The following is a 457439-nucleotide window of genomic DNA, read 5'->3' as shown; positions in this document are numbered from 1 at the left end:
ATCTAACTGAGAGGCTCATACCATTGTGGAGTCTCAGATGGTACAGAAAATATTCCTGGTCAAGTATCATCTCACTGAGAGGCTCATACCATTGTGTGTGTAGCCTCAGATGGTACAGAAAATATTCCTGGTCAAATATCATCTCACTGAGAGACTCATACCATTGTGTGTGTAGCCTCAGATGGTACAGAAAATATTCCTGGTCAAATATCATCTCACTGAGAGGCTCATACCATTGTGTAGCCTCAGATGGTACAGAAAATATTTCTGGTCAAATATCATATAACTGGCAAGTTCATACCATTGTGTAGCCCCAGATGGTACAGAAAATATTCCTGGTCAAATATCATCTCACTGAGAGACTCATACTATTGTGTAGCCTCAGATGGTACAGAAAATATTCCTGAACCCAGATCATCTTACTGACAGGCACATAAAATTGTGTAGCCTCAGATGGTACAGACAATATTCCAGATCTCAAATCGTCATACTGACAGGCTCATACCATTGTGTATCCCCAGATGGTACAGAAAATATTCCTGGTCAAATATCATCTCACTGAGAGACTCATACTATTGTGTAGCCTCAGATGGTACAGACAATATTCCTGATCCCAGATCATCTTACTGACAGACACATAAAATTGTGTAGCCTCAGGTGGTAAAGACAACATTCCTGAATCCGGATCATCTTATTGACAGGCACATACCATTGTGAAGTCTCAGATGGTACAGACAATATTCCTGATCCCGGATCATCTTACTGACAGATACATAAAATTGTGTAGCCTCAGGTGGTAAAGACAACATTCTTGAATCCGGATCATCTTATTGATCGGCACATACCATTGTGTAGTCTCAAATGTTACATACAATATTCCTGATCCCGGATCATCTTACTGACAGGCACATAAAATTGTGTAACCTCAGATGGTACAGACAATATTCCTGGTCAAATATCATCTAACTGAGAGGCTCATACCATTGTGGAGTCTCAGATGGTACAGAAAATACTCCTGACCCCGGATCATCTTACAGACAGGCACATAAAATTGTGTAGCCTCAGATGGTACAGACAATATTCCTGATCCCAGATCATATTACTGACAGACACATAAAATTGTGTAGCCTCAGGTGGTACAGACAATATTCCAGATCTCAAATCGTCATACTGACAGGCTCATACCATTGTGTATCCCCAGATGGTACAGAAAATATTCCTGGTCAAATATCATCTCACTGAGAGGCTCATACCATTGTGTAGCCTCAGATGGTACAGAAAATATTTCTGGTCAAATATCATATAACTGGCAGGTTCATACCATTGTGTAGCCCCAAATGGTACAGAAAATATTCCTGGTCAAATATCATCTCACTGAGAGACTCATACTATTGTGTAGCCTCAGATGGTACAGAAAATATTCCTGATCCCAGATCATCTTACTGACAGGCACATAAAATTGTGTAGCCTCAGATGGTACAGACAATATTCCTGATCCCAGATCATATTACTGACAGACACATAAAATTGTGTAGCCTCAGGTGGTACAGACAATATTCCAGATCTCAAATCGTCATACTGACAGGCTCATACCATTGTGTATCCCCAGATGGTACAGAAAATATTCCTGGTCAAATATCTCACTGAGAGGCTCATACCATTGTGTAGCCTCAGATGGTACAGAAAATATTTCTGGTCAAATATCATATAACTGGCAGGTTCATACCATTGTGTAGCCCCAGATGGTACAGAAAATATTCCTGGTCAAATATCATCTCACTGAGAGACTCATACTATTGTGTAGCCTCAGATGGTACAGAAAATATTCCTGATCCCAGATCATATTACTGACAGACACATAAAATTGTGTAGCCTCAGGTGGTACAGACAATATTCCAGATCTCAAATCGTCATACTGACAGGCTCATACCATTGTGTATCCCCAGATGGTACAGAAAATATTCCTGGTCAAATATCATCTCACTGAGAGACTCATACTATTGTGTAGCCTCAGATGGTACAGACAATATTCCTGATCCCAGATCATCTTACTGACAGACACATAAAATTGTGTAGCCTCAGGTGGTAAAGACAACATTCCTGAATCCGGATCATCTTATTGACAGGCACATACCATTGTGAAGTCTCAGATGGTACAGACAATATTCCTGATCCCGGATCATCTTACTGACAGGCACATAAAATTGTGTAACCTCAGATGGTACAGACAATATTCCTGGTCAAATATCATCTAACTGAGAGGCTCATACCATTGTGGAGTCTCAGATGGTACAGAAAATACTCCTGACCCCGGATCATCTTACAGACAGGCACATAAAATTGTGTAGTCTCAGATGGTACAGAAAATATTCCTGGTCAAATACCATCTCACTGAGAGGCTCATACCATTGTGTGTGTAGCCTCAGATGGTACAGAAAATATTCCTGGTCAAATATCATCTCACTGAGAGACTCATACCATTGTGGAGCCTCAGATAGTACACACAATATTCCTGATCCTGGATCATCTTACTGGTAGGCACATAAAATTGTGTAGCCTCAGATGGTACAGAAAATATTCCTGGTCAAATATCATCTCACTGAGAGACTCATACCATTGTGGAGCCTCAGATAGTACACACAATATTCCTGACCCCGGATCATCTTACAGACAGGTACATAAAATTGTGTAGTCTCAGTTGGTACAGAAAATATTCCTGATCCCAGATCATCTTACTGACAGGCACATAAAATTGTGTAGCCTCAGATGGTACAGACAATATTCCTGATCAAATACCATCTCACTAAGAGGTTCATACCATTGTGTAGCCTCAGATGGTACAGAAAATATTCCTGGTCAAATATCATCTCACTGAGAGGCTCATACCATTGTGTAACCTCAGATGGTACAGAAAATATTCCTGGTTAAATATCATCTCACTAAGAGACTCATACCATTGTGTAGCCTCAGATGGTACAGAAAATATTCCTGAACAAATATCTTCTCACTGAGAGAGACTCATACCATTATGGAGCCTCAGATAGTACAGATAATATTCCTGATCCCGGATCATCTTCCTCACAGGCTCATATCATTATGTAGCGACAGATGGTACACACAATACTCCTGATCCTGGATCATCTTACTGACAGGCACATAAACTTGTGTAGCCTCAGATGGTACAGACAATATTCCAGATCTCAAATCGTCATACTGACAGGCTCATACCATTGTGTAGCCTCAGATGGTACAGACAATATTCCTGATCCCAGATCATCTTACTGACAGGCACATAAAATTGTATAGCCTCAGATGGTACAGACAATATTCCTGATCCCAGATCATCTTACTGACAGACACATAAAATTGTGTAGCCTCAGGTGGTACAGACAACATTCCTGAATCCGGATCATCTTATTGACAGGCACATACAATTGTGTAGTCTCAGATGGTACAGATAATATTCCTGATCCCGGATCATCTTACTGACAGGCACATAAAATTATGTAACCTCAGATGGTACAGACAATATTCCTGGTCAAATATCATCTAACTGAGAGGCTCATACCATTGTGGAGTCTCAGATGGTACAGAAAATACTCCTGACCCCGGATCATCTTACTGACTGGCTCATACCATTGTGTAGCCTCAGATAACAGACAATATTCCTGATCCCGGATCATCTTACTGACAGGCACATAACATTGTGTAGCCTCAGATCATACAGATAATATTCCTGATCCTGGATGATCTTATTGACAGGCACATAAAATTGAGTAGCCTCAGATGGTACAGACAATATTCCTGATCTCGGATCGTCTTACGGATAGGCGTATACCATTGTGTAGCCTCAGATGGTACAGACAATATTCCTGATTCCGGCTCATCTTACTGACAGGCACATAAAATTGAGTAGCCTCAGATGGTACAGACAATATTCCTGATCTCGGATCGTCTTACGGATAGGCGTATACCATTGTGTAGCCTCAGATGTTACAGAAAATATTTCTGTTCAAATATCATCTCACTGAGACACTCATACCATTGTGTAGCCTCAGATAGTACAGAAAATATTCCTGGTCAAATATCATCTCACTGAGAGACTCATACCATTGTGTAGCCTCAGATGATACAGAAAATATTCCTGGTCAAATATCATCTCACTGAGAGGCTCATACCATTGTGTAGCCTCAGATGGTACAGAAAATATTCCTGGTCAAATGTCATCTCACTGAGAGGCTCATACCATTTGTGGAGCCTCAGATGGTACACACAATATTCCTGATCCTGGATCATCTTACTGATAGGCACATAAAATTGTGTAGCCTCAGATGGTACAGACAATATTCCTGATCTCGGATCGTCTTACTGACAGGCTCATACCATTGTGTAGCCTCAGATGGTACAGACAATATTCCTGATCCCGGATCATATTACTGACAGGCACATACCATTGTGTAGCCTCAGAAGGTAAAGACAATTATTCTGGTGCTGGAATATCTTACTGACAGACACACAACATTATAATATAACATAATGGACAACAGATCAGTCCATAGTCCTCAAAGCAGTACAACATACAGTAATTAAGAAATGTTATACATTCATTTTTTAGAAATACTGCACAGTAATAATTTGCCAGAATAAGTAGGTTAAATACTGATAATTATTGAAGCAAAATAATAACTAATATTTATACACACTTTTCCGGATAAAATGTCTAAAACGACTAAATAACCATGGTTTAAAAATAAGATTCTTTTTTTATTAAAAAACAATTCAGTCAGTAAAAATTTTAAATGTTATAAATTTTTCAAATACCTATTATAGAGGTCTCGAGGCATATGTGAAAGGAAACAAAAGCCATGCGTGTTAAGCAAAAGCATGTCTATGGCTAAGACAGAATTCTGGACAGTTTCAAATGAAAAAGAACGCTAACAAATTTTAGTATAAAATAACAGCATTTTATTTACAATGCCTGTATCCTGTATCCAGTACAGAGACTGATGTCTAGTGGTGTTCTGATTGCATCAATTTATTGATATTTCACACTGTCATGCACTTAACATTAATCCCTCAATTTTCAACCTCAATGCCCTACCCAGTTCATTTCCACTAAGCAGGGATTAATGTGTTACAATGAAGGATGTGGGAAAATAGTGATGTATAATTTTTAACAGTAAGTACAATTTTCTCATCAAATTATTACAAATATTACTGTATAACAATTATCTGTCAACTCAATACTGGAACTATTCACTAAATACACTTACAAAACTAAGAAATACTGATTTAAAACTAATACACTGATCACAATAATTAAATTCATTGTTGATTTATAAACCTGAAATACAACATTTGAAACCACTACAAATAAAATACAACACATTTTTATAAAAAACAAAATGACTACATACAAAAGCCCCTCCCTATTCCCTTGACTAACCACTCAGCTCGGTATATCATTAATACTACTTAACTAGTTTAATTTAAATACTGTAGGCTACAATTAATTTTTGGCACTTTTTGACTTCATTTCCCTTCCCCAAATAACAGGTTCAGGAGGTTTAATAGCTGTCCTGCTTCTGTCCAGAGCATTGTAAAACTGTCTGGCTCGATTAGCAATTAATAAATTCTAATTGAACATTGACCTACTAAAGATTGCATTAATTTTTGATAGAGTAATTCTCTTTATATCAGGTACTTTAGTGTAATAAAATAAAAGCTAAAAATTGGGAAACTAATGATCGAAACATTATTGCACTGACTCAGTCTGCCGACTAAGAAATCATTGATGACAGCTATAACTATAAAAATTACATTTGATAATCGATATAAATTTTTAAAACGTTTAAAATTACTCTTACAGTTACCGACACGATCTAATGACTTAAATGCACTCCTAGCATGAATGACTTCTACCATGAGTCCAGTAGAATGTAAGAAGTTATCACAGACTGACGATGTTCCACGCGGGCTCAGACTTGGTGCTGAAGTCTTTGCACGGCCGACTCCAGAGCCTGCAGAAGGCGGGCATTGTTTATGCTTGACACACACACGTACCAACTGACATTGTCCGAGCTTTTGTAGAAAGGATCTGGAAAACGTTACAATTCAGCACCAGATGTACATTACAACCATTATAACCGCGGAGCTGGTAAATCTGCTGAGATAAAATTCAAAACAAGATATAATATTTTTATCAGGATATAAAGTGAAAAACAGAGAAAAAAATTACAATTTTGACAATTAATAACAAAGAGTTGTAGTACACTTGAAGTAATTTGTTTCAGAAAATAAATCATGCCTAAAACTCTTACTGAGTTCAAATAAAAAATGTTGAAACAGCTCAGAACTTCAATTTGTTACACACTTGCCATAAAAACTAATAAGTATTTATAGAGTTGCTTTGTTGTAGACCAATATAAGTATAAAATTAGCACTCTTATTTGATAAAGGATAACTTGGAAATTTACTGTGAGAGATGTGCTGCTAAAGCTTGAACTTTCTCCCATTTGTGAATACTTGATTTGATAAATCTAAATGTTAACGATATTTTATTGGTATTATTTACACGTTTTATCTAATAAAAAAGATTCTAATAACTTAGTAAAATGACTGACCACATAACTTGTTGATGGGGATAAGAGACAGCACGGCCAGATCCTTCGGCAAAGAACGCATCTTCTCCAACACTCCCTTGATCCAATCTGCCTTGTCGCGGGATTGTTGGTAGCCACAGAGGAGCACGTTGCCATCAACTGTCAGCCCCACCTAGCAAACAATAAATGAGCACCACCTAGCAAACAATAAGTCAGCACCACCACCAAACAAGTCAGCCCTACAAGAAAACAATAAGTTATCCCCATCTAACAAACAGTAAGTCATCCTCATCTAGCAAACAATAAGGCAGTCCCACCTAACAAAAAATATATCATCACAGTCTAGCAAACAATAAGTTAGCACCACCTAGCAAACAATAATAACAACACCTAACAAATAATAAGTAACTTTCTTCCCTTTTTCGTATTTTCTTTATCTTCTTTTAATTGTCACATTTAGTAGTCTTTTTGTCTCGCCACATCTATTCAATGTATTCCCTAGTACAAGTTATACTGTAAACACAGTTTTTTGTAAGGCCACAAGAAGTGCCGACATTGATTTTCTTGTTAGTATCTCACTTTCGCCTGTGCTGGTGTGACGTGTAATAGTGATAGTGCTCTTGAATTTTCATGCTCGTGACTTACATCCTGTGCAGTGACAACCCATGAGTTCATATTCTCCTGTTTGAACTCCAAGCAGTTTTCGGGTATGTTTTTATATTTGTGATAGCCTGAAATGAAAATTGAAACATCTCAGTTTGCACCATATTTTAAGCTTTGCCAGAATATAGACAGACCCACTTAGAATGAAGTAAAGGCATACTAATCATTCTCCTCATTGAAGCTGTGCATGTAGGTAGTGGTAGATTTATTAACTTAAAACGATAAACTGTTTCTATTCTCATTTATGGGAAGTTTGAATTCCTCTACAGGTCCAAGGAGGGGTTATTACATTAACAACGCGATCTTCTTGATCCATCCACAAAGTAATAAAATCAACCAGATGTGCAAAGTTCCATTCAGTTTTCAAGGTCGACCAATGTCAACAATCACCCTCTAGAAACCAGCTAAGCTATTTATTACCCTAATGAAATCTAGATGCTCAAAGTTCCATTCAGTTTTCAATGTCGAATAATGGCAACAATCACCCTCTAGAAACTGCTAAGCTATTTGTTACCCTAATGGAATTCAGATGTGCAAAGCATCATTCAGTTTTCAAGGTCAAATGATGTCAACAAACTTGTCCTTGATGTCCATGATGTCCAAATATGACATTTTTCAAACTGCATTTATTGCGTATGAAAGCTCAAGAAACTTACAGAACGTGAGATCATAGTCAAGTGTAAGCCATTGAAGTTCGACCCTCACCAGAGCCGGGAGAAAGTCTGACTCTCTAAGCGACAAGTATCGATTATGGGCTCTTCTTCATATTTGTCAATGTGTACTTTTAAAACTGATCATTTTAGGCACGAAGGAGAAACTATTGTCACAGCAGCAACGACGTACATGAGCTCACAATAACAGCATTATAGGTTTTACTGTAACTTTGGTGGGGGTTGATTTAATACGAATATTGAGGTAAGCTGTGGTTCAGTGTAAAATTTCGGACGCTACAATAAGACAAGTTTCAATTACTAGTTTCAACTTCTTGATCAAACTTGTTTTGACTATGTCTGGAGCAACGAAATAAAAATTCATTTTTGCTTACATTGATTGTCACATCTATAAATACTTGATTACCAATGAATCTATATAAAGCGTAAAACATTTTAGCGTTACTTTTCCTACAACATTCCGTTAGAGTTACAAAGTCAATACTTAGCCACCACAGGTAACCACAGAATAAGACCACAATACACGTTTTCACATCAAACCACATCAAGGTTAAAAAACCTAAGGATGGTAAAATAACTAAGCACCATAACAAAAATTTTTTAGCCAAATAATCAAATTAGTCTACACCTTTTTCTTAAACACAGATAGGGATTTGCTGAGAATCAGGGAAATAGATCATATTTTAAGATCTAACTCATTTCCCCTACCTTCTACTTTAATTTTTGATAGATTATAATGTAAGCTTTCAGACTATATAGTTTAAATCAGCAAAATATATGGGCAAAATATATATATATATATATATCACACTTTTAAAATTAATTTTAAACTTAAAACACTTTAAAGATTTCAAACTATGCTTATCTATGATAAAAAATGATCAAGATATAAAAATGCATATATTTAATATAGGAAATACCTGTACAGGAAAACTACACAAATTTTTAGTGAATAAAAATTTACGAACATCTGTTTACTGCCGGTCGGCTCTCGTCCACGTAAAGGCACAGCAGACTCAGAGTGTTATATGAATATTTAAATAATGAACTGCCAACATAATATATTTAGAAAACTTTATTAAGTAGATTATCTACAATCTATGATTTTGTTGTACAAAGTACAACAACAGTTTTGCGAATGCAACGTTTTTAAAACTGATAATTTGAATACTAATAATTAGCGGAACCATACACCAAAAGATTTGAGATGCGATTGAGACAATTTGAAACATCACTACTATTGAAATAAATCATAGTCACTGTAAACCAGAGGTGATTCTGACCTGATAGAAGGCGTGGGCGAGAAGAAATACAGTGGCAACGGAAAACTGTGAGAGAAGTGGCAGACCTCGGATACAAAGACTGTAGCTGTTTTCCAGCTTGTCCAGAGCTCTTGAGACACACTCCAGCATCTGGCTGTTACAGTGGGACGTGCAGGAGTCCCAGGGGAACTGGCTCACATCCAGCGTGATCTTGGTGTCTACCTCCTGCTCCCTGTGTCACACAACAATGTTTCTACTATTCTATGTGTATTGTAACTAGACAGAGCTCTTGAGACACACTCCAGCATCTGGCTGTTACAGTGGGACGTGCAGGAGTCCCAGGGGAACTGGCTCACATCCAGCGTGATCTTGGTGTCTACCTCCTGCTCCTGTGTCACACAACAATGTTTCTACTATTCTATGTGTATTGTAACTAGACAGAGCTCTTGAGACACACTCCAGCATCTGGCTGTTACAGTAGGACGTGCAGGAGTCCCAGGGGAACTGGCTCACATCCAGCGTGATCTTGGTGTCTACCTCCTGCTCCCTGTGTCACACAACAATGTTTCTACTATTCTATGTGTATTGTAACTAGACAGAGCTCTTGAGACACACTCCAGCATCTGGCTGTTACAGTAGGGACGTGCAGGAGTCCCAGGGGAACTGGCTCACATCCACAGTGATCTTGGTGTCTACCTCCTGCTCCCTGTGTCACACAACAATGTTTCTACTATTCTATGTGTATTGTAACTAGACAGAGCTCTTGAGACACACTCCAGCATCTGACTGTTACAGTAGGACGTGCAGGAGTCCCAGGGGAACTGGCTCACATCCACAGTGATCTTGGTGTCTACCTCCTGCTCCCTGTGTCACACAACAATGTTTCTACTATTCTATGTGTATTGTAACTAGACAGAGCTCTTGAGACACACTCCAGCATCTGACTGTTACAGTAGGACGTGCAGGAGTCCCAGGGGAACTGGCTCACATCCACAGTGATCTTGGTGTCTACCTCCTGCTCCCTGTGTCACACAACAATGTTTCTACTATTCTATGTGTATTGTAACTAGACAGAGCTCTTGAGACACACTCCAGCATCTGACTGTTACAGTAGGACGTGCAGGAGTCCCAGGGGAACTGGCTCACATCCACAGTGATCTTGGTGTCTACCTCCTGCTCCCTGTGTCACACAACAATGTTTCTACTATTCTACAATGTATATTGTAACTAGACAGAGCTCTTGAGACACACTCCAGCATCTGACTGTTACAGTAGGACGTGCAGGAGTCCCAGGGGAACTGGCTCACATCCACAGTGATCTTGGTGTCTACCTCCTGCTCTCTGTGTCACACAACAATGTTTCTACTATTCTATGTGTATTGTAACTAGACAGAGCTCTTGAGACACACTCCAGCATCTGACTGTTACAGTAGGACGTGCAGGAGTCCCAGGGGAACTGGCTCACATCCACAGTGATCTTGGTGTCTACCTCCTGCTCCCTGTGTCACACAACAATGTTTCTACTATTCTATGTGTATTGTAACTAGACAGAGCTCTTGAGACACACTCCAGCATCTGACTGTTACAGTAGGACGTGCAGGAGTCCCAGGGGAACTGGCTCACATCCACAGTGATCTTGGTGTCTACCTCCTGCTCCCTGTGTCACACAACAATGTTTCTACTATTCTATGTGTATTGTAACTAGACAGAGCTCTTGAGACACACTCCAGCATCTGACTGTTACAGTAGGACGTGCAGGAGTCCCAGGGGAACTGGCTCACATCCACAGTGATCTTGGTGTCTACCTCCTGCTCCCTGTGTCACACAACAATGTTTCTACTATTCTATGTGTATTGTAACTAGACAGAGCTCTTGAGACACACTCCAGCATCTGACTGTTACAGTAGGACGTGCAGGAGTCCCAGGGGAACTGGCTCACATCCACAGTGATCTTGGTGTCTACCTCCTGCTCCCTGTGTCACACAACAATGTTTCTACTATTCTATGTGTATTGTAACTAGACAGAGCTCTTGAGACACACTCCAGCATCTGACTGTTACAGTAGGACGTGCAGGAGTCCCAGGGGAACTGGCTCACATCCACAGTGATCTTGGTGTCTACCTCCTGCTCCCTGTGTCACACAACAATGTTTCTACTATTCTATGTGTATTGTAACTAGACAGAGCTCTTGAGACACACTCCAGCATCTGACTGTTACAGTAGGACGTGCAGGAGTCCCAGGGGAACTGGCTCACATCCACTGTGATCTTGGTGTCTACCTCCTGCTCCCTGTGTCACACAACAATGTTTCTACTATTCTATGTGTATTGTAACTAGACAGAGCTCTTGAGACACACTCCAGCATCTGGCTGTTACAGTAGGACGTGCAGGAGTCCCAGGGGAACTGGCTCACATCCACTGTGATCTTGGTGTCTACCTCCTGCTCCCTGTGTCACACAACAATGTTTCTACTATTCTATGTGTATTGTAACTAGACAGAGCTCTTGAGACACACACTCCAGCATCTGGCTGTTACAGTAGGACGTGCAGGAGTCCCAGGGGAACTGGCTCACATCCACTGTGATCTTGGTGTCTACCTCCTGCTCCCTGTGTCACACAACAATGTTTCTACTATTCTATGTGTATAGACACTACAGTCTGTTAGTAAGCAAAGAATAAACCAAAATACAATTTTTAAAAACACATTTTAAATCATTTTATAAATAAACAAAGACAGGTGACAAGTAATAGAGCATCAAGTACTCTGTACCGATGCACTCTGAACTTTAATATCAAATAAATTAATGGCTAAAATTGAAACTTACGTAGATGTAATGAGCATTGCTGAGGTAACTTCAAGGTAAGCTTCGAGGATGCGACTGTTGCAGAACTTGGAGCTGCGAACCTGCATCACAGGCTGGCCAAAAGTCATGTCTATCTGAGGTCTTTTATGGTTGTTGAACTGTATGAAAGACAGCAAAAAGAAATAAAACTTTTTCCTTTCTTATCTACACCTCCAGCAGTTAATTAGTTGTGAAATTAACCTAATTCTATAATTCTAATGAGGGTACAAAGTAGCCTTCTTTCTCTTGAAATGGAGATATGAATCTTTGTATGAGCATTAAAAATATACTGTGAAAGGGATAAAATAAAATGTAGTACTCATTAACAAAGGAAAAGTTAAAACTAATATACCAGTTTGTTATAGTGATATACCTACAGCTTCTTATTAGTTGGATCTTTGTTCTAAGTCATATTACCACAACTGATGGCTGATTAGTCTTCAAACATTATATAATACTAAGAATACTATTATCTTTAACCCATTACAGATCGATTTGTTTGGTTGTGTGTACCAGTGTTCACGAAATTAAGTTGATTATCAGCAGCATAACAGTAATCTCGCACTGCATCGAACCGCCATGTTTTATACTCAACTTATTTTTACGTAACTGAATTCTCATACATACAAGGGCTATCCAGAAAGTAGATTTTGTTTTGCTCTGTAGCTGCTAGGGACACAACAATGGTGGCCATTTTGATGTTAGAGCGTTTCTCTGTTCAGTGGTTAGCTACCCTAGTCAGAGGTTACTGTTGCTCCTTTTTGTTTTACAATAGCAGTTTAAAATGTGTGATGCAACTGAAAATCTCGAGAGTTGTGAAGTGCAGTTGGTAATACAATTTTTGGTGGCTTAGCACAAACAACCAATTAAATCACCACATCACCAACTCTGTGAAGTTTATGGGAACAATGTGATTACTGAAGGTGAAGTGCATCAGTGGTGCATTAGGATTAAAAATAGTCGAACTAATGTGCACGATGACAAACGAAGTGGACGATCAAGCATTATGACCGTTAAAATTGTTTCTAAAGTCAACGAGAAGATTAAAGAAGACCGTCCTACTGTTATTCACAATAACAGAATTCTCACTTACTTTTTCTCAAATTTCAAGGAGTTTGTTACATGAAATTGTAACGCAGAAGTTAGGTTACCATAAATTTGGTGTGACTACCAGGTTGAAGTATCAGGCTAGAATTTTTAAATGCTAGAATTTCAAAACTACCACCACTCACCTCTATGATAAGTGTCTAAGCATGAATTTGTTGAAAAATAATATTTCAATGTCACTTTCAAACGTTGTAATACAATTTTTTTTGTACTTTGTTTTTCGTTTTGTTTATATCGAAACGTAATCTACTTTCTGGACAGCCCTCGTAAGTCAGGCATATTTTCATATATGTTTAAAAAAGATATATAACACATTATTTTATGAATTATATATAAATAAGATGTTTACTACAAATTTTCTTAATAACTTTTCAGTAAACTTTTGTGAAACTAGTTGCTGTTGTAAAAACAGCTGAGTAAAACAATAGATCATTAGCGCTACATTGCGGAGAGTAAACAGCTGATTCTCAACTTCTACATACAACTGTGATCCATAGAATATGATTTGCATCTGTGTTTGAGTAAACTAAAGGAAGGACAAGTTATTCGCCCGAGGGAGACAAGATAAGTTTGGTTATCTTCACACTCTTATACTATATTATAGTAGTGCTAACTGCTTACCATGAACCAGCACGCTCTCTCCTTGAAGGGCCACTCACAACCTATGACCTTGATACCTTCCAACAGCTGATTCAAGTGCTCGGACTTGCTCATACAAGACTTGCGTAGTCGGTCATTGAACGAACCCTCCTCGTACTTTGGTGCCAAATTGAATGTTGGTGTTTCTCCCTGAAACACATCACAAACAATAATATTAAGACTCGATTTTTAAAACCGAATTATCTCCTCTATTTATCAACCGAATTTGGTACCATTGGATTTGTAATAGAATTGTTTAACTAAAATGTAATAACTGTAACTATTTTATAATTTGTTACTTTTAAAATAAAACCCTTTTTTTCTATAAATAGGCATTTAGCTTATAAGGCGATATATAAATTTTCAACTTACTACAAGTCGTTCTCAAATTTAAAATATTTCAGTGAAAAATACAAAATAAAAGAGTAAAGTTATCCAATCAAATTAACTACTCAGTGCCTCCTAAAATTTTGAAATAAGCGGTAACAAAAATACCGGGTGTCCCACGAAGAGGATTACAGTCCGAATAATTGTGGACTGTAATTGTAGGTTTTTTAATAGGCTATGTTCTAATTTTCTGATTGAAATGCTTTATTTCTCTAGAATATGACAATAAATAATTTTACAAAACCAAAAATATTCTTTTTCTTTTACTGCTTTTAAAGTATAGTTTTTAAAAATGCCACCATTTTGTTTCAACAATTGCTAGAGAGTTAAAATTTGCACAGAATATTTTTAATACCTATTTAATGAATTATGTAGAGTTTAAAAATGTTCGGTGCATAAATGCGCAAGTAATATAAAATCAAACGTTTAAACCTCTTCGTGGGACACCCGGTATATAAACTTGTCAGGAAAGAAACTGGTTACGGAAGTTAATTCAGTACAAGTGCAAATTGGTTAATGAATGTGACAGGTTTGGAACAAACAACATTGCTCTCGTATTGCAATATTTACATGCTTTACCACTCACCAGAATGTCGTTGCCGACAATGGATTTTGAGACGCGTTGTAGGTCGTACTTCTGTAAGTACATCTCTGCAACCTTCTCCTTGATAGCGCGGGTGTTGACCTGTTTCATTGGTGACTTTCTCAAATAGTGGTCCAAGTTGCGTTCGATAACTCGCCTCTGCAACAGTGGTCGTTCCCTTCACGTTAGAAAATTACTACTGGACTAATGTCAAAAATACACTCAGCACATTGAAAAAGTTCGCAACAAATTATATTTGCGAATATTTGCAATCAAGCAAAGTTTTTTGGACATAAATACTTTGAAATCTGTGTATTTGGCCATGATAAATGCATGTATTTCATATGTTATTGAAGTTTACGATGGAACAAGTGCTAAAAATTTGAATAAAATATTAAATCTGTAAAAAGTTGTCGTTAGACATAATTTGCACCTCAAAATAGATGAAGTTATAGGGATCACTTCATCTATTTATAGTTCATGACAGTATTTATATATTTATAACCATAAGTAACCTTATATTTAATTTATGGTTTTTTTGCATGTAATAGTCTTTGAATTGATTGTTATTGGTTTTAAAATATTCTATTGCTAAACTCTTGTTAAATATTTGATATTGTAACTGTTAAATTTTAATTGTTGACTTGGCTATAGAAAGATTGATTGTTTGATTGTGCTGCACATCTTGCTTTTTTTACTAATCCAAAATCAACAGCTGCAATAGATTACACGTAACCATGACAGCAATGAGAAAAAACAGAATAATATATTGTAAACAGTGATTATAATGTATAATTGATCACTGTGACAGTGACATATTTCCTCATTTAATTACATTTCTTATTGCATTTTAAGAGAAAAAAGTGTGAACAGTGCTTGACATGAGTACTTAGGTTATTCAGAGATCTTAAGTTTTACTTATCAAACTAAAATAATACTGTTATAATTTAAAAACAATTACTATTTCAGCCTGTAAAACCAAATGTTTTCTAAGTGCTGTATTTTGAGCTTAATTTTAACAAAAAATGTGTAACCTACGAACAAACTTTGCAAGGAATTAGTGTTTTTTTTTTTTAAACTGAACAAATTCACAGATCACTGAGTTAAATATAACAGTTTTGATAACTGTACTTCAATTTTACAGGAACTGAAAACCTATTACTGACTACTGTGGTCTACAATTCCTGTTGGTGATTGTTACACTCATTACTGTACCACAGTTTAAACCCAACAGACGTTTACAAGTTACAAAGGTGATTCCTTTTTTTAGAAAAGGCAGAAAAGATCAACTTAACAACTATAGGCCAATTGCAATTGTTCCTGTTTTATTTAAGTTGTCAGAAATTATAATTGGCAAACATCTCATGCATTACATGGAGTCTAATAAGTTGATCTATAGCTCACAATTTGGTTTTAGAACCTGCCTCTCTACAACCAAAGCCTTAATAAAATTGGTTGAACAGATTCTACGCTGCTTTGAGGAAAAGGAACTTGTTGCTGCCACGTTTTGCGACCACAGCAAGGCCTTCCAAAGTTACCAGAAGAATCACAAACCAAACCGTACGTGTAAGTAACAACAAAGAATCAAGCAGTCTAGATGTAAATTGTGGTGTCCCTCAGGGCTTAGTACTTGGCCCTCTATTGTTTATCACCATGATAAAGGATTTGAGGAAGTACCTGTAAATGTCGTCCTCAATGCCACAACCACTAATTGGGAACCCAGTAGCAGTCTAGTATTGGGAGAAGCAAAATTAAATTAAAAACTTATTCAAGATTGATTTACTGCTAAATTTGGAACTGATACTGATAAAACAGTTACAACTTTTTTTGGCTTGAAAGAAAAAGCAAAACAACTAGTGGAAAATCCAAGTTCTGTTATTGATTTAATTTCTCATGTAGCACCGGTTCCATGTTTTGCTTGTTTGGATCAGCATTTTTTTGAGATAATAATCTCCGGGTCATATTAAAATATAAATTATGATCTGAAACAATGTTTTCTACAGGGATTTTATTTTACTTTCTTAAACTGCCTTTTCTTTATTTATTTGATCTTCAAAATCGTCCATTAGTTCCATGTTAGATTTAATTATGTTATCTAAAAATTATCTTACCATGTTAAGTTCCTTTTTTAAGTCTCCAATTTTGATTGGGGGTTAACTATATGATCCTCTGAGTCTTTTAATTTAACCTCAAGCTCAGACTGCATATTATTCTATTGAAGTTTTCAATAAAAAATTCTTCTTTTAACAAACAATTTTCTTTAAGCAGGAGATTACTAACCTCTGCTGCTATTGTGAGGGATATCTACAGAATCTGTACTTCCCTCTCTGTTAAATTTAAGATTTTTCTGTTAAAACTGATTCATCTATTTTGTTTGCAACGCACACTGAAATTGTGTGGCTCAGATTTATGAGCTTCCTTTGGTGACGAAGAACGAAAAAGTTCAAAACTAACCCCCCCCCCCACCCCACATTTTTTCGACATCAGAGACACCCCTGTTGTCAACTATTTTTGGATCCCTTCAGACGAACATGACTCCAAATTCCAGGAGACATAATGAGCTAAGAGGTAAGTGAGCAGTAAGAGGAAAATGAGCTTAACTCAACATTCGCATCGAATCAGCCCTTCCCACCATAGCTGCTTTATGTAGCTTCATGAGGTTAAAACACGTTATTGCTTTACAACTAGCTCAGACTCGATATAAACTCAGCCGGATCAGCAGTCATTGGCCAAGTCGACGTTCAGCTGTGCTGTATCTGCGTGTAATGTGATGCTGGGCGTGCACATCACTGTAGTGCTTATTAGGTCACAGCAGACATATGTTAAGTTGTTTTTGTTTTATTCTTTTGTGTGCTTCTAATACAATGGGTATTTAAACATCTCATTGATAATACATACATAGTTAATATTTCACTTGGGAATAGGCTATATCAGGTGAGTACCCATTTTACACACTAAAATTTGAATTATTTGAGGAGTGATATAGACTGACAAACTACACATCCGCCACCTTGTTTAAGTACATAATGAAACATTAAGTAACTGTTCTTTTAAATCCAAACTATACAATTTCTTGCTAAGTAATGATTTTTATTCAGTAAACGACATAATATTTATGTTTCTAATCTGTTGTACGTTTTTGTATGTAATTGTATTTTATTTGTATAATTTTATATATTGATTGTTAGATTTGTTATATTGATTGTTAAATTTTATATATTGATTGTTAAATTTTATATATTGATTGTTAAATTTTATATATTGATTGTTAAATTTTATATATTGATTGTTAAATTTTATATATTGATTGTTAAATTTTATATTTATTGTAGAATTTTAAACCTATTAATGATTTTTATATTTGGTGGGGACTTTTGTAAAATTGTATACATTTCGTTACAATCTTGTTGCTTTTTTATGATTGATAATGCCTTGTTCTGACTAGTCTTAATGCAGCCTGCTTAATAAAATAAAAAACAACAAAACAAAATGTACTAGAAAAACTGTCTCAAAACCACTAAGTTTAAATAATGTTGCTATAAATGATACAATTGGACCTCTATATGATTTTTATTTTATTTAGTTTTTAGAATAGTACATTGTTACATGTACTTTTGACTTGGCCATCTGGCGGCAGATAGAATTGTCAATACTTGTAGAAGTCTTACGGCAATAAACATGATTTAATTTGAATGGAGCAAATTTTCACACACAGACTGGCAATCTCTGTTAGTGAAATAAAACACTGGTTCGTTAATCTAGATAAGATAAAAAATTAAGTAAATTGAATGTTAATGATTATTTTTCTGTCATTCGTAAAAAAACTTTGAAAGTTCTGTTGTGGGATGGATGATGGTTCAAGTGACCTTACGGATGAACCGTAAAAGGCAACTTAAATGGGCTGTACAGTGCTCAAAATCTTATCAGAGATCTGTTTATGAACAGCACCTGGAGATCGGTGAACTTCTTCGCACATTCGTACAGTTCGGCTTTGAACTCATCAGGAATATCTTTCACTGAGAACATGGCTTTTGTGGAATTTTTACCTATGAACACAAGAATATATATTAATCTACTATTTCAGAAAAATAGTTCATATTCTACAGAAATTATAAATCAGAGAAAAACAGTTTGTCTTCTGTTATTTGTTTACTCCCACAGATAATTGTCAATCTGTCAATAATACTAGCTCATAATATATCAATATTAATATATATATAATAATATAAAAATCTCAAAAATATAATACACAAAAGTTTAACCCTTTTAGCACCAAGCATATTGGGCAGGTCGCGTCATATAACGCCAGAATTACTGTTGCAGGTTGTCACGTCGGGCGCCGTGGTATAGCTGCTGGGTATGTCGCAGTAGCGCCAGAACAATTTTACGAATTATGACACACATAGATATAAATCTTTCTCATTTTGCTAAATTTTATGATAAACTAATGATTTTGACCTCATTTTTTTTTTTTCGTTATTAATAGGAGAATAATGATATGTAATGGAATTTATAAAATGTTGATTTGTTAAACTTGTATACCTTTAAAAGTTAGATACTTTTTCCATTTTGTGTGTGTAAATTAAGAGCTCAATAAATGCCTGGAAAAATATTTACTCAACAAACCTCTTTATAATAGTGTAATATGTTTAATTGAGAAAGACCTGTGAAAATTTGGTAAAATAATACTAACAATTTACAGATTTCTATATTTATTAGCAAACAAAGTACAAAAATGACTTTTACCATAAAAACGCATGTTGTTAGATAAAAAATTTTCGTGTGTATTGTTATTTTGTTTGAATATTATATGAATGTCTATGCAGTGCTACTTGCTATAGTAAACTTGACATAAAATGCATTAATCAGTACTAATTTTATTGATATTAGTCAATAAATGGTTGTGTACTGCATGAAAATGTTGAGAGCCTAAATAAAGGCTCTTGGCACTTAACGTCTGAACTTGTCCAAGCCTATATATCGGCTCTTAGTGTTTCACCACCAACCTAGCTTGAACCTAAATAAAGGCTCTTGGCACTTAACGTCTGAACTTGTCCAAGCCTATATATAGGCTCTTGGCATTTCACCACCAACCTAGCTTGAGCCTAAATAAAGGCTCTTGGCACTTAACGTCTGAACTTGTCCAAGCCTATATATAGGCTCTTGGGCATTTCACCACCAACCTAGCTTGAGCCTAAATAAAGGCTCTTGGCACTTAACGTCTGAACTTGTCCAAGCCTATATATCGGCTCTTAGGCGTTTCACCACCAACCTAGCTTGAGCCTAAATAAAGGCTCTTGGCACTTAACGTCTGAACTTGTCCAAGCCTATATATCGGCTCTTGGCGTTTCACCACCAACCTAGCTTGAGCCTAAATAAAGGCTCTTGGCACTTAACGTTTGAACTTGTCCAAGCCTATATATAGGCTCTATATATAGGCTCTTGGCGTTTCACCACCAACCTAGCTTGAGCCTAAATAAAGGCTCTTGGCACTTTACGTCTGAACTTGTCCAAGCCTGTATATCGGCTCTTGGCGTTTCACCACCAACCTAGCTTGAGCCTAAATAAAGGCTCTTGGCACTTAACGTTTGAACTTGTCCAAGCCTATATATCGGCTCTTGGCGTTTCACCACCAACCTAGCTTGAGCCTAAATAAAGGCTCTTGGCACTTAACGTTTGAACTTGTCCAAGCCTATATATCGGCTCTTGGCGTTTCACCACCAACCTAGCTTGAGCCTAAATAAAGGCTCTTGGCACTTAACGTTTGAACTTGTCCAAGCCTATATATCGGCTCTTGGCGTTTCACCACCAACCTAGCTTGAGCCTAAATAAAGGCTCTTGGCACTTAACGTTTGAACTTGTCCAGGCCTATATATAGGCTCTTGGCGTTTCACCACCAACCTAGCTTGAGCCTAAATAAAGGCTCTTGGCACTTAACGTCTGAACTTGTCCAAGCCCATTCACTGCAGTCACATTGTTAATGAAACATTCTATAGTGAGACATATTTTAACCCTTCAAGGAAGGTCTTTTGAGAAACGTACTCTTAGGTTGGGTGGCTAGCACTTGTTATTACATTTCCATAGCAACAACATAAAATACATTTTTTAATCCTAGAACTGGCAAAGTCATCATTTACAACTAAATTTTTTCCTGCTCTGAGTATGGACTTATGCATATTACAATTTGGATGCATATTATGATTTATTGTAGTGTAAATAGTTTTAAACTCTTAATAGCTATTATTATGGTCATGATTTGATAATAAATCGTAGAGCAAAAAATAAACATAAATCAAGTGGGTTTTTTTTTCAATAGTGAATAGAAAAATGCAAAACGAGTATTTTGGGTCTGGTACACTTGTATAAGGAAATCACTGATTCCGTCAACTTCCATCCAAGCCCACCACGGTTATATAAGGTCGGCCCTCCCACCGGATTTACCACAGACTAATGATTCTCATAAGTGTACACCAGACTGCAAAATTCCATAACATCAGACATCAAAGTCGAACCCGCAACTCCAAGGCTACCTCCCGTGTCCAAGAGTAGTGCCTTAGACCACACGGCCATCCTGACCTGATGTCTTGAATGTGATAGCTCGCTTAGAACACCTGTTGTTACTGTTCGATTCAATTGGATTGCATGCCAGTTCTAGGGTTAATAGCAAGTTGTGTTGGACAACTGATCTCAGAGGACAAGCGAATTACTAAATATGTCCAAGCTTGCAAAGGCAGTGAATCTCAGTGCTGGCCATCCAATCCAAGGAATAATACAATTGAATGGCATCTTAATTTTTATAGGTATAGTATTGAGGAAACAACCTCTATTGTGTCTATTGTTCTTCTAACAGTCATATTGAAAGCAATTTACATGTTTGTAAAAGCTATACGTAAATTACAAGTTTAATAAATAGCTCACTTAAACCACAACAGTTTTCTCATATAAATACAAACATCTCTCCATCTAGAAAATCAGTGAATGCTAATTGGTTACCGAACATCTTGAGAAGAGAAGGCATCCAAGGGTCGAAGTGGTGTTTGCCAAAGTAGTTACCACAGAGAACGTAGACTTCGGAGTTACCCTCCTTACTCTTCACAGGTTTGAACACACTGACTGACTCGAACACGCACACCAGCAGGTAGATTAAACATATACTGTCACACTCCAGCAATGTAAACATCTTCAGCATGAAATTGCCACCTGTAACATGTAACCTGTTGACAACTTAATATTTCACAACTCCGATACATTCGTCTTAGTATTTTTGACCTCCATGGACTAGATAAACGATACATGCAAAAAAAGTAGCGATTTACACTTTGTTGATCTTAGTCATTACACGATAACTCACTCCAACCACACTTAAATTGTATGTAAATAAATTCAAAATAAACATCAGAAAGCTGGCTATTGTATTTAATTCATAATAGGAAGAGGGCGTATTCAGTGTGTCACAGATTACACAATTATACAGACAAACAGGATTGGTGACAAGGAATGTACCTGGCTGCAAGATGGAGAGAGCAGTGAGAGTCTCACAGTAGTATAAAGGGGTGTGCTCTGTGTGTCACAGATTACACAACTATACAGACAAACAGGATTGGTGACAAGGAATGTACCTGGCTGCAAGATGGAGAGAGCAGTGAGAGTCTCACAGTAGTATAAAGGGGTGTGCTCTGTGTGTCACAGATTACACAACTATACAGACAAACAGGATTGGTGACAAGGAATGTACCTGGCTGCAAGATGGAGAGAGCAGTGAGAGTCTCACAGTAGTATAAAGGGGTGTGCTCTGTGTGTCACAGATTACACAACTATACAGACAAACAGGATTGGTGACAAGGAATGTACCTGGCTGCAAGATGGAGAGAGCAGTGAGAGTCTCACAGTAGTATAAAGGGGTGTGCTCTGTGTGTCACAGATTACACAATTATACAGACAAACAGGATTGGTGACAAGGAATGTACCTGGCTGCAAGATGGAGAGAGCAGTGAGAGTCTCACAGTAGTATAAAGGGGTGTGCTCTGTGTGTCACAGATTACACAATTATACAGACAAACAGGATTGGTGACAAGGAATGTACCTGGCTGCAAGATGGAGAGAGCAGTGAGAGTCTCACAGTAGTATAAAGGGGTGTGCTCTGTGTGTCACAGATTACACAATTATACAGACAAACAGGATTGGTGACAAGGAATGTACCTGGCTGCAAGATGGAGAGAGCAGTGAGAGTCTCACAGTAGTATAAAGGGGTGTGCTCTGTGTGTCACAGATTACACAATTATACAGACAAACAGGATTGGTGACAAGGAATGTACCTGGCTGCAAGATGGAGAGAGCAGTGAGAGAGTCTCACAGTAGTATAAAGGGGTGTGCTCTGTGTGTCACAGATTACACAACTATACAGACAAACAGGATTGGTGACAAGGAATGTACCTGGCTGCAAGATGGAGAGAGCAGTGAGAGTCTCACAGTAGTATAAAGGGGTGTGCTCTGTGTGTCACAGATTACACAATTATACAGACAAACAGGATTGGTGACAAGGAATGTACCTGGCTGCAAGATGGAGAGAGCAGTGAGAGTCTCACAGTAGTATAAAGGGGTGTGCTCTGTGTGTCACAGATTACACAACTATACAGACAAACAGGATTGGTGACAAGGAATGTACCTGGCTGCAAGATGGAGAGAGCAGTGAGAGTCTCACAGTAGTATAAAGGGGTGTGCTCTGTGTGTCACAGATTACACAATTATACAGACAAACAGGATTGGTGACAAGGAATGTACCTGGCTGCAAGATGGAGAGAGCAGTGAGAGTCTCACAGTAGTATAAAGGGGTGTGCTCTGTGTGTCACAGATTACACAATTATACAGACAAACAGGATTGGTGACAAGGAATGTACCTGGCTGCAAGATGGAGAGAGCAGTGAGAGTCTCACAGTAGTATAAAGGGGTGTGCTCTGTGTGTCACAGATTACACAATTATACAGACAAACAGGATTGGTGACAAGGAATGTACCTGGCTGCAAGATGGAGAGAGCAGTGAGAGTCTCACAGTAGTATAAAGGGGTGTGCTCTGTGTGTCACAGATTACACAATTATACAGACAAACAGGATTGGTGACAAGGAATGTACCTGGCTGCAAGATGGAGAGAGCAGTGAGAGTCTCACAGTAGTATAAAGGGGTGTGCTCTGTGTGTCACAGATTACACAATTATACAGACAAACAGGATTGGTGACAAGGAATGTACCTGGCTGCAAGATGGAGAGAGCAGTGAGAGTCTCACAGTAGTATAAAGGGGTGTGCTCTGTGTGTCACAGATTACACAATTATACAGACAAACAGGATTGGTGACAAGGAATGTACCTGGCTGCAAGATGGAGAGAGCAGTGAGAGAGTCTCACAGTAGTATAAAGGGGTGTGCTCTGTGTGTCACAGATTACACAATTATACAGACAAACAGGATTGGTGACAAGGAATGTACCTGGCTGCAAGATGGAGAGAGCAGTGAGAGTCTCACAGTAGTATAAAGGGGTGTGCTCTGTGTGTCACAGATTACACAATTATACAGACAAACAGGATTGGTGACAAGGAATGTACCTGGCTGCAAGATGGAGAGAGCAGTGAGAGTCTCACAGTAGTATAAAGGGGTGTGCTCTGTGTGTCACAGATTACACAATTATACAGACAAACAGGATTGGTGACAAGGAATGTACCTGGCTGCAAGATGGAGAGAGCAGTGAGAGAGTCTCACAGTAGTATAAAGGGGTGTGCTCTGTGTGTCACAGATTACACAATTATACAGACAAACAGGATTGGTGACAAGGAATGTACCTGGCTGCAAGATGGAGAGAGCAGTGAGAGAGTCTCACAGTAGTATAAAGGGGTGTGCTCTGTGTGTCACAGATTACACAATTATACAGACAAACAGGATTGGTGACAAGGAATGTACCTGGCTGCAAGATGGAGAGAGCAGTGAGAGAGTCTCACAGTAGTATAAAGGGGTGTGCTCTGTGTGTCACAGATTACACAATTATACAGACAAACAGGATTGGTGACAAGGAATGTACCTGGCTGCAAGATGGAGAGAGCAGTGAGAGAGTCTCACAGTAGTATAAAGGGGTGTGCTCTGTGTGTCACAGATTACACAATTATACAGACAAACAGGATTGGTGACAAGGAATGTACCTGGCTGCAAGATGGAGAGAGCAGTGAGAGAGTCTCACAGTAGTATAAAGGGGTGTGCTCTGTGTGTCACAGATTACACAATTATACAGACAAACAGGATTGGTGACAAGGAATGTACCTGGCTGCAAGATGGAGAGAGCAGTGAGAGAGTCTCACAGTAGTATAAAGGGGTGTGCTCTGTGTGTCACAGATTACACAATTATACAGACAAACAGGATTGGTGACAAGGAATGTACCTGGCTGCAAGATGGAGAGAGCAGTGAGAGAGTCTCACAGTAGTATAAAGGGGTGTGCTCTGTGTGTCACAGATTACACAATTATACAGACAAACAGGATTGGTGACAAGGAATGTACCTGGCTGCAAGATGGAGAGAGCAGTGAGAGTCTCACAGTAGTATAAAGGGGTGTGCTCTGTGTGTCACAGATTACACAACTATACAGACAAACAGGATTGGTGACAAGGAATGTACCTGGCTGCAAGATGGAGAGAGCAGTGAGAGTCTCACAGTAGTATAAAGGGGTGTGCTCTGTGTGTCACAGATTACACAACTATACAGACAAACAGGATTGGTGACAAGGAATGTACCTGGCTGCAAGATGGAGAGAGCAGTGAGAGAGTCTCACAGTAGTATAAAGGGGTGTGCTCTGTGTGTCACAGATTACACAACTATACAGACAAACAGGATTGGTGACAAGGAATGTACCTGGCTGCAAGATGGAGAGAGCAGTGAGAGTCTCACAGTAGTATAAAGGGGTGTGCTCTGTGTGTCACAGATTACACAATTATACAGACAAACAGGATTGGTGACAAGGAATGTACCTGGCTGCAAGATGGAGAGAGCAGTGAGAGTCTCACAGTAGTATAAAGGGGTGTGCTCTGTGTGTCACAGATTACACAATTATACAGACAAACAGGATTGGTGACAAGGAATGTACCTGGCTGCAAGATGGAGAGAGCAGTGAGAGAGTCTCACAGTAGTATAAAGGGGTGTGCTCTGTGTGTCACAGATTACACAATTATACAGACAAACAGGATTGGTGACAAGGAATGTACCTGGCTGCAAGATGGAGAGAGCAGTGAGAGAGTCTCACAGTAGTATAAAGGGGTGTGCTCTGTGTGTCACAGATTACACAACTATACAGACAAACAGGATTGGTGACAAGGAATGTACCTGGCTGCAAGATGGAGAGAGCAGTGAGAGTCTCACAGTAGTGTAAGGGTGCGACCAGTGCCTCTTGCTCGGCTGGGTTAGTCTGACAGTCTATGCTTCCATCAGCTGTCACCTGCAAAAAGCACAAATATATGTTCTGCTATCTTACATTTTGAATCCTTGATTCTTATATATTTCTAGAAGTGCTAGAAAATTGAAATTTGGTGCCTTTTGCCATAAAGCTAATAGAAAAATTTGAAAACTAGAAATTTTTACCTGTAAAGCCATTAAAAAATAACAACTTTTTGCACATTTTTCACCCTTTCATGCCTTTTTTTTAACACCTGCCATGCAAACCTGAATTCAATATGTATCAATGTGACCTATGGCAAATTAAAAGAGAAATATTTTAATATTAATACATCTTGCAATATGAATGTCTTTACTTGTTTAAATATATCCTCTGCCTCAATCTTGAACCTAGTAATAAACATCTGTAGAAATGTCCTCTGGGGTGATATTTTTATTCATCACTGAAAACAACATGATCCAGAAAATCTTCATTGTCGTGTGACAACATTTCATTTGCAAATTGGCATGTAAACTATACTCTGTAGGCTTTAGAGCCTGTAACAACTGCAAACGATAAGGGCGTAGTTGTAAGCGTTTCCGTAAAACTTTCAAAACAGTTGTCACTGAAATTGCTAGTCTCTCACTTGCTCAACACTCACTAACCGTTGGTCGTCCCGTACTCTTCCCTTTGCAAAAGCAGCCAGTATCTGCAAACCGGTGATACCATCTACGGATATTATTATCCCTTGGAGGATCACAACCGATCTTTATATGGAACGCACGTTGCTCAGGTACTACAGATTCGGTCTTTGCAAACTTCAGAACACAAAAAGCCTTCTGTTCATGAGTCACCATTTTTACTACTAGCGCTTTCTAATGGATGGTGGAGGAAACATTGTGTCCACATGCACACAGGTGACAAGAAACAAAACTGTTTGAGTTGCTTTTGGATTTCATGAATATAATTTTATACGTAAAAAAATATGTAATATACTTTAAAAAATACGTAATATACGTAATAAAATACACAATACGTAAAAAACTACAAATTGTTAAAATCCTGATATTCATTTATAAACACCTTGTATATAAATAGTTACACCATGTGTGTAACTCATTCACTCACATATACAAATTCTACCCTACTTCTATAAGGGCTAGAAACTTGAACTTTGGCACGCAGGTGGCTTTTGCTTTGTAACCAACTTAATTTTGTAGTCTAGGTCTCGGATGTCGGAATGATGCAAATAGTTCCATTTTGAACTTCTTCATTACTCACTTTATTTGGATCCCTTCAGATGAACATAAATTGCAGATTCCAGGAGTCAAGTCTGTGACAGTGCCGGATTCCAGACGCTGGACTGAGAGGAAGATGAAATGGAGCTGAGCCCAACATTCATATCCCTATTATATTTAAATCTAAATTTAGTATAAACAAAAATCAACCATTTCAACAAACATATTCAACTCCTGAACTGCTGAGTAAAATGAATCTCTCAATACCAGTGTGACGTTGCCCTGCAGAGTCTTGCGCACTTCAGCCTGGAGATGACGCAAGTTGTCCAAGTTCATGAGATCGCCAGTGCCATCTGCTCCGAAGGTCCAGTGTGACAGTGTGTGCAGGATGAACCTGTCGTCTGGTATCATGTGCGATAAATCATTGCTCTCGTGGTAAGGGTTCAGAGTCGTCGCCAACCAATTCCACTGAAGCCAAAAATTTCTGTTTGGTTACCATTCATCAAGAAATATTTTATTCCTTAGCTTTAACACAATTAACAAATTACGAGTTACAAATACAAACAATGAACATATTATCACAATATAAGATTTTTTACTATACCAATAATTAAAATTTAACAAAAAAATACGAACTTGCACATCAGGATAATAAGTCTGTAGAAAGTGGTGGAGTGCTGTGATAAAAGCTCCCGGAGCTTCGCACAAGTGTAACGAGTTGAACACATTATTTTCGAAAGTTTTTGGTATCAGATAGAATGACATCAAGCATTCATACATCTTGCACCAGGCCTGAAAGAAAAACAAACAAAATAAGTGGTATTTCCTGATTAAACAGAGCCCACCCATTCAGAGCACTCAGAGACTGTTAAAATTTTCTGAAAACATGAAAAAATTTAAAAACTACTTCACAAACTAGTAGTTAAACGTGCTGACAGCACTGCCTTTGGTGCTGCCCAACACTGTTGCCAACAAACAAAAAACAAGAGAGGGTCTGATCACGAATGCTTGAGAAAAATAAACATACCACAAAATAAAACATACAGTAAGAAATAAGTGACTTAATAAGCTCATAGACAGGTTACGTATGACAACTACCTTGACAGATTCGGTACATGTACAAAGTAGACGTATCTTCCCTGATTTTGATAACTATTCTAATATTCTACAATATTTACAGTCAACTCCCCTAACCACAACAGCCGCAGCGTGCTCTGAATCGATGGCTTTAATTTAAATAGAAAGTAACAAATAAGTTTATGAAATATACTATAAAAGTGATAGAATATGTAAACTTACCTGGGTCAAAAACTCGGGTTGAATTCTTTGTCTTACTTTTTTTATTACATCCCCAGCAATATTTGTAACTGTCGTATGACTATGCCAATTTTTCAAGTTTAAATCATTCAATTTGCTTTTTGTGTCATTTAAGATGGTCTTGAGTTCTTGAAAATTTTCAAGCTGAAAATTATGTCAATTAGTATGGATGAAATCCATTATTTTATAAATTGATTACGAAAATAAAGGGCAATTTTATTATGAAACATCAAACACAATTTTTCCTATACTAGTAGTAATAATTAGCTAGTATCAAAATAGCCTCTCAATAAATGCATATAAGGGTATTTACAACTACAACTACACCTACAACTAAATCTAGCTTAAGATAATTATACAATTTAACCCTTTGGCGAGTGCTTTATGTGTTCCTAATTAACATCTGTAGTTTAACTGAGATGCTTTTGTTTAGCTGTGTGGCAATGACGAAACCAGAGATTTGCTGTTGGGTATGGTCTTAGGTCGATGATAAGGATCTCATGCAATCCACCATCTTTTGTCCCCTAAAAAAATCGAGAATTAACAACAACTTTAAGACTATACCACTCTGTGATGCAGAAGCAAGAGCACTCAAACAACAGTTTCTTGAGGCTGAAGAAAAATTTATCATGAGTGGAAAAGAAGAAGACAAACAAACTGCTGCCCAGCACAAAAGAACCTACGATAACAAACTGAAATCTATCAGACGCAACTTCAGTGCTCAGCATATTAATAACTCCACAAACAAATCCAAAGCCATTTGGAACATTATCAACAATGAGAGACACCTGAAAAAGACAAAATCAGCAGGAAATCTGGGATCATCTCAAAATTTCTGGAAATATTGTAGAAGACCCGACTTTAATATCTAACTATTTTAATGAGCATTTTGCCACCATAGCAGAAAAAACACTAAATAAAGGTCCTTCGAGATCCTCTGGAGGTCCAATCACCCGCAACTCAAAAACACACCTCTTTACATCCAATCTCCACTTTTAGTACTCAAGCCAACTTCTCCAAAAGAACTAAGCGATGTCCTAAATGGCCTGAAAAGTAAAACCATCTGCTGGTTGATAGAGAGATATCATCAAGCATTGTAAAGGTCTGTAAAAAGTGAGTTGCTTCTCCCACTAGTACATGTTACCAATCTGTCCCTACAAAGTGGAGAGTTTCCCAAGAAAATGAAATTCACCAAAGTCATTCCACTGCATAAGAACGGAAAGCAAACACAGTGTTGAAAAATTATAGGCCGTTATCGCTTATTTCAACATTTTCAAAGATTATAGAAAAAATTGTCCTGATAAGAATCTTTGAGCACCTTAACAACAACAATATCTTGACAACGAGTCAACATGGCTTCCTTCACAAGAAATCAACTCAGACAGCTCTTGTTGACATGGTAGAACACATAGTGGATATAGCATGGATGAAGGCAAAAATGTCATTGGTATGTTTATGGACTTGAGTAAGGCCTTTGATTGTCTCGGCCATGACCTAATACTTGATAAACTGAGATTTCTTGGATTTCGGGATGATCCAATGAAGTGGTTTAAGAGTTACCTCAGTGATCGTGAGCAGCTTGTGGAGAATCAGACAGATGGTGAATGGTCTTGAGACTAAGACTAGGTCTAGCCTCCTACCAGTGAAAAGAGGTGTTCCACAAGGGTCGGTCCTTGGCCCGATTCTTTTCATTTTATATACGAATGACCTGCCTCAGTACGTTGAGCCTTTAAGCCACACAGTTATGTATGCTGACGATTTCGGTTTTGTTAACAGCGCACAAATCTTTAGAAACCCTTGAAGTAAATTCTTTTATAGCTGTAAACCTTGCCATTGAATACTGCCAGAGCAATGACTTAGTCTTCTTCAATGAATCAAAGACTACCCAAATCATCTTTGGAAGCAAGAAACAAGAAGTCTCAGCTTTGCCTGACTTCCAGGCGGTAAGAGCGACAAAACATCTTGCGAGTAGTAATCATTGATGACTCGCTGAACTGGCAGGACCACATAGATTCTCTCTGCAAGAAACTCAGCAGTGCCCTATTCGCCCTCAGAAGAACGCAAGCAGTTAGCACGCCTGAAGCAGTTTTAACTGCCTATCATGCCCTTTTTGAGAGCAATATGAGGTAATGGTATAATGGCGTGGGGGTGCGTCCTTCCCAACACAACTTAAAACGTGTGCTCGTTCTTCAGAAGAAAGCAGTGAGGAGGCTGTTATCTGGGCTGGGATGGAGAGACAGCTGCAGAGGGACATTTTCAAGGAGCTGAAGTTGATGACAGTTTGTGGGTTTCTACATCTACGAAGTCATCGTCCTGGCGACCTCAAATCAGCAGACCTCGACATCAAGACCTGCATGGTTATAATACCAGAAATGCCCCAAAACTTTAGCCTTCCTGCTCATCATCGGACACTTTTTGAAAAAAAAAACCATCATATGCAGGGGCAAAATTCTACAACATCCTGCCTCAAGTCATCAAGAGTGAGAACCCCCAGAACGCTAAAGCTTCATCTCATCAGGTGGCTTCTTGAAAACCCTTTCTACAGTGTGAATGAGTTTTTTGAACTGGCAACACTTTCATCACTAATCATGGATTCAAAACCGAAATTGATTTGTGAAGCAAGAAAATTGTTGTAATTTATTAATTGTATTAATTTGTAACGCCATTTCAGGTCTTTGTGTGATTTTGAAATAAAGCTCTCTCTCTCTCTCTCTCTCTTCTTCAGGGTCTGTGGTCCTCTGACCAGGAAGGATCTTACGAGCCTTTACACACAGAATGGTGGGATCTCTGCAGAGCACTGGAATGTTGTTGGGATGTCTGCATAGGGAATTCTAGAACAGCTGTCTGCTGTGACTCTGAGAGTGAGGAACTAGAAGATGTTTATCAGGATTGAGCAGATCTGGTTGAGGCTGCAGAGAAGGGACTGGTTGATCATGGGAATCAGTATGCTCCAAACAATAAGGTTGCTTTGGCTATGTTCAGTAGATGCTTTTTGGAAGAATGCTTTGTGACAGACAGTTGTCAGTGATAGGCTAAACTATTTAGTACCTGTGTTCAGAATGCCTACAATGTTGTAGGCAGCAGGCTGGAGAGCATTCCTATCCTGGAGGTTTGTTTCCAAGATCTCTCAGGCTGCTTAGACCATTACTTGGCAGCTCCTGATACTTTCACCATCAAACTTACCTTATGATGATGCAGAACTTCCATTCTTCAGAGGACTGCTTCAGAGTTGAGGAACCAGACTTTAACGGTTACTTACAGGAATCTGAAGGATACAGACTGGGTTTTATATAAGGAGAACTTGAAGGTAGGATTCGAATTCTATAATAACGAAGCAACACAGTCTAATTGAACAGATCTGTTGACAATTTGATTTCTGCTGTTGTGAATTTTGTTGAAGATAGATATCCTGTTATCTAAAAGAAAAAACAAAGGTAGTGTTGAAGTGCTGAACTTGCTTTATTGAGAGTGAGAAGCTCACATAGCCATAAGACTGGCCTGGAAGAAATAATATTTAGCCTACACAACCACAATCGAATCATCTATATTCATGATTATCTAAACTACCAAAATCAAAATTTCTAACCAGATTACTTTATAAGTATTTCAAATTACAGTACATTTCAGCTGTTTTTACATCTAAAAAATTAATAATTGATCCTATTAGTGTCAGAGCATAATGACAAGTTTTTACCGAAAAATGCCAGAGATTTCTCTAAAGGTGCTGCTGAAAAATGATTTTGGCGTATTTCAGTGATTTTGTAACATTTCACATTAACATTAAATCAAAACATTTTAGATAAGCTCTATTTCTTTTTGATTTTCTTTAAATATAAATTGTTTAATTAAAAACGCATAAAACATGCATATACTGCTAATTTATTATACACAAAAAGCATAAATAGTACCTACCAAAAAATCTTTTTATCATGGTAGAATTTTTACAGTGAACGTCTGTATTAATGGACGCCAGGATTTTTCAGTAGTTTTCACAATGTCCATATATATAAAACTTAAAAATGAATTTTACTTTTAATTAATTTGGAACAATATTGCTATTCAATACATTAAAAAGAGCTGGCAATAATTAATTGCAAATAACTATAGTTAGGATTGTTTTTATTTAATAGTTTATGTATTTCTAATTGATAATTGGCCGCAGTATATTAAGTAGCCAACACTTGAATATTCATGATTATCGAATCATCAGTATTCATGAGTAAAGGTTCCTCAATATACCTACTAAAACCAAATTACATTTTAGGTATTTCAAATTACAGTAGAATTCAGCTGTTTTGTATATTTTAAGAAGTAATAATTTTATGATGAATAAAAACCTATCTAGGCTATGTATATTTACACAATGTACCAAACGAAACAGTGTAACATTTACTTACTTTTTACTATTTTGAAATGTCTCTGATACCTTGCAACACAAATAAAACATGTACATTGTCATTGTACTTGCGAACATTACAGATGGGCAATATTAGTGCCAGAACAGCCAATGAAGTGGTAACCATTACCGGGATAACATGTTACCCCAGCAACACTGTTATTTCAGTAACAGTTGGGCTGAATAATTTGGCATTCTAATAAAGACTTTCTGTTATTAGGTTACTCAGTAACCAACAACAGCCTGGGGGATTTCATGCAATCAATAAGGCCAGGAATGGAAATATTATGCTATGGAATGTTATTACCCAATATAAGTAGATTTAGATTAGGTTGTTATAAATATGTTAACTTATGAGCATGGTGACAAATGAAGTGGACGGCCAAGCATTGTGATTGATGAAATTGTCTCTAAAGTCGATGAGAAGATTAAGGAAGACTGCTGATTCACAATAACAGAACTCTCACTTAGTTTTCCTCAAATTTCAAGGAGTTTGTTACATGAAATTGTTACACAGAAGTTAGGTTACCATAAATTTTGTGCAAGATGCTAATCTTCTCATAAACTTTAGAGATAATTTCATAGGTCACAATGCTTAATTGTCCACTTCGTTCGTCATCGTGCACATTAGTTCGGCCATTTTTAAACCTGATGCACCACTGACGCACTCCGCCTTCAGTAATCACATTGTTCCCATAAACTTCACAGAGTTGGTGATAAATCTCAATTGGTTTATTGTGCTTAGCCAACAACAACCATATTACTGACCACACTTCACAACTTGCGGGATTTTCAATTGCGTCACACATTTTAAACAGCTATTATAAAACAACAAAGAGCGACAGTAACTTCTCACTAGCATGGCTGGATAACTACTGAACGGAGAAACACTCTAATATCAAAATGGCGAAACGTAATCTACTTTCTGGATGACTCTCATCCTACCTAAATTCAAGCTCAGATCACGTGAGCTCTCATAAATGTTGACTTCATTTTTGTATATTTGTAATAAATACGGATGTTTAGCCTAATAACAAATAGGAGAAAGGAGTAACTGTATTGTTTAGTGAAAATTCGAAAATAAACAGCTTATTATTTTATTAGTCTATCAGAATAAATATTATATTGTACCTAGTTATTGTAGTTAGTTTAATTTTTGTATACTATGTGTAAACAGATCTACACAAGTAGATTTAGTCTCAGTTTCCTTGCAACTTTGTAACGTCAATTCAGTAACATCATGAAACTAATACTGAGTGAATCGACTAGCAACAAGTTACCATGTTACTGGAATGTAATACCTGACCACGTTATTTTGTAATAGGTTATTGACAAATAACAGTATTTTCCATTTCTAGTGACCATTACTTAAATACCATACACATGATTTAACTTCGTTTGAATTAATTTGGAACAAACTGACTTACGTTATAGACGTTTAAGATTATATTATAGTGAAGTTTTTTTATGTAAAAACATATAGCTTGGCAATTTAGATTATAGAAAATAATAGGCTTCATTTTCAATTATACAAAGTTAAACAACATAGTACTTGAATAACTTTCTAGGGTAAAAATATCTGTCAGCATTTTTTTTTTTTCTCTTAGGACAAGAAGCTTATAAATTGCACTTAGTCCTGTAAGAACCTTTGCGCTGCTTCCGGAGCGACAGGATATTCAGGATGGGTAACGTTAGGGAGTAGGGGCCGCCTCCTATCGAGATCCATGAGGAAGAATTAGGGCACTACATCTCAAAGTCATCCCGGAAGAAGGGGAGGCCAGCTCTGAACCAGCCTCTCCAGTCAAAGTAGGCAGGGGGTGGCACACCCTTGTTGAGGTTAACAAGAACCTCTGAGGTAAGGGAACAAACCCCACCAACTCCAACAGTCATCTTCCACAGCAGACTAGACCTATCGAATTGCCCATGAACCCCAGAATCTCAACATTTGCGGTTAGTGATGTGCCGCTACTGGACATCCATAAAGTTGCCCAGATTGAAGTGGCACATCGGTTTTTGCTGTGCCCAGTGGTGGGTTCAACTGGTAGGTATAAACTAACCAGAAGTGATCCCTGCTGGGTTATCTGCCAGCATTTAATTCACTCTAATCGATATATGATTTGATAATCATGAATATTTGAGTGTTGGCCGCTTATCATACTGCAGCTTGATAATTTGGTACTCTTATTCGATTGTGGTGGTGGCCACTTCCTATATTGCAGCTGCAGTCACTAACTTAACTATGATTTGAAATGCCTACATTGTAAAATTCGGTTCGACATTTAGGTTGTTGATAGTTTGGTAGTTTAGATAGTCAGAAATACTGATGATTTGATTGCATCGTGGTTTATTGTACTACAGCCAATTTCGATCTATACTAGGCCTATTACCTTACCTTCCACTTTTCTTCTTCAAATAATGATTTTGGATCTGGAAGTTTACAAATAGTTCTTTTATAACTACCCTTGCCATTGAAGAAGGAGAAACTTTTGTTAAATACTTCATCTAAATCTACATAACCCAAAATATCTGTGTTTCGTAATCTTTTATTAGGTACATAAGAACTGTTACTGGGAAACTGACGTCTCTGAGAACCAAAACTTGTAGGTAAGTTATATTGCTCCATGAAACTAATAATTTATTCCAACAATTAATATAAAATGTTGGCTTGTAAGAATGAAATAAATTATAGGTTAGCTGAAGCTTGATACTCAAACTGCTATTAAAATATAGATAAACATCTAAATAACTCAGTCGCACACAAATAAATTGATACACATTTCATTCGGTAAGGCAGTAATAATCAACAGATGTATTTTAACAAAACAACTATCAGAAGAACTTTCAACTACACACGCACAAACAAAATATTATCCTTATCACCCTATCTATACTATAGTAATCGTAACCGTAACCTCGCCTACTCACGTCAAAACAAAACAAAACAAGTATCCAACGAAATTCGAACATGAAACCTCATCCATATGATTAGGGAAGGATTCATCAGTATAAAAAAAGTTTACATGTACGTAGAATCTTCAGCTGACTGACAAAACAGTTTTTACCTAGTGTTTTCTAGTCCGCTATTTTCTTCGAATTGTTTGTTCAAAAGTTTTATTTAAGTGTTTTTAATTATTGTTTTAACTTTTTACCGTGTTTAGATTGTATTTGTTTGATTAATTCACAAGATTCGTTCACACAAGAAATTTGATGTTCAAATTCAAATATTGTAAACAAAGGCTTAACCTAAAATGTTTTAAACCTACTCCTACCGCTATGACAGCCAGCCAGGCTAATGAATTGTTCCCGCTCGGACAAAGTTCGACGTTAGACATGAATGAAATGCTAACTGTTCCTCTTCCCGATAACAACAACGACTTCGTGAATCCAAAAAAGCGACATATTACTAAAACTGCAAATGCTTCTCCACCTCCTAAGAAGTACTACCTCGATGTGAGTGAGATTCATTCAAAAAACCGATTCAAGATACTTGAACCAACCCATACCAATGTTGCAGATCATAGCTACTGTCTTCCTTCCTCACAACAAGGACATGAAATGGAACAAGGATCTCCTGATGATATAAAGAAAAATAAATCACGATCTAAGATCCCACCAATATTTTTGCGTGACGTAAATAACCACCAAGAAATAATAAAAGATATTAAGTGTAATGTAATATCAAGTTTCACAACTGAAATCAAAGCTAAATCGATCAAGATAAACCTAACAGAAATAAATGACTACAGGAAACTAACTAACTTTTATGAAACAAATCAAGTAAAGTTTTTCACGTTTTAAACCTTCCCAGGACAAAAACCTTGAAGTGATCATTCGTAATGTTCCCTACTCTCTAACTGACGAAGAAATCAATCAAGAGTTATGTGACATGGGTTACCCGACCATTAAAGTATCAAGATTGTTCAACAAAAACAAAAGTCCAATGCCACTCTGTTTTTGTAGAGCTGGAGAATTCGGAAAAGTGGTCGTGATATTATGAACCTTGAACAATTGTTTCACGCCATAGTTAAAGTGGAAATTAAAAGGAAGTCAAAAAACATCCCACAGTGTCTGAGATGCCAAGACTTTGGTCACACAAAAAACTTCTGCAAACTGGACCCTCGCTGTGTGCGGTGCTCGGGATCCCATCTCTATTCAGACTGCCCCGGTCAGTAAAGAAACCAAACCAGTGTGTGTTAACTGCGGCGAGGAACATACTTCAAATTACAGGAGGTGTAAATACTACCAGGTCATCAAGCAGAAATTGACCGGTCGCAAGAAATCCTCCATAGGGAACGACCAAGAATCTCGTCCACAAGTTACAACGACACGACCCGAAAACTCAACGAACCTAGGGAAAACTCAACCAAAATCATCTCCACCTCGATCTCCGTTGAATATGAACTCCCCCAGCTATGCTGAGGTGGCTCATCCGTCGTACATTCCTTCAACTGCAAACTCCGTAGAGGATCCACAATCTCTGGAAGCAGGTAACATCTCAGGTCTTGACGAAATAATAAGCAATGTAGTAAAAATACTCATACCCCAGTTGAAAAAGGTTATTCAGCAGGTTATTGCTTCTTTCTTTAAAAATGCCCGTGACTAACAATCAGGCCCCAACTCTCTTTAAAAACTTAATTGTTCTCAATTGGAATGCCAATGGCTTGAAAGACAAAAAAACATCTCTTTACAGATTTCCTAGTAAGACATAATATAGATGTTGCATGTGTCACTGAAACTCACTTCCTGCCCAATGATAAATTTAAAATAAGTGGCTATTCTATTTACAGACAGGACCGAGTGGCTCCTCATGCCTCTGGGGGTGTCGCAATTTTGATCAAAAGAAACATAAAACACCACGAATTTCTTGCTCCCCAGTTACAAAGTTTAGAAGCTGTTTCCATAAAAAATATTTTTACAAAAAATGGACTCAAACTTTTCATTAGTATCAGCATACTTACCTCCTAACAAACGTTTTGTTGATGAAGATTTTAATAGGATTCTCTATAATAATAGTCCTACTATTTTAATGGGAGATCTAAACAGTAAAAACACTTTATGGGGATGTCGCACTAATAACCCAAAGGGTAATAATTTGAATGACTACTTGATGCGTACAACTATTAATATATCTGCTCCTGTAGAACCAACATTTTATCCGTGGCAGAGAAACCAGCAACCTGACATATTAGATATTGTTTTGTTTAATAATTTCAATGAACCGATAGTACAGCAAACCTTATGCGAGTTAACGTCTGACCACTTACCAGTAATTGTAACTTTTTCAATTAAACCCGATTTTACCAATCCTCCATTGAAACTAATAAATGGTAAAGTTGACTGGGCTGTATTTCATAACGAATTAGAAACTAATATTATCTTACCGAATTGTTTACAGTCTTTCGAAGATATTGACAACTGTGTACTACAATTCACTGAGCTGATTAAAAATTCGGTTAAAAAAAGCAGTCGCAAAACAATCACAAACCATGTTTTGTCCTAATCGCCCTCCGCAAAGAATTCTTAATTTAATTAAAGAAAAACATGTTTTTAGGAGACGGTGGCAGAGACACAGGCATCCAGAAGATCGCATGCAGCTTAACAGGCTCATCAGGAAAATAAAATCAGAATTAGATATTTTCAAAATTAATGACTATCAGAAATATTTGAGTGAAATAAACCCAGGCGATAGTTCAATGTGGCTGGCAACCAAAAGAATTCTCAGAACGCCTTCTACGATCCCTCCCCTTCAACAAGGCCAGGAGACGTACCAGAGTGACTCTGAAAAATGTGAGGTTTTTTGCGAATTATTTTGAAAATGCTTTTTTCCCCTAACCCTACTGTTAATTTGCAAACTGAAGATGAAGTCAACAGGTTTTTAAATAGCACACTCTTATCTGCTGAGCTTCCCACTCAGTATATCTCAACATCTGAAATTAGAAATGTTATCCAATACCTACCGTTGAGGAAAGCTCCCGGGTATGACTTGATAACAAACTTAATATTAAAGGAACTCCCGCCAACAGCCCCATCAGCTATTAAAAACTTTATTTAATGCATGCCTACACGTTGGTTACTTTCCTAAATCCTGGAAACATGCTGAAGTTATTGTTATCCACAAGCCCGGTAAGCCTGTTAGAAATCCCTCTAGTTACAGACCCATCAGCCTACTACCCACTCTGGCAAAAGTATTTGAAAAGCTAATACAGAAGAGACTATGCAGATTCATTGAAGATGCTCAATGTATTCCTCCCCACCAATTCGGTTTTTAGGGCAAAACATTCTACTACGCAGCAACTTGCGAGGTTAACACAAACAATAGTGCAAGGGTTTGAAAATAAAAGACACTCTGCTGCTTTGTTTCTGGATGTTGCTCAGGCCCTTTGACAAAGTATGGCACAAAGGCCTTCTGTATAAGCTAATTTCAAACTGGACTTCCAAAATTACTTGCAAAACATCATCGAATCATTTTTAGAAAACCGGACTTTTTCAGTAAAAATAAATTCTACTCATTCCACTGTTCGACAGATCCGGGCTGGTGTGCCACAAGGCTCAATTTTAGGACCTATCCTGTTTAATATGTTCATGCATGACCTACCCATTCCAGCTCATTCTACGCTTGCTCTTTTCGCTGATGACACTGCCTTGATTTCCCAACATCAAGGACATTGACACAGCAGTTGACATGCTTCAGGACTGATACAGACCTACTGTTGGATTGGTTCGTTAATTGGAAAATCGCACTTAACCCTCTAAAATGTGAAGCGAAAATATTTTCCGCTAAGAAAATTCAATCCCTTAAGGAATATAGAAATTCAAGATAACATCATACCATGGAATGAAAATGACAGAACTGTTAAATATTTTTTGGGTGTCTTATTAGACTCTAAACTTACTTATAAACAGCACATAAATTCAAAATTAAATCAAGCAAACACAAGATTGGCACAAATGTACCCAAATTATCAATAGAAGATCATCTCTTAAACTTAAATGCGCTCTTTTAATCTACCAAGGAATATTCAGACCCCTCTTAACTTATGCTTGTCCAGTTTGGGGTCCTTGCCTCCATAAAATCAAAAATGAACAAACTTCAAGTATTCCAAAACAAGTTTTTGAGAATAGCAACAAATTCTCCATGGTTTGTTAGAAACCGACAGATTCATAATGAATTAGAAATTCCGACCATCTGTGACTACATCCGAAAACTAAGTGCTACATTTCTAGAAACTCTGGACCAATCAACAGGTGCTGTCCATTTTAACATTGGCCAAAGAACTGTCAACAGAAGACTGAAAAGCACGTCTTGTTCAAGACATTTTATTATAATTTGAAACTTACATTGTTTGTCAAGTTACTAATTTTATTGTTTATTTTCTGTTAACTGTATTATGTTATAAGGGTGTCTCCATTGGAGCAAACCCACTAATGTTAATATTTCTATGTTCTTCTGTTCTCTATGATTCAAACTTCTGTGTATAATTATTTACTTGTAGTAATTGAACCAGAAATAAAGCTTTTGAAAAAAAAAAAAAAAAAAAACATGTACGTAAGATCATGAAGTTTGTTTCAGATTTTTCACCATATTTTTCTGATTTGCCAACTAGCCGGCTTTTAATACTATCTAAAAACTATGAAGATAAACTGTTTATTGTTACTTTAGTGTTAATTCATTAATTTTGTTACAATAAACTTATAATCGTAAAAATATAAAAGTAAAAAATCTTCCGCAGAAATCTCACATGGACGTTTTATTTTCCGATAAAACAGGGTATGGTAACAGTAACTATAGAATTGTTCAAACTGCGCTTTTAATAGTCGAAATTTTAATTTAAAATGCAAAGAGAAAAGGTTAGACGAATTTAAGTTCACAAACCAGTAAAAAAATCATCAGATCATGCATGTATGGGTTCAAAAACAAAATAAACCAATACAAATTTTACAATAATGAATTCTTGTACTTACTTGTACTTGAAGTCATATCCAGTTGACCAATGTTGGCGTTGGACGAGTCACAGTGCCTCTTGTAGTAAAGGGTCACTTTGGTTTGGGGGGGAGAGGGGCGCATTTAGGGATGAACTCTTGGAGTTTTCGGGTTTTGAGTTCTGAGTTTTAGGATTGGGATTGGGCAGGTCTATGGCAAAAATTTTCAAAAAAATTCACCCATTGAGTAGTATTCGACACTACTCACTATTCAACACTACTCACCCATTCGACACTAATGTGGATTTAGCGGATAAATTTATGAGTCATATAGTACCAAATTATGTAAAAGACTTGAATCAACCCATCTAATAATAAAAAATAACAATCATGACTTAGAAAGTACTTTTAACACAAATGAACTATTAGATTTTATAAAATCCAAGAAAATTCAGTTCCTGGATTGGACCATCAGGCAGAATTACTTATAGTTTGATTATTAAATACCTTCCAAAAATAGCTTCGAAGGTGTTTCTCGGTACATTCAACATTATATTCATATATATATATATATATATATATATATATATATATATATATATATATATATATATATATATATATATATATAAATGAATGAATGTTTGTCCTTTGTGGAATCGTAAAATATTTGACCGATCATTATGAAAATTTGTATGTATATGTATTTTTCCACGGAGAAGGTTTATATGCCATGCCTATTGATGGAATTCGCCACCAGGCGGAGCTGCAAAAGATAAAAGTTTTCAACGCGTCTGCACACTGTAAATTGCAATTTACGACAGTTACGTACTATATTAAATTGCCAAAAAGTGTTTGAAAGGGCTAAGTTGTGATGTATATTTGTATTTTAAAATACATTTTTCGTTGAACATAAAGCTTGAGTGTTAGACCACTTTAGACTAAAGTACATGTAATTGTATAATGGCTATAAACGTACACTTTTTTACATATTTTCTTGATCGTGGCATCAAGACAAACTCTACATCGGCGTTGGAAATATAATTTACTGAACCAGAAGTGCTCATACACGGGCAAAGCTTACGAAAAGCGCGTGAAACCGCGAGAGACAGTTAGTTTATTCAATAAAAGTTTCACATCGTTTTTATATTCTTTAGCAGAACTAAAATAAACATGTGAATTGTCATAGTCAAAACAACAAATAAAAATAATGAGAAATCAAAAGGACAAATTACACTTTTGCTCAAAAAACTTACTTAAGGCAAATAAGAAATATAAATAGGTAAATTAAGTATTTAAGTACTCTTCAACAGAGTAATATGCCCGGTTTATGAGGTAGCATTTTAAGGATTTTTAAATGTTTGAATAGAATATTCATTTTTTAAAGATTCTGGCAATTTATTGTGAAGTTTTAATGCAGAATAATACACGCCCTGCTCATAGAGTTTTAATCGATGAACAGGATAGTGTAGTATCTGATGCCTTGTATTGTAAGGGTGAAATACTTGATTTTTATGGAACTGTTTCCTATTAGATTTGTAAAAACTTAAAACTCCAAAAATGTATAGAGATGGGAGGGTCAAAATGTTCTTATTTATGAAAAATGGTTTACATGACTGTCGGGTTCGGAGCTTAAACATAATTCTTATAACTTAATTCGTTTTTGTAATTTGAACACATTTTTTTGACTTTAATGAATTTCCCCAAAATGCCACCCCATATCTCAGGTGCGAGAAAACATATGCGTAGTAGACAGACTTAATAGTATCACAGTTTGTTACAGAGCCAATTGTTCTCAAAGCAAAACACGCTGTATTTAGTTTTTTCATTAGTTGCTCTACATGTTCATTTCATTTAAGGTGTCTGTCTATTACTACCCCGAGGAATTTTGAAGAGTGGACAACCTCAATATCATGTAATTTTACTTCTGGAATCTGATTTTAAAAAAAGGCATGAACTGAATTATTTGGCTTCTTTCTTGTTGGGCATCAGACCGTTCGCATTAAACCAATTACCTACTTCACATAGGCACTTTCAAGCTCAGTCAAATGATCTCCTTTCACTGTTAAAGTTGTGTCATCTGCAAATAATGTAGCGGACGGACAGGTTAGGCTGTGTGGAAGGTCATTAATGTAAATTAAAAACAGCAAAGAGCCCAATACTGAACCCTTGGGAAACTCCACGTGTAATAGTCTTCAAAGTTGAAATGTGTTTTTCCATTAATTCGTCTTTGTATGTGACTCTCTGTTTTCTATCAGATAAATAGGAGCTTAGCCAGTCGTAGACCTTTCCACGTAAGCCATAATAATCAAGTTTTAATAAGAGCAAATTATGTTCCATGCAATCGAATGCTTTTGTCAGGTCACATAAAATTGAAGCAGTTTTATGCTTTTTATCAATGGAATTCAATACTGAATCCAATAAATTGTAAACCGTAGTCACCGTGGAAGATTTTTTAATGAAGCCAAATTGATTTTTACATCAAATTTTATATTTTTCTAAATGTTTTAAAATACGAATTGTCATTATTTTTTCAAATATTTTTGATAAAACAGGTAAAAACGATATTGGTCTATAGTTAGACTTGTCTTTCTTTTCACTCTTTTTAAAGAGTGGTTTTACTGTAGAATGTTTTAGTTCCTCCGGAAAAAACCCTGTCTGAAAAGATGCATTTATTAAACCAGCCAATGGAGCAGAAATCTCAAAGACAGACTGTTTAATGACAGAGGTTGGAATGTTATCCCACCCAACCGAATTTGTGTTCTTAAGGCTCATTATAATTCTCTGAACTTCCTCCGGGTCAGATGGGAACAAAAACATTGTCGGATATGTCTTTCCGTTTTCTCCAAAAGTTTTGCAGAGGATAAAACATCTGTTTTTAAATGTTTCCCAACACTTACAAAAAATTTATTGAATGAATTTGTAATATCATTAGGTTTAACGATTGTTTTCCCGTTTACTATCAAAGTTACATTTTCTGGCTGTTTACTGACCAGTTTGCCTGTTTCACGGTGAACAACCTCGCACACAGCCTTAGATTTATTTCTCGCACCCGAGATGTGTCTATCGTTTGCCATCCTCTTAGCAGTACTGATTACTTTTTTTTAATATTTTACAATATTTCTTATAGTGAGTGTTAAGCTCGGGACAGTCGACCGCCCTCTGGGTTTCAAGTAAAAGCCTTTTGCGTTCGCATGATACTTTAATTCCCACAGTCATCCAAGAGGCTGTGTTTAGTTTATTTTTCTTTCGTAGTGGTTTCAGGGGGAAAGACTCACTAAAAGTTAACACAAGCAAATTATAAAAACATTTAAAGTTACTAAAAGAATCATTGCAATTTTGTAATTTTAAATTAAGTTGAGAAATAAATATTTTAACATTTTCTTTACTAAAGATTCTCTTAAATTGAGTTTTCTTACAAGGAGTTTGCTGAAATCTTGGAATGGTACATGAAAGAATTAACATTTTGTTATCTGATAGACTGTGTTCAAGGGTATGAGTCTGAGTTTGAGCAAAATTTGTTACTATGTTGTCAATTCCAGTTAAAGATTGTTACGTTACTCTAGTGGCTTCACTAAAACTCATACTTTGCCCAAAATATGTAATTAAATTCTGAAACTCGATAGAATCCTTATTGCCTGATAGAATGTCTATATTGAAATCCGCAGCTAAAATAAAGTGTTTATTTTTTATTTTTGTCTGAAAGAAAGTAAGCATTTTTTCAAGTTAAAAAAATTCGTCTATGGAGCTACTTGGATTTCTATAAAGAGATATGATATAGTATGATGCACCATGTTTACTCATTTCAATTGTATAGAATTCAAAACTGCCTTCTGAACAGCTTACATGATTCGGAAAAGATACATTGTTATATTGAAGTCCGTTTTTTATCAAAATTGCAGTGCCACCGCCACGCTATTGTATGCGTGAGTACACAGATACTGGCTTGTAACCCGCCAAAGTATTGAAAATAACGGCACTGTCACTATCAGTCCATGTCTCCTGGAGACATAAACACATCCGGACGCTGTGGGAGGAATTGCATGAAGATTGTTAACTCAGGCATTTTATGACTAACGCTTATTACATTATAGCTTGCCACAGTTAGACATGTAAACTGTTTCTCTCTACTAGACCCAGGGCTGAGTCGTCGCCGTCCCGAACCTCCAACTCCTGTCGCAGAGAAAAATTGTTTATTTTGGGTTATAAAAAACTGCTATGAATTTGAGTTGGACTGGATGAAGAAGAGTGATTGGAAGGTCTGATTTCACTGACATGTAGTGGAGATGAATGAGACAGGACAGGAACGGGAGGGAGCTGTATGGGAGTAGTGTCGGTGGGCAGTGGCGATACAGGCATTGATGCGACAGGAACTAGGGGTCATACTTTGCAAGCGGCAATACACCTGGTAAGCCTGCCGCACAACTTAGATTTACCAAACTGATATGGAACAATAAAGTAGAAATGCCCTTACAATGGAAAGAAACAGAAATAATAACTATTCTGAAACCAACAAAAATAAAGAAGATAAAAAACATATAGAGATATATCACTAATATCATGAATTATCAGTGGCGTGGGCAAGCATTATGTTTAGGAGGTGTCCACCAGGTTTCTGTGGAGTATGCAACACACCCCCCCCCCCCCCAAAGTAGAAAGGGAGTCATAGGACACTCATCCGAAAATTTGTTTTAAAATATTACACTAAAAATAGCTGTTTTAAAACCTGAAAAAGTTCTATATAAACAACCATTACGATTAAATTTTTAATGCTATGGAAATTTATATATGACATTTTAGAATCTCTGTTGCCCTGTTGTAGCTTTTGTTGTTGAGTAAGCTAACTTATTTATTCATTATGATCAAATGTAATTTATGAAAACATTCTATATCTTATCAGCATCTTTTTCACAACATCGATTACCCTTTTTATCTGGAATTGAAACTAATAAGATGAATATTACACATTTTTATTGTTGTATAATGAAGCACGGAGATTATAGGAACTCTCGGTATCGAATCTAACTCGTTGCCAAACAAACTGGCCTACATTTTTGTATCAAAATAATTCACTGTTTTTTCTCGTCTATTTTCATTGTTATCTAGGGTAAGCTCATAAAAGCTAAATACAATGGTCTTATTCGTCACAAGATGTATAAAACTACGGAACTGATTTACATGGAACATGTGTACCGGTACTTCTTAGGGCGCTCGCTAAAAAATGAGGTTGAAAATATAGTAATCTAATCACCGAAATCTCAAAAAAAACTGTGGTATTTTAATAAGAATTTATATTACATTCAGAGTTGTTAAAACACTAAAATTTCCAATTAATTTTGGTCCTATATAAATTCTATAGATGTGCCTAAAACGAATTCTTTGCACGTTTCATGACCAATCGCGAAAACTCGTGAAAACCTTGGCACACTCACGTATCAACTAATTACAAACCCTTCGTAAATATTGGATGCTGGGGCTTGAAATATGAAGAATAATTTAACCTTGGGTGATAAGGCGTATTTTCTCACTACTAAACTATTTTTATAAACATATTTCAAATGGAATGTTTTAAATTCCAATAAAAACCTACATTTACGTTCACGACGATTTCTTGTTATGCCTTTATGATCCATCCATTAGAAGAACTCGCAAAAACCCCGTAATATCACAATTCATTCATCACAAACTTCCTCCACTGTGAAGGAAACAGGATTTTTCCGGACATTTGCCATCGTTCAGTGAAACAAGAAAACAGTAACACTACGTTTCGAGATCTGCAATCTGATCTCTTCTTCAGGTAAAGAACTAACCTAATACATAATTACAAACTAAGTTAAAATAAACAAATCTTACTAAAGCGTTGTGGCACGCCTAAGTCAGGAATCACAACCTACATGTTGTTGTCAACTTCACTAACACTAAAGACATGCACTTAATACAAAACTATACAAAACACTAATCATTAAAAGTAAACTACGGAATACAGGTCACAATGCGTCTTCACTCGTCTACTGACCACCTACGACTGACCAGAGGGACTAGCCAATGGCAATCGTGACGGCTGGCTAAAACAAGATGGCGGAAATACAAGGGAAGGGGAACAGGAATGGGCCCTTTCGTTATTATTGGTTCATGCGAGATGAACTTCTTAAAACCATATTGTGACTCCGCATTGGTTTATTACAAATATCCGATCCGTTTGATACTTTTGGTTTTCTCTTTAGTTCATTTTTTAGAATTGGCAACCAAAGCGGCCTAATCTCGACTGATGGTTGACTGATTGGTTGGTCTGCCAATTGAATGTATGTTGCCTCAATTAATTTCCTTTTGAAGAAATGTGGTTCCCGATGTATTATGTGGGCTTCATCCCAATTCATATGATGGTCTTCGGACCAACAATGGTGTGCAATTTTTGACTTTTCTGTAAAACCCTTTCTCGTGTTTTCTTTGTGTTCTTTTATCCTTACGTTTAGTGGTCTTTTTGTCTCGCCTATGTATTCCCTATTGCAGCTACATTTTATACTGTAAACACAGTTTTTGGAATCCTGTGTGCCATTTTTTGGTTTTGTTTTTACGAGACTTTGTCTAAGAGTGTTGTGTGTTTTAAACGCGGTTCTAATGTTGTACTTTCTACCTACTCTTCTAATTTTCTCCGATAATCCCGGCACATAAGGGATTGACATAAACGCAAATTTATCACAAATCTGTTTTTCTGACTCAGGAATGATTCTTCTGGTTCGTTTGCACTTATTAATTACTAATTGAGGGTATCCATTGCTTCTGAGATCCGATTCAATTTTCTTAAATTCTTCTTTTAGTCCATCTTTATCTGAGCACAAGCAAGCTCTTTGCTCTATCAAACAACGAGTAGGCTACTCCTTCTTTGACAGATTTTTGATGGTTGGATTGATAATTTAAATATTTTCCTGTGTGTGTTATCTTTCGAAAAACAGTTGTCTTAAGGACATCCCTATCTCTTAATACACACACATCCAAAAAGGGAAGCTTGTTTTGGACTTCCACTTCCATTGTGAGGCGGATGGAAGGAGAAATACTACCACTGTTGCGAAGGAGAATACTACCACTGTTCCTCCACTGTTGCGAGCTGACACTTAAAAACGTAACCTTATTTTAAACGAATTGGATCACTAACAATCTTTGAAATTTCGTGATGAAATCTTGATGAAACGCGAAACCCGTTAAAATTTAGCCCATTTTATAGACATTTCAAAAACAGAAAAAAACAAGAAAAGGATTATATTAAATGATTTGAATGTATATTCCTAGATAGATTATTAATATTATTTACTTTATTTATTATATATTTATAAGTATAAAACACTTATACACAAAACAAACATTTTTCTATATTAGTGTTTACTGAGAAAAGTGTCAACAATGTATTAACTTAGCTTGAAATTTTGTATTAAAAATTAAATAAAAAAAAAACTAGATTTAATTTGCTTCTAAGTGTTGTCCTGTCAATTATCCCTATTTTAAGTAAGTTTTGACTTTTAAAATGAAAAATCAGATTTAGATTGTTTACGAATGAGGTAATGAGCACTTCATAAAAGCCAGCAATAAAAAATGTATATACAAGATACAAACATACACGTGTTTAAAATTCATTGTAGGAGAATCCAAGTTTAGGCTCATCTATACGATTTGTAACTGTGTTATCGGTAATAAAATTAAAATTTTTTACTACAATTAATTATAATCTTTAAATAATTTAAAACTTTTGTTTAATATCTCTGTTACAACACACTTTTTTATTAACAACAGACAAGCTTTAAAGCCTTTAAACGGCTTAAATGTTTTATTTATAACAGAAATGAGTACCTTGTATATGGTTTGTGATTTAACATTACAAATCTGAACTCTGAAATCTTGTTTCTTACTCTATGATTTGCTTCCCCCATCCATTCAATTTAGCAACCACACATGTGAGAGTTGGGTTGGTACTTGGTAGTAAGTGTAATATTATTGTTAGTATTTTATATGGATTATGGATGTGTTTTGTTGAGGTTATGTTTATGTGCCACCAACACCATCACTGTTAGGAAGATTCCAAGAGGGGTATTTACCAATTGATAGTTGACTAAACTTTTCAAAGTATTAGAAACAACTGTAATTAAAAATGGTTAGAAAACTTAAATTTCACGAGCAGAAGCTATTGAAAAAAGTTGACTTTATATCTTGGGAAGTGGATAACAATCTTCATGAAGTTAAGGTTATGAGAAAATATTGTATACAGAAGCGTGAAGATTATACCAAGTAAGTTCATAATTTATCTTTATAACTGTACTTGATTACTACTATTTGAACGTGATTATTGTAGATTAAAAAGCTTAGGCCTAATTATTTAGTGGTTTTTACACACTTGCCACACTTAGGCAAGGCATATTGGGTAGAAGGCATACTCAAAATCTATAGATTAGCAATAAAGATTATTAGTCTATGTATTATCACTAGACTAGACAGTTTGTCGTCTAGTAGTTCAAGACATGTACTACAGTAGATATCTTGGTGCTTGATGGTTAGTGGGAAAATAGTATATTTATGATTATCTAAACCAGGGCTGCCCAACCTACGGCCCGCGAGTCAGTTTTATGTGGCCCGCCTTGTTGCCAAAACAACCAAATTTGTTTAAAAGCATTTGAAATATTGGGTACGGTCCAATAAGCGGACCCGGTTTTTTATATCGAAGAATATAATCATCGATACCTAATATTCGCATATCGAATCATAGACTATCAATCGATATAAAAGTAATAACAATCATATATGTTTAAATTAAAATGTGAATTTAATGATAACAAATAATAAATGAACATAACCAAAATCAGGGAAACTCATAACTTTAACTAAATGAAACAGAACGAAAAACGTTTTTACTAAAGTTGTGTCCACCATTACCTTCTTTTTTTGCATCTGAAGACGACCATGTTAGCTCCTCTGACAGTTACATTTGTTACCTTTCCACAAATATCACATAATGGATTCTTAGGTACTAACCCAACATCCTGAAGCCATAAAAAACATATTTTATCGTCTTTTAAAGCAATTTCGTGAAGCTTCCTAAGATTGACGGCCATTTCAATACACAATGTTACGTGAAATATATTACCTTAATTGTATTATTTGAAAGTGTTTACAGCTGTTCATATAGATTATTTAAGTTGTTAAAAATAATTTATCAGTATCGATTGATTATATCGATGGTTATGATTAAGTAATATCGTTTGCCAATTTCGATATAAAAAACCGGGTCCGCTTATTGGACCCTACCCGAAATATTAAATAAATAAAAATTTTGAGAACCAAGCTGTCCAGCCGATTTCACGTAGAACGAGCCGTATTCATTTGGTGGAGTATGAGTGTTGAAAGAAGTAAAGTAGTTGCAGACAGATTTCACCGACTACGGTGGTGGCTGCTGGCTGGCGAATAGAGCCCGCGTAAAGCACAGCGCGCGGTGCGGCGACGTACCCCTACCCAACTCAAGGTCACCACTCGTTACGTGAGCACTAAGCAATTCCAAGCATCTCATTGAACTTTTTGTCAATACTGGTATTTTGATTTTAAAATATGTAAAACAAAACAACCTCACTTTTTGTCATTTATGGTGGTAATTTGTATGTTAGTATTCTAGTAGGATTAATTAAAATCAATGTATTCAATTTATTGGTAACTTTTTTATTGTTCCCTCAGAATTAGAGCAAACATCCAAAAGTCTGGGTTTATATTTATTTCTACTAAAAGAAGCTAAAACCATAATATATTATAAACCTTTACCTAACAACTAATAAATAATAAGAAATTACAATAATTAGGAAACAAGGGGCAAATAACCTTAAAACTCATATTTTGCACAAGATTTCTGGAACAAACCCCGGGCAATACGTTTTGTTTTGGGTTCCAAATCCCCTGGGATGTTGGCCCGCCTGGCCATAAAGGCTTTACAATGTGGCCCTTGGTTAAAAAAGGTTGGGCACCCCTGATCTAAACTATAGAAACAGAAATGTTGACACGAATTATGTTATACAAAAACTATCTATGTTGTACGGTATATATATAAAATGTAACAAACAAAACATTTAGTTACTTTTTACTGCTAGCCTACACTATGATTCTATTGGGGTGGTGGCCTCTTATTATACTGCGGCCGTAGTATCAACAATCTGTGTTAAGTGAATCTGCACCCTTTATATATTATTGAATAGTCAGGAATCAGTTGTACTTTCATAAGGGGCTGCCAAAACAATAGATTACAAACATATCAAAAGATTATAGATATTACAAAACAATCGGTTATAAATATTGATAATCTGCTGAAAGAATAGGGACACAATCTGCTCCCCTGGTTTATTGGCTTAATATGCATGATATTCTGTGTTTGAACAAGTTGTTCACTCCTAGATCGACTGTCCGGATTTTATTTTTTTCTCAGTACATATTATATGCTCCTTTCGCACCCGCACACAGCATTTCGTTGAGAGATGTCATTGATTACGTCCTACCATGCCTAGGTTTAACCTTTCAGCAATGAGGCTGGCATCAATTTGTAGTAAACAGTATGATCTTCATGTTGAAATGAAATCCTATGACTGTAGGTAGTAGAATAACCAAAAAAAGTGCCAATATTATGATCATACAGTTTACAAAAGTTTTAATCTCTTAAATGTTAGAACTTCCAAAGTGTAGACTGGTTGTTTGATAAGCCAGTTTGTTAAGTTATTCTTCAGAGTCTTTCTAGTCAGTATCTGTAGATTGTCTGGGAGATGGTTATAAAGTTTGCTGCCAGTAAAGTCAGATTTTTTTGTCAAAAAGTGTCATACGGTATAGTAGGGTTACTAAGTGAGATCCGTGTCTTGTTTGATATCCATGGATATTGTTATTTTTTGTGGATTTAGTTGTCAGCGCATAAGATTACATCTCTTATGTACAGGTTTTCAACTGTCATGATCCTTAGACAATAGCCCATAGACAACTTTATTAACTGTTTTACAAGTAGCATACATGTAATAGGTTTAATCAGTAGAAGCTAAAAAACAAACATGGCTGAAACTAAAAACCAAAGGCTATGTAAAAACCATGCAGGATTGATAAATACTAAAAGCAAGCACTCCATGCATTAGAAGTATTGGTTAAAGTCACTCTGAGATAAGGCAAGAAACTTAGTTTGATTGCAGAATGGGTTTGCTAAAAAGAAAACAGTCAGTTTGTTTTTAAATTTTTATGTCTGTAAGGTCTGAGCGGAGCCTGGAAGTTTATTAAAAAATATAATACTTTGGTGGTGCAGATTAGATTTAGATTTAGTGAGCCTTTTGTATGGAATATCAATAAGACTCATTCTATTCCTAGTATTATATCTATGGACACCACTTCTTAGTATTAAGCTCTCTCGTAATTTTCCTTAATAGTCATAATGGCATTAAAAATATATAGATTAACCACAGTCATGATATTCTGGGTTATAAACAATGGTCTACAGCTAGTACTTGGGTTAACTTAACATATGATTAGAGCTTTACTTTGAAGTATTAAAACACTCTTTACATAGTTAATTAACACTTAATTTCTTGAAGACATTTCGGCTTCTTTCCATGTGCTGTAGGTTGGCAAGGATCGTTATTAACCCTTTGTTTAATCAGAACTCTCTCCATATTTGCCATAGATGAGACTGCAATTAGATCATGTATGATAGTGTCTGACAAAGTCTGAAATATGCTGTTGTCAACAATGGTTTTTATTCTTTTCAAGGTAAAAATTCCTTTTTGGGGCAATTTGGGGTGTGCATGTAAGGCCTGTGTCATTAACTAGTCTTAGGAGCTTCACTTTTTTTTAAGGATTAACAAAAGCTAGGTTTAATGCATTAAGAAGTGAACTTTCTTCTAATGATTTATTTATTACACTGGTCAGTGCAAAGTGTTGATACAGCATATTATATTCAATAGTATATCATTCATTTATTGGCTGTCACTTTATCGAACTAAGTAGAAGTAACTTAGTTACTGTATGTAATGCTGTTGCTTTCAGCATCGTTCCACATTTTCACAATTGGAATTGTTACAGCCTCTCTTAAAGTTCATCCTGCTCATTGTCACTGATTTATAATATATGTTTGTATTGTTGTGTACAGATTCTAAACTTGTGTATTAATGAAAACGCCTGTTAACATGGTGTCAGGTGTGGGGATCTTCAGAGCAATATTTTAGAATTGTTGGTCAGATCTCATCTAATCCAGTAGACAATTACAGTTAAAACTTCCTCTGGCGTAGTTAGAACTAGCTCGCTCAAACTACTGTTATATATTATCAGATGATGCACTGAGCGGAAGGTGAAATTGGCTGAACTCAACATTTCTAGCTTCTATTAGTTCATACCTTGCCGAACCTTGCTTTTTGTCTTCTTAATTTACAATTCTCAAATAATATTTAGTTGTTCTTATTTCTGGATCTTGTCTTCTTCCTTGGGCAAATTACATCCAGACCTGTGACCACTTTCTTGGCAAATTTGTTATATGCTTCCTCCATTTTAGCAGCAAGATGTACACTCAACCAATCACTTCCTGCAGAGATAGTTTGAGGTATAAATTGTTTACAGATAACTTTTCTGAGTGTGATTCTGTTCTTAAGAACACTGTAACTTTGTAAGTTTTGGTAGGCTAATCTCTACCATTAAATCATGCCTCTTGTGTTTCAGATATAACAAACTGTCCAGGGAGATCAGAACTGTAGCCAGGAAAATAAAAGAAATCGACCCAAGTGAATCATTTCGTACGGACTCAAGTGCTTCATTGTTGGAGAAACTGTAAGTTTAGGTTGCATTAAATTTAAATATATCATAAGCGCAATAATTCATCAAGATTTCTTGGCTCCAATGACCTTGACAGTTGTATCAGCGATCCAAATTATCGATTATGAATTTCTAAACTATTGAATACAAAAACATTCTAATTATTGTTACTTAAAATTATATTATTTCCATTTATTTTGTTTTGCTTGTATGTTTAAATTTAATCCTAAGAAAGTAAAATCACTTGTGTGCTTTTTGAGTAATGGTGACGAGCATGCTTTATTTGCATCACAAGCTGTCAGACACGTTTAACCTTCAAAAAGGTAAGTTTTATGCTGCTTTGTTTGTTACATTTAATAAATACTCGTATACATAGAAAGTTTGAAATTCATCATTAAATTATTATTTTTAGATATAAAAACATAGATAACTATAATATAATTTGATGACGTGAATCGGTTAAACTTTTAGGTTTTTCCTTGTTTGGTAGTTTAGATAACCGGAAATATTAATTACAGTAGAACCCCTCATATCCGGCCACCACGGGACCGAGCCCCTGGCCGGATAACGATTCGGCCGGATAAACCAACCTACAGTACACAGCACTTGACGAAACAAAGCAATTGTACTGTACTGTACTAACCGCACTGGAAATAATCAACGAACTGTTTACAGGTTAAACCTATTAGCTCAACTGAGGACAACACAGGAAAATGTAAACAAATAGATACACCAAAATAACGCAAGAGTCGTGGGAGACTAGTGCGTGCAACTGCGCGTCTGCAAGCCGTGGTAAATAAATTTCGATATTGGCTTCCGAGAAGTGGCCGGATAAACCGAGGTGCGGTAAAACCGAGGCCGGATATGAGGGGTTCTACTGTATTCAATTTCTGTGGCCGCTTATTGTACTGCAGCCAATATTTTAAGCAAAAGATAAAGATTTGCTTACAATCATTGTATGTTTTGGTATTTTTTTGCTTACTGCATTGTTGTAAATACAGTGATGTAAAAACTTAATTGGCCTCAAAATGACAATGATTTACAAACCCTTGAAAAAGTATTTATTGAGGCCTCTGCAGCAATTAATTTGTGGAAATTATGCAAGACTAGTTAAAGCTTTCTAAAACAAAATCCATAAAAGATGGAGTATTAAGTTTTTCACCACTGTATTTACAGTAAAATCTTCATTAAATATACTAAATACCATATCTGTAATAAATTATTTTATTATATTTTTTCTAACTATAACATTTTTTACCTAAGATATGACAGTGTTTTTACCAAATAAAAATGTTTACCATATATCTAGAATAATAAGCTCAAAATAAAATAATATATTATTAGTAATGTTTTTTTATTATTTTGCTGTACATTTCATCAAGTGTCTTGTTTAGTAGGAAATTCTGATAGTTTTTATACACTGTATAAAAATATTTTCATATTCTTCATCCTTGCACAAACTGTGAATTGGCAAATGGTTTTTGAGCCCAAGAAATAATTACATCTTCCTTACTTCCATCACAATCACTGATATCAGAATTACACACTTAATCACTTTCTAATAACAAAGCAACAACAGAATCATTCAGTAATTTACACCCATTACGATCAATCTCGCAACAAATAACACACCTAACCTCACATCAGAATTGCACTCGTGATCACTGTCTAATAACAAAGCAACAACAGAATCACTCAGTAGTTTACACCCATTACGATCAATCTCGCAACAAATAACACACCTAACCTCACATCAGAATTGCACTCGTAATCACTGTCTAATAACTAAGCAACAACAGAATCACTCAGTAGTTTACACCCATTACGATAAATCTCGTAACAAATAACACACCTAACCTCACATCAGAATTGCACTCGTAATCACTGTCTAATAACAAAGCAACAACAGAATCACTCAGTAGTTTACACCCATTACGATCAATCTCGCAACAAATAACACACCTAACCTCACATCAGAATTGCACTCGTGATCACTGTCTAATAACAAAGCAACAACAGAATCACTCAGTAGTTTACACCCATTACGATCAATCTCGCAACAAATAACACACCTAACCTCACATCAGAATTGCACTCGTGATCACTGTCTAATAACTAAGCAACAACAGAATCACTCAGTAGTTTACACACATTACGATCAATCTCACAACAAACAACACACCTACCTCACATCAGAATTGCACTCGTAATCACTGTCTAATAACAAAGCAACAACAGAATCACTCAGTAGTTTACACACATTACGATCAATCTCACAACAAACAACACACCTAACCTCGCATTTAGCAGCTGACAATCGAAAACAATCACGAAACATTCCAACAAACAGGTATTCAACTCAGTGCTGCCATAAACAAAAGGTAATGAAATGTATTATCTCCTTAGTAAAGGGACCAGTAAAGATCATGGCAACAATATCTGTGGGATAAAGTGTGGCTAAACATAGAGCACTAACCAGTGCCTGGCTCGGGATTCAGCATTGTGACCTCTCGGCGTGTTACCAGCACATGTGTCTTCCCCAATCCGGGATCAATAAAGCAATATTTGAAACAAGTGAATTGTGTGATTCTGAACATTCAAAGTTGCTTTCATTGTCTGCCTGATTTATTTATTTATTTACGGTAACACCATTAGTACATGGAAAAAAACAATAAGATATTCTTGTATCCAACAATAAGCTAATGAAAATGATCCACATTATAGATTATTAACAATGCCAAAATAAATTGCTACAACATAACAATAACATTTAAAATAGACTATATAGAAAATAACAATAATAGCATAGCAACAATAATAAATAGTAACAGTAATTATACAATCAATTATACATCCATCTGCACTTACACATATACTACATAGGAATAATTTATTACAATAAAAGGGGAAAAAAAGAATCAAATGTATGCATATAGAAAAGAGTAGAGGAAAAGATAGAAAGAATAAATATATACACATATTACTATGAGCCAGGTGTCAATGTCTACAACAAAAGAAAATGTTTTTTTCAGGTGCATAACACTATCACTGAAAAAGTCATGCTGGGAGGAGACGAGGTTTCCAAGTCTGTGAAGTCTCGGGATAGTGCTGTGATGTACATAATTGGTAGTGTAGACACGACGGCAGAAAGTGTGAAGGGACCTGGTCTGATGAGGCACTCGGAAGTCGATCCGCCTGAGCAGTTCTGGACAATTCACGTCTCCGTTAATTAGTTTATGGAGAAAAACCACATCTAAAAGTTGTCTACGCTTCACAAGCGAGTTCAAACCCAAGGAAATCCCCAAATCCTCCAATGGCACAGTTCCGCACTCAAATCCACATTTGACTCCAACCACCCGCAAGAAGCGATCCTGGACCCTTTGGAGCTGCTGGATATGACCAACCTGATAGGGCGACCAGACAACGCTGCCATATTCAAGCACTGACCTCACCAGAGCAGTAAAGATAAACTTCATAGCTGCAACACTCAGTCCGCTTCTTGAAGTTCTGATCAGAAATCCCAGATTACGAGAGGCTTTAGTGGTGATGGCATCAATGTGGGATCCAGGGCCAAGACTGTGGGAGATTACGATTCCAAGATCTCTAATAGAAGTTTTACGAATGAGAGCAGAGTTATTGAGTATGTAATCAAACAGTATAGGAGCGGAGGAGCGGTGAAAGGTGATGACTGCGCATTTAGTAATGTTCAACTTAAGATTGTTCTGCACACACCAATCATCCAATCCAAGAAGGCAACGTTGAAGTTTTAAGCAATCCTGCAGGGTTGAAACGGATGTGAATATTTTTATGTTATCAGCAAACAATAAATATTCAACATCGATACAGTCAATGATGTCATTGATAAATAAAGTGAATAAAAAGGGACCCAAGTGGGAACCCTGTGGTACGCCAGAGGTAGCAAGAAAAGGTCGGGAGGTGGCACCAGAAAATTTTACAGTCATGGACCGATTTTGAAAGATATGAACGGAACCACTGAAGAAGGCTGCCCAAAACACCATAAGCCTCCATCTTAGCCAAGAGATGTGCATGGCTGACCGTGTCAAAAGCCTTCGAGAAGTCGATATAAACACTGTCGACTTGACTGTGGTTTTGAAAAGAAGATAAAATGTAGTCTTGATACAGAACGAGATTGGTGACTGTAGACCCACCAGGTGCGAAGCCATGCTGCCCATGAACAAGAGTACTCCTGAAGGCAAAACTAATGCGATCAAGTACGAGAGACTCAAAAATCTTGCCCAGGGCAGGCTGAATAACAATGGGCCGATAGTTACGAACATTAGTCAGCGTAGATAATTTGTGGATAGGAACCACGTAACTGGACTTCAGGCTATCAGGAAAGATTCCCTGCTCCAGAAGTTTATTGAAAAGCACAGTAAGTTGAGGTGCAAGTAGGGCACTACAATGCTTCAAAACCATCGGTGGTATCTCATCAGGACCGGTTCCCTTGAAAGGGTCAAGAGAAGCAAGTTTACGCTCTACGTCACCCTCAGTGAGAACACAAGAAGAAATATTAATCTCCGAAAGATAATGGTATTGAGGAATGGGACCTGGAGACGAGTTATAAACGGAAGAAAAATGCTCGGCGAAAAGGTTACAGATGCCTTCTGGCGACGACGCCGAGCTGTTATCCAGGTAGTAGGTGTCCGCAGATTCCGTTTGAACCCCTGACACTGTCAACGAAACTCCAAAAAGCTCTGATGTTAAGAGGGATCATACCATTAACATAATTGATATAGTTACTGAAACACTGAGAGCTTAACTCTTTGCAAAGATCTCTAACACGACTAAATTCGATGTAGTCATTAGGGCTGGAAGTAGATTTGAACCTTTTGTGACAAATTTTCTTTCCAATTACTAAGTCCTTCAACTCCGGTGAGAACCAGCAAGGGAATCTAGATTTACCGGTTTTCTTTAAAGGTGTATTCCTTACTACGATTCCATGAATGGTATTGACAAAGTTATTGAAAGACTCAATGACATCCGGAAAATGGAAGGAAACAGGACCCAATGCATGGTAAAGTTCATTGAAGATCTTCTCAATGTTGCAGCGTCGAAAGTCTCGAATTGAACCCATATGTTTTAGAGACGATATCTTGACTATCGGGATCTCACAGGATAAAGCAGGATGGGCAGATTCCTGTGGTAATATAGAATCGAGAGCGGGAGATACAATTAGTGAATGGTTGGAACTAAAGAGCAAGTCCAGAATAACTCCACGCCCATTCTTGATAGTGTTAACCTGTGACAGCTGAAAAGCGAGTGCCATGTCAATAAGGCACTTCGAACTCCCACCAACAGCAACAAGATCAGGAGCAGTCCAATTCACATCCGGTAAGTTAAAGTCACCGGCGAAGAGTATAGAATGGGGATTAGAACAAACTGACATCACTTCATCAACAGCATCACAGAATTTACTATAGACTACGGAGTTTTGCTGGGGAGGGATATAAGTTCCTCCAATCAATACAGGATTAAGGGACCCAACACGAAGAAAAACAGATTCAATGTCTACAACAGAGGTAATAATAACATTCACATGCAAGTGTTCCTTGGTAGCAATGAGGACACCACCACCACTAGATTTGAGACTCGTATGAAGTGAACGGTCGCTGCGAAAAACATTGTAATTAGTAAGCCCCAATTCCAGATCACTAATGTCTGAGAACAAGTTGGTTTCAGTTAGGATAAGTATGTCATATATACAGGAAGTAACAGCCTTGCGAAGTTCATTAAGTTTCGTTCGAAGTCCGTTAACATTTTGGTAATAAACCAAAAGACTGCTACTCCCAACGCTCAGTTTTTTTTGTTATATTGCTTAACTATCTTGGGGATACCATTTACATATTTAATGGTGAGATCAGTCTCACCCTTATCAGTTCTCTCCTTAAGCAAAGATCTCAGTTCAGAGAGATTCGTTCTCTCAGCAGCAGTACGGTCGCGTGAAAAACTCACTTTACTCAGTAGTGGGTCAAGATTATACAGAATACTGTTATCAAAGTTCTTAGAAAAAGCAAAGACCACATTAGGCTCGGTAAAAATGACTTTGAGAGGCCTAGATTTCCCCACGGCAGGTTTACCGATTCGGATGGATTTGAAAGTAGCATCCTGGTAAGATGTGCAGAAGCTGCCAACTAACAAGGAAACAAGACGATTATTCATGTTCAATTCGGGAAGCAGCTCGACTACCATTATTCTCAGGAAGATCATAAAGTATAATGTTGAGAGAGCGTCGATTCCTGTCAGAGATTTCTTCAATTATTGTCTCAATGCTGGATGTGCTAGGTTGGCCGTGATGTAGGGCTTTTACCTCTTCTTCGAGCAAATCGATACGCTTTTCAGCCTCGACAATACGAGGTTCAAAATTAGCCAATTTTTCATTTACTGCAACCAATTCACTCCTAATAGACGCAACATCCGAAGGCATGTTGGCCAAACTATCAAGTTTGGAGAGCATTTGGGCCATTTGAGTTGAGATGGTATCAAGTGAAGTGGACAGTCTGTTAAGAGGGTGGCAGTTAGGAGCAAAGCAATCAGCCCGTCCACAAAACCATTTTTTGTTGGTATCAGCAGCTAATTTACGATATGCGGAAACCGATAAATTCATATATGCAGAATGAAACCACCTGTTGCATCCACCGTCACACTGGAGAGCCTTTTCAGTATCAAGTACTTTAGTCATGCAGACTATGCAAATCAAAGGATCGGGTATTAATGACATGCTGATGGAAAAAGGCAAAACAGTTCCAATACCAAAGATCAGAGACCCAGCCAGGGCCACCCACAGCTACTCGATCCACCGCAGGTGACAATGGCATAAGCCGAGATCAATTAGTTACAGTATGGATAAAAGAGCAGAAGGTTGGTGAGAATTTAGAAGGCAGTGGCATAAAGAAAAAAAAGGCGTGGAGCAGACGACAGACCAAATGTCAGACTGTTAGTTACTTATATGCATAGTTGTAGTTGACGTAGGTTCTAAATAAAGTTGTAATATTTTTCTATGACGTAGATAAAGTATGAATCCAATAGATAATACTGGATAAAACAAGAAAATGAAATCAGTATGAAGAAATTTAAACCAAGAAAATGTCACGTATAGACAAATGAGTGAGTACAATTATATACTTAACATGGAGTAGGAGCAATGTAGTCCATACTAAACACAAATTAACCCCATCCCAGGCAGGTAATATCCAACATTTCACAAAAAAACTATGCACTGTTATCACTGAAAAACTAGCAGGTAGCCATGTTAACACGATTTCTCGAGTCTTGAGTCTGTTTTGGGATTTTAAATGTTTTAACAGCATTGTGGAGGCTAAAGTTCACTATAACTGAATTAAAGTTCAACTTAAAACTACAATCACTATCCAAACCTGTCAACACATCTATATCAATCACCGAACACTGTTCCTACTCTACTCGACAACAGGCTACGGCCATTACCCCTGATTGAATGAATGCAACTGTTATTCATTATGTAAGATTATGTGGCTTATTATAACTATGAGTGTTAATCTAGAAATACCTACATTTATATATATATATATCGTCTTTCCGTAGACCTGTGTAGCTTGTCCTGTTACGGTCCTTAACGTCCAGGTTGTTAGATCTATTTTCCCCTTACAGGTACAACGCTAGGGTTAAGGATAGTCATGGTGGCGGTGGCATCTAGAAGGAGTCTTCTCGGTTTCCCATTCACCAAACTATTGATGTAAAGACTGTTGGCGCTCCCAGTTAACATTCCCACAACTACCTTCGAACCTGAAACCTTTAGTCCACAGATCGATATTCCCCATTAACCATTTTCAGTTTTCCTGCATTTTCTGGTCTTTGGATCCACTTCAATACCTATTTCAGAGGTGACCCTTCTCTCCACAACTCAGCATCTTATCTCCATTCTTCTAGTCTCTTTATATCCTAAGGGAAAAAGACAGTTTGTCCCCGTGCTTAGTTCTAGAAAGGACCTTTGCGCCCCCCTTACTTATATTTGTGTCTTCAGAAACTGAGATTTTTATAGAAGCCGATTAGATTTGAGGGCTCCTGTTCTCTCATAACACACATGAGACATTTTTCATTTCATTTCATTTCTCTGATGTCCTTGGGGCTGAGGAGATATGCTCCCAAGAATCTTTTCCAAATTTTTTATATGGCAGGACAATTTAACCAAATATACTCTGCTAATTCCTCCTCTTCTCCGCAGAGTCTACATTCGTCAGTCTTGCTAAGGCCCACCCTCATAAGATGTTTCCTTAGGGAGCCATCTAAATAAATAAAAATGCCTTTATTTACAAGCGTTTCACAGTACAGTTACTGTTTTTCAGAACAACTCGTCACTGAATGCCTTAAAAACTGGATAACAAAAACTAAACTAAACTTAATTTAAACAGGTACAATAAAATCGAGTGGCTAATTAAAAATAATGCAGTGGTTAAAAACTGTAAAGTTTGTTATTCGTACATACTAATAGCTTAGTTTTGAAGTCTCTGAATGCGATCGACGTCACTCCGCAAGATGCTCTTACTGTAAGCATGATAGCAATGTAGTAAATGACAGAAAAGACCATCGACTGCATAAGCTGAAGCTTGGCGAATTCCGGTAGCAGACTTCTGAATCTGTACAGGCCTCTTAATCTGCCAAGAGCACGCTGGATAGCATTAGTGACGTGATCAGAGAAAGTTAGGTTGCTATCAAGCAAGATGGCGAGAGTTTTGACCTGGTCACACACTGCCAAAAACTCACCATCAAGAGCGATCCCCACACCTCTATCCGTCAAGGCCCGTACCAGATTTTGCGGGATGACATGAAGGGCAGTGCACTTGCCTACATTGAGCCTTAACCCATTGTCAACAGACCATTTACTGATGTTCTCAAGGTCTGAGTTTATATGGGTGAAGGTCTCAGGCACCGAACCAGGATCATAGTCCAAGTGCAACTGACAGTCATCGGCGTACAAATGTGCCGTACAATGTTCAATCTCCTGTTAACATCCCTAATATTATCTTATGTCCTCCTTACTTTGATCTTGGAAAGATGCCCACCCTTTAGCATAAAGAGGGATAAACATTTTAGATTGTCCTAATCCTGAGGCTCTACTCCAATTAAAGTTTCTTATCCTCTTTTCCCAATTTTTTTTCAAGAGCTTTGCTGTTGGAGAAAGCTATCCCGTAACCTGGCTCAGGCCCCACCATTATGGACTCCACTCCCTTTTTGTCAAGGATATCTGCTTTTTCATTTCCATGAATGGCCTTATGGCCCGGCACCCAACCGAGTGTTACTCTGTTATTCATAGTCAGCTCCACCAGAGTATTCTTGCATTCCCAGACTGCTTTCGAGTCAAACGAAGAGGTATCAAGTGCCTTTAGTGAAGCCTGGCTACTTCTAGTCTTTAATCTCTATCACACTCTTGACGATCTCCTCTACCGATGGTGGCAGACATCTTCAGCTTCCACAACCCTCACTTGTCCATGGACCCAAACAGACTGCCTCACTGCTTCAAATTCTAGGGCCTGTGCCAGTGCTTCGCTGAGAGTTTAAGGGCGGGCGAGCTTGATATTTCTGGCTCTTGAAGACCGTCCTAAGAACTTTTCCACTGGTAAACTTTCGTAGACGTCATAATCTACTGATGGGTAAACACTCCTCACAAGGCAAGCTATGTCAGTCTCAAACTCCTGTAAAGACTCGTTAGGCTTCTGTGTTCTACTCTTAAGTTGGGAATGGTGAAGTTGTTCCATGTGTCTATTCCAGGGGCTACAGCCGTCATCTTGGTATCAAAACACTCTGGCGTTCAGTATGCATCGAGCCGTAGTCGCGGGCGGTCTGTATCTCTTTTACTTTACTCACTGTGTATCATTAAAATGTGTGCTGCAATTGAAAATCCCAGCACTTGTGAAGTGCGTTAAGTGGTAAGGGTTTTGCTGGAAAAAATCATAAACCAATTGAAATCTACTGCCAACTGTGTGAAGTTTATGGAAATGGAATAATGAGTGAAAGCAGAGTAAGGCAGTGGTATATTGACTTTAAAAATGGCTGCACTAATGTTCATGACGATAGTCGTAGCGGTCGGCCTAGCCTAGTTACTGAAGATTTGATGTTGAAAATCAATTAAATAGTTTGTTATTTTACAATGACTGAACTCTCGGAACATTTCCAACAAATTTCACGAAGTTTACTTCGCGAAATTGTTGTAGGGAAGCTTAGTACTACAAATTTTGTGCCAGGTGGGTTTACAAAAATCCTTGCTGAAGATCACAAAAAACAAAGACTTTCTGCATCGTTAACTTTCCTTGATGAATACGACAAACATGGAACTTCTTGATTGTATTATTACTGGTGATGGAACATGTGTGAAGCATGTCAACTGTGAAACAAAAATGCAGTCTATGGAACGGGGCACACATATCACCAAGAAAATGTCTCCAAACTCTGTCAGCGAGAAAGATTATGGTAACTGTTTTTGGGATGCTAAGCGTGTGATTCTGGTTGATTTCCTTGAACGAGGATTAACAATCAACACAGAGAGGTACTGTGAAACATTGCAGAAGCTACAGTGAGTGATGCAAAACAAGCGTAGGGGAAAATTGAGCTCAACAATTTTGTTTTTCCACGACAATGCACGTTCCCACACAGCCAAGTAAACAATTTGCTTACAGTGCTGCTAGGAGTGGGAATACACTCTTATACACTGACGTGTGTGGCAGCTGGTCAGTCAGCGTCTAGTCGTGTAAGTTAAAAGGTTGTACGAACTCTTGTTCATTTTCTATAGCTTTACAAAATGTGTGCTGGGTCCCCTCCCAAATGCAAAGCGTGTGCTGCAATCAGGTTTTTCACAGCAAGACAACTTTGTGTCTTTCGTGGGTGAAGGGACTGAAGAAATAAACGCCCATGACTAAGAAAGGAGTGGCACGCTATCAGTGGAGAGTGATGAACTTGTCAGCAAGATCAACGAAACAGTTGGAGAAGATCAATGTTTCTCAATCAATCTATGATCATTCAGATAAATTGTGGAGAGTGATGAACTTGTCAGCAAGATCAACGAAACAATTGGAGAAGATCAATGTATGATCATTCAGATAAATTGTGACTTATCTCTTAACGTTTCAGTGATGACACTGTCACTGGCTAGCTAAAGTTCAGATGGAAGAATAATAAAATATGTTTGTCTGATTAGGTGTTTCTTTAACACCAAACTGCAGTTACTTTTGGAATAACACTTGTATGTAGTTTGAGCGTTGTTTGAATTACAACTGAGTGTTTAAATGTAGTCATCCATGACACTGTAACTACTTCACCCAGCTGTAGTTACAGTTTTAGTAACCATATCACTGTTAAAAGAATCGAAGAAGATTTCAAATTCTGTAAAGTATAATATTTGCTTTCAATATTCTCACACCTAAACAGCAGAGACTAGTAGACTATAAAAGTGCTTGATATACAGGGTGGTACATATGTCAGTTTCCCCAGAAGAGAAATTTAAAGGTGTTATAGGTTAATTGAATAAAACACTTTTATGCAAGAAAACTCATTTTATGAAATTACTTACGTATTACCATACAATGTTATAGCAGTTTTTTTTAATGTCTACCTTTATTTTTGTATACACTTCATATGACTTAGAACAGAATCACAAATTTTTAGCAGTAAAGGTTTATTGTTATTAACAGGTTCAAATGCATTTCTAATTAGGTTTCTGAGTTCGTCAAAATTTTGAAGCATGCACAGTCTCCTTTATATTATCCCACTGTGAAAAATCACACGGAGTCAGGTCTGGCGACTTAGGGTCTCTAGTTAACAAACAGGTTCTCCCTATTTCGCAAATCCCTCCAGGCTACGCCCCCCTGGTCTTCGAAGACTCCATTAACTCTCCATTGTCCATTATATTTATGGACTTGGCTTAATCAGCAGATAGAAAAATGTGTTTTTAATCACCTGTCAAAGTCAGAAATTATAAGTATAATAATTTGTACATGTATAAACAGGTGATTGTATATGTTTGTTGTTATCCATCTGTCAAAGTCAGTTACACTTTATAAATGTCGTGTTATGTGCTGAAGCTTCTCTTTATCTGGGTTTGTTTGTATTACGTTTTTGAGCAACTACAGTAAAATGCCATCATTTTTTACATCATAAGTGTGTTAACTGAAAAGCTAAGGACTTCAATTTAAATCTCCCTTTAGACTTTTGATTTCTCCACACTGGCCTTCAATTAAATTTCATGAAAATTTGGAGAGAAATTCGAAAAATTTCAGATTTAGGCTACTTATAAAAACAGTTTTGCTCTCCGAATTCAGGGCCTCATCTTTAAAATTAAATCCAAATAAATAAAGAGATTAGAATAGCTTTCAGTGACTATCGCTGATATCTGGACTGCTTAGAATGCCAATAATACGCTAACATGGTGTCCCTGTTTTAGGTGCAACGCCACAGATAACTGCTAGTGTTTGATCAAACAATGAATTCATTAATAATATTCTTTAATAAAGGCTGTATAATGACACAAAAAAGTCTTATTTAAAAAAATAGATAGATAGCACCGAAAAATCAATCAAACAATGAAAATTGCTTAACATTATTTTATTGTCACTTGATGGCTGAGAGTAGAAGACAACAAATTAAATTACTGAATTTAAGAACTTTCTGCTATTCTAATGTCAGAAATCACCATGCGTATTGAACAGTAATATTGAAATATGAGTAGAATAATATTTGAGTGAATGTATTTATATTCTAATCTTACGTTACTTTCTTTTGAAGTGTGAATTAAAATGCAGATTAGTAATTTTGATCTGAGTGCAGTGTAGCTTAAATGCAACTTAAAACTATAAAAAAAACTATTTTTATAGCTATTTCTTCTGGCCATATCTCTGTCATTGCTCGTCCTTCATACCACTTCAATAAAATGATATAGTAATGGTTATTTTGCTTTTCAAAGTGGTGAATAGAAAGAATTTAATTCATCCTGCCTGTAATGCCTTTCCAGCTAGAATACTTCTGCCTGATTCTCCTGTTTTGGTCAGGATCATGTAGTAATTATGTTTTGAAGTTTAATCATTGCCAAAAACATATCCACTTGATTTGTCTCTAACTTGTGTCTAGTCGACAGGCATTATGGAGCAAGAATGTGCAGAATCCATCAAGCACAAAGTGCCTTTAAATATGCAGTTCATTATATAAACTGAAGTGAAACATCTCAGTTAAAATACCTGTGGTCTTTGCTAAGGTGCACTTTCACTTATCGGTTGAAAACTAAAATGGATTTTGGGTATGATAGCTTATTTTGGGGTTTCAGCTTATGGTGCATGTTCAAAATATATATATTTGTATGTATGTATATTGCCTATATATATTCCTTCATGCTTTGTTGGCCACAAAACTGTGTTTTAGTCTCCAAATCAGGTATTCTTTTTTTATTTACATAGACGCTATTAAGTACTGATTTTTTATTTTTCTTGTTCTCCCCATTGACAATCAGGATAGATTGGCTTGCTACAAGATTGGTCGGCAGTACTGGGATGTTTCTGCTATTGCAAGTAAATGACTGATTGTCAAAGTTATTAACTTCTGAAGTCAAATCAAGACTAAAAACACTGGAATAAGTTTAGTTAACGTTGCTAGTTAAAACATCACCAATAGCCTCTGTGTGGTTACTCATAATTATTGACGAAAACACAACATGTTCTACTTTAAGAATCCTCAAACGATTGCGTAACTCACTTTGATTTTGTGTTAAATCAAAATTTGGTCAGTTACAATTTTTAAATGCGAGATGCAATCACACGAAACGCTGTCACCTTCTTTAAAGGATTGTTAAGTCGGCGAAACAATTACATCAGCACTTGTATGTTTCTCGTCCTTTAACCTACATCACATACAAAGTTACATTTTTCGCCTTAAGAAAATGAAAAATATGTTTTTTCCTTTCCCTGCACAGACAAAGTGCATAGTGCATGCTTAAGAACCTCCTTAAGCATTTTCCCTCTCACATAACTCCTCCAGAATTATTTGTACTCCCTGAATTATTCATGACTCTTTTAGTACACACTCCACAAAGCGGATTCTTACTTAACTTGACTGTCTTTGCTTCAATCTCCATAGCAAGGCCAAAGTATTTCAGCAGTTTAACTTAACAAGTTTCTTTATAAAAACTAGCAAGTTTTCACAGAGTAAGGAAATTGCATGTGGGCTGTGATTCTTGCACTCAGCATTTTACTCTTTCTTTTGCTTTATAGATCTATATTTGTAAAATCGAAAATTTTACTATTCAGGTGTCATTTCCCTGACATGGACTATAGAAACCTTATTAGTAGTGCCCTAGTAAACTAAACCCTAAGGATCCTATTCTAAATGAACAAGATGTCAAAATTAACTTTGGGAACGTTGATTGTCCAAAGTACCCGTTGTATAAAGTTCCAACCGTTTACAATTAATATTTATTTTAATAAGCTCATGTTTTATAAATAATTACTAAAACAAGATTTTTATTTTTGTATTAACTTCTTATAATGAGATTTATAATATCCCTCTAAAGGCACATATTTGCTTAGAGGTGTCTTTGCTTGCTTCTCTCAAAACCAACTCTTACCATGACCTGTGATGAATTGTACAGATACATCATGGGACTGATCAACACCAAGTGGAACTTGGAGTCCTGCGATGATGTAACAGCCTCATCATTCTGCAGGCGACGACTGCCTGTGGTCATGGTGAGGCTCCGGATGGCTCAGACGGTCAAGATGGCCACTCAGCTGATACAACAGGGTCATGTCAGAGTCGGTACAGAAGTGATAAAGGATCCAGCATTTCTTGTCACTAGGTAAGTTCCACACTTTTTATAACATTTATCTGGTTTTTTATAATTCAAATCTTTTACAATGTTTAAAAAAAGGTTTATAAAAATTAAACCAGTAATCCTATATAATCAATTATTAAAAATGTTGTTTGTATATTCATAAGTGGTCAAATTGATTCCAAGATGAAATTTGGCAACAGTGAAATAGATTGCTTGTCTAACAATTAATTTAAAACAGAATGCTACTGGGTTGTCAAGTAGCTTTACACTAATACACATCTATTATATTTGTAGGAATCTGGAAGACTTTGTAACGTGGGTAAACACGTCAGCCATCAAGAAACATATTATGGAATATAACGAAATGGTGAGTGTTAATTTTATTAGTTCAGAGAAATTATTTATTTCCATTATCATAAACTAATGCAGTAATAAATTTAATTGCCTCTTTTAAAAAATGAAAGTGTTAATGGTAAATACTTTTTTTTTGTTTCAGAGAGACGATTATGACATGATGGACTGACTTAGCATTTACATTTATATGTATATATTTTGTAAACACTCTTTAATAAAATAATATTTATAAAAATATTTATTATTTTCCTTCAGATTTTAAATACTTTATCACTCATTTTTAATAATTTTGCAAATAAGCCATGTTTTGATGATTTAGATTGTAGAGATTGTTTACTCTCAGGAGAGTTCATAAAAAAAAAATTGTTTTTCTTTTTTGTTCAATATAACTCTCCAGTCTTCTTTTGTGCTTTCTTGGCCTCAAGCAGCAACTCAGTGAGAGGATTTTAGAGATAATCCTAGAGTAAAAATCTAAATCTAAATTCTCTTTATTTATCCGTGTACAGCTGTCACATGAAATAACATCATTAAAAAAAAGGAAAAAAACCACTAAAAATATATATTAGGATTACAATGTACAATTTAAACTACAATGTTATAACTTAACTAACTCATAAAAATCTCTTAAAGTGAATATAATGCCAATTCCATTAAATACTCCTTTAAATTTGATTTGAATTTCTTAAAACTATTTTCATTCTTTAAATCATTTGGCAATATTTGAAAAAAAAGTAGGCTGTGAGCAACGTTTTCTTGTCAACCAGAGAATACAACTGGTACAAAATAAAATTACTACACTGACCTTATTTAATATAAACATTTAAACTGCAAATGCTTATTTGTAACAATTCTGAGAAATGAATACTCAACTACCATCATAACTTTTTTTTATTTTCAACAATGAAAGAAATGAAGTTACAAATCTTTGATATTGTGTGGTTAAAAAATTCAGTAGTTTTTTCTCTCGGTGTAGAAGCAGGCACAACAAACAAACAGAACAGATGACAAGATGTTGCTTAAGACGATAACAAACAAAAGTAGTGATACAAGACATTTATAATAGTATAAATAAAAGGTGTGATATACAATTTCAAACATGCCATTAATGCCAATAATATAAGAAACAGATTACGTTTACAGATTAAAATCATGACATGTAATAATAATTAATGCCTTAACTGCAGCAGATGCCTTATGGCACAGAATTAGATTGAGGGTACTAAAATCATTTAGTATAGAGCAAATGCAAAGGCTTTAACTACATGTACTGTAGCTGTAACTATACAGTTATTGACAGTATAATAACACTTTAACTGCAGCAGATGCCTTATGGCACAGAATTAGATTGAGGATACTAAAATTATTTAGTATAGAGCAAATGCAAAGGCTTTAACTACATGTACTGTAGCTGTAACTATACAGTTATTGACAGTAGAATAACACTTAACTGCAGCAGATGCCTTATGGCACAGAATTAGATTGAGGGTACTAAAATCATTTAGTATAGAGCAAATGCAAAGGCTTTAACTACATGTACTGTAGCTGTAACTATACAGTTATTGACAGTAGAATAACACTTTAACTGCAGCAGATGCCTTATGGCACAGAATTAGATTGAGGGTACTAAAATCATTTAGTATAGAGCAATTGCAAAGGTTTTAACTACATGTACTGTAGCTGTAACTATACAGTTATTGACAGTAGAATAACACTTAATTGCAGCAGATGCCTTATGGCACAGAATTAGATTGAGGATACTAAAATTATTTAGTATAGAGCAAATGCAAAGGCTTTAACTACATGTACTGTAGCTGTAACTATACAGTTATTGACAGTAGAATAACACTTAACTGCAGCAGATGCCTTATGGCACAGAATTAGATTGAGGATACTAAAATTATTTAGTATAGAGCAAATGCAAAGGCTTTAACTACATGTACTGTAGCTGTAACTATACAGTTATTGACAGTAGAATAACACTTAACTGCAGCAGATGCCTTATGGCACAGAATTAGATTGAGGGTACTAAAATAATTTAGTATAGAGCAAATGCAAAGGCTTTAACTACATGTACTGTAGCTGTAACTATACAGTTATTGACAGTAGAATAACACTTTAACTGCAGCAGATGCCTTATGGCACAGAATTAGATTGAGGGTACTAAAATCATTTAGTATAGAGCAATTGCAAAGGTTTTAACTACATGTACTGTAGCTGTAACTATACAGTTATTGACAGTAGAATAACACTTTAACTGCAGCAGATGCCTTATGGCACAGAATTAGATTCAGGGTACTAAAATCATTTAGTATAGAGCAAATGCAAAGGGTTTAACTACATGTACTGTAGCTGTAACTATACAGTTATTGACAGTAGAATAACACTTAACTGCAGCAGATGCCTTATGGCACAGAATTAGATTGAGGGTACTAAAATCATTTAGTATAGAGCAATTGCAAAGGTTTTAACTACATGTACTGTAGCTGTAACTATACAGTTATTGACAGTAGAATAACACTTTAACTGCAGCAGATGCCTTATGGCACAGAATTAGATTGAGGGTACTAAAATCATTTAGTATAGAGCAATTGCAAAGGTTTTAACTACATGTACTGTAGCTGTAACTATACAGTTATTGACAGTAGAATAACACTTAATTGCAGTAGATGCCTTATGGCACAGAATTAGATTGAGGATACTAAAATTATTTAGTATAGAGCAAATGCAAAGGCTTTAACTACATGTACTGTAGCTGTAACTATACAGTTATTGACAGTAGAATAACACTTTAACTGCAGCAGATGCCTTATGGCACAGAATTAGATTGAGGATACTAAAATTATTTAGTATAGAGCAAATGCAAAGGCTTTAACTACATGTACTGTAGCTGTAACTATACAGTTATTGACAGTAGAATAACACTTTAACTGCAGCAGATGCCTTATGGCACAGAATTAGATTGAGGATACTAAAATTATTTAGTATAGAGCAAATGCAAAGGCTTTAACTACATGTACTGTAGCTGTAACTATACAGTTATTGACAGTAGAATAACACTTAACTGCAGCAGATGCCTTATGGCACAGAATTAGATTGAGGATACTAAAATTATTTAGTATAGAGCAAATGCAAAGGCTTTAACTACATGTACTGTAGCTGTAACTATACAGTTATTGACAGTAGAATAACACTTAACTGCAGCAGATGCCTTATGGCACAGAATTAGATTGAGGATACTAAAATTATTTAGTATAGAGCAAATGCAAAGGCTTTAACTACATGTACTGTAGCTGTAACTATACAGTTATTGACAGTAGAATAACACTTAACTGCAGCAGATGCCTTATGGCACAGAATTAGATTGAGGGTACTAAAATCATTTAGTATAGAGCAAATGCAAAGGCTTTAACTACATGTACTGTAGCTGTAACTATACAGTTATTGACAGTAGAATAACACTTAACTGCAGCAGATGCCTTATGGCACAGAATTAGATTGAGGATACTAAAATTATTTAGTATAGAGCAAATGCAAAGGCTTTAACTACATGTACTGTAGCTGTAACTATACAGTTATTGACAGTAGAATAACACTTTAACTGCAGCAGATGCCTTATGGCACAGAATTAGATTCAGGGTACTAAAATCATTTAGTATAGAGCAAATGCAAAGGGTTTAAACTACATGTACTGTAGCTGTAACTATACAGTTATTGACAGTAGAATAACACTTAACTGCAGCAGATGCCTTATGGCACAGAATTAGATTGAGGGTACTAAAAATCATTTAGTATAGAGCAATTGCAAAGGTTTTAACTACATGTACTGTAGCTGTAACTATACAGTTATTGACAGTAGAATAACACTTTAACTGCAGCAGATGCCTTATGGCACAGAATTAGATTGAGGGTACTAAAATCATTTAGTATAGAGCAATTGCAAAGGTTTTAACTACATGTACTGTAGCTGTAACTATACAGTTATTGACAGTAGAATAACACTTAATTGCAGTAGATGCCTTATGGCACAGAATTAGATTGAGGATACTAAAATTATTTAGTATAGAGCAAATGCAAAGGTTTTAACTACATGTACTGTAGCTGTAACTATACAGTTATTGACAGTAGAATAACACTTAATTGCAGCAGATGCCTTATGGCACAGAATTAGATTGAGGATACTACAATTATTTAGTATAGAGCAAATGCAAAGGCTTTAACTACATGTACTGTAGCTGTAACTATACAGTTATTGACAGTAGAGTAACACTTAACTGCAGCAGATGCCTTATGGCACAGAATTAGATTGAGGATACTAAAATTATTTAGTATACAGCAAATGCAAAGGCTTTAACTACATGTACTGTAGCTGTAACTATACAGTTATTGACAGTAGAATAACACTTTAACTGCAGCAGATGCCTTATGGCACAGAATTAGATTGAGGATACTAAAATTATTTAGTATAGAGCAAATGCAAAGGCTTTAACTACATGTACTGTAGCTGTAACTATACAGTTATTGACAGTAGAATAACACTTAACTGCAGCAGATGCCTTATGGCACAGAATTAGATTGATGGTACTAAAATCATTTAGTATAGAGCAAATGCAAAGGCTTTAACTACATGTACTGTAGCTGTAACTATACAGTTATTGACAGTATAATAACACTTTAACTGCAGCAGATGCCTTATGGCACAGAATTAGATTGAGGATACTAAAATTATTTAGTATAGAGCAAATGCAAAGGCTTTAACTACATGTACTGTAGCTGTAACTATACAGTTATTGACAGTAGAATAACACTTAACTGCAGCAGATGCCTTATGGCACAGAATTAGATTAAGGATACTAAAATTATTTAGTATAGAGCAAATGCAAAGGCTTTAACTACATGTACTGTAGCTGTAACTATAGAGTTATTGACAGTAGAATAACACTTAACTGCAGCAGATGCCTTATGGCACAGAATTAGATTGAGGATACTAAAATTATTTAATATAGAGCAAATGCAAAGGCTTTAACTACATGTACTGTAGCTGTAACTATACAGTTATTGACAGTAGAATAACACTTAACTGCAGCAGATGCCTTAAGGCACAGAATTAGATTGAGGGTACTAAAATCATTTAGTATAGAGCAAATGCAAAGGCTTTAACTACATGTACTGTAGCTGTAACTATACAGTTATTGACAGTAGAATAACACTTAACTGCAGCAGATGCCTTATGGCACAGAATTAGATTGAGGGTACTACAATCATTTAGTATAGAGCAAATGCAAAGGCTTTAACTACATGTACTGTAGCTGTAACTATACAGTTATTGACAGTAGAATAACACTTAACTGCAGCAGATGCCTTATGGCACAGAATTAGATTGAGGATACTAAAATTATTTAGTATAGAGCAAATGCAAAGGCTTTAACTACATGTACTGTAGCTGTAAACTATACAGTTATTGACAGTAGAATAACACTTAACTGCAGCAGATGCCTTATGGCACAGAATTAGATTGAGGGTACTAAAATCATTTAGTATAGAGCAAATGCAAAGGCTTTAACTACATGTACTGTAGCTGTAACTATACAGTTATTGACAGTATAATAACACTTAACTGCAGCAGATGCCTTATGGCACAGAATTAGATTGAGGGTACTAAAATCATTTAGTATAGAGCAAATGCAAAGGCTTTAATTACATGTACTGTAGCTGTAACTATACAGTTATTGACAGTAGAATAACACTTAAGGGGAGTCGGAACGCCCATCTTCCCCATGTTAACAAAGGTACATTTTTATCAGAAAGTACTTAGGCTACAGTCATAATTTTTTCAACATTTGTTTATTACCTTATTTTGTGTAATCAGACCCAACTTGGATAATTTTCAAAAAGTTTTTCCTAGTGAAAAATTTTTTTTTCCAAATCAATTTAAAAAATCACGTAATCGTTTGGTAAAAGTTTTATAGCAGCAAAAATAAGATTTCAAATTGCATGAAATTGGGTCTGATTGTTGGCAATAGCCTACAGATTACGTGCAAAAAATATCAGTACTGTATCTTGAATACTTCCTGAGAAAAATGTACCTTTATGAGAAAAATGCTAACTTTCCGGAAATCGCATTTATTGTGAAAACAAGACTAAATGAGGCTCTAGGTCTACCTTATAAAAGTCCTGGGCCATACTGGGGTCCATCTGCTTCATCATACTTTTCATTTTGAACCATTCTTCTTTTTCTTCTTTCTTGTCTGGCCTCTTTCGTTATTCCTTCCGCAGCTTTCTCACTTTTCCTCTGTCGCAATTCATCAATTCCGCGCAAAGCACTCACTGACCTATCACATAAACTTAGTCCAAGCTTCTGGAAAACTTCAAGTTTGCCACTATTTCTATCATTGAACGAAGTGACAGCATCATATACACCAAGTTTCAACGTATCCAGCCTTACCCGTTTTGGAATTTTGGCCCATACCACATTGTTGAAGCTCTCGTTTGGATTCTGCGTATGTCCGTGTAAACATTATTTTAACAACTCAGAATTTGTTAGTGCCCTGTAGATGTATTTTATTTCTAACATTATCTCTTCAGGTAGGCTATCTTTGTGGTCATAAACTGTACCTTGAGCCTTAGCCTTCTCATAACCACACCACGAGTCTACGCCTTTCGGACACAAACCGTGTTGAGGATTTTCATTAGTGGAGAGTTTATGAAAGTAGGTGGCCCGAATATTTTTCTTCATTTCTTCTACAATCTTTACACCTCTTCTTATTGCAAGGCCATAATATGTTTGTAATTTGTCTATTTGGGCGTCTGTTAGTCTTTTCTTTCCCCCAAGCACCTTACCGTCACCTAATTTTATTTTTATTTATTTATTTCACAACAAACATAGGCTAATAGGAAAATCAGGTGTCAAGTAACATTAGAGGTAACACAGAGTAAGAATCAAGTCATAGAGGTTAAAACTTCTCTGTGTATAGAGAAGTGTGCACTATACAATGTGCTTGAAAGAAGTGGTCAGCTTTCTCAACGCGTTTTTCCGACCAAAAACAGCTGACATACCTCTAGTTTTTATTTAATTTTGAAACTTAGGAATAAGATACAACCGTGAGAGTTATATTTTTTTAAAGGGAATAAACTAACAAATCAAAATAAAAAATAAAAAAAAAATTGTATAAATTTTATTTTTTTGCGTTCCGACTCCCTTAACTGCAGCAGATGCCTTATGGCACAGAATTAGATTGAGGGTACAAAAATCATTTAGTATAGAGCAAATGCAAAGGCTTTAACTACATGTACTGTAGCTGTAACTATACAGTTATTGACAGTAGAATAACACTTAACTGCAGCAGATGCCTTATGGCACAGAATTAGATTGAGGGTACTAAAATCATTTAGTATAGAGCAAATGCAAAGGCTTTAACTACATGTACTGTAGCTGTAACTATACAGTTATTGACAGTATAATAACACTTTAACTGCAGCAGATGCCTTATGGCACAGAATTAGATTGAGGATACTAAAATTATTTAGTATAGAGCAAATGCAAAGGCTTTAACTACATGTACTGTAGCTGTAACTATACAGTTATTGACAGTAGAATAACACTTAACTGCAGCAGATGCCTTATGGCACAGAATTAGATTGAGGGTACTAAAATCATTTAGTATAGAGCAAATGCAAAGGCTTTAACTACATGTACTGTAGCTGTAACTATACAGTTATTGACAGTAGAATAACACTTAACTGCAGCAGATGCCTTATGGCACAGAATTAGATTGAGGGTACTAAAATCATTTAGTATAGAGAAATTGCAAAGGTTTTAACTACATGTACTGTAGCTGTAACTATACAGTTATTGACAGTAGAATAACACTTAACTGCAGCAGATGCCTTATGGCACAGAATTAGATTGAGGATACTAAAATTATTTAGTATAGAGCAAATGCAAAGGCTTTAACTACATGTACTGTAGCTGTAACTATACAGTTATTGACAGTAGAATAACACTTTAACTGCAGCAGATGCCTTATGGCACAGAATTAGATTGAGGGTACTAAAATTATTTAGTATAGAGCAAATGCAAAGGCTTTAACTACATGTACTGTAGCTGTAACTATACAGTTATTGACAGTAGAATAACACTTTAACTGCAGCAGATGCCTTATGGCACAGAATTAGACTGAGGGTACTAAAATCATTTAGTATAGAGCAAATGCAAAGGCTTTAACTACATGTACTGTAGCTGTAACTATACAGTTATTGACAGTAGAATAACACTTAACTGCAGCAGATGCCTTATGGCACAGAATTAGATTGAGGATACTAAAATTATTTAGTATAGAGCAAATGCAAAGGCTTTAACTACATGTACTGTAGCTGTAACTATACAGTTATTGACAGTAGAATAACACTTAACTGCAGCAGATGCCTTATTACACAGAATTAGATTGAGGATACTAAAATTATTTAGTATAGAGCAAATGCAAAGGCTTTAACTACATGTACTGTAGCTGTAACTATAGAGTTATTGACAGTTGAATAACACTTTAACTGCAGCAGACGCTCTGTGGCCTGAAAACAGATTGAGAGTACTGAAAATAAATCAGTATACAGCTGCAGCAGTGAAGGTGTTAAATATGAGATGCAATGTGCTACAAGTAGATTACCTTTTAGTAGATTTACCTACAAGTGGTACACCTTTATGCCTATGTTAGAAAAGAAAATTTGTTTTACTATATTTTTTTACTATCGCTAATAACACATGTAGTCTATTTGAAGGGGATTTTATTATTTCATTTTAACTGCGCCTAGCCTGTATATAATAGAAACATCTGTCTATATTAAATTGCACACAACTGAATATGAAGGTACAAACCACAACTGTAACACCAGATTGGCCTCCTCCGTAGACTAGTGGATATAGTCACGGCTCTCTAACTGAGAGATCACGGGTTCAAATCCCGGGGAGGTCCTATCATACAGGAATAAAATAGCCAGCATATCCAAGAGTTGAGGCTTTAAAGAGATAAGAAAAAAACACGAGGTTAAAAATGTTAAATACTTGTTAATTCTGAAAGCCACAAACCTAAACTTTTTAAAACTAAATTATATAGGAATATATCTATCACGCTTTCCCATTGGGAGTAAGATCTTAGGAAACATTTGCGAAATTAAAAAGTGATTTAAAAGTATTTAAATACTCTATAGTTTTTATTCATAGGTAAAATATGTTGAAAAAACGAATAACCTACCAAAACCCCTCCTCTAACAGCAATGTACAGCCTTATTTGACCCGATGATGGGCATACTGAAACTCCAATGCCTATTGCAGTTGGAAGAAACACCCAGTATTTCTTTAACGTGTGTAAAAAAAAAAAAAAACGCTTACAAGTCTTAGTCTCCTATTTAGAGTCTCGTACGAAGACACTGTATTACTGCCCGGTCATACCATACCTTGAATACCACCTATTGTTTTGAGGTGTGCCTTTCACCAGGAGTACCTGATAGATAGTAGAGAAGGAGTACAGAAAGTTTCGAAAACTCAGAGTATCACTTTGGTTCTGCAAACATGGATCTTCCAGAGCATGACATTTCATCTTTACTTAGCTTACCTTTTCTTGAGTCAAGACGCTTCATTTAGGACGTTATTTTATTGTAGAACGTCTTTAGTATAAATTAAATTAAAATTATAGAAATGAACGTGTGGACAACAGTTATTATTTTTATTGAGCTGGGCACCTTGTATCTTACTGGTAAATCACGAATGTGCATGAAGACAGTTGGTTTTATTGTATAGACCTCCACACAACTAAATGGTGAAATGACAGGTTCTCCAGGCCGTTAACACAATCTATGTTTTTATTGGATTTAACGTAACTGAACTTGGAAATTCAATACGATGAATTTTACATTACATTAACTTCTTAGACTTGTCCCCAATCTTTAACTAGGGGATCACAAACTTCTTTTATTGGGTAGTCTATCTGCCTTAGTCTGGCAAATCAAATCTGCCAGCAATGTGTTTAGTCTTTTATGGACGACTCATTTAAATGTTAATTATTGTGAATGCTTGTGTAGAGAGCTAGCCTGTAAATGGCGGATTACAACATTAAATAACATTTGGCAATCTTTAGCCTATATCACGGTAGAGTTTTATTAGACGAGTTCTGTAGGATTTGGCCCACCAATTATTACAATAAGTTTTTTTTGTTAACCTATGAATAACAAATCATGACAATGAGTAATTTGCTTAAGTATTTACCACTGACTAGAGAATTACAATATAGAGTTTTATTTGCACTTCCCTTGCCTCTGAATGGCAAACAATGTCAATTAGTTTTATTCAACAGACAGGACAGGACAAGTATCTTAACCCATTAAAGCCCACAACTTTTTTTCTTCTTAATTTGCTTGAATTGCTATTTAATTGTAAAAACTAATGTAATATATGCCAATAAACACAATTTTTTCTAAATTTTGTTATTTTTCTTAATTTTAAGAGGTGGGTTGCTAACGCCCCATTGGGATTAAGGTAAAGAAATGTACATTTAGATAGATTGATGTATTTACTGACACTACGAATAAGAAAAATGGTTTACATACAACTGAAAACCTGGATTTGTCTGTTTTCTATACAAGTTCAAGTTTGCTTTTGATGGAAGGGTTCAAAACATGAATCATGGAGTGGTACCTCACACCTTTTACACGCTTTTACAGTTTTGTTCGCACACATCACACACCGCCTTCTTTTCTGACCAGTAATGATCAAATGACCACCATGACTTTGATGTAAAGGATGCAAAGCTTTTGTAAGAACCCGAGAAGGTCCAGGAGACAGTGCAGGTTGACCGTACATTTGCAGAAGAGCTTTCACAATGGCTCTACGGAACCCCAAACTATCACTTTTTAGTCCATGGGCTCGAGCGAAAAACCAAGCATTGCTCATCACCACATCAAACAGCCAAAATACTATGGGAATATACCACCTTTTCCCTCTAATGGCAATTCTGTAGTTAGATATATTGTTATCCATTAGGTCAACTCCACCCATATTTCGGTTATAGTGACCAATCAAGTTAGGCTGTGGAATAGCAACTTTAGTTTTTTCAACAGATGAATATCGTTTGACTTCTCCCAGAGGTTCGACGCCATGTTCATTGGACAACATTCAAACAACTCTGTTGTCTTTCCAAACTACAGCAACAATTTGGTTCTTTTCATCGATATAGCTTTCATAGGCACCACGTTCACGTGTCATCATTGTTTTTTTATATTAGGAAGAGGACATCCATCAAGTCGATTTGGACGCACTGTACCTGTTGCTTTCATTCCTAATTCACCAAGTTTAGTTACTAGTTTGGCACTGATAAAAAAGTTGTCAGTATGAAAACTGAAGGATGTAGATGGAAAGGTGTCAGAGAGTGTTTTACAAAATCCTAACACTACACTTTCACCCAAACCTAAATTCTGTTCTCTCATAGATCTCTTTCCCTGATAAACCTGCTTGAAGACAATAGCCATTTCATGCAGCTACTACCCATGCCTTATAACCAAATCTGATCGGCTTTCCACGGATAAATTGTTTGCACGAATGCCGACCGAAATACGGAATCATGGATTCGTCTACAGACAACTGATTTTCTGCTGGAGCATTATGTAAAAATGTAGCATTGAGTTTGTCTAAATTGGCCTTATTTTACCCATTCTATCTCCCTCCACTATGTTGTCATTGTCACAGAAGTGCATATATCTTAGTATATCATCAAATCTGTTTCTTCTCATACTTCTAACGACTAGACTGTTATGAACGTCATCTGAGTTTTCCCAATACATGCGCTTTCTTGGCAGTGGAACATACCCTGCCAAGTAAAGAATGCCTAAAAATGTAAAAAAAAATTGGGCAGATTCAACTCAAAGCTAGGGTAGTTTTTTGAGTTGCATAAATTACTGAATATTTTTACAATTCCTTCAGCCAAATCTTCCGTCATGAAGCATTTGAAAAAGTCTAATGGGTGAGATTCTTTTCCCAAGGAAGTAACTGGAGGCCGCATAGTGTTTTCTTCTGTACTTTTAGATTTTAAATCGCCTTGAACCCAAGTTCTCTCAAGTGTTTTTTTTACTCTTTGGAATATTAGTTTGAGTTTCATGTAATTTTTGTTTAGATGATATGGTATTAGTTTTAAATGGTTGGTTTTTTGTTAAAATTTTTTTGTTTTTGTTAGTAGTGTTTGATGTCTTGGTAAATGTTGTTGCATTCTGAACCTGATGAGTTTGACATGTTTTTTGTCGTTTCGGAGTGTGAGATACTTCAACTTGTGAGGTAGTACTAAAAGATTCTTGCTGAGTAGAATCTTGTAGTGGCTCTTCTGCTTTGTTCTGCAATTCTCGTGGTACACTTTTTGGCTCTTCAACCTGATCACTAAATTGTGGCTGGTTATGTATATAATCTAAGTGGGCTGCGGAGGTTGTACTTTCTGATTCTTGTGGTAGGTGTGAAGTTTCTTCCATTCCTTGATCAGATTCGCTGTTATCATCATCATTTACCTTACCTGCAAACTGAACTTCTGCTTCTGTCATAAGCAATCGCCGAGCCAAACGGTCAGGATCACCACATTCATCATCTCCAGAATCTTCATCCGTCTGAGCTCGGGGATCATCAATATTTGGTGGACAAAGAAAAATGTCGGCTTCGCTATATTCATGGAAAGTGTCATCCTCAAGATTCTCTAATATTTCTGATAGCGTCAACGCTCCATCATTTCTGAAAAGAAACAAAAAATTATACCTACTATAATTATTGAACAGAACGGTATTCATATTAAATGTTTATTGCAATTTATATTTTAAAACCTGTCAAATAATTAAAAAAATTATGTAAACTATTTTAACAAACATTGTCAGGTTTGGTCCCAAGGGGTCGTTAGTGACCCACAATGTAACTTGACCTGTCTCTTGGAGTAAGTCCCAATGGGTCGTTAGCGACCCAACTAAAATAATTTGGATTATACAATGGTATTACCTAAACCAATAACCAACCTGAACATTTCTTCTAAAACTACATATCCTAAGCTATAGTATTCAGCATATTTTGAAAAATAAAAGTTGAATTATCATATAAAAACTAACCTGTAAAGCAGAGCATGATGGATTTTTGTTCACTGAATTTAGCAGATTGTAACAGGCAGAAGAGCGACGATAGCCCAATATCACGTTATCTGTAGGTCAATTGGTCTGTCTTGAGCAAGATCAGACTGGACAGATCATAGATAAAAATATATATTTACCTTACCACACCATTCATAATGTGGGTCGCTAACGATCCATTGGGCTTTAATGGGTTGACATTCAACTTACGTTCCTGATAGTTTTTCTTACTCATCATGCATCATAGTCCTCATGATAAATCACAATAGTGAGTTTAATTAATGTCATTTTAGCGTTTAAATTTCAAGTCATGATTGGAGTTATATTGGACCTATCCCAAACCTCCAACTGGCGATTCACATCAGTAAGTTTGATTGGCTATGAGTCCTAGAATTTAATTAATGGTTCACAACAATATGCCTTATTTGTCAAGTAATCTAGTAACTGACTGACTTGTTTGTTCGTGAATATCACTACGAAGGCCCTCTAGTCTGTGGATGGTAAATTACGCCGGTAACCTTTATTGGGCAGTCAGCCTAGTATCTTATTGATATTTAAAGTTAATATTGTTGGACAATGCTCCGAGATTGGCAGACAAAAAGTGATTATTACAGTAACGCTCCTAAATAATGAGTGGAAAATCTCGATAGTGAATAAAAATGGACAGACTCTTATTCCTTCTAATCACGGCAAAGTTTTATTTGGCACCCCTCCTGTATGGTGAATCAAGACAGTTTCCCATAATCATTAACTAGCGAACAATGATAATTTAGTTCTTTTGGGATGGCCTCCTAGCCATTGATCAGTAAGTTGTGATGGTGATATTTGTAACTTATAATATATGTTAGCTTTTAACATGTGTGTTTGCTAATTAGGCATCCATGATTGATGAATTCATGACAGTGAAGATTTTACCAAACCCCCTGACCAAATAACTCGTGAATGGATAACTATGGGTAATTGGTCTTGCTCTCCAGTGTAATTGACCGTTATCATGAATATTATATACCTGGAACCCCTAACTCTTCAGAAACATTTTATGGAAATGAACGTCGATTACCATGGCGTTGTTCACAGAGAGTTCCATAATAAACAGCGAGGTAACGCAAAAAAGGTCTGAAAAAAATTAGTTGCCTGTAAAGTCGGTTTTACGGGCGAAGATTTTACGTGACAACGTCTTTTTCTCGGTAGAATATTTATTGATATGAATATTATTAAATTGCACAATAGGAACAAGGAATTGAATGAAAATAAGAATTGCACAAATTTTAACTATAGAAATATATTTTGTTTACTAAAACATTGTACATAATTTGAAATTAATTAAAATTTGTTATTGTAAATGGTAAAGTTGAATAAAACATTTACTAAAATTGGAATTTGAAATTCTTGCTAAACACAGTTAAATTCTAACTTCGCGCGTGGTGATTGGTCGGTTTAGTTCGTTTGTTTGGTCGCACTGTTATGACAGGTTAGAGGTTATAATTTGTTATTTTAAATGTTTGACTAGCAATACGCGCTGTTTCTTCTCAATCGACTGAATTACGATTGATTGCAGAGTGATTTAAACTAATAATTTACTTAACACTATCTACATTTGTCAATAGTATGACATAACCTATAAACTCAGTTTCTCAACTTTTGTGTCAATCTAACAATTAATCAATCAATCATAGTTTACGATAATGAAATATCAGTGTACAATTATTTACCTTTATTGTTGTAGTTGTTGTAAATGACGAATCTAAGTACTCCACATTTTCACGAATAAACATAGTTATCTGCTTTATCCCGTGCGGCGGACGCACAGTTATCTGCTTTATCCCGTGCGGCGGACCCACTGGACGGGCATCGTAACGTTACCGGGCGTTACACTTTTTCATGAGTGACTCCGAGCCGCAACCTAATTTAAGACGTTGTCACGTCAAAAGGACTATCCAACGTCATTATGGTTGAGAATTGACTGGCCGAAGATAAAGGGCTTAGAACCGATTTCAGATAATACAGGAGAAAGAGATTGTACCTAAGACAGAATTATAAGATTATCACGCGATGATTTAAGGGGCGATCAGAGAGCGATGCTTAGGGGGCTCTGATATAAAATATAGGCGATTTTCTGATTTATCATATATATTTGAACGTTTAATATCACATTTTTAAATAAATCTAAAAAATGATAAATATTTGACTAAAACATAATTATCAATTAGTTCAAATATATTCTCGAATAATTTATTTTTTGTTCAAGCTTACTGTTATGCAATATTGTATGCAATGTCTATAAAACATAATCATTGAGCGTTTGGATTGGAAGAATAAGTATTATTTAGATTAAAAGTTATAATAATGACCATTTATTATGCATTTCATTAACTATGTTTACACTTGAAACACGCTAGGAACCAGTTGGCTTCCTTGTCATGGTTAGACAGCTGTTAAGTTGAAGCATTCTTTTTTAAATTCCGGATAAGTTTGTTTAATACGAAATTAATTTAAACTAACAAGAATAGATAATAGCATGTATTTTTATATAGTGTAATTTAGCGTTCAAGTTTAACAACAAGACTTCGATTACTCTTTGGAAAAAAGCATTAGTTTTTAATACGTCACTTGTAATTCAACCAATCAAAAATAAGATATCATTCCTGAATAGCGGCTGCGGCTTGTTTGCAGCCATGTTCAAGTTGAAAAGGAGTCGGAAAGTAACTGAACTCAAGGGAGGAAGGCGAACATCGGTCCGGCGTGTTTTACCACCTTTTCCACCACCTTAGGACGTCATGGCTGACCCGGAGAAGCAGCCCGAACAACCAAAGGCTGTACAACAAAAGCCCGTCCTAGGTACGTTACAAATATCCTTAGTTGAGGAATATAACGGAAATTACTTCATTGCCGCGAAAATCTTCATGCCCGTTCCACCATGTTGTAAAGTGAACACACTGCATAAACGTGTGGGCTTGACTATTTTTATATCAAATTCAGACCTTTGTCATATTATGTATTATATTTAATATGACTATAAATTACCATGAAACAAAAATTTTGTAGTTCAATCTCTGCTGGAAAACGCTGCTAATAGATTGTGCCTTGCTCTGAAAACAGGAATTAAGTTTTCCAACAGTAGGCCTATATTTAGTTTTTAATAAAGGTTGAGAAAAATACTACTTTTGTAGAAATAAATATTAAAAGTGTTATATTTACACGAAGTATGTTATTGGGTCTAATTAGCATACTTCTATACACTAGGCTATAAATTAAAATAAATTATTTTTTAATAATGAGTAGGCTATATCAAACTTTACAATAGTTTCATTGGTCTAATAATGTTGCCTTATTATTTGGTGTAGTACTCTTATTCCCTTAACCCTTTTAGTGCCAAACAAAATTTTCAAAATTTGTACCAGGAATGCCAGGCGTACACGCATGTTTGTACCAAGATTGCCAGCCATGTTTAGCCAAAATGTACCGTAATTCTTTAAACAATTGTAAATACACTATTTCTTAAGATAAATTCATGGGTTCTTTTTTGTTTTAAACTTAAATAGTTGTATTTTGTATCCTGCACTTTATTTGACTAAAAAATTGTGTTTATTACTCTAACAAAATTAAATTATTAGTATTTTAATTTTTTACTTTTTTGAGTTTAACTTGTGATACACAACAATAAAAAGAACATTGGAAAAACATTGATTACATCACTGAATTCCTATTTTTATTCTATTGAAATTTACAAACTTTCAAACTGATAAATTAAAAATTATGAAAGTACAAAAAGAATATCCAAAAGTGTGCTAACCTGGAAAAACACTCCGTTTTGCCTAATCTGTTAAATGTCTTCTTGTTTTCTTGAAGGTCTTAACACAAGAGTCAAAATATTTCACAGATCAATAGGCTAGTAACTCTCTTGAAATAAATAAAAATTGTTCTCTAGGGATCACTTAAAATAACAAGTAACTATTTACATAAAAATGTACAAAATAGAAAATTTTAAGAGAACGTTCAGAGGGTAACAGTGTGAGGGTGTAACACTTGGTGTACACACATTTAACACACATATAGTGATGATTTTTTTAGTTTTCCTCCTGATTTAGTGCTTGCTACGCTACATACACAACAGTTTTTTCCTTTTTTTCTCCAATTGTTTCAAAAAATTTTGACAGCTGGGAAACAAAATGCACAGAATAGCCAACTTTAAAATCAAAATATGGCTACCTAGCCTAGTATGACTTATAAACTGGGTAATGTAATTATCGGAAAGATCGTTGTATTGCGATTCTAAAACATTACAAGTATATTTATTTTGACTAATTAAAGTAATTTTTATGAAAGTGGAACTTTTAAATGAAATAAAATTTGAAATGAAGACGTTGGAGAGACTAAATAACCTAAAATTAATCACAATGTAAACCTCTATCCTTATGTAGGCCTACTATTTGTATTAAAAGATATAGATAGAGTACAATAAGCGGATTCGGTTTCCATATCAATTAGTATAACCATTGATATTAATGAATATTCATGTATCGGATACGAGTGTATCAATTATATCAACATATCTATATTCATAATAAAAATTATATTTGGAATTGAAATAATATAAATAGTAACAATCTCATTTATAAGTAATAACTAGCTATAAAAAGCAATTAGAACGAAATAGGAAGTCATTAATAATAATAACCTTCAAGAAGTTATTGAAAGTATCCTCTCTATAAAACCGTACTTCTCTCTTGTGTACAAATACAGATGATCTACAAGCAGGTCAGCTGATATGCTGCTTTTGAAACTTTGTTTCACAGTCCTCCAGGAGCTTTCGAGTATCTGTTATTATTTGTAAAAGTTAATATGTTTATTATATGAAAAAGTGTTTAGAAATACAAGTTAGTTATCTTTCAAAATCAGTATCAGTTGATTATATCGATATAAAAAACCGGGTCCGCTTATTGTACTCTCCCTCAAGATATTTTAACAAATATTTAGAGTACTTTGGTCCATATCGGCCAACTTTTCCGACGTCATATACTGTTTGACGATATGAGGTCGGGAAAGTAACGATCTGAAATGCCCCATGCCATCAGTGTGGGTTTTCGTGACGTCTTGGTGCCTCTCCACACTTCTAGTTAAAAAAGTAAAAAAAAACCCATAAGATAGGTATCTATTCACTTCTTCAAGGAGCTGGAAAAATTTAATTTCTCCCTGTCCTAATGTTATTCCGAGAATGAACTTCAAATTCTGTATGAATCTGAATTTTTATACAAGTAAAATCTGAGTTCAGTGATAGTGCATGTCAACCCTTGATAGCAACAAAAAAATCAAGGAAATAACAAATTTGTAAACAGATTACTCGCTCAATAAATTGACATTTAGCTGAAGTAGAATAAGCGGCCACCAAGACAATCGAATCAGCAAATCAAATTATCGATTAGAAATAGTTTAGATTTAATCAGAAATATCAATTATTCGATAGTTGTGGTGGTCACTTATCCTGTAGCCTGACATTTTAACATGCGATGTTTGGTGTATTGGTGGGTAAGTCTTTCATATTATTCCATTAGGTTCTTCAATACTTTGTTGTATCACCTTAATTGTATGTAGAATTGGTTCGATGGTAGTACATGTTCCCCCATTCAATTTGTCTTGAGTATTAACAAAGTCTATAACTCAGGGTGATCTCAAAAATGAAATTGAATCATAAACTTTAAATTTTGTTAATTTAGCTTAGCTATTATAATGGGCTCTGGCACAATTCTTCTTTTGTTTGTCTTGGAGTCTGTTTTCTGTTGGATATCTCAAGAATTGGACTGTGAACCTAAAATTTTTTTATTAATGTTATTTCTATATATGTATATTTGTTGCTTGACCATTTAAGAATATTTTTATATGTGTTTACCGTACTCATGAGGTTCAAAAATGAAATTTAAAGAATTTTATCTTTCACTGTTTATATGTGGCGATGTTTTAAATAAGACTCTGCAAAAGACTAAATTGAACAGTTTGGTTTTAACACATGTTTAAAAAAACCTCAATACTTTTGGTAACATACGTAAAGCCCCTGACGTTAAAAAGTAGCTCAATAAGGGCTCGGTAAACTAACAAAACTCACTCAATTAAGGGGGACCCTATTAAATATGTTTATTTGTGATTTTTAAACATTTATTGATTAACTGAAAGATCCATTTACAGTTGAGAGTATGATTGGTTTTTACATATAACAAAAAATCAACAATAATAATACTACAGTGACAACTAATAATGGTAAAAAGTATTAAAACAACAGAGTTAACTGATAACAGTACTCGACTATGAATAGCTATAAAAATATAACTATTACAACAAAATTGAATCGTAATTTATCATAAACTACAAGGTTTTTGACATATTTTAAATTTCTCCCTCCATGATCTCATTTGTATGATATTTTCCAGTTTTAGAAGAAACTCCCAAGGCAACTAAAAGCAGTAGCCCGTCTTTTGATCTGTAATTTTAAGGTGTACAGACAGTATGGACTACAAATTTATGAATTTTCTTTAAATATCTTAAAAATCAACTGTTTTATCAAATTAAAAAAGTTAATAAAATTAATTACTACCTCTTTAAAAATATTTACATAAAAATACTACTTATAATTGCACGTGATATTATGTTCATAAATTGTGGTGTTATATTCATAAGTGTCCACCCAACCCCCAAAATCCCTAATGTCTTATTTGTAAAAATAATAATAGTATTAACTAATGACAATAAAGGAAGATAAATAATCAAAAAAGATAATAACTTCTTCAAAAAAACATTAGATTGACAAAAACCCACCAACCAGTGATAAGAAAGCTGTATTGATCACTGTTGTCTTATTGATCATCAAATGGTTAACCTTCAGCCAATCACAAAATATAGCAAAGTTTCAATGCAGTTTCAAATGAAAAAGTGATCACAAATTGTTTATTTAGATAAGTTGCTCGTAGAGAATTCTGTGCAGGAATGTGGCATAGTAAAGAAAAAGATGTAAAATTTATGAACAGAGCCTGCCTCAGCGATGACTCCATATTTCATATCAATGAATAAGTGAACAGCAGAATGTGGGGCAGTAAAACCTCATGAAAGTTTTAGAACATGATTATTGTAACTGTCCAAAATTAAATGTGTCAGTGTAGGAATTATAAATTTACTAGAATGAGTTGAAGTTGATTTCTGGGTACTTTACTTTTATCTGGAGGCCACAGTTTTTAATATCAGGAACCAAAAATAATTACAATATCATAAAAAAAACACACACAGATTTTATTTCCTGTTTTTTTTTTATGTTTTTTTGCAAATAACTAAAAAAGGAAAAATAATTTTACTGTGGGAAGCTATTTTATTATATTGTACATTTAGAAAGGAAGAACCATACAACATTTTGTGTTATTTCTCTCATAAATAAATTTTTTATGACACATTTTGTATAAATATGCATAATTGTACTTCGCAACATTTTATAAGTGTTAAAGCAACTGACTCTTACATTGCAAGAAACTTAAAATAAATATTCACATTATGGATGTACCGGTAAACAGATGATTGTAGGATTCATAAACAGTTTCAATACAGTATAAAAACACTTTTTACCAAGAAATATTTAGACAATTTTATTTGAAATTTATTTACACTTTTTCTATTTACAAATGTGCTACTTACAATTTCACTCCTGTGAGATCGCAAATTGTCAGTCATTGTAACTACTACACACAATAGCTAAGCACGTAACAACTAACACTATTAATATTTACAACCACAAAATAAAATAATGAAGAAGAATCCAGGATACAATAGTACGATTACACTAAAGCATAAAGAATTAACAACAAAAGATCGAGTCAGCTGATAATGTCACATGACAATTACGAAATAAAAATGTATAGACCTCCAAAATAAAAATGATATTCATATTAATTATCTACAAATATACCAGGGAATAAAAAAACATAAAACTTTAATCATTTGACGTCGTATTTATTTAAGAAAACGACGAATATCAAGGAGACTATACATTGCCGCCTGGCGCTTTTCGCGTATGTCACAGACTGCAATATTTTGCCGCCTGGCACTTTTCAGACGCGATCTATGGTGGCAATATATTGCCGCCTGGCCCAGAAAGGGTTAATAATTAGTGTTGTGTTAAGTTTTTTTATTAAATGCATGTTTTAGAATTAGTGAAGTTGACACACAACAAGGTGGTTGTGATTCCTGACTTAGGCGTGTCACAACACCCTCACGTGATCTGAGTTTAAATTTGGGTACTATCCCGAGAGATGTTTTCTTTTTTTCATCAGGAGTGCTGGCGTGGCGTTGAAAAAGTTGGACGATGTAGGATATAATTTGAGGCTGGAAAAGTATCGGTTGGAAATGTCCCTGGCCATCAATGCGGGCTGCGGGTGGCGCCCACACTTCTGGCATAAAAAGATAAACTTTCTTGAGATAGTAACTAAATTCAAACTCAAATCACATGAGCACTGTAACCAGTAACATAGTACATAGGGACAGAATGACATGTAATTTTCACAGTAATTAAAATAAATAGTGTTCTTTCTAATAATGTAGTTTATGTAAATTCGCAATAACAAAAAAACTGTTATAAAAATAGTGGCCTACATAAAAAAAGTATCGATTTCTGATATGGTGTTTGCCACATCGCCAATGGCAGTCACAACAAAACAAAAGGACTCCTCAGTGTTAAGCTAAAAATTTTCAGTTTCAATATAACACTTAAATGCCTGGTGTTTTTATTGTTATCTGCAGTTACCTAAAAAAATACACACTTTAAAAGTTGTAATGTCCTGTTTAATTTGTTTTGCACAGCCTAACAAGTTAAATTATAGAAATTGAACAACAAAAACAGAATTGTACAGTAATGAATTAATGATAAAGTATGCATTGTTCATTAGTGCTAAGGCAACAGTACAATGAGCCGATAAACAGAAACAATACCGTCAGATTACACTTACAAGTGCAGCTGGCAACATTTTTAATATTGCTATACATACTCCAATGTGCGCATCCAACACTACAATAACATTTTTCTTGTTAGCAGATATGAATATATTTGTATGTTTTGAACATATTTGAGTGTACTGATATACGTTTTAGGACAAATTAATTTGATAATTTCTATATTATTTGGAAATCTAACCAATGGAAAATTTGTACAGATTAATAACAATTGGACAAAAATAGTTTTTTTTTTTTTTTTTTTTTTTTTTTTTTTTACTGTATATTAAGTCTCGATGTTTTCTAGAATTTGCTGAAACTCTCTTTAATTTTGTTTGTGTACATAAGCAAATGTTAAGTCTTACAAGATACTTAAGCATACTTTTATTCAGGTTCTATTGTGGTGTAATCTCGGTAATTAAACTGATTAACAATCACACATATTTATCAATTAATGTGTGTAATCTGTTGATGTAACGGTTCCCCACTGACACAGTGTCCGTCGTTCGGTGTGAGTGATGATCGGAAAGACGCCATGGGTTGAGGTGTGTCTGGCTCTCGGAGGTTTTGTCTTTTTGTCTACATTTTCTGTATGCAGCCCTCAAGACTACTACAACCAAGAACCTTTAGACTCCAACGAGCAAAGGCTACGTCATTTCGCTATAAGTAGAACCAAACCACTTATTGGTAATTTTTCACTACCTTCAGTTTACTACTCCCGTATATTTTCAACTGCAAAATTATAAGTGGATTATAATTTTAAATAATTTTTTTTTTATATTCATTATCAGGCCTACTTGAAACGTACAAGAAGTCGGGGAATCGCATTTATTGTAAAACGATAACTAAAGTATTAATATTATTTAATTATTGTGTAAATTATAAACTTTTAATTATGCAGTTATTTTAGAAAAGATAACTTAAATATCAGGAATTCCTGACATTTATCGAGTAATTTAATGGACAGGTTGTGTTTGGTTTAAAAACAACCAACCACATGGGTGGGATACTTGTATTAGACAAGTCTCAGTTAAATGTTAATCATGTTAATAAATTTTATAGTGACTGTTCAAGAAAACTTTCAGTTAAAATTAATTAATCTGTTAATGTTTATAAAACTCATTATTCATGTAGAAAGTGGTCTGTTTTATAAATGAGATAAATTATGATGGTTGAAAATAAAAATAACCCGTTTTAAAAAGTTATAAATGATAATTTTCAATATTTTAAATCAAATATTTCTGATTTGATGTTTAATATTGTTAGTTTTTTATGTATATTAATCTAATCTCATTACATTCATTGCCAATTACTGATGAATTGTAACTTGGGAATCGCTAAGACTGTTTTAAGTTATATTTGTGTGTTCTGCCGGAAAATCTGGGACCAAGGTGATCGTAGTAGCATATGTCACCAATTCTTACAAGTACTTGATGCAGCCATGGAATTTTAACCCAAGAACTGGCAATTAAATTACCTCTATTGGCAGACTAATTTTTCATATTTTACAAGGGTATTTTATAAAAAGTATAAGAAATTATTATAATAAAAAGTTATTTGATTATGCGTTGTCATCACTTTTTCTGACTCAGATTCTTAATAGCTGTTAAGTAAAAAAAATTACAATAAGCCTTGTCAAGTTAAAACAGCTAAGTCATAATATTACAACAACAATACATCATTAAAATCACAGTAAAAATATTCTTCAGTGGTATAAAAACATTTTCTTCTTAACCAAGTACATACATATCACACTTTTGTATTTATTACAAGGTAATTGCCGGACTCCTAATGGTAACTTGTTAAAAAATGTTTATTGTTGAAATTTAAAATTTTCATGAGTATTGTCAGATGTAACATTTGGGGTCACTAAACTAAGGCCCCAAACCCCCTAAGGCCTAGGTCTCGTAACTATGATAAAAACAGTGGTTATTAAACGTACCAAAATGTTCTTTAACATTAGCAAATTACTCTGTATAATACGCATGCACCTCAATGTCATAAAGATGTGTGTGTCTGAAGCTGACAAACCAGTGTAGTTCCTACTGCCTTTTCTTGATGAAAGTATTGTATTGTTTTACTGTCCATATTTGTATAAGTAAACATTTTATTGTTTTTGGTTTGTGTTGGAGTATTTGAATTTTTTTCAATTTTTTTAGTTTTAGGGAGAGATCAGAATTTTTACATATTTGCTAAATTAAAATTACAAAATATACCAATTAATTGTACGTTTCAGTAAATATACAGTTTGATGGACTTGTTTCATAACACTTTTTATTTTCATATGGATAAAACCTGCAATATAGCATTTTTAAGAATATTGAGCTTGCTCTGGGGACATGTTATATTGCAACAATAGTATTTTTTTCTATGCACAAAACAATATTATGCGAAAGAGAAATACTTTCAAAAAAATGTTTATAGCACTTGACTAAATATAATAAATTCAAATAACATACTTTACTGGTACTTGCAACTAAAAATCGTGGTACTTTGGTACTATCCTGAATCCACAATTTTTTAACAGTTTATCTTACCAGGACCTAGCATCTGTGTTAAGTAAAGTGTATGGTGACAACCATCTTGTTTCAATTTCTTACATATTAAACAATCATATGAAAACATTGTTTAAAATGCCTACAAAAATAATTCGGTTAATGGGAACTTTTTCATATCATTGTTTTAAAAGATATTGGTTCTAAACAAAGGAATTAAATTTTAACACCATACTTGAACTATGTATGTTTAGTTTTTGGCAGGAACAGAGTCGCAAAAAGCAGTACCATGTGTTTCTCTCATCAGGGTACTTCACAGCTGATCAGCCTTGTCTTGTTTGTTGTTGAGTTGCACAGATATTTTACTATGTTACCCTCTTAAAATTGCCGGTCTGATTTGTTTTTGTATGTTTGCAAGCTTTTCAGAAAAAAAATTGTTCAATAACCACTTTGAAAGATTAAAAAAAATTATTTGCAAGAAAATTGAAAATATAATATATTTATCTTTAATAAAATAGAATGAAATATATTTTTAATATGTTTTAATATAATTCTGTTAACTTTTCAATACGCTTTTGGGTTTTATTCCAAATGTCTGTCTATAGCTTTATATATTGTATATATTTTTTTAATAAAAACCATCTATAAAAAACACTACCACTTGATTACTAACGCCACCAGGCCTACTACTGAGAAATGTTGAGCTAATACTCTCGTCTAAAGCCTGTAAGAGACCATTTTCATTGTTTGCAAAGTTTTCTTCACTAACTGTTTTGTAAAAAAGACATCAGATAAAGTACAACATAACAATAGATCGTCAAACTTTTATGCACTTGGCAGCAATACTGGAAACAATAAAACTAACAAAAGCTTGATGCTGTGGAAACATGCAAATATCCATACTGATATTACACTGATAAATGTAAATTGTACACTGCTTAATGATTCGTTTTAAAACAAAACAATAATTATGGAACAAAGTAAAGAGTGAAGTATGCTACTATCCAAACCTCATAATCGGCATCTGATGAATCCATCGGCTGACAGATCATAAAAACATTTGTTATAATTTCAAAGACTTACGAGGAAGAAAAAATTGCATTAATGAATGCATCAAAACATATTAAATGCGGCTATATGATTACGTTGTACCAATTTTGTATGTAAATTTTTAGTGTGTTTTATCATGGCCCAAATTTTTATTAATTTATAAAGATAAAAGGCTAATAGTTACAAATTAACCAAGATTTAGGGTAAATTTATAAACATTAAAGTAAAAAATATCACAATGGTCAATAAAATAAGTTAGTATAATTGAATGGGGATGATTTTTGTGGTGCATCAGTTTTCTTCTTAATTCTTAATTTTGTTATGTACAGAGTTGAGCACGAGACATTAATCCCTACATTATATTTTTTTTTAATAATCTGCAACTTTCAATAGAGATGTTTAATACTTTTATAAACTTTTTTTTTTTTTCAAAAAAATTTAAAAGAATAAAATAATCATTAATAATTAGTTAATTTTCAAAATATCAAGCTGAAACATATTGTATTATAATTGCTCTGTATTTGATTTATTTTTTATTATCACCCACAAACAGTTCTTTGATGTTTTTAAATGCGAACATTTATTACCAATTATTAATCTGACTTTTGGACTGATGATATTGTGTTCGTGTTTCTATGATTTGCTGACAACTTGTTCAAAACTAAAAGTCAGCAATTTTATATTTCATTTCTCCCTTACACAACCACACTTAGACTTGAAAAGTCTCGGTTTATCTGTTGACCTGCTAAGTCAGCTGAGATAAGATGTTTTTATTTGACAAATGGCCTGTAATCTTTTAATGTTGTTTCGCAAATTACCCAAGTCAGTTCGGTTTATCTGAATTTTTTGTTGTCTTCCAGCACAACAGATCCTTTACAATAATTTATATCACGTAATTAACAATAATGATTTTAAATAATTTATTGCAAGAGTTACATTCAAGATTACTTCAATTTTGATAGTTGAACGAATTTGTATCAAGCATTGCTTGCCCTGTTGTAGAGAAAAGACAAGAGTGTATTTGTAATGGTTTTATTTTGTGCTATAAAAAAAGAACACTTGTAGAAAAGAACTTAATATATATTTATTTGGCAACATCAGATATGTGGTATAAAATTGCTTTTGTAGATATTAATTTGCATAATTATTCTGGAAAGCTGGTGTCCACATGTTCAAAAGCATTGAACTTTTTTATGATTATTTATTTAGTTTGCAATGGACATATCATAAAGGCAGTATTACTGTTGGGATGAGTGATTGGCTTTTTGTTTATTTTTTTTCACAATTTCGTAGTCAAACAGTGTAATTAATTAATTATCTTCTCTAAAAACAGAACAATATAAATTTTATTTAATTACTGTAAAAAAACAATTTTTATTAATTTTTTTCTGTGAGCTGGATCAAGATGACTCAAATTAAAACTAATTGTTAACATTTCCTCTTGGAATATTGAAATTATTTATTTTTCTTGTCTTTAAAGAAGCCTGTAGGGCTACATTAACATGAATTTGTTCACTGAACTGATATCAAGTGTACCTTCTGAATATTTACAAGGTCATGAATTAAATATGAACATCTGAATCAATTAATTAAATCTGGTCCACATTTCCCGCACCATGTAAGTGGTCAGGGCATTGGAAGATCATATCAAAGTTTTTTGTCAGATTAGCCCATTTTTGTGCTAGGTTTCTTTGCTAATGTCTGATACAAGAATATTAATAAAATTCAACACAGTTACATTTTTTATACAAGCAAAGTGGAGATGAATAATAGAAAATTCATGTATTGCAGCAATAGGACTGTTTGGGTTAGTTAAATTAATAATAATACAATTATGAGTGTGAGGCTTCAAACATTTTAGAAACAGAATATCGTGGTTTTTAGCCTAATTTGAAAAATTTTAAGCCATTGTCTAGCATTGAAAGTTAAATTTGTATGTTGATTTGGATTACCGATAAAAAATATGCCCTGTTAGTATTCATTTGACAACAACTATCAAATTCTAAAAGTGCATTGGGCAGGGGTTGATCCTAACGGAAACGTAGCCAATAAAACAATTGTTTCTTCTGATATTTCCGAAAAGTGGCTTGCCTAGATGTGTCCTAAATTGAGAGCTGTTAGGGTAGAATCGATATAAATCTTGCAATGTTTTTTATCTTGGTTGATTGTAGAACTTTGTACTGTGGGATCATCAGTGTTTCATTTTCACTATAATGGGCTCTATTACTATTGATAAATATAATGTGTATGGGTTTCTACTTTAAAGTATGCACACATAACACTAAGCAATGTCTTCAATTCAAGATCACATAATTTGTAATTTTATGAACATTATTTTATTTTAAACTTGTTTAGTTAATGCTGCCATGTATTGAATTAGAGTTCAGTCATTGAAATTAGAAAGATTAAGGTAAAGCTGTTAAAATATTTTAATAGTTAAAAATATTCAAGGAATTATAGGTTTTCAGTGACTATAGTGCACAATATTCAAGGAATTATAGGTTTTCAGTGACTATAGTGCACAATATTCAAGGAATTATAGGTTTTCAGTGACTATAGTGCACAATATTCAAGGAATTATAGGTTTTCAGTGACTATAGTGTACAATATTCAAGGAATTATAGGTTTTCAGTGACTATAGTGCACAATATTCAAGGAATTATAGGTTTTCAGTGACTATAGTGCACAATATTCAAGGAATTATAAGTTTTCAGTGACTATAGTGCACAATATTCAAGGAATTATAGGTTTTCAGTGACTATAGTGCACAATATTCAAGGAATTATAAGTTTTCAGTGACTATAGTGCACAATATTCAAGGAATTATAGGTTTTCAGTGACTATAGTGTACAATATTCAAGGAATTATAGGTTTTCAGTGACTATAGTGCACAATATTCAAGGAATTATAAGTTTTCAGTGACTATAGTGCACAATATTCAAGGAATTATAGGTTTTCAGTGACTATAGTGTACAATATTCAAGGAATTATAGGTTTTCAGTGACTATAGTGCACAATATTCAAGGAATTATAGGTTTTCAGTGGCTATAGTGCACAATATTCAAGGAATTATAGGTTTTCAGTGACTATAGTGTACAATATTCAAGGAATTATAGGTTTTCAGTGACTATAGTGCACAATATTCAAGGAATTATAGGTTTTCAGTGACTATAGTGCACAATATTCAAGGAGTTATAGGTTTTCAGTGACTATAGTGCACAATATTCAAGGAATTATAGGTTTTCAGTGACTATAGTGCACAATATTCAAGGAATTATAGGTTTTCAGTGACTATAGTGCACATGGCAACCTACACACAGCTCTGACACTGTACCAGTTATCTACTATAGACAGATATCAGAGTATGTGTGATACACTCCAACCAGATTACAGTTGTTATTGTAATGGGAAAATATCTCAAAATAATTCCACTTGACACTCAAAATTGGAAAGAACGCACAATTGATTCTAGTGTGTCTGATTGAAGTTAAAGCTAGTCTGAGATAAACTCAGTAAAAAGCTTAGGAACATAGTTCTAGTAAGTAAATATTGACTAGTGACTGGTGTTATATGCTGGAAGATGATTACTTTACACTGAAAATGTTCGTTGTTTCAAAACATGTATTATAAATGTAGTGTCTATATTATGTGGTATGTTACAATCTTTTTTAAATTTTTCAGCAAGCAGGGTAACTGGGGTTGTCAAATGGTTCAACGTCAAGAGCGGCTATGGATTCATCAACAGGTAGATATTTTATTTATTTATCATTAATGTTTAGTGGTACTACTAAATCCAGGCTTGCCAATCTGTGAGTTAAAAAATGAAATTTGGTGGAATGTTTCTAGATGCAGTGGGCCTTAATTTTTGGTGTGTTCAAAATATATTTTCAATAAGTTGGGAGCCTCAAATGATCATCTCCTTTTAGAGAAAGCAAATGTAAAAAAGTGAAATTTATATTCTTCTTTGCACTGTTCACAGAACACATTCATTTAAGTGCAAGGAATAGAATACATTGTTTTTAGTCTTTGTCTATATATCTCAGTTTACTAAAAATAACAATATATCATTTAATTTATATAATTATGATCTTGTGTGGTGCAGAGATAATTTCAGTTATATATCAAGTAGTGTAAGTTTGTCAACAAAGAATGGGAGGAATAAGCGTATTCTAGACTCGTGTAGTCAAGGCACACAAAGGTAAATGAACCTAAACACCTGTGCATACAAAATATCTTATTGATGATTCACTATTGTGTAGATTTACAGTTGTGTTTTCAGATGTTCACAGTGTGAAACAATTTATATGTGTGACTATAAACACTAATGAGCAGGTGTTCAGTTCAGATTTGTCTTCTTTCTTTTAATCAGCAATGTTCATAGACAATGCTATTATTGGATTTTGTTTTAATTTATTAAGGATTGTTTAGCTATTAACTTATATGTTGGACATATTCTTTGTTATAGAAATAAATATGTGGTGAACATTTTTCTGAATCAACTACTTTTGTGGCCACATGTAGCTTGCTAAAAACGTGTTTTTGTTTTTAAAATATGATATCGGGATGAAATTATTTAATTTACTTGAAGATAAAATTTTGTTAGTACATTTAATTTGATAATCATTCAGATATTTATTTTATAGAATATTGAGATCTCTCTATATTCTTTGTAAACTATAACATCTTCACTGTGATGGTGGATTCAATTATCGTAACTAAAATGCATAATCATTATAATTTGTGGACAGATTTAATTTTTGTACAGTTTTAATGATATTAAACTAGAAATTGTGCTTTATAATAATGTCATACTCACTTCACAATAATTATAACAAATCAACTAAAATGTAAATACATATTTTAGAATATTACTAATATAGCAATTTTAATAATCTACTTGTAAAAGTGAATACTGAGAGAGAGGTACATTAAAAGAAATCTTCAAAACATTTTAGTATTTAATTAAATTAAAATTAAGTTTAATCTTCTTAATTTTTAAAACTAATACTGACTTTTCTTAGATTGTATACCTTGTCTTTCCTGTTATAATTTTAAATACTCTTATTTTTAATTAACTCTAGGAGCATTAAATAATTCCTACGTGTGTTAAAATTTATTTTCTGTTTTGCTCCTGAATTTTATTAATGTGTTAACACCTTTTTCGTTAATTTCACAAATTAAAAATGTTTGGTTATTTTTATAATCAAAGACAGTTTGGTTTTACTATTGTATTTTTGTGATAGTTTGTTGATATTTATTTTAAATTGTAATCTCTGTGTAAATTACTAATCAGTTCATTTTGCATATCAAGTTTGTAGATATTTATTTTAAATTGTAATCTCTGTGTAAATTACTAATCAGTTCATTTTGCACATCAAGTTTGTAGATATTTATTTTAAATTGTAATCTCTGTGTAAATTACTAATCAGTTCATTTTGCACATCAAGTTTGTAGATATTTATTTTAAATTGTAATCTCTGTGTAAATTACTAATCAGTTCATTCTGCACATCAAGTTTGTAGATATTTATTTTAAATTGTAATCTCTGTGTAAATTACTCATCAGTTCATTCTGCACATCAAGTTTGTAGATATTTATTTTAAATTGTAATCTCTGTGTAAATTACTAATCAGTTCATTCTGCACATCAAGTTTGTAGATATTTATTTTAAATTGTAATCTCTGTGTAAATTACTAATCAGTTCATTCTGCACATCAAGTTTGTAGATATTTATTTTAAATTGTAATCTCTGTGTAAATTACTAATCAGTTCATTCTGCACATCAAGTTTGTAGATATTTATTTTAAATTGTAATCTCTGTGTAAATTACTAATCAGTTCATTCTGCACATCAAGTTTGTAGATATTTATTTTAAATTGTAATCTCTGTGTAAATTACTAATCAGTTCATTCTGCACATCAAGTTTGTAGATATTTATTTTAAATTGTAATCTCTGTGTAAATTACTAATCAGTTCATTCTGCACATCAAGTTTGTAGATATTTATTTTAAATTGTAATCTCTGTGTAAATTACTAATCAGTTCATTCTGCACATCAAGTTTGTAGATATTTATTTTAAATTGTAATCTCTGTGTAAATTACTAAACCGTTCATTCTGCACATCAGCTGTAACATGTAGTTTTGATGGCAAAGTATTTTGTATTGCCACTCTCCAAAGTATTTTGTATTGCCACTCCCCAAAGTATTTTGTATTGCCACTCTCCAAACTATTTTGTATTGCCACTCCCCAAAGTATTTTGTATTGCCACTCTCCAGACTATTTTGTATTGCCACTCCCCAAAGTATTTTGTATTGCCACTCTCCAAACTATTTTGTATTGCCACTCTCCAAACTATTTTGTATTGCCACTCTCCAAACTATTTTGTATTGCCACTCTCCAAACTATTTTGTATTGCCACTCCCCAAAGTATTTTGTATTGCCACTCTCCAAACTATTTTGTATTGCCACTCCCCAAAGTATTTTGTATTGCCACTCTCCAAACTATTTTGTATTGCCACTCTCCAAACTATTTTGTATTGCCACTCTCCAAACTATTTTGTATTGCCACTCTCCAAACTATGTTGTATTGCCACTCTCCAAACTATGTTGTATTGCCACTCCCCAAAGTATTTTGCCCTAACTACAACACATCTGCGTGTTATAACCAGTTTGTTTCTGTATCAGTAGTTTAAAGTGATTTATAAAATAAATTTTTTGTTTACATACTGTAGCCTGTGATATAGACAAAGACAATTGCAAATAGAGTGCTTTTAGGCAATATGTAAAAAGAGAAAGAAACCTCAGTAATTGAAAATTGCTACCAGAAAACCGAAGAAAACATATGTTCAAAAATTAGTTCAGACAGATGTTTTCAGTAAATTTCTAATGAGTGATAATAATTCATAATTTTAAATAAGTTTTTGTAATAAACTGCAGTTTATATATAATATTTTGAGAAAGTATAGAAGAGGCTATTTAAAATGTCATTACTTTTCAGGGTATTGTTCATCTATATTGTCATACAGATTATGTTGCCATAATAATCATATACAGTAAAATATATATATGTAATATTTAGTGTATAATATTGTATGACAGTTGCATGTGAAGTTTCCTTCTTGAGTACCTGGTTCTGGGGCAGTAGGTCATATTGTCCCCTCCCATGGCAAATTTATCAAAAAGGTGTTTAAAACATTTGTAGACCAGGAGTGGTCCAGTTCGGAAGGAAGGGCAATGAAATGGAAAGTGTGATGAAAGGGACCGGACTGTAGGAGTAGGAGAAGCCCTGGTGGGGTTATTGGCCTTGCTGTGTCTAAGCTTAGATATTCCCCTCCTCGCTGCTAAGTCTGTCTGTCTGTCTGTCTGCTGGCCTGCCAGCCACTCCCACTCAGACACTACACCAAACTGCAGAGATAACAGAAACACCAGGAATGTGTTCACTGTCCCACTGGCCAATAGAAGTGAAGGAATAAATTCTCATTTATGTGCACTAGCTGAGAACAGTTAGCAGATGCAGCTACAGTGGCAAAACAGACTGAAATTACTTTCAGTTATCACACCAACTTAAATTTATAAATTATAAAGTGTATTAATTGTTATGTAAATTTAATAAAATATACTACTAAATTAATTTTAAACGAGTATTAGGTCATTGATATGCACTCTTGGTTTTACCAGGATAGAATTTACTAGTACATTACCAGAATAATTGTTTTGATACCATACATAGGAGAACAGCTAACACAATCATACACAGATTTATTGTGTTTATTAATCGTTGTTCAATTTTTGAAATCAGTTATTATTAAAAGGGTTATAAATATCATCATACCCACATTGTTTGGCTTCATAGCTTTTAAAAACACCTTAATAAATGTATTTTAATATAATATGTGTATCTACTTACAATGCATCTGCTCAACTGATAACACAAAAAAACTAATATCTTCCACCAAACCAAAATAAAATTTCCTGTTCTTTTGTTACATTTAAGAATAAAAGTTTATATTTAAATTGTGATTACAGTTTAACAAAGCTACCTTTTTCATGTGGATAGAATTGTGTATGGCTAATTTCTTTGAATGTTCATATTTCACCACTGTTATTCTGTGGAATTGATTTTGAAGTGTTATCAAGGGACAGCAATGAATGGAATAGAATATTTATTAAGCTATTAGATATTCCACAGAAATACATAAGGCAAGTCAAGATTAATAAAAGTTTATAAGATAATATGCAATATAGGGTATAAATATTGCTTACAGCATGTCATTGTTATCAAATTGATAAAATAAATAGAATGAACTTTCAATTTTATTAATTATTCAACAAATAATATGTAATATAAGTAAACAACAAATAACAAATCAATAGTTTTTGAGTAATCAATAAATAACAAATAAATAAATAATAGTTCTGACCAAAATAAAAATTTAGAAAACTCAAACTCCTTCCAAATCGACTCAAAAATTAGAAGAAGTAAAGACAAAAGTTATGGACCACGGGGATGCTAGGAGATCAAGACTTGGAAACGTCTTTAACATTGGCCGCTGAAGCTGGAACTATTTTGTTGCAGGAGAATATAGAACTAAAGAACAATGTCCAAAATTGTAATAGCCAGATATGTGTACTTGAAATTAAAACACTAGGCTTGGAGGCAAAATCGAGGAACTCACAGAATTGGAATCCAAACATGTTCAGAAAATTGAAACTCTCCTCAACAAACTAGAAGACCTAGAACAGCAACTCGAAAAATGTAAAAAAGATAAAATTGAACAGCAAATTATTTTTGAGGAATATGACCTAAAACAAACCGAAACTACTTAATAATTACTCTAATAAAAACAAATGAACAGGAAAAAATCATTTTAAAATTAAAAAGGGTAGCAGAGGCCTCCCACACCCATGACTTAAAAATCTTTCAATAGTATGGAAACACAAACAACTCGGCCACATACCCTATGCTTAGCAAAAACATCACACTTTGACTCTACGCTTCTTTTAGATATTGCTTGCATCAGAAAGAAGCAGGACCTGATGGAACAATCAATAACAGAACTGAAAAAAAAAATGAACAGCCCATCTACAACAGTTCTTGAACCTGACGTCAAGAAGAGGCAAGACAAAACAAGACTAGATTATAAGGTAGCCCATACCCAAATGAAGCTACACAAATCCTTAAACTCTAGTGCCAAATCATCCCCAAAACTAAATAAAAATCTTACACAAAAACAAGACGTTCAATCACCTCGGAACTTTTTCAGTGTTTCACTGCAAGTTCAAAAACTGAAAGATTCCAAAGCGACAGTAGACTCTGCTAACAAGCCGGCCATGGTAAGTGAAGAAGCTTGCCAAACTTCATTACTTCATCTGAATGATTCTCCTATGACTCAGAGTCCATTCCTCCGACAAACTGACCAGATTTTACAGAAGAGTGGGGGATCCAGACAAACCTCGTCACACAAACCTGAACGATCTTCTCCAGTGACACAGGGTCTCTCTACTGAAACCGACCAGACCTTACAGAAGAGTGCGGGAGCCAGCCAAACCAAAAAACTGACCAACTCACAAGACTACTACATAAATCCATCTGACCAACTTTCTTCACCACTCACCCCTGCGCACAATAATCAATACATAATAACACAAGCACAGGTTGATTTCCCAAACAACTATTCGCCACCAAAACAATGGAGGGATGGCCAAATACATCAAATAAGAATTTTTTAGACCTTTACCAAGAAAAAACGAGCAAATTCAAAACCAGGATATTTGTAAACTCGGCCCACCCAGCAAACAGTCTAATCTACACACAAAACAACAAGTTCAAATAAATTCAAGAAGTAAACTTCCAAATCAGCTTAACTTCTTCCACCAAAATATGGACAGGATGACAAACAAAATTGAAAGACTGGAACACCTTTTGCATAGCACTAACCCGGACTTTTGTAATTCTTACAGAACATGGTCTAAAAAGCAATGTAATAAACCATGCCAAGTTGGCTGATTACACACTTATCAGTGCATATGGAAGGAAAGAACATATCAAAGGAGGGGTTGTTATTTATAGGCATAACAGTATAGCCAACAAAACTGAAAATTTAGAGATTGAAGAGTACAGCTTAGAAATGGTATGTGAGGTAACAGCAGTAAAAATACACATAAACAAGAAAAAAGAGTTTGTTCCTGCTTGGAGTGTATCAACCACCTTGTGCTGACCTTGATACATCACTACAAGTTCTGGCAGATGCCCTCGACAGCCTTCCTACTCAGAGAAATGACACACTTATTATGGGGGATATTAACATTGACAGTTTAGACGAGGCCTCTAGAGAATCCGTTGCACTAAATGCGCTACTGGCTGGTTACAACATAAGAAGACTTGATCTCCCAGCCACAAGAATCTCAGAGACCTCAGTGTCATCAATTGATATGGTGTGTTCAAAACATTCATGACAGGATTAAAGTAGTGGTCTCTCACACAGGTCTATCAGATCACACAGGACAATACTACTGCACACTGGGACTTTCCAAAAATGAAAGCAGAAATGACATACACTTCAAGACGGAATTTTAACTACAACAATCTGCTGTTTTTAAAAAATGAACTCTCCCTTATTACCTGGGATTCTGTTTTGACAGCAAATGATGTGGAAGAGGCGTACTTTAATTTTAACCAAAACCCTCCAGCTTGCACTTGACAATGCATGTCCAAAAAAAAGATCTCGAACTACACAAAAAAGGGGTAAACGGACTGAGGTATGATGAAGAAATTATGACACTTAAAAAGGAGTTTTTAAAAGCGCAAGACAGATTTTTTCCTAACTGGCCATCCCGATGACAAGAAGACAGCCCACAGATAAAAAGAAATCCTACGACCAAAAATTAAAGAAGGCAAGGCAGGAAACATGTGCTGCATACATTGAACAAGCAGAAAACAAAGCCAAAGCTATATGGGACACCATCAATAGTGAGAGGAAAGGGAGGAAAGAACTTGACAACAATCCTACAATAGAACTAAATGACAATGGAATAAAATTTACTGACCCTACAGATGTAGCAAATCGCTTTAATTATTATTTTGTAAACATAGCTGAGGAAACACTAAAACAGAACAAAATATATAACACACCACCAATAATTCCAAAATCTTCCAGCTACCACAGACAATACTCCTTACTTCTTTACGTCCAACAACACCTGATGAGATAGGCAGAACCATTCAATCATTAAAGAACTCCACATCCTCAGGCATTGATGAAATATCTTCAAAAATCCTGAAAACATGTGCAGACGAGCTAATAATCGCCTCTAGTGAAGATCGTCAACATGTCCATGGCAGAGGGCACTTTTCCATCCAAGTTGAAGATAGCCAAGGTATTTCCAAAACACCAAGCAAGGGGACCTACAAAACATTTCTAACTACCGACCTATCTCACTGCTCTCATCTGTCTCCAAACTTATTGAGAAGATTGTTAAAGTAAGACTCCAGGAACATCTTAGTCAAAACCAATCATTGAACAGACAGCCAACATGGGTTTTCGTTACTGGAAAATCAACCACAACTGCACTGATAGACCTTGCTGAGTATATAATTGAGAACATAGAAAATGGCAACACTATCACCAGCCTGTATCTTGACCTAAGCAAGGCTTTTGACTGCCTGGGACATGATCTTATTCTAGCTAAACTACAAAATTTAGGAATCCAACGAACAGCACTAAAATGGTTTGCAAGTTATCTAAAAGGACGAAGCCAAATGGTAGAACTAAAACACACAACAAGAGGATTTACAAATACTGTCAGATCTGAATTGGTACCGACTAACAGAGGAGTTCCCCAGGGCTCTGTCCTAGGGCCAATTCTGTTTGTGCTGTTTATCAATGATTTTCCAGAACATCTAGAGGAATACAGTAAGATGATCATGTATGCGGACGACACTGTGCTGCTTACTGCAAACAGAAACGTAGATCAAACTAGAAGTGAACACTTTTATTGCCTTCAATATGACACAAGACTACTGTATGAAAAATGACTTAGTTCTCAATGAAAGTAAGACCAAGCAAATGTCATTTGGGAATAAAAAGTCTACAGTATCTGAAATGCCCAATCTGACAGCAGCTGACAAAATCAAACATCTAGGTGTCATACTTGATGAAAATTTATCCTGGAATAATCAAGTGGACAATCTTTGCCTAAAACTCGGGTCAGCTCTCTATGCCATAAAACGAATCAAGGCAACTAGTAACCCCTGAGGCAACAAGGACTGCATACTATGCATTGTTTGAAAGCCATTTACGCTATGGTATTACTGTCTGGGGTGGATCCACTATGGGCAATCTCAACCGCGTCCTGGGTATGCAGAAAAGGGCAATCAGAGTAATAGCAGGCTTAAATCCAAGACAAAGTTGTAGAGATGTTTTCAAGAACCTGAACATCCTGACGGTCACTTCCATCTACATCCTAGATACTGTCCTTTACTGTGTGACCAAAGAGCCCCCTAAACAAAGTGACGTGCATGAATACAACACCAGATATGCAGGAAACTATGTGCTGCCAGGTCACAGAACAGCCATGCATGAAAGGAAACCGTTGTATGCAGGAGTGAAGATGCTAAACAAGATACCAGACCACTTGAAAGCTGGAGGCCTGTGCTGATGAAGAGGAAGCTACAGAGATGGCTGCTAGACAAGGCTTTTCTACACCCTAAATGAATTCTTTACTTGGGGAGACCCCACATAACACTGAAGAAGCTTATCTATTATACTAATTTGACTTAAATTTGACGCTGTAACATTTCTTGAAGAAATTGTAATAAAGGATATTGTCTATTGTCTAGTTATAAAAATAGTCAATGAATAAAAAAAAATAAACTACACTTATAATTAAGCTTCTTTTAAACAACAAAATCTGACTCAGCCCAACTCATTGATTAGAAGTTCTCTACTAAAAGTTTTTTTTAATAAGAATTTTGCTAAGCAAGCTTTATGTCAGCTGGTCATGTATTTCTCAAGCACAAAAAGTGTCACAATATTGTAACATGTTATCCATAATTTTACTTATAAAAACAAAACAAAAATCTATTGTTTTTTCTTATTTGCTTTAATTTTATTATGCTTCCAAATTAAAATTAAAATATTTAAAAACTTACTTATTCCCACATTCTGATTTTTACCCAACTTTTGTAATGTATAAAGACAATCTTTCATTGTATTAATCAACTTTATTTAAAATTATATGCTGATGTCAAAAATATATAATTTATTTGGTATAAAAATATATTTATATGTAAACAAATATAAAAGTAATTTTTGCCTAAATTCCACTTTATACCTAACTTGAGTTGTAAAGAACCTATGAAAATTCAGAATTGTTGAATGCATATTTAAGAAGTATAGTCTATTTGACTTTAAAATAATTTTTCAAAATTTTAATAAAATTTGTTGGATTTTTTTGTTTTAAGCTTGAAAATCTGTGTTTTTTTATATTACTTATGTGATGTAAATAAGGTTTATAAACTGTTATTCCAATAAAGTCAGTGAAATCAATCCAAATATAATTACTTCTATCAAGTTTATAAAAAGATAATGTACAATATCTATGATTATGCCCGTACCAGCATGATATAGGAAAGTACAAATTTAATAAAAGCCAATATTATAACACATTTTGACTCTACCACCAGTTGAATTTTTAACCGTATCGGATATTTACTCTTTGAATGTCGTATAATATGAGAGCATGTAAATGCAGCAATGACACTTTTAGGATTAAAACTGATATTATACAAAATCCTGTTCTTTTTGTTTTTTACTCTTGTAGTATTTAAACATACATTGGGGAATGAACATTTGCTGGACTGTTGGGGGTTATCTTTTAAGATGCTTTTTGTATTTAGCATTTGGACTTTTAAATAATATTATGCATTTTTTCAGGCATGATACCAAAGAAGACGTTTTTGTTCATCAGGTGAGTTTAGTTTTTTCAGTTTACTATTTATTGCATTGTATATGATTACTCGCCTTCGGCTCGCTGGGGGCTACGCCCCCAGGCCCCCAAAGTAAACACTTGCAAATTCGGGGATAAGCGGAATTCGGTGACTGGTTAAGTCCGGACATTAAGTAAATGACAAGGGATTTAAAAATTGACCTTTTTCATAGATTTTTTTTCCGGATTCGTAAAAACTTTTGACTTTGAGGGCATTTTGCGGTTAAACCGTTAGAGATACGACAAAAAGTGACTGGACCTTTCTTGTTGGAAATTTAATTTTGTCTTTCGATTGTGCCCTCAGATCTGATCTACGACCTATGGTTTAGCCAGAAATGAGCTCGGGAGAAAAGTCTGCACGGGTCAGCTATCTTGAATTGTTTAGTATAAACATAATAAAAACCGACCTCAAGGCAGTATTTTAAGTCGAACAGGGGGTTTAATATCACCAGGAGACTATCTAGTCAAGGCGAGAAATTCCCTGGGTGGGTGATTAATGTTAAGGAGGTTAAGACAAGAGGGGGTTTAATTTCGTCAGGATATTGTCTGGTCATATGAACAAATTCCCAGGGGGGGTTAACGTTACCGGGGGATAAGTCTCCAGGGGGTTATCTGGTCATACCAGGATCTTCCCAGGGGGGGGGGTTAAGAGATTTGGTGACTGGTAAAATTCGGACATGAGGTCATGGCAGGAAATTCCCTGGGGGGGTTTAATGTTACCAGGGGGGTTAACACATCAGGGGGTTGAATGTACAGGAGGTTATCAGGTCATACCAGGAAATCCCGGGGGGGGGGTTAATATTACCGGGGGTTAATGACACACTTGGGCCTTTTTTAGAGGGTATTGTGTCTGTGAACATAATAAATATTCCTCTGTCCCTATCTACTATTGACGCTTAGCTAACGCTCAGCCAACTCCCGAAGTCACTGAACCTTTTCTGTAGATCACGTGATTTCCTAAATCCCGTTTAAAATTTGTTTTGAGTTACGACCAACCGTTTAGCCGCTATCAAGCCCGGAATGTAAATTTTTAGGCGAAAATGTCCAATATTTTCACTTAATCGCGTTTTGCGGTCAAACTAAGGGAAATATAGTAAAAAGTCACTGGACCTTTTTTGTAGGTCATCTTATTTCCTAAATAAAACGTTAGTCTTATTTTGACCTCCGACCAATGGTTTCGCCGCTATCGACCCCAAAAACAAAAGTTTCGCGTAAAAGTTACAACAAAATTGTACATAATCACGTTTTTTTCGGCCAAACCAATCGAGATAGGGCAAAAGATTACTGGACCTTTTCTGTAGATCGCGCAATTTGCTAATTTGATGGGTCAATCAGATTTGAGCTACGACCAACGGTTCGGCCGCTATCGGGCTTGAAACATTATTTTTATCGAAAAAATCTCTGGAATTTCAAATGTTCGAGCGTTTTGTCGCTTAACCATGGAAGATAGAGCAAAAAGTCATTAGACCTTTTTTGTAGTTCACTTCATTCCTGACCATGAATTTTCCGTCAGATCCGAGCTAGCTCCAACGGTTCGCCCGCTATCGGGCTTACAAAAAATGCCTGCAGGGGTGAAGAATGCGCGATTTTTTGGGAATTTTTTTGAGGGGTTGAAAATGAAAAATTCTCACTTTTCGGGATTTTCCTGGTGGTTACACGTGGAAAGCTATCTGTGTACCAAATTTCAAGTCTCTAACTCATCTGGAAGTAGGTTAGAATTAGTATACGTGAGTGAGTGAGTCAGTCAGTCAGTCAGTTACACATGCGGTTGTATATATATTAGATGTTAATAAAATGAATGAGTTTTTTATTGTATTTAGAGTGTAATTAATTCAGATGTAACAATAGTTTACTACTGCAATGATAATATTAGATCAGATCTTTTATTTATATACTGTATAACTTGAAAATTTGCAATAGAAGATGCTAATATATTCATAATTGTAATTGTTTGTATTTAATAACTGGTAAGTTTGCATTTCATTAATTTTGTAAGGACTCAGTTTGATGTACAAGCAGTTGTATGGTAAAGATAATATTTAATGGGTAGAATTCTTGATCAGAGTGGAACTATATAAACTAGTAATGAGTAGTGCCTAGGCCTCGGAATCGTCTAACTACAGTGTTCTGTTTAATGTGTGCAGTCTGCCATCATAAAAAACAACCCGAAGAAGGCAGTGCGCAGCGTAGGAGATGGTGAGGTCGTGGAGTTTGACGTCGTTGCCGGGGAGAAGGGCAACGAGGCGGCCAATGTGACGGGACCAAACGGAGAACCGGTGAAGGGGTCCCCGTACGCTGCAGACAAACGTCGGAACTACCGACCCCAGTGGTACTTTGGCGCACGGCGCGGTGGCATGAGAGGCGGCCCCCCCGGCCGCCGCCCCCGGGACAGTCAGGAAGGTGAGAGAGTGTTCATAAGTCATCTCTTTACATGTTTCACTCGTACTCGTAACGCAGATATTAAACTAATCTGTTATAGCAGTAACACTGGTGAAGATCATGTAATTTTCAATTGTTCTGAGAACTGTGTATAATAACCGATTCTCATTACAAATAGTATTATAGTATTTATGAAAAATATGTAATTTTATATAAAAACATAGGATCAACAGACAACAGTTCTCAGAACAGACTAAGAATACCCAAATAGAAAGTCATTGGATACTTGATTAATACTCCATACCCTCAAAAGTAGGTGTTTAAAGGTGAATATTTCTTTTCTTTCTGTTGATGCCATTGCCTGCATGATTATACCAGGATATCACGTGCCGTTGAGAGAAGGGTGGAGGCAGGTTGTGTGTGGGGTGTAACACGAGTAGAGTGACTTGTACGGCTTCACACCGCGTCTACTCGTATCTCTATTGCACAACTACTAAAATATGTCATAATAGCCTTATTTATTCGAGTGCTTAACAGATTTTTCTGTATAAACCATATATAACATTCCCAAAAAATTTTCTTTTCAAGTTCATCCATTATTTATAAACATTGTTTCTTTGTTGTTTTATTTTAAAATTACAAATAAACAATATTTATGAAAATATACCTTTTGGATATTTAATTATATATTTTTAATACTCAATGTGTCAGTAGTTTATGACTGCAACAACATTCACAATTATTAGGGAAAAAGAGAAACATGAGGCATTAATGCGTCGAGAATCATAATTTGGCTCATCAATATCAGCTGTGTTTTCTTATTTTAGGGCATTCAAAAAGTAAAATATCTGACATTTTAATGTAAAATATAGTAGTTCAATACATTTAAAATTTATTTCATAATGGCAGACGTGTTGCTTGAGATATAAACATGTTTTTTGTGTTATGGATAGTGAACAAGGTGGTCATTCAACCAGTAATAAATCTGGAATCTTTCAGTAGAATTGGAAAAGTATTTCTGTCTCTAAGAACTTATAAAATCAAGAAAAAATTGACACCTCCTTGAATCAGGACTTATTCGTCGTGTTGTGATGTAATCTTAAGCGTAATTAAGTTAACCTGTTGATTACAATTAATTAATCACTGTAATTCATTTAAAGTAAGAACGTATGATAAAAAATATTTCTCAAAATAATTAACTAGAATAAATTAACTTCTCTATTTATTTTAAAATTTAAATAAATTTAAAATTCTCTTAAACTATAGGATTATGACGTTTGTTGATTATAGGGTACGACAGTCCGAAAGACGAAGAGGGGGTGACAGACGGGGAGGAGCGGGGACCCCCCCGCCGCTACAGGCCCCGCCGTCATTTCAGAGATTATGGAGGATACCGTGGAGGACGGGGGGGTCGTGGTCCTGCCTCCGGAGACGATGTAAGTATAATTCTCAATAGATAAATGGTGGTAATGGTCTAGATAGGGATTCACCACTGTTAAATGATAGTAAAATGTTTATTTTGAGTGAGTATAAAATTATTTAAAGCTCAGGGTATTTGATTTTTTTCATATCTGATATACGTGTATAATCTAGAACTTCTTTATTAAGTAGTACTTTATGGATTGTAATTTTAACATATATTAAGTAAGTCTGTTGTTATGCATGACATAGCAGGTATTTGAAGTGTTTGTGAAAAGACATAAACCATTTGGGCTTCATGGTTCGATGGACTTACGTGTCAGTGTATTATTTTATCAATGCTTGTGTTAGCAAGTTGTGTTTCTTACTTATATATGTTTTCTTGTTATTGCATGTTTTAAAGTTGTTTAATTTATTAGTTATTGTAATCTTTTTATTTTTTACCTTTTAGTAAATTCTGTGTGTGGACCAATTGACGATATTTTGTGATTAATTCCATCTCTTGATATTGTTTTAAAAAATAATGTCCTTTCATACAATCAAATTTATGTGTATTTGTTAATGAAGGGGTGTTAATGCTACAATAGTAGTGCAAGTTTGTGTATAAATTTGAGTATACGCATGGTAAACTAGTTGGTGACAAGATGGTCTCACATGAGTATTTTTCAGCATATTAACATTATTACATACATATCTTTGGTTATTAGATTAGTCTAGATAATTCAATGTTATTTTATAATTTTTTTTCCTTTTTAACGCTATGCATAAAATATTTTAAAAGTAACATAACTATTTGTTTGGACTTGCTGTTTACAACAAGGAAGCACTTAATCTCATTCCCACACAGCTTGATGAATTCTTATCCAATGCCAGTGTAAATATCTTTCCTTTTGTTACTATCCTTTTACTTTTTGGACTGAATATCCTATACGATGCCTTAACTTTTTCAATTGGTTGCAAAATTGTTTCTTGACCATAGACATAGCAACTAAAACAAATTATACAATTTAAACACAATGAAAATAACCTATTAAATGTATTGTCTAAATCAGAAAAAATTCAATCACCACATCACACAAGTCAGTGTTTAAACAAAACTTTATTGATTCAAAATAATTGAGCAAATGTTGAAGCTCATACAAAATGTATGAGTTTTTGAATGAGCAAATGTTTTCGGATTTATGAATTCGACAATTATCTCACACAAGTTATTCTACATGTACTGTATATTATACCTTAAGTGTTATGGCTTAGTTTTTATCAGCGATACCATAACATTATATTAAAAGTTATGGAATATTATTTTACAACTAGTGTATTACAATAATATTAACATGAGCATAAAAAGGCACAAGAAGCAATATATACAGGTATAATTAATATTTACATAATGCATGTGTTCATGTGTTGCATGCTATGCTAGTAATTGTTTTAATGTTCTGTTGGATGCTTCTTCGTGGCTTCATTGCCAACGCAATACTGTTTGTGCTCATTCACGGTCTACAATTATGTAATTGTTGAAATTGTATAAATCCAACTAGGGGGTTTTCAAAATACAAATGTGTACTTACAAAATGGGAGAAGTAATTTTAAAGAGTCCTGTTAAAAACTTATATCCGATTGGTACCTAAAAACTGAGTAGCATTATCATATGTACATGTATGTGCCTACAGCAATTTGTGTTTGTTATTAACAACATCATATATCCGTCTACAGCAAGTGGTGTTTGTTATTAGCAACATCATATATGTGTATGCGCCTACAGCAAGTGGTTTGTTATTAACAACATCATATATCCGTCTACAGCAAGTGGTTTGTTATTAACAACATCATATATCCGTCTACAGCAAGTGGTTTGTTATTAGCAACATCATGTATGCGTCTACAGAAAGTGGTTTGTTATTAGCAACATCATGTACACATGTATGAACCTATAGCTAGTTGTTTGTTATTAGCAACATCATGTATGCGTCTACAGCAAGTTGTTTGTTATTAGCAACATCATGTATGCGTCTACGGCAAGTTGTGTTTGTTATCAGAACATCATGTACATGTGTATGAACCTATAGCTAGTTGTGTTTGTTATTAGACATCATGTATGCGTCTACAGCAAGTGGTTTGTTATTAGCAACATCATGTATGCGTCTACGGCAAGTTGTGTTTGTTATTAGCAACATCATGTATGCGTCTACAGCAAGTGGTTTGTTATTAGCAACATCATGCATGCATCTACAGCAAGTTGTTTGTTATTAGCAACATCATGCATGCGTCTACAGCAAGTTGTTTGTTATTAGCAACATCATGTATGCGTCTACAGCAAGTTGTGTTTGTTATTAGCAACATCATGTATGCGTCTACGGCAAGTTGTTTGTTATTAGCAACATCATGTATGCGTCTACGGCAAGTTGTTTGTTATTAGCAACATCATGTATCCGTCTACAGCAAGTTGTTTGTTATTAGACATCATGTATGCGTCTACGGCAAGTTGTTTGTTATTAGCAACATCATGTATGCGTCTACGGCAAGTTGTTTGTTATTAGCAACATCATGTAACCGTCTACGGCAAGTTGTTTGATATTAGCAACATCATGTATCCGTCTACGGCAAGTTGTTTGTTATTAGCAACATCATGTATGCGTCTACGGCAAGTTGTTTGTTATTAGCAACATCATGTATCGTCTGCGGCAAGTTGTTTGTTATTAGCAACATCATGTATCCGTCTGCGGCAAGTTGTTTGTTATTAGCAACATCATGTATCCGTCTACGGCAAGTTGTTTGTTATTACACATGTATGAACCTATAGCTAGTTGTGTTTGTTATTAGCAACATCATGTATGCGTCTACAGCAAGTTGTTTGTTATTAGCAACATCATGCATGCGTCTACAGCAAGTTGTTTGTTATTAGCAACATCATGCATGCGTCTACAGCAAGTTGTTTGTTATTAGCAACATCATGTATGCGTCTACAGCAAGTTGTTTGTTATTACACATGTACTCATGTATGAACCTATAGCTAGTTGTGTTTGTTATTAGCAACATCATGTATGCGTCTACAGCAAGTGGTTTGTTATTAGCAACATCATGTATGCGTCTACAGCAAGTTGTTTGTTATTACACATGTACACATGTATGAACGTCTATAGCTAGTTGTGTTTGTTATTAGCAACATCATGTATGCGTCTACAGCAAGTGGTTTGTTATTAGCAACATCATGTATGCGTCTACAGCAAGTTGTTTGTTATTAGCAACATCATGTATTCGTCTACAGCAAGTTGTTTGTTATTACACATGTATGAACCTATAGCTAGTTGTGTTTGTTATTAGCAACATCATGTATGCGTCTACAGCAAGTGGTTTGTTATTAGCAACATCATGTATGCGTCTACAGCAAGTTGTTTGTTATTAGCAACATCATGTATGCGTCTACAGCAAGTTGTTTGTTATTAGCAACATCATGTATGCGTCTACAGCAAGTTGTTTGTTATTAGCAACATCATGTATGCGTCTACAGCAAGTTGTTTGTTATTAGCAACATCATGTATGCGTCTACAGCAAGTTGTTTGTTATTAGCAACATCATGTATGCGTCTACAGCAAGTTGTTTGTTATTAGCAACATCATGTATGCGTCTACGGCAAGTTGTTTGTTATTACACATGTATGAACCTATAGCTAGTTGTGTTTGTTATTAGCAACATCATGTATCCGTCTACAGCAAGTTGTTTGTTATTACACATGTATGAACCTATAGCTAGTTGTGTTTGTTATTAGCAACATCATGTATCCGTCTACAGCAAGTTGTTTGTTATTACACATGTACTCATGTATGAACCTATAGCTAGTTGTGTTTGTTATTAGCAACATCATGTATGCGTCTACAGCAAGTGGTTTGTTATTAGCAACATCATGTATGCGTCTACAGCAAGTTGTTTGTTATTACACATGTACACATGTATGAACCTATAGCTAGTTGTGTTTGTTATTAGCAACATCATGTATGCGTCTACAGCAAGTGGTTTGTTATTAGCAACATCATGTATGCGTCTACAGCAAGTTGTGTTTGTTATTACACAACATCATGTATGCGTCTATAGCTAGTTGTGTTTGTTATTAGCAACATCATGTATGCGTCTACAGCAAGTGGTTTGTTATTAGCAACATCATGTATGCGTCTACAGCAAGTTGTTTGTTATTAGCAACATCATGTATGCGTCTACAGCAAGTTGTTTGTTATTACACGTGTATGAACCTATAGCTAGTTGTGTTTGTTATTAGCAACATCATGTATGCGTCTACAGCAAGTTGTTTGTTATTACACATGTACACATGTATGAACCTATAGCTAGTTGTGTTTGTTATTAGCAACATCATGTATGCGTCTACAGCAAGTTGTGTTTGTTATTAGCAACATCATGTATGCGTCTACAGCAAGTGGTTTGTTATTAGCAACATCATGTATGCGTCTACAGCAAGTTGTTTGTTATTACACATGTACACATGTATGAACCTATAGCTAGTTGTGTTTGTTATTAGCAACATCATGTATGCGTCTACAGCAAGTGGTTTGTTATTAGCAACATCATGTATGCGTCTACAACAAGTTTTTTGTTATTACACATGTATGAACCTATAGCTAGTTGTGTTTGTTATTAGCAACATCATGTATGCGTCTACAGCAAGTGGTTTGTTATTAGCAACATCATGTATGCGTCTACAGCAAGTTGTGTTTGTTATTAGCAACATCATGTATGCGTCTACAGCAAGTTGTGTTTGTTATTAGCAACATCATGCATGCGTCTACAGCAAGTGGTTTGTTATTAGCAACATCATGTATGCGTCTACAGCAAGTTGTGTTTGTTATTACACATGTACATTCATTTATGAATTTAACATTATTTTGATATGTAAATGGAAACATCTCTACAGCCGACAAGACAGTCTGCCTTCTAAACCAATGACTCATTCACTATCCTAACACTCACGTAAAAGACATTTTTAGACATTTAGTATGGTTTTGACGCTGGAAAAATCTATAAGTTAACTCATACAATTTTTGCAGCTTTTATTTTTAAATTGATACTAAATTATACAGGAAATTCAAATAATTTAAAGACTTGTTATTCCTTTCTTTTTAAGTAACATGTTACATTCTGAGTTTCATAATTATCACCTCAGCGTAAGTGTCTTTAAGAATTGTCTATTCTGCATGACATCTCGTCTCGATTGTTGTTGGGCGCTCTTTTCTGTTTGTGTGTCTCATTGTGGGGCTGTGCTGTTGGTACTGTGGTACATGAATAATAATTACTTATTATAAATGGAGGATTTTAATAAGTAAGGAATCATTTCTGTACACCATCACATTCACGCAGGCCGCATCATCACTAAACAGTCACCCGAACCAATGATGCAAATAATTTACTTTGTAGGCCTATGGAGATGAACCACCTCCTGACTACGAATGATCTCGGCTACTGAAGACACTCTTGTGAGACAGTGAAACCGTCAAGTTGATGATGGAATTTTTTATACAAAAGAAATACCTCAATGCTGAAATCGTGTGGAAGGATTTTAGTGTGATAAAATTTTGTTTTAAAGTGAATCAATCAGAGCAGAAATATTAAATGAGAATTTTTTTAAGTCACTAGTATTATTATTTTATACTGCGTTGGCTAAAATAAATTTAAGTTCTTGCTTGTCATGCTAATTTAATCCTAGCATCCAGTATTTTAAATTACTTTATAGGCCTAGTATATTTTTGTTTTGGTAAAGTGGTTTTATAACCTTATTGAAGCCTGTACTTTACTGCATTTAGTTTATATCAGTTTTTTTTTAGTGTGGCAGTGTTTTTAGTCCTAAGAAATGCTTAGATGTTAAATTTTGGTGGAAAGGGAATTCAACAGGGGGTTAAATTGATATCCTCGAGAGGATTCAGTGCATCCTTCAAACAAGGAAGTCAAATCTCCAAGGATATCTTTTGTCAATCAAGAAAGTACACGAACCACGTGGGAGAAGATTCACCATAAAAATGTATCCCAAAAGAATTTATGGGGAACCAAAACAAGTAATCGCAAATCTGTTCAGCTTTTAAGTAACATCTTTAAACTTTTTTACTATTCTTACGCCATAAAAACAAAAACCCATGAGAATCTCTGTGATTAAGAATTGTTGATAGTGCGTAGTGTTTGCACTTAGAATCTCCTTATCTCCTTATTAATACAATGAATGGTGTAGTATTGATTGTGCTGTGGGTGTGGGTAAAAGAGTAACAACCTCTGTCTTTACTGATTTGGTAACAAAAATAAAAAGAGTCAAGAAATGTTCAACAGACTACTTAGTTTGTTTGAAATGTTTCTTAGTTTTATTATTTTGTCAACATCACATATAAGGGGCAGCTTCAAATGTTCAAAATGGTGTACTTTTTCAATTTATATAAAAAAAAAACCAATGCTATTTACAAAAAGTTTTTTTACCTCATTTATATACAGAATGCAGGCTAATGTAATTTTAGGCTCTAGCCAAGTCAATTTTTATTTGTAACCCAAAGTTTGAGCCTTTACCTATTTTACATTTTTAAATACTTGCCCATCATTCATATTATCCATAAACCTTTATTCAGCAGTGTGTCTGTGTAATGCTTAATCCAAATTTCCTCTTCTTTCTATTTGGATTTTAGTAGTTTTTCTAAGGTACATTGATAGTGGAATTAGATGTTTTTTACTGTTTATAAGTAGAGATTTTAAAGAATTATCCTTGATGTCCTTGGCACAGGAAATACTGTGCAAATATTACACGGAACTATTGTTATAGTTGTTTTCAACATTGTTACAATTTCTTGCTAATACTGTACCCATTCGCCAAAGTGAATAAAATAAATAATTTGGTGCAGATACTGGTCAGTCCAAGCACAAGGATGGTAGTAATCTATAATCAGTAAAACCTATAACTTGTGACAAAGTAAAGAAAATGAGGATTGTTAGTAAGAGGAGGGAATAGGGGAGACGAATTGGTTCTTCTTCATCTAATTTTTGTAGAAGCTGAAATGACAGTTAATTCATAACGTAAAGATTAACAGTTTAATTGCATCATAATTGGTCATAATCAATGTTGTTGCATTAAGAATAAAAATATGTAGTATCTTTGACAAGTAAATAATATTAAAAAGTGATTTTGTTTTATTCTTATACCATGATTAACTTTAAAAAAATTTTAGGAGTCATTTTGGTAATTAATGTTTATGAAGTCTTTACGATGCAATTACTTTAAATTTAATTTGTAAGAATAATTGTTGTAATCATCCAAATATCAAATAAAAGATAATTGCTGTTAATTAGTTTGTAATGCTTTAGAATATCATCATGTATTAGAATAAAGGCAACTTCTACACTTTGATCCATGTCCCTGATCTGCTGCGGAGATGTGAGCCTTATCAGATGTGACTTCAATTGTGTAATATTTTATTTTTTAACCTCATAACTGCTAATCCTGTGTTAATACAAGCGATTCTACTTTGCATTCAATTGCCTATTGCTATGTTAGAATAGAATGGAATATATTTATTCCATTGATTGTATATATATATATATATATATATATATATATATATATATATGTATTAAATTGGATGAGTAAGCTAATCAACAGTGTGTAACTTATCTGACAATGATGGAGATCGCAATGTGGACTCAATTTAATAACCACGATCTGACATAATGAATCGGGAGATTCTGTCAGTAGTTTAGTAGATGAGGATGTTGGTAAAGCTGATCATGGCGGATGAACAATGCGCTAATATATGTTGACTGTGTGAGGCTAACAAACACTGCTCTTAAAGCGTTAATACAACACAAATTTACAAATATTACTAAAAACGCAGAAAAACATCAAAAGACTAGGACAGATAATGTTTCAGTGGATTAACTTCTGCAAATTCCACATGACAAATATAGTCTGAAACCTAATTTTGTGTTATAAGTTGATTTTAGGCACTGATTTGGTTTGTGGGGCTTTTCATTTTCGTAAATTAACTTCGGTAATTGCCTGTCTGTGGACTCACCAGTGTTCTGAACAATATTCGTTATAAATTCAAATGTCGACTTAATGGTGAATTTATCTAGATTTGTTAAGCTGATTGATGTTTGAACCACTGCAGTCAGGTTTTGTATGTCATCTTTTTAGTTTAAAGGTAGGCCTTAACTTTATTACTTGTTTTTGTGTTGCTTATTTTACCAGTAGACATTAGATTAGCCCTGGAAAGTGTCATGTGGCACATCAACATACTTTCATATTACATATACGAAACGTAATTGTAATAAGCATAAAAAAATAATAAAAAGTTCCCAATTTCAAGATGAATACTTCCTGAGATCCCAAAGGTAGCTAGCTTGCGTTGATTACTCTGTATATTATACAGGATGTTTGTATTTTGATCCAAAAAATTATTTATACAAACAATTAACAGGTTTACCTACTCTAGCCTTGTTGTTATACACTATTTTTTTTTTAATCTGTTGTTAGACATCAGTCAACCTTCCAAATGAGGCACCTGTTTTTGTAAACCTGAGACTAGAAAATATCAGTGTGTACTTAAGAACGTATTATTATAAGAATGTATTTGCTGTCTGCTGCTGTGAACTCATTCCAGTTAACTTTTGTGAAAAGATATGTTATAAATATACAAATTTCTTTGTTTATTTTGACAATAGAAGGTTTGTGAAGGTGACATGGGTATTTGCCAAGGTCCTGAATGAAGGTGGACAGTAAACTCCACTCTTGACTATAAGGAATCACCAAACCTTTTTTATAGGGTTCAGCTGATTTCTAACATAATCATGAAAAAACAAAATTAAATTGGTTATTTCTTGTACAATAAATGTTCAAAACGCTCAGTTGTTGACTGCACGAGCACGTGATTACCTCTATGTCACCTTCTAGATTGACAGTTATTTCTTGTATTGTATGTGTGAGGACTGTCCAAGAAGTAACTAACGTTTGGAAACTAAAATTAAAATGAAAACCAAATTTAATTATACACATTTGAAAGGTTCAAGCTTATATGTAATTATCTCAATAGATATCTCCCACCTGTGGTTTAAACCACTAGTTTGTACTGTTATTGCAGTGCTCTGGAAATTTGGTCGAAATGTCACGTAACTTCTGTAACTAACACATCAGTCACACACAAGGTTAGGTCTACACTGCAGTGTCATTGTCAACATTAGTGCAGCCATCTTTAGCACTGACCCATTGGGTTTCACTAATTATCCCTTTTCTGTAGATGTCACAAAGATTGTGATAGATTTCAATTCTTTTGTAGTTCTCTGTGAATGAAATCCTAATCACAGAACACATTTTACAAATGGAAGTTTATATTGCAGTGCACATTTTAACTTGTCACTGAAACCAAAAGCTTTTTTCTGGGCAGTTTTTAAAACTAGAAAATTTTCTCTGTATTGAAATGAATTTTGTTGTTAGTATCGGTTATTGTGTAGTTCTTATGGAATTTTGTTAGTTGATTTTCTGACGAGTTGTTGATAAGTTTTATTCTCTTCAGATTCCTTTAGAATTCCATTGTACAAGTAAATAAGTAACACAGATGGACAACAAGTTAAGAGTTAATTTATTTACCACCATGTGCAAAACCATTAACGCCTCTGCCCGTAATACTCCAAACTCATATGTGTAATATAGATTATGGCAGTGTAATTTTATTGTTTTCATAAGTTTGTGATATAAGTTACCGTATCCAAATTATGTATCTAATTTTTATTTTAAGATTTATTACCTGTCTTGTAAACACTTTATTTTCTTATGTTAAATTATTAATTAATTTATACTATCATCGTTCATTTTCTAAACACGTTTTACAGAACAGCATCCGAAGATGTAAGATTTGGTATACACAATGTAATATTTTGTACTTGTGTTAAGGTATTTCTTGATTAGTTGGTGGTTTTAAATAATTAACTACTAATAAATGTAACTATTGTATACCATATCTTTTTGCCTATTGTGTGTTTTATGTTTAAGGCACATTTGAAGTCACCGGAAGCAAATTTTCAGAATTAAGATTTTCAATATAAAAATTATATTCCTGCAAAAATCACTCCACTACTCACTCGGCTACTGTCTAACATATAAGTTAAATATTACATGAGTAATACTACATATGTACAACACAGAATAGACACTGGCCACAAATATATATTACTGATTGATATCTCATCATCTCTCAGATCACATCCCACTGTAATCAATATGTTAATGTGCTGTGCTGTAATTAGTCATGTAATTGATATGTGATGGCACCATGTGGGCAAGGCGTAGTTCAATCTACAATAAATAGCGGTAAATTATAGTGCGCACTGTTCCGTTTATAATACCAGACTTTGACATTTTCACACCACTATTGTACTGGGTTGTCGGTTAATCATAAACTTGTTGGTTTTTCTCTGTTTGAAGTTTGTTTTCGATAATGGAAGGATTGTGAGGGAAACAGGGTTTTTACAGGAGTTTGCCTTGCCTTCGTTTAGTGATACAAAAAATCAGTAACACTATGTTTTAAGATCTACAAACCTACCTACTACATAGAACTGACACTATTGGCCCCTGAACAGTTCTATGTGGTTGGTCAGTGAGTGCAGATCTATTGTGACCTGCATGTTTTAGAGTTGGAGTTAGTCTACTTGGAGTTGACACACAACATGAGTCTACTTGGAGTTGACACACAACATGGTTGTTATGGTTCCCGACTTAAGTGTGTCATAACACACTGATATGATTTGTTTATTTTAACCTAGATTGTAGTTATGTGTTTGGTTACTTATTCACCTGAAGAAGAGATCAGATTGCAGATCTCGAAACATAGTGTTACTGATTTTTTTGTATTATTTAAAGATGGTAAACGTCTGGAAAATACCTGTTTCCATTAAGTTTTTGTCACATATAGCAATTACAAATTTCTGAAACTTTTGTAAATTTTTTATTTAACAACACAATGTCAAGATTGAAAGCCCTAAAACTAATTTTATTCATAACAGAAATTTCTTATGAATCTGTATGGGCTTCTTATCACACCTTCAAAAATGTGCTAAATGGCTTTTACAGTTTATGTACAACAATTTTTTTTAATAGTGAAAATCAAATCGAACTTGTAAACTGCTTACAGGATTTATACTATAGTTCACTACTATGTGAAGTAATTCGATCGCTCTGCTGCGGCAAAACACTTACTCTGACATTTGTAATTTAAACAGCTCATTCAAACAAAAAAATTATTCATACATCATTAAGCTTTTACATGTCATATGTTGGAATATTAATACTAAAAACTGTATCAAGTTTATTAGATTAAACCAAATAAAATAATTGTTTATATCTTTTATATACATGTCCTTGTATATTGTAGCAGGGTGAAGGAGGGAACCAGTCATCAGGAGGTGGTGGAGAGTACGAGGGAGGCGAGCCGAGGAGGGGGAGAGGGGGCGCACCACGCCGATTCTTCCGCCGCAACTTCAGAGGGGGACGTCCGCCCCCGCCTCGTGCTCGTAGCTCCGAAGGCCCCCAGGTAAACAATACATTCTCTCCGATGTAACTATATTTTCATAACACAAAACTGTGAAGTATAAATACTTAAACATAAGAATGTTTTATTACTTGTAGATTATTGAGTATGATGATTGTTGCAGAACAACAGTGAGGGGGAGGGAGATGGGGGGAGGAAGGAGAGTGGTGGGGGACGAGGCGGCCGTCGTGGTGGTTATAACAACCGCCGCAGGCCTGCACGCAACCATCGCAACAGTGCCCGAGACAGTGAATCTAAACCACCTAAGGTCGGTATAATTTGTTCCAAACTTGTACATTTATTATAACATCAATCACCCCTTTTAATTTGGGCCTGTTACTGTAGAAGTTAGCAAGTATCATGCTTTTGGTGTAGAATGTCATCGTGCCAAACTTTCATCACTGCTGTGACATTGAAGTGGTTGAAGGTCGTTACTCACATCCTTTGTTGATTAAGATTTTGATTTTGATATAGATCTCGTACAAACCCATTATCAAGTTATCAGTGAAAGTGTTTTTAGAACAAGTTCATTGTGAAACCTGATGCCAAATTCAATAAATTGTGTTTTTTTCAGTCGGAGGCTGCTGATGCTGAACCGCCCACTGCTCAGCCTAAAGTGAGTTCTTATCTCTTAACTGACATTTTAGCTTGTAAACTATTTTCTTGAATTTTGAGCAGCCTGGTTAGACCAACAATTTAGCCTATATCAAACCAGCGAACAAATGTGCAAAACATATTTACTTGTAAAGAAGGACATGAAAAGAATGTGTCCACAATTGAAAACAATACTAAATTTTGCAAAAACCATGAAAGATTTGTAGATAAATTAAGGGCTTTTCCAATGTTCAGTTGTAAAAAAATGGTTATTTTGATATAACTCCAAATTTATTTTGTAATAATCAATCCTAAAGTATGCTACAATGCAGTGCAGCATTCTATAGTAAAATATAATGAAGTTGTAAAATTTAAAGTACAGATATTTTTTTAAAGAAATTTAACGTGTGCCATTACTCTTTGGGAGAAATAGTTCTTTAAAAGATATTAAATTGTCAAGAATATAAGCTTTCAATTCACCTGAAACTCTAATAATAGTAATTTAAACTTAAAAAAGAAAGATAAATCTTTGAGTCGATGAAAAGTAAGTACCCGTGACTTTCATGAAATTGGTTTGTATAAAATTTATTATTGCACTGACATCTGGCTTGGCTCATGGTGCTATTATATCTGTTGTAACAGTATTAAAATCCTTGGCTTGGTAAGGATTGTTGGCACAGCTTTACCATTTACACCAGCAATGAATTCGGCATTAGAACAGGGATAAGATTTATTATTTCAACTGGACAGATTGAAATATCACTATGATAAAAATAGGATTATGGAATAAAAATAACTTATATATAATGAATAAAATAACTGTACCGTATTTACAAACATTTTTCTTCGACTAGCTCTTATCTTCACTGATCAAATACCATATACAATACTTTTATTGCAATAATTAAAATTGTGTCAGAGGTATCATCTGATTGCAGCAATGTACTGACAGAGATTGTGATCTGTGTTGCAGGAAGCTACCCAGCCTGTACAGAACACCGTCACGGAGAGTGCTGCTTAACAATCTTCATTTCTTTTGTTTCCGTTAACATCCAGTTTTTGTGTTAGTGCATGAACTATTTATATTTAAACATTGACGGTTGAGTTTGGTTTCGTCGGGGGATAAACTCTTTAGTTTGTGTTTTCCCTAAGGTTTGTAGTGATCTCGGCATCTCATTTCGGCTCCCAATTTATTGTTTTAGCTTTACCGACAGGGATTTTATTATTTTTTTATATTTTGTCCATTGATTTAACAAAATGTTAGTTTTACTTTTGACACTTTTATTGTTATTTAAATTTTTATAAAGGTTTTTCTTATTTTTAGCTATGTTAATTTATTATTGTTTGAGCGTAGGAAATGAGATTTCCCAGGTTCTTTGAGTATCAACCATAAAATCTGTGTTTTCATAACATAACCTAGTCGGTTAATTGTAAGTGCACGGCAAAGTGAGTGGCTAGGCGCAGGAGGAGGTTTGCTGTGCGCTTGCATCAGTTGTGTCATGTCACGCTTGTCATCAATGCAGGTGTTTGTGGAAACAACAGCGCGTGAAACGAAAGAATATTCACGGGTGGCTTGAAGGGGAACCACACCGCCGTCTGGTCATCTGTCCGGTGTGGGATACCATCACTAACATCACATATTACCATTAACAGCATGAAGTCGGCTAAATCGGCCGACATTGAAGATCAAATCTCTGACGACTGTCCGTAACCGTCATCAAATGTGGGTACGGACCCGTCGTCACCAGGAACTTATTACTGCCAATTAGTAATATCGATTACTTTAAAAGCATGTTTTACATCAAATGTGGCAAATTGTCGATATATCGAATTTAAATTATGTACAAAAATGTCTAAATCAATTTTTTCACGAAACATTTGCATTTTGAATAAACAAGCCAAAAAAATGAATGTAATGTTTTTATTGGAAACCCATACCTTGTCCTAACTCCTTCTGGGTAATGTTTATATGGTAATACAAATGGACAATTTGAGTTGTTATAATTTTATAGAGAAACTGATTTAGTTTTTTCTTACCTCAAATTAGTGGGTCACAAATTAAATTAATTAATGTTATGTTTCCTAGACTGATAATGTGCTTTAGACCTCTCCCTTTAAAATGTTAAGTATAATTAATTACAATGCCTAAAGAGATCCCCAATTAATAAAAATAAATTAATTGTAGATGCTACAGAATGTTGCCTGGAACAAGCTATGCTGGTGGTAGATTTCATGTCTAATACACATGTACCACCAAGATAAAAACTTTGTATAAGGCTATAGGAAATGAAGCAAATAGAGGATTTCCAGAAATATGGAAAGAATTAAGTCCCAGGAATGTAGCAGCTAGAGACGCTGAGAAATAATGTAAAGATATCAAGTTCTAAATGATTAATCTCAACCAAGGTAAACTCACCTCTTTACAAGAAATGCAAGGTTGTCAGTATCTAAGCTGAGTGAAATGATAAATAAAATAATCTTATCAAAGAAGTTTTCTAACCCAGAAGCAGTCATGTCAATGCAGATGAATTTTGAAACAGACACCACTACAAACAAGGATGGACTCCTGCCTCCTACAGTGTTCAGTTCTACTTGTAAAGACTACACTACTTCCATCATGATTAATGGGATTAGGGGATGTTAAAAATATATGACTATTAAAATAAGTAAATTCAAACACTAGAATTGAGCTCATAAATTTAAAGAACCTTGTTGCCAGTATACACTAAAAGATCCAACAGTCCTGAAAAATAACAGAATTAAATAATTTAAAGTATGTCAAGCAACACAGTGGCTCAAAGAAGTGATGAAATAAAATATACATGTAAACTCGACCTGAACCCCCATGAGCTCAAAATTAAGTAACCCTGATGCCAACATGTAGACCCAGTGACTCAAAGTATAAACAATATGAAAAAGCTCCAAAAACCCTGTTGGCTTCAGATTAAGGAAGAGCAAGCAGATAGTGATCTCTTAAATAAATTATGAAATATAAATGCAGTTAAAACAGCCTAGACTAATATAAGCTCAGATTCAATCGTATGATGTCACTGTACATTTAGCAGGCCAGCGTCTCAAATAAAAGATAAAAAGTAAATAAAAAATTAATGCAACTCATGGACCTCGAAAAGAAGGAGATAAATACATGGAAACTTGTAAACCCAGTGCTGAAAATTGAGCACTTGAACTTGTTTTGAATTCAAATACCTATGGTTCAAATTTTCCTCTATATCAGATAAATTACTTTTAATTGCTGGAAATAAATATTTAACTAACAAAATTAAAACGTTCACTTAAGCACACAACAAATCTTGTTTAATTTGCTTATTAATATTTTATTAAAAAACAAAGCTATGAAATAAAAAAAGGTTTAACAAAATAAAACTATTATAAAGAGGCTTTTTGAGTAAAGTGTTTATTCTGACATCACTTGTTCTTTTATAAGTAAAAACATTTTCTTTTGAACAACAAAGTCGACCTTGTGTAGAACAAATGGGTCCAGGAGATATGAGGCATCGTTGGAAGATGATACTGGGGCTTTCCAATGATCACTGAAAACACTAAAGTGAAAATGGCTTTCTGAAGTCACTTCTAGAGTAACTTCAAATTTAATTTGTCTCCAGTAAGAACATTGACCTTTTCGTAGCGAGTTGTTAGTAACCTAATATTGTTATATTTGAGTCAGCTTCATTTTCAGAAATTGCAATGCGGTACTTTAATAGTGTTACACAATACTGTGAATTGCATTGGCGGGGCCAAGTAAGGAAGGGGGTGATGTTTACAATCTAAATGTAAACAATAGTATTGCCTTGTGCGGGCGTCTCCGATCGGAGACGCAACCGATCACGTGACATTTCTGAGGGACGTGATGTCAGAAATATTTTGTTCCTGGAAATATATCAAGATAAGGTATGTTAAGAAAAAACCCTAGCTCGCCCCTGGTGGTATCAATATTTTTCCACAGTGAATGTGTTAATTTATCATTCAGACTGGTGCAAAAATCGCTTGATGGGGTTTTATGCGTTATGTTGTTGTTTTGCTGAATTTGTGTTTTTGCTTTTTTTACCGAAATAGATTTGTGGAGTTTTATATACTTCTTTATACTAAATTTATTTTTAGTGTTTTAAAATTTTTATTATCTATATTGTTCACTGTTTGTGTCCGTGTAACCACGGACACGAAGCTAATCGTCCCCTTTGTGCGTCCAATAATTTTATGGTACAAAAAACGCTAAAAACAAAACCATAAAATACTTCAGGACGGTTGACATACAACAAGTGGTAACTGTCTGCACTGTGTGACTAGCGAATTCATCAACGTGCAAACACTCATGACTGAGGACCAAAGAAGTCCTGACATCTAGTAGAAAACACCACAACTACTTGTGCGACACGCGGTTGTCGTATCAGCGCTTTTTGCGTAATATTACATCAGCAGCACACTTTTACGTAATCGCTATGCACGTAATATTACGTCAAAACCAAGAAGGGGTTAATTACAAGTTCTATATCTCTAGTTTTACATTCTATTCAAAATTACAGTATATAAATCTATATAATATGAGCTCCTTTGTAACCAATTTCTTCGTACTACAATTATATAATAAATTAAGTTTTGGATTATATGAGTACATTTTAAAACAGAACAAAAACGTCATTCGCTGTTGATCAGTTGTTACAACTTTTATGTGCTTCTTCTATATGGTTATGCAGATATTCTGAATTAGTCTGAGGTTTCCCTTAGCATATGTCTCTAATTTGTAACTTTAGTATATGGATTAATCTGCTCTCAAACATTAGGCAATTCGGTCTTTCAGTTTGGCTGATAGCCAGTATTACTCAGACATGCTTTTGAACAATGTGAAGCCAGTCATGAGAGAAACGTCAAGAATCGAAGAATAGGAGCATAATTCTCCGGCAAGACAAAGCATTCCATAATCTAACATACGAAAACATTTATCAAATGGATTGAGGGTACTATCTTTAATCTAAACATAGCACCTATGAATAAGCAAGATATAATTATAACTAATTTATTACTTAAGTATAACATAGCTTTCAATACTAAAAATATACTAAGATAATTTTGAATGTAACTTCCTTCCTTTTAATAGGTTAAACGTTTAGAGATTATACGTAATAGGCCTAAACTGTTGAACAAGTTTTCAGGAGATAAATTATTCATACGGCCTACGGGCGAGGTGCGAGAGATTATTTTTAGTTCGTTCTGAGGTTTGACGTTAGGGCTACCCTAAGTACATTCGATAGTTAGCGTAGCGTTTAAAAGTTTTTTTTTTTTTTTTCTTTCCTTTGGGATATTGGGGTGGATTCATAGATCCTCACACGTCAACCTGAGCTTATTGTGTGCCCCTTTGATGTTAGAGGGGTAAGCCTATCTTCGTGCCCTTAATTAGGCTAAGAAGCTTTTCCCCGATACTAGCATCTGGTTCGTCACTGCCTAAGCTGCATAAGCCTCTCACTCCATAGAAGGCAGTTTTCCCTGAACTAATTCATGTTGCCGCTTATAATAATCAGTCAAATTTTAGATGTGTTTGATTTTTTATTATTTTTTTAAGATTTTAACCACTGAGTTGTATCTAACCATTATTATTAAGTGTATCAGGTTTGCGCATTAGAATTATTCCTAGCGTTTAGGAATTGATAGTACATAAATAAAAAATAAAATAATTTAAAGAAAAAAAACCTCATGGTTTAGAACAGTGAGGCATCATGGCACAAAACTAAAATGTGCTCTTGTGTAAATAAAAATTGACAACAAACGCCACGACCCTGAGCCGAGCCGAGGCCTACTACGAGCTCCTCCCGTTTGTTTTCAATGGGGTGATCGTGACAGGCGGAGAGAAAAAGTGGGGAATGGAGGGGCCCCTCCTGCCAACTAGAGATAGCCCGCGTATTAGAATAGTGGAATAAGCAGTCCGCGCGTTCTCGCTCTGTACTCCTCTGAATTTAATAGAGCCTGGTGGTGTAATATGTATATGTATGTATATGTATAAATGTAATATATATATTACATTTTCAAAGCTGGATGCTGCAGGATGCAGCGCAATTAAATTTATTTCATTGAAACCGTGATTTTACAACGTAATTAATGGCAGGCAATTACTCTTGTCTACATACAAATAAACCAATACAACGGAGTATCGAAATACCAAAAAAGACGTAAGGAAGTCTAATGTAACAAAGTAACTTCGTTACATTCAGTGGCGTAGCTATAAAACATTCGAGGGTGGATTTAAACATCCAGGAGGATTAAAAAGAGCCCTACTTAGCATTAGTAGTTAAAGAATTTATCTACTATCAAACACAAAATCAACAATTATGTTGAGTTTTTTAATTGCATCTTTCGTATTAAAATGTAAACCAATAAAATTGTTTCGTAACATTATATTTGGTTCATTGCATTTTCCAACTGCCTTAATCAAATAAATATAATTTGTAGGTTACATTACTATTAGTTAGAAATTATTCGATAATTTCCATTGTACTATAGATCAGATCAGCATTATAATCGCGTACGCCAGACGACACAAAATGACACTTATCAGGCTTGGTCGAAGTTGCATGCACAATTTCAAGTCTAGCTTATTTCTCACGTGCTATGTTAGGTATTTTAAGTCAGGTAGTTGTCATTGATTTTGTCATATTTCTATAATTATGTTTTTGGTTAAGTAATTATTAATTTATTTACTACCAATTAAGGACTCCACATTATAATATGTTGATTTTGTCCTATTAATTTGAAATATATTCCAATATCACAAAAAGATAACTGGATATGGTTATAATTTATATTTATGGCATTTTATGTATACTGAATTAGCTTTAGGACTTTGAAAATTATATAATGTGTTTTTAATTCAAATTTAAGTGTTTTATTAAAGCTTAGTTTATAATGGGTAGATTTATCGTATTTGAATTTATTTGTTAATTTCATTTGCTTGAGTGTTGTTTTCTTTTGTTTTTCTAAGAAAGTTGGAGCCTCTACACAGGCAGTTCCTTGCCTTTTGAGGTCCTATTTTGTTTTCTTGAATTTTGTTTATTGATGTACCCTAGCTGTATTAAAATAAAAAAAAGACATGTTCATATTTCTTTAATAAAAAGTAACATTGCTTTATTTTTATTCTCATGTCAATTGTGTCTATAACTAAGGAGCAATGTTTGTGTTTGTGCTTAAGGTATAAATGATGTTTATATAATTTTACTATTGTACATATTTTCAAGAAAATAAATAATTTTTCTATTCTATTCTAGATTATGACATTTTATTCGTTGTGCACCATCTCACATTTTGTAAAGTATCTTTAAAGTTATAAAGAAAGTTCAATATTAATATAATTAATTCGATATAATTTCTATGTTTTGCAGATATGTTCGGATATAAAAAACGACTCATTAATTCGGATATAAAACGACTCATTAATTCGGATATAAAAACGACTCATTAATTTGGTAAGATAATAGAAATCAGAAACCGTTCCGAACTGAGGTCGCTATCAGCCGCAATGTACAGGGTTTGTCAGGAATGTTCGGGATTTATCGGTACTGCTCGGCCTCTGCCCCCACTCTTTCTCTCTGCCTGTCACGATCACCCCATTGAAAAACAAAAGGGAGGAGCTCGTGAGGCCTACTCTACCATTAGTGATGGGATAACCGAATGGATTTTATAACCGACTAACCAGTCAGTTATTTTTCTCGTTAATCGGTTATTTTAGTCGAATGAATAACCGATTACCTTTTAAATTCAATCCACATTTTAGTACACAATTTCAGAGTTTATTTACAGATAACAATTACACCTAAACAATTAGCCTAATGCTCTGCTTAACTTACTCTCAATATAACGCATTTCATTTTTGTATTTAAACAAAACACTATTATTCACGAAACACCTTAACCAGAATACCCTACACAATTATTTTATTTATGTCTTATAAAAAATCAAACATCAAAGTTTGATAAAAGAAGATCTTCTATTGGAGATAAGTAGGTGCGAACTGAACTGATTATTTATATTCTTTGATAGGTATGGAGAGTCAAAGGGATGGGGTGGGGGGTGGGGGAATGAACCATTCCTGTTGAGACAGGTAAGCGGCGCGGCGCGGCCAATTTACTCACGGCCGTACTTAGCTTTGGCGAGCCCTGGTAAAGAATATTCGGTCGGGCCCCGTCGTGTCCCCCCACCAGACACAGTCCCTTCATATAGACATGTGACTGGCTCCGGAAGAAATTGTACGAAAACCCGGTCTGAGTTCGGACCTGAATATACAATCAAAAAATTCCAAGCAAAACCCGCACTGGCAGAACCGTAATTGAAAAACGAAATTCTGTAATTGTATTATTACTTTTTTCTGTGCATACGTTTATAGTCATAACATTTTAAAATGTTATATTATCATATATCATCTATAACACTACAAGATAATTACCGTTCAAATTGCAAAATTATAATTTATTTTAATTACGAATCACCAAAGTTAACCGAAAGTTAATCGCTAAAGAACGATATTTCAGTAGCCTAATAAAAATAACTTATTATAATAAACGAGCAATTCAAGTATAGACTGTCTGCACAACCAGTTAACTTACAGAAAATTATTTCGGTAGAAAAACTAATCTAAAGACTAATTTAAAATAACCGATCAGAATCAACGATTAATTCAAATATAGACTAAGTCTTCACAACCAGTTAACTTATAGAAAAATTAGTCGGTAGAAAAAACTTATCTAAAGACTAATTTAAAATAACCGATCAGAATCAACGATTAATTCAAGTATAGACTAAGTCTTTACAACCAGTTAACTTAATAGAAAAATTAGTCGGTAGAAAAACTAATCTAAAGACTAATTTAAAAATAACCGATCAAAATCAACGATTAATTCAAATATAGACTAAGTCTTCACAACCAGTTAACTTATAGAAAAAATTAGTCGGTAGAAAAACTTATCTAAAGACTAATTTAAAATAACCGATCAGAATCAACGATTAATTCAAATATAGACTAAGTCTTCACAACCAGTTAACTTATAGAAAAAATTAGTCGGTAGAAAAAACTTATCTAAAGACTAATTTAAAATAACCGATCAGAATCAACGATTAATTCAAATATAGACTAAGTCTTCACAACCAGTTAACTTATAGAAAAATTAGTCGGTAGAAAAAACTTATCTAAAGACTAATTTAAAATAACCGATCAGAATCACCGACTAATTCAAGTACAGACTAAGTCTGCACAATCAGTTAACTTATAGAAAAAATTAGTCGGTAGAAAAATTAGTCTATAGACTAATTTAACTGGATGCAGCAAAAATAACCGACTAATCGGTTAAAATAAAATAACCGAACTAACCAGTTATTTTCATTCAGTTATTCCCACCACTACTACCAATCTGCTTGAATCTGAACTTCATAGTTGTTGGAGAATTAACCTTAAGTTTGAATGGTGTGTAACTTTAGTATTATTATTTTACCCTGGAATCAGAGAACATCTTTAAAATATTTATTATTTTCAATATTTTAATTACAGTTTTTGTCTAGGTTAGTTTTTATTTTAACCAAACTATTATGCTTCTCATATTATTAGGAGTGCTTATTAGGTTATGTGTAACTCTTCATTCCTATTCTGGACAAAATAAACCACCAATGTTTGGTGATTATGAAGCACAAAGACACTGGATGGAGATTACTCACAATTTGCCAATCGAAGAATGGTACTTTAACTCCACTAATAACGACCTTATGTACTGGGGACTGGACTACCCTCCACTGACAGCCTATCATAGTTGGTTATGTGGTAAAGTTGCAGCATCAATAAATGCAAGCTATGTCGAACTACATAAATCAAGAGGATATGAGTCAGAAAATCATAAGATCTTCATGAGGTTTACTGTACTAATCGCTGATATAATTACTTTCATTCCAGCTATTTTTGTATTTTATCGTCAGAAAAATAGTGTTAGTATACATAAAGCGAAGGAATATTCTGTAAGTACAAATGAAGCTACTAAACTCAGTTGTCTCTTAGCTCTTATATATCCAGGAATTATTTTAATAGATCATGGTCACTTTCAGTACAATTGTGTTTCTCTAGGGCTCTTTATTTTTGCTGTGTGTGCCATCGTGCAAGAAAGACATTTAATTGCATCAGTTTTATTTTGTTGTGCATTGTGTTATAAGCAAATGGAACTGTATCACGCTTTACCTATCTTTTTCTATCTCCTGGGACAATGCTGGTCTGTCTTTAAACAAAAAGGCATTCTGAAAGCAGTGTTAAAGTTAATTAGCATTGGTATTGTTGTTGTTGTGACTTTTGCACTTATATGTTTTCCATTTCTTAGAAATACGGAACAGTTGTTCCAGTTGATTGTACGATTATTCCCAATTTCACGAGGTGTGTACGAAGACAAAGTAGCCAATGTCTGGTGTGCAATTAATGTGATTTGTAAATTGAAATTAATGTTTTCCAATCAAACCATGGTCAAGATTTGCCTGATATGTACATGTTTAGCAGTGCTTCCTTCCTGTTATGATGTGCTAATGTATAATTCACTTGTAAAATTTAAGTATAGTCTTGTAAACTCTGCATTGTCTTTCTTCTTGTTTTCGTATCAAGTACATGAAAAATCTATTCTGCTAGCAGCCACCCCTGCCTTACTTGTTCTGCCATACGATCCACTAATTTCTATCTGGTTTTTATGCATTTCAGTATTTAGCATGGTTCCATTATTCATCAAGGACAAAATCTTATTGCCATATAGTGCTTTAAGTCTTTTATTTATTCTTACTTTTACATCTTCGTCTTTTAATAAGACAAATAAAATAAGTGAAAACAGCATAACAAGTAAAGGCAGTATGCTTAAATTTATGAAACAAAGCATTTATAAGTATTTATTTTATATGTCATTGGTAGGGTGTTTAGCCTTATCAATTTGTATTAATTTTCTAAGTCCTCCTAAAAAATATCCTGACTTATTTCCATTGATCATATCAGTTTATTCTTGTTTGCATTTTGTGGCGTTTTTAGTGTATTTTAATATTAGACAGTGGACGTGGAATAGACCAAATGAAATAAAATCTAAGTATGATTAATGCACTTTTGTAATTTAAATATGTCGACCTTGCTATTAAATGATCTCACTCCCATCATTTATAAATGATGATTATTGGTTTTGTATTTGTACTTATTTTAATTACAGTCTTTTAACCTTTAAAAGCAACAGCCGATAGTCGGCTCCAAATTAATTATGAGTACTGAGGTAGCTGCAGTATAATAAGCAACCACCACGACAATCAAGTCAATGAATCAAATTATTCATTAGAATGACCTAAACTATCAATTAAATAAAACATTCTAGGTACACTTATTTGCATACGTTATCACTACCTTTTTCTAAAATATTAAACCTACGTTTAACCCTTTAAGGAGTATGTACGTCATATGACATCTTCTTTTGATAGGCTCAAATGAGTAATAGATGAAATCGAAAAAATTACCAAAAGGAGTAAAAAACTAAAATCTTTAAAATCTCTTAAAAATGTTTATTTACATTTTAAAGCTTAATAAAAAAGGACTGCGTGTTCTATAGGTTAATATTTCAGTACTTTTTCCAAATCAGTAACAAACTAAATGGTTGGTCAACAAATATGTCACTATCACAAGATAAATATGGCCACAGTATGCAGTATACAAGGGATAGCTAGTATAATGTGGCGGCATATTCTGACAGAAAAGCGATGCACGCGCGACGCAACCTAGAGTCAGTAACTTCTACCAGGTTTCTACTGCGATCTGGTGGTAAAATCAGATTACAAGTGAATCTGAGCACAAACATGGAAGTTAAGTATATTGCTGATAGATGGAACCACTTTACAGACAAATATACTTAAAGGCAATCAGTAATAGCAATGCATTTACGATAATACAAAAATACAGAGGCTAAATGTCATATGACGTCCTTATTCATTATGTAGAGTTTACACGCACTCCTTAAAGGGTTAAGAAAATATTTGGTTGAAATCGGACGACTTTTATAAAAGTGAGGTTATAGAATCCCTCCTACGGAGGAGTCAGGTGTAAAATGTACATCATATATTTTCTATTAGCCTTAAGAACACCTACAAAATTTAAAAAACAAATTGGACCATGGGAAATGGGCTAACCTCCTAATAAATCAAAGGAAGTAAAATCATTTGTGAGGTATTTGAGTAATGGCCGAAGTATGAAACAGCTGAACCATACTAAAATAATTTAAAATACTTATTCGATTATTTAGTGTATTATAGGAGTTAAGAAATAAAAATTAACAATGATTCAATTGTCATGGTGACCATATATTATACTGCAGCCTATAAGGTCTATTTCTAAAAGTCGAATATATTTTTTTTCTAATATATGTATTTATCTGTCACTAAACGTTGACACTGTCATACTTAGTCTCATTTTATTTTTAGTAAATCAAATATATATATTACCTTCAGTCAGCTTTCATATAAACATAATTTAAAGATTTATATCCTATATTTTGTTTGCTTCTGTAGCGTTGGCTCTAGATAACCCCAATTGCTACTTGAAAAGCCTATATACTAGCATGAAGCAGAACATTTTAAAATATTATTATTGGCTCACAGTTACACAGATATTGTACAATCATTCATGCAAAGTGAAATCACAAAATCGCTTTGTATCGCACTATATTATAGTGAAAGGGCCCACCTTCGCTTACGCAGAGTCTGGTGCAAACTTAAACTACAGGCCCCTAAATTTGACATCTATCTTCAATGCTCCTCTCAATATAATACATTACAACACATAAATGCAGTAAGAAACGTAGATTATAAAAGAAAAATGTTATTAACATAAATAATAGGCTAGTTAACTATTCGATAAAATTAGAAAATAAAATAGGCTATTATATTAATACATTATAAAACTTATTATTGGTGACTTTTTCAGTTTAGTATCCCTTTCAGCCTTAATAATTAATGTGATTTTCAATGGTAAATAAAATATAAATTCATTACCACCGGTTACGTTTTTTGTCTGGTTACTGTCTTTTAACACTGTCAAATTTCAAGCTAAGCAGACACAAAATTTCTATTTCTAAATTGTATGTTATATTTCAAATTTACAAATTACTAAACACGGTATACAAACTTTCTTGAGAATTTCTTTGGTTGATTTTAAATTACTTTATATAAGATTTTGTATCAAAATTGCTTACAAAGCCGCAGATAACTGCTAGTATCTGCCTAAAAATCCAACAAATATTTTTGTAGGCATCAAATGAAGCACAAGCAAAACTTTTCAATTATAATTTTTAGACTGTTGAACACAATGTCATATATTTATTTATTAGTAATTAGTGTTTTTTTCTAAGCCCAAATGTTTAAATGAATTTCATGTACATGTCTAGTATCATGCAACAGAGCAATCTTTAAATTTAAATAGACTTTTTCAAGAATGTTTCCTCGTAGATTATAACAATGTACACTCATTTATACAAAACTGATTTTCTGGTTTTTTAGCATATCTCAAAAAATCAATTAACATTTTTGCAGTACTACTTGGGCAAATCACGATACCACCAACTTTAAAAAAAATGTGCAATAAAATCAAGGATTTCTTAATACTAGAATGTGCCTGTTTTTCTGGAGGAAAATAGGATAGGATTTTTAAAACCTTTGCAATGTAATTTCACAGCCATGTTGCACTGTAGCTCAATAGCAAAATGTGTATTGGGTCTAGGGTATGTGAAGTGTTTTTACTGGAATTTCTCGAGTTTGTTAAATAGGACCTACAACAGTAGAATTTTGATGTAGCATTAGTGTGAATATCTAGTTCATGTTATCCAAGAGTCCTCAAATATAACTGATGAACTGTTTATGGGATATCCCAGTACTACATTTCTGGTTATGTTACTTTCATTTCTACTTCCAATAAAGACATGAATAACATTAATAAGTTTAGTTAAGTTTCTCAGTTCTTTTTTATTTTTACTCTGTAATGTTGTATATTTTTGCCAGAGTGTGATTCATACCTGTATAGTAGATTAGACAATTAATTGTTCTTTGATCAAATGTGTGGATAGGCAATTGTGCTAAATTAAATTTGTATTGTGAAGCAATTAATGTAGAAGATAATTGTGCACCTACATCATATTAAAGTTTTTTATTTTATTTTTTACAAGATGAAAATGGATCATTTTGATTGTACATACATTTTATGTTCCTGTGTAAAAACTAAATTTTGTTGTTAGAAAGACTGCTTTTCTTTATTGTAATTCTTACAAATTTGTAATTTTGTAAATAAATTCATTGTTGATGTTGACAGATTCTCATGTGTTTCATTAACCCAATTAGCTGAGAATTTCAATTTTTACTTCGGGGGTTCTGTGACTGGCCCAGAGTCTATCTCAGTCGAGGAGGAGGATACAACCACAAATAATCCAAATCTGGTGGCTGAAAAGGTTTTGTTTTCAACCATTATTACAGTTTGTGCATTTTAATTTCCGAGAATTGTCTCGGATACCCACTTCTATCATGGTTCTGCAGGTTTGCAACTATGAACACTTTGTATATGTACTACTACATAAAGACTACTGTTAAATACTATACACAAAAGAGCAATCCAGTACCCTAGTTGTAATAGACCTGTGTTGTGGTTTAACATAGGTTTGTAACCCTTCCTCCTAGTGTTTTTTGGTTATGTGTATTAATTTGTTCTACTTATTACAAATAATTGGGTAAAAAATTATAAACTTAATCTTCTGGGAAAATTTGTGATTTAACATTTAAGCTAGCTGCGATATTAGTTTTATGCAGTTTGCTATCAGACATAGATTGTTTTCAGTACAGTTATGTTGTAGTAAAAGTATTCATACAAAAATTATGGTGTGTCACTTAAACAATATATATATGTATATATATATATATATATATATATATATATATATATATATATATATAATATATAATATATATATACACACACACACACACACACACACACATACAGGGTGTCAATCTTCGGTGGGATGATGTCCTGTAAACATAATTTGAGAAAATGTATTGTTTTAACCACTAGCTGTCATTTTGTAATTTTTATACAAAGAAATATCTCAAACTAGTAAAGATACAGATACCAAACTAGGACATGGCAAAGGGAATAAAAATTAACACAAGGTAAACTATTTTTACAATACTATATATGTATATTATGACTTTTAGGAATTTCTTGTTTTTTTGTTGATTTCTGGCTTAATAAAATGGAGGTTTTTAATTAAAATGCTTTTAATAAAATATTGCTTGAAGAAAACAAATGTCCAATGTATTTAAAAATGTCATTGTACTTTCTGAAGTTGAGTCAAAAACACGGGAGTTTAAGACCAAAGAGGGTAAATCTAGAATATAATTTCAGCCGCACTTCTGATGAACATATTATGCTGACCTCTGATACACGACACACACAAAGTGGATTTTTGTATTTGCCTTGGTCTAGGACTGCATATTTTTGTACTCAGTTTTACACAATATCTGATGGAACATTCACTGTATGCCGTCTTTGACCGATCCTAATTCAGAAACAATAAAACAAAATGTGGGTGCAAAAGAAAGGCTGAATCATCTTAACAACGCTGACTAGGCTACTTCACTTGGTCCGATTGGGCTTGTGAAAAATAATAAAACATGTCATTACTCCTTTGTTTAAAGTTATTTTTGACGATGGAAGGATTGTGAAGGAAACAGGATTTTTCCGGACATTTGCCATCGTTCAGTGAAACAAGAAAACAGTAACACTAACACAACAGTGACACTAACACAAGAAGTGAAGACGCATTGTGACCTGTTTCCGTAGTTTACTTTTAATGATTAGTGTTTTGTATAGTTTTTGTATTAAGTGCATGTCTTTAGTGTTAGTGAAGTTGACAACAACATGTAGGTTGTGATTCCTGACTTAGGCGTGCCACAACGCTTTAGTAAGATTTGTTTATTTTAACTTAGTTTGTAATTATGTATTAGGTTAGTTCTTTACCTGAAGAAGAGATCAGATTGCAGATCTCGAAACGTAGTGTTACTGTTTTCTTGTTTCACTGAACGATGGCAAATGTCCGGAAAAATCCTGTTTCCTTCATGTCATTACTTTTCTGTCAGCTTTCATATATACATAATTTTTTAAAATGTATATATATATTTTTTTTTTGCTGTGGACCTGTCTCAAGATCACCCTAGTTGCTACTTCAAATGCCTATAATCCCTTGTCGAATCAATGATCCAATTTTGTATTTTCTTCCCTCTGTCCTTTGGAAAAGTTATAGTCAAACCTCGATAAGATGAATTTTTTTCAAAATCCCCTTGAAACTTTCTTAACACTCAATGCTAAAAAAACACCTCCTATACAAAGTAGTAATTGGATAAAAACCTCCATAAGACAGACTTTTTGTGTGCTTTGGGCTAAAACTGATTAAACTCTATACAACGAATAATCTTAGCACAGAACCTCAACAAGATGAATGCGACCTCTATAGGACGAATATTTTACACTCTCGACCTCTATAGTACATAGTTTTTAAAACTAACAGTGACTCAAACGCGTGTCTTGACATGAAATCACAGCTGATGCACCTCACCTATCCCTCTCAAGGACTGGAGAAAAGATAGCGAAGTACTGGGGGGTAAGAAATGGAGTTGGACAAATTTGTTGACTTCAATGATGATGTAACAGTATGTGGAGATCTAATGTATGAAGATATACTGGTTTTTGTTTAACCTTCAAATCCTCAACAAGATGAAGCAGCTGAAGATGAGGAGTGTGCACGGGCAGAGAGTGATCAACCTGAACTATCAACTGAAGACGCAAGAGAAGCTATTGATATACTTGTTTTTTATCATGGAGATAAATTGTTTAAATGAAAGTGTAGTGAACAATTTCGTTTAATTATATTCCTCAAAGTATCACTGAGTTCATGCAGGTAAACAACAAATTTATGGCGTTTTCAATACAACAATAAATAAATATACATCAAATAAATTTTTGATTGCAATTTTTTTGGTGAAACATAGACCTGTTATGTATAAGTTTCTAAAACCATATGTACCTGTGATTTAATACATACTACTGTATTTTTTTAACCTAGATCTATATTGAAAAATATCTTCAGCTACAAAACAATGACTCATATTACAGAGATTGGCCACAAAAATCCTCGTTTTACAGAAGTTGTCTCAGAGCGAGGAGAAACCTCAACATTAATAACGGCAGTATTAAACCTCGATAAAACAAACCTCTTTATTAAGAATAAGTTGATGAGACGAACTTTTTCCATAGCCCTTGAAATTCGTCTTATTGAGGTTCGGCTATATCTTAACAACACGACTAAAAATTAAAAAAAAACTATTAACTCCAACAAACAAACAATCTCACCACCTTTGTGACGTTTTTTCCTTTTCCAGATCACTGAAAGCTCGAATAACACACAACATTTAAATTCTAATGGGTTCAAAGAATATAATTCAACAACAATCTTCTCAAATATGAATATAGATACTCAATACAGAATAAGAACTCAACATAAATAAGTGATATTGATTTCATTGTCAGATAAGTGAAACTACTGAAATTCAGATGAATGTAATCTATATTTTCCCATGATTATGATATTTATTGTTATATATTGTATATATTATAAACACTGAAAAGGTTATGCAGAATTATGTTGTTAAATTCCAATATTGTAAAGGGTTTTAAAAATATGATTTTGTAAAGTAAGTGAAGATTTTAAAGTTACTCGCCTGCCTGAATTATGCATGCCTACATTCACTATTAAATTATTATCAAACTTTCCCATTAAATTTCATCATACTAACATTTCTCAACTAAAGTGAAGATAAAATCTGTAAATGCTAATTTGATAATTGTACTGTACTGTACATGTAATGGAGTATTTAAATAAAATACCAGTACAATAACAAACCTGTTAGTGAAATAATATTATAGTGAGAATATTAAAAATCATATTTGTTATGTTTCATATGATCTACCATTGTTGGAATTTACAAAAATATTAATAATAATAATAATTCTTTATTTTGTCAAAAACACAGAATATACATTTTGCATATACATCTTCATGCATAATAAAATACATACATACATTTACATAGTATAAATCAAAATAAATGTTCTTACATTAAGTAACTACAATATGTTCATTTTAAGATGCAAAAACAGTCTCAATAAAAGATAATATAACTTAAAAAAACTGTATTTAAGACAAGACAAATAGGAACCCCATAGGTAAAACCAGTATTGGGATCTCCATCACTTAACTAAAACAAAAAAAATCGGCTAGCAGCGACACGCAACTCGTATTAGGAAAAAAATTAATTTTACTCAAAAAATAAACTCTGTTTAATAACTCTGTGTGTGTGTGTGTGTGTGTGTTTTATTAGTTTACTATAACAATTTATATTGACACAGAGAGGCGTGACACTGTAATGGTTGACTCCCCACTTGCCACTCACCTACGCTCAGTCATGGCAATTGTTGCCAGACCTAGCAAGTGCATTGTGTAACATTGTTTCAAGTTTCCCATACTTCTTGAACTCGGCTAGATGTTTCTGTCTGGATTTAGTGTTTACTCATTCCATTCTGAATATGAGCAAGGACAAAGGGCTTGATGCCAACCAGTCGAGCCTAGATTTTTTTCACTTCATGTATTGAACAGTGTACGATTGTTGAATAAGATTTACTTGATTAATTCACTTCCTTTTGAATATGAAGCTTATTATTATGCAACCTTTGTATGGTTGTGAAATGAAAGATTTATCAGCCCAATAGAACATTACACTGTTGTAAGGCTCAAAATATGAACATAATAGTCAATAGTCAAAAGTTCTTTATTTACATCAGCATAAAGAAGTGTAATGGCGTCAAAATTTACAATGAATTAAAATCCAGGTATCTTGCTTTACAATGTACTGTTTACAGAGTCAAAAAAATTCTGTCATGGTGTAAAAGGGTCTCTCCATGAGCCAGTCTTGAAGGCTTTTCTTCAAGACTCATTCCCTCCAAGATTTTTCAGGTTGAGAGGTAGGGTGTTGAAGATTTTTCTTCCCATGTAGGGATGGTTTCCTGCTGTACCGTGTAGTATGGTGTCCAGGAAGGAGGTAGTCAGTTGCTCTTCCGGGTGTTTGTGGGAGTGAGTATCCTTAGCTCTTGGTAACTCCATTTTTCAACTGTCTGGACAACTACAGAGTAAGATGTACAGTGCTATGACAGTCATGAGTTTTAAAGTCTTAAAAGCTTCTCTGCAGCTTTCAAGTGGTCCCAGATCTGCCAGTGTGTCCTTATTGCCTTTTTTTGGAGGAGTAAGATCTTGCTAAGATTTATGTGCAGATGTTCCCTCCCCATACTGATATACCATACCTTATATAGGATTCAAAAAACAGCATGGTACGTTGTCTTTGCCGCTTGCAGTCCTCCTATCCACTTAATTCTTCTTACTGCGTAGATTCCAGATCCAAGCTTTTTGGTCAAACTGTTAATATGATCAGTCCAGGTAAGATCACCATCAATCACTATGCCTAATAGTTTTGATTGTTTTTCTATTGTGATGTTTTGGACGTTAGGCACTTGATCTTGTCTTCTGTTAAAATTAAATTTGGGTGGTCTTTGTTGGGTTAATTGCAGGTCATTATTCAGGCAGTACTGCAGAGCTTTGTTTGTTAATGTGACAATGTTCTGCATGCATGCCCAGTGTGGAGTCATTTTTTTATAAGAAGGGTTGTATCATCTGCATACATAATATGTTTTACATTGTCAGTGTTGATATAATGTGAAAAATCATTAGTAAAAACGTACAAACAAAAATGGACCCAATACTGAGCCCTGTGGGACTCCTCTATTCCACTGGAGCTGTTTTGGATCTGTAAGTACAGCTTTGTCCATTCGTGCAGTTTTCTTTACTTCAACAATATGCTTGCGTCCCTCGAGATAGCTAGCCAACCAGTCATTTGCTCTGCCTTGAATCCCTTAGTGCGGACAGTTTCTTAAGAATCAGCTCATGCCCCAAGCAATCAAAAAGCCGTTACTGTAGTCTAATAGGACTGCTGATACATAATTATTGTCTTCAAGTTGGTCGATGGACGTATTCGCAGTAAGGCTTGTGATGGCACTGATTGTAGATTTTCCTCTGAGGAAGCCGTGCTGACTTTTTGTTATTGAGGTCATAGTTTTCAAGGTGGACCAGTCATTCTCAGAAAGTGTGCAATCTTTCTCTATGAATCTTTGAAAAGGTGGAGATCAGTGAAATTGGGCGATAGTTTTCTGCTTTGGTTGTGGAGCCTTTTTTGTGTTTAGGGTAAATTTTGGAGAGTTTCCAAACCAGATGGAAATTGGCCAAGATTAAAATGATTTATTTATTATGCTTACAAGTGGGGCTGCTAAATGTGTTACACAGTGTTTTACTACTTTCGATGGAATTCATCAAACACCACAAGAGAGTTTGAATTTCAGTGACTGAATAACTCTTAGTACTATCACTGGATTCAGTAGGAGTTAGATTTAGTTGTTCACCTTGATATAAGGTGAAGGCATTGTCCAGTTAGGGGGAGTATGTTATTGTTTTGAATCTCGTTACGGGATTTTTTCAAGTGTTGTGTCTGCAATGTGTGAGAAGTAGAGGTTTAGATGTGTTCGGATTGTTTTCTATCTTGCATCTATTTCTAAAATCTCGATAAAGAACTGCATGATAGTTTGTTTTGTTTTTCTGAATTGATAATCTCCCAAAGAGGCTTTTGGACTTGTTGTTTGATTGAGCCTTATATGTTCAGCGGCACTGTTGCGTTTAAGGGTTCTAAGTTTAATGTCATACGCTTTCTTTTTTGTAATCACTGTATCCTGTTGCTTTTCATTCCCCATCATTTCATACATATAGTGTGCTCTAAGGAAAGTCATCTTTCATCATCATAGTAGGTCTTAAGCTTAGATTTACGTTTTGTTCTAGTTCTTTTCTTTGGCAGGCATGATCCAGTTTTGTTCTAGCCATTATGGTTTGAAATGATTTTGAAGGCTTCTTCTGCATCAAGGGCATTGTGAACGGAATCCCAGTTTTCTAATGCAAGTGTGGCTTTCAAGTTTTCAAGGTTTCTCCTACTGTAGATTCTTTTTGAATGAGCTTCTATTTTTCATGTGTACGTTTTAATCCTAGATGGAAGCTACATGATTGTCCTAAATGGTCAGATACTCCTGTTTCAGTAATTGAAAAGTTTACTTTATCCTCTGATAGGTTTGTACATATACAGTCAATGGATGATCTTGAGTTGTGAGTTATTCGAGTTGCCGGCAGTGGAAGACGTCGGATTCCATTAAGTCAGTTGTACATCCTCTTCAAACAGTGTGTTTGTCACTATTTTCAGTAAGTCTGTCAAAGTTAACATTCACCCATTAAGACTAGGGGATTTATTTTCAGCTTGAAATGGATGAGAGAACAGAAGAGATGGTGTTTCATTGCCAATCTTGCCCTTGCCCTCCTGGTGGTTTGGTAGATTTCCAAGCACATATATTGTGTGTGATTTAATAATAAATTTTTGCTAATGCAGCTTCACCATACGAGTTCTAGAACAGTGTTCTGATATGTTAATCTCTTCTGCCTCAATGTTTGCTGTATCTTTGATGTAAATGGCCACTCCACCTAATTTGTGATCTTCCCGACAGAACTTTGTAACAATGAATAACCATCAAATTTTGTTAGTAACAGGTTGTTTAGTATTTAATCCATGTTCAGTTATTATTAAAATGGTTGGGTTATCAGTTATTTAAAATGTGGTTAAGCCTATTCTACTTTCTTAGATAGTCCTCTTTACATTTTTGATGGTAAATTATGAAGTCATTTTGTACTGTTTTTTTCTTTTAGTAGGTTTGAGTTCAGAAAAATTCGGGGACTGTGCCTGGTCTGGTTTATTTTCTTCTTAGTGTGAGTGTTGTCTAAAAAAAAGAGAGGGATGTTTGGTTTGATGGCTGTTGATATTTCTATCGAAATACTGTTCATCATAATGTTTCATTTTGTCTCTTAGCTTTTGGGATGTCACTGGTGGGCACCTCTTCCCTTTTAAATAAGAACCGGTCACGGGGCTAGTTTTCTCTGGCGGTGTTTTCAATCAGTTTTTCTGTCGGGGTTTGGCTGATTCCCCCAGTTAATCCAATTGCCTGAGAAGTTGTCGGATGGCTTGATTCCTCTGTCAGTGTCGGATGGCTGGATTCCTCTGTCAGTGTCGGATGGCTTGATTCCTCTGTCGGTGTCGGATGGCTTAATTCCTCTGTCAGTGTCGGATGGCTGGATTCCTCTGTCAGTGTCGGATGGCTTGATTCCTCTGTCAGCAACAAAAGTGTCGGATGGCTGGATTCCTCTGTCAGTGTCGATGGCTGGATTCCTCTGTCAGTGTCGGATGGTTTGATTCCTCTGTCAGTGTCGGATGGCTGGATTCCTCTGTTCCAGTGTCGGATGGCTTGATTCCTCAGTCAGTGTCGGATGGCTGTGGATTCCTCCTGTCAGTGTCGGATGGCTGGATTTCCTCTGTCAGCGTTGTTGTAGACAGTTTTTCTGTCGGGGTTTCACTGATTCCCCCAGTCAATCCAGTTTGTAAAGTGGTAGAGATCCTCTGTCAATGGTTTTGGTTTACTTTTTGCTACCTGTTGGGGAACACATTAAACAAATTTTCTTTTTTACCAAAATGTTTAGGTTTTTTAATGCTAGTATAAGATTGGCCCTTTGGTTTTTGCTTGTCTTTATTTGTTTTACTGCAGACAGGGCAAGGAACCATTTAATCTTATGCTGTTCCGGGTTGGGATTGTTTTCGAGCTTATCAGCTAGTTCCCTTACTGTGTGTTCCATTTCTTCTTGCCTCTTTCTTATTTTGTGTTACTTTTCCAAAGAGGAGTGGTGTGGTCAAAGTAGTAGTAAGATATCTCACATTGAATGTTTGAGTTTCCGAAGTGTCGTAGCATTTTGGTGTTGGGGTCTCATTAGCTATTTTCTTGTAGATGATGTTTTTCATCGTTCAGTTTTAAAAGGATTTTTCTCCAAAATACTTATCTTTTCTGAGTACTGTAAAATAATGTGGCCTTGAGTTTGATCGTGTTCTTCAAAGATTTTTTTGTAGTTCTACTTGGTGCAGTTTACTTTTTTTCCAGTTGTAGAAGAGTGTCCTGCAGTTTTTTACCTGGAGAGCTTACGATTTTTATTGATATATTTTTCCTCATTAGCTAGCAGATCTTCCAATTTAGCTTCCATACTAGCCAGGTTTTGCTTTGTAGGATAGAGTTATGGGATTGTATGTTCTGGTAGTCTTGCTTAAGTTGGTCATTTTCCAGTAAAAGAGTATTATCCAGCCTCTGCAGCTAAAGTCAATGACGTTCTTCCCTTTCCTTCTTTCTTGCGTTTCGTGTTCTTTTAATTTTGATTTCACCTCCTCAAGCTCTGGTATCAGACTGGTTTTTTCTTTGGTGAAGGAGCATCTTCCTCAACAGAGGGGTTATCAGGAGTCTTAACTCCCCACGTTGTACATTTAGTACAAGTCCATAATTTTAACATCTGACTTGGTCATTTTTTGTGAGTTTTTTCTCTCAGGTATACTGACACATGCAGCATGGTACTACAGTAGGCAGTGGCCTGTGCACTTTATACCAGCGTATTTAACTCCAATACCACACTCACCGCAGGGATAGAAAGTTTGTTGGTGCCATTATATAAAAAAAGGAATAGTCTAGTTTATGTTAGGGGGAAAAGAAGTTATTACTACTATAAATTAATAAATGGTAAATTATAGCCAAGATTTCACTGTGAATTTTAATTATAGGATTGCAAGCTCTTGATAATGCCTTCAATTTTCTGGGATCCGCCTGTAGTACACTAAGTGCTTCTCAGTTGTGATAAAATGGTAAACAGTTTTTTATTCTAGCTTTGGCTGATTGCTGTTGTCCTGATGAATAAAATGGTAAACAGTTTTTTATTCTAGCTTTGGCTGATTGCTGTTGTCCTGATGAATAAAATGGTAAACAGTTTTTTTATTCTAGCTTTTGGCTGATTGCTGTTGTCCTGATGAATAAAATGGTAAAACAGTTTTTTTTTATTCTAGCTTTGGCTGATTGCTGTTGTCCTGATGAATAAAATGGTAAACAGTTTTTTATTCTATCGCTTTGACTGATTTGCTGTTGTCCTGATGAATAAAATGGTAAACAGTTTTTTATTCTAGCTTTGGCTGATTGCTGTTGTCCCTGATGAATACAAATGGTAAACAGTTTTTTATTCTAGCTTTGACTGATTGGCTGTTGTCCTGATGAATAAAAATGGGGAAACAGTTTTTTTATTCTAGCTTTGACTGATTGCTGTTTGTCCTGATGAATAAAATGGTAAACAGTTTTTTATTCTAGCTTTGACTGATTGCTGTTGTCCTGATGAATAAAATGGTAAACAGTTTTTTTATTCTAGCTTGACTGATTGCTGTTGTCGTATGATGAATAAAATGGTAAACAGTTTTTTTATTCTAGCTTTGACTGATTTGCTGTTGTCCTGATGAATAAAATGGTAAACAGTTTTTTTTATTCTAGCTTTGACTGATTGCTGTTGTCCTGATGAATAAAATGGTGTAAACAGTTTTTTATTCTAGCTTTGACTGATTGCTGTTGTCCTGATGAATAAAATGGTAAACAGTTTTTTATTCTAGCTTTGGGGGGGGGGGGACTGATTGCTGTTGTCCTGATGAATAAAATGGTAAACAGTTTTTTATTCTAGCTTTGACTGATTGCTGTTGTCCTGATGGAATAAAATGGTAAACAGTTTTTTTATTCTATAGCTTTGACTGATTGCTGTTGTCCCTGATGAATAACAATGGTAAACAGTTTTTTATTTCTAGCTTTGACTGATTGCTGTTGGTCATGATGAATAAAATGGTAAACAGTTTTTTTATTCTAGCTTTGACTGATTGCTGTTGTCCTGATGAATAAAATGGTAAACAGTTTTTTATTCTAGCTTTGACTGATTGCTGTTGTCCTGATGAATAAAATGGTAAACAGTTTTTTAATTCTAGCTTTGACTGATTGCTGTTGTCTGATGAATAAAATGGTAAAACAGTTTTTTATTCTAGCTTTGACTGATTGCTGTTGTCCTGATGAATAAAATGGTAAACAGTTTTTTATTCTACTTTGACTGATTGCTGTTGTTCCTGATGAATAAAAATGGTAAACAGTTTTTTATTCTAGCTTTGACTGATTGCTGTTGTCCTGATGAATAAAATGGTAAAACAGGTTTTTTATTCTAGCTTTGACTGATTGCTGTTGTCCTGATGAATAAAATGGTAAACAGTTTTTTATTTCTAGCTTTGACTGATTGCTGTTGTCCTGATGAATAAAATGGTTTAAACAGTTTTTTTATTCTAGCTTTGACTGATTGCTGTTGTCAATGATGAATAAAAATGGTAAAACAGTTTTTATTCTAGCTTTGACTGATTGCTGTTGTCCTGATGAATAAAATGGTAAACAGTTTTTTATTCTAGCTTTGACTGATTGCTGTTGTTGTCCTGATGAAATAAAATGGTAAACAGTTTTTTATTCTAGCTTTGACTGATTGCTGTTGTCCTGAAATGAATAAAATGGTAAACAGTTTTTTTATTCTAGCTTTGACTGATTGCTGTTGTCATGATGAATAAAATGTTGTTTTAAATACTTAATTAATAAAAAAAAGTGTACAATTTTGTTTGATTTTGAGGAGTAATCTAGTTCCTTGTCAAGTAGAAAGATCCAGACAGCCTAAACTAGATAGGTGATGGGAAGTCAGATGTAGATAAAATAACAGCCGAGAGTTGGTGCCGGGGGGGTTGTCAGTTGCACAGTCAGGAGCAGCTCAGGGTCAGTGCTCCAGTGTCACACAGACAAGCAGCAGTACGGTAGGTCAAGTGAGGAGTTATGCTGATGTTTGCACAGTCAGCGATGTTGTTGTTTAGCACCTCACAACTACTTGTCATACATTGAGTATATTACCACACAGTTTCAAAGTAGGTCACCGTATGACGCGTGTACTGTTCCATATGGTATGTCTAATTTTTATAGGCTTGTGCATTCATGGTATAAATTAAATATTTTGCAAATATCATTAATAATGATAAACAATTGTTTTGTAGTGAACGTTTATGCTTAAGATTGATTAATTTAAGTAGCTTGAAATTTTTGTTCCTTGAAAAAAGTATTCTCGAGTTCTTCTTAGTGTAGTTTTTTGGTAAATAAAAATGGACTTACAGTTTAAAGGGTTGTGTTTGTTGTGAAGAAAAGTAGGCATTTTTGTTGAATTTCCCACTTAAATCACACTTTAAAACTGGACCACTTTCATGTAGAATGATGGGTTGGTCCACCATGTTGGATTGATGGAATAATTTACAATAACTAAAAAAAGTAACATATACCTAAAACTAGGTGAAGTATGATTTTTACATCAAATTATTTTCTGGTGAATTTGGACAAAAATCATCTAAAGTATAAATTTCAGTTTGAATCATGTATTCTTTAATAGATTTTTAAACCCTTTAATGTAGGAATCTCTATTCATGCTAAAGTTAGTTTATTAAATAAATGCTGACTATTGAGTTTTGAAAACCTGTTCAATAAATGGTGAATAAATAATTGTTTGCTATCCGAGCAAACAATTCCATATCTTAACCCAGGTTCAAAATAGCTAAAATAAATAGTTTTAGCCGTTCTTAAATCTTGAATTTTAAGAATTGCGTAACATGCTGAATTTAATTTTCCATTAAGTGACTGATTCCCTTCTCAAGACTCATCCAACGTAATACTAAGAAATTTACAATTTTTGTATGGAAGTTAGTTTATTTTTGTAAAAAGTATTTCAAGTTGTTCTCTATAATTTCTAATAAAGTGAAAATTAAGTATGGATGTTTTGGGAATATTTATGGAAAGTTTGTTAGCAAGCCAATAAAAATTAAACCAATGTTTTCATGTAATTTTTTAGATATATTTATTTTTGTATCATATTTAATTAAAGTTGTGGTCTCATCAGGGAAGAGAATTGTTCACATAAATTGAGCTGGTTGGGTGTCATTTATAAAAATTAAAAATAATTTAGGGCCTAAAATGGATCCTTGAGGTACACCTGCCTCAAATAGTGAGAAGGGGACAGATATTTATGGACAGAACCAGCAATGTCTTAAACTATCTCTACTACCTGGCTGCTACCCCTCAAGAAGCTACTAAACCAATAAATAGAAGCCTGTATAACAGTTAATGTTAAGTAGCATGAGGAGATGCTTTATAATGAATGTCAACGAGATTCTTACTCTTTACAAACAAACCTAGTTGGTTACTTCTCATATTTGAACAAATTGGATATACAAGGATTCCTAAAGAACTACATACTCGTAATTGATATATGTTATGTAGCAGTATCAGAGAGGTGGTGTATTTGAAACATCTTACCCCTGGTTGACACTGAAATTCATTGAGAATGTGGTGTAAACCACCTTCTCTGTTATTTCTCCTAAATGTTGTGGCACTCTTATGGTTTAGTAATTGTAGAGTGTGTTTTTAACAAAAAGGCTGTTCGCATTGATTTGACTCTTGGGTTGCTATCACAAGTACCTCATGCTGAAGAGATGACATCAGAGTCTAAAAATAGATGCTGTTTAGCCAACATATGGAGTTCAAGGTCTTTCGTTGGTGGAAGTTCTCCAACATCTTGCAGAGATCACAGTTAGATCTTGGTGAACAAGCCTGCCTTCCTATACTATCCAATCTCCAAACTTAGTATATAAGGCATGCTTCGGGAATTAAAAACACACATGCTTCGTAGATGGAAAATTATATTTTTTCATTGATATTGGCAGTGTAGCAATGAACAATGACAATTAATTAATAAACCTAAAAAAGTTCACATTTACAAATAGCTAAAACAACAACATAACAATATACAAGAAATTATATTTTAATATTTACACAAACATAAAAATATGCAGCGCTTTTAATAAATAAAAATATCAGTCAAAACAAAAAAATATACACCTAAATAACGCCAGAATATTAAATTCGAGTTGTAAATCGATCTGGTCTTCACTAACTGGTTTTGCATTGCACTCTAAGTTGTAGAGGGGTAATTTTTTGTTTTAAAAATCCTCTGTGGTCTACACAGCACCGCACTGTGTTGAGAAATAAAAGTTTTCTCACTTCTCAGCCGATGCAATAAAATTAAATCAATGAATTGCAGTTGTTTAATTATAACAGTGGATCAAACCATTTATTATAATTCCTCTATTAAAACCATAATGTTAAGAAATACGCTATTGTCTACGAATCGGATAGTAATTTCCAGATCAAAATAAGTTTAAATTTTCAAAAAATTTTGTACAGAAATAAAAGGTTTATGCGTTAAATTAATTTTATGTTATAAAAACAACTGATAGAAACAGGAATGTGATGAAAACTAATAATAGGATATTATAATATTAAATGGGACTAACTTACAGCATTGTGTATTGTCTTGGAAGTACAGTTAACTCACAATTACCCAGGGTCGTAGGGAAATTAATATTATAAATATGGCATAAGTCGCCAAATTATATGAGACATTTATACTTTAGTACAACAGGATAAGCTTAAATTAATAAAATTAAATGTTTTCAAATAATTTATGAAGAAAAAAGGTTTTGGCTTACAAAACATGAATCTAGTACAAAGTTCCTATGAATGAGATTTTCAAAGTGTCATCCTTGGGAAAGGTTGAATTTAAGACCGAGTTGAGGTAATGAAGGTTGAAATCTGTCTGTGACTAACGACCTCGCACTGCACCGAATCTCCCCTACTCACTCTGTTTTAATGTAAGTAAGACTTTGACAGTCCAGAGACTTATGAAGATGGTGAAAAAATCCATTCCTGTCCCTCCCCCTCCCAAAATACATTAAAATTTTTAAATGTTCTTTTTTACGAGACCTAATACAAAAAACTTTTAGTGTCGTAACAAAAATCTAAATTGTCTTGTCTTATTCCACACAGCCCAAGTCATAGAACAATTTTGTTAGCAGTGAATGTATTAAACGTTTGATCATTTAATATCAGTTTTTTTATACTGCCGGAAGTAAGGCTGCACAATATATTTTGTCATTTCACAGCCCTGTAGACATGTATGACCTGAGTAAACACACCTGTGTTTTTATCACTAGAAAATCTCACCCCATCATCCTAATAATTGGATGCATTTTCATCCCTCTCGTTCAAGACATTTATTTCAAAACCATTTACCTAAAGTGTATCTAATGCCGGAATAAGAAGACGAGTGAGGCAAACTAAAATAATACGATAATTTGAAATGCCTTACAATAGAATTCAATCTCACAGATATAAATATTCAGATTCAATTAAATATTCCTATCCAGATTTATATGTATTTAACCCTTTGCAGACCAGCTGAAGATTACGTTGTTGAAAAAGAACAGTGACGTAACTAAGGGAGGGTGGAGGATGAGGGGGTAGAAACACTCTCAAAAAACCTTAAAAAAAATGTAAAAAGTAAACAAAAAAACATCAATCAAAATTCATTAAAATATCGCAATTAAATGTTTTGCTTTAATTAGGCCTACCCAATTTATTGAAATTCACCAACCTCTGGTACGGTGTGCTCTTCGATTAGATTCACCCCCCCCCCCCCTCCAAACCCGAGTACTAGTTACGCCACTGCTCTAAACTATTGTTAATTAACAATGTGGAAACATGGCTATCAGTGAGTGTCTATCAAGTTGTTACAAATTTTAAATAATGAGATCTCATTACATTTTATCCTGTAATGTTGGTTTGTACGCTATCAATAACTAATAAATATTTTTAATTCAATTTGTTATGTTAATACTAAAGTAATATTATATTGCATCCTCAAAAGAATTACTGCAAAGATTTTGATACAAAACTTATCAAGTCCTGTTGTAATAGTTACGATTTTTTTCATGAAACCTAGAAACATTCTGCGTTTTACCCTGGGGGTTTTGGACAAACGTGTTTAAAAAATAACTTGATATTTTTCAACATAAATATTTTACTCTGGTCTCCAAAGAGTTAATGTAAGGAATGTATATGATAAATATAAGAAAACACCCAAACACGGAAATTTGAACAGTTGCTTGATTGATAATTTCTTATAAGACAGAATAGACGTGTATACACAAAACTACTTGTCGCTTTTCAAAACTCAGATTTTTATATTACTTATGTCCTGTGTACAATTCTCTGTATTATTGCAAGACTGTTGCCACGAGATAATCTGGGAGTTGACTGTCCGTGCCACTGGAAATACAATTACCTACAAACTCAACTTAAGTAACAGTAGTAACAGCAATTCGATTCTCTTAATTTACATTTTAATAATCAGTTAGAGTTGACAGTTCAGCTTACAACAGTTCTCAAAAACACATGAAAACATGTATTTAATTAACAAAACAGTCATAACAGTTGCGATGTATAAAAGAGAAAATGGAGCAAACAACATAATTACTCTAGCAGTTGCTAATTATGAAAAAGTTAAAAGTAACAGATTTTTTTTGTTTTTATAGTACACATCCCTTACTTGAATGGCGAATTAGGGATTGAAAAATGTAATACTTTTCTTATATAAAATATTATAAAATCAGTAAAAAATCTACAGCTTACAATATATACAGAATTACAATACGCAGATGAGGTCACTAACAGCCGTGTGAACGTAATCACGTGTTCTCGTGCTCTGGCCTTCCAGTTGAACACAAAATATGAGCATTTACTTCTCTTACATCATCTTCAAATAGATCGGCTGTGGTATCTCACCATCCCACTGATTATTTTAAATTTTCACTCATAATGATGAATCCTAACAACGAATGTATTTCAAAGCACATACACAGTGTACTATATTAAGATTGTAACACAAAATTGTGTATTTGAGTATTCTACAGTCGGTCATATTTAATGTTTCTCATTACGTACTTTTATCATATGTAAATCCAATGGAGTTTAAAAAATAAAATACACAAAAGTATATACACTTCAACTTGCTTAACCGTTTCCGATAATTCTGAGAGTACTTGAAAATATACTTTATATGATTTGTTATTTTGTTTACATTGTTTTATTTATTATCTGAAAACTTCTTAAATGTTACAAAAACGTTCGTTCAATAGAACTTCTATAACACACGTAACTTTTTCATGGCATATTTCCTTTCCAAAACAGTTGCAGAAAAATAAGCTTTATATAATTCATTGTGTTTGAGTGTTAATATTTTTTTTTGCTCAATATCTAAACAATATTAATTACTACAATGCAAGACATATCATTGCAAGCCGTTTTGCTCTATTATTTATTAATGTGAAAAGATTTAAATTAATAATTTTAATACTAGTGTTATCACAAGAAACTAATCTTCTACACTCGTGTGACACAATATGTCTCAGGCCTAAGTGCATTAAACAGTTTGGCAGTTTATTTGCCACAACTAGAGTTGTGCCAAAAGAACTGGAACAGTTCCGGAACCGAAACGGACCTGGAACAGTTCACTTCTTCGGAACTCCATGTTCCGTCGGAACAGTTTACGTGCCAAGAAGTTCCGAGCGTTCTGGCTTAGTTAAGCTCGGAACTCCATGTTCCGTCAGAATGGTTTACGAATAAGCTGCTAAATATTCCAGTTCCAGAGCGGACTCTGGATTCCAGGCAACCACGATATTTTCATGTGGCAACCTATAATTAATTATTTTTATTGATATATTCAAATTATTAATTTATATGTAAAAAAAAACTAATAATTCATATATAACTTTTAGTGTATATAGACATAATGAATTAACTTTTCCAAATTACATTTTCGCACAGCTATAATTTATAAGGTTCTCTCTAGCAATAAAAATATTTCTTTAATTTTAATTTAAACTAAATAACTGTTTTAATTTGGGATCAACAATATTAATTGAGTAGTAAAGTGTTAGTATTTCAAGATTTAGAATTTAAAATAATATATACGAATATAAGCATTCACGAAGTTTAATTTTTGGAACTGTACATCACGACTGTATGATGCACGAAAACAACTTGAGCAGATAGACTTTGTGTTTAAAATTCAAATATTGGAACGTGGTGTTATATTGTACCGGAACAAAATCGGCCAGAAAATTAATTAAGTAGACAAGCATTGTTGGAACGGAACGCATGGAACTGGAACTATCTCATGGAACTAGTTCTGAGCCTGGAAAGTTCCGGAACGGCCAGACACACCTCTAGGCACAACCCAGGCTTGCAATGGTATGTCTTGTACTATAGTTACAGTTATGGACTTACTTAAACTCTGGACTCTGGGCGAGAGAGGAATATCGGTTGTAGTGATAGTTTGATATTGCCAAACTAATAAACTGCTTTATCACTCAAACACTAACCTAACCTCCAGCCACTGCAGTCCTCACCCCAGGGCTCTGGTTGTTCCTGCTGAGCTGCGATGATGAACAACCTTCAATCAGAGATTATCGTGCCGTTGAAAGTTTTGTTTAATAACTAAGCTGCAAAGTTCCTATAACATTGTACAGGTCTGTAACGTAAAACTAAGTTTACATTGGTTCAACTGTTCTTAAATAATACAAGAAATAAATAATTAAAGAGATCATCAGTTTAACAAGGTCGGGAAACTTAAACGAATCATTACGATAATGTACAGCGGAGCAGAGCACTTGGTATCTGTCGGAGTATTAACTACAATTCTTAGAGTGAATGTTAGCAGATGATAAGTGGTACATTCATAGTCATTACGTTGAAACGTAAACGTATTGAGAATATTACGCGTTTGGAGCCTTTTTCTGTTCTCGATTCTGTAGCCAGTTGTATTCTATCCCAACTGATCATCCACCCTAGTTTTAGAACTGGTTCATACTGAACAGCAACGATCACAGAGTACAGACATTACGTAATATTCAGCCAATAAGATTTTATACAGATAACACAATATAGAATAGTGTATCCAGAGTGGTGATTGAATAATATCAAGGCCAGCTGTAACGATTATTTACTTTTTTAACACAATTTATTTAGAGTGGTTTTATAGATATTTTAACATTTTAAGTCCCATAATCCTTTTTATTGATCATTCAATTCCTGATGAAATTGCTTTTACACTCACAATTTACGTTGGCACAATTAAAAAAATTTTAATACTCTTTACCGTTTTTACAGCTTGCCACACAGAAGTGTCACTATGAGACACAAATCACTTATTGAATGAGTATTTAAAGTAATCAGTCTGTACACAATCACAATATTCTATAATATATGATTAACAGCTAAAGAAAAATTATGTTGATTGTGATAGAGACAAACTGGACTAAGAATCGAGATTAAAACAAACATTTTGGAATCAAAGCTGGAACAAAAACTGAAAATATTTGTAATCAGCCCATTCCTTCATTCCTTATAAATTTTCACTGGAGGTTTAACAAAATGCTGAGAAACAAGACTAAATTACGAAGAGTGTTGCTGTTAAAAACTTTTGACAAATCACACTTATAAATTTTTTCATTGATACAGCCAAACACAATACTATCTGAATTAACAAAAGAGACGGTATACAGGCGAAACTAGGAAATTGTATAGAATAATTTTATACAAACAAACAACTTGTCATCTGCAAACACTCTGCTGCGAATGGTAACCACAGAACGGGCCGGAACGTCTCTACTTCAGATCGAGTATTAACTAAACGGGTCGGTCGGATTGTCCGGTCACTTCTCGGGACTCGGTTGTGGCTGCGGCGTGCCGCGCATGGTGTCGATCTTGGCACAGATCTTGAGCGCGGGTCCGAGCTTCATGGCCATCGCAGACATGAGGTGGTCTTCCTTGAGCAGCATGAGTGCCTGGCCATCTATCTCCTGGATAGCGAAGTCTTCCGCGTAGTCCGTACAGCCTGGCAGTGCGCGGATGAACTCACACACGTCCGACACCTGCCAACACACGGGCGATTAGGGAAATTATGGAGTTCTTCTACACCTATCTAAGCCAATAAGATCTAACAGGTATAATTACATTCAGTCTATAAAAAGAGGTTTGTTGGATGCGTAATACTCACATATGAGGTCACAAGGAGTTATAATCAGTGTCCACAAAACACACCAAAACCTTATGACTCAGTGATGACAACAACTGGACCAAAATTGTCCTTAAGTAACTTACAATTATTTTTTTATGGATACAAACTGTAATCTTTGCATCCAAGTTTATAAATATGGACAATATTTTACCAATTTTTACTTGAAATTTGTCTATATATAGGCAACAGTTATTTTAAGGTTAGAATGTTGAGTTTAGTTCCAGTTCAACTTCCTTTTATTGCAGCGTCTGGTATCTGGAGCCATGTTCGTCTGAAGAGATCTGAAGAAAGTCTCGTTTTGAGCTTCTTTGTCGCCTACTTTCTTTGAATTTCTTCAGACAAACATGACACCAGATTCCAGGAGTCAAGTCTGAGACAGGGTCAGATACCAGACGTTGCAATAAAAGGAAGGTGAACTGGAACTAAACTCTACATTCAAATTGAATCAACCCTTCCTACCATACTACGTAGTGAATTGATTTCAGGTTCTAACTAAATAAGTATCTACATTACACACATATCACCAGTATACAAGGTGAGTTTTAAGTCCCTTCCCCCCTATTTTTTTTTTAAACCGTATAAGTTAGGAGGTTTAAACTCCGTACATATTCGTTAGACCTAAATATCTTGTTTTTCATGGGTTCATTGATTCTCCACCTCCAATGGGGGACGGTCCACGAGGAGTAAGCCGAGATTCTTAAATGTAAGCATAGGTTGATATGCACATCAAATTAAAGGTCTCTGTAAGTAGAATACAATGCCGCAAACCGGACCTCAAAAGGTTCATCCTAATGAAAATTACAGGGTGTTAAAATGTACAAAATAGTAATGTGCTATTATCTGCGTTTTATCGCGCAACTTTTTAAAAGTTCATTTCAAAACAATTTTTCTATTGCTGTTTATTCTTTAAAAGAAACTTTATTTTGTTGTGTTTAATGATTTTAAGGGATCACTGGAAGTCCGAGATCTAGGAGTTAACTAAAGGATTTAATAAGAAGTCGGTCATGTGTTTATCATGTTGATAATAGAACATATCAAATATGTACTAAAACAACATCAAATTCTTATGGAATTATTGGACTTTGTCAGTACAATATTATAATACATAAGTTTAAATTCAACACTAAAATGCGTTACACTTCGACAATTGAAATCTACTTTCTTTGTCAGGTGTAAGAAATTTAATGCACAAAAAAGTACCTAAAACTGACGTGCAGCATGGGTACAAAATTATTACACACGAAAGTTTTAAGTACTTTTTTATTCATTAAATTTCTTATACCTGACGAAGAAGGTAAATTTCAATATCCGAATTCCTACTATCTTTTCAAACCGTCTATCATCAATAACAAACTATAAGCAAATAACTAAATTATGGCTCAGATTCAAATAACGATATCAAGAATATCAGATCAACTTCATCTATAGATACAGGTCCCACTCACCGTCCACTTGAGCGGGTTGACCTTGGGAGTGGTGTCGGAGGCGGAGCTGTCTTCGGTGTCCGCTGTGGCAGCGTCAGGTGGGGAGGGGGAGGAGCTCTCTGCCCCACTGACGGCAGAGTCGTTGTTATCAAGGTCCATGGCCTCCAGTCCCCCTCTCTTGTCTGGAGAACCGCTCTTACTCAGTTTCCTAGCAACAGCAACTCAGTGTTACCAACAGCAAAAATATCACAAACACAAATAACCTTTTCTTTGTCCGAAAATATGTTTGAAACTAATAAACTAGTAACATATTTTCTTACTTATACATAAAACTTGTTACATATGCGTTTGTTGGCATAATGTAGTATTATAGTTTTCACTCAGTTAAAATTTGGACTTAAAAAAAGTGGCTAAAATTTTACGATAAATACAAAAGGATGTTGTAAGCTGTAGTTTACTGACCTCTTACACGAGACTGAACAGAACCTGCGACCCTTCTTGAGTTTCAGCTTGATGTCCGTCTTGCCACACGCTTCACACTTATCCTGGTCCGACTTGGAGCCTTCCAGCGCCTGCTTCTTCACTGGAAAACACAACAGATGTTAGACTTGGAGACTCGGTAGAGAGTTAAGCGTGTGTCCTGAACGACTCCACAGGACTCTACAACTTCCGTGCAACTCTATGAAATGAGTCCAAAATATTTTTTATTAACGCTTTGAATGCCGCTTGCATTTTCCTGTCATATGCATAAAGTGCCGGGCTGTTTTTAGCATGTTTGTAAACTTTTGGGAAAATAGCTGTTGTAAAACAACTATTCAACAGATGTTCATAATTTTGTTGCTGTTTTCTTTCTAATGAAATGAAGAATATGAGACAAATCGTTACAAACAGAATTTGCTTTATAAAAAATATAAAAATTTTAGTTTTTACAAAAAAATTTGGTTTACTTTTTTATAAAATGTTAAGTTTTAACCTAATTTGATTGTATATGGTATTTTTAAGATTTTTTTCCCTATATACCATGAAGGCCACAAAATTCTAAATAAAATCCATATATCATATATAATATATGATTCTACAATAAAAACAAACGTGTCATTATATATATAAACAAAATGCTGCCCGGTACTGACATTTTATAAACTGTACTTCATTTGTCAGAGTTTAGAAATTACACAGTAATAGTATAGTTTTCACAATACATCAAATAAAACATCAAGAGAACACAAATAAATATGATTAGTAAATGTAGAGACAAATACTTGCTTACATTTCTTTTGTATGAGTGTCAGTAACTTTGTAAAAAGCAAAATAACATTATTATATTTACACTAAAAACTTACGTTTTCTGCTTGGACACAACTCAAATCACTACATTATTTTATAAATAAATATGGTAAAACACTGTACAAGTTACTATTTTAGTTTGTATTTACTCAAATTCTTGGTTATCAGCACACAAACAACAAGAATGGTCGTTACGCAACACGGCATGTCGTGACTGGTAGACAAAATTATCGGATAAGTACTTCGGTATTATCGCAGCCCACTATTTTTGGATGAGTTTTCCTTATCGGGGATCAAAATAAACTTCACTATTGTTCATTAAAGTTCATAATACTTTCCTTTTTCCATAATGAATCGAAAAATGCTCAATGAATCATACTTCCTATCTCCAAATTGCCAGTGAATAGGTCTAGACGAGCGACCTTTCAAGTAGGCCTAGACATACGAATCACATGTCACTTTCGAATAATAAAATGTTCTTTTAGTTTTTGTTTTCATTGATTATTGTAATAACTTGTAAATTTCAAAATAGGTTAAAAAAGTCCATTCTTTTTAATACTGTAATTTATTTTGCCCCCGATAAGGAAAACTCATACAAAAATAGTGGCCTCTTGATAAGTACCCAAACAACATATGCTTCACAGATCAAAGAGTAGGGAAACAACAACACGTATTTTATCAATAGTTTAGTTTTATCGAACCCATTGAATATAGCTGTTTGGTTATTTTGCCAAAATAACCTTGTACTAAATCAAATATTATCGAAATATGAAACGTAAAAATTAGCGACGCCGGCACTTTATGCACTTTTCGTACCGTCAAAATTAGCAACGCTGCGGCACTCAAAAGGTTAACAACAATAACGTTTACTATAAAACTTTATTGTTTTATTGAACACTTGTAGTATTCTATACCTATAGAATCAAATTGCTACTGAGGGTGGTAAGGAAATGTTCACACACTTCATCTATCAGGGATTGATTGTTAAAGGTTCACAATAAGATCACGTTAGGTTAGAAAACTTACAAGGTGGTTCGTCTGCAGTGATCATCTGGTTTCTGTTTTCCTTCTCGGTCCGCGCCGCCTGCGCCAGCTCCGTGATCAGTGCCGAACGGTTTACTGTCGGGAACGGCTCTGACGCTGTTACACAGAAAAAGTAAGTTCTCCGCGCACAGGTTAACTATAGAGAATAGCTACAACCAATATGTTTATAACTCACATTCCTGTATGACGAAGTCCTCGATGACGTGTGTGAGGACTTGAGGTTTGACGAGAGCCTTGGGCAGATCTCGTTCTCTCACTCCTTCCTCTGGCGGAGCGTCCATTTTGGTGCTGGCTTCTGTCTCCATCGGCATGGACTCATCTCCTGTGACACGAGCATGTCCAAATGTTGGAGGTTATTACTAATTCATTCTGAACTCATGAACTAACCACAACTATCCCCAGATTGCCTGTTTTTGTAATTTGTGAGCTACTTTTTAAAACTGGACTGTACAACTGAACAATCCATATTATCAGACATAAAATTGACTTTTTATTCTGAATATTTAATAAATACAAAATTAAAAAATTGCATATTGTGCTTAATAATTCGACAAGCAAGTAATTATTTAGTTATCTAACAATGGAACTCTCATAATGTAGGTACATAAGAAAATTGGCGGTTTAGTGGGCTGCTTGTGAATAAAATAACTGTCACAACTTTTGCTGATGGACCGAGGAACAGTGTTCTTTACAAACACTGAGCATTTTCAAATAACTTCTTGATACCTTTATAGAAAATCTCTTTAGATAGTGGTCGTTTTATTACAAATTAATTTGAATATATCTATGGAGTAAACAATTTTTCATATTTATATCTGCTCCATTTGCAAGGCCATGGATTAGCAGGAAAAACTAATAAATGTGCTACAAGTCTTATTAAATTATATTTAGTATTTTTGCTCTTGCTTGTCGTTCAACTGTGTTTAAAAACATTTTTCAATAAGTGTCTAATATTTTTCTATAAAAATAAATTTATCACACGCTTAAAGAAATAAAAACATTCAAACATTATTTGAAATCCTACTAAACAAAACGTTAAAATTTATTTTGCTACATCATCAGCACTCTATATTATAAATAGAAAACATTATAACTATAGTTTTATTTCATTGTAGCAGAAGCTCTATTATTATTATTGCTACTATTTGACTTGAATTAAATGGTTTTGGAATTTATTGTATGTAAGTAAGTTGTACTTCATTTCATATCACTTTCAGGAATCTTCTAAATTCATTATATATAATAAATATTCTATTGTGATTAATACTGCCGAGAACAGACTATACAGTATACATGCAGTGAACGTACCATTCTCCTGTATGCTGGCCACCGCCTGCTCTAGAGTCTGGGCCTCCTCCACTGTCTCCAGGCTGGGCATGCTGTTCCCACCCATGTCACCTCCACTCTTATCCTCCTCCTTGGTGGGTATGGGGGTCGGGGTGGTGGTGGGCAGTGCTGTGGGGGGCGGGGGCATGGAGGCCACTGTCATCACCTGCCGTTCCACCACCATGGTGGGGGTCTGTGCCACCGCCACCGCTGCCGCTTGCTGCTGCTGCATCTGCTGATGTTGCTGCAGAGATAAAATGTTGCCTGGAAAAATCAAAGTTTCCAGGTCATTCTAAGAACAACTATAAGAGTAGAAAATGTATACTCTCATAAAAATACTACACAGACTATTTAAAAATCTAAATAACACATATATTTCTATCCCCTTAGAGACCACACAAAACAGAACTAGGAGTAGGTAACTCTACTGGAACAGAACTAGAAGGTAACGCTACTGGAACAGAACTAGGAGGTAGGTAACGCTACTGGAACAGAACTAGGAGTAGGTAGGTAACGCTACTGGAACAGAACTAGGAGTAGGTAGGTAACGCTACTGGAACAGAACTAGAAGGTAACGCTACTGGAACAGAACTAGGAGTAGGTAGGTAACACTACTGGAACAGAACTAAGAGAAGGTAAACGCTATGGAACAGAACTAGAAGGTAGGTAACGCTACTGGAACAGAACTAGTAGGAGTAGGTAACACTACTGGAACAGAACTAAGAGAAGGTAACGCTATTGGAACAGAACTAGAAGGTAACGCTACTGGAACAGAACTAGAAGGTAACGCTACAGGAACAGAACTAGGAGTAGGTAGGTAACGCTACTGGAACAGAACTAGGAGTAGGTAGGTAACGCTACTGGAACAGAACTAGGAGTAGGTAGGTAACGCTACTGGAACAGAACTAGGAGTAGGTAGGTAACGCTACTGGAACAGAACTAGAAGGTAACGCTACTGGAACAGAACTAGGAGTAGGTAGGTAACGCTACTGGAACAGAACTAAGAGAAGGTAACGCTATTGGAACAGAACTAGAAGGTAACGCTACAGGAACAGAACTAGGAGTAGGTAGGTAACGCTACTGGAACAGAACTAGAAGGTAACGCTACTGGAACAGAACTAGGAGTAGGTAGGTAACGCTACTGGAACAGAACTAAGAGAAGGTAACGCTACTGGAAAAGATGAAGTCCCCATTTGTTGGCAGCAGTTGATTAAGAGTGAAGTTATATTTCCCTTTCTTAATGGAGTGTAAATTATGAAAGATTATATTATTATTTGAAGATGTTATTATATTTAAGTACAAAGGTTCATAAATACCACACCACTGATACTATACTTTACTTTATTCACATTTAACTAATGTATACTTATTTTTTATCAAATACATTATTGCTATTTTTGATATTGAAAACATCACAAGAAGTGACAAACTCGGGTGTCATCTCTACCTAACAGTTTACTTACCGATAACAGGAGTTGGCTTGGGTTGTATCAGCTGCTGCTGCTGTTGCTGATAGTTGATCTGCTGCTGGAGGTTGATCTGCTGCTGCATCCCCACGAGTTGCTGCTGCACAGCCTTCTGCTGCTGCAACTGCTGCTGCTGTTTGAGCTGCTCTGTTGTCAACTGCTGAGGGTTGGGCACCAGCGTCCCCGCACTCGTGATGATCATCCTGCTATCAGGTCACAGGTCAAGGTGAGAAAACTGTTCTGTTCAGTCAGAAATGGCTAAAGAAATGCAAATATTTGGAAGCTAGAACTAAGCTGTGTTGGCCACAGTAAAAAAATATATTGTACTATTATTATGTTTGTAATAATTAGTGTCAATTTTAGTAAGCAAACATTTATAAGGTAAGAGTCTGACACACAACATATCTGTTGTGATTTCTGATATATATATAAATGCAATTTACATCATCAGAAAATTCATAATATTCATATAACTAGCCAACACCAAATTCCTTAATTTCTTGTATACAAAATTGTTCAATAAGCCTATAATAAAATGAATAAGTGCTTGATAACTAATGTACAACTACAATAAATGTGATTAAGCTGAGTATTTATCTTGTTTTATAGTGCGATGAGGTGTATTTAATTTAATTTAAATTTATTTGAAATGAACAGTTTTGTAAACAGTTCTTTTGTATTTTTTTCAATAAATACGCTAATTTCAAGTAAAATGCGCTGTTTTATAATTTTTTTGCTTTTGTCTTTTTAAATTTTGCCATAGTAAAAATTTGCTTTTAACTTAGAGAACATTTTTTTACTTGTCTTGGCATTATAGGAAAGTTAATGGATTTATTAGTGGCGTGCAAAGGGTCAACTGTACCTAGGGTTCTAGGAGTCTAACACAAATAAAGATCTGACATGTACTGACTTGTTGGTGGCTGCAAGGTGCTGCTGCTGCTGAGGGCTGATACTCTGAGGCTTGGTCTGGTTGGCTGCGTCGGCCTTCTGTCCCCCGACTTGGCCCCGTATCAGCGGCTTAGCTCGCATCTTAGCCTGTCACAACATTCTTGTAAGTTGTAAATAAATAACACGAGGATCCCAGCAGTTACTACTTGAAAGTTCAAGTTTTTTTCCACTTAAAAATTAACAACATAAAAATACAAGAGATGGAGAAAACAAGTTTCCTGGGACTTATTGTTGACAAAGGTCTAAGCTGGGACGATCATATCATGCACATTAAAAATAAAGATTTCCTCTGGATTATATGCCTTACAAAGAATGTCTTTTTAGTTGTAATTTGGAGACACTGAAAATAATTTACTTTTCTTTAGTGCACTCCCATATTTCGTATGGAATATCTGTGTATGGGGCAACTACTAAGGAAAACTTGGATATTGTTCTCAAACTCCAAAAAAGAAGTATTAGAATAATAAAAACAAATGTTAGATTTAAAGAGCTTGAGATTTTTTTACATATGGATTTTATATATATATATATATTTACTTTTTCCCTAAGAAAAACCAAGTCGGGTGCTTATACAATGGAAATTGACTCTTGGCTCCTGGACTGTAAGGAAGTTGTAACACAGATGTTACTGTCGTACCTGAGCCTTCTGGTTCTGCATCTGCGCCTGAGTGAGGTGTTGGTTGACGGCGGTCTGTGTGGAGACTGAGGAGGCGGGACGGATGGCGGGCTGACCACTCGGCAGAATGTTACTCAGTTGTCTCGGAACTGATGATCCTCCGGCAACTACGGCCACACAGTCAACAATCAGACATCAGAACCTACTCACCTACTCTAAGACCTACACTAGCCTAAACTAGTCCAAATCTTAATTCCCACAGTTGTTAGTATACTTGTTCCAAACACAAATCCATCCCTGCTAGCTAACATCTACCTCCACCGTGGCTTTGGGCACTACTGCTGAATAATTGTTTTAACACTTAATATTAGGATCCTAGAACCTAGTGAGAGATCTGTACTTGATATAACTTTCGTGTGCGTTAAAGATGACTGTATTATTCAATTACTGAGAATCCCTTAACTAATTACATATGAAAATTCCATACATATGTTGGCAGTTAAGCTCTATATTTAATCATTTGGTCAAATTGAAAAACACACCTGTTGCTTTCAAATCTCACTTATTTTTGGTGACAGTAAAACTCCGTTAATCTGGCAGCCTTAGTTCAGCATGTCTGGTAATCCGGAACGCCTTTTGGAAAAAGTAAAATTTTCTTGAACAACACAAAACATCAATCATTTAATATGCAGCGATGTTTTTTTCCATTCGTGGTAGACACAGTGTTTAGAAGAGGCTAGGCGTCATATTCGGCTGACTTTGTGTGATATAGAGTCTCATGACTGACCATGGCCGTCGGCTGTCAGTCTGGGTAACCAGTTGAGTCTAGTAATGTTAATGTTCTCAAAACAGGTTAGGACGACTCTTAACAACTGGCAGTGGCAGAACGGTGATGAAATGGCATGATCCCGCCCTCGATCTGGACCGTGTTCCAATAGTTTTATTTTATGATGCGTACATTACACACTGTAAAAAGACCATTAAAAAAAATAGTTCTAATAGAACCACATATAACGAGCACTACCTAAATGTTATATTTGAATAGTAAAAATGTGTTTATTCGATCATTTATCATGTCTACATTATTTCTCTGATATATATCCAATATTTCATAATTCGGCATGCCTCAAGACCTGACCGTGCCGCCGGATTAACGGAAGTTTACTTTGCAGATTTTACGACAATCATTATTTAAATGAAACTAAAAACTAGCAACAGCATTTTGTTGAACTATAGTCAACACAGAAGCATTTCCAAAATTGCCTTGACTCAGAGTTAGCAATCACTCATTGACCTTAGACATACGAACGTTCCCCCCACAGAATTGAGTTGCAACCTGCTATCGGTTGCTGACCTCACAGAGCTTACTACTCTTTATACTACAGCTTTACACTCTTTAAAGTGTGCAAGTGTGGAAAAAACCTGATGATTTTCCAATTTTTGGAAGAATACCTAATTCTGTCTGAGCTTAGAAAACATACCTCTAAAACTGGACATTACAACAACAATGACTAGTGATAGCAATGATGCGTACGGATGTGAGTGTGTATCACCTTTGGGCTGGATGTTGTCAGTGGAGGTGCGGGGCTTGGCCCCCACAGCCGGGGTGGTATTGCCACTGGCCGCTATCTGTGTCAGGTTGGGTAATGTGCCTTGGGTTGCAATACCTTGAGCTGCAACCGACATTACCATGACAGAGATGAGGCAAGTGCTGAGTGTGTGGGCGGGTTGGCAACAATGTTCTGCCACCCTGCAGATGTTATAGTTCTGTCTGTATTGGCCCTAGCCACTTAGTGCCCTAACCAGTGGCGTAACTAAGGGGGAGATGAGGGGGATGGAGCCTCTCCAAAAAGCCCTTAAAGTAAAAGGATTTACACATAACAGCAATCCAACTTTTTTGAAGTACAGCAGCTTTTTCTTACTTTGAACTAGGCCTATCTAAATTTACTACATTTACAATTATTTAGATTTATTCCGTACTTCCCCGAATTGTGATGTGCTCTTTAATCAAATTCACCCCCCCCCCCCCAGCCAAGCCCTAGTTACACCACTGGTCCTAACCATCAATTATGACCAAACATTCAACATTATTGTAATCAGAAAAAATGTTAGTAGACACAAATAAACAAAAATTCATTAAATTAATTGAATATGTTATTTAGAAACGGAGAACAATATCTTCTTCAAATTATATTCTCAAAACTGCATACCAAAGGTTAATACAATCACCAAATCTCATAAGTAAGTAGTTCCCAAGTAATAAATCTATGTACAAAACACATACAGACATAAGTAAAACTTAGGTTTTAGGACATATTCAAGTATGAGCTTTGTTTGTTTTGATGTGTACAATAATACTATTTCCGAACACCCTGTAAGCAAACTAACAAGCGCACAAAACGCAGTCAGCAGGTACTCACGGTGCTGTGTGTGTATCGTCTGCGGCGGCGGACTCTGTATGAACATGGGTGTGGAACCGTCCTGCTGCGTCGCGTTACGGATGAAGATGGGGTTCTGAGTGGTGAGTAGCGTCGGAGGCTGCGGAGTGGCCCAGGCTATACCCTGCGGCACCGTGCCGAACTGCCACGGGGAGAACTGCATCGGCTGCGCAGTGTTCTGCTGGACTGTCCGACCGCCCTGGCACGTCGTGTACTGCACACCAACATTCTACATGTACTCACTGAGTCATCGACACATCATGATGTAACTGTGCTCTGTGACGCATGTCACGTCAGGTCACACAGTGTTTGCCCAATCAGAAGATTGATACTAAAAATATATTTCGGGTTTGAGTATCGCTTTAATTAAATGTGGTGGGAATATCCGAGCTACTAAGGAATACAGTTCTGCAGAACACATCAAATGATGTGGTAAGAAACAATATAGGATATATAGATTTCTATAAAACATTTTACTATTCTAACATTTTTGAAAATACACCTTTCTTTTATGTACTAAAATATGTGACCACAGAGACCCTGTGGTTTCAAATCCTTGTTGAGAAGAACAATTTCTATTCCACCCGATGGAAAGATTCCTTTAACCCTTTGAGTGCCAAGCACTCTAAGTGTTCAGCCCAATAATTCATAACTAAAAAACAATAAACATAATGATATGATTTTTTATTATGAAAGGGGGGATATGGGTTACAAACAAAACATTTATTTAAATAATAAAAAATGTTAAAGTTAAAGTTTTGTTTACAAAAATTGTAATTTTATAACCTTAATTTATTTGTATGCATTTTTTTATTGTTTCTTATGTACATGGGAACAAACATACAAAATTTCAAAAAGTAAATATCTGTAAAACTGAGTTTTCATTTTTTTATTTGGTATTTGTGTAGTGTTTCACAAAATAATTAACAACTTTTTCAAAATAAATCTAATTATATGATTGTTGTTTTATTGTATTGGGGGGAAAGTAGGATATGACATATAATATTTATTTGCATGATAAAATCTTTTGAAATAAAAAATATCCACAAATGTTGAAAGTTTTTCATCTTATTACATTTTGTATGTAACTTTTTTGCTGTTCTCTATGTAAGTAGGAACAAGTATAAGTTATCAAGTTTCAAAAAAGTAAGTATCTGTAATGCTGAGTATGACTTTTCTTATATATTAATGCAAAATATTGAAAATCTGCACTCGTATAAAATTTGCCTCATATTAAGCAAATAGCTTTCACCAGCTGTAAAAAAGTCAGATCAAGATACAACTAAAACTAATGAACTCGTGTTAAACTATGTTAAAGTGAAGTAATGTCTTATTTTACCAGGTGAAGTTAGGGCTATGAAGCCCTCTCTAACATAAATATTTGAAAATCCAATCTATTCGGTCATCAGCACTTCGGAAATACACGTGAGACGATCTCATCGGCTCTTGCCACTCGAAGGGTTAATCCAAACAATTGCTGTTTACTAAATACCTCTTATCTAGACAGTATGTACAGCAAAGTTAATGGAAACACAATTTCATGCCACTGTGGTTAAATCATGCAAACACTACAAACTGAAACTGGTCATCATGCTTATTTACATGGATAACTTGTAATTGTGAACATTTTTATAAAACTAAAATTACAGTCTTCCGGTTCACACTGCTTACACAGTTATCTTCTTGAAATATGTCGGCCTTGTTACGGAGAACCAACTTTAGCCAACAGATGTTAAACTAAAATGTGTAAGCCTAAGAAACAAGACTTTTTAATATACTTCTGAAATCATCCTTTTTTTATTCTTAAGTAAATAAATAACTTGTGATTGGTACCATTGTTTTATATATCCATTTGAAAACTATTATTAAAAACGTGTTTTTGTTGTTGCATACTAACCCTTTGGGGAGTATTGATGTTTTGGAACATCATTACATAATTTGCTCATAGTAGTAAACGCTCATGTTGAATCCAAACATGCCTAAAATAGTTAGGAATATCTGATTTATTTTCAGGTGAAAATTAGTCGAAACATTTACTTTTATTAATACAAAATCAAAACATTCACTTCTGATGAAAAGAAATGAGAGGACTAAAATTGGTCTTGTATGAAATCAGTTAGAAAACAATAAACTACACTAGTTCAGCAAGAATACAAAACGATACTAAGTAAATGTTTACAGCATAGTAGCAGAATGTGACTGAGGATAGAGTATTTAGCACTAATTTCTGTTAACAGTGATATACGCTGGAAACAGTTGCAGGAAATGACTCAAGGTATGGACTGTAGCTTCTACGCAGCTGACAATATTTACGCAGGGAAATAGCTGGCTGCTTTCTTCCAGTAGAAAGACTAGCACTAAGTGCGACGTCACACGTCTTAACAATATTCTTATCAGTTAAGTGCACAGAACAAAAGTTAACACCCAATTTTCCAACTCTTAATATAATTTACAGTGCGGTTTTCACCTCCCGATGGTTGACATTACCTGTATAGGCAGTAACTGCTGCCCTTGGCCGATCATGCTCGAGTGAAGCTGTCCTTGAGAGACAACACAGCCCCCTAGGGCCCCGGTCTCCGATGTCTTGAAACTGCCTCCAGCTACCACATTCACTCCCTTCATCTGACAACAACATGCTACATCAACTACTGCCACTCACCTCACTGTTCATTCCATTGTTCATCGGACAAACTCTACTAGAACTTCTCATTTGTGGGAAGTGCGTAAACAATTTAACGAGGGATTTTTTTCCAACATCTGATCACATGTCACGACGGCCAGACACGTGGCAGGTCCGCACATCTTCCCTACTACAACATTTATCACTGCCTAGTTCAAGTACTCAGTTTGTGCTAAGTTGCAGTTGCGTAAACATGATCGCCTCTATTGATTATCTCACCAAATGTGAATTGAGGAGTTTTATTCGTTTCCTACAAGCAGAAGGGACTAGTGCAGCAGAAATCCATCAGAGAATGGAGAAGATGTTGACTGACCCCCACAAAAAGTGTAAAATTTCAGTTTTGACATTTCTCGAATTGATCCTTGAATTTGACATTTGGCTATCTTTAAACTTTTGACACGATTCACACACAACACCATCACTCATAATTTTCTCTGTAACCAAAGCACATTCTCTGATAGATTTCCGCTATTCCCTTCTGCTTACAGGAAATGAATAAAACTCCTCAATTCACATTTGGCAGGAGAATCAATAGAGGCGGCCATGTTTATGCGACTGCAACTCAGCACGAACTGACTACTTGAACTCTGCAGTGACAAATGTTGTAGTAGGGAAGAAAGGTGATCATCAACTGTGAACACCGCGGACCTGCTATGTGTCTGGCCATCATGGTGTGAGATCAGAGGTTGAAAAAAAATGACCCTCGTACAATGCTATGAAATCATAGCTTTTAAAATTTTGTGAAAAACTGGAATTTCACAGCTCTTTAACAATATTATTCTCTTTTTACCTCCTTAACGGACAAACGTTCTGGCCAGTCCGATACTACTTTATTGTTTACATTATTTTTCCATACAGATTACTTATTGTTTTCGTTAACCCGAATGAAATTCTCTGCTTTCTAGTGATGATTTACAGGGTCTACTGCATCACAAGGTAGACAGTTTAATAAGCATGTAAAAAAAAATGCTCAAAGCCAGTTGTATGGTCTCTAACTTCGGTTTCTTAGTACGGTTTAAAGACCGAGTTTAAAGCGATTGCTAGACCACAAAAACCCAACTGTGTTATGTTCAGCAAAAGTAAATGGTGATACTTTACAGGATTTGGTTTTAAAATAAATTAGTAAAAGTACTACCACATTGATTTATATACAATACTTTTACGAGTATTTACGAGGTTAATAAGATATTCCAAATACAGCAGTTTACAAGATGTACTGATATTTACTGATATTTTCCGTTACGCTGAGATCCGAACAGATGTGTGTCCGTGGAATGAACATTGTCAGTGCTCTGCTGAACGCAAGAGGCAGGCTACACAAACATGTTGTATCCTTTCCATGCCCACTTATTAAGTATATACACATTTTTAAAACAATGCAAAGGCTATTTCAAAACAGTTTTACAAAAACTTGATTTTATACGATAAATTCAATCTTATAATTTCACTGAGCTAATACATGTGGTTTACTTGTATATATTTGGAATTGTGTGTCATTTAAGATGGAAACACTAAGTTTCTTGCGGTGGACACAAGACACAAATCAAATGTTTTAAAGATGTGTCAACTTAAACTTCTCTACAACTAATTTTTTTAATTATTTTTAATTGTTTATCAACTTTAACAGTTCATAAATTATATGAAAAATACATTAACAATCATATCATGCATCGAAAGCCACAATATTAAAAGCCAGTTTCTGTTAAAACGAAAACAAAATTAGTTTGGCCAATAAAATTCTACCATAAATATATTTACATTCCTTTTGGGCTTAACACAATATAGTCGGTAGTGTTCAAAAACGTTAAGCTGTTAAAAAACTAATCATAAGCTTTATAATGATTTCACCACCCGAACAGAATTACCTGTAAATAATATGGTGATGTTTGTTTTGAAAAATTCACTAAACTGCTGTAAATTTCAAAAACAACTAAAGTATATAGGTATTTATTAAAATTCTTTTACTGCACCTTAAATTAAAACTGGTAGCTTTTTTATTAGGTCGATTTATTTTGCTGTCTTCTCTTAAATAAGATGTTTGTCTCTTACTAATTGTAAAAGTCAAATTCAAAAACATATATCATACATGAAGCCATAAGCAGCTTAAGCGAAAGCCACAAACACATGCACAACAGCAATGTACAGTCATTTGCAACGGGGCAGCCACGTCAGCACAGTCCCAGCGACAACAGAACAATCGTAATCATAACATTGACCAATCTCACATTTGAACAAAAAAAGTCCACAGCATAATGGAAATAATATCATTATGTATAATATGTTTAAAAAGTAATATTCTTTTAACCATTTTAGGATGATGAAAAGTTATGTAATTTTCTCGGGAACAAACTTTTGAAGTGACTACTTTTTTTCGGAAGACAAAAGGTAAAAATAGGAAATATGCAAACATTGCTTTATAAATATAGTATTAAAAAAGATGTACATGTAATTTTTCTATCCTATTATTTACAATAACATTTTTTACAATATAAGATTGTTTATCAATAATTTGACTGGGTACAAAATTAAAAATACTATTTTACTTTGCTTTGTTGGTTACCATTAGTTCACTATAAGAGAAAACATAATTTAAGGGTTGGAAACAAAAATTTTTAGTTTTTTTTTAATCGTATTTTTATGAATTAACATCTTCCTTTATCCATCCGACTCACAAATACAACATAATTCCAACTTCCCATTACAATATGACCCCAATGACCCCCAGATTCCAACTAACCTTCTGAATGTCCTGCTTGGCGGAGTGGGCAGGCAGGATGTTGGGCTGACTGACCATGCCGATCTGGCCGATCAGCACCGTTTGGTTGGTAGTGGTGGGGATGGTGGTGTAGCTGCCGAACGATGCTGCCAACACAAAACGTGTTACAAATTGAAATTTAACTGTCTAAGGTGGATAAAAAATAAATAATGCCATTCTATAGATAGTTTCTTATCTGACAAGGATATAGTCAACCTAATTTAGCATGTAGGCTAGGATATTGCTATACTGGTGTTAAATTTTGACGATTGTTATCCAATTTTATTTTAAATTAAATAAATTATTTAATCGATTGGAAACACAAAATATTCAGAAATTCAAATTTAGACTATTAGAGTTTTTTTTATTTTATAACTACTTCAATAGATATTAGAAAATAAAATAGTTGTTGACTTGGTTATAAAAAATACAATTTTATATATTCAAAAATAAAATATAAAGTATTTATCTTTGAATCATTCAACTTTAAAATAGAAAATGAAAATTATGTGACTTAAAAGATAATTCAGGGTTGCTACAGGAGTCCAATAATGAAATTCCCTGACTTTTCCCTGATTTCCAGACCAAATTTTTCATTTTTCCCTGACTTTTTACGACGCAATCCCCAGGGTTTTTTGGCAATTAATGGGTGGAAAAAAGCGGTGTTGAGGCTAACAGGGTGGCAAATATAAAAAAGCAAAAAATAATAAAGTGAACACACAGTTTAATACGTACAAAAAGATTGGACTTAAATGATCTTTTACAACACAGAAGTAAAATACTTTAGAACACTGCACCATAAGTAATTAGTAGCACATAGAAATTACAGAGTTTATTTGTGTAAAGGGATTTTATATTTTTCCCTGACCAACGTCGAAATTCCCTGACTTTTCCCTGACTTGAGACCGGATTCCCTGACTTTTCCCTGACCTGTAGCATCCCTGTAATTGCTGTTTAAAAAAAAAATAGTAAAAATTGAATAAAAAGAAACCGCTAAAGGGTTGAATAAATTTTATTTATTTATGCTGGGTCAAGATATTTCTATATCATAAAATTTTATGCAGTAGTGTATTTAATGTAACTAATAAGAATACACCTTTGAACACTTTTGTATTTTTTATTGACGCAATGTACATTTGGGATTCAAAGAAACGATCTTCAGGTATTTGAAGATGTTCAGGTCAATGTTAACCTCTACAAGTACTTGAAGATGGATCTTCCAATCCAAAATGTACATTGTAAAATAAAAAAAGAAAGGTGTTCAAAAGGGTATTCTTGATAGTTAAAAAATATCTCTGCAGAATTGGCAATGCCCAATCTAAGCAGATAACATACAGACACTACCAGTAGGAAATTATGGAACACAGGACAGTAAGCTACTCACTGGGCTGGCTGTGTGCCAGTACGGGTTTGCTCTGCATCAGAATGTTGGTCAGCTGGTTGGGCTGGAAGGGTTTGCCAGCAGCGATATTTATTACCTTCAGCAGACAATTAGACACTCACAGTGGGAGATGATGGAACACAGGACAGTAAGCTACTCACTGGGCTGACTGTGTGCCAGTACGGGTTTTGCTCTGCATCAGAATGTTGGTCAGGCTGGTTAGGTGTGGGAAGGGCTTTCTGCACAGCAGCGAATTTTATTACCTTCAGCAGACAATTAGACACTCACATGTGGGAGATGATGTAACACAGGTCAGTACTACTCACTGGGCTGGCTTGTGTGCCAGTACGGGTTTGCTCTGCTTCAGAATGTTGGTCAGCTGGTTGGGCTGGAAGGGCTTGCACAGCAGCAGCGAATTTTTTTATACCTTCAGCAGACAATTAGACACTCACAGTGGGAGGATGATGGAACCACAGACAGTGTCAGTAAGCTACTCCTGGGCTGACCTTGTGTGCCAAGTACGGGTTTTTTGCACTGCATCAGAATGTTGGTCAGCTGGTTAGGGAGGGGAAGGAACTTGCCAGCGCAGCGATATTTATTTCACCATTCAGCAATAATTAGCACTAACAGTAGGAGATGATGGAACACAGGACAGTAAGCTACTCAACTGGCTGGCTGTGTGTTTGCCAGTACGGGTTTGCTCTGCATCAAAGAATGTTGGTCAGCTGGTTATGGGTATCGGTAGGGTTTTTTCCCTGCAGCGATAATTTATTACCTTCAGCAGAAATTAGGCACTAACAGTAGGAGATGATGGAACCACAGGACAGTAAGCTACTCACTGGGCTGGCTGTGTGCCCAGTACGGGTTTGCTCTGCATCAGAATGTTTGGTCAGCTGGTTGGGCTGGTTAAGGGTTTTTACCAGCAGCGATATTTATTACCTTCAGCAGACAATTAGGCACTAACAGTAGGAGATGATGGAACAACAGGACAGTAAGCTACTCACTGGGCTGGCTGTGTGCCAGTATGGGTTTGCTCTGCCGATCAGAATGTTGGTCAGCTGGTTGGGCTGGTAGGGTTTTCCAGCAGCGATATTTATTTACCTTCAGCAGGGGACAATTCAGGCACTAACAGTAGGCAGATGATGGAACAACAGGACAGTAAGCTACTCACTGGGCTGGCTGTGTGCCAGTACGGGTTTGCTCTGCATCAGAAATGTTGGTCAGCTGGTTAGGCTGGAAGGGCTTGCACAGCAGCGATATTTATTACCTTCAGCAGACAATTAGACACTCACAGGGGAGATGATGGAACGCAGGACAGTAAGCTACTCACTGGGCTGGCCGTGTGTGCCAGTACGGGTTTGCTCTGCATCAGAATGTTGGTCAGCTGGTTGGGCTGGTAGGGTTTTCCCTGCAGCGATATTTATTACCTTCAGCAGACAATTAGACACTCACAGTGGGATAGATGATGGAACACAGGACCTGTAAAGCTACTCACTGGGCTGGCTGCTGTGCCAGTAAGGGTTTGCTCTGCAATCAGAATGTTGGTCAGCTGGTTGGGTGGTAGGGTTTTCCAGCAGCGATATTTATTACCTTCAGCATGTACAATTAGGCACTAAAACAGTAGGAGATGATGGAACACAGGACAGTAAGCTACTCACTGGGCTGGGCTGTGTGCCAGTACGGGTTTGCTCTGCATCAGAATGTTGGTCAGCTGGTTAGGCTGGAAGGGCTTGCACAGCAGCGATATTTATTTACCTTCAGCAGACAATTAGACATCACAGTGGGAGATGATGCTAACGCAGGACAGTAAGGCTACTCACTGGGCTGGCCGGCGAGTGTGCCAGTACGGGTTTGCTCTGCATCAGAATGTTGGTCAGCTGGTTGGGCTGGAAGGGCTTGCACAGCAGCGATTTATATTACGAGATGTGGGCAGAAAATAAGTACTGTTTCATTCTACTGCAGCCGTAGCATTTCAATCAGTGTTCTTTGCGCATGCACACTAGTCGTCCTTGTTCACTGGTTATCGATTCATGCCATTTTAGTTGTTCTACAGGTACGTTGTGTTTTCTCTGAATGTTTAAAATGTTGAAGACACTCAGTGATTCTGCCAATTGTGAGATTCATTCTGTAATACGATTTTTGATCGCAAGGAATGTGAAACCGGCTGAAATTTATCGTTTACTTTGAGACGTTTACAGGGAAAGACGTGATGGGCAAAAGGAATAGTGTGAAAGTGGGTTAGAATGTTCAATGGCGGTCGGAACAAATGTGCATGTTGAGAATCAGAGCAGCTGGCCTTCTCTCGTCACCAATGATCTGGTAAGGGCAGTTAAAGAAAAAATCGAATCAAGAGAACAGACGTTTCACTATGACACCACTATCTGACAATTTCCAACAAGTTTTACACACTCTTTTGCACGAAATTGTTACGGACCTCGTAGGCAAGCTGTGTTCCCGATGGGTTCCAGAAATGCTCACTACCATGCAGAAAACCAAGAGACTCAAGTGCTTTAACTTTTTTCAGAGGATACAGTTATGTTGATGAGGATTTTTTAAAACAAAATTGTGACAGGTGATGAAACCTGGGTCTGTCATGTCACACCAGAATCTAAATAGCAGTCAATGGAGTGGTGATACACGCAATCTCCGAAGAAACAAAAATTCAAGACGACAATGTCTGCACATCAAATTATGTGCACTGTCTTTTGAGATCGGAAAGGTGATTTGCTGTGTGATTTAATTTCATTTGCCAGTAATGTGGCAAGGTATTGCGAAATCTTAAGAAAACTAAGGTGGGCAATTCAAAACAAAGGAAGAGGAATGTTCAGTAACGGAATGGTGTTGCTCCATGACAATGCTCGGCTCCATACCGATGGTAACACTCAAACATTGGTTTGACAATTTTGTTAGGAACAGTTCGATCACCTGCCCTACAGTCCAGACTTGGCACCGTCTGACTACCACTTGTTCCTGCACATGAAGCGTGAGCTAGGCGGCCAATGCTTTGAAACCGACGATGAAGTGAAAACTGCCATGGAGTCGTAACTACATTCGTTTGCGGGAACCTTCTACGAAGAGGGTATAGACAAATTGACACCGTTACGACGTGTTCGAATATCGGTAGAAACTATGTCCAAAAAATAGTTTAATGTTTGAGCTTTCACAAAGAAATAAAATTGTGTTCGAAAAAATTGTTTTACTGGCTTTTTTAAAAAAAAAAAAAAAAAAAAAAAAAAAAAAAAAAAACAGTAGGCTACTTACTTTCTGAAAACGTCTCGTACCTTTAACAGATAATTTAAAGACACCAACAGTAGGAAATGACAGAACACAGTACACTAAGATACTCACTGGGTTGGCCCTGTGCCAGTACAGGTTTACTCTGGGTCAGCATGTGGGAGGTCAACTGGTTGGGCTGGAAGGGCTTGCCGGCAGCGATGACCTGTATGGATCCAGGATTCATGCCCGCGGGGTGTAGTGCGATGTTTCCCGGCATCAACAGTTGGCCGCCCTGAGTGCTGTACATCTGTTGTAGGTACGGCTGCTGGATCACTTGCACCTGTTCAAACACATTTGACATCAGTTCCAAAACTATCTAGATGGAACTTTGAAGCTCTTGTAAGACACATAATGTATTCTAAATAAATATGTACAGGGTGACGCATATGTCAGTTTCGCCATACATTGGGATATTTTGTTTCGATAGATTGGTAACAATGTTAAGTTGGCAGCAGCACGGAGTAAATTCATTGTTACCTGTTCCAGTGGCTAGTTTAAAGTGACTCTCTTTGTATCTGTTATTTGTTTGTGTGTGTTGTTAAAATTTTTACAACCCAACAACGAGTTTATATCCTTCAGTTGTGGTGGAAGCATAATAAAAATACTGCTATAATAATTGAAGAATATAGTGGTAAATATCCAGGTGTCACGATACCCACTCAACAGTATATGCAGAAGTTAAATAAAAAATTTGAAAACACAGGAAGGGTTTTAAATGCCCTGAAGTGTGGTCGTCCACAATCAATTTGCAATGAAGAAAACCTGCAGACAGTTGCTCAAGCTTTTGTAGCCAGTCCCGTTAAACCGACTCGTAAGGCATCTGCTGAACTAGAAATACCAAGAAGAAGCGTGCAAAAAATGTTAAAGCAATTAAAATTTAAGCCATACCGCCCATCTTTACTCCAAGTGCTCTTCTGGCAACAAGATGGTGCCCCAACACATTTTGGTATCCAAGTTCAAGATTTTTCAAATAACACATTTAATGAATGGATTGGTAGCCGTGGTACAATCGATTGGCCTGCGCGCTCACCAGACCTGACCCCATGTGATTTTCCACTGTGGGGTATTATAAAGGAGACTGTATATGCTTCATAAACCGCAAAATCTTGACAAACTCAGAAACCTAATTAGAAATGAATTTGAACTTGTTATAACGATAAACCTTTATTGCTAAAAATTTGTCATCCTGTTCTCACTCCTTATACAAAATCAAAGGTGGACATTTCGAACAACTGCTACAACATTGTATGGTAATATGTAAGTAATTTCAAATAATGAATTAGTTTTCTTGCCCAAAAGTGTTTTATTCAATTAACCTATAGCGCCTTTAAATTTCTCTTCTGGGGAAACTGACATATGCGCCACCCTGTATAACTGCCTAAAATATATCTTTAAAGATTTTACAGACCATCAGACAGTAAATGAGAAATTAAAATTTTTGTAATACTATGAACTTTTTTCTTAACATGTACACATTTTTGTACTATCACTTTAATCAGTCATATCAGAGATTTCGATCTTGAAATAAATTGGTGACAGATAAAGGTAAATTTTTCAAATGTTAAACTTAACTTATGAATTATCTTGGGTGATGGCATGTTTACCTAATACTGACAAAGATGGAAACTTAAACTTCAACAACCATAAAACAATGCAACATTTTTAAGCATGCACTACTTGCACAAAAGTAACACAAAAGCATTGCCCAACATAGAATTCCAACTCACAAACATATTTGGAACTACTGGTTTTTAAGAAGTAAATGGTTTGTGTCGTCATATTGACTTTTACTATGTTAAAACTAGCAATTACCCATGGTTTCGCACACAATTTTATAATTCAAACGGTGTAGCCTTCTTAGTGGAAGCATATATGATGGAACATATACCAGTAGGCTTATATCAGGTACTTATTATTTCAGTGTCCATAGTAAGGAGATTCAAAAGTTAAATACAATTCTTACTGGCTCTTTTTTTTTTCGTTTTGCGCGTGTAGGAGCATTTCTGGTTTGAATCTATTACATTCATGATGACATGTTGAGTTTGCATGCCCATTCAGTCAAGAGGTGTCTACTTGCGGTTCTTATAATCTACTTCCACATAAGATATTACAAGTGCCATAGTTGAGTTTGCCTTTTTTACAACACTAAAGAAAAAAATATATGTATAATTATGCACACTTAAAGAGGTCAAAAAGTATCTATTCTGATTAATTTATTTACGGTTCCACAGCCAAGTTTGCGTTTTTGCTCCGACCAATAAGTTATGTACATGCGTAGGTCTCGGAAACCAACTTAGATTTTACTTAATGTTTACTTTTGGTGTGATACAAGTGAAATGAGATAGTAACTTTGTATTTTTAATCTGCATTACTCTACTAATGAGGCACTGTATACTTAATATGTTCAAAAATTTTAATGCAAACAAATGTTTTTGCTTTTTAGCAAATTTTAGATGAAAATGTCAACAAATCTTTACAGTAGTTAAATCTGGATTATGTTTTGTACAATAATATTACCATTATTTTTTTGAATTCTAGTAAATTTCACAAAACTTTTCCGATTTTTCTCGGAAAATTTTAATCTTTCTTGAACTTTAACGAATATTGCAAAAAGAGAGTTAGTCAAATCGCTTCAGCCTCTCTCAAGATTAAAGCTTAGTAGCAAATTTCATTGTTCGTTTTTATTCACAAGATACTGAAATAGTAGTTGTATTTGAAGTAAAATGAGTTTCTCAACAGCCAATGTATTTACCAGTTCAAAATAATTTAATACTTTTCCTTCAGACATCAAACTTGAATTTCATTATTCATGCATTACACCATTGAGAACAAATAATTTAAACATGCAACAACACAACACAACAGAACACAATCATGAGCAAAGTGCATACTTCCGTTGCTGAGGAAAACTGAGTTAGCAGTAGTAGGTGAACAAAAAATATAAATTTAACCGCTTAAAAACTTTAATAAAGTTATTTTTGAAAATCTTACAAACATTTACCCTCAATTCGATAAGACCATGCACTGTTCAATTTCAAAAAACTCTTTTTACTTGATCTGAACTTAATAAACAGAAAACTTATTCTTTAGCCAAGTTTTAGAAAAAAAATTAAAAAATGTGGGTAATACTTTTAAAACAATATTGTATTAGGATACCTGACTGAAATTGCATCTTCAACTTTATGTTTTATGATTTAAGGGCATCTGAAGAAGATAATAGATACCACGACTCTTTAAATGTTATACTTCAGTATTTTTTTGTGTTTAACGATGACTTGACTTGAGATTTTTGGCATGAATGACTTTTGGTACTTGAAGACAATCTGCGAGGAAACGTCTTTTTGAATTTCATAATTTTATGGACATGAAGCTTACACTTCTTTTTGGTTTACATGCAATTTTGTGTTTTAAAAAAAGATTATTGTGAATAATAACTGTGTAAAAATGTTTTGCAAAATGTTCTACCTTCTGTCAAAAAGTCATCACACACAATTTTTTTTATCAACGGAAGGAACGGAACTACAGATTCAGCAGCGAGCCAGAATGTACGCTATGTCTACGCTACCGGCGTGCTCATGCGGCTTACCCTCCCGGCAGCCCACTCGCTGACCTGCTGTATTTGGCCTTGCTGCGGCGCAGGGGTCTGCGCTTGTATCGGGTGCTGACCGTGCTGCTGCAGCGTCGACATTGTGGTGATCGTCGTCGTCCCTACAACAACACATCACTCATCTACTCATACGGATCAAAGTGATTAGGAGTGAAAGAAAATAGTACTACAAGAGGACAGGCACGTTTCTTGAGTAAGTCTTACAGCGAGGTATAATGCGCTGGTAAAGAACGGCCCTTCTACAGAATTAAGGGCTTAGTACTACGAGGGTCGTCCACAAAGTAACCTCCGTTTTGAAATAAGAAATAAACTAGTTGAGATACAAAAATTTTATTATATAAAGGTTAAAACTGCAGCTTTTCTCTACTTTTCTACATATTCACCATACAAATTCAAGTACTTATCATATCTTTTAACAGTTTTTTAAATTCCGTCTTTAAAAAAATCTGCCGCCTGAGAACGTAGCCAACATGTTACAGCGTTTTGAAGCTCTTCATCACTCGCAAACCTCTGAGATGCAAGCCACCGCTTCATGTACGGGAAAAGATGGAAATCACTGGGAGCCAAATCCGGGCTGTAGAGGGGGTGGTCAAAAACGTCCCATTTTAACTTTTTCAAAAGTTCTGTCGTTCTTTGAGCTGTATGAGGGCGGGCGTTGTCATGGACAAACACAACACCAGATGTCAGAAGACCACGACGCTTGTTTTGAATCGCTCGTCGTAGCCGTTTTAAGGACCACAGTAAGCTGCAGCTGTAATGGTCGTACCACGCTCCATAAATTCAACGAGCAAGATGCCCTTAGCATCCCAAAAAACTGTAGCCATCAATTTTCTCGCTGAAAAAGATTGGCGAGCTTTCTTCGGCTTGCTTGGCGAAGCGGTATGACCCCATTGCATTGACGGACTACACCTTCGCTCATAATGTTTGGGCCATACACCGCATTCAATTCACGATGAATTTCAGCTGCTGTGTAACTTTTCGACCACAGAAATCTTATTACACCACGCACTTCACACGTGGCGGGATTTTCTATCACGGCGCTCATGTTTTTACGTTGTACCAAAAGAACGCGTGATCGCACGATGCTCTCCCTTGCACAGCTAGAAGCGTACTGAACGGCTGCGCACACCGATGTGAGAATGGCGGCGCTACCCCCCACTACTTATCGTGCCACGCCCAAACGGCGGTTACTTTATGGACGACCCTCGTATTACTGCTTCATACAGCTCGTGCTACTGAACGAGTTGAGGTAGCATTTTACAAATAATAAAATTATAACATATCCTTCATTTACGTTTTGAAACAACTTCTTTCTTACGATCAAATACGTAGCCATTTATGATATCTTCACGGAAATGTTGATTATTTATTAACACATTCACAGTTTAAAGCTATATCAGCAGGAAACCGTTTTCAATACCTACAATTTGATTCATAATAAATTGAAGTATAATAAATGTATTGTATTATTTTATCAATATAAGCAAAGGATGTGATTTGAACTTTTTGAAAGTTTTATCCAATTATTATATGTTTAAGGTGAACAGTTTTATTAATTTAGGAAAATGAACTAAAACAATATCTAACGCAATAAACTCATTATTATTTGATAAGCATGAATAAAATGATAATGTCAATATATGTTAGGCGGTGTAGAAAATTTTTTGTATGAAATTAATATTTTCTTTGATATAGTTCATATATTATTTATGAAGTAGCCTTTCATTTCAATTTGCTGTTACACCTGAAGAGGTTTATAACTGACTTGTTTACTGTAACTCGTGTACAAGTAACTCTTCCGGTGATTGAACACGATGTGAAAGCGTGAATAAACCAAGGGTGAGTTACACAATATAAACAGTCGACCAAGGAAGACTCACCGGACTGTGGAGTGTGCAAGGGCATACCGCTGGCCTGCATGGGGATAGCCTGGGCGCTGCCCTGTAGCGCCATGGTGCCCAGGGGGGCCTGCATGGTAGTCAGGGTGTTGGCACCGCTCTGCGCCAGCTGGGACGCCTGCATCGTCGTCAGAGTCGTCTGGCCCTGCTGGTTCAGTGATATCGACCCTACCATGTCAAAACATAAAGTAAATCATCAAACCCCACATGTTAAAGAGCCTATAATAATAATAATAATTACATGTCATTGATATAAGATTTTTACAAGTATTAACAACATCAGCACTGCAGTACAACACCGAGTCCAGATATACTTATAAATATAAATTACAGATAAATTATTATATTTCAAAATCATACTTTTTATAATTAGATATAATATGTAGAGGTGTAATAGGAGTTGTTACAACAACACTATCCATTAGTTAAAATAAATTATTTGAATTAAATTACATTTAAAACAATGGTATTATTAATGAATATAGCAAAATTAAAATTCAACAATTAATAAAATTTTATAAATTAAATAAAAATAACGATACTTAATTAACAACTAGAGGTTACAGGTTAATTAAAAATAAAAATGCAACTAATAAAGAATTTAGACTAATAACATTTAAGTTTAAAAAGATTTCAAAAAGCAATTGTAAAAAAAATCTTGGAAGCTGTAAAATTGATTAACCAGTAACCAGCTCTACATTTTATTTCTGAAAATTAAGTCTGGATAATTATCAACTAATGGCATTAATTTATTGAATACTTTTAATTAAACTATTTTGTTCATGATTTTACTAAGACGATTTCAATCAATTTTAGATTATTTCCATTCCTGGTATTATAGTTATTTATATATATGGTTTAATTTACCTGGAATCTTCATAATCTACACTATCAAATCTAATTTACACAAATTGATTACAAAGCCAAATATATGCAAATCGATTGCCAAATTAAATATATACAGATTGATCAACTACATTTGTACATGTTATATAAATGCAGTTTTTAATTACGGCCTTTGCAGAAATGCAGTTGCTAAACTACTGATATGGTCTGAGAGCCTGTCTGTGCCTACTGGAAAATCTCACACACCATTTAAAGTGTAAATTCTTGTGTACACTGTTTGTACTTAATCATCCCACAGATTGTAAAATACGTGCTGTTGTTGGCTTTCTGAATCTACTGTTAAATTAGTTATGTGTATGAAGTGGGGTCGGCAGTGATGTGAGAAGTGGGGAGATGTGGTACATAAATTTGATACAAAAATTAAAGAGAACGATTACTTAATTAACATTCTATCGTCTCTTCCATGAAATTATTGACAATGATAAAAAAAACAATTAAAACTTATGTTACTCCTACAAAAATATAATTCAGAAGCTTGCTGAACAAAATGTTGTAACTTGATGTTGGTAAAAATTGTGTGGAAAACTACATTTAGATAGAAGCATTTTAGTATATATACGTATATGACAAATAAGGCAAAAAAAACTTTTTTGTATGCAACTAACAAAATAATTATAACTATAAACACCTTTAAGGTCAATAAAATGTATTTTAGTGAAAACTGGTACATATAATAGCTTTAAATTTACGCCAATATGAATGTATTAGAACTTGTGTTACAAAAGGAAATATTTTCTGTTTTTTTAATTTTGAGGAAGTTGAATAAATATCAAGAATAAATTTGGGAAAATACAGTCTTTTTGGTGCAACTGTGGTCCAGCAACAGTTAAACGTTTCAGATTTTTTTCATATTTACTTACAATATACAATATTGAACCAATGGCTACGAGTACATTTTTGGGTTGCTGACTTCAGAAATAAACAAGATTAAAAATATTATAACACCACCCCACAGTTAAGTGTATAGCGAGCGATATATCTGCTCGGAAAGTGACTCACCTAGTTGGTTCTGCATGTTGTTTCCCTGAGACTGTGGCACCTGCATCTGCTGCTGAAGCTGCTGAATCTGTTGGTTACTCTGCTGACAGAACCCCAACACATTATAGACAGTATGTACCATCAATATAACATACATCAATGGGATACTCTTCTAGTTCAAATAGTTATACTTATTGTATTAATTACTTTAAGCCTACCACAAGATTCAAGATTTTATTCATAATTAAACATACAGTGATGCAATAGATTTCATCAATAGCAATATAACACAATTTTACCTTTTCATCAGATGTTGCATTCTGTTTGTAACTAATGTATTTAAGTAAAAATTGAAATAAATATAGAATAACATTATATATGTAAACTATATTGTAAGAGTTTTAACATTTATAAATGTAATTCATTAACAGATTGAAAGACATACATTTGCAAATAAATAATTTTAGACGATAGTAAACAACATAAAAAAACTAAATTTAAAACAATGAATAACCTATATACGTTACATCAACATTTATAACAATACATACATTTAACTATGTAATCTGAATTTAGTAGAAGATTTTTTTTAATTTACCATAATCAGTAGCTAGATAGTTGTCAACCTTGTAGAAAACTTGTTCCTTTAACCATATTATTCCAGACACTCAATAAGTATGACCTGGTTTCATTTAAATTTGTTGTAAGATTTAATAAAACTGTCTTATTTTCAACTATATGGCCATACATAAACAAATTTCCAAACTATGCTTTTATTTAACAAGACATGCATCTGATTACTGCCTGCCTCGCCATAGGCTCAAAGCAACTGAAAAGAGTCCAAGCTATGCTGGCACCAAGATGTGGAACGCACTTCCTGAAGACTTGAAAATGACGGACCGGAAACACTTCAGACAAACCCTCAAGAACTGGCTACTGGATCGACCATTTTACTCGCTAAACGAATTCTACGGAAGGAGGACCTAAGACCAACGAGACAACTAGACCTAAACCTTTATTTGTTGACACGATTACTAAACTTAAAGTTTAAGTAAATAAAGATGATTTGACTTTAACTTTAAGTGTTTAAAAAAACCAATTGATATTTACTTTTAAAATTTGAAAAGAAAATGGTTGATAATATCCTGTACATTCTTACAATTGTATGATCCGTTTGTAATGAATTTAGACACCTAGTAAAGTATGTATGCTTCCTGACACAATGCTATCCTGATAGAATTGTTTTATCAACAATTATTGTTTGTTGTATGTTTACTGAACATTGTTTTTGCGAGATAACTTGTGTGTCTGTTCATGTAAAAGTAGAGGTAGATGTTATAGGTTCTCGGATGTTTGCCGACCTGTAACTGTTGCTGTTGTTGAGCGATGTTGGCAGTGTTGACTATGAGAGCTTGAGGGGTGACGCCCTGTGCTCCTGATGTCTGCTGAGATTGTAACAGTCCATCGTGTTGCATCTGGACCTGCTGCTGCTGCTGCTGTTGTTCCTGCTGCTGCTGCATCTGCTGCTGAGCCTGTTGCTGTGCTTGCTGCTGGGCCTGCTGTTGTGCCTGCTGCTGAGCCTGCTGCTGCTTGCTGGCATCGTTCATGTCGTTCATGCTGCTAGGCTCTGCTCTCTTCTGGAAGACTTGGAAGTGGTCAAGTTACCACAGCTGTTGACGTAGTCTATACAGGATTCATCTTTTTCCCCTCAAAACTCTTTTGATCTGCAACAGGAAAAAGGAATAATAAGAAATAAGTTGTAATCTAAAACAATTCTTATGAGAGACACGTGTGACATTTTGTATCATTTAAAACTTGAACACTGCATCATATGAATGAAATCTCACCCTATAAAAGCATGTAAACATTTCCCTAAAAATCTTTATTTAAATGCACATTTTGGTTAATCATATTGACAAAACCCTGTAAAATAAACTTATAGGTTACCTAGAGATTTAGTCTTTCACTGAAAAATGACTAAAGTAAAACAGTGTGTTCCATTAATAACCAAAAATGTTAAGTACAAAATTGTTCTGACATATACATTTTACCTTTTTAGGAAGAGGAAGCTCTGAACCCCAGATTTTATGATTTCTGTTTTGATTATATACCCTACCAGAAATCATATAATCTGAGTTCCACAGTTTCCTTTTCCCAAAAGGAGGAAAATGAAAATAAAACTTATTTATCATTGCCCAAGATTGTCATTTTTATAGTGTTATCATTTTAATAAAATACTAACATTTTGGTTTATATTATTACAAAACATAAATAATCTATAATATTTTTTTAATAACCATGTTATTCAATCCAAATCTGTATTTTTCTTTATTTTAACTATCAAAATTAATAATACAAACTTCACAGATACGGCTTTGATACTTAATAATACTTATGGATACTCAATCTCTATCTCAATTTCTATCAATTGCTACCATATGATAGAATTAACGTGTTTTAAAAATACAGTGATGGATGAAGTATATACAGATCAATTTATTTATTAAGTACACTAATTTAAATTACCTTGTAACAAATCTCCATACTCATCTTTATATATATATATATATATATTTCTTGTGTTCGTGTGTATGTGACTGAACTCCTCCTAAATGACTGGACCGATTTTGGTGAAATTTTGTGTGTGTTTTCAATGGAATTCGAGAATGGTTTAGATTTACAATTTGGTCCAATTTAAAAAGTTTATTTAGTTAATTTTTCATTTACAAATTGTTGTTGATGTTGGAGTGTTTTATATTGGATCCGGCAGATTGTGCTTTGACACATAATACAAAGTGAACTGATACTTTCAGCTGAAGTTCACCAAAGAGGCAGAAACATTGTTAACATTGAAATTTTAGTAACTATTAAATTACTGTAAACTGCTTGATCAGTAGTGTAATGCAGATTGCAGAGACGAAGTTATTATCTAATTTTAAATTTTAATTGCGCCAATGATCAATAATCCATCTAATGCCATGGAAAAGGTATTTATACGCTGTTATAAAAACTACCTCATTAAATAAAGCTGTGAATGTTTGCACATAAAGTAATCGAATCTGGTTAGCTCCTTTAACATTGTTACTGTAGTTATTGAAAAGCAAATGGGGATAACACACTCTTGCCCTTATACTAGAAGCATATACCCCTTATACATATTTATTGATCGGTAAAAGTTGAATTCCGAAACCAACATATGAGACCATTGGTTTGGTTAGTGCAACAGCATAAATCAATTGTGGAACTGTAGATAGATTAGACCGGGGGTGAATTTAAACGACAAGAACAGACTCATACTGACCGCATCAACTTTTTAGTTGGACGATACACTTTCATCATTGGGATAAAAAGGCTAACTCTTATTGTTACTGAAATCGTTGGAGCACTTCAATAAATTATCATGGAATGTTGGAGGGAATACGAATCTTATAAAAACTGTTTCACTTTACGACTTCAGGACCCCAAAACACTGTTCTTTAAACTTAAATCTAAAATGGATCAGGAGATTGGAATAGCTAAATGAGTGACTATTGATTATCTCAGGAGTGTTTATTATGTCATAGATTAAGAATACATCAATATATTGTCCGAGTTTTCAACAGGAAAATGCGTGTGAAGCCGCGGGTAACTGCTAGTTGTTCAATAAGAACTGATTTTTGTTAAAATATGCATACAAATATAATTTTGCTGGTGTCTTTATTTAAATTCTTAATTTTATATTTGGCTATATTTAAATATATTGCAGTCCTACAATCTGATTTCAGGAATGCAATGTGTGGTGTATGGAAGTATGATGAATACTTGGTAGACCAACATGTTCCTGGATTTTAAACTAGAATGTAATAACTCATTATTAACAAATGGTATGGGAGGCTCTTTTATTTCACATAATTTTGCTTAGATTCCTAGAATGTTCCCTAAAGAGGATGCAAAGCACCAGTAGGTACTGACTGTTTTTTTTTTTTTAAGTAAGGAGTTAAAAGGATCGCTTTCAACCAATCTTGAGATAAATGCACATTAATTAGTGTTATTAGAGGAGTGTAAAAGTTAATTAAAAACCACCTCTAATTGAAGGAGCGTGGTTGATTATAATGAGTGAATATAGGTTACTGGGTCCCTGTTTAGGGCACCGGAAGAGCGGGGTGGGCGGGAGGGGGAGGCGGGTGCAAGTGCACGAAAGGAAGGGGGAGAAGCTGGGGGGGAAGCTGGTGGGGAATGCAGTAATGATTGTGCCAAGTGCCCCCTCTTGATGCAATTTTAACTTACTAATCTCGTTCGGCTCGATTCCGGCAACGCTCGGCTACTCTCGGTGATATCTCTACTCCCACCTCCCCACGACCGACACACACGAGGTGGAAGCACCGACGACATCGGGCACCCTCGGCAAAGTTCGGCCACCTCCGCGACTCTACTCGTGCGTGATCTTCCCTCTCTCTCTCTCTCGCCAGAATCGTGCGAGCCGACAGCTGACTAACGGAGCGGGGGAAGGGTCCCTCTGATTGTGTTATCTTCCCCTCTCTCTCTCGCTCTCTCGCTCTACGCGATATTGTTACCGATCTCCTCTCGACGCTCGCTCGCCAGTCGCCACTCTCGTCTGCGAAGCTCCCTCCGCCAGTCCGTTCCCGCCGTTCCTGTTCCACGAGCTCGGCGATAAACAATACGACACCCCAATTCCGTTCATTAGTGCCGCTTTTGATTAGGAACGTCGGATAATGCTGTCGCGGTTTCAATAACAAGATTGTGACGGCGAATCATTTTATTCTGTGCGCATTGGAAAACGACGCAACACTCAAATTAATTAAAGTCTTGGTAAACATTTACGGAACAAAATGTTTACTTTCTCGTCAAACCTATTATGATTATACGTGAGAAAAGACTCCAAAACACTAATGATTAAATATTAATTTGAAATAAATTACTGCCATGCACAAATAACCCTACGATCGACCGAGTAGAACTCGATAGTGTTACTCTATTTGCAGTTTCTAGCCCCGGCGTTTGAATGACGCTGTAAATTCTACTTCAGTGAGGTCTGTGGCTTGTCTGCACGCTCAGGTCTGCAACTCTCTGCTAGTTTTCTGCTATTAAACTTGAAAAATGTACAGGAACATCGCACTAAGTCCCTTGGAAAGCATATTATTAATTTTAAAAAAATAGAGAAAATTAAGTTGCGATTAATATGCAGGTGTACAGTTTGGCAGCACAAAGTAAAATTCAACTCAACTGAAATGATTACAGCCTCGTTTTATATCATTTAGTGTATGGGTATTCTTAATAATGCTTAACATGTTAGTAGTGGAGGAATTGCAAAGATAATCCAAGAATATCAGACCTTCAGTTTGTAGCAGCATATGTGGAGATACTAAAATCAAATTTCCAACTATATTTTCATTCTTTGCAAATGTTCATTTGGCGCGCAAAACTTCGTACATCTATCGGAATTGGTCCTGTCTTCTTTTATTACTGTTGTGATTACAGTTTTATTTATTAAAAATTAAACCAAAGATAACAAAAACACATTTTATTTGAGGTTAGAATTCTGTACTCGTATGTCGGTTCTTCGGTACGGTGTAAGTAAATATTTTAATAAATAAAATCAGACTAATATTTGTGGACTCTTACAACATTACTGTCAATGTGAGTGTCGACCTTTTTGTTCAACTTCCTCTCGCACTTTCACGAAACAAATGAACACGTCTTTAAAGTACCGTACAAAAATTTGATGTATGAAAATCATTTCAAATCAACCCATACTTCTTGGAGATACTGTAGTAGGGAAGCGGCTGTTCTCTGGCCGGCACACGCCAGGGTAGTACTTACAGACATATCCTCGGTACCATGGACGCGAGAGTGTGGTCGAGCGCGGAGGCAATCGATAAGACCCGCGGACGGGGCAGGAGCGCTATTGGCCGACAGTCGGGGAGCGGATTAGTGAGCGACCCTCGCGACTCGGCCGAGCCATTAGTGAGATGTCGGGCTGGAGACTGATCTGAGGCGCGGGAGGACGAGGGGAGAGATGGATACATTACCGTACATTACTGGGCGAGTACGCGTATACCACCGTGTGGACGGACCATACTGTACCAGGCGAAACGCAGTCCCAGGGTCTTACAGACGTCGTGTTGTTATGGAGTCCCTCAGGGATCAATTCTTGGACCGGTGCTATTTCTTATTTGTTAATAATTTGAACTCATTGATCCGTTATGGGGAGATGATTCTATACGCTGACAACACGACTCTCTGTATCTCAGGTAAAACAATTGAAGATTTAGAAATAAAATCTTTTGTCGAACTAAGTTCGTACATCCACCACTTTTCTGGAATAAACTTAAACTCAAATCAGTCAAAGTCTTCTTTCATTAAATTTTGTTTTAGACAACATGGACAAGAATTGAGACCAATCGTGTTTATGGATGATGTACTCTTAGAGGAAACAGAATCCACCGAGTTTTTGGGAATACACATTGATCTTGGGCTAAACTGGAACGATCACATTAATACCGTCTGTGCTATAGTTGCCTCGGGCATTTATGCTTTGCGTAATTTGGCAAAGTATTGCTCCCTTGGTATCTTAATTTTGGTCTGGTTTACTCACATCTGGCATATGGTGTGATTTTATGGGGAGGTTGTGCCAAATACAGACTGGAAAGGGGTTTTCAGACTACAAAAAAAGACAATTCGCATTATGTTGCCACACAATTTTTGAGAGTCGTGTAGGGATGCGTACAGGGAACTAAAACTGCTTACTTTGCCCTGCATCTATGTGCAGGAGGTAGTTATGTACTGCTGGACCAAGTGTACTGTCATATAGAGCCGAGACATCCACCAGTATGGAACAAGAGGCAGAGACAACTTGAGGGTAAAACAGCACAGGGCGGTAGCATTTGCGCATTTGCCGTCTCAAGTTGGTGTTAGGCTGATAAATAAACTCCCTGAATGCATCAAACAAACAGATAATCTAAATCACATTCGTTCTTGACTGAAGTGCCATCTGGTGGCGAAGGCGTTTTACTCGGTTAATGAGTTTATGGAGAGTCGCTGGGATACATAATTACTATTGGCCTAAAATCAGCCAAATTACGGATTTAGTACACAAAATTGAATGAGTGTGCGTGTGTGTGATTCTTGTAAATATGGATGGACGTAAATATTAGATTAGAATTTTAACTTTTGAAAACTGACGTTATAAAACAATGGTATCCCGAGGGGTACCAAAACAGAAATAAGGGAACTGCATAGCAATGTGTACCACATCGGGTGCACGACGCTTTCAGAAAGCCCGGTGTGTACCATACGTGGTACACGACGCCGTCGTGATCGTCTTGATAAGCCTAAATTGAGAGACAAACAGCTTCACGGGTGGTTGGTTACACAGAGGTTCAATTGTTGCATCGTGCAAAAGTCTCCCGATCTTCAATTCGTATCACTAATTAACATAAAGATTAATTAATTACGTAAACTATTGCATGTTCAAGTCCAACGTTTAATTCAAAGGATTCAAAATATATTAATTAGGAGCGCACAATTCGTTTTAACTTGGAATTAACTTAAATATTTGTAAGAATTGGACAGAAGCCACCAATACCCAAATTGCGAGTTTGGTGTATAAGCGAGCAAATCTTTGACTGCCAAGAAGTATCTTAAACATTAAGAGGATTTTCCCTGAGAGATAATTTCAGAAGCGGCTGAGACTCTCGGTTCGCTCTCCCGCAGTCAACGCTTGTAAGAGCGCCGTCATTTGCATTGCAGGCTAATCCTCGTCTTTCTCCCCCGGAGTTCCCGCTTTCAAATTGACGTGTTTCAGTTCTTGAAAACATTCACGAGTTCGACGTAGAAAACGTGCTTAAGACAAGGCAATACAAAATAACGTTCTTTTCCTCTAGACACGCGGAAGTACACTAGTGAGTTAATGTTTGTAGAAAGCACACATAATTAAATTGATTTTCTACATATTAAACGTTTTACTTCGGCAATAAAGACGAGAACATTGCGGTCAGACGACGCACAAACACGGTTTCTACTACTATAAAGCCACAAGTAACCATCGACTCTCAAAATGGCTTTTTTATTTCAGGATGGCCAGTATTTCGAAAAATTGGTGTTTAGGGAAATATAAGAGATAAAAATCGAGCTTCTTTTTTGTTATCCCACACGAAACTACTCAAACTTTCCTATAGGCCTGTATCACGTTGTAATATTTGATTGCTCCCTCAGGCATTTGTGTTCAGACCCTCTAAAATTGTGTTCTGTTACGCGATAGCCACTATCTCGAGGGATGTTATCTTCGCTATCATCAGGACAGTACCTCACTCCAGACCGATGGCCGATTGCGATTGCATTAGTAGATAAGATAAGATAAGATAGGAACGTTACCCTATTCTTGTAAAACAAAGTAAACTACACTAATGCTACCGCAGAATATAAAACTTCACCACTGTGATGGTTTTGTATATGAGATTTTGCAAGGTTTGGTGTGGGCTAACGAAATATCCTAAATAAAATTTGACGTACTTTATTGCGTCCGAAAAAGTCCGCCGTATGTCTGTTGTGCATTTTTAATGGTTTAACTAGTACCACTGAAATTTGGTATACATGGCCCTATTATGAGTATTCTTAAGTTGAATTTTGCAAAGTACCCAAATTGTATGAAAAACTACATAATTTCAAAACCACGACTACTGTATTTCGTTCTAGTTTTTAAATTATGTAACCCAATCGTATTTTTGTGAGGGGAGTATTTTAAATGGAAGTGTACAATATTTTTATAAATGCTACATTTACTCGCAATGTAATGAAAAATCGACTATACCAAATTTGTCTAAATCTATCAAGAATTATCCTAGCCCAATCTGAATTCTTTCCTCTTTGTAATCTTTAAAATATTTGTGTTATACGACACTGTATACTGTTGTAGTAACAGCGGACTCGCGAATGTTCGGGCGGGCTCGGATATCTTCGTACACTGACGTCTAACTTGCCCAAATAATAATCTCATTGCCAACAACTCATTAAAGAAAGTTGAAATGCAATTTAAAATAATCAATTATACCAAGCCGGCAATGTAGACACTAAGCGATAAGAAAAATATAAAACCATTAAAATCTTGTTTTAATATATATATATATATATATATATATATATATATATATTTTCTTATTTAAATAATGACTTGATCTGATCAGAATGCACGGATGCAAATACAATGCTCGTGTATTACTAAACCACATTCATTTTGTTACGTAATGTAAACCCGTTTTTAATAAATCCCTGAAATAATGCCTTCAATATACATTTATCTAAAACGTAAACATTTAATTCACTTCCTTTGGAACAGGTTAGAAGGAACGGCCTAGCTGGGCGTCGTGGTTGATTTATAGACACTATAGTAACTGGAAACTGGTTTCTCGGAATTTTCATTGCATTACAATGTCTCCCAGCATCAGCGATATACAACACATTTCCCACAATAAAAAAAATATTTATAAATCTAAACTTTAATTTTTGAGGAATAAAAGCCGTGAAAGGCACATCCATCACTCTTCGTCACGTCTGTTGACACGTCCTCGCACAGCGAGTATGGAACATACGCGCCAAGCTGAAATTTACGGCTTACACAGAGGGTTGTCACACCTGAGTGTGGGAAATGTCCTCAGGCACGAACAGAAGCGTCGGAATTACTTGCGAGATATCGATCACTCTAAAGTGATAACCAACACTTGCTAAATCTGTTACAATTTATTTGTATAATGAACGACGGTCTTGGTTCTTTGGTCATTATTAAATGACGACGATAATGATGAAAATACCCCCACTGCACAATTTCTTTAATGAGTCCAAGAAAGACACAAGAGCCGTCGCTTCCCTCCAAGAAACCCCAGCTGTCTCAAGAAGGAGTGCTCTGTAGGGGGGGGGGGTGCTCGAGAGGGGGAGAAGGGGATATTCCCGCCCCTGCTTTTCATCTTGAGCCAGAGCGACCCCACACAACATCCGTCTTGGGGTGGCTCGCCGCTCCGCTACTCACTCGTTAGTTACATGGCTCTGGAGCCGAGTCAGAGATAACTTCTTATACCCTCATTATCGTGTTCGTAGTTTGTCCACACGTGACGTACCGACTGTATGGTGGCAACAGTTGAGGTAGTTGATGTTATCTCCGGAGATAATTCAGGGAACTTATCTTAAAAGATATGAATATTTTCCAAGCCCAAAATCAGTTGCACCGCCTTAATCTCACACTACTGGTATCACTGTTGTACGACAATGTAATGTATGTGTGATATTTTGTCAACAAACTGATTAGGCTTTTTTCCACTGCCGCTACATGGCCGTCATCACACACATGTAGCCACGAGCTCCAGCAGGCGTGCGGTACCGCTGCGGCATTGTTTTAATTTCCTCGTTTTTCCTTTTATTGGATGGATAAACTGAAATTCCTGCCCGGAATCGTGCACCACATTACTCCAGATTAGGTTCAGATGATGATTTGGTATCACACAAAAATTAGCAACGGCGCACTGTAGCGGGTACGGCGATTATCGCAAGATAACCAGATCAAGCAACGTCGAACGTGGCTGCTGCTTGGATGGGTGACCGCTGAGCGATATTGTCCTTGCAAGCAGGCTGCCTGCCCGGCCATTGGTGGTGATACGCAAGTCACCTTTAAGCCGTTGGTCTCCAGGTTGAGTGTTAGAGAGGGCTTCTTAACCTTAACTCCGCAAGGTAAAATAAGACATCTTTACTTTATTTCTACTTTAAAAATAGCTTACCCGAACCGAAATTCGAACCCCGAACCCTGGGACGATGTGCTGAGGCGTCATTACTCAGTCATCAGGGACCCCAGTTTCGAGTTACTGCGATTTCAAAAAATGTACAGTGAACAGAATAGACTACGAGCTAGAGGAATGTCTCCTGGGAATAAACCGATCGTCAGCCGCGCTGGTTCAGGTGGACGTCGAAATGTACAGTGAACAGAATAGACTACGAGCTAGAGGAATGTATCCAGGGAATAAACCGAACGTCAGCCGCGCTGGTTCAGGTGGACGTCGAAATGTACAGTGAACAGAATAGACTACGAGCTAGAGGAATGTCTCCTAGGAATACACCGATCGTCAGCTGCGCTGGTTCAGGTGGACGTCGAAATGTACAGTGAACAGAATAGACTACGAGCTAGAGCTAGAGGAATGTCTCCTGGGAATAAACCGATCGTCAGCCGCGCTGGTTCAGGTGGACGTCGAAATGTACAGTGAACAGAATAGACTACGAGCTAGAGGAATGTCTCCTGGGAATAAAACGAACGTCAGCCGCGCTGGTTCAGGTGGACGTCGAAATGGGACTGCATCAAAAGTGTTAAAAATATCAAATGATAATCCTTTTCGCAGACATGTTTTTAGTTTTAAAAAGCGGAAAACAACGGCCATACAGACAATTAAAGGTTGAACTACAGTCAGATAAAAGTAGCTTACTTCAGCCTAATAGTCTGCTTGTGTACGGTCAGCTGATGACATAACATTTGTTTAAGTATCTGTAAAAAAATAACCTGACAGAAATATCGCTTCATAATTTAACCCTTAGGTTACCCATACGCTTTCATTTCGTTAGCCACCAAATTCGCGGAGCCCATGGTCCCAGGTTTAACGTAAGAGAAATTCCTTTATTGATTTCACGGAAAACTCGGTTTTGCGATTGTCACATTTAAATGCAGACAGGATATAATACCAAATCAAAAGAGCGATTCTGAGGCAAAACGTTAACCGTACACAATTATTGAAAACGAAATTGAGAAACATTTTATTTTTTCCGCAAGTGTTCATTATTCCAACTATTCTATTTCAACACGGATGTTTATTAATGCACGTACTATTATAGTAATGGCGACACACACAAAATTATATCTAAAAGTAATGGGTATAAAAGAGACAGTACTTGTGTTTGTATTAAATGAAACTTTTCGAATAAGGCATGAATGATCGAATAATCTGGTTTTACGACCAAATGAATGTTCTGAAATAAGGCAGTTCGCTTGGTTCCAAAATTCCCACAGCCCCGGGGACTAATGCACAGGGGCACGAGGGGAGGGGAGGGAGGATGTCTAATAATAGAAGTGCCTGATCTGGAATTCCTATCACACGTCTAATAAATGTTTAATTAAATATTTTGGTAGTTTAATTACTTTACTGATTGAATTATGCGGGGGTGTCAGCGTATGACATGGAGAGGGTTATTTGGAATTGGAATTGTTCGAAGACACGATCTCCTTGCTCCTTACTAGTATGGCGACCAGATCCTCAAGGTCTGTTGTGATCGGATCGTTTGTTGGCCCGATCTCGCTAACAAGACTGGAAAGAGCTCAACAACGAGATAACCGATCCTCTTACAACTGCCTTGTTTAATTAACGCGGCCCTTCTTGTTTAATTAAACCAATCGGGAAGTGTAATCACGGCTATTTCCCGAAAATCATACAAGACGTCCATAAAAAAGTAATATCGTAATAATATAAATTCATTATTATCGATGTGTGATACACGGCTTTACGAAATCTCAGTCACATGTAAGCATTTCCATACTATACGAGTTAATTACCCCAAGAATAATTGTTGACATACCTGATCAGGTAGGCTACATTCTCACACTTTCATTCGGATTAATAACCTCTAGACGAAATATTGATCTGTATCTCTTTGCACACATTTTCTAGGACTGTTTTCGATACTCAACTGAAATGATTGCTATTCACAGACATACAGGTGTACGGCATCTGCAAGTTGAGTGACACCGCTACGAGCACGGGAGGGACGAGGCTCCGGCGTTGCGGTTTGATTGAATGAGTTTGCGGCCAGGATTACGTTAGCTACTGTTGCAGCTACCGCACCACGTCATTGTCTACCTCACGTCATTCCGCAGACAACGGGAAACTCTCTCTTCACGAGTCCTTCTCAAACAGGTTATAGCTTTTGACAGAAAGGCAGAGAATTAAAGAACTACAATTGTGTTACAAGAAAGCAAAACAATTGCCCCCTCGCAAGTTATTTTAAAATTTGAAATATTTTTAATGTTTTTATGAAACAGTGTTGGGCCGAATTACCGGATGGAATACCCAAACAATGCAAGATCATCGAGTTTCTCTTAGCCTACACCGCGGGACAGATTATATGAGATTGTCGTGAGAAAGTCGTTACCGGGTTTAAACAATGTCGCGAAATCCGCTTGCCTCACTTTTTAACAACTTTCTTAACCTCAAAGTCCATCGCCTGTAAAGTTCACGAGGAAAGATGCTAGCAGACTTCGAACAGATAGAAGAAAACGAGAAACAACCAAACTTCTCTGATTCCCCCACCTGTATCAATTAGTTCTGGCGAGAAGTAAAGTAAAGAAGAGACGCCTTATTTTACCAGGCGAGGATAGGGCTAAGAAGCCCTCTCTAACACTTAACCTGGAGACCAACGGCTCCGAGTTTAGTTTCCGAACCATCACCAATGGCCGGGCAGGCGAGCTGCTTGCAAGGACAGGATCGCTCAGCGGTCACCCATCCAAGCAGCAGCCACGCTCGACGTTGCTTCATCCGGTTATCTCGCGATAACCATTGTACCCGCTACACTACGCCAATGGCTAGTTGTAGTAGAAGTTGCAGGTGGCTGAATTGATAACTAGACTTCGTAGAGATATTGAAATATGCCGAATAGAAATAAAAACTCGAAACTACATGCAGAGGCAGTAGTTTATAACATTTGAATGACTTATAAAAATATACGCCAAGTCTGGACGTCTTGGTAACTCTAACAGATTAATTAATAGAGTTCAACTAGTGTGTCTCCAAGTCACAAATTGTGGTGATATCCTGACCAAAAAATAAATTTCAAAATTTAACTTTAACGCGAAATTAGCAATAACTTCATAACGAGTAAAACTAAACTCGGTCCCGATCCCTCCCGTATCTAGGACAACTGCGGGACAGTGACGTCACTCAGGACTGGGACGGCTCCAACTTCCGAGCAATAAACCTGACCCGTCCTACTTCCTCGTCTTTTGTCGCCCCGGCAGGCAGGCGAAATATTCTTTCTCCCTGCTCCGTTCTTCGCCCGGCCGGCCGCCTGTCGGGGAGGGGGAGACCGGCGCGGCGCGGCGGGCGAGAGCGCCCTGGCGGCGTTGATCGATACTACGAGCGGTGGGGACGAGGGAGGGACGATGTGCTATCTGCGCGTGTGCCCGTGTCTCACCGTCCCGCTATATTTAGCCGTAGCACACCACACCACTTTCTGAGAGCTCGGCGGGAGCGGGAGCGGGAGAGTGGGAGTCGATATCGTGTTTGCGGTCGCAACGGCGATATATCGCATCGGATTTGCAGACGAATATTACATTTTTATCCTCTTCATAACCGATGGTAGGCCTCTACTGGCGAATATTAAACCCTGAGTAGAACGACTCCTGCGAAATACTCGACTTACCGAAAAAATTAACCGGCAATATACGGGCGTTGTTACTATCAGAAGTAAGGACTGGTAACTAATATTTAAGATATAAAAACTATAAATAAATATATATAATCCAGTGTTCATATTATTAATCTTCGAGTTCCCAGAACTCCTCATCAGAAACACACTGATTTAATGGAGCAAAGAAACAGAGCCCAAACCAAGAATTAAAAACATAACCAAAAAAAGAATTTAACAAATAAATACCATAAACAACAAGATTTCCAATCAGTATGTAGAATATTTGTATATGTTTACATAGAATTAAAAATTTGTATAAAATCACCTTAGGTCCAACCCATCTGGTTGCCTCAATAAAAATAAAAAACAAGATTTAAAAATCTGAAAAAAATCAGGTATGATCTAGTTTTAAAAAGATTGACTCTGTTTGTACACCAGAACCAATTCACTACTACAAAACAAAAACCAGTTAAGATATGAAAACCACACACGAGTTGTGACGTACTACCACAGAGAAACAAACCCATAACCCTTTGTCTGTGGTATTAATTATTTAAAGGGCGTCCTCCCTCACCACTGGTCGAAAACACCAGGACGTGCGCGCATTTTCACTGCTAAAAATTTGTGCTGTATTCTTCTCATATCCCTTCCGTGTTTAGGGCGTTAGCGCCTAAAGCCAAGTGAACAAGGCAGAACGTATAAAGAGTTCCATGCTAACATAGTATATTTATGTAGAACATCACTTCGATTATCACCAATTCCGGAACAGTTTGAAAATACAGGCTTTTCATTTATTGAATTGTGTGACGTATTTCCTAACCGCAGAGGTCTGAATAATACAGGCATTAGTAATTACAGCTTTTAAACTGAATTTAAATATAGGATATTCCTCACTTTACAGACTTGTTAGGGTTCTATATAATACCATTAACCATCAATCATATATACATGTTTTCATACAAATACGTGTATATTATAAAATAACATTAAATTTTATAAATATAACCCACAAACCGTGGTCTAATACAGCTATTGGCTGATATTGAGATCTTGCCAGGTAGAGGTGTCTGAGTGAATGGCAAGGTGGAGTAACCAGCTACTGGAAGGCTGAGAGTTGAGATAATCTGAGATGATAGGGCTGACCACAAAGACAATAATTTTCAATTGGCCGAACATATCGTAGTCGTCGAAACCGGCCGTCAAAAGTTTGATGAATATCCATGCGTATCATAAGTTATGTGTGTACGCAAAGGTAACACATGTAATAAACAGTGACAGAAGGAGAGGGACTGCGGGAATCGAGAAGTCAAGTCGCCCGAGACGTAACGAAACCCAACCCGCGAGAACAGCGAGTCGCCGCTACCAGACCACAGCTTGTCTCGTGAGTCCGTCTTTCTGTAGCTGTCACTCTCACGGTGCTTTGTTACCTTTGTTGCCTTCCACTCGAGACCATAACTTGGCATTCAGGGGCTACGTCATTTAGACTTCTACAAGGGAAAATAACGGAAACGGAATTACTGTATTTTTACGTTTGACTAAAACTCAATTTAGAATTTAAATATTTCCTATGCACACCATTGACTTTTTAGAGTGTAATGCCTAATGTCATACTAATCGGTGGTACATCACCATATAGTGCGAGAATGTGGTGTTGTGTGTTGGCGACATGTGAAACGATACAGTAGTGTCTGTGCAACCCGCCCACTCCACCGTCATCACATTGTATTTTGTTGGCTCATTTGATGATTTTCACACCAGTGTGATCGTCATGTATGGAATAGTTTGCCTTTTTGTACTATTTGGGTGGGTGGAGATTATAATGCAAAGACCGGTAAAATAGCCAACGTCAGCTCTGCCTTTTATACCCTTGCGTGGGCCTACTAGAGCAGACTATACCCTTCCCCACGTCTATATAGAACTATAAACACCATAACTCAACTTACTATGTCAAACTGTTAAATTATTAATATGGTTACAAAATCAACCGGGTACGGTCCAATAAGCGGACCCGGTTTTTTATATCGAAGAATATAATCATCGATACCTAATATTCGCATATCGAATCATAGACTATCAATCGATATAAAAGTAATAACAATCATATGTTTAAATTAAAATGTGAATTTAATGATAACAAATAATAAATGAACATAACCAAAATCAGGGAAAACTCATAACTTTAACTAAATGAAACAGAACGAAAACGTTTTTACTAAAGTTGTGTCCACCATTACCTTCTTTTTTTGCATCTGAAGACGACCATGTTAGCTCCTCTGACAGTTACATTTGTTACCTTTCCACAAATATCACATAATGGATTCTTAGGTACTAACCCAACATCCTGAAGCCATAAAAAAACATATTTTATCGTCTTTTAAAGCAATTTCGTGAAGCTTCCTAAGATTGACGGCCATTTAAATACACAATGTTACGTGAAATTTAAAATATTACCTTAATTGTATTATTTGAAAGTGTTTACAGCTGTTCATATAGATTATTTAAGTTGTTAAAAATAATTCATCAGTATCGATTGATTATATCGATGGTTATGATTAAGTAATATCGTTTGCAAATTTCGATATAAAAAACCGGGTCCGCTTATTGGACCCTACCAATCAACCTAAAATACAAATAATGAAATGTTATTTTATTAATAATTATTTGCATCACAGGAATAGGTTAGTTTGTATCACACATTTGGGCTACATACGCTGCTTTTCAATTAAAACCTACATTTATGTTTAAGTACGTAAGCCTTAACATAATTAGGTAATACACGATTTCCTGAAACACGAGATGATGGCAGCCTGCACTGATAACGAGGAACAAAAAAAGTCCCTTGAGATCGTATTTAGCGCGAAACAAATAAATTCTTGATGATCTGATCTCAAATGTTTCAGAGGGTTGCATTATAATAAGCGGCCACCATTACAATTGAATCATCCTTATGCATGTCTACCAAAACCAAAATGTCGAAATTTCGAACCGAATTAAAGGTAGGTATTTCAAATTATAGTGTAGTTCAATTATTTTTATATCTAAAATATATAATAATTCAATGATGAATCAAAAATTATATGGGATAGCCTATGCGTTATTTATAAAATGTAATAAATAAAACAATTGATCATTTAGTCACTTTTTTTTATTTTGAAGGATAACGTGTCTGATAGCTTTAGACATAAATTACAAACGCATGTAAATCGCCATTGTACTTGCGGCAATTACTCGATCAAACATACATTTTACTTTCTTTGGATTAATTTTGGAACAATATTGATTCAATACACGAACAAGAGCTGGCGATAATTAACTGTAAACAGCTATAATTAGAACGTTTATGTATTCGGTAGTTCAAGTATTTATAATGAATAATTTGGTAGTCTGTTCAATTGTGGTGGTGGCCGCTTACTGAACTGCAGCCACAAATTAATGGTAACCTTTATGAGCGCTTGCGTGATCTGAACTGATCACGGAAGATATGTGGTAGAGAAAATACCAATCAGAAACGCCCCTGGTCCATCGGTGCACCACACTTCTGGCGGAAAAAAGAAAAAAACATCCTTCTTCAAGGTAGTGCCTAAATTAAACTTTTTCATACCTGTAATACTACAAATACAGGGGATGTCTTTGACACATTTAATATTTTTTTAAGTAGTTAGAAGTTTTAGATTATTTCGTTTATCCAAACCACAAATCATATGAAATGCTATTAAAAACGTCCACTTTGTAATATATTTCAATCGAACAGACGTGAAGTTGATCCATACAGTAGGCTATTACAATAGTAGATAGGGACAGAGAATTTCATTATTAAATTAGCTTCATTGTTTGGCCATTTCGTCTTTCTGACACCTGTTTTCGTCTCAAATGTTAACAACGTTCACTTTGAAATATATTTCAATATTAAAGACATTTAATTTGATAAACTAATTGTAAAGAATTACTATAATCTTCAATTGAAGGTTGAGAGATCCAGTAGAGTGTCAGTAGATGGTAAAAGTAACAATTTACTCTAAATTTATGTTTTTACTGAATTGTGTAATTGTGTTAAGCGCTTTTACTAGATTGCTACAAGTACAAAGTCTCAACTGTGCTGTAAAATTGTAATTAGTATTTAATCATATAAAATATATAATAAAAAATTTGTTCTATGTAATATTTCACTAACAATTTTAAGTGTTTTAGGACAATCCATGGTTGGAATTTTAACTGGGACAGTCCCTTTGATAATAAATTTTTAATTTATAACAAATAAGTTAATTAATCTGTGAAGAGAATATAATAATAATCAATTTTGAACAGAATTATAGTTAACAGGAAGTGTGTTCTATTTGACACGATTCCAGAAGTAACAGACATTTTATAATAGGTATCTCTGTCCAGTGCAGATTAACCTGGTTAATAATTAAATAAAGGAAATCAAAAGATTGCTAATATTATAAAATGGTTATAATAACATAACAAGTCGAGACTACATAGTAGTGTGTGACTATAGTTTGAACTGTTTGACGAAGGTACATAGTTATTGTTGTTATAAAATAAGTTAAGACATTATGAATTGATTCAATGCTATCCTATGGTATAATAGTCTGACGTAAATCATTCACGTTCGAAAAAGTTTGTTCATAGAAAGAATACGTAAAAGTGAGTGGAATAAGATGTTTTTGACATTTTAAACTTTGCATGAAACAGCTCAATATGCAATTTATATCTGCATGTATCAATTATACCGAGCTATATAGCTATAGCTTGGTCCTGACGAGGAATTCTCTTCATTTTAGTTGTAATAGACTTTGCAATCATTATTTATTCATAAATAAAAAAAAAACACTGTCTCAGACTACCCAAATCTTTTTTACATAAATAAGTTTTAAATTATATAACTTATACAAATTTGTTACCTCATTGGTATCTCAATTTGTGATTGATCGATTTTAATGGCTTTCTACAGTTAAAAATCATTGAGGGTGACAAATAATATTATTTTTAACAATAAAAATTCCTGTATGAAGGGAATTTCCAACCCTTAAATTAACATTATAGTGAAAATTCATCTCCAAATTACTATGTAAGTTCACACATGTAAAAATATTTAAGGAATGTATACGTTATTCTCCTATTCAGTTGAAACATATACTTCAGAATTGAATCAAAGTGAGTGGAATTAGATGTTTTTGACATTGTAAACTTTGCATGAAACAGCTCAATATGCAATTTATATCTGCATATATAAATTATACCGAGCTATATAGCTATAGCTTGGTCCTGACGAGGAATTCTCTTCATTTTAGTTGTAATAGACTTTGCAATCATTATTTATTCATAAATAAAAAAACACTGTCTCAGACTACCCAAATCTTTTTTACATAAATAAGTTTTAAATTATATAACTTATACAAATTTGTTACCTCATTGGTATCTCAATTTGTGATTGATCGATTTTAATGGCTTTCTACAGTTAAAAATCATTGAGGGTGACAAATAATATTATTTTTAACAATAAAAATTCCTGTATGAAGGGAATTTCCAACCCTTATATTATTTTTTTAAGCACTTAACATTATAGTGAAAATTCATCTCCAAATTACTATGTAAGTTCACACATGTAAAAATATTTAAGGAATGTATACGTTATTCTCCTATTCAGTTGAAACATATACTTCAGAATTGAATCAAAGTGAGTGGAATAAGATGTTTTTGACATTGTAAACTTTGCATGAAACAGCTCAATATGCAATTTATATCTGCATGTATCAATTATACCGAGCTATATAGCTATAGCTTGGTCCTGACGAGGAATTCTCTTCATTTTAGTTGTAATAGACTTTGCAATCATTATTTATTCATAAATAAAAAAACACTGTCTCAGACTACCCAAATCTTTTTAAGTGTAATATTTTTTACATAAATAAGTTTTAAATTATATAACTTATACAAATTTGTTACCTCATTGGCATCTCAATTTGTGATTGATCGATTTTAATGGCTTTCTACAGTTAAAAATCATTGAGGGTGACAAATAATATTATTTTTAACAATAAAAATTCCTGTATGAAGGGAATTTCCAACCCTTATATTATTTTTTTAAGCACTTAACATTATAGTGAAAATTCATCTCCAAATTACTATGTAAGTTCACACATGTAAAAAATATTTAAGGAATGTATACGTTATTCTCCTATTCAGTTGAAAACATATACTTCAGAATTGAATCAAAGTGAGTGGAATAAGATGTTTTTGACATTGTAAACTTTGCATGAAACAGCTCAATATGCAATTTATATCTGCATGTATCAATTATACCGAGCTATATAGCTATAGCTTGGTCCTGACGAGGAATTCTCTTCATTTTAGTTGTAATAGACTTTGCAATCATTATTTATTCATAAATAAAAAAACACTGTCTCAGACTACCCAAATCTTTTTAAGTGTAATATTTTTTACATAAATAAGTTTTAAATTATATAACTTATACAAATTTGTTACCTCATTGGCATCTCAATTTGTGATTGATCGATTTTAATGGCTTTCTACAGTTAAAAATCATTGAGGGTGACAAATAATATTATTTTTAACAATAAAAATTCCTGTATGAAGGGAATTTCCAACCCTTATATTATTTTTTTAAGCACTTAACATTATAGTGAAAATTCATCTCCAAATTACTATGTAAGTTCACACATGTAAAAATATTTAAGGAATGTATACATTATTCTCCTATTCAGTTGAAACATATACTTCAGAATTGAATCAAGATTGAAGAGATGAGTTGATCATTTTACAAGAATTTATATTAATAAATTCTACTCTCAAGATTGTGTGTGGGATTTAGTACAAGATATCACGTTCAGACATTTATTTTATACTTATTGTTTGCTTCCTGATGCTGTGTGCGAGGTATACAAGTTTGACAAAATATGATTTTTGCTGTAAATTTAGGGTTTATTTTAAGTCACGATTACCAAAAGATTTAACGATTAAATTCATATCGCAAATTTAATGCATATTCGTGAAGACTGACACATTTCACATATTTAAATGAATAAAATATAAGTTACCTTCAATGTTATTATTATGATCACAGTAATATATGAAGGGACTGCTGCGAGAATTGTTATGTATTGGCTTGCATGGACATCACATTGTAAAATGTTTACGGCTTCATCTAGAGATGGGTGGATATGAACATTACATTTTCATTTTCTCTCTCAACACATGGTAAATGTGATGGTTAGAGAATTAATTTTGTTTACAGTAAAGTTGAATATATATTAAATTTCTATGATTCCCCTCAATTACAAAAATGGTTTTCATGAAAATATAAATTTTCCTTGTGTAGAGTTTGAGTAAACATTGTTCCAATTTGGAATTAATTATAGTAGTTGGTAAATACTTAAATACAATATTTTAATTTTCAGAAACCATAAATTTTGTTGTAATTTTTCACATAAAAAAGTTTCAGAACATTGAAAAACATATTGGTCCATTCACAGCTAATTATGCAATTAAATCAACCTATCAGTAAACATAGTTAATTATTTGTTAGAAAGAGGTCATAATTAATTAACTCTGAGAGTGTCCGAAATCAATGTTCTAAAAATCCCATCCCAATGATTTTCTTTAACGTCACAATTTATACACCCTCCTCCCCTCACGAATAGTAAAGATTGTATCTTTATAGACAAATTCTTATTCAAAGTCATAAAATGTTACATTTTAGTTTTGTGTCGAATGCAACTAAAATCATGCAGAAAAAGACAAAACGAAATGTACATATTTTTAAGGATCTTGTCATTTAAGCTTATTTGTCAATGTATGAATTCAAAATTTTTATATAAAAATCATGTCCTTGTGAAGCTCATAAAGATGATTTCAGCATAAAACTATGTCCTTTACAGAGAGAGAGCTCATTAAGTGGTAAAAATGGCACAAACCACACCTGTACAAAAACTCTTTTTCATCAGACTTAATTTTGATTTTTGTACCAATAAAACCCATAAGGATCCGAACAACTAATCTGCTAATACAGACTATTCAGTGTCTACTTTTATAATGTATAACATGATTTTAGTTATAACATCTAAATACATTGTATAGCATGATGCATATGTTATATTTATTCTGTTTCATTTCATCCTAATTTAATAATTGTTATGCATCATGCTTGAAAACTACTAATATGGCAAAACATATCAATAATAGTATTTTATAAATTACCTATAAAACATAATGTAGATGTAGATGTATATATAAGATTTAACTTGTAATAAAAGGAAAAGACGTGCGACAGAAAGTTTTCACCCCACTCTCAGGAAGTGAGACTTTAAGCTGTAATTGGTAGAAGAAGCCGCCAATTTACACTAAATGATGGACACAGAGAAATTATCGTAAGTAACAGGTTGGGGTCGGGCGAGCCAAGTCAAGTTACGCTAGAGATGAGTCAAGGCAATAAGTGAGAGTGGCTCGGCCGCCGCGAATCTGGGGTCGGAATGAAATAGGGCCAAATCCCTCGGGAAGCTGGTGAAAACTGTAGTCGAGCTGGAGGGAGGGTTGCCAAGGTGAGGGTTAGAATCACCTCTGACAATACTGGCACGACTCTCAGCCTAGTCCGGCAAACACCTTAGTTAACATGCACCATAAAACATTGGAACCAAGCACTACACACACAAGAATGTACGCCTCTCAAAGGAATATAATATTCCCTAAGAATAAATGAGTAAAACGATGGAAACTCCCTTAAAATATAGTTGAACTTGCAAAATTTGATCTTGTTAAATTTGAAACTTTGGATGATTCGAACTTTCCTTACGTTCCACTTACAACTCTATATACGTGTCACAAGTCTGCACAAATCAGATTCTTGGATCATTCAAATTTTTTATTGGTCCTGTGCATTTTCAATTGTCAAAATTACAGGTACTTCAAACGTGTAAGTGAAAATTCCTTAAATGATTATGGAAATATCGCATTATTGTAATAAGATTTTAAATTTAACCACAATTTTTATGTGAAACTAATAAAATTTTCAAGTTGAATACTCTAATTTATTTATTCCCATAATGAAAAAAAAGCAGCTATACTATGTTCACATTGTGTAGGTGTTTTGTTTTCAGTGTTTAAAAGAAATTCTGCAGTTAAAAAACTCCTCGAATTGAAATAATGAAAAACAAAATCAAGCCATTCAGAGACTTGTCCACTGTAGACACTGGTCCACAGAATAGAGAAAAGACTTATTCAGTAGGAATTCACTGTGAATATAGACAGACATACGTAGTCATTAGTTCCTTTTGAATACAGCCTTTTACATGTTCAGAAACATAGTAGAGCTTCCAGTCTGTATACAATCTTCATACATAATTAGTGCAGTCTCATGTGATAAATCATGTCAAAATAAAATGTATGAGTGATTTTATACAGAATAAGTCATCACTTATTTGGTGAAAAAATTACAAGTCTTAGATTGTATTGTAATCGATTCCCTACATTCTCAGTGTCACATAAAGGTCTACAATCTTTAAAAATAGGTTTGATTGTTAATAATCCAATTGTTTTCCTGTTATTTCCATTTTGTTACCCATACTATATGAATGATATTTGTTACTAATTTATTTACTCATTGTATGTGGGTTTTTACTATGAGCTATGTTTATTGCTGACAATTCTTAGTTTTGTATTTTGTTGTTATCAACCATTGTTGAATTGTATAGTTATTATTTAACTTTAATTTATTACACATTTATCGCTGTCAGCTATCAATACTGCAAAAATTGGATGTATGTCCATTGATAATAAAGAAATAAAAGTGAAAAATAATAAAAACATACCTTTTGATACTATTTATTTTACCATTATGTCTTATATTGGCTTTGGATAGATAGTATTGCACTCTTGTAGCATTAACCTAAACTATTATTCCAAAATAGTAAAATGTTAAAAACAACACAGTTTGTTTATCATAGTAATGGGATACCCAATCAATCTGTATAACCAACTAACCACTCAGTTATATCTTTTGCCAAATCTGTTATATTAGTCAAATAAATAAATGACTAATCCTAATTCAACCCCGATTTACTGGCTTAGTCTGTGATTTAGTTTCCCACCTCAATAAAATAAAATAAATCCCATTAATTAGTAGAATTATGACCAATTGATCTATAACTATCCAATCATAAATGTTATGTGTTGATTCAGAGTTTATTCATAAATTACACTTTTTGCTTGGAAATCAACTAGAGAATTTGCATTATAGATTACAAAATTTAATACATGAACTAAACTGATAACTGGACACTTACAGTTTTAACTAAATTTAATATGGTTTTGTCATTTTTGAATCATTTTATAAAAAAAAATGGAAGTATATTAAAACATAACCACTAACGGACTTTATAAAACAATTATTAAGTTTAATTACAGTATATAAATTAACCATCCATTATGCAATACTGATTATATAAGGGTGTTACAAATAAGGTAATATCACACCAGGGTACCAAATGATCACAAGTTTGGTACCGAAGAGGGTTCCCTGCTCTGACAATAAATAAACTGTGTTGAAAGATTCCAACTGTATTTGAAATCTTAATTATGTAGTCAAATTACTTCATTAATCTTAGTTACATCTAACTTTTCATACAATTAACGCTTTTCGTATGGAATTATGATAGTTGACTATAATACTAGTACAACATAAATAACTGATTACAATTTATAACAAATTCAATTAGGATTTCTCTGTGCAACCAGTTAAAATTATTATTCTGTAAAAAGTTAGTCTTAAGACTAATTGAACTGGTTGCAGCAAAAATAACAATCTAACAGATTAAAATAACCAGTTATTTTAGTTCCCTTACTCTCACAATTCATCACCTAATAATTCTCCAATTAGGTAAGCAAACAATTATTACAGAGTTAATTGTCTAATTATGATGTTTAACTCAGATATGAATGTATTCATTTGAAGAAACAAAAGCATGTTATTATTTACAGGTGACTCTGGGTACTATAGTTATTACATCCCAACCATATGTAGATATATTTGATGCTACACCATTACAGTTGTAACTTTATTTATTATGCAATACGATTTATACTCTGGCCTACTGAATAGTATAACTAGTAAGCCTAAGCTTACTTTTCACTGAATTAACACATACCCTGAGATTTATTTAATACATTAAGACCTATAAAAGGAATAAAAAATGTATTTTCAACAGTGAATTTAAATATTTCATACACTGTAATACATTTATGTTATGTACTTTTCAATAGCCTAAACTAATGAATATTGTTATATATTTGTTTATATAGCATATAAAAGAATAAAAAATAAATTCCTGAAATCTACTGAATAAGATGAAGTTGATGATGAGCACATCCGTGAAAACTTCTCAAATTGGGAAAATTTGTGAAGGAAACAAGTGCAATGCAATCAACACACAAGTATCATGTACAAAGTGTACTTTAGGATTATCTATCCAATGTTGGTTTCTGTACAATGCTAAAATTTAGCTAAGAGAAAACAAAGCTAATAATCTTGCTAGTGTAACTTTTAGACTCTAATACTTTTACAAAAGAAAACAATGTTAAAATTGGTAAATTATTATTTTCATCCTTGAATACATGCCAAATTTACTCCCAAGGTTATAAAAGGGAAAAGGGTTATTTTCCACTCATAAATACTGAAGACTTTTTACTGTTACCTATATAGAAAGCAGTATTTTTTCTAATCTAAACAAAAATTTATAGTCGTGTTTAACAGGTTAACATAATTTTTGTAATAAACAACAATAAAGTAAATGTTTAGAGTAATGGAAAATACAGAATTAATACGGTAAAACCAAAGTTATGACGCTCAATTGTCTGAGATTTAGCGAAACATATCACTCGTGGTGCTGGACAAATTTCATTTCTGTCCGTCTGTCTGCATAATATCTGGAACATAAACTAACAAGAACAACGAGTTCAATGATGGTGCATGTCACTCATATATGGGATTTGGTTGAGCGTTAGCGAATATTTTAACATTGGTCTTATGGGTAACCATGGTGGCGAGAAAATAGCAGAATAAATAAACTTGTATACAAACTCAATACACCCATTTTAAGAGATTCAAACATGTGAGATATTAACACAATATGTAGCCTAACTATCCCAAATAGCATCATTCTATAGTGACTTGGTGTGTAGACTTTTATTATTTAAACATTTAAATGAAAACCAATTTAATGCACAAAAATGTAAATGTATCACACAGCAATATAGACTTTAAATTTTGCATGAAACTTCATTTCTACAAGATTATTATGATGCATCTTGTTTGTATGATTGTCTGTGTGTCTGTGTATAATTTATTTTTAAGTTAGTTAGTTTCCACCTATAATTTTTATTTGATGTTCCGATATTTAATTTCACAAAACACAATAAATAATATAGAATGGTGATATTTCCCAAAATAGATTTTCATTTCCCTTTCATTTTCATCATTCTTGAATGAACAAAAGCTTTCTCTAGCCAATCAGTCAATGATTATATTAAAGGTCAGCTTGTACCGTACTCCTTTTACAAGTAGGAGGCTATGTATAAGATTGGAACCAACTTATAGGCAACTAATGTTTTTTATAACTCACTCTTTCAGGAAGTAAAGATAACTCGGACCTGATGGTGAACAACAGTGTTTTTATTTTATTTCTTCCACAACCCGTTCCAGAAGTAGGACACACCGGAGTAATTTACAACTATTGTTTAGTTGGTGGAGAGAAACTTTGTGCAAAGAGTCCCATGGATTGTTTAAAGCATAGTATTGATTTTATCCACTTGGTCTGTTCCCCTTCCGAACCGAATGTGCCCTTTAAATTATTCAGCTTGGAAAACTGTTTAATTAAGCACAACGGTTCCGAGGTTACAAAGCTAATTGCATAATATTTTACTCTTCAATTCCTCAAGCCATCGTTTTGTTTAGAACCTTTAATTTATCTACTGCCACTCTTTTATCCCACAGCCCAACATTATTTATTTAGATATAAACTGATTTTATGCAACTCAGTCTTGAACTTGAAAAAATATAGTTGTAACTCTATTCTCTCTACTATCATTTCTACTACTAGATAAAGGAAGAAGAAATGTGAAGAACTTGCTATCTGCTAGAGTAAATTATATAATACAATTAATTGTAAATTATCTGAACATTTTCTTTTACGTGTTTGTAAAGTAACTAAAGCACTTTTTACTAAATTATGTTTTGCACTTTTTAAAAATAACCTTTTTAATTTGCTAAAATAACAATATTTTCATGTCTTTTTTTGCCTAGTCATTTTTATTCTGAACCAAAATAGAAGGAATTTGAAATAATAATATTTTATTAATCTTATCTCTAAGAGCTTTTAATGTATCATAATATGTCAAAAGTTTGATTTTAATGAATTGTTTTTTACATTTGTCTTTAAAAAAAGAGACAACCCAGAAATGCCTGAAGCATATTTTGCCATATTGTGGAGCTTCTAAACCAATGTTAGCCCTAACTTACTATTTCATAATATAATTACATCTTTGAATTAACATTTTTGGATGTTCTTATATTGATTAGTGCAGTATGTAGCTCCGCGTACTTCTTGTATACTTATACAAATTAAGCAATCAAACAAAAAATACTCAAAGTGGAATAAATATTTTTATGTAAATACTTAGCACCCTTCTTTAGTTAGTCAGGGCTTTAAATATTTGAATTTCAAAATACAAAAGAACCTATAAAAGAGGAAGAGCTTCCACTTCTGATTTATAAACTACAAATTTAAAATTAAACATTTAAAATAAGTTGTATTCATGATGCCCTTTTAAATTTAAGACGGTTTTATGTCAAAACAAACATTTTTCACTACTTATAGCTTGTAATTGCCTCAATACATTCAAAACCTCACATTACATCGCTTCTAACAAACACAACACATCATCCTTTTTATGGATGTTATAAAGTTTATTTTTTAAATTATTTGTTTTTTCTATAATCCTGTCTTATACAATAATAAAGCATAAATTAAATTAATTTTCAATCATTAACAAATTTTAAGTTTCTAGCTTTTCTAATTTGAAAATGCCTCAAAATTTTACCGGTGGATAATTTTAGGTTCGTAACATAACATTTCTTTAAAAAAACTATCCTAATATCCGTAGAGGCATGAAATACAAGACAGGAAGTAAATATTCAAAATATAATGTAGGTCTAGCAGTGAATTCTATAACAAAAACATTAAATTATCACGATTTTTTAAGCTGGAGCAATAGCTGGCAAAATTTATGATTTTTCTAATATACACGGTTGTCATGTTGATTTTCTGTATAATATAAATAAAAAATGTTTATATCTGACAGTTGCTTTAATGTGCCAAAATCTCTCGCCCAATCACACTAATGTCTTTTATCTTGGTTTTTGTTAAGCTAATTAATTGTAAGAATAATTCTTTTCATGATTTCAAAAGGAATAGTTCTTAGATTTAAGAGTGTGCAAAGCTATAAGTACTATGTAGTACTATAGCTTCAATCAACTTATAAACTCTGAACTGTACTATTTTTTGGGGAGACTTCAATAAGCAACCTACACTCATTTATTCGATTGTTATTATTGAATAATTCGATATGTTATCCAACTTCAATATTATATGATAATCGTACACTACAATAATTACAATTAAACATTTTGTTTAATTAAATACATTTAACAGCCATGTTAAAAATAACAAGACGAACTTTGATATAGACCTAAATATCAGAAAAACTATACAATATTTACAGATTGTCCGATAGCAGTGAGCAACCGCTTTTATAAAATAGAGGAAAGGATTCTTCTCATGGGTTTTTACCTGGAGGCAAATCAACATCTTGAAGCCACTTGAAACATATCTCATCACTCTTATAAGATATCTCACAAAATTTCTTTATATCCATCGCCAATTATCAAATTCCCCAAAAATTAGTTACTTTTTGTTACTTATTTTTTACATTAAACAATATTTTAATTAATGAGTTGAAATAAAGTCAAATAAATTAATATAGAATTACTCATTGGATAAAAACAATTGAAACATTCTATAACAAAAAAACGAGTGTAGGTTGTTTATTAAAGTCTACCCCTTTTTTTATTACAACGCAATGCCTGAGCTCACTCAACCGCAACTTCATGGTTAATGCTTCAGGAACGCAACTTTCTATTTCAACATTTAATGCAGTTTTCGTAGCAAATCTGCTTTTCTTTCACAAAACAAGCAATATAGCAAAAAAATGAATGTTTATTTTTATTATTTAGTAAAACTGATCAATTATTATTATTCTGGCTAAAACAATGTCAAATTATTTTACATTACGCCCAAGATTGAGGAAATTAACTTTTTTTTAACTCGTAAAATTGAGACATTAAGTTTATACACTACATTGTGTGATTACATTGCTATGCTAAAGTTCATTTTCATCAGTTTTTAGGTCAGAATTGATGTTAGAAAACATGTTTCAACCAGTGAAATTGAAAAGTCGGTTAAGGAATACAAAAAACTAAAAATTATAGTTCTTGCAACAACAAATATTTTCAACTTGTAAAAACCATATTTTTAGGGAACCTTGATTTCAAAACATAATTATTTAAATTGTATTATCTTGAATTTATTTAGTTTTGCTATTTTCTGCAAGCTAAACTTGTATGTACAGAGTGATATGGTGTGTTTCAAACCAAAATCTCTAATTGTGGTGCGTCTCATCAGAACAGCCACTTGGCCCTATGTTTGTGTTTAAGTTTTTTTCAGTCTTTTTAATGTCTATTCCCTATGAAGGGTCATTGATGTCACAAAACGTATTTATTTAATCTAATTTGACTTGCTTCAAATTTGGAGTCTTAATCAAAACATTGTAAAGTAATATCCAAACTTTTTTAACCTCTGATATCATGATTAGTTTGATATTATTTTATTAAAATGCAAATATTTTTATTTTCAAATGATATATCTTGATACATATTTTCATTAACTCTTCTTTTCTAACCACATAATAGATTTCTTGACTAGATTCTTGATTAGCTAAATCTTATTAGACTGTAGTTCTGAATAAAACCACAGAAACTGTCTAATAGAACGCACATTTCGTCACAGACAAAAATTTAATTTTATAATCACTTACTCGATTAGTCACTTGTTACATTTGAGAATATGTTTAAAAATCATTCAAATGACATTTTCATGGTATGGAGCAAGATTTAATTTAGAGCAAAAATAGCAAAATGGTATATATGTATTGAGATAACGAAGATGGTTGACAAAGATGAAAACAAGGCACTATTCAAATGCAAAAAGACAAAATACACTCACTTTACTCAGGTTTAATATCTACATTTAGAAGACTACCTGGCTGGATATTTTTATAGACAGTGAATGAACTAAATGTGGAAAATCAATATTTAGTGTTATAATAGAATACCATATATGTTTCCTATTTTTATTATTAATAAAAATGATGAACTTTATAATGGCACTATCATAATGAAACTGCTGTTAGAAGCCTGCAGTAGAGTTGGTACTGTCACAATAAAACTGCTGTTAGAAGCCTGCAGTAGAGTTGGCGCTATCAAAATGAAACTGCTGTTAGAAGCCTACAGTAGAGTTGGCGCTATCAAAATGAAACTGCTGTTAGAAGCCTACAGTAGAGTTGGCGCTATCAAAATGAAACTGCTGTTAGAAGCCTACAGTAGAGTTGGCGCTATCAAAATGTAACTGCTGTTAGAAGCCTGCAGTAGAGTTGGCACTATCATGGCACATTAGTTAATGATTTCAATAGATTTTTTGCTGTTCATGAATAGTTAAATTTGTAATCACTGTAGCCTGCCTCAATTTATTCCCAAAAGTGCTTATTTAAATTAGATGGTATTTGATTAAATTACATTCAAAAAAAGCTTAGTTAAAAAGATACCATAGCCTAGAATAATTGTAAATTAAAGACACACATACCAAAATATGTATAAATTCTTACTAAGATATATTCTCGCTTTTTGAAATCTTAATGATTAAATAGTGAAAAATATAACAATGAGAATTGTAACAATGTTATACCTCATGCACTTTTACACCCGCACAGTTACCAAGAGCACAAACATGCCACACCTACACTAGCGAAGATGGAACACCCTCGGGCTCATTCCCTCCAGTTTGGACTTCATGCTGTTGGTCTACCGGTCAGTTACATGCTCGAAATGTAGTGTTATATTCTAACATATAACGATGGTGAATGTGCAACACCCTAACACCCTGCTATTCATTGTTGTTAGTTTTTGACGATGGAAGGAAACTGGATTTTCTCCCTGAACATTTGCTATCATTCAGTGATGCAAGAGATCATTAACATTACATTTCAAGATTTGCAATCTGATCTCTTCTTCAAGTTGATATCTAACATTATCCTATTATCCTATTTCAGTTTGTTAACCGTTGCCAATAACAAACTTTAAACAAAGCATTTAAGTTTTAAAAATTAATTATCTCTGAGACTGTTAATCCTTCAACATTTCTTATATCACTTGCACCCACTTTTTTAATACAATTTTGTTTCCTTATTCTTGTTGAAATGTACATCTCATAAAGCCAACTGGTAATTTTATTTATAAATATAGTTTTATAGTCATCAGTAATTGTTTATACCATTATCACCTGCATGTATATCAATATTGTTACACATTAGTTGACATTCATTGAATAGATTGGTGTGACAAAAAAAAAACATGCTTTGTTTTAGTGGTACCTATTGAACTCAGAAATTATATATACGGAGGGTGTTATTGCTTTAATTTGTAAAAATTTGGTTTTAATTGTATTTATTAAAAGCTCAGTGTATACGTTCAGTTATTTTTAATTCAATTTTGTTAACAGTTAGGATTTTTATTTTTATATTGAGGTAGGTCCATTCAGAGCTGAAGTATAATAAGTGGCCACCACCACAACTAAATCGATATTTATGATTATCAAAACTACATACCAAAATGTCAAACTGAATTAAGTTATATGTATTTTGAATTACAGTATAGTTCAGCTGTTTTTATAACTAGAAAAGTAATAATTTAATGATAAATAAAAAACTACGTATGCTATGCGTAGCCTATTTATAAAATCTAACAAACAAAACAGAGTATCATTTAGTTACTTTGAAGGATAACATGTCTGACAGCTTGTGATACAAATAACACATGTACATCGCCATTGTACTTGCGACCATTACTCAAATACCATATATATGATTTTACTTTTAATTAATTTGGAACAACATGTTATTGAATACTTTAAAAAGAGCTAGCTGGCAATAATTAACTGCAAATTTAAGCATAATAATAATAATGTTTTTTGGCATTGATAGTTTAAATATTTCCAATTGATAATTTGGTACGCTGATTTGATTGTGATGGTCACTTATACTGCACCCCAAATCTAGGCCTACTACGATTTTAATAATTTCGCTGCGGGAATTATTAAAATAAGAAATATATTACTATATATAACAACATTGTATCATTTACAATACATTTTACTCATATTTTTGTACTAAATACCACTATGAATGGACACTTCTAGTAGCAAATATTTGATAAACTAATATAAAAAATTAAATTTATAACAATTTTGAAGCAAATGTAAAAGAATTATTACGCATTATATGCGTAAATATAATGAGTACGATTATAAATTTTCAATTAATTTAATCTGAAAATATTAGACCAGAAATCCTATAATATTTTTACCGGGAATATTAATAACATTTGAAAACAAAAAAATTTGAGGTTATGTTTACATAAAAATATTTTCTAACTATGAAGAACAAAAGATTTTGTGGCAAATGAAAAATAATACACTATTTTTTACAGAAAAATAAATTGTATGAGTTATAAAAGAAATGTAACGTGGAATAATGAGATTTAATGCAAGGTCTACAAAGGAAACGCCGTTCAAGCTGGAGGTTGAGGTTATGAATGCCACGGTTAGACTGAGCTTACCTTTAGCGAAGTTATGAACACAATGGGTGTCTTAAACAGAATAAAACTACAACTCCATATGCACTTATAATAATCTAAATGAAGTGCGAACTCAATAGACAAGCAAAAAGTATAAAAAATAAACACTCACTGAAACAACCAACAGGGCACAACAACGCGAAACTCCAACCCAAAAGGAGAAACACTCATAACACGAAAACTAATATGGCGACTCGACCTGCGCTTTCTCTCCACCAGAGCCAGCATGCGCAGTAGACCAAAACTGGAACTGACGAATCACAACGCGAGCTTCGGTCCCTCCGCACTCGTCCAACCAATCGCGGTATCGCTCACCAACACCCATGTCCATGGTGCCTATAATTATACAGAAATGGAAGCCAACCCACTGAACACTGTTTTTACTGGGTCTTTTATTTCGAATTCAATAAAGTATGCGCATCGCCTTCAACTCAGTGGTTTAATAGAACGTCCGCCATATAATATCACGTTCTCATAGAGACTCATAATCCTGCATGTTTTTCTAAAATTCCTCGTCATCACAAACTGGACCATAGAGGACAGAAATGTAAATTACCACGTAGCCTGAGTATGAATGCTCAACCATAGTTGGCAAACTCTATGTTGTATTATTTCACTGCACTCATTATCCTAAACTTTTCTTTGTAACTGCATCATCCAACACTCGACACTTTTAACTTACTATTTTCCTTTGAGTGTATGGTTTCAAGAAGAAAATCAATACATTTATTAATTTATATGAAGAATTTATCTACAGTACAGATATGTTTACGGAGATTTGCAAGTTCAGATGCGTTTATATACGGTAACGAAGTCCTTTGGTATAATAATATTTTTTTTAATAAGTTACGTCTTATTGTTCATAGTGTCTTCCCACACAGAGAACATTTTTAAAGAAATCGATGTTTTTCAAAAATTACTAATTTCCATTTATTTAACAATATTGTGAAATGCCATTGCTGATTCGAACCGATTATATCACAAGACTCCCAAACGGCTTTTCCATAATGAAGTGTTGAGTCTAAATGGCGTTCGTCTTTTCTAAAAACTCAAAATTTGTCTTAGCTAATATTCTCACTGTGTACAAGAATTTATATAGTTACATCTTTACAAGGTATACGTTAGCAATTTACTTGGCTGTTTTTCAGAAGCGACTTTTTACAAGTCGTACTGTACTTCTTAACGATGTTTTACTTGCCATTGAGTAATTTACGTGTTATCGATTTAATTTATCATCTAATATTTTAAACTTAAATGAACAGATTAATTAGCCTCTTACGTGGTTAGGCTAATTAAAATCTGACCCTAGAACCAAAATCTAGGTGCAACATATTTTGTCATATTTTATTCGTGATCAAGTTTTTCTTTGTGTGTTGTCTTATCATAACCTAGATTTGTTACCTAATGTGCATTAGCAATGAGTCAGAATAAACGAACAAAATGTAATTTTCGTTTTTTTATAGTAGTAATTTTATGTTGTATAAATATACACAAAAGTAAACTTTAAAAAAATAATAATAGTTACATCTTTTTAAAAGAAATGTTTATTTATATGGTTTTATACGTCAATATAAAACATTCAAATGTGTATAAATTTAAAATGGACCGGACACGGAACTAATTCAGAGGGCAGTTCTTCTAATAGGAGCGCTGCACACGTAGTTCCTACAGGAGCCGCTAGGTAGCGCGCGCTGCTACTTAGAGGGAGTTTGGCGCGTGTGGCCGTTACGTGCAGGAGCGTGAATATTGATTTGTACAGTAAAATAGCTGTGGGCGTCAAGAGATTAACATTATATGTTCAGATATGTACATATGCCGAAATTAAGAATTATAAATTAGATGTGTTAAACTAACTTGAACAGTTGTTTCGACACTACTAGAGGTAAAGGTGGTAATATGAGCCCCTACTTTCTTTTTTGTAAATAATAATTTTTATTTTTTTATTTTTACCAAATTAATTTGTGTTGGACTTCAACTAGAACATTTGGTGAATATATTTATAAATAATGCAGTCCAATTAATTAAACATAAAGTGAAATAAAAAAATAAAAAATCAAAACAAGACGTATTGTTAAAAAAAATTTCTGTGCTGGTATTATGAGCCCCTAAAGTAAATACCATTGGAAAAGCGATGTTTTAAAAATGACAGTCATATCCAAAAAATATCCATATATGAAAATTGTTATTTTATTAATTACAAAACTTTAACTCTTTGTTTGAAGGTTATTTTTGACGATGGAAAGGATTGTGAAGGAAACAGGATTTTTCCCGGACATTTGCCATCTCTGGTCAGTCGTAGATGGTTAGTAGACGAGTGAAGACATATTGTTGACCTGTATTCCGTAGTTTAGTTTAAAGATTGTGTTTTGTATAGTTTTTTTTTTTTATTAAGTGCATGTCCTTTAGTGTTAGTGAAGTTGACATTCAACATGTAGGTTATGTGATTCCTGACTCAGGCGTGCCACAACGCTTTAGTAAGTAAGATTTGTTTATTTTAACCTAGTTTTTTGTAATTATGTATTAGGTTAGTTCTTTACCTGAAGAAGAGATCAGATTGCAGATCTCGAAACGTCCGTAGTGTTACTGTTTTCCCCTTGTTTCACTTGAACGATGGCAAATGTCCGGAAAAATCCTGTTTTCCTTCACAATCCTTCCATCGTCAAAAATAACCTTCAAACAAAGAATTGATTCTTCTCGGTACGGACCCGGAACCAGTAAACAAAATCCAACAGACCTTGAGGAGCTTGCATCTTAAATTAACTAACACATTAATCATTTAACTTTCTTGCATAAATGTACAGGTTCGAAGACCTTATGCCTATAGGGTTAACTCTACAAACATCGCCTTTTCATAGCTAGGAAAGCCAGTAAAATTTTGTCTTCTCTGCTTCTAAATCTTTACTTAAAGAAAGAATTGCATATCATCATCGTGAAAAATAACTATACCTCCTCCAAAATAGTATTAGAGTGTAAAAAACTGAATTAAAAACACTGATCGGTACAGAATACAACAACATTCTCGAAAGCATCCAAAATAGATGTATAAAAATTTCTGAAACAGATAAGAAAAAGAAAATCTCCAAACTGGAAAAAATTAGGCCTAAGAAATGTGATTTGCCTAAGGATGGCAACGTGAATACGGATGCAAATAATAAAAACGTAATCAATCTCTCTTCGAAAATCCTGATGAAGCGAAATATCAGTATTATCCAAGGGTTTAAACTTTTTTCTGTGGCACAAAAAACGGTAAAGGCACTGGATTTCGTAACTGGAATTGAGTCGGCTGTTTCACAGTACCTGAGGAACAGGTGACCGCTTCCGCGCGAGGCCAGTCTTTTACTCAAAAAAAATTCCTCCCACAAAACCCAATTTTGACATAGAGGAGAAAAAGGCGCAGGTCGATCCTTGGGAAAGATGACACGGTCAAAATACTACCCTGCCGACAAAGGCAACGCTACTGTGGTACTTGACTCAGTAGCGTAATAAAGAAAAGATTGCGGAAACTTTAAATACTGGCAAATATACAGTTTTAAATAAAGACCCGACTGATTCAATTTGAACGCAAAGTAGCAAACACCTTAAAGAAAACATAAAGAATTTTGTTCAGATAAATTTAGATCTAAATTAACTCCTCACCACTCCCAAAATCCCCCATATGTATGGCCTTCCCAAAATCCAATCAAACCTACCATCCCCTCTCCGGCCCATCATTTAGTTCTCGTGATTCACCTTGCAGGGAATTGGTCTAAAGTCCTCTTGGACATCTAACACCATTGGTAAGGAAAAACTGACTCTTTCAACATCAAAAATTCCAGGGATTTCGTAGAGAAGGTCAAAATCCCTAAAGTTGACTGAAACTGACAAACTGGTATAGTTTTGATGTCGAAATTCCTATTTACAAATGTACCAGTTCCCAGAAACTCTCGGAATGATTAAATCACGTCTCAAAGAAGACCAAACATTAAAGGATAGAACTAAACTTCCCGTGCCAGTAATTATGGAACTGTGTTAGAACTATGCACTCAATGCAATTATTTTGAAGTTAGAAGAGGTAAAAAAAATTTTTAACCGTCAAGATGAGGGGATTGGCAATGGGTTCTCCACTGTCTCCTATTTTCGTTCGCCAATATCTTTATGGAGGAATTCGAGCGAAAATGCTTTGGGCTTCAGCTCAGTTCAAACCGAAGATTTGGTGGAGGTATGTGGATGAAAACCTTTGTTATTTTTTTCCTCATGGAGACATTGAATTAAATAACTTTTTGAATCACATAAATAGTATTAACTCCCCTTTCATCCGCCTCACAATGGAAGTGAAGTCCAAAACAAGCTTCCCTTTTTGGATGTGTGTGTAATAAGAGATAGGGATGTCCTTAAGACAACTGTTTTTCGAAAGATAACACACACAGGAAAATATTTAAATTATCAATCCAACCATCAAAAATCTGTCAAAAGAAGGAGTAGCCTACTCCGTTGTTTGATAGAGCAAAGAGCTTGTGCTCGCCAGATAAAGATGGACTAAAAGAAGAATTTAAGAAAATTGAATCGGATCTCAGAAGCAATGGATACCCTCAATTAGTAATATAATAAGTGCAAACGAACCAGAAGAATCATTCCTGAGTCAGAAAAACAGAATTGTGATAAATTTGTGCGTTTTATGTCAATCCCTTATGTGCCGGGATTTATCGGAGAAAATTAGAAGAGTAGGTAGAAAGTACAACATTAGAACCGCGTTGTTTAATTTTTAAAACACACACAACACTCGTTATACAAAGTCTCGTAAAAACAAAACCAAAAAATGGCACACAGGATTATTTATTCCAAAAACTCAGTGTTTACAGTATAAAATGTAGCTGCAATAGGGAAAATACATAGGGCGAGACAAAAAGACCCCCCCCCCACTAAACATAAAGGATAAAAGAACACAAAGAAAACACGAGAAAAGGTTTTCCACAGAAAAAGTCAAAAATTGCACACCATTTTGTTGTCCGAAGACCATGTCATATGAATTGGGATGAAGCCCACATAAATACAACGGTTCGAACCACATTTCTTCAAAAGGAAATTAATTGAGCAACATACATTTAAATTGGCAGACCAACCAATCAGTCAACCATCAGTCGAGATTAGGCCGCTTTGGTTGCCAATTCTAAAAAAATGAACTAAAGAGAATACCAAAAAGTATCAAAACGGATCGGATATTTGCAATAAACCAATGCGGAGTCACAATATGGTTTTATAAGAAGTTCATCTCGCATGAACCAATAATAATAACGAAAAGGGCCCATTCCTGTTCCCCTTCCCTTGTAATTTTCCGCCATCTTGTTTTAGCCGGCCGTCACGATTACCATTTGGCTACCCCCTCTGGTCAGTCGTAGATGGTTAGTAGACGAGTGAAGACATATTGTGACCTGTATATCCGTAGTTTAGTTTAAATGATTGGTGTTTTTGTTATAGTTTTTTTATTAAGTGCATGTCTTTAGTGTTAGTGAAGTTGACATACAAACATGTATGGTTGTGATTTCTCGACTTCACTCAGGCGTGCCACAACGCTTTTAGTAAGATTTTGTTTATTTTAACCTAGTTTTTGTAATTATGTATTATGGTAGTTTTTCTTTACCTGAAGAAAGAGATCAGATTGCAGATTCTCGAAACGTAGTGTTTTTACTGTTTTCTTGTTTCACTTAACGATCGGCAAATGTCCCGGAAAAAATCCTGTTTTCCTTCACAAAACTTTAACAGTGTAAAAAAGGTGTAAACAAACAGAAAATATTTATGGACCTGCAAAAGGTCACAAACATACACATCTTTTCAGCCCCAGCACAATCATTGTGTGCCCACAATTTCACACATCATGCACTGGATCCACAGTTCTCCTCGATGATCGGCTGAGTAAAGTCCTTCACAAAACATACAGGCGTATGCTCATCTCCGGGATTATCAACTCCCACATCAGGCATTTCCAAAACTGACTCTCCGGAATTTGACGGAGCAGTCCGATTCATCTGAGTCCTTGTCTCCGAAAATTTTCCGTTTTAAAACAGAACTTGACAGTGTTTTTTTTTGTCTTTGTTGCAGACTGGATTTTTTCCTTTTTCCTTTTCTCTGATGCTTCTTTTTTAGCGTCAGTCAATTTCCTTTTTTTCCGCTGCTTCTAGCAGAGCATTTTTGTAGGGGTGATGATGTGACCAGAGCAGCTTTTGACGGTTTTCCGGGTCCTTTGTTTGAAACTTTTTTCTTAGGTTTGGGTACAGTCCATATATCCTTTGGTGACACAGCAGTTGTCGAATTGTTGTTGTTTTCCACATTCACCGGATGGACCTGCAAGGTCTAGGTCTTCAGTGAAAGACGGTCGAAATAAGGTGGATGTGATGGGGTTTGTAGGTGGGCTTTCGGTCTCGGCGGGTTATCCTCTAACTTAGACTTTGGATAGAATCTCTTCAGGATCATCGACGTCCTCCTCTGAGTGTTTCAAAGTTGTGTAGCCATTTGAGGCTGTGTCCGGCTTTCTCTTTCTTGCTTGCAGTAGGTTTCCATGTCGAAATGTCTCTTCAGATGATTGGTGCAAAGTCCTGCAGCAGTGAAGACATTCCTGTTGCATGGATACAATCCGGTTGTTTTAAACCCATTCACAGCTATCGACCCTGTCTGGGCAAGCTAGGTACGCTTGGCCCCCCTAGAAGCTCTGCAAATGTCCATAGGGTCCCACTCGTTTTTCGCCATGTCGAATATAGTCCACCGGCGTATTTGTTCACAGGTGTAAGTTGGTGTTTTTAGTGTGCCCAGGAATGACTTGTCTAACGTTGTAAGCTTATGTGACGTGTGTGGGGGCAAACTAATGATTTGATATGAAGTTATCCCTCGCAAGATTCACAATATCTATGTTTTTTGTGTGAGAGTTGTGAACCATCTAGGATCAGAAGTACAGGATCTTCTTTTGTTGGCTTAGTCTTCTCAATAAAATGGCGTAGCCAGTCACTGTAAACAGGTTTGATTGTATCCACCCTGAAGGGTGGCACCTACTAATCGCCATCGCCCTGGTGGAGCACCTTTCATAAGCAGATCTGTCATGTTTTTTCTTGGGAAAATTATCATGGGCGGAATGAAAGTGCCCCCTGCGCTCATGCAACAGATGACAGTCACAAGAGAGCCTCTTTCAGCTGAGCTAAGAGCTCCCACTTGTCTCTTCACCCCCCGTAAACCAATCACTCTGGGAATTTTAACTCTGTACCACAGATCATCCCTGTCTCGTCGACATTGAAAACTCTGTCGGCTGGGTATTTGTGTTTCCTATACTCAGCTTCTAAGATGTCGAAGAAATTGTTTTACTGCCTCTTCAATTGAATCCATTTAGCCCTTGAAAATGAAGTTGCTGAAGGTTTCAATACAGATAATACATCCTTGTGCCGCCTCATAAAATGGTCGAAACCAAGCCCTACCAGCTAACCCCTCTGTTTTTGAACGGATTTTTTATCCCGTTTCTTACACAAAGTTGGTAAGCTATTCTGCAACATCTGTCTGTGAGACCGTAAAACTTGCTCTCCATCTGAAGCAGGTACTCAACAAGCTCCATTTCCAGCTGGTCTCCCATTATAGTTTTCCTTCCCAGACGAGTGGCAGCTGCTTCTTCTGGTGGCTTGTCACCTCGAGCAAGTCTTTGCAGAGTCGGTCTTGGGACAGAAAAATTTCTGAGAAGCCTTTTTCAATCCCATTTCTTTTCTTTGTTCCTAATCGCATTATTGCCATGACCATATCATCGGTATTCCAATTTTTTCTTTTAGGTTTAGGTGCCTTGCCTTAAACTCTTTCGTGGCATCTGAAACAATAAAAGTAGGAACACAAGTTGTAGTGCATGTAATATGAGCCCCTTAAAGATGGGGCTCATATAACAGGCACAGAAAGGGGGCTCATATTACCGACATCGCCATATGAATTCCTTCATCCATAATCTATCTTTGTTACTGTCTGAATTATTTATCACCCACGCAATAAATCAAAGCTTAAAACCTACTCTATTAGATTACTTAGCCTATTAGAGTTACTGGCAATCGAATAGTAATCATAATTAATGGCTAAAAAGTACCTTTTTAAAGTTTCTTAGTTGAAGAAAATACGAACACCTGTTGCAACCACCAACTATCCATCAATAACTGAACCAGAGTGGCTCTAAGCGGCCTAAACAGGAACTTAATACAGTGCTTCCATCGATCCCCACTAGATTGCGTGCGCTGTATGACCAGATATATATTGGGGGCTCATAATACCTACAAGGGCTCATATTACCACCTTTTACCTCTACACATAATGGACGAGAGTATCTGGCGCTAAGCAGAATGTCACACTGTCAACTGTCAACATGACATAGTGAAATAACTATTGAAATTGATAATTCCCACTTCGACAAGAAGCAAATTTAATGCGTTTTAGGAACTTTGCCTTTTACTCGCCTTTTACAAGTTAATTTATAAAATGCAACCCAACGCCGCAGTTTGATCAGCACTTTATAGGTTATACTATGAAGTAGGAAATGAGAGGAGTGTTGATATCCACACCTTAAACACATGCGAACTTTCCGCACTGATTTTTAAAAACACGACGATACCCAGAACAGTTTTATAGATCGGTATAGGAGGTACCCTTATAGTCGACTTGTCTCCAATCGCAAAGAAATAGGGAAACAATAGTTCCGACGGGTTTAAAAAAATCATTGAATAAATTTACAACATATTCAATACTGAACTACATCTAGTACGATACAAATTTTGAATGTGCGTAGATTAAAAATGGTATCGAACCGCAAGATCCACCCTCCTTCATTAGCTCGCACCCTCGCGGAGCCTGGAGGGCGGTGGGCTGTGAATCATCCGGGCCATTTCACTAATCACTAGGCGAAGATTACCACCACCATTATTTATGCGGATGTTAGGTGAGGTCATGGACAGGCGAGGGCGAGTCCCCCCCCCCCCAATGGGTGTTATCTGGAATGAATATGCGAGTGTGGAGACAAGCGGGCAGTATGGCGGCTACGGTCCCTCGCGACAAGATGGTGGGCGGAAGCTTTGTCTCGCCGCGACGCCGCGAGTTCGAGCCCCGCTGGGACCCTCGTCCTGTTCACCCCGGGCCCGGTTTTTTGCCGCCGGCCACCGACCTTGACTATTGTTCGGCTGCGGGCCGGGCCGCACTAACAGTTCGCAGCAGTCTCCGCTAATGGTGGCCCTTCACGACAAAGGAAGGGGGAATTTTTAACCGAGAAAAACACTAATCAGGGTTACACTGCATGGCTTCGCACTAAAACAAATTAGATCGCGCTGTGTAAATTGATTGGTATTAATTGTGTACCATGTTTGTCGTGCAACCCTGGTCTTGGTCCTTACAGAAAATGTTAATATTGATTATTGTTGGCGTGCACATCTCTCTTTTCTTTATTACGCCTTATTCTGCCCGTCCTCATGGGTTACTAAGCTGTGCGATGTATTATCGCACAAAATAAGAGGAATATTACATTCACTAACAAGGTCGAAAAGCTACAGTTACAGATTTCATCTTCAACCTTTAGCCCAGATATAATGTCCGCCGTCTTACCCTCTTTGGATAATACATGACATAAGGTCTTCTTTGGAAGAGAATTAATTACATGAGATAAAATAAACAAGCTAATTTTTCAGACCTAATTACGTATAGGCCAACATGACCAAATACATGCTCAGTATTGTGTACGCTATCGTCAATGTATGTACTGTTTGGGTTGTCTTATCAGAAAACGTAAGCAAAGATCGCGATGTTCATATAACATTCTCATTGAATCGCCATAGTATCGTATACGATGTGCTCCATGTCTGTGCTGTTTGGGTTGTCTGTCAAAAAGCCGCATTAAAGATCGCGATATCCATATAAATCTCACATTGAATGACCATAGATAGTATCGTATATATTCTTTTATTTTTAAAGAAGTCACTACAAAACTGTATGTTCCACTAAAATTCTTTCTCGAAAAAGTCGTGCGACTTTTCTTAATCGTCCACTCCTACACTAATATTAGAAAAACCAGTTCGCTCGTAGGGTTTATATTTAGGATAGTTTAGCATTATTTATTGCGTTCAAGGGATGTTAGAACAGGTGCTGAGAATTTCAGAACTCCGATATCCAAAGAGATCATCATCCACCAGAGGCATTATTAGCAAATAACATTATTTATTACACTGAAATAAGAAAGTTAAATATTTCATCGCCACACCCTGGCTAAGGCCTTCTTTACACAAAATGGTAGAAACAATAATTGTTCAAATTTATTTCGAAAAATCATATTTTATAACAGTCTAATATTCTATTTCATCACTCTGTGCAAAATAAGTGCCTGGGAATTGTGGAAATTTGCAATATAGCTGATATCTGCGAAAGCGAACGTTCCCTCGTAGCTAAGTCAGCTGATTTCCCCCTCCAAAAACATCAATTACTACTCTGTGTAAACAATTCTTTCTCTATGTAAACACCTCTTTCCCTGTATAAACAATGAAAACTTCTACGTTAAAACAACTGGATTTAACAGCAGAATGAATTATAAATCAGTGTTGCGTTTCCTTATGGAATAATAATAATTACTAGACTATGAAATGTCAAATAATCTTTAAAAATTACCATATACTTAAAAGAAACGTATTGTTCAATATTCTACTAATTCCATCCAATATTCCTGGAAATACTCCAATTAGAACAGAACTTTCCGGAGAATGTCCCTTGTGAGATTAAGTACTTTCCGGATCCCTTAGTGAGGAAATGCCTTCAAAATCAAACCTCAATTCCATCACTTGTATAATTGCTTTATGACCACTGGTTTTGAAACATCAAGGTTCGTGTGTATTAATAAGAGAAGGACTAACACAAATGTAATTTTTGAGGGAGTAAATGTAAGGTACAATTTCATATAAATTTGACTTTTTTACAGTGATTCTTTTAAATAAAATCATAAATACTTTTTGGAAAAATCTATTTTACTTTAAACAATTCAGTAAAAAATTAGAAAACTATACTTTTTTATTAATTTAAACTTTACGTTTTTCATGTTCAGTTCGTAGACGTTTAAATTTCAAACGGAAGTCTTTTGTTCATACACAAGGGCGATTGTTTAAAAATAAAAAAATGAAGCTACAAGTAATCTGACAACAAGATAAAACACAGCCAGGATCTTATATAACTTATTATTTATAACAATAAACCCGAATTATATTTTCACGAAGAATGTATAAGCACGTATAAGTTAAGTAAGAAAAAAAGTACTTGGCCAATTCAGTGTAAAGAAATTATACTTTTTAAGTTAATTTTAAAAGTTAAAATTCCAATTTAAAGTGTATGCCTATAATACTACACTGAAACAAATAACCGCTTTTATTTTCGTTCAAATAAAAGAACTCCTACAATGACTACTGATGCATTACGTAGACAGGAAAGTCGAGTCGTTGCCTAGCCAATACATGAAGGCGTTCGTAAAATCCGTATGGCAAAGCCAACGTGGTGTAGAACAATCGTTTTGAGTTCTATGAGGCAGCGACGATACCACTACCACATAAGTAATGTAAGTAAAACTAATAATAAGTAATTTCCAATGCTTGCAACCGATTTATTAAACTATAATAAAAATCCCTTTATTATTTCTTCATTGATGTAGCTCATATCCTTAACTTGTGTATAGCAACGTAATATGCTACAATATTTATATTCGTTTTTTAACTCTATATTTTTCATTTAATTATTCCATTCTCTCCTGTAATAAAACCACAGGAAAGATTTCGAAAGATGAACTACTGATAGAAATGTTTTTTTTTCTAAACAGACAAAACAGTTTCATCGATTCATCTCTCAACCAATGATGTGTCAACACTTGCCTATATCTTTATAATAAAAAGGGAGCCAGGAACTCATTTATTCTGTGATTTTCACGTTGCCATCACGGTTACCCATAAGACTAATGTAAAACTATTTGCTAACGCTCAGCTAAATACCATGGAGTGACATACACCATCTTCGAACTCGGTGTTGTTTACATAGGAATGAAGCATCTGCAAAATTTCTTACAAGACTATAGGCACTTCGTTCTCGAAATACTGAGCGGACAGAGAGACAGGAATGAATTCTTCCAGTTCCTCGAACCTTAAGCTTCGCTAACGCTCAGCCAAAAAATTGCGTTTAAAATACCCGTCGCCCGACAAGCATACAACCGCTTATGCTGCCGATATGCTTATGTTCCCCACTGCTCAGAAGAAATTAAAATCATATTTACTTGTGATTTTAAAAAAATATTTCAAGCGAATAATTGCTAATTTACAAATAGCATTGATGAATTTGTAAATTATGTATAGGCTAAATTAAAACACTAAATTGTATTATAAATAACAAGTGAAATATCTAACGACAATAAACATAGCAATATAACTTTACAATGACAAAAACAATAATAAGACAAGACTATGCGATAATAAATGTTAGGATTATCACTTTAATTGTAGTGAAATGTAAAAATCACCTTCACTGCGATGTGTAAAGAGTGAAGTTTGTAAATCTAACTTAACCCTCCGAGTGTCCATCATGTTTTGCGAAAGGCACGTAATGTTCTGTGTGGTTTACAGGCTCTCCTTGTAAAATTTATAATAAATATAAATAGTAGCCTAACTTAAATATAAAGTTTTATATACAACTTTTTTCAAAGAACTGTGCTTTCAGACTGTGTAACTATGAAGAAAAAGAAATATCTTACTTTAAAAATAAAAAAATATAAGAAATGCAAACAAGTATGCAAATGTATTAGAAATATTACACATATTCAAGATTCAGAATAGCCAAATTGTAGAAAAAGTTGTCTTGAAGACAGAAATACACAATGTTGAACCGTTTATATTAAGATTCATTGTGGTTAGCCCAGGATCGATTTTAATGACTAAAAATATAAATAGGTTATAACCCTACCGTTAATTCAATCCAAATTTATGTGGTCTTAGTGGTTTTGGTGACAAGTTTCGAAGGTTAACCCCATCGTCAGACCTCATGAAGGTTACATCATTGTCAGACCTAAAGAAGGTTAACATCATCGTCAGACCTCATGAAGGTTAACATCATCGCCAGACCTCATGAAGGTTAACATCATTGTCAGACCTAAAGAAGGTTAACATCATCGCCAGACCTCATGAAGGTTAACATCATCGCCAGACCTCATGAAGGTTAACATCATCGTCAGATCTCATGAAGGTTAACATCATCGTCAGACCTCATGAAGGTTAACATCATCGCCAGACCTCATGAAGGTTAGTTAACCTTCTAAACATGTCACCTAACCATTAAGACCACTTCAATTTGGATTGAATTGACGGTAGTATATAGTATAAGCTTTTATATTTTTAGAACTGGCAAATCCAGTTGAATCGAACAGTTAATGACTTCGAAACAATTTTTAATTCCCTATTATGTGAAAGGTGCCGTGATATAGTGGTGTAGAAAGGACCGTCAACTCAATACATTTTGCCAAAATACAGTGTTTAGTGACTCACGAGTCAGTTGTCCTGAGTCAGCTGTCGAGCAAACCTCACCCTGCAAGCCGCCAGTCTCAATACACTCCCTATCTATTAGCCTATATAGGTGAAATATCCTGTGACATCCCAATAAAAAGAGCACGTTGGCATAAAAAACTTCCGAGATGCCAATGCCGGTGACATTCTCGGCATTTCATTATACGGGTTTATGGTGGGGTCAGGAGAGCCGCTGGACAAAAGGAAAAGGTCCCCGTGACGCACGCACGCGCAGCCACTCGCACACTCACTGGGCCAACTTTAGACCTGCCATTGTGACTAAACTTTTACTTTTAGCCTGAAGTGTTTTAGTGGACTTGTATTGTGCACAGGCACGAGAAAAGATGTTCAGAAAATTACCCCAAAGTCGAAATCGAATTAAGCTTTTTATAATGTTACAGAGTTTTTTGCATTTGACTGGGAGATCGATCGCCCAATCAGGAAATTCACTTCAGCGATGCAGGTGGGAAAATTGGCAAATTAATGAAAGTTGCATGAATGTTGAATTAATGTTTGAGTGTAATCCTGATGTGGTGAGAATGTACAAAATTTTAGCTCTGATATTTTGATATTTACGGTTGCCATACATGTGTATCACGTCTTTGCAATAAACACTAATTGCTTCATTGAATTCATGTGTGAAGTCCGTAGTAACCAAATTGTACGTTGCTTGGTGTGAATTTTCGCGTTGAATTGTTCAGAACTGAAGTAGGCTAGTAGCTTCATCACGCGAAGAAAGATTTAGTGTCGACTGTAAGAAATCAGATGAACCCCGCAATACACAGAAGTAAAACAAAGAACATAAAAATAATGAACGTGTTAGAATATCAATCCAAAGTAAGAATGAATGCTTAGATGTTAATGAAACGTCAAAGTCTAATTACATATCAAGAATTTCGTTATTAATAGCAGAGTTCCTTCGGGCGTTCGATTCAACACTATTCAAATTCGAGTACGAGCAGCAAACCGTATGACCAAAATATTTAGGATGGAAATAAATTATATCTGTTGACCAAGGTATATTTCTGTGCAGTAGCCTAATAACTTTATTATAAAAAATATACTAAAACAGTTTTCAACAGCAAGAGCAGCGCTAATATCTTCGGGCAGTCGATAGGAGCCTACAGGGCGTGTCTCAGACGTCACCTAAAGACTTAACTTTCTTTTTGTTCTCTTTCCCTTGTTATTTTGTTGCAAAATTGTTCTCTATTCTGTTAGAGTTAGAGACGGATTCAATACTGTCGTTTTACCTGTTTTGTTTGTTAAGTGTATTGTTTTTGTTACCCAATTTATATTTATTTTTTCCGTTTTTGTTAACTCTTTTTTCTTAGAATACTTTTGCTGTTCTTTAATTAACTTATTGCAGTAATTTTAACATGTTTTTTCCATAATGTAGTTTTGACTAAATTATAGTTCAACCCTACATGTTTTTTATGTTAAACTTTTGTTGTTGTTAATTACTATATTCACCTTAGCTTCTCTTGTGGTTGTTATAGATTACTTTGTTTCAACTGCGTTTAATTTACTACTGTTAAGATTGAACCTGTTTTGTTTGTTAGATTTATTTACTGCACAATATTGTATCAAGTCTGTGTAATGGGGAACCGTTATAATAAATAAACAGTGATATAAATTATTTACTTAGCATACCGCCGATTAATCAACTGTAACTAACTAATGTTAGAGTGCCTGGAGTTAATGTTACTTAAGTGGCAAAATTCACGAAGTTGAGTCCAACCCCATTTTAAGACATTTGACGTTTTATCTGTTCTGGGAACTGTTTTGAAGCACAACACAATGTTGGACAATATGTAACGTGTGGTGAAAATAAACATCGCGTTAATTGTAACATCAGTGACAACATTAAACCGGTGATCAACAGAACTTCAACGATGCTTGGATCTTGACACGATCATATTGTTGTACTCAGTTTTATTGCAAATTTGTGTTATGGGGATTTTTGTTGACATCAATGTTACCCATAAAGCGAATGTAAAACGATTACTACTTTTGTTGTTATCTTTACTTTTGACCCGTGTGTTCCAAAATCAAAAGTGTACTGTCTTGTACCAAGGAGAACCTGCATACCAAGTTTCTAGTCTTTAAAACCTTTCTATCATGAGTCCTACACGGTCGGACAGACAGACAGACAACGATACGATGTTTGTCCCAGTCGGGTTAACCAATTCACACGTTACCATAAAGATTTGTGGAAATAAAATTAGAAATTCTCGTTACAGTTAAAAAGTCTCGTTAAAAAACCCTACTTTTAAATACTCTAAAGGAACATACGAAATTAGTAAAAGTAAAATTGCTAATAACTTCATGTTATTTATCACGTATTTAGGCCTACATATACAGACAGCGTAGGCCTACCTTCGTAAGAGTTGTTCATTATTCAGTCAATGAGAACATCGAATGGTGGGATATTTTGTTTAATCACATTCATTAAAATATTTCTTAAAGCTTTGGTCCCCATAGCAGAAAAAGATAAAAAAAGAAGTTACATATGTTTTCAGAGCGATCTGACGGCTAGGCTTAGTACTATAACTGACGGGACCTAGCACAACACTAACGAACTCTGTAACTGGTCCTAACTACCAACTTCAACCTAAATTTAGGCCGGATTTTTTTCCAAATTCTCTATAAATTCAATACCTTTCATATACAGGGTGTAGGCTAAGTCTCGCATGAACTTGAGAATTCCCGAACGATTACAGGAAAAACAATAAAATTTGGTACTTCATTACTGCACATACAAATCTATTTTTTGAAGTAACTACCATATTTTTGTCACGTCAGCGAGTTGGCTCACAAGGAGTCAGAAGGAAATCTTAAATGGGAACATAGGTCGAGTAGTACATCAAATTACAGTTCTTTATTAGTAGAGTACAATGCTGCAAATCTGACCTCAAAGAGTTCACTCTTTAATAAATTACGCTGGTTTAAAGTTTGAAACATTTACAATGCAGGTCCTGTTCTAGATGGTTTAATATACTTGTCTAAAGACGTCACCGAGTTTCGTGCAAAACAACGTGTCTTTGTTTACCAACTTACCTGATTAGTAACAGGAATTCCTAATGACCTTGACTAGATAGTAGTGAAGAAGATAGTGAAGGTTATCAAGGTAAACAACATCGAGCTTATCTGTCTGCCTTGGTTGGTAGAGGTAGTACAGTCCACCAGCCGAGAGATAGTCAAAGTTTTACAGCCATAGCTTGTCTTTTAATCGATAGTAGTGAAGAAGATAGTGAAGGTTATCAAGGTAAACAACATCGAGCTTATCTGCTGCCTTGCAGTTGGTAGTGGTAGTACCAGTCCACCAGCCGAGAGATAAGCAAAGTTTACAGCCTAGCTTGTCCTTAATCGATAGTAGTGAAGAAGATAGTGAAGGTTATCAAGGTAAACAACATCGAGCTTATCTGCCTGCCTTGCAGTTGGTAGTGGTAGTACCAGTCACCACCAGCCGAGAGATAAGCAAAGTTTACAGCCTAGCTTAATCGATAGTAGTGAAAGATAGTGAAGGTTATCAAGGTAAACAACATCGAGCTTATCTGCCTGCCTTGCAGTTGGTAGAGGTAGTACCAGTCCACCAGCCGAGAGATAAGCAAAAGTTTACAGCCTAGCTTGTCCTTAATCGATAGTAGTGAAGACGATAGTGAAGGTTATCAAGGTAAACAACATCGAGCTTAATCTGTCTGCCTTGCAGTTTGGTAGAGGTAGTACCAGTCCACCAGCCGAGAGATAAGCAAAGTTTACAGCCTAGCTTGTCCTTAATCGATAGTAGTGAAGACGATAGTGAAGGTTATCAAGGTAAACAACATCGATCTTATCTGCCTGCCTTGCAGTTGGTAGAGGTAGTACCAGTCCACCCAGCCGAGAGATAAGCAAAAGTTTACAGCCTAGCTTGTCCTTAATCGATAGTAGTGAAGACGATAGTGAAGGTTATCAAGGTAAACAACATCGAGCTTATCTGCCTGCCTTGCAGTTGGTAGTGGTAGTACCAGTCCACCAGCCGAGAGATAAGCAAAGTTTACAGCCTAGCTTGTCCTTAATCGATAGTAGTGAAGAAGATAGTGAAGGTTATCAAAGGTAAACAACATCGAGCTTATCTGCCTGCCTTGCAGTTGGTAGTGGTAGTACCAGTCACCAGCCGAGAGATAAGCAAAGTTTACAGCCTAGCTTGTCCTTAATCGATAGTAGTGAAGACGATAGTGAAAGGTTATCAAGGTAAACAACATCGAGCTTATCTGTCTGCCTTGCAGTTGGTAGTGGTAGTACCAGTCCACCAGCCGAGAGATAAGCAAAGTTTAACAGCCTAGCTTGTCCTTATCGATAGTAGTGAAGAAGATAGTGAAGGTTATCAAGGTAAACAACATTCGAGCTTATCTGCCTGCCTTGCAGTTGGTAGTGGTAGTACCAGTCCACCAGCCGAGAGATAAGCAAAGTTTACAGCCTAGCTTGTCCTTAATCGATAGTAGTGAAGAAGATAGTGAAGGTTATCAAGGTAAACAACATCGAGCTTATCTGCCTGCCTTGCAGTTGGTAGTGGTAGTACCAGTCCACCAGCCGAGAGATAAGCAAAGTTTACAGCCTAGCTTGTCCTTAATCGATAGGCCGTACACGCATTTTCTTGAAGAAATAAATCAATCAATCGTTAACCGCACTAGTTTTAATGAGGGTCAAAATAGGAGAGTATCAAAAGGGTTAAAAGTGTCAAACGGTAATTTGTTTTCTCGAATCATATATATGGTATGATGCGGAGACCACTCTGTCCCTTTCTACTCATATTTTTAGGCCATATAAGTAGGTAAATCGGTAAATGTGTATGTAGGCTACAATTATGAATAGAAAGGAGATAGCTACTATCTAGAGTGATTTCTTTTTGTGTCTTCAGATGTGTGGGACAGGGTTCCTAGTATATCAGATTGCGAGATACTACCTGAAGACCTATGTGTCGTTCTTTCACAGAGCAAGTGCCATTTGAAATTATGCCATAATAAATATACTAAATACCATATCAAAACTATTAAAAACTGTTGTATTTTTACCATTAGACTATATTTATGGAAAAACGATAACGTTACAAACTGTTAAATCTCGCTTTTGAGTACCTATTTTTGAACCAAATGACAGAAAGAGAGTACATACAAGAACTGAAATCAAGTTCCAAATAATTAGGCTACAATGATGTAAGCAGACTTACCGAATTTCTCTGGCAATGGCACTTAGGTATTATCACAGATATCTACAACAACAAGCAATTTAGTGTAAACACAACATCAATCAATCATAGCTATGTTTTAACGTCTATAATTAATTGTAGTCATTCCATTAACAAAAACTAATTCTAGGTTCTTGCTACATTAATGGAAGAAGATTGTGTTGGTGCCGGCAACAGGTCTTTGAACCCAAATCATCGCCTCAAAACGGTTCCGACCATCAAAAAGCGATTACACAATAATTGATTCTCTGCCGAATTGGCCCTAAATTAACACTTCCGCCGGGTCGGGCCGGGCTGGGCCTGGTGCTACGAGAATCGAATACTTAAAACAACCGAATACGCTATGTTCGAGAACACTCTTGTATTCGAATACTTTATCTACACTGAGTATATCTTACTTTCTTCCCGCAATCTATCGTTTCTTGGTAATTTTGAATTGCCCATGCCAAAAAGGTGGGAAATTCCTTTGCTTTTTCATGGATTCTACAAACATGTCATAACCATGATTATGAACTTCAGAAAAATACATTTGTGTATTTCAGTACCGTCTGAAAGACTTTCCTACTGCAGTTCTTGTCACCAATGATTGAAAAATAAGACTGTAGCCAAAAACCTTAATAATGTTTTGAGTATACACGACATGAAATGAACCTTAATATTGTTGTCTTTATTGTCTATAAATGTAGACTATTCGTTAATTGAATACTTGTACAATTATACATTTTGTCAAGTTCTCTTTTCAAAGTCCAGATCTATTATTCATTTAAAACCCTCCGCTCCAATGAATACTTGTATATGGATACGAATACAGAATACAGCTTTTGAATATTGTATTTGAATAGTATTACTCCGAATGAACGAATGCCGCAAGTTTGAATTCAATTCTTATAGAGAGATCGTATTCATTTCAAAAGCATTCGAATTCATTTAAAGGTATTTGAATATGTATGTGAATACCCAGGCTATATTCGATTGTGTATTCGATTATTTCATCACTAGCTGGACCGTGGCCACCCGATTCCGCATCGTTCCCACACCCAGGCACAGGGAATACAAGTTGAATGACATTCAGACTGGGCAGAGAGAGGTTCAGTCTGAGGTCGGCAGGTTCTGGGAAATTGGAGATGTGTTAAATGGATACAACTGTTACAGGTACTCTCAAGTATCGGTTACAAAATATTCATTAGTCACAATATTATGAAACACATTTCGTAAGTACAATACATTTTAATTATAACACGAATTAACACAATACAATCGAGTTTACTAAGAGGAATATAAAATAATAAAAATTAGATAAGACATGTTACTTTGGTGTCCAGAACACCATTTAAATGAAGTTATCAGTAAGCTGCAGGGAGCTGGTGTTATTGTGTAGCCTATGTAGAGTAGCCTCTCAGTACCCATTCTTAAATCGGTTACAGAGTAACTAACGGTTACATCTGGAAGGTTTACAAAAGTTACAACTTTCAGTTACTGAGGGATCTGTAACTGTTACGTCAAAATTTATGTGGTCTAAGTAACTGTAACTTAGATGTTTAGCAACAGTTACTCTTGGGACGAATGAGTAACCGTTACAAAGTAACCGTTACAGGGGTCCCGACACATCTCTGTGGGAAATTGTCCGCCTTTAGGCGAACAATCAGGCAACAAGGTAAGATTGAAACATTAGGCATACTGTGTTTCTTCATACTGTTCCAAATTCAAATTACTTCCAATTAGAGATTAATTGAATAGAACTATTGGCTGAGCATTAGCGAACCCTGTCTCTCGAGGGGCTGACAAAATGTCCATTCTGTCTGTCTGCCCGAAAGATGTCTAGAAAGGAACTGGCCTGTAGGCTTTAAATTGTATGAAGCTTCATTTCGACATAACATTGAGCTCAATGATGGTGCAGGCCAATCCTCAGAAGCGTAGCAAATATATTTACTAGGTCTTAAAAGCAGAATAAATATGAGACTTTAACATATGACATTATCACATCTAGCTTATTCGTATAGTAAAAAGAAAAAGTAAAATAGAGTGCAACGTCAAAGTTCAAAATTAGTGACAAGATTTGATTTCAGCGCGCTCTTTCGTTGAAGTACCCCCCTTACCTCGCCGAAACTGTATTATTTAAACACTGCAATAAAACTTAACATTCGATAAACAACAGTGTGGATATATCTTGTGATAAAATATCTAAAAAAAAATGTTTATCTGTATACTTTAAAGACTGTATGCCATTCTGTATACTTTAAAGACTGTATGCCATTCTGTATACTTTAAAGACTGTGTGCCATTCTGCATGAAACTTCATTTCTACATCATAGGGAAGAATGAGTTCTATGATAGCGCATGTCAAATAATGGAATTTGGCTGAGCGTCATCGTTGTAAGCTGGTACATTTTCCTTTTTGTCTGCAGAGGATTTAAACATTCCAAGACGAGAGAAAGGTGTAAGAGATTGGTGGTCTAATTTTGTCCTGTTTATAAAATTTATAACCTCACATTTTTTTTGCTCTGTTCATGACGATGTAAATATTGTGAAGGAAACAGAATTTTCCGGACGTTTACCATCGTTCAGTGAAATAAAAAACAGTAACACGACGTTTCTAGACTGCAATCTAATCTCTTCCTCAGGTAAATAATCAAACTGACAAATAACTACAATCTTGAAATAAACAAATCATACTCTATTACGTTGTAATTATGTGTTAGCTTAGTTATCCACCTGAAGAAGAAATTAGATTGCAGGTCTCGAAACGTCGTGTTATTGGTTTTCATATATATCACTGAACTATGGCAAATGTTCAGAAAATTCGTGTAATATTTGAATAAACGGTTCTTAAAACTAATTATAGAAATGTAGGTAACAAAAAACGACCACAGCCCACAGCAGGGTTAGAGGGTCTGGGGTCAGGACGGGGAAGGGCTGTGTAGGTTGCGGGGAGGGGGAGGAGTGCACCTGCTAAAGCCTCTGACCACCGCTATCTCCTCATCTACACCGACCCTTGCAGCCGAACCCACACCAATAATTTACAAACTTATAACCCATTAGGATAGATTGCTCATCTCTCCGCCTATCTAATCAGGATATGGAGGTTTAGTTCGTACTGTAATTTTGATACTGGTAACAAGTGGGCTAGGACTTCCATGGACATAAATGGGAGGGGGGTCAGGAGGATCAAGCTCCCCTCTGAAATTTTAAAAAAACACACATTATCAAACATTAGCCTACATCATTTTCATCAGCTGTTGTTACCAGCGACGTGTGTTTGCATTGTTTGTTGTTGCTCAGGTAAGAACGTGTGGATTTCGCTGTTTGCAGTAATTTTGTCTTTGTTTTCATTTCAATTCATTGTTATGTAGTTAGGGAATTGTTAGAAATGATATTATTGCATGTAAATATTGTTTATATTTTCAATAAAATATAATAATTATTTTGACTTTCCTCTATATACGTAAATATTACGAGTAGCCTACAACAATGTATATTTCTGTGTTCGTGGCAAAATTTGTTACAAGTAGGCTATTCTAAATGTTGTATTGCTACTATATATTTTGTATAATACCAGATTTAACAACTACATGGGCAAGGACGTAGCCAGCGACAGGGACCAACGGGTCTGCCCCCCCCCCCCAATTTTCCAATACCTTTTTAGTAAACGATCATTATTATTATGTAAATATTTCAGTATTACTGACATGTACTGCTGAAAGATTGTTCTAAAAAAAAAAACAAAAAACAAAAAAAACGGATCAAGAAGTTTTTAAGGAACAAAATAGGACCTTACTCTCTGTACACTACGGGAAAATATCAGTTGTCCGGACACCTCCAAAAAACTTTTCCTGGTTTCGTTCTTGCACATGGGTGTTATTTGTAGTAATAAAAAAGTGTATTGATTTATAAAAATATAGAAGCTTTAAACTTCTATAGACACAATGTATCTCTTATTAGTCTACTTATTATTTTCAAACGTCATCAAATATTTATGAATTACCTTATCAGTAAATAGTTCAAAATTGAAATATGAGTCTTCCCCCTCATATAATACAACCTGCCGCTTACAAATGAAAAATATATAGTTTTCATCATTGCCAGTTCCTCCAAAATAGAAGGTAACCCCGTCACTTTGCTTGACAGGTTAGATGTATCACTTAGGCGCTCGGTGCAGGAAACCCCAGTAAGTGATTTTACGAATAAAAGAGGAAGAAGAGAGAATCCTCCGTCATATTTCCTACCAGTATTGTATTTGTTTCATTATATTGTCTCTAAAACTGCGACTTTCACATTTCCAAAGGCCGTAGGAAGGGGAAGGGGGTTTGACCCTAGTGTTCCCTCCCTGACAACGGTCCTGAACACATTTTCTTTGCCATCTTCAAAATAATACATCTGTATTGTCCTTCAATCAATACCTTCAATACAATACAGGCAAAACCGATCTCAAGCCCTTAGAGAAAGGTTAAATTGTTAGACAAGACCACATTATTATCATAATAAAGCATTGGTGACGCCCCAGAAAATCTTTTACATTGATAAAAAATATCCTTGGCATTGCTATTTAAAACATTATTTCCTAGGTACAGGTTATCTCTAGAAGTTCTTGCTACAATGGGAAGAATTTTTCGAATCACTGACACATTAAATTTGCTGTTATGATATACTATCCCACTGACCGATCACCCTACTGGTACTGCTGGACGCCATCTTGACCCCATTAAACCATTGTTAACATCAGTGTATCCTCCTTATTTTCGGTGGCGGAGTTTTAGTTTACCGCTGCCTCTTGTACAAAAGCGAGGCTTGTGGGGTTTTCAATATTTTTGAAACTTATCTAATAAAACAGCCTGGAAGGTTTTTTAGCTGTGCGTTTCCTTAACATACGATCACTCGTTATAAAATGAGTTTTAAGTCATTTATATGCGCGTAAAGCGTATTCTATCAACGACACATCTTGTTAACTGCAAACAATATAGATAGAGAAGTTCGTGTTTCGTAGGGGGGGGGGGGGTGATTCGGGAAGACGGAGTACAGTTCTGTAATGACAGTAGGCTACAGCGACTAAAGTTGTATAAGCTACAAGTTACTCTGCTATGATTGAAGTTTTTGGAATGGGAATATTAAGGTGCCATTGGTAGTGATTTAATTGTCAAAGTAATTTCAAGTTAGGCTATGGTAGTTACTAGACTAACAGGAATAGTAACGCAGACACGGGCTGGTCTGGCTGTACACATTCAGCACCGGGGGTGGGGGGATGAGGGGGGCACTCCACCGACAAATTAATAGCGCCCGTTATACACTCCAGTGGCAACCAAAAGTTTCCAAAAGCCATATTAAATTAGTTCGAGCACACGTGAGTCGCTCTGTCGAGAGCAAAACAAATAACGAATAACCCCACCATTATTACAAGTCGGTCGGGGAAGTAGGGACTTTTGGGGGGCGAATGTTTTCAGGCGGGCTAGTAGCGTTTCTCCCTCCCGGGTCGTTAATTTCATTCCACTCGACACAGACGCCCTCCCCACCCCTTCCCCTCTCCTCTCCTCGTTCTGACGGCGTTGTTTTGGTTTTTTATTCCCATCCCAGGTCGACACGGTACGGCACCTACTGCTACTAACAGTAGACGTGTTCGCGACTTCCCGGATTTACCGGAATAGCGCCGGATTTCTGTGAAAAATTCACACCTTCACAGGTCTTGTGGACTAACTCATTTCCAACAGTCGAGTAGGAAGCTAATCGTTGACCAGGTCGCTAACTATTCAATAGTTTTTTTTAAATTCCAATTAAATGTGAATTGCCCATAAGGCTACCAAAAATGCGTAAAATAAAAAAATGACTATCGCCGGAAAATTACGTCTGGATATAAAAAGTCGATTTAAGAAATTCAGGCATCCTTATTGACTGATTCGGTGACGTCAACTCTGGGGCTGCAGTTCCAATCCATAGCGACTGGTCCTTCTCCAGTCCGTACTCATTCACACCGGCACCCGCAAGTCAGTTTATTCATGTAAATAATAATTTATGAAATAGTTATTTACTTGAAAAATGTTCACACTTCCCTTCCCATCCACCAAGGTTACCTACATAATCTTCTATGTGTTCGATACAAATGTGGTATAAAATAGCTTACATTTTATAACTAAAATTTTTTGTGTTGTTTCATACAAAAAAGTAAACAAACAGCTGTTTATAAAATAAAAGTAACTTATTTTTCACTAGAATAAGCGTCATCGTCTTAACCCTACTTATTACACCAAACTATAACTTAAACTGCCAAAATTGAGAAATGCTTATATAATAACACAGCGGTGCCGAATTATAACATACCATATTTAAAAAAAGTAATAAGTGGAAATTAAAAATTGTCACAAAAAATGTGTATGACTTAAGACAATATTAACAATATAAAATATTTTTGAAAATTAACAAACTTTAAAACTTTAAATTAACGATTCAGGGTTAAATCGTACTTTAAATTCCTCTAGACATGATGTAGCCTATATTTCCTGTTTTAGGAAAGGGGTCTTAAGGTCTGAAGCCAGTTTGTTCTTAATATTCAAATCGAATTGCACCCACTTAATTCCAAACGCTACAGCAATTAGCGATCCAAACGCTACAGCAATTAGCGATCCAAACGCTATGTTGGCGATCTGATAGCGCTATTGTGAGATTCAAAAGTCCAATCGTGCACGATAAGGAAAAGTTGGCAAATAAAGAATTCTGTGTCTTCTTAGAGGTAAAACCGACATAAAAACGTGGTCAAGATGTATTATTGCTAGACACCACACAGACATCTATGCCAGGTTTCACCGTGCAAAATATGTAGTATAATCGACAAACCCAACATAGCTCTGCTTTATCGAGTGGACTGCCTCAAAACTCAGGGGCTAGGTTTTATGTAAACTCGCCAATTATTTAAAATAATATAACATACATTTTTTAAATAACTCAAAGAATACCTAAAGGAGGGTTATTTTTATTCAGTTAGGGAGTATCTAGCCTAAAGTCTATTGGATGAAACTGTTGTATTGTTTTATTATTTAATGTAAGTTTTAATGTCTTATTGTTTGTGACTGACACACAAATATTCTATTTTATATTGTAGTTTACAATAATGTACTGCTGACTTTAGCAGTAACAATATTGAATTGTGTAATTATGTGTGTTACGAGATCTAATTATGCAGTGGCTATACACATGTCACAGGTTTTAGCTTCATATCAAATCGTGTAATTCCAATTTTACAATATAGTACAATATTCCATAGTAAATATCGTTTATTAAATCTGAATCTTTTACATTCATCCCACATCAAGGCCACACTCAAACGTTCTCACCCCATTCACCCCTGCCAATTACACCCACTTCCAGCGCTGGAGTCTGTTTCCTCATCGACAGAAACTCGAGACAAAAAAGCGTTTGACGCCAGACAGAGTCAGAGACGAGTTATTAACACCTCGGGCGTTGAGTCATCTTTAATTGAGTTTGGCAATCTGTTTATAAAACGAACAGCTACCTGTGGAGGTAAATGTTCATAAACCACATGAACCCTTTTGTTTCCCTTTTTTACTCCTTTCTGTTCTTTATTTTTGTATATATGGTATATATTGTTATTAATGACTCCCCCACCTGACGAAGAGCATAGATTCCAATTCTCAAAACGTTGTGTTATACCTTTTCAACCCTATAACAATGGCAAATTTCTGAAATCCTGTTATCCTGTCAAACCTTCCATACTAAATAACAAACTTTAAACGAAGAATGTAAATACAGTTGCCAAAGTCAACTGTATTTACATTCGTAATTTATTATCTATACAATAATACAATGTATTATTTTCAGGTTAACTGTGAGGGAGGACTGTATGTATGGTAATGAAGAGATGATTGATCCACGCTTTGAGTAATCAGTTATAGAGCGCTCAGTATGCGAATATGCGGCTTATATCGATTATCTCTACATGCGGGTGGTCGGGGACTACAACTGTAGCTTTGTAGTTTAGTGTTTAATCCACCATTTAGTGAATACTGTAGTTCAGTATACTGACAGTCTGTACAGTGTACATGCTCATGGAGGTACAGGGAAGGATAGCAGGGTTTCGGACATTCGCCATATGTTACAAAAGGTATAACACAACGTTTCGAGGATTGGAATCTATCCTCTTCGTCAGGTGGGGTACATACAATACCTGAGCACAAGAACGCAAGACCACAATCACACATCACACCAACACAGGTGAAAATGGGATACCGTGGGGATAAGTGGGACAAAAGAGTATTTATTTACCGATTTCATAAGGGTTTACAAAACAATTAATTGCGCTTTTAACTATTAACTTAGAATTTTCAAACTTTAGTATGATGTTTTTCAACAGACATGCATGTCAGATTCCGTTATGCCCCCAACGCTTAAACTTTTTTCAATGAACTTAGAACGTTATAAAACGATGTAGTTGAGTAACAGAACTAACATTCCATTCAATCAACAAGCATTTCCAGGTATTGCGATCGGTATTGTTGTCGCTGTTATCTTATCTTTCTCGAGAATCCCGAAGACTACAGGCCGCGCGGCATCACATGATTATTTAAGTGTTTGCAAGGTACATAATTGCCTTTCCATTACAATTCAATTTATATTTCTGATCAGCCCCTCTAAAATTTGATATTTTACTGATAGGTACTATCTCGAGGGATGTTTTTCTTTCGTTGACATCAGCGCGGGCTTCGGCCGGAGGCACTCGCATCTTGGGTGGCGGAGTGTGATCAAGAATAAAAACAAGTTTTGTGTGTTTTTTTTCAATAAAGAGTTTAGTTTTTGTTTGGTAATTTTTGTTTTTGTTGAATTTTTGTGTTTGGAGAAATGTAGTTCAAGCGTTGGGGGCATATAACGGAATCTGACCGACATGCAACTAATTGCGCACAAGAAATTTTTTTACTATATTTATTTTTTGCATATTGATAAGTTAATGTGGAGAAAGGTAACAATTTAAACAGAAATTGTGTTTTTCTCCAAATTTTTTGTTATCACAATCCACAAAAACGCACAAAATATTTTACTTTTACTCGAATATATGAGTGAATACTACCCAAACAGTAAATAATTGTTTCCGATCTAATATAGGTGTATATTTTAATCTGGTAGACGTTTGAAGTGAGATGTTTAGAGTGTGAGAGAGGTCGCCGGGACCAGGCTCTGACAGGGAATTTTTGCAAGAAATATAACTCATTATAGGAATTTTTACCTCACAAAAGTCTGAAAGAAAAGCAAATTACCCCAGTCTGTAACATGTGACATTTTTATTTAGGTATTTAATTAGCAATCAACTAAATTTTCATCAATTTTAATACCAAAAGACAACATCTGTTTCCCGATAATTAACTATTTCCTACTATTCTAATTGTAAATAACAACTAAACTCCCATAATTTACCTCCGTTCCATCTATACAGTTTACGATACAATAATTACGAAATGGGACTGATTTCAAAATAATTAATTGTAGGCTAATATTATTATTAATCGTACTATTAGTCCAACAGTGTTATGTTTACACAACTGCATGTACTATAGGTAGACAGTTATTGTACAGTTGTTTAAGCTCTGATATTTCCCGCAACATTGATGTAATGTGGCCATAACGTACAGTGAGTACGAGTGTTGGCAAAATAAAAACTGACGTCACGATCGTAGATAACAATGGTGCGCGCGCACACCGAGACTAGAGCAGTGTAAACAATATTATTTGTGGACATAACCTCCATCAGCCTGTTTAAACAAGTCGCATCAATCATTTAGTCATTATCACTCTATGAATGTCGAGAGGATGTGGTCTGACAGACCTGCTCTACCACTCGTAATGAACGGAGTATGGAATTGTGCCACAGATACTTTTAGGTTATGAAACATTTTTAGGTTATGGTCACGTTAAATCAGAATTCAGGTCTGTTAAATTTGTGTTTGCATCAAAGTTGACAGCTAAAAGTTGACAAAAGATTGTTTGTAAAAACTAAAAGTTGCTCTTCTGAAATTAGAGCAAAAATGGAATATTTTTGTAGAAAACTAAAAGTTGCTCTTCTCAAATTAGAGCAACAAGTGGAATATTTTTGTAGAAAACTAAAAGTTGCTCTTCTCAAATTATAGAGCAACAAGTGGAAGAGTTTTGTAGGAAACTAAAAGTTGCTCTTCTCAAATTATAGAGCAACAAGTGGAAGATTTTTGTAGAAAACTTGTCTTCAGGACAAAATTTCCTACAATTTGGCTATTCTGAATTTTGAATATGTGTAATATTCCAAATACATATGCATACTCTGTGCAAAATTCGTTTTTTATTTATTTTTGTTTAAGTTTTTTTTTAATGCGTAAACAAAGAAATTGTTTTTTCTAACTTCATAGTTACACAGTCTGAAAACACAGTTCTTTGCAAAATAAGTAGTATATAGGCCCTAACACATTATATTTTAGTTACTATTTGGATTCAGTATAAATTTCACAAGGACAGTCTGCAAAACCTCACAAAACGGGTGTACATTTTACAAAATATGATGGACGCTCGGTGGGATATTATTATTTTTTCTGATATTTTGATGCCTAGTGCTGACGTCACGTTCGGGGCGCGCGGAGGAGGGGCAGTTCACCACTAGTTTCCTACAAGTAGCTTGCGCAAAGCGCGCACCGACAAAATCTTCCACTTTTAGTTGTCAACTTCCTTTGATCTTTACCGACACATTGCGGGAAACCAAAATTTAGTGGAACATTAAGTGGAAGACATAAAAAGTTGCTTTATTTTGTAGAAAAGGCAACAATTAGCCGCAACTTGTGGAGAACTTAGTGGAAGACTTTGGTGTATTCGCAGCTGCAGACATTTTATCCGGAATGGGTGTTGACCCCGCGAAATTCCCGCACGTTCACCCTCTCGCATCATTAGGCTCATCGTGTCGTGACCCACTTGAGGGAGGGTATGGGGGTTTGGGGGTATACAGTCCGGATCGTCCAGCCTGTGCGGAGCGGCGTGACCTTCACGGGTATATAAAGCATTTACAACTACCGCTTATTGTCGTGCATTCAATGTGAACATCTGGATTCACAAATACCCGCAACGGAGAGTGCGGGAAATTCAAGTCCTAACCCTTTGAGTGCAAAGAGCCGATGTGATCGGCCCGCGGGTATTTCCGGAAAGTACGAGGGACGATTAGATCCGCTTTTCGAATATTTATTATTCTGCTACTAAAGTTTGAGATATGAAACTGTACTGATTTGATGTACACCTGGTAAAAGCTATTTGCCAAATATGAGAGACAACTTTTATGTGAGTGGAGATTTTCAATATTTTGTACTAATATGTAAGAAAAGTCATACTCTGTATTATATATACTTACTTTTTTGAAACTTGATAACCTATACTTGTTCCTATTTACATAGAGAACAATGAACAAGTTACAACAAACGTATTAAGATAAGAAAATTAAAATTTTTCTTTTTCAACACGTAATAAATTTTGTTGTATAAAATTTTAATTTAAAAACTTTAACAGATTTTATCACCAAAATAAATATTATAAATCATACATATCCTACTTTTGCCCCAACACAATAACACAAAAATCATCCCACTATGTTTATTTTTGAAAAGGATGTAAATTCAGTTATAAAAAAAAATTTTAACTCAGCCACTTACATTTTTGAAATTTGGTACGTTTGTTAAACTTTAAATTGTCTTAAAAACCTGCAGTTTTTCTGAGCAGTAATGTAGTATACCTTTATCCAGAGAGTTACGGGATACCCTGTATTTTTTTCTAGTTAGGTTGGGCCACTATTACTATATCTCATATGATTCTACTCAGATTGTTTACAAGTTTATTTATTCTGACATTTCTCTTTACCATAATGGTTTTAGCCGTAGTCCCAATGTAAAAATATTCTAGTTTGTAGCTCAGTTCTTTTTCGAGATATCTTGTGGATAGAAAGACAGGCAGACATAAATGTTTTCAGCCACTAAGTGCTAGGCTTCGCTTACGCTCAGCCTAAGAAACTAACAGGTAGTAAACTTCCTGAAAGATTAAATACACATATGGAAGTACCATTATTATTTATGGGTGAATAGAATAGAATTGCAATAGAAGATTCAGTGATGTACTTACTGATAAGAGATTTTTTAACTAATATACAGTATCTCAGGCTTTGGCCTGTTTGTTTTAAAACAGAAATACAATGCAATGGTCCCTTTAGTATTCAACAAAATATCCAAATGTATAAATGTTTAAGAGACTAAATCATAAAACCTGATTTGTTTACTTCGACAATCTGGCGAGGATAGATAAACTGTTTGTTTACAATCGGAGACTAAACATAGCTATCTCCAAGACAAGAACAAGCGATAGATAAGGCAAGAACTGACGATAGTACGATCAGCTGTTTTGACAACGAGAGATTGTCTGTGTAAGCTAAAACCCTCTCAGTTTCGGTCACTAAATTTACAATCTTTAATCCACCAAAACCGGTTGTGTTTTACATGCATCGAAAGTGCTCCTTTCTTAATCCTTTATTCTAGGAAGAACGGTTAATCATTTTTTCAGCGTGTAGGCTATAAAGAAACGTTCAACTCACCCTAGTTTTTAGAGGCAATTAAAAGTTAGACAGTGTTAACTTCACCTCCGTAAACATTATGGATAGTAAAAAAATGCACAACCAATTAAAAACTTCAGCATTAGAAATCTCTAAAAATAAACTTGCACAAGAAAAGTTTATCGGTTGGATTTTTTGAAGAAAGCTCCTTGTTTGCTAATTGTACATATGAATTATTTTATAAACCTAACTGTGCATATCTGTTAGTATTTCATAAGCATTTAAACATCAAATGGTACAACTATTGATTGCCCTATTTCCCGTTTATACTAATTGATTTTATGCATATTGTTAATGCATACTAATTAGTTTAAACAGCGGTCTGTTCACATGCTCAGTAAATTTTACCGTAATAAACTAGTCGTATTTAGATTAATATATCTTCGTGACTGAGGCTCATGGGCGTATTATAGGGGGGTCTCAGGATGCTCAAGCCCCCCCCCCTCGAAAATTTCAATTGGGCTCATAAATACAACAATTTTCTTGGCAAAAATCCTAGAACCCTATTATTGTATACTTCCTAAACCACCCCAGTGTGTCAGCACCCCCCCCCCCCCAATTTAATTTTCTATATACGTCATTGGTGACATTTATAACCTGAACGATTGAGACCGAACAAACTTGGAGTTTATTGTTGTAGATGGGTGAGTTGTGAATCAAAATTATGTGTTAGGTTAGTCATACACCTGAGGAAGATGTCAGATTGCAGATCTCGAAACGTTGTGTTGCTTATTTTTTGTGTATCACTGGACGATGGTAAATGTCCGGAAACTCACGTGTCCTTCACAACGGTCCAAAGTTTCAAAGGTTATTACAAATTTAGTGATTCATTTTATTATTAACATTATATTTTTTGAAATAGTGGTATAAAAGAGAAAATTCCTTAGGTGTCAGTTCTATAAAGGCTCATTAGGGTAGATATTGGCTTTGTATTACATGCAGTCTCGTCCTTATTGTGTTTATTACAAGGGTCGATGGTCCGGGACCAGTATTTGCCCCTCCCCCCCCCCTGACACCTAATTCTAATTCTCCAGTCTGGACTTGTCCTTCCCGCATCAGAGCTCCACTGCAATGGTTTTTACAATACGAATTACTGGTGAGTTTAAATACTTTTCAAGTTTCGATAGTAAAAAACAAAATCATTACATTTTTAATTTTGAAAATTACTATGATCATTGAAATGGATATAATAAAATGTTAAACCTCAAATAATTAACACTGTTACATTTTCGTCTGCAGAATCTAAAAAAAATACCAAAAACATCCGCATAACAAATGTTTACAAAATAAAAATTTTAATATTATACAGTATATGAATATTTTCATTATGAACATCAGTTCACACTAATCTAAGAGTTTTACAGGCTAATAATATCCAGTATTTTACAATGTAGCAAGAATATTAACATAATTTACATGTGATTCAATAACCTATGAATTTATATATTAATTTTATTTGCAACTTTTTACGTAGGCCTATACTTGCATCTCAATAATTATGTTTTACCATGTTCCAGTGAAATTTTTTATACTGAAGTGTATTTATAAAAACCGCGTTTGTTTGCAATTTACAATTTGTTTCCTTTGTATAAGACACCAAACCCTCCATAGTTCTCAAGAAAGAAAAAAATAAACGGTTTTTTCAGATAACAAATTATATTGACTTGTTTTGTTTAAAAAACTACACAACACTAAAATCAAACATTACCAACTGTAAATACATACAAGAGAAAACAAGAAGTGTATTTTAAGCGACTTGAAATAAAATTAATGTTTTGATTCCCCAATTATTATAATTAAAAAAAATCAATCGTTAGCCAGCTAATGTATCATATCTAGTCCTCACACAGAGCGTTCATCTCGCATTTTATTTTATGATATATATTCATGTTACAACAATATGAACAACAATAATAATGGTACTGTGTTTTTTACTCTACTAAACGACACTACTCATTCATATTTATCCTTCTCAATGTACCACTAAGTATTGTAAAGTTGTTCGTAACCATTCATACGGTAAGACAAGAATCTGTCGGATCGGGAGTTTATTGTTTATCTTTGTCAGATAAAGGAGGGCTCTAGTTCCGAGAACTGATAAGGAAGTTGTATTTAAATCGCAATTTAATTGTACACAAACATCCCCCAGCTGTCTGTAGTGTTATTCGCTATATATCAGACCTAAACAATAAGCTTTATTATTGGCAGAGCGTTAGCGAAACTTATCACTTAGGGAGCTGGAAATGATATTTCGAGAATGAACTGACCCGACATTTTCCATGATTCTTTATTTAAACATAGACAAAAGTGAGTTCTATGATGGTGCTTGACAATCCATGGGATTTGGCTGAGCGTCATTGAAGCCTATCACTCAGTAGGTTGGCCCTATTCGTCTTTTGTCTGCCGGGGATTTTAAAGTATCTTTTATGTGAGATTGAGTGTTTGTGGAACTGCTGAAATTATAGACTGGTAGGCCTCACGGTGTGCTTCTGGGGTGCGCAAAAGGCCCTTGAGGCTTAAGTGCATGGCAATAGACCGCCCCATAGAAGAAGAAAAAGAAATAAGTAATTATATATAAAATAATTTCATAGGTACTTCATAAGACAATAGTTAGGCATTTCAAAATAGTAAAATAATTAGTTAATGTTTTTCAGAATTCTCGGAAGAATATGAATATATCTCGTATACCATATTGTAAATATTAAACAAACCTAAACATAATAAGCGTATAGGGCCTGCAACGCAAGTCAGGAGGGTTTGTAGGAAATTAATGACATTGGGGGAGGGGGTATTACATCAATGAGGGTCACGAGACCTAAAACACGTTTCACTATTAGAACATTCGAAAGGGTGATAGGGATTCGGCCATTTGCCATCGTTATAGATAGTATAACACAACGTTTTTGGATTGAAATCTACCCTCTTCTTCAAGTGAAAAAGTTTAAGGTCAGTGTTTATAGGTTAATTTATAACCTACACGGACGGTAAATGTCCAAAATCCTATTGTCCTTTCAAACCTTCCATCGCCATTAACAAACAACAAACAACAAACAAAGAATAAAATTCAAGTTGTTCTATATATGGGTCAGTCCATGTTAAATCACCCAGCCAAATATTCAAATGAAACCCATGTTCTCTGAACGTTACGAATATTTTATATGTGTTCAATTCTTATTATGTGTACCCACATTAAATTGTATATGTAAAATATATTTCATCTATGAATTTTTAAAATTTAAATTTTGCTTAAAATATGTGTTTATACAGTTTCCAACAATTAAAGACATAACGACTTATATCTAGAAAGAAAGCCATAACTTTGTCAATTTCCACCGTACCACAATGGGGTTTTCAATAGCATGTTCACCGTTCAGTGATAAAAAAATCAATAACACTACGTTTCGAGAATCACCTGAAGAAGAGATCAGATTGCAGATCTCGAAACGTTGTGTTAAGGTACTGATTTTTTGTATCACTGAACGATGGTAAATGCCCGGAAAAATCCTGTTTCCTTCACAATCCTTCCATCGTCAAAAACAAACTTCAAACAAAGAACATGTTCACGTTTGTGTTCTACTTATAACCTCCCCCCCAACCCCAATGGAATACCCACATTGAACCGGGATGAATGAAGTCCTCAAGGTTACATTGAGGTTACCAGGGGGTGAAAATACACTCATTCAAAAATTATATCAAGATTGGCTTATAATCCATACATACAATTATGCGTGAATTATTAAAATCCTTCCCTGGCAAGTAGAAGACAAACGTGTCCCACCTTTCAACTAAAACAAGTCCAAGTTTTTAATCAGACTCTGCACCTTCGCTCATGGAACACGTTTGTGGCACACGTGAATGCCGGTATCGGTTACCATATTGTATTCCGTACGGATGCCGCTACGCTTTGATCTGAGCGTAATACAACAGCCTCATGCACAAGGCCTGTAATAACTCTCAAAGTTCGGGAGGTTTACAACCGGCATAGGCTCGCGTGTGTTTACACGCTCGTCCTTTGTTTCCGAATTTAAAATGTCTATTTGTGAATTCCTATCGTTTGGCACAACAGACTCTGTTGTGTTTACAATACCTTGTGACGTTTGGTACCTGTGCTGTGATGCAATAACAATTGATCTGTATCCGACACCGGCCTTTATCTAATTGAAACATTTTTTATTGTTACAGACCTGTACGGTTTAAAAACCATGCGTTTGTTTTCTACGATCTATGATTAAGGATAAGAATAATTTATTCACACAATAGAATAGTCAAAACATCAGTACAAAAAGTAACTATAGAAAAGCATCAGAACAGAACTGTTAACAATAGAGCACATAATCTAAAGGTAAGACACAATAAATACTTGTAACAATTTCAAAAATTCCTACTAAAATTTCTTTTTATTCCTACTACAAAAACAATCGGTCTAATCAAGACATGGGTATTACAAGAGCCTCGTGGAGACTGTAGAAAGCCTTCCCGATCAAGTAAGCCTTTAAATAATTTTTGAAACTGTTTAAATTTGTTTGAATTTTTATTACATTTGGAAGTAAATAGTAGAGTTTAGGGCCAAAATAACAAATTAAAAATCGTGATGATGATTTAAATGTGGAAAAAGATTTTATTTTGAAAAACAAACATTATCTAATGAAAAATGAGAAGAGAGGCCAAGGTGAGAATCCCACTAGATCGGAAACGCTCTCTGCAGCTCTCATCTGGTCTCATTCCCCAGACGACCCTCAACGCTCTCTTTTGAAGAATGAATACTAAAATTGATGACACTAGGAAATCCCCAAAATATTATTCCGTACCTCAGCTTTGACTCAAATAAGCCTGAGTAACCCGGTTAAAAAAACTTGTTCGGAGGTAACTGTATCGCTCACTTCATCTCAACAAGTAATGACAACAATAATACAATCTGCCGCAATATTTTAGTAGCATCTGAGAAATGTAATAACAGCGTTTTGTTTAACTTTATAGTGATACAATACTGTACAATGCATAGCAATCCTTTGTACCATTCTAACTACTTTGTGATTCTTTTTACAATATTATTGGGATATTTTAATGTTGGAAATGATTGTTTCATTTGAACTTATTTATTTTCGTACATTAAAGTTTGAGGTTATCTCTTACGTCGCAGCTTCATTGACAGGGTGTTTTCTCCGACAAAGTCAATGATTATATTATTACAGTCAAGAAACTCACGGCACTATAAATTATTTCTTCAACAAAATAATGCAAATTAATACTATATAAGGATAATAGTATTTCGGCCATTTTAAATCGTATTACAAAGTGTGTAACACAACGTTTCGAGGATCGAAATCCATCCTCTTCGTCAGGTACAAATATAAAATAATGCATGAAAAAAAGGAACAAAGTGTTGACCCTTTTTCATGTACTAATGTAAATTCGCACCTGCCGAAGAGAATAGTGATTTCGATCCTCGAAACGTTATACATTTTGTAATATAACGATGGCAAATGGCCTAAATCCCACGACCCTTTGAAACCTTGCATCTATATAGGCCTACATTCACTTTGGCAAAAAGCATAATTAGGGTTATTGAGTGTTGACATTTTTTTGTTAAAAAAAAAACGTACCTTGTAAGGTGGAAATGCAGGATTAAAGGTGTAAATAACGTTTCCGGACGAGTTTCCTGGATCAACGATGGTAAAACTTCCGGCCTCTATCGGGGCCAGCCTCAGATTGCGCTGGTCCCATACTGTCAAAAACTAGTTATTTTTACGACCGTTCTGCTGCTGATCACTCTGTTATATTTCGTTGACAGAATATGATGTCCAAAAGATGTTTCCGTTTGTTTTTCTGTGACTATTGACGTTACCAGTTCGGCCTCTATTCGGGCTGGCGTATTACCCTATCGCTATTCTCATTAGTCAACGCACTGACCCATGCACGTGTTTAGTTGGGGTGGCGACGTGAAAATTTTTAAAATCGAGTTGATTTTTGAAATTTTGTGGTAGAGAGATAGTACTTGGACATATAGTAGTGATATCTAGAAATATGAAACTATATAGAAATTTCAGTTGAGGCCATCCTTTTCAGGGCAGGTTTTACAATGAAAAGTAGTTTTTATATTTGATTTTCTATTTTTCCCTGCACTTCTTTCTCTTGGCACGGCTGATGTTTATCTCCTGGTCTTGAATTTTTCCTAACTTGTCATTTTTATTGCACTGGAGATTTAACGACATTTAGGAGAGGAGGTAAAAGCCCTTTGATCACTTCCAATCGATCATCGTGCAGTGTCATTTTTTTGATTATACACGTTGATTGTGCATCATTTATATAGTGTGGACAAAGATTTTATTGTACTATATAAGGGGGCTTTTTCAAATGGGTGGTATGCCACTATCTGATCGGCACGATCAACCCATAATATGAGCGTTATATTTATTGGGAGAGGATTATGCTTAGTACGACCTCTTTAGATCATGTTATTTTTATGTTCAGCCCAGATGTATAACACAGCCTCTTGTCTTTCCACTTTCCAATCGTCACACTATGCGATTGTCTTACCTGCCTTCAGGGATGGATTAGTTACTTCTTGAGGCGTAAACTTACGACCAACTCACAATGTCCTCGTGCAATTTTTTCAGCTAATAATGTAGAAGCAAGGGCGTAGCTGTTACAATAATAATTGCCTTGCCCAAAATAATCCCTCAAAAAGTGTAGGACAGACTTTTCCGTATGCTTTGCACCACCTACAGTAGTATCTGATTTGCTTGTGTACTTGCGGAATCTTAGAATAAATCCCTGATGCTCTGTTAAGGTTTGAGAGTAAACCTGCGCCTTTTCCCCTTTATGTATTGAGGTAACTCATTATGAGGGTAGTAAATACTTTCCATTTCGTCATAGAAGTGACCTTCAACGAACTGAATCTTATCTATGACGTTTGCAGTACTGGGGTGAGGAGCATTATCGTTTGTTTTGCAAAATTGCAAACAACGCATAATTCACAACAACCTGTCCCTCGAAATGAAACTGTAAAGAAATTGAACAAATCATCTGTTTTCCAATAGTCTTGGATTCGATTTATTGTTTTTGTGCCTGTGTGCAATAAAATGACAAAAAATGCTTTCAACTCAGGAACAGTGACGTCTTTCCAAGCACTGATACTTGTTTTCAGTGTCAAGGTTGGTTTACTGTAAACACCACTGAACGCATAAGCATTTATAAATTTGTAAATCCTTACTAGGTAAAATATCGTCAAGAAGTAGTCTGGGAAAATCTATCGTGAAACTAAAGACTCTGGCTCTGGCAAATTCAAAATGCCGCATTCCTGTTGTTGTAATAAACTAAGTTGGAATCTTAATAAAATCAGACTCGTCATCACTCTCAGAATGGCAAGATGAAGAATCTGAGGAACAATCAACAACTCTTTGCACGAGGTCCAAAAAACCATCACTGCCATAAGTTTTGTTCATTGTTGGTGTGACCAAAGGTACTTGGCACTGCACGATCCATTTTAATTAAAACACACACAAAAAATAATGTACAGAACGAATTACACACTTTACGTACACAAGAACAACACAAAACATTCATAGATACGGCATAAACGCGAACGAAACCGATCACAATAAAGCGTAAGTCACAACCAAAATTCGGTAAGGAATCTGTCCATACAGTGCCTGACTATTCAGAGGAATTGTTAGTAGGGAATATTTTATTATTGGAATTAAATTAAATGCAAAAGCTTCTTTTACGTAATATAATTGTAGTACTAACAGATAAGAAATGCAAGCAGTAAACAAATGCCCAGCTACAGCTTGTGTAAGAGAGAGAGAGAGACGGGATATAAACATAGCGCGGCCAAACGGACCAAGCCACAGCTGATTGTTGTTGAGGAGAGGGTGACCTTGAATAGTCTCGCCTTGGACGAGTCCACTCCGCGACGTCCGGGGGGAGTCAACTAGCACTTCTTGTCACATCGCATCCCACAGCCGTGATTCCTTGTGCCGTTTCTTTCATACTTCACACAGACCGGTGCAGTATCGAGCGACAAAGCGTGTTGTGATGTGATTATTCTACAGCGACGTGTCGATATATTTCCTGAACAATGTGTTACAATTTTCAGTGGAAAATTAAAAGATGATTAAAAATATAGCGTATGATTGGATAAATCCTAAAAAAGGTACCTGTTTTATTACTCTCTGCTCTGTACATTCTTAAAATTGTTTGGATAAATAATGTGTGTAATGAGAGATTTTCACAATAGTTACGTTTTTGTCCAGCCCATAATTAATTGATTATCAAAATTACCGACATAGAAGTGGTTTGTCTTAATTCCTACTGCACCAAAATAAATAATGTAATTTATAAATATTATTTGATATAATGGAACGGTTATCTAAATACTTATAAATATTTTCAAGATCTCTTACATTATATTTTGCTTGCAGTTTTAATGTATACGACTTTGAAATTAATTGAAATTTTAAATTCATTTGTTCAATTCTTTACTTCCGTTCTAAATTGTAATCACCAGAGCTGAAAACTGTTTAATAAGTGTAGGCCTAATGACGTGTGTTTAAATTGATTTAAACAGTTCAATTTTATTTTATTACATGTATATTGAAGATTATATACAATTTTCTTAAATTGTGAACGCAATAAAGATGTATTATTATTATATTCTACGGGCATAAATAATATAATTTATGTGCTAGGTTTTGTCCGTTTTGTTTTAATAAAAGATATAAATTAGTGCCCTCAAAAATCTTAAAATATAATTATATAACGGTACTTTGGGATTTAAGTTATGTAGTACATTTTATCAAGATAGCCTATTTGACCGTTTCTAAGGAGAAAAAAATGTTTGTTTTCTGTTTTCACTATAGTGAAAGTAACTTGTGTAATGAATATAATAAGTCTGCTGGAGGAGTATACCGCGAAGTCGCAAGACATCTTAAAATTTTAATTATTGATTTAAGAGAATTGCCAAATTTTTTATTTAAATGTTAGGCCTTAAATTATTTTTTAAGAAACATTTAATCTTCGGGCCATTTCAATTTGTATATTATATATGTATTTAACATTTCATATCTTTATTTTTGCGTCTTTTAGAAATTTCAAGATGTGTTTCCCAAAGATGACAATGATCTGTTTGAAGAAGGGTCGATAAATTTGGTAGAGTTGCAAAATGTTCTTTCCTCAAGTTTAAAAAATAATGTTTACTTCCGTAACATACCCATATTCACTGATTGAATATATGATTAATTGGTTCTACAAACCCACTGTACATTTTTTACATTAGCAGTATCCAATAGCTTCTTCTGATATAATCCTTGATATAGTTTCCAAATACCAACCTGCACATCATAACTAGAAGGTGCCTGTTTAAAGATTGATTCCTATTTACATCATGGTTACAATTCGGTTACACTTGTTTGTGCCATTGGCCTTTGTCAGAACTAGGGAAATATCTGTGGACTGTGAAAAAATTCTAAGCCCGAGATAACAAACGTGTTCTCAATAAAATTGATATGCACAAAGTTGTAAACTATTCGATTATACTGAAACTGTACAAGGACATTCTTAGGGTTAGGCCCATTCTTATTCCGAAAATCTCTTCAAGCTACACCCCTCTGGCCATTACAGAAAAATCCCATCTTTTCCTAAAAATATTAATTGATAGAGCCTGTTAAATGTAAACAACATTTTTTGTAAACATTGTTTTATGACTGCACAACCATATGTTTTATTAATTTAACCACTATTTTCACTTTGTTCATATTTATAGTGTGAAATCATAGAGAAACCTTGATAACAACAACGCTGAGCACAAAGTAAGAAAATATCCAGATAAAAATTAGTAGTAAAAATATACTTTTAGCCCTACTGTTTCATCAAATATTAGTAGCCTATTATAATTATAAAAGGCTAAGTTAGCATACTATCTAACATTTACTATACATTTGAACACTGTTATAAAATGCGTATTATTTAAAAAAAAATAAAAGTATGCGTTTCATATAGTATGTGTATGTACATGTATTTTCTTGGTCGGAAAACAAGGCAAAATCAACTATGGTAGAGAGAGAACTAAAACAGGAGAAAATTTGAATGGTTTAAATGACTTTTCTTGATTGTGGTAAAAAAGACAAACTTAACATTAACGTCAGAAATATAATTCACACCAACCTGCAGTGCCCATACAGGTGCAAAAACCTACGAAATTGCGTAGCCGCGGGTAACTGCTAGTGCTTCTCATAAAACCTGCACATTAAACTAAAGATTCATTCCATAAAGAAAATAAATAAATTACATAACCACAAATCATAAACAACCGTACTTGGCGGTAGATATTTAAATCGGCTTTCTATACAATATCTGGTTGATAGACTGAATAATGTAATGAAAACTCACAAGGGTAACGATATATACAAATGAATGTAACACAGTTACATAATTTTTAATAACTATATAGATTTCTTTAAATAATAAAATAAAAGTTGGATCTACAACAAAAGTCGATCAATAATATTGATTAGTTTAGGTCGATGTGTTCAAGTCCCGTTAATTGTTTGATCCAAGAAAAAGATCTTTAGTAAAGAAATAGTGACATTTTTTATTTTAGTATTTTTGCCAGCAGTAGTATTTTATTGCAGACAAAAATAAAAATTGGGTCTCTTTTTTAGAAGAGGGCCGCAATTTCAAAATATATTTTCTACAGAAACAGGACAGTTATTTTTACGTGTATTGAACAGTTATTGGACAGTTAATATCTTAACAAAGCAGAAACATGAATTTGTAGACCTTATCTAGGTAATCGTTATCTTTCCTTATCAGCTGACGCGAGCTGCTATCTGGGCGTACGCTGCTTTGGCCGGCTGCTTTGTGCAGTTAAGTACAGATTGAACATGTCGTTTTTACTGTTAGCTCGTGAAATAAATTGCAAAGAAAGTGCCGTGCGTTTTCTGCAAGAAAAGCGTATTCTCCATAGTAAACGTATCTCTGCGAGTTCATGTGGCGTCGCCGACACGATGACGAAAACTTGTTTGAAGCCATGTGGCGAGACAAGTTTGTATTGGCCTCCACAAGTTTAAAAACTTGTGTAACCTATGTAGGCCAATAAATATATATATATATATATATACTAGTACCAAATATTGTTAGTTTTTACTGTCCCGTATATTTTGAAATTGCGGTCCTCTTCTAAAAAAGATCCTAGAAATTGTTTTCAATGGTGTAATTTCAACGTCCTCTGGTTAAAAATATATATTATGTCAACCATTTCTGAAAACATTTGACTGTCGGTAAACTGTGAAAAACTGGATCACTACATGTTTTATTACCCAGCGTGAAATGTATAAGACAAACAATAGTTTTATAAAAATTAATTGTAAAAAATAAAAACATTTTATTTACCTGATATTTTTCACTTGATAAAACCTATAACGTCGTTGTCAATTTTGTTGTTAAACCGAATTACATTTTCTCAGAATCACAGTAACTTGATAATATAATTGGGCAGTAAGTAACATTATTATTTGTTTGACATCAGTCTAAAAAAATATACTTGAATAGTGAGCAAAACAAAAAATACAGTAAGACGACCGTAGGTGGAAAATATCACCTTTGTTTAGTTTTGAATTGGTACGTTCTTAGACTTCCCAGATGTGTATTGGTGTAATTTACAGCTGCAATACATTTTACAACATCTAATTGTATTTTACCAGTCAATACAAATTGCATCCAAACATTGTAAAAAACATTTTACGTCATACCCGTGGTGAACATGTTTTACAAAATAAATCTTACCTTTACACAGTAATTAGACGTCTGCGATGGATAAAAGCAGCTTCCAATGCACCTTTCACCAGTGTTGTGTTGGCACTGCGGAGTGCCTCACGCCCGACACAATATTGTCTGTGTTGGCACTGCGGAGTGCCTCACGCCCGACACAATATTGTCTGTGTTGGCACTGCGGAGTGCCTCACGCCCGACACAATATTGTCTGTGTTGGCACTGCGGAGTGCCTCACGCCCGACACAATATTGTCTGTGTTGCGACCGCACTACACTAAGTATTTTTTACCCAAATCATTTATAATCTAGTAGAATTAACTATTGTCTATTTACACACATTTACATCCCCTCCACCCACCCTATCGTTATTGTTTATCGAGCGTTGTGATAATCACTGAAGCATTTGCCCGGACATAAGCCCGGTTTGTCCGGGCAAACGCCACAACAAACAGACTTCTTTGGTATTTGCCGGTTACGGTGCACTGACGACACCGTTTCCTGATGGTACGGTTGTCCTTGTTTTTCTCCGTTATTTTTACAGGCTCGTGCATAGACTGCCTCAGCCGTTTCTGTGCGGGCGATTCAATCGGCGCGAGTGGATTAGGTCCCAGAAGACAACGGATCACTTCGAGCCTGAAGTCGTAGTAGGTCAATCTCGGCCTGGACATATTGTACAGCGTGAACGAATTCAACAGCATCATCTGAATAGTGTGTATGGTTATCTTTTCGTACCACCTCAGTGTCTTACGATCGCAGGGGTAGTAGGACAACATCTGGTCTGTTCTGTCCACCCCCGACATATGCGAGTTATACTTTACTATCGCGTGAGGTTTACTCTTCTTCTGATCCCCTTTACCGACGAACTCCACCTGTTCATTGTCAAACTCCGTTGATATGTACATAACCTCTCTTTGATTTTTCCATTTAGCGCACATTACGCCGTTACTGTAGCGGGCGATGCTCTCACCTTTATGAAGCACTGTGGATTTTACTACATCAGGAATGTGTTTCCTGTTGGCCCGCAGTGTGCCGGTACAATACGTATCGTTCGCGAGGAGCTTTGATGCGAGTTGATAGCTGTTGTAGAAATTATCCATGTACACGGCATGGCCTTTGTTCAAATAGTCTTTTAGTAGATAGAGGACTACTTTTTCGGTATGGCCTTTGCCTCCGATACTTTTATCATCTCTCCCTGTGTAGACGGCAAATTTGAGGATGAGCCCTTGGTGCTCAGTCAGGGTGTATAATCTGATCCCGTACTTGTGTCGCTTGCCTTTTATGTACTGGCGAAAGTACAGTCTCCCTCGCCAAAGTACCAGCGCCTCGCCGAGTGAGAGTTCTTTTTGAGGGTAGTAGATTTCTCTCATTTTGTTATTGAAGAATTCTACAAGGTATCTAACTTTCTCCAAAGGGTCGTTTTGTTGTGTCGAACCATAAAAATGTAAACACCTAAGGATGGACAGAAACCTGTCCCTAGACATGTAGGAACGAAACACCGGCATATTGAACAAGAAATCTGTCTTCCAGTAATCTTGTAAGCGGTTGAGTCTGATAGTCCCAGTGTGTAGGATGAGACCAATAAATTTTATCATTTCCTCGACTTGAACATCCTTCCAACGATTTATCCTGGACTTGGGTTGAAGATTAGGCTTGTTAAAAACCTCGAATGCGTATTTGTTTGAAAATGAACACATTCTTTCGACCATTACATCGTCCAATAGGAGCCTGAAAAAGTCTATAGGCCTCCCCTCACCCGGAATAGGAACCAACAACGTGTCTCCTCTAGTAAATTCGATTTGATGCATGCCGGGTGTGGTAGTGCACCATGTGGGTGGAACGATTTCAGAGTCCTCGTCCTCTTCTATTTCACTATCGGAATGATTACCGGCCTCTTCTTGGTCCGGTTCCTCGTCAGATGCGACCGGAGGATTGTAAACGTCATCCTGTATATAGTCGTTGTGACCTACCTCGTCCTCGCCGTCCGTGTCGGCATTGGTTTCATCCGTCTGCCGGATACTTTTTGTCCCCGATGTAGAAGGGCCGTTTGCTGCCATTATTATAGTCACTTATTATCACTAAACACCACAGTACGTCCACAACCACGCGAACACAACGCGACAATATGGCACTCATGAGTGCCGTGCCGCACCGTGCGAACCAGACCGTCCAGAAAGTCGCCACAGATGTTACAACACTACAACCGCCTCAACGGACCGCCAGATCGATACTGATGGTCCCAGTTTAGTTCGGTCGCATGGCACTCTTGAGGCGCGGCAGCACTGTACACTGTACAGGCTTGTGCCAGCAGTGAATGTGTTATTGAAAGAAAACGTAATAGACCATGTTTCAATAAATTTTCTGATCTACACAAACAAATATACATATCAGATATTAATGAATGAATGAAAAAATATGAAATGGAAACTATAATCCCTCTAGTAGTCAGGTTGATGGGCAAGTTCAGTCAACCCTAGGATATATGTTGATAGACTAATTCGTAACATACACTACTAATTTTTATTCAAGCCTCAACCAGAATTATTCAATCTTAAAGCTACCGAACTTTCCATGAAAAGATTAAATCAGGAAATTTAATTTCCCTGACTTTTCCAAATTTCCCGACCAGAGGTTGGCGGGACTGCGCGCCACTCGCCGGCAGGAAGTACGGGAACTTCATATCCGCGCCATATCCGCTGAACGTATGAATTTCTCACATTGCGGATGTGTGACTCACAATTCCGTTCTTTTGTCCTGCTCCGAGCGGCTCGAATTATTGAAAGAACTCGGATCAAATCAAAGACGATCGTTTATTCAGAACGGTTTGGAGCACAAATCAAGAAATTCTGTTTAAAGGTTGTTATTGACGATGGATAATTTGAACATTGAATTTGATGGATATTTTTGCCATCGTTATATGTTATATATATAGTATAACACCGCGTCACGGAGGAGTTGATCAAAGAATGTTTGTTCTTCGTCGTGCTTAGTGCAAATGAAAGGTAGATTGTTGTTTGGCTTTGAAACTTTGACATTTATGTTATAGAAATGAAAAAAATGTGATAATATATTTTGTATATTCTATATTTGTAGGAAAATGTCCATTAATTTATACAATGAATCACTTCGTTCAACCTTAAAATGAGGCCTACTCAGCCAAGGCTGTCACACGATTGTAGGCCTAAGTCAAGGTGAGCATAATAGGTTGGGTTGAGGTGAGAATAAGGGAAAAAATGGTAGGGTGTAAAAATAGAAAACTCATACTTATTCAATGAATCCATGAGGAATCATATACCTTATAGGTACTCAAAGTAGTAATTTTGAGTTTTGCAGCAAATCATAACAGAACGCTGAAGATAGGGCATATAGAGGATGTGTATAAATGTTTACTACAGGAAATTTCACGCTTTTAAAATAAAATATGACTTAAGAAAATTACATTATTCATCTATAAAACCAAAACATCAGTGGCTTTAGTTATTTCAAATACTAACTGAAAAAACTCTATCTTTAGCCATTTTTCCGGGAACCGGTTTCCCCTGAAAGAATTGCTTGCTTTCTACAGTGTGGAATCAAAAGAAACGTTTTCTACTTTTGTAGACTGACTACAAGAAAGTTATATTAAAGGGCCATTAAAAATATGGAACTTTTGCTTTCAATCAGGGCTACATACTTTATCTTACATTGGTGGCAATATTCAGATTGAAAATGAGAGTAACTTTAGTTTAACATTTTACACGTCAAAGTTTTAGAATACTTAAATTTGAAGTAATTTTTTGGCAGTCGCGGTTACTATGGGAACCGTTACAGGCATTTGTTGTATTCTGCAATCCTTCAATCGACAGCGTTTTAAGGACTATTAGTTTCTTGTGATATTTCGGGGTAGATTTTCATACAGTTTAATGTTCCCATTTATTTCTTTTAGACAATGAAAAAAATGTTGTACATGTATTAGTAACCACCGTTTTAATCCCCTCCCGATGTATAAAGGAAAGGTTTTATTTTACTGTTATACACCGTAAATTGCTCAAGTGTACCAAATTTCATGTCCGTATGCATATTTGGATGTTCGGTTTGAAAATACTAAATCTTTTATCTCGTCGGTGCTCGGCCATTGTAGATTTATCAAAGAGGATCAGTTACATAATTGTCTACGATGTTTTAATCGTCGGCGTTAAATACTGATTTCATCTACTTTTGATATTTATTTTCAACGAGGAAAATTGGTGAAGTAAGGTTCGAGGCAGAGTGGAGAAGAGTGAGCAAAGATCAGGTGCAATTTTAGTGCAGTTTCGGAGTAGGGCGTCACACACAGATAACGAACAAGACGTTATTTATGCAACTGAAATGTTTTCTGAACTGTTAGTAGTGGACTGCTGGGCTCCCCTCCCCTCAACAATGGACTCGTCCACTCACCGTGGAGGGGAACCAGCTGTGAGGATCTGCTCTCCCTGGCTCTGTCTCTTGTTGTGTTTACATTATCTGGTGCTGTGGATGTCTGCGGACATAACCTCAAATGTGTACACTTGGTGGAGTGGCAGCTTATCTGTGACATCGATACTTCCCAATGTTGTGAGTCGGAAGAATTATTTACGTGGTAGGAAACCAAAATTATTGTAATTTATCAAATAGTTTCTTTGTGAATTAAATTTTTCAATACGCCCTTTGCCCCCACAACAGCGTTTAAAATATGTCTATGCTGAAGTTTAAAATTTGTGTCAGGTTTTTAATTTTCCGTAATGACAGAAAATATATTTCAATGTCAGGACTGAACCAAACGTAATGAAGCTAACCATTTTGAAATATTACACCGATTTTGTTCCAACGTATTAATTCTGTATAATTTATAAATATCAAGTGTCTGGAGTAAATACAATTTGGTAAATAGTTTAGATTTTTCTAAAGAATAGGCTATATCTAAGTGCCTCATAGAACTCTGTTTTTCCCGTGTTACCTTAAATAAACTATCATAATAAAATAAACTATAAATATTAAGTAGGTACTGAAATACATATAGACAGTGTTTTCTGGGACTTTACGGTATAAAATTCGTTTTGACACATTCACTCCGGCAAAAATACGAGGGAGGGTCACCGGATTTTTAAAATTATTTTTGTTCTAATAATCTTACCTTGTGTTAACAGAAGACGGGAATGATGTGTCAAACTGCAATTCCGAGGATGTTTATATTTCAGAATGACGTCATAAGCGTGGGCCCACATGTGGGCCCGCCGCATATACTGATGGTCACGTACTGACGGAACTGACGCGATCTGAGTTTATTGATTGATTGTTAGTACCGCACAGTCACTTATATGCTGAATATAATCTAGTACAGTTCCTAATTATGTATTTTAACGTTAAATACTATAATACAACTATGTACAACCCCACCACCTACTCAATGATAGTCCTTATTTACACCAATCTGTCATGGAACGCCTGAAAGCATTGGCCCATGCACAGACCAGGTTTGTCAGGACACGATTCACATTGAAATGTGGTTTTTACACCGTGTTTTCCATCGTTGGTACACTGCCTACACTTCTTCCTTTTCGTTCGATTGTTGTGATCACGCTCAGCGATCTTCACCAGTTTGTGTGCCTCGTTTCTCTTTCTCTTCTGCGCCGGTGATTCGACCAGGGGCGGTGGTAGCAGTGATTTGATGACTTCCAACCGGAAGTCGTACAGGTTCATCTTCTTGTTGTGCGTGTTGTACAAGAGGTGCGAATTCGTCATGATCATCATGATCACGTGTATGAAGATCTTTTTGTACCACCGGATCGTCTTCCGTTCACAAGGATGGTACGACATCATCTGGTCTGCACGATCGACACCGCTCATATGTGCGTTGTACTTGACGATCGGAAGTGGTTTCTGCTTCGAACGACCTCTTTTGTCGGTACAATCGACAAGTTGGTTGTCGTGCTCTGTAGAGATGTACAGAACTGTTCTTTTATCCCGCCACTTTCCTATCATCACTCCGTTTGCGTAGCGAGCAATTGTTTCTCCCTTCTTTAGGGACTTACTGGACACTTCTTTAGGAATGAATTTCCGATCAGAACGCAACGTTCCTGTGCAATAGGTATTTTGGGACAACAGTTTAGAGGCTAGGGCGTAGCTATTGTAACAATTATCCGTATAAACCGAGTGTCCGTGCCCCAAGTAATCCTTCAGAAGATTTAGGACCACTTTTTCAGTGTGTCCTTTACCACCAACGACGTTGTCTGACCGCCCGGAATACAACAAAAATTTTAGTATGAAACCCTGGTGTTCAGTAAGCGTGTATAATTTCACACCATACTTGTGGCGCTTACCCTGGATGTACTGACTGGAGTGTAACCTACCCCTCCAAAGTACCATAGCTTCGTCGAGTGACAATTCTTTTTGGGGGTAGTACACAGATTTCATTTTATTGTTAAAATACTCCACGACAAACTTGATTTTTTCAGTAGGATTGTCATGATCGGTGTCGTTACCACTTGGCCTACTGAAGTGTAGACATCGCAAGATCGAGAGAAATCTGTCTCTGGACATAAATGAGCTGAAACATTTCAGGTTAAATAAATAGTCCGTTTTCCAATAGTCCTGCACGCGGTTCATCTTGATGGTGCCGGTATGGATCAAAACACCCAAAAACGTTTTTAGTTCCGGCACGGTCAGATCCTTCCAGGCATTGATCCGGGATCTGGGGGTCAGGTTAGGCCGAGCATAAACATCGTTGAACGCATAAGAGTTGCTCAGCTTGCAAATGTTCTGAAGGAAAATATCGTCCAGAAGGAGATTGAAAAAATCAATCGGAGAGCCAGTACCAGGAATCGGCACCAGCAATGAATCGACCCTGGCGAATTCAATGCGTCGTAACCCACCTGTATGGATGCTCCACGTTGGACATACCACTTCAATATCAGCCTCATCTTCACTGGTGTCTTCATCAGATGATGATTCTGAAGTGTTGTTAACAATCCTTTGCAGAGGGTCGATAGATCCGTCACTGTCATTTTCGTCCATATTGCTAGCTCTACCACTACTCCGTCCGGAACAACTAGGCTGAGAAGGATCCATTTTGGTAAAAAAACACAAACTAAACACTCACAATTAAAAAAACACAACCGTAAAAATACAAAACACACTTAAAAGAAGTGAAGGAGGATACCGGGGGATGACTAGCTCGTCACGGAATACACGGCTGCAAATCGACCGTCTACTGCGAGTGGCGAGACCACACTGAGGCAATGTTTCACAGATGGCGCGCGAGCTCCGATGTGGGCTCACCGTCGTGCGCGTGCAATGTGCTGGGCCCCGATGTGGGCCCACCGCACTGAACGTCTTAACGATACATAACTATCAAAATTATGAAAATATTTAATTTTTAATAATTTAAAAAATATTAAATTGAGAGTTTATTAGTGATTACAAGATTTATTTTATTTCAATAATATATATGATTTTTTTGTGCCGACACTTCCTTAACTTGCAAAATTATGTGTCGAATTGGGAATAGTGTATTGAAATCCTATTAGTATGGCCTAATACTAAAAACCGGTTTATCATGAAATATTGGCAATTGTTTGTAATTTAATTGGTAGGACTGTATTTGGAATTCTCTGAAGCTCATTTATTGTTTATTGTTTGTTGCACACAAATTTAGCTCTCATTCACAGTCTATAAACATTTTTATTTGTAGTCCTTACAAAGGATTAGTTATCTTCCCATGTTGTTTTTTTTAGGTCCAAAAATAAAAAAAGCAACGTTTCTGAACTGTACATGTGTGAAAAGAAATCAAATATGTTACTCCAAATCACTTACTTATTGGAAATAAAAACTGCAACAGTTTCTTGTAGGCCTATATGTAGGTGAAAAAGTCGAATTACGGACAATTCGAATATTAATAAGTAATGGAAATTGACAGGAGCAACAAACAACCGATGCCTCTCAACTGGGGCATGTTTGTTGCTCCCGGCAGTGCAAGCCTCTTTAAAGTGGCCTTGCTCGCTTATGCGTTGACGGATTTTTTTCGAAAAAGGTACCATTGGAATCGGTATAAAAATGACTAAATAGTTAGCATACTATGCATTTTTTTAATAACTATACGAGTTTTTTTTGTTATTTCACTTTAAAATTGTAAACAGACGCGATTTTGAAACGGGCATAAGTCTTTTGTTAATATTTTATTTTCAAAAAGGCCTACCAAAGGTTAATAAAATTCTCAAGTTTCATATCTTTATCTTTACTGGTTCAAAAGATATAATTTTGTTGTATGGAAAACACATACAGACAGATTGGCGGAAAACTAAACGTTTCAAGACATACCTTCATATGAACTTTTTGCTCATCTTTATGGGTAGAACAAAATAATAAAGTATTGGAACACTTACTGAACGCTCTGTATATGTATACAGTATTATTATTATGTTATTTTGAAAGTTGGTAACATTTGAAAACTGTATCTATCAGAGAAGGTTAGAGTTAGTTATATCTAAGCGAATACACGAGTAGGGTTTGTACGTGCCTGGTCCACGAATACGTAGTCACGTGGTATTGGAGACGGTCGGCCAGTTCCGGCCAACTGCGCATATTATTGGAAGTCGGCTGAAAATAATTTGTTCACATTTCCGAAATAAAGGAATCGACACTGTTTTGATTTGGCTCCTGCCTGCCGTGGTTGCATTTGACTGGTTTTTCCTAGAACTGGCAATCAACATTATAATGTTGATCTGACAAGCGTGTGTTTTGACATTTCATACAGTACATAAATCATCACTACCACCACTGTTTATATACCATTGGAAACAAAGAATTGCTGATTTCAATGGTGAAATTGGTTTTGGTAACAGTGATGACACAGTGACGTCATAAATCTTGCCAGAAATATAGTCTTCATCTAGCCATTTAAAAATTAGTGATACATCATGGGTATGGTTTATAGCTTTGTTTTAGGCTATACTAGGCTAAATTTTTGTGTATTTTGTTAATATTTTTGAAAATAATTGTAACCGTAGTAACAAATTTAGCCTTTCATGTACTATTTGTGGTTTTTACAGTATTAACATTTTATCTTCAATAGGACTTAAATACCATTATATATTTTTGAAACTAGACACAATGAAGAATAAATTAGCTATCTCATATTGTAGTATTTATAATATTATTACACATTATCAGGGGCAGTCCCACCACTTTTAAAAAGTGGTACATTTTATGGTTTATACATAATGCTTTTACACCATAATTATTTCCACATGTTCCTGAAAACAATGCTGTATTGCTCATAATAGGTTTATAGTAAACATGTAGTTTTTAAGTACGTGTACAAAACACTCAAAGTGGCTGCCATCTATGGATAAAATGGCTGCCAGTTCGAGGGTTAATAAATCAATCGATCAGCTGTGACGTAATATAACCATAGGAAGGTTTTTTTGCGGTTGCAGCCGCCAATCAATAATATAACTGAAGGACGAGAGTACGGGGAAGTCATAGACAGGATAGCCATATTGCCAGTACAGTTCACAATAGGCTACTTCGATGTGGGATGAATAGGGAATTGTACAACGCGATAATTAAGGAGCATTCAGGATATTATTTAACAGGCACCGTTCTTCTTGGAGGCCTTATTCTGCCTGTCCTAATGGGCCAATGGCCTGTGAGAGGATCTTATCAAGCAGAATAAGGGCGAGAGTCGATAAGGTCAATGGTGCTGATAAAATATGCAATGGTCACGGACAAGACTTCAAATTGTGCTATGTTTAATTCAGATCCAAAGTCTAAAATATTTAACTCTTAACGGCAATCTCATTACATTAGGCAAACTTAGTAATAATAGTGTTTTAACAAGTAATAATCAGTATTCGACACTAATAGAAAATCATAACTCAGCAACGAAGCATGCTTAGAAATTACATAAATAATGACAATAATACAGATTTGATAAAAAACAACAAGTAAACTATAAAGAAAGCAAATTTAAGAATCTGCATGTGTTACCCAATTAAAAGAAGAAAAAACGTCACAAATGCAAGATTCTATCGATATTATTTCAAAAATATACTTAAATATAATTTCAACTGATAATAATTTACAATAATAAATTAACAATCAACAATATAACCAGGGGTTTCAAAAACATAAATAATAATAATAATACAATTCAAGCACTACAACATCATAAATATCAACAAGACTTTACAATAAAATAGCAAAAGGATGCAAAATGGGCAAATACTGCATCTGGGTTAGAATAGACTTGGATAGGAAAATGAGAAAACAGCCGTGCCGATCTAATGACGCTGATAAACTTTGGTTTTTTTACTGTTCTCGGGTTGTCTTAAAAGACATCAACTTCTGCAGCAAGATTTTTTGTAATGGAACCAGATTTTAAGTAATATATGATTGACGATTCTCTTTGTTTTTTTATGATCTTTAAAATAAATGATTTAGTTATGAAAATTCTTGACATGTAAAAAACGGCAAATGAAATTAAATGAGTACAAATATATACTAATATTGTTATGTAATTGCAAATTGAGAGTTTTTCAGTTGACGTTATTAAGCACGTCTTCCCGCCTTCAAGCAATGAATATGAACGCGTTTAAAAACAAACAGAGTAAATATTTAATGTTACAAAATAGAGCGGGTTATGATGTAATTTGAAATCTTGAAAGTGCGACGTTGTCTTCAATTTTATAATGTCTCAATTCAAAGCTATTATTCAAAAGCATACCTAAGTGTACGGTCGAGAGTTTTTCTACAAACAACACTTTTTAAAATTCATGGTTACGCTTGATTTTTTCTGGAAACAATAAAACTTTTAAAAACTTCGTAGCTACGCTTGATGTTTTCCACAAATAGCAAAACTTTTAAAAACTTCGTGGCTACGCTTGATGTTTTCTAAAAACAATAAAACTTTTAAAAACTTCGTGGCTACGATTAAGATAACTATTGTATTTATGGGACAAAATTAATCAAACGTTGTCGCACAGCGCGGCAGTGAGGTCAGTCAGATTCTACCCTTACAACCCCCAAAATTTACTTCCACCTCCTTCACTGAACAAAATTTCCTTGTCCAAGTCCTGAATGGTCCAACCCTCTCTCTGAGCGCAGAGACGAAGTTATAACGGCCATGGAGTAAATGTTGCAACCGGATATTCCTTCTCAGGGAAAGGGAGGATATCGTCAAAGAAACGATGGGAGGGGTGAAGTATCGTATAGTGGATTTCCCCTATAATGTCTAGCGGGGGGGGGGGGGGGGGGGGGGCTATGGGGATTGTCTTGAATACTCAGAACGTTCAATGCGATCGCGAGTATTTAGACACAGACTCGAAAATTAGTCGCTGATTTTCCAAAAGAATGTCAACAACTTTATAAATAAAACGTTAACTTGAGCATCAATCTTTCCGTTTTGTAGGAATTTTCCGATAAGTTAATTTATCACTTATTTAACCATAAGTATATTTGTCTTTTTATTGGCGTAATCAAATAATATTGTTCTATTAAATGACAGTGCGCGTCTAATTATGCAATAAATAGTAAACATAAATACAACTAATTACGTAATAATTCCTACCCGAAAATGTTCACCTTATCTTAATGAAATACATTAGGAATTATATCACTGTAATACTTGTCTACTTTACAATAAATACCCGCACGAACCTTTATCACTTTATTACCATAAATAAATAATTTCTATATATTTTGAAATCACATAGTTGACTCTGCATTACGGTACGTAACTGAAATACGAGTATAATAACCTACAAATAAAAGCATTGTTACGACAAAAATAGAACAAAATTAAATAAAATACTTTTAATAATATTAATTATTTATGTGAAAAAAGCAGCTAAAGTCGACAACAAATTGCATAGAGTATAAAAGAACAGGTGCCAAGGCTGACCGAGCACAGAGAAAGAAAACTTGTTGCTATGCCAAGCTGTGTAGCCTACATTCTGTATCGCAAGTAGGCCTAATGTATTATTCATAGCCTATTTTACAGAACACGATTGGGTTTGAAATAACGATATGCTGAGATCGGTTTGGTTTAATGAATGTGGAATCTTGGGTAAGGTTCACTCGTAGATAAATGCTTTGATCGTCCTTTACGAGAATGCTGGAATTTTATATCGCTGGGACTGCGAACGTCCGTGTAGTAGTCGTTGGGACTAATTTGGTGGAAATTGAAATATATCATCCACAGGCAGTATACTCTTTGAGTTCAATAGTTTTACCGAAAAGTGCCTAGGGCGGACTAGATCCGATTTTCGAATATTTATTGGGTCAGATTCCGTTATATGCCCCCAACGCTTGAACTTTTTACAATTAACTTAGAACGTTATAAAACTATGTAGTTGAGCAACAAAACTAACATTATGCCCCCAACGCTAATTTTTCATTTACGGATGATTATAATGAATTACAATTGGTTACTAGCCAAGGAAAAAGGGTACTTAGCCTACGTATTATATCTACCACACCCCTACGTTTCTCCAAACACAAAAAATTGTACAAAAACAAACATTACCAAACAAAAACTAAACTCTTTATTGAAAAAATCACACAAAACTTGTTTTTATTCTTGATCACACTCCGCCAGCCAAAATGCGAGTGCCTTCTCGCCGAAGGTGCTGCCGACGCCCGCGCTGATGTCAACGAAAGAAAAACATCCCTCGAGATAGTACCTATCAGTAAAATATTAAATACTAGAGGGGCTGATCAGAAATATAAATTGAATTGTAATGGAAAGGCAAATATGTACCGTATAAAAAAAACTTAAATAATCATGTGATGCCGCGCGCGGCCTGCCGTAATCGGGATTCTCGAGAAAGATAAGATAACAGCGACAACAATACAGACCGGAATACCTGGAAATGCTTGTTGATTGATGGAATGTTAGTTCTGTTACTCAACTACATCGTTTTATAACGTTCTAAGTTCATTGAAATAAGTTTAAGCGTTGGGGGCATACAACGGAATCTGACCGACTCCTTTTATGAATAATAAATCAAATAAACAAAAATCAAATATTTATCTATTTTGATTTAATTTGTTACAGCTGGTAAAAGCTATTTACCAAATATGAGAGGCAACGTTTTTGCCAGTGCAGATTTTCAATATTTTACACTAATATAAAAGGAAAATTCACATTCTGTATTACAGATACTTACTTTTTGAACTTGGTAAGTTATACTTATTCCTACTTACATCAGGAACAATAATAAAGTTGCATGCGAATGTATTAAGATAAAAAATTACAAACTTTCTTTATCAACACATTACATGTTTTAATAAAAAAATGTTAACAGGTTTTTTCATCCAAATAAATGGTATAATTCATATCCCTACTTTCCCCCCAATACAATAACACGAAGAATAATAGACTACCATTATGTTAAAAAATGTTGTGAATTATTTTGTGGGACACTACACAAATACCAAACTTAAACTTCCAAATTTTGTAAAAAAAATCACAACTCAGTTATACACTTACTTACTTTTTTAAATTTGGTATGTTTCTTTCCAATTACATAAGGAACAATAAAAAAGATGCATACGACTAAAGTTAAGTTCTTAAGATTACAATTGGTTCATTCCAAAGTTTAAAAATAATTACACATTACATTTTTGTTTGTATTAATTTTGAATTAAATTATTTTGACACTTTATAGCATACTACCCCCTACATAATAAAAGAAATACCATATCCTTATCTTTATGTTCACATTCGCTGCTGAAAAATTATATCAAGACTTACCCTAGGTGCTAAAAAATGTTATGTTACTAAATCCTACCTTATGTGTTGAAATGTCTGGAAATGGCATTAGAATCACAAATCCGAACTCCTGATGTGCGGTCTAGCCCATCAGAGACATCAGTCGCCGGCGGACCCTGCAGCACCTGGCGTTGTCACTCATGTACTCCCGCGCACAAGCTGAACTGCCGAACGCGCTCAAGAGCGTCAACCGCGACCGCATTTCATCACTACGCACTTTTATTGTACATTGTGTCCTAAATTTAACTATTTACACTATATATACAATCCTCCCACTTATGTTCAATTTTATAAATTGTTGTGGAAGGTTTCGAAACACTGGCCTAAACATAAGCCAGGTTTGTCCGGACAAGTATCACAAAAGTAGGTGGTCTTGATTTTCTTTCCAGTATTTTTCCAACAAGTTCTACAATTTTTCCTCTTTAGGCGATTTCTCTCGTCACGTTGTTCGTTTCTCATAATTTTATGAGCCGTTTGGCGTAGGCGTTTCTGTGCAGGGGTTTCCAGGGGTTGTTCTACTCTTTCCGGTAACAGAGACCTTATTACATGGAGCCTGTACTCATAAAAGTTTTGTTTTACTTGGTACATATTGTGCAACGCGTGTGAGTTCAACAGCAGCATCTGTACAATGTGGATAAATACTTTTTTATACCACCTGATCGTTTTGTGTTCATAGGGATAATAGCTGAGCAGTTGTGTCTGCTCTGTCAACTCCACTCATGAAAGCGTTGTATTTGACAATCGGAAGTGGTTTTGACCTAACTCTGTTTCTGCTATCAACAAATTTAACCATTTCATTTTCAAATTCTGAGGATATGTACAGAACAGTGCGTTTATCCTTCCACTTTCCAATCATAATACCGTTACTGTACATGGCAGTAGTTTCCCCTTTCTTCAATGGTGCAGACATCACTTCATTCGGTACTAATTTACGGTCTTGCCTTAGGGTGCCCGTCGAATACGTCATGTTTGCCAAAAGTCTTGACGATAAACTGTAACTATTATAAAAGTTATCCATGTAGACTGCATGGCCCTTTCCCAGCTTTTCTTTCAATAAATACATGACTACTTTCTCCGTATGGCCTTTGCCACCGACCAGTTCATCTTCTGAGCCGGCATAGACTAAAAACTTCAAAATGGGTCCTTGGTGTTCACAAAGAGTGTAAAGTTTTACACCGTATTTGTGGCGTTTACCTTTGATATACTGTCGATAGTGTAACCCACCACGCCACAACACCATCGCTTCGTCAATGGACAGCTCTTTCTGAGGAGAATAAATCTGATACATTTTATTGTTGAAATATTCAACAATCGGCTCAATTTGTTTTATTGATTGAGTTTGTTCCCCTTCATTCTTTGGATTGTTGAAATGCAGGCAACGAAGAATATTCAAAAATCTGTCCCTAGACATACTACGTCTAAACATTTTGAAGTCAAAAAGTGGGTCGGTCTTCCAATAATCCTGTAATCTATTCAACCGCACTGTACCCATATGTAACACTATGCCAATAAACACCCTCAATTCAGGTACTGTTAACTCTACCCACTTATTTATTCTGGATTTTGGTGTCAAATCCGGCTTGAACAATACTTCAAAGGCATATTTGTTGGTTGATTTACAAATATTATCCAAAAAAACAATGTCAAATAACATATTGAACCAGTCGATTGGTTGTCCATTTCCTGGAATTGGAACAAGCAATGTGTCCGTCCTAGTAAATTGTAAAGGTCTCATTCCTGAACTTGTTATTGTCCATTGTGGAGCTGTAGTGTGTATGTCGGGGTCCTCGTCAGCATCATTTACCGACGATCCATCATCTGATTCCTCATCCGATACGTCATCCACAGCGCGTTGAACAGGGTCATCTACGTCGACATCGTCTATATTTTCAGTTTTTAACTCGATGCGGGTAGCTTCTAAGGCGTTTCCAGACGGTCCAGGGATTGAATGATCCATTGTACTCATCGTACAACACTTGTACTCACAACAAACACTATTGTACACACTAAAATAACAGTGAACACTCTAAAACTTAAGACAGTAATATAATTTAGGGGTTGCGGGTGGACCCCTTAGGGTGGCGGCGAGACGCAAACAAACCACGTTTCAAGACCGACACGAATCACAAGCAAACTGCTGTAGCGTACCGACCTACTCCGGCGACTGGCTGAACCTCACTGAGCCTATACACAATGCGATGCGCAGTAGTCCGCCCGCGCACCCCCCGCCTCAAGGCCATGACGCACGGGGTCCGCCGGCGGACCTGCCGCAGCGAATGTTTTAAAGTAAATAGCTGAACACAATAAACACCAAAAGAATGCTTGGAACTAAGAGAGGTGATCTGTCATAAGTGATTGGCATTCGAATGGTTAGAACTACATTACATAGAGTTTAATAGGCGTATTTGGTCAGCTGGACAAGTCAGCTAATATTTATTCATATATTTAAATAAAAAACATTGGTTTTTAACACAAATTATTTCCTCATTCCTTTTATTTTACTAACGTAATTGACATTGTATAGCAATTATGATATGGCAATCGATAACAACCGGGTATATCGATGAATTGTAAATTGGCACCATGTGGCGCCGGAAACTGGGGTCGTCACGTCCGTTTCCGGTGAGCTAGGGAGGGCGTCAGCAGGCGAGACTGCTTGGTAGGCAAATTTTGGCAACCAATTACCAGGCATCAGCTTTCCGCTCCATCAACATATTCTGATCTGAGCTTGAATTTAGGTACTGTCTCAAGGAATGTTTTTCTTCTTTTTTAATAACCGCCGGGTGGCGGCGAAGTCAGGAAGTATCCGTCAGGGACATATCCGACCGATACTTCACCGACTTCAGATTACGTCCCAGATTGTCTGACTTAACCGACTTCAGATCACGTTCGAGATCGTCCAACTTTATCGACTTCAGATTACGTCCCAGATCGTCTGACTTTACCGACTTCAGATCACGTTCTAGATCATCCAACTTTATCGACTTTAGATCACGTCCCAGATCGTCTGACTTTACTGACTTCAGATCACGTTCCAGATCGTCCAACTTTATCGCCTTCAGATTACGTCCCAGATCGTCTGACTTTACCGACTTCAGATCACATTCTAGATCGTCCAACTTTATCGACTTCAGATCACGTTCCATATCGTCCAATTTTACCGACTTCAGATCACGTTCCAGATTGTCCAACTTTATCGACTTCAGATCACGTCCCAGATCGTCTGAATTTACCGACTTCAGATCACGTTCCAGATCGTCTGACTTTATCGACTTTAGATCACGTTCCAGATCGTCCAACTTTATCGACTTCAGATTACGTCCCAGATCGTCTGACTTTACCGACTTCAGATCACGTTCTAGATCATCCAACTTTATCGACTTTAGATCACGTCCCAGATCGTCTGACTTTATCGACTTTAGATCACGTTCCAGATCGTCCAACTTTATCGACTTCAGATCACGTTCCAGGTCGTCCACCTTAATGGCAAAAATTGTTGTAATAAACGTTGGTACGTTAGACTTATACAAATGAGTTTGTAGGTAGGTATAAAATTAGCTATGACTTTAGTCCAAACTTTTAATTTTTTAGCGTCGATATCCCAACTAGTATTGTTGAAGGTTGCTCAGCGAGGGGTGTAGGGACAGCGCCCGCTCCCCCCCCCCACCATAGAGGTATGACAAAACTTTAATGCTAATACAGTGGAAACAAATATTTGGTATGACGACGGCAAATAATCGGTTGTTTTCCACACTGAAATGGTGTAAGCGTCTATTGTAACCTGCCGACTGGAAGAAGTCTGTTACAAGCTGAAAAAAACCTTGACTTACCCGTCCCTTCCCACATAATGTACACCAATGGTAGACCTAAAAGTCTTAAAATATTAACAATTGCCCAATAAAAACCACTGACGCAGTCATTTATTAGATTCGAATGGAAAAGCCAAACATTAAATATTTTATTCGTTGAAAACCCCACTCATCTATATATAATTTGAGCTAAGTCATGAAGTTTTACTAGGAGTGGGACACAAGAAGAGTCAGAATGGATACTACAATTATATTTGGGTCTTTTTCGTTTAAGGGCCAGCACCTTACAAACATACTATACCTGAATGACAGTGCATTTAATCGTTTTTTTGGTGTTATTAGTTCGTAGGGCAGTAGTCCAGGTACTACTTCTAGTATAAACTTGTCTTATCTTATCAGTGATAAACGCGCGCCGCTTATCTTTTGCCTGTAATGAAACCTGCGTTAGTTCTGTGAGTTATACTTAGTGTTTCTTGTTCAATAAAGCGTGGTGAGTTGATCTGGGCTTGGACTTTGCAAGCTCGAGTTAATTTTTTTTTTCTAAAAGAGCAAGCAGCGCGTGATCTGAGTTTTGAATAGGGTCTTTTGTGCTGGCCCTTAAACGAAAAAGACCCTTATATTTTAGCCGATTTTAACACGTCCGTTAGTGTAGCGGGTACAACGGTTATCGCGAGATAACCAGATCAAGCAACGTCGAGCGTGGCTGCTGCTTGGATGGGTGACCGCTGACCGATCCTGTCCTAGCAAGCAGCCCGCCTGCCCGGCCGTTGTGGGTGGTTCGGAAGTCAACTTTTAAGCCGTTGGTCTTCTGGTTAAGTGTTAGAGGGTTTCTTAGCCCTCATGGTGGTTGTGATTCCTGACTTACAAGTCTGTGTTACAACGCTCTAGTAAGATTAGTTTATTTTAACCCAGTTTGTAATTATGGTGTTTGGTTAGTTATTTACCTGAAGAAGAGATCGGATTGCAGATCTCGAAACTCAGTGTTACTGATTATTTGTTTCACTGAACGATGGCAAAAGTCCGGAAAGAATCTTGTTTCCTTCAAGAATAGTAAGACCAACCTCACTTTCTTAGTTGCTGCGTCACGGTGGAATTCATATTTAGCGTTTTGAACTAAATTGAATAATTTTATATGTGCAGTGCCATGTATTTCGTAAATTAAATAGTTGTAAAGTTTGATTTTATGTAATAGAGTATGATTAAAAGTAATACCGGATGTATTATTTTGAAATCAGATATTCCTGGGGGGGCAGGTCCTGTTTGTCCCCCCTCCGTCGGTGACCCCCCTGCGAAAGGCTAGAGCCAGCACTGTAAAGGACATTACAATCGTGTAAATTTATATTCATGAATTCAGGATTACCTAAACCTCTTCCTTACCATATATTATCGACTTCTGGCGACGCAACTAAGCTGAGGGTTTCGAAAATTACCATGTCCATCCGGATATTATATAAATTTATAACGCTAGCTCTGGCCTCATAAGTGGGCTGGTATTCTCCCCCCCCCCGGGGCCGCTTAATTGTGCTGCTAAGAATTTCGACTCAGTGAATATAATTAACGCCTCATGAGAGATTATGTACCAATGAAAAGAAGGAAGTTTCAGGTACTTGACGAGAGGTTTCAGCCAAATTTGCGTTCTCTCATGAAACACTATAAAAAGTATGAGGTCTCTATGAGTATGTTAAGAACCAGTTCCTTCTGGTATTCTCCCAGCTATCCATATAGATGTAAGGCAATGCATGTAAGACACAAATTGTAAGTCATCTCTGACGCACTTCTGTTTTTATAACCATGGATTGTCGACGGTATAAACCAACGGGAAATGCCCTGAAGAAATTTGGGCCACCCTTAGGATTTTGGTAGCTAACGGCCACTGAATACCTTTCTTGTCACAACACTTTCCATCTTCATGTGAAGTGAGGAGGTTCCTTCCAAGAAAACTGACACAATGAAGATTACAACATCTTTTGTAAAACAAATCCGTTGGTTTGAACCCGAAGTTATAGGCACAGTCTACACTGATTCTGTCCCCTCTCTCTCTCTCACACTGAAATGGTCAAATATCGCAGGGAAGTTTCGCTTGTTCCTTTAATTATGAGAAACTCTAGAAATCGGTCTGTTTCCATCCGGAAACCTAAATCTGAAATCATTATAGACTTAACGTTATAATACAGGGTGTCCGATAAAAATTACTTATATAAACCAGAATTTTGATTTGCAATATAAAAATAAGTAAGAAATTTCTCAAATAAAGACTTTAGTGCAGTGTTGCTTAGTTTAAAAAATAAAATCTCTATCTGTTTTAAGGGTTATTACATATTTAAAACTGCGTATGACCGTCATCTTTTGAAACTTGAAATGGTATAATTATTACCAAATTGTTACAAAACAAGGTCGCAATTGGGACTAAACATTTTTTGTAATTTTTAACTTTATTTCCCTTTATTCCACATTTAACCAACAAACATTTTCCACCGCAAACTCAGATAGACATACGATAACTAAGCAAGATAGGCAATATATTGTACTGTAACTTTGTAAGGCATATTCTGACTTATTTTTGACCTTTAAAATCAACTGGTGAAGATTTTAATACATCCAGTGATTATGTGGATCCCTCTCTGGTCCGTATGTATCTAATGAACATTGGAGCCCGCCATCTTCCACCAAAAGCTACTTTTGAAGAGATAAAGAGTTTGCTACCAACCCTCATCCGACAGTGTTATTCCGATAACAACACCCCCATGATGGGATGAGTCCACCAACAATTTAGTTTACCACCACAGATCTGGGACGGTGTTGGTAGGCGAATCGGGAGTTTTTTCTTCTAACACTCCCACATGCCAAATCCCATGGGATTAATCCGTTGATTTTGGAACCACCCGTTTAATCGCATTTGTTATATAGTACGGTTAAACAATCGAGTATCGACGCTATTCTATATAGCATGTGGCAGACGGAGGTACAAGAGTTTGCCAAACAGAGCCACTGGGATTTTTTATATTGTTCTATGACAGCGGTGTAGAGTTGCAGTTTTCGTCTTTTGCATAAAAGTTAGTTTCCATCCGACTTATTTGTTTTTTTTTTATAATTGCGTAATAGTTTCAACAACATAATATTTACTGAGGCCTATATAAAAACACCCCCCCCCCCCCTCCCCCCCCTCCAACCCCACCAAACTCCCCCCCCACCCCCCTACCCCCCCCCCACTTTTTAAATTTGGAAACCTATTGTTTATTTTATAAAAATTTTTACAAAATTCCAAAAACATTATTTATAATAACTATATTTTATCAAGTAAGAAATTTTTGAGTTTTCAGAAACGTACTACAGCATAGATGTTCTACTAACCATCAAAAAATAAAAACCTTTTTATTTTACTATCATTGATCAGTATTTTTCTCCGTTATATTGTAAAATTAACAATTATACCTTACATCTTACGTTTAGGTTTACAGGTTTTATATAACAATTAATAATAACATTTTTTAAACAACATTTTTTTTTGAGTTTTGATCACGAAAACCACGACTTTCTTGCAAATTACTTTTTGTTTATTTTTTGCGTTAATAAAAACTAATTTTAATTTACACCCAAAAATTTCATTACAGAACTATACATTTTCTGTGAAAATAGACTAAATATTTTACCCTTTAGGCTAATCCTTTGAAAATTTAAAAAATGTATATATACTGAACTATATTTTTTTCCAAGGCCAACTTCAACACGTACAAATTACAAAAAAACAACCTATTTTTTCCTACTAACCGGAAAGAAAAATTCCAAATTAAGATATGTACCTCACATGGTTACTTATTATCATTGCATTCTACTATTTAGTGTGAACAAAATTATGCCAAATACAAGTTGGGTTAGCAGTAATAAAACTATTTTTACAGATTTAGAAAAATAGGTTGCAAAAACGGAGACGCGTTTTTAAGGAAAACTTTAAAACCGAGCCTCCCCACACACGATGAAAGATTCTAAACAAAGCCTCGAGCTTTCAACAGCGCATTGACCGTTTACGGGAACCCAAGATCTGCCTAACCTACTGCCGGTCGGAAGTAGTGTAGGTGGCAGAGGGTTACGACAGCAAACAGCCAAATAGATTCACCCCCCGCGCACGATCCAACCATGTGGATGGTGAATCTACTCGGCAGACCCTCCACTGCGTTCCGGTCCACTTCTTTTCTTCTGCAGGTTGGAACGGAACAGAAGTCCAAGTCATCTCCTGCGACAACAATCACCATTCGAACATTGCTAAATCTGGCTATTTTAACAATGAGGACTCAGGTGTGTGAGCGTTTAAACAGTTAGATTTGCACACGTAGCTAACTCTGTAAATACTTCATCAAAAAAAGAAAAAAAAACAGTTTTTTCGAAGATAAGTTTTTTGTTCCTTCGTCTACCATACCCGGGCCCTCCTAAAAAACAAAACTTAATCCAAGACCAACAAACTCTTTAAAAACCTTTTAAAAGCCTACCCTCATCTTTGGTTAAGTTTCTTTTTTCACTCTACCCAAGCCCGGGCCATCCAAGAAGACAACTGACTCATGTGAATCCAAGAAAAGAATCACTAAACTTTTAAAAGCCTACCTCCTCTTTTTTAAAGTTTGTTTTTTACAGTTAAAAGGATTTTGGAATGGTAAACAGTGTTATTGTCCGGAGGAGGACGATCAGGTATACAGATATACATCGAACCGTAGTGTAGTTGAATTTTTTGGGATTTAAGTTAATGTCTTAGTCATAAACAATTTTTTTGACATTCCTCTTTCTTGAATGCATGTAAAATTTGGCAATCCACAAGTGAACGATGAGGACATTTTAAAAAACGGCGATTTTTGGTAAATCTTTGTAACCACAACAGAGAAAAAACTCCTGAAATAAAGACTGTGAACGAATGGGAAGTTTTCAATATTAGTTGTGAAAACCAAGTTCCGTTGGCGACAAAGCACCGATACCAAGTGTGGGTTCACAACAGAAATTGTGGATCATTTTCTCCGTTATTCGTAATAAGGCACCACTATTAACAATAGAATTTTTTTGCTGTTTGCTTGAAGGGATCGTCCCGAGTATTGGCCCCTTCCTTTATTCGAGTTAAACTAGGTAACTAACTTAAGTATGCTAATCACGTATAAAAATTAAACGTAGAATGCATTTGACAGGAATTTTAAATAGCGCGGTAAATATGTATAACGGAAAAGAAATCCGAAAATTTATTACTAACATTCCCCGGTTATTTTTTAGAACACCCCTCTAAGCTTTATTACTAAATATTTACTGAACCAATATTTTAAAGCATAGTTAGTGAGCCCTAATTGTGATAACATCAAAACTATGCACAACGCCAAATACGCCCGTATTCCAGTTCCCTAGTAAACCCCGTCCTAGCCATAGTAATTAATTGGTAACTAATATGCAATAATATTATACTACCTGATGTAATGAATTAGACACAGCTATAAGACTCAGGAATCCTCCCTCATACTGACCCCAAGAGTCGCAGAGCGTGCAAGATCAGACTGACAACCTCGCTACACGTCCACTGATTACAACCCGTCTTGACCCTCGGTCAAAGGTCAGGCGACAATACCCTTCATACTGACCGACCTGTTCACACTGGCCGTTACACGCCAAAGACCACGATTTGGGAAATGGCGATTTAAATTGATTATGACTCAATAGGACAATATATAATTTCCTTCTGTCATCATTTCGGACGATAGATTTCGTGATTGACGCAAATCACTACTACAGTTCCTAGCGGTTAAACGTTTTTTTAATATTTGGAAATCGTTTCTACCAAAGACTTCACATGTGAGATGATATACTGGAAAGTATCTTATGGAAGGTGAAATATGATGAATTGTATTTCTAATTATGAAGGAGTCAAGCATGTAGCCATACCGTAGGAGGTAACAGTTAAAAGAATATCTGGTGTAACGTTTTAGGTTTTATCCTCGTTTGATACAAGGCCCCGTTCCGGTTTAATTCTTACAAAAAAACTTGCACTGTAAAGGCTATAATAGATGGATAAACTAATTTTATCCAATGAAAGTCTTCTAAGGATATTTCCGTGTGTGTATTAAAGTATAAAAATACTAATATATTTGTTGAAAACTGAATTTTTTTTTCAAACTCCTTTTCGTACTGAAAACTCCGCACTTCTGCCAGCGAGGTCAAAGTTCATGTGAACCGAGGGTGGGCGACATACTGCGGAGGGTTACAAAGACCAGGACGAATGTTTTTGGATCATTTCACATCAAATCGTCCTGAATTTTTTGGAATTGTCAGATTTTGATGAGACGTTAGGTCTACATTTCAATCCCTTCCGTATAGATAAAGAAATATACTAAATTTCACATTCATACCTTAACACGTTTGTAGTTTGTACTTTTAATTAAAAATGTTGTATCTTCATCATTTGTAGTGCAAATGTAACGGAAATTTACATTATTAAAAAACTGTGGTGATTTAAGAAAAAAATATAAACCATAGCTATTTTTATTTATGTGGCGTAAAATATATTTTTAGTAATTCTTTTAATGTTTTTTAGGCCGGAAACTGTGTTTTCAGTAAAATCGCAAAATTTAAAATGGAACAGTGGTAATCAAGTATTTATTTCTTTTTAATTCGTATCTAAACAAACATAAAGCACATAGAAAATCAAATATATAGCATTTTACTTGGTTTAATAAATAAAATCCATTTACAACTAATTACAATTTTTTGTATTTTACATGTATTTTTAGTTTGTAACTCGGCAAGTTATAGTTTAACAACATTTTTTTAATGATAAAACGTAAAAATATTATTTGTTTTATTCAAACCAAGAAACTATACATTTAGTGCTTTACGCAGCTTATTATAGAATCTGAAAGAAAAATATTCGAAAACAAATAAGACTAATCCTAGTACTTTTTTAAAACATCAATATTGCAGTTTAAAATAGCTACTAAATATAGATTGAATGAATGGACTAATACCAAAGAAACAGTTGTAGAGATAAGGCAGGGCATGAATGAGATAAGACTATCTACAACACTATATCTGCAACAATGGCAATAAACATTATCACTATCTACTTTCATTCACTACCTGCTTTCATTCCATTGCAGGATCAAACATGAATGGTTGTCTCTCATTGTACAACATGTTTCTTCTGGTATTCAGCTGTCGAGATGGGAAATACCTATTACCCAAATAACGTGGTTACTTTGTATTACGTTCCAATAACATGTTACCAGCCGACCAACGCTCAATATTAGCATCACGCTGTTACTGAACTGAAGTTATTAAATTTCAAACTGAATCAGACTAAACCTACATGTGTGAGGTTATTTAGACATAATATACGAAAAATTTAACTGTCAGTAACAATGTAATTTTAGACTGGTAGACTACTTTGAAATATACTAATTATAAACTGGTTATTTAAAATTTTCACTGCACAATACAATGCAGATTTTTGTAAACTTATAATAGTTTAATATGCAAAAACTTAACTAACTCAATTTAATGCAATATTTAGATTAGTAGGCTACTTTTAAAAAGACGAACTTTGTTACTTATAATTGATTGATAACTGAGAAACGAATAATTGAATCACGAAAAGGTTGGGTTTGTTTTCATATTTTCCAGAAACAAGTCCCACGTTTATATTTTGATAAAAATATATTTGATTTATTATTATTATTTTATTCAAATCTAATATTTTATTCCCTGTCCCTCCGCACCATCCCGTTTTTTTGTGGGTCACTTGAAATCAGTAGTTTTTAAACAAAATCCCACTGGTGTCCAAGACTTGAAAAACAGGATGACTGCTGAGTACAGACGCTTAACCAGAGAAACTTTTTAGAAAGGTTAGGCAAGAATTTGAAAATAGGTTATTTTTTTGCTTGAACAATAATGGCTACCAATTTGCATTTGAGTTGAAGTTTACAAAGGATTTACAGTAGTATTCAGTGAGTAATTTTGTTATTAGCAGCAGTGCAGTAGTTTGTAGACTAATAATTGTTATTGTTGTGTAAGAAATTACATTATTGGCTGCTGATACCAAACGGCTTGGCTATTCCATTTTTTTACCACAATACAACAGCTTCAATTTGAGGTGTCACAATGTATTAGTTGCCATTTCAAAATTTTGGGTATGGGGAGGCAAGGGTGTGAGTACCCCCATTTTGAACATAATTTTTGTTTGTTTCCCAATTAGTAGGCTACTATACACGCCCGTTTACAGAATATTGATACTTGGGCTATAAGTCTTTCAATACGAGTTAGAAGTTTTCAAATGAACTCTCTGTACATATGCTCCATTAAACTACAGATGTTGGCCTAGTTTAGGTGGGGCAGATCCTCGCGTCTGCTACGTAGGGCGGCCGGTCTAGTAAGTGGACTCTGATGTAATCCTGAGACAAGCTTATCGCCAGGATCTGCGTAAATAATTGATCACAGCCGATAACAAAACAGCCGGCAGACTGAAGGCCTGCCTTCACCTCCATCCGGCGTGGATGGGGGGGGGAGGGGGAGGGGGGATACTGACGCCAATTCCACCCGGCGTCATTTTTATCACCGCCGAGCAATGAAAGCAAAGAAGCATTATCGCGGTGGGGGGGGGGTCGGAGGGGAGATATTAGCATAGCAGGAGGGGGCAATCGGCCAATGTACGGGGATCATGGCTGCTGTACAGTCGCTGCCGGGGCATATAGACTTGTACAGTCTGGTAATCGATCTGCCATTGCGAAAAGGCAGATTCCTTATATAGAATCAAAATTTCATGCATCGTGGTATTGACAAAACTTTCTTGCACTCGATACTTTTTATTTCAGCTGTTCTTTTACTTGAAGGGCAGTCTGACATGAAAAAAAATTTTTTTTGTGGGAATTTTGGTTTTTTATTTATTAATATTCCTTTAGAGACTTTTTCTCTTTAAAATGGTATATAATATACCTTATTACGTATAATATTAAACTCTTATATAGAAAAATATATATATAAAGGCTTGCAACTGTTGTTTGGCGTTGAGCAAGTCACTCCTTATAGTTAAACAACAATCTATAAAAATAGATATTAATTGGGTTTTTGTTTTATTTTATGTTGGTACTGTTTTGCTTTTAGTCTGGTTTTTCGGCCTGATATCACATTCACACACTGTCAGCAATATGACAGATGTCATCTGTTGTTATTAGTTTTATGTTGGAGGTTATTGTTGCGAAGTTTTGAAATACTGTGTTTTGTGATTTGCAAGTTTCGCCTGTAGTTGTTTTTATTTGGTAAAGGATGTTTATTGTAATTGAATGTAGGATTAAAATGGGTAATAAAGAAGAGAGTAGGAACTAAGAAAACTATGTTACAAAGAAGAAGACTGTTGTTCGTAAGCAAGAAAACAGTAGTAACTTCAGGTTAATGAAGAGGATAGGGCCTAGAACAACCCAAAGTTGTTTCCACCATCCAATGAGAAATTGAGCCCTAACCTAGCCTGCTATGATAAATCCAAATTCAACTGATACCTTACAGTATGACCGATAGTAAAACATTGTACAGCTAGAATCAGATTTTGGAGAAGATGATATGCAGTGTAGTAGGGTTTGTCATGGCAACCTAGTTCATTTAGAGTCGAAAAAACCATTAGCAGGGCTCTTCGCTCAGTACAAATTGTCCGTCTCCTGTAGCTGTGGGAATGACAAAAGCTTTTGACAAGATATGTCCCAAAGCAACAGATATTAGGCCTTCGGCCTATTGAGGCACCAAGCAAAAGTTCACAATGTTACTATGACTTGAACCTACGGTTAGTATACGGCTTGCGAGTAATAGGATAGGGCTATACTGAGCCCAAACTCTTTGCGGCATGATGAATTTACCCGCTCCGCCCAGCAAGTTCAATCAACATGAACAGTTTTTGTCCAGCCCATGGTAGAAGTTGTGTGTGAATAAACTCTATGAAGAGAGCTCGTGAAAGAAGAAGTTATTGAAAATGGAAATTTTACTGACTTATGTGGTTGCGGTTGACGGAAGCTGGCAAAAGCGAGGCCACACCTCGCTAAATGGCCGTTGTCACAATTACTTCAGCAGATACGGGTAAAGTAATAGATATTTTATTCAATGTCAAAATACTGTAACTGCCCTCAGAGAACAAGCAATCCAACACTTAGAAAGATGCAAGGAAAATTATGTAGGGTAGCAGTGGAGGTATGGAAGCTGAAGGTGCGACTCCAATGTTCAAACGATCCGAGACTAACTACGGGTTCGCTATGTGGAGTTCCATGGAGATGGTGACTCCAATGGCTATGCAGCAGTCTGTGTGGCAGAGAGCACCATATGGCCCAGATGTGTCCATTCAGAAGTTGGAATGTGTAGGACCACGTCCCCAGAAGAGGATGGGGGACAAGAATAAGGGACTTTATCATGAAAAATAGAAAGGCTTGAAAGCTTTCGTACGGTAAATCTCTTTCTGGGAAAGGTAGGCTAACCAGGGAAGGGCGATCCAACAAATCCAAATATAATATGGGACTAGCCATCCGTAGGAAATACACACAGCGGTGGAAGCCATGAGGCGAGCAGTTTGGGCGTTGTTACTGTCATGTTCTGTCTACTAACGATACGCCTTTACATATTTTATGCCCAGACACCGAAGACACAAGGTGTAAGTATAACAAAGCCGCAAAAGAAAAAAGAAATATGACCCCAGCCAGCATTGTCACCTCTAACCTGTTCTACTGAAAGCAATCAAAACTATTTTTAAATCTTTTGTGCAGCCTAGATAACTACTCAGAAATTGTCTCAAAAATAGGAATATCTCAAAAAATCCTAATGTTTACGTTCTATGAATGAATGTTCTTTGGGCTCGGCTCCCTAAACGCACCTTTGTTTACTTTCGGTTGCTCTTAGGCTAGTGTCTATGAGGCAGTCCCTATCATTCAAAGATGGGTACAGCTCCACATGCCGTTGGAAAGTGAAAGTTTTAGAGCACATTTGGGCTAGAACCAGGACTGAAATATTGCGGTTAGCTTTAAAACGTCTCGACACCCAGCGGGCTTCGCAAAGCAGATAAAGCGGCTACCGACATTGAAACAAAAATCAGGCACTCAAGGACTATAGCCAAAAGGAAGCTGGAGGAATCTGTATCAAGAAGCAGAGGATCCAGACAACCCTTCCTACAGTGCAGGCCATCATTAAACCAAGGTATGAGTCCAAAATATGCTACCTTCTTGCTTTTCTTGATTTGCCGAAACTTGTTATTTTTTAACTTTGGGGCCCTATAACTCAAAAACTACTGGGGGGGGGGGGGGTGGGGGGGGGGGGGGGTGGGGGGGGGGGGGGGTGGGGGGGGGGGGGGGTGGGGGGGGGGGGGGGTGGGGGGGGGGGGGGGTGGGGGTTGTTGTTATTGTTTATATATATTCTATTTTTGTTATTAGTTGTATATAACAAAAATATTAAACAAACCAAAAAATATTGCTTGTTATTCATATTTTGGTTCTTATTTGTAATTTAAGATACTAACTGTTAATTTTAATTACCATTCAGTAAATTTCTTATTAAGCTGGTAATTGTTATCAGGTATATTATATTTTAAATCCCATATTGATAACCATTGTCAAATTATTAGCTGGCTCTTAGTTGTTCTAGATCGCTATTTGTAATTACTTGTCATTAATTATCATTTATTTCTCATATTTGAATTAACATTGTCAATATTTAGCTGGCTCTTAGATGTTCTACGCTATTTGTAAATTACTTGTCTTAATTTATATTTAATTCTCATATTGAATAACATTGTCAATATTAATGCTGGCTCTAAGCATGTTCCTCACGCTATTTGTAGGATTACTTGTCATAATTATATTTAATTCTTCATTATTGAATAAAACATTGTCAATATTAGTGGCTGCTCCTTAGATGTTCTACGCTATTTGTAATTACTTGTCAATAAGTTATATTTAATTCTCATATTGAATAACATTGTCAATATTAGCTGGCTCTTAGATGTTCTACGCTTATTTGTAATTACTTATCAATAATTCTGTAAAAGAACATTTGTAAATATTGTGTTAGCTGTTGAGAAGCCATAAGTGAGACAGCTGCAGATGCGATAAACTCACTCACTGCCAACTGCTTATTTCCATAAACTAATGATTTATTAGAACAATTAATTCCGCGCTTTAGTTTCCAACAGATACTCATGGAATACCTATGTATTTTCTATGTGCATTTCAAGAAAATAAATGTTTTTGAACTTGTACAGTGACCAGGCTATGAAACCGCTTGGTAGCCTACGATAAAAAAAAACAAGCAGTCAACACCAAATGTCTGTATCCGACAGTTGTCTATCCGTAGTAAAATCAGGCAGCGTGCCCGTATTAAAATAGCCGGATGCACTTTAATAAGCGACACTCTTTATTCGATTACTTTTATCGAATGGTTCGATTGTTTTTTATCCGAATGATAATTCGATATTACAATTTATTTAACTTAGGCCTATCATATGACTTCAACTTATTAGTTATCGTCATTTTAATGCAAAACAATAAACAACAAGGAGTAACTAATATTTTGAGACTGAAAATTGCAACGAATATGAGCCAAATATGTGAGATATTTCTCACAAGTGACGAGATTTAAGAGGCTTTCATGGAAACACACGGATAGAATTATCTTTCCTACATTTCACAAAAGCGGTTTACTCATTGATACCAAGCTGGACAAGTTATAAATATTGTAAGGTTTCTTTCATATGTAAGTCTAGGCCATGGTTGGTTTTGGTTCTTATAATTGTTATTGTAAAGTAAATTATATTGTACGAGATTTTTCCTGTTAAGGTAATTTATTATAATTCTTATTGTGCACAATATTTTATATACATCGAAGTTGGATAGCCTATATAGAATTTGGCGATAATAACAATCGAATAACGAGTGTAGGCCGCTTATTAAAGCTACCCAAATAGCCTACATTATGACGAACACTCTTATACGCTAAATACATATTTTTATAACAGTTCTTATTCATACTCTGTAACAAAGATAAAAGACGCTATGGTAGTTATTCCAGCAATATCTTTCTTCACCCAGAGGGCAGCAATTTCACTAATGGCCGCAAATTATTTTCCGAACATAAACAAAATCATTTTCCTTTTTACAACACTGTTAAATTGACTACCCATAATATTTTCAAACGAGATGTTTTATTCTGTTCACCATCCTATTGAATTTGTTACTAGAATCACAACTTTATATTGTTGACAATCTTTGTTCACGTTTACAAAAGTTAAAAATATGATTACTGTCCTTCATAACCGCAATGGAAGTTAAAATTAGATTTTCATGGTAGAGTTGTTTGTAATAATCTAACATTATATAATTCTACAGATTAGAGAAGAATATAACATCCCCATTTGTTGTTTTTATAGTTTTTTTTTCTCCGTTGGTACCTATATATATTTTACTCTTGTTATTTATTTACAGTATTTTCCCCTTTGTTGTTTACTTTATATAGTTTATTTGCACTGTTATTATTTATCTCTTTATTTATTCATGTCACGTCATAGACAGTAATGTGCATGCATTTAAGTTAAATATTTTTTATTTTTTCAGTTTTTTATTTACCACTATCAGTCATTAATATTAATATTTTTTACTCTTGTTTATTCATTTAAAGTTTATCTTTCATTGTTGTTAATAATGTTATAGTTTATTTGCACTGTTATTATTTGTCTGTTTGTTTCTCCATATGGTATCACATCTTACAGTAGTGTATTAAGTTAATATTATCACTAATTTATTATATACTTTCACTAATTTTTAATATAATTTATACTTTTCTTATTACATTATTTATACGTTAATTATGCCTAGATCTGATTTAGAGTCCAGTTGCATGTTTGGTTTGGCCCTTTTGTTTAAGTATGATTTAATCATCTATTATAAGTTAATAAATGTAAATTGGTTTTTGACCGTTGGAAGGAAATAAATAAATCCCTTAACTTACCAAAGCCTACTGTATAATATATTATTTCTTGCAAATATTGCCAATTTACCTTAAAACGATATACCTAAGCACACTGCAATTGGCTTACAAAAATATATACAGTAAACGTCAATTTATTCCTGCACTACTGTCGCCCTTCTAATCGTGAATGGTTGCAGATAGAAAATTAACTTTTTGGGCGTTTCTAAGATCAATATTGGTTATTCTGTGTCATTATAAAACACTAGCACGAACACGTCCTCTGTGGGTTTAAAGGTAGGCTATATTGTGCAATGTTGCGTTAAAACTGATTGTAAATATGAACATTTATCAGTAATATTTTATTTCTACCAGAATTTTTCTATAAAATTAAAAATATTTGCAAGTGGGCAAATTTGTATGTAATTTTAAACGCCTCAAAAGCAAAAAGAATATTGAATAGACCTCTACCTACTGATTTTGCCAAAAACACTTTTTCTGAAAAGTATCCATTATAAAAAAGTCAACAAAGGACAGGGGAAAATTTCTCATTTTTGAGTTGGGGGTTTGTCTTTCAATAAACAATGCTAGATTGTTATAAAAAAAATAAGGAAGTAATAAATGTAGAAAAATCCTTAAGTTTAATTTTGTCTAATTGCATCAGTTCAAAACTCAACAAGAGGGATAACCCCCCATGTTTCAAAATAGGGTATAAATCGTCCTGCTAAGCTTTTACGTAGTTTGAAATATACGACTTTGTTGTTAAATGACTAGGCCTACCTCATTGTAGCTACTCGGTCCATCTTCGAACAAATGGTGTAAACTATTCAATATCATTAGAATATATTAAACCCTTATAATATTATAATAAGTTCGATAAAAAGTATCTTTTAAAAATAACCAACTGTAAATTCTCTTTACCGCATGCAGTAAAACTAGCACCATTATTGGCTAATATATACTACAGGGTGTTCAGTAAAAGTGTTCCAATTCTTTTGGATTTTCTTTCATATATAAAAATGAGTAAAAAAGTTTATATTATGAAGGTATGTCCTAAAACCAGTTTTCCGTCTATCTGCCTATATGTGTTTTTATACAAAATAAATAATCTTTTAAACCAGTAAAGATAAAATTATAAAACTTGAGAATTCTATTAAGCTTTGATAGACGTTTTGGATATTAACAAAATAATTTTACCCGTTTCAAACTGGTGGTCATTTAAATTATTCCATCAAAATATCCTAAAACTGATTAAAAACCGCTATTTGTAAACGGAACACAATAGCCTAATTCTCAAGTTTCATAACTTTATTGTAACTGGTCCAAAATATATAATTTGTTTTATAAAAACACACATACAGAGAAATTTATTTTTGACGATGGAAGGATTGTGAAGGAAACAGGATTTTTCCGGACATTTGCCATCGTTCAGTTGTAACAAGAAGTGTGTTACTGATTTATTGTTTTACTGAACGATGGCAAATGTCCGGAAAAATCCTGTTTCCTCCACATACAGAGAGATAGAGGAAAACTAAAATTTTTTAGGACATACCTTCATATAAACTTTTTGCTCATTTTTATATGTAGCCTAGAACAAAATCCCAAAGTATTGGAACACTTTTATAGAACAACCAGAGTGGGCTGTAGGTTCATTTGCGGCCATCTGCACCTAAGCCCACAATAACACTCTCAAAAAAATTTCAAATCCTAATTTTTTCGCAAATTTATTGGAGATGTCTATTTGAAAGATAATACGCGCCAAAACGCTGTTTGAATTTGTTTTAATATTTTATTGGAAACTGAAAACAAAAATCACAAACATTTCTGAACTTTAGTACTCAAATGGTATAGACGTACATTGTACATTAAAACTAAAAAAGCATGATCTATAGGATATTATCCTTAAAATAAAACATTTCCCACACTTAGCTAAAGTGTTTAACATTGTTTGTATAGGCCGTTCCGTTAGAGTTTGAGAAGTCCGATAGGCCAAAAGTAGTACGGTTTTGTCGATGAAGTACAATGAGAGCTGACTTGCACACACTGAAACCCAAAATTACCCTCGAGTACACAACAATAATCACGACCAATACGGCAATATTTGTTTGGCATTTATAGGCATGTTTATGGCACGATTTATAGCCTACGTATTTACAGCGATGGTAGTCGCCAACTACCACAGGAAGTACAGTATTGTTCGTCACAACATTCTTGTCTTTGTACTTGACAGGCCACACACAGCTTTTTATTTTAACGGTTGCAATAATTCACATAAAATCAAAATGTAATAAACGATAAACATTAAAATTATTCCTTGAAAAAAATAAAATTTACTTAACTCTTAGCCCTTTAACAGTTATTGTGGAAAATAATATATTACTTACTTTTATTACTTGAGAATCATTTTCACACTGGATACAATAACATATGCGTGAGAACGAAAAATACCTAATAGTCGTAAAGCGAAGCCATTGTTACAGTAATTTTAAGTAAATAATGCAAAACACGTATAAATTCTAACTGTTTTAACAGAGGAATTAATTTTTTAAATGAAATGGAAATTTTATTGGATGAATTATCTTTTGGAAAGGATTGACCATACAGTAGGCCTACTACTCTCATATGGATTGAGGTGAAAATATCAAAAAAGGACAGATTACCTTCCTAAGGGCAAACCTACTGGTAGGTGCAAAAACCCTTTGTTTTCAGGCGGACATTACCGGGACAGCTCCCTACTCCCCTTTTGCCATCCCTTATCGTCAACTGTTATCTCTAACGTCTCTCCCTGCATTATTCGGACAAACGAAATGACTGGTTTACATACGGGTACCACCCGCCAGGTAGCGCTTCTACCTGATCGCGGTGGTCGTGGAGATAAGCAGACGAGGACTTTCAACTTCAAACTGAATTTCGCCAATAAAAGCCAATTGTAGAAAAAAAGCACAATTGCAAAACCAAAATTGTTAACTCGCTTACTCTACTTATGGATCGGTAGGCTATATTATTTTCCAATTTAACATCTTCAATTAAGTGTTCTTCGCTCAATTGAGATAATACGCCCCTTAGCTACATTTCACATAAAAATATACCCTGTACGAAACTTTGTACTTTTTTAATAGAAAAAACAATTTCTTACGCTTAACGAACGGTTGTGAGCTTCCGTTGAGACCTTATATTTCCAAATGAAGCATTTGCGAACCAATATGGATTTTGTAAATTTACCACATTGTTAGTAAGTAGTCTATATAATGGAACAACTAGATCCCTGAATTTCATTAATTTGTCTAATTTTATTGGAAGTATGTGTAGTGGTGTTTAGACTACTCAACATAGGCCTATATTTTTATTTTTTTTATTTAAAAGATTGCTTAAAGTGTTTTATGAATGCTTATTTCTCGAATACTCTCTTGAGAAGAAAACTATTGGCCTACACTTAACTGAATTAAATAAACAAACCGATATGGTTTAATATCGAAGTACGTACTCACAGGCACAAGAACGTAACCTGGAAAAAAATGTGGCGGGGAGAGGTCAAGACGAAATTAGGGGGTCTCCCCTGGAAACATGCAAATTTTTGGAACGCTTAAGTGTAAGAGCAATAGAGTGAATTTTGCACAAAGTTTTTACGTCTCTGAGTAGATCGTATTGACGATTCATATTCGTAATTGTGGAGGCACTGGGTCAATTAATTTCAATTATTAATACTATAAATTTAAATTGATTAGACTTGTGTGTTAATGTAATTACAAAAAATATGCTTGTATTGTCTGAAAAACTCAGTACATAGCAGCCTATACAAATCCACATTGAAAATTGATAATATGTAAAAGAGTTTTTACAAAAGTAAAATTCTTTTTTACTTCTGAGCCATCGCATCTAGTACTTGCTCTAGAGAAATTTATATTTTCCCGTAGTAGACAGAAATTAAGGCCCAATTTTGTTCCTTAAAAAGTTCTTGATCCGTTTGTTTGTTGAGAACGATCTTTCAACTTTACATGTCAGTAATACTGAATTATTTAAATAATTATAATCGTTTGCTAAAAAATTAACTACTACGTCCTTGCTCACAGACACTATCCGACCCGGTCCGATGGCCAGACCACAATGTACAAGAACCTACACGAAACAATGTTTAGTCAGCGATTCTCCATACACTATAGTGTCTGGTCGACCGCACGCGGTTCTAAACCGGTACGCGGTTACGCGTGTTTACGACCGAGATGTAAACCTTAGGTTTGGTCAACCGTGTGTGGTGACCACACACTGTCAACCCCCAGACGGATAGTGTATTATCTCAAAGGACGGGCTCTTTGAACTCTTGACCCCAAAATCCACCGATTTCTTTCCTTATCAAGAGGAAACTATGAATCCAAGTCTCTCAAACCTGTCTATCAAGAGTGATGGCAACAGACTGATGGCTATTTTCGGTATCGTGTTCTGTGTTCCGAGCAACTCACCGACAATCTTACAACGACCCAAGTATCTGTTATACGTCTTCATTTTGGAGGTTCCCGGTGAATTAGGGGTTAACTTGGGCCAGAACATTTTGAATATATGGAACTTTACCTTGACAAATTTTGCAGCCCAAAAATTCATTTTGGGTCTTTTTCGTTTAAGGGCCAGCACAAAAGACCCTAGCTTGCCTATTCAAAACTCAGATCACGCGATGCTTTCCCGCTGCGCAGCGCTTTGCGCTGCTTGCTCTTTTAGAAAAAAAATTAACTCGAACTTGCAAAGTCCAAGCCCAGATTAACTCACCACGCTTTATGGACAAAACTAAGACAGAACTAACGCAGGTTTCATTACAGGCAAAAGATAAGCGGCGCGCGTTTATCACTGATAAGATAAGACGAGTTTATACTAGAAGTAGTACCTGGACTACTGCCCTACGAACTAATAACACACAAAAAAACGATTAAATGCACTGTCAGTCAAGTATAGTATGTTTGTAAGGTGCTGGCCCTTAAACGAAAAAGATCCTTCATTTTTGGTTTTTTAATATTTAAGTTTTTAAAACACGCACTTATTCTGCCAACTTTTGACAAAGCAAACTTATTCTCCTGTGCTGTAGCTTCAAATCAATGGAACATGGCTTGAGTATTAACAAGTAGACCTTCATTGCACTCCAAGACTTTGCAGCCCCGAGGCGGAAGAAGAAACGAGCAGGGGTGTCCCCACATTTATTAATAACTTTCAAAGAAGGCATAGCCTAATAGACCCCAACTACAATATTCGTACTCACAAGATTCACTTAGCTGATTGATTTACATTAATGTACACACCGAAGGGGACATTGTTTTCAATTACAGGGATGATTACAGGTACTACGTTCTCAATCTGTCCTGGTATAATATTAGTGTACATTACATCAAAGTATCCAAAACAAAACTGGATGCACCACAAAATAGTTTTAACGTCTCTAAAATTACAAAATCAGATTCACGCACTTTTTAATTTTGCAAAAATCGCGGATAGAAATGAAAAGCCTGCATAATATAACCGGAAGAAAAATAACATTTCATAACTTGAAAATAAGACTATACAATTTTCTATCTTTAGACTATAGTGTATACCTTCAAAACGTAAAAATGCTCATAGTCTTTACACCACTTAATGAAAAGTACAAACGAACGTTAAAATGTTAAATTGCACATAATCATAATTTTAAAACCCAATTTTATTAGTAAAAACATAACAAAAAATACTGAATGTCACACAATAAAGAGCGCATTTTCTAAAGCGGTACCTTTTGAGCAAAATAGGCCTTGGCATTTTCGCATACGCCACAGTAAAATATCCTGAGCGAAAGGACCTAAAATGTACACCGCACAACTTTGTCTGCACGCCAGGCGTCCCCGCCACACACACACACACAGAGATGAGTCTGTGCGGTACTCTACGTGCAGCACAGGCTACGGCAGGTTGTGGATGGTGGGGGGTGGGGAGGGGGCGTAACAGCTGATTACAAAACAGCTGACGGGATTCCAGAAGCTAGGTCAGCGACCCTACTCACCACACGCGGCTCGAGACCGTGTAGCCTCTGGCCAGACGTTTCATTACTGCAACTGTAGAGTGGGTACAGCCCACACCGTAATGACTGTATGTAGGCCCTACTCACCACACGCGGCTCGAGACCGTGTAGCCTCTGGCCAGACGTTTCATTACTGCAACTGTAGAGTGGGTACAGCCCACACCGTAATGACTGTATGTAGGCCCTACTCACCACACGCGGCTCGAGACCGTGTAGCCTCTGGCCAGACGTTTCATTACTGCGACTGTAGAGTGGGTACAGCCCACACCGTAATGACTGTATGTAGGCCCTACTCACCACACGCGGCTCGAGACCGTGTAGCCTCTGGCGAGACGTTTCATTACTGCGACTGTAGAGTGGGTACAGCCCACACCGTAATGACTGTATGTAGGCCCTACTCACCACACGCGGCTCGAGACCGTGTAGCCTCTGGCGAGACGTTTCATTACTGCGACTGTAGAGTGGGTACAGCCCACACCGTAATGACTGTATGTAGGCCCTACTCACCACACGCGGCTCGAGACCGTGTAGCCTCTGGCCAGACGTTTCATTACTGCAACTGTAGAGTGGGTACAGCCCACACCGTAATGACTGTATGTAGGCCCTACTCACCACACGCGGCTCGAGACCGTGTAGCCTCTGGCCAGACGTTTCATTACTGCAACTGTAGAGTGGGTACAGCCCACACCGTAATGACTGTATGTAGGCCCTACTCACCACACGCGGCTCGAGACCGTGTAGCCTCTGGCGAGACGTTTCATTACTGCAACTGTAGAGTGGGTACAGCCCACACCGTAATGACTGTATGTAGGCCCTACTCACCACACGCGGCTCGAGACCGTGTAGCCTCTGGCCAGACGTTTCATTACTGACAACTGTAGAGTGGGTACAGCCCACACCGTAATGACTGTATGTAGGCCCTACTCACCACACGCGGCTCGAGACCGTGTAGCCTCTGGCGAGACGTTTCATTACTGCAACTGTAGAGTGGGTACAGCCCACACCGTAATGACTGTATGTAGGCCCTACTCACCACACGCGGCTCGAGACCGTGTAGCCTCTGGCCAGACGTTTCATTACTGCAAACTGTAGAGTGGGTACAGCCCACACCGTAATGACTGTATGTAGGCCCTACTCACCACACGCGGCTCGAGACCGTGTAGCCTCTGGCCAGACGTTTCATTACTGCAACTGTAGAGTGGGTACAGCCCACACCGTAATGACTGTATGTAGGCCCTACTCACCACACGCGGCTCGAGACCGTGTAGCCTCTGGCCAGACGTTTCATTACTGCAACTGTAGAGTGGGTACAAGCCCACACCGTAATGACTGTATGTAGGCCCTACTCACCACACGCGGCTCGAGACCGTGTAGCCTCTGGCGAGACGTTTCATTACTGCGACTGTAGAGTGGGTACAGCCCACACCGTAATGACTGTATGTAGGCCCTACTCACCACACGCGGCTCGAGACCGTGTAGCCTCTGGCCAGACGTTTCATTACTGCGACTGTAGAGTGGGTACAGCCCACACCGTAATGACTGTATGTAGGCCCTACTCACCACACGCGGCTCGAGACCGTGTAGCCTCTGGCCAGACGTTTCATTACTGCAACTGTAGAGTGGGTACAGCCCACACCGTAATGACTGTATGTAGGCCCTACTCACCACACGCGGCTCGAGACCGTGTAGCCTCTGGCCAGACGTTTCATTACTGCGACTGTAGAGTGGGTACAGCCCACACCGTAATGACTGTATGTAGGCCCTACTCACCACACGCGGCTCGAGACCGTGTAGCCTCTGGCCAGACGTTTCATTACTGCGACTGTAGAGTGGGTACAGCCCACACCGTAATGACTGTATGTAGGCCCTACTCACCACACGCGGCTCGAGACCGTGTAGCCTCTGGCCAGACGTTTCATTACTGCGACTGTAGAGTGGGTACAGCCCACACCGTAATGACTGTATGTAGGCCCTACTCACCACACGCGGCTCGAGACCGTGTAGCCTCTGGCCAGACGTTTCATTACTGCGACTGTAGAGTGGGTACAGCCCACACCGTAATGACTGTATGTAGGCCCTACTCACCACACGCGGCTCGAGGACCGTGTAGCCTCTGGCCAGACGTTTCATTACTGCGACTGTAGAGTGGGTACAGCCCACACCGTAATGACTGTATGTAGGCCCTACTCACCACACGCGGCTCGAGACCGTGTAGCCTCTGGCCAGACGTTTCATTACTGCAACTGTAGAGTGGGTACAGCCCACACCGTAATGACTGTATGTAGGCCCTACTCACCACACGCGGCTCGAGACCGTGTAGCCTCTGGCCAGACGTTTCATTACTGCAACTGTAGAGTGGGTACAGCCCACACCGTAATGACTGTATGTAGGCCCTACTCACCACACGCGGCTCGAGACCGTGTAGCCTCTGGCCAGACGTTTCATTACTGCAACTGTAGAGTGGGTACAGCCCACACCGTAATGACTGTATGTAGGCCCTACTCACCACACGCGGCTCGAGACCGTGTAGCCTCTGGCCAGACGTTTCATTACTGCAACTGTAGAGTGGGTACAGCCCACACCGTAATGACTGTATGTAGGCCCTACTCACCACACGCGGCTCGAGACCGTGTAGCCTCTGGCCAGACGTTTCATTACTGCAACTGTAGAGTGGGTACAGCCCACACCGTAATGACTGTATGTAGGCGCTACTGGGCGATTTCATTACTGAGCTCGTGGTGTTAACTCTGCCAGGACCACCCACCCACAGGGCTTGGGGCCGAGGACCACAAAGGGTTTCGTAATTGCCTCAGGAAGGATAGCAATAGGAGAAGAAATACAATACCATAATTCATAAAACATATGAACATCAAGGATTTGTAGTGATCCTTTGTTTGAAGTACACTACGTTTCGAGATCTGCAATGTGATCTCTTCTTCAGGTGAATAACTAAAATCTAACACACAATTGAAATCTACGTTAACCCTAGAGTAGACGGGCTGGGTCTGTGAGACCCAGGCGGTTTTGTTTAGTTCAGAGCTTCAAGGTCAAAGTGACTCACGGTGGCGAGACTCCGTGTAGCTTTCCAAAACACTCCACATAGTGCTCTGCCGTCATTGTTTTTGTTTCCCACGTCTCAGTCATTGCGTAGTAAGTGGTTGATTACGTTTTGGGTCTGGTAGGCCCAGCCCGTCCGTTGGCGTCACGTTTTTACAGATATTTCGAATTGTTCTTATTTTATTTCATCGCCTATTTTACATTGGAAAAGTGTTTATATACGATTGTTTTTTTATTGTAATGAAGTTTTAGACCATTTAAATAAATATGGCTCATAGACATATTGACAGAAAGTAATTTAGTATTTTTTACCCCTTCTTAAGTTAGTTATAGTGATAAAACGATAGGTTTTATTGTGTAAATATCTATTTGTAGAGTAAGAACAGTACTTGTCTTCATTTTGCTTTTCTGTATACGGAAATGTACAGAATGTCATGTTTGCAAAAGTAGATTTTTTACACCTATATAATAAGAAATCGGTTTTATTTCAGAAAGATTTTACATTTTTATTTTATTATTTAGGTCTTTCTTATTTCAAAAATATGTATAGTTTAATTTTTATATACACATCATGGTAAGGATAATGTGTTTTTGAAAACATTTAATATTTTAAGTAAATTTGTAAGATCTAATTAGCTATTTTTTTTTATAAAAGCTCTTCATTTAATTACGACATTAAAACTAGCCAATACTAATACAGCCATGCCTGTATTTTAATGTAAAAATAAATTTGTATTAATAAACTGGCTAAAACATATTTTTTTCATTGTTTTATTTGGGTCTGTCAGACCCAGCCCGTCCTGATACGTAACTTTTTTTGTCCGTCTACTCTAGGGTTAAAATAGACAAATCTGGTAAACGCTCTGTTATTGTTGGTATATTTTAATTATGTATTGGATTAGTTATTCACCGGAAGAAGAGATCAGATGGCAGTTTTCGAAACGTAGTGTTTCTAATTTTTTGTTATTCACCTGAAGAAGAGATCAAATTGCAGATCTCGAAACGTAGTGTTACCAATTTCCTTGTATCACTGAACGATGGCAAATGTCCGGAAAAATCCAATGGAAGTGTCATAGTTAGAGGTTTGAAACTGTTTGAAACAAATATTATATGTACTATGTTAAGCTTAAAGGGATAATAATAAGCAGGTATGAACAATTACTTCGAACTGAGAAAATGCAACCAGATTCATTTGCTACCCCTAGTCTGCTGTCGAGTTTGATGCTTGTGCCTAAATAACAAATAACTTATCGTAAGGAAAATTAACAGTCGGAATAACTCTGATATTGGACGAAAACCAGGAAAGCGCAGACACACACAAGCGCAGTGTTAGCACGAACAGGGTGCAAGTAAAACTGAAGAATTTGTTCGATAAGCGCGTGAAAACTGCAGGGCAGGGAGTGACCTTGGCCAAACCGCACTTCCCTTGCTCTCAGCGCGTGCTACACGTTGTTGCGCAAGTCCCCGCTACACGTTGTGGCGCTGTGTCAACTGGTCAGACCGAATAATGAATGACACGATAAGTTCAGATATACAATTTACTGTGTTCATGTAAGTCTTATGCAAGAGAGACACAATATTCGACTAATGATATTTAAGAACGTAATTTAGTAAACATTAGCAACTGTTAACTTAATAAGGGATTCAATAATTTTTAATTCCTAGTTTTAGGCCGTAAAAAATAATAAACCTTTATTCTTTCCCCGTACAAATGTAAGTAATCTCTGACGCACTTCTGTTTTATACGGATTGTCGACGGTATAAACAACGAAATGCCTTAAGAAATTCGGGCCCCCTCAGAATTGTGTAGCTACGGCACTGAATACCTGCTTCCTGTCACACACTTTCCTCTCATGTGAGTGAGGGTTCCTTCCAAGAAAACTGACACAATGAAGTTACAACATCTTTTGTAAACAAATCCGTTGTTTGAACCGAGTTATAGGCACAGTCTACACTGTCTGTCTCTCTCTCACACTGAATGGTCAAATATCACAGGAAGTTCGCTATTCTTAATTTAGAAACTCAGAAATCGGTCTGTTTCCGGAAACCTAGATCTGAAATCATTATAGATTAACGTATATACAGGGTGTCCATAAATTACTATATAAACCAAATTTGATTTGCAATATAAAAATAAGTAAGAATTTCAAATAAAGCTTAGTGCAGTGTTGCTTAGTTAAAAATAAAATCTCTATCTGTTTTTGGGTTATTACATTTTAAAACTGTGTATGGCCGCCATTTTGAAACTTGAAATGGTATATTACAAATTGTTACAAAACAAGGTCGCAATTGGACTAAACATTTTGTATTTTTAACTTTATTCCTTTATTCACATTTAAAACTAAATTTTCCCCGCAAACTCAGATAGACATACGATAACTAAGCAAGATAGGCATTTATTGTACTGTACTTTGTAAGGCATTTCTGACTTATTTTGACCTTTTAAAATCAACTGGTGAAGATTTTAATACATACAGTGATTTGTGGATCCCTCTCTGTCGTATGTTCTAATGAACATGAGCCCGCCATCTTCCACCAAAAGCTACTTTTGAAGAGATAAAGAGTTGCTACCACCCTCTCCGACAGTGTATCGATAACACCCCCATGATGGGATGAGTCACCACAATTTAGTTTCCACCCAGATCTGGGAGGTTGGTAGGCGATCGGGAGTTTTTCTTCTAACACTCCCACTGCCAATCAGCGGATATCCGTTGATTTGGACCACCCGTTTAATCGCATTTGTTATAGTACGTAAACAATCGAGTATCGACGCTATTCATATAGCATTGGAGAGGTAAAGAGTTGCCAAACAGAGCACTGGATTTTTATTGTTCTATGACAGCGGTGTAAGTTGCAGTTTTCGTCTTTGCAGAAAAGTTAGTTCCATCCACTATTTGTTTTTTTTAATGCGTATAGTTTCACAACATAATATTACTAGGCCTATATAAAAACACTAAATTTGGAACCTTTGTTTTTATAAAATTTTACAAAATCCAAAAACATTATTATAATAACTATTTTTATCAAGTAAGAATTTTTGTTTTAGAAACGTACTACAGCATAGATTCTACTAACCATCAAAAATAAAAACCTTTTTTATTTATCATTATAGTATTTTCTCGTTTATTGTAAATAAAATTATACTAAATCTAGTTAGGTTTACAGTTTATAAACAATTTATAAACATTTTTACAATTTTTTTGAGTTTTGATCACGAAAACCACACTTCTTGAATTACTTTGTTTTTGCGTTAAAACTAATTTATTTACCCAAAAATTCATACAAACTATATACATTTTCTGAAAATAGACTAAATATTTACCTTTAGGCTATCTTTGAATTAAAAATGTATATATACTGAACTATATTTTCCAGGCACACACACGTACAAAATTACAAAAAAAAACCTATTTTTCCACTGACCGGAAAAAATTCAAATTAAGATATGTACCACAGTTACTTATTATCATTGCATTCTACTATTTAGTGTGAACAAAATTATGCCAAATACAAGTTGGGTTAGCAGTATAAAACTATTTTTACAGATTTAGAAAAATAGGTTGCAAAACGGCGTTTAAGGAAAACTTTAAAACCGACCCCACACACATGATTTAAACAAAGCCTGAGCTTCAACACGCATTGACCGTTTCGGGAACCCAAGATCTGCTACTACTGCCGGTCGGAAGTAGTGTAGGTGGCAGAGGGTACGACAGCAACAGCCAAATAGATTCACCCCCGCGCACGATCCAACATGTGAGGTGAATCTACTCGGCAGACCCTCCACTGCGTTCCTGTCCACTTCTTTTCTTCTGCGGTTGGACGGACAGAGTCCAAGTATTCCTGCGACAACAATCACCATTCGAACATTGCTAAATCTGGCTATTTTAACATGAGGACAGGTGTGGCGTTAAACAGTTAGATTTGCACAGTAGCCTACTGTAATATTCATAAAAAAGAAAAAAACAGTTTTTTCGAAGATAAGTTTTTTGTTCTCGTCTACCACACCCGGACCTCTAAAAAAACAAAAATTAATCCAAGAAAAAATCTTTAAAAACTTTTTTAAAAGGCCTAGGGTATATCCCCTCATCTTTGTTAAGTTTTCTTTTCACTCTACCAAGCCCGAGCCTCCAAGAAACACGACCATGAATCCAAGAAAAATCCAAACTTTTAAAAGCCTACCCTTTTTTTTAAACTTTGTTTTGACGATAACAAGGATTTTGAATGAAACAGGATTTTGTCCGGAGGAGGAGATCAGGTTACAGATCTCGAAACGTAGTGTGTTGATTTTTTGGGATTTGTAATGTCTTAGTCACAATTTTTTGACATTCCTTTCTTGAATGCAGTAAATGTGGGCAATCCACAAGGAACGATGGACATTTAAAACGGCCGTTTTTGTAAATCTTGTAATGACACAGAGAAAAACTCCTGAAATAAAGACTGTGACGATGGGAGTTTTCAATATTAGTTGTGAAACAATTCCGTTGGCGACAAAGCACCGAGTACCAAGTGTGGGTTCACAACAGAAATTATGGATCTTTTCCGTTATACGTATATACCACTATTAAAATAGAATGTTTTTTTTTTCGTTTGCTTGAGGATCGCCGAGTATTGGCCTTCTTTATCGAGTTAAACAGGTAACTAACTTAAGTATCACGTATAAAAATAACGTGAATGCATTTGACAGGATTTTAAATAGCGGTATATGTATAACGGAAAAGATCCGAAATTATTACTACATTCCCCGGTATTTTTAGAACACCCCTCTAGCTTTACTAAATTTACTGAACTAATATTTTAAGCATAGCTAGGAGCCTAATTTGATAACATCAAAACTATGCACAACGCCAAATACGCCCGTATTCCAGTTCCCTAGTAAACCCCGTCTAATCCATAGTAATTAATTTGATAACATCAAAACTATGCCACAACGCCAAATACGCCCGTATTCCAGTTCCCTAGTAAACCCGTCTAATCCATAGTAATTAATTTGATAACATCAAAAACTGTGCACAACGCCAAATACGCCCGTATTCCAGTTCCCTAGTAAACCCCGTCTAATCCATAGTAATTAATTTGATAACATCAAAACTATGCACAACGCCAAATACGCCCGTATTCCAGTTCCCTAGTAAACCCCGTCTAATCCATAGTAATTAATTTGATAACATCAAAACTATGCACAACGCCAAATACGCCGTATTCCTGTTCCCTAGTAAACCCCGTCTAATCCATAGTAATTAATTTGATAACATCAAAACTGTGCACAACGCCAAATACGCCCGTATTCCAGTTCCCTAGTAAACCCGTCTAATCCATAGTAATTAATTTGATAACATCAAAACTATGCACAACGCCAAATACGCCCGTATTCCAGTTCCTAGTAAACCCCGTCTAATCCATAGTAATTAATTTGATAACATCAAAACTGTGCACAACGCCAAATACGCCCGTATTCCAGTTCCCTAGTAAACCCCGTCTAATCCATAGTAATTAATTTGATAACATCAAAACTATGCACAAACGCCAAATACGCCCAGTATTCCAGTTCCCTACGTAACCCGTCTAATCCATAGTAATTAATTTGAAACATTAAAAACATATGCCAACGCCAAATAGCCCGTTTCCAGTTCCCTAGTAAACCCGTCTAATCCATAGTAATTAATTGATAACTTCAAAACTGTCGCTCAACGCAAATACGCCGTATTCCTGTTCCTAGTAAACCCCGTCAGAATCCATAGTTATTTAATTTGATAACATCAAAACTATGACACGCCAATTCGCCGTTTCCAGTTCCATAGTAAACCCGTCTAATCCATAGTAATTATTTGTTACTTCATAAACTATTGCACAACGCCAAAATACGGCCGTATTCAGTTACCTAGTAAACCCCTGTTTAATCCCATAGTAATTATTTGATAAATCAAAAACCTTTGCACAACGCAATAATACGCCCGTATTTCCAGTTCCCTAGTAAAACCCCGTCTAATCCATAGTAATTAATTTGATAACATCAAAACTATGCACAACGCCATAATTACGCCCGTATTCCCAGTTCCCTAGTAAAAAAACGCCCGTTCTAATCCATGTAATTAAGTTTGATAACATCAAAAATATGCACAAACGCCTAAAATACGGCCCGTATTCCAGTTCCCCTAGTAAACCCCGTCTAATCATTTAGTAATTAATTTGTTAAAATCAAAAAACTAATGCACAAACGCCAAATACGCCCCGTTATTCAAGTTCCCTAGTAAAACCGTCTATATCCATAGTAATTAATTTGATTAACTGCAAAACTGTGCACAAAACGGCCAAATTATCGCACACAGTATCTCCAGTTCCCTAGTCATAAAACACGTCCTTACGTCCCCCATAGTAATTAATTTGATAAACATCAAAACTATGCACGAACGCCAAATACGCCCGTATTCCAGTTGTTTGTTCACTACTTATTGTCTTGTTCTTTTTTTTTGTTTTTAGTTAGTTTTTTTCTGTTTTTTTAACATTTTTTATCCTCTCTTCTAGTAAACCCCGTCTAATCCATAGTAATTAATTTGATAACATCAAAACTATGCAACAATCGCCATAAATACGCCCGTATTCCAGTTCCCCTATGTAAACCCCGGTCTAATCCATAGTAATTAATTTGATAACATCAAAACTAATGCACAACGCCAAATTACGCCCGTATTCCAGTTCCCATAGTAAAACCCGGTCTAATCCATAGTAATTAATTTTGATAACATCCAAAAAACTATGCACAACGCCAAATACGCCCGTATTTCCAGTTCCCCTAGGTAAACCTCCGGTCTAAATCCATAGTAATTAATTTGATAACTAATCCAAAACTATGCACAACGCCAAATACGCCCGTATTCCAGTTCCCTTAGTAAACCCGTCTAATCCATAGTAATTAATTTGATAACAATCAAAAACTATGCACAACGCCAAATACGCCCGTATTCCAGTTCACATTAGTAAACCAGTTCTAAACCATAGTAATAATGTGATAACATTCAAAATGTGCACAAGCGCCAATACGCACGTATTCCAGTTCCCCTAGTAAACCCGTTTCTAATCCATAGTAATTTAATTTTGAATAACATCAAACTGTGCACAACGCCAAATACGCCCGTATTCTCAGTTTCCCTAGTAAACCCGTCTAATCCATAGTAATTCAATTTGATAACATCAAACACTATGCACAACGCCAAAATACGCCCTATTATTTCCCAGTTCCTAGTATACCCCCGTCTAATCCATTAGTAAATTAAATTTGATAACCATCAAAACTGTGCACACGCAAATCACGCCCGTATTCCAGTTCCCTAGTAACCCGTCTAAATCCATAGTAATTAATTTGATAACAGCAAAACTGTGCACATACGCCAAATACGCCCGTATTACAGTTTCCTAGTAAAACCCCGTCTAATCCATAGTAATTAATTTGATAACATCAAACAACTAATGCTATACAACGCCAAATACGCCCGGTATATTCCAGTTCCCTAGTGTAAACCCCTGTCTAATCCATAGTAATTAATTTGATTAACCATCAAAAACTATGCACAACGCAATACAAGCCAATACGCCCGTATTCCAGTTCCCTAGTAAACCCTGTCTAATCCATAGTAATTAATTTAGAATAACATCAAAACTATGCACAACGGGCCAAAATACGCCCGTAATTCCAGTTCCCTAGTAAAAAACCTCCGGTTTCCTAATCCATAGTAATTAATTTGATACCAATCAACAAACTATGCACATAACGCCATAATACCGCCCGTATTCCAGTTCCCTAAGTAAACCCGTCTAATCCATAGTAATTAATTTGATAACATCAAAAAACTGTGCACAAAACGCCAAATACGCCCGTATTCCAGTTCCCTAGTAAACCACGTCTTAATCCAAAGTAATTAATTTGATAACAATCAAAACTGTGCAACAACGGGCCAAATACGCCCCGTAATTTCCAGTTCCCTAGTATAAACCCCGTCTAATCCATAGTTAATTAATTTTGATAACATCGAAAACTGTGCATCAACGCCCAAATACAGCCCGTATTCCACGTTCCCTAGTAAACCCAGTCTAATCCATAGTAATTAATTTGATAACATCAAAACTATGGCACAACGCCAAATAACGCCCGTATTCCAGTTCCCTAGTAAACCCCCGTCTAATCCATAGGTAATTAATTTGATTAACATCAAAACTGTGCACAACGCCAAATACGCCCGTATTCCCAGTTCCCTAGATAAACCCCGTCTAATTCCCTGCCCATAGTTAATTAATTTGATAACATGCATAAACTGTGCAACATACGCCAATATACGGCCCGTATTTGTTTTGTTTCCCCAGTTCACCTTGTAAACCCCCCCGTATAATCCTATAGTAATTAATTGATAACATTCAACATCTATGCACAACGCCAAATTCGGCCCGTATTCCCCACGTTCCCTAGAAAACCCCCCCGTCTAATCCATAGTAATTAATTTGATAACATCAAAGCTATGCACAACGGCCAAATACGCCCGTATTCCAGTTCCCTAGTAAAAAAACCCGTCTAATCCATAGTAATTAATTTGATAACATCAAAACTATGCACAACGCCAAATACGCCCGTATTCCAGTTCCTAGTCACCCGTCTATTCCATAGTAATAATTTGATAAACATCAAAACTTTTGCAACTAACGCCAAATACGCCGTATTCCAGATTCCCTAGTAAAACCCGTCTAATCCATAGGTAATTAATTTGATAATACATCATAAACTGTGCACAACGCCAAATTAGCCCGTATTCCAGATCCATAGTAAACCCCGTCTAATCCATAGTAATTTAATTTGATAACATCAAAACTGTGCACAACTCCAAATTACGCCCGTATTCCAGTTCCCTAGTAAACCCCGTCTAATCCATTAGTAATTATTTGGATAACATTCAAAACTGTGCAAAACGCCAAATACGCCCGTATGTGCCTGTTCCCTAGTAAAACCCGTCTTATCCATAGTAATTTATTTGATAAACATCAAAAACTGTGCACAAACGCCAAATACGCCCCCCGTTTTCAGTTCCCTAGTAAACCCCGTCATGAATCCATAGTAATTAAATCTTGATAACATCAAAAACTGTGCACAACGCACAACTACGCCCGTATTCCAGTTCCTAGTAATCCCCGTCTAATCCATACGTAAATTAATTGATAACATCAAAACTGTTTGCAACAACGCCAAATACGCCCGTATTCCAGTTCCCTAGTAAACCCGTCTATTCCATAGTAATTAATTTGATACATCAAAACGTGCACAACGCAAAATACGGCCGTTATTCCAGTTCCCTAGTAAACACCCGTCTAATCCATAGTAAATTAATTTGGATAACATCAAAACTATGCACAAACGCCAAATACGCCCGTATTCCAGATCCCTAGTAAACCCCGTCTAATCCATATGTAGTTAATTTGATAACATCAATACTGTGCACAACGCCAAATACGCCCGTATTCCAGTTCCCTAGTAAACCCCGTTTAATCCATAGTAGATAATTATGATAAACATCAATAACTGTGGCACAACGCCTAATACGCCCGTTATATTCCAGTTCCCTAGTAAACCCGTCTAATCCATAGTAATTAATTTGATAACATCAAAACGATTGCACAACCGCCATATACGCCCGTATTCCAGTTCCATAGTAAACCCGTTCTAATCCATAGTTAATTAATTTGATACAATACAAAAACTGTGCACAACGCCAAATACGCCCGTATTCCATTTCCCTAGTTAAACCCCGTCTAATCCATAGTAATATAATTTTGATAACATCAAAACTGTGCACAATGGGGGGTGGGGGGGGGGGGGGGTGGGGGGGGGGGGGGGTGGGGGGGGGGGGGGGTGGGGGGGGGGGGGGGTGGGGGGGGGGGGGGGTGGGGGGGGGGGGAGTCTAATTAAAATGTTATAAAAGATACTACCTTGTCTTAATATACTTACCAGGTTCAGTGAGCTCGAGTGTACAACTATTTCTGTAGTTGATGATAAAAAAAACTCAGTAAACTAAAAAATACTGCCATTTAGGCACGTAAATATCGTTAACGCCAGCTCCGCTTTTCTTACTTTTCTTCAATTTTTTTTTTTCTCTCATATACTGAGATCTTATACAATGAAGCTTCTTCTCGACTTCTTCAATAGGTTTCTCCATAACGTCTGCAATTCTCTTAAGTGCATCAGTTGTGGTGTTGGAAATTTTTGTAACTTGAATTTTTTATGTTCCAAAAGAACTGTCTCTTGTTCATACAATTCAATTAACTTTGCCACTTTGCACTTTGGCCATCCATCGCAATAAATATTATAATTCATTATTCTATTTATAATTACAATATAATAGATTCTACCGTAACTAAAAAAATGTAAAGGCTACGACTTGAACATGGAGCACGTGTCGGTTAACGTTGAGGTTAGGTTGACAGCGAAGTTAACAGTACTTTTTGGCCAAGATGAGATGTTTCGCAACTCCATTACTACACTCCAGTGAGGCATAAACCGAAGAGATTTGCGAAATAAGAATAGGTATATACGTTAATCAGGGATGATAACAATGTCCGTGTAAATTTTAAGTCAAATCGGTCCAGTAGTTTACGCATGAAAACGTAATAAACAAACATCACTTTCAAATTTATAACATGAGTTAGTATATTTAATATGGCTATATTTAGTTTTAGTCAAATGGCGTGTGCTATACCAACTTTACTCCGTAGAAAAAATTATGAATTTCCTTTTGTGAAAGTAATATCTGTAGCCTAACACGTACAGGGATAATGGCAAATACGGGCGAGTTTGGCTCGCTCTCGTTCTCCCGTATTACTGTATACGTCGCCGCTAGGTCGCAGCACCTCCGTAGCCGATCAGTCTTCGCGATGTAACGGTATTTAAACATAATAAATTCATATTGTGATCAATCATAACTAATTATTTAAGTACCATTCATGTAAATTAATACTTTCTCTTTGTGTAACAAATTAGTAAAGTTGCATATTTATCAAAAATATTAATTATTTTGCTAGACGCCTAATGGTCTAAGACGACACAGTTTTGTAGTTTTGTGACAGCAACATATATACCCAAATGAAAGAGTAGACAGATGTACTTGCTTCGGCAGTACATATACTAAAATTGGAACGATACAGAGAAGATTAGCATGGCCCCTGCGCAAGGATGACACGCAAAATCGTGAAGCGTTCCACATTTTTTTGGCAATTTTTTCTACTTAATAAGAATTATTTTAGAATTGAGTTGTTTAAGCTTAGTAAATACAGTTACATTTTTATTTATAAAAAAAATTATTTTATTAGACATTTTAAATTGTTTTTAAGTATAATATCAGGAAATACATTGCTTTTTAGAAAAGAACGTGAAAATAACGCTATAAACATAACGTTAGCCTAGCAGTATATCGGTGGAATTAAATAACTGAACTAAAACTCGGTCAATTATTGAACGAGATAAGACTAAAAACTAAAGTTATTTACAAGCAAATTAACAAGACAACCTCATTATGCCACTACAGTAACTAATCCTTATGTAAGAGGAGCATTAGAAAAAAATCGTAACATAAATTCTAAATTTAACATCAGTACTAACTCATCAAACAATCTAAAAAGTTACTTAACAAAATTAAAACAAAAAAACAACACGAAACCAAGAATGTTATTTATTAATATGAATGTGGATACAAAAAGACTTATATTGGACAAACGTAAAGAACATTGCAAAACGAGACGAAAAGAAAATATTTATAATTATTGAAAACGTTAAAAAAGTCTAAAATTTGTGAAACATACTATAAAGGGAAATCACCATATCAATTTTGAATCATCAAGCGTAGTTTTTAAAGATTCTTCCTGGACTAAAAGAAACACAATTGAAAGTGCACGTTTGGACGGTTTTGAAAGTTAACTGTACTTCTCAAACTTCCGTAAAAATCAATGACATTTTCCTGCCTTTGGTAAGAGAAGAAATTCATTATCTCATAACCATATCTTTCCACACAATACTTTTATCATTTATTGCCATTTGGTCTTCACAATTAGTTTTTAATTTTATGTTAAGTTGCTTTTATCAGGTTTTTTCTATTTTATACACGTTTTCCGTTTTACATTAAATGGTTGGTGCCTTGTCAAGCGCTTTTGATATTAAATTAGGCCTATATTGTGGAAGTAATAAAAATGTCTTTTGTATTAAAATAAGTTTATTAATAATGTTAATTAACTCCGAAGTTCAACATTTATCCTTAGTAATACACTAGAGTTATAATCTACAGGACCACAGAAAAAGGTATTTATTTTGATATTAATTAAACAAACCAAAAATGTTGCTTCGTGGCAAGGCTGATAATCACACAAGTTATGGTATGATGAAACAATAATTACGCTGTAAACTCCTTTTTAAACTCCGTGGCTGAGTTAAACGCCCACTTCCGGTTTGCGTGAGGTAATATCAGTTAGACAGACTGGCCTGTTTTAGCAACGAAACTAAATTCCCGAGAACTGTGTTCCAAAGTATTAATTTTGCATATAATAAATAGTTCTACGCCGAGAACTTATTGTAAATATTAATATTACAATGGTATAATATTACGTATTGTATAGCACATGATTAAATTCTTTGTTTAAAGTTTGTTTTTGATGATGGAATGTTTGAACGGGTAACAGGATTTTGGACATTTGCCAACGTTATAAGTTATAAAAGGTACAACACGTTTCGAGGATTAGAATCTATCCTCTTCGTCAGGCAGGGAGTTATAGATTCCTCGATTACTTAAAGATACAAAGTCCACACTGGATAGAATAAAACCCAAGCAATGAGTCTGCGTGTAAGTTTGTTTAAATCTGTATGTTTACAAAATTTCTTGGTTGCAGTTTAAACATTGTTTTCATAAAATACAATTATTGTATCATTAATCGTTCAAATCTTTTAGTTGGAGGAAAGGTCTGAGGTAACATTCAAATTAACATATGTTGTTTGGAACTTTACTTAATATTCTAATTATATAATACAGGTAGAAAGATTAAGAGCGTCAGCCATATTGTTGTGATTTATAAACAAGCGTTGGTTCTTAGTGTTGCAAGTTATGTATATGATAGTAGGCGTTCAAAATTTATTTCATAAATGTTTTAGTGTTATTATGTTGTTTTGTCCATGCCACACATATACAGGGTGTCCCGTAACCATCAAACGTAACACGTTGTGCGGTAGTACATGCTAACGTTTCATGTCTTGCTTAGTTTTAAAATTGTCGGTCTGTAAGTTTTTTTGGAAAAAATATTATCTCATAAACGGGTTAAGATAATTTTATAATATTCGGTAGATACAGTTATCATACTGAGTTACACAATAAATGATATTTTTGTCATGTAGTACATGTTAATTCATTCTTTTAAACGTTAATTTCGATCTAGTTTTAAATTTTAACTTTACATTTCTGCAATATTGCCTATTTATATTATCCAATAAGTTTCTTTTTATCAGAGTAAACATCTATTATAAAAAAAGTGTTTCTGAAAAATCATTTTCGCTCTATGATAAAACCCGGACACATCATTAGATTTACCTCAATATTGCCCACATATTTCTTATTTTGATATTATTTTATTGTGGATTTTAAAAAACCTAACTTTGACATTTTAATCAACCGCCACTTGAAAACGGAAATTCACAGAATGTTAATATTGTGTCTGGCCCTGTCGCTCAGTACGATTAAGATTTCTGCCGAGTTTCTTAAAACTATCTGAAACCGTTCATGAAATAGAAATTTATTTTTTTGAACACACGCTCAGCCCAATAACTTCAAAACAAACAAGATATCAGACATGTTGTCATGTATTATTTGTTAGTTTGTCCAACAACGCGGTAAAGTTTTGATCAAATGGTTGCGAGACACTCTATATAATAGCTTATTTATGCAGTTATAATAAATGTTTATCAATGACAGACTTTGTCTTAGGTGACTTTTCTTTGCGCTTGTTTATACAAAGCCACATACAAAATAATGTTGGTGATAGAAGTTTAGATAAATATACAGTATATTTAGTACCGTTATTTAGTTGTATTTGATATAATACATATTTCACAACCCTTTTACTCGTTACTGGTTAGTATAAGTTACATTGATGTTCTTGTAACTAAATTCTTGGCGGATTAATAAACTAATTGACTTACACTTGACTTACACGTGTTGATTTTTTTCTCTCGTGAACTTTGTATCTGCCGTTCCTGCTGCCGAGCAACATCTTGTGCGGTATAATTTATATTTTCGTATTAAAAATTAGCCCATTCATGCGATACATCTAATTTTGAATGTATTATAAAGAAAAGTGGTGAATAGTAAAGTAACTTACCTTGGTGTATGATTTATTTGGCTGATTAATATTGATAATAGTGTGGGGATGTCCTTCAGACGAGACCACGTTGTCGTGAATCTTAAGTTGTAAATGGCTAATACCGTCGTGATTTTGTTTTAGGCGAGTTCAACCGAGTCTCTTATTTCAACTTCAATCGAATTTCATATTTCAACTTCGTCTCTTATTTCAAGTTCGCGTTTTAGACTTCTAATCTACTAATCTTAACTTTTTCCGACTACAGCTGCAATGTCGAGCTAAGATACTGACACCCGCGCTTGTAAATCGACATCAACGCAAATGGAAGTCAATTTTAAAGTTTTAAATAATTATTAAGTTCGTATGCAACATTTCCATAGAGAATTGGAACTATTAGTCCCACACCCATGATGTCATTTAGTTCATTATCACTCTATTGGCAGCAACGTGGCAATACATTATTTTATTTTTAACATCTAGAAGCGGCGCTTTTATGTTTATTGGCCACAATTAAACACATAAGTAAACATTGCAAATCGAGTATTCATTACTACGACCTCAGCGGTATTCAACCCCATGTGTTTCGTCCATTCGGTACAGTGCAATCGGTAGAATATTTAAAATATTGTATTTTGCATTTACAGCCTTGGTGCAAAATGCGCAGGTTACAATACAAAATATTTATTAAATCATCTTAACAATTACATTTTTGTATATACAAATATTATGGGTTCATGAGTTTATTATTATAATGATTTAAAATTTTTTTATTAATCCACTTGTATGTAATTGCTGATATTAAACTACTACTAGTATATTTATTTAGGCACTGGTGAAAAAGGGTTATATTCTAAAAAAAGATTCCGCTGCTGTTAAAATAGGCTACAAAGACTTACCGCCAGTACAAAGAGACATAATTTCCAGTTATAGGGTTGAGTGGTTCACTAATTGCGTTTTTAGAATTGTTGATAATATTGACACAGATAAAGATGTGAATAAATATTAGCCTATGTTCAATCATCAACAATATTGCAGAGACCTACAGCTTAAACTAGCTTGGCTTTGAATGCTAACAAAAAGTTCTCTTGAAAACTACCATTTAGTACAGATTGACAGTTTTAAACAGCGACGTTAGTGAAGGAAACAGAATTTTTCCGTTAATTTGCCATCGTTAAGTGAAACAAAAAATCAGTAACACTACGTTTCATAAACAGCAACGTTAGGATTGTCAATAATCAGAGATCGTTTATTTGATTCAAGAATAAGTACAATGTGTCGGAGAAGACAGTTAGGCCTAATATATCGAAATAGAATAAACTTCTTTCACATAATTGAAATAAAATAATAAATTAGTATATACCTACTGTGGAAACACGCCACCTATATAGTTCTGAATTGTACACAGATTAGGCTTTTAATTTTATTTCCACAAACATTTTTTACCTAACTTAGTTTATTTTATGGATGTGGTTGGATAAATTTAATTTGGCAGTTGTTGAAGTTTTGAGACTGGAAATTGCTGAAAGTTGATTACTGTCTTTATGAATTAGATTCATATATCTTTACAAATAGGATTAAGAACTAAGGAATGAATTATTGTACTGCGTCACTACTTTGCGCCCGCTGACTACATACTGCATTTTACCGGCCGCAGTAGATTACTGACGCTGCCGCAAGGTCGCAGCACCGCCGCCAACCATCTTCAACACGCGAGAGTTTTCAAAATTGATACTCAATAAACATATACAAAATGAAGTATTTATAAATTGTTTAATACTTAAACCTTTAGAAGAGTAACTGTACTTGTATATTTAAATAAGCTAACTTGTATATTCATCCAAATTATTAATTATTTTGCTAGACATCTGACGGTCCAAGACGACACAGCTTTGTAGTTTTGTGACAGCAACATATATACCCAACTGAGAGTACAGATAGATGTACTTGCTTCGGCAGTACATATACTAAAATTGGAACGATACAGAGAAGATTAGCATGGCCCCTGCGCAAGGATGACACGCAAAATCGTGAAGCGTTCCACATTTTTTGCCAATATTCGAGTTAATGATATTTATTTTATTTTACATTTTTGAAGTTTTGTAACTACAAAGTTACATTTTACATATAAAAATCATTTTATTAAACTTTTAAAATTGTTTTAAATAGCCTTTTACATCGGGAATAAATTTATATTGATTTTATTTATGACTTATTCTCATGATGAAAGTCATTAAATTAAACGTGAACAATGTTTATCGCTAAGGTTGAAGTTCAAATAGGAATTTTAATTCTTTATTGATCCACTAGTAGATGGACCTCCGTCTACATAAAGAGATTAAAAATCCATTTATAAGATGGATTAAAAATATATTTCAATAGGTATTGAATGGAACTTGATGGCTTCTTCTCAAACCTATCACCCACTAACTTTGCTTTTTATTATTTTGTAAAAAATTAAAATTATACTGCAATGAATGTTAAAAGTTAGTAGGTATTCTGACAATGTGTCAAGCACCATTGTACAATATTTCTGTTGCAGTTACGCAGATGTATACAGGATTGTATACAATATAACGATCAGCGCTATACACAGAGCAACAACCCCTATCTCCACTAAGTGATACTCAAAATTATAAATCCTAAATCGATGGATAACGTGTGTACGTAATAAAAAAAGAATGTTTACTGATTACAAAAATACCTTATACAAGTTATACAATACCAAATACAAGTTAGGCCTATACCTTGTGAATTTCGTCAATTCATAAAAATACGTATTTTGTATGATTGTTTGAAGGGAATTATTTTATAATATTCGAGTGGTTTGTTAAACCTGACTGATATATTTCTGCAGTGTTGGAATCAGCTGTTAAGTGAAACTATCTGACAAGATAATTTTATTTAATCTTTGCTGTATCTCTTTTTTCCAATGATTCAAGTTTACAATACCCCTTTAATGTGCATACAATTTAAAACACTCTGAATATGAAATGAATATAGTTACTACTATAGCAGTCTGCACGAAAGTAATCCTATGGTGGCTGTTGTGTCTGAACACACCTAACGCTAACATTGTTTCCAATTTTACGTGTATGGAAAATTACTCATACGTTCCAACATCTGTTGCAATAAACAAACATCATCAGCTGTTACGTAGACAGCTATAATCTACTGATACGGTAAATAAACATACGTACATTTATTTTATTCTAAAACCTGTACGGACGTATGGTGTGCAGTTTTGGGGCATTGCAGACAATTCAAATCTGGAGATACTACAACGGTATCAATCAAATTTGTTAAGAAAAATGACAAAAGTATCCAATAAAACGTTACATGAAGATTTGAACACCCCAACAGTCAAAGAAGAAAATATCAAATTGGGTCGCAATTATCTTTCGAGATTAGAAGATCACCCAAACCACCTTGCGGTAAATCTACTTGCTAATTCTAAAGTTGTGTACAGACTCCACCGATCTGCTATCCTGGAACTACCTTTTAGGTTCTTGAATTGATTACGTTAGTGTTAGCAATGGCTAACATATAACTAAATTGAATTGTTAATGCTGTATCTCTGTATACAACATTTACTTATTATTGTTCTTAAATTGAACAGATTGTCAATAAATAAAGTTAAAAAATAATATGTTTTTAATCTGTTTTACAGACAACACGTAAATTAGGCAGACAGTGACGTCATAGCGGGAGCTAGTGTTCAGTAGCGATATGGCAACACTGCCTCTAATTATTACCTATCTACTTTGGTGCGAGTGAAAATAATAATAAGTAGGGTTAAGATTAACAAAGTGTAACATAAAATATGTTTATTCTTTAGTAAAAGTCATAAATTACTAACATAATGATTACAATTATTTACCAGTGCATGTCACAAAACATATTTTAAATGTGATTCTAGAAAAATATTTATGTTTACTTTGTTTACATTTATCACAGCATAGCCCTTAACTACACCCATTCAAATAAGAATACAAAATAAGACAGATGTAGCCTATTACAAATTCAAAATATATAAAAATTTGCACATTTACATTTTATGAAAAAGCTTAAGAAAAAAAATAATGTGTCAAGTAAAACAATTACTTCAACATGCGATGTTTTATATATATTTTTTTAAACATATAAAAACGCCCTTGTTTGTATTTTACATGTTTCTGTCCTGTATCATTATTATAAAATCTAAACAACAAATAAAACCTAAGGGAAATTAAACACTACAATAACGACAACAAAATGGCTCGCATACAGAGTGGACTTCCGTAAGTTATGACTATTCCAACAGACGATATGCACAGCTAAAACCACGTATAGTCTAGTGACAGCATTTACGAAACTATAACAGCGGCATGAGGATAAATTGATAGTGATGTGTTTCCAGTTTATTAATATATATATATATATATATATATATATATATATATATATATATATATATATATATATATATATATAACTTAATATATTTCGAAAAATGGTCAATTGTGGATGTTACGTCATTCACCGTAAATGTAATCCTAACCTCGTATGGCAAGGGGGCAGGAGTTCGATTTCTCAACAGCTTACCACATTACGTAGATTGGAAATGCCCCAATGCTTTAGGAATTTGAAACTCTGAAAACTATGTTGACTGCAAAGCCTGTTTACGGTACAGCCGAGTTCATGGCACATCAAGGGAGATCATGGTTTTGAAAGACTGGCCATGAGCTAAAGAGGAACGATTTGTATGATTTAGATAAGCGAATGTGTAAATTTTATGGGATTTAGACGGAAGAATAAGTGCAAAATTTAGATTTATAATTACTATGGCCAACATGACGATTGTCAAGCAATGTAGAACTGCCAATGCAATAAAACCTTTGTTATAATATTATTACGTCATGTACTTAAGTTGAGCAGTGATGATCTATTCGAATTTATATAATTTTAATCTAAGAAAAATCACCCCAACTTTTTTCTATGTTTTTAATAAATATGTGTTAAATTTGTATTGCGTTAAAGGCGGGAACCTTTACGAACTATTCAAGGGTTTGTCGAGGACCTTCTTTCTCTCAACGAAAGTTACTACTGTAGTTTATATGCTATTTAATAATCAGCTGGCCATGTATTACAGCTGATATTTTCAGACAATTTTTGGTTATTTTGTATTTTTTAAACTTATACTTCTGGCCAATGAGAATCAGAAAACTCAGCGTTTAACAGATTCTCCATTTAGGCAGATTCCCTCCAATGACGGAGACTGAGAAATAATTTGAAACCTCGCCTAATTATGTTTAACGAACTATGAGTATACTAATCTCTGGACATTACACAATATCATTCATGGTCATTACAAGTAATCTTCATCACAGGACCCTCTCCTGTCTGTAATGCTACAGAACTGGTTTCTGCGAGCTGCAGCAGCAGCGCGTCAGCGGCGTCCTGCTGAACCCCGACATGAGCAGCAAAATATCCTGACGACAGTTAGAAAGACAGTATCCCCTTCTCTGCACTTAATTCTGTATACCTGTGCTGAATAATTAGGAAGTAAAGCTTGAGTAAAGTTCCAAACATCAAATGTTAATTTGAATGTTACCTCAAACCTTTCCTCTAATTAAAAGATTTGAGCGATTAATGATACAATAATTATCCTTTGTTTGAAATTTATTTTTGACGATGGAAGGATTGTGAAGGAAACAGGATTTTTTGGACATTTGCCGTCGTTCAGTGATACAAAAGACTCAGTAACACTACGTTTCAAAATCTGCAATCTGATCTCTTCTTCAGGTTAGTAACTAACCTAACACATAATTACAATCTAGGTTAAAATAAACAAATCATACCAGAGCGTTGTGACACGCGTAAGTCAGGAATCACAACCACCATGTTGTGTGTCAACTTCACTAACTCTAAACATGCACTTAATACAAAACTAAACACAACACTAATCATGAAAACTGAACTACAGAATACAGGTCACGGTACGTCTGCCTTTGTCGACCTAAGAAATTTTTATTTTAACCTAACGTCCGGCAAACGTCCGGAAAAATCCTGTTTCCTTCACAATAATTGTATTTTATGAAAACAATGTTTACATTACTTCCAAGAAATCTTGTAAACATACAAATTTAAACAAACTTACACTCATACTCAAGGCTTGGGTACATTCTCTCCAGTCTGCACTTATATCTTTATATCTTCCATTGCCGCACTTTTTTGTTTATTAGGCCTAATGTGTTAGAATTTTTCACCCGAAGAAGAGGGTATATTTTAATCCTCGAGACGTAGTGTTATTACTTCTTATAAACGTATAACGATGAGAAATGTAAAAAAACGTACTATTCTTACCCTCGTGGATCTATCTCTCACTCAAACTACACTTATACATCAGTAGGCTACGCTTCTTACATCATTGGGAATTTGTCTATTTATTTTTAGAACGTGTTTAATACTTCAGTCCCAGCAAACTTTCCGCGATCTAGGGTAATTCTGGGTATCACTTAGTGGAGATTGGTGTTGTTCCTCCGTTTATAGCGCTGATCGTTATACAGTATACAATCCTATATGAATCTGCGTAGCTGCAGCCGCAATATTGTACAGTGGTGGTACACATTGTCATAATACTAATGTTGAATTGTTGCAAAACAATAAGAAAGAAAAGTTTGTGGGTGGTAAAGTTGAGAAGAAGCAATAAAGTTTCATTAAATCCATGCTTCTTGCAGGAATGTTTTGAAATACATTTTTTCATCCATCTCATAAATTTCCAAATGTTTATCTTTTTATCTAGACGGAGATCCATCTACTAGTGGATCAATCTAGAATTCAAATTGTTTTTACTTTAAAGCTGTTTTTACCCTAAGCGATAAACATTTTTCACGTTCAATTTAGTGAATTTCGTAAGGAGACTGCACGTCTAATTCATAAATAAAATCAATATAAATATATTCCTGATATTATACTTAAAAACAATTCAAAATGTCTCATAAAATAATTTTTTTATAAATAAAAATGAAACTGTAGTTAATAAGTTTAAAAAAACTCAACTAAAATAACTCTCGTTAAGTAGAAAAAATGCCAAGAAATTGCCAAAAAAATGTGGAACGCTTCACGATTTTGTGTGTCATCCTTGCGCAGGGGCCATGCTAATCTTCTCTGTATCGTTCCAATTTTAGTATATGTACTGCCGAAGCAAGTACATCTGTTGTTGCTCTCAGTTGGGTACCACCGTGAAGTTAGCGTCACTTTATCGTCCAGACCGTCTAGTGTATCAAATTTGCAGTCATCAATCTGAAGGCGTTAACAAAAATCCAAAAACTGAGACATATTGTATAATACTAAATATAAAAACGATCTTTCACAAAATCAACACAGTTTTTTCTATTTATTACTTTCCACAAAGGTTTCCCATTAAATGTGTCATGAATAAAAATCCCAAATATAATACCTAAGTAAACCGTAGGAATGTATCGTAAAATGGACATCCTCTAATAAAAGCCCACTCCTGAGACTTAACCAAACGAGTGCCCGCAATGAAACTTTGTACACAGATGCTCTGTAAGCTGAACTTTAATATACCAACGTCAAAAAGGTGGTGTCGGCCGTCAGAGGTCCTATCGTCTAAATTAAATGCACCGTTAGACGGGGCGTTCTCGTATAAAAGTGACTCCTGAGACTAAACCAAACGAGTGCCCGCAATGAAACTTTGTACACAGATGCTCTGTAAGCTGAACTTTAATATACCAACGTCAAAAAGGTGGTGTCGGCCGTCATAGGTCCTAACGTCTAAATTAAATGCACCGTTAGACGGGGCGTTCTCGTATAAAAGTCACTCCTGAGACTAAACCAAACGAGTGCCCGCAATAAAACTTTTTACACAGATGCTCTGTAAGCTGAACTTTATTATACCAACGTCAAAAAGGTGGTGTCGGCCGTCAGAGGTCCTATCGTCTAAATTAAATGCACCGTTACACGGGGCGTTCTCGTATAAAAGTCACTCCTGAGACTAAACCAAACGAGTGCCCGCAATGAAACTTTGTACACAGATGCTCTGTAAGCTGAACTTTATTATACCAACGTCAAAAAGGTGGTGTCGGCCGTCAGAGGTCCTATCGTCTAAATTAAATGCACCGTTACACGGGGCGTTCTCGTATAAAAGTCACTCCTGAGACTAAACCAAACGAGTGCCCGCAATGAAACTTTGTACACAGATGCTCTGTAAGCTGAACTTTAATATACCAACGTCAAAAAGGTGGTGTCGGCCGTCAGAGGTCCTATCGTCTAAATTAAATGCACCGTTACACGGGGCGTTCTCGTATAAAAGTGACTCCTAAAACTAAACCAAACGAGTGCCCGCAATGAAACTTTGTACACAGATGCTCTGTAAGCTGAACTTTAATATACCAACGTCAAAAAGGTGGTGTCGGCCGTCAGAGGTCCTATCGTCTAAATTAAATGCACCGTTGGACGGGCGTTCTCGTATAAAAGTCACTCCTGAGACTAAACCAAACGAGTGCCCGCAAATGAAATTTTGTACACAGATGCTCTGTAAGCAGAACTTTAATATACCAACGTCAAAAAGGTGGTGTCGGCCGTCAGAGGTCCTATCGTCTAAATTAAATGCACTGTTACACGGGGCGTTCTCGTATAAAAGTGACTCCTGAGACTAAACCAAACGAGTGCCCGCAATAAAACTTTGTACACAGATGCTCTGTAAGCTGAACTTTAATATACCAACATCAAAAAGGTGGTGTCGGCCGTCAGAGGTCCTATCGTCTAAATTAAATGCACCGTTACACGGGGCGTTCTCGTATAAAAGTGACTCCTGAGACTAAACCAAACGAGTGCCCGCAATGAAACTTTGTACACAGATGCTCTGTAAGCTGAACTTTAATATACCAACGTCAAAAAGGTGGTGTCGGCCGTCAGAGGTCCTATCGTCTAAATTAAATGTACCGTTACACGGGGCGTTCTCGTATAAAAGTCACTCCTAAAACTAAACCAAACGAGTGCCCGCAATGAAACTTTGTACACAGATGCTCTGTAAGCTGAACTTTAATATACCTACGTCAAAAAGGTGGTGTCGGCCGTCAGAGGTCCTATCGTCTAAATTAAATGCACCGTTGGACGGGCGTTTTCGTATAAAAGTCACTCCTGAGACTAAACCAAACGAGTGCCCGTAATGAAATTTTGTACACAGATGCTCTGTAAGCTGAACTTTAATATACCAACGTCAAAAAGGTGGTGTCGGCCGTCAGAGGTCCTTTCGTCTAAATTAAATGCACCGTTAGACGGGACGTTCTCGTATAAAAGTCACTCCTGAGACTAAACCAAACGAGTGCCCGCAATGAAACTTTGTACACAGATGCTCTGTAAGCTGAACTTTAATATACCAACGTCAAAAAGGGTGGTGTCGGCCGTCAGAGGTCCTATCGCCTAATTAAATGCACCGTTAGACGGGCGTTCTCGTATAAAAGTGACTCCTGAGACTTAACCAAACGAGTGCCCGCAATGAAACTTTGTACACAGATGCTCTGTAAGCTGAACTTTAATATACCAACATCAAAAAGGTGGTGTCGGCCGTCAGAGGTCCTATCGTCTAAATTAAATGCACCGTTAGACGGGTGTTCTCGTATAAAAGTCACTCCTGAGACTAAACCAAACGAGTGCCCGCAATGAAACTTTGTACACAGATGCTCTGTAAGCTGAAATTTATTATACCAACGTCAAAAGGGTGGTGTCGGCCGTCAGAGGTCCTATCGCCTAATTAAATGCACCGTTAGACGGGCGTTCTCGTATAAAAGTGACTCCTGAGACTAAACCAAACGAGTGCCCGCAATGAAACTTTGTACACAGATGCTCTGTAAGCTGAACTTTAATATACCAACATCAAAAAGGTGGTGTCAGCCGTCAGAGGTCCTATCGCCTAATTAAATGCACCGTTAGACGGGCGTTTCTCGTATAAAAGTCACTCCTGAGACTAAACCAAACGAGTGCCCGCAATGAAACTTTGTACACAGATGCTCTGTAAGCTGAACTTTAATATACCAACATCAAAAAGGTGGTGTCAGCCGTCAGAGGTCCTATAGTCTAAATTAAATGCACCGTTAGACGGGCGTTCTCGTATAAAAGTGACTCCTGAGACTTAACCAAACAAGTGCCCGCAATGAAACTTTGTACACAGATGCTCTGTAAGCTGAACTTTAATATACCAACATCAAAAAGGTGGTGTCAGCCGTCAGAGGTCCTATCGTCTAAATTAAATGCACCGTTAGACGGGCGTTCTCGTATAAAAGTGACTCCTGAGACTTAACCAAACGAGTGCCCGCAATGAAACTTTGTACACAGATGCTTTGTAAGCTGAACTTTAATATACCAACGTCAAAAAGGTGGTGTCGGCCGTCAGAGGTCCTATCGCCTAAATTAAATGCACCGTTAGACGGGCGTTCTCGTATAAAAGTGACTCCTGAGACTTAACCAAACGAGTGCCCGCAATGAAACTTTGTACACAGATGCTCAGTAAGCTGAACTTTAATATACCAACATCAAAAAGGTGGTGTCAGCCGTCAGAGGTCCTATCGTCTAAATTAAATGCACCGTTAGACGGGCGTTCTCGTATAAAAGTGACTCCTGAGACTTAACCAAACGAGTGCCCGCAATGAAACTTTGTACACAGATGCTCTGTAAGCTGAACTTTAATTCAGAGGTCCTAACGTCTAAATTAAATGCACCGTTAGACGGGGCGTTCTCGTATAAAAGTCACTCCTGAGACTAAACCAAACGAGTGCCCGCAATAAAACTTTGTATACAGATGCTTTGTAAGCTGAACTTTAATATACCAACGTCAAAAAGGTGGTGTCGGCCGTCAGAGGTCCTATCGCCTAATTAAATGCACCGTTAGACGGGCGTTCTCGTATAAAAGTGACTCCTGAGACTTAACCAAACGAGTGCCCGCAATGAAACTTTGTACACAGATGCTCTGTAAGCTGAACTTTAATATACCAACATCAAAAAGGTGGTGTCAGCCGTCAGAGGTCCTATCGTCTAAATTAAATGCACCGTTAGACGGGCGTTCTCGTATAAAAGTGACTCCTGAGACTTAACCAAACGAGTGCCCGCAATGAAACTTTGTACACAGATGCTCTGTAAGCTGAACTTTAATATACCAACATCAAAAAGGTGGTGTCGGCCGTCAGAGGTCCTATCGTCTAAATTAAATGCACCGTTAGACGGGTGTTTCTCGTATAAAAGTCACTCCTGAGACTAAACCAAACGAGTGCCCGCAATGAAACTTTGTACACAGATGCTCTGTAAGCTGAAATTTATTATACCAACGTCAAAAGGGTGGTGTCGGCCGTCAGAGGTCCTAACGTCTAAATTAAATGCACCGTTGGACGGGCGTTCTCGTATAAAAGTCACTCCTGAGACTAAACCAAACGAGTGCCCGCAATAAAACTTTGTACACAGATGCTCTGTAAGCTGAACTTTAATATACCAACGTCAAAAAAGTGGTGTCGGCCGTCAGAGGTCCTATCGTCTAAATTAAAAGCACCGTTACACGGGGCGTTCTCGTATAAATGTCACTCCTGAGACTAAAACCAAACGAGTGCCCGCAATGAAACTTTGTACACAGATGCTCTGTAAGCTGAAATTCAATATACCAACGTCAAAAATGTGGTGTCGGCCGTCAGAGGTCCTATCGTCTAAATTAAATGCACCGTTAGACGGGCGTTCTCGTATAAAATTGTAAATTTGTAAAAGTCACTCCTGAGACTAAAACAAACGAGTGCCCGCAATAAAACTTTGTACACAGATGCTCTGTAAGCTGAACTTTAATATACCAACGTCAAAAAAGTGGTGTCGGCCGTCAGAGGTCCTATCGTCTAAATTAAAAGCACCGTTACACGGGGCGTTCTCGTATAAATGTCACTCCTGAGACTAAACCAAACGAGTGCCCGCAATGAAACTTTGTACACAGATGCTCTGTAAGCTGAAATTCAATATACCAACATCAAAAAGGTGGTGTCGGCCGTCAGAGGTCCTATCGTCTAAATTAAATGCACCGTTACACGGGGCGTTCTCGTATAAAAGTGACTCCTGAGACTAAACCAAACGAGTGCCCGCAATGAAACTTTGTACACAGATGCTCTGTAAGCTGAACTTTAATATACCAACGTCAAAAAGGTGGTGTCGGCCGTCAGAGGTCCTATCGTCTAAATTAAATGCACCGTTAGGCGGGGCGTTCTCGTATAAAAGTCACTCCTGAGACTAAACCAAACAAGTGCCCGCAATGAAACTTTGTACACAGATGCTCTGTGAGCTGAACTTTAATATACCAACGTCAAAAAGGTGGTGTCGGCCGTCAGAGGTCCTATCGTCTAAATTAAATGCACCGTTAGACGGGACGTTCTCGTATAAAAGTCACTCCTGAGACTAAACCAAACGAGTGCCCGCAATGAAACTTTGTACACAGATGCTCTGTAAGCTGAACTTTAATATACCAACGTCAAAAAGGTGGTGTCGGCCATCAGAGGTCCTAACGTCTAAATTAAATGCACCGTTAGACGGGGCGTTCTCGTATAAAAGTCACTCCTGAGACTAAACCAAACGAGTGCCCGCAATAAAACTTTGTACACAGATGCTCTGTAAGCTGAACTTTAATATACCAACGTCAAAAAGGTGGTGTCGGCCGTCAAAGGTCCTATCGTCTAAATTAAATGCACCGTTAGACGGGGCGTTCTCGTATAAAAGTAAACTCCTGAGACTAAACCAAACGAGTGCCCGCATCTCATAACTCTCATAATTTTTAGCTTTTTATTTAAACGGAGATCCATTTCCTGGTGGACTAAACGAGAATGCATATTCCGTTTTGAACTTCAAAGTTGTTTCCACCCTTAGGAAAACATTTTCCACGTTACATTTAGTGCCTTCCACCATAAGACTAATTCATAAATAAAATAAATATAAACACATTCCCGATATTATACGTAAAAACAATTTAAAAAGTCTAACAAAATTTTATATATGTAAAAATGTAACTTTGTAGTTAATAAACTTCTAAAATGTAAAACACAATATCGAAATAAATCTCATTAAGTAGAATAGTGCCAAAAAAATGTGGAACGCTTCACGATTTTGCTTGTCATCCTTGCGCAGGGGCCATGCTAATCTTCTCTGTATCGTTCCAATTTTAGTATATGTATTTCCTTCGGCAGTATTGAAACTGGCGAAGGAAAAACTGCATGTGTCGGTCCTCTCAGTTGGGTATATATGTTGCGTGCACAAAACCACAAAGCTTTGTCGTCTTGGACCGTCAGATGTCTAGCAAAATAATTAACATTTTGAATGAATATTTAGGTGAGCAGATATAAATATAAAAGTACAGTTGCTCTTGTAAATGTTTAAGTATTATATGGTTTATAAATACTTCATTTTGTATGTATTTCTAGGGTATCAATTTTGAAAACTCTCGCGTGTTTTAGATGGGCGGCGGAGGTGCTGCGACCTAGCGGCAGCGCCAGTAAGCTCCTACTACTGCCGGCAAAATGCAGTATGAAAGCAGCGGGCTCATTGTAGTGTAGCAGTATTCATTCATTAGTTCTTTGTCATATTTTCTACAGATAAATAGTATTCCATTCATAAAAACAGTAATCGATTTTCCGCAACTTACAATCTTACAATTTCAACAACTGACAAATTAAATGTATCAAAACCATATCCATTAATGAACTAACTACGGAAAAAACGTGTTATGGGAATAAAATTAAGGTAGTAGCCTAATATGAGTTTTTATTCGGAACTACGGCTATGTGGAGAACACATAGGTGATGTGTTCCCACAGCAGGTGTGCTTATTTATTATTTTATTTCAACTATGAGATAAAAACAAACGATATCTGAGGATTGACAATCCTAACGTTACTGTTTTAAAACTGTCAATCTGTACTAAATGGAGGTTTTCAAGACAAGGTTTCGTCACTTGAGAAGTCCCATATCTAAATAGTAGCTTAACTTTTAAAACCCAAACTAGCTGTAGGACTCTGCTATATTGCTGATGATTCATCATCATCATCATCATCATCAGACGTTTCCGTTATCACGGGTCGTCGTACACAGCCTCCTCCACTTTTGTCTGTCATTCCAGGTCTCCTCTTCCTCCACCTGTATTTTCTGTAGTCCCCTTCTCTCTATGTCTTTCCACACTTGGTCCTCCCATCTTCCTCTCGGTCTTCCTCTTGGTCTTCTTCCTCTTTCCTCCTTCTCCAGTGCTACTCTAGGCATTCTATTATCTCCCATCCTCTTCACATGCCCCATCCACTGTATTCTTCTTCCTTCCATTGTCTCTTGCAGTGAAACTACCTTCAATCTTTCTTTGGTTATTTCGTTCCTTATTCTATCTCTTCTTGTAGTCTTCTCTATCCCTCTTAAAAAGATATTATTGATAGATAATATTGTTGATGATTAAACATAATATTTGTTGAAATCTTTATATGTGTCTAAATTATCAAAAATTCGAAAAACGCTTTTAGTGAACTACTCTTAACTCTAGAGCTGGAAATTATGTCTCTTTGTACCGGCGGTAGGTCTTTGTATTTTAACAGCGGTGGAAACTTTTTTTTATCTACCACGTTTTTTCACCAGTGCCTAAATAGACTACTTGTAGTCTAAATATCGACAATTATACGTAAGTGGACCAATAAAGAATTTGAAATCATTACAATAACAAACTCATAAACCCATAAATATATTTTTGTACACAAAATAATATAAATAAATGCAAAATGTATTCTAAATATTCTGCCGATTAAATATTATTATGAAGAATGACTACAACAAATTATAACGGTTTATAATAAGAACACTGTGTATCGCTGCTAAAACGTAATTTTGTGTTTTAATTATTAATTGATTAAATTAACTTATAAAAGTACTTGCTGTTTATTTCCGTAGGCTAGTAACAGTTTATCATGTCAAGGGCCCGTAAAGAGTTTAGGAGAAAATCTTAAATGAGAGCATTGGTCGAGTAGTAGGGCCTACATCAAATTAATGGTCTTTTTTAGTAGAGTTACAATAATGCAAATCCAACCTCAAAGGAGTTCACCTTTTTAAAAAACTAAGATGGTTAAAAGTTTGCAACATTTACAATGAAGGTCCTGTTGGTTTTAATATTCTTGTCTGGGCTGAAATTGTGGAAGTTAAACTTAGTAAATGAATACTGGACATAAGAAATAGTTTTTAAGGTTGTGACATCCAATGAATGGTCTACAAGAAGTTTTTACCGTAAGTTTACTTCAAGATGTAGGCTACATCATTATAAAGGGGTTGTTTAGCAGGGACGAATGCTAAAGGGATTCTGTATGTGGATTTTTTCAACTTTTGCAAATATCTACAATAAATCTACTGTAAAAGAATTGCATTATATTTTGGTCACACCTTGTATACTAAAAGTTGTTGCAATAGCTTTGAGGAGTAATTAAACAACTATCCCCAAAAAACGTCAACGGATTTAAACCATTTTATAAAACAATGGGAGCACATGCTGAGATATTAATGAGATTAATTAGTAGGTATGAGTTAGTTTTTAATGGGGCAAAATAACTACTCGCCAAAAAGTTTAGTTCTTAAAACCAGTGTTTTTAATCAAGAAAGGTAAAACAAATTTGACAGTTTTATATGATAGAAGACCTGGATGCTGTTAACCGGATAAAATAATATATTTAATTTTTTTACTTTAACCACAATTCCCGATTGACTTCAGCATTCTAGGGCTGTACAGTCCTTCAGTTAGATATTTTTTACTAACGGCACAATCAGCAACACTGGTAACTAATTTTAACAGATAACAATGATTTATAATTTATTCTTTCCCGTTAAAGAACTCAGAAATACAATTTTTTCAATTTTAGGCAGGAATGAACATGTACACTCACACATATTCATCACCAAATTATAATAATTAGTGGCCATGGGGAAAAAAAACTAGTATCAGTTGTTATAATATAAAATACATATTTTTAGGTTAGGCTTTGGACTTTACTTGATATACATCTTACATTACATTTAAAACAATGTAGGCCTACATCTTGAGCTATATATAGTCTATACCATCATCCACTGCATGTGGAGAGTTACTAATAGAATAGATTCCAGTCATTGAAGAATTGTTCATTATTATAATATAGGATTAAGGTTTTATAAATATATTATATAACGATGCCAAATGTCAAAAATTCTCTTATAATTTCAAATCACCCCTTGTCAATAACAAACTTCAAACACAGATTACGGGCTATGATTGTACGGACGTACATTTACGATTTACAAAAACTAAATAAATGTAGCCTATGTTATAAAAGAATATTTCTCATAGGGGTTTTAAAATATATATTAATTTTTTATTGTTAGCCGTAATTTATTTCCATGCCAGAATGGAATATAACAATTTTATATTCTGATCGTCAAATATAGGTCTGTTATAGTTCAGCACTTTAATGTGTTTTTGTTTTGTATTTTAATTTTTCTTTAGTTTTTTTAATACTAAGGTAAATAATGAATATATATATTTTAGAATTTTTCGCACGATATGACATTTTCAGGATTTCGAGGCGCCTCATGATGCCGTGGCACCGTAAACGGACTGTAGGTCCAAGTCATAAAACTGCCGGAAGCACATTTCTTAACAACTTCTTATAGGGTGGACAGTGGGTCCACGGTCCCGGCCTGGGACCCACTGTCCGAATCACGGGTTTCTTTTGACGACGAGGGGTTGACAAGGGATTGTCATACTCACACTGCAGCACTTGAATGGATGTTTCGAGATCTAAACTCTATATCTGCTAAATATTTGTCAGTACTCTACATAAGACAGCTGCAAAAATAATTAAACAAAATTATATACAATAAATAAAGTCAGCCATTCTTAAGTTAGAAATAACTTCGTATAAATATCTTAACGATTATAATGGTTTTTGCTTTATTGGATACGTTGGATACGTTTTCGCTCCGACTAGGAGAACAACGATTAAAATATCGTAAGAATGCACAGAAAAATCAGGTAAAGAGAACAAGACAATTTATATAATAGTATAAGAAGCCTGTTAACTTTAGTCAATATTGTCCTGTGCTAAACATTGTTTTTATAGTAGCACAATCGTAAATTACCTTACATTTAGTCGTGAAAAGCATAGCGTAAGCTTGATAATAAACAACACTTCTTATTTCAAACCTTTTTTGCGACCACTGTTAAGCACAAGTAAGACAAATATTTAGAATAAAAAACTAAAAGTGTTATTAAAAGTCAACTTTGAACTGTACGCTTTAGTGAATATTGAGTATTGCATGGTGAGTACTGTATTCAGAGATGAAGGAATGTACTATATTACTTTTATTTAAAGACTGTTATAAAACGCATAGTTTATTTGACTTTTGACAGAAGTAGGCTTCTCAAAAAGTTTGTTTGTACCTTGTTCGAGGAAACAAAGCAATATTAACTAGGGCACAAAAATGTATTAAGTCTGGAATATTTTACGATTGCAGTAAGTATACACTTTTAAGAACATATTTTCTTGGTCCGTAGAAATAATTAAATCTCAAGATGGGCGTCGGATATATAATTCACTCGAATCAGAAGTAGGCTACTCATATGAAAGCCTACGAAATTGCATGCAAAACCGCGGGGAACTACTATTTTTAACATGCAATTGTAATCGTGTATCTTTCAAAACCCTCACAGCATTTGTGTTTTTTTTTTATTAACTAAACTCCAAATTTTTAAAACGTTTAACGCTTAACGGTTTAGTTTAAAGGGGAATAAAACTAATAGGGTTTTAAGAATAAATTTAAAGAATTTGGAGCCGTTCGAAGTCACTTATAAGGTGCTAGTAATTTAAACATATTATCTCCTGTCGTTTTCACTATTTGAGCTAACGTTAAGTTAAACTTTGTCGCAGCGGGATATAGCTATGAATAGTAATTGGAAGTTTGAATAAAAACTAGAAAAAAATCTTTAGCCGTTCTTCATTGAATTCCTGTTTGAGTGATATTTACAACCTAAGTTAGTATGTATCTCTAGGATGTTTTCGTTTTACTTACTGTTACGTTTAGATTATATGCCAAGAGCCACTATTTAAGGTAATAAAATATTTTGTCTTCGTATCTATTGAACTTAATTTGGTACAACTTTTAAAAAATGATATATTAGATATGAACTAAATGGTTATTTTAAACTATTAACAATGTTAATAAAGAGCAATAAAACTATCCATTGCAATTAACGTGTACTACGAGTAACGTGTCTATTGGCATATACAGTATTATACAAACGATGGTCCAATATAAGGAATAACTAATTACAAACTTACTGTAGATGTTTATGATTCATTAGGACAATGCTAAATTAATCAGATAGTAATATAATGCTATATGGAATTCGTTTAGATATAATCCCTATTAGTAATTTGGGGGGGGGGGGGGGTGGGGGGGGGGGGGGGTGGGGGGGGGGGGGGGTGGGGGGGGGGGGGGGTGGGGGGGGGGGGGGGTGGGGGGGGGGGGGGGTGGACAACAAATATATAAACAATAAAAAACGTGTAAAGCAAAATGTACTACCGGTAGTAATAAAACAGCAAATAAGAAATACAGTAGAACAAAACTTATCAATTTGATTGTTACTTTATGTCTATATATTAATGCCATCATTTACAAATTTATTTGCTGTAAATTTTAAAGTTTGGTTTACTCTCATAGATGACAGTATTCCCAAACATCTTATCAGATTTTATAAGGAACTCTAACTGTGTCTATACGGTTAGAGGATTTTTGTATAGCCTACTAACGATTCAAGAGACGGATGTAGCCGATTTAAGGTGGAAGCAAAAACTAGGGGAGCTGTAGTGATTGTGCTGGTCTGGTAACGTGCATACAGCCGCGACTGACGGCTAGGCCTACTGACGGGGCAGAAATACGAGCGGGTCTACCGTCCTTGGCCGCGGCAGTAAAGAAGAAGAGAACAGCGCTGTGTGGGAAACAGGGGGAGAAGGGGGAGGGAGAGAGAGAATGAGAGAGAGAGAGCACCTGCATGCTCGTGTGAGGGGGGGGGACCCCAGGGCAGCCTTTGTGACAAGGGCGAGGGACGGAATTGATGGAGAGGAAAGAAGATTGCTTTTTAGAAGGGTCTCTCCCCTCCGAGGGGTGCGCAGCATCCATAGTAATCCCATTCCCTTTTTAATTATAGAGCGCGGCGAGAGGGCGAGAAAGGAACGGCGGCACTCGTTACCGATCAGGCGGTGATTGGTCACAGCGGTCACGTGACATGCGTTGTCGGGCGGCGTTGCCGCGTGCCCGCGCGCCGCACGATCTGGCAACAGCGCGCCCCGCGAGGGCCGGCTAAAACAACAACGGACCAATTAGGCGATAAAGAGAATCAACAATGGACGCCTGATAAGCGGGAGAGTGATGTCCTGGGCACGGTTCAGGTGTGACATCACTCGAACTTTGTGCGTAGCCTACATAGGCCGTAGGCTATAGCCTACAAAACTAGGCTGGGGTGTAGTGTGGCCTATTGTACACAAATGAAACCTCGCACATTGCAAAATTACTAAAAGTAGGATAACTACTAAAAAATAAATTAAAATATGTACATTACTTGCCGGGTTATCTCACTCCGGAGATCGTAATTCTTTTTATTTTTGATCCGATAAGAACTGAGCAACTAATAAATCATATAGGTAGCACAGGACTGACATTAAATTAAAAGTATCCCTCTTCAGAAATATTATATGTACGGTGGCTAGCGATATTAAAACACCTGCAGGTGTACAACAAAAGTGTACACTGTTAACGGGCCATTTGCGTAACGATCTGTATGCAAACGACGTTGGCCGGGCAGCCTTCCTGACCCACTGACCTAATTCTGGGTCCAGTCTGATCAATCGGAGAGTACCGAAGTTCGCTAGCGACATTAGGGCTTCTGCAGCGGCTACCGGAGCGGTATACCTTAGTAGCTAGGTAATAGTGGAGTAGGCTGGTCGAGATTTATTATTTCTATCGTGTAGTTTTGATTAGAAAAATAAATAATAGTTAGGGTAACAAAGGAAGTGAATAAATTTTGTGACGTACCTGTTAAAGTGTAATATCCAAACAATATGCTGAACACTGCACTATTTTCCGGCGTGAACCGACTTTGAGCCGAGCCGAGCGACGCTAAAACTTAACTCCGGTGTTACAGTGACATGGAGACGGAGCGGAGCGAGCCAGTGTCGACCAATAGGAGCGCAGTACGCCGTCCCCGGCGCGAGCCCTGATTGGCGGTCAATATCGAGCCAGCGCGGGGGGATCTGGAACCGCTTGAGGCATCTCGGCACCGCCGCACGGGCCTAACCAATGGCGATAACAAGTGTTGCACATTGTGGAGGGGCGCTGACGTCATCACGGCTAGGCATGCCGGTTGGGGCCATTTTTTGCGTCATCTCAGTTCTTAACCCAACCCACTAAGTGAATAAATTGTCCGCGACGAAGTTGGAAGAACATCCGTAAAAGACATTTTGGAAAATTCCACTTTTGGTTTTGTAATAAACCCTTATAAATCTCTTGGTTCCTTCCTCTGCAAGACTTCTACTTAAAATTCCACTTCTGATGAATTATTGTTTTACTAATTTATAAAGTCACAAGTTCTCTTGGAGAAAACGAGAGCTCTCATTGTGTATATCACACAAACGAGTTGGCCAATACCTTCATCGAGATATTATCAAACCATGAAAAAATAAAAATAATCGATAACAGCGTGTTTCTTCAAACAACTATAGAATTCTTTGATTGAAGTTTATTAATGAAGGCTTGTAAGGATAATAGGAAATGGTACACTTGCCATCGTTACATGTTACAAACTGTGTATTAAACGACGTTTCGCGGATTGGAATCTATCCTCTTCTTCAGGTGAGAAGTAATTAATAGATTACATAAAAAGAGTTTGATCCCTTTTCTTTCTTTCTTTACCACCTTTTTGATGTAGCCTACTAATGTTCTTGTTACCTGAGGAAGAGGTTAGATTTCAACCCTCGAAACGTTGTGTTATACATTGTGTAACACATAAGGTTTGCAAATATCCGAATTCCTATTATCCTATAAAATTATAGAATGTTATCCTGCTTGTAATCTTAGTAAAGTGCAAGGGTGTTTTTTTTCCGTGGATCAGAAATGAGAATTTGTTAACAATAAATCAATATTAAGATATGCCAAGTAAACAATTTCAAACAAAACACGGATTATATCGAAGTACAATAAATACAGTTCCACAATAGAATGGACAGTGGAAAAATAAGAAAAAGTCACAAAGGTACATACATGTTGTATTTACTGAAAGGAAATATAGGGTATCTCTTGCAATAAGCGAGAACGGTATCTACCTGCCTCACATCTACAGTAGGCTATCCTCTCCAAGAGAAACATAGATCTTATGTAGTCATCTATAGTCAAATTAAAGTAAGGTATCATAGAAATGCAACCAAGCTATCAAAGGATAAATTCAATAAATACTGTTGGCAAACGCCCACACGATACAATCTGTGACCTCTCAACTGTCAAACTACGCTCCTAGAGCCTTTACAGACGCTCTCGAAACTAATTTGTCATTTCTAAATCTAAAGAACTGTAGCAATCCAACGGTGACTAATGATGCTGTCAAATGGCTTTGTAAGATCTAGAGATGTAGGCCTACGGTAAAATAACGTAATAATGTGACTTTCCAGCAAATTCCTTGTTAAAGCAACTCTACAACAAATCGATCTTCGCTGCTTCTTCCTGAAGACGCTAATCCGCTAAGCCGAAGTATTATGGAGATGCCTAAGTACCATCACAATTACTCCAATTGGTCGAACGTTATTTGGACTTCGTCAGTAAAAATATTCCTACTTTATAAAAGATTTGTACTCCGTTGCCGGAGTAACGCCATTAAAGCCGTATACTGACGAGAGTGATTTTACCGGTAAGAACTTCAAGTCACCGGATCCAGAAGTTGTTCAAAGGACAAACCACACTCGGGCACCGGGGAACATTCGGGAACAGGGTGAGGATGGTAGGCCAATATATGGAACTGAATGCCAGCTTATAACATTAGGTCTTTCCCTGTCACACTCATTTACATCTTTCGCAACTTGGACAAATCTTTTGTTACGTGCATCTCAACACCAGTAAAACCCCCAGCTGAATCCAGTAAGATAAGCCCCTACTGATTAACTATTATTGTATTATTGGAATAAAAGTGACCTATGAAATCTATATAGAATCAAGGCTAGTTACCATTCCTGCCATCAAACTATTGATACCACAGCGAGGATCCTTGTACACGACATTCCGCTCAGGTGACGATGGTGGAAATGGAAATGATGTTTGCAGGAAGTCTGGGGAACGGTCACGCCTAGAGGTCCTTGAGAACCATCGATTGAGAAGGGAGAGGATAGGCTACATTTCCAGCTGCTTCTGTGTCCTGACGTGGGCTCTACACGGGGCTGTATGTCGGACATCCTGATAGTATCATAGAAACGACCAGGAATAATGACAGTAATGTGTTGGTTTAGAAAATTTCTTTGTCTTTTACACAGTTCTAACACTCGAATTCATCAAGTGCTGCAGGTTCATGGACGGAATCATGTATTGGTGAGTTTTGTGGAGCAGAAGGCTGTGGAGGAACCCATATGTATTGTGAGTTTTCCTCCAATCGTCGTTTCTTTCATGTAGAGGCCTAACTGATAATGTATGATAAAAATAATTCTTGGGGAGCACTTCATTGACTGTTTAAGGTGGATTAAGAGTCATAAATCGTGAATATCTTAAAAAAGGACAGTTCAACTTGTAAAACATGTTAAGTGCTAGCCATAAAACCCCATTAAAGAGGTTGGAATCAAATGAAAGTTTTCTTCTCTTTGTTGTTTCTGGTGTACCAGCCAGCTGCAATGAGAGAGTCGGCAATGTCAAATTAAAAGTCGTAGCGCTGCAGTGCCTGAAGAAAAGTTCCATGCTGAAATTACCGTTTTCGACAAATATCGTATCTTCCGATTTCAATTATGTATTGAAACAATCTTCAAAACCTTGACTGGTCATTGAAAGATGAGATAATGTCATGTGAATTCTCTGTTGCTCTTTTTGTCTTACACAACTTTACGTTGATTATACTGCTAAGGAAGTCTTTACTCTATATCTCAAGGTTGTTTGACAGTCAGATGCGGCTTCGATATATTTTAAATGACCCGAGATAGTTAGCTAGCGAGCCAAGTGGTTTAAGCATAAATTCATCTTGCATCTCGAAATCGAAATTGTGATCTTCGCAGTAAAATCATCCAAGCGGTGATATCCTTACTGTTCTCAGACACTTACGACACTATCTGTCACCGCTTAGAAGCTATGTGTCAGAGGTCAAGGTAAGGACTATTTCACTATGACTCCTTGTAGTCCATAGCCTATAACGTCTCCAGTCAAGAGTTTCGTTCAGTGGAGGAACTTCTTCGTAATGTTGAGGAAAGCAATTATAATGGGCTTTTTATCCAGACAAACTAACTCTGAAATGCTGACAGAATTAATAAAATCATTAAAATGAAAGAACCTTAGCCGCTTGGCTTGTACGTGGATTCCTACTAACGGATAGTGGAAGTAAAATTTTATAAGCAATATTGGTGCTAATTTTTATGTTATTTTGATTTCAGATGGTGAAATCGGTTAAGATTGAAATTCGGATGAGGTCTTGTAATGAAGAAAAAAAAATTTCACTGTAAGAGAAGAGAAGAAAAAGACACCATCGGTTGTCTGGTAAGTTCTGGTTTTCCCCATAATGTCGTTGTTTTATGTGAAACTGCCTATACTTCCATAACTTTATTGCAAAATTCCGTGCAAGGTGAATCGTCTTCAGAGTATTTATTGAAGTTTGGCTCAGTGCTTGCCTAACACTGCCACATAATTATAGGACTTTGTTCTGTTTTAAACTTAAAGTATCTTGTTACTAAGTACTGATGATTATTTAGCTAAGTACTTGCTAGTTAACAGAACGTATTAGGTGCTGGCGTTACTTATTTACGTCATAGTCATTTTGAATTGCGCATCGGGAATTCGACAGCAAACCAAAACCTCTTCGTGGGCACGGAGATACTCTGCTTGGCCCTCACATACGGTTCGCCCTTGAGTCGCTTTGTGCTCGGTAAAATAATAAAATATAAGTGCGCCTTGTGCACACCTCTCCCGCTCCACTTACACAGTCTCCACTAATACGTTTAGTTTTCTAACGGTTTGTAACTAATTACAATTTTTTTTACTTACATAGTGTCACAAACGTAAGTGGAATACGCCCTTGTACGTCTCTCGTACTTGTGAAAAGCTATATGTACATGTACATGATCACTGTATACTTCTACTAGGTGCATTCTTTCAAATTATTTGTCCCGAAAATGGATCAAGCTTTAATAAATCAAAGAGGTGCATAGTCTGTATACCCACTCTGTATAGCACAAACGGGGGTACAACAAAATGCAATATTGCAAAAGTAACCCATACAAGACAAATGGGAACCATAAAGCTATTGATTGCCATTAAATTATTTTTGGACCTTAAGCAGATTCTCGTGCCTCTATTGGTCGGTAATTGTTAAAATCGGTAAGGTAGTGCTATAAAATTAATTATGTAAATTAAGAACTAAACGGATCAATGTTTCTAACACTGAGTAAAGTATTAAGAAACTGACTAAAGAATATAATAATTTTTATAAATACTTGACATTCTTTAATTGCTGTATAAAACTCCGTTTTACATAAACTCCCTGAATCTATTTCTATGTCGGATGCTTCATTTTAATTTTGAAGCCTTGCAGGTGGTAGTTATAATTTATGAATAAGGGATGTAACGGTGACTGCCTGTCACACCTGGCTGTGAAATGTGTTGTACAATTGTCACCCTGTTGTTCAATGATACAAGAATTCGGTGAAACTACATCTCGAGGTCTGCAATATGACCTCTGACCTCCTTGCTTGTCCCAACTGATGTCGGGTCTTCTCGGGCATATGTTTGCATTTTAACGCACAACATTGATATGTTTCTTGTCATTATTTTCAATAGTCTATGTTCTTGCATCCATTATATTTATAGGATTCGACTTCTGAAGAAGAGGGCAGATGTCAGTTCACGAAACGTTGTGTTTTTGTTGTTGCAAATGTCAGATAGCCAATTCTGGCCCTGAAAATACCGCATATTTTATGAAGATAAATGCGTAATAGCTTCAAGTCTTAGAATACATGTGGTTTTATATTTTTATATAACCACAATTTAGTAAACAATGAGTAAACGCAATACTTTCACACCAAGTATCATACGTTCTTATGAAACATTATTTCGTTTTGCTGTTTTAGTCCCACGTGTTCAGCAGTACCTTAAACCACACAAACCTACTTGTACGTGTGAAATGTATGTGTGACAATAAGTATATGTGTAACTTTTACTTCACATTAATGTTGCATATTGCCTGAATTGTATATTGTAACTAGGTGAATGTTTTTCTCACCAAATAATAGTCTATTCATGTACAAGACAATAAGAGGGTTCACATAATGACTAACTCTTATATATTCCAACTTACATTGTTTACTCTTCAAGTTTCACTGTACATATGTGAACTCTAAGGTGTTAGCCTATATTTTACATGTTATTCTGTAAAAACACTTATGTTTATATGTTGCAGTTAACTGCGGTGAAAATACACGAGAAAGACGCAATGTGATATGGGAGCTGGCTGAGACGGTCGAAGAAGAAACTGTCTTAGAATGTTACAAAATTAATACAACTTAATGGAACCTATCTGCCAACCACGAGAAGTATATAGCTTACTGGTAATATAATGTGGTCCAATTAAGTTGAAGAAAAATAAATTCATTTGTAAAACCAAAATGATCAATGCATTTTAGTGCACGAGAAATTGTATGCATATTATATGATTGGACTCGATATGTGAGGTCCAGTACTGATAACTGTGATAAGCCAAGTCAAAGAAGAAACTCTCTTAGAACTGCGGAAACAGCGTTATTTTTTTTAAGTTTGTGACTTTTAACGTGCGGTAATTTGTGTTTTAATTTGTTATTGGTGATTTGTGATATTTGCCACACATTACGAAAGAGTGCAAGAAAGACGTAAAATAGCTTTACTTGGAAATAAAAGTTTGTCGTAATAAAGTTGAAGAATGAAACCAGTATGTTTTTGAAGGCTCTAGGAACAGTATGCTGTAAAACAATTACGCAATTCTACTAGTATGTGCAATAAACAGTGTTGGAAATTACGATCGTTCAAGTAAAACAAGTATCACTACTGCGTAGATACAGTTTTAATCACAAACAGAAACGTTGCAGGTATGTACTTTATTCATATTCCATTATTTAATTTTTAGTATTATGACGGTTAATATGATTGAATAAATAAAGGAAAATCGTAACACAAAGACCACGCAATATATAATACGTTAAGAAACTGAGGGTCTGAGGGTTTCTAGTATGTCCCCGCATTCTCTATTTTAATTTCTATAAGTTAGATTACGTTACTAGAGCTACAAATGTAATTTCTAAAGGTAATTGAGGTTAGGTTAAGCTAGGTTTTTTACAATAATTTGCAAAAACAATTGAAAAACGAGTTTATTAATTTGTACGAAAAAAACACAAATTAGTAATGAAAGATGTTTAAAATAATATACTATTCTGGTGGCAGAACGCTTTAATGTCCTCCAGGATTTGTTCGAACAAATCTGAGTTTTAGTGGCGATGTTTCCACAGAAACTCACACAAGTATGAGTCTAGCAAGTTGCGACTTGTACCGCATTCGTTCCTATTACGCCGTTTTGCCGACGCCCAGAGCGATTCGATTCTCTGTGTGTGTGTTCCTGTTGTAGGATCAACCAAATTTTCAGAATGGGTTAGATCACGCGATGCTTGCCCGCTGCTTGCTCTTAAAAAAAAAAAAATAACGAGCTTGCAAAGTCCAAGCCCAGACCAAGCAGCGCGCGTTTATCACTGATATTTAATTACGATCTTTGTGAATGCGGGGACATATTAGAAAAGACCCGAAACTGAGAATATTGATAGTAAAATATTAGGCGAAAAGGTGTACTTTAACAATTTATTACAATTGGAATGCTTTAAGGCTTCGTACTCAGACCTGTAGGCCTAATCTTTCCATCTATGAAGAACTTTCCAACCAAAGTCATGGTGATTTTGTGGGTAATACACGTTTTATTGCATCAAATAAAATAAAATCATATGTCGATTCGGTGTTTTCATAAGCAAAACAGAATTACCATCTTTTGTTTTGGGGTGAGGGGGAGGGGTTCCAGATAACCGATATTTTCCTGTAGTTGACAGCGAGTAAGGCCTCATTTTGTTCCTGAAAAAGTTCTTGACCCGTTTCTTTGTTGAGAACGATCTTTCAGCAGTACATGTAATACTGAATTGTTTAAATAATAATCGTTTACTAAAAATGTAATAGACATAATTAATAATTTTGGGGGTTCCGAACCCCCTTGAACTCCATCGCTGGGCACGTTCTCTGCACCGGTTCTCTTATAGTCAATCAGCTATTATGATAAGCGGCCGCTGCAAAGGCAGTTCAGATATGTGCCGTGGTAGAGGAGGATCTAATGGAAGATCGCAGAGAGCAGTTCATGCTTCAGATTCCTCTTGTCGATAGTATTCTAAAATAAATCATTATTATTTGGGGTTGTCGACTATAGGATGGCAAATACGATATAGATTATAGTGATTTGATTACAAACTAGATTAATATGTAGTTCCTTTGACTGCAAGGAAGGCAGTCGAATTAATTATCATTTATTCTTTTGGCTCTTATATCGATTATAATAACTCGCTGTTAAGATCAGGGTTGTCATTGGACATTTAAGGTAGTACATTTCTTAACTAACACACACACAAGGTTTTTTATATGAGTGAAAAACTTTACGTTATCTTTACTACGGCTCAAACCGTTATCATATTTTCCCAATTAGGAAAATACAGTGAGCTAATTTCAGGCCAAATTCTATCTCGGAGTTCCAAATCAATGTTATCGAAAATAAACATTAGCCTTTATGCGATTCATAGACAGAGACAAATCAGCAGCACTGCACTATGTAAGGCAACTCACTGTTCTCCTGAGATATGGCTTAATAGTTTGAAAACTGCAGGCCACCTGTTCGGTTTCAAATCAAGTTTTAATGGGGCGTTTTAGAGCGGTCTTCGAGGGAACTGGAAATCCTGACTATTGTGGGACGGTACTACGCTAGAAGCAAGGACGTAGCCAGCGAGGAGGCCCAAGGGATCCGAACCCCCCCCCAGGTTTTCAAAATTTTCAATTGCTTTTTTAGTAAATGATTTTTAAACAATTCACTATTACTGACATGTACTGCTGAAAGATCGTTCTCAACAAATAAACGGTTCAAGAACCTTTTAGGGAACAAATTGGGGCCTTACTCTCTGTCCGCTACGGGAAAATATCAGTTGTCTGAACCCATTCCAAACATTTTCCTGGCTACGTTCTCGGCTATAAGCTTATCTACTGTATGGACAAGATAAGAAAAGTGAGAAACCTCACCCAATCCGACATCTGTTAGTAAGCCTGTTTGACAATAAACCATGATTTCTTGAGAAAGGCTCCAGAGAGAGGAGAATTTAAATGTATATAAAAGTTTGGCGTATGGCGTGTTTAATCTGTATAATCGAGAATTGTCTTTGGTGGAGGCTTTCAACTTGTGTACCCATATAAATTTTGCTCTGTTTGTAAAATATTTTATAGAATAGATAAGTTAATTAAAATGTAAAATCCAGTCGTAGTCCTTTCAGGCATTTTCCTCAATTGTGTTTTGGTTTTAGTAGTTGTTCAATCTTGATAAAAATAATATTTATATTTTTTCTAATTAACTGTCACTATAAATGTAAAGCATTGCTGGATCCATATGCAATTTATTTGGAGATATAGGAGAGCCTGTGGCCGCACGATCTAAGGCGTCGGATTTTGGATAAGAGTTAGGATAGGACAGGTTCAAATCCTGTCTGTGACCGTAGCAATCTTTATCAGAACTAGGCGACTGTTCTTTTTAGTCTCTACTCCTTTTTCTGTTTATTAAGATCCTCATACAGGCAAGTGGCCCATTAGTACGGACAGAGTAAGGCCCCCTTTCCGTATTCCTCAATGGTCATACATTTTTCAGTTGATAGGCTATCTAACGTTAACTTAAACTGTTCAACAGTTTCCATGCAGAGTACAGTTGATAAAGAGAATCGTATGTTACCATTTCATATCCTTCGTTATACATCTTGACCTTTACTAAAACCATTGTATGCTACTTCACCATACCAGAATAAGTTAACAAGAACAATTGTTACAAGACACAGTCAAGGGACCCAAAAGATGTTACCAGTCAAATGTGAGTGATTTCGTTGCATCTTCAGCTTCTCTAGCGCCACGTAAAATCTGCACCAAACATATATCCTAACATCTGCTCTAGATCTGGCGTCTATGGAAATAGATGAAAACTGCACAGTCACCATTATGTCAAGGCAACCGGGAGATGTATTTAGATCACTTCATCCTGGAAAATGTGGTAACAAAAGACAAAGTTAAGAAATCTGCACTTTGTAACTAATTTTAAAGTCCACCGAGATTAGTTTTATTGGTCCAGCGTGCTCTTTTATTGACGAGCCCACGTTTTATTGCTACAGAAGCGTTTATGCGCGCTACTAAGAAAGAAATCTTTATAGGCAAACTGGTTTTTTAATCTATCCATCTTGTAGCAGTTTAAACCGCAGGTGTTCGATGTAATGTTAAAATTGTTATAAGACTGACCTTTGTGTCATCGGTTGGTTGAGAAATTGAGAAATAAAAATTGTGCCTTGAGAAGTAGCTCAATCAGTATGTAATAATGGACACTTGGTGTAATGATGGATCTGACTAAGGCGTTCGACTGTGTCAGTCATGACAGACTGATGGAGGGTTGCAACGCCTAGATTTTGCAAATGAGATACTGACGTGACTAGAGTCGTGCGTTAGGGATCGTAAGCAATTTGTCAAAATCAATAACCACTGTTCGGAACTGATTGAGATTAAATTTGGAGCTCCCCAAGGGTCAGTACTTGGACCAATTTTGTGTAACCTTTACATAAATAATTTGGTGGTCACTATAAACCACAAAAATACAGTTATGTATGCTGATGATATTGCCTTCATATTTTCTAATTTCAGTACAGAAGAAGTCGAACGCGTAGAGAATAGAAAACGACTTAAGTTAATAGCGTTAAACAAACAAGAGACCATCATGGACATATTCCACTAAAACTATGTGTGTGACTCTGGTCGCCCCATTGATGTTGACCACTGAGAGATATTCATGTATTCTATTGTGCCCTTCCCACTTCCACTGAACCTCCACACAAATCTTGGATCCCACGCGGTTGTATTGTGACAACACCTCCGTCCCACCAAACCTTCTGTGGTTGGAGTGTCTGGTGTGTAGGTGATTTTCCTAGTGGTTGGACTCGCTAACATCTACGCGGCAGTGTCGTGTTCCACTTCACGACTGTCTTTCAAGTAAACATCCATTTGGCAGTATCGTGTACCACTCCACCTCCGTCACTCCAAACCTTCTGTGGTTGGAGTGTGTGGTGTGTAGGTGATTTTCCTAGTGGTTGGACTCGCTAACATCTACGCGGCAGTGTCGTGTTCCACTTCACGTCTGTATTTCCAGTAAACATCCATTTGGCAGTATCGTGTACCACACCACCTCCGTCACTAAAAACCTTCTGTGGTTGGAGTGTGTGTGGTGTGGTGTTTGTAGGTGATTTTCCTAGTGGTTGGACTCGCTAACATGTTTGTAGGTGATTTTCCTAGTGGTTGGACTCGCCAACATCTACGCGGCAGTGTCGTGTTCCACTTCACGTCTGTATTTCCAGTAAACATCCATTTGGCAGTATCGTGTACCACTCCACCTCCGTCACTCCAAACCTTCTGTGGTTGGAGTGTGTGGTTTGTAGGTGATTTTCCTAGTGGTTGGACTCGCCAACATCTACACGGCAGTGTCGTGTTCCACTTCACGTCTGTATTTCCAGTAAACATCCATTTGGCAGTATCGTGTACCACGCCACTCCACCTCCGTCACTCCAAACCTTCTGTGGTTGGAGTGTGTGGTTTGTAGGTGATTTTCCTAGTGGTTGTACTCACCAACATCTACACGGCAGTGTCGTGTTCCACTTCACGTCTGTATTTCCAGTAAACATCCATTTGGCAGTATCATGTACCACTCCACCTCCGTCACTCCAAACCTTCTGTGGTTGGAGTGTGTGGTTTGTAGGTGATTTTCCTAGTGGCTGGACTCGCTAACATCTACACGGCAGTGTCGTGTTCCACTTCACGTCTGTATTTCCAGTAAACATCCATTTGGCAGTATCGTGTACCACTCCACCTCCGTCACTCCAAACCTTCTGTGGTTGGAGTGTGTGGTTTGTAGGTGATTTCCTAGTGGTTGGTCTAGCTAACATCTACGCGGCAGTGTCGTGTTCCACTTCACGGCTGTCTTTCCAGTAAACATCCATTTGGTAGTATCGTGTACCACTCCACTTCCTCACTCTAAAACTTCTGTGGTTGTGTGTGTGTGTGTTTGTAAATGATTTTCCTAGTGGTTGGACTCGTGTGTCGTGTGTCGCGGTAGTGCTCGTGTGTCGTTCACGACTGTCTATCCATTTGGTACTATCGTGTACCACTCCACTTCCTCACTCTAAAACTTCTGTGGTTGTGTGTGTGTGTGTGGTTTGTAAATGATTTTCCTAGTGGTTGGACTCGCTAACATCTACGCGGCAGTGTCGTGTTCCACTTCACGGCTGTCTTTCCAGTAAACATCCATTTGGTACTATCGTGTACCACTCCACTTCCTCACTCTAAAACCTTCTGTGGTTGTGTGTGTGTGTGTGTGGTTTGTAGGTGATTTTCCTAGTGGTTGGAGTCGCTAACATCTACGTGGCAGTGTCGTGTTCCACTTCACGACTGTCTATCCATTTGGTACTATCGTGTACCACTCCACTTCCTCACTCTAAAACTTCTGTGGTTGTGTGTGTGTGGTTTGTAGAGGATTTTCCTAGTGGTGATACTTAGTAAGATTTTGTACAATGCCATTGTTTATCACTCCTCAATAATTATTATGTATAATGGTGGTTTTATTTGGAAAAATTGTGCAACACATTCAGAATTTGTTGAATTCAAAGTTGTATTTGAATTATTTTAATCGGCGTTTTTGAATAGACATCCCAATGTAGGCTACAATAAACACTCGTTTTTCCGTGATCTGTAATGTATTTTTGTATCTCGTGGAGAAAATCATATGTTTGTGCTTAAAGTGGTATCGTCGTTCAGTTCACATTTCAAATGAATATCTAACTTGTTAAAAATGTATAGGTAGTGTAAAGCTTACTTTACACGGACTATATCCATAATTTGGTATCCATCATTAGTTCTTTATTTTAGGTTTCTCCACTTAGACGATGTACTGGCTAGACCTAACAACGTACCTCACTGAATAATTTGTGGATGTAGGTGACAGAACAAGGAATTGGACAGAAAAAGAAAGGAAGCCAGACAAGAAGTCAGGCCAGGATGTCGCCTGCTATGGGGGACTGTTGCAAAAACGTGCCGGGAGGATGTGACGTTACGCGCCGCACACCTGTCTGACGTGCAAGACGTGCCAGGTGTCGGGCTGAACGTGCACATCAAGGCGATATTGTTTTATCCAACGTACGATTAGAATTTAAAACTTGATTTAAATAATTCCCAAATTTAGCTCGCAAGTTCATTAGATTACAAATTGTCTTCCCGGGCCATAACTGTCCTAGTGACCAAACAAAAAAAATACGAGTTTGGATTGTTAAAGTTCGTTAGCTTTTATACGTTCGGAATTAATTTTGTATGATCAGAAGTTAAAAAAAGCTCTTGAGATCCAAAACTTTGTTGAAGAATATTCAATGATGAAGAATTTTGATCAAAAATTTGATTGGATAAAGCCAATTCATATTCAGGTTTAGCAGAAGAACTTTAGCATGCGTTTAAAATTGGTAAAGTCTCTGCTTAACACAGGAGAGAGTTGTACAACTTTGGACTCCAGCATTGTGGCCAAGTTGTCAGCCTATCGGTAGAGTGACAAGAGCAGGGTGGCTGAGGTGTGCATGTGTTAGAGCCGTTTTCCTCTCTCCTTCGAAACGCGTTGCATAACTAACATTAGTTATTATTATAACTAACATAAATATAATTATAATTTGAAACTATAACGTTCTGTTGTGCTGATCAGTCACAGAAATGTCATTAACAATGATTTTTAGACTGACCTTGTCAGATAATTTCTATGTTTTACTAATCACCTGATTCTACTAACACTATGTGCACTGAAATATCAGTCAGGTTTACCAATCTTCCAAATAGTATAATAAAATTTCCCATTAAACGACAATACTAAAAACGAGGTTTTGTTAATTATTTGAAATTATTTCCCAAAAGGAAACTATAATATATATATATATGTGGTATTTTTGAAACCTGTTAAAAATCTGGTTCCTTTTGAGTTCAAAATGGGTGTTGCATTTAAAAAATGACTCGAACACTACACATATACTGCTTGCTGGTCTTGAACATTTTTTCTTTCATTTTAGGCTAATATTATAAAATTAGAAGTAATTTCATACAGATTTCATATAGGCTAACAAACGTTCCATTAGCTGTGACAGATTGAGCGTTTCGACCAAAACCAGTTTTTGAGCGCAGCGAGTGAACGACGCAGCCAATAATGAACTTAACCACATTGATTTATTGATCTTGTTATTACGCACAACTTTGTCCGCTTAATCTTAGCTTCATCTCTTATGGTTTCCAAGACCCTTTCAGTGTGCATAACATTTGGAACACCCTGTATATGAATTCATGTTCTTCATATATTTGTACATGCGTACAACAAATTATGCTACTGTATTTAAATATTCTGTACAGGTGGTTGATAAGCTCATATTTGTATTCAGACTAGGTGGGTATTTGGCAGATACCGTAAAATAATTTGGTATACCACACACAATACAAAGGTAAAAAACAAGATTTCAAAATATCACTAACGTAATTTTATTTTCCTACTAAAAAAAGCTTGTATATTTTGTGTGTTCCAGATAATTGAGGTGAACATCGATATTCATTAGAAGCGCTTCACGAAATCGTGGATGAGATTATTGAGGAAGACCATTCCAAAGAAGAAGCTGTTTAAAAATGTTGCGGTTTACATTTGGTTGTTGACAAATTTAATATAGCTAAGTGGACTTGTAAGTCTGTCCGTAACTTGTGAGAAGTGCATAAAAGGCTTAAAGAGATATTTAGTTAATTCTATTGTCCTAATAAAGTTGAAGGAAAAGGATTGCATTAGTTACAAAGGCACTATGGATAATGTGCGTTAGTGCGATATAAATAAATATATAAATATTACTGGATTGGGCTTGATATACATATGTGATATCAGGACTGACGATTGTGATAAGCCAAGTCAAAGAAGAAACTCTCTTAGAAATGCAGATTAACACCAAGATGAGCACAGGAGGTAACTTAATTTGTTTTTACGAGTTGTGCAATTTTAATTTTGATTAAGTTTTGGGAACACAACACGATATAACTAAAAAAATTCCGTAAACTGTTAGGCTATACAATATTTGTATGGGATCATTATACATACGTGTAAATTGTCCATTTGATGAAAGTTGTTCTAGTCTATAGAAATTAATCTTGCATTGTTCTCATGGAAGTGCTACAGAACATTGTCAGTTTTACCGCGCTAATGTTTTATACGATGGGCGATTAAGGCCATATATTTTATGCCAGGAAGAAAATAATTTATTAATTGCAAGACGAGTCTCCAGGACTCGTACTTCAACCACATTTTCAGATATATCACATTTTCTATTAAATGTTTTCAAAACTACTGTAAAACCATTTTTATATTGTAAAGTTGGCTGATAATATTCTATGATTAGGTTAAAACTAATCACTAAAGTCACCGACTTCGTTGTTGCTTTCAATACATACCAATAGTATACTGCCGTTATTAACGACATGGTGTCATAAAAATTGGCCAACTAAAACTCAAAAGCAATAGGATCATGAAAATGCCTCAGGCTATAATTTGTAGGACTAAATTGTCAGAGCCATTTGAACCTTAAACATAGTCTTTACGTAATAAGAAGAATGATATAAATTAGTAGCACCGGTTTAGTAGGCTATGTCTTTGTTTTATTCTCTCCTGAAATATGCCCTTATAGGCTGCGAGAGGCGGTTTTAAATCTTGTGAGGATTCTGGTTATTCAAAGGAGACCAATGAGAACTGTAAAGGATTAGGATCTTTGGAGTCAATCATGCAGGGCAACATTCAGACAACTTGGAATCTGGGCTGTCGACAACTATATCTGATACAAGAACAAGACAATAAAACAGTTGAGATAGACAGATACCCCTAGCAACACCAGAGATAGGAGCAGCTTCTTCCATGATCAACTTCTATTGGGCTATTTGAATATTTGAATAATGAAAATACAATCTAACGGACTTTGACCTTCAACACTGCCTGACACCATGAGGGATGTTTCACAGAGAGTGTTGAAGGTCTGAGTAAAGGACTTAGTCAGCGAGGGGGTCCAAGGGGTCCGGACTCCCCAATTTTCAATTAATTTTGTAGTAAACGAGTATTATTATTTAAATAATTCAGCATTGCTGAAATGCATTGCTGAAAGATCGTTCTCAACAATGAAACGGGCCAAGAACTATTTAAGGAACAAAATGGGGCCTTGCTCTCTGTCCACTACGAGAAAATATCACTTGTCTGGACCCTCCCCCCCAAAAAAAAAATTACTGGATACGTTCTTATTCTGAGTTAAACTGCAATACTAATTTTAAATATTTCTGTTCACAGGTAGACAGCCATACGACCACCGTGTAAATTTCACCAATTTGTGTAATAAATATTGTTATAATAAAATGTTCTTGATATGTGGTTATTCATTACTCCCTCCTCACTATCTCTCATGTAATGGCACAGCCTGGCCATTTGGCTTTATTATTTATTAATAATGTAAAGAGCACTCAGTTAAAATTGTTAATACTAGTATTATCAAAAGAAACTAATCTTCTATACTCATGGGCAGTTCTAGAAATATATCTCTGCATTTAAACAACAGTTCATTTGCCACAGCCCAGGCTTGCAATGATATCTCTATCTCGTACTACACAGGTACTATTACATCTCCAATATTACAGGAGTGCTTCAATTAATTTCGCTAACAAAAAGACAGCCTTTTATGAGGTGGACATTGTGCCGAAACTTTGCGGCCATTATTGCTTGGAGCTGCAGATCGATCTGTAAAATTAGCGTTTATTGTTTACAGCGCTATTAGGCGGCTAGACCTAGTAGTACAACTGGAATGTTGGAGAATTCCCTTGATTGGTTTTGTTTATTAACCTGTTGATACGTAGCCTATAGGTGTGAATGATCTAGGATTATTTTGTTTCCGTAAAGATGTTTCAGTTTGAAAATCTGACATTTAATTAGCTGTGTCTCCTTATTGTTAAAACAAATTGAAATCTCATTGATATCCATAACAAATTTTGCTGTCTCACTAAGCACATCAATATTGCTTCGTCTCTCAATTGAATTTGATTAACGTTTTAAGAAATAAATACTACTCAACTAAGGTAATTGTTGTCACTTCTCGCCATCAACATCAATACAAAAGTGGGAACATAGGAAACCCTCCTATTAGTGCAGTGTTTCCCAAACCTTTTGGACTCCGAGGCTCCCTTTAGGTTTTTACTGCTGGAATTTATCAAACTAACTGTGATTTAAAACTATGATTTAAAATACAATGTCCAACAAAAAGAAAGTTAAAAAAGAGCTATGGAACATAGAGTATGTTTAAAATTCCAACAAGAAGAAAGATCGGCCATAGCAAAACATGCACTTAGAACTGGAAAACACACTCTTTTCAAACGTAAAATTATTAAAAGAAATCTAAAGTAAAAAACAACTTGATGCAAATAAAACAATTTTTATAAAAAAGTATTTTTATACCAAAATAATCTTGTAAATGATGAATCTGGACCTTTTCAAAATTCACCGTTACTTTATTTGACCTAATTAAATATTACCTTTATTTATATATTTATGGACATACATTCCTGATATAGAATATTATCTCCTTGTTTTTTAATGTGTTTTTTGTAGTTAAAAAATTGTTCATACTATTATCATTGTAACCACTTTCATTCAGTTATGTGGGTCTGATGCCTTGAATAGGCTGTTAAACAAAAATAAAAAGTCTATTATCAGAGTGTTTGTTTTAAAACTTATTATATTAATGATAATTAAGTAATTCGATGTGAAATTTTAATTATAGTCTAAATATATAGTCAATAATAAATGTATATTTTAAAATTTTCCATACGATATGACATTTTTTAATCACTGTAGATCAACCACGGCGCCCTTGGCAGGATTTTGAGAAGCCCCAGGGTGCAGGCAGCGGCGCACACTTCGGGAACACTGTATTAGTGATAAGACTAAAGAAAGGAGCTATTTCAGCATAACTATAACTTTTCTTTAGTCATTTCATCGATGAATTAGGATTTAAAGGAACTAAATCGCCATTACTTTAGCCTATAAGTTCAAAGTAATTTACTCAGATATACAATACAGTACACCTCCAGGTAATAGACGAGGCAGTCGTTTATAACCTGTTAAGACTAATAATCGTTCAAATTTAGTTTTTAAAATAAAAAAGTTGATTTTGGCATTGCTTACTTCCAACCGAGCGCTCAGAATAGGCAGATCTCAACTTTACTAAAGTTTATTTATAAAAGTGAATGTGCTTTTGTTTACGTTAGATGCTGTAGTGGTTCTTCATATCCGTGGATGGTGAACTAAGCGAGGTAGGTCATTTTGTTATGTAATACGTCTTTATTTAAGATAATCCATTTAACCAAAAGGTCCATATCTTTCTAACACCTTGTATAGAAAGGATAACATTATTTCGGACATTTGCCATAGTTATAGGTAACACAACGTTTCGAGGATTGGAATCTATCCTCTTCTTCAGGTGGGGTAGGTATTAATACATACAAAAATAAAGAACAGAAAGAAGTGAAAGAAAAAGGTTTAACATACCCAAAAGCTACTTGCAGTCCAGTCCAGTGTCACTGCACAGGATGCAAGTCCCGAGCACAAATAACAAGTACGAGGATCATACGTCACACTAGCACAGGCTACAAAATAAACCCTGCGAGCTTAAATTTTTAATATAAAAAAATAGATCAAAATGCTTTCTCCCTACAAAACTAGTTGAAATGTAAGTTGAATTCCCAACCGAAATAAAGTCCTGGCTACGCAACTGCTTAGTTTTGGATTTGATAATAGAAATAAAATCCAGGCAAACCTGTACCCAGTTGTAAATCATTTTTGGATCCGCCCCTGCAAAAAGATTTTGGCTGCTTATTATTGAAAATAGTGACAGGAATTACTGTTGAAAAGTATTTATTACAAAGGGTTTATGACTTATTTGTTAAATTGTTATAAATAGGCTCTTCAATAATAGCAAAATGTTGACCTCATGAAATACAATTTGAAGAACTGTGATATTTTAGTGTCTTAAACAACAATCCTATTCACTAGAAGCCTTTTTACAGTTTTTATTTACAAATATACAATCGTATAATTATGTACTTTATTCCAGTCTACAGTATTTCTGGTGCCATATTTGAGTTTGACTTGTTTCCACGTACGCATATGACTTATTTTTTATGCTTGCGTTGTGCTATTGTTAAAACAGAGAATACTGTTATTAGCATAATGAATCAAATTTCCATTTTGGATAACGCTACCCAATTTGATGACGTATACCAAGAACAGTAAAGGTCCAAGAATAGATCCGTGAGGTACTCCTAGAGCCATTTATTTTCATTTAGCCTACCTGAAACACAAATTTTTCATAGCAGGTGCTTAAAAAATGTTTAGTTGTGTTGGTAGGCTTTATTTTTCGAGCTTATAGTATGATAGCATAGAAAGAGTAAAGTCATCAGAGTACTGAATCAAATTTTCATTTCAAATAACGCCACTTAATTTGTTGAAGTATACCAAGTACAGAAAAGGCCAAAGAGAAGATCCCTGAGTGACACCTAGAGCCATTTATCTTAATTTACCAGAAACACAAATTTTTCATAGCAGGTCTTTACAAAATGTTTAGTTGTGTGGGTAGGCTTTATCTTCCGAGCTTATGCTATGATATCATATAAAAAGTAGTGTCATTAACATACTGAATCAAATTTCTAATTTGGATAACGCCACTCAATTTGTTGAACTTATACAAAGAACAGCAAAGACCCAAGAATAGATCTCTGAGGGACTCCTAGAGCCATTTATCTGAAGGAGCACACATTTTTCTCATTAGTAGATCTTTAAAAATGTTTAGTTGTGTGGTAGGTTTTATTTTCCGAGTCTATATTATGATATCATACAAAGGGTAGGCTAGTGTCATCAGCGTATTGAATCAAATTTCAATTTCGGATAACGGCACTTAATTTCTTAATGTATACAAAGAACAGTAAAGATCCAAGAATAGATCCCTGAGGAACGCCTACATACCTTTATCTTTATTTACGAGAAACACAAAATATTATACTCATTAGGATTTAAAAAATGTTTATTTGTATGGGTAGGTTTTATTTTCCGAGCTTATACTGTGATATCTGACGAGGCTGACTTAAGCCTCGAGCCCACAAAAGCCAAGTAGACTTTACAAGCACATTATTTCTGAATGTGTGCGTACGCAGTGACTTACTTCTCAACAATTTCTAGTATTTGTTAACGTTTGTGAAAGGGACAGATTTACATGTAGGTAGGTAGTGGTCGCGTGAGAAACTCGGTGCCCGCTCAGCCCAGCGGCCGGCCCAGGCTCGTACTGCACAGGCTTGTAGCTGGCGGCTATAAATAAAGCAAGAATGTGAGGCCAGATGGAAGATTGGCCGCCTCAGGTAGGAAGGCCACTCACTACACATAGGAGGGTCCGCTGTTTATCATTTTAGGCCGCGCTGTCTGGTTTGGTAACTCAATGTTGTTCAGGCGAGAGGGTTCAGTTGGACCTGTCAACTGTATATATTATACACACAACACTTCACAAATATGTGTGACAGTTATTTTAGGGCGACTAGTCATTTAGGTTCCTTAATCATTGAAACGCCATGAACCAACAATGCTGAGTTAATTACGTAATTTAAGTGTTTTTATCTACAAAAATGTTATTTATATTATTTTTCCAATCTGTGGAATAAACATGATTTTTTCCGAACATCGTTTAGTATTACAAAAATAAGAATACTACGTTTCGTAATCTGAAATCCGATATGTTCTTTAGGTAAATAACTAACCTAACACATAATTACAAACTTGGTTAAAAGAAACAAATCATACCAGAGCGTTGTGACACGCGTAAGTCAGGAATCACAACCGCCATGTAGTGTGTCAATTTCACTAACTCTAAAACAAAGACTTAATAAAACGCACCAGCCAAATCTTTAATTGTACCATGATAAATTCATAAGACAACTGGTATCGATACTTATGGGCTTGCTTCCCCTATCCAGATCCTTGATTGTATAATGTTAGTGCATAAGAGAACTAGAATCGATACTTATGGGTTTGTTCCCCCTATCCAGATCCTTGATTGTACAATGTTAGTGCATAAGAGAACTAGAATCGATACTTATGGGTTTGTTCCCCCTATCCAGATCCTTGATTGTATAATGTTAGTGCATAAGAGAACTAGAATCGATACTTATGGGTTTGTTCCCCCTATCCAGATCCTTGATTGTACAATGTTAGTGCATAAGAGAACTAGAATCGATACTTATGGGTTTGTTCCCCCTATCCAGATCCTTGATTGTACAATGTTAGTGCATAAGAGAACTAGAATCGATACTTATGGGTTTGCTCCACCCTATCCAGATCCTTGATTGTACAATGTTAGTGCATAAGAGAACTGGAATCGATACTTATGGGTTTGCTTCCCCTATCCAGATCCTTGATTGTACAATGTTAGTGCATAAGAGAACTAGAATCGATACTTATGGGTTTGCTTCCCCCTATTCCTTACTTGTGCGTTGATTGCGTTATGCATAATAACTAAATATCGATACTTATGGGTTTGCTTCCCCCAGCCTATTCCTTACTTGTGCGTTGTTAGTGCATAAGATAACTAATATCGATACTTATGGGTTTGCTTCCCCCAGCCTATTCCTTACTTGTGCGTTGTTATTGCGTAAGATAACTAATATCGATACTTATGGGTTTGCTTCCCCCAGCCTATTCCTTACTTGTGCGTTGTTATTGCGTAAGATAACTAATATCGATACTTATGGGTTTGCTTCCCCCAGCCTATTCCTTACTTGTGCGTTGTTATTGCGTAAGATAACTAATATCGATACTTATGGGTTTGCTTCCCCCAGCCTATTCCTTACTTGTGCGTTGTTATTGCGTAAGATAACTAATATCGATACTTATGGGTTTGCTTCCCCAGCCTATTCCTTACTTGTGCGTTGTTATTGCGTAAGATAACTAATATCGATACTTATGGGTTTGCTCCCCTAGCCAAATCCTTGATTGTAGTACGTTTTGTGTATAAGATAACTAGTATATATACTTATGGGTTTGATTTCTCTATGCTATCTGTAAAGCACTACTAGGACCCGATTTACAAATGGACATGCCTGAGTTTCCCGCATATACCGCCAAGCTTCTCGCGGGACTAGTGAAGCGTGGAACGGAAGTGGTACCGCTGTGATGTGGTTTATACCGCACCGAGTCGTGACTTATTTAATCTTCATAAATACTGATTGTCTTATCAGTGGTAAAAAATATAGGTAGTACAGTCAAATATTGAATTGAAATTTAAGTGATTTGATTGTAGGCCTAATTTGATTCCAAATATTTTTATTTTAGTAGCCTAATTAGGATGTAATTGAAACAGTTTTGATTTTATCCTAATAATGACAACGTTGACTTCGATCTCTTGTACGACTTAAATAGTTACTCACTGAGCTCACTCTGTTTGATTTATTACAAGAGTTAAGACAAATCTCTCTTTTCCAAGACACGACCAAGGCCACCTCACACCAAACGTCCATCCATCCCTTGGACGTTCACGGGGTTGTACCTCACACCACAAACATCCTTCCAGGGGATGGAGGGAAAAATTTGTTTGCATCTCGTGCGATTTTGTGAGAAGTGTACCGTGGATTGATGCTGACAGTCCTACCGTATTCACTTAGTAAACGAAAACATTGGGTGTATCCCAGTAGGCCTAATAAAAAAAGAAAAGTTTGGTAAATTCCACCATTTGATAGCAGATTTATAAGGGGATCAAAGAGAGATTCAGACGGTACTTTTGATTAGGTAAAGAACAATTCGAAGAGGTTTTGATATTTATATAGAGTTATATAAAGAGGGAAAACACGAATTACAGGAAATCGGCCACAATCAGAGAACGGCTAGCCGTATACAGAGTGAGTTTTATGTCCTGGCACACCTGGATATAGGCCTAATTGAAACTGGATATAATATATTTTTAATTTTTCAAGTTGTTGAAAATTTTGCCCCCCTTTTCTAAAGGGGGGCAACTAAACATTTTCAAATACAAACCCCTATCATGAGACCCCTCATTTTAAAGGGAATAAAAAAAGAAATCCAATAATGCAAACTAGAGGTCTCTAAGTTTATTTTAACAGGTTTTATGACAAATTTACAATAATAAAATCAGTAACTGTCTTGTCCTGTTTATCGTAACATGAGTCAACACTAACGCAAATTCTAAAAACAGTTACCTGTTTTAATGTAGCAGGTGTTCAAACTGTTCACCTTCGGCTGTTTGACAGTGTGCTAGACGTGTGTAAAAACTTGAGACAGTATTCAATCATTAACTGCCTTGTCCTGTTTATCGTAACATGAGTCAACACTAACGCAAATTCTAAAAACAGTTACCTGTTTTAATGTAGCAGGTGTTCAAACTGTTCACCTTCGGCTGTTTGACAGTGTGCTAGACGTGTGTAAAAACTTGAGACAGTATTCAATCATTAACTGCCTTGTCCTGTTTATCGTAACATGAGTCAACATGCTTTGGAATTTCCCTTGTTCTTATCTTACCGGTTGCAACAATCTATTGTTGACTTTCTCTTTACTACTCACTTGCATTTCATCAGCTGATTGGTTAAGTTGCTATAAACAACATCAGTTTAAGGTTATTTTTCTGACAAACAGTGTTACTTATTTTATTTCTACATGGAGAATTCTGAGTTTGAAATTTATGTTTAGAAAAGGGGGGGCAAAATTTTAAACAACTTGAAAAATTAAAAGGTATGTTATAATAGGTAGGGTCAAGGTTTCACATAGATATCTCGGGCCGTTTAAATTAGGGGCTATATCCAGGTGTGCCAGGACATAAAACTCACTCTGTATTAGTGGTAGGCTTTTTTAAAACTAATTAAGAATCATAAAACAGACATAAGAAATAGAAAATTCCCAAAGGTATTTTTTAGTTAATATTGGCAAAAACACGATTTTATAAATTCATCAAAACTCAAAAAATTTATTGTTTTAATGAAAAAAGACAAGAAATTTATTATTATGTATTTTATTTCTTATCTTTTTCACCTTTTACTAAAAAAGTAAACATTTAAAATAGCCTAGGTATTGAAAAAAATTATTTAAAACATTGTTACCAATAATTTGGGTGTGCCGATGGCCGAGCGGTCTGGTTGGGCTTTGGGTCTGAGTTACAGATAGCGCAGGTTCAAATCCTGTCTGTGACCATTGCACTTTTTATCAGTACCATTGGCCTTGTACTGTATCGACTCTCCCCCTTATTCTGTTTGATAAGATCCTCGCACAGGCCAGTGGCACATGAGGGCGGACAGAATAAGGCTTAAAAGGGGGGGGGAAAGACTGATGTATCCCAAGAAAAGAGTTAACAATTCGACAAGGAGCTTTAAAATAAGGAATCAGCAAAAACTTATTTTTAAATTTTTGTATCAGAGACACCTAGACTACAAAATATAGAATTATAGTGTAATTGAAGTACAAACAATTGAGAGATGAAGCAATGAGAATGTCATTTCACCTATTTATAGGAATCTGACGTCGAAACGACGAAAATGTTCGTTTTGAGCTTCTTCGTCTCCTACTTCATTTTGGATCTCTTCAGACGAACATGACTCCAGATTCCAGGAGTCAAGTCTGAGACAGCATCAGATACCAGTCGCTGCAATAAGAGGAAGGTGAACCGGAGGTAAATTGAAAATTAAAATTGAATCAACCATTCCAAAATATCAAACATTTTATTGTTAAATTTGATTAAAAATAAATGTAAAGCCTGTCAAAAAAATGTAAATGTATTAAAAACACCAATGTGAAATTTGTAAATGAATCTGATCGTGATGGAAATGTTGACGCAAGAAAGGATTATGACACATTACAATATAGTTTTTATTAATAGATAAAAATCATTTTAAACAGCTTGTTGAGGAATAAAAAAGTATAGGCCTATAGCCTATAATCAGAGTTTCTTCTATAGTAAAATTAAAAAAACAACTTAACACTGAAGGGCTTAACTCTTGGGTTTCTTGTAAGGTAAAACTAAAAATAACCCTTACAATGGCCAATAATAGCGTATGGAGTGACCAAATAGCGTAAGGAGTGACCAAATAGCGTACGAAGTGACCGAATAGCGTATGGGTAGGCCAAGCAGCATATGGAGTGGCCAAGCAGCGTATGGGTAGGCCAAGCAGCGTATGGAGTGGCCAAGCAGCGTATGGGTAGGCCAAGCAGCGTATGGGTAGGCCAAGCAGCGTATGGGTAGGCCAAGCAGCGTATGGGTAGGCCAAGCAGCGTATGGGTAGGCCAAGCAGCGTATGGAGTATCCAAATAGCGTATGGGTAGGCTAAGCAGCGTATGGAGTAACTCAATAGCGTATGGGTAGGCCAAGCAGCGTATGGAGTGACCAAGAATCGTATGGAGAGACCAAATAGCGTATGGATTGGCCAATCAGCATAGGGAGTGACAAAATAGCGTATGGGTTGGCCAAGCAGCGTATGGAGTGGCCAAACAGCGTATGGAGCGACTAAATAGCGTATTGAGTGACGAAGTAGCGTATGGAGTGAGCAAAACGTAATTTGTTCCATTTATTGCAGTTTGTGAGGAATTTTAAATCTGTTACCAAGCACGAGAGAGGTTTAGGAATTGTGGATTTCTATTCAAGCATGACACAGAAGACACGTGTAGGCTATAGTTTGAGTAATTGATTGTACTAAAGAATAGCAAGTGTTCTACAATATAGCCCTGCAGTTGGCTAGGCTGGCTAGGCCTAATACCAAAGTAAGATGGACTTTTGTAACTGTTATTTAGTTAATAACTATGAGTTACCCGCGATTTCTCCCGTATATGAACAATTCTGGTTCAAGTGAATGATATTTCTGAAACCAATCATGAGGTTGCGTTGTTGTTACGTTCACGGTCACGGTCATGACAATCTGTTAAAGGTGTACAATTATGGGCATTTAAATTTACTCCGGTTTTATTGTTTCTTGTCCGATCGAACAGATCTAATAAGCTTACTTCTGTCGAAAGACAATTAAAATGGTTTTTTATACTTCAATTTAAATTTATGGTAAATGTTAAATACTAAACTTTGTCTTTGATTTGCTAAAATTGTACACCTAAGAGTATATTTGTACTAAAAATTAATTTTTTCTGAATATTTTCTTACTTTTCTAAAAAAACGTTCACAGAAAAAATTGAATATAGGCTAATAAGTGTTATTACCATCAAGCTTACATTACGCTTTCACACTTTAAATCCAAACAAATGCAAAATAGGTCGGAGGAATTGTCCAAATAAGAATAGGTCTATATTCATACCAGGAACCATAAGATATCCATGTAAAATTTCAGTACAATCGGTTGAATAGTTCACGCGTGAAAGCAAAACAAACAAAGCCACTATCGAATATAATACTATTGTGATATGAGTAAATAAATAAAACAAACGTATTTGTAAAAGTAAATAGGCTACGTGAAACACATTCGTAAAAATATGAGAATAATTGGATTGCAATAAGGGTAATAAGGGAGTTTTGGGTCTAATTAAAATGCCTTGCAATAAACATATGAAGACAAGCTTGTTCATTTTAGATTGGTATAAGTTATTCTTCATAGCAATTAGCCTAATTTGTCCAAGAAATTTATTCAAAAAAGATAATTTGTCCACGATCAGATCTGCCATTGGGAGTGTAAAGCCAGTATTTGGGGATGGATCGGGCATCACGAGAGCAGATTTTTGATTGGCCGAACAATCGTTCCCAGAGCGGTAGCGAAGGGTGTCGCTAATTAAATTCAAATAATCCTGCAGCAGGTGTGGCGCCTGTGTGAGCCGCGGCGTGTCGGTGTGACGCCAATGGGCCCACCACAGGGGGGACGGAATCGATGTGAAGTGCGCGCGCATCGCGCTGCATCCACAGGCCTATAAAACATCATTGGTCTGCCGTCTGCACGGTCGGGCCCCCACCAAATTATTGAATTTGGCACGACACCAATCAAACGTGTATTTTGTTACTTTACACACCCAGCCTCTCGTTTTTCTTGTCGAGAGCTGGCAGGAAGTTACACAATAACCTCACTTTTGTAGCCTATGTCCACAACATTTGTTTAAGATCACAAAAATAGTCTACTATATTAGGTCAGTACTGACGAAAAACATTTTAAACTAATTGTTTTGATGCATTATCACACAAAAGTCCTGTCACATTTGTAATGTAAAATCATGATTGTTTTAAATCAATTTCATCATAACAATTCACTCTTTTAGGCCTACAATAAAAATGCTTATAAAAAAGGTTGATCAATTATTATTTAAAAAATCCATTATTTTTCTTCAATTATTGTAGACTATAATACAGGCTGGTTACTCGAGTAACATTACTGTCATCGACAATATCTCAAATGTTAGCTACGTAGCCTATGTAATATTTCCAGCAGATTCATGGGATGTATGAAAATAGACAGTGTAGTCCTCTCAGTGAATTAATACCATTGAAATTTCAGTATTATCACTGTAGAAACTCGACTCGAACAATATTGTTGGTGACTCATTATGGCTGAAGCACCAATACTGGTGAGTGGTGGTGACTCTTTGAGTATTACCATGGACCGAGCAAATACCATTGTTGCTGTTATTGCTCACAATTGTTAGTACTGTTGGCGATAATACTGTTGGCTCATGAGTATCAACATTATTACTGAATCAATATTACTGATTCGTAATGGCTGGAACAATACTGGTATTGTCATGAGTCATCAATATTTGTAGACTATTGAAACAATATAACTGATGATTTATGATGGCTAGAATAATAATACTGGTATTATCATGAGTCATCAACATTTGTACTGGACCAATATTACTGATGATTTATGATGGCTAGAACAATAATACTAGTGACTCATGAGTACCAGCATTGTTACTGGAACAATATTACTGACGATTCGTGATGACTGGAGAAATACTGGTACTGTCATGAGTGCCAGCATTATTACTGGAACAATATTACTGATGATTTATGATGGCTAGAACAATAATACTAGTGACTCATGAGTACCAGCATTGTTACTGGAACAATATTACTGATGATTCGTGATGACTGGAGATATAATATTGGTACTCATGAGTACCAGCATTATTACTGGAACAATATTACTGATGATTCGTGATGACTGGAGAAATATTGGTACTCATGAGTACCAGCATTGTTACCGGAACAATATTACTGATGATTCGTGATGACTGGAGAAATATTGGTACTCATGAGTACCAACATTGTTACTGGAACAATATTACTGATGATTCGTGATGACTGGAGAAATATTGGTAGGCCTACTCATGAGTACCAGCATTGTTACCGGAACAATATTACTGATGATTCGCGATGGCTGGAACAATACTGGTGCTCATAAATATCAACATTGTTACTGGAACAATATTACTGATGATTCTTGATGATTTGATGAATACTGGTGTTAGTAGTGAACTACACTCATCACCATTCAAACAAAACTACTGTTGGTCCATGACTATTAAGGATCTAATAAGACCTTCTTAACAAGAACGTAGCCAGACAGTTTCGAGGGGGTACAGACAACTGATATTTTCCCGTAGTGGACAAAGAGTAAGGCCCAATTTTGTTCCTTAAGAAGGTTCTTGAACTGTTTCTTTGTTGAGAACGATCTTTCAGCAGTACATGTCAGTAATACTGAATTGAATTATTTAAATAATAATAATCATTTACTAAAAAAGTAATTGAAACATTAAAAATTGAGGGGGGGTTCGAAACCCTTGGGCCCCTCACTAGCTACGCACTTGCTTCTTAACATCGACTTTGTCCGTAGGTGCGATACCTCTTGATAGAACGGCCCTATAGGCTTGGAATTGTGTACACAGATTGTTCTAGGATTCAAAAATCATATTCGTCACCATTTTCAAAGTCTCAAAATATCCGTTACTTCTTGCTGTTTATTCTTTACATTAAAACTACTACAACTAATAAGTTGAAATCATATGCAAGTTAAATAGATTGTAATATCGAATTATTCCTGCGGATAAAAACATCGAACATTCGATAAAAAACCGAATAACGAGTGTAGGCCGCTTATTAAAACGCGGTCACAGACACAGCAAAACACCATCCAGTGAGTGTTTGGTTTGCTCAAGCAATAGTCTACAGTAGGCTACGTATAAGGATTTGTTCTTAAAGTCCGAGGGCGAGTGTCCTCTAGATTATCTGTGTAGAAGGCTGATTATTTCATATAAAGAAACGAGTGAACCATTCCTATTCGTGAAAGGAAGAAGGCACATTGAGGACTGAAACATTTTATTGGAGCCCCCCTTGAAAGATTCAGGGTAACGCAGTTTCAGAATCCGAGAGGTGCGGCTTGGGTTGATTGAAAGTCTTCAATGATAATTAGGTTATAGAACCGTGGGGAAACGTATTCTTTCAGGAGGACTTGAAACTGGTGTTTAGGAGTCGACCTCCTGATATGTAAGTTAGAAAACGGGTCGATAAAGCCTACGATAGGATCGAGGTTTGGCTACATGTACGTGTGAGTTCGACGGATTGATAAGTACTTATAGAATATGGTAGCACTCGCAAAACTGAGGATTTGTAAGGAGTACCAAGGGGTCTGAATGATCTGTGCTGTAGAAGTAAAATTTAACACAAAATTTTAACCGTCTAGGTCAGGGTTGTCAAACTGAGGGTCGCTAGGTTTTTGTTTAAGAAAGCTTACCGGTTTATCCTTGAGTCCGTGATGTTTGGTTTACAGATGACGTAACATTTTCGGTTTCATTGATCCACAGTACTCCACCAAATACGACATACTGCGCTTATTTCCAAGGGACATGAATCCAACTTCAAATAGGACTCTTATTCGCATTTTTGTTTTTTTTTTTTAGTTTGATCTGCCTCATTACTGATAAAATCACTTTTTTGAGAAAAAAATCCATTAAAACATTTAGAAAACTCTAAACAGCAAATAAAGCCGTGAAGAGTAAGCAACTTACAGGCTATATCATGCTGACAGAATACCGAGTCATCATAGTCCATGAAATCCCTAAGCGATCATTTTATTGAGACAAATTATTTCAGTTGATTTCGTTTTCACGTAGCGTATCATCGGTTGTACTGTCGTACTTTTACTAGTGGAAGAATAAATTTAGCTCTTATCAAATATTTAGTGAGGGAATACCATAAAATAAAACCACGTCATTTTACAGAGTACGAGTCCTATTTATTTTGTGGTGTTGAACGCCTCGCCCCCTCCCCACTGCAATATACGGTCGGGGTCGTAAAAATTTCAGTTTTAGGTGCAAAAAGTTAAAAGAATCGCTGCTCTAGGTAATCTCGTTCATACAGACAGACACATCGGATTTCTTTATCAGTAGCAATGGGGTCGATGCTTTACTGATCACAGCCAAAAATGGACCATTACCAATTAAATAATTTAAGATGTCAGCAAATAATTTAAGTTCTACGAAAGCTAAAGTAATACTCATTTACTCCTAGGGTATGGAATGAATTTTCTTCACCAAAGGTACGTCTGAATTGGCATGTATCTACTGATCATTTAATTTATATTTTAAGCATTTAACTTCCTATAAATGACTTAATGGCGGCAGAAATAATCTGGCAGAGCATAGGTTATTGTTGTTAGCCTACGTAGATCACCATACCCTTTGTCATCGTTCTATACGGATACCTACACCTCGCGAACGTTACAGCGCCAGTCACATTGTTGTTGTGGTTTTTAAACAAGCGTTGGATCTTAGTGTTGCAAGTTATGTAGACCTACCTATATGATAGTTTGCGTAAAAAATATATATTTAATAAATGTTTTAGTACTTTTATTTTGTTTTTGTGTGTCACACACACACACACACACACACACACACACACACACACACACACACCACACACACACACACACACACACACACACACACACACACACCCACACACACACACACACACACACACACACACACACACACACACACCACACACACACCACACACACACACACACACACACACACACACACACACAACACACACACACACACACACACACACACACACACACACACACACACACACACACACACACACACACACACCACACACACACACACACACACACACACACACACACACACACACACACACACACACACACACACACACACACACACACACACACACACACACACACACACACACCACACACACACACACACACACACACAACACACACACACACACACACACACACACACACACACACACACACACACACACACACACAGGGTGTCCCGCAACCAATTGATCCTAAGTAGTCTAATACTATTATACTTAACACATTTTTCGGTAGTAGGCTACATGCTAACGTCTCATGTCTTGCTTAGTATTGAAGTTGTCGGTCTGTAAGTGTGTTTTGAAAAAATATTATCTCATAAACGGGTTAAGATAATTTTACGAAATTCGGTAGAAACAGCTATCATACTGAGTTAAACGGTATAACTTTTTGATGCTATGTAAACATTGTTATCATAAAATATAATTATTGTATCATTAATAGCTCAAATATTTTAGTTAGAGGAAAGGTCTGAGGTAACATTCAAATCAACACATGTTGTTTTGAACTTTACTAAAGCTTTTATTTTCTAATTATACAATACAAGTAGAAAGAATTAAGAGCATCAGCCATATTTTTGTGATTTGTACACGAGCGTTGGTCCTTAGTGTTGCAAGTTATGTATGTGACAGTTTGCGTGAAAAATGTATTTCATAAATATTTGAGTGCTATTATTTTGTTTTTTGTTCGTCAACTTATACGGTTTGTGCCACACTTATACAGAATGTCTCAACCAATTGATCTTAATTAAAACCACGTTGTTCGGTAAATACCTAATAAGTCTCATGTCTTGCTTAGTTTTGAAGTTGTCGGTCTGTAAGTGTGTCTCGGAAAAAAATACTATCTCATAAACGGGTTAAGTTAATTTTATGATATTCGATAGAAACAGTTATCATTGAGTTACACAATAAACTATACCGTTAATACATATTTATTAATTCTTTTAAAACGTTAATTTTTATTTTTTTTTAATTTTAACTATAAATTTCTGTAATAACTCAGAAAAAAGTTGCTTTTCTGAGTTATCCTTCACTCTATGATAAAACCCAACACATCATTGGATTTACCATAATATTACCTAGATATTTTGTAGTTTTACAATTTTTTATCAACTTGTATATTTAAAACAACGTAACTGTGAACATTGTAAACTGCCTCAACTTTAAAACGAAAATTAACGGAATGTTAGACTAATATTTTGCCTGGACGTGTTACTTGGTACTGTTAAGATTTCTGCCGAGATTCGTAAAACTATCTGAAACCGTTAATGAGATGATAATTTTTTAACACACGCACAGCCAGATAACTTCAAAATAAACCAGATCAGACATATTATCGTGTATTATTTGTTAGTTTGATCAAATGGTTGCGGGACACTCCGTATAAATAGTTTATTTATGTAGTCATAAAATATGTTTAGTCATGACAGACTTCGACTTAGGAAACGTTTTTATAAACACAAAATCATATAAAAAATAATTGTGAAGATGTAAGTTAAGATAACTATGCAGTATATTTTGTAATCGTCAGATTATTTAAAATACATTTTGCATCTATTTATATGATTTTGTATACAAAGATTTTTGTATGGGTTTATGAGCTTGTTATTACAATGATTTCAAATTTTTTATTGAACCATTTATATTATATAATTGCTGATATTTAGTCTAATAGTGTTGTTATATTTAGGCACTGATGGAAAAAATGTGATATATTCTAAAAAAAAGATTGCGTTGCTGTTAAAACACAAAGACCTACCGCCAGTGCGAAGAGCAGTAATTTCCCGCTTTAGGGTTAAGAGTAAGTTGAATAAATGAGCTTTTAGAATTGTTGATGATATTGACACATCTGTAGATGTGAACATATATTATCTTCAATCATCAACAATATATGCGATGCTATTCAGATATGGGACTTCACGCGTAACAAAAAATGTCAATCGACCATTTAGTACAGATTGACAGTTTCTAAAACAGTGCAGTGTGTAGAAGAAAGCAGTTAATTTATCGAAATAGAATAATACTTCTTTACATAGTTGAAATAAAATATTAAATTAGCACACGTACTGATTAAACACGTCACCTTTTTTCTCCTTTAATAATGTTTTTAATAGAACAACATATTAGGCTACTAATTTTATTACCATAAAACATTTTTTTCGTAGTTAGTTTATTATTGGATATGGTCGGATACATTTAATTTAGCAGTTGTTGAAATTATAAGACTGGAAATTTCTGAAAATCGACTACTGTTTTTATGAATGGGAAAAATAAAGAACTAATGAATGAATAGGGCCTAATTATACTGCGACACAACAATGCGCCCGCTGAATACATACTGCATTTAGCCGGCAGTAGTAGGAGATTACTGGCGCTGCCGCTAGGTCGTAGCACCTCCGCCCACCCATCTAAATCACCCGAGAGTTTTCAAAATTGATACTCTATAAATACATACAAAATGAAGTATTTATAAACCATATAATACTTAAACATTTACAAGAGCAACTGTACTTTTATATTTAAATATGCTCACCTGAATATTGATTCAAAATTTAAATTATTTTGCTAGACAACTGACAGCCCAAGACGACACAGCTTTGTAGTTTTGTGACAGCAACATATATACCCAACTGAGAGGAACAACAGATGTACTTGCTTCGGCAGTACATATACTAAAATTGGAACGATACAGAGAAGATTAGCATGGCCCCTGCGCAAGGATGACACGCAAAATCGTGAAGCGTTCCACATTTTTTGCCAATATTCGATTTAATGAGGTATATTGTGATTTACATTTTAGAAGTTTATTAACTACAAAGTTACATTTTTACATATATAAAAATAATAATTTTATTAGACTTTTTAAATTGTTTTACGTATAATATCGGGACTGTGTTTATATTTATTTTATTTATGAATTAGTCTTATGATGAAAGGCACTAAATTTAACGTGGAAAATGTTTTTCCTAAGGGTAGAAACAACCAACCTTGAAGTTCAAAACGGAATATGAATTCTCGTTCAGTCCACCAGGATATGGATCCCCGTCTAAATAAAAAGATAAAAATTATGACAATTATGAGAATTGTCATAATTATGATTAAATATGACAATAATGATTATAAATAATGATTAAAAAATGTATTTCAAAACATTGCTGCAGGAAACTTGTAACTTATTGAATGAAATTTGATTACTTCTTCGCAACCCTACTATCACAAACTTTGCTTTGTAATTATTCTGCAAAAATTCTACATTATACTGCATTGAATGTTAAAACTTAGTAATTGGTATTATGACAATTGTCAAGCACCATTGTACAATATTGTTGTTGGAGCTACGTAGATTGATACAGAATTGTATAGATTGTAGTAGAATTGTAGATTGTATACTGTATAACGACCAGTAAGTATTATTAACAGTGCAACTACACCAATCTCTAGTAAGTGATGGTCAACATTATAGTAAATCCTAAATCACTGCATAATATTTTTACTTAGTAAAAAATGTAGAATTTTTACTGAGTATAAAAATACCATATGTTGTATTTGCCTTGTAGATTTTGTCAATTCATAAAAACCCAGTTTTTGTATGGTTGTTTGAAGGGAATTTGTATTGTAATATTCGGGTGATTGGTTAACCTGACTGATATTTCACTGTAGTGTTGGAATCAGCTGTTTAATGAAATATAGAAATTATCTGAAAAGATCATTTAAATCTTTGCTGTACATCTTTTTTCCAATTATCTAAGTTTCCAATAGCCCTTTAAAGTTCATACAATGTGAAACACTGTGTGTGAAATAATGAGTGAAATAATATACAGGGTGGCGCGTATGTCAGTTTCCCCAGAAGAGAAATTTAAAGGCGTTATAGGCTAAACAAATTCATTATATGAAATTACTCACCTAATTACCATACAATGTTATAATAGTTGTTCGAATGCCCACCTTGATTTTGTATACTCTTCATACAACGACTGAGAACAGAATCTGACATTTTTAGGTTTATCGTTATTGACAAGTTTTAATACATTTCTAATTAGGTTTCTGAGTTCGCGAAGATTTCTCGGTTTTGAAGCATCTACAGTTTCTTTTATAATACCCTACAGTAAAAGATCATATGATGTCAGGTCGTGGCAGGCCAATCAATTGTACCACGGCGACCAATCCATTCATTAAATGTGTTATTTAAAAAAAAATCTCGAACTTGGATATTGAAATGTGCTGGGGCATCATCTTGTTGGCAGATGAGCGAATGAATATTGAATACATGCTTGTTTCTGAGCTCGGGAACTACTACTTCTTGCAGCAACCGTGAGTAACTTTCTGAGCTAACATTTCCATGAAGAAAATAAGGACCAATCAGTGCAGTACTCGAAATACCTCCCCGTACCATAACACCAGGCCCATTGAGTTCTGATTGGATTACGTTATGAGGATTTACATCCGACCAGTACACGCAGTTATGCCGATTAACGCGTCCATTTAGTTTGAAACATGCCTCGTCACACCATCGCAAGAAATTTGGATCAGCCTCTGAGCTGGTAATTATTGTCTCACAGAATTCCAATCGCTTACCGGAATCATCCTCGTGAAGCGCTTGGAGTAAAGATGGACGGTATGGCTAAAATGTTAATTGCTTTAACATTCTTTGCACGCTTCTTCTTGATATTTCTAGTTCAGCAGATGCCTTACGAGTCGATTTACCGGGACTGGTTACATAAGCTTGAGCAACTAGGCTAATTGTCTGCAGGTTTTCTTCGTTGCAAATTATACGTGGACGACCACACTTCGGGGCATTTAAAGCGCTTCTTGTGTTTTCAAATTTCTTATTTGACTTCCGCATGTACTGTCGAGTGGGTATCGCGACACCTGGATATTTACCACTAAATTCTTCAATTATTATAGCAGTATTTTTATTATGCTTCCACCACAACTGAAGGATGTAAACTCGTTGTTTGGTTGTAAACATTTTAAAAAAAACAAACAAATAACAGACGCAAAGATCGTCACTTTACACAATCCACCGGAACAGAAAACTATGAGCTTACTCCTTGCTGCTGCCAACTTAACATTGTTACCAACCTATCGAGACAAAATATCCTATTTTATGGGGTAACTGACATATGCACCACCCTATAAAGGTTTGGTCCCATAGCGAGGAATCCCACAACGAAGAATCCCACAGCAAGGCGTATAATAGCTCAGCGTGACACAACAATGCGCCTAATTGTGGGAATATTTGCTGTTTAGTTCTTCGTTGTGGGATTCCTTGTTGTGACACAAAGCAGTAAAATCGCGGACCAGTTCCATAACGTCAAATATTGAATTGTATCACAGCAAAGAATCTTAAAAAAAAAATCCCATAGCGAAGATGTTTCGACGAAGAGTCCCACAGCGAGGCGTTGGAGGGGAAGCCCTGAGTCGCGTAGGGAACTTTGGTGTCGAAGAGGGAACTTCTCCCTGTCGCACCGGGATTAAAAGTGGCGTCACGAGTGCACGCATATCTCAAAACTTTTGGTGGCGTTAGCTTATTCAGTGTTTAACAGAAAGTTGTGCCGACGAGTGTTTTATATGTTTTCTGATTTGTTTAGAATTTTATTGTCGATCTTAATATAAATTCGTAATAATAGATATAATATTCGTAATAATTCAATAATATTGTACTTTCTAATGAGTTCCATCAATAAATCATCTACATTGATCAACCACGTTTAAATGGCTTACGGGAGGGCATTTAGAACTAAAGATGAATTGTACTGTTGGATATATTGTACATAATACAATATTATTAAATCAAAGTCCAAAATTTGATACATTTATTTTTGGTTCACTCATTACCGTTTTACTGTTTGATTACCAAAAATTACAACGTTTGGAATAGCGCTATATGTTAAAATTTTGCTAAATGTTTGTGATATTTTATCGAGGATAGCCTATGCTATTACGAATTAAAAAAAATCTCTTTAAGCTATTTATTATTTTTATTAGCCTCGATTTATATCCTCACCAAAAATGAATATAAGTTTCTTTCGTGAGTGGAGTTTCTCTATAAATTTTACATTAATTAAAATGTTCTTAATTTTTCCTGCATGAACCTACTTGCAGATGTATTAGATTAAGTTATTTGCACAGATTGGGCCAATATATTTTAAGTTGTTTGTATTATTATACAGTAGACAACGTTGTTCCCAGGACATAATGGAAACCACACTGAAGTTTGTAAATCACGATATTGGAAATTTAAACTAATTGCCTCTAATTTTACAAAGAAGAGAACATTGATTATGCTCTGACTTCTTTTAAGGTTATTTTGATCGGTCTAAAGTTCGCAGTTTGAAGCTTTTTTTACCCTTTTATTGCTGCATCATACGATCCTACAGTTCTCATAAAAGTAGTCTGGTCAAAACCAAAATGTCCTGCCGTTTCGTAGGCCTCTCAATTATTATTTCAAGTGTTATCCAGTACAAAATGTAACACAGTACATTCACTATCATAACAAGTTTAGTTTTGCACTTTAATTTTAACAAAAATAATTAAAATTTAAGATTTTTCAAAAAGTACACAACTTTAATAGGTTTAGAAACAACAGGTTCGTGGGAGACAACCGACTCAAGTCTTTCATAATCCACTATATTTGAAAGGATTTACGTCCTAATGATGAGTGTATTTATAAACACACTAGAATAAATTCTGTTATGTTTATTTTAATCTACAGAAAATCTACACATCAATACGTGATCCACTATATCTTCACAACGTTATTCACTGTGAACTATAAAAACGACTGAAATAAAGTCTACTTTAATGATATATTGACAAAATTTGGTATCAAGTTCTTTACTTCAGTAATTATAAAAAAAAATACAAGAGTAGGCCTATCTACTGAACTCTATAGCAAAATAAAAATACGTGAACCATTATAATACAATGGATGTATTATATCCGTAACCCAAATGACCAGGAGTGTATACATCACCTAAAAGGAGTTTAATTATACTTGAAATACTTGAAAAACTTTATCAAAAAGTACATATAATGTTTTGAACTCTACATTTATAATATACTTGCCAGAAACTGGAAGTAAGCTCCTCGTTATATACTGGAAAAAGAGAGATCGTAAGGAATTAGCAAGATTCATACACATAATTTAAGAAGAAGAAAACGAAGGGTGTTTTGTGACTCCCCGGATTCCAGACAGAAAGACAACGGTCAATTTCTATTGTTGTTACAGCAAGTCGAGGGCCGCATACCTGCTTTGCCCGACTGGTACGTGATGTGCCTTGCGCTGATTGGCAGTATTGTTCGTTTATCACTCCTAGCAACTAACAGTGATCACAGAAGCAACTCGTAATAGAAAATATGTAAACCGTAATATAAGAAAAAATATTCAGTAACAAATATATCAAGTACCATAAGCAACTACGCTTGTACGATTTGAGGTGGGCCTTCAGCCGCACTCCTCAATTAAAAATATTTGTGTAGTATTAGCCTAGTTTAAATTTCCAATATCGTGATTTACAAACTTCAGTGTGGTTTCCATTATGTCCTTGGAACAACGTTGTCTACTGTATAATAATACAAACAACTTAAAATAGATTGGCCCAATCTGTACAAATAACTTAGCTACACTAATACATCTGCAAGTAGGTACATGCAAGAAAAATGAAGAAAATGTTAATTAATGTGAAATTAATAGAAAAACTCCACTCACGAAAGAAACTGATATTCACTTTTGGTGAGGATAAAAATCGAGGCTAACGAAAAGAATAAATAGCTTAAAGAGATTTTTTTTTAATTCCTAATAGCATATCCTCGATGAAAGATCACAAAAATTTAGTAAAAGTTTAACATACATTCCAAACGTTTTAACTTTATAATCAAACAATAAAACGGGAATGAGTGGACCAAAAATAAATATATCATATTTTGGACTTTGATTTTAATAATACTGTATTAGTAAAATATATCCAACAGTACAATTTATCTTTAGTTCTGAATCTTTTCTTTTATCTTTAATTTAAATTTAATTATATTAAATTTATCTTTTATCTTTAGTCCTCCGGTAAGCCATTTAAACGTGATTAATCAATGTAGATGATTTATTGATGGAACTCATTAAAAAGTACAATATTATTTAGTAAGAGTAAGTACTCTGCGTTATTCATCTATCAAGTAGCAAGGATCATAAATCAGTGTTCCCAGTGTGTGCCCCATGGCATCCTGAGGCGCCTCGAAATCCTACCAGGAACGCTGCGGTTGATCCACAGTGATTAAGAAAATGTCATATCCTGTGAAAAATTCTAAAATATATATTTATTATTACCCTTTAATTTCTTTAATACTAAGGTAATAATGAATATATGTTTTAGAATTGTTATAACATATCACAATATATATGTTATAACAATTCTAAAACATATATTTATTATTACCTTAGTATTAAAGAAATTAAAGAAAAATTAAAATACAAAACAAAAACACGTTAAAGTGCTGAACTATAACAGACCTATAATTGACGATCAGAATAAATGTTATATTCATTCTGGCATGGAAAAAAATTACAACTAACAATAAAAAATTAATATACATTTAAAACCCCTATGAGAATATACTTTTATAACATACATTTATTTAGTTTTTATAAATAGTAAATGTACGTCCGTACAATCATAGCCCGTAATCTGTGTTTGAAATTTGTTATTGACAAGGGGTGATTTGAAATTATAAGAGAATTTTTGACATTTGGCATCGTTATATAATACATTTATAAAATCCTATATTACAATAATGAACAATTCTTCAGTAACTGGAATCTATTCTATAGTAACTCTTCACATGCAATGGATGATGGCATAGACTATAGCTCAAGATGTAGGCCTACATTGTTTTAAAGTGTAATGTAAGATGTAGGCCTATATCAAGTAAGTCCAAAGTCCAACATAAAAATATGAATTTTATATTATAACAACTGATACCAGTTTTTCCCTTTAGCATTCGTCCCTGCTAAACAAACCTTTTATAGTGACGTACATCTTGAGCTAAGCTCCTTGCAGACCATTCATTGGATGTCTACTACCTTAAAAACTATTTCTTAAGTTCAGTATTCATTTACTAAGTTCAACTTTCACAACTTGAGCCAAGGCAAGAATATTAAAACATCTATAACAGGACCTTTATTGTAAATGTTGCAAACTTTTAAGGGGAGACGTCACTGAAAGTGTTCCCATAAGAAATACATGCTAACTTAAAGAACATAAATATCATGAATGGAATGAGATAGGCTCATGAAATATGAACTAAAATGTTCCTTGGACATATTACTGCACTGTGTAGCAACTTTAATAATCTGCTAGTTATTAGAAGTACTTACAAAAAAATATTTGGTACTTTGGGATTATACCGGCCACACCAGTATGAAGAACACAAACATATAAATTTATAGAAACAAACATGATACAACGAAAAAACAACTGTTTAATTATAAAATTACAAACTTACAAGTGTTTCCAGGTATTGTGATCGGTATCGTTGTCGCTGTTATCTTATCTTTCTCGAGAATCCCGATTACGGCAGGCCGCGCGGCATCACATGATTTGCACGGTAGCCTACATAATTGCCTTTCCATTACAATTCAATTTATATTTCTGATCAGCCCCTCTAGAATTTGATATTTTACTGATAGGTACTATCTCGAGGGATATTTTTCTTTCGTCGACATCAGCGCGGGGCAGCACCTCCGGTGCTGCCCCGCGCTGATGGCCGGAGGCACTCGCATTTTGGGTGGCGGAATGTGATCAAGAATAAAAACAAGTTTTGAGTATTTTTTCAATAAAGAGTTTATTAATGTTTGTTTTTGTTGAATTTTTGTGTTTGGAGAAATGTAGAGGTAAAACACGGAAGTACAACAAAGCGACGCGACTCTGCAATCACGTTATCTACTAGACCGCTCGACTTTGACCTCTGTCTGAGGATGGGGAGGGGTTTGCGATAAGACAATTCCTGTTTTATATTGACGAAATATTGTTCTACGCTAATCTAGTAATCAGTAGAAGCAAAATGTCAAATAACGATTCATGTCTGGGTGTGGTCGGTATAATCCCAAAGTACCAAATATTTTAAACGTAATTTTTTATAACAAATTTTTTTTTTAAATTACAGTTTTGTATAGCTATAGTTTATTTTTCTATTGTCTAAAAACTATGATTTTGCTACCCAGTCTTCATTCAGTGTTCTGTAGCCAACAAAGTTAGTTTTGGGAACTCTTGCCCAAATCACATTATTTAAACTTTCATTGGGGTTTTGGGTTTTTCCATGTGTACACTTGGCCAGCAAATTTTTGTCACATTTTTCATTATTTATGTTCTTACCCAAGTCATTTAGTGCAATATGTTTGTTGAACCGACACCAGCTATCTTCTCCGGAAGGGCACAAGCCATGATTGGGATCAGTGTCAGTTGAAATTTTATGAAAATATATTGCTTATATGTTTATCTCCAACATTTTTTCTAATAGGCCATAGAAGCTTTGTAATTTATCTATCTCACTATCAGTAAGCCTACCTTTCCCTCCCAAAACCTTTCCATCTGCCAACTTATTTCCTTTCATTTTATTTTTTAATCGCCTTAGCCTCGTCCCAAGTCTTTTTTGTATATGGCCTATACATTCCAGTTTCTCAATAACAACTTCACCATAAGGTTTCTGTGCAGAAACTGATGTGTAGCTGTTTGAATCACCGTCTCCAAGGTATCCGAGGTAGCGCACACCACGGGACTCAATGAACCGGGCAAAGATAGTTTGTACGCCAACACTCTCCATTCCCCCACTAGAGCCGGAGTAGCTTTTAGAAGAACCTTCCTTACACTGTTTTTTATTTATTGCACATTTATGGCAGTATTTTGTCACACACTCCACATCTAACACTTTACCAGTATCGAACGAGGTGGCCGTAATAACTTCATTTAGGGATGAATGGCCCCTTCGCTGCCAGGTACCATCAAATGCGGCTGCAATGTCTGCGTCACCATTATTTTTAATAACAGCTTCGCGAGCTGCTTCCCTCATTGAATGGTCAGCCACTACAGTAATTGCCCTTTCAATACAATTATTTTGTTTATTAAAACTAGTGTTGAATGGGGGTAAATCCATAACAGCACATAGTGTGCGGTCTGCTGTTTCACCTTTACCTATACTTCGCTTCGCATACCACGAGTAAAATGACTATTCACCTCATAGAGACGTTTTGGAGTAAGTTTGGAGGACATACTGACCTGTTTCCTGTTGCAATTAGTACATGAGGGTAAGATTCTACAAGCTAAGCCTTTACGAGCACTTGAGTCTTCCGACAGTTTCACGGTTTGTTTTCCACAGTACTTACACTGAACAAAACTATTTACTAGGTTGGACAAAAGATCAATATCAATTATTACATTCTTCGAAGTGTTTTCACTACTTAAATTTCAACAAACTCTGTATTGCAGGTAAGTTTATTTTTAGAACTTTATGTAGACTTATCCTGAACTAGGCGTAGACTTTGATCTTGAGATGGGGTACTAACCTCAACCGCTATATCTAGAATATCTTCGTTTTGAGAACTAGAAAACAAGTTTTCCTGATGCTGGTTGATGCCTACATCTTTTGTAAACTGATTTCTCCTAAATTTTCGTTTCCAAAGTTTCTTACACCTCGGCATTTTCAAAGTAACTTTCACAACAAATCAATCTCAGAAAACACTTTCACTGACAACCAAAACAATAAATACAAACAAACTATTCAACTGTGTTCTCTGCTGATTGCTGAAATCAAGTAACCTACTGCCAACCTAACAAAAACAAATTCTGAAAGATATTCTTAGGCATATGTATCGAAGTACAGAGTAGTTAATCGTAACGCAACACATTTTAGTCGCCTCAGGAGCTAAAAATGATATGCAATAGATTCTTAAATGTGAAAAATATATAGAATTACAAATATTACATGCATGTATCGTTTATCAACTTGTTCAGAATAAAATAAGGAACAAAATACCCCTAAAAAATGTTTTTGAGTTTTTTGGAAGTTTTCAACATCTCTCCTTAACCATCTTAGTTTTTTAAAAAGGTGAACCCTTTGAGGTCGGTTTTGAAGCGTTATTGTACTCTTCTAAAAAGACCTTTAATTTGATGTACTACTCGACCAATGCTCTCATTTAAGATTTTCTCCTGACTCTTTACGGGCCCTTCATGACAGACAAATGGTAGTTACTTCAAAAAGTAGATTTATCGGCGCAGTAACGATGTACCATGTTGTATTGCTCTAATATTTAATCGGCAGAATATTTAGAATACATTTTGCATTTATTTATATTATTTTGTGTCCAAAATTATATTTACGGGTTTATGAGTTTGTTATTATCAAATTCTGTATTGATCCATTTACATATAATTGTCGATATTTTCAACTACTAGTAGTTTATTTAGGCACTGATGAAAAAACGTGGTAGATAAAAAAAAGTTTCCACCGCTGTTAAAATACAAAGACCTACCGCCAGTACATAGAGAGAATTTTTGATAATTTAGACACATATAAAGATTTTAACAAATATTATATTTAATCATCAACAATATAGCAGAGTCCTACAGCTACTTTGGGTTTAAAAGTTGAGCTACTATTTAGATATGGGACTTCTCAAGTGACGAAACCTTGTCTTGAAAACCTCCAATTAGTACAGATTGACAGTTTTTAAAACAGTAACGTTAGGATTGTCAGTCCTCAGATATCGTTTATTTGATCATATATTTGAAATATAATAATAAATAAGCACACCTGCTGTGGGAACACATCACCTATATTTTCTCCATATAGAACTAGTTCCGAATAAAAACTCATATTAGGCTACTACCCTAATTTTCTTTCCATAACACACTTTTTTCCGTAGTTAGTTCATTAAAGGATATGGTCTGATACATTTAATTTGTCAGTTGTTGAAATTGTAAGATTGTAAATTGCGGAAAATCGATTACTGTTTTTATGAATGGGATACAGTATTATTTATCTGTAGAAATATGACAAAGAACTAATGAATGAATACTGCTACACTACAATGCGCCCGCTGATTTCATACCGCATTTTGCTGGCAGTAGTAGGAGCTTACTGGCGCTGCCGCTAGGTCGCAGCACGTCCGCCGCCCATCTAAAACACGCGAGAGTTTCCAAAATTGATACTCTATAAATACATACAAAATGAAGTATTTAAAAACGATTTATTACTTAAACATTTACAAGAACAACTGTACTTTTATATTTAAATATGCTCACCTGAATATTGATTCAAAATTTTAATTATTTTGCTAGACAACTGACAGTCCAAGACGACACAACTTTGTAGTTTTGTGACAGCAACATATATACCCAAGTGAGAGTATAGACTAATGTACTTGCTTCGGCAGTACATATACTAAAATTGGAACGATACAGAGAAGATTAGCATGGCCCCTGCGCAAGGATGACACGCAAAATCGTGAAGCGTTCCACATTTTTTTGGCAATGTTTTTATACTTAATGAGAGTTATTTTAGAATTGAGTTTTTTTAAGCTTAGTAACTACAGTTACATTTGTATTTATAAAAAAATTTATTTTATTAGACATTTTAAATTGTTTTTTAAGTATAATATCAGGAATACGTTGTTTTTTTAGAAAAATCGTGAAAATAACGCTATAAACATGACTTAGCCTAGCAGTCTATCCGTGGAAATTAACTAAACTAAAACTCGGTCAATTATTGAACGAGCTAAGACTAAAAGCTAAAGTTACAAGCAAATTAACAAAAATACAGCCCAAATTATGCCACTACAGTAACTAATCCTTATGGAAGAGGAGCATTAGAAACAATGCGTAACATAATTTCTAAATTTAACGTCCGTACTAACTCATCAAACAATCTAAAAAGTTACTTAACAAAATTAAAACAAAAAAACAACAAGAAACCAAGAACGTAATTTATAATTTTGAATGTGGATACAAAAAGACTTATATTAGATAAACATAAATACCAGTAGGAACGAGACGAAAAGAAAATATTTATAATTATTAAAAACGTAAAAATGTCTAAATTTGTGGATCACGCTATAAAGGAAAATCGGCATATCAATTTTGAATCATTAAGCGTAGTTTTTAAAGATTCTTCCTGCACCAAAAGTAACACAATTGAAAGTGCATAAATGATGGTTTTCAAATTCATGCTAGCCCCTGCGCAAGGATGACACGCAAAATCGTGAAGCGTTCCACATTTTTTTGGCATTTTTTTTCTACTTAATTAGAGTTATTTTAGAATTAAGTTTTTTTAAGCTTAGTAACTACAGTTCCATTTATATTTATAAAATATTCATTTTATTAGATATTTTGAGCTGTTTTAAGTATAATATCAGGAATATATTTATATTGATTTTATTTATGAATTAGATGTGCAGTCTCCTTACGAAATTCACTAAATTGAGCGTGAAAAATGTTTATCGCTAAGGGTAAAAACAGCTTTGAAGTTGAAAAAATTTGAATTCTATATTGATCTACTAGTAGATGGATCTCCGTCTAGATAAAAAGATAAACATTTGGATATTTATGAGATGGATCAAAAAATGTATTTCAAAACATTCCTGCAAGAAACGTGGATTTAACGAAACTTGATTGCTACTTCTCAACTTTACCACCCACAAACGTTTCTTTCTTATACTTTTGCAACAATTCAACATTAGTATTATGACAATGTGTCCCACCACTGTACAATATTACTGCTGTAGCTACGCAGATTCATACAGGATAACGATCAGCGCTATAAACAGAGCAAATACACAAATCTCCACTATGTGATACCCAGAATTATAAATCCTGAATAGCTGGATAATATTTTTTATTTTATAAATTTTTTTTTGAATTTTTACTTAGTTAAAAAAACCATATGTTAAATTTTCCTTGTGGATTTCGACAATTCAAGAACATGCGTTTTTGTATGTTCGATTAATTAAAGGGAATTTGTATTGTATTATTCGGGTGGTTGGTAAACCTGACCTGATATTTTACTGCAGTGTTGGAATCAGCTGTTTAGTGAAATATAGAAATTATCTGACAAGACCAATTTAATCTTTGCTGTATCTCTTTTTTCCAGTTAGCTAAGTTTCCTAGATCGCTTTAATGTGCATACAATTTGAAGCACTCTGTATATGAAATAATGAAAGTTACTACTATAATAGAACAGCCCATATCTAGTTATTCTCCTATTTTCTCGTTTCCATCATGGTTACCAATAAAAAAATGTAAAACTTATCGTTACCGTTCATTCAAATCCTATAGAGCGAATTTCACAGACAATTTCAAGACTGTAGGTCAATTCGAGACGTGCGGATAGACAGACGGACAAATAAAATTATTCCAATCCCTCCAGTGAGAGGCTTCGCTAACGCTCAGCCAACGCTCAGTAAACCAAACCACTTCCTTTTGCGCTTTTAGAGGAATCAATTACCTGAAAATAATTTATTTTACAGAACTGCCTTATTCTATTGAGTTTTTTTTAATTAACCTCAAATCAACAGTTGCAATCTCATTAAATATTTGCTGTTTTAATGGATGATAGCATTCTAGAGAAAGATGAAGCTGAATCTGTAAATGTGCTGACTTGATCACGATCTGACCTCAGAAACTGGCACTGATTGATCATGTCTGCTTTAAAGTTATTACAGATATCTTTATGCTCTATGTAATCTTATAGAATTCTGATCAAAGTGTTATCAAATATCTGATGTGGTCTCATAGATGCTCAGATAATGTGTGATGTTGTGTCAAATAAAAATTGGAAAGAATCTTTAATTTAGAGATAAATCTAGTAATATTTGCGCGTTTGAGACAAGAGAAATTTTGCAAACATTTACAAATTTTCAGCTGTTAACACTTCCCTGCCTCTATACTTTGGAAGTGTGTCTCTTTTTTAAGTACAAATGCGAACATTTAAGAGGTAGTAATGTACACTCTTATGAAACCAAAGGCAGCGACAATTAAAGCACTGTGAGACACAGGACGGTAGTTCATGAACGCTTGTCTTCACAGGCAGGCGCTCAATTGCCAAATTCCATCAAAAGTGTAAATATGCCCAAGGCATTTAAAGCTCGTCTAAAAACGGCATTAATCCGTGCAGCATTTTATAATACAAACGAGTTTTTAACACACGATTGGGAGACCGCTGAATTGGCAGACTGACACTGCGGATAGAGTGGATAAATTCGAATGAACGAAATTAAGAATGGAAACTATTTTATGTAAGAATGATTGGAATTGTCGTGAATGAATGGGAAATTTTAGTTAACATATAAAACTGACAATTACAAAACAATGTTGTACATTTTTTACGTAATAAAATATTTATTATTTTATTATTATTAGTCTTTCATCGAGCTGGGATTGACGTTATGCTGTATAACTTGAAGATGTCCTGCACTTTATATTCCGATGTCACATCAGGGAAGGGACATTCCTTGATATAACACTGAAGGTAAACACATATATTGGTATAACACTGAAGGTAAACACATATATTGGTATAACACTGAAGGTAAACACATATATTGGTATAACACTGAAGGTAAACACATATATTGGTATAACACTGAAGGTAAACACATATATTGGTATAACACTGAAGGTAAACACATATATTGGTATAACACTGAAGGTAAACACATATATTGGTATAACACTGAAGGTAAACACATATAAGTAGATATGAATATGGGGTTTCTAGCTCACTTTTGGGACAGACGGTAAATCAATGAAAAATACTGTTTAAAGGACAACAAACGAATCTGTAACTCACGAATGAAAAATTACCGAATCTATAGCTGTTTGCTTCTACTTTCTTGAGCTGTCAAATCAATCTATTTGAAATGTCTGCTACGACGAAAAATCTTCTACTCTACAAAATTGATAGTAACACAGTCTTTATCTTTAATAGTCTTCTTTCCAGTAACAACCAAGTGTAATTTATCATGTTTATTCAATTCTTTAATCTTTTTTTCATCCAAAACAGTCAAAAGTCTGTTCGGTAAGTGTACTTTATAATCTTCCAACTCGGCAATTATTGTAAACACGAATTTATCCTTCATTTTCTCCAAATTCAAAATTTTGTATTTCTTATTTTCTTCCAATTCATTTAACTTCTTATACTCTTTAAACTTACATTCTCCAATATCATTTAACTCTTTCAAGAACTCCATTTAAATAGAAAAAATTCAAAGTCAAAAAGTGCAAAACCATTTCTCGGTCGACCTTTTCTCCTCCCTCTGTCTCTTTCTCTCTCCCTCTCTTTTTATGCCTATGACACGATCACTTCTGCCGTTTATAGGCTAGGATCTATATTCAGGCTAGAGAGAGAAGAGCGAGATACGGATAGAGAAATGGTTCCGGAATACGATCTGAATACTTCTGAACTTGGTGTTTCTCCGCTATGGCCACTCGCATTGAAACAGTTCAGAAGTAAACTTCCTAACCGACCAAACCGAATTCGCGGACATATATACTGAGCAAGAAACTACAACATCCAATCGAGAAGTAAAAATTTAACAAATTAATTTAAAATATAATTTGAAAATTACAAGTAACAAAATGTACGCATATTTAAAATAGGTAAAATTATCTTACATTTAAAAAAAGAAAATGTTATAATAGTTAACGGAAACACAATTTTTATTCTTTAAAGCAATCTGCATTACCGACATTTTAGTTGAATGCGCTATGCACGAGGTGTGCCACTACAGACCGACCATCACGATAATCGCTTCGCCCGCGTCATATCCGTTAGTGATATCACGCCGTGAGAGGCACAATCGTTGGTTTACAATCACCATTTAGATAAATAAATTTTTCTATTTAAATGGAGAGGAAAAAGGTGTCATGTCCATACTGCAAAAAAGACATTTTTGAACACCATTATGATAGACATTATAATTCTAAAATTCATCTAAAAAACAAAGGCATTTATGAGAAAGAATTGAATTATTTGAGGACTTGGGCTAAAGAAAATCAAATTGTCGATCATGAAAAGATGTACAATATAGAAAAATTGCGTGAATTAAAGAAAAACTTTAAGGAAGATAAAAAAGATCTCAATCTATTTAATGATGAAAAAATTCAATCAATCGCTGAAAAATTGTCCATTGAAACAAACGATAAAACTAAGTCTGAAATGATCGAAGAAATTGACAAAACTCTTAACGAAAAACCTGAAAATATCATAGATGTTGAAGTTTTATCCTCAATACACGGTCTTTTCAAGCAATACATTTTAACAAATTTAAACGATAATTCCATGTCAATTTACAAATATCTATCAATTATGAGGCCAGACATTAAGAGTTTAATAGAAAAATTTCAAGAGAATGTTAAAAATATGAAAGGATATCTCTCTTTGGAATGTGAATACGAAAGAACTTTAGTGAACGGTGAAACACAAACGTGTCCAATGTACGTTTACTATAAAAGCAGATGAAATCTTTGACGTAAACGACTTTATTACTAAGCAATTTAATAAATTAACACATCGAGAACAGACAAATCATCCAAATAGAGGTTCTGGATGGACATTCAAAAGTTGTAAACAATTAGTTTTGAGCCTTAATAAACACGAATTTATGAACGCAGGATCATATATCGATTTACCACAAGAGATCAAGGTAAAGAAAGCTTGTGTAAATATCAAAAATAAAGATGATTTCTGTTTTGTTTATTCTATCCGATGTGCTATTGGAAAACCTGAAAAGAATGCTGATAGAGCAAAGCAATACGAGAAATTTGTAAATGACGAGATATTTTCGGGCTTTGAGTATCCAATGTCTTTCAAAGATATACAATTATTTGAAAAACGAAGTCACAATTCCAAGTACAAATATCCAAAAATGTCTATAAATATCTACAGTTATGATGAGAAACTCAATATTGTTCCGTTACAAATTTCTGAAAAATATGATGCCGAGTTAGAAATCGATTTATTGTATGTTAAACAAGAAGACAAATCTCATTATGTTTTGATAACCGATTTAAATAAACTCGTGAGTTCTCAGTTATCCAAGCATAAGGAAAGAAAATTTCTTTGTAGAAGATGTTTAAGCCATTTCTACAAATCTGGAGATTTAACAGATCATTTAGAAATTTGCAAGCAACATGAAGTTTGTAAACCAATTATGCCATTTCCAGGTCAAACAACATCATTTACTAATTATCAAAAGAAGTTTAGCCATCCTTACGTTATTTATATGGATTTTGAGAGCATATTAGAACAAATTCCGACATGCAAGAACAATCCACAAAGATCGACTACAACCAAGATTCAGAAGCACATTCCTTATGGTTTTACTCTATATTTAGTGTCGAATGTAACCAATCGTATGTACAAGCCGATATGTTATCGAGCAAAAAATGAAGAAGATTTGCCAAATGTTCCTGCAAAATTGTTTGAAGAACTCAATAAATTATCGAAATACATAGCTACAAAATATAATTCTAAGAACAAAAAACCTATGAAATTGACTGAAGAAGAAGAAATTTCATACCAAAATGCAAAACGTTTGTCATATTTGCGAATGGTCTGCTTATGATGTTGAGTCAATTCAGTATGGTTTTACTCCTGATAGTTGGAAAGATAAGAGTTATAATAAAGTAAGAGATCATTGTCATTTAACCGGCAAGTTTCGAGGCGCAGCTCATGCATGTTGCAATCTGAATTTGAAATTTCCACAAAACATTCCAGTTTTCTGTCATAATATGTCAAATTACGATACTCATTTGTACATAAAAGAATTGGCAAAACAGTACGGTAATGTTGATTTGATTGCAAACACCGATGAACGATATATAAATTATTCTGTAAATTCTGGATACGGGTATGAGTTTGATGGTGACAAACCTAGAAAGTTCATAAAATTCTCTTTCGTGGACACATTTAGATTCATGGCCTCGTCTATTGAAAAATTAGCGAAAAATCTAAAGAAAGAAGACTTCAAACATACAAATCATTTTATACAGGATGGAAGAATATTGAATGAAATTCTAAAAAGACAGCCAAATGACAAAGAAGAAATCTTTAAAATTCTATCTGGAAAAGGCATATTTCCCTATGAATTTATCGACAGTATTGAAAAACTTGATTACACAGAAGAATTGAGAATTCAAGATTTCTATTCCCTTTTGACAGACGAGAGCATATCTGAGAAAGATTTTCAACACTACTTAAATGTTTGGAACAAATTAAAAGAGAAAAATCTAGGAAATTACTCTGATCTCTATAACATTCAAGATGTTCTATTGCTCGCTGATATCTTTGAAAATTTTAGGAATATTTGTTTGAATTGCTATAAGCTTGATCCAGCACACTATCTAACAGCTCCCAGTCTTGCATGGGATGCTATGTTAAAATTAACTAAAATCGAGCTTCAACTGATACACGATTACGATATGTATTTAATGATCGAAAAAGGTATTCGCGGAGGCATTTCTCAATGTATTAAACGATATGTGAAAGCAAATAACAAATATTTGAAAGATTTCGATAAGACAAAGCCCGAAAACTATTTACTCTATCTCGATGCTAATAACCTTTATGGGTATGGCCTCATGCAAAGTTTACCATACGGCGATATCAAGTGGATGGATCCTAAAACGTATAGGCCTACAAAAGAAGAGTGGCAAGAAACAATTTTAGAACTCACTGGCGACGAAGATTATGGCTATATTCTCGAAGTCGATCTTGGATATCCAACAAATTTACACGAACATCACAAGGATTTACCTCTTGCTCCAGAACATTTTAAAAACAAACTTTGCACAACTCTACTGGATAAAACTGAATACGTTGTTCATTCGAGAAATTTGAAATTCTATCTGGAACAAGGAATGGTGTTAAAACATGTGAATAGAGTTATCGCATTCGATCAGAAGCCTTTTATGAAAGAATACATTGATTTTAACACAAACATGAGAACCAAAGCTACAAGCGACTTTGAAAAGGACTTTTATAAGCTGATGAACAACTCAGTTTTTGGAAAATCTATGGAAAATGTGAGAAACAGATGTGATATTAAGCTTGGAAATGAAGAATTTTCAATGAAACAAGCTAAGAAAACAAATTTCAAATGCTTTAACATCTTTGACGACAACTGTATAGCGAGTCACATGTACAAACAAAAGGTTAAATTTAACAAACCGATTTACATAGGATTTTCAGTTCTCGACCTCTCAAAATTGCTAATGTACGAGTTTTATTACAACAAATTAAAGAAGTTTGATCCAGATTTGAATCTGTGTTACATGGATACAGACAGTTATTTCCTAGAATTGAAACGAGATCCTTTTAAAATTATTAAAGAAAATATAGATGACTTTGATACAAGTGATTATCCAAAAGATCACGAATGTTTCACTACTAAAAATAAGAAGGTAATAGGGAAATTCAAAGATGAGTTAAATAGCGAAGTTTTAGAAGAATTTTGTGGTTTAAGGTCTAAGATGTACTCGTACAAATATCTAGATAAAAACCCAGTTAGGTGTAAAGGAATTAAGAGAAGCGTTGTAAATAAAACAATAAATATCGAAAACTTGAAGAGATGTTTGTTCGAAGATAAAGAAGAATTTAGGGAGATGACAGTAATCAAAAGCTATAAACATGAGTTGTACACCGTTACTATAAACAAGTTAGCACTGAACGCTAAAGATGATAAGAGAATTGTCCTAGAAAATAAGATCGATACAGTACCATACGGCTATGAAGCGAAAGATGATAAGAGAATTGTCCTAGAAAATAAGATTGATACAGTACCGAATGACTATGAAGCGGAATCTAATATATTAGATGAGTTAAATAAACTTGGAAACTTTGACATGTAAATGGAAGATGATTTGATTCACTGCCACAAATGCAAGAAAAAAACGAAAAGTATAGATTCAAAAATCGTTCAAACTCAAAATGGATTGTATAGAATTGCTGCAAAATGTTCAAAATGTAAGACAAACAAGAGTAAGTTTATAAAGAATCCAAATCCAAAACCTGTTAAGCAAGAATTGAAGACTAAAGATGAGATAGAGATTGAAGCTCGAGAAATTCATGCACCAGTACGAAAAAAGTTTAAAAAGAGAAAAATTATAACTTTAGGAATTGACGATTTATGGGCAGCAGATTTAGTTATAATGTCTAACTATTCAGATCAAAATGATGGATTTAAGTATATGTTAAATGTTATTGATACTTTCTCAAAATATGCTTGGTCAAGAGCTATCAAAAGAAAAAACGGCAAGGATGTTTCAAAAGCTTTCGAAGATATAGTAAAAGATGCTATAAAGATCGGGCATAAACCTCCGAATCTTCTTCATACAGATAAGGGTTTAGAGTTTAAAAATAAAGAATTTAACGATGTTTTGAGAAAATACAACATTAAGATTTATCATACTGAAAATGAAGAGAAATCAAGTATTGTAGAGAGATATAACAGAACTCAAAATGAAAGAATGAAGGTTCTTTTTGAGATTAATAAAAACTTTAAATGGATCGATATTCTTCAAAAAATCGTAAACAATTATAACGATACAGTTCACAGCACAATCAAAATGAAGCCCAAAGACGTAGATAAAGATGCAGAAAAGGAGTTATTAGAGACCGTTTTCAAGTATATTCCACCAGAAATTCACACGAAAACTAAATTTAAAGTCAATGATCATGTAAGAATTGTTAGTAAAAAACAAACATTTTCGAACAAATATAAGAACAACTGGTCAAGAGAAATCTTTGTGATTTATCAAATTAATAACACAGATCCTGTAACTTATAGTATAAAAGATTTAAATAATGAAGAAATAACCGGAAAGTTTTATGAATATGAATTGAGAAAGTCAAAGATTTTTTCTATATAAATGGAGGCCCAAAAGAAATGTTCAATGTGCAAAGAATTAAAAGGTTTTGAAGAATTTTATAAAGATAAGAATAGAAAAGATGGAATTAATTATAATTGTAAAGATTGTTATAGGAAGTATCATAAAGAGCTGTATGATAAAATAGAAAAATTAACTTTGGAAGAGAAAGAATGTCTTAAATGTAAAGAAACTAAAAAAATTTCAGAGTTTAATAGTCATCACTATAGTAGAGATAAGAAAGACTCATATTGTAAAGATTGTGTAAAGAAGAATCACCATAGATTATATTATGAAGATACTCAATGTGAATGTGGAAGAACTATAAAATGGTTAAATAATTATCAAAAACATTTACAAACAAAATATCATAATTCAAGAGTTTAACATTTTCATCGTGTAATAATTTGTTCTATATAAATGGAGTCTCAAAAGAAATGTACAAAGTGTCAAGAAGAGAATAGAAAAGACTGTTATTGTAAGGAATTATATGATAAAATGGACAAATTAACTTTAGAAGAGAAAAAGTGTTACTTTTGTAAAGAAAATAAAAATATTTCTGAATTTAATAACTGGCAGTATAGTAAAGATAGAAAAGATCCTTTTTGCAAAGATTGTGCTAAAAAAATTTTCAGCGAAAGTTATAAAATCGAAATGCCTTGTGAATATGAAAAAAAAATTCTACGATGGTTACCTAGTTATGCTAAACATTTACAAACAAAATATAATAAATCGAGAGTTTTTAGTAAAATTTAGAAACATTTTCATCGTGTAATTTAGATATTCTATAAATCAGTCGAGATTCTGCCATATTTGTAGTAAAATGATTTCCGTTGTATAAAATATTTAAAGATTCTTTCATTTGGTTATACAGATTGATAGAATTTGGTTCGTCATCAATGAACAAAATCTCTAATTCAGGATAATTTATTTTTAGATGTTTTAATCGGTTTGGTATTTCTCGTTTCTGAGCTCTGATAACGTAATAAGGCCATTCCCACATGTGATTCTTCTTAATTAACACAAAAACATGGTGTTTTTTCTTATCAAAATCTTTACATACCATATCTCTCTTCATTAATTCCATTCGCAATTCTTGATTCTCTATTTTCAATGATTTCATTTCATCTTTAATTTGTAACTGTTTTATTTCATCTTTTAACTGCTTATTTTCGTTTTCAAGTTTGTACTCGCCATATTTTCTAATACTCGGTAAAACTTCTTTTGTAACCCAATTTTTGAAGATTTTTGCCTCTTTTTTATGTGATCTCAAAATTAAAGAATAAAGTCCAGATTCATTGATAAAAACAGTGTCAGGATGAAGATTGTTAAGGGGCCATTCGAATAGCCCCTTGTTTTTTAAGTAAAAATGTTGAATTTTGTCATCATCTTCAACATTTAATTTAATTGCGTTTTTTGTTTTTTCATAACCTAATATTTCACAAACATCTTTAGCCTTAAACCAGATTACATTGTTTTCGTCTACAATCGTTACAATGTCTTTATTATTGAATATAAGTTGATTATTGAGTAGGTCTACAACTGACTCCATTTAGATAGAAAAGAAATTTAACTAGTAATTTTTATTTTGAGAATAAAGCCCAGATTCATTGATAAAAACAGTGTCAGGATGAAGATTGTTAAGGGGTCTATGGGATAGACTCCTGTAATTTATACATTCAAAAGTTGTTTTATCATCATTATCGACATTATTTATGATAGCTTGCCTCGTATTTTCATATTCTAATACTTCTGCAACATCTTTAGCTTTAAACCAGATTACATTGTTTTCGTCTACAATCGTTACAATGTCTTTGTTATTGAATGTAGGTCTACAACTGACTCCATTTAACTAGTAATTTTTATTTTGAGTGTAAAGTCCAGATTCATTGATAAAAACAGTGTTTTTTGAAAGTTTGAAGGTAAGAACGATTCGTTCCCCCCTTGATTCATCATTCTTTCGACAATCTTAAATATATTGTTGTTTTACTCTCATTATTTAATAAATTTCCCTCAGAGTCTTGAATAGTCAGAACGATTTTTTGAATTCTTTTAATATTTTTTCTAATTGGAATATAATCGATTTCATTTGGTTTTTCACTGATTTTTAATCCATAAGCAACATTTGGGAAAAAAGTGTACAAAATTTCAGATTCTTTGTGTAAATGTTCGGTATGATTTTCAAAACTAGGTTCAACGAGATTGCAGTGCACTTCAATTACATCGAAAGGTCTAAATTTTGGCGTTTTATTTCCTAAATATACCTGATTTGGCTCAATAGTTTCTTGAACAAACCCTAACAAATCTACAATAATTGCTGAAAACATTATTCTTACTGGTGATTTTATTTGAATTTTATTAGAGAGATAATTTTTTTGCATTTCAAACTTGTTTTCGTCAAAGTTTAAAGATTTATCTGATTGTTTGAATGTTTTCAGATAATTTTTAAGGGAATTTTTAATTTGATCGAAAGTATAATATCCTTTGTTTAAACCATAATATTTTGTTATGTTCTTCTCACTAAATCCTATACAATAAGGAGAACTTTCACTAATATTTATTACAAAATTGTCAGAATAAAAACCGCTTAAACCGATAAAATAATTTGATTCTTCCTCTAAGTGTATAGGATGTTCCAAGTTTAAAACTAATTTAGAGCTTTCTGAAGTCAACTTGAACAGCTTCATTTTCGCAAGCGTTGCTTCAAGATGAAAATCTTCTATTTAAATGGAGAAATTTTTAAATCAAAAAGATCAGATAAAACTTCAAACGTTTGAAGAAAATAAGAAAGATCAACCAATCAGATTGTTAATTGTTGGTTCAAGTGGATGTGGAAAAACAACTTTATTATTGAATTTTATCTACAATAGGTTGATTCCTTATTCCAATTTGTATGTTTTTAGTAAATCTTTAGAACAAGACGCCTATAAAAAATTACAAGAAAGATTTGAAAATATTGAGAAAAACTTAAACAAAAAAATATCACATTTTTATAATGCTTCTGAGGACATAGTTCCATTAAGCGAATGTAAACCCAATTCGTTAATCGTTTTTGATGATTGTATTTTGGGAAATCAGGACGTTATTAAGGAATATTTCGTAATGTCTCGTCACAAAAATATCTCTTGTATCTATCTTTCTCAATGCTTTTCAAAGGTTGATAAACAAGTTATAAGAAATAACCTGAATATGTTGTGTATTTTTAAGCAAGACGATCACTATTCGAGAAAGATTTATAACAATTATGTGGGATCTGATATGAGTTTTAACCACTTTATTGAGTTATGTGATAAAATTTGGAAGGAAGACTACGGATTTTTAACTATTAATCTAACTTTGAAGCCTAAAAATGGCAAATATTTGAATAAATTTTCCAATATAAACGTGTGATAATCTAGTTGTTTTCATGTTTTTACGTTCACGTTTACGTTTCGTGTTCTCGTTTTTTACGTTCCACGTTCACGTTTTACGTTTCACGTTCACGTTTTACGTTCCACGTTTCGTGTTCTCGTTTCGTGTTCACGTTTCCACGTTCCACGTTCACGTTTTACGTTCCGTGTTCACGTTTCGTGTTCTCGTTTTCACGTTTCGTGTTCACGTTTTACGTTCCACGTTCACGTTTCAAAATTTTTCTAATTAAATGGTGAACGTAACTTCTGAAGAAGCGAAAAAACTTGATCAAATCGAAAAGAAATTAATCAAAGAATTTAAAGAACAGATTCGAATGGATGAAGAAGAACAAGAACTTATTCAAAAAATTAATCAACCTGTAACTTCTGCAATAAAAAATGTTGAGGGCAAAATTGAAAATGTTTTAAGCGATAATCAAAATTTAATGAATTTGGTTCCAGTTGTACGACAATTTGCTGATATTTCGATTCCAGAATCTGAAGTAGAAGAGTTTGAATTGCCAAAATTACCATCTTCAACACCATTTAGACCTCGAATCATTGAAGACTCTACCATAGTTGAACCAATAAGTCCTGGAACAACGGATATAATAATTGGTGAAATTGGTAAAAAATTTCTTCCTAGAGCAAAGGATGATAAATTTGGTTTGTATTGGGACAGAAAAAAGAAAAGTTTTATGATTGGAAATTTGCCCGTGAATTTTGAGCATAATGATATCATTATTAATGAAAAAACATATAAAGGAACTCAAGGTTTATGGAGATTATTAACAGGCACTGATGTTCCAAAAGACGGTTTATATTCTGAAGAAGACTTGAAAAAGTATACAGAAATTTTATGGAAATCTGATTCAATTTACAAAAATAATGATCCATCAACTAAGAAACCAAAGTCAAGTAAAGGTAAAAAATATCTCAATTTGATTAAACCAATTTGGGAAAAACGAATCGAAGGATCAGGTGTAAGAAAATACAGTGATAATAAGATTGAATACAGATATATCGACGATTTGACAAAACTCGATGGAATTATTAATTATATTTATGCTCAAGAGAAGGCTGGAAATAACAATTTTTTGAATGAAAAGAAAGCAATTAAAGATTTTATTTCGAACAAACTTGACGAAATGATTGAAAAACCTGATGGAATTAAATATTTAAAACGAGTTTTGCCGGCAATAAGTTCATCTATGATTGAGGGTAGTGGACTTTTGAATGATTTTATCAACAATTTACCTTTTGAATTACACGTACCAACTTATCAGTATCTGGGGCCTGGCACAAAACTCGAAAAAAGACTAAAAAGAGGAGATCCTGGTATAAATAAATTAGATCAAGCTGCTATGGAACACGATATTTTTTATGCAAAACATAGAGACACAAATTCCAGACATATAGCAGATAAAGTTTTGCAAGATAAAGCAATGGATAGATTTTTATCAAAAGATGCTAGTTTAGGTGAAAGATTTGTTGCGCTTCCAACAGCTGGAGCAATGTTTTTGAAGAGAAAACTAGGAATGGGAATCGAAGAGAACTTGAAATTTTAACTATATAAATGGAGGTGAATGTAAATTTCAGCAAAAATCAGAAAGAAAAAATAAAATCCGCTTTTAAGAAGAAAATACCCGTTAGTATTCAATTTAAAATAGATCAACTAAAAAATGGCGAAGATAAGATATTTTTAACAAATAGACAATACAATAAACTCGAAAAACATAAGAAAAACAATAAAGGAACCAGAATAGAATTTTCTTATAATTAGTTGAAAGAACTTAAAAATGGTGGACTTTTGAAAGATTTATTAGATTTTGGAGAAAATATTCCAGTTGTTAAAAATGTTGTTCCTTATGTTCGTAAAGCTGCTCCAATCGTTAAAAAAGATGTGATTCCTATTGTTCGAAACATTTTAAATTGGTTAGATAAAGAGTTGGAAGATGTTACAGGATCTGGATTAGATGAAAAAACTTTGAATTACGTGAAATCAAACATTGAAAAAAAAATTTAAACCTTTAACATTCGGGGAATTGGAAGAAATCTGCAAAAATATTAAACATTTTAGAGGAATCTTCATGAGAGATACATTACCTGAAAAAGTTAAGAAATTTGAATGTGGAATTGTGAATTTAGACTCGATTATGGGAAGTGGAACGCATTGGATTTGTTATTATAAAAATGATAAGAATGCATGTTATTTTGATTCGTATGGAAGAATTGAGGACAAACCACCTATAGAATTGATTAAATATTTGAAAAAATCAAGCGTCTACTACAATGATTCTCAGATTCAAGACTATAAAGATCCCCCAATTTGTGGTCATTTATGTGTTTTTGTGTTGAATGAACTGAGTGATGGTAAAGATTTTAAAGAAGTTGTTAACAAATTATTACTTAATAAATATGGATTCACAAAATATTTTTGACGTATTTGGAACACAAATTATTCAAAATGTAGATAATAGTTTGAATTTTGATAGTTTGAGAAATGAGTTTGATAACAAGTTAGAAAATTTATTACAAAACCTTCCAGATTCAGATATGTTTGCTGTCGAGATTGAAGATTTTAAAGCAGAATATGATAACAAACTTGCAAATTTCATGAGTTCAAATGAAGTTGCTGATAAAATAAAAACATTGGAAAAAGAAGTTGATGATGGTGTAAAAAAATTATTTACCAATTTAATGTCTCATATCGAAAAAGCTGATAAAATTACTGAAGCGATCAAAGTTGAAAAGAATTATGTTAGTTTGGCTAATAAAAAAAGAATTGTCGGTGTTCGACCTGGTATTGACAAACATGATGTTGTTGTTAAAGAACAAATTTTAAAACCTCTAAAATTATCAGAAAACATCGATATTGTTGATTTACATGATCCGAATGTTAAAAATACCTTAGATTTTAAAGGAAAAAGAATTAGCAGTGTTAGTAAAGGAATTAATCCATTTGATGTTGTTGTAATGATTCAATTAGAAGATCCTATTAAAATGTTTAATGAACTAAAACAAAATTATGAGAATCATAAACAGCATGTTAAAGATTTTACAACAGAAGTCTATGAAAAACTTGATGAAAGAAGTAAAAGATCAGTAGACGATGTTGGTGAATTACTTGATAAAGTAAATAAACTAGAAGAAAACTTTAATACATATAAAAATAATGTTAATGAATTAGTTGGTGAAGTAATTAACAAAATTCTGGAAAATTTTGATACACATTTCAATGAGAAAGTAAACTTTTTTGAAAATTTTGGTACACGTTTCAATGAGAAAGTAACACATAATAATGAATTACTTAAAAGAATAGATGATCAATACTCTTTATATCTCGATAAAGTAAATAAACTAGAAGAAAACTTTAATAAATTTAAAGAAGATGTTAATAAATCTTTTGAAAACATTGATAACAGATTTAATGGATTAGGCGGCTATGATGACTAATTTTCCTTATATAAATGGCGCTCATATATTGTGTGAGATGTAAAGAAAAAACTGCAACAAATGATATAAAATACTATGCAAACATTAACGGAGTTAAAAGAATTTCGGGAAAATGTGCTGAATGTAACTCAAAAAAGAGTCAATTTATAAAAACTTGATTTTGAAATTTTTTCCTAATAAATAGAGATGGCGGGACATTACAGTGCTTTCGATCTTTTTATCATGCAACACGAAAGAGATTTGAAAAAAGAACATTGGGATGACATTTCTCAAAAATATGAATTATCCGAAGATATGATGAGATTATACGTAAACAAATTGAATTGGTATAACATTGCAAAATATCAAACTCTGTCCCCAGAGTTCATTCAAGAAAATATACATTATCAATTAAAAGATCATATGTCTGTTCTTTGTCTCTATCAACACTTGAGTATAAAGTTTTTGGATGAAAATAAAGATACAGTTGATTGGAACAATATTATAGATAGCGGTTACTATCCTGTGCAAATTTTATTGAAATATGTGACCGAGATCGCAAAATTTAAGGAAGAGAATCCTGAATATGACGAAGTAGATCATTAAAAATGACTCTAATCTTTTTAATTATTTTACTAAAATTTATATCTTTTCTTATAAAAACGTACATTAGATCGATGAAAAAATGATATCTTTCTTATACATGATGTTTAAAATTTCTAAATTTTCTCTTATTAAATGGCGGACTACAGAAAATATGCTAGTGATATTGAAAGGGCGGAGTTTAAAAATTTCTATCCAATTAGTAAACAACATTTGAATGAACCGAATAAAAGAACTGAGTTTAATATTGATTTTGGAGATAATTTTTGCTCGTCTAACTTCCAGTTTTATATTTCTGGAACTTTAACAAAACAGGATGGTCAAGCATATCTTGGAACTGATAATGTTAGATTAATCGATAATTTTATACCGTTTTTATTTTCTAAGATTGAAGTAAGAAAACACAATAAATTGATAGAAGAAGTCGAAAACTGTGGCCAATTAAGCACAATTAAAGGAACTATTTCGTATTCAAAAAGTGATGTTATTTCTCAAACTTCTAATGGCTTTGAATCAGATTTTAAATTTGGTGTTTTTGAAGCAGCTGGAAATTTATCTCATTTTGGATTAGGATTTTTTGAAAATGTTACTATTCCGATCTATAAAGGAGGATTTTATCTAAGTTTTATAAGAGCAGAAGACGATGATGTGATTCTGAAGACTGCAACTGGAAATGTTATGCCTGTTGATGGAAAAATAACAATTACAGATTTTTTTATTAGAGTTCCAATGATTGATTATAAAATCACGAGTAAAATAAGGTTGATTGATGAAATTACAAAAAGTCAAAACATTATGTTTAATTTTCTAGATTGGCAATGTATTGAACAAAAAGGTATTTCCGGAACAACTTATTCGTTCGATATTACAAATATTTATAGAAATATCTTCAATCCCAAGTTCGTTATCATAGGTTTTCAAACAGATAGACAGAATAATCAAGAAAAAAATCCTTCAAAGTTTGATAGTTTGGATGTAAAAAATATCAGAGTAAAATTGAACGGTTCTTATTATCCAGATGAATTACAAAACTTAAACATTTCAGGAGGTCTTTTCAGAATCATGTATCAGATGTATCAAGATTTTAAGAAAGTTTACTGTAATAATAAGGAAATGTATTACAATCCTAAAGAATTTTTAGCGAATAGACCTATTTATGTCATTGATGCAACAAAGAGTATGACAAATATTTCTGGTTCAAAGAACGATATAATTATCAACATGGATTTTCAAAAAGCTGTTACAAACGCGATTTGTTATGTGGTTGTGGTTTCTGAGAAATTTTTAGCCTATGATGTGATTAAGAACGATATTAGAGAAATTCAGTAGTTAATGATGTTCATATTATTCTCTTTCATTCCCTCTAATACTTCAAAAATATACTCTTTCGCCACTGAAAAATCTCGATTTCTTCCGTAATAATCTTTGTAATCATAGACAAAATATCCTAAATAGTTGTACAATAGAATGAAATTATTTCTATTTATCTCTGTTGTAGAAATGTAAACATAAACATTTGTGCTGAAAAATTTATATCTCGGTAGACTTAGTTCCATAATCTCCATTTATAAAAAAATCTTTTTTTGTTTAAATGGAAGAGTATAATGCCAACTGTTACAAGTGTTATAATAGAGGAGAAATTATTGATAAAAAATATTTAGTTTGTAGAGATTGTAATTTAATTTTGTATGAAAGACCTAAACCTAAGAAATTTCGAAATAAACTAACACATTTGAATAATCTGCTTATGAAATTACAATACGGAGGTGAGAAACAAACAAAATTTGTTACAGAATTTAGAAAACAGAATAAAAATGTTTACTTATCTCTTGGAACCGTTGAAAAAATTATTTTCCTTTTCAAAGAATACATTAGGTTTGTAGGTATCGATACACACGTTTATTATGAAAAGGTTTTACCTATAATCTTTCACTATTTGGATATTGAATTTGATTACGATTTTAAGCCTGAAATCTTTGATGATTTTATAGTACATTTGGAGAAATTAAACGAAGAACCTCGTGAAAAGAATGCGGTTTTACTCACATTCTCCCCGACTTCTCGAGTGATTGTTAGCAAATTTCATTTTTTCCGTCTTTAAATTTTTTCTATTTAAATGGAGTTCTTGAAAGAGTTAAATGATATTGGTGAATGCAAGTTTAAAGAGTATAAGAAGTTGAATGAATTAGAAGAAAAAAAGAAGTACAAAATTTTGAATTTGGAGAAAATGAAGGATAAATTCGGGTTTACAATAATTGCCGAGTTGGAAGATTATAAAGTACACTTACCGAACAGACTTTTGACTGTTTTGGATGAAAAAAAGATTAAAGAATTGAATAAACATGATAAATTACACTTGGTTGTTACTGGAAAGAAGACTATTAAAGATAAAGACTGTGTTACTATCAATTTTGTAGAGTAGAAGATTTTTCGTCGTAGCAGACATTTCAAATAGATTGATTTGACAGCTCAAGAAAGTAGAAGCAAACAGCTATAGATTCGGTAATTTTTCATTCGTGAGTTACAGATTCGTTTGTTGTCCTTTAAACAGTATTTTTCATTGATTTACCGTCTGTCCCAAAAGTGAGCTAGAAACCCCATATTCATATCTACTCATATATTGGTATAACACTGAAGGTAAACACATATATTGGTATAACACTGAAGGTAAACACATATATTGGTATAACACTGAAGGTAAACACATATATTGGTATAACACTGAAGGTAAACACATATATTGGTATAACACTGAAGGTAAACACATATATTGGTATAACACTGAAGGTAAACACATATATTGGTATAACACTGAAGGTAAACACATATATTGGTATAACACTGAAGGTAAACACATATATTGGTATAACACTGAAGGTAAACACATATATTGGTATAACACTGAAGGTAAACACATATATTGGTATAACACTGAAGGTAAACACATATATTGGTATAACACTGAAGGTAAACACATATATTGGTATAACACTGAAGGTAAACACATATATTGGTATAACACTGAAGGTAAACACATATATTGGTATAACACTGAAGGTAAACACATATATTGGATGCAGCGACATATTACTTTTGAACAAATTAGTCAAATTAGTTAATCGCCTTCATGAAGATTTGAAAACAACACTTTTTCCTGATATTTTTCCAATTAATAACTCAATAAAGCTCATATTTAACGGACAAGGCATTTTGTTCTGTTGGGATCGCGGAAAGGTACTAGGACTGAAGTATTGTGCATGTTCTAAAAATAAATAGAAAACTTTCCAATTATTTACCAAATGTAGCCTACTGATGTATAAGTATAGTTTGAGTGAGAGAAAGATCCACGAGAGTAAAGATAGTACGTTTTCGGACATTTCCCATCGTTATACGTTATAAGAAGTGTAACACTACGTTTCGAGGATTGAAATCTACCCTCTTCTTCAGGTGAAAAATTCTAACACATTAGGCCTAATAAACAAAAAAGTGCGGTAATGGAAGATATAAGTGCAGACTGGAGAGAATGTACCCAAGCATTGATTGTGAGTAAGTTTGTTTAAATCTGTATGTTTACAAGATTCCTTGTAAGTAATGTAAACATTGTTTTCATAAAATACAATTATTGTGAAGGAAACAGGATTTTTCCGGACGTTTGCCATCGTTCACTAATACAAAAAAAATCAGTAACACTACGTTTCGAGATCTGCAACCTAAACTCTTCTTCAGGTAAGTAACTAACCTAACGCATAATTACAAACTAGGTTAAATTGAAAATGTCGTAGATGGTTGGTCGACGAATGCAGACCTATTGTGACCTGTATTTCAGTTTTAATAATTAGTGTTGTGTTTAGTTTTTAAGTGCATCTTTTAGAGTTAGTGAAGTTGACACTCAACATGGTGGTTATGATTCCTGACTTACGCATGTCACAACGCTCTGGTATGATTAGTTTATTTTAACCTAGTTTGTAATTATGTGTTAGGTTAGTTATTTACCTGAAGAAGAGATCAGATTTCAGATCTCGAAACGTAGTGTTACTGAGTCTTTTGTATCACTGAACGATGGAAAATGTCCGGAAAAATCCTGTTTCCTTCACAATCCTTCCATCGTCAAAAACAAGCTTTAAACATTTTTTTCACAAAATACAATTATTGTATCATTAATCGCTCAAATCGTTAGTTAGAGGAAAGGTCTGAGGTATCAAATGAACATATGATGTTTGGAACTTTACTTAAGCTTTTATTTCCTAAGTATACAGTACGGATAGAAAGGATTAAGTGCAGAGAAGGGGATACTGTCTGTCTGTGTCCTCAGGATATTTCACTGCTCATGTCGGGGTTCAGCAGGACGCCGCTGACGCGCTGCTGCTGCAGCTCGCAGAAACCAGTTCTGCAGCATTACAGACAGAAGAGGGTTCCGTGATGAAAATTACTTGTAATGACCATGAATGATATTGTGTAATGTCAAGAGATTAGTATACTCATAGTTCGTTAAACATATTTAGGCGAGCTTTCAACTTATTTGTTTCTCAGTCTCCGTCATTGGAGGGAATCTGCCTAAATGGAGAATCTGTTAAACGCTGAGTTTTCTGATTCTCATTGGCCAGAAGTATAAGTTTAAAAAAATACAAAATTACAAAAAATTGTCTGAAAATATCAGCTGTAATACATGGCCAGCTGATTATTAAGTAGCATATAAACTACAGTAGTAACTTTCGTTGAGAGAAAGAAGGTCCTCGACAAACCCTTGAATAGTTCGTAAAGGTTCCCGCCTTTAACGTAATACAAATTTAACACATATTTATTAAAAACATAGAAAAAGTTGGGGTGATTTTCTTAGATTATTATATAAATTCTAATAGATCATCATTGCTCAACTTAAAGATATGACGTAATAATATTATAACAAAGGTTTTATTAGATTGCCAGTTCTACATTGCATGACAATCGTCATGTAGGCTATAGTATTTATAAATCTAATTTTTCCATTTATTCTTCCCTCTAAATCCCATAAAATTTACACACTCGCTTATCCCAATCATGCAAATGATGTGCCATGAACTCGGCTGCACCGTGAACAGCCTTTGCCGTCAACCAATTTTCAGAGAGTTTCAAATTCCTTAAGAATTGGGGCGCTATCAATCTAATGTGGAGGTCTGTTGACAAATCCTGCCCCGCACCACCCGAGGTTAGGCTTAAATTTACGGTGAATGACGTAACATCCATAATTGATCATATTTGGCAATATATGTTATATATTAAAAAAATTAAATTTATCCTCATGCCGTTGTTAAGGTTTTGTACGCGCTGTCACTTGGTTTTAGCTATGCATATTGTCTGTTGGAATAATTCTAACTTACGGAAGTCCACTCGGTATGCGAGTCATTCTGTTGTTGTTATGATAGTGTTTACTTTCATTTTGCGTTTTATTTAAGTTTATTAGATTTTATAATAATGTTTTAGTCATAAACATGTAAAATACAAACAAGAACATTTTATGCTATAAAACATCGCATGTTGAAGTAATTGTTTGACTTGACACTTATTTTTTCTAGATCTGTTTTATAAAAAGTAAAAGTGCAATTTTAAATATATTTTTATTTGTAATAAGGTTTTCTTATTTGTATAATTATTTATTTACAATCTGTTCAATTTAAGAACAATAATAAGTAAATGTTCTATTCAGAGATACAACATTAAAAATTCAATTGAGTTAAATGTTAACCAATGTTAACACAAACGTAATTCATTCAAGGACCTAAGAGGTAGTTCCAGAATAGCAGATCGGTGGAGTCTGTACACACCAGTAGATTTAGGCTACCGCAAGGTGGTCTGAATAATAATGGTTGCTAATCTTGAAAGATAATTGAGACTGAGTTTGATCATTTCTTCTTTGACTGTTCAAATCTTGATGTAAAGTTTTATTGAATACATACCATGGGGCTTTTGCAATGTTTCTTAACAATTTTTATTGATACCGTTGAACTATCTCCAGATTTGAATTATCTGCTACGCCCCAAACTGTACACCATATGTCCGTACAGGTTTTAGAATAAAATAAATGTACGTATGTTTATTTACCGTATCAGTAGATTCTATTTGTCTACTTAACAGCTGGTGATGTTTGTTTATTGCAACAGTAATTTTTCCACACACGTAAAAGTGGCAACAATGCTGGCGCTAGGTGTATTCAGACGCAACAGCCACTATCGAATTAGGCCTACTTTCGTGCAGACTGCTATAGTAGTAACTCTCATTTCATATTCAGAGTGTTTAAAAGTGTATGCACATTAAAAGGGTATTGGAAACTTAGGTAATTGAAAAAAGAGATACAGCAAAGATCAATTGAAATTATTATGTCAGATAATTTTTATATTTCACTGAACAGCTGATTCCAACACTGCAGTAATATATCAGGCAGGTTTAACAAACCACACGAATATTACAAAAAATTCCCTTCAAACAACTATACAATATACGCGTTTTTATGAATTGGCGAAATTCACAAGGTATAACGTGTATTGTATGATATATTTTTGGAATGAGTAAACATCCTTTTTTTCTTACGTACAAATTTTATCCAACGATTTAGGATTTATAATTTTGAGAATTACTTAATTGAGATTGGTGTAGTTGCACTGTTTATCTGTTTTACTGTATGCAATCCTGTATGAATCATGTAGCTGCAGCAGTACGATGGTGCTTGACACATTGTTAGAATACTAAATTTTAACATTCATTGCAGTATAATGTTAAATTTTTGCAAAATAATAAGAAAGCAAAGTTTGTGGATGATATGGTTTAGATGAAGCATTTAATACATGTTTCTTGCACGAATGTTTTAAAATACATTTTTTTAACTATCTTACGTCTAAAATGTTATCTTTTTATTTAGACTGAAATCAATCTACTAGTGGGCAAATCGAGAATATAAATTCCGTTTTAAACTTCGCCATTATCGATAAACATTTTTCATGTTAAATTTAGTGCCTTTCATCATTGGAGTAATTCATAAATAATATTAATATAAAGTCAAATACATTCCAGATGTAAAAGGCTATTTAAATATAATTTAAAAAGTCTAATAAAATGATTTTGTCTGTATATAAAAATAAAAACTTTATAGTTAATAAGCTTCTAAAATGTAAAAAACAATATTAAAATAAATAACATTAAGTCAAATTTTGCCAAAAAATGTGGAACGCTTCACGATTTTGCGTGTCATCCTTGCGCAGGGGCCATGCTAATCTTCTCTGTATCGTTCCAATTTTAGTATATGTACTGCCGAAGCAAGTACATCTGTTGTTCCTCTCAGTTGGGTATATATGTTGCTGTCACAAAACTACAAAGCTGTGTCGTCTTGGACTGCCAGTTGTCTAGCAAAATAATTAACATTTTGAATGAAGATACAAGTTACCTTATATAAATATCAAAGTAAATTTACTCTTCTAAAGGTTTAAGTATTAAACAATTTATAAATATTTCATTTTGTATATGTTTATAGAGTATCAATTTTGAAAACTCTCGCGTGTTAAAGATGGTTGGCGGCGGTGCTGCGACCTAGCGGCAGCGCTAGTAATCTCCTACTGCGGCCGGTGAAATGCAGTATGTAGTCAGCAGGCGCGGAATAGTGACGCAGTATTCATTCCTTAGTTCTTAATCCTATTTCTAAAGATATATGAATCCAATTCATAAAGACAGTAATCGACTTTCAGCAATTTCCAGTCTCAAAACTTCAACAACTGCCAAATTAAATCTATCCAACCACATCCATAAAATAAATTAAGTAAGGTAAAAAAAGTTTTGTGGAAATAAAATTAAAAGCCTAATCTATGTTCAATTCAGAACTATATAGTTGGTGTGTTTCCACAGTAGGTATATACTTATTTTTAATTTTATTTCAATTATGTGAAAGAGGTTTATTCTATTTCGATATATTAGGCCTAACTGTCTTCTCCGACACATTGTACTTATTCTTGAATCAAATAAACGATCTCTGATTATTGACAATCCTAACGTTGCTGTTACTGAAACATAGTGTTACTGATTTTTTGTTTCACTTAACGATGGCAAATTTACGGAAAAATTCTGTTTCCTTCACTAACGTCGCTGTTTAAAACTGTCAATCTGTACTAAATGGTAGTTTTCAAGAGAACTTTTTGTTAGCATTTTGTTAGCCAAGCTAGTTTAAGCTGTAGGTCTCTGCAATATTGTTGATGATTGAACATAGGCTAGTATTTATTCACATCTTTATCTGTGTCAATATTATCAACAATTCTAAAAACGCATTTAGTGAACCACCCAACCCTATAACTGGAAATTATGTCTCTTTGTACTGGCGGTAAGTCTTTGTATTTTAACAGCAGCGGAATCTTTTTTTTAGAATATAACCCTTTTTGTCACCAGTGCCTAAATAGACTACTAGTAGTTAAAATATCAGCAATTACATATAAATGTACTAATAAAGAATGTGAAATCATTACAATAACAAACTCATAAACCCATAGAAATAGTTGTGTGTACAAAAATATAATTATTAAGATGAGTTTGTAAATATTTTGTAGTGTAACCTGCGCTTTTTGCACCAAGGCTATAAATGCAAAATGTATTCTAAATATTTGACGATTACTAAAATATACTGTATTGTTATCTAAACTTCTATCTCCAACATTATTTAATATGTGGCTTTGTATAAACAAGCGCACAGAAAAGTCACCTAAGACAAAGTCTGTCATTGCTAAACACTTATTGTAACTACATATAAGCTATAATACAGAGTGTCTCGCAACCATTTGATCAAACTTTACCACGTTGTTCAGGAGGTACAAACTAACAAAAAATACATAATAACATGTCTGATATCTTGTTTATTTTGAAGTTATTGGGCTGTACGTGTAGTAAAAAAATATTATCTCTTGAACGGTTTCAGATAGTTTTAAGAAACTCGGCAAAAAACTTAGACGCACTGAGCAACACAACCAGGCAACAGATTAACATTCTGTAAATTTCCGTTTAAATTGGAGGTGGAGTAAAATTTCAAAGTTACTTTTTTAAATCCACAATAAAATATTGTCAAAATACGAAATATGTAGGCAATAATAAGGTAAATCTAATGACGTGTCGGGTTTTATCATAGAGTGAAAATGATTGTTCAGAAACACATTTTTATAATAGATGTCTACTCTGATAAAAAGAAACTTATTGGAGAACAGCATTAGTCAATATTGCAGAAATGTAAAGTTAAAATTTAAAACTAGATAAACATTAACGTTTAAAAGAATGAATTAAAATGTATTACATGACAAAAAATATAATTTATTGTGTAACTCAGTATGATAACTGTATCTACCGAATATTATAAAATTGTCTTACTTAACCCGTTTATGAGATACTTTTTTTTCCAAAAAAACTTACAGACCGACAATTTTAAAACTAAGCAAGACATGAAACGTTAGCATGTACTACTGAACAACGTGTTAAGTTTGATGGTTACGGGACACCCTGTATATGTGTGACATGGACAAAACAACATAATAACAGTAAAACATTTATGAAATAAATTTTTAACGCCTACTATCATATACATAACTTGCAACACTAAGAACCAACGCTTGTTTATAAATCACAACAATATGGCTGACGCTCTTAATCTTTCTACCTGTATTATATAATTAGAATATTAAGTAAAGTTCCAAACAACATATGTTAATTTAAATGTTACCTCAGATCTTTCCTCCAACTAAAAGATTTGAACGATTAATGATACAATAATTGTATTTTATGAAAACAATGTTTAAATTGCAACCAAGAAATTTTGTAAACGTACAGATTTAAACAAACTTACACGCAGACTCATTGCTTGGGTCCATTCTATCCAGTGTGGTCTTTGTATCTTTAAGTAATCGAGGAATCTATAACTCCCCTCCTGACGAAGAGGATAGATTCTAATCCTCGAAACGTGTTATACCTTGTGTAACCATAACAATGGCAAATGTCCGAAATCCTGTTATCCTGTCAAACATTCCATCATCAATAACAAACTTTAAACAAAGAATTTAATCATGTAATATACTATACGTAATATTATACAATTGTAATAATAATATTTACAATAAGTTCTCGGCGTAGAACTATTTATTATATGCAAAATTAATACTTATTAACACAGTTCTCGGGAATTTAGTTTCGTGGCTTAAACAGGCCAGTCTGTCTAACTGATATTACCTCACGCAAACCGGAAGTGGGCGTTTAACTCAGCCACGGAGTTTAAAAAGGAGTTTACAGCGTAATTATTGTTCATCATACTATAACTTGTGTAATTATCAGCCTTGCCACGAAGCAACATTTTTGGATTGTTTAATTAATATCAAAATAAATACCTTTTTCTGTGGTCCTGTAGATTATAACTCTAGTGTATTACTAAGGATAAATGTTGAACTTCGGAGTTAATTAACATTATTAATAAACTTATTTTAATACAAAAGACATTTTTATTACTTCCACAATATAGGCCTAATTTAATATCAAAAGCGCTTGACAAGGCACCAACCATTTAATGTAAACGGAAAACGTGTATAACATAGAAAAAAACCTGATAAAGCACTCAACATAAAATTAAAAACTAATTGTGAAGACCAAATGGCAATAAATGATAAAGGTATTGTGTGGAAAGATATGGTTATGAGATAATGAATTTCTTCTCTTACCAAAGGCAGGAAAATATCATTGATTTTTACGGAAGTTTGAGAAGTACAGTTAACTTTCAAAACCGTCATACATGCACTTTCAATTGTGTTTCTTTTAGTCCAGGAAGAATCTTTAAAAACTACGCTTGATGATTCAAAATTGATATGGTGATTTCCCTTTATAGTATGTTTCACAAATTTAGACTTTTTTACGTTTTCAATAATTATAAATATTTTCTTTTCGTCTCGTTTGCAATGTTCTTTACGTTTGTCCAATATAAGTCTTTTTGTATCCACATTCATATATAAATAACATTCTTGGTTTCGTGTTGTTTTTTTGTTTTAATTTTGTTAAGTAACTTTTTAGATTGTTTGATGAGTTAGTACTGATGTTAAATTTAGAATTTATGTTACGAATTTTTTCTAATGCTCCTCTTACATAAGGATTAGTTACTGTAGTGGCATAATGAGGTTGTCTTGTTAATTTGCTTGTAAATAACTTTAGTTTTTAGTCTTATCTCGTTCAATAATTGACCGAGTTTTAGTTCAGTTATTTAATTCCACCGATATACTGCTAGGCTACGTTATGTTTATAGCGTTATTTTCACGTTCTTTTCTAAAAAGCAATGTATTCCTGATATTATACTTAAAAACAATTTAAAATGTCTAATAAAATACATTTTTCATAAATAAAAATGTAACTGTATTTACTAAGCTTAAACAACTCAATTCTAAAATAATTCTTATTAAGTAGAAATAATTGCCAAAAAAATGTAGAACGCTTCACGATTTTGCGTGTCATCCTTGCGCAGGGGCCATGCTAATCTTCTCTGTATCGTTCCAATTTTAGTATATGTACTGCCGAAGCAAGTACATCTGCTTACACTCTCAGTTGGGTATATATGTTGCTGTCACAAAACTACAAAACTGTGTCGTCTTGGACCATTAGGCGTCTAGCATAATAATTAATATTTTTGATAAATATGCAACTTTACTAATTTATTACGCAAAGAGAAAGTATTAATTTACATGAATTGTACATAAATAATTAGTTATGATTGATCACAATATGAATTTATTGTGTTTAAATACCGTTACCTCGCGAAGACTGATCGGCTACGGAGGTGCTGCGACCTAGCGGCGTCGCATGCAGTCACAGCAGTCACGGCTATTAAAAGAACGAGAGCGAGCCAAACCCGCGCGTATTTGCCGTAATTATCTCTGTACGTGTTATACAGATATTACTTTCACAAAAGGAAATTCATAATTTTTCTACGGAGTAAAGTTCATAAAACACTCGCCATTGAATCAAACTAAATATAGACCTATTAAATATCCTAACTTATGTTATAAAGTGGAAAGTACAGTAAGGTTTGTTTGTTACGCTTTCATGCGTAAACTACTGGACCGATTTTACTTAAATTTTACATGGATATTGTTACCATCCCTGGTTAACAAATAGGCCTGTTCTTATTTCTAAAAGGCCTCCGGGCTATGCCCCACTGGTGTGTAGCCTAGGGTTGCGAAAAATCCCACCTTAGTCACAAAAGTTGCATTATAGCGAAATAGAGTAAGCTTGATTACTATAACAATTGTTATTTCAACCTTTTTTGCAATAGCTGTTGAGAATACAAGAAGAAAATATCCAACATAAAATTGCATTTTGGGTCTATAAATATAAAAAAAATAGTGGAGCTACAGATTTTACAGTAATGCAAATGGCCACCATCTTGAAACTTTTTATTGGTAAACTCATCCAAAATATACATTCAATTACTGGCTCTTTACCAAATTTAATTTGGATTTATTAAAAATTATGACGGTGTTTACAATTATTTCCGTAACATTGACTATATAGAGCCGCTATCTGTAAATATTGTGAGATATCAAAACACGTAAGAACAACATTATTGAAAACCAGAAGATTGTAAAATACTTTTTCTTTTTAAAGTATAATAACTAAGTATTCATTTCCAAAACTGTAAACGGTCGTATAAATTGAGAAATAAAAAGGCTCAAGAATACAAGTTGTTTATAATTACCTATCAATTTAAGAAAAAAACTGTCCTTTTTGGGCATTTATTGCGAGATACTGAGTTAATAAAATAAAACATTTTATTTTTCCAGAACATAACAAAATGTATACCAATCGTCAAAGAAATATTTGAAATTAAAAAGTGTTTTAAACATCCACAAAACATCGAAACCCCAGTCAAACTTACGATACTCTCACTCATACAACATTGACTTTTGCCAATTTCCCCACTTCCAGTGCCGGTTGTCAGTATATTGATTGTACAGTCACCCAATCGTATGCCGTAAACTCGTCAGCACTATAAAACGCTTGGGACGCTAAAAAGCGTTTCAAGCGCTTTTAACGCCTTGGCATTTTTAAATTGATAACTTGTTGACAAAACTAACTCCTGCCTGTGAGGGTAAGTGTTCGTAAATCACAGCCTTGTGTGTGTCAGTTCGGTAAATCTTTGCACAAATATGAATAGTCGCCACATTGAAACGTTGGGTATCGAATTGAGAAAGCTATGTGCAAAACCCGTATTTGTACCAAGTATAATCTTGATCTATCAATAATTACTTCTGTTAGCATTTTCACAAGAACGCATTATATTGCATAGCCCGTACATGTACAGAGTGTTTATGAATTCTCCGGTATTATTTTGGGAATTTGTTCTTAGTGTCAAGACAAATTAAAATGTATAAATATTATAAAACATTGGTCAGATATGCTGAGTTTACTGTTTGCCTGTACGTATGTTGTTTTATTTTTTATTTCAGAAACCGTTAAAGATAAAATATTTCAATTTGGCATAGTTAATTTTTTATAGTCTAAAAGTAAGAGCGAAAATGTTATATTACAATATCAAATAACTGGTGGTGGAACTTTTTAAAGCTTAAAATAGTAAGAACTAACAACAATTCTTAAGAATAATAAAAGTTTCTAAATATAATTAAAAACATTTTCGGATTTTGGACCTAACATATCGGTCAGTACATAATGTAGATAGAAGCTTTTGACTGTTCTTATGCATGGTTAATAATGCCGTAAAGACGTAAAAAACCAAAATTTGTCGTGTATTATAACCGGTAAAATCTTACACATACGTTATTTATTGGCCGATTTTCAATCCTAAAACAGATCACAAGTTTGAAAAACATTAAATCACACGCTGCGTTTTGAAACTTGATATGATAATTCAACATTAATTGTTCTCTTGGTTTGAGACTTAAAAAAAAAAAAAATAATGATACCAAATTAGAGTGTTTTATCTTTACTGGTTTTGTAATAAAAACTAGGAAACAGACATGCAATAGATACAGATAGATGGTAAACTAAGTATTTTCGACCCATGTTTATATTACAATTTTTTGAACGAATTCGCAAATTAGTTTAAGGTAGTGTTATGAATGGACCGTTATCGTAGAAAATCCAAAAGAATCTCCCGGAATGCAGATTTTTATGAAATTTGCTTATAAATTTAATAAAAATAACTCATAAAATGGGGAATATAATATTGGTTTAGTTGTTTATAACACTTTTACGTACAGCTCTTCTTGTGTTTTCAGACTTACGTGGTGTACAGCACTTTTCCATAGTAGGCCCTACTACTTATGTATTCCCATTCGCTGTTGAGCTGTTTTGAAATTTTTTGTTTCAAAATGCAGCATCGATAATATGCATAAGATTATGCGGTAGCGCCAAAAACCACTTCTCTCTCATCGAGTTCAATGTTGCTGAACAATTCATTAAGAACCAAGAGTTCTTTAGTAGCCTACTTGATAATTTATTTCAGAGGTCGCACATTTTATACAAGCACTGCCTGCATTTAAATCTTTCAAAATATCTGCAGCCTGCAAATAAACTTTAGAACAAATCTCCAACTTACTGGCAATGTGTTCTTCTGCTATTCAATGTAAAATGTTATATTCACAAGATAAATAATGTGGAATACTTACACAGCTCTTCATCCAATCATGGAAGGAAGTCCTTGGAGCTGTAAGCATTTTCAGGACTTTAACTTCTATATAACTATTATAACGGTTTGTACAACTACACACGTATCGGCTAGTCATATTGATTTAACCACGGCACTAAACTATAGACCGTACACGAAAAGCAGTTTTAGAAACACCCTCACAGACCAGTAGAGAGCAGATGACTGACTCGGGGTGGCTGGACTGACAGTTAGGACTTCATCACAGATGTTACAATTTGTTATGGCACACCCTGTATATAAATTGTCCTTTCACCATTGAATAGTCTTCATTGTGATAGAACTGTAGGCGCATGGTCACAGTATAAACAAACATGCAACATGGGAGATAAGCACGTTCTACTCGTAATCAGCTGTTTGGTCCTGGGTGGTCAAGGAGAGGTCCTTGAGTTGAACGGACAGCCTGAGCTGCAGTTCTGCAGTTTGAGGATCCATCTTTAAAAGCAGTTTCAGTGCGATTGTCCTGTGTTACATTTTTTTCAAGGCATGTTTTACTCATAGCAGGTAGATTTAAATAATTCCTTAATCTAAATCCTTATTTACTAAATTTTTATTTTCGTTAAACCAGGTTAACCTGAATTCCGTACAAAAGACGAATTTAAGTAATTTTGATATATTACGATATCTTCAGTCGTGTGTTACATTTAAAAAGTGTGTTCATATCGAACAGTAGCTTTTAGATATTTTCTGAATTGAAGAATCTTGGAGCAATTGGAAAAAAACTTATAAATACTACTAAATGTATACAATACAATACTTTTCCAAATTATGTTGGACAAACAAAAAGAACAATAAAAACACGATTCAAAGAGCATTTACCACAAACAAAAATATGGAAGAGTTGAAAAATCTGCTGTAGCCAATCACTGCATGAGTCAGTACACAGAATATCAATTACAAACCTAAAATAATAAAAGAAGCCAACCAAAAAAAGGAACCAATGAAATTAAATGCTTGGGGCACACTACTTATAAGCATAAATAAAGAAAAACTCAAAAACAATGAAGAAGGCCCTATTGAAAATTCCAGTCTTCTTTCTACTCGGTTTACTCAAAAATTATACTATAGTCATATTTAATTTTTCACACTGGCTTAAATATTTCCAAAATGTTTGTATTTGCATATTTACACCATACGGTATTTAAATTGTAATAAAAATAATGTAAATATTTATTCGTGGTGTCGCCTGTTGATGAAACCTTTGGTTTCGAAAGACCTCGTCCAAAAAATAAATAATTTGGAAAAGTATTGCCAACAGAAGTAACAAGTTCTTACCTGCTGGGCTCCTTTTTGCATGTCAGTACTTTCACTGAAAGTTCTAGTCAAAGTTTATAAATATAGTAATAGTGAAACTAAACTATACCATAGTGTTCATCAGATCATAGAGTTTAAAATGTATAGCATATGCGCTTTACGTTACGCGGCACAGTTCATAATACAGGGTGTCTCAAATCCCCCTTCAATTAACTCTCTTAAGAATAGATATGAATTGATTTACTTTTGGGCATGTTTATATGACCAACTGAGTCGTTTTTTATGTATGGAATTTTTGAGCCTCCCCCTCCAAAATGGAGTAATTCGGGGTAAGTCAAAATTAAAGGACAAAGATCAAAGATGCCTGCCACCTCATCAAACCTGAAATCTTCCAAATTTTGAGAAGCTGTTTTGAATCCAGCCTTTAATTTTTTAAGAAGTAGACTATATGGTAGTAATTTCGAACCTATCATGTAATTGTAAATGAGCGCGAGATTTTAAGATTATTTCCCCATTTAATTTCATTACAAAATTATTCTCAATTATTACAAAACAATTTAAACTTTAATTAGCCACCAAATTCGATAGAATTGCATTAGAAATCTCTAGTTTTTTACATCATTCTTCTTTTTATAATACCTTTAAAATGATGTATTACTTGCTAGGGGCTCCTATTTAAAAAAAATTTGACCTACCCTAACTACCCCATTTTAGGGGACGGGAGTTTCATATATCTTCATACATAACTAAACTCCTCAGCTGGTCATATATACTTCCACAAAGCAAATCACTTCATCTCTATACATAAGAAAGGTAATGTGGGAGGGGTAACTTTTAAGTCACTGTGTTTATTTTTGAACTGTCAATTTGAGCGAGTGCACATTGACTTCCTTAAAGCACTATGAGAAACTTATTAATCACTGTCCTTGTTTTAAAGCCTATATACAATATCAAATCCTTCTACTTTGAACGTATTGGTGAGCGTTAGCGAAGGCTATCACTCGAGGGGCTGGGGAAATTTTATTTCTGTCTGTCTGTCTATCTGTTAAATAAGAAATAAATAAATAAAAATGGATATTTATCTAGTCTCTCAATATACACTGCTTTACAGAGGAACTCAAATCAGTCTTAATTCTAGGAACGTATTCTAGAATTCTATTCGCACAAATCTCGAAAACGAACTGATCTATTATATGTAGAGTGGAATTTTGCATGAAGCTACATTTCTGCATAGGTAACACTGAGTTCAATGGTGGTCCATGTCACTCAATGGAATATGGTTGAGCGTTAACTAAAATTTTTGCATTCGTTTTGTGAAACAAGAAAATAGTAACAGTATGAAAGAAAAAAATAGCAGAAGAAATAAAAAGCTGAGTAGAATCGTATAAGATTTTATTATGTGACAACACAAGTAGCTACTTTATACAGGAAATAGTAAAAATAATAAAGTGGAAAGTCAATGTTAAAAGTCGGTGAAAATATTTAATTTTAGGACATCCCCTTCCCCTTCCTCACAGAACATTTTTTATCATTTAAACACAGCTATGTAACAAACGATGAACGAAAATGTAAATTTATCACGTGGCAAGATATACTGAGAAGGATGAAAAGCTTTAAATTTTACACGACACTTCACTTCTACGTAGAGAAGAATGAGTTATATGATGGCGCATGTCCAACTTTGGAATTTGGCTGAGTTTCATTGAAGAATGCGCTTTTCTGACCATTTATGTCTGTTTATCTGTCCGCAGGACGTCATGGCAATGAAGTGAGCCATAGATTTGAATTTTCAATACAATCTGTTAGACCTGTCTCGCGACACGTGGTGTACCTTATTCCTGCCTTGTTCTATTATACCAGGTTGGCAAACACACGCGCTCAAATGCGCTCACTCATATAAGATATAAAATGGGTGATGTTGAAATATGTGTATCCTTACTTTTCGAATTTTCTTTTCAAAATAACTTAAATTTAAGATTTACCTATGCTTGTTTATGGTGGTTTTAATGATATGAATTTTTATCGGATTAAGTTACCTTAAGTAACACGTACATTTGACCCAAATTGACTTATATTAAAAACAGGGCAATTTTAAACTTCAATTGTCGAGCGATGCAGTTGTGACGCAAAATTAAATGATGTAACTTTTGTGTTATAACTGTTGTAATATAATTTTACTTATTCATTATGATCAAAGGCAGGTAAATAATTATGTTATATTAAATATTAAAATTTGTCGTGGGTGAAAATGGATTATTCGAAATTTAGGAAGCCTGTTGAGTACAATCAACTGTGAGCAATATAAGACTGATTGGCGCTCGCCTTGGGGTGCCGTGTGCCGATATCATTGTCAACCCTTGCGCAGGATACTCCATGTGAAAAGTAAGGGCGTGCGTACTTTTGAATAGTTCTACATTAGTTTTATTCTTCCGGACATGGGTTTTACTGTTATTAATAGAACAATAATGGCTACATAATTTTCTTTTTGGGAATTCGCTATTATTGACATTGTGTGACCCGCGATTCAGGCCATAGGTTTTCATTTTTTCAAGTAGTAAAAATTATGAATTGCTAAGGTATAACTAGAATAAATTACGTGAAAATAAATTTCTACTTATTTTTTTGTAAACCATTTGAGATACGAAAAGAGTTAACAAGGTCTTAAAAATGATGCACAACATTATGCATGTTGCTATTTTAAATTTTTTACTTGTAGCCTATGGATTGTGCTTTTTTCCAAATTTTAGTTGGAACAACTAAATAGTCTAAAAAGTAGTCATATCAGATTGAAGCTGAGTTTCTTGTGAGCAAGAAACCAGGATCAGGGTAAACAAAACTCAAATGGATAAAAAACAGAACGTTCCGTAAATTTAAACACTTTTCAAAAACGGACGCCATTTTGAAACGGATTGAGATACGTGAATTTTGTTTTCGCCAATGAGTTCCTTTTAACAAGACCTTTAAAATGATGCTTGATTTGATCTATGCTTACATTTAAAAACTTTTAGATTCGAACACTTGACTCTTATTTTTGGAATACCCTGTACATAGATTTTAATGACATATTTCCACTGGATTCCCCATGAGTTCTTACATACTGCACGGGTGGTCTGCCTCAGACCGAATATAGTAGATTGGCTATTTCACCGTCTTCTTCTTTTAGATTAAATCTTTAGCAATTTTGTGCTTATTTAATAGCATTAATAGTCAGGGTTCAATGTTTTGTGTATGCATAATTTGTTTGGCTTTGTAACAGTATTCTTTGCTTGAAGAATGAGTTTAGTGTCTGGAATAATTTAATCATTTTATTTAAAGAAATAATTATGTATTAAATAAAATCTGAAAGAGCTAATATTTAGATATTTAAAAATTCATCAAGAACAAATTCCCTGACAATTGTTACAAATGTTGTACGTCATAAAGCGACATAGAAATATATTTTGTAATTTTGGACGTTCACATTTATTCAACAAGCCTGAATTCATAAAAATAAAATGTTTAAAAAATATTATTGTGTGCTCTTACGCCTTAAAAGGTTTCAAAAATTCGTTAATATTTGAAATTCATTAATTAAAATATTGGATATTAATTAGTTCGTTGTTGCAAATATTCTGTATGAATTGTCATTCAACAGTAATAATAAATCTTGAATATGATATTTAGAAATGACAAACGTATTGAAATCCACCTTTCTTCTGACTGACTGACAGATATGTATTTCATCCTGAGTCCAGATGTGTATAATAAATTAATAATTTAACTTAAATGTTGTATCCCATACTACACACTCATAGATTCCTTAAAATATAGGTTATAATTTATCATATTCCACTCTGTATTTTAAAATATTACCATTTAAACTTTAAGATCCGAAAGTTCCCTTTTCAATCTCAACAATAAATCTTATTTTTAATTAGGCCTAATTACTTTTTGTCTATATCACCACTACTCGACCAATTGTGGACAAAAAATTAGTTTATGACAATTTAAAGAGAACAATAGGTTGATGTAACAGTATATGTAAGCAACAAAAAAAAAAAAAATACTCATGATGTTATCCTCGAAGCACAATCCAAAATAAACTAAAATTAGTCTTGACCAATCCAAATTTTGACAAAAAAAATGTGGAACGCTTCACGATTTTGCGTGTCATCCTTGCGCAGGGGCCATGCTAATCTTCTCTGTATCGTTCCAATTTTAGTATATGTACTGCCGAAGCAAGTACATCTGTTATTCCTCTCAGTTGGGTATATATGTTACTGTCACAAAACTACAAAGCTGTGTCGTCTTGGACTGTCAGATGACTAGCAAAATAATTAATATTTTCAATGAATATACAAGTTAGCTTATTTAAATATAAAAGTACAGATACTTTTCTAAATGTTTAAGTATTAAATAATTTTTAAATACTTGATTTTGTATGTGTTTATAGAGTATTAATTTTGAAAACTCTCGCCTGATTTAGATGGGTGGCGCGGAGGTGCTGCGACCTAGCGGCAGCGCTAGTAATCTACGGCCATTACTACGGCCGGCTAAATGAAGTAGTACGAGTAGAAGGCAAACATGCTCACGCTCACAACCATATTAAACAGTCGAAAGTTTTATTTCTACGTAGTAATAATTATCAAACCTTCTTATTTAACTGTACATGTTTCATTACATTAACTATTGATTCTTTCCTACAGATTGTCAACAAAGTTGCCACTAAGTAATAAAATAATAAAATTTTTATTATTATTTTTGTATAATTTACTCTGGAACGGTTAATCTCAGTATCGTTAAATAGAAGTAGAAGTTTTAAATAAAGTATCAGTATAAATTCTAACAAAATTATGTAAATATACAAATAAAGCTTCTGAAAATATAGACCATGAATATGAAAAAATCCAATATCGGTAAGAATGGCATGATAAGCTTAGACTCACATATCCGTTAATAAGTAGGGCCTATAATTTTAGTTATATTCTATTATACAAAAGTTTGTAGCCTAAAAGGAAAAAAATATAATATATTTTGATAGATTAGGCTACAGTATTAGCCAAATAAATTTCTTATGTCAGCAATACGAGGAAAACCCAAGTGTTATAAAAAATTAACTATTTTTACATACCCCATCTAGTGATTTATCACCAATTTTAAACGTTAAAATACTTTAAAATCTTAAAAATTTCACCTCCAATTACATTGTTGTCGAATTCATATTGAAACAAGTGAAATGGATTATTTACCACGATATTAACCAGTTTATATATAATCAATTATCTAAAAGAACACTAAGCCACATAACGTAACCTACGTTTTGGTTATTAATCCGCCAAAAATGTATTTCCAAGGGATATAACTGTATTATCCAGTAACGAGTAACAGGGTTGCGAAAATAGGTATTATTTAAAATACAACTAAGTAACGGTACAAAGGACCTTTGGACTTGCTTTCAAAGTAACGTGAAATTCAGGGAGTGTGGTTGGGGATAAGGGCCGCCTCCTGTCGGGATCCATGAGGAAGGATAATGTGCTTAATACAACTTAGTCATGTCACCTTGAAAGAAGGGGGGACATCTCTGTTCCAACCCCCCCCCCCCCCCGGACAAAGCGGGCAGGGAACAGCTCTTCCTCAAGTCCAGGGTAGAAGCAGCCTTTAACACCAAGGGAACTCCACCAACTCCAACAGTCATCCCTCGCAGTAGACTAGCACTTCGATGGCGCCAACTTTTATAGTAATAAAAAAGCATTTAAACGTATTTAGACTTAAGCATTGATAGTCATTCGCTATTTCCATATTTTTATTTCTTACTGTATGGATCATGATCTATGAAATGTTGTTTTGTTCAAATGTTGTCAAATTAGTAACTGTCATTTGGAATATCTGAAAAAAGTGGTTTGCTTACGAACTTGTCGTCGGGTCGCGGTCGTGGCGGCCGTTTATTGTCGTTCTGCTAATTCGTCGTCTGCATTGTTATCGTTTTGCTTGCTATTACTTTAGTTTACGATTGTTTTGTGAGTAAATACAATTAATCATGACAGTATTGAAGGCAATCAAGTGCTAGAAGAGTTACTCAGATTTTCAAGTGACAGTGAAAGTGATGATTTATTCCAAGATAACACAGATAATGATCCTGATTTTAGTCTACTACCGATGGACTTGTTGACATTGTTGTTTACTTACAAAACAAATATCCGCATAACAGTAATAGAAACTTTTATTCTTGTGTTTTATAAATAATTGGTTTATTACAGAATTTTACAGTTTTTTTTATTTTCAGTGGAACAGTTTTTATGTCCCTAGAACAAGTGGGTTAGGCCCCCACACTAAAAAAATATTTAAACTGTAAATATTTGTTCTATAGTGACAGTAAAATTATAATACTGAATATAGAAAATAATAATGAGAAATATATTTACGTTATAGACTAGTACATGTAAAATACTGTTCCACAAAAAAAACTGTAAAATTCTGTAACAAACCAGTTATTTATAAAACACAAGAATAAAAGTTTCTATTACTCTTATGCGGATGTTTTTGGTCAACTTTTAATTTTTTACAAAAAACATGATGTTTTTAACTTTTAAAACAAGACTTTCTGTTTGAAATTATTCATGCGTGAGCATTTGTGTAGAAAGAGGAAGAACTCAGGTTTAAAAAAGTAAGTCCCATGGTTTTCTTATAATTGGTTAAAAATTTATATTTATTTAAACATTCATTAAAACGGGCGGCAGTGTAAGAAAGTTGTCAAAATTAGGAGGCGGCAGTGAAAGTGCTAGACTTATCGGTCCATCCTTCCACCCCTATAACTTCCTATTTACGGTTAGTGATGTGTCCCTCCTAGACATCCAGAGGGTTGCCCATATTATGTAAGTGACACATCGGTTTTCGCTGTATGTAAGTCTCGATGGTATAAACCAGCCAGAAGTGAACCTTTCTGGCACGTAGTCATGTAAGACTGACTATCTTAGTATTTACATTCGTTATTATAACATTGTTATAGAATAAGTACTTTGTTATAATACGGCTCTGATATGAATCAAAAGTAATTCTTTATTTACAATTACCTCTCGTCAACAAATCATGCTACAACGTCTTTGTAAAATTTATTCACTTAACCTAAAATAGTTTTTAATCTATGTTTTAGATTAGACATCCTCCTTAGGAGCCTGACATATAAAAAATATTAAAATGTTGTGTTACTGTTTTTTGTTACACTTATCGATGACAAGTGTCCTGTTACCTTTATATTAAAGGTTAATCAATCATCGATACTGTACTCGGTTTTAGCATAAGAGCTGCCATCTTGATTTTATTTCCGTAAGAACAATGCTAAACATAAAATACTTTTAGCACTTAATATTGAATAATGAGAGATGTCTCGTTTTACAGGTTAAAATTAAAATCTAAAACATATTAAAGGAAAAAAAAACAGAATATTAGTCTACGTGTTAATAACGGGAAAATTATGTGTAAAAATAACTTTTTATGGTGTAAATATAAAAAAAATAAGTAACATTTCAAACAAACATTATATAAGAGCTTTTGAATTTACTATAGCACAGTTAAATATACGCTTACCGGTTGGTACTTAGTGAATATGCATGAAAAAATAACCAAATCGTTCGATTTGTAGTGTGATTTATAACAAGTATTACTAGATTAATATTAATAATATTCAAGGGTAATAAACATTCCCTTTTCATTATTTAATATCAGTTGCATGATTTACACGATTCGCCTGAAAATTTGATTTTTTTATAGAGGTGCGAAAAAAATCTTCCAAAGACACCGCCATCGTTAATACTCCGCCGCCCATCTTACGGCAGATAACAATGGACGGTAGTGTGGAAATTTTTACCCACTAAAAAAACACTCCTCTCCCCTCTCCCCGTAGATGGTACGGGGAGGACTGGCTTGGAACCGCGTTAGCATTACATCAATCCAGTCCGTCCTGCGTCTTGCGACGCCTACTCCTGGCTACTGGTCCCTTTCGGCGATTTTATCTCTCAGAAGGTGTTGTGCATAAGCTGCGACAGCTGACCAGTTTTCTTCTTGTGTGATCATATAGGTCACCAGGCTTGAGGGGGAGAGCCTGGCGCCTATGATCTCTTCGGCGCTGCTTCTGTAGTCCTTCCACCGAGCACACTCGAAGAACGTGTGTTTTCGGCGTCGTCGATTTTGTCCAGGCAATATTTGCACGTTAGATTGTCATGTAGTCTCATCCTGAAGAGGTAGTCGTTGAACTGGCTGTGGCCCGTAAAGAACTGTGTCAGGAAAAATTCCGTTTCTCCGTGCTTCCGAGAGAGCCAGACGTTGATGTCCGGTATCAGCCGTGCCGTCCATCTGCCCGTCTCTCCCGATGTCCATAGATTTTGCCACTCCTGTAGTGTTTCCGTCCTTATCCTCTTTCTTGCCTCCTTGGAGTTGTCACCATTCCTTTTAGCGTCGTAGAGTTTCACTCTTTCAAATGCTAACAAATCCATCGGTGTGGCTCCTGCAATTACCAGTACGGCTGCTTCCGAAACCGTTCGGTAGGCACAAGCTCCCTAGAGTCTAAGAGCTCCTCGTCGCTGCACCGCAGCTATTTTGCGTCGTTAAACATAAGTTACTCTTAAGTTATAGATATCTGACTAGTTAGTGGTGACCAAGCGTTTTGTTTATCTATACAAGCTGTATGACCCCATAGTATGGCAATCAAACAAAACATGATTTCATCGTTAAAAAGTAATTAATTCCTAAATGTATAAATCATTAAAAAAAATCTTAGACTGGTTTATAACGAAACAGAAATAACACGTTTATGTCATTATTAACTGTAAAATAGACTCTTAAAACCCGCATTTGTCATTATGATATCTTTGAATTCAAGTATGCAAAGAAAAAATTTAATCTCTACCCTAAGAGAACTGTCGAATGCCGACTTTAAGACAACTGAGATAGAAGCAGATGCTGACTATCGCTGCCAACGTGTCGTACAGGAATACACAGAAGAGGTCAAATAAATTAAGATAACTTTAATAAACACATATTTTCTTATCTAAAATACTTAAGAACTCTAAAAGAATAACATGAAAATTTTACTACAAATGAGATACAAAATATTACAGAAAGTTAAATGTTGGCAAAAAATGTGCAACGCTTCACGATTTTGCGTGATACCTTGAGCAGGGGATCACTCAAAAGTTAAGATTAAGACTAGGCCTAAGATTATTCCTCCTTCTGGTCAAGACTGAAGCATTGCAAGAACAGAAAAGTTGTAAACATAAAAGCATAAATGCCTCAAAATCAAGCTGTAATCGAAACTATAAAAGCGACATTCAAAGACCCACAAAGCTCAACCACAGTTAAAAAAACGATTACATGGATTTACGCAAAATGTCAATAAAAATTGTAATTCCAGAATAGGCTGCTAAAAGAGAAATTTGTTGGCGTTCAAACTTTGAAATGGGTACACAATATGCTGTGATTTGTTTCAATGGAGGGAATAGGGATCAATTAAATTGTTGAGAGATCTTGTGGGAAAAAACTATTTACAGCTCTAAGCGATATTGACCGCGACCGAAAAAACGCTTATAAAGCGTGTGAAGTGGGAGTAAAACAGTCCATGATAAGGTAGAAAATAACAAAGAAGTAGTAAAGTTGTTAGATGGAGAAGAGACTGGATTATGTTTAAAAGAGTAAGTTAAGCTTTAAGTTTTCGAAAATGAGAAACACTTTTTTTATCTCGTATATTTATATTTTTCTCAAAAACCACTCATCCGAATTAAAGATTTTTACTATTTCTAATATAGACTTGCATTCAAGTCAGTACTACGATTTTTGTAATTAAATAAGATAAAAAAATTATTTTAGTTACAAAATAGTAAAAATTTATATAAATTAACATCAATTTAAAAAATACGTATAAAATAGTGGAAACCTTTTCTAATACAGTGTAAATGTTGGCAAAAAATGTGGAACGCTTCACGATTTTGCGTGTCATCCTTGCGCAGGGGCCATGCTAATCTTCTCTGTATCGTTCCAATTTTAGTATATGTACTGCCGAAGCAAGTACATCTGTTGTTCCTCTCAGTTGGGTATATATGTTGCTGTCACAAAACTACAAAGCTGTGTCTTCTTGGACTGTCAGTTGTCTAGCAAAATAATGAATATTTCACATAAATATATTAGTGCAAATATGTAAAATGTTAAGGACAACTATGGCGTAAAACGTACGTAGTTAAATAACGATAAGTATTTTTACTAAAGTTTGCATTAGGGTTGTCTCAAGTTTATAAACTCTCGTCAGATATAAATCGAAAAGGTATCGCATGTGCTGCGACCTGGTGGCAGTGCCAGTAGTGTGGTGGTAGAGAGTGGAGCGACCTAGCGGCGGCAATAGGAACGCTTGTTTTGGTCTCCCCCATGAAGACAGAGGATGCAATCGTATTAGATTTTCGTTATTATTACATTGCCACCGCACAAATCAAGAATATCCATGCAGCGTTTGTAATATAACCACCATCGAGGGCTACACGATCGATCCGAAACCGAGCTGCCAAATGTATTGAAGTAGAAGGACAGTTTTTTGAAAACTGTCTCTAAATTTTACTTCAAGCATTGTTAAGAGTACATATAGTTTTCTGTCATTCAATTTCGATAATTTGTTTTTCTACGCAATGAGTGTTGGTAGTAAAATTTGATTTTAAAAACTATTATTTCATTGTAATTGTCTTATTGTATATAATTTTCTTCAGTATTAAAGTTTCTCTGGAAAAATTTACGTTTTCATCACCTATTTAATAAAATAATTGTACTTAAAAAACCTAAAAATCGTTTTTCGAATCCTCTTTTTTGTGTTTTACATCTCTTAAACAATAAGAGAGATAGATACAAGTATGGAAAAAACGTTATTCCATTTAGCATGTCATAAACCATTCGAAAAAACTACATTCGTCTCTAAATTCCTCTTCCCACACTCCCAGCAAATGATCATTTAACCTCGGGTACTAAATTGTGGGGTGAAATCTTTTGTTGGCCGTTATTCAGTAACAAATCATTTCCGGGCCTATGTTTGTATGAACTTTTTCATTATTTTTTATAGTACAATAAGCTCAGAAAGTGCTGGTAACACTACCCGAATCACCCTGTAGAATTCTGGACAGTTACCACATGATTTTGTATACTCATCAATTCTCAAAGCAGTCTAGGTGTTTTTTGCCTTGTGTTTAATAGTTGCGATAATTGATTTTTTAGATTTATAGGCTACATTGAATCCTTAGTTATTTATAATGTGAAATCTTTATTGATGTATTTTAATTTTAGGTACATCAATTTTCAATAACTTAACGATAAACTACACTAAAGAAATAACAACACTTCCCTTAACAACTACCCTTACAATAAGATATCCATCATTAGGAGAGAAATCTAAACATACAAACAGATAACTAATTAGTTTTGTGTATCCGTATCTAACCCTAGACGGAATTTAATGTCCGTTCGTTTTACGTACGTTACTACAAAAATACTAGCGTCTGCGAATAGTTGCATTGTGGCCGCATATCTTTGAACGTCCACGACAAAAATCAATAACGATGAGCGCCTCTGTGCTCGAGTACCACAACAAGGTTCCTTCAGCCGCCGCTAGGTCGCGCCACACTCGACACAATTTTTAAGCGAGAGGTAACCGTAATTAAAGTTTAATTACCATTAGATTTAATTGATATCAGAGATTTTAAAGGCGCAGTATTCTAGAGCAAACGTAATTAATCACAGTTATAAATGTAAACTTGCTGTAGTCTAACGTATTTACTTACATTTAATAGTGTAGTAGTGATCCAAGTCCCTTACGGATTGTAGTGTAGTACCATAGAGATATATACTGTACCATGGTCCCTGTACTGCCGTACAGGATAGACTGGCCAGTACACACTTATTCTATGACTGGAATGTACAGAGAAGGTTGACGTGGCTCCTGAACAAGGATGACACGTAACTGTATAGGTTCCACATTTTTTTGTTATTTTGATCATTGAATTTTATTTTGCACGATTTTATTATAGTTAAAAATAAAAAATACCCTATTATTTTAATGATTGAACAATAAATTTTTATTTTTAAGTCCGCACTATTATTTATTATTTCTACATTACAATTTTCTACAAACGTTAGTAATCACTTTGTCTCCACACACCGAATGCTTTAAAAATTTACCATTTCAAAGTTTTCTATGAACCATAATGAAATTTAGAATTAAGACACTGACATAAAAATCATGGGGGATATTTGGATTTGTATACAAGATGATAATGAAATCTTTGCCTCCTAATTTTTAAACAGATGTAGATATAAATATTTAAAATTTAGTTTTTACAAGTGTCAAAAGTTTACCATCATCAAGTTGTACAAGGAAAGATCACTTACTTAGGATAAAAACGTCTGAAATCCTGTTTTCTTTTCTAATCAACCAGCACGACTGGCCGGTTTTAGAGACGGGCAGTTTTTCCATCGGTGCAAGGTTTTGGTTTAGTTTGGAGGGTGCAACTTTGGCCAGGAGCTATTAAATCACATTTTTCAACTCGAATAAAAAATTATTTTTTATTTTAAATGTTGGATTATGTTTTTGCACGTTTTTACAAACATTGCACAAAGCAGAAGGTGAAATAGAGTTAAACTCAAACCACATCACACACACTATCAACTCTTTCCTCTATAGTTACATTCTATGTACACGAGATCCGGTTACAAACTACTTGGATTACATGGATTTACGCAAAATGTCAATAAAAATTGTAATTCCGTATTGTGATCCAGAATACTAAAAGAGAATTTTGTTGGCGTTCAAACTTTGAAATGGGTACACAGTATGCTGTGATTTGTTTCAATGGAGGGAATAGGGATCAATTAAATTGTTGAGAGATCTTGAAGTTAAATGTGGGAAAAAAAACTATTTACAGCTCTAAGCGATATTGACCGCGACCGAAAAAAAAACGCTTATAAAGCGTGTGAAGTGGGAGTAAAACAGTCCATGATAAGGTAGAAAATAACAAAGAAGTAGTAAAGTTGTTAGATGAAGAAGAGACTGGATTATGTTTAAAAGAGTAAGTTAAGCTTTAAGTTTTCGAAAATGAGAAACACTTTTTTTATCTCGTATATTTATATTTTTCTCAAAAACCACTCATCCGAATTAAAGATTTTTACTATTTCTAATATAGACTTGCATTCTAACTCAGTACTACGATTTTTGTAATTAAATAACATAAAAAAATTATTTTAGTTACTGTAACGTGTCTACAGTAAGGTTATCTACTATAAACCAATTACAACTATTTTTGTTTTAGTATAAGAGCGATCAATGGTATTCTAAACTAATAACCCTTTATTTTTAGAATGCACAAGTTCCAATGGAATTCAATAATTAAAACTCAGTATAAAATTAATATTAATTTTAATAAAATTTAAAATCAATAATACAGCAACGCCAAGCTATCTTTTTTACTTAGAATTTATTCTCAATTATTTCATGTTTTTAACCCATCAAAAGTTTCACAAGTCCAGTCTTAAAACTAACAATCAATCAATCATTCAATAATTGTGTCCTTCAAGTTCTCAGTGCTAATGTTTCAACACAAACTCGAAATAAAAATCTTCATTAAACTTCAAAATAAAATAATCTTCTTCTAATATAAAATAAAAACAAATAATAAAAATACGACTTCTTCTCAAAATAAAAATCAAACAAATTAAGATAATATTAATATTTAATTTATGAACAAAGACAATGTCCAACCAGTTAAAGTCAAAATTGTATCAGTTTCAATCTACTTATTTTCTGTAAGTTTCCAATTTACAAATCATTGAATTATCCAGAATTGTTCGCTTGGCTTTGAATGTTAAATTTTAGGAACTTGTTAAGATATATATAGAATCTCAGAAGATTAAATAAATTTTCTTTTTCAGTAGGTTAAATCCTGATTAAACCAAATTGAACAGGAAAATATCATCAAGTAATTTTTCTATTTCAATATTTAATTCTAAACTTTCACAGTACCTCGCACTTCTCCAGAAGACTTCACCAAGTAACCGAAATGGCTATTATATATTTACTTAATTGAAACACTACTTTAAATTTTGAAAAGAATTTTAAATCTTACAACTCAACCTTCTTGCCGAAAAATCAAAACGGCAAGAGTAGGCTAAACCTTAATATGTCTACACTCTCTGAGCACACAGCAAAGAATCTCCTCAAAACGTGGTTGAAGCCACCGGAAGGATCTAGAACTCCCTCCCACCATCTAATAAAGCTAACATTGGCCAATCAAAATTGAGCAACAACAATGTCTGTGTTGAATGGTACCTATCCAGCCCAGACATGTAACCTGTGCTCAATACCTACATACAAAAGGAAGCTTCTAGCATTCCTTGAACCCGAATTGACAAGAAATTCAGCACTGCTGGAAGGTTCACAATCTTACAATTCAATTACTATATAAGTTTACAATTCTCTTAATTAAAAATAAAAATATTCCTATAAATAATTCAATAATATAGGAAGCAATCCTATATCCTCCCTACCTTCAATGCTAGAAGCAAGGCTTCTAGTAATAATACCGGCAAACTACTAACATCAATTAGCAAGGGGCTTTATTAATAATGAGGACAAACTACTAACATCAATTAGCAAGAGGCTTTAGTAATAATGAGGACAAACTACTAACATCAATTAGGCAAGAGGCTTTAGACCTCACCTACCTTTTACCAGAAATAAAAAAAAAATTTTTTATACAACATTCACCTTACAAAGTTCAACCTTGAATATCCCTTAAACCAAGCAGATCAAAGAATAATTTTCTTCCTACAATATGTTTACTTACAATTACTTACAATATGTTTACCTAATCACCTACAATAAAAACAAGTTAAATTCAATTTAAGTTCAGAATACGCAAATTAGTACATCATCAATAAAGCGTACAGTTTAAAAATACTAAGTTACTTCTCTAAACATTCTTCAATTGAAAAACCCTAATTTGTTCTGTTAATTTAATTACACTACATCAAAACAATCAATATTTTAGAATGACTATAATTCGGTAACACCTAACAGACTCAGCTATATATAAATCAAATATTTACATTTAATCTTTGGTTAAGTCCAATTACTGATGTACATATGTTTACAAAACAAAGTTTAAAATGTAAACAAACAAGAATTATTAATGAATCTCAACTATCTATACAATCTTCTTAACATCAATAAGAGTACTGAATTATTATTTGTTGTTACAAGTTTTTTGAATTTTAAAAAACCTTAATTCTCCAAGTTTGTTTTTTTACATTAAAAGTACATAAAGTATAATAACCCATTTTAAATTTATTATCATTAAGTCAAAACTTTAAAAGATCCTTATAACTAATTAATTAATACTTACAAGTTTACTTAACAATCAATAAACATTACTCAGTACAAAAATAATTGATTAATTTTTAAATGAATTTAAGCAAATACAATGATTCAATATACAATTGATGCAAATACAATGATGTTTTATAGTTATTATCATTAAATCAAAATTTTAAAAGATCTTTAGAAGTAATTATTATAATTATTACAACTTTAGTTCAACAATCAATAAAATATTAGTCAGTACATAAACAATTGATTAATTTTGAAATCATTTTAAGCAAATACAAAGATCCATATTTTTACATAATTCATTTATTTAAAAGTAAAGTTAAGTATTCTAAGACTAACTGTTTTGATGAATTCAGAAATGGAAAGTCTGTAGATAACGGTCCTGGTTATTGATCGAGAGTAGTTAACAATCTTATCTCGGTCCTTTGTTTGCGATGCCCACTGATAATCGACAGTCGCTTCCGAGACAGCTTGGACGGTTTAACGACGGTATACAGCTCCTGGCCAGGTCGCCTCATCTCCTGCACCTCGTACATAACCAATGACTTCGTTCCCTGATGTTGGATTTGTCCTCGTTCTCAGCAATCGTTCCATATGAAACATTTATTTAGAACCCTTTAAAAGTATATCTGTAAAGGTTAAATTATCAAACGTCCCTTTTTATTCACTCAGTACAATTCTTTGTATACCCCCAAAACGTTTAAGTTATTTTCATAAATACATTTATTTCGTCAGTCTACAACTTCATCAATCCACAGCACAAATCTTTACCATAAGGAGCTTTCTACAAGATCATCTCTTCTCATCTTTAACTGTGGCAGTGCAGTGCTGTTTAAATAATGTTTCTTTCTTTAAAATTTTTGGTAATCATTGTGGTGCAAATTAATACAAGTTAAATTCTTTTTATTTTAATTTCAATCAGTGCTAGTTACTTGTTAAGTTATTATGGATAACCAATCCAGGTAACAATTATATATAAGCTGTATCCTTTTTCACTAATTATTTTAATCTTAGTTTAGTACTTATAATGAGGTAATATCATGTTGTTCTTTCTCACTTTCACTGTGTAAACATTTACTCAGGGTTGTTGGAACATTTCATGTTATAGACCACAACCTTGGGATTTCCACAACAAATACAGATTATTTTTCCATCCAAATTTGTTTATTACAATCGGTAGGATAGGATAGGACTCACATTCACCAAATATATATAGTGTGTCTGTATGCGTGAAATAAACACATGTCTCATTGTACTTTCACTCATATGGTAACATGTATGTCGATTTCATAAAACATTAGTAATAATCTATAACTAATTGGTTTGTTTATAAAATCTCACATTATTACATACTCATTAATAGTACAAGTTTCATGTATTAAACACTCACAGTCCATGTCCAACCCAATAGCAACACATGTCTCATTGTACTTTCACTCATATGGTAACATGTACGTAGATTTTAATAAAACATTAGTAATATCTATAACTAATTGGTTTGTTTATAAAATCTCACATTATTACATACTCATTAATAGTACAAGTTTCATGTATTAAACACTCACAGTCCATGTCCAACCCAATAGCACCACATGTCTCATTGTACTTTCTCTCATATGGTTAACATGTACGTAGATTTAATAAAACATTAGTAATTATCTATAACTAATTGGTTTGTTTATCAAATCTCACATTATCACATATTCATTAATAGTACAAGTTTCATGTATTAAAGACTCACAGTCCATGTCCTACCCTGAAATTTACACCATACACTTTCTACACCTATATTCATTTTACCATCATTGTTTTACCAGCTTCATGTTCACGCTGTGAACTCGCTTATATATATTTGCATCTCTCAGATCTTGCACCACAAAACTGATATCTGAAATTACGGCAATAATTTTGTAGGGTCCTTCGTAAATGTCATCCAACTTCTTTCTCTGAAAATTAACTTTACAAAACACAATATCACCCTTCTTAAATCTAAACATTGTTACCATATTTGCTTAATTTCTCATTTTTCAAACATTGTTGCTTCAGATTTCTGACTGCATTGATTAATTTATTTTTATTTCTTTCCCCGTAATTCGTTATCTATTAAGCCCTTCAGATTCCACCGCAAACTTAAACTATTATTTGGTTTATAATTAAACAACAGTTCAAAACGGGGTCGATTTCACACTTTCATTGAATGTACTATTTACTGATAATTGAATTTTTCCCAAACATTTAGCCCATCCTCTTTTATTTTCAGAATAATAACCAATTAAAAACTTGATTTAAACTTCGTAGGTAGACACTCCCCTTTTAATTAAAAAAAATATTTGTATTCTTCAGTAGTGAAACAAGTTGCGTTGTCATCCACTATATTTTCAGGTAATGAGTAATTATTAAGTAATACTATTTTCTAAGGCTCTTATCACATTACCTGATGTTATTTCCCGCCGTGGAAGGCACCAAGTTAATTTATTCATATCTTCTTACAATCATCATTATATATTGATATCCATCAAGATGTTCCACATTGACTAATACCTTTAATTTAATAAGTTTTTCATAATCTTTTTCTTGACTCTAACGGCCACAGACCGGTTTACGATAAATACCCCTAAATTTAAATTCAAACAACAGTTCTTCTTTAATAAGTAGGTCCAACCTTCAGTGACATAGTTCACTAATTAAAGTTCAGCACTGTTCACAATAGTCACTTTATATTACAGTTTATTCCTCACAGAAAACATTCTTTATTACAATAATTTATTAATTGATTTATCAATTAATTTAATGTCTTCCTTTAAAAGTTCACACAAATACCAATCACTGTTCAAAACTTCTTCACATCAATCTCTCAATTATTACCAGCAGAGTTGCGCAATTATGTAACGTGTCTACAGTAAGGTTATCTACTATAAACCAATTACAACTATTTTTGTTTTAGTATAAGAGCGATCAATGGTATTCTAAACTAATAACCTTTATTTTTAGAATGCACAAGTTCCAATGGAATTCAATAATTAAACTCAGTATAAATTAATATTAATTTTAATAAAATTTAAAATCAATAATACAGCAACGCCAAGCTATCTTTTTTACTTAGAATTTATTCTCAATTATTTCATGTTTTTAACCCATCAAAAGTTCACAAGTCCAGTCTTAAAACTAACAATCAATCAATCATTCAATAATTGTGTCCTTCAAGTTCTCAGTGCTAATGTTTCAACACAAACTCGAAATAAAAATCTTCATTAAACTTCAAAATAAAATAATCTTCTTCTAATATAAAATAAAACAAATAATAAAATACGTCTTCTTCTCAAAATAAAAATCAAACAAATTAAGATAATATTAATATTTAATTTATGAACAAAGACAATGTCCAACCAGTTAAAGTCAAAATTGTATCAGTTTCAAACTACTTATTTTCTGTAAGTTTCCAATTTACAAATCATTGAATTATCCAGAATTGTTTCGCTTGGCTTTGAATGTTAAATTTAGGAACTTGTTAAGATATATATAGAATCTCAGAAGATTAAATAAATTTTCTTTTTCAGTAGGTTAATCCTGATTAAACCAAATTGAACAGGAAAATATCATCAAGTAATTTTCTATTTCAATATTTAATTCTAACTTTCACAGTACCTCGCACTTCTCCAGAAGACTTCACCAAGTAACCGAAATGGCTATTATATATTACTTAATTGAAACACTACTTTAAATTTTGAAAAGAATTTTTAAATCTTACAACTCAACCTTCTTGCCGAAAAATCAAAACGGCAAGAGTAGGCTAAACCTTAATATGTCTACACTCTCTGAGCACACAGCAAAGAATCTCCTCAAAACGTGGTTGAAGCCACCGGAAGGATCTAGAACTCCCTCCCACCATCTAATAAAGCTAACATTGGCCAATCAAAATTGAGCAACACAATGTCTGTGTTGAATGGTACCTATCCAGCCCAGACATGTAACCTGTGCTCAATACCTACATACAAAAGGAAGCTTCTAGCATTCCTTGAACCCGAATTGACAAGAAATTCAGCACTGCTGGAAGGTTCACAATCTTACAATTCAATTACTATATAAGTTTACAATTCTTAATTAAAAATAAAAATATTCCTATAAATAATTCAATAATATAGGAAGCATCCTATAGTTACAAAATAGTAAAAATTTATATAAATTAACATCAATTTAAAAAATACGTATAAAATAGTGGAAACCTTTTCTAATACAGTGTAAATGTTGGCAAAAAATGTGGAACGCTTCACGATTTTGCGTGTCATCCTTGCGCAGGGGCCATGCTAATCTTCTCTGTATCGTTCCAATTTTAGTATATGTACTGCCGAAGCAAGTACATCTGTTGTTCCTCTCAGTTGGGTATATATGTTGCTGTCACAAAACTACAAAGCTGTGTCGTCTTGGACTGCCAGTTGTCTAGCAAAATAATGAATATTTCACATCAATATATTAGTGCAAATATGTAAAATGTTAAGGACAACTATGGCGTAAAACGTACGTAGTTAAATAATGATAAGTATATTTACTAAAGTTTGCATTAGGGTTGTCTCAAGTTTATAAACTCTCGTCAGATATAAATCGAACAGGTATCGCATGTGCTGCGACCTGGCGGCAGTGCCAGTAGTGTGGTGGTAGAGAGTGGAGCGACCTAGCGGCGGCAATAGGAACCTTGTTTTGGTCTCCCCCATGAAGACAGAGGATGCCATCGTATTAGATTTTCGTTATTATTACATTGCCACCGCACAAATCAAGAATAAATATCCATGCAGCGTTTGTAATATAACCACCATCGAGGGCTACACGATCGATCCGAAACCGAGCTGCCAAATGTATTGAAGTAGAAGGACAGTTTTTTGAAAACTGTCTCTAAATTTTACTTCAAGCATCGTTAAGAGTACATATAGTTTTCTGTCATTCAATTTCGATAATTTGTTTTTCTACGCAATGAGTGTTGGTAGTAAAATTTGATTTTAAAAACTATTATTTCATTGTAATTGTCTTATTGTATATAATTTTCTTCAGTATTAAAGTTTCTCTGGAAAAATTTACGTTTTCATCACCTATTTAATAAAATAATTGTACTTAAAAAACCTAAAAATCGTTTTTCGAATCCTCTTTTTTGTGTTATACATCTCTTAAACAATAAGAGAGATATATACAAGTATGGAAAAAAAAAAACGTTATTCCATTTATCATGTCATAAAACCATTCGAAAAAACTACATTCGTCTCTAAATTCCTCTTCCCACACTACCAGCAAATGATCATTTAACCTCGGGTACTAAATTGGGGGTGAAATCTTTTGTTGGCCGTTATTCAGTAACAAATCATTTCCGGGCCTATGTTTGTATGAACTTTTTCATTATTTTTTATAGTACAATAAGCTCAGAAAGTGCTGGTAACACTACCCGAATCACCCTGTAGAATTCTGGACAGTTACCACATGATTTTGTATACTCATCAATTCTCAAAGCAGTCTAGGTGTTTTTGCCTTGTGTTTAATAGTTGCGATAATTGATTTTTTAGATTTATAGGCTACATTGAATCCTTAGTTATTTATAATGTGAAATCTTTATTGATGTATTTTAATTTTAGGTACATCAATTTTCAATAACTTAACGATAAACTACACTAAAGAAATAACAACACTTCCCTTAACAACTACCCTTACAATAAGATATCCATCATTAGGAGGGAAATCTAAACATACAAACAGATAACTAATTAGTTTTGTGTATCCGTATCTAACCCTAGACAGAATTTAATGTCCGTTCGTTTTACGTACGTTACTACAAAAATACTAGCGTCTGCGAATAGTTGCATTGTGGCCGCATATCTTTGAACGTCCACGACAAAAATCAATAACGATGAGCGCCTCTGTGCTCGAGTACCACAACAAGGTTCCTTCAGCCGCCGCTAGGTCGCGCCACACTCGACACAATTTTTAAGCGAGAGGTAACCGTAATTAAAGTTTAATTACCATTAGATTTAATTGATATCAGAGATTTTAAAGGCGCAGTATTCTAGAGCAAATGTAAATAATCACAGTTATAAATGTAAACTTGCTGTAGTCTAACGTATTTTACTTACATTTAATAGTGTAGTAGTGATCCAAGTCCCTTACGGATTGTAGTGTAGTACCATAGAGATATATACTGTACCACGGTCCCTGTACTGCCGTACAGGATAGACTGGCCAGTACACACTTATTCTATGACTGGAATGTACAGAGAAGGTTGACGTGGCTCCTGAACAAGGATGACACGTAACTGTATAGGTTCCACATTTTTTTGTTATTTTGATCATTGAATTTTATTTTGCACGATTTTATTATAGTTAAAAATAAAAAATACCCTATTATTTTAATGATTGAACAATAAATTTTTATTTTTAAGTCCGCACTATTATTTATTATTTCTACATTACAATTTTCTACAAACGTTAGTAATCACTTTGTCTCCACACACCGAATGCTTTAAAAATTTACCATTTCAAAGTTTTCTATGAACCATAATGAAATTTAGAATTAAGACACTGACATAAAAATCATGGGGGATATTTGGATTTGTATACAAGATGATAATGAAATCTTTGCCTCCTAATTTTTAAACAGATGTAGATATAAATATTTAAAATTTAGTTTTTACAAGTGTCAAAAGTTTACCATCATCAAGTTGTACAAGGAAAGATCACTTACTTAGGATAAAAACGTCTGAAATCCTGTTTTCTTTTCTAATCAACCAGCACGACTGGCCGGTTTTAGAGACGGGCAGTTTTTCCATCGGTGCAAGGTTTTGGTTTAGTTTGGAGGGTGCAACTTTGGCCAGGAGCTATTAAATCACATTTTTCAACTCGAATAAAAAATTATTTTTTATTTTAAATGTTGGATTATGTTTTTGCACGTTTTTACAAACATTGCACAAAGCAGAAGGTGAAATAGAGTTTAAACTCAAACCACATCACACACACACTATCAACTCTTTCCTCTATAGTTACATTCTATGTACACGAGATCCGGTTACAAACTACTTGGATTACATGGATTTACGCAAAATGTCAATAAAAATTGTAATTCCGTATTGTGATCCAGAATACTAAAAGAGAATTTTGTTGGCGTTCAAACTTTGAAATGGGTACACAGTATGCTGTGATTTGTTTCAATGGAGGGAATAGGGATCAATTAAATTGTTGAGAGATCTTGAAGTTAAATGTGGGAAAAAAACTATTTACAGCTCTAAGCGATATTGACCGCGACCGAAAAAACGCTTATAAAGCGTGTGAAGTGGGAGTAAAACAGTCCATGATAAGGTAGAAAATAACAAAGAAGTAGTAAAGTTGTTAGATGAAGAAGAGACTGGATTATGTTTAAAAGAGTAAGTTAAGCTTTAAGTTTTCGAAAATGAGAAACACTTTTTTTATCTCGTATATTTATATTTTTCTCAAAAACCACTCATCCGAATTAAAGATTTTTACTATTTCTAATATAGACTTGCATTCTAACTCAGTACTACGATTTTTTGTAATTAAATAACATAAAAAAATTATTTTAGTTACAAAATAGTAAAAATTTATATAAATTAACATCAATTTAAAAAATACGTATAAAATAGTGGAAACCTTTTCTAATACAGTGTAAATGTTGGCAAAAAATGTGGAACGCTTCACGATTTTGCGTGTCATCCTTGCGCAGGGGCCATGCTAATCTTCTCTGTATCGTTCCAATTTTAGTATATGTACTGCCGAAGCAAGTACATCTGTTGTTCCTCTCAGTTGGGTATATATGTTGCTGTCACAAAACTACAAAGCTGTGTCGTCTTGGACTGCCAGTTGTCTAGCAAAATAATGAATATTTCACATCAATATATTAGTGCAAATATGTAAAATGTTAAGGACAACTATGGCGTAAAACGTACGTAGTTAAATAATGATAAGTATATTTACTAAAGTTTGCATTAGGGTTGTCTCAAGTTTATAAACTCTCGTCAGATATAAATCGAACAGGTATCGCATGTGCTGCGACCTGGCGGCAGTGCCAGTAGTGTGGTGGTAGAGAGTGGAGCGACCTAGCGGCGGCAATAGGAACCTTGTTTTGGTCTCCCCCATGAAGACAGAGGATGCCATCGTATTAGATTTTCGTTATTATTACATTGCCACCGCACAAATCAAGAATATCCATGCAGCGTTTGTAATATAACCACCATCGAGGGCTACACGATCGATCCGAAACCGAGCTGCCAAATGTATTGAAGTAGAAGGACAGTTTTTCGAAAACTGTCTCTAAATTTTACTTCAAGCATCGTTAAGAGTACATATAGTTTTCTGTCATTCAATTTCGATAATTTGTTTTTCTACGCAATGAGTGTTGGTAGTAAAATTTGATTTTAAAAACTATTATTTCATTGTAATTGTCTTATTGTATATAATTTTCTTCAGTATTAAAGTGTCTCTGGAAAAAAAAATTTACGTTTTTCATCACCTATTTAATAAAATAATTGTACTTAAAAAACCTAAAAATCGTTTTTCGAATCCTCTTTTTTGTGTTATACATCTCTTAAAACAATAAGAGAGATATATACAAGTATGGAAAAAACGTTATTCCATTTATCATGTCATAAACCATTCGAAAAAACTACATTCGTCTCTAAATTCCTCTTCCCACACTACCCAGCAAATGATCATTTAACCTCGGGTACTAAATTGGGGGTGAAATCTTTTGTTGGCCGTTATTCAGTAACAAATCATTTCCGGGCCTATGTTTGTATGAACTTTTTCATTATTTTTTATAGTACAATAAGCTCAGAAAGTGCTGGTAACACTACCCGAATCACCCTGTAGAATTCTGGACAGTTACCACATGATTTTGTATACTCATCAATTCTCAAAGCAGTCTAGGTGTTTTTGCCTTGTGTTTAATAGTTGCGATAATTGATTTTTTAGATTTATAGGCTACATTGAATCCTTAGTTATTTATAATGTGAAATCTTTATTGATGTATTTTAATTTTAGGTACATCAATTTTCAATAACTTAACGATAAACTACACTAAAGAAATAACAACACTTCCCTTAACAACTACCCTTACAATAAGATATCCATCATTAGGAGGGAAATCTAAACATACAAACAGATAACTAATTAGTTTTTTGTGTGTATCCGTATCTAACCCTAGACAGAATTTAATGTCCGTTCGTTTTTGGGGGGGGGGGGGGGTGGGGGGGGGGGGGGGTGGGGGGGGGGGGGGGTGGGGGGGGGGGGGGGTGGGGGGGGGGGGGGGTGGGGGGGGGGGGGGGTGGGACATAATTATTTTCAGAGCTTCAGGCCATGTAGATAGATTTGCCGATTTGATGGTCAAAGATGTTAAAACAGGAGAGTGTTTTCGTCTAGACCATTTAATTAAAGCTGCACTTGAAAAGGTTGCCCGAAGACAAGAAGACAACCGAAAATTTGAAAAATGAGATCTCTGACATCCTTATAAAGGTAATGTGATAATGAGTTACTTCTTACTTTCCATGTCATGTTTTACATAAAAAATTGTCGGTTTTTACGTTTCTACTAGGTAAAATGGGTAAAATAGCAAATCGTTTCGAATTCATTTTACCGCATTGACGTAGAGCTGCACAAATTATTTAAGTCAATCAAAATAAAAAACAATAAGGTAAATAAAATAAGTTAACCCTTTGACAGATATCTGTTTTTTTTTTGACCACTCGCTTATTGTCATTTGTTATGGTATGTAAACAATCAAGTATCGATGCGATTCATGTACCATTGGAAAGATTGGCCGAACACAGCATAGGTGTTTTTATTATTCTATGAAAGCGGAGTAATTTTAGAATGACGTTACAATTTTCGTATTTTCAGAAAAATTTGTTTTCATCCACTTTTTTTAATTTCTGTAAGTTTTTATAATTTTTACAAACAAAATATTACTATACCTGCATACATATAACTGGATTAAATTTGTTAGCCTTTTAAGTATTGTTATTAAATTTTACTAAACCCAAAAATATTACAATAACTGTTTTTAAGTAAGTATCCCTTTTTTAGAAACTTATAAACATTTCGATTTCTACTGACCATAAAAAAAATAAAAACCTTAGGTTTTATCACATTATGTAGTCTATTATTATGTAGTATTCTCTGTTTATTGCAAATAAGATTATAATAGATACAGTTTATTTATAACAATTTATGAACATTTTTACAAATTTGTTTGTTTTTGATCACGAGGCAACGCTTCTTGTACTACTCTGTTTTTGCACTAAAACTAAATTTATTTACCCAAAAACTCATACGAAACTATACATTTTCTGAAACAAGACTAAATTAGTGACCTTTATGCTATCTTGGAATCTGAGATTTATGTACTGAATTATATTTTCCAGCCACCCCTTGTTTTTTACATAACAAATAACAAAAAAGTTTCCTCACTCACCATAAAAAATTCTAAATGAAAATATTATACCTTAGTTACTTATTATCATTGTATTCTACTGTACATTTGGTGAGCAAAATGATGCCCAATAGATTTGCAGTAAAAACCAATTTTTTACAGTTTTTTTAGAAATAAAGTTTGCAAAACTGGGAAAATTCTTGTAAAACGTATCCACAGTAAACTATAAATTATTGAAAATCAAAATTAGGACTAATTATGTTGTATGTAATTATGTATTGTAATTTTCATTTTACTCTACATAATTTTCCAATTGCAATTGATGTAAATGCTAACAATTCTGAATGTATAGCACATTTTTTTATTTGTGTTTTATCATATATTTTATGCACAATATATTTATGTCAAAATTGGAAATGTTTAGTTGGATGGAATGACCAAAGATGAAATGAATGATATCCTGAAGAGGTTTAACATTCTCTCGCCTCTAACAAACAACGAGTTGACAGAGCCGATTGAGTTTAATCTGATGTTCCAAACACAAATTGGCCCTTCAGGACTCATTAAAGGGTATGAGGCAATCAATTCTTTACATCTTGCTAAGTTCTCTCTGCTTTAAAAATTATATTCAGTTTTTACACTTTGAGTTAGTTTCTTTATATTAATCTTCAACTTGGATATATTTCTCATTTTATTAAAATGTAATCAGTTACTCCTTCAAATATTTTCTTTTAATCAGTCTGCGTAAATATTTCTTAATCTTGAATTTCTAGCTTAATTTAGAATTTATATGGTTTTTGGTACTGTCGATTTATTTATAGGGATTTAAATTTATTTCAGTCTAAGAAGGAAAAGCAGGAATAACTTTGTGGATATTCCACAGGTACTTGAGGCCTGAGACTGCTCAAGGTATCTTTGTAAACTTCAAGAGGCTTTTGGAATTCAACCAAGGCCGTCTCCCGTTTTCCGCAGCTCAGATCGGAAACGCATTCCGTAACGAGATCTCACCCAGGTCCGGGCTGATTCGGGTCAGGTAAGCAACTAATTGATGTCTTAGCTACATTGTGTATGTTTTATGTTAATTTTTATTAAAGCTGCTTTGTTTATTTTCAGTTAGCATTGATGTTTTACAAGCAATTAAAATTGTAACACTTGAATTGTTCTAAAGTTTATAGTTTCATATTTAGCGTCCACATGACCTTTATTATTGTTTAATATTAACTCTCAACCAATATATAATGGAATAGGATAAAACTACAATATTGATGGTTTAGGTGTTGAACGTACAATCAATCAATCATTTATTGTCAGAACACAAAGTGTATAACAACATCATCAGTTAAAGGATAACAACAATCCACACTAGCCTACAATTATTAAGTACAAATACATTTTACTATGTTCAAAAGTAAAATCTTTTGTCATTTTGCAAGACTTTGTCAAAACAGTGAATATTTTGTTTTAATAGGCCTAGGCCTAATTTCAAATCAAATTACAATTTAGTGGTCCAGGTGTAAAATGTATTAAACTAAAAAATGGTGGTTAAATGGTGGTAAACTAAAATGTATTAAATACAATGATGCCAAAGGACTAAAAGCAGGTTAAAAGTTACCCTATACATCAAGTACTCACACTATACAAGCATTTTTCAGTTAACCATAATTTAATAGTGGTTTTAAACCTGTTTAGTGACATGCCTTTTTGGTTAGTATACAAAAGAAGTATGCAATAATAGACTATACTGCAAATAAATCAACAAAATAAAACCTTGAATGCGTAATAGGCACTATACATGATACATAATGTTTGACAATTAATTTTTTTTTATTATATGTTAGTTTTTAGAGTAACTTTTTGATGCGGTGTTAGCCAGAAGATTATAAAAAGTATTTTTTCCTATCAAATGTTTTGATACAGGGAGTTCACGATGGCAGAGATAGAGCACTTTTGCGACCCCAGAGACAAGTCCCACCCCAAGTTCGCAAGTGTCAGAGACACGGTGATGAAGCTGTATTCTGCCTGTAACCAGATGGACGGCAAGTCAGCCGAGTCCATGACCATTGGAGAAGCTTGTGGATAAGGCAAGTTTCATGTAGTATAATCACTGTGATGTTTTTGCACTTACGGCAACTGTAAGCAATTACAGAACAAAATTTATTATGTTATTGGTGTACAGTTTAGGTTTCAGGTCTAGTATTCTTTGTTCTGTTTTCAGGCTCATTAAATTATTCCTGTGTGCAACATTTCAAATAAATCAAGTAATATAATTTCTACCATTTATTTTTTTTTAGTGTTTTAGTTTATAATTTATTTATTTAGTTTTTATTTATTTATTCATTTTTTTATTTATTTATTGGCCTTTTAAATTCTCACATTAGTTTACCATCCAAGCTACAAATTCAATTTTTATTTTTTTAGAGATCTTTAGCAAAGTTTCAAAAGTTGGTATGGTAGGGAATCTAATTCAAAACAGAACACAGACCTTTTGGACCATACAAATACTTCATAAGTATCCAGTGACATCTAATTTTTCCACAAATTAGTACAAAACTGACAGTTTTATTCACAACTTTTTTAAAAATAAAACGTATGCAAAAGAAAAATATTTAAAAGCAGGCATTACTTGTTTTATTGTTCCTTAAGAGGTAGTAAGTAAAATATGTAGTTTTTTCAATGTTCTAATCGAAAAGTACATTACTTCACAGTATATATTGTCAAGTGCTCCATGAAGATGTTACCATAAAGAATTTTAAGTATCAGTCGAAGCTTATAAAGTACAAGATAGTTTGTTATATCATCGCAGATTCGGCGATTATACACACAAAACATGTATGTTGTCTTTTCGTATTGACATACACCACATGTTCTCTGTTGTTTGTTCAGATGGAAATTGAGTTAGTAGCAGGTACTCATAACCATAATTATCATATTTACTTATAGTGCTCAGCCTCTATCAAGTGGCAATAAATCTTAGCATGAATGACATAATATTATCTTAGTTTGCTTCATAATCAGTGACTAGACTTTATTGTGTATCCTTTTTAGAATATGATCGTTTACTAATTGAAGAGTGTTGTGTCTAGGGGCTGGTGGCCAATGAGACCCTAGGATACTTCATGGCCAGGATCCACCAGTTCATGGTGCAGGTGGGAGTAGACGAGGCTAGACTCAGGTTCAGACAACACATGGGCAATGAGATGGCTCACTACGCTTGCGACTGCTGGGACGCAGAGTGCTTCACGTCTTACGTGAGTTACGCTTCCCTCTCTTCTCTCTTATTCATAGTTCTGTATTGTTTATTAAAACAATTAACTTTACTTAGTTCAAACAAAAATAACACACACCAAACTATTCCTGAACTATCAAAGATAAAAAGCATACTTTAACCCTTGATGTCCTCATTTGAATGTCCTCATAGGGACGTTTTCGTAGTCAAACTGTATTTTTTTTATTTAAAACAGATAGTGAGGCTAGTGTTTGGTGGTTTGTCATGACAAAAATATCAATGTAATAGACAATTTAATATTTATATGTTGAAAAACTTGTTATGCCTGCAAACATTGCAATAAAGGTGTTCATTCCTGTACTTGACAAAGCATAAAGTGCTTAGAAGAGGAGAGAGAGCATCATCATGATTTCAAGTTTGTACATAATTGGTGTAAATAACTTTGGTTTTTAGTTTTTTTTATATGCTGATCAGATACATTTTTATTTTTACAGTGTACATGTACAATAGAATATTTCTAAAAACGTTTTCAAGATAAAATTTGCAGTGTCCATACTACCTAAGAATGACTGTAAGAATATGTTGTAAATCAATTTTTCCTGTTTTAGAAAATAATTTATTGATGTGTTATTTATAATTCAACTTTCTTGAAAATGTTCACAGGTCTCCATTATTACATGGTACTTGAATAATAAAAAAATGTTATGTATAAAATATTTTTTGTTTATATTGATTTTTGAGTTCAAAATAAAAATTTCATTCTAAAACCTTTTTTTGTGTAGGGTTTAGTACTTTTTGAATATAGATAAAATGAGTGATACCTTGATTGAATATGTTTTTTTATTGTAGTATAGTCAGAGACAAAAAATTACTGTGCTAGTATCAATAATAACGGTTTTAGAATGACATATGCAAAGTACTACAAAACAGATTGATTTATGCATTAGTCAGCCGCACTAAGCGCACAGCAGCCAAAGGGTTAAGATAGTTCTTCTCATAAAGTAAATTTTTTACAATAGGCATACTATATTAAAAAAAACAATATTTATTGTGATAGCAATGTACAATGTTACAAGACACAAGTTTAAAATCATCGAGAATCGCTTGTAATCAAAGATGTACACAGAATTAACACACAGTAAGAATTACAGACTTTATTTACATTCATTGCATAATTTTTATTCATATTTTAAAGTATAGGTACTTTCGAGTTTGGGGGCCAGTTCTAGGGTTAAAACCAATGTACTTATAATAGTTATTTACTTGATCGTAGCGAATATAAATTTACATTTGATTTTATACATGAAACATTAACATTTTAATTCTGATCATCAGATATTGCTTTATAGTGAAATAATTGATTATAAAGTTGTACATACCATCAAAACTTACTCCCAGTATTTATGAGTGAGATTGGTATCTGAATGGGTATTGGTGGATGTTGCAGGGGTGGATAGAGTGTGTGGGTTGTGCAGACAGGTCTGCCTACGATCTGAGCCAGCACCACAAGGCTACAGGCACCAAACTGGTGGCCGAGAAGAAGCTCTCAGAACCCAGGAAAGTCAACTTCACAGGTAATTTTACTCTCACTGAAATTTGTATGTCAATAACTCTAAATTCTGTAGGACATAAATATACAGAAATGGAAACATACTGATCTAAAGACAAAATATAGGGATAGTTTAAACGATGAATTATTCACTGGTAAATTTTTATCTCTGAAAATTGTAGGAACAAAATTATTATTTGCATTATTCACAGAAAGTAAGATGATTTTGTTATTCACTGGTAAAGTTTTATCTCTGAAAATCGTAGGAACAAAATTATTATTTGCATTATTCACAGAAAGTAAGATGATTTTGTTATTCACTGGTAAAGTTTTATCTCTGAAAATCGTAGGAACAAAATTATTATTTGCATTATGCACAGAAAGTAAGATGATTTTGTTATTCACTGGTAAAGTTTTATCTCTGAAAATGTGTAGGAACAAAATTATTATTTGCACTATGCACAGAAAGTAAGATGATTTTGTTATTCACTGGTAAAGTTTTATCTCTGAAAATTGTAGGAACAAAATTATTATTTGCACTATGCACAGAAAGTAAGATGATTTTGTTACAGTAATTTATTCAGTCAACATAACTCAAACTCTTAAATAATTTTCCATTCAACATTTCCATCTTGTAGTACTTATAGTTAGAGTATAGCATCTTTCTACAAGCCAAATAAAAAAACTTTTAACATAATTGTAATCTTTGGTATTTACAGAACAACCATAGAAGAACATCGCTAAATACACCTTTCAGTTTCCTAAAGCCTGATATTGTGTAAATAATTACAACACTCTTATTAACTTGTTAATTATTTGTACTTGTGCAAATTAATTGAAAGAAATACAGCAACACTCACCATGAAGAAAATAGGGGACAGTCGTATACTAAATACTGATATTTCCTTTTTACCGAATAGTGTCTGCAGATCATAGATTTTATTTGTGACCATCTCCATTGCTCCACGAGGTTGCCCAGATTTAAGTGACACATCGTTTTTGCTGTGCCCAGTGTGGTTCAGCTGGAAGGAACTGTTAGCATTAATAGTTGCCAATTTTGTGTAATTTCAGAGGCTGTTACAAACAAGGGAGTCATTGGGAAACAGTTCAAAAAGGATGCCAAGATAATAAACGAAGCAATTGCAGCCATGGATGCTGATGCCCTTGCTGGTTTACAGAAGGATTTGGAGTCAGCTAAGTAAGTAACATCTATTTCTTACAAGAGATGAATCTCAGTCGGCTCTTTCAGAGTTTCCTTGGAACTTTGGAAAGTTAGTAATTATCATAATATATTTATTGTGCATTTTATAGGCAATAGCTAACTGTTAAATAATTTTGCTGCTATTTAATGGAAAATCTCTGAAAGTGTTCAGACTTTTCCTTGATGAAATATCCTTTTTGCTGCTTACACAGTTAAATTATATAATGCTCTGAAGTATTTATTCACAAAACGGTAGACAGTTTTAGAAATGGGTTCAGATTACATAATATACAATTGTATGAATTATCAATTAGTCGTAGTTTGCATGGACACAAGAGACAATCTGAAATTATTTCAGATCACACTGATGTTGAGATTACACTAAAGATAAGTTAATTTGATTTGTTTAGAGGTTAAATAAAGTTATTTGATTACATAACTCTTCCACAATATGATGTTTTAACCCATGCCAAATGCATTCAAAAAATCTTCTTTTGATCAAAATGGGCATTCAAATGTTTGTTCAGTCTTTTTTATGTTATTTATTTTTAATATATCTCATCAAATTTTCTTTCAGCTCTCTCTAATAGAGTTATATCTGTTTTTTACACATAACGTAGCTATGGTGGAATGGTTGAATCAATGTAAATATTGAGTTTAGCTCCAGTTCACCTTTCTCTTAATGCAGCGTTATTTCTTCACCTACATTACATTGCATTTTGTAGTCGAGGTGTCTCTGATGTCGAAATAATGTAAAGAGTTCATTTTAAGCTTCTTCGTTACCGACTTTCTTTGGATCTGTTCAGACGAACATGGCTCCAGATTCCAAGAGTTAGATTTCAGACGCTGCACTAAGAGGAAGGTGAACTAATGCATAACTCAACACTCAAATCTGATTTTTGTACAATTATAATTTTAGTCAGCTGTTTCCAGTAAGATTTAACTTTTGTTTTCTCTTCACAGGGAGTACGTACTGAAGATTAACGGCAATGAGTTCAAGCTGACCCCGGAGATGGTCTCTGTGCAGACCGGAGAGAGAGTAGAACACGTGGAAGAGATCGTCCCCAATGTCATCGAACCATCGTTTGGTAATCGGCAGGATCATGTACGCCGTGTTCGAGCACAACTTCCATGTCCGAGCTGACGATGAACAGAGAACAGTGAGTTGTTTGTATGTTATAATTAATTGTAATTATTCTGAACGGGTGACATTTACAGTGCAGTCTTTTTTCTGTGATTCAGGCATTTTCGAGGAGGATTTCACAGAGTTTAGAATAAGACTTTATAGTTTTTTTATAGAAATGGGCCGAAGTTAGAACTAATTTAGTTCTAATTTATTTTTACTAATAACTAATGATAAACATAAAAAATGGTTCTTTTCAAGATTTCATATGTTTTTGCATTCTTTTATCTACATGTAATGACACACTGTATTTTACTAACCATATTTTTCTCTTACTTTCTTGTTTTTATTTTTATGGATTTGAATTTATCAAAGTTGGATTTCAATCTCATCAATTCTCGAATATAAAACCGCAAAGTAATGAAGGAAACAGGATTTTCTCAGGCACTTGCCATCGTTCGATACAAAAAGAAATTAGTGATACTACATTTCGAGATCTGCAATCTGATCTCTTCCTCAGGTGAATAACTAACTTAATACATAATTACAAACTAGGTTAAAATAAACAATACATACCAGAGCGACACATAAGTCAGGAATCACAACCACCATGTTGTATGCCAACTTCACTAACTCTAAAACATGCACTTAATAAAATCAAAACACAACACCATTTATTAAAACTGAACTACAGAATACAGGTCACAATAGGTCTACAATCCACCAACAACCTACCAGTCTACATCCCTACGACTGACCAGAACCCAATAGTATATGGCAATCATCACAATAGAAACAAGATGGCGGCAAAAATGAGGGAACAGGAGTGGGTCTTTATATTATTGGTTCATTCTAGTTGAACTTCTTAAAAACATACTGTGATTCCACATTGGTTTATTACAAATATATCTAATCTGTTTGATACTATAGGTTTCCTTGTTAGTTCATTTTTTCAATGGTTACTGTGATTCGTGACTTACTTGTATCACAACACTCTGGTATGATTTGTTTATTTTAACCTAGATTGTAGTTATGTGTTAGGTTAGTTAATCACCTGAAGAAGAGATCATATTGCAGATCTGGAAATGTAGTGTCAATGATTTTTTTTTTATCACTGAACAATGGAAAAATGTCCGGAAAAATCCTGTTTCCTCACAATCCTTCCGTTGTTAAAAACAAACTTCAAACAAAGGAGGAAACTAATGCAAAATTTTAGTTCTTCAGTTTTGGCCATTAGATAACCCTTTTTTTTGTGCCATTATTGTTTGTTTCATACTGTTTTTATATTTGGCATTTCCTTTACTGAGATAGCTAGAAGATTTTTTAAGCAACATTTCCTATTTGTTGTAGAAATATTAAAAGTTTGAATATGAAAAACAAACATTGGTTAGGCATAAAATTTCCTTGGGACTTACAATATTATTAACAGAAGAAAAAGTATAGGACATTTTACAAATGGACATAAACTGAGGCATGTTAATAAATGTTTACTTAAAATAACTCATGTACACATTTTATTTTCTATGTTCTCGATGTGATTAACTCTCCTGTTTACAGTTCCTCACCATTCCGCCAGTAGTAGCTCCTCTCAAGGTGGCAATATTCCCTCTCAGCGCCAACGAGAAATTTGACCAGCTGGTAAAATCGATCTGTAAGTACTTGCAGTTTTATTTATGCAATACCACGATGAACTAATTTCATAAATTGGTTTTAAAATATTTTGTATACTGAAGGACATTCTTTTATGTTCATTTCAGCGGTGTTGCTGACGAAGGAAGGCATTGCGCACAAGGTGGACGACTCGAGTGGCTCCATCGGACGGCGCTACGCACGAACAGACGAGATCGGAGTTCCTTTCGGTATCACTGTCGACTTCGACAGTCTGGCCGACTCAGTTCCTACAGTGACTGTTCGCAACCGTGACACGATGACCCAAGTGCGCCTAAATGTGAGTATCGATGTGTTCTACACTAGTTTTAGGCGTTGTCTTTAGATGTGCAAGTAAATCCTACTTAAGGTTACATTTGTACAACAAACATTACTTACTTTAAGAAGTTAGTTAAAAATAATTTTAAGCTAACTAGATGGATATACAATATTTCTATGAAATAAAGCATGCTCATAAGCCAAGTGTCAAAAAATTAGATTTTTTTCTGAAATTAATAATTATTTCTGCTGTTCTGTAATATTTGATGATTTTAACTTCACCACCCAAGTTAATTGAAAGTGAGTGAGTGAGTCATCAAGCTAGTGGTATACATATTGGTAGTGGATACCTTTTAAATGTAATAATTTTATTTTATTTATCTAACGTATCCAAATTTAGTCAAATATTGATGTTCTTGAATATCCTCTTAAGATAGTGGACAGTTGTCTTTTAACCCCTGTGATCTGGTAGGCATCAACAAATGAAAATATCACAACACTTTCTCTGTTTGTCTATAACGTTGTGTACAATGTTGTTGCTAGGTGACGGAGGTGGCTTCTGTTCTGAGGTCTTTGTCTGTCGGGGAATGTGACTGGCAGGAGATTGAGGCCAAGTATCCCAGGTTCGAGCAGCAACAAACCACTCAATCTGGATAAAAGATCTTATATTCACTTAAAATAATACAGTGCCGGTGCAGTAATTTATTCAATAAAGCTTTTTTTATTTTCCTGATTCAATCAGAAATGTGAATTGTTTTATTTTCCTACATATCTTATTTGATACAATAGGAGCTGTTTATACAAGGAAGCACATTTATGACAATTTTGGAGAGATTTTTTATATTGTAGAAAACGGGCAATAAAAATCATGACAGTTGTTAAGTACAGTACACAGTTGTAATCTTGTATGCTGACAACTAATAACAATTCCATGGATACCAAACAAGACATGCATCCCACTGAGTAACTCCACGACACTGTATGACACTTTTTGAGATGAAACCTGACTATATTGGTAGCAGACTGCATAACCACCTCCCAGACAATCTATGGATTCTGTCTGGCAAAGCTCTAAGGAACAACTTAACATACTGGCTTATGGAGCAACCGGTCTACACTTTGAATAAATTCTATTATTTATGAGTTAAAATTTTTGTAAACAGAACTAATAAAATATGACAACATTGTTTTTCTCTAAAGAAATACAAATTAACACATTGAATACAGAGCCCGAGTTTAGGTCGGGCTCCGGTATTTAATTCAATACGTTTAGGTATTCAGTAAAATTCAGGTTTAGGTGTTTTCAGACCATTTCCTACGTTATATTGTTAATATTTATACGTCTTTGTATGACAACTAACATTTGAGCAGCTGTAAAAGGAAGTATTTTGAACTACTGCACAGCTGCTTAGTTACTTAACTGACTGATGACGCAGTGACGCGAGCCTTGTTGTCTGGAGTGTGTACGTAAACAAAAGTTCCACTTTTATTGAATAAAGTGATGTGGTTTAGAGATGGTATGTTTATTTCTGATAGTTTTTCGTAGTGATACAAGTTTTTATTGTATATTTTTCTAGTTCATGGTGTAAAATGAGTGACCATTTAGACAAAGAAATGGTGCTTATGATATATGATACGCAGTCAGATTCAGAGGATGATTCCAGGGAAGATGACCCTTTTATTGAATTTTTGTATTGAAAATAAAAGATCATCTGTAATTTAGTTTGAAAGAATCTTGCACAAAATGTATGATTCTGGATCTCAGTGCCTCAGACTGTATCACACAAACCTATTGAGTCCATCTATCACTCATGTACAATGGAAATAATTTGCATGTTTTCATTGTATAATTTTAGTTAACATGCGCTAACATGAATTCTTTCTTTCTTTTATGTTTATTTTATATCAAAAACACATTTATAGAACATTAGGTAATTGAAAGTAAAACGTTTATACAATGTTATAATTTTTAAAATTTCGTTTTTTCCATAATTTTTTTCATAAACAGGCATATATATTGTTTTCATAAACAATGTCTTCATCATTTAAAAAGTTTTTAAAATCACAAAAAATGGCCAGTATACTGAGTAAATCCATTATTGTAGGCCTAGGGTTCAATGTGTCAATTAATTGATAATTCTATTCTATTGTATAAATTTCAAATTAAAAATGTTAAATGTACTCTACTAATAATCTCAAAGAAACCAAACATAACCAGTATAAAACAGCCCTAAAAGCAAAGAGAAATAAATCAATGAGTTTAAGTTATTGTAAACATGCTTATTAAAAACATACACATTGTCTATTGTCGGCAATCTACAGCATTCAATATGCATAGAAACTAGGTTCTCACTGAAAGTGTCATATCATTTTATTGGATATTGAAACTCTACAAGGAAAAAAAGATTCATTGTTTAATAGCCATGCTCTTTATTATCATTTAATACTAAAAATACATTATACAGTTAATTATTTGATAAAATTTATTTCCTGTTATGTAATTATAGAGCTAATGTTATAAACAATTGTGATAAAACATGTTCACTGTGGTTCATCTCTCCTTCGTTAGAATTTCTTTTTTCAAACATCAGCAATATTTCACTTTTCCGTAAAGGTGTCATCGAGGCGAAAGCAAATCTAGGAGGCATTTTGCTCTTGTTGCTGAACTTCACATTGTACTGAGATATTATCTTGGCTACAACAGGTCTTCAACTGGAGTATAGCGAACCTCATGGCTGGAACAGTGTTCCATCGTTAGTGTTGGCATTAATTGACTTATTAGTTCATACAAAATCAGCATCTTTTGTTAAGTAATATACTTAACCCTGGAAGCATCTTATCAGAAAGTGTTTTTATATACAGGGTGTATAAAAGTCCCGTACTGGCTTGGTAACTCCCGAACAATTGTAGGTAAAGCAATAAGATTTGCTAAATCATTACCGCACCCATAAATCTACTTTTTGAAATAATTACTATTTTTTTGTCATGTCAAGGGGATGGCCCGCAAGGAGTCAGAAGGAAATCTTAAATGAGAGCATAGGTCGAGTAGTACATAAAGTATCTTTATTAGTAGAGTACAATGCTGCAAATCTGACCTCATAAGGGTTCACTCTTACAAAATTACCCTGGCTTAAAGTTTGAAAAACATCTACAATATAGGTTCTGCTGTTGTAGATGGTTTAATATTCTTGTCTTGGCTCAAGTTATGAACGTTAAACTTAGTAAATTTAATGTAATAGTAAACGTAGATGCAATGATGTAGCAAGTTTTTTTGCTATACCTGCAAGATACACAATTGTGGAAATTACAGGAAGAAGTTGATTTATTTAAACTGGACTCTAGAGAAAAAATCTGGCAGAATGAAAAGGAAAAAATATCAAAAGGAAAATTAGATATAGAAAAACAGATAATACTGGAGAGAAATAAACTAGAGGCCCTTTTGGAACAAAATAAAAAAAAACGAAACTAAATATCAAAACCTTGAACATCTATATACTGAACTAATGCTGGATCATAGAAACCTGATTGAAATCACAAAACTGCTTGAGGAAGATTTAAAATCATTCTCTGGTTCTCGAAAAGAAGACCTGCCTGAAAAGTCAGAGGATAGTTTCTGTGAAGTTGTCAGAAAAGGTAAATACATGAATTTCAAGTCATTAAGTGAGTGGCCAAATCTTCCATATACCCCTATTACACTTAACAATAAATATGAAATTCTATCAACCAAGAAATCTGAAGAATGTATAAACCATACAGAAGTCAACATATTAAGAAGTAGATTCAGAAACAAAAATGATGCTAAACAAATTAAAAATACTGTCACTAAAACTAGCACCGTACATACTAAATTTGTTGCACAACAGGAAAATAAGAGTGAGAATTTTATACCGAAAAAGTTCATATTTTTTCTGATAGTCATGGCAGAGATCTCTATGAAATTTTACAACCACTGGTTCCAAAATCTGAGGTGTTTGTTAATGTCTGTCTGGAGCTCCAATTACCTACATCATGAAGAATGCTACTGACATCTGTGCAGACCTGACTGACAAGGATGTGGCTGTTATAATCGGAGGGGCAAATGATATGAACCGAGTTGCCTACATAAATCGTCGAGCTGCCCAGGTTATTCCTAAGCAGAATTCGTTACATTTTGTCAGAAAAATAACCACACCAAATTTATTGTTGTTTCCTCAATGTTTCTCCAAGATTACGACCTAGGGAAGGGAGAACACATATCATTAATAAACAGATAGCAATTTCAAACAAGAAACTTAAAGGAAATGAAACAGTATTTGGTGTTACTGTGACAATACTCAGCTTAGAAAACAGCAATTTTACTCGACATGGGAATGCACCTAAAACAAGATGGGGAATAAGATTACTTGCCAGACAACACATAGTTCCAGTGCTATTGGTATCCCTAACATCAAATGTTCCTTCAGGAACATCTGCGGATCCCCCGGCTTTTGGATAGTAGTGAGAGTGGCCAGCAAGACACGCCCCATGCCAGGTTCACATAAAAAGCCCGATCTGTTGACTGAGATCAGTTCAAATGACTTTGAATATAACCCCCACAGGAGAATACCACCGAGTTCCCCCTTCAACTGTGAAACAGCTGTGGCAGTGGCAGGATTAACACATCTTCCCAAGGCAGACTACCAGGCCCACTTCTAGAGAGGAATAGTTTTGGAAGAATTACGAGTCATGTCGTCCCAGTCGGAACCAAATGTCCAACTCTCCAGGAGAGTCAAAAAACCAACAGACACCCTCTACGAGGATACTACCTGCCCTGTCCCTCCCTCCGGGAGGGAAAGTCCTGGGGGAACAAAACAAAAAAGTCCCTTTGCTGTCCTCAACTACCTTGTGTAATAATAAGTATTTCTTCCACCAGTACAGGGCTTTAATACACCAAACATACTAGAACAAAATTATTTTTGATGCCAAAAATTTAGTGAATGAGTGCCAATCATGTTACAAGAGAGCCCTCAGGCTGAAAAATAGTTATTTTTTCTAAAGGAAAACAAACAAACACCCATGTAAACAAAGACTTAGTTAATAAGCAATAGTCTATCATGTGAAGCCAAAAATAAGAATTCATAATAACCATATTAACAATTTATTTTTGGATGTTTTTTGGGTAATGTTCAAGGCTCAGAAACAAAACATTACTGTTTAGAAAAAAGACCTCTTTTAACTAATGCTTTTCCAAATTTAATTTATCATTAGTGGTTTATCAGAGCATTGGCTTAACCCTGCTGAATATTGCCATCTTCCTTCCCAAGTGGATTTTACCTTGCATCTCAGCCTATTGCCGGACATTTCCTCAGAAGTAGAGGTGGTTGCCTGATCTTTGTAAATGTGATGCAGGATTTCAGACAAGACCATGGTGACTTGTGAATAGTTTCTGTGCATAGAATTTCATTTTGAATGTTTTTGCAGTTTTTATAGAATGAATTGCAAATGTTTTAATAAGTATCTTTATTAACCACTCCACAGCAGGCGATATACAATATTTTTTCCTTGAAACCACTGGAAAAATTTGGCTTTTCTTATACATCTAAGTGGCCAAACTATACTGTCATAGTCGGTGGTGAACTCATAAAATGATTAATTTTGATGTAAATACAAATAAAAAATCTGTCAAAGGTATGCTCAACATCCTTCGAACAAACATAATTTTTATCACATTGAAACAACAACTCTACACGAGGTCATATACTGACTTTAGATAATGTTTTTCTGTTAACTGTCATATGAAAAATATGTTGTTGGTCGTGTAATGTTAGGTTCCTCTTTATTTTCTCAGACCATGATGCAATTTTAATTTAATCTGACAAATAAAATTTAATGACAAAATATCAGGACCACTGTAGCTGTTAAATTTGACTCCAACTATAAAAACAGTCCCTCTTTTTCCAAAAACTTGCAACTCGAATGGAATTAGCCATTAGATTGGCTTCATTATGGATTGGGCTGAGCCTGATCACTCATTGTATTTCCCAAGGTAAATACAATGCAGAGTTAGTATTTCGACAGTAGATATTTTACTATTTTAAGTTTAATAATAATTCAAATTTACTGCCAAAAAATATAAAATGGTTAACGTTTCAGAAAAGAAAATTAAGTAAATGCGACAGATACAAAAAATTTAAGTGGTTCAAACAACATTGAATTATCTTCCATGAAGGGATAGACTTTTCTTTTTTAAAGTCACTGAATGGAGGATACTATACCAGCATATGTAGCTTCAGCAACATTATATAAGACCTTACAAAGAGAATAATAGACAAGCAATAGTAAGAATTGCCAAAATGTTGTATCAATTCTGAAACTTATAGAGTCCAGTAATAATAAGTAGTACAGACAGCATTGGAAGGAAATAATAAATATATTAAACATTAGAAAATGGTAGTAAAGTAACAAGTGGTATACCATCCTGATGAACTTTAATGATTTTCTTTTATAAAAATTCCAGTTGAATAAATATTAAACAAAAAATAAATATGTCAAAAACATTGCTCCAAGTACTGCAAAGAATCTTGTTATTCGGGAAACATTTTAATTCCATCTTGTACCTCACATTTTACTTTGGGAAACAATATCATCTTCCCAATGACTTATAATTAAATGCTTGCCAAGCGTGCCTGAGATTAACTCCAATAAGCTGTGGATATATATGGATATGTCCCAAATTTTCTTATAAAACAGAGTGATCAACCCAACTTTAGCCGAACCTTTTTCATACCTGTTTAAACCTCTGCACATACTTGAATGGGAGTTTTCCCCAAAGTAAACTTAATAAATAGCTCGTAATTTTGTATATGTCCTATTTATAAGAAGGGGGCCCAAGAACGGAGCCAAATAGTTACCTGCCCCAGTAATCTGTATATACCAATCTTACTATCAAAATTATTTTGAAAGTTTGGTATACCGATCAAATTAGCATTTTTTTGGAAAGTAATGGCTTTCTCTGAGTAATGCTCTACAATTTTGGCTTTAGAGAGGTCAGGAAAAAAAGCCACCTTTGAATGCAATAGACAGCCTTTGTTAAATTTGATGCTAAATGCTTTTTGAAAACAAAGACTTTGCTCGAAGGGGCCACTCCTCTGTGGACTTTGAGCAGGGCGTTTGATTGTGTAAATCACAATGACATCCTTATGAAATATGAAAATAT

The 457439-nt window shown here is 34.9% G+C and overlaps 9 protein-coding genes, 11 non-coding genes and 1 pseudogene across 30 annotated transcripts in view; 9 read left to right on the top strand and 12 right to left on the bottom strand.

Moving 5' to 3' along the window:
- Nucleotides 1–4942: 4942 nt before the first annotated feature.
- Nucleotides 4943–36029, bottom strand: LOC124360874 (cap-specific mRNA (nucleoside-2'-O-)-methyltransferase 2). Its single transcript, XM_046814846.1, is given in 14 exon segments — nt 4943–6097; nt 6624–6774; nt 9220–9417; nt 9420–9588; nt 12024–12160; nt 13770–13937; nt 14761–14916; nt 18706–18803; nt 21751–21957; nt 26113–26224; nt 27667–27867; nt 28036–28191; nt 28699–28860; nt 35505–36029. Coding segments are annotated over 14 exon segments (2265 nt in total). The 5' UTR covers nt 35736–36029; the 3' UTR covers nt 4943–5978.
- A 12979-nt stretch (nt 36030–49008) lies between these two features.
- On the top strand, nt 49009–69227 carry LOC124360873 (U3 small nucleolar ribonucleoprotein protein IMP3). The gene is made up of 5 exons (XM_046814845.1): nt 49009–49309; nt 53738–53845; nt 68454–68660; nt 68931–69003; nt 69133–69227. Exons 1-5 carry the CDS (start codon nt 49173–49175, stop codon nt 69157–69159), a joined length of 552 nt encoding a protein of 183 aa, XP_046670801.1. The 5' UTR covers nt 49009–49172; the 3' UTR covers nt 69160–69227.
- A 15572-nt stretch (nt 69228–84799) lies between these two features.
- Nucleotides 84800–126481, top strand: LOC124360872 (Y-box factor homolog). Of its 2 annotated transcripts, none has more exons than XM_046814844.1 (9): nt 84800–84965; nt 98315–98378; nt 108569–108602; nt 110765–111020; nt 112290–112435; nt 123821–123979; nt 124101–124244; nt 124551–124592; nt 125544–126481. In XM_046814844.1, exons 1-9 carry the CDS (start codon nt 84905–84907, stop codon nt 125589–125591), a joined length of 954 nt encoding a protein of 317 aa, XP_046670800.1. In that variant the 5' UTR covers nt 84800–84904; the 3' UTR covers nt 125592–126481. The 2 variants fall into 2 exon arrangements, with proteins under 2 accessions (XP_046670800.1, XP_046670799.1); XM_046814843.1 differs by lacking the exon at nt 84800–84965 and adding an exon at nt 91577–91775.
- Nucleotides 126482–133971: 7490 nt separating this feature from the next.
- Nucleotides 133972–138918, top strand: LOC124360871 (dolichyl pyrophosphate Man9GlcNAc2 alpha-1,3-glucosyltransferase). Its single transcript, XM_046814842.1, has one exon. The coding sequence runs from the start codon at nt 134153–134155 to the stop codon at nt 135674–135676; it is 1524 nt and encodes a 507-aa protein (XP_046670798.1). The 5' UTR covers nt 133972–134152; the 3' UTR covers nt 135677–138918.
- Nucleotides 138919–152432: 13514 nt separating this feature from the next.
- LOC124360869 (polyhomeotic-proximal chromatin protein-like) lies at nt 152433–338542 on the bottom strand. Of its 10 annotated transcripts, XM_046814833.1 has the most exons (20): nt 338436–338542; nt 238977–239018; nt 188119–188481; nt 186779–186860; nt 184856–185041; nt 182955–183076; nt 179441–179648; nt 174694–174818; nt 171764–171898; nt 169259–169490; nt 168392–168511; nt 166860–167005; nt 166185–166309; nt 165272–165480; nt 163791–164072; nt 162658–162804; nt 162465–162578; nt 160614–160734; nt 160173–160359; nt 152433–158581 (listed from the first exon to the last, which is right to left on the bottom strand). In XM_046814833.1, exons 3-20 carry the CDS (start codon nt 188371–188373, stop codon nt 158363–158365), a joined length of 3015 nt encoding a protein of 1004 aa, XP_046670789.1. In that variant the 5' UTR covers nt 188374–188481; nt 238977–239018; nt 338436–338542; the 3' UTR covers nt 152433–158362. The 10 variants fall into 10 exon arrangements, with proteins under 10 accessions (XP_046670789.1, XP_046670790.1, XP_046670787.1 ...); XM_046814834.1 differs by lacking the exon at nt 238977–239018 and having other exon boundaries at nt 338436–338507; XM_046814831.1 differs by lacking the exons at nt 238977–239018; nt 338436–338542 and adding an exon at nt 220333–220449.
- Nucleotides 263729–265417, bottom strand: LOC124361367 (piggyBac transposable element-derived protein 4-like). The gene has a single exon (XM_046815414.1). It carries the CDS (start codon nt 265415–265417, stop codon nt 263729–263731), a length of 1689 nt encoding a protein of 562 aa, XP_046671370.1.
- LOC124361366 (piggyBac transposable element-derived protein 4-like) lies at nt 268779–270425 on the bottom strand. Its single transcript, XM_046815413.1, has one exon. The coding sequence runs from the start codon at nt 270423–270425 to the stop codon at nt 268779–268781; it is 1647 nt and encodes a 548-aa protein (XP_046671369.1).
- On the top strand, nt 315101–315207 carry LOC124361561. The gene has a single exon (XR_006922320.1). It is a non-coding gene; the product is annotated as a U6 spliceosomal RNA (small nuclear RNA).
- On the top strand, nt 320274–320380 carry LOC124361646. The gene has a single exon (XR_006922388.1). It is a non-coding gene; the product is annotated as a U6 spliceosomal RNA (small nuclear RNA).
- LOC124361587 lies at nt 325417–325523 on the bottom strand. Its single transcript, XR_006922344.1, has one exon. It is a non-coding gene; the product is annotated as a U6 spliceosomal RNA (small nuclear RNA).
- Nucleotides 331435–331547, bottom strand: LOC124361589 (annotated as a pseudogene).
- A 33268-nt stretch (nt 338543–371810) lies between the features above and the next one.
- LOC124361585 lies at nt 371811–371917 on the top strand. The gene has a single exon (XR_006922342.1). It is a non-coding gene; the product is annotated as a U6 spliceosomal RNA (small nuclear RNA).
- A 10652-nt stretch (nt 371918–382569) lies between these two features.
- LOC124361645 lies at nt 382570–382676 on the top strand. The gene has a single exon (XR_006922387.1). It is a non-coding gene; the product is annotated as a U6 spliceosomal RNA (small nuclear RNA).
- A 24010-nt stretch (nt 382677–406686) lies between these two features.
- LOC124361584 lies at nt 406687–406793 on the bottom strand. Its single transcript, XR_006922341.1, has one exon. It is a non-coding gene; the product is annotated as a U6 spliceosomal RNA (small nuclear RNA).
- A 4155-nt stretch (nt 406794–410948) lies between these two features.
- Nucleotides 410949–411055, bottom strand: LOC124361588. Its single transcript, XR_006922345.1, has one exon. It is a non-coding gene; the product is annotated as a U6 spliceosomal RNA (small nuclear RNA).
- An 8508-nt stretch (nt 411056–419563) lies between these two features.
- LOC124361583 lies at nt 419564–419670 on the bottom strand. Its single transcript, XR_006922340.1, has one exon. It is a non-coding gene; the product is annotated as a U6 spliceosomal RNA (small nuclear RNA).
- A 5707-nt stretch (nt 419671–425377) lies between these two features.
- Nucleotides 425378–425484, bottom strand: LOC124361582. The gene has a single exon (XR_006922339.1). It is a non-coding gene; the product is annotated as a U6 spliceosomal RNA (small nuclear RNA).
- A 9594-nt stretch (nt 425485–435078) lies between these two features.
- LOC124361581 lies at nt 435079–435185 on the bottom strand. Its single transcript, XR_006922338.1, has one exon. It is a non-coding gene; the product is annotated as a U6 spliceosomal RNA (small nuclear RNA).
- A 3307-nt stretch (nt 435186–438492) lies between these two features.
- On the bottom strand, nt 438493–438599 carry LOC124361580. Its single transcript, XR_006922337.1, has one exon. It is a non-coding gene; the product is annotated as a U6 spliceosomal RNA (small nuclear RNA).
- A 1556-nt stretch (nt 438600–440155) lies between these two features.
- LOC124361365 (glycine--tRNA ligase-like) lies at nt 440156–451003 on the top strand (the record flags this gene model as incomplete). Its single annotated transcript, XM_046815412.1, is given in 14 exon segments — nt 440156–440266; nt 440268–440324; nt 441665–441810; nt 442124–442273; nt 443158–443312; nt 443894–443901; nt 444324–444488; nt 445914–446040; nt 447087–447213; nt 448180–448306; nt 448308–448376; nt 449897–449990; nt 450097–450287; nt 450809–451003. Coding segments are annotated over 14 exon segments (1641 nt in total), but the record flags the coding sequence as incomplete, so codon positions are not given.
- A 3966-nt stretch (nt 451004–454969) lies between these two features.
- LOC124361363 (protein SCO1 homolog, mitochondrial) overlaps nt 454970–457439 on the top strand; it is a 19759-nt gene continuing 17289 nt past the window's right edge. Inside the window, exon 1 of the mRNA XM_046815411.1 lies at nt 454970–455078. Within this exon, the coding sequence (XP_046671367.1) occupies nt 454970–455078 (109 nt within the window). The remainder of the gene's footprint in view (nt 455079–457439) is intronic.

Source organism: Homalodisca vitripennis, chromosome 4, assembly GCF_021130785.1.
Source record: "Homalodisca vitripennis isolate AUS2020 chromosome 4, UT_GWSS_2.1, whole genome shotgun sequence".
Lineage (NCBI taxonomy): Eukaryota > Metazoa > Arthropoda > Insecta > Hemiptera > Cicadellidae > Homalodisca > Homalodisca vitripennis.
Note: the sequence above shows the minus strand (reverse complement) of the source record. Positions and strands in the feature narration are given on the sequence as shown.

Bases quoted from the DNA above. Each gene is read 5' to 3' on its own strand.
- LOC124360873 (XM_046814845.1), top strand. From the start codon at position 49,173: ATGGTTAGAAAACTTAAATTTCACGAGCAGAAGCTATTGAAAAAAGTT. The intron at 49,310-53,737 runs GTAAGTTCATAA...CTTGTGTTTCAG, and splicing joins AAGCGTGAAGATTATACCAA to ATATAACAAACTGTCCAGGG. The intron at 68,661-68,930 runs GTAAGTTCCACA...TTATATTTGTAG, and splicing joins CCAGCATTTCTTGTCACTAG to GAATCTGGAAGACTTTGTAA.
- LOC124360872 (XM_046814843.1), top strand. From the start codon at position 91,607: ATGATCGGAAAGACGCCATGGGTTGAGGTGTGTCTGGCTCTCGGAGGT. The intron at 111,021-112,289 runs GTGAGAGAGTGT...TGTTGATTATAG, and splicing joins CCCCCGGGACAGTCAGGAAG to GGTACGACAGTCCGAAAGAC. The intron at 124,593-125,543 runs GTGAGTTCTTAT...TCTGTGTTGCAG, and splicing joins CGCCCACTGCTCAGCCTAAA to GAAGCTACCCAGCCTGTACA.
- LOC124360871 (XM_046814842.1), top strand. From the start codon at position 134,153: ATGCTTCTCATATTATTAGGAGTGCTTATTAGGTTATGTGTAACTCTT.
- LOC124360869 (XM_046814833.1), bottom strand. From the start codon at position 188,373: ATGAACGACATGAACGATGCCAGCAAGCAGCAGCAGGCTCAGCAGCAG. The intron at 174,819-179,440 runs GTGAGTATCTTA...TTGTGTTGGCAG, and splicing joins ACTGGCACAGGGCCAACCCA to CATCGTTCGGCAGCTACACC. The intron at 160,360-160,613 runs GTCAGTAAACTA...TGCTGTTGCTAG, and splicing joins TGTTCAGTCTCGTGTAAGAG to GAAACTGAGTAAGAGCGGTT.
- LOC124361367 (XM_046815414.1), bottom strand. From the start codon at position 265,417: ATGGCAGCAAACGGCCCTTCTACATCGGGGACAAAAAGTATCCGGCAG.
- LOC124361366 (XM_046815413.1), bottom strand. From the start codon at position 270,425: ATGGATCCTTCTCAGCCTAGTTGTTCCGGACGGAGTAGTGGTAGAGCT.